The 458498-nt window shown below is 43.8% G+C and overlaps 5 protein-coding genes and 1 long non-coding RNA gene across 12 annotated transcripts; 3 read left to right on the top strand and 3 right to left on the bottom strand.

The window, feature by feature from the left end:
* Positions 1 to 114032: 114032 nt before the first annotated feature.
* On the bottom strand, positions 114033 to 212955 carry LOC142023311 (protein spinster homolog 3-like). The gene is made up of 13 exons (XM_075014125.1): positions 212893 to 212955; positions 212562 to 212724; positions 160773 to 160838; positions 159015 to 159151; positions 157922 to 158073; positions 156525 to 156591; positions 154985 to 155175; positions 147547 to 147699; positions 141730 to 141919; positions 136251 to 136316; positions 118965 to 119063; positions 115977 to 116148; positions 114033 to 114842 (listed from the first exon to the last, which is right to left on the bottom strand). Exons 1-13 carry the CDS (start codon positions 212953 to 212955, stop codon positions 114778 to 114780), a joined length of 1584 nt encoding a protein of 527 aa, XP_074870226.1. The 3' UTR covers positions 114033 to 114777.
* LOC142023305 (uncharacterized) lies at positions 192057 to 209082 on the bottom strand. The gene is made up of 3 exons (XR_012648204.1): positions 208965 to 209082; positions 195842 to 195917; positions 192057 to 192738 (listed from the first exon to the last, which is right to left on the bottom strand). It is a non-coding gene; the product is annotated as an uncharacterized LOC142023305 (long non-coding RNA).
* Positions 212956 to 213150: 195 nt separating the features above from the next.
* On the top strand, positions 213151 to 264725 carry UBE2G1 (ubiquitin conjugating enzyme E2 G1). 2 transcript variants are annotated; one of them, XM_075014118.1, is made up of 6 exons: positions 213151 to 213435; positions 242221 to 242323; positions 251143 to 251240; positions 254661 to 254839; positions 258792 to 258916; positions 263640 to 264725. In XM_075014118.1, the coding sequence occupies exons 1-5, from the start codon at positions 213390 to 213392 to the stop codon at positions 258876 to 258878; spliced, it is 513 nt and encodes a 170-aa protein (XP_074870219.1). In that variant the 5' UTR covers positions 213151 to 213389; the 3' UTR covers positions 258879 to 258916; positions 263640 to 264725. The 2 variants fall into 2 exon arrangements, with proteins under 2 accessions (XP_074870219.1, XP_074870220.1); XM_075014119.1 differs by lacking the exon at positions 213151 to 213435 and having other exon boundaries at positions 251148 to 251240.
* Positions 264726 to 271281: 6556 nt separating this feature from the next.
* Positions 271282 to 329946, top strand: ANKFY1 (ankyrin repeat and FYVE domain containing 1). 2 transcript variants are annotated; one of them, XM_075014032.1, is made up of 25 exons: positions 271282 to 271297; positions 284093 to 284285; positions 286411 to 286529; positions 290004 to 290139; positions 293891 to 294014; positions 295859 to 296008; positions 298774 to 298939; positions 304856 to 305060; positions 305954 to 306022; positions 308016 to 308215; positions 308819 to 308916; positions 309556 to 309778; positions 310626 to 310724; positions 312632 to 312785; positions 313875 to 314043; positions 314328 to 314446; positions 315379 to 315535; positions 316666 to 316866; positions 318660 to 318836; positions 319159 to 319306; positions 319556 to 319646; positions 320031 to 320155; positions 321053 to 321199; positions 321873 to 321963; positions 324260 to 329946. In XM_075014032.1, exons 1-25 carry the CDS (start codon positions 271288 to 271290, stop codon positions 324390 to 324392), a joined length of 3504 nt encoding a protein of 1167 aa, XP_074870133.1. In that variant the 5' UTR covers positions 271282 to 271287; the 3' UTR covers positions 324393 to 329946. The 2 variants fall into 2 exon arrangements, with proteins under 2 accessions (XP_074870133.1, XP_074870134.1); XM_075014033.1 differs by lacking the exon at positions 318660 to 318836.
* On the bottom strand, positions 271480 to 340377 carry CYB5D2 (cytochrome b5 domain containing 2). 4 transcript variants are annotated; one of them, XR_012648181.1, is made up of 5 exons: positions 340118 to 340377; positions 339598 to 339738; positions 337522 to 337699; positions 275666 to 275825; positions 271480 to 271691 (listed from the first exon to the last, which is right to left on the bottom strand). XR_012648181.1 is itself a non-coding variant. In XM_075014034.1 (4 exons), exons 1-4 carry the CDS (start codon positions 340371 to 340373, stop codon positions 335390 to 335392), a joined length of 789 nt encoding a protein of 262 aa, XP_074870135.1. In that variant the 5' UTR covers positions 340374 to 340377; the 3' UTR covers positions 333812 to 335389. The 4 variants fall into 4 exon arrangements, 3 of the variants coding, with proteins under 3 accessions (XP_074870135.1, XP_074870136.1, XP_074870137.1); XM_075014034.1 differs by lacking the exons at positions 271480 to 271691; positions 275666 to 275825 and adding an exon at positions 333812 to 335603; XM_075014035.1 differs by lacking the exons at positions 271480 to 271691; positions 275666 to 275825; positions 340118 to 340377 and adding exons at positions 333812 to 335603; positions 339856 to 340101 and having other exon boundaries at positions 339598 to 339757.
* A 379-nt stretch (positions 340378 to 340756) lies between these two features.
* On the top strand, positions 340757 to 440401 carry ZZEF1 (zinc finger ZZ-type and EF-hand domain containing 1). 2 transcript variants are annotated; one of them, XM_075013418.1, is made up of 55 exons: positions 340757 to 341220; positions 349690 to 349834; positions 351591 to 351785; positions 352721 to 352892; positions 356078 to 356277; positions 357385 to 357595; positions 361362 to 361478; positions 362774 to 362952; positions 365155 to 365253; positions 368012 to 368103; positions 369357 to 369505; positions 370026 to 370137; positions 371618 to 371830; positions 372712 to 372812; positions 373174 to 373343; positions 374403 to 374536; positions 375557 to 375627; positions 376059 to 376173; positions 376872 to 377031; positions 378100 to 378221; positions 378305 to 378427; positions 380724 to 380890; positions 382190 to 382271; positions 382938 to 383139; positions 384790 to 384938; positions 385202 to 385442; positions 386527 to 386606; positions 389638 to 389731; positions 390048 to 390561; positions 391253 to 391417; positions 392348 to 392467; positions 393803 to 393964; positions 394622 to 394751; positions 395034 to 395172; positions 396035 to 396200; positions 396734 to 396993; positions 398063 to 398235; positions 404682 to 404850; positions 407130 to 407263; positions 408828 to 409108; positions 411417 to 411591; positions 412142 to 412274; positions 413437 to 413633; positions 416767 to 416886; positions 418787 to 418972; positions 419146 to 419246; positions 419843 to 419978; positions 421518 to 421877; positions 423506 to 423649; positions 424690 to 424858; positions 426867 to 426965; positions 431327 to 431492; positions 433005 to 433158; positions 434829 to 434900; positions 436557 to 440401. In XM_075013418.1, exons 1-55 carry the CDS (start codon positions 340858 to 340860, stop codon positions 436629 to 436631), a joined length of 8958 nt encoding a protein of 2985 aa, XP_074869519.1. In that variant the 5' UTR covers positions 340757 to 340857; the 3' UTR covers positions 436632 to 440401. The 2 variants fall into 2 exon arrangements, with proteins under 2 accessions (XP_074869519.1, XP_074869520.1); XM_075013419.1 differs by lacking the exons at positions 421518 to 421877; positions 423506 to 423649; positions 424690 to 424858; ... (3 more) ...; positions 434829 to 434900; positions 436557 to 440401 and having other exon boundaries at positions 419827 to 419959.
* Positions 440402 to 458498: the final 18097 nt, after the last annotated feature.

Raw genomic sequence — 458498 nt, 5'->3', positions numbered from 1 at the left:
GAATAAAGCTCATCTCAAATTAAAGATAAAAGTAAGAAGAAAAAGGAATAAAGCTTCCAGAAGATAATTACCAAGTAGCAACAATGAGCAAACTTTATCCTGGTGTTAAATTGTTCAAGAACAAGAAACAGAAAGTGAATCAAGACACTTTTAAAAAAGCTATTCAATTAGTGTGCATTTTAACTATGCTAAAGGAGTGGGGTGGGGGGGTAGAGAATTCCAAGGAAAAGTTTGTGTAAAACTTTGAATGCCATCTACTGGATGGGCAGGAAACTTTCCAGAACATCTTGGCCTGTCCAATTAATGAATGACCATTTCTCCAAAAATTATTAAATATGCCCTTTCAAGGTATGCCAATCCCCAATCAATGGGGGATTACAAAGACCAAAACCTTTGTCCAGCCAAATCTACATTCAGAAGATCCAATGCCTGATGCAAAGGATCTGGTCCATTCCACAAAAGAACCATTTAACCTTCCCAAAGAGAGTGATTTTCTTTCACTAAGAGTCCTTAATAGACAAGAATCTTGGTTCTGGAACACTAGCTGCCAGAATACCCACTGTAAGCACTTTGGGGAAAATGAAGACTGAAGCCTATGCCCCATCATGGGGGTGGAGGAAACCTGCACATTGAACAGAAGGCAGGGCAAGAGTTCCACCGTCTTAACAGTACAGGACCATTTGGGAAATCAATCTTATTGCCACGATTGCACAGGGAAATTATGTTCTTCAAATAAAGTCAAAATTTGGCCTTGTAGTGTGTAATTGTTTGCCCAGAACACTGAACCCATTATAATTCAAACCTATTGTATAAAATGGAACTCTTGGGCTCACAGGAACTTTGAAATGGAAAATACTCATAAACTTAACAATCGCTATAGATACTATTAAAATATCTTAATTCCAAAGAAACAAAATTTAAAAAACTGTACTAGAACTAGTTAGGGTGACCACTTTGCCCTAAGGCAAATACGAGACACTGACCTCCAGGGATGAGGGACTGCTGTCCAACGTCAGGGTCCAATGTCAGCGATGAGGGAAGCTGACCTGGGAAAAACAGGATGGATGGTCACCCTGGAAATAGGCAAACAAACAGAGGCAAACCTTATTGTAATGCTAAATGTTTGGGGAACGTCTCTTAAAACTAAGTTATAAAATTTGAATCTAACAATATTTTCACTAAATCAGATTTGGTGTCCCTTTAAACTGCATGTCTTTACCCGTAACTTCTGGACTTATTAGCACATAAGAATGGTCATAGTGGGTCAGACCATAGCTCCAGCTAGCTCAGCATTTTGTCTTCCTACAAAGGCACAATGCCAGGTGCAACAGAGGGCACATACAGAACAGGTAATCATCAAATGACGCATCCTATCACCAGTTTCCAGTTTCTGACAAATGGCTCATACCTCGTGCGTAGTGCTGAGACTCCTTGACTTCATCATCATCATCAACAACAACAACAACAACCAGGGGCTCAGCACCTGTTGGTGTCCAATGCTTTCCTCACTATTTCCTTCTATCTTTCCGTGTCCAGTGCGGAGTGGCTTAGTTTCTGTAGACTAGCTCCGCACCACTCTACTATGTCATCTATCCATTTTCTATGGGGTCTGCCTCTCTTATTTGAACCGTCCATTATGTCATATACCAGGGTGTTGACTTTTCACTTGTTGATCGTTCTGCAGATACACCCAAATAGCTGTAACTTCCATTGTATAACCTTCCACAGTAGGTTCTCTTTCAGCTGTATCTTCCTATATAATTCCTCATTGGTGACCGTCTGCATCCATCCTGTTCTCAGGATCTTTCTATAACAACTCTTCTCAAACACCAATATCTTTCTCTTTGAATCTTTCGTTATCACCCATGTCTCACATCCATATAACATGCTGCTGCATACACATGTTTTCAAGGCACTCAGCTTCATTCCTCAGCTAATTGCTTTGCTCTTCCAGATCTTACCCACTGCCTTCAAACTCACTCTTGCTTTTGCTATTCTAGTCACTGTTTCCTTCCTTCAGTCTAGATCATATGTTATGATGCTCCCCAGATACATGAACTTCTCTATGTTCTCTAGTTTGATCCCATCTACACTGATCTTCCTTCCCATTTCCTTATCTCCAAATACCATTGTTTTTGTTCTATTGATGTTCATAATCAGTCCGTACTGCTTCCCTTCCTCATTTAGCACTTGCACTGTTCTAGCTAGCTTCTCTTCGTCTTCTTTAAAGATGACGAAGCTACATCATCCGTCAACCTCAAGTTGTTGATTTTCATCCTGTGCACAGAACCTTAACTTCTTTGATTTAATACAGATGAAACTAAATCTCAGATATACTTATTACATGTTTGTGGAAACTGATGATTCACTTTGTTTTGTTGTCTTGTTTCAACTCATTTACTAACTTTAAAAGTGCTACTAAGAACTAGCAGGTTTGTAAAATCACTGTTCTTTCCACTATATCTTTGCCCTGTGCTGCCTTTGCGTCTGAGGGTGTAAATTACTTGCAATGACAAGCAGCCTTTGGTCTCACTCCTTTATAACATTACTCAGTGCGTGGGAGAGTAAGCCAACTTCACAATATCATTGACATCATTATTTGTTTGTGCTAGGAATTTTAAATCTTTAACTGTATTGTTGTTTTAACTACAATGTTATCTAATGTATTAATACAGGTTGAACCTCTCTAGTCCTGCACCCTTGGGACCTCACCTGTGCCAAGTGAGAGAATTTGCTGGATCAAAGGAGGTCAATATTGTCTAGCAGCATTACCAACATTTCCAGTGCTTCCTGGGCTCTTAGAAGACATTTATGGGTAAATTAGTGTTAAATAACAGCACAGAACACTGAGAGCGAGGACTGGTGGCTGTAAAGAAACTTTATGGAATCACAGGACACTTGTCCACACTGATGATAAATGGTTATCTGGCAAACTAAAATCATGGAGGTTTATGGATGTTGTTGGATGAGGGAGTGATGTATTAGAGAGGTTCAACCTATATCTTACACTCCACACTTGCCACATTCCAATATGACTGAAGCAACTTAAGTATTTTATCTTTGTTTTAAATACCAAACTGCACCAGACTTTGTGTTTTTTCTTCCAACACTGAAATCTTAAAGTGTTTATGCCATGATGTATGCTGACAGTTAGTGAAACTAGTAGCTAAGCATTCGTAAATTAACTAAACTTAAAGGAACAGTACTATAACATAACCATGTAGTAAATTTTTCTAAAGTAACTAGATTACAACAATAATTGGTATTAAAATATTTAAATTACAGAATGAACAAGGATGGAACAATATAGAATCATAGAACTGAAAGGACCCGCAAGAGATCATCAAGTCCAGTCCCCTGTACTCACAGCAGGGCCAAGCACCATCTAGACAATCCTTGACAGGTGTTTGTCTACCCTGCTCTTAAAAAAATCACCAATGATGGAGATTTCACAATCTTCCTGGGCAATTTATTCCAATGTTTAACCATCTTGACAGGAAGCTTTTTCATAATATCCAACCCTAAACCTCCCTTGCTGCAATTTAAGCCAGTTGCTTCTTGTCCTATCATCAGAGTCCAAGGAGAATAATTTTTCTCCCTTCTCCTTGTAACTATCTTTTAGGTACTTGAAAACCACTGTCATGTTCTGTTCTTAGTCTTCTCTTTTCCAGACTAAACAACCCCAATTATTTCAATCTGCCCTCATAGCTCATGTTTTCTAGACCTTCAATAATTTTGATGCCCTCCTCTGAACCTGCTCCAAATCTTTCCTGCAACATGGTGCCCAGAACTGGAAACAATACTCCATCTGAGGCCATGTGAGTGTGTAGTAGAATGGAAGAATTACTTCTCTGATCTTGCTTGCAACACTCCTGCTAACACATCTGAAAAAGATGGCTTTTTGATTCTTTTTGCATCAGTGTCACACTGTTGACTCATATTTAGCACATGGTCCACTGTGATTCCTAGATCTTTTTCTGCAATAGTCTTTCCCAGCCTGTCATTTCCAATTTTGTATGTGTGCAACTGATTGTTCCTTCCTAAGTAGAATATTTTGCATTTGTCCTTGTTGAATTGCATCCTATTTAACCTCACATCATGTCTCTTGTTTGTTCAGATAATTTTGAATTATAATCTTATCCTGCAAAGCACTTATAACCCCTCCCAGCTTGGTATCATCTGCAAACTTTGTAAGTGTACTCTCTATGCCATTTTCTAAATTGCTGATGAAGATACTGGAAATAATTGGTCCCAGAACTGATCCCTGGGGCACCCCACTTGTTATGACCTTCCAGCATTACTGTGAAGCATTGATAACTATTCCATGGGCATGGTTATCCAACCAGTTATGCACCCACCTTATGGTTTTCTCATCTAGGTTGTATTTCCCTAATTTATTAATGAGAAGGTCATGTGAGATTGTATCAAATGCTTTACTAAACTCTAGGTAAGCCATACCTAGCACTTCCTTCTTATCCACAAGGCTTGTTATCAGAGTAAGCTAGAAGGTTGGTTTGGTTTGGTTTGACATTTGTTCTTTGGAAATGCATACTGACTGTTAGTTATCACCTTATCTTCTAGATCCAGATGTTTGCAAATGATTCCTTAATTATTTGCTCATTATTTCTACTGGTACAGATGTTGAGCTGACTGGTCTGTAGTTTCCTGGGTTGTCCTTATTTCCCTTTTAATAGATGACCACTATATTTGCCCTTTCCCCATCTTCTAGAATCTCTCTCCTCTTCCATGACTTTTCAAAGATAATTCTTAATGGTTCAGATATTTCTTCGCTGAGCTCTTTGAGTATTCTAGGATGCATTTCATCAGGCCCTAGTGACTTGCAGACGTCTAACTTGCCTAAGTGCAGTAAACTCTGTTTTATCTGGTGTTTGATCAACCAGAACGCTCAAAAAACTGGCATAACTCTGGCAGATCCCAGCCATGACACTGCTTCCCCTTCTGACCCTGATGGAGAGCAGAACTGAGTGCACAAGCAATGCCCCGCCCCTCAGGGTCCAGCCTGCTCATCACTGCCCTTCTTCCCTCTGTGCTCTGTGTGTGTGCCGCCAGCAGCTCCCTCTGCTCTCCCACCCAGTGCCCACTACCCAGAGCAGCTCCCTGTGCAGCACAGCCATATGCGAGCCCCGGAAGCAGCTCCCTGTGTGGTGCGGCCATGTGCAAGCCCCACAAGTGGCTCCCTGTGTGGCATGGCCAAGTGCGAGCCCCACAGCTCCCCATGCGGTATGGCCATGTATGAGCCCTACAAGGGGCTCCCCATGCAGCGCAGCCAAGTGTGAGCCCCACAAGCAGCTCCCCGTGCGGCATGGCCAAATGCAAGCCCCACACTGTCCCCACCAACAAGGTAAACAGGGCAGTGGCTGAGCAGGAACCAGTGTGAGGAGGTGGAAGGAGCTGAACTTGCTTATGGGGGGACACTGACCCCGTCTGTGCCTCCCCTCAGCTGCTTTCTATTAACCAGAATATTTGGACATCCAACAACTTCCCAGTCCCAGGATTTCCAGATATGAAAGAGTTTACTGTAATTTTTAACTTGTTCTTTTCCTATTTCAACATCTGAACCTACCTCATTTTCACCGGCATTTACTATGTGAGGCATCCAATCACCATTAAACTTCTTGGTGAAAACGAAAACAAAAAAGTCATTAAGCACCTCTGCCTTTTCACAGTTTATAGGCTGAATAGGACAATATAACTGAAAAGTGGGCATGTTGTGGCAATGGAAGGGATGGATATAATCCAAGCCATATCTCCCAGCTGCTTCCCGCAGCCAACCAATATCTCTTCTGTCTTTTTCTGACCAAATATTGGCCATGTCGCGATCAGCCAGACTCTGGGTAAGGCATTGCTGAGTGAGAGGAGATAGTTCTAAGTGCATTATGAGATCTCTGAAAGCATCACAGCCTATAATTTGTCACTAACTCTCATCTGTGGGTAGGAGGCCCCAAATACACAAACAGGCTGGGGGACAAAAGCAGGGGAAAGACCTCCTCAACACCCCTCTGAGAAAGTTCAGCAAACGAGGAAGAGAGCTGCTCCTCATCAGAACCATCCTCACCATCAACAGAACTGGGCTCTGCACCTTTACATTTTAACTTCTCCATTATTTCAGTGGCATCTTAAAAGCTTAGCAATATTTCTTTGTATTGTTTTATTCTGGTCTGCGGTCATTAATTTTTTTTCCTCCCCACTTTTCAGTTTTAAATGAAGGCAGTATTAACAAGCTGCGTTTTGGAAACACAACCAACCTTATTTGTGCACAACATAATCTAAACTGTCAGCACAGCCCCAGGAACAGAAACCGAGGGTCAACAATTGCCACTGCAGTACCAGCAGGGGAGCAGAGTTCTGAGTACTACAGAACAAGTCAGTGGTTTTAAAATATGCAGGGCACTGGGAACAGACGTTGATGACACTATTTACAAGTAACTTTAAAAACAGTTTATAAAGGATTAAAAGATTAGCTATTTTAAGCATTGTATAGACTTAAGAAACATATTCTAGACTACAGGTTGCACCTCCCTGGTCCAGCATCCTTGGGACCTCAGTGGCCCCAAATGAGGGATTTTGCTGGACAGGGGTGGTTAATGTCCCCTGTCCCTGGCCGCCCTCTCCTACCCTTTCTAGCAGTGGCTTGCCACTGCAGCTGACCCCCTGGCCTCAGCACTCTGGCCCCATGGGGCTGCTGGGGGTCACCGGCACTCTGGCCCCAGTCTCCACCACAGGGAGGCTGCCAGGAATGTGGGTGGGGGGAGCTGGCACTCTGGCCTGGGCCTGCTGGGGGGAAGCTGGCACTCTGGCCCCAGCCTCACTGCCCCTCCTGCAGGGCTGCCAGATGTTTGCCTTCCTGCCCCAGGTCTCTGGTCCAGGAATATTCCTGGTCCTGCTGGACAAGGAATGTTACCAGACCAGAGAGTGCCAGTGTTAGGAGGTGCAACCTGCATTACAAACACACCACTGGAAGGTGTTACAAACTGACAGTACAGTAGGTCAGTAGGCTGCTTATAATCTATAACTGATAGCCATTTAGCAAAGCTTTGTAAGTTTGCCCATGCACCTCAATATAGAGTCTGACTGATTATTTTAAAATTAGTTTGTTTAAAAGAAAACTTTCAACTTCCATCCAGCTCAGTTTATTTTGAATCCAGATACCCGCAGCTAACAGCAATTTTAATGAAGGTCACCTTCTGGACTTTAAAACCTCAGTCATGTCCTGTTAATACAGGCTTGTTTAAAGACAGTGGTCTCACTGCAGTAATGCTCAGCTGAAACACACACCATGGCTCCCACCACCAAAAGGGACAAAAGCTTGATTTCCCAGAAGAAAGAACTGCCTCACGTAAGCTAGTATGTTTAGATTTCTAAAGAAAATAATTATGGTCCAAGAGACTATGTCCCTTACCCACATTTTGCTTAAATCAGAGATTTTATGTAATCTGGTTTAAATTCAGGACAGACACACACAAAGAGAGAGACACATAACATTATGCAAAAATAAACCTACAGCATTCTAACCCTTGGGACGCCAAACCTAGGATTTCAGGGTACTGTAAGGAAAGCATTCACCTGACTGCACCTTACAATATATTACATTGCTGGGTAACTACAGTGCTGCAAGAACACAAACAAAAAGGGGATGATCAGACATAAAACGCTGTAGCTGTGAATATTCTGTACGACTGAACGGCCTGCAGCTCCTCAGGTGGAAGGATGGAGAGAACTATTACCACGCTACACCTTCCACCAAATGTCCCATACCTGCAGTTTTTCCTTAGGTTCTTTCATGCATTACAGTAGCACCAAAAAGTCTCATCCAGGTCTGAACCAAGTTGTGCTGTACAAAGGCCTCTTTAGTTACTGACAGTTGCTCCCCCAATGAAGTTAGATACTGAGGTGATAGTGGATTCATTTTATTGGCCTACATTTTATTCTGCACTGCAGTAGCACCTTTCTCCCAAGGATGTAAAACCACTTCGCCAAAACCAGTAACACCCTCATAATATTAATATCTCCTCCCTCTGCACAAATATGATAACACACTTCATCATAGTATTTGGACCAACCTGGGGAATTTGTGTTGGGTGGTTGAAATCTGGGCAAACACTCAATGCAGGCAAGGCACTGGATGCCTTCACGATAGGGTAAATTAGGGCATGAAGGCTGTATCTACACAGCAGTTCTATTTCTGGAATAAAATAGGAAGAAGGGTTCTTTTGAAGATGGGGTTTGTTTTCAAAAGAGCCCCATCTACCCTGCTTCTTTTCTTTTGAAAGACTCTCTTCTGAAAAGAGACTATGCAAATGAAGCATGAGATATGTAAATCAGTGCCTCATTTGCATTTTCAATTTCCCTCATTTGCATTTCGAAAGACATACGATATGATTTAACCATGAATTTCAATATCTACAGTCATTAAATAGGTGTCTGAGCTGTTCCATCCTACTGTCTGCCTTGCTCCATTATTTGCTACTCTTATGAAAATTTAAATAAATGAGAATAAAAGAAAGCTTACAACCCCTATTTTTGCACCACTATGAACATTTAAATAAATAAAAATGTAAAAAGCTCAAAAATAAATACATATTGTCCATTGAAATTACGAAAAAGACCCATATCCACATTCTACCAACCTAAAATACAAGTTGCCTGTCCACCCAGGTGAGTGACCATGTATTTGTTTGTGCATCTTGCAGTCAAATAACTTTTTGTTCAGTTCCAAAATGCATGGAATTCTGTGGCTGGTGCCAATCATCAGGCTGCCATTAATACTACAGTGACCAGAGGCAGTTGCTGCAGCTGACAAATAGCTCAGCCACCCTTTGCAACAGCTATGTGAATAGCCTTTGATGTTTGTGATGGCTTGTTGAATGCTGCAATCCATCGCCAGAAGCACTCCATTTCATTGCACTCAGAGGGTTATCAATGTTCCAGATAAAATGAGTTTTGTGGTCTCAACTCAGCTCCCAATGGAAACTATAATCTCACATACACTACATTTTTGGTAAACCCTACCCCACATTCAAATGAATGAGCACTGACCTGAAATACGGCCTCTTCCCACTAGAGGCCTCAGACTGTGTGAACAATGACATACACATTTGCTGTTAGAAAATATTGCTGCTCTCAGAGCTGCCAAATAGTTGAGGTCTGATTAACTAGCATTTAAAAATCCTGTGTGGAGCAGAGAGCTACAGAAATAGTCGTGCCACACCACCCCAGCATTACAGGATGGAACTGCCAACCACCCGTGAGAATGAAGGAATCACAAAACAGTATGGACAAACCCCGCAATTACCAACTTACAAATGGATTCTTGGCATCTCACTAAAGAACTGGAGACGGATGAGGAGATCCTTAAAAAAGTATCAACAAAAGGCTTTCACCAATTTTCTTAGAGCACAGAAGAGGAATGAGAACAATTGAGGGGGAAAAAGAAATGAGGTTACACAAAGCGAAACAAGCCACGGTCAGACTCCCAGCCACAATGAAAGGGGGTTGTGCATCCAACCTCCCCTGACTTTTCATTGGCATTGGGCATCCAACTCCCTGAGGCATGTTGGGAAATCCCAGCCTATTTGTATTACAGAAGCTCCTGAACAAACGTGATGCCCCGCTGTGCTAGGTGTTGTACCTTTATAAATTCTTGTTCCCTAGAATTTACAAAGCCAGGCCCCTACCCAGAAAGCTGCCCATGGGGGTTGACACTTACATTTGCATGTATGCCACAGAGGTGAGCCCACACAGGGCAGATTGCAGGGCTGGAACCCAAAGGGCTCAACCCTGCTGACTATCTGAGCACACAAATAGCTCCACTCACAAGAACAGACCTGGTGAGTAAAAGCTACTCATATGCTCAAGTGCTTGCGGGCTCAGATGCTAAAAAGGTAACACCCCAACATGGCCTGGGAGAAAAATGGTTATATGCAAAGTGAGGTAGGAAACAGCTGCATATCCTCTTAGCAGCAGTGACAAAAGCCATTGCGGGCCCCGCAGCAAGGTGGGAAGGGGCCCAGCTCCACGCCCTGGAAGGGGCAGGGCCAAGAGTGGAAGGGACAAGGCCAAGAGCAGTCCCCCATCCCACTTCCTCACGGCTGTGTGAAGCCACAGCAATGCTGGTGCAGGTGCCCAGAGCTCCAGCCCAGAGCTCCAGCCACAGCTGTCAAAGTAGCAGCAGCTGGAGCTTTGGGCCCCTTTGAAACACCGGGCCCCATGGCAACTGCCCCCTTTCCTCCCTTACCCCAGTCCCCATTGGCAGGCCCGCCTCTTAGTTCCACGGATTTGGCTTCCCTTTCATTTAAAAATAAGACCCCAGTGGATCTCGTAGTTCCTGACTGACCTGCACTCTTTGTCTATCTACTTCACAAGTTTTTGAGAACTCATTAGCTGTGTCTACACGTGCATGCTACTTCGAAGTAGCGGCACTAACTTCGAAATAGCGCCCGTCGTGGCTACATGCGTCGGGCGCTATTTCGAAGTTAACTTCGACGTTAGGCGGCGAGACGTCAAAGTCGCTAACCTCATGAGGGGATTGGAATAGCGCCCTACTTCGACGTTCAACGTCAAAGTAAGGACCGTGCAGACGATCCGCGTCCCGCAACGTCGAAATTGTGGGGTCCTCCATGGCGGCCATCAGCTGGGGGGTTGAGAGACGCTGTCTCTCCAGCCCGTGAGGGGCTCTATGGTCACCGTGTGCAGCAGCCCTTAGCCCAGGGCTTCTGGCTGCTGCTGCTGCAGCGGGGGATTCATGCTGCATGCACAGGGTCTGCAACTCGTTGTCGGCTCTGTGGATCTTGTGGTGTTTAGTGCAAGTGTGTCTGGGAGGGGCCCTTTAAGGGAGCAGCTGGCTGTTGAGTCCGCCCTGTGACCCTGTCTGCAGCTGTGCCTGGCACCCTTATTTCGATGTGTGCTACTGTGGCGTGTAGACGTTCCCTCGCTGCGCCTATTTCGATGTGGTGCTGCGCAACGTCGATGTTGAACATCGACGTTGCCAGCCCTGGAGGACGTGTAGACGTTATTCATCGAAATAGCCTATTTCGATGTCGCCACATCGAAATAGGCTACTTTGATGTAGGCTTCACGTGTAGACGTAGCCATTGTAATAGATGTGTGTGTTGTATGTGTAGTAGTTCCAGGTTAATGTCTAATATGAAAGGGTAGAATACATTGAAGGAAGTTTTTTACGGGGAACTAATTGGGTATTTGATCAAGATATTATATAGCAAAAATTGTTCCAGTTTTCTAATTTCATGGTTCAAATTCTAGGAAGTGCCTTGAGCTCTGAAGTGAACAATTACAAAAATCATCCTACCTGCAAGTACTGCAAAAGCAGGAAGGAAAAAGAGTGATGTAGGCTATGTGCGAGAGACTAAGTATCATGTCTGGAAACACAGTCACTCGATTATGATGCTCCATTTAAAATTCCATTTTGAGACCTACCAGTTGCCCAGTTTTTAATCCATGTCATGGGTGCCATGTTAATTCCATAACACTCTATTTTTTTTAAATAGAATGTCATGGTACAAAGTCAAATTCTTTAAAGAAGTCTGTCTCTTACATCAAAAGTATCACCTTTCTCAGCTAAACACATCATCTCACCAAAAAAGTTGATCGAGCTCTTTGAACACTCAGTTACTTCAAGTATCGGAGGGGTAGCCGTGTTAGTCTGGATCTGTAACAGCAACGAAGGGTCCTGTGGCACCTTATAGACTAACAGAAAAGTTTTGAGCATGAGCTTTCGTGAGCACAGACTCACTTCATCAGATGCTGGTCTTGGAAATCTGCAGGGCCAGGTATAAATAAGCCAGAGCAAGGGTGTTCACACCTCCAGATCAACTGCTGGTAGTAAGCCTCACCCTTGCTGACTGAGCTAACCTTGTTATCCCCACCCTTGCTCTGGCTTATTTATACCTGGCCCTGCAGATTTCCAAGACCAGCATCTGATGAAGTGAGTCTGTGCTCACGAAAGCTCATGCTCAAAACTTTTCTGTTAGTCTATAAGGTGCCACAGGACCCTCAGTTACTTCAGTTGCATTAAAACAGTGCACAGATATCAACTTTCTACTTGTTACATTTCTTTCTTCAATTTCAGCTTTCCCAGTCTCTTGCCACCCCATCCCAGCCCCTTTCCACCATAACCTTGGAGAGGGTCAGCCTGCTTTTTCATCCTCCTTAGGCCATATCTGAACTTCAACCCTTGAAATTGTCCCAAATGACTGATGAGTCTTTAAATAGTCTCTGTTGGTTTCTTATTAACAAACCTAAAGGAATGTAGGGTGCAGCCTCAGGGGATGATGGGATTTGGTTTTGTTTTGAATTGTTCGGAGACGGTTGGTTGTTTTCCTTTTTAAATAAAGACAAAGGGAAGAAAATCAGTTTCCAAATACTGCAGTGATTGGCGCTACATAAACAGCAAAGAGCCTATTATTTCTATCATTTGTTTATTTCAGAGCTTGATGCTGTAAACCATAATTAACCCAGACTGATTTCTGGCAAGACAGCAGCTTTTAAGGTTTCTTAAATAATCCACAGAACAAAAAAGCAGTCAAGTAGCACTTTAAAGACTACCAAAATAATTTATTAGGTGAGCTTTTGTGGGACAGACCCACTGCTTCAGACCATAGCCATACCAGAACAGACTCAATATAGTGTGTATGTGTATATATATATATATATATATATATATATATATATATATAGTATACAGAGTAGCATGGCAGAATGTGTAAAGCCAGAGAAAAGCTGGAGGGGAAGGCCAAAGCATTCAAACTTCAGGTTTGCAAGAGATCCCTTGGAAGTGCACCTTCAGGCCTAGCGCAGCCCTTCATTAATAAACTTCCAACACCCGACTTACCATCCTCCCTTCGATGTAGGGAGGTGGTGTAGACACAGCCTTAGAGACTAAGGCTATGTTTACACTGTGGTTTGTATATCGGGATAAATTTGTATCCCGAAATAGAAATCCCCTGTCTAAACACCGCACTTGAAATAGCTGGGCTATTTCAAGCAGGGTATTTCATTCCTGCTACCCATCATTGTGAGAGGGCTAGTGGAAAGTTCAAAATAAGTTACGCGAAATAATGTAAGCAATTTGCTTTGCACAAATTGCATAAGTCATTTTGGTTTACGGCCACAGTGTTGCCCTGGCTCAAGGGTCAGCAAGCAAAAAAGCAAGAAGAGACTTTTTTTTTGAATGTGGTAAAAAAATCAATAATTAAAGAGCCTCAATGCATATAATATGAGACAGTCCTTCATAAATAACGTCATATCACACTTTTTGTAACCCTTATATTGAGAACAGTGTGCACACATATCCCACAATGCAGTGCACATATTAAAGGGGGAGTTATCCAACATTTCAAGATCACATATTGTTTGCTATTTAGGTATGAGTTGTTCATTGTTTGGCTTTTAGACATGCATTGAAATATTGAAAATAATCAGGAGAGGTTTTTTTTTTAACTTTGCAATTATAGCCTTGGGAACCACGAAGGAGGTCTTGAAGAGCCGCATGCAGCTCCAGAGCTGCAGGCTGCAGACTCCTGCCCTACCTTCACTGATTTATTAGGACATAAGCTTTTGTGGGTAAAACCCACTTCATCAGATTAACTGGTGTGGAAAGACAATATGCAGTAAACCCTTGATAAGTGCAATTTTGATTTGTGCTCGACTCGCATTAACGCAAGTTAAGTGCAAATTGAAAAGAGCACAGTTTCCCACTCCAGTGGGCAGACAGCCATGATGTCATGGCTTCTCCTCTGCTTCCGCCAGCTCCCACAAGCCCAGGGGAGCCGGAGCTAGGCTGCCACCTAGTTCCCAGCTCCCCACCCCACGACGTGCACAGAATTCGAGTTATGCGAGGATGTGCAGGAGTGCAACCCTTGCATAACTCAGGGGTCCACTTTATACCTGCCTTTCTATTTCTACTGTAGCTCATTCTGATGAAGTGGGTTTTACCCACAAAAGCTTAGGCCCTAATAAATCCTTTAGCCTGGAAGGTGCCACATGACTCCTTGTTGTACATTGAGACCATCCTGATTGCACTTCAGAGAAGGGGTATGTTGCATTTGTGTGCAGACTTAAAAAATAACATTAAGACAAAAATAAGTGAAAGAGCACCATCCTTTAGGGAAATGAATTATTCTTCTACAAGCATTGGCAGGAATCCTCTCTTCAGCACTGCATAGTTTGCTAGGAGCACCAGAGGGGCCCACATCCCATAAAGCATTCAAGTATAGTTACTGTGCAGGAGTCTTGCTCTGACTCAGGTCAGCTTCTCATGCTCCCTAGTGCCCATCCCAGAACTGATGAGCCACAAAGGCCACAAAGACAGCTCAGGTTCAGTCATGGTTACAACCTCAGTAAACACAGCAGTGAGTTCCTTGGCAAATTTCTTCACGGCAACAAGGAGTGGGCAAAAACAAAAGTGACGGAGAAATCTGCTCCAGCAGGAAGAAATCTGCACAGTCTCTAAATAATTTCCTAAATGGAGGCAAATCTGCAAAATCTCAAAAGTTTTGCTTTATTTTCTGATTATTTTGGGCTCTGAATCCCAGATATTTTTCAGCCTCACTTTAAACAGTATTACAAATGAAATCCTTGCAAGTGAGGGACAGCTCTTGGCTGTGGAATATCGAATTGAATGCAACTGTAACTTACGTTTTCCTGTTATTCATAAGCTGAGCAAATGTCCATCAGCAGTTCCTTGGGCTGAATTATAATATGCCATGGAATCAGGAAACACATATTTGCTACTAGGAGGTGAAGAGATTGTAATGGAGAGTTTGGCACATCCCTCCTGACAATGCACAATTACTTTTAATGTTGTTTCATAATCAGAGAAAGAAAAGGTATTTGGAGAGCAGGAAATAAGGGAGAATTAATGGTCTGAACAAGCTACCAGAATATGATGAAAAAGTCAGAGTGGAAGAGTGCTCAGAACATATCAGGGCAGCATAGTCCAAGCTCACTGTAAATGTTGTTCCTTTACAAATATATTTCTGGTTAGCTGTAAAAAATAAGAATGTGCCAGGCTCCCTACAGAGCTTTACTCAGTACTACACTCTACTACCCTACTACTAGTACTACACTACTACTAGGCTACTAGTAGTACTATACCCACTACTACCGTATTTTTCGCATTATTCATTTCATAATGGTCCTCTCCCACTTCTATCTCAGCTACAGCTGGCTGATGCCCCCAACTTCATGCTGAAGGTCTCTGTCATCATTATTAAGCGCCTTTGTTTAGTTCTTGTTTGTATCACAATGAGATCTGGGACCCATCATGCTGGGGCTGTATGAAGTGGAGAGATTCCTGCCCCAGTTTGGCATTTAAATAGACGTGACAAAGGATGGAAGATAGGAAATGTCTGTTTCACAGAAGGTGGGAAAAAGTCAAGGGATATTGAAGCGTTTACTCAGGGTGGACAAGAAGCTGGTTGTACATGTAGGACCTGAATCCTGACTCCAGAATCCCTGTCTGCTGCCTCAACCACAAGACCCTCCCACTCTCTGCTCTGACTCTTCTTGGGGCTTGTCTACACTATGCAGAAGATCAGTCTAGTCAGGGTTGATCTTCTGGGGTTCAATTTTGCATGCCTGGTAGACATGCATGAAATCAAACTATCTGGGGTCAGCAGTCGACCCTGTACTCTTGATATTGCGAGGAGTAAAGAAGGTCAACAGGAGAGTTTCTCCCATCGACCTCCCTCTGTGAGGACGGCCAGGTAAGCTGATTGCAGATAAGTTGATTCTAGCTATGCAATTGCTGTAGCTAGAATCGCACATCTACAATGGACTTACCTGTCCAGTGTAGCCCATCTCTAAATTAGAGAAATCTTCTACCATTTCCCTTAGTGGCAGGCATCAGTGGTATCCTTCTTTGGGGAGGCTCTGAGGGAATGTCTATACCACAATTAAAAATCCATGGCTAGCCCATGCCATGTGACTTGGGATTGCAAGACTTGGGCTAAGAGGCTGTTTAATTGTGGTGCACATCCTGGGCAGTCTGGGGCACATATTTTAGGAACTGGAGCTTGCCTCTATTATCCTTGGAAAATATTTCCACTGCCTTATGGGTGTATAATGTGCAGTCAGCTGCCATCCACCCCAGCAGTGGCTGCTTTTCAGGACTCCTCTACACCAGAAAGGCTTTCCTGCCAGGGCAGGGAAACTTTTTTGGGTCAGGAGTCACTGACCCACAGAAAAGTCAGCTGAGGGCCCCTCAAAAAGAGCCCCCACTGACTGACCTGGCCCCCAAGTGAGAAGGAGACCAACCCCTTTACACTCACTCACATAGCCACATCCCCAATTGAAAAGCTGGAAAAAGAGACACCACCTCGCTCATGAAACCTGGGGTGCAAGGGTTTCCCTTGTGCTCCCACCCCATAGGGTGAGGCTCATGGCTTCCCTCAGGGCCAGATATACTCTTCTGGAGGCCTGGGGTTAGTAGATTTTGTGCCCCCTCAGGCTACAGGGTAGGGCCAAAAATGAGTGGGAGTGGGTTGGAGGTGGGAGGGCAGGGTCTGGGTGGGAAGTAGGGTGCAATGGCAGGCTGGAGATGAAGGGACATGGGCTGGGGAGAAAGTAAGCTGCAGGAGTGAGCTGGGTGTGGGTCTGAGGTCTGGGAGGTGGGTGGTGTGCAGGAGTGGACTGCAGGTGGAGTTCTGTGTGGGAGGTGGGGTGCAGAGTCTAGACAGGGAGGGCAGAAGGTGGGGCGATCTGAAAGTTCTGCTGGAGAGATGCAGGTGGCCTTGCACTCTGCGTGGCCTTACAGTTGCCGATCCCACCCCAGTGCCATTCCCACTGGCTGCAGTGCTTGACCAGTCGGAGTGATGGGGCTGAAGACTGCAAGGGAGTGCAGGGACAAGATTTCCTACATTGCTGTTCTCAGACCTGCTTCCTGGGCCCTGCCAGAAGGAGACCCCAGGCTGGATGCAGCCCACAGCTTGCCTGGATCTAGCCCACAAGGCTCAGGGCTCCCCCCCACACTGCAGCAGGGAAAGCTGGTACTCCACACAATGGGGCACCAAGCCACTGTGTTCTCCCCACTGCAGGGGAATAGCCCCAAGACTTGCTGGCCAGATCCAGGCAAGCCATGGGCCACATCCAGCCCACAGACCCTAGGTTCCCCATCCCCCTGCTAAACCAGGATATCTATAAAGATAAAACTATAAAAGCAATTGTAAAACCCTCTCACTACCAGCAAAAGTGTGTCTGTTCTCACTTTCACATGACATTGTAAATAAGAAACATGGTATACAATCTCCTGAAAATCGAAATCAAACTTATCTGTTTGAGCGATTGGTTAAACAAGAAGTAGGACTGAGAGGACATTTGGCTCAAGTTTTATATTGTTTTATTTTTAAATGCAGATGTTTTTTGTACTTAATTCTACATTTGTAAGTTCAACTTTTATGATAAAGAGATTGCATTACAGGACTTGTATAAGGTGAACTGCTAAATACTATTCTTTTGTTTTTTACAATGCAAATATTTGTAATAAAATTAATATGAAAGGAACACTACACTTTTTAGTCTGTATTATATTTCAAAATGTAGAAAACAACCGTAATTATCCATAATTATTTAAATAAATGGTAATTCAACTACCTTTTATATTCTGAAATTAATTACAATTTATTATTTTAAATCACTTGACAGCCCTAATCTACACTAAAGCTTTTACTGGCTTAACTGCAGGCTACAGGATGTGATCTTTTTTAACTCCACAGTGTGAACCAACTTATACTAATGCCCTCGGTATTCCTTCTTAACGCCTTGAAGTGTTTTATACTGCTCCAATGAGGTTGAATCTTTAAAAGAAAGTTCTAAGGTCAAACTCAGAGATAATTTAAAAGCATCCTTTACACATCAGGGTAAGTGGGTCTAACTTTCAGACAGAAAGGGTAGCAAGAAAACTGGAAGGAGGAGGCTATAAATTATACCCTCCGAAAATACACAGCTCATACCCGAGTGTAGTTGCCACTTACATTTTGCTTAAAAGAAAGAAAGTCACAACTCCCTGGTTCTTATTTTGATTGTATGACTAGATAAACTGATCTGCTCCTATCCCCCAGCTAATGCCTCTGTTGTACAAAGCCCTTGCTCAGATGAGAACAATACAGCTGTAAGTTCTAACTTTCAGTTATCGCTGGTTTTAAATCCTGTAAGTTTCTGTGAGCTTTGTAACAGCAGCTTTGTTTTGTACATGTGGCTCTGTTATACAGTTATATTTTGTTTCACAAGCTTTGTTTTTTGGAAGCTACTGGGTCTACATTAAGTATTATAAGTTAGTAAGAAATATTTTCTAGATACTATGTCTTGTAAGAAATCCTGGCTGTTACTTTTGTAAAATACATTTCTCTCTTTCTAAAGTGAGTTTTCCTTTGTGTGTGTGTGTGTGTGTGTGTGTGTGCGTGTAATGGAATCAGTCCCTGAAGCTAGCCTCCCTGCACACAACAAGCTTAATGGGAGCTGAGCCCTGCAAGAGAAAGAGAAGCTCAAAGGCCCCCCTGCTGTTATGGTCCAGGGGCAGTGGGACAGAACAGGACAGGACAACTGCTTATGGACTGAAGTCGTTGGGTTCAAAGCTATAGGAGCTCTCTTTTCCTACTTTTTCACCACGCTGCAGGAATGAGTCTTTGAGGGGGCTGGGAGTGGCAGGAGGAGGCCCAGGGCCCTGACCCCCTTCTTCTCTCCCCAGGATGGATGGTACTGAGTGCTCCTGAGTACTACAGCTACCAAGAGACCAAGCTGACAAGGGCATCATACAATCAGGTCACTGTCATGGATTCATGACTGCAGCCAGACACACTTGGCTTCCTCAGCTGTCCCTATGAAACTCTTCACTTGCCTGAGTTCATCTGTGTAAGGGTATGAGTACAGGAGGCTATGCATGTGTGTTTGAAAGCTAGTTCCTCCTTTTTCCTTTAATCCAATAGTGGCATTTAATAAAACCACATGAGTGTAACCCTGGGATGGTCTCTCTGCTGTAAATTTAAGGTAACAGCCTCCACAGAGAGAACTTTTCAGGGCACAGGAACAAAGCAAGGTATTTCACTAACCAAACCACGTGATGCCCAGTGCAGTGAGGATGGGGACGTGACTCAGGGTGCACTGAAGGGCAGAAAAAATGCCTTCTCGCTGTCGTCAGTTTGTTTTAACCCAGAAGACAGGAGCACCCGGCAAACTCAACTGCAACGAACACCACTGCTCCCTTTGGACGATAGGGCAAGAACATGATGCAAAGTGTGCTCTCAAACACAGATGACTCTGCAGGAACAAGACTACAGGCTCCAATATAAGATAGAAAAGAGGAGAACCAACAGGCCATCCTGAGCCTTTTCTTCCATCCATTAAAGATTTTGTGCACAGTTTTCCTCACAATCAATGCACACATGCACATGAGTGTTGGGGGGATGACCGAGGCAGAAACAAAGCAAGAAACATGGCCTATTGGCCTGAGCACATGACAGGGATCCAGGAATTTCAGTGCTCTTAATGTTGGCTCTTAGCACAGACATCTGTGAAAATACAAGGTTCTCACACACTTTGCCTCAATTTGCCCCAGGAAATGAGGATGGTGTTGTGTAATGCCTCCACTCAGTCCAGTCCAATGCAGAAGTAAGTTCTGAAACTTTGTGTCATCGCTGGTTTTAAATCCTGTAGCTTCCTGTAAGCTTTGCAACGGTAGCTTTGTTTATAGATTTTACCTTTGTTCTATACAGCTGTAATTTTGTTCCATAAGGTTTATTTTGTAGCTGCTACTATGTTTCTATTAAGTATTATAAGTTAGTAAGCAATTGTTTCTAGATACCATAAGTCTGTAAGAAATCTTGGATGTTAGAAAGCTAGGTGTGTTGATGATTTAATTTAGAGGTATGAATGTGGGTGTGTGTGCAATGGAATCAGTCCAGGAAGCCAGCCTGTCTGGAGAACCAAATGCCAACAGCACCTCGATGGCCAGAGAATAATAGAAGCTGAGCCCTGCAAAAGACCCACCCAATAAAAAGAGAACGAGGCCCCATCAAGAGAAGATCAAAGTCCCATCTGCTGTTAGCTCACAGAATCATGGGCACTTTCTCATGCTCCTCTACTAACATCATATATGCCATCATGTGCCAACAATGCCCAGATGCTTTGTATATTGGACAGACTTCTAACTCCCTTAGACAAAGGGTCAATGGGCACAAAACTGACATCAAAACACTCCAGATCCACAAACCAGTTAGTCAACATTTTAATGGAATGGGGCATTCTGTCAATGACCTAAAGGTATGTGTGTTGTACAGAAAAGGAATTATCATACCATTTTGGAAAGAGAAACATCTGAGCTGGCTTTTATATTCAAATTTGGCACATTAACACATGGTTTAAATCATGATGGGAACTTTCTGAGTCACTATAGGGGCTTGTCTGCATACTTGGCTCAATCTAATTCTTGACCTTCCCCCCCACCCCTCCACTCACTGATTTGCTCACCTTGATTATCTTTTTCTGATTTGTCCTCCTTGCTTACTGTTTTTGGTTCTCTGTGCCTTAAATATTGAGTCTGTTCTGGTCTGGCTATGGTCTGAAGAAGTGGGTCTGTCCCACGAAAGCTCACCTAATAAACCATTTTGCTAGTCTTTAAAGTGCTACTTGACTGCTTTTCGTTTTGATATACAAAGATGGGTGCAAAGCCACAGGCGTGCTTCTTGCCATCATCACTCTCCAGGAGTTATTCTTTGCTGTGTGGGGAGGCAGGAGGAGGCCCAGGGCCCAGACTCTAGGTCACTCTCCCCTTCTCCACAGAATGGATGGTACTGACTGCTCCTGATTACTACACTGACCAGAGAGCAAGCTGACAAGCGCATCATGTAATCAGCTTGCTGCCCAGATTCTCAACTGAAGCCAAACATATGGACACTGCTATACCTTGGCTGACCCTATGCAACTCTTCACCTGGGTGAGTTCGTCTCTGTAAGTGTCTGAGTGCAGAAGGGCCTGAACGTGGGTGGGTGTGTGCTTGAAAGCTCGTTTCCCTTTTCCTTTAATCCAATAGCAGCATTTAATAAAACACATATGAGTGTAACCTTGGGGTGGTCTCCAGTGACAATAAGGTAAGAGATGGTACTTCTTTATTTCACTGGGGCTTTGAGAGTTATCAGAACAGGTTCATCTTCACTGAAGAATATGAACATTAAATATGCTAGATTTTAACAGGAGATACAATTAAAAGAGAAAAGGGAGAAGTCCCCGTTGGAACGTTTTTCATAATGCCGACGGATTTTGGAGAAGAATGCGACACACAACTTCGGAGCAGTGTTACACTAAAAAGCAAGCTTAAAAAAATTCCCATAATAAAGTCAAAATTTCTTGGAGGAAAACAGCCAGGTCAGTAAAATACACCAGCTCAATCTGTGTGTCCTTTAACCAGGATGAGGGCCAAAACAGACTGAAATAATTGTGAGAGGGAGGCAAGACTCTTTATTACTAGTGTTGACCCTGCCAGGAAGCCAGTGCTTCAATTGTTCTACAGAAGAGATCAAAACAGCCCTGGCCTCCCTAAGTCTTTGGTTCCATGTGTGAACCGAGGCCTTGGAAATGCTGCTCCTAAGAGGCTCCAAACCTAGTGCTCTGAAAGAGAAACCACAAGTTGCAAGAGACTGTGCAGTTAAATGATACATAACCCACTGGACTCTCAGTACCACAAAGTAGCCTGCCCTTGAAGCCACATAAATGTGCTGTGGTTTTTCTACCCACTAGAAAGATTTTTGGCAGCTGGGTTTTCCTTGCCTTTTGGTGGACTGAACTCTCAAGGGAATGGGTGGTTCAGGGAAATGCACTGGGCTTCCCCACATCTGAGCACCATGGGAATGTCAGGCCCCAGCCCCGTTAGTACTGTGGAGAGCAGAGGCATGGTCCAAAGGCAGCTGAATTATATAACCATACTCTTGCAAATGCCAGCTCCCCTTCTCAGAGTATGACATGTTGTCCTCCCACACAAGTTTAAGGGAGTTGATTTACAACCTTCTGGGGCTGGATTGCCCTAGCCATTACTGGGAGGGTGGGGAAAAGTAGTCTGTGAAGTTTTACAAACTGTAGAGCTCTCTGCAGAAACCTCGGGTGACTTCATGCCACAACTATATCCTGCTCCAGCTAGCCAGCTTGCTAAAGAGGTGTGGTCCTAGCATAAGCCTGGGAACCAGGACTCCAGATTGCTAAACATCTCTCTGACAAACTTTACTTCTAACCCTGGGTAAGTCACTTCACCTCCCCGCCTCAATTTCCCATCTGTAAAGTTGGAAGTAAGACAAAGGCCTCACCTCTACATTGAAAAGGTGCTTAATTTAAATAGGTATTGAAACTGGTGCAAATTCTTATGTGTGCACACTTACTTTGGTTTATCTTAAACTTATTCTCAATAGACAAACTGAAAATAGGCCAATCCCAAAGCAAGTTAGGGATGCCTCAGTGGGGCTAGTACCAGTTTATCATCAGTTAAATTCACATATTATGTTAAACCAGCACAACCTTCTCATGTTGACAATGCCCCACTTTACCCACAATCATTGTAAGGACGTATTAACTTCAGCAAAGCACTCTGAAGTTCTATGCAATTGTTGAACATCGTTGGCTGTCCTGGTCACATTCCGTTTGAAGAGTTAAATGCTGCCCCCATCAAATTCCAGCTACTGGAATTTTTTGTCACTATTCTTTCACAGCACAGACATTTTGCTGGTGGGCATAAGTAGCTGCAAGTATAGGGGATGTCTATTTTTAAAGCCAAAACTGATATCGTCCTTCTAGTCAGGATGAGTTCAGGGGAGCTCAGAGTGGGAGATCAGCCCCTGCCTCCAACACAAAAGAATTCAGCCCAGCTGTAGCCCATTCAGCCATCTGCCAGGCTGCTTAATTGTAGCTTACCTGGCTGAGCAGGGGGTTCCTTGTTCAAACCACAGCAGAAGTGTGCAAGTCACATGCAAGGGGGAGTCCTGCAGGAGGGACTGGGAGTGTCTACTCCCTAGGTCTCAAACTGACAGACACTGTTGTCATTGGGGTGCAACTAGTGCTACAAACAGTCCTGTAAGCAAGGTGTGTGTGTGAGAGAGAGAGAGAGAAAAGAAAAGAGACTTGTAACCGAGAGAAAGATTAACTGGCAGCTGCGAGCCAGCCAGACACAAGATCTAACAGGAGGGTGTCAAACACAGCAGCAGGAATCAGTCACAGAGAGATCCAGGGCTACATTAGGCTCTAGACCAGGGATTCTCAACCTATGGGTCAGGACCCAAACATGGGTTGCCATCAGATTTCCTAAGCATCACCAGCTGGGCAGCTCTGAGCCACTTGTGGCTTTTTAATGAACCATTTGCAGCTCCTGCCACTACCGAGCTCACTCCTCAGGCTCCCAGTCCCTGCTCGGCCATGCTGAAATGGAACTCAGTTTAAATGGTTTAACAGGCGGCAGGAGGGATCCGGCCATTAAACCAATTAAATTGAGTCCCATTTCAGTGCTGTAGGACAGGGAACTGCCCATGCTGCAGGTTGGGAAAGGGAGTAAGAGGGCTTGAGGGGAGCTGCATGGAGGAGGTGGCGACGGCTCAGTGAAGGAGCAGCAGGAGGCAGCAGTGGCATTCATATGAGGTGGGGGTATATTTTAGGGCTGTGAGGGGTTTAAGCCGGTGGAAGGTGGGCTGTGGGGCGTGAATCAAGATTTATAAAAAAAATTCCACCCCCCCCACCCAAGAGTTTTGCATTGCCTTGGGTCACAAAGTCTTACTGAATTGTCAAAATGGGTCGCCGTCTCAAAAAGGTTGGGAGCCGCTGCTCTAGACAAATCACTGCCAGTCAGCGCCTCACCTGAGTGCTTTGGAGACTGGGGAAGTTCGTTACCCTCCAAACCTGCCATTCCTAAGGATTGGAGAAAAAAGCCCTGCCCAGCTCTGTTTCTGACTAAGCCTGCTTCCAGAAGCAACTTGTTGACTTGGCACCTGTGTGGAGCTGACAAGGAGGAGCAGATGCTCCTGCATTTGGGATTCAGTGGTGCAGGAGCACAGTATAGCTGCAGTATTGTGGGTCTCACTGCAAGAACTATGACTTGTTCCCATTCAAAGGTGGTCCTCACAAAACAGTAGTGTCTGCCTACACTTTCCCAGTTGCTTTAAGAAGAGAAAGGAAATTCCGGATCATTTCTCATGTGTAGCTTAGCAGCCTCTCTGTCTGCATCTGTGGAGGGAAAGTGCTCATGGGACCACAGGATGCTCCCATTATTTCTACAGATAAATTTCTACTCTTGTTTGGAAACTTATTAGCTTGAGCCACAGGAGAGACATTTCCATAATATCTCCGAAAAATGCACAAACACTTAAAACTCTTTCATATGTTGGTAACCGAGTGTCTGATTTAAAGCTTGGGCTCAAAAGTGTCTTTAAAATTAGGGAAGTTGCAGAAGTGTCTTATTTTACGAAGAAACACAACACAGTAATGAGCTTTCGTGGGTGAGACCCACTTTGAGAAGTGAGTCTTACCCATGAAAACTCATTACCTAATAAATAAAATTGTTAGTCTTTAAAGTGCTACAGGACTGCTTGATTTTTGTGACGCTACAAACTAACACAGATATTCCTCTGAGACTATAACACAGTAACATCACTTGAGATGAAAGACAGATCAGCCCAGAGGCTCATTTAGTGACAAATGCAAGCACCATATGGTCAAGAAGAAGACAGAAGAATCCTGCCAGTGGTCAGTTATGGAATTTCTTTCTAAATCCTGTAAAATAGTATCTGGCCGATGTGCTGAAGCACGAAAATTTACAACCTTACAGAGACATTTTTACCATACTGAACTACTTGTAATAACAGTAAGTACTGATTCCTTGAAATCTCCCACAACTACTGTTTTGAAATCTCTGCCTCAGACAAGTCTCTTTTAAGGTATCAAGCTCATTCATTTAAAGAAATTATTTTTCTTGTTTCTGTCTTATTTCTTGGTCTAGACAAGGTGTCTGCAACCTGCGGCTCCGGAGCCACATGTAGCTCTAAGGATTTCTTTGTGGCTCCCAATGCCATAACCGCAAAGGTAAAAAAAAAACAAACCCTCCTGATTATTTTTGATAAACAGTGAATGTCTAAAAGTACAGCAATGAACAACCCATATCTAAACAGCAAACTATATGTGATCTGGAAATGTTAGATAACTCCCCCTTTAATATGTGCAGTGCATTGTGGGATATGATACTGAAGCTGTGTTTTGATCATGTTGCTAATAAAGTCTTGATTTTTTAAAAGGAAAAGGGAACTTGCGGCATTCCTGCTGGGAAGGGCAATCTGCATTTTAAGAAAGAAAACAAAAATTAAATGTGAACAAAAATTGGCATAATTAAAGTAGGGTTGGAATGGCTTCGAAAAAGACTTTGTGAATGTCCTGCAGTAAACATATAGGGTGTGTCTACACTTGCATTCCTCTTTTGAAAGATGTATGCAAATGAGGCAAATTGAAAAGGCAAATGAGGCATAAATTTGCATACTAGGCACATCATTTGCATATTCTAATTTAGAAAGAGCTTTTTTCAAAAGAAGAAGGACGGTGTAGAAGCTGCTCTTTTGAAAGTAAACCCATCTTCAAAAGAGTCCTTCTTCCCATTAAATAGAGGGACGAAGGATTCTTTCAAAGATGGGTTTACTTTCGAAAGAGCAGCATCTACACTGGTTTCTTCTTTCAAAAGAAGCTCTTTTGAAATTACAATATGCAAATGATGTGCCAAATATGCAAATTTACATCTCGTTTGCATTTTCAATTTACCTCATTTGCACACCTCTTTCGAAAGAGGACTGCAAGTGTAGACACACCCATATTGTGTGTGCCTGGTTCTTAAAATAAGGGTTACAAAAAGTACGGTTTGATTTTATTTATTAAGGACTGTCTCGTATTCACACCCATTGTGGCTCGTGAATTATTGAGTTTTTTACCAATTTGAAAAAAATGGCTCTTCTTGCTGTTTTGGTTGCTGGTCCCTGGTCTCAACTGAGTTGCTGACCTGGCATTCATTGGATCTGGTTGTATTCCCATCTCTGTCACAAATGCACTGCTACTCCCCTCACCATTGTGTCTCAGTTCACTCAACTACAGAAGGGATAACAGTGGTTTTCCCACTTCCTGCTGATGTTGAGAGACTTAATTTGGCCGTGCCGGCAAAGCCCTTTGCAAGCCTCTGATGGCAAGTGCTGCAGAAGTATTATTTACTACTGTACTTTGCTGGCTGCCTTCCCACAAAGTCCTCAGAACAAAGGGAGTATGAACAGTGATAACACCAAAGTTGGGTTGCAATCATTCACACATGCCTAATACTCCATTCAGTAGCAGCTGCCTCACTTAAGAAGGAAAAATCTGCTGACTGTGATCAAGATGCTGCAAAAAAAAAAACATAGTAGACATAGTTTACAGAGAGGGAACCCTGTTGTTGCCAGTTCTAAAGCATTAGACTAAGACACTGCAGAAGAGGCAGTGATGCAGGAAATAAGTGAATGATTTTCCTTCCCAGGAAAGAGGTGGCAATCTTATCATCCCTGAAGCAGACAGAAAAGTTCTTGACTGCCTGGGTAGAAGTAAGTCTGCCAGCTGAGGCGGGGGAAAAGGGGAGAAAAGAGGCAGCTCCCCTGGGGTGGGGTCAGTGATTTAAAAGGGCCTGGAGTTCTGGTCCATCGCTGTTACTATGGTGGCAGTGGCAGCTGGAGGCCTGGGCCCTTAAATCACCACTGAAGACTGGAGAGTGGCACTGAAGGGCTGGCAGTGGGAGGCGAGCTCCAGCTCTGCCCCTTCCACCTCAGATGCCATCCCTTCCAGGGATGTGGAGCTGCCCCCACCCCATCTTTCCTAGGGTCCTGGCAGGTCTGTTGGCTGCTGTGGGTAGAAGATTTGTCACCCTTGTGAGAAAAAGCAAGCAGTTTCTAAACACACACCAAAGAGGAATCACAATCGAGCAAATGGAACCCAAAAGTAGCATCGGGCCATCTTATACGTTTCTACACAACCTGGGCCCATCAAAGCCCTCCTATAACACTTGTGCACTGTTAATCTCAAAGTGCTTCATGATGATGGTAAGAATGCTCAGTCTGCAGGTGAGGTTCAGACACGGAAGGCACAGAACAGGAGTGCAACTTGTGCGAGGTCACCTAGCAAGTCAATGACATATTCAGAGCTTTCTGCAGGAAAGCTGTACCAGCAATACCCATGTAGTAACCCCCTATATCTCTGCCAGTGTCATTGCCCAAGTGGATACTCATTCTGCTTTTGTTTTGTTTTGCTTTGCTTGTTTAAACTGCTTCCAAAGCAACCATAACAAATCCAAGCCAGAACACATCCTTTAGCTCTTACACAGAGGATCATGAAGTGGGACCACACCTTCGGCAGCCAAACCCACCCATTCCATTTATACACATGCATCAGCTGAGGATCTCACCACACCTCCTAAATGAAGAGGTGTATGCAACAAACCATTCTTTACCAGGGAGAGGTGAAAAAAGGCATTGTATCAGCCTTGCACAAACACAGTGCCATTGCACTAGGGGAGCAGTCCTGGCATGGTGTGACTTACTGACTGACCCACATAGCATCTTATCTTGTAAGGTGTATGGTGCCCTCTACTGGTGACTGGCTAAGTGTCAGCTACTGGAGGGCTTTTTTGTTGTCATATCAGAAGTTGCTCCAGAAGTCTCCTTTCACACTTAGGCTGTGGCCACACTTGCCCAAACCTTTGAAATAGCCAAGCTAATGGACAAATCAAAGAATACTAATGAGGCGCTGAACTGAATATTCAGCGCCTCATTAACATTCGGATGCTGCTGGCTGTGGCACTTCAAAAGCGCTGCTTACGAACGTGCACGGCTCAGCACGGCTACATGGGGGTCCTTTTCTAAAGGACCCCACACATTTCGAAATCCCCTTATTCCCCTCAGCTGTGAGAATAAGGGGATATCGAAATATGTGGGGTCCTTTCCAAAAGGATCCCCATGTAGCGGTGCCTAGTTGCACACGTTCGAAAGCAGCGCCTCATTAGCATTCTTTGATCTGGCCATTAGCATGGCCACTTTGAAGATTTTGCCAAGTGTAGCCACAGCTCTAGGGTATGTTTACACCATCCAGAAGATCGACCTGGTCAGGGTCAATCTTCCAGGGTTTGATTTTGCATGCCTAAGTGAAGTATGACCCCAGTACTACTAAGTATCATGAGGAGTAAGGAGGTCTATCGACCTTCCTCTGAGAGGACGACCAGGTAAGTTGACCATAGATCATTCTGGCTACACAATTGCTGTAGCTAGAATTGTGTATCTACAATCAACTTTAAGGTCCAATGTAGACCTGGCCTTAGGAAACCCAATACGAGCTAAAGTAGATTATACACAGACCATCTTATCTACTCTTTCTCTTTCAGTGTGCTATCCAGGAGGGTCAAGCCCCATGGAATGGGGTCCAGTGAATCCATATTTCCGGAGTTTGTAGAACTACTTCACATTCACTAACATTTGACCTGTAATTTAACCCTTTTAGTTGAAGTGAATTGTTTTTAAAGAATTTCTAGGTAAAAGGAAGCTTCTGGTGTGTACAGGAAGAAGGTAGCTGTTGGCATTTCAGTGTCTCTGTCTCAGAAAGGACCCATTGTAAGCTCGATGCAGACACATAAGGAGACATCCCTGCAATGGAATTCTCAATCTGAAAAGAAAATGTGCAGGAGAAAGAATCCTTCTCTCTGTTTTACAGATACGTATTCAACATATAGAGAGAGGCAAAGTGACTTGCTACAGGTCACATGTAGCAGAGTTAGGCACTGCACAGATATCTCAAGCACCAATCAAGTCAACTTATCTTAGATAAGTTGAAATGTGGGTGTTTAATGATTCTCTTCCTCCAAAATACAAAAATCTCCTCCTCACCTTGGTCCTTTACCCAGTCTCTGTATAGTCATGTTTAACTCTGGTCTCTTTATTAATTCCTTTTCGGGTCTCTAGGAAGAGTGGTCAGGTGTAAATCAGCATTTCATTCAGAGGGCTGTGAAGCACTGGAATGTTTTACCTAGAAAGGTGGTGGAATTTCCATCCCTGGAGGTTTTTAATTCCTGTCTTAACAGAGCCCTGGCTGGGATGATTTAGTTAGGGTTGATCCTGCTTTGGGCAGGGGCTGGACTTGATGCCCTCCTGAGGTCTTCTCCAGCCCTAGGATTCGCTGATTAGCTAATTCATGTTTGTTGAACCTGAGCTAAAGCGACCTCTTTCCTAGTTGCAGTAAAGCCTTAAGCCTAAAATTAACCTCAGTAATGTGTGAGTTGGAATTCTGAACCTTCAGTGTTAGAGCTCGTTTGAAGTAGGCTAGACTAGCTTGCTCATGCATTCAACAGACTCCGTGTTCAGAACAATTGTGAGCTCAGCCCATCTCTGCTCCTTCAGAGCTAAACATGACTCATTTCTTCTGCTGAGTTTCCCCCTCACATAAGTTCTAAACACACACACACTCCTGACTCACACCAGTCTGCAGCAGCCAAGCTAGGCAAGCTGTTCCTCCTACAGGCTAGGAACTAACAGGAAGAAAAGATACAAATACTTCCAAGTATCTGGGAGGCAGCTTGATACTTTGAACCTGGATACCTAGATAGATTAAATGGAGAAAAAGAGAGCTCAGGAAAGAATTTAATACCCCATATTCTCCTTTCAGTCAGTTTTGGGGCAATTTGTCCTAGGAGGAGGACACTGCTTCTGCTTTAGTGGCATTCCTTGTGCCCTGTCACCATCTAAGGGTTAGAAAGTCACTGGGGAAACACTCTCTTGCTGCAAGGTTTGTCCCATCTCTTCTTGTGGCCTAATGAAAAAATTCAACTCAAGAGGATGCTCATTTTTTTGGAAAAACTTACATAGTCTTTTTGTGGCTCTTAGTCTTTGACCTGCATATCTGCAATCTCATAATTAAATAATGAGATGAGGCAGACCCACTCATGGTTTTGAATAGCCAAACGTCCATTCAGTATTACAGCTCAATTACCCTCTTCTCAGGCAGGTTTGGATAGAGCGTTCTGGTTTGGATCGTGCACCAAAAGGAACTACAGAAACACACTTGCAACACAAATTATTGTAGGAGGAAACTAGTCTGCACTTTCAATATCCTTTGCCATCCAGAGATTGCAAACCACTGGTGAACAAGATCATTATATTTTTATGCACTTCACTGAATAGTTATTTTATAGAGACAAGTCCCTGATGGGTAGCCATAAAATCAGAATCATAGAATTCTAGGGCTTGAAGAGCCCTCAGGAGGTCATCAAGTCCAGCCCCCTGTATGAAGCAAGATCAACCCTAACTAAATCATCCCAACCAGGACTTTGTCAAGAGAGATTTAAAAACCTCTAAGGGTGGAGATTCCATCACCTCTCTAACGCATTCCAGTGCTTCAGTACCATCCTAGTGAAATAGTTTTTCCTAATATCCAACCTATACCTCCCACTCTGTAACTTGAGACCATTGCTCATTGTTCTGCCGTCTCTCACCATTGAGAACAGCCTTTTTCCATCCTCTTTAGAGGCCCCCTTCAGGAAGTTGAAGGCTGCTATCAAATCCCTCCTCTTCTCTTCTGCAAACTAAATAAGCCCAAATCCCTCAGCCTCTCCTTTCAGGTCATGTGCTCCGGCCCCTCATCATTTTTGTTGCCCTCTGCTGAACCCGCTCCAGTGCATCCACATCCTTTCTATACAGGGTGCGATAGGGTGCAGAACTGAACCCAGTACTCCAGATGTGGCCTCACAAGTGCCGAATAGAGGGAAATAACAACTTCTCTAGATCTGCTGAAAATGCTCCTGCTAATGCTCTCCAATATGCCATTAGCCTTCTTGGCTACAAGGGCACACTGTTGACTCATATGAACCCATGTTAGTCTGTAGCTGCAAGAACAACGAGGCGTCTTGGGGAGCCTTAAGGACTAACATTTATTTGGACATACACTTTTGTGGGCAAAACCCTACTTTGTCAGATGAAATGCTCTGATGAAAGTGGGTTTTTGCCCACAAAAGCTGATGCACAAATAAATCTGTTAATCTTTAAGGTGCCACAGGACTTCTCATTATTTCATTGAGAGATGCACATGGGTTATAAAACTCTGCTAGTCATATACAGTTTTAATTAATCTCATTCCTTGGTTCCTGAAGAATAGCAAATACTTGCCTTTATATCCTATTTCCCCCATCCTTCTTCTATACGTTTACTTCATTGGCCCTCTTGTTAGGCAGGGACTCTGTCAGATATCTGTAAATGGCTTAGCACTGCATGTTAAGTACTTAACACTGAACATTCTGTGCATTTGAGCTACATGTCACTCACCTTGGAAGGGTTAACCAATGAAGCACTGGGCCACTGCTAAGTACCTGACCGTTTGAACTGTAGGCAGCAGGGGACTGATAAAGATGAGCCTTTCTCACACTAAGAAACCGTAGAAATACTGCTATGTCTCTTTGGCAGACAGTGACGGTTAGGAAGCCATGTGGTGCACTGGACAGAACAAGGCTAGGGAGTCAAGGAACCGTTATTCTACCCCCGCGTCTGCCACTTCTTTCCCATGTGACTTTGGGCAGCTTGTACCAGCTCACAACGAATTCCCTGTGCAGCTTAGCTGTAGTGCATGGAACACAGACCATGTTTATCCTCAGAGTCCAAAAATGTCAAAGCACTGTGTTCCTTGCTAAGTACCAGGGTCTATGATTCTCCTTGGAGCACTTTCCATTTTCCCTACTGCAGCCACGTTGATGAACGTGAGCGGTTGATTTCATCTGAGCTGCCCAGTCTATCTGAATGTGAATTTGAGAGAGCACCATCATGCATGCTCCCTTTGAGCCTTACTCTCTTCTGAGAGGTGCTATCGTTCTCTCTGAGGATAATGCCAAGGCTCAGCATCCTGTACTGTATTTCATCAAGCCTGATGGAAAATAGCAGTAGTACTACAGTAGCACCCAACACTTCCAGCTGAGATCAAGCTCTCTTAGGCTGGAGGCTGTGCACACATGCCCATTGGGAGGGGAGCACTCTCCTGGAGATACTTGGGCACAGAGAGAGAAAGTAGCTTCCCCAAGGTCAGAGCCATGAACAGAACTCAGGTCTCCCAGTTCCCAGGCCTGTGTGCTATTCACAAGGTCACACTGCACTGGTACAGTAGAATTGTTATAGTCTCCTGAGAGCCATATGGATCACCACCACCTGGCTAAGCACATGTTCCCCAAGCAGAAACCTGCCAATTCATCCTGCCTCGTCATTACAGGATGAATATAGCATGGCAGGCATGAAACATCAACAGCTGCCCCCTAACAGGGTTAACAGCTGCATAAGCGACATTTTGGCTCCACTTACTTTGGGAAACACTCTGCCCATCAGACCGGGTAATTTATCCATTATCCTTGGGAGGGAAGCAATTTCCACTTCCACTGACAAGCCTTTATGAGTTAATTACAGAAGATAACTAATGCACTGTAAAAAATACTGGAGGTAAATAATGGAAGCGATTGCCTATGTGCATCAGGGATCTAAACCTCATCATAATTATTGTTCAGAGCTTAAGCAAGATGAATTGCTTTCCCTTCACACTCATCCCTTTACTTTCCCTTCTTTTCTGTGGCAGCTGTGATTGACAATCACCTTCTCAGTTCTCTTAAGTGGCCCATGCAAAGATCTGATTTGTGGGCCTGAAAACTCACTCCCTACTTCTACTAAATATACATAGGGTGACAAGCAAGAGGTTTCCTTCCCCTGGAGAGGAATGATGTTAGTCCTGCTGAGCTAGCAAGGTCCTGGAATGGAAGCTGAATGTTTTGCAAGGCAGGGAATGATACAGTCCATACACCAATCCAGACCAGTGGAAGTTCTCTAAACCATAAAAGTTCCCAAAGATTAGCTGAGCTTTGGTGGATCAGACTGGAAACTCTCATGGTTGTGTAGCTGCTGATTTCAGTTTCCACTGTTCAGCTATATTGCCAACACAATCAGTATCATCTGCCTGCCAGTTCCTGAGTTGGGTGATTAGGAATGTCAAGCTTCAGCTAACGTCATCTGCTGCTTCTAGTGCCCTATTTTGAATTAGCAGCAGATTGTGAGATGGAAAAAATAGGAGCAATGTTCCAACGCTGCCATCCTGGAGCTCTTTGAATGGCTGAGAGAGACCAAAGCCTGTGCAATAGTTAAATCAAGCAGATTCTGAATTAACAGACTCCTCACTCGGCTTTCAACAAGCCAACCAGTGCTACCTTAGTGTCCAAAACTGATCACCTGCTCCTTTACTGTCTAAAAAGGGCTCAGCCTGAAGTTTCCACCCTGCTAGGTCTCCTGTCTCCTGTTCCACGGGCTCTCCACCTGTCTTCTCAGTTACTTGAGCAGCCTGGCATTTTCACACAGGGTTCCAAACCCAAGACATCAGCAACAGAACCATCTGGTTGCCTTTATAAACCATTTTTAGCTCAACTAACAGTTGCTAGTTGGCATTAGGGCCAACAACAAAAAAATAAAAACAATAACAACAAAAATGAATAAGAATACCCTGACAAAAGCCCCTGCTCCCATCCCAAAGAGACTTAGAGGAACATGAACCACTAAATGTACACTCCTCCCAGTTCACATTAAAACAATCACAGCACCATGTCCAATATTAAGTTTCATACACCACCAAGGAGAGCTCTTTAATGCTTTGTTGTATTGCTTCTAGGCAGAATTATTTTGCATTCACTTTGAGGAAGATGTGTTGTCCCCCGTGGAGGTGCATTGGGTTCAGCGAATGCTATCCACTACAACCCTCACCTGCATTCATTTGAAGTCACAAGCGTTCATTTCTACCATGTTTGTCTCCTTTCGTCACTATTCTCAGCCATTTCCTTGAACAGGGTTTTGTCTGGATATGCCCTGGGGAAATGGCTATGCATCATACAAACCCTGGGATTAACGTACAGACAAAGGTATTTGTCGTCCACCAACAGAATATGCTATTTTAAAAGCATTTCAACCATGCCATTAAGGAGCAGGAACACTTCAATGTGACGTAGGTCAGCTTTCAACTTCTTTCATGCCAGAATTCAAACAACTTCAACATCCTATCTAGCCAGGACCTAAATGGGACGCCTTCCCACCACCTCCATTTACCTACACAGGCAGTATCGGATGCCTGTGACTCTCTGACCCTTGTTTGTTTTCCACCTTAGATGATAAATCACATGCTACGAAGAGCCAGAAGTAACCAGTCCAGACACTCCCTGCAATCAGATGTATCCACATACACTAGTCAGCATTTGCCAGTGAAGAGACAAGCGGCAGAAATGAGGATCAGGTCATGAAGAGTGAGGGTGTTACATCTGTCAGGTATCTGCAGCCAATAATTCAAATTCTCTAGTTGTGGCATCGCGGTGTGTTCCACGAGACAAGGTGAGTTTACCTTCCACTACAGAATACACTTTGTGATCCCAGAATAAAAGACGGAATGAAGATTCACTTGTGGGAGGTGGACAGCGAGTGCCATTCAGTTTGCTTTAAAGTGCACATCAGTCAACACCACAGAATGCCCAATGCAGAGTTTGGCGGGTTGGATTTTGCACGATGCACGCAAAATCACCCATCTACAGGTGGCTGGTTTGAGAGTCAGGAAAAATCAGCATCATTTCAGAGTCTCTTCTACTGGATTTCCATCAGTTTTATAGGGCCATTCTCCTTTGCAATCTGCCCAAATTTCAGTTGTTTCCCATACGAGATTACTGCTCTGCCCACTCATGACTTTATCTGAATAAATTCCATTGGCTCCAGCTGTATGGATGTGTCCCAGAAAGCTCTCCCCATTGCAAAGTTGCAAAGATCTCATCACACTCTGTGACTTTTAGCCCAGGACCACAGCTAAAAGCAGCAGAGGAAACCTGGCTAGATCCTTCCAGAGCCTTCCAAATGCCTGCTCATGCTGGAAATCGTCAGGTACTGAAATAAATGGGGCGGGAAGAGGCAGTTTACATCATTGTGTCACAGCAACCAGACAATTTAGAACACTGGCAAAGTACCTGCCACTGTATTGCTCTGGTTCTCCCATTGACACCTCAATCTTTATAATTATGTCTCTTGTGAGATATTCCCACACAATTTCTCTCGCACACATGTACCAGGGAAGTGCAGCTCACAAGCACTGATAAGCAAGGACTGATTCTTTTTAAGAGAAAAAATGCATTAGTATTTGTCCTTTTAAAAGACACGTGGGAAAAAGGTAGAGAGAGAAGGGAAGATACTGCTCCTACTCCATCAGCGGGGTCTCTCTGAAAGTCAATACACATTAGCCCAAGGATGGTCAACAATTTTTGATGGGAGGCACTCCAAGACATTGGTAAGTGGTTCAGAGCTCCATTTTTCTATGGAGGGAGTGTGCGGTCTAGGATGGAGGTTGGGTAGAGAAGGGAGCTCAGGGTAGGGGATTGGGGTGCAGGAGAGGATATGGGGTCATAGAGGGAGTTTGGGTGAAGAAGGGAGTTGTAATCTGGGATGGTGTATTGAGGTGCAGAGTCTGGGAGGCAGTCTGGGTGCAGGAGAGGATTCTGGCCTAGGGAGGGAGTGTAGGAGTGGGTGCAAGGTCTGGGAGGAAGTTGGGGTCCACTGCCAGAGGCAGGCTATAGTCAGGAGCTGCTTACCCAGCTCCCAGCTAGTAGCACTCTCAGGCAGGAGTCTCTGCTTGCCAGCAACATCAGCCTACTGGCTGTTCCATGTGTCTCTCTGTGCTGAGGGAGGGTGGGCTTGATGTGTTGCCACATCCCCAGCAAACTCTCTCAGCTCCTTTTGGCCAGAAACCAGCCAATGGGAGCTGAGAAACTGCTGCACTGCCCTGCCCCCAGCAAAATCTCTCAGTTCACATTGGCTGGTTTCACATGATGCCCCCTCCCACAGAAAAATCTCCTAGCTCCTATTGGCTAGAAACCAGCCAATGGGAGCTGATAAATTGTTCTGCACTGCATGCCCCCACCCCCAGCAAAATCTCTCAGATCCCATTAACCAGTTTCACATGCTGTCTCTGCCTCTAGGAAAATCTCATTGGTCAGTTTCTGGCCAATATGAACTGAGAGCTTTTGCCGGGGCTGAAGGCATCACCCAAGCCCTTCCTGCCCCAGCTGTTGGGAACGGTGGTGGACCAGATTAAGAGGCTTGGTGAGCTGGATCTGGCTCATTGGCCATATCTTGCCCACCCCTGAACTAGCTGAACACACATGGCTGTCCTACATGCTATTTGTGGTTACCTTTCCTGGGGACACATTGATTTCAGTTTTTCCCATGAGAGTCCTACATGATCTAACAGAAACAAAACCAACAGAGTTTTATTGGAACAAGTTTCTATAATTGCAGAAACCTAGGGCCCAATGGGGTCTGTGAAAAGATTCCTATTGACCCCTATGATGGAGTAGACTTTCCCCATGCTGAGACCACAGAGGAGTCCTCCAAGGAGGCTACCGTGACAGTCAGGAGAAGCGACCAGTCAAGAGCCAGGAAGGCCTACAAAAAGGAACTGCAACATCAAAGCCAGCTCAGTGTGGCTGGAGACTTCACTGAGGGAAGACCTACATTGGAGAGCTCTGTGTGGTGAGCTGGCTGGCATTGTGGACTGCAGCAGGTTCTGATGGACTATAGGTAGAGCCCTGAGAAGGGCAAGGACTCTACTGAAGGTCATAGAGCACTGAGGAAAGAGCAAGGACTCATCAGGCCCCCAGAGAAGTAGCAGCTGTAAAGTTGGACTTGGCATGTAGCTGCCATCTGTAAGGTCCCTGGGCTAGGGTCCAGAACAAAGGTCAGAACAGAGACCCCTCCAACACTTCCCACTCCATTAGTAACTGGAAGGTTGCCTTAATCTTGGCATCCCAAAAATAGGGGAGGGGGAGAATTGGAGGCTAGCAACCCAACCAGAAGGTTGGAATTAGAAGGGCTGGGCAATGACCTAAACACCTTCTCCAGGAGAGGAAGCTCTGGAGACACCACTTGGTTGTGAGTGGAGACTAGATGCTGGTGAACAGAGGTAAGGCCTTGAGGTAGGTGCCAGAAACAGTCTGCAGGAGGGGAAGACCTGGAGACACCATTCTCTCTCTCTGAGTGGAAAAAACACTGTAAGAGACTAACAGAGGGCACTGGGATGGGCAGGGAGCTGGACTGACACCTGGACTGAGATTTGGCCAGGGAGCTGGGTATCTGAAAGGCAAAAAGACTGGATGAGTGCAGGCACATGGACCTGATTGGCTGGGGCAATTGTGAGAGGTGAATGCCACCCCATTACAACCTCAACGAATTTTCAAATTGAGATCCTTAAAATATATAATGGGGGTTTTCAAAAGTGCCTAGTTCAGGAGGATAAATCCCACTAAAAGCTAATGAGATGATTTGGAAAACCCTACACTACAGAGTGCTATTGGTTCTCTCCCCTTCTGGTACTGACATGACCTCCATCACCACAGTTTTGGAGCACTTCACAATCTTTAGTTACCTTAACACTGTACCAACGAGGCAGGGAAGTGCAATTACCCTCATTGCACAGATGGGGAAACTGAGGTCCAATGAGATTAAGCTGTCACGGAGTGTGGGGGTCACCAGGCCCTGCACCATCTGCAGTCAGGAGTGACTGTCACTCAGCAAGTAGAATGGAAGGTTTATTAGTTGACGGAGACACAGAGTGGTACAGACTTATCAGTACAGCAACCAGAAACAGTCAGTACAATTCATTTTGGGAAGAGGAGTCCCTGAGGGGGGTCCCTGTCCTGGGGCCTTGCCCCTCCCTTTGTCTCTCTCCTGCAGTCCAGACTAACTGCCTTCCAGTTGCCCAGTCCCAATTCAAAGCGGCCAAGCCCCTTCGCCATCCTTTGTCCTGTTTCAAGGGGAATAAAGATGTCGCCTCATGTCTGGTGTTATCACTAAGCACTGATGCTCCTTAGTGGAACTTAGAGAAACTGCAGGGAACTACAGGGCATCAGGAAACACATGCGACCGAACCAGAGGAATAAAATCCGTACAGCCCCTCACTTCGTCACATAAGCCACTTGTCCAAGGTGAGAGAGAAGAGAATTGAGCCAGGGTCTTCAGAGCCTCAGGCTGGTGCCTTAACTATTCCTCTCAGGTGGATTTAGGAGTTCAATGGTGACTGCACCATTCTATTAAATCCAAGAGGATCTTTCCACAAGCATTTTTCTGGCTAGTTTGTGTTTCTACCTAACAGACATTCACTACTCGGCATCAGAGCACCCTGTGTCAAAAGCCACAAATGCAAAACGCCTGAATCAATAATTCTGCAGCAGCTGCTGCTTCCATTTCCATGCTCTTGTGAGATTACCACCAGCTACGTTTTTACTTGGTTGTTTTTGGACATAATGCTAATAAGGGTGAATTTAATTGCATTCTTGCTAATCTCTCAAAACTCACAGGGGACACGCGTAACTTGGTGAATAATCTTTTTCATGCAGTAGCTGGCTCTTTCCATATCAGAAAGTCATGAGGGAAGGAAGAGAGACACTGCTTGGTATTGGCAATGCGCTCTCCACAGAGAAGTTCACATTATGCCAACAGGCATTGTACTAGATGCAGTCCTTGATGGTATTAATTTAAATGCAAGCCTGCCAAGGACTAGATGTGGGAGGCCCTCCAGTGAACACAGAGATTCCCCTGATCGCTGTAAAGTGGTAGTTGCTGATTATTTCTCTTCCCATTTCTCGCTTCGAAGCAACTGGATTTTCTTAGGTTTGCTTCTAATTCCCATTCATATGCTGTTTCATCCTTTGCATCTTCCTGTGCCACGCACTTTAGATTTTTTTATAAAAATGTTTACTGTACCAATATGAGGCCTCCCCCGTAACTCTCAAGAGCACTGGTAAGAGCAAAAGTCTCTTCAAGAGCAGCATTCCTTTGCCTAGCTACTAAAAATGGCACTGATACTTTATAATATACTCTCAAATATCAGTCATTACTGAATCATACAACTGGAAGGAACCTCAACAGATCTTCCAGTCCAAGTATCCTTCATAGTGATACTTCCTCAAGCTTCCAGCTCACGAAGTACACGGACAATTTCTCCACCTTTTATATTTGTAGGGATGGCAGACATCCCACCTAATTGACACTTCCCAGAGGGTATTTTTTCTTCTCTCTCTGCTACTCTTTCCTCTCCTGCCCCTCCATCCTTTTTTAATTTTTATATTTGGCCAATTCCTCAGTTTCCTGTCAGTTCTGCTCCAGAATCTGAAGAAGTGGGTCTTTCCCACAAAAGTTCATTACCTAATAAATAATATTGTTAGTCATTAAGGTGCTACAGGACTGCTTGCTTTGTTTTGTGAAGATACAGACTAACACGGCTACCTCTCATAGGGTATGTCTATACGTACCACAGGTGCGACACACTGTGAGCCATCTTCCAGAGACTGATTTTGCCGCAACAGTGAAGATGTGGCAAAGTCAATTTCTCTGGGCTTGGCTGTTGACCCTTGTACTCCATGCTGCTGCGTGGAGTAGGGGACATCGGTGAGAGCCCGAAGAGCCCTGATCTGCACTAGGGAATAAAATCAATCCTGCTACATCGATTCTAGCTACACTAATGGCATGGCTAGAATTGCGTATCTGGGATCCACTTTGATCCCTAGTGTATCCAAGCCTCAGACTAGGCATATAACACTGATATTGACTGAGTTCTCAGTTTTAAAAACAGTCATCAGTCAGCTCCCTGCTAATAGAGACTAGCATTTACAAGTGGGGACAAGCAAATACTAGCATGATCATACATAGGAGACCCAAACCAATACATTTTACTTCTTCAGTGCGCTTGACTACAGCATCTACAAGCTAAGATCCCAGTTTCTCCATGAAATATTCTTTACCCATGTAATTTACATGTATGTGTGTGCACAAGTACAATGGTGCTGCACCTTATGGTTGCCAGGGTAGCTCCTTTGCTGGCGCAGATAAACTGACAGGGAAGAAACATGACTAGGGCTGCAGCTGCATGGGTGCAGAGGCCAGTAATTTTTGTATAGGGATCAGAAGGGTTCACGGTCCCAGCAGGGGGACAGAATGATAGCAACAGTGAGGCTGCACAGCAGAATATGTGGATTCCATTCCCTAGCCACTTCCACTTAGTTTCTTGCAATTCATTCTACCTACCTACTCAGGCTTTTAGCGTGGAGTGAACTGCACCCACCCCCACACACACTGTAACCAGCCAGCTCCTGGAAGGAATACAGCAGAGCTCAGGGTTTAAGTCCCAACTGGTCTCTCTCTTTTAATTAAAAGCTTTCCCACCTTTCTTGACCCCGTTGCCAAAAAAGCTAATCATGTGGAATTAACCCACTGGGCCGCAAGTCATCAGCGGGCAGGCTGAACACTGTGCTGCTCCCATATGGTCAGATAAAGAAGGGATGTGCTTAAGGAGTGTTTGAAATCTATCCCGCCCCTCCACAGGCGCTTGGCTGGAACTACAGCCAGATGGCATGGTCTGCCACAGTGTATTTATTTTACAAAGAAGATGTGAAACACACTGCAGCCAGTGCAGTCCTGTTTTGTTACAGAACCAGTGTGCAAGTGATGACTCTGGCTCCTGGATGCCGTGGTGATGCACACAATGAATAAGAAGCTAGGCCATGTAACTGGGCCTCTGCACAGGGCACCTTGATGGAGATTTCCCTTCACTGGACATAGAAGGGCAAGCCCTGATGCCACTAACAGGAAAAAAAAATTTGCAACAGAGTTTTGCATGGTCTGCAAAAGAGAGCCAGATAAGGTAGCAAATATCTTGCTAGACTGAATCACATCAATACACCTAATAAAGAGGTCAGTTACACCACTTCCTCAGCTGTACAAAATTTTCATTAAAAGAGTAAAAGATTGGCAAAAATTGAGATTTCTGCTCATTATGGATTATTATCATTACAGTTACAAACAGCCCCTAGCAAAGCACTGAAAAAACTAGAACATGGATCATTACACAAGTCTGTTATTCATGTTAATATTAAAAATGTATTATTAACCCAATTAGATTGAGGCCTCTTTTCTGAACACTAATCACAGGAGGAACTAAAATGCTGTTCCTGGTCTCAGAAGGGTTAACGAGGCTGTGAACTCTAGGTAGAATGACCTGGCATGCAGAATGACTCTTACTTTTCCTTGGGTGGGATAGAAGGATCTGCACTAGCAAGAAACATGTCATGTCCTTTCTGGCCTGAGCTTGTCACACAGCTACAATCCAGTGATGCAGTTAATAAGCAATGTCTATACCCAAAAACTGTCGAGGTTATAGAATCATAGAACACTAGCACTGCAAGGGACATCGAGAGGTCAATCGAGTCCAATCCTCTGCTCAGATGGCAGGACCAAGCACCATCTACCATCCCTGATAGGTATCTAGCTAACCTGTTCTTACGTATCTCCAGTGATGGAGATTCCACAACCTCCCTACGCAATTTATTCCAATGTTTAACCACCATGACAGTTAGGAAGTTTTTCCTAATGTCCAACCTAAACCTTCCTGACTGCAGTTTAAGCCCATTGCTTCTTGTCCTGTTCTCAGAGGCCAAGGAGAACAATTTCTCTCCCTCCTCCTTTTAACCCTTTCTTTGGTACTGGAAAACCTAGAGGGTTATCATGTCCCCTCTAGGTCTTCTCTTTTCTAAACTAAACAAGCCCAGTTCTTTCAGTCTTCCCTCACAGCTCATGTTCTCTAGACCTTTAATCATTCTTCTTGCTCTTCTCTGGATTGTTTCCAATTTCTCCACATCTTTCTAGAAATGTGGTGCCCAGAACTGGGCACAATACTCCAACTCAGGCCTAATCAGCACTGAGTAGAGCAGAAGAATGACTTCTCAAGTCTTGCCGATGACACTCCTGCTAATGCATCCCAAAATCATGTTTGCTTTTTTGCTACAATGTCACACTGTTGACTCATATGTAGTTTGTAGTCCACTCTCACCCCTGTATCCCTTTCTGTAGTATGCCTTCCTAGATAGTTGCTTTCTATTCTGTATGTATGAAACTGACTGTTCCTTCCTAAGTGGAGTACTTCGCATTTGTCCTTGTCAAACTTCATCCTATTTACCTCAGAGCATTTCTCCAGTGTGTCCACATCATTTGGATTTATCACCCTATCCTTCAAAGCAGTTGCAACCCCTCCCAGCTTGGTATCATCTGCAAAGTTAATAAGCATACTCTCTATGCCAATATTTAAATCATTGCTGAAGATATTGAATAGAACCAGTCCCAAAGCAGACCCCTGAGGAACCCGACTTGTTATGCCCTTCCAGGACCATTAATAACTACTCTCTGAGAATGTCTATGCAGACATTTTAGAGTATACAGCCACCTTAGAGTAGCCCCATCTAAGTTGTATTTCCCCAGTTTATTGATAAGAAGATCATGCAAGACTGTATCGAATGCCTTACTAAAGTCTATGTATACCATGTCCACTGCTTCTCTTTTATCCACAAGACTTGTTGACCAAGTTGTGCTTAAAAAGTGAATCCAAAGGCACTAACAAATCTAACTGCAAGCTGCCCCACAGGGGGTTGCGTGAAGGTCAAAAACACAGCTGTTTTTACAAGCCTTTCTAGGTTACGAAGAGGACATTGGGGTTAATTCTCCTAATTCCATGGATTAACAAACATGCCATAAGATATTACATAGCCACCCATGCTCAGGATCTCTGTTGAAGACTCATGGCATTTTGCAGCAGTACAGCCCTGCTTAGCAGCATGGTACAGCACCGGTGCGGTACTAAATCCAAGGAGAAAGCACTGCCTACATTGCTCTGACAGCATTTCAAGCATTCCTTGGTCTCCCATCTAACTACAGCATCCACCTGGCCGAAGCACACTGAGCTTGGGAGTGCTGACGAGGCTGCCAGAGGATAAGACGTGCTGTCCTCACCAGTTATGGTAGAGGAGGTGCAATTACAGACTACCAGAAATGAAGACTGAAAGGTGAAGAAACATGACGATGGTAAATGACTAATACAGGACTCTGCAAAGCCTGTGTGAAATTCTTCCTTTATTTGTTTGTCTTACTGAGCATGCCAGTGCTTGATTTCTTCTGTGGCTGACCAACCCAATCCTAACAAAAAGGGAAGATGACACAGCACCCTTCAAACCATCTCAGACATGGAGGAAAGGGTAAATGCAAGAGAAAACATGGGAGATGCAGAATCAGGGTCCTGTGACAAGTATAAAAGGGCTCTAAGCATGGTTCCATGGAAGCTGCAATAGATATCTGCATGGCCCTCAATTTGGATCATTTCTGTTTGGAAGGCGGCAGGTGAAATGAGTTTAATATTAGAGAAGGTAGCCCTGGAAGATCTAGTTTGACCTGAAGGGTAGGGCAGTAGTTTATCTTTCTGATGGACAAGTAGTGAGAAACCTCGCAAGTCCAGTGGCTCATAATAGCGATGCAAAGATTTACAGAATACATGTTCTGGACTCTCACCAGGGCCTTCCTAAAATATTTATGTATCCAAATAAAATATCAAGTAATAAAAATGCATCTTCTTTCATACACTCAATTGCTAAGCTGCCAGAATACCACATTGGTCTACACATCTTAGTACATCCTTTATTCACTACGTTTCTGAATTTTGGTCATCAGCACATTGGTTCCTGCACTGTCTCCACCCAAGAAAGCTTTGCAAACAGATATTAATCAGGGTAAGTATCTTTCCAAAGCATGCCCGTGTAAACAAACTCACAGGGTTGCCTCAGCTCCTTTGCAGGTCTTTGACCCACTTCTATGTTGCTGAAGAGTCCATTCTGCTGAGATCCTAGTTTAAAAATATCTCACAATCTGCGACTTCCAGAAGCATGCTGCACTAAGTATTTGCATTGCTTTAAGCTTTTCACAGCTGAAGATCTGTGCATTAAGTAGCAGCAGGTACAAATGCCAGAGCGCCCCTGCACTTTAATATGAGGGACTTCATCCCATTTCAGCTCCCACATGACAACAGTTAGTTTGATTCCCACTCCCACAGAACTCCAAGCTCAAAGCTTTGACAGACACCTGCATAAGTAGCTCCCATAGACAGAGATGTTTCATTTACTTCTCTTCAGCATACAGGCTGGATTATGGAACCCTCGATGGCCCTCCTCATGTGTCACTGCCAACTCATGCTAGAAGAGTGGGGAGATGGTTCATGTACATAAGGAATGAGGAACCTATAGCCTGCAAGCCGCATCAGGCCTTCAACTTAAGTCCCCCTAAGCTGCACAGCCATGTGGCCGTACAGTTTCCCGTTAAGCCGTGCACAGGGGCTCAGGGCTGCAGGGGAGAGATCTCTCTCCCCAAGCCCTGAAGCTGCCAGCTGGGGAAGGCCAGCATGGAGCTTCTGTGGCCAGGGGAAAGGTGCCCCTCCTTGCTGTACCCAGCAGGGTGCCACCCAGGTAAGCCCAAGTCCCAACCCCTAGTCCCACCTTGAGCCCCCAACCCCCAGCCCTGAGTACCCTTCTGCAGCCCAAACTCCTCATCCTCAGCCCCCATCCCAAAGCCTCCAGCCCCATCCCATATCCTGTACGCCCTCCTGCACCCCAGGCCCCAGCCCAGAGCACTGCCTCAAACCTGGTGTCCCCCTCCCACACTGAAATGCCTCATCCCCAGCCCAACCCCAGAGCCTGCCTCCCAACCAAATCTCTGGTACTTCAACACTGTGTCCCACACCTGAGTCCTTCAGCCCCAGCCCCACCTTAGAGTCTACATCTGTCAGCCAGAGCTCCTGCACCCCAACCCTCTGCACCAGCCCTGAGCCCCCTCCTGCACCCAGAACCCTTTGGCCTCAGCCCTGCCACATGAATATTGTTATGTGCACCAATATGGATGGGATGTGTCGCACGCCACCTCTGCTCAATCTGGAGCATGAATGCTGGCTTGTCTCACCACAGGGGAAGGTCCTGAGCCTTGGTAGCTCCTGCAGAGCAGAGGTGCGACATGAGCCCTAGCGTCCTGAGTTGTGTGAGTGTGGGCCAGGTCAGAATTAAGGGTTTTATTCATCCATTTGTTTGTTTGTTTTTTTTGTTCTTTATTTTTGTTTTGCTTCTCAATCAAGGACTAGGTCAGGGAGGGGGTTTTGCTTCCTACTTGCATGTGGCCCCTGACTGATCTGTCTCTGGGTCAGTGGCCCCTCAACCAAAAACTGGATCCCCTCCCTCATGCACATGTGCCACTGTAGGGGAACATTAAAGGAAGAGTCTCCCAGGAAGGGCTATTTTATGGATCTCTTTTCTTCTCTGCTGTCTGCAATTTGATTTTCCAGCTGCATTCCTTCCAGTAGCACCACTGTAATCCAAGTCCAATCAGAAGCCAAAATGGGTTGCATGTCCATAGCAATGCTTTGAGTGAGGATAGGTTTTTTCATCCCAAATTACAAAGTGTTAATTAAACCTCAATTTACCCCTTTGATAAAGGCAAGTATACTCCTGTCTTGCAGAATGAGGCTGCGCCTACACCATGAGATAAATTGGACATTTACTAAATATGAATTTTTAACCTCGTTCTTATGAATTTGAATTTAAGTGTCTACAAACCTTCTGGAAATTTGAGCCACTGTTTCTCCATGTTAAGTTTCTCCATCCCCATTGCCTTATCCAAGTTTGACTGCATGAGAAGTGCATTGTGGGTATCTATACCACAATGCCTTAGCCCCAGTTGCTTGTGGGTGTTTCATGTCAGGAATACCAGAATGCAAAGCACTGTCCCAGGATTGAGAGCACCCAGTAACTGCAAGAAAACAAACTGGAGATTGCGCCATTTTGTCCAGCATTTTCTCTGTCACAGCGCTACCACAAGCATGGATCCCCAATGGTTGCAAGTCACTGCATACACCGTTGTGGCAACTTCCCAGACTGTTGCACAATTTTGCTTCCTATTACAAAGTGCAGTGATGGTTCAGTATGATGATGATGATGATGATGATGGTTTTGAAGAGCAAATCTTTCAACTGCGGTCAAAGAACTCACAACTCTTGGCATCCCTGAACGCAGCCCGCATGGGGTGGGTGCAGGACAGAGCACCCTCCACCCACATAGTGGCTACGTCTACACTAGCCCCAAACTTTGAAATGGCCACGCAAATCGCCATTTTGAAGTTTACTAATGAAGCGCTGAAATGCATATGGGAATAAGGGGACTTTGAAGTAGGCGGGGTCCTTTCGAAAAGGAGCCCCGTCGGGACGAGCCGCGTCAATTTCGAAGTGCCGCAGCCGCCCACATGCTAATGAAGTGCTGAATATGCATTTCAGTGCTTCATTAGTATACTTCGAAATGGCCATTTGCGTGGTCATTTCAAAGTCTGGGGCTAGTGTAGACATGGCCAGTGTGGCAATGGTCTAGAGGGAAATGTAAAAGGGCAGAAAGCATGGGAAAAAAGTCTGATCCAAAGTCCTGTGCTTCTTTAGGTTGCCAAAGACGACATCACCTTCCCAAAACTAACAGATATCAACAAAGAACAGCTGCTCATCCTGTGTGACCACAAGCCTGGAAAATTTGCCAAATTGCAGTGTGGAGCCCTGACACCAGTTTTGCTATCTGGTTGCCTGGTGTGGCAAGGTGTGCTACCGTAGAAGCTGCAATAAGTCAGATCTGCCCCAAAACCTTCTGCTAAAAAATACAACGGTTCCTGGATGAGGTCTTTGAGGAGATCTATAAAAAGGAGAAGTGCTCCATCTCTGGACATATTAACACGTTGTTTGGAGGGGCATAGATCTATGGAAAACCTGTATCCCCACCCATACTTGTTCCTGTCCCACCTGCAACCTGCTTGTAGCATTCAGAAAAAAATATTCACCAGAACTTCTGAGTCCCAGGGTCCTGGGGTCTTGAGGACTGGCATGGGGGGACCGGCAAAGGGGGGACTGGTTCCAGATCTAGGGCAAGAGCTCCGGGCTGTCAGGAACAACTTCCTTGGGCCCCTGCTCATTTCCCCCTTCCTCTTGTCCATTGGCCTCTTCCTCCTGGGCACCCAGCACCTCTTGGATCACTCCTGACTCCAGATCAGGCCCTCCACAAGTGCCATAATTAAGACTGGGCTCTCTGGTGGGGTTGGTCTCAATAAGCACATGCAGCTGCTCAAAAAACGGCAGATCTGTGGAGATGACCCTGACCACTTGTTGGCTGCCTGGAGCTGTGATAGGTCTGCTGGAGTTCTTTCACCTTCACCCAACATTCAACAGAGTCATGGGAGTAAGCTTTGGCGGTCATCTTGTGTGACATGTGATCATAGAGGGCTGCATTTCTCTTGGCCACCCGAAGTCTCCTTGCCACTGATTCCTCTCCCCAAATTACAAAAAGACCTAGAATCTCTTGATGTGCCCATGCTGAAGCTCTCTTGCAAGCCTGAGAACTAATAGGCTGATCACTACCCTGAGCGCTCATGATTGCAGGAAATGGCTAATGATGCGATTGCTACCAATGCGGTGCAATGGCTACCGATGCAGTGCGATGCGATGGGTAAAATAATTTTTCCATTATGGGCACCCTTTATATTTGCACGCCTGGTTGCTGCTGAATTCAAATTCAAATTTAATCAAAACTTTGCAGGCTTCCTGTGACCTTCTTCCTATGCACCCAGATGGAGAGCAGCAGAGAAGGAAGTGGCCATACTTGGTGGGTAACCGTGTCGCTTTGTGGAATACTTATGGGACACTTCTGGAGGCTAATAAATTCAACTTAAAGACATGATGCATCCACACTGGCCTTTACTCAAGATTTTAAATTCAAACTTGAGGCTACACCCATGCAGTTCCGACAATATTATGATTTTGATATTATATCAATATTAGTGCTCCCTAAATCAAGCTAGAGGTATTTACAGTGAAGACAATCACTTGGTACAATTGAGCTAACTGCGTTAAATTTGAATTTATCTTATAGTGTAGATGCAGCCTGAGAAACGAAAGAGTCTTTCCCAAAGTCATGGAGCAAGTTAGGAAAGGAATTCAGGAGGTACTCTGTTAAACACAATCATTTGGAGCTGAATTGATATTCATTCATATGGACGGGAAGAATAACTCCCTCTTCTGCAGGAATGGCTGAGTGAAGCTCTACAGTGAGCCATAAAGGAACTGAGACTAGTTATGGTCCCTTCTCACTTCACAAGCTATGAAACTATCAGCCCCTGCTCTATCCAGACATTACTATCTACATGTTCATTAGGCAAAATATCAGTGACAGGGCTGAGCCTGCTTACTTCCTACAGGTAACATTAAAATGGAAAGCCTTCCTTTACTAAACATTCAGGACCAGCATACAACTCTCACTGCTCCACTCCATCACTTAGTTTGCAATGAAGACCAGGTGTACACTAGATCTTAAAGTCAATCCTAGATACGCAATTCCAGCTATGGTAGTCACATAGCTGGAATCGACATATCTTCGATTGACTCACCTGGAGGTCCTCACTGAGGGAGGTTGATGGGAGAAACTCTCCCATTGACTCCCTCTTACGCTTTGTCAGAATGAGGAGTACAGGGATTAACTGTCCATCCCTGGTAGTTCAATTTCCCTGTCCCCACAAGGCAAGTGAAATTGAACCCTGGAAGATTGACCCTAACTGGGTCGATTTCCCAGTAAGTGTAGATGTGCCCTAAGACGGGTGAACAAATTGTGGGAGCAGGGTCCTTGGGGGTTGTGAAATTACATAAGGGAGGTGCAGCACAATTGGCTACTGGGTCTGAGGCTCATCTAGCTCATTAGAAATGTTGAAATATGTTACTGGTTTTATGTCTGTGTATTCATAGTTATGCACCAATTAACGTTTTTACATTTTCTACGTACTTATATGTACTGAAAGTTTTTTTTTCTTTTTAATCTGAACACATCTGACATTTCTATTGGTTTGGATTACATTAGACAGGTTGGGGATCCCTGCTCATTGCAGGGATGAAAAGTGGGGCCCTTCGTAAAAAGGTTGCTCACCCCTGCCTTAAGAGAGAGTTGCTTTCTCCAAAGATCTTCACTTCCACTCTCCACAGTCCTTGCTGCGTATCACGCCACTCACCGTCTCTAACACACATTCAAACCTTCTCAATAGTAAAATCCACATCTGAAAACAATTTTTCTAGCATTGGCTAACTCCTCAGGGTGGGCTAACCTGGTTAATCACCATAGCCATTGTGGTTGCATATATAATCACTTTTGCCTATTAATGCTATTCAGGCTAGGCAATGCAGGCAGAGAGTGGTTTAGACCATTCCATTCCACATCTATACTGCTACCTGGAAAATTCTGCAAAAAAACCTGTAGTCCCGTTGGAGTTAAAGAGAAGCATTTTTATTTTTGAAGAAGCCGAGTAATCAACAGTACTAGACTGATAAAACACTGCTTTTACAAATTCCCTTTCATCCAAACAGCCAGAGCACTCTGAAACCCTTGAGAGGTGAGTTTCTAAATAGCCCCGACTATGTGTCTCACTGGGTACACATGTCTTACTGCCTCCTGCCTCCTGCTTCCAATGAGAGTTGTTGATCTGCTTTGCTAATGGCAATATTCCTTTAGATCCTAAGGTAGGAAGGAACATGTGCTTTTGAAGCCAGATGAATGGAATTCTAGCCTCACTGTCACCAAGTTCCAAGTGGTAAAGCTATGTAACATATAAGCTGCGTCTACACGTGCACGCTACTTCGAAGTAGCGGCACCAACTTCGAAATAGCGCCCGTCGCGTCTACACGCGTCGGGCGCTATTTCGAAGTTAACTTCGACATTAGGCGGCGAGACGTCGAAGTCGCTAACCTCATGAGGAGATAGGAATAGCGCCCTACTTTGACGTTCAACATCGAAGTAGGGACCGTGTAGACGATCCGCGTCCCGCAACGTCGAAATTGCCGGGTCCTCCATGGCGGCCATCAGCTGGGGGGGTTGAGAGATGCTCTCTCTCCAGCCCCTGCGGGGCTCTATGGTCACCATGGGCAGCAGCCCTTAGCCCAGGGCTTCTGGCTGCTTCTGCGGCAGCTGGGGATCTATGCTGCAGGCACAGGGTCTGCAACCAGTTGTCAGCTCTGTGTATCTTGTGTTGTTTAGTGCAACTGTGTCTGGGAGGGGCCCTTTAAGGGAGCGGCTGGCTGTTGAGTCCGCCCTGTGACCCTGTCTGCAGCTGTGCCTGGCATCCCTATTTCGATGTGTGCTACTTTGACGTGTAGACGTTCCCTCGCTGCGCCTATTTCGATGTTGGGCTGAGCAACGTCGAAGTTGAACATCGACGTTGCCGGCCCTGGAGGACGTGTAGACGTTATTCATCGAAATAGACTATTTCGATGTCGCAACATCGAAATAAGCTATTTCGATGTTGGCTGCACGTGTAGACGTAGCCATAGATACACATGACATTATGAGCCTGGCATATATTTTTTTTTTAATATTATCCCCATTTTACAGATGGGGAAACAGAAGCACAACAGAGTTAAGTGATTTGCCCAGGGTCACAGGGCAAGTCAATAGCTGAGCCAAATGCAAAATTCATGGGCCTTAATTCCTAGCCCCACTCTTGTTCTGACCACTAGATATGTGGGGCTAGATTCTCCTCATATTGATTTTATACTAGTGTGGCTCCACAGACTTCCATGGAGTCAGTCCCAGCGTACATTGGTTTTAGCTCAGAACCAAGTCCCTCTCTCTGCACTGATGTCCAATTTACTCGCATGAGACAGGAATCAAGAAGTCTGTCTTTTTGTACAGTCCCCAGCAGAAAGGCATCCTAATCTATGACTGGGGCTTCTAGGCACAGTGATAACAACAGTCAGAGGGAATAACATCAGCCACATGCTGTTTCCTGTGTTCATTAACCTTTTAACCAAGTTGCCAGTCTGGGTCCCCAGTTGTACTTGGGGTTAACATGGAATGAGGGGTGACTAGCTGGAGAGATGGCATTGTGCAAACTCTCTTGTCATTGTCAGTGCTAGTGCAATAGATGACCTATGTAGGCGGTGGAATCTCCATCACTAGAGGTGTTGTCCTAACTGGAATGATTTAGTGGGATTGGTCCTGCTTTGAGCAGGGGGTTGGACTTGATGACCTCCTGAGGTCTCTTCCAACCCTATGATTCTACTTCTGACAATCTCAGGAACATGGATGTGGTCTGAGCTTATGTTACATGCGACATGTACATAGTGTGAGCTGATGCTGCATGAAACATGTCTAGCTGGATACTCCCTAACTTGGAGCTACTCTGCGAAGCAAGCAAGGGGAATAAATCAGGATGACTCAACTCCCTCTGACAGCAGCTGGCCTGCTGAGTGAACTCACTCCCCAAGCAATGCTACTACCATGGGCCAGGGAGATTTTGCAATAAGAGCTAGAAAGATTGTCTGTTAAAGCAACCAGAAGGCATACTAGTATTGGGGTAGGAATCCTCAAAACAGTGAAATGCCTGCACAGTCAGTGGGACTCACAGCAATATATTTGAAACAGGGAAACCAACTCACTACATCCTTCACCACCAGCTGGTATTTTGTTTGTTGAAGATCTGAGTAAGTGCTATTCAGAAGGGAAAAAAGACTCTTCACTCTCGATTTGATTTGCCACTTGTACACAATCCCCTCTGCTCCTTCACACAAAAGGGAGCCTTGGTGACAGGGAAGATGAAAAATGACTCAGTGTCAGCCTAAGCTTGCAGTCTCATGTGGGTGAAATATGAAGGCTGGCATGCATTATTTAAAAGTCCAATGACATATAATACATCTCAAGTGCTTCCTATGCTAATACAAGAGGACGAGAGGAAGGTAAAACCTACTGGGTGAGAAATAAGCCAAGGTAGCACATTCTTCTCTCTGCCTCACCTGCTTGTCTCTTTCCCATGATTCTTCTATATGAGGAACAGGACCTGGATCCTGTTTTGGGACAGTTTGAAGATGAAGCCAAAATTAATCTGACCCTGAATTTGATCAAAGCAGTAGGTTTATTGTATGTATCTTTGATATTTTGTGATGTCCCTGGGAGCTACACTTACAAGGAGTTTAGCCCACTGCATTTAGAAGAAGCCTTTATTTTGCATTCCTCCAGGGTAACAGTTGGAATTTTTTCAAGTGGCTTTTTTAAACCTCAGATTTTTATTAGGGGAGCTGCAGCTTAACGTAAGTTGTGATCGTGTTTCCCAAGCCTTCCAATTTAGATCTGTATTCCAGAAGAGTTGCCCCAGCCCTGTCACATCCCTCCCCCTTGCCATCCTTTCTCCAACTCATCACACTGACTTCTGAGAGGCACTGGTAATATTTCTATGGAAGTCAGGAAGAAAGAAGATATAATAAATTCCCATTTTAACTACACTAAACCCTTGAGTTATGTGGGGGTTGCATTTCTGCAACCCCCGTGTAAGTTAAATTTTCACACAAGTTGAGGGGAGATGGGAAAAGGCTGTAGCTTGGTTCCTGGCTCTCCTGGGCTTGCAGGACCCAGGAAACTGACCAGCCATGAGCTGGTCAGTTTCCCAGGTCCCTGGAGTGGCAGGGAGCTGGGAACCAGGCAGCAGCCTGACTCATGGCTCCCATCCCTTTGCAGAGCCAGGAAACCGAGCAGAGCAGCAGCCTTGATCGGTTTCCTGGCTCAAGCCATTGGAGGGGAGCCGGGAACCAGGGGCAGCCTAGCTCCGGGCTCCCCTCCACTCCTTGGATCCACAAAACTAACCAGGGCTACTGCCTGGTTTCCAGCTCCCCACCACTCCAGGGATCAGGAAAACACTTCTGTCAGGGACAGCAAGAGTCAGGCTGCTGACCCTGACAGGAGCGGTTTCCCACTGCTGTCAGGCAGCAGTTGCATTAACCTGAGACATGTGCAACTTGGTTGTGTATATCTCAAGGGTTTACTGTAGAAAGAGCCCAACCCATAAGATTCAGATTGATATCAAGATTTTGTTCTCACCAATATTCAGAGCTGATTTCATCTCCTTGTGATGATGGATTAGATGCAAAATTCAGATTTAAATCTGAGTTCAAATTTCTCAGCAACTGCAAAGTTTGGGAGATGCTCATATAGACCTGTGCAACTCCACTGAATGACTGGAACAACATGCATTGTATTTTCCTGCCGGCATCGCTGTGTTGTCTGTACAGACTTAAGAGCAGCAAAAACTGACTTTAGTCACTGAAGTCAGACAACCAGACTCCCAGTGCACAAAAGTGGCAGATCTGCCAACCATGAAAGTAACAGTTTTCTAGAGTCTCTTTTCAGAGCAGAAACTCAATTTAAGGAAAAACAAATCCTGCAATGGTGAGAAATGTGGATTGATTGATCTAACAAAACATTTTTATCTCCTGAGGACTATTCTGTAGCTCTCCTACATGCCAGATTGCAGAGGTAGGGGTTTTATTTTGTTCTCAGCAGTTTAGAGAGCAGATTCATTTAGACTCACAACAAGCTATAAAAATATGTCAGAGCTCTTTGCATTTCTGAAATAAGTGTCTAATGCCCACAGATGCCAAGAACCATCTTCAACGGCATTGGATCAGGCCTAAGGACCTTATTTTGTTTGGGAAAGGAACTGTCAGTGAATTTCAGATGCTAGTATATGAAACAAGACAGCTTACTACATGGCTGCCTGTGAAATAGATGTACTGCTGTGGACACTTGGCGTAAGCATCTCCTCCCCACCTCTCACTTTCCCCCCACACCCAAGCTGATTTGTCAGTTTTCATTTAATTTTTGTTGTTGTTTTCTATCTTTCTGTTACATATGTGCCATGCCAATTCATTTTCAGCACTACTTCCAGATCTGAAGAAGTGGGTCTGTCCCACGAAAGCCCATCACCTAATAAATTATTTTGTTAATCTTTAAAGTGCTACATGACTGCTTTTTTGTTTTGCTGTGGAACCATGAGATTTTCCAGTGCAGCACAAAAAACCCTCTGGGGAATGACTGCAAACAGAGGCAAACTGGGTCCCAGCACAAAGGCTGACAGATCGAACTGAAGATAGATCCACTGAAAGGAGTGTTACCATGTGGTCAGTAGCTACTAAAAGGAATTGGGAGGCAGGATTCCTGGGTTCTGTTCTGTTCACAGCTCTACCAATGACCTTCTGAATTACCTTGGACAAAGGAAAATGCAGACAAGTAGCCTTGGAAGGCTTGTGTCAAGATTCAGGCAGTTCCTCCAAGAGGGAGCTATACAGACTACAGTACTGGCTTAAAGGGTGCATAGACAGGAAAAGCCATGATGGTGTAATGGGAAGGGAGATGGGTACCAGTGAATGAGCTTCCTTGCCTTAGTGTAGGTCACACTCGTAATGACCCAACAATTGGAGCATCAAGACTACGTAAAATGAGAGTCCCGGTGAAATGTGGTCATCCCAGATGGCTGTAAGATGCCTGTAGGTGACGAAGAATGTCACTGCACTGTATACTGAAATTATGAGCCTGCCTGTCCAGGAGTATGAGAAACACTCACTGTGTGTCCAGTTAGTCCATCTGGTTACAGCAACATACAGAGGGTGAACACACAGGCTCTCAAATATCTGAGGGGTAGCCTGCTGAGTTAATCTGTATCTTCAAAAACAACAAGAAGTCCTGTGGCACCTTATAGACTAACAGATATTTTGGAGCATAACCTTTTGTAGGCAAAGACCCACTTCATCAGATGCATGAGCAGGGGTTACAGAAGTCGGGCTCTCAAATGTGCGTTTTGCATGCACATCCAATACCCTTCCACAGCTGCAAATCCATGTGTGTGTACCATTACCACTGCAAAACAGGAAACGAATAAATAACCCCATGAAAAGACTGCAGCACCCAAGTCACTTGGAGCACACTCGCAGTTGTGCAGATTCCCTTGTTCTAGAATGTGTGAAGCACGTACGTGCCTAGTCACCTCCTTCTTCACCTCTTTGTACAGCAAGATAAACAGAAGGCTCGGGAAATGCTGGACAGTTCTCCCCAGAGCATAACATAAAGTAACACTTGCTTGTAGAAGAGCCATGCTCAGTTAATTTAGTAAACTCAGGCTGAATAAGTATTAGATAGACATATTTCATACCTATCTCCAACATACATCAGTGCTTTCCACATTACAGTTAGCACATGCACCACTGACAATGGCTTGAATAGTTCTCCAAAAGTGTGATCCTTGCCATCTTCATTTGATTTTCTTGTTAAGTAATTTGTCAAGGGATGAGCCTCTTGCTTTGATTCACTGGAGTGATTAAGCTGCTACTTCACTACTGTCTACTGCAAGCTCTGGAGAACTGGGAAGTATCTGACATTTTTTAATAATCACAGAGGCAACCTCTTCCTGACATGGGAGCTGTGCAATCCCATTAAGTCCCCCTGTCTTCAAGGGGATTACATAGGGAGGAAGGTAGCCAAGAATCTGACCCAACACATTCACTATCCATACCTGCAGTTCTTCATTTTCAGTGACCACACTACGGATGGGAAAAAGCCTCCAGAAGAACACTGAAGACTGAAGGATTTCATTGATCCACCAACCGGATAGCAGGAGTGCTACCAAAACACCAGGACCCAAGTCTGTATGAATGAGTGAGAAAATCAGTTCAAACTTCAACAAACTGTCAAGACCTTGGACTCCTTTTCATCCAATCAACTGGAGGGTTAGACCATCACTGTGCATTGTGAGTGAAGCTTTCAAAAGTTTTCATTGTTGACTTAAGTATGATCCCGGCAAAGCCTGCAGCAGTTTAACTGTTCACTGAAATGAAAGCGGTTAGGCTAATGCAGGCCATGCTTGAAAATACCACACATTATTGCTATTTAATTTAGGGAAGAATACAGGCTCACTTGATGGTGGTTTTTGATCTCTCCACATATGTCCTTTAGGAAGTACATTGAAATGAACAACTTGTGGCACACAGATCATGGAGCAAAACCCAATCAGATGCACTTTTGCTCACAACTGACTCATGTTGGCTTTCACCTGGGAAGACTTAGAGGAAAAACTCTGCATCATCTAGGATATCCAGCTCCCTAGAGCTTCTTCTCAACATGAACATAACCCACCCACTCCCTAACTCTACAGAGTTAGAAAGAGAGATTTATTCATCCTGTATTTACGGAAGAAGCAAGGAAATGCATCACTACAGTAAAGGAAACATCTTACATCCACAATGCAGCCAAACAATCAATGAGAAATAAAACAGCCCCAAGACTGGTCTAACCCTTTGAACTACTTGTAACATGCAAGATGCCCACAACACTGAGTTAAAACCAAATGGTAATGTTTCCAGCAAGGTGTTAATCTCCTTTCACGACAGATTTTAGACCTACACAATAAGAAATACTACTTCACTGCACCACAGGATTTTGTACAACCAAATTCCAAACCATAACTGTTCCCAAAAAATCTCTTAATGTGCACAACGTTCTGCATTGAATTCCCAGGTATCCGAGCAGAAATACCAAGGTACCCAGCATAGACCTACAAAACAATCCAAATGTGAATGCACCTACTGGTGTACAGGCATAGCCCTCCAAATACATGTATTACCTACAAGCCCACATCAAACCTATAGTCATATAGTCTCAGAAATACATATACATATTTCATGGTACTGGAAGGGACCTTGAAAGGTCATCATGTCTAGTTCTCTACCCTCTTGGCAGACCAAGCAGCATCCCTGACAGATTTTTTTTAAATCTATTTGCCCCAGACACCTAAATGGCCTCCTCAAGAATTGAGCTCACGACTGCAGGTTTACAAGGCAAATGCACTGAACTATTAATTGTGTACCCATGTTAGTCTGTATCTTCACAAAACAAAAAAGCAGTCCTGTAGCACCTTAAAGTTTAATATTATATATTTATTATTTACTACTCTTTGGATCAAAAAGTGGGTCTGTCCCACAAAAGCTCATCACCTAATAAATAATATTGTTAGTCTTCAAGGTGCTACAATACCAATCTTTTTGTTTTCTATAGTCATCTGTGTATTTACGTGTATCTGTCTCAATGAAATGCAGTCTGGTTAAAGAAAGAGACTCCTTAGGGATACATACAGGTTGTTTTTTCTAGATCACAGTACAGGTACTGCATTGTCATGACAACATATTGCTGAAAGCTCATGCTCAGTGGAATACTCAAGATAAAAGCTTTGGTTTACATAAGTGAACTGGGAAGGCTTGGAGGAAAAAAGCCATGGCTTAAAAATTGCCCCTGAATGGAGTCAAGGCCAATAGAAAATATGTACAGCACTGTAAATGAGACCACTGCATCCTCTAGGCAATAACAGGATGAACGATGCAGAGCCCTCAAATCCTTCTGCTGTGTGGACCACACCTTCACAACACAGGGAAGTGTGGCTAAGGCCAAGCAGCAATGGAAATAGTCTGCGCCAGCGAAACAGCTGATGCCTCTCAGTTCACCTGTGCGGAAAGGGACCAGACAGTGACTCAGAGTCACAACGTGGCTGCTGCTCTGTTTCTGGGGCATTACTCAGGCTGGGTGGCAAGGTGCACAGCCAGCTCAGAAAGGTTTGGACCACTTCCCTTCTTACCAAATGGATGCCTCCCGCTCTCATGACTTCTGTGTGGCAACAATAATTGCTGACACGGAAAACTGACAATGGGAAAGTGACTTATTTTTAGAGGCCTACAATGTCACCAATGCTTTGTCATGTTTGGAGAAAGCTCATCACACTCTGCTATTTCTTTCAGCCACCTTTTTCAGTTTCTCTTTGCTGGACAGGAGGAGGAGAGTCAGCAACATGAGAGGATTTCATGGAGGTTAGGTCCATCAATACTTATTAGCCAGAAGGGGCAGGAATGGTATCCTTAGCCTCTGTGTGTCAGAAGCTGGAAATGAGTGATGGGGAAGGATTATTCAATGATTAACTGTTCTTTTCACTCCCTCTGGGGTATCTAGCATTGTACACTGTTCTTATGATCTGCCAGCCCTCCATAGATCAGGTGCTCTGCAGCAGCACTGACAGATGCTGCAGACCCTGAGCAAGATGGTGGGGAGACTGGCTCCATGCCCAGAAAGGGCAGGGCCAAGAGAAAAAGGGGTGGGGCCAAGGGCATGGCACATACTACTGCACTGCCCCCTGCCCCCCCCCCACTCCCTGACAGCCATGGGTAGCTGGAGCAGTGCTGTGATGGCACTTCAACGGGGCCCAGAGCTCTCACCTCTGCTGCCGCCAAAGCAGCAGCAGCAGCAGTGGCCAGGGCTCCAGGCCCCATTGAAATGCTGGGCCTGGGGGCAATAGCCCCACTTCTCCTCCCCCTCCCTCTCGTCAAAGGCCCTGGTGCTCTAGGAACTATTCAATCAACAGAAAGGAGAGTTTGCATTTGGATGAGATGTCTATTTACAACAATCTTCTCTGGCTAATTATAAAATGGTTTTCAAGTCAAAAGCAGGCAGTCACTTTCAAGAACCCAAAGCTCATCAGCAGTACTTACTAGTATCATCCACACTGGGAGTCAGGGAACCTGGCTGCTCCCTCCCAGCTCTGAAACTGACGTCCTGTGGGAGCTTGGGTAAGTTCCCCTTCTCTCAGAGTTGTGGCTTCCCCCATCTGGAAGACAGGAATAGTAAAGCTTATGCATCTTTGTGGTTTCAAGGGGTGTCATAGCCGGGGGTGGTAGTGGGGATAAGCTCCCACTACCTATAAAATGCTCCCATGGCGTGCGTCTCCCAATAGCCTCTGACAACCGAAGTCCAGCTCCTGGCCTTCACGTGTGGCTTAGTTTCTAAGCCCGGCGAAACTGTTTGCACTGACAGGAGAAGGGGCGAAGGTGGGTGACCGGCACCTTAAAACCAGCTGCTTCGGGCAGATGGGGCTCGTCAGCCTGGGAAGGCCGCCCACCTAGGAGAAGGAAACTCTGATTTAAAACCTCTGCTGCCTTACGGCAATACCTAGTCATGGGAAAGGCTTCAGGAGTAAACCCCGAGGAAAAATCCGGAGATGGAGCCCCTAAGGCAGTTTGAGGTTGTGCTCAATCTCACTCTGGCAGCTCCTGTGACGACACTGGTGGCAAGCTGTACTGGCCTTCGCTTTTCTCTCAGATTACATCAGTGGCGTGGAGAGGGGGAACCTGCTGCTGGGCATCAGCTGGTTCTTCAAACTTACTTGCCCAGGCCTGCACCCTGGAGAGGACACTCCGGCATCGCTTTCTGAGCGGTGACACAACACGGGAAGCAGCAGTTACCAGTATTAAGCCACTGCACTCGATTGGCGTAGAGTGAGGCACCACAGGTTGCTTCCAACGGTGGGAGAGGTCTTCGGATCTCATTGGGCAGCTACCGCCCGCCTCAGGCTGGGCAGCCCCCAGCCAAGTAGGTGCTGCCTCGCCACGGTCCACTTGCTCCACTGGGTCTGTGGGGCTTAAGGAATCACCGACAGGTGGATCGTTAACCTTACACCAGGCAAAACCAACAAGCAACAAAATAACCCAGCCTTCAGGCTGGGCACGTGGAATGTAAGGACCATGACTCTGGGCCTTACAGAAGACCTACAGAGCATTAGTAACCCCCGGAAGACAGCAATCATTAACGAGCTGAGAAGACTGCCGATGGACATCGTGGCCCTCCAGGAAACAAGGCTATCGTCCTCTGGATGTCTCAGGGAGAAGGACTTTTCCTTTTTCTGGCATGGGAAGCCTCCAGTAAAGACCAGGGAACACGGTGTTGGCTTCACAATCAGAAACAGTCTAGTTGGCTCAGTCATACCACCAAATGTGGGAACTGAGAGAATGCTGAAAATCCAGCTTCGAACACCAGTGGGCATGGTCAACATCTTCAGCATCTATGTGCCTACTTTAACTTCTGCCCAGGAAGTTAAGGACAAGTTCTATGATGAACCTAGCATTGCCATCAGTGAGGTACCTTCCCATGAACCGCTATTCATCCTTGGCAACTTCAACTCCAGAGTTGGCAATGACCACCACAGCTGGCCATCCTGTCTGGGACAGTTTGGAACAGGGAAGATGAATGAAAATGAACAGTGCCTCCTTGAACTCTGCTCCCAACATGACCTCTGCGTAACCAATACCTTCTTCAACGTCAAACCCCAGCACAAAGTTTCGTAGCAACACCCAAGATCGAAACATTGGCACCAGCTTGACCTCGTCCTCACCAAACGCAGCCGTTTAGGTAATGTCAGGGTGACACATAGCTACCACAGAGCAGACTGTGACACTGACCACTTGCTCATGTGTAGTAAGGTGCACATCCAGCTGCGAAGATTCTTTTGCTCCAAAAAGGAAGGGAGGCTGCGCATTGACACTGGCAAGACTCGTGACCCTTCAAAAGTATGCGAGTTTGTCCAAGCACTTGAAGAGGCCTTGCCCCGCCCGGATGACACTGATATCAGCAAGAGATGGGAACAAGTACGGGACACTATCTATAACACTGCGATATCTACGTTTGGGAAGAAGACAGTCAAGTCTGCTGATTGGTTTGAAGCCCACACTGAAGTGCTGATGCCCCTGATTAAGAAGAAGAGACAGGCACTGGCTGCATACAGGTCCTCTCCCAGTGAAGTGAACCTGCAGGCACTCCGGTCTGCTCAGAGTCCAGTGCAGCAGGTTGCTCGGTGGTGTGCCAACGATTACTGGCTCCAACTCTGCTCCAAGATTCAGCAGGCCACGGACACTGGTAACATGCAAGGAATGTACAATGGGATCAAGCAGGCCACCGGTCCATCACAAAGAAAGACTGTCCCACTTAAGTCGGCCACAGGTGAGGTCTTGAAGGACAGACCCAAGCAGATGGAACGCTGGGTGGAACACTACTCACAGTTGTACGCCTGAGAGACTGTAGTTACAGAGAGAGCCCTGAATGCCATCGAGCCTCTGCCCACCATGACTGAACTTGATGCTGAGCCCACCTTGGAGGAACTAAGCGACGCGCTAAAAGCACTCTCTTCTGGAAAAGCCCCAGGGAAAGATGGTATTCCCTCAGAAATCCTCAAATGCGCCAATGGTATCCTAGTTTCAGAGCGGCATGGAATACTTTGCCAATGCTGGAGAGAAGGCAGCGTACCGCAAGATATGAGGGATGCTAACATCATTACTGTCTACAAGAACAAGGGTGACAAAAGCGATTGTAACAACTATCGCAGCATCTCCCTTCTCAGTACTGTGGGGAAGCTATTTGCACGTGTTGTTCTGAAGAGGCTCAATGTTCTTGTGCAGAGAGTCTATCCTGAGTCTCAGTGTGGGTTCAGAGCTGAACGGTCCACCATAGACATGGTTTTCTCTGTTAGGCAACTACAAGAAAAGTGCAGGGAGCAGAACAAACCTCCGTATATTGCTTTCATTGACCTGACCAAGGCATTTGACCTCATCAGCAGAAAAGGTCTGTTCGCAATTCTGGCTAAGATCGGCTGTCCCCCAACTCTGCTCAGCATTATTAGGGCCTTACATGAAGGCATGAAGGGGACCATTGTATATGACGGATCCACATTCGAACCCTTTGAGATTCTCAGCGGAGTGAAGCAGGGGTGTGTGCTGGCTCCAACACTGTTCGGCATCTTCTTTGCAGTTTTGCTCAAATATGCCTTCGGAACTGCTACAGAGGGCATCTCTCTCCACACAAGAATGGAAGACAACCTCTTCAAACTGTCGAGGCTTAGAGCAAAGACCAGGGTGCTTACGAAGCATCTAAGGGAGTTCCTTTTTGCTGATGATGCAGCTATTGCTGCTCACGCTCAGCAGGAACTGCAGTCACTCATAACTCGTTTTGCGGATGCATGCATGGAATTTGGCCTCACAATCAGCTTAAAGAAGATGCAGCCAAAACGTGGGTAACGAGCCATCTATCAGCATGCTAGACTATGAACTGGAAGTCGTTCATGAGTTCGTGTACCTAGGCTTGACGATCTCGGACAACTTGTCACTTGATAGCGAGATCAACAAGCGCATTGGAAAAGCCGCCACAACGTTCTCCAGGCTGACGAAGAGAGTATGGGCTAATAATAAGCTCACTGTACACACCGAGGTGCAGGTCTATCCAGCCTGTGTTTTGAGCACACTGCTGTATGCCAGTGAGACATGGACTTTGCGTTCAAAACAAGAGCAGTGGCTCAACACATTCCACATGCGCTGCCTTAGGCACATACTCGGTATCTCATGGTGGGACGAGGTCCCCAATAGCGCAGTGCTTAAGAGGGCAGGCACCGCCTCCATGTTCACTCTTCTCAAACAGAGGCGTATGCGCTGGCTGGGCCATGTCTCAAGCATGACGGATGGCCGAATACCGAAGGACCTCCTCTTCGGCGAATTGGTGTCTGGAAAGAGGCCGAAAGAGCGACCTAAATTGTGCTACAAGGACATGTGTAAGCGTGACCTCAGCGCTCTCTCTATCAGTGTGAACACCTGGCATTCGCTCGCCTCAGACAGGCATGCCTGGAAACAGGGAGTGAAGGAAGCTCTTGTTATGTATGAAGCTACCTTGGTGAAGGAAGTGGAAGACAGGAGAGCCCTCAGGAAGATCCGTGCCCGTGAAATCAGAGCGACATCTGCCTACTGCTGCTCACAGTGCGGAAAGGACTGTCACTCCTGGATTGGATTGCACAGCCACAGAAGACGCTGCTCGAATCAGTCCAACTGGGGCGCAAACTCATGATCCCTCGGGATCGAAGGATGCCTACTACTATGCATCTTCGTAAGGGCTAAATGTTCTCTCTTCTAATTGACCTGTATTTTCAGCCTCACATGGTAAAGTTATGCCTTAAATCAATGTTTAGGTACTGAAACACAGTAATAGGCTCCACTTTCAGAAGTGTTGACTATCTTCAGCTCTCTTTACCTCCCACGGGACCTGTGTGTGTTGTGCACTTCTGAAAGTCCAGCCACTTATTTAGGTACCTGACCTTAAGCACCCTGGTTTGAAAATGCTGACCTGGAGTTAAGCAACAACCTCATAAGAAGGCAGGTCTATGCTAGACATGAAAGTTGATCCTTGATACACAATTCCAGCTACAACAATTGCATAGCTGGAATTGACGTATCTATGATCAACTTACCAGGCTATCTTCACAGAGGGCGGTCGATGAGAGAAACTCTTCTGTCTACCTCCCTTATTCCTGTGAGAATGAGGACTACCAGGATCGATGGTCAAGCCCTGATGGTTCGATTTAGTATGTGCCCACTAGGTGCAGTAAATCGAAGCCCTGTTCTGGTAAGTATAGATGTCCCCAGAAAGTTCCGCATCTTGAAGATTAAGGACTTCCTCTAGGAAGAGCCTTTCACAAAGTGTTTTTAATACAGACACTGGACAGTATTTTGTTCTGATCTTAATTATGAAGGCCATCATTTAGTACCACAAAGTTCTGTCTGTGTTTTGCATTTACAGACAATAAAAGACCATGGCCTGTGCATGCAAGTTTATTCAGGGATACTGTTCCAACATCTGCTTAGCTAAAGAGTAAAAAAGAATTTGGTGTTATCTAGCCAGTCTTCCCATGATTCAGTTCAAGCCTCCTGCTGTGAACTCAGAAGCTTTATGGGCTTGTGGTTGTAAAGCTAAGAAACCTGGGTCATTGGGTGTACAACAGTTAAGAAATTAGTTACTAAATTTCAATAGTAAGAGCTCTTAGTCTATGATACTCATTTATGTGCAATTAATTCTTACAAATCTGCTACATATTTGAAACAGTTTGTCTGTAAATCTGTCTTGTTTGTTCAATATCTCCTTCTAAATGGTAAGCGCTAGGACCACTAAATTCGGTGTGCAGCAGTCTTCTTATCATAACCTAAAGCCAGGTAGGGTTTGCTTGTGTTAGGACAATGGGATGTGCCTGGAATGTGATTGTTTCCCATGAAAAAAAAAAGGCTAGCAGGAACATTTCTACTGTATAATGACCACAGGGGAGCAGCGAGGGGCCATAAATGGGCAACAGGACAGCTATAAACTCATTGGGCCAGCAGGGAGCAAGGGAGGAGAAAAGGACAGCTATCTACTGTTTATCTGTTTGGCTATGCCTACACTAGCCCTTTCCTTTCATAAGGGGCATGGTAACAAGCCACATTGGCAGATGCTAATGAGGCACTACTATGAATATGCAGTGCCTCATTAGCATAATGCTGGCTGCACACGGTTTGAAAGCGCCGCTCTCAAATTTTGCAGTGCCTGTGTAGATTGAGGTTTTTTGAAAGGACCCCCTGGATTTTGAAAGTCCCTTCTTCCTATTTGGTTTTAGGAAGAAGGGGCTTTTGAGCCAGGGGGCCGTTTCGAAAGACCCCCGGCTACATGGGCGGCATGCATTTCGAAACCAGCAGTTTCGAAGTGCCCGGGGCCACCATTAAGCTAATGAGGTGCTGTATATTCAAGGCAGCACCTCATTAGCATATTCCAAAGTGCCACATTACCATAGCCCTTCCCAAAGGGGGGCTAGTGTGGCCACAGCCTTTGTGTCTGTTTGTCACAAGGATGTCTAAACTTGTCCCCAACTTCAAAGGGGGCATGATAATCAGGGTGATGGGAGATTACTAATGAAGTGCTGCAGTGAATATGCAGCACTTCAGGCTAATTCTCCCCCATGGCAACTTTGAAGTGTCAAACTTCAAAATGCTGGCATGCTGTGTAACTGCAGGTACTTCAAAGTGCCTTTACTCCCCAAAATTTTGGCACTTTGAAGTAGCACAGACACTTTGAAGTGTCCATGGCTACATGCATGTCAGCACTTTGAAGTCTGACACTTCAAAGATGCCATGGGGGAGAATTAGACTAATGAAGTGCTGCATATTCACCAAAGCACTTCATTAGTAATCTCCCATCACTCTGATTATCATGCCCCCTTGAAAGCTGGGGGCAAGTGTAGGCCCAGCCACTGTGACCAAGAAAACTAGTGCTCAGTAAATGCTTTGAACTTTAAAGGAAACACAGTTTTTTAAAAAATAATCTCAGTTTACAATTGCTCCAATAACCCAGCAATTTATTGTATCTAACCTTCCAGGATAGTCCAAGAATGGAAGCTGAAATTAAACTGTGTCTTCTTACTGGAAATGTATTGCTGTTTTTAGTAGATAATTCTAGCACCAGAAATGTAGCTGACATGTTTCAACTGGAAAACATTTGGTGACCCGGGTTTGCTAGTCTAGCTACACTAAAACTGAAAGAGAACCTCTTGTGAGTGGCCTGAAGGGAAATACGCTTGCTAAGTATAATTCACTGGTGCAATGAATTCCTGCTGGGAATTTTTGAGACAGTTTAGCAGGCCCCAAGAAAATAATTAGATGTTTGGGCAAGAGTAACTTCCATGGGAGAAAGTCACCTTGACTAGCTGAGACAAGCTTATCACAACTCCTTTTTGGGATAAAATTCCCTTTGATGCAGATTTGAACTAGGCCTTTGCAACCCTTTCACCTGCTAGGATTTGCTAGGATTCTCAGTGGTAGGGTACATTTCTCCTTTGAAGGGGAGGAAGCTCATCAGGTCAGGCTGATGCTGGCAATCCAAAAGATCCTGCCTGAAGTCTTGGTTGATGAAGCATATGGGCAGTACCCCACTATACCTCAACACTGCTGCAACTCAGAGCGGTTAGGCCCAAGACATTAACCAACAAGGCTGAGTCCTGCGGCTCAGAATTGTGGTCAAGCCTCACTAGGCCCAGGCCCTGGTTCAGGGTGAAGTAACAAAAAAGTCACAAGGCGGAGGGCCAACAAACCCAGACATGTGCCTAGAACAGCAAGAGGGAGAGACTGCCATCCACAGTTTAAGCGTGGTGGGAAAAAAAGGGGAGCCGGCCCACCCACTCCACTGCACAGCCATCTGACACTGGGGCCAGCAGGTATCCACACTGCAATAGGCTCACTCAGCTATCCCTGGGCCACTTCCAGATTATCCTCCCAGGGCATAACTCATGGAGCAGCAGGTTATGTTCCTCCATGCCTGGATAGAGCAGGGTCTCTATCCTGGCTTGCATCTCCTGTTTGGTGAGAGCTAGTGGTCTGAGCCAGTTGTTGGCTTCCTCAGGGCTGCACTGGCCTCCCAACCTGGGAGTTCAAACTGAGAATCTGCCTCCTCCATTGGCTGGGCCCCAACTTGGCTTCTGGATGGGGATTTTATATAGATAGCCCCACCACCTGACTTCTGGTCAGATAAGGGGTGGGGCTAGGCTCTGCCCATCAGGGCTTAGAGTGGGATTCTTCCCCCTCCTGGTCAGTGAGCAGCCACCCCTATTCACTATAGGACTCAGTAGACAAATTGAGCTTGAGCAAGGGGAGAAAGTTAGACATGGGTGTGACTGAATGATCTCTAAATGCTGAGCAGGTCTGCATTTACCTTGGTCCTTTGCAGGTTGGGTCTGTTGCTTACAATTATACCAAGTTTTGTGTTTCACAAGCTGTTCTATGGTGGAAGGTCATTAGTACATGATTCAAATATGTAGGGGAGAATGCATCTTTCTGTTTAGAGTCAGGCACCTGTCCAGATAGATCCATTGCCCTCTCCAGTATTAACTCATGTTACTAGGGTTGCAGCTGTAGTTGTACACTGGAAAAGTGGCTTACAGAGCTGCTTCCAGCCCATTCCCAGAGTATGACCAAGTGAAACTGGAGGCTGGTCTACATTTCAATTACACATGCCTTGCACCTTGTCTATACACAGTTTTTGTTCTGCTATGACTATTTCAGATTTATTAGGATCTCTCTAAGTTGCCATATGACTCCTCATGGGTTTTGCACATATAGACACATGGCTGTACCTCTGAGACTTTTATCACTATTTCAGTTAGTGGTGTGACCACTATTGAACAGCCTTTCCTTGTACAACTTGCTTCATGTGGCTGCAGTTATACTGGTATGAAGGTTCTTATAGTGACCAAGGGTATATCTATATTTACCGAGAATGACTGGGTCAGGGTCAATCTTTGGGGGTTTGATTTCACACATCTAGTAGGGAATGCAAAATCAATCTATCAGGGGTTGACAGTCAACCCCTGTACTCCTTATTCCCACCAGGAGAAAGGGAGGTTGATAGGAGATTTTCTTTTGTCGACCTTCCACAGTGAGGACAGCCAGATAAGTTGATAGTAGATATGTCAATTTCAGCTGGTTGGAATTGTGTATCTACGATTGACTTTAGGGTCTAGTACAGACCTGGCCCTAACTTATTTCCTTTCCTGTACTGGAATAGCTGCACTGGCAAGAACACCTGTAATGCAGAACTGTTCCTGGTGGGGTTCCACTCAACTACAGTGTTAGAGCAAAAGCTCTAAGCTTTTGTGTAGACAAGTCTTTAGTCTAGGAGCAGACCTTCTCTTCTCTGACTCTACCTACTCCATCTGAAATGGAAAGTGCTAACAAATCTCATATGCTTTGATGGATGTATTGTTTGTGGTGGTCTTTTTTCCACAGTGTTAAACAAAATAATGAAAATTTCCAAGAAAAGCCAACACTGAAGAGTGACAAAATCTGGATGAGAGGACATACCAAACTGCTGCGTTAAACAGGCAGTGGATGGTGGTGGGGGCGGGGGGCTTAATCGATATTAAGACCTAGCTGGCAGGAGGACATAGACATCAGATCTAAGATGGGATGGAAATGCAACATCTGAGCCCACCCTGTTAAAGAATTTCTACTTACATAAAAGTATGGGACAAGATGCAACAACATGCTTTAGTTTCCCCAGGGAAGTTGTGGGAATGAGGTCAGTATGAAGCAGGTGGCTAATGAAAATGTCAGTCTTCAAATGTGGTTTAGACTATAAAAATGCTTGATCAATTAACTAAAAATTTTAAATGCAACTGATGACTCATCATATGTTACTTAGTCAGACAAAGTATATATTTAGAGGTGTGATTTTGTTAGCATGCTGCATGGAGTTAGAAATAAACAGACCTGGAATAGGAGGGAGTTAACTTCTGTGGTTTAACAGAATTGTTTATAAAAATCTCACTTCAAATTACAGCCAGAATAAGAATGTGCATTACTTCTCTAGGGGCAATACAGCTGCACATGGCTGATAAGCAGCAGCGGGATGGGAGAAGCCTGGGTACAAAGTGCCTTTGAAACCAGGCCCTTGGTGCAAAATAAGCAAACAGTCTTGCCAAGAGTTGAATGTTGCCAGCCTCTCTGTGCATGGTATTCTCACTGAGTTTCATAGGTGGAGTACATGGAATCTGAAAATCGAAATAGGAGGGGTAGCAGCTATCATCCTACATGCTGCTTCCTTCTCCTTCTCCCACCAACTCTTCTATCTTGTAACCTTCATCTTACCAACCTCCTTTTCCTCCTGAGAGTCTGTGACACCCAGGTGGTTATTGCATCTGCACCACCAGCATGTTTAGTATACCTCCAGAAGTATGTATATGTAGACTTTCAGCTACAGATGGTGAAATGCTTTACAAAGGTGGATAAGCATCATAAACCCCATTTTTCAGTTGAAGAGCCTGGACACAGACCTTGAGTTATGTGGTGTTGGAAAACACAACCAAGGAGATCCGCTGATAATTCCTGCTAGACTAGTATATTAAGCTCACATTTCTAATAATTTTCAAATAAACTTATTGTGCAAGCTCTGTGGGGCAAAGGCTATGTCATGTGTTTCTACGCAGCACAGAAAGTGGCTTGACCTTGATTAGTCCTTTGTAGGCAGTAGAGAGTTTTCTGTAAGACATAATAAATCCTAGCTAAACAAGATTTTCTATTTAATGGGTCACACTCCACCCTCATAGTTGCACCTTAGCAGCGCATGAAGCAGTAAATAAAGCAGTTCGAGATACTTACGAAAGAAAAGAACTACATCAAGGTCAGATTTTTTTTCCCTCAAAACCATTGTTCATCCATTTGGTTTTGTTCTCACTAATGCCCAATTTTGCAGATCTGTTCAGTCTAATGAGTTGGTGCTCAAGTGAGCTGTATATATTTGTACACTATCCAAATCCCACATGAAAATGGATTACTTGAAAGACGAGCATTCTGTTTGATGTAGTAGGCAAGCTCATAAACCAGTAAAACCATAAATACCCACTGACTTTCTACCTGTAGTAGTAGAGAGCAATTAAGGACAATTACTTTAAATAAAAGAGCAAGAGCTAAAGGGATGCTATAAACCAAACAGGTTAATATTTAAAAAACCTCTCTCCCTCTGAACATCCATGGTGCTGTAAATCACAAATTAAAAGTAGCTCCTGTTCATAGGGGGAAAATAACCTTTCATTCAAAGGAGGTGTTAAATCACTCACATTAGTGTTCCTTTTTTGAGAGGCACTTTCCTCACCTCTCATTCATAATTACTGTTGCTTTTTACAGTGACTAATATCAGAGGGGCGAGAAAGGAACAACAGAATGGTATGCACACCAGAACCATAAATTCTCAATGGACTAAGGTGAGCTAACAAAGCAATAGCCAAAATAACAGCTTACCCAATTCAGAGCTACTGTAAATCAAGACTTAAGGAATTAAAGTGAAGGCATGAGCAATTGAGGAGAGGAATGGAGTGCTGGCTCACCTGGGTTTTGTTCCCAGCTCTGCCATAGATTTCCAAGATGACTTATGGGCAAGACAGTCCCTGCCCTCCCCTGTCTGTAAAATGTATATAATGAGCTATGTGCTCTCAGTGGCATGCTTGACATTACATTTGTAACGTGCTTAGAAATCCTCATTTGAAAGGCAGTATGAAAACCAGAAGGAATTTCCCTGAATACTAGAAGTGGAGAGAGTGGGATCTGCCCACAGCACATGGAGTAGTGGAGACAAGGTGTGCACTAGCATGGAGTCTGACAGGGTCTATGCTGAGTAGCTGTGAGGCTTGCTCAGATTAGAGTGAAAGGTGCTTGTAAAACATGTTACCTAAGATATAGGGCGAGTTGTATTTTGATGTCAGCTTAGAGTGGGGAGCTCTGCATCTTCTCTTGGGGCAACTCTCTGCAAGATAACATTTCAGAACAGAGCATGACCTGCCTATCCTGGGTTAAAAGGCTAATGGAAGCCTATTAAATAATATAGTTTAAAAACACATCTGCTAGGTTGGTTTACATAATCATGGGACACTAGTCTTTGGCTCTGTCTTAACAGCAAACAGGGGTCCTTCACATTGGTATAAAATGATACTAGTGATCATTTGATCATAATGATAAGGCAGAGGTGGCTTTTTACCAGTCAGTGCAGACAGCTGATGTTAACCTTATTTCTATTTGAGTTAGAAGCTATCTGTGCCCCATCTGCACTTATCGTTAACCATTTCCTGTCAACCACCTCTCCGCTTTGCAGTGAAAACTCAGTTTTACATGACAGCCTGTTCAAGGCCACAGTTGGGAGCTTTTGTTGCCATGGTCTTTGCATATAAATAACGGACAAATTAGCTTTGTGTAGACTACACTTCGTGTGCCAGCACATCACCTAACCCATTCTAGCAGCCTCATGGAGATAAGGCAGAAAATACTTCTGCTCATGCTTAGTGCATGCTGTAATATATGCTACTTGGCTAACTAATTCCTGCATGAACACCATGCTTTTGAATTAAAGTCTAGACTGGGGTGAGCAAACTTTTTATGTAGGGGCTGCAGTTAGCTGTCCCTGACAACCTGTGGAAGGACCACAAGAAGAAATGCTTGTGGGGCAGCAGGTTTGCTCAGGAAAGGTGTGGGGTGCTCAGGAAGGGGAGGGCCATTCAGGAAGAGGGTTTTGGGGGCTCTGGCAGGTGCCCCAAAGGGGAAGGGGTGCTTGGGTGGAGGACCCCAGAAGGGTATCTGGGAGACTCCAGGGTGCCCCAAAGAGGAAATGGTTCTCAGGGGGATGTCTCAGAGGGAGGACCCCAGGGGTTCAGCTGCATCACCACCTCCACCTCATCGGTGTTGCTCTTGCTGTGCTCATAACCACAGAACTTGGCATGGCTGTAGAGCAGGGAGGTGGTGACCCCGAGCTGTGCCTTGTTGCCAGGTGGTGGTGCACCAGGCTGAATGTGGCCCTGCACTCCTACAGGCAGCAGCACTTGGTCCACACTGGCATCTTGCAGGTGGGTCCCAGGGGCCAGCATGACACGGGCTGCATGTACCAATGCAGCTGCTTTACCAAGCCAGGAACTTGACAGCTGTTCCCGCCACTTGGCTCAGAGCCTCTGAACATTCTAATTGGCCCAGCAACAGGGAGGGTGCTCCCTTGGCAACAGCAGCGGTGAAGGCTGCAGGGGAGGAAGCAGAGGGCTGGGGAGGAAGTGGAAGCCTCGTAGGAGGGGGGGAGACAATCCCATTATGGCTCACTTAGAAAATGTCACACACCTCTGGGGGGTTCACTCTCCACTTTGCACACCCCTGGTCTAGACAAAGCCATAAAGGACATAGAGATTCCAGAGTTGAAGCTTTGACTACTTTTTTCAAGCATTAAAATTCAAATACAGCAACCTGGTGAGTGAACCCCTGGGAAAGCAACACCCACACTGAATTAATTTAGCAGAGTTCATATAAGGATTAGTTCTGATTCTATGACAACATATTGTCTCTTCTTAGTGAATATGGGGATCATAAGAGTGACCCAAAATCAGTCCTTGCTATAGAGAGATGAGAAACGCAAAACACCTACCAAGAGATGCTTCAGTTCAGACACTGAAGAAGCCCCAGGACCGTAACATTCAGAAAGGCTACACTATTCCAAGATTATGCCATGCAACATGACAGAAGCAGCTTTGGGCTCTGAATTAATGTTTAGATACTCTGGGCAAGGAGCAGTCCATTCTATTTGCCCCTCTGCTGTCAGGGTGCTAAGAAATAATAAAACTGTGCAGAGTGACACTGGGGAAAGGTGCTATTGTGACAAGGTGCCAAAACTCAGAGTCTCACCCATGCAGTCCTGCATGCCTCAGCCTTGACAAAGGGACCACTTCAATAGGCCAGTTCAGTCTCAAAGGCTTGTAGAGCCATTGGTCCCTCAGGCTACGTCTACACTAGGAAATGTAAGTCAACTGCAGATACGTAATTCCAGCTATGACAATTGCATAGCTAGAATCAACCAATCTGCACTCAGCTTACTTGTTCAACCCTACTGAACAAGGTCAATGGGACAGTTTCTCCTGTCGACCTTCCTCACTCTTTGCAACTCGCAAGTAGCACAGGAGTTGACTGTGACCCCTGAGAGGTCGACTTTGTGTGCCCCTACCAGACACACAAAATCAAACCCCAGAGAGGGTCAATCTTCTGTGCTCGTGTAGATATAGCTCAATTGAGAAGACCATTATAGAGTATGGAGTTGGGTGGTGGTTTTTATGTCTGTGGCTGTCCATTGGAATCTGCATACTCATTTCACTTAAGACTTGAAGCTGTTGTCTGACAAGTATGGGTCACTGATGATTTACGAAGGATTAGAACCAACAACCTAGAGCCATCCAGACTCCAGGAATCCTCACTTCTAATCTGTGTTCAGTTTACATTTTCAAGTTTACAAAACAGGAAGGAAAATACTTTTCAAACACTGTGTAATTAGAAGGGATGAATAGAAATGGTTAAATCTCCATACACTTGCGTATGCCTAATATGAAGATGTCTATTACTCACATTGAAGGCTCATTCTGGATATAAATTAAACTGATCTAGCGAGAAAGGGCAGAGGGAAGGACACTGCAGCCATGCCTGATCACAACAATAGAGCTGAGCTGCAAAGGGTTCTATGGATGGCTCTGTGTTTAAAACATTGCTTTGGTACTGCTGCACAGGTGATGCTCTAAGCCAGCAGATTGACAGCCTGGCTGTCAGTGTAGTTAATCCACTTCCCTGAGAGGCCATAGGTAGGTTGACAGGAGGAACTGTCACATTAGCATAGTGCTCTCTTCCCAGGATGTTAGGTTAAGATAACTACTTCTCTCAAGTGTGGATTTTTCACATCCCTGAGTGACAAAGTTCTAGTAATATCGGTGTATCATATAGACATCACTTACTCTATACTGCAATGGGCAGTGTGGCTGCAGGACATGGAGATCAAACTGAGCAGTGTTTGATCTAGCTAGTTTGGGTACAATACAGCATGGAAGTGTGCAGTGCAGATCAGAGCTTTGTCTCTCTCCTGGTGCTCTCATTAATATAATGGACATTTGATGCACCCAGGGGAAAGCAGCCACCTGGTGTAATGCACAGAGGGGCGGGATTCCTGGTAACAGTTAGGTGGCAGGAGGTATTTAAACATGGTTTTCTCCTTTCTCTTCCAGAAACAGATTTAAATAATTGATCCCCTGAAAGAAACTAAAATTGGTCTTTCCCAGTTGTGGTTGGACAATGCTTAGCTTGCCCCAGCTATCAGTCAATGCGTATTTCTTAAGTGCTTTGGTACATCCGCAGCTTTTAAGTGACTTCATGCTGTGATTGTCTGCTTTCATTCATATTTCATTATGTTCCCTTCAGGAAAGCAGCCTTTTCTGTGCTGCAAAACTAGTTCACTTGCATTTAAAGTGAAAATATCATCAGAAGCTTTCAATATTGTAAACTGCTGACAGCACAAGAGAACACCAGTAAGGTGAATGAATACAAGGTAGTTATGGCTAGAGGGTTTGAAGTAGAGAAGGGCTTAGGCATGCAGGTCCAGAAGTTCAAATGCGTCAAGACTGTTTTCTCAACTGAACCGTTTAGGCTCCTAAACCTAGGGGTTTAGGAAAGACTGCACAAGGGCTACTCTCCTAACAGGTGTGGTAGGAGAGAAGACACCTGTGCAAAGCTCCCTCTAACTTTTTCCAACCATATGTGGAATAAATTTTGTTATGGGTGCCAAGACACATGAGGATGTTTATCACCAGTAGAAACATATGCTGCTGGGTGGACACTCTGCTAATCAGCTGGGCAGCACCTGAATCTCTCCTGGGTGGCTTTCCAAGTGCTCAGCTTACCGGGAACAACCTGTGAGACTAGAGGAGTTTGTATGCACCTATCTACAATGCAGGAGTAAGATCTTAAGTACAGAGGTGCAAGACAGTGGAGGAGTTAGTGAGCCTGCTGCTTCAGGACATAGAAGCAAGCCTCTAAGATAAGGGTCACATAGGCATACCATGTGCTGTACACTGGAAAGGTAAGGGCCCTTCCTCCCCAGAGATCATTACATCACATCTCTGACAAATACAATCCATGGAACAGCAGGACAAATGCCAGATGGCAATGATATGTCATCTGTGAGCTGGGAGGCTCCTGAAAGTAGTGCTCTGTAGGCACCACAGGAAGGCAACTGTTCAAACACTTGATGGGCATGAAAGAAAGCATGAGCCAGGGAATGAGAGCTGGAGAGGGCCCTGGGGCCAGGCTAGGGGATGAGGTGGAAATAGGGAACCTAGAACTCAAAACTAAGAAACTTGGACTGGAGGCAGCAATAAACAGGGAGCCATGAAGGAGTCTGGCTATATGGCCAAAGTACTCAAAGCTTATTTTCTCTGACGTAGTTTTGCCATTCCTAACTGATGGAGGTCTGGGGCTCCTGCTGGCTTATACTAATTACGTTTTCACAGATTCTAAGGCCTGAAGAAACCAGTATGTCTGTCACAGGCCATAGAATTTCACCCACCTACCGCTGTGTTGGACCCAATACCCTGAGCTTGACTAAAGCATATCCTCAAGGCATCCAGGATTTGTAAAGCCCCCGGGCACCTTTGAGAGGCAATGCTTCCTCACTCACAAGCACAAAGTGTGAGCTGACGTTCTTCAAGATGATTGTCCTGGTGGGTGCTCCACTTTAGGTGTGTTCGTCTATGTTGCCTCTCATCTGAGATTTGAGGTAGCAGTGCCTTCAGTAGGCTGCATGTGTGGGTGGCTGGCATGTGCAATTTGGAGCTGCTAACCCACATGCGCAGCCAACTTTCTCCTCAGTTCCTTCTCTGCCACAGAGCATCAAGGAGTACAACAAAGCAGAAGGGAAGAAGGTGGGTAGTGGAACAATCACAGGGACACCCATCTCAAAGAACTCCAGTTACTGCAACAGGTAAGTAATCTTCTCTTCTTCTTAGAGGAGTGTTCCTGTGGGTGACTATGAAGCAGTGTCTGTATGTGGAGAAGGAGACTTCAGCATTAGAGATGATGCTGCGGATAGGGCTCTATGTCTGAACTGTGCATTTGACGCTGAGTGAATGTCGAGTGCAGAATGTTTTGAAAAGGTCTGGAGAGATGCCTAGGTTACTGCTTTGCAGATGTTTATTAAAGAGACATCTTTGAGGAAGGCTGTTGATGCAGCCCTGGTGCTTGTGGGGCATGTGTGCATGCTTGCAGGAGGCTGGTGATTACTGTTGTAATAGCATAGTCAATATTCAATTGGAAACCCAATTTGATAATATCTGGAGAGGGTTTCCCCTTGTGACCACTCTGTGGTGGAAACGAAGAGCTTGCAGGACTTGTGGAATGTTCTAGTCCTATCTCTATAGAAGGCCAGCGCTTTGTGTACATCAAGTATATGTAGCGCCACCTCCCTGGTTCCCATGTTGGGTTTGGGGAAGAATACAAGAAGGTACGATAGGCTTGTTGCAGTGAAAGGAGGAGGAGACCTTCAGTAAGAATTTCAGATGAAGTCTCTGGAATACGTTGTGAAAAGTGATGTAGGAAGGGCCCATCATAAGAGCTCCCAATTCACCAACTCTCCTTGCTGGAGGTGATGGCTACCAGAAAGGCTGTCTTCACTGATAAATAGAGAAGGGAGCAAGTGGCCAAAGGTTCAAAGGGTTTCTCACAAGTTCTTGCCATGTTAGATTAAAGTTCCAGGTGCTTAGCAACTCAGGTTTTCTCAATACCTGTCATACCTGATGCCTCTTGGTCTGGTGCCTTCGGGACTACCGATACCAGGGTTGATCTCCTAGTATAAGAGCACTTCTTCAATGGGAAATAAACCTGGGAAGGATGGGAGTGTTTCCTGGGTGCTATGACCTAGGGAGGCTCCCTTGAGCTCAACCCTATGGGAACTGCTCTTTCTGAAACTGCTGCTGGAGACGATTGTCTTGGCAGAGTTGTGCTCTGGAACAGAGACTGCGGGAAGTGACTTCTCCATGAGAAGCAGCTAAAGCTGAAGCTATCTGGTCTTTCCGGTTCTGGTCATGAGCTTTTTACAATGAGGACACTTCTGCAGAACAGACACCCTGCATGTGTATACGCTGAAGACTGGTATTGACAGTCTGCACGTAAGGCATCTCTTAAAGTCTGGAGAGCCAGGCATGACCAGAGTCATAGATGAGTTTCAAGCAGCTGAGGAAAGAAATGGTTGAAGAAAGACCAATCTAACAAGAGCAATTAGAATGGGCCAATCTAACGATCTAAGTAGAAAACTGAGAGAGGTTGCAGCATTCTGACTTAAGCCAATGGCAGCTGAGAAGGAACTGAGGGGGCAGTTGGTTGCACATGCAGGTTAGTGGCTCTGAATGGTATGTGCAGTCATCCCACGCCTGCAGCCTACTGAAGGCACTGCTCCCTCAAATCTCCAACTAAAGGCACAGGGTTGTGTGCACACCTAAAGCGGAGCATCCGAAGGGACACTCCTTGAAGAAGAAAAGGTACTTTTAATAATAAAGGGAGGGAAGTAACTTGTTATTACTTTGTGAAAACTCCGCAAACAGAATTCATAAACAAAACCATGAGTAAAAGTCCCACCCCAGGTAGGTTGGGAAGTGTCTTTTTCCTCACAGGTTCTTAAATCCAGAAACCTAAATGTACCCTTCACACACTCATCCCTTCTCTGCAGCCCTCTCACAATTGCTGCCTTTGGTCATGGCAGATCCAGAATTCAGAGGTGCATCTGCAGGGGTCACATCCTACCCTGAGGAGGGGAGATGAAGAAGCATCTTACTCACTCTACTGGTCACTTGCCATGCACTTGCTCGTGGCTCTCTGTCACGGTCCTGCTGGCTGTTCCTGCTGCTCCTGTCAGGTGCTCTGCTGCTCCCACAAGCTGCCCTGCCAGCCGTTCTGCTGCTCCTGCTGACCGTGCTGCCGGCTGCCCTCTGCTGCTGCAGCTCCCACTGGCCAACTGCTTGCTGCTTCCAGTGGCTCATAGTGGATTTGGCTCTGGACAAAACCCAATGAGTACAGCTCTCAGGGATTTCATCTCTTTCCCTAAACACAGTCCAGCCACAAGAAATTTCAGCCTGCACTGGAATAAATTTAAAATAATAATAATGACTCCTCATGGAGCCTCTTTTAGCTCCATCATTAAAACGGTAGGGAGAACCGGCTGAACCAGTCTTACAGCTCACACCTGGATGGTACATTGACGGCTGACTCAGAGCCCTGCCCTTCCGCTTTATCCTCACAGAAGTCTAGCAAGGGAGAGGTTTGTAAACTGACAGTGTCATTTTCCTTTAGAAATGGGTTAAAAACAGTCTATCTTTTCTGTATTTCCATATTAAATGCAAGCATCGGGAATGATATTTCACAAATCCTCTGTTTAGTACGAACATAATTTATGACTCCAGACCAGCCAAGTTGATCACAATGAGCAAAACACCATTCCATCAACTGAACAGCTAACAATTTAGCAAAGCTGGAGCAAACTGTATTTACATAGACATACCCAGGGTTTCTCTCTCATCCCAGCTAGCTTAATGGAAGCATTCCTTATGATCCTGCCAACAAGCCCCTCATCTGCATGGGTCTGGAGAAAAGCTTGCAAATGTCAGAAGAATATCCTTGAGGTTCAAAAATCAGCAGGCACTAGAAAACCAATGCTTTACATCCAGCATTGACACCTAACTTGGGGTTTGTCAGTGCAGTTGACAATACCTTGTGAACATATTTATGTAAATCAACTGCATCTTTCTTTTAAAGAAATAAAACTAATGCCCTTCCAATTAGTTGGGGATGGTTTCGTGGGGTTTAATTTTCACATGAAAATGAACAGACCTAAATATGAAATCATAGTACAGACCGTTATGGGTCTCTATAATGTCTTGGAAAAGATCTAACTCCTATTCCACTTTATAGAGTGGAGCAGTAGTTTCAAGCTATTGTAACTAAGTGTGGTAACAATGTATTTTTAATGACAGTAGAACTTACAGACTCAAATGAGACTGAGGGCCTATTGCACTGGGTATTATACAAAACCCACAGTCCCTACTGTGAAGAGTTTAGTCTAATGCAACAGGACAAAGGAAGGGCCAATGACATTAAGCAGCAGATTCACATTCTACAGACAGAGAAGAGAGGCACAGATTATGTAATTTTCAGAAGACATTTAGGAAGCCTGTCGCACATCCAACAGTGGAATCTAGGACTCACTCCCATGTCTGCACCACACAGTCAGGCTCCCTCTGTCAGTATTGATTTAGATCTAATCATGCAAGTTCCATGAGGCAAGTATCTGCTGTAGGTGAATGTGGGTGGCAGGGCCTTTTTCAGGGTCATATTCTGGCAGCTTCAGAGCCCCTTCCCCTTTTCAAATGTCTGTTTGGATTTCCCTAATCTTTGGGGGACAGGAAGAGGTTGTCGGTTGTTTCCCTCTCAGCTCCTCCACAACAGGAGTCAGTTCCTTGTGAGGCAGGGTGGCTTTCTTCCAGGTGGAAGATTTCTTCCTCCCCACTCCACTTCTTTAGCTTGCCTCCTCCAACTGCAGGAGGCTCTGCAATGTGTCTGTTTGGTGGAGACTGAACCCAGAGGATTTCATTAGCCTTCTAATTTGAACAGCAGCATGCCCTGACATGGGGAATTGTATAGCTAGGGCTTCTTCTCATCCAAGCACCAGAGCACCTTTCTAAAAAACAAGTACCACAATGTTCCTGAGTGAAAAGTATGACCCTGTGCTGTGCAGATAAGAAAATTGAGGCCCTGAGAGACTCAGTGGCTTGTTCAAGATCACATATGGAAATCAGTGACACAGCTGGAAACACAAAGCAACAGCCCATTTCCCTGACTAGCTGATAGCACCTTTCTCCTTCCCGTTGTCTCATGGATGCCGCTTTAGCTGTATCAGTCTGGACCAGATGGCACCCAGGTGAGTTATGGGAGGAAAAAAAGCTCATTTCAGAGTTTTTCTCCCATACCAGCTCAGGGAAATATTGCAAAGTGCAGTTGTCTAATACTGTTCTTCAGACAAAAGGAACCCAGCTGGTGGTAATTAACTTGTACTGCAAGATAAACACTCACAGCTGAGGTTGGCCAGCTGACTCAGGCTTTTGCGCATCACACCCTGCATCTGTGAAAGTGATGTGTAGATATTAGTACACTGGCTGGAACCTGAGCTCTGGGACCCTGCAAAGGGGAAGGGCCCCAGAGTCCATGCTCCTCCCTAAGCCTGAATGTCAACATATCCATTTCTTTTGCCCTAGAAACCAAGCCAGAGCTGTGGCTATGCTTCAAGTCTTTTATTCCAGTGTAGACATAACTGTACAGAATCTATAATAGCTTCTAAATCTCATCTCACCAATAGTCTACTTTATATTTTAGAAACTTTGTGTGTGTGTGTGCATGCTTGTTCAAGAACTCCTCCTAAAAGGTAAAAGCTAGGAACACCAAATGCAGTACGCATCTTCCTCTTATCATAACTTAAAGCCAGGACAAGGTTTGGTTGGGCCAGGACAATGGGATGTGCCTGGAATCCAATTCAAAAAAGCAGTCCTGTAGCACCTTAAAGACTAACAATATTATTTATTAGAGGATGAGCTTTTGTGGGACAGACCCACTTCTTCACATCTGGAGAATATCTGATAACTGAGAGAAAAAGAATTTTAAAAAAAGAAAAATAAATGACAAAACAGCTAGATGGGGGAAAGAAAGGAGAGAGGGGGAAAAAGGGGAGAGAAGGAGGTAAAAAAAGCCTCTGCAAGTATCTGTTACATGGGATGCCTGGCAACTCAGTGAATGTCAAAAGTGGGGAAATTGTCCTTATAATGCATAAGATAATTGAGATCTTTGTTGAGTCCATGGTGATAGGTATTAAATTCCAATTCAGATGTCTGTCTTTGTAATCTGGTGTTAAAATCTCTTTGTTTTAAAATGCACACCTGTGTCCTGCCAAATTGAAATGCTCACTTACTGGTTTATGTGTATTGTGATAAGTCCCCTGACAGGCCCCCTTGGGGTTCTGCAGTTCTTGGCAGTTCCCTGTTTGCCTCAGAGACTCATGGTGGCCCTTTTGCTGCCTTGGGTCTTCCCAAAAGGCAATGCTCTCTGCTTACTGAGCCATTCTCATCACGGGCAAGTCCCAATTGCGGGGGCGGGGAGGAAAAGATTGTCCAGTTTGTCCAATGTATATGGCAGTGGGGCATTGCTGGCACAATATGGCATATATCACATTAGTGGAAGTGCAGGAATAAGAGCCCCTGATCGTGTGACTGATGCGGTTAGGTCCAGTGATGGTGCCTCCAGTATAAATATGTGGACGGAGTTGGCAAGGGGGTTTGTTGCAAGGAAAGGTTTCAGGATTAATATGATCCCGGGACATTTACACAGAGTATGTCACAGATCACCACTAGTACTTGAAGAAGTAAGTGACCTGCTTCTCCAACAACACATGCTACAGATTGCCAACCATCCACAGCCCCTCTCCCTCCACAGACATGGACTGCAAACTTTGACTAAGAGAGGACTGAGTGGTCTGCCCTCCAAACAGAAGCCTGGCTGGGGACTCTAACCATTTACACCCCACAGGCTGTGTCTCCCCACAGGTGCTGGACTGCGAGGGACTCCGGATGACAACTGAGACTTCAATGAGGGGCACAGTCAGGGATTGCTCCCAGGGCCCTCCCTGACAGATGATAGACTCTGCTCCAATCAACTTTGCCTGGTCGCCCATCGCAGATAGACTCAGCAGGGGCCACATCTTTCTTCGCTCCCCCCGCCCTCATTTTGCTTCCTTCCACATGTGCCGGAGCAGATGACCAGTGGGACAGTGACCAACTGCAACCATGACTGAACACAGATGAGCCAGATGATGAGGGACACATTCAGTGGTCACCACCGTCACCCTCCCTGACAGACTCTGCCTTTCTAAAGCATCACGTGGACTCTCACTGAGAAGGGTCATGGCCGGGGACTCAAACACTTTACAACCATTTTACACCTTCTCACCTCCGAGGCCTTGCTTCCCTCTCAGGTAACAGAGGAGACTTATCAGCAGGACAGTGACCAACTGTGACCGTGACAAAGACAGACAACCAACGAGGAAGACAGATGACTGATGAGGGATACGATCAGGGATTGCTCCCACTGCTTTCCCTGACGGACTGTTAGACTCTGCTTTTATGAAGCTTTTACTTGGACTCCCACTGAGGAAGGACACAGCCAGGGCTTCAATCACTTTCCCCCTGAGGTCTTGCTTCCCTCTCAGGTGACAGAGGAGACCATCACCAGGACTTCAGTGGATTACAGCCAGACAGAGGGAGGTGAAATGACTGCCAAGGGACATGACTGAGGATAATGAGGGACTATATCAGGGACTAATATCAATCAGACTGAGGGATGACAGACACCTGCTGAGGGACATGATGGGAGATGCTGAGGGACTGCGTCAGGGGAAACATTGGCTTCCATGGCCTGCTGGACTGAGTTAAACTGGACTGAGCTAATTTTTTGTTTGTTTGTTTGTTTGAAATCTTACCACTTATCTCCAAGAGGGGCAAATTCTTGCAATTGATATATTTAGGTATGTTGACAGACTAAGAATCTGCTACGTGTTATGGATGTTTGCCCAGGGGCTACTTATTGGTTTAAATGTAATCTTCCCACCACATGTATCTGAGGCAAAGTGGGTTCTTATGTATAAATGTTAACCATGTTCAGTACTTGTTACTGCTGTGGCCCACCTCTGCACTGCAGATGACTTATGCGTTTTATTCCTTATCCTATGCAATTTGGCTATTAATTGCTTGCAAACATTTGCTCAGTAAAACTCATTTTCTGTGGTGCGGTATGTGGTTGCCAGTGAGAATTTTCCTGAGGTTGAGTGGCTGTCTGTAGGAAAGGACAGGCCTGTTACTTACCTAGGGCTTGTGAGAGTGCAGCACCATGTTCCAGGACAGGTTATGGACTGCCAGTAAATCACTGGAGGGGTTTGAGTTGGGGGCTATAAATGATGACAAGCAGCGTTCTGTTATTAACCTTCTTGGACCTACCTAGAAGTATCTGGTTTCTGGGTGTTCGTCTGGCCTCGTCAATCTGTTTAGTGACTTCTCCCAGTGGGTAGTTAAGTTTTATGAATGCCGTGGACTGGGACTGGTCTGGCCCAACTGGAGCACCCCCGCCACGTGGCACACCTGCAGCTGAAGCAGACGGGCTGCTTCAGTTTTGCTAGAGTGCTCCTCTCTGCCACAGCAGTGCTGTGGGCAGGGATACTCCCGCTGGCCTGGAGCAGCCCCAGTCCCCAGGGCACTCTAAGTAGAGGCAACCCAGCCCAGCCAGAGCAGCTCCTGTTCACGGTAGGGGGGCCAGCCCAGATGGGCTGGAATGTCTTCCCCAGCTGCCACCCAACACACACACACACCTGTATAATCGATTAACTGGTTAACCAATTAAATGGGATTTAACATCCCTACTTTGTGGAGCAGCTGCCAGCTGGCCAGCTGATTCCAGCACTTCCCATGCTCTGTCCTGAGCCCTGACCTCCACCTGCCACCCCCTGCCCTGACTCCTGCATCTCCACCCCCTGCACTTTGACCTCACAAGGACTCGAGCAATGCCAGGTAAATCTTCTAGTTACTCATACTGTCTTCCACTTGCTCTGCCCTCTGTCTATTTACCTGCTTCTAGTAAGTAGAAAGCCAAAATACCAACTAACTCCTTCATTATAGTGCACAGGAGAAGGAGTGTGAGCAGAAAGAAAAGTGATTTTATTATATATTTCCCTGCATGGCTCCTCCAATGTCTTCTTCCCCTCTAACTGGAACAGAGACTTAGCATTTGAATGGATATGGCCCATTTTTTTCACTTGACTAACTCATCTAACCTTTTAGGAACTTTCTGTCACTCGGGAGTATAAAGCATTTTGACATGTGTGCTTCATAAGGGTAAATTATGATCAGAGCTCTTTGTGGTAGATCATATGGAAAAACCTTAGCAATATAGATATATGAAAGCAAAACCTAACCAGTCCTTCTCTTACTGGTTGAAAACTTTTTTAAGCTGAGCTACACCTTTCCTCTCCCACAGCTTAGGTAAAAGTATGGGTTCTTGATGCCCACTACTTTCAGTAGCAGAAGATAGAGTTGTATTTTTACAAGACAACCTATAGAGCCAATCCTACAGGTTCTAACAGAAAATGAACTTATTGAACAAATGAAGATTTCGGGTGAACATATAAAATCCTAACTCCTAATATTAATAGGCCAGTTGTCAATGATCTACAGATGATATAAAAATATCAGTGTTCCATCTGTTACAGACATAACACAGAGGACAAGGAATTTCATTGGATCCCCAAGCCAGGTCCGTAGTAGCATAGACCAACTTAACACACAGGTTGCAAACATGGGTTCAGTAACTGGAAGGACTGATTAGTGAGGAAAGACAAAAAGAGCTCAGCATGTATGGGTTGTTGTTTTTTCTTTTTAATACAAGAGTAAGTAGGGGACTACAGGTTATTTAACGGCACAAAGGCAGAAGAATTGAAGGGTATTAGGATAACTTTAAGAGAAGAGGAAGGTGAATATTAGAAGAATATATGCTCTTTGTGAAATCCAAGAGACTCTGGCATGGTGTAAGGTAACTGACAGAAACTCCCTGGGTAAATATTCAGCTAAAACTAAAGTGCACAGAGCATTCAAGTGAAAATATTATGGAACTGGTCAGAGAATGGATGGCACAAGAGATCTTTTCATCAGGAAATGCCTATGATCCAAAAACAAATGCTGCTAGCCACAGGATGCAGGAGAGGTGGTATATCTGTGGGAGAGGGGCAGGTATATTTCCCCTCACACTTTTCAGCTTAAGTTGGTTTTACATTTTTGGTTCTTTTAGGTCAGCCTTGACAAATGCTATTTCCAGTGAGGCTGAGATGCCTCCAAAGCATCATTGGGCTTCCTATTCACAAAGCCTGCCGCCCCAATTTAGGTTTATCTTATAACTACCTACTCAAATATCATGGTTGGGGGTATGTGGAAATATGTCTTGATTCAATCAGAATTGAAATACACGTAGTTTATGTGACGGTAATGCCTTGTTCCAGGGGCATTCCAACGGTATATGCAATCACAGAGTCTCTCATTACCATCCGACAACATCATTATGGATAATGATAGCATACCCAATTGTAGCACTACTGTCATTGAACAATAGAGGATAGATTACATCTAAAGCCACCCGGACTGTCCTCTGTCAAGACAGAAGCTAATGACAGCACGTATATTGACCTAATTGCTACAGGGGACTAGCTGCCTCATTTTGAGGCTGTAACTGAGGTTCAATTTCACAGCAGATGCAACTGATGTGCAGATTCTGTGGGAGTGGCACATGCCCCTGCACTGCCCATGGTCCACCACTCCCTGCCCCTGCTCTGCCTTCTACCTGCCCCTGCTCCGCCCCCTCCCCTGCTACACCCTCTATCCCCCTGCTCTGCCCTTTCCCCTACTCTGCCTTCTATGTGCCCCTGCTCTGCCCTCCAACCACTTCTTCCTACTGGATGATGCTGGCTGGTGGAAGCAAACCATGAGCCTGGCCAGCTGGCATTGTCCAAGAACAGTTTGAATGTAAAGAAGTATCTTCCTACATACTTTAGACTCTGTCTACCTGTTGGTGCTACATTTATTCAAGAACTTCTCTTAAACTGTAAGAGCTATGATGACAAAAATTGGTATGCAACTTTCTCTTACCCACTTAAACCAAGGTCAGGGTTTGGTTGTGCCTGGAAAGTGAGAAATGCCTGAAATCCCAGGATCTCCCAGAACATGGAAAGTGAGCGGGCAGAAGGAAGAGGGAGGGGCATGATACTGAGAGTGACCACTGGGGAAGCTGCAGCACCAAGACAGAGGCCCACAGGGCTGGAACTCTGCCACCTTGCCTGCCGCAAAAACTGGGTAAGTTGCTCCCCTAACTCAAACCCAGAGCATGCCCCGCATGGAGTATCTACAGAATGCAGAAGGAGCTGCTGGTGGGGGGGCAGCCCCCAGATGGGCTGCAGGCCAAGGGAGGGGATGGTGGGAGCAGCCCCCAGACAGCCTACAGGCCACAAGAGGCAGCTGGAGGAGCAGCAGCCCATCAAAACCTGTCCCCCAGACAGCCAGCAGACCCCAGGGAGATAATGGGAGGGGGGCAGCTGGAGAAGGGGCAGACCCCTGCAGCCTGGCCCTGCCCAGACAGTCTGCAGACCATGAGGGTGAAGCTGGAGAGGGGGTAGTTCCCTGGAGCCTGTTTCCCCTGTCCTCACCTCCAACAGCCTGCAGGACATGGGAGGGGGTACTGGAGGCTGGGGGTAGCCCTTCATAACTTGGCTTTACCTGGACAGCTGAGGGAGGCTGCTGGAGGTGGGGACAATTGAAGCCTGAAGCCTGGCCCCACCCAGCCTGCAAATCAGGGAGGGCAACTGAAGGTGGGGCAACCCCCTGGAGCCTGCACCCCCCCAACAGAGCCAGCACAGTGAGGGAGGCCACTTGAGGGGTGCAGCCCCACAGACCCTGGCTCCGCTCCCCAGACATCCTGCAGGCCACAGAAGGGCAGTTAAAGGCAGGGCAATCCCCCTGGAATCTGCCCCCCAATAGCTTTCAGGCTGCAGAGTAGGGGAGCCCACTGGAGGCTGCCAAGAGTCACCCCCTCACAGCCTGCAGGCTGAATGGAGGGTCACTGGAAGTTTGGGGTAGCGTCCAGAGTCTGCCCTCCTCCCTGGACAGCCTGTAGGCCACAGAGCCTCACCAAACAGGCTGCAGGATGGAGGGGGCTGCTAGAGGCTGGGGCAGCCCCCAAAGTAATGCTCCCCAGACAAGTGCAGGGCCAGGGTGAGCAGCTGAAAGCCAGGGTCATCCCAGAGTGCTGGCCCACCCCCAAAAGGATGCCAGTTAGGAAGTTGTCTCTGGTTTGTAATCCACTCCATGACCACAGAGAACTTCACAGCAAAAGCAGGAGTAACATGCCAGTCTTCCCACAGTGCAGAACCAAAGAATGCACTCTTAGTGGTCGCAAAGGGACTTTGCCACACAGATGAGCAATTCTGATTCTGGGCCAAGGACACAGTCCAACTTGCACAGTGGTGGCAATGTAATATTGCTCTGAAAAGGGGCTCTTTACTTTCTCTGTTCCATTCACTTGTTGCCAATTCTCTGCTCTCTCCAGTAGGATGCATTTTATTCTTTGCTTCATCTCAGTTAACAATTCCTCTCACTTCAGAGCAGATCAAGAGGCTTAACTTTTTAATGCAGCCATTTCTGTGAACACTCTCAGGTGGGTCTGGCAAGTGCCCCTGGATGTGAAGCTACTCAGATGGCTGCCAGCTCTTTATAAAAATTAATCCACTTTCACATCTCATAAACTGCCTTCCTGCTCCAGTTTGCTCTTTTATTTAACAAGGAAATCAACCACATTTTCCTCTCCCATTGCTCTTCATCACTATTTCATTCTCTTGCTGAAAAATGGGATTGAAGCACTGAAATTTTATCAGAACATTTCTTTGCAATGCTGAAGCTAAACTCAGTTTCAGGAGCAGTTCCAGGAAATAAAGTTGATCCTGATATATTGATTCTAGCTACACTAATGAAGTAGCTAGAATTGTGTATCTGGGATTGACATTGTTCCCTTGTGTAGACCAGCCCCGGTCAGGTTGGGCAGAGAAGACAATCTGATAAACCATCTTCTCCATCTCTAATTGACAGCTTTAATTTAGAATTTCCAGCAGTCTAAATTAGAGCAGAATCCTATTACCAGTGTAATTTTGGCATTGGCTTCACTGACAGGAGGACCACAGGTGGGGTTTGTCTATTCCAATGTCCAGTCTCCAGCACCAGATGCTTAAGAGGAAGGTGCAAGAAATGCTGTAGGCGGCAGTCATGGCATAGGAATAACATGCTCTCAGGGAGTGTTTATTCTAACTCCAATTCCTTACTATGGTTTGTAGTCTGAAGCATGAGGGTTTTAACTATTAAACTTAATCTTAACTCTTGATATTCTTGTTAGCCACACAAATATCCAGTCTCTTTTTTTCATCCTGTGTTGGACCTCCCTGATCCAGCACCCTGAAGACCTGACTGGTCCCGAACACGGGAGTTAGCTGGACCAGGCAGGTCAGGCCTCCAGACTTTCTTGGGGGACCTCCAGCCCTCTGGACAGACTCCCTTCCTGACTCCCAGCCCGCTCCCTGCCTCAAAGTTGCCATCAGGGCTCCTCTTCAGGCCTGCTGGCCACACTACCTGCTGCAGAGCTGCCAATGGGGCTTTGCTCCCAGCCCTGTTGGCTGGGCTCCCTGCCATCTGTCTGACCTTATGGGCTGTGCCAGACTGGCTCTGCTCTAGGCTGCTGGCAACTGTGATGATGGGGCTCTCTGGTCCAGCAATATCTGTGATCTGCTGTTGCTGGACCAGAGAGGTTCAATGTGCACTAAGTACTTTGCTCACTAGCTTCGTAGGATTAAGGAGTTCCACAAACAAGTTGTGCACTATGTGGAAGCTTTTCCCCTTATGTATGAAATCTTTTGCTTTGCTATTTCATTGAATTTATTCTTGTATGTATGTGTGCTGGACTATTCTCCTTGATCCACCCATTATTTGCACTGAAGTCGCACCTAATAGCCCTAGTCATAGATTATAACTTCATGGTCCCAGGCACTGTACAAACACACCCTTAGTGTCGCTTTTTATTTGTTACATCGCCAAATGGAATGGCTGCACTCACTTCAATCGCTTATGACATAGAAGTTTCCTGTGTCTCTTACTATTCTCAGAACCTATCCTTAGGACTACTCCATTTCTGGTATCTCATTTTGGTGTTAGGTGACCCAAAGAGATTACATGACTCCAGCAGTACTAATGATTTATGTAATCACATGATGTTTTCAGTTTTATTCTCCAGCTTTCTTAGGCACCCTAAGATTTGCTTTTTTGACCATTGCTGCACACTGAGCAGATGTCTTCTATGATCTTTCCATGGTGATGCCTTGGTCTTTCCCGGCAGCTGGTTTAAATCCCAGGAAGCCAATAGCAGGGCTTCAGGCTGTAAGGGTTTCAGCTGCATTTTCCATAGAGATGTTAGGAATCAGGTAACTGAGAAGTTGTATCTGTCCTGAAAATTACAGTGCACCTGCCTGTACCAAACACACTAATTACTTGCATCTACTAACCCAAAATACAATTTAAAGAGAGCACCACAAGAAAGCTTATTACTATGTAATGGTAGCCTTGGGGAACGTTGAGGCATGATGCAAAATGATGTTTTTACAACAGTTATGACATCCTTAATGACTTGCTGCATCTTTCAGCAAATTAGTTCAAGTCAGAATTTACAGACAGGCTTTGTTCCCTTAACTGAGGCCAACTTTTCAAGAGCTCTCAGCTCCCACTTCCAGCACTAAAGTAAGCAGGCAGCTTTTCAGAACAGGTCAGTGTTCTGAGCGCTGCTGGGCTTCAGAGCATCTGGCCATAATCTTTGTAAGGGGAGCGGCTGGTTGCTGAGCACTTTTGTCAGTGCGGCTTTGATTTAGGTGTGTAAATGGGAGCTGGGCTCTTTGGATTATCTGGCCCGAACTGTGGATGCTGTGCACCTGAAAATTTAGCCCTTAGAGTGCAGCCCTTCAGCTCTATGAACTTCTGTTTTCTCATTTTTATGAAAGGGATTGTACAGCTTAATCACAAGGGGGTCAAAATGATGATTTACTGATAATTGCAAAACATTCTGAGATCTTTGCACGGAGTCCACTTTAAGTATTGTATTACAAGTATGGTGGCCTTTTTCTGTACAAGACTCCCCCCTGGCCACCTCAGGCATTATGACAGGCTGCTAATACTCTCATCACATCACATCCGTTCTACCACTCAGCCTATTTTGACTGATTCTGTCTGCCAAGGGTGAACACAAACACCTCAGGTACATCTCTACTCAATCAGCGCTCCATGTGATGGGGCAGCTTTACCTTTCTGCCTTTTCTCTGCAGCTTCCTCACCTTATTCCTTTTCCAATTGGTTCTCACCTCATCTGCCAATGGCCTCTGCCACCAATCCAATCAAGCATGCAGCAAGCAGCAGTGTCTCACGATCCCAGGCAAACATGGATGGACAATAAGCATTACATTTATGCCTTTCTTCTGCCACCATTCCCGTTCCTCTCACCCAGCCCAATAACTCTACAGGTTTAAAAGATCTGTCCTCCTTAGGTGTGCCAACTAACCTCACCGTCTGCTTTTGACTTACAATGTACTTATCAGAAAGTGCATCAACAGAGCTTTTCTGCAATTGACACTCTGCAGGAGGCCACATCATGCTCTAATAAATACGACCTTGAGCTGAGAGTCGGGAGACCTAGGCTTTATTCCCAGGCATGCTTTGGGTTCTCTATCTATAACCTGGAGACAATAATGCTGACTTGCCTAAATGGCTTTGAGAGATACATAAGAAAGGCATGTTAGATTCCACCCTTTCTGCCTCTCAAAAAGTAAGGCCAGGTCTACACTAGAGGATAAAATCAAATTCAAGGGTCTTAGGTCAATTTTAAAAATCAACAGTCTTCACCACAGCACTCAATAAGTTGACCTTAAGAGGCTTTTAAGGTTGATTCTTGTACTGCTGAATTCACCAGGATCAACTCCTAAAAACTGATTTTTCATTGTTGACCTGTGCAAGTGCAGAGGGCAGCATTATTAAAATCAACTTTATTAGCCTCTGAAACTATCTCACAATGCCCCACAATACGTCCTCTCTCGTCATCACTTCACCTCCACTGCTCTCCAGAGCCGTGTCTACACGTGCACGCTACTTCAAAGTAGCGGCACTAACTTTGAAATAGCGCCCGTCACAGCTACACGTGTCGGGCACTATTTCGAAGTTAACATCGACGTTAGGCGGCGAGACATCGAAGCCGCTAACCCCATGAGGGGATGGGAATAGTGCCCTACTTCGACGTTCAACGTCAAAGTAGGGACCGTGTAGTCGTTGCGCGTCCCGCAACATTGAAATTGCGGGGTCCTCCATGGCGGCCATCAGCTGAGGGGTTGAGAGACGCTCTCTCCAGCCCCTCAGCTCAATGGTGGCCGCGTGGAGCGGCCCCTTAAAGGTCCTCTCCCCGTCCCTTCCTGTGTAGGAAGCTGAGGGAACATGCAAGCGGCAGCCCAGACACGCGGCCAGCCTGCACGTCCCTCAGCCACCCAGAACAGGGCCAGCACCTGCCATGGCTGCCTAGCAGCCCCCCCAGTGCCCCCAGAGGACCCCCCCCCCAAGGGGAGCCACAGCAGCCAGGCCAGCCAGGCGGGCAGCCAGGCTGGGAAGCGGCAGCAGGGCCCCTCCTGGACGGAGGCCGAGCTGCGGGACCTGCTGGGGCTCTGGAGCGAGGAGGAGGTGCTCCAGGTAATGGGGAGCAAGAGGCGGAATGCGGATGCGTTTGCTTGGCTGGCCGAGGGCCTGGCCGCCCGGGGTCACCCTGCCCGCACTCCTGACCACGTCAGGACTAAGGTTAAGGAGCTGCGGCAGGGTTATGCCCGGGCCCGGGATGCGGCCGGCCGATCTGGGGCCGCACCTGTCACTTGCCCCTTTTACAGGGACCTCAGGGACATCCTGGGCCCCCGGCACACCTCCTCCCCTCCGGCCACCCTTGATACCTCGGCCGACGAGCCCCAGCAGGCCCTGCAGCCGGAGTCCGCCCCGGAGGTAAGCCCCGCACCCCGGGGGCCCCCCCTGGAGCCCACCCCTGGGCCATCGCGGCAGGAGGAGGAGGAGGGGGTCTCCTCCTCTGCAGAGTCCGGGCTGCAGATCCTCCTCCTGCCCTCCTGGAGCAGCAGCCGGGCGTCCGCCCCCCGGGGATCTCCGGACTGTGAGAATGGACCGACAGGTATGTACCCCCCTCTGGTGTACACCCCCGGGGTTGAGGGGCGGGGGTAATAGATATGTGCCCAGGGCCCCCCACATGCCCACATGGCCATGGCCCCAAGGACAGCAGGGCCATGTCCCTCACAGGAGTGCATCAGCCCCTGCCCCCCCACCCAGCACGACAGTGCCATGCCCTATCCCCAGGGCAGGGGGGAGCGGAACCTCGAGGGTCCCCCGGGAGGAGGGGGTGGGACACCCCGCAGCAGCAGCAGCAGCAGCAGCAGCAGCAGCAGCATGCGATGGAGTGGGGGGAGTGCAAAAGGGAGACTCAGGCTAGATATGAGCAACAAGCTGAATAGCTCCCAGGAGCAAAGGATGATCCTGGGGCTACAGCTGGCAAGTGACACCTCTGCCCTGAACAAAGAGGAGGGAGGAGCCGAGCTGGCTTTGAATCGGGGCGGGGGCCGCAGGTAGAGGCTAGGGGAAGGGAGAGCTGGAAGGCAGCCAGCCTAAGGAGGGGGAAAGCTACACCCCAGAGGGCCACCCCTTGGGGTCTTCTCCCCAGGACGGGTTGGAAGGACTGTCTCTGACTGCTGTGCTGTCACTCCTGGGAGAAACTGGGCATCTGTGGCCTAAGAAACCCCTCCTGTCAGACCCTGCTGAGTGAAGTGAGAGTCACTCCCGCCAGGGGACGGGGTGCAGTGCAGGGGGACCCCTGAACCCCATCCATCATAGCAGCATCTCCCGGGGACGGGGATGGGGAACCTGCAGCACAGGGGTGGGGGGACAAGGGCCACGGCTCGGGGCCCACACTAACGCCTGTCTCCATTCTTCTCCCCCCTCTCCTCCTGTGTTCCGCAGCTGCACCATCGGAAGGACCGGAAGAGAGTGCCGGCGAGGCATCAGTGGTCCCGGAGACCCCTCCGGGGCCATCGCTCCAGGCAAGCCCCTCGGCGGAGGACCGACCAGCCCCATGGCGGGCTAGACGGAGGACCCCGCAACAACACCTGACGGCGACGGACCCCAGCTGCTGGACATCCATCGTCGGCAGCTGGAGGTCACGGAGCAGCGCCTGCGGGTGGAGCAACGCTGCCTGGACCTGCAGGAGCGGGCGCTGGCCTGGCGCCAAGAGGCATGAGGGGCCTACATGGATACATTCAACCGCCTAGTGGACTACTTGGCCCCCCATGCTGCGCCGGCCGCCGCAGCGCCCGCCCTGCCTGCTCCACCCGCTGCACCACCTGCTGCTCTGCACATCGCTGTCCCGTCCGCCGTCGCCCCGCCACCCACCACCGAGGGCCAGACCGCCGAGGGACACCTGGGGCCAGCTGAGACTCGCCGGACATATCTTCCGGTCCGCCCAGCCCCCAGCCAGCCCTGGATAGGGCTGAGGCCAAGGCGGGGCTCCCGGCCGCCCACCCCCAGTGCCGGACTTTAGGGGCGTGGGGCCTGGGACGTGCCCCCCCCCCTTGTATATAGTTAATTTCCACAAAAGGACTATGATGGACAGTTTCATTTATATTTGTGCCCCCCTTTGCCCCATCCCCCCCCATGTAAATAGTTCTCCCCTTCCTTATCATCCCTGGTTTTCTTTTTATTGAACAACAGACCCATATTATTATATGCAAACTTTTTTATTATTATTGTTTTATTTGTACAGATTACTTTTGTTAAAGACGTCTTGTATATAGTTTGTTCTTGTTTTAATTATAGTTACAAAAAACAGTTCTAAAAGAAAAACCAGTTTAATTTTAGCCACAAGTGTGTGCTGTCATTTGTACAGGACAAGTGCGGGGGGGGGGGTGCTGTTGGGAGCTCCGTGGTGTGGGCGTAGGGGCAGGGAGTGTTGTGGAGGAAGGGGGAGGTGCAGTGGGGGGCCTCGCAGAGTTCACCCCGCGGCCTCCTCGAAGTGGGCCCGCAGGGCCTCCCGGACCCGGGTCCCTTCAGGGTCCACTTGGCAACTGGGGGCAGCGGGTGGCTGCACGTCGCCCCTGCCGGCTTCCACAGCCCAGCCCTGAAAAAAGGCCTCCCCCTTGCTCTCCACCAAATTGTGCAGGGCGCAGCAGGCACCCACAATCAGGGGGATGTTGTTGGGGCCCGCATCCAGGCGGGTCAGGAGACATCTCCAGCGTCCTTTCAGGCGGCCAAATGAGCGCTCCACCACCTGGCGCGCGTGGTTCAGGTGCTGGTTGAAGCGCTCCTGGCTGGCAGAGAGATGCCCCGTGTACGGGTGCATGAGCCAGGGCCAGAGGGGGTAGGCCGCATCTGCGATGACGCAGAGGAGCATGGTGGTGTCCCCCACAGGGATCTCCCGCTGGGGGGTGTAGGTCCCCGCCTCCAGCCAGCAGCAAAGGCCCGAGTTCCGGAAAACCCGGGCGTTGTGGGTGCTGCCAGGCCAGCCCACATAAACGTCCTGGAAATGGCCCCGGCTGTCCACCAAGGCCTGGAGGACCACTGAGTGGTAGCCCTTGCGGTTGATGTATCGTCCTCCACTGTGTTGCGGGGTGCGGATGGGGATGTGAGTCCCATCCAGAGCCCCAAAGCAATTGGGGAAGCCCAGCGTGGCAAAGCCTGCGATGGTGGCATCTAGGTCCCCCAGCCTCACGAGCCTGTGGAGGAGCATGGCGTTGATGTCACGCACGACCTGCAGGGGAAGCACATGGGAGAGCACCAATGAGGGGTGAGCAGGGTGTGCGTGGCCCTGCCCTCCCCTGCCCTGCCCTGCCAGGGCCCCTCTGCCCCCCCGCCCCCGTGGGTCCTCTTACCTCAATAAGGACAGCCCCGACGGTGGCCTTGCCGACGCCAAACTGCTGTCCCACAGATCGGTAGCTGTCTGGAGTGGCCAGCTTCCAGACAGCGATGCCGAACCGTTTCTCCACAGGGAGGGCACGCCGCATGGCAGTGTCCTGGTGCCTGAGTGCGGGGGTGAGCCACTGGCACAGCTCCATAAATGTCTGCCGGCTCATCCTGAAGTTCCTGAGCCACTGGTCGTCGTCCCACTCCTCAAGCACCAGCCGCTCCCACCAGTCGGTGCTGGTGGGGTAGCTCCACAGGCGACGGCATGTGAGGCGGGGGGCGGGTCGGGGTGCTGCAGGGTTGGGGGTTGAGCCCTGCTCCCCTGGGGGCCGCTCCTCCTCCGGTGTGGCAAGGAGGTGCTCAGCTGCCTCCTGCATGGCATGGATCAGGGCGAGCCCTGCTCCTGCCGGGAGGGCTGGGTGGACCTCTGGCTGCTGCTGCTGCTGCTGCTGGGGGTCCATGCCTGCGTCGCCCGAGGTCTGTGTGCCTATGGCTCCTCAGACCATGTGCTGTGCAGGCTGAGTGTGTCTGGGAGGGGCCCTTTAAGGGAGCGGCTAGCTGTTGCCCCGGAAGCACTAGTCCGCCCTGTGACCCTGTCTGCAGCTGTGCCTGGCATCCCTATTTCGATGTGTGCTACTTTGGCATGTAGACGTTCCCTCTCTGCGCCTATTTCGATGTGGTGCTGCGCAACGTCGAAGTTGAACATCGACGTTGCCAGCCCTGGAGGACGTGTAGACGTTATTCATCGAAATAGGCTATTTCGATGTCGCTACATCGAAATAAGCTACTTCGAAGTAGGCTTCACGTGTAGATGTAGCCCAGGTGAGCAGGAAGCAGTGTTCATCAGCCCGTGGAATTATGAATCTATTTCCTTTCCTTTCTGGCCAGCATGGTGAGCAGATGTCAGGAACACACCTTTGCAGCACACTTAGTAGCTATGAGTTCCCCAGGTCACAAAAGAGCCCCATCATGGAGCAATCAGGAGATCCAGGACCTCATCACTGTGTATGGGGAAGAAATTATCTTCACACAGCCAAAGATAAAAACCAGCCCAAAAAAAGAACCCAATATTTATGCAAAGATATCCCAAGGCATGATTCAGAGAGGGTATACCATGGATGCTCGCAGTGCCACATTAAAATCAAAGAGCTCAGGAAGAATTATCAAAAGAGCAAAGAAGCTAATGGATGGTCTGGGGCATCTCCCCAGAAATGCCACTATTATGATGAACGACATGATGTTCTGGAGACATACTCAACCTCTTCCCACAGAAAATGCATGGATGCATCAGTAAACAGTGTTGCTTGGCAGGATGATGAAGTGGGGTCTGAGGTGGTGGGTGAGGCAAAGGTGGAAGACAGTGGGGTCCTGTCAAGTGCACAAGATGATCCTGCAAGCCAGGAGCTATTTCTCAACTTGGAGCCCATCACCTTATCCAAGGAGGTGGCTTCAGAGGCAAATGGGATGCTGGAGAGGGCACTTCTGGTGAGTATGCTTTTTTCTACTGATAATAGTATGTTGCAATTGTGGGGATGAGGGTTTATGCCCATTTCCCTTAAAACAGCTTGTTAATATTTCTGGTGATGGAGCGCTGATCCTGTCTGGACATCTCACTGAAGGTCTTTGACAGGAACATTTGGATTCTCCTCATGGGATTTTTGGGGAGACCTGACTTCTTCCTGCTTCCATGGTAAGACAGCTTACCACACCAGGCCACCAGTAAGCAATCTGGAATCATGGCACCACAGACCATTCTTGAAAATTTTCCAGCATTGTGCCTGGACAGAATGAGTAATCTTTCCTTATCCCCTTTTCTTATTCTGAGAAGGCTGATGTCTCCTTTGTCAACCTAGAATGCATGAGAAGTTTTGTGTAACCCATCCAGCACAGAGCAAAACTCATGCAGCCTGACAGGCTTTTAAAGCATGGTGCAGCAAGCCCTTCCTCCCCCCTTGGCCAGTGGATGATTGGACCCTGGCTTGTTTCACATGCATGCCTGCAGTGACTTTTAATGATTTTTTAAATAATTTTTAAAATCCTGGTGCAGCTTGTTTTAAAATCTAGGCAGTGCTTTAAGAAGCCCATGTGGCAGCTCCTCTCCTCCCACCGGGCCAGTGTCCAACTGGACACATGGCAAGGCTCCCGCTCCTCCCGGACTGTTTCATGTTCGTGCCCACAGTGACTTTTAATAAATTTTTAAATCTTGGTGCTGCCTGCTGTAAAACCTAGGTGCGGCTTTAAGATACCTACATGGCAGCCCCCTCGTCCCCTCTGGGCCAGTGTCTGATTGAACACACAGCAAGCTCCCCACAACCCACAGATGGAGGGTGATCAGACATGCAGCACAAACCCCCACAGCTCAGTGCCATAACCCATTCAAACAGCAGAAGGGGTGCTTTCACGTTATTTTTTCCCCCATGAACTGAAGATAGCTTACCACTGTGTTCAAGATAAATGTCAGATGCAGAAGAGCTTCATTCATTCTGTTTGGGTTCATGCATTCTTCAGCCTTAAGAGTCCAAAGAATGACCTAACTATGGCAATATGTTTTTCCATAGAGGCAGGCAGCCATTCATTCTGTCAGTATGCCCACTGCTCCAAATAAACATAAAAATGTTGCTCTTGACAATGCCCTTAATATTTCAACATTTTTAAAAAAGGAAGTGACTTTGGAAACAGGAGTCAAAAGACTCAGAGCCCCACTCCTCCTGAGGCGGTTCCCCCAAATGTGGAGGAGCAAGAAGAGTCATCAGGAACTAGTGGTGGATTATTTTGAAGCAGCAGGAAATGAAAAAGAGGAGCTGAGAGAATGAAGGAGAACCATAGTGGACAGTCAGACTAAATGTAGTCTTCAGTTCTCTCAATAGTGACCAGGCAGATGGAAATCACGGAAGCAATGCTTCGAAAAATCGAATTCTACAAACTGTACATCGCTGTGCAATGCATACCCCATTATATGCTACCCTTGCCATATTCATTCCCCTCCTCTGCTCAGGGCTCCACATCCCCCATCCAATCTATGCCCCCCTTGCATAGCTCCTCCCTCCACATATTCTGCCCCCTCCCCTCATTGGAGCCCCAGAATGAGTGGGGGAAAGTAATGGAAATCCCTGCACTCTACTCCCACAAGCAGAAGGCTAACATTCCAGTAACCATGAATTTATTATCCTTTTTCTTTTCCCTATACCTACCACTCTGCTATTAGGGCCCCCTAAATAAAAACACTGGATGCTGGAAAATGAAAGTTTTGTTTATTAGTTAACATACTTTGGGGTCCATGCTTTGGAGTTGGGTGAGGTGGTGAGGGTTGTCACACGGTTGGAGGTGGTTTCATGAAAGGCAAGGAAACAGCATGCGTGTGTGAGGGTATGCTAGTTAATCACAGGGGATTCAAGACCCTGCAAGTTTATTTATAAACTTGGTTTCCAATGCATCCCTGATTTTTGTTGCATCTTTCTGTGCTTTCCTGTTTGCCCTTGTGTCCAGTTACTGATAATTACTGGCCAGGAGGTCTGCCTCTGCCCCCCCCACTGGCATGAAATTCTCCCCCTTCACCTCACAAAAATTATGAAGAATACTTCAGGCCCCAACAACAAGGGTAATGTTGTCTTCACTGAGGTCTAAGTGGGTCAGAAGGCACCTGAACCTGGCTTTTAAATGGCCAAAGGCACATTCTACCACCATTCTCCACCTGCTCAGCTTGTAGTTGAAGAGCTCCTTACTGGGGTCCAGGGTGCCTGTGTATGGCTTCATGATCCAAGGGAACAAGGGGTAAGCAGGGTCACCAAGAATCACTATGGGCATTTCCACTTCTCCAATGTTGATTTTTTGTTCTGGGAAGAAAGTATCACTCTGGAGCCTTCTAAACCCACCAAAATTCCTAAATATTTGCATGTCATGCATTCTTCCTGACCACCCCATGTTGATGTCAGAGAAACAACCTTTGTGATCCACCTTCTCTTCCAACACAATAGAGAAGTAACCCTTGCAGTTAATGTACTATAAGGTATGGTGGGCCAGTACCAGGATGGACATGTGTATTTCCTCTATGGCTCTACCACAGTTAGTGAACCCCATGGCAGCATATCCATCCACTATGTCCTGCACATTTCCAATAGTCTCTGTCTTTTGCAGGAAAAGTTTAGTGATTGCCTTGTCTACCTGGATGACAACAAACCTCATTGTAGATTTGCCCACTCCAAATTGATTTTCCACTGACCAGTAGCTGTCTGGGGTTGCAAACGTCCACACAGCAATTGCCACACACTTCTCAACTGTCAAAGCAGGTCTCAGTCTGGTTCCACTGAGCTTCAGGGTGGGAGACAGCATTTCACAAAATTCCATAAAAGTGATCTTACGCATGCAGAAGTTTTGCAGCCACTGCTGATTGTCCCATGCCTGCAAAACAAGGCAGTTCCATCAGTCTGAGCTGATTTTACAGGTCCAAAACCTGTGCTCCCTGGTGTACAGTGAGTCCAGTGCTGCCAACAACTCTGCATTCCTACTCTCCAGATCTTGATGTCCATCAGTGCCCCCTGCATCAATCCACTCATTCTCCACAGGCATTAAGTTCAGAATATACTGCATCGCAGTGTGGGAAGTCATCACAAAACACTGCACCAAACATTGAATCAACTCTGGATCCATGTTATTCTTTGTAATGGTGAGTGGCAGTCAATGTAAAAGTCGTGCAAAAATTCCCTTGTCCATTTCTTTTCAGTGGGAGGAAGAAAGTGAGGGAAATACATTCTGGGATGATGACGTCAGAAACCCAGAACCTCTTGTGGTGATTTTTTTTCCACAAGACACTGAAACAGAATCCCAAAATGCAGCAAGGCTGCAGGAACTGTGGGATACGTGCCCCACAATGCACTGCCGACACAGTTGAACTTAGGCAAATTAGTGCAGGGGACACAGTTGACTTTGTGAGCAATTTTGGACATTCAACTTTATTCCCAAGTATAGACATATGCTGAGATGTTCAGACAGAAATCAGCAAATGGTCTGAGACTAGGGCACTGAACCCAGGAAGCTACAGTTAATCTGCATCTCAAAGGCATTAGAACTGTCTACCCTAGCACAAAAAAGCCAAGCATGAGAGACTGCAAACTTGCACTGAAGAACAGGCTGGGGTCATAAGCTGTGGATCTGGATACAAGGGTACATCTATACTACTCAGGAGATTGACCCAATCAGGGTTGATCTTCCAGGGTTCAATTCTATGCATCTAGTGGGGACGTAGAAAATCAAATTATTGGAGGTTGACAGTCTACCCCGTACTGCTTATTTTTGCAAGGAGCAAGGCAGGTCGATAGGAGAAACTCTTGCATCAACCTCCCTCAGTGAGGACAGCTAGATAAGTCGATCACAGATATGTCGATTTCAGCTAAGCTACGATCAACTTCAAGATCTGATATAGATCTGGCCTCTGTGTCTCCACATCCTGTTTACTTAAAGTATCCATGCTTCTGATGGCATGTCCACACTGGATAGCAAAGAGCAATATAAAGTAAACCAAACACCACAAGTAATTAGGGTGACGACTGGCACTGAAGAAACAAATCTGGTGGGGAAATGGAAGAGCTATGAATAATTAGCTACTGTTGACAAAGGAAAATATTGGCTTCATTTTGAACCAGAGAATCTAATCAAGGGAAGGACTGGGTGGGCAGGCTCTATATTCTGCTCTCCCTGCTCAGCAAAATTAATTTTCTTGTTGTCAGTGATCAATAAGACAAAATACCTCATTAGATCTGATGAGCAGCTTACATATGGGATATTTAAAGAAAAAAATCGCTAGGGTGTTTCTAAAATTACATCTATTAAAATGGAAGAACCCCTATGTACCTCTCTGCTTTTAAGGATTTAAAATAAATCCTTTGGAAAAACAAAGTAATTTGATGTTTCTTTGAAAAATCAACATCAATGTTGCTACTTGAGACACTGGAAGCCCATGAAATGGGTTTTCAATGGACACAGAAAGGCTTTTTTTTTTTTTTTCCGTTTTCTGGACTTCCTCCCTCCTCTATTCATCCTCTTCTCCTTCCCACACCATCACTTCTTTCCCACCTTCCTATCCCGATATGCTTCTTGTGCACTTGCTGGGCTTGTCTCCCATCTGCTCTGCTCTGTATTGGTTCTTGTCCAGCTTAATCTCCTGATGTGTAGCCTGTAACTCTCCTTTGCCATTTCCCATGTCAAGCAGTGAGGAACTAACAGCACTGTGAGGTAGTGGGTATGTCCAACAAGAAGACATGGCCTACTATTGTTCATTCTAGGCAGGAAATGCCAAATCTAGCCAGGAAATGCCAGGCACAGAATGGCAAATCACCATTATAGAACTGCAGGAACTAGCCATGTTAGAGACAGACACCCTTGTGATGGAGATGGTATAAGAACCTAAAAAGAACAACATTCTAAAACCCCAAATACATGCAGAACTCAGTGTTTGGGAGACTGGGGTCCCTGAAATTCCAGGCTGAACCCACAGAGTGGGCCCTTATAATGCTTAATTTGTAATGAAAGAGGTGGTAGGGGCTCAAGAAATTTTTCTACTGTTGCAAGCTCAGAGGTACCAGGGCTATGAACTGCCAAGCCTATGGGGCACCAAGTCCTGGCACAAATTTGGTACTGGGCTCTTAGCAAGCTGGAGACTGAAAGGAAGTTATCACAAATCCCTGCAAGCCCGAGTTGCCTACTTTCACTCAGCCACATTTCTGAGCCATGTAATCAGTTGATTTTTTTACATCAGGTTTAATACCCTTTAAAATAATCTTATGAGCTTGAGCGGACAAGTGGCCTAAGTATGAATTCTTGTCATTGCCGCTCGCCCATACAAACCCTACACAATCAGGTGATGCCTTGCCAAGGAACTGATATAGTTCGAGGTATCAAGCCATAGAGGCCTGGAGTTGTCCCTCTCAGGCCAAGCAAAAGAGATCTGAAGCTGCAGGTTCAGCCCTTGCCTCTTCTTGCTCTTCACGCCTATGCAGGTGGAGGCAGGAAGGCAGCAAAGCCCACCTGGATAGGAAATACAGCGCAGCAGGTGGCACTGCAAACCTGCTCTCTGATGGCCCCTAGTGCTAGCAGCAAGTAGTGCAGGGGCATTTGAAAAAGCTCTCTCTCATCCCAGACCAGGGTTTAGGCCCCCAAAGCTTAACAGAAATTTGGGCAGTGTTCCTAGCTCTCTCACCCACGACAGGCAAGACTTTAACTTTGCTCCCTAGCCCAACACAGCCAAACATGGATTTGATAAAGTGGAATGATTAGTAAGTTCCTCAACCTACATCTGTGCAACCTCACTGTATTTGCTCTGCAAAATCTTTCACCAGGAATGTCACATGGGCCAAAGAGAACCCAGCTTGATTGAACTCCATGGCAAGTTTGCAAAACTGGAAGTTAATGTATTTACTTGTTGAAGTAATTTCTGAGTAGACCCGTGCCTGTAGCATTGTTTCTTCTCTATGGAGCATGCCGCATCCCACTAAAGCCATGTCTCTGATCAAGTGAATTATTTCCCATCATAAAATAAGTTTGCCTTTCAGCAAGCAGCAGCAATTAAGACACTTCTATCCCATCTCCTTATCTTCCCTTGCACTTCTAAGACAAGCAGAAATACAGCCTGGTACATCCCCTTGCCCCACCTCTATTAGAGGGAGGTTTCATTCTCTCCAAGGCAGAGACCATACCCATCCTTCAAAGTCATTGATATCCACTGCAAACACTACAATCTCATTCTTCCTGACAGTCCCCTCAGGCGCCGCTTTGTCTCCCAAACTACGCAGGCTCATTAAAGTGTAGTAGAGAGTATTAGTCATTGCACTAAACCAGGAGGCACTGGCCAGCTACAATGTGACAGCGCTTAACAATATAAACTGAATTTACAGGAGAAAGCAGCTGGCATGAAAATAACTGTATCTGCCTCACTCCCTGACATTCTTCTATTTGCACAGGCTTGGCAGTTTGTTCAGAGAGGACGATGAATCATATTTAATCACACGCTATTAGAGAAGGAAAAGACCACACAGCATGTCTACGTTAATACATAGGAGACAGCATATCCGACGCCAGCTTAAAAATATTCTAAGGACAGAATTCAAATCACAGCATTCTCTTTAGGAAGTGTGCCTTCTCATTGGAAGGACTAGGCAAACAGCTCTGTCCTCCATGACTTCCAGAAGACAAAGTGCCAAAGCAAACTAATTCTCACACATGGGATTTAGCCCCGTGATGCCTACTAAATAACTTGGAATGAGGTGCATCAAGGTTGTGGAACAATTACAATTAAACAGGGGTGAGCAGCAGGTGCCTTACATGGAAAGGAGTCCTAATTTAAATCAGATGGCTGTTTCTAGGGTGAAGTTAGCCCATGTGAGTTGCTTTCCAAGATACATATGTGCAGTTCGCTACCTACATACTGACAGACACCTTATCAGTGGCATCTACTGCAAGTTTGATTTCTGTTGCTTGGGGCATTTAAGAGTGGACAAAGCACTGAAACATTTAGGCTGCGGACACACTAGCCCCTCCTTTTGGAGGGGGCATGGTAATGAGGTAGTGCAGCAGATGCTAATGAGACGCTGCCATAAATATGCAGTGCCTCATCAGCATAATGGCAGACACGTGCTTCGGAAGTGTCACTTTTGAAATGCATGCCGCCCATGTAGCTAGGGGTCTTTTGAAATGACCCCAATTTCAAAAGCCCCTTCTTCCTAAAACCAAATGGGAAGAAGGGGCTTTCAAAATCAGGGTGTCATTTCAAAAGGCTTCCGGCTACTCAGGCGGCATGTGTTTCGAAAGTGACACTTCCGAAGCACATGTGTCTGCCATTAAGCTGATGAGGCACTGCATATTTATGGCAGCACCTCATTAGCATCTGCTGAAGTGCCTCATTACCATGCCCCCTTCAAAAGGAGGGGCCAGTGTGGCCACAGCCTAAATGTTTTAGTGCTTTGTCTGCTCTTAAATGCCTCAAGCAACAGAAATCGAACTTGCAGTAGATGCCACCGATAAGGTGTCTGTTTGAAGCATGCATGGCTGCCATTATGCTGATAAGGCTGCCATTATGTTGATGAGGCATTGCATATTCCTGGCTGTACCTCATCAGCATCTGCCAAAGTGCTGCATTACCATGCTCTGTCCGAAAGAAGGGGCTAGTGTGGCCAAAGCCATAGTGTGGGTAGATGGATGAGATGGCCAATGTTGTATTCACCAAATCTCCCTTCTGTGGTAACTCCACACCATTCCTTCAGGTTATTTTCCTCAGGCACTGTCCATGAAATTCTGAGATAAATGAAGCTATGCATTTACAATATGGTCTCTACATCAGCGAGGCACCACACAGCTATGTAGAGTGATCTGAGCAGAAGGTTTTGGACCTGGACCTGCTGTGGAGCAAGATTTCAGCAGAGTCATTTGGGGGAAATGAGCTAGGATTTTTCAGGTCATTGTACGATTGGTGCCCTCTTGCCCCTGTCGGGTATCAACCCCCTTGCACTTTGGAAGTCCTGTAGATTGACGCTGTTTTAAGAAAATTTGTATGAACCCTAACTTGAAACTGCAGTGGTGAAGAGCCGTAAAGGGGTTAGGGTTGCCTGGCTCATCATAATGAATATTAATCCCAGGTTCAGGCTGAAACTCTCAAATCCAGCACTTTCGTGTCTGGCAATATCTGTCAACTAGCAGGACCATGGATCTTGCAGTACCAGAGAGTCCCAGGGCTGGGAGGAGAAGGGGCCAGCCAGACCAGAGGCAGGAGCCCAGTGCAGAGCAGCCACAGTTGGTCTGCCAGCAAGTGGGGAAGCCAACAGCAGTCAGGGAGCCTGGGCCTTGGAGCTGTGGCAAAAACCCCTCACCCTGGGCCAGGAGCATTGGCCACGGCTGACTGGGTGGGAAGCTGCAGCCCAGGGAAGCCATAACTGGGGTTGAACGGAAAGTTCCATGCCCACGCTGGTGAGCAGTGGCTTGTGGAGCTCATCCCCAGGGCTGGGTGAGAAGCTAAGTCTAGGGCTGGCAGCAAGCCACTTCCAGGGCTGGCAGCCAGTGAGCCCATGGTGGGCATGGGCGGGGAGTTGGGGAGCTGCCCACAGATGACAGTGGGAAGGAGATCCCAGGAGCAGGGGCTGGAGGCCAGCAGAAGGGCAGAACTGACCTCCCCTCGTCCAGCTATATCCCTGGTCCAGGACTGCTCGGGTCCCAAGGGTGCTGGACCAGGGAGGTTGAATCTGTAGTACTTGCAGTCCTGGCTTGGATATATTCTTAAACTGGCTAAGACTACAGTTAGACTGGGAGTTAGAACAAAATTTCTAATCATCAAGTAGTAAACATATTCCAGTAGGAGTAGTGAGAGCAAAGAACCTAACAAGATTTTAAGATGAAGCTCAATAACTGTATGAATGAGTCTGTGGAATTTGCTGACTGAGGACTGAAAGGCCTTTCCAGTTGTTTCTAAATGCTTTCACTCAAGATTTTTAATAAATAGGTGTCTATGATTGGGCTCCTAAACCCACAGTTAGCATCTTAAGTAGGTGGCCTGATTCTCTAAATGACAAGCAAGCAGCTGCTCCTGTCATCAGGAAGAGATGGGTGCTTAGCACTTAAGAAAGACAGGCCACTTATTCAGGCACTTCAATATGGATTTTAAATGCCCAGTTTAAAGCCAAGATTTTCAAAAATATTTGCTTCTCGCCTTCTTTGTTCAGGTTTCTGACCCACTACACTCCCCCCCCACACACATACACAAACATTGCAGAAAGGCTGATTATACACACAAAAAATTATATTTAACTTAACTCTTCTTTTTCAACTGTTTTTTTCTGTTTAGAAGCACTTTTCACAGCAACATGGAAAATATATAGACCTGGAAACAAAAACTTAACTGAACAAGAGCACCACAAAATGCAGTTTAGTACTGTCATGATAGCCAAATATAAAACATAGGATTAAATCCTATGATTTTTACTGTGAGAGTCTTATAGCACATAAACCAAGGTGCATGCATCATACATACCTGAGCCTATGAAGGTACTGAGTACCGGCAACTCCTGCTGAGTTTAAACCAATTCCACAAGCCTGTTGGAATTCAGTTATGATTCATTAGTCCTGTGAGAACAGCAAAACTTCGATGCATTTGAGAATAGTCACAGCTGTGCAATTTCCCAGCAGCTGATATAATTTCTCTGAAATTTTAACCATTTTACTATTATAAACAAGCTGCATAGCCTACTGTGATATTAGAATAAGCTTGCAGTGGTCATTAGTCACTAAGTGCAAACAATCCCACTATGTTCTGGAGGTAGTACTGGAGGCAAACCTTTCTTTATATTATCCTTAAGTCAACATTACTAGACTCCACTAGTTTACAATAAAGGAAAGAATTTTAAGGGAACACATGATTAGTAATTTGCACCTACCAGCTGTGTTAGTAATGAGATGCAGACAATTGCAGCTATTTGAGTGCCAGCCAAGCTTGTGGTGACCCAAAGGTATTATCATCTGAAGTCTTCTGTGGCCTCTCTGAAATGAACTAGTGCTCTGACTCCAGAGCCTAGAGGAAGGATGTCTTCTCACTCACTCAAAATCAGCAATTTATGGCATAATTGTTGGCCGACTCAGCAGAGGCCCTAGACTGGCTGGGGTCTGGAGAGTGAACTAAATTCACCTGTCTCAAAGGAGCAGATGTCACAGAATGTCGGGAGTTTGGACTGGTGGGATTGACTGGTCATGGAACAGTAGGATGACCAGCAGCGGCTGCAAAACTTCCACATGTGGAAGGCCACCTTCTTGGAGCTCTGTGCCTGGTTTGCCCCCACCATCCAGAAATGCGACTCCCAGCTGTAGCCTGCCATCCCCGTGGAGAACTGGGTCACAGTCGCCATCTGGAAGCTCGCCACCCCCCAACAGCTACAGGTCAGAAGCCAATCAGTTTGGCGTGGGGAAGTCCACTGTCAGGGTCCTCCTCGTGGAGGTAATGCACTCTGGGGAATCAGTCCCTGCACAAGGGGGTAAGTTCCATTAAAGGGAGATCCTTGGGAAGCAAAGTCGGGAGGGGTGAGGGCTGGAGTGGCAGTGGCAGGGAAGACCCATCTCCAGGGGATTGTGCTGCCCCCGCCCACAGCTCTGCTGCTGGGGGAACAGCCTCATGGTGTGGGGCTCTTGGAGTGTTCAAGGGAGAGGGGATGGGAGGGGACAGGCACCTCCCAAGGGCCTAGGCACTCTCGCCCTTATTCCCTGTCATATGTTCATCTGCCTCACTCTGCTGGTTGTGAGGGCCATCAACTCAACCCTGCTGTGGAGGCTTATCCATCTGGGAGACCTTGACCACATAATGGCCTATTTTACCACCCTAGAGTTCCTGAACAGTGCCAGAGCCATCAACGGGACCCACATCTCAATCTGCACACTGGAGCATCATGCAGCCAAATTCATCAACAGGAAGGGCTACTTCGCCATGGTGATGTCCATGTTTTCCACACTTCCAGCATGTGCCAGAAGCTGGAGCCAGGCACTTTCATCCCCCTCTGTGAGCTGTTGGTTGGGGACGTGCAGATGCCAGCATGCATCATGGGGGATGCTGCTTACCCCCCCATGCCATGGTTGATGAAGCCATATATTGGACGTCTGGACCCCAGCAGAGAGCAATTCAGTGAGCACCTGAACCGCACTAGGATGCAGGCTGAGTGTGCAGTTGGCCACCTTGAGGCAGGCTTCAGGGGCCTGCTGACCTGCCTCAACGTGGGGAAGCAGAACATCACAAAGGTTGTGGCAACTTGTGTTTTGCACAACATTGTGGAAGAGGGAGGCCTTCCTCTTGGGATGGGGGCAGATGCTGGCCCCAAAAGGGCAAGCCTATGAGCAGCCGAGCACAGCTGTCAACCACCAGGCCCATCAGGACAGGGTGCAGATCTGGGAGGCCCTCAGGGAGAAGTTCTCCCAAGGACCCCAGTAACCCTCTCCAGGGCCACCGCATTGGGAGCCTAAGGCTCGTAGCTCTATCCTGTCCTCACCATAAGCTCTCCCTTCACCCCTTCACTGATTCCCCAACCCCTGGATAATAAAGGCACCCATTTGTGTGTAAATAAAAAGTATTTTATCAATTATTTACAACATATGAGGGGGTGGCTGGGAATATGGAGTGGTGGGGGCCTCAGAACTTGGTGTTGGAGAGGGCTTGGGACATGGGGGAGGGAGACTGCAAACCCAGAGGGAAGCAGGACCCCTAATGGCACCGGTCTCAGGATGCTTGCCCACCATATGCTCAGGGACCTCATTAGGGCTGGCTGGGTGCTGGGAACATGGAGAGGTATACAGGAAAGGGGGCTGAAGTGGGCGCTAGGTTGGCAGGGGACAGGAGGGCAGGGGGAGGAGGCATGGCATTGCTTGGGGGGCAAGTGGGGGGTTGAAGGCACCTAGCAGGGGGACAAGAGAGTGGTGAGCAACAGGAGTGGCAGTAGGCGGGTAGACCAGCATGTCCCGCCAGACAGTCATGACCGAGTCACAGTCTGGACATTTGCTGGTCCCAGGACTGTGACTGCTGCTCTGCATCCTCCTAGATCTTCAAACCCAGCATCCACTGCATCTCTCGGAGGACAGCTACATGCTGGTGCATGAAGAAGAACCAGGCCCTCCTGGATGTATGGGAGAAGAGAAGATCCTTCAAGAACCATAGGCCAAAAGACTCAATGCTGAGATCTACAGTTACATGCCCAAGGACCTTGCAGACTGTGGGCATCCATGCTGCATCATGGAGCAGGTCTTCTCCAAGCTGAAGAAGCTACAGCAGGGCTATGTCTGGGTCTGGGACAGTGCAGCATGGTTGAGAGCAGAACTGCAGACCTGCCCCTGCTACAGGAGCTCCACCAGATCTGGTTGGGGGGAACATGTTAACCCACAGCTGGATGCTGGACTCTGGGCTCAACGTCCCCCACATTAGCTGAGCTGACAACATGGCAGAAGAGGAGGCTGAACATGGTGAGGGGCAGCTGCAGGAGACAGAGGAGGTGGGGACCGTCACCATTGTCCTTGAGCCAGTGTCATTGAACCAGGATGTATCCCAGGCCTCTTTGGATCCCAGGGAGGGTTTCTCAGGTGAGTGCTCATTTGTCACACACCCAGGTTGGGAGAGTTGGGCACAGAGGGGGTTGGTTGCAAGTGTCACTTGGCTGGCTCAGAGGACTTGAGCCCATTTCCATCAGCTGTGGGGTCATTTCACGGGTTACATTGGGGTGGCTTGGCCCTCAGTCATGGCTGGTTGGTTGTACAGAACATAAGGATGGAGAGACAGTCATTCATGCAGACACAGTCCTTGAGGCTGTGCCCTCCACTGTGAGCAGCAGCCAACACTCCTCGCGGCAGGAGAGGGGGTTGCCCTGGAGCAAGGCCATGGCCGCATCTACACGTGCACGCTACTTCTAAGTAGCAGCGCCAACTTCGAAATAGCACCCGTCACGGCTACACGTGTTGGGCGCTATTTCAAAGTTGAAATCGACGTTAGGCGGCGAGACATCGAAGTCGCTAACCCCATCAGGGGATGGGAATAGTGCCCTACTTCAAAGTTGAACGTCGAAGTAGGGCACGTGTAGCCGATCCGCATCCCGCAACATCGAAATAGTGGGGTCCTCCATGGCGGCCATCAGCTGAGGGGTTGAGAGACACTCTCTCTCCAGCCCCTGCGGGCCTCTATGGTCACCGTGTGCAGCAGCCCTTAGCCCAGGGCTTCTGGCTGCTGCTGCCGCAGCTGGGGATCCATGCTGCATGCACAGGGTCTGTAACCAGTTGTCGGCTCTGTGGATCCTGTGTTGTTTAGTGCAACTGTGTCTGGGAGGGACCCTTTAAGGGAGCGGCTTGCTGTTGAGTCCGCCCTGTGACCCTGTCTGCAGCTGTTCCTGGCACCCTTATTTCAATGTGTGCTACTTTGGCGTGTAGACGTTCCCTCGCAGCACCTATTTCGATGTGGTGCTGCCCAACGTCGAAGTTGAACACCGACGTTGCCAGCCCTGGAGGACGTGTAGACGTTATTCATCGAAATAGCTTATTTCGATGTCGCTACATCGAAATAAGCTATTTTGATGTAGCGACATCGAAATAAGCTATTTCGATGAATAACGTCTACACGTCCTCCAGGGCTGGCAACGTCGCTATTTCGATGTAGCGTGCACGTGTAGACGTAGCCCATGTGTGGCCTGCATAGTGGACCCCGCTGCACTGGGGCCCCAAGTTGCCTACAGGACTATGCTACCCACTTCTGACCCCAGGATGACAGGCAAGCAGGTCCCCTCAGGGGTGGCAAGGAAGGACGCCAGGCTCAGCCTGGCCTTCCATGGGGCCTGTCATGCATCCATGGCTTGCAGCACTGCCCGTGGGAGCAGGTGCTGTCATGTATGGGCCATGTGCTGAGTGCAGCACCCCTTGATGTGCCCGGAGTCTTGCCAGCATCCTCATGGCTAGCCTGCTTCCAGCTGTGGCAGGTGTTGGGAGGCCCCCATGCTCCCGGGCTTGACATTTGTCTGGCCTCCTGTGAGCCTGGCAGCAGAATGCCATCTGTGCTCAGGGGCTGCCTGCTGGGTCTGCGTGATGCACACTAATGCTAATGGTCTAGATGGTACTTGGTCCTGCCATGAAGGCAGGGGACTGGACTTGATGACCTTCCAAAGTCCCTTCCAGTTCTAGTGTTCTGTGATTCTATGCCTACTCACCAGTGGTGAGTGTGGGGCAGATAATGGAGGTGGGTGTGCAAGGGTAATGGCGGGGCAGAGTTCCAGAACACCGGGCCAAATGACTGCCCCTGCTGGTCCACCAGTGCAGCCCCCACTGTGTGCCAGCTCCCATCCAGCAGGGGCCCATCTATCTCCCTCCTATTTCCAGTGAGCCAGAACTGGTTGCACACTGTGAGCTGCAGTGACTGGTGACTATGGGTGATAGGGTTGTTGCCTCTGTTGCATGCCCATCTGCCTCTCTTGCATTTTCTCCCTGCTTTGCTTCTTCACTCTCTCCACCCAGTCCTGATGCTCATCCATATCCTACTCCCAGCTCTGTGCAGACAGTCAGCCCCTGACTGGAGCTCTCAGCTCATCAACAGCCTGGCCAGAAGGGTCCTTCCTTACCCTGCTGCCTCTGGCTGGGCTGGCACCCCAGGAAAGCCTAAGAGCCTCTGACCCAGGGCGCTGTCCAGGAGGTGCTGAGTCCTGCCTGTGCCAGAGCCCCACAGAGCACTGGTACCTGGAAGCCCCTCAGCCTTTCAGCTAAGCTTTGAAGTGGCAGGGGAGGAGGATGGACAATTTCTAGCCTGGTCATGCCCTACCCTGCATGTTCCATAGCTGCCCCCCAGGCACAGGCTTAGCACCTTCTTCACCCCCCCTTGCCCTGGGTCCTGCCCCTAGGGATACAGGGCTGTTCTGTCCCCTAGGCACCCTCCTCTTCTGAGCCATCTCTTAGGCAGGATCGCTCATACCCCAGCAGTTAGGTTCCCTGGGCCCTAGTGCACAATGTAGCCTTACAGATTAACCCCTTACTGTCTGCACCAGAGGACAGGAAGTAGCTGGGTTGTGTTGGTGGCCAGCCAACTTCTAGTCATGCTTGCCTCCCTGATCATCACAAAGATGACCTCACTTATGAGGGTCAGTTCATGTCTCAGTGAGAAAAGCTGGAGGTCATTAATGGCTTGGCAGCTTCAGTTATCGTAACCAAATCCTGCAAGCCAATCAGATTTTGCCACAGCAAGGCTCCCCTGGAATGGGATCATATAATGTGCACAAAATGGAAGCAGATATTCCTGATCAAGCTCTTCTGTCAGCACTCACATCGGTATGAGTTATGGGTTTGCAGTCTATAATAGGAACAGTTTTTGTCACAATTGTAGAGCAACCCATCTCTCCCCAGAAATACCCATAATGAGCACACCACCTCCTTTGGGATAAGCCTGAAACATGCAGTTTGTCACATTACTCACTTGACATGGCATCTGAACGCCCCTCTTATTCCTGAGAGGCAGTCCCTCCCACACATGCTAGACTGTGATAGCTGGTCAGGGGCAGCACGGGGTGGCAGGGGGATCTTGCAAACTCTGTTCTGCTAATACACATTGTCTCCAGGGCTGACAATCCAATACTTTTCATCAGCATACAAGTCACTCTGTTTAAAGGATCAGAACACAGAACGAACTGGAAAAAATCCAGGCACACGCTGGGCTGAGCAGCAGGCATTCGCTTCAATACTGTTTACACTTTGTGAGAAAACAGTGAGGGAGAAATTTAGTGCAACTGCTCTTGGGAACAGAATGCTGAAAAGGTTCAACCACCCCCATCACAGCTGATCATACCTTATAAAGCCCTCGATTTTAAACAGTTGACATGGCAATCCTAGCTCCATGACCATTAAAAACATTTGCTTTAAAGAATTACTAGGTCACCTGTTTGAATAGCACAGAACGGCAGCACCAATCACAGCCTGGTATTGAATCCTGCCTTCCAAACTGAAGGACATCCTTTGGTTTCTACAGCCATGCTCCACTTAACAGTGACTATAGTTCCAAGCACTGTCCTGACCCAGGTAATTCAGCTGTGTCAGTGGTTAAGGTGAAACAGGATAACAAAAGGGATATTTTAAAAGAGCAACAAAGGATACGTCTACTGGAAGCCCAGGTAAATACGTACATACAACCTCAACTCAGACTACCATAGTAAAAATATTAATGTGGCCAGGGCAGCACCAGTGATGGTTTGCGTTAGTGGTCCAAGTGCATACCCAAGGGGTCAGGGTGGGTTTCCACCTGGGTGGCCTGAGATGTTGTCCAGGGTACTATTAGCTACACTACTACATTTAGTGCAGTTGCACAAGCACAGCTAGCATGTCTGTCTACTTGTGCTACAAAGCCCACTACCATGTGCCATACAGATGCACCCTCAGTGAGAATGCATCGCTCTATAGCTTCTAAAGGCACACACTGACACTTCTACACCTTGAGACACTGCTACAACTGGTTGGTCTTTAATATCACACTCCATTTTCAGAAGCAGACCAATACAACAAATGGACTTTGAAAACAAGCCCTTCCATGAACAACAGCATGTAATTTCATCATTGCTTTTGATGAGAGGAATCATCTAGGAAGATGAGAGATGTGATATTACTAAACTTACCTTGGACTTGATGTTTTCTGGTTTGGACATTCCTTTCACAGCAAGCTCTAAAAACCTTAATTTACACAAAGAGTACTAAAACTCAACACCACTCATCAGCCCAGAGTTTGCTGGGAAGATCATGACCTTATGCGACAACACCACTGCATCTTTCGGAGCTGCTCCAAAATGCTTTTCTTTTTTATACTTTTATTTTAAGATGAGGGACCCTACGGTAGGAGTAGGAGATACAAACTATCAAAAAAAAAAAAGAAAATGCAACTCATCCTATTTTTGTTGATTTTCTAAATACCAGAGAAAAACTGAAGTCTTCCGGGTGATTGTGCATTGCTGCATCATGAGCATCTGCTTTGGTTTCCTTAACATATTAACCTTCTATTGAATCACACAAGGAAAATTCCAGGACCAAATAACAAACCAGCTCAATAACCATTTTCTGCACCAGATTTCTTCTAAGTGGGCATAAGCTAATGTAGAAGTTAGAAAATTCATTGCAACCAGGTAGTGTTTCTGTCTACTTGGAACACAGTAGGCACTCTGTATTGTAATTAACCTTGTGTGCCATGGACTCTATTGTATTCAAATGTATTCTAATTAGCTTATGTGCAAAGAGTTGCTACTTTACTATTGTAATAACAGGTCTGCTAAAGGTTTCTGGTGGCACTCTGGAAGTGTATTACCTTAAATGATTATATCCCTGCCAACATCTCTTGGTTGATTTCATATTCTATGACAAGCTTATTTGAGGAATCATGGTAGGAAAAACAAACTTGTTAGAGTTAAATAAGCAAAGGAAAAGAAAGCCAGATGACTGTAGATGAGAGCCATACAAGGAGGTACATGTTCTTATATCAGCGAATTCTTAAGAACACCAGGGCTGTGTCTACATGTGCCCCAAACTTCGAAATGGCCACGCAAATGGCCATTTCGAAGTTTACTAATGAAGCGCTGAAATGCATATTCAGCACTTCATTAGCATGCGGGCGGCAGCGGCGCTTCAAAATTGACGTGGATTGCCGCCGCGCGTCTCGTCCAGACGGGGCTCCTTTTCGAAAGGACCCCGCCTACTTTGAAGTCCCCTTATTCCCATCAGCTCATGGGAATAAGGGGACTTCGAAGTAGGCGGGGTCCTTTCGAAAAGGAGCCCCGTCTGGACGCGCCGCACGGCGGCAATCCGCATCAATTTCGAAGTGCCGCTGCCGCCCGCATGCTAATGAAGCGCTGAATATGCATTTCAGCGCTTCATTAGTAAACTTCGAAATGGCCATTTGCGTGGCCATTTCGAAGTTTGGGGCACGTGTAGACACGGCCCAGGTAACTTGATCATTAAATTTCCTCTTAATCATGAAAACAAACCTATATTTTTAATGAGAGTTAGCACCATGGCGTGATTATGCACTATGGATTCAGATTCTTTTGCATATATCTGAAAAGTAAGCATCCAAATTGTCCAAATACTGCGTAACAGCAGTTCTGATTACCCCCCAAACTTTGGGATGTTCTGATCTGAACAACACAAATGACCCTAATTCCACAATGAACACAGCCCAAACCTAAGCAATTACTGAAAGTCATCACATCAGCTTTTATTAACCACAACATTTTGGATATTTGGATCCAGATGTGAATTTTACAGCTAGGCCTGACACACGCTTTTACAGATTAGAGAAGTGTACAAAAATGGCTTTAAATACTTAGCTCTTTATGTGACATATCAATTTTTCCTGTTGCTAGAGAGGCAGAGACAGTAGGAAGGAAAATATTTTCAAGCTTGTATGGCTAGAGTAAAGGGGAAGGGGCAAGGAGAAAGATCTGCCCTTACTTTAGTCTGGGGCATCAACTTTCTTATAAATCTTCCCCATGTTCAGGTTTGTTGACTGTTGTTATAGCTTACTACTTTTAGGCTCGTATCACTGGTAATAAGTGATATAGCCTCTCTATCATGCACTTTCAGGACTACTAATACTAATATTGGTCTGTTCTGGTCTGGCTATGGTCTGAAGAAGTGGGTCTGTCCCACGAAAGCTCACCTAATAAACTATTTGCTAGTCTTTAAAGTGCTACTTGACTGCTTTTTTCAGGACTACAGATGCCATATTCCAGGTGTGGCCAACCAGTTAAAAACTAAGAGCCAAAATAGCTGTGGATAGAGTGTAAAGAGCCACATGTATATTATTTTATATATCTATGAAATATAGATCGATAGATAGATAGATAGATAATACATGGCTCAATACCTTCACCCCTCTCCCAGAGCCAGGCACCCTCAGATACCCATTTTAACCCAATTCCCCTCTCCTTCTCCAGAGCCAAGCAACCCCAACCCCTACTCTAACCCAATCCCCTTCTCTTCCCCCAGAGCACTCCCAGGCCCCCTGGCTCTAACTTCTTCCACTTCCCCCAGAGCCAGGAACTTCCAGCTCTCCCCACCCCTCCTGCTCTAATCCAATGCCTAGGACTCACTCACTGGAGCTGCTGCAGCCGTCATGCACTTCTCCCTCTAAGCAATAGGGCACGTGCACAGAGCAGGAGCGACATTTCATTAGGCAAAGATTTGTACATGGCTCAAGAGACGCAGGTTGGCTACCATGGACTAGGTTACTGTTGACTCTCCTTCAGTTTTCCTTTTTTCCCCCAATGATTGTTTAAAATTGTATTTTTTTAAACTTTCTTAAGAGCAAATTCTGACCCTAGTTATACTTGCTCAATGCCACAGCCAGTCTTTGCCTTCCACTATCATAAATAAGGACACGAGGATACAAAATCCCAAGCTATGTTTGTACCTGGCCTGATTTTCCAAATTTTTGAATGAATTTTTCTGCAGAGAATTTACAATAGCCCCATCCCCATCTCAACTGGACAATCTTATCTTAAATGGGATTGTCTTTTTTGGGACAATATCCATTTCTGTGACAGCTCCATATTGCTTGCTTCTGGAGCTATAAAACTCCTCAGAGCTCTTGTGCCAGTTTCACGGAAGGGGTGGAGTTTTGCCATATGCCAGTTTGGTAGCAGTTTTTGACTCTTAGTCAAAACCATCATAAAAACAGTATGCCGGTTTTTCCTTTCCATATGAGGGGTTGTTATTTGGCCTTTTCTTCCAACTGTAACTTCATCAGGGAAAAGGAAAGGAGACAGCGGCTCCTTCACACTTTTGGGAGCTCATCCTGCAGTTCATCTTCACTTGGAATGTAGCCTTTGTTCTCAATACCTGAAAAAGAGAGTCTGTGAATCAGAAGGGGACTACTGAATACATTGTTTCTAAGAGGGGAAAACTGTAGATCAGTTTTCACTAGAACAGTATTTCCCAAAGTGTGGTACGTGTACCACTGGTGGTACTTGAAAGTATTTCAAGGGGTATGCAGCAGAAAATAAATTACTAAAAATCAGGAGAGAAGCACTGGGACAATACTAGGAGAGGAGGCGCGCCGATAAGGCGGAAATCCCAAAAAGGGCACACAAGTGTTTTAAGTTTGGGAAACACTGCACTAGAACAATTACTCTTTAGAACCTAGATTTGTTCATGTAGTAAGTGAGAACTTATAGGAATTGTTGCATCTGATAAAGCGGGTCTTTGCCCACGATGCTTATGCTCCAAAATATCTGTTAGTTTATAACGTGCCGCAGGACTTCTTGTTGTTTTTGCATAAGACAAGAAACAGTTCTTCTGATCTTGCATTTTGCCTGAGAAAGATTGATATCATGCTCCAGAGAAAGACCTAACACACCCCTGGAGTGCTGAATTATGCAGCACTGCCAATAATACTATCATACTACTATCTTTTAATTCTAGAGTTGCAAGGTTACCGGAGGAATTGCGAAAAATGGCAGTTTGCTGACTTTCAGGCAGGTCTGCCAACGGGGGCAGGGAGGGACCAAAGGGCGCAATTTCCCCCGGGCCCAGTGTTTCAAAGGGGCCTGGAGTTCTGGCCACTGCTGCCAAAGTAGCAGCAGCAGTGCCTGGAGTTCCAAGTCCCTTTGAGTAGCAGTGGTAGCACTGCTGTGGGGCTGGGGCCATAGCACCGTGGTCCAGGTGGCACTGAGGGCAGAATGCCCTAGGCCACACCCCTTCTGGAATGTGGAGACAGGCTCCCCTCCCACTTTGTTCTGTGGCCCATGGCACCTTCTGGCACCACTGCTTTCAGAACACATTATAAAGTCTATTGTTCCAGGGCATGAGGAATTTGTTTAGTTTGTTACTGTGGTTGGTTGGTTACTGTGAGTCTGAGGTGAATGACTTACCCTTTGTTACATCACATACGTCAGAGTGCATTCTAGTTTGAGACTGAAACAGCTCTGGCAGTTGGACCGAATGATAAAGGAAATTACAAGTGGAAATATAAACCTCTGAAAAGTTGCTGTGCTGCTTCACGATCTTCCTCAACGTAAAGGGCTGTCAAGAGGAAAAAGCCTCCCCCAAGAACACCAACGAAAGCGCACAAAATCAAGCTGTACTGCAGGCTCCGGAATGCGCCCAGGTATGAGTCATTGTGCCTGGTCTGGAGAGCATTGGAGATCTAGGAAGCAGAACATAGTGTCATTTACTTTGGACTCAATGGCTTATTTTCTCCATGCTTTGAGGTGCTGCTCCCATGCCATCACTAACAATAACAAGACAGAGGACAGGAAAGGAGAACTCACATCCTGCACTTGCTAGATCTGGTAACAAAAAAATTGGCCTTCACTGCATCTCAGAACTCATTCAGCTTAGAAATCTCATGTAATCAGGTTGTTGCATATGTTCAGAGCTTCCAATTTCATCACAGAAATAGTTGCAACGATGGCAGGGTGGAGTGCTTGTACAGCCACCATTAATTCATATTACTGTGTTTCCTACTCAGTTTCCATCAAACAGGTTTGAACCTCATTTCAGGTTTGTGAAGAGTTTTGAGTCTTTTCTTGTTCAGTCAGAAGATCTTCGCCTATCCCTAATCAAGGCTTTTGCTTTCAGTTGATGTGGAGGGTGTTAAAGCTGACACTGTTGGAAGAAGTAGGAAGCAGCAGCAGTAAGAGATGAAGAGGGAAGAGTTTGAAGGGCCTTGGGGTGAGGAAAGGGAATTTAATTTTGAACAAGAAAGCATTCGAGATGAGGCAGGGTCACAGAGTAAAGTCTTTTCCTTTCCATTTTGTATCAACTTAATATTCTGTGGAAAGGAAGGGAAGGGAAGTGAACGGAAGGCTGTAGAAGTCATGGTGGGCCCAAATGAATGAGTTTTAGCTGTGAGAGCAGATGATGAATGCTCATCTCAAGGCATTCAATAAAAACCCTCCGTATTCAACCTCATTTACCATGGGCTTACAGTTTCCGCACAAAGCCAAGCTGAGGAATGGATATAAAAGCAAGCACAGTTGTTGGCAGCTGTTCAAGGTCTGTAAGGAAGGGTGAGAAGAGTGGATGGAGCATGAATCAGTGGATTCATGACACTCTGAAAGGGCTGGAAGGTAGAGAGAGGAGTTGGAAGTGTAGGCCTCCAGTGCCCTGGTGTGTGAGACATGTAAAGGAAAGGGCAGAGAGGGGATGTGTGGATTGCTGGCGGATCCCCAGTGGGACATGGGTCCTAGTTTGCCTGCCACTACCAATCATGTGTCCCACTCACTAGTTTTGGTTACCCATCGCTGCCCTACAGGATACTCAAATAGAAGACACCACGTGCTAAACATCATTTAGGTATCATCCACACCAAAAACTGAGCACTTAACTGTGCAGCTTAAACATTTAAGCCAAGGAACGGTATAGCTGAAGTTAAGTAGCCAACCTGAACTCTGCCTGGTGTCTTTCCATCAGGAATCATTAATGACATCATCAAGTGCTGCTCTTGCTCAAATGGCATCACAAGGCTGCCTACTGGGAAAGCTTAATTTCTGGTGTTTTAACCTAGAAATCTTTTTAAAAAAACTGAGAAATTTTCTAATTGGGAACTATTTGGTTAGATGCAACCCAAGCACCCCCAACCCATGCAGCTGGGGAAATACCCCAAATCCACAAAACTTTAGGAGTTACAGTTAGGGACAAAGCCTCTCCACTAGCCCGGCTGTGGAACATCCAACTCCAGAGCAAGAGCTTCTGGATATGCCACAGCACAGCAGTTCATAAAAGAGCACTGGAATCCAGGTGCTTCTGAATGTGCTGCTGCTATTCAGGCACACACGTGCGGTGAGGTCTTCCTTAGCTACCCAATTAGAGCTTAGTGTTACTTTGTAAAGGTTACTGAAGAGCAACTGAGACATAAAATCAAAATCAGCATTCATCAGACCTCTCACAGGTATTATTCTGTATTAAGCATATCCATGCCAAATTTTGCTTTGCTACGTCAGTTTGACACTGGAACCACCCAACCTTTCAGTTATTTATGGAAGTGAAAAAGATGATCCCCACCCCTTTACCTTTCCTTGCTCTTTCTACCACTTGTTTTTCAGTATGAATTTTTTGAAAGTTTGAGTCCAGAAGGGTAACACTTGCAAAAGTTAGGACCATTTGAGAGCAAGGGCTCCGAAAGAGACACATATAGCAAGCTCAACTACAGGTAGAGCCTCTCTAGTCTCGCACCCTCAGGACCTGTCTGGTACCAAATGAGGGAATTTGCTGACCCATGAGAAGTCAATATTGTCTAGCAGCATTACCAATACTTCCACTGCTTACTGAGTTCTTACAAGACATTTAAGGGTAAATTAGAGCTAAATAACAGCACAGAACGCTCAGAGCCAGGACTGGTGACTGTAAACAAACTTTATGGAACCATGGGAAACTTGGCCACATCCATGATAAGTGGTCATCTGGCTAACTCAAATCATGCCGGATTAGGCATGTTGCCAGATGAGAGAATACCGGACTAGAGAGTTCAACCTGAACAGCAGTCCTCAAGAGTTGCATAATTTGAGGTTTCCAGAATGTATTTTGCAGAATAAGATGTTCCCCACAGATTTCACTTACCTGTATTTTATACTTTGAGGTGCAAAATGCTATTTTATGAGTTCATATTAACTTGTCCATTAACCTGGCAGAAAAACTTTTCACTTGGATTTAAACATTCTGAAGTAGATTTAAACACACTCCCATAATCAGACTGTTCCAACTACTTCTGAACTAGTATAGCTAACATCAATGTGAGGTTTCAATCCTGCAGACACTTTTGTACATAGTGGAACTAATGATATGTTGGTTGGTTGAAGTTGCATCTGGATCCCAACTCCACACTGCAAGAAAGATTATTCAATGCATTTCTAATCTGGGACCAGCCATCACAGCCTATTCTTCAGAAATTTCAAAACATTCTGTATTAAGAAAAGGTATGGATAAGCTCCAGAGAAGCAGTCAAAAAATCCCAGAACTTACAATTCCAATGAGGTACGGGCTGCCTGCATCTCCCAGCAAATGGCTCACTGAAATCTGCAAGGCAACAGCTGTTGACTGGCGCTTTGGTACCACCACATACTGAAACAAAACAAAAGGATCATTAATATTTGATGACTCAGTAATTAAGTGAATGACCCGCACAGATGTTGGCTATGGGTAACAGCACACACCACAGACTTCCATGATTGATTCTGAAAAAATATTCAGTGAAAAATATTCAAAAGAATGAAGGTGAATTGGAGAGTATGTGTCACTCCATTAATTGCTTTACCTTCCTTTGCCCTTGCCTCACTCTCACCTCACCCCACCCCTGACAACTGGACAGCTTTTATGTGGCTATTTCACCTTGAATGCTCCATCACTTAGCAAACAGCTTCCCCATGTCTTCAGCTGTGTACATTTCCCAGACCTGGAGAAGAGCTTTGTGTCAGCTCAGAAGCTTGTCTCTCTCACTAACAGTAGCTGATCCAATAAAGGACCACTCATCTTGTCTCTCTATGCCATTCGTACTGATCCATTCTGCCATGTCACGTTAGATTGTATAGACAATGCTGAACGATAACTGTGGCAGTTTTATTGATTTGCCTGTAAGCAGATACTAGCTCTGCAGTTTTCTATGGAATTTCACTCACATGCCACTCTCAGTTTGCCTAGCCTAGAAGAACTGCCTCTTGGATTGAGGGTATATGTGAGTGCAGATTCAGTTTGGAATCTCTGCCAGTACTAGTAAGGATGCCAGCTGAAACAGAAGCTCATGCATTCCGAGTCACTAGGAATAGACCTCAAACCTCATAACCTCATACAGGTTATGAAAAAGGTGTCAGATGCTGGCAATTCTACCTCTGATGACAAATTATATTTATTTCATTTTATTAATCCCCAAAAGAATCCATTCTATCTAATAATATTGCTCAGAGATTGCTTTAATTGCATATATTTTATATAACCATTTGAAAGACATACATACCTGTGTGTCCATAACATTGGAAAGCACTGATGTAATTACCACTGATTTTGGATAATGGGGGAGATGAACTAGGCATAAAAGGCACAGTGGCATCCTACATAGTTTGTGCCTCTATTCTGTTCTGACACTATGTTTACACTATTACAGACAGCCAGAAAATGTATTTACAGAATACTAAAACAAAAATTTTGCTTTCAAATACCTGCCATCTGTTCACTTTTAAGACAAAAAGTATATAGTGTTCTCTGAACCTCCTAGTCCCACCCTTTATAGTCCAGTCTTTTTACCTGTATGATCTTTGAAGACAAATACACATTCATAAACACAGCCCAGAGATAGCACACACAGCCTCAGACCAACTACAGTCAAGCCCAAGCCAACCTGAGGCCCACAGATAAACACATAGTGGTATTAGAGTAGTGCCACAACTTTCCAAATGAGATTACGGTTCCATTGTAGGAGGTACTGGGCAACAGATGTAAGCCTATGCTGGGATTGTGCATGAACATGTCTTCAGCATGTTAGATGATATTTTATCCTTACTGGGGATAAGGATAAATAGTATTTTGGAAACATGTCAGTCAATAATGGATGATGCCAAGAGTAAAATTGTCTTCAGTGTTATGTTGAAGATCTGTCAACACGCTATGGCTGTATCTACACGAGAGCCCACCATCAAAAGAGCAAAATCGAAATTCAGAAATCGATATACCGTCTTTCGAAAGAACACGACCACACAGCAAAGGCAGATCGCAGTTCCGATCCACTCTTTTGAGGACCCCATCCCATTATTTCGAAAGAGAGTGTCCACACATATACGAGCGCTCTTTTGAAAGAAGGAAGGCGGAGATGCCGCGGACGGGGTTGCATGGCTACCAAGCCCTTCTGGGGCCCGCAGACAGCCGCTGCCTTAAAGGGCCCCCCTTTACCTCCCCAGCCCTGCACTAGCCAAGGCCTGCCGAGCTGCCAGGAGCAACGCAGGACCCCAGCGCAGCAGCACCATGGCCAACGACACCCTGCTCCTCGCACTGGATGCAGACATCGTGGGCATTGTTGCCCACGTTGTCTGCACAGTTGCCGCAGCCACTCCCCTCCTCCTTGGGAAACAGAACAGCCCCCCTGAAAACATGGAGCACACCCAGCCTGCACCCCACCCCCTTGCACCCTGGCACCCGTGGAGCCACCCCAGCAGCACAGACTGGTGGGAGCAACTGGTTCTGGGGCAATGGGATGATGTCACCTGGCTCCGGAACTTTCGCATGAGCCAGGACACCTTCCAGGAACTGTGTCACTGGCTGGCACCTGCATTGAGGCATCAGGACACCACCATGAGGCCTGCGCTCCCCCTTGAGAAGCGAGTCGCCATTGCAGTGTGGAAACTGGCCACCCCGGACTCCTACCGCTCAGTGGGTCACTAGTTCGGAGTGCGCAAGGCCACTGTCAGAGCAGTGCTCATGGAGGTAAGCCGGGCCCAGGGCACACTCCCACCACAGGAAGGGGGAAGGGGGCCCATGGACATAGGGACCCCTCAGGGGTCACCGGCCAGGGGCGCTAGAAGTGGGGGGTCGCTGGCTGGGTGGGGCAGGAGAGGGTCGCCAACTGGAAACACCCTGCCACACCCTCACGAGAGTGCACAGCCTCCCTCCCTGCAGGTTGTCTGTGCCCTGAACGCCATGCTTCTGCAGCGGGTCATCTGCGTCAGGGATCTGGACTCCATCGTTGAGGGTTTCTCTTCGTTGGGGTTCCTGAACTGCTTTGGTGCCCTGGATGGGATGCACATCCCCATCCGCACCCCACCACACAGCGCCGGCTGCTATATCAACCAGAAGGGCTACCACTCGGTGGTCCTCCAGACCCTGGTGGACCACAAAGGCCAGTTCATGGACATCTACGTGGGCTGGTCAGGGCGAACCCACGATGCCAGGGTCTTCTGCACTTCTGGCCTGTGCTGGCGTAGGGAGGCCGGCACCTTCATCCCCCAGCGGGAAATGGAATGCCACCATGCCGCTATGCATAGTTGCGGATGAGGCATACCCACTACTGCTGTGGCTGATGCGGCCCTATGCTGGCCACCTTGACCCCAGCAGGGAGGCCTTCAACACCCACCTCAACCAGGCCCAGCACGTGGTCAAGCGGGCCTTTGGGCGCCTCAAGGGGCGGTTGCAGTGCCTTCTTGCCCGCCTCGAGGTGGGGATGCGCAATGTCCCACAAGTGGTGGGTGCCTGCTGCGTCCTCCACAACATTGTGGAGGCCCAGGGGGATGTCTACATCCAGGGGTGGGCAGGTGAGGCCACCATGGGGTTTGAACAGCTGGCTGCTGTCGCCAGCCGCCAGGCGAACTGCAACAGTGTCCAGATCTGGGAGGCCCTTCGTGCAAGTCTCGCCCCGGGGCCGCACTGAGCACCTCAATACCCACACCTCCTCCTCCCCCCATACATTCACCCCCCACCACATGCACCGCCACCACCACCGTGCTTGTGCTTCCCCCCCATGGGACCATGGGACACGGGTAGTGGTGCACATTATAAACCTTTATCAATAATGAACTGTAAAAAACTACGGTGTAAAAGTTCAACAACTATGTACAACGTGTGTGGGGGGGGTATGGGGCAGGGGCTAGAACTGGGAGAGGGGGCAAGGGGCCTGAACTTGGAGGTGGGTGGGGAGGGGGCTAGAACTGGAAGGGTCACTCGGGCAAGGGGGTTGTGGGCCGAGAGCCACGCTGGCCCCGAGATCCCCTTCCCCCGGGGAGCGGGTGCCATAGCAGGGCCAGGACGGGACGGGGAGCACTGGAAGGTACAGGTGTGGTGGGACGGCAGGGAGGGCATCTGTGTGAGGTGGGGTGGAGGACTCTGTGGGGAGTGTGGCATGGGCAGGGAACCCTGGGTGGGACCTTTCTGGGGGGGCCCTGCGGGGGGCTCAGGAGATTGGGCAGCTGGGGGGGTGGTGCGGAGGACCAGGAAACGGGCCACATTGCCCACGTGCTCCTGTAAAGTCCCATGAATGGTGTTCAGATGGGACATGAGCCTGTCCCAGGCCTCCCTCTGCCACACCAGGTCGTACTCCTCCAGCCAGAACGGGTGCTCCATAAGCTCCGCCCGGCGGAGGTTGGCGGGGTCATCCACTGGGTGCCACTGTGACCTCCAGCTGCATAACATGGCTGCTGAGGGTGCCTGGCCCCTGTCCGATGCCTCTGGGGGGCTCTTGGGGACCACCGACGCCGATGGACTGTGTGGAACTTCACTTGCTGCACCTGCAAGGGGTGATGGATAGCATGTCAGTCTCTAAGCAGGACCTCATCCCCATTCCCCCCGGGACCCTGTCCCCCCAGGGCCCCACCTCCCCTGACCCTTCCAGGGCCTGGCCATGGTGGACATGGCACCCCTGTGGTGTCAAGTGCACAGGGGCTTCCCCCCTGGGTGGAACCATCCCTGGGTGTGGACTGGCCTGTGGGCGTCTCACTGGGCAAGTGGGTGCCTGGAACTGCCCATGCGTCCAGGTGCTGGGTGGTGCTGGCAGGTGCAGAGGGCACGTTCCGGGCTGTGGCCGGCTGGGGTGTGTGGCCCTGGGCCTCTGGGCCTGTGCCCAGGCCACTGTCAGGGGTGCCACCCCTGCCCTGCTCGCAGGTGTGCTGGCCCCGCTGTGCACTTACTGGGGGGGACCTTGAGGATCTCCAGGGATGCCCGGCTCCCTGTGGCCCAGCTGGACGACCATGAGGGGATGTAGATGACGACGTCGCCCTCCTCGCTGGACCAGTCCCGGGTGGTGTCTGCCCCCTGGCTCGGGCTGGCTGGTCCTGGCTCCTGCAGCTCCTCCGGCTCAGGCTGGTCTGCCGAGCTGTCCAAGACCGCTTTTGGTGGGGAGCTGTCCTGGGGCCCCAGGATGCTATGGAACGCCCTATAGTAGGGGCAGGTGGAGGGGCCTGCCCCTGAGCACCCGGCCTCATCCCGGACTGGGCATAGCCCTGCTGGAGCTCTTTAACTTTGCTCCGAACTTGCTCCGGGGTCCGGTCTGGATGGCCTTGGCTAGTCAGTCCCCGGGAAAGGCGGTCAAAGACAGCAGCGTTCTTCTGCTTTACCCCCATCTCCCAGAGGACCTCCTCTTCCGTCCAGAGGCCCGGGATGTCTCTCAGTTAACGGTCCATCCAGGAGGGGGCCCTTTTCTTTTTTTCGGGGACAGACCCCTGGGAGCCCTGTGGGGGCTCTGAGGGTGGACCCTGGGGCTCGGGGGACTGCCGGGCGCTGGCCATGTGCCTGTCTGTGTTGTCGGGTGCGGCTGAGAGGGCGTGCTGCCTGGAGCTTGTGCTTTCGCAGCTTCCTGGTTTCAGCTTCCTGCCATGGGGTTTCTGGGTCCATGCGGCTTTCAGAGTGGCCGGACGCGCGGGTCATAGAGTTCCACTTGGTGGGACAGGGCATCTCTGCGCTTGGAATGGACGCTGTCATGGAGCACTCCTCTTTCAAAAGAGCGGACCATGGCGCGTCTACATGTGCCGTCTTTTGATACTGTTTTTCGATGGGTGGCACTTTCCCCATGACCGATTGGGGTCCAGCTTTCGATGTCTGGGCTGTGTTCCTTTGATTTCACATCGAAAGAGTGCATGGTATGTGTAGACGCTCCCTTCACTCTTTCGAAAGAGGGCCGGTCTTTTCGAAATACTGTGCATGTGTAGACACACCCTATATATTTTCCTGATATAGAAATGCTCATGATATGACGATCTCTGTCACAAAGAGATTACAGTCTAAGTGGGCAAAACAAGGATGAGGTGAGGATATTACCTCCTTTTACATATAGCAAGCTGAGTCTTGAGTTCAGTGCCTAAACCACAAGACAATCCTTTTGTCTATTGATGTACTTTCCTTTTTCCTAACCAGGGAGGAAAAGATATTGGTGCCTGGCCCAGTGGAAAGAGAGGTTACTCACCTGTAGTAACGATGGTTCTTCGAGATGTGTCCCCGTGGGTGCTCCACAATAGGTGTCAGGCTCGCCCAGCGCCGCAGATCAGAATTCTTCTAGCAGTTTCTATTGGATCGTGCATGCGCCGACGCGCGCCGCTCCCTTGCGCACCCCCGGCCATGTGCGCAATCCGGTCCCCGCCAGTTCCTTGACCAACCACCTCGGATGCTCCTGAAAAACACCAGACAGAGATCCGAAGCGGGGAGGATGGGCGGGTGCTGGAGCACCCACGGGGACACATCTCGAAGAACCATCGTTACAACAGGTGAGTAACCTCTCTTTCTTCTTCGAGTGGTCCCCGTGGGTGCTCCACAATAGGTGACTACCCAGCAGTAACCCAAGTAAGGAGGTGGGTAATCGATTCATGTGCAGCTTGCCCCCAAGAGGACTGCTGTCGACAGACGGGTATCCTCCTCGAATACCCGATGTAGGGCATAATGCTTGGTGAAGGTGTCGTAGGATGACCAGGTTGCCACTCTACAGATGTCTTTTAACGCGATGCCTTTGAAGAAGGCTGTTGATGCAGCCACCGCCCTGGTGGAGTGAGCCCTAGGCAGGGCCAGCAAAGGGGTCTTTCGAAGCTCGTAACACATTTTTATACAGGACACAATATGATTTGAAATTCTCTGTGAAGAGAGGCCTTCCCCCTTTGACCTGGGAGCGAGAGACACTAGGAGCCTGTCCATTTTCCAGAAGGACTTAGTTCTGTCTATGTAGAAGGCCAACGCCCTTCTCACGTCTAGGAGATGTAGGCGCGCCTCCTTGCTGGAGCTGTGAGGTTTGGGTAAAACGAGGGTAAAACTATTGGTTCGTTAAGATGGAACTCCGAGGAAACTTTTGGAACAAAGGGTGGGTGTAACCATAAGGTTACTGCCTCCTTTGAGAATACTGTGCAGGGCGGTGTTGCCATCACTGCTGCGAGCTCGCTCACCCTGCGGGCTGACATAATTGCAAGGACCAAGGTTGTTTTCATCGTAAGGAGTTGGAGGGGTACCGTGGCTAATGGTTCGAAGGGTGGTCCTGATAGCGTGCTGAGCACCAAGTCCAAATTCCACGACGGCAGAAGCAGTTTTCGAGGGGGGTAAAGGTTTACCAGCCCCTTCAAGAACCTTGTGACGATAGGGTGGGCGAATACAGTGGGCCCTTCCTCTGTATGCCGAAAAGCTGATATAGCAGCGAGGTGGACCTTTAGAGAGGATAGAGAAAGCCCGTCTTGTTTGAGGTCCAATAGGTATTCTAGTATTACGGTTATAGGAACGTCAAGGGGAGCTAACTGCTTGGCAGAACACCAGGCTGTAAATCGAGTCCATTTCTGTTCATAAGTCCTCCTGGTGGAGGTCCTTCGGCTACACTCTAGGACTTGTTGTACTCCCTCCGTACACGTGCTCTCTAAGGCGCTGAGCCATGGATTAACCATGCTTGTAGGCGCAGACCCTGAGGGTGCAGGTGCACTATGGACCCCTGAGCCTCCATGAGTAAGTCTGGCGCCACCGGTAGGGGAAGTGGTGGACGATCCGACATGTGCAGAAGCAAGGGAAACCATTGTTGCCATTCCCAAGTTGGGACTATAAGTATCATGCGAGCTCTCTCCCTTCTGGCTTTCTGCAGAACCTTGTGGATAAGCATTGGGGGGGGAAACGCGTAGACTAGAGGGCCCTTCCATGAAATCATGAATGCGTCCCCCAGGGACCCCCGCCCTATTCCGGCTCTGGAGCAGTACTGGGGACACTTGTTGTACCGGGTGGCAAACAAATCGACTTGGGGAAACCCCCATGTACGAAATATGCGCCGTAGCAGGTTGGAGCGGATCTGCCATTCGTGCATGAGTGCAAAGCACCTGCTCAGCTGATCTGCCTTCACGTTGTGAGCGCCCGGCAAGTACGAGGCTTTCAACGTTATGTTGTTGGCAATACACCAGTTCCACAATCGGACTGCTTCCACACATAACGCACGGGATAGTGCCCCTCCTTGTCGATTGATATAGAACATAGTGGAGGTATTGTCAGTATTGATCCCGACTACTTTGCCATGCAGGTAATCTCGAAAATGTCTGCACGCGTTGAACACTGCTCTGAACTCCAGTATGTTTATGTGCAGTGTCTGTTCCGCAGGGGACCATAGCCCTTGCGTCACCTTGCTGCCAATGTGCGCTCCCCATCCTATGTGGGAGGCGTTGGTAGTAAGAAAAACAGAAATTTGTGGTTGGTGAAAAGGCACCCCCACTAGCAGATTCTTGAGATTTTCCCACCATGCTAGGGATCTGCACACCTCCGTCGTGGGCGACACTACCCTGTGGACAGTGTGGGATGCCGGTTTGTAAACACTCGCCAGCCAATGCTGCAGGCTTCGCATGTGTAACCCGGCATTCTGTACCACAAACGTCGCTGCCGCCATGTGCCCCAACAGCTGCAGGCACGTTAGGACCGGCACTGTGGGGCTGTACGTCATGACTTGCACCAGGGAGTTGATGGCGCAGAAGCGGGCATCGGGCAGGTATATTGTTGCTGTGAAAGAGTTTATGCGTGCCCCTGTGAACTCTATATCTTGTGTGGGTTCGGTCTTTGACTTTGCAAGGTTGATAACTAGGCCTAGCGAAGTAAACGTGTTCGCGGTGATGCGTATCATGCGTAAGACCTCTGCCTTTGAAGCCCCTTTCAGCAGACAGTCATCCAGATATGGGATAATAAATACCCCCCGTCTGTGCAGGTAGGCTGCTACCACTGCCAGGGTTTTGGTAAAGACTCTGGGTGCCGAGGATAGGCCGAATGGACGAACCCTGTACTGGAAATGTTCCCTGCCGACCGTGAAGCGGAGGAAGTGTCTGTGTGCCGGGTGGATTGTTATATGAAAGTAAGCATCTTGTAAGTCGAGGGCTACAAACCAGTCTCCATCGTCCAGTGCCGTAAGTATGGAGGCAACTGTGATCATCCGAAAGCGTTGCTTGCGCAAGTAACGGTTGAGGCCCCGTAGATCCAAGATCGGCCTCCAGCCTCCTGTTTTCTTTTCTGTTAGGAAGTAGCGTGAATAAAAACCTTTCCCTTGGAATTGTTCCGGCACTCTTTCTGCCGCCCCTATGAACATGAGGTGATCTACCTCCTGCTTGAGCCTCGCCTCGTGGGCAGCGTCCCTGAGATGAGGCCTGGCGGGAGGCTTTGTCGGTGGAAGTGACTGGAAAGGGATTGTGTAACCCGTGGCTATAATTTCTAGCACCCATTTGTCTGTGGTGATCTTTTGCCATTGGGAGTGGAACGGTTTGATGCGATGATGGAACATGAGATGAGAGTGGCATTGAGCGATGGTGTTGATAGTGCAGCCCCTGACATACCCATCAAACTTGCTGTCTCTGGGCCTGCCCCAAGGGTGTACGGCTTTGTTGAGAATGTCGCCTGGGAGTCCTGTATTGCTGCTGCTGTTGATGGCGCCCTTGGTCGTAGCCTCGTTGATATTGAGCACGCTGTGGTTGGTAAGCGTAGCGTCTTTGCTGAGGATAAAATTTCTTCTTCTTGTATGGGGGAGTATAAATACCCAAGGTCCTAAGTGTGGCCTTCGAGTCTTTGCTGGAGTGGAGGACCGAGTCGGTTGAGTCCACAAACAGCTTTTGCTTATCAAAGGGAAGATCCACGATCTTCGCCTGCAGCTCCCTGGGGATACCAGATGTCTGGATCCAGGATTCCCTACGCATTACCACTGCTGCAGCCGTTGAATGTGCCGCTGTGTTGTGGTTTGATAGATGTGCCGCGTAATTTGCCATTCTCAATAATAGGGTAGAGGAGGAATATACCTTCCTGCCAAACAGCTCTAGCTTCTTAGCATCTTTATCCGACCCCCCCCGACTTGTACTGAGACATCTTCGACCTCTGCTGGGACGATTCGACCACCAAAGAATTGGGCTGCAGGTGACTAAAGAGGAACTCCATGCCCTTGGCTGGGATGAAGTACTTCTTATCTGCTCTCTTGCTTGTAGGCGGAATAGAGGCTGGGGTCTGCCATATGTTAGTGGCTGACTCCATAATGGCTTCGTCCAGCAGGATAGTGATTTCAGATGAAGCCGGGGGTCTCAAATTTTTCAGGAGTTTATGATGCTTCTCCTGCACCTCTGCTATTTGAACGTCCTGCGTGAAAGTTACTCTTTTGAACAGCTCCTGGAATTGTTTAAGGTCATCCGGGGGGGAAACATCCCTGGGGGCCATGGCCTCATCTGGGGAGGATGAGGAGGAACCACTGGGGTACACCTCCCTCAAATCCTCTGGCTCCCGAGTTCTGTGATATACTTGCTCCCTGGAGGACTGTGAAGGAAAGTCTCGGGATTCTGGACCTAATTCCCCCTGAGACAACTGTGTTCCCATCCCAGGGCGAGAGTGTACATGGGAGTATTGACTAGTAGCAGGGGAGGACCTGCCCTTCGATCTAGACCTGCGGTGTCTGTGTTCAGCATGATGAGGACGACCATAGCAGGATGGGCAAGGGCCCAGTGATGGAAACCTGCACCACGATCGGGGAGTGTACCCATTATGTCTGGGAGAGCGGGACCTCCACAATGACATAGATAGTGGTGAAGCTGGTTTGTGATAGTACTCAAGGGATCCATGCCCAGAAATGGTGAAGGTGGCCCAAGCCACGGCGAAATTGGTTGGAGGAACGGAGAGGGAGGCCCTAAATAAGCCGGTGGAGTTACAGCCCGTCGGTGCGGCGTGTGTATCTCGGGGGGGGCTAAGAGATAAGGGCAGTGCGGCCCTGCCTGGAGATGGGCTGCGGTGCCGAGTTTTTGTTTTTGCCTTGCCCCTCCCCTGCGGCGTGGGCGCTGCCCCTTCCCGTGCCGGGGATCTCGGTCCCGTTGTCGGCGCCGCGCTCAGCACAGTCAGCGGCAGTGCCGCGCAGGTAGCTTCCTCCAGCGCCAATAGGTTCCGTGCCAGGTGCCCCTGCACTGTTGGCGCCGCGGGGGCCAGTGCCGCATGTGTCGGCGCCGCCGATTCCAGCGCTTGCCTCGCTGGCGCTCGTGGCGCCTTCCGTGCCGCCTGTTGTGTAATCGGAGGCTCAGCCTCTGCCACGTGAGCTGCTGCGCTGCTGCTTTCATGAGCTCGCGGCTGGGAGCTTTGCATTCTGCTCGTCCTGCCCACTGGGCCCACCGGCAAGGATCGAGCCGGGGAGAGTTTCCTCCTCTTCTGCACCGAGGGGGTCAAAGAGGCTGCCTTCCTTTTATGCAACCCAGAGGGCCCTTCTGCGTGAGGCTTCTCCGGCGGTTCAGACTGGAGAGCCTTATCAAACAAGCTCATTTTGAGCCTCATCTCTCTGTCTTTCCTTGCCCTGGCTGTAAGCTTAGCGCAGTGGGAACACTTCTGGGTAACGTGTGACTCTCCCAGGCAGCGAATGCATTCGCTATGCCCATCGGAGGCCGGCATAGCCTCGCAGCATGACTCACACTTCTTAAACACCGAGGAGGCCTTCACGGTGAGTCTTTACTGTTAATAGGGTACTTAGCCACTAATCAGTGATTTCTAACCCAAAATAACATTCACCGGCCTGCGGGGCAGCAGACGGCTTAACTAGCCTTCTTGTCCGCCCCTCTCTCCTTTGTTGCTCTTCTTTCTGCTGTCTAATATTCTCTTTCTTTCTCTCTTTTTTTTTTTTTGATAGTGACAAAAACAAACAAACTACATGTAAAAACAACTATCTTCTCTGTCTCTGGCTTTAGCCGGAGTGGATTCCGTCTGCAGCCGATGGCGGTTGAGAAGGAACTGGCGGGGACCGGATCATGCACATGGCCGGGGGTGCGCAAGGGAGTGGCGTGCATCGGCGCATGCACGATCCAATAGAAACTGCTAGAAGAATTCTGATCTGCGGTGCTGGGCGAGCCCAACACCTATTGTGGAGCACCCACGGGGACCACTCGAAGAAGTATAACTGCTGCATTAAACTCTTATCCCAGCAAGTCTGAAAGATGTTTGCTGAGGAGAAACAGACACATCAAACCCTACCTTCACCTAAGGCTCCTGTCCCAGATGGTGCCCTAGCATCAGCAGTATCTGTTCCAAACTTTCACAGTAGACCCTACACATACAATCTTGCTTGGTCTCAGGTTCAATCCCAAACCCACAAGGTAATGAGGGACCCTAACATGGAGTTTGGTGTGTTTTATAGGCTGCCTGGTAGACACTGCGATTGAGCCCCCAGTGGAGGGGGAAGTGGTTAGAAGTCAAGCCTCTTAAGTGGATTTGACTCCTATGGACCCCACACTTGGATAAGTGTCCCCAGTGAGACTATAACATACTAATTATTATGCAGTTTCTCCCTAGTGGCTGACCTGGTTACTGCTACCAGCTCAGTTACCCATTTAAAAAAACAAAGAAAAAAAAAGCTGAGTTTGACCACATTTTGCCTCAACTTCAGTGAAGTCAGAAACAGGTTACAGCCACAGGAGTCTGAACTGAACCAATTAGAAAGTTAGACTCAGACGCCTTGAAGAATCACAACCTACTAATTTCAGCAAAGCTAACATCAGCCCAGAATGGAGAAGTTCTGGCATTAGAGCATCAATAGGAGCTTTCACTAAAGAATAGAGACCTTCAGGGTGAATGAGGATCGACAATACAACAATACAACTGCATTACTAGTCAGTCCTTGAGCTCCTACATTTCAAATAGATCGTTCTGGTTTTGGAGTCCTCTCCAACCTTTGAAGTTTGAGATAGCCCATTGCTAGAAGAATCTGAAGCTTCAAAATCAAATGAACTGGTTGTCCAGTAGCCAACTCACTCTATTCACTTATAAGGCTTAGTTTCCAACATGTGAAATTTATTTTTTCAGTTTCTACTGGCTGCCTAACCCACTAAATGTCACTTAATTGGCATTCTCTTCCCTCTCAAAGACATGCTACTGGGATGAAGCATTGTTACGAAGAGAGGCAGACAAAATTCTCTTCCAAGACACCATTCAGTGCCTATGCATCATTACCCACTAACAGATGTTTAAGGGACTAATATGTTTACCCCTTTCCTCTTACACAAGGTTCTGAAAATCCACCCCTTGATTTGGGCAACCTTTACAACAAAAAGAGGCAACAAAGCTCCAGATCCAAACATCCCACAAGGTTAGGAACTGCTCAGAACTTCACAACTGAGGCTCATCTCCAGATGTGAATGGAGAGAGGCTATGTAACGTTATTTCTTTCTCCATGCTCTGTGGAAGGACAGTTTCTTCTGTTAAAGGCTCATGTGCATCATTGATTAAACAAAACCCAAGACACAGCGCTGCCTTGTTAATTATTAATATTCTTCTCATAAATATAGAAACTGTTCTTCTTAGGGCATCTTATGAAGTATTGAATGTGATGGTTACTGTTTTTCTTTCTAAACCTTAGGTGCCTGCATTAACCACTATGAGAAAAGAAGTATTTGTTTCTTGTCTGTGTAACAAGGAGTTCAGTAAGCAAGGCAACAAAATCTTAGAAAATGAGCTGCTTTCTTGTTTGACTTGCACAGCAAGTTTATTAACATGCTTTTTGTCTTTCCATACCTCCCCTTCCATATAAAGAGACCCCAGAGCCCCTGAAAAAGGGATCACTTCATCCATCAGTGAAATGCTGCCATACCAATCCTTGTTGTATTTGGGTTTTCTGTATAGATCCCCCATTTGGTATCTAGCTAGCAGGTAAGACTGACAGCTCCACAGCTGGAGGGGAGGGGCTTTTAGCTTGCCTAGCTGCCCCCAGATGCAGGCAACTAGGCAAGTTAAAAGCCTGTGCCCTGCCCCCCGCCACCCACTGTGGCATGGCTGTAAGGCTGACAGCTGCACCACTGGAAGAAGACAAGGAGAAGCAGCCAGGAAACTGAACAGCCCTGGCAAGCTGGTCAGTTTCCCAGTCCTGCAAGTTGAGGGGAGCTGGGAACCAAGCAGCAGCCTGGTTCCTGGCTGTGGTGTGCTGGCAGAACAGGGAAACTGAACAGCCATGAATTGGTCAGTTTCCTGGGTCCCACAAACAGCAGGGAGACAGGAACCAGGCTGCCCCCTGGTTCCCAGCTCCCCACCACTCTGAGAGACAGGAAACTGACCAGCCCTGGTAAGCTAGTCTGTTTCCCAACTCCTCCAAGCCCAGGGGAGCTGGGAACCAGGCTGCTGTCTGGTTCCCTCTCCCCCACGACTTACATCAAAATTCGAGTTACATGGGGTTTCAAGAACACAACCCCGTGTAACTTGAGGGTTTACTGTACAACTGTGCAATTCATTCTGTTAGATCCTGACTGGACATGATGTTGGCTAATGAAATGAGAACTGAGTGGAGCACTCTTACCCCGAGCAGCATATGATGCAATATGGCGTTTGTCAGGAACAGAATAAACCATGTCTTGCTTTTCAAAGGAAATGTTCTACACACCCACTCATTCTCACTAATTCCAATGACCTCCTGAAAGTCATCTGCTTGGAAAACCAGTCAGGATTCTTGTCAGACAGGCATGGTGCCCCTAAACAAATGTTTTAATTAACATGACCTGTCCTGCTCACCCTGATAATTTTACAGGAACAGCCTCTAGCTAATTGGCTACATGAAGGAGTTGCCAACTAGCCAAGCAGATGGCACTAACAGACTGGCCATGCATGTACACTGCAACAAGGGAATGGCAATTAAGTAGATGTACATGAGCTAGTTCACTAAATATACAAGTGGGCAAGCTGCAGCATGGGCTTTGGCACTGGCTGTACAAACAGTACATTGACAAGGGAGCTGTCATTCACACTCCCAACTGTGACACACACACATACCCAGACACCTTAAGAGCCATTCCCAAACCAGACAAGCTGACCCAGTCCTAGCCCAAAGCAACTTCTTCACCCTGAGCTACCAAAGCCCTTCTGTGCATACAATGATACCCCACAAGTAACTGTGATCTTCCCTGGCTTGCCTTCTTTGCTCAGAACCATTGTCTTGATTGTTCATTTTGGTAATGGGACTCATACACATGAAGACCCCACCTACACCTTCTTGTAGTGCTAAAAGAGAGTCACAAGGGAGCCTGGCACCTCTCCAGCCACATAAGTTATTATGGCTTTGGTTGTGCATTAGTTTTCTTCGTGTTTAGTGCTGGGGTTTGGGGGCACAGAGGCTGCTACATTCAATGCACCTTGATTCAATAGCCACAAAAGAACTGGAGTCTTATCATTCAGCCAGCATCTTCCTTTGTCTGCAGCTCCACAGGTTTCAGAATGAATAAAGCCTAGAGATATTTTCTGGATAGGAACATCATGTGGGGAGAAAAAAAAAAGCCACTGTCATGGCAAAATAAGAACAGCTGTTCCCAAATCCCACCCATGTTAAGAGCAATTGTCTGAACCACATAAATGACTACACATATATATAACCCCTTAAGATTAAATGCTTACTGTGTCACTCCGCAGCCAAAAAGATAGCATTGGTACACTTAACCCATTTGGCTTTTCAATGTAATGGAATACAATTCCAAAGTTATAGTGCCTTGGAGTGAGCAAAGACACAACATGCAAACTAAGTGCAGATTAGTGTAACCAAGAAAATGACAAATTACTGAAGTTTTAAAATTTAGAATTACAACACAAAGCATACTCAGAATATGCTTGCTGCCCTTGCCCCACTGGATCGTTAGTCACTAATCAAATGACGGCAGCACTCTGCACTGGCAAGTGGGAAAATTAAAAGGCTTGGAACTGACTGATATAGAGTCACCTTCTGCCATGGCAAAAAGTACAGCAAGTGTAACTTGCTTGGTCTTCTGAGCTTTTAAACTAGCTTTCTGGTTTGACCCACTGCATAATGGACTAGGCCAAGGGTAGCCAACCAGCTAAAGACTAAGAGCAAAAATAACTGTAGATAGAGTGCAAAGAGCCAAGTATTATATATTTATTTTATAGATAGATAGATAGACAGATAGATGGCTCCTCCAGAGCCAGGCACTCCCAGCCCCCTGCTCTAATCCGATTACCCTCCCTCCACAGCCAGGCACTCTCAGGTCTCCCCTTCTCCTGCTCTAACCCAGTGCCTGGGACTCACTCACCAGAGCTCCTGCTGCCACCATGCACTTCTCCCTCCAAGCATTGGGGCACATGTGCAGAGCAGCAGTGGGCAGCGCAGATGCGTGGCTCCAAGCAGGAGCCGCACTTCATTAGGCAAAGAGCTGCATGCGACTTGAGAGCCGTGGATTGGCCACCCCAGACTAGGCCATAGAATTTTAGCCTGTAGTAAGGTGCGACAGTGCACTGATTGTGAATGAGAACTCCTCTACAGAGTGGCAATGTTAGCAAACAGGCCTTGCTAAAGAAAAGACTTCAGTATTGAGGGGGAATTTCAGCAGTGACAAGTTGTTACTGAATAGGAAGAGAAAGTGAGGACTGACTGATTGAATTGATTGAAGAAGTCACCTGAAGGCAAGAGTTGATGGGACAGGTATCCATTGTGACACTGATAGCATGAGGGATAACGAAAGTGCATTATTAGTCCCACTTGACTAGAGAGCAATCTTTACTCTCACGACCACAGCTACTGTTCCAATATCATGTACACTCTAAATTCGCTACAAAAATGATGCTCCAATCCCAATGTTGTGCCTAACCTAGGATCTCCACACAGCAGCAGCATGGCAGCAAAGCCATGGTTGTAAAGGGCTTTCAAGTTCATGTTCCAAGTGAAGTTATTGTCACTCAGCATGCCCTTTCATTTACTGTCACCTTCAGTAGAGACCACAAACGACAGCATAATGTCCATCTGAAACACTGGTATTCACACTTGGATTACTTTTTCCCTTTCCAGGGAGCTTAGTAGCTTGAAAATGTTAAGTATCTGATGTTAAAATTACAAAACAACTTACTCGATCTCATTTCACCATGCTGTCAATTATCAGCAAACTCCTCTGGGCCCCAAAACACTGCACACAGCTTTCAGCATTTACAAATCAAATTAATAAACAGTGCCACATTGCCGATGTGTTAGGAAAGCAGTGAAGTTCACCAGACTATTGGGGGTTCCAGGAGTGACACTGCAAACTCAGGAGAGTAACAATGCATATTTCATCAGACTTTCCTAATAGGCAAGTTTCTTTGGAAACAGTGATTTAAAGATGTTGAGTTTGCCCCATTTAGATCTCTTATTCAAAGCCATTTCAGCACAAACATAAAACATTTGAACATGGACAGTGAAGTAGCATCTCTTCCTGGTGCAAGCCAACTTTTAGTGTTAATGGGGTACCAATAATGATATTCTTAGGAGAAATCAAAAGGCTTATTAGAAGAAGCAGGTGCTTTGAGTACACAGATTTGAGAACAGAATTAAAATAATCAACACAAACCATACAACTGCAGGAAGAATGAACTTCAACTTACCAGTAGTATGTCAGCCACAATGGCCCAGTTTAAGGATAATAGAAATTCCCCAAGGGCAATAAAAATCTGAAAAAAGCACAAAAAACAAAACATAGCAGCTTTGCATGTGACTGATGGATCTTCTGTGCCATAAAGTGGCTAGGTGATTTCACTGAAGTGTAATTACACTTTGCTACAGTAATAAGAGGTGCTGTAAAAGAAAATCTATTCACAAGCCTTAACTAAGCATCTTACCACCACCTGAGATACATACGAACAGTCTTCATTTTAAAGATGGAGAAATGAAGATACAGTAACTTGCCCAATATCACGCCTTGTCAGTGGCAAAGTCAGGGACAGGAGTCCCCACTCACACACCCCAAACAGAAAGGGCAGGAAATGGGAGAAAGCATTTCCAAGTATAGTAAAAAAGCCCAACAACAATAAAATAAAGCAAAGCAATAGTATGGTGGCAGATCCCCAGTTAGATGAGTTTTCAAATGAGCTCCACACGTGCAATAGTTCAAGTACCCAATTTCAAGGCTCTTCCCAAGAGGGAGGGTGGGACTGGTTCTTAGACACAGCCAGCCCAGACTCCTTGAATCATATCCCTCTTATGATGTCCTGTAGGAATTCCCAATTTCATCCCATATGGGCCATGCCACACTTCCTAACATGCCTGGGTCCTAATAAATCTTACATCTGCAGTCTTGGAAAGTTATAACCCTCTCCTTGCAGCGCCTAGATACAGGTTTAAATCAGGTTGTGTGGACCAAGTTGCTTCTAGCAGAAGCACCACACGATTAAAAATTAACCTGTAATAAAATATCAATTCTGAGCAATTTCAGAAGCAGCATCTGACCTCAGTGACAGTGAGCACAGTTATAAACTATGTACATTAAGCTAAACCAGTGGTGTTCAACCTTTCTAGACTTCTGTGCCCTTTGCAGGAGTCTGATTTGTTTCGCATACCTCAAGTTTCACCTTACTTAAAAACTATGTGCTTACAAAAATCAAGTGTCCCACCACACTATTACCGAAAAACTACTTACTTTCTATTTTTATTGTATAATTATAAAACAAATCAATTTGGATAAAAACGTTGTACTTATATTACAGTGTGCAGTATACAGAGCAGTGTAAACAAGTAATCGCATGAAATTTTAGTTCATACTGATTTTGCTAGTGCTTTTCATATTGCTTGTTAGAAAAGTAGGCATATATCTACATGAGCTATGTATTCCCAGAAGACCTCAGTGCACACCCAAGGATATGTGCAAGCATGATGTATGGGGGGGCATGTGGTGCCCCAATACTGTGGGTGGCAGGGGTCAAGGGCCAGCCAGCTGCTGATGGGATAACTAGCAGGGGGACTTGGAGACCACAGCAGGATTCTGGCCCCCCTGCAGTCAAGAGCAGCTGTGGGGAAAAGTGTAGCAACATGGTTCCTGCTCACTCTGCTCCTCTGGCCATGTCACTCGGAGTTGGGGGAGGGGCATGAACACCCCCGCACTCAACAGGGGAAATGGAGTGATACAGCTGGAGAAGCAGAGCAAGCTCTGCTTCCCCCCGATACCAGTGAGGGCTACGGCACTGGACCCCCGATGCTGGTGCCAGTCTTACAGCCCCATTGTTCCACTGGGGAAAGAGGCAAGAGAGGGCAGAGCAGAGATTGAGAGGAGTTGTCCTGGCCCTTCCCCAGGGTGTGGTCAGGTGGCCTCAGGTCACTTCTTATCAGTTGCCCCTGCATATGTGTACCTCTGGCTGAGAACCATTGACATAGGCCTTGGGGAATCCCTGGGGGAAAAAATAGTGGATGCTTAGCACCAGCGTTCCCTGTAAGCTGAAAGCTTGGGTGACTGCCAAGAGAGATTCAGGTGCCACAAGCTCATTAGCAGAGCACCCAGATTCACCCACAATGGGTATCATGTGTTTCTATTGGTGGTGCACAGCCATACAAGCCTTGGTGCACATTACAAAATGTATTATGCCCATGAATGGAAGAAGTTAGAGGGAACACTACTTAACACCCATAGGCAGCCAGCTCCTCTCCTCCCACTAGGGGCATCTATGATCAGCAGCTTCACTGTGTGCAGGAAGCACTCATGAGCACAGGGGAGGAGCAAGGATGGGGTGCACTAAGGGGAGGGGTGGAACCGGATGGGAAGGGGCTATGTGGGGTGAGGGTTTGGGATGGAGATGGGGATTGAGCTATGACCACTGAAGTACATTATCATTTCACTACAGAAATAGGTTATCACAACATAACAAAATGGCTCCTTGATGCTGATCAGGAACTTTTAACATAACCCATTTCACATTAATCCCCACGACATTACACTGGCAGCTAGGAGTTTGCTAAAAGGTAGCTTTGATATCCCATCACTGGGAGCCGGTACTAGTGAGGTATACCCAGCATTTGTTCTAGTGTGGGAACTCTTGAAACAAAGTGGCATTGAAATGGCAGGTACCAGAAGGATGTGTGACCTTGAACTGAAATATCAGAGCCTGTCTTCATATCATACCCAGTGAGCTCACGATTCCAGGTCCTGATGTTTTTCCATCATTAGCACCATATGATTTGTCGCTATCTACAGTAATAACTGAAAGGAAAATATGACTTTCCAAGACTTGTAGTTGAGCCTAGATTAGTTTCTACATGAAATTAAAGTCCAGTGGTTAAAGCAGGTGATTATGTGAGGAGTTAATTTTGTCTGTTGTCACTGGACTGATGGCTTATTTACAAATATGGGACTTTGGTTTTATTCTAATTTTTTAACAGTTATGGATCAACTTACACTTAACGCATGGGCTATACATGCAGGAAGATGCTGTGGCAAGCTTCCCTCCCCCCTTAGTTCATGGACCTCTGTACTGGCCTACTCCCTTGGAAGACCAGTTGTGATATGATTCTGGGGAATGACATCCATCAAAAGGTTCTTTTATAGAAGTTGTGAGGCACAATTATCACTCTAGAGGCTAGAAATGTGAGGCTTGGGATTTGCTTGCAGAACTTACAGTCTAGATCCTTGTTTCCGAACCTTTTCACTAGTCTGGAGCCCCCACCCTTTCGAAAGAACTTGCTAGCGTAGACACAGCCACAACAGTGACCAATGCTGATATCCCTGGCTCAGAATGTATCAACACCTGCACTTATGTCCATAGCCCAAATGACCCTGATGTCAACAGGAGACTTTCCTTTTACTTCAGTGGGAGGTTGACTGGGCCTCACTGGGGCAAAATGCTAACCGCAGCACTCTAGTCACTTAGGTAATGGGACTACAAAGAAGATTACAGGCTTAAATGGAAGCAGTTAACCTGTTATGGGAGATTTTTGACACTTGGAGGGCAATGATTGGACTAATGAGCTGAATAAGGCAGAAATAGGGATGAATGGGAGAGCTCAGAGACTGTGCTGAGTGGAAGACTCCTCCTGACACATGCCCATACTATGTTTGGTGATGTTAGGAATTTAAAGACTAAAGATAGTATGTTGCTTTACCACCACCACCACCACCACCTCACTCCTTCCGCCCTCCCGCCCCTGTGCTTGAGTATATTGTGATTAGACAAGAATACAAATGTGCCAGTTCACCTGTCGATAACCACAAATATCCTCACATCTTGTGAACCACTGGAGAATACTAACCCTACCCTGCCTCAATGCAAACTACCCTGCTCTCATTAATTTTCCCTAGACAGTTGTCTTACTGATCATGTGCTAGACAAGTCCCTTACTTCCCCTCTCATAAAGATGACAGTTTTAGCTCAGAGTGGAAAATTTACTTCAACCAGCTTTGCGGTTTCAAGATCTGTCTGTAGCAATACTTAAAGCTACAGATTCATATTATGTACTGCAGTTGTTATCTGCTCTTGAACTAGCACCAATTTTATTTTCCCATCAGTGGTATAAATGCAGCATGCTACATCCGAGGTATACTCACTGTCCAGCTGCACACAGGAGTATAGAGAGATTGTGTGTGCGTGTTTCTTCTTCCTGGTTCAGGCAAACAGATCCTGGGAGTACTTTATTCACACAAAGAAGCTGCACACAATGCATTATTTATGTGCACTCTGCTATTTCTGCCAGACCTCAGTGCAACCTCAGACCTCTCAAATCACCACTCTCAATTAATAAGGGGTACAACTCCATCACAGCTACAGACAATCTTGTTTATTTTGTGGCAAGTCAGTTTTCATCTGTTAATAAGTATAATTGTATACCCATGGGCTTGAAATGCTTCCCAATGCAACAGGGAAAGCGCACCTACTGCACTGTTCAGATCACAAAGTCAACTGAGACCTTAGATATAGTACTAGGAGACAGCAATTAGTTAAGTTGGAATGGTTAGACGATTCCACAGTAACAGGGTTATTATTTTGTTAGGATTATTACTGTGCATGAGGTATTTGTAGTGTTATATAGCACCTATGAAGTAAGCTAAATGCTTTACTGTGATATTTAAACATGAAATGACATTCAAGAATGCACTGCTATAAGTCAGTTGTGTACCTTGTAACATACACTACACAAATAATGTTCCACGATTTTCTTCAAATTAATAAATGCACTGCAACAAAAGCTATTTTTAGCAGAGAATGCACTGAGAAAAGATCCTTTTTGCAGTGAAGTGTTGACTACTGTAATTAACTTTACATGGATCCTATTATGTTAATTTTGGTAATGGCAGATCTAGAGCCATTGGAGAGGGCTTGGAGTCTATTCATAATTGTTAATGGATTATTGCTAAAATAAGGCTTGCATTCAGTTTATCCTTACAGGGAATTCCTGTAGCTACTGATATCTATTGGCTTGTTTCTGCATTCTTCTTTGCTGAGAGCAGGATTTAGGCTATTTACACTTCTGGTTACTTCTCTACAGGTCTAAGAAAAGCAGCCAGTGATTTGGGGCTCCCAACTTGCTGACTAAATTCTTCTGAACAGGAACTCTGTTTATTGTCCTGGCCTAGCACACCATAATCTTTAAGTGTTCTGTGAGAGAACAGAAATAGTACCGTACATGGCAGATGGAATTAAACAAAAACCAAGTTATCAACTTTGAGTTTGCACCTAAATATACCTATGGAACCAGGGGCAGTCAAATGATGCACCACTAAAGGTGCATTGTAGACTTTTAGCAAGTGGTCATGGTAGGTTGAATAAAGATACCATCCTCTCCAGCATAAAGATGCAGTGCATCGAGGTTACAAGTCCCAGATTGCAACATCCCCTTTTCTATAGGTGGTCTGAGTGTTCAGATTAAAGGGAACTCCACACAATGGTACATGTAGTCTCTAGTCTGCATCTCTGCAACCACAGATGAAGTTAAAGCACCCTGTGCAGAACTTGGCCTGTGGGCTACATTGTGGCGTAACACAAGTCATTGCAAGCTGTTAATTAAATTCCTTCAACTAGACCATTCTGAAGACTGCAGCTGGAAACCCATCCATGCTATATTACAAGATCATTTGCCCGCACTACACAACTTGTTGATACTTACGTAAGTAGCAAGGATGCTTTGCGTGGCCAGGATTATAGACAGATAGAGGCATGCAGAAGAAGAGATCATGCCCACAGCACAGATAAGAGGGTCGCCCTTAGTGTTTATCTTCTTATACATTCTTGCAACAACTCCCCCAGTGACAACACCAACCATTCCAGTCACAATGGTAATTCCTCCAAATATTTGGCTGGCAATAAAGCAAAGGGATGGGATGATTAAGACAATAAAGGCACATGAAGGAAGAAGAATCAGTTCAAGTGCCTAGCATTCATTTGTGACCTCAGCTTCTCTTGCACGTCTTTGAGAAAAGTTTCAAGCTTCTTTTGTCCCCATCCTTTCCAAGGTGTTTACTGCATAAAGAACAGAAGGATTTTAATGGAGAAATCAGATCTGGGCTCCATTTTAGTCAAGTCCTCCAGGAAGACATACATACCTCAGCATCTGCTTAATTGGACAGCTCACTTCTGCTATCAATGTCCTGTATATTAAAGCACTGATGTGCCCATGCACAGAGCAGATGTTATCATGTGTGCTAGAGAATGGGAGATTAACAAGCCCACTGAGTGCTCTGTTAATAGGATCTGCTTTAAATTCAGAGGAGTTTCCAGTCCTTTTTGCCTTACCTATGAACTGAACTACTTCCCCATCCCCACTACTGATATGGTAGTTTTTCATGACAAGCAGCTTCCATAGAAAAGATTCCATCACATGGGATCATACTGGTAGCACCCATCATAATCTTAAAATTAGGGAGCTCACATGGGGACACTTCTCCCACTGCTGAAAACATCCATTCTTTCCACGGCAGCTGAGAGCAGACTGAAGAGTTATCCAGTTGAAATTACACAACATATTTTCATGGTGAATAATTTCAAATGTCACTCAGTTTTGTTTCAGTGCCTGTGAATGCTGAAGTGCTCCTCAGGGGAACAACCAGTTTGCCTTGAAAGAATGTGTCCGAAATGCTCACAAGACTTGACTTGGATTCCAGTAGGACTTTTGTAAACCTTTTCCTCTGTCCCTGATGAGATTCTGATGACAAATATAAACTTCCCATGATAAATAAGATTGTGATGTCCTTGATTATTTAATTTATCATCACCATCTTAAGTGAAGTACAGACAGAAAGGTAATGTATAGGACACAAGAGACTCAAAATATTTAGCACGCTGGCAGCACACTATGGCCGTGTCTACACGTGCCCCAAACTTCGAAATGGCCATGCAAATTGCCATTTCGAAGTTTCCTAATGAAGCGCTGAAATGCATATTCAGCGCTTCATTAGCATGCGGGCGGCAGCGGCGCTTCGAAATTGACGCGCCTCCTTTTCGAAAGGACACCACCTTCTTCGAAGTCCCCTTATTCCCATGAGCTGATGGGAATAAGGGGACTTCGAAGTAGGCGGGGCCCTTTCGAAAAGGAGCCCCGTCTGGACGCGCCGCGCGGCAGCAAGGTGCGTCAATTTCGAAGCGCCGCTGCCGCCCGCATGCTAATGAAGCGCTGAATATGCATTTCAGCGCTTCATTAGTAAACTTCGAAATGGCCGTTTGCATGGCCATTTCGAAGTTTGGGGCACATGTAGACGTAGCCTATGTGGCTTTATGGCTATGTCTGTCCTACAGTTAGATACCCCTGGCTGGCTCATGCTAACTGACTCATGCTCATGGAGCTCTTTAATTGATTTAATACGATTTGGTTCTGGGCTCTAGGACCCTGAGAGGTGGGAGGGTCCCAGACCTTGGGCTTCAGCCCAGGCTCAACATCTGCACCACAATTAAACAGCCCAAGCCTGAATCAACTGGCACCAGCCAGCCACGGGTGTCTAATTGCAGAGTAGATGTATCTTTAAGCATCTATGCCCTTTCTTGAACCTCCCTGACTGTAAATCTGGAAGATCTGCATTTGTTTGTGTTGCCAAATGAGGAATATGTTCTTTTAAACTTCAGTGCACTAGATCTTACCATATCTCTCAGAGGATTAGGAGGAAATTAGTTATAGTAAACTCTTTCATATCCGGCAGCCCCAGGATTGGGAGGTTGCCAGATGTTCAAATATTCTGGATATTTGAGAGGGATACCTAGCAACACATAACACTAAAGAAAAGCAAGATTAGATATTAAGAAACAAACATATGTACACAAAATACTTTATTTACCAACAAGAGCAGTACTGTACACTCTAAGTTTATACTGTATTTGTGGTATTTATTTGAACTTACTTTCACTATACTGTACTTGTGGAAAATGTAACTAAAATTTACTAAATCATTAACTTAAACAATACTGTATACTGTATTTATTTTAACTTTCACTATACATGCAGTGTGCTTATATGAAACTTAACTAAGATTTACTTTAACTTAAATTAACTTTATTTCACCACTTAATCTTAACTACAATGCCAGTTATTTGAGAATTCTGGATGACAGAATGCTGGTTAAAACACAGTTTACTGTACTAATTCTACACAAAAAAGTTAAGTAATAAGCTGACAGTTTTAATGGGCAGAGTTTAAGTGTGTCACAAGTTTATTACTCTGCAGTACTCTAGGCAGCTATCACAGTTAAAGAGTTCTCATTAGAAACTATTTTACACTCATTTGCCTGGTACAAGGCACGTTTGAAGCCCTAAGATTATATTAGTTTTCTGAGGAGTCCTGCAATTTTGTTTTTGTTTTGCCTTTTTAGGCAAGTGCTGAAACAAAGCCACTAGTAAGACAGAAATGGACTAAGGGAGCAACTAAGGCTATGCCTACACAATGAGATAAATTCAAATTTATTAATATCAAATTTGTAACACTGGATTTTATAAATTCGAATTTGACTACAGTCACCCATGTGCTCCTCACAAAGTTAACTTATTGCTCCCACACTCGCTCAACAAACATCGACTGTTGCAGCAGTGCATTGTGGGAATCTATCCCATATTTCCCTAAGCCCCACAGCATTCTGGGTATTTTTGGTGGTATTTGACATCATCTTCCTACATTACATTGCCCTCCTTCTGCTCCCATGGTAAGCAAATGTCCATTTTTCCAGGCACAAGGAAGGAAAAGTAGGACATCAATAAAGATCACCAAATTAACAGAAATCTCTTTCTTCCATAACTGAATTTCTTTTTAAAACTGTGGCTATAAATGAATGATCAAGGATTGTATAAAAATCATCAGGTGTGTGTCTTTTCAACTGGCCATCTACTGACTGTCCCCACTCCCTTGATTGCATCTGATCCCTGAAAATAATACAGGGACAATGAAAAGCATGAAGAAAGAGTTGATAGTACAGGTTTTGAAAAAAAGAGAGTTGCTGAGGGGAGGGTATTTGGCTTCCCAGTCAGCTTCTGTGCACAGTCTGTATTCTCAACTGGCCCTCCACCCCTTCTTCCCTGCATGAAAGGAAACAAAGTTAGCATAACAGGGATAGAAAAGGCTAGGAAAAAATATTTTTGTCTTTCCTCTTCACTACACAGAAATTGCCAACACAGGGGATAAGGCTGAAATCTCTTGGTTTTTGCGAAAGCCAACGGGTTCTCAACTGGCCCTCCTCCCACTCTTCCCTGTGGGAAGGGGTCCAAAGTTAGAAGAAAGAAGATAGAAAAGGCTAGGAAAAAAGATTTTTGTCTTCCCTCTTCACTACAAAGAAACTGACAACACAGGGGATGGGGCTCTCCAAATTTCATTCTCATTGTGGGTCAGTTTGGTACTTAGCAGGTTGAATGGCCAGTTGACATGGTCCCCAAAAATCTTTTTTGGCTTTGGGGTGCAGGGTCCATAGTTCGAGGACCACTTGAATCATTACCCCCAGGCAGCTGCAAGCCCCCCAAAAACCTTAGCCACTGGGGCAGACTTCCATCCAGTGGCAGCTAGCCCCCTGAGTCTTTGTTGAGGTGCGAGAATGGGGGGTTGCAGTAAAGGGGCAGTTAAAGTAGTCTGATGCAAGCCCCCAAAAAGCTTAGCTGCTAGGGGAGACTTCTCTCAAGTGTCAAAAAGGCCCCAAAATATTTTTAGTGGAGGGCCAATTGAAGTAGTCCCCCCAGATGGCTGCAAGTCCCCAAAATTTGTAGCTGCCAGGACAGACTTCCTTCCAGTGACTGCAACACCCCAAAAAGGAAAACCACCAGGAGAGACTTCCCCGGGGCCTATGTAACTTGCCACCTCTATGGCTGGGGAGCTGGGCAGTGAATCAATCCAGGGTGTGATAGTGCTGATGATCAGAGGGCATTGTAGCAGGCAATATTGGTTCACTTCTCATAGGCCTAAGCAGGGCACAGAAAAGAACAAGGCAAGTGAACGGTAGCCTGGATAAACTCAGGTTGTGAGGAAGGGAGATTGGTGGCTTTGCAAGGGTGGCGGGGGTGGGAGATCACAGTGTACACAGTAACAAGTGCACTCGTGACAGTATAGCAGGAGTGCCTTAATTCAAGTACCCGGGGGCTGCTCTGGCATGGTACTGGTGTGGCTAGACCAGCTTCTCAAACTGAGAACCAGGGTGCCTGCATGGGCTTTACTGTGCCTCCAGGGGGTATGCACAACTCAGCACGCGCATGGGCTGTGGGCTGGTGGGGGCCCCTTTAGGAGCATGTGGACCGGTGCTCCAGGAAGGGCTTGCCCTCCATGCAGGTTGAACTTCCGGGGTAAGGGACCCACTCTGTTGACAGAGCTGACTGGCCATGTAGAGAATCTCTGTCGACAAAGTGGATTGCTATAGCTATCTGCTTTACGTGTAGCTGAGATTTGTTGACTGATATTTTGCTGGGGAATCTCTGCCAACAGTGACATCTGCTGACAGAGGCTGCCCCTGTAGATGTAGCCCTTTAAACTCTGAATTTCAACTTCATGCTTGAATCCCACTCCAGTCAACAATTTTTCATTATCTAGATGTTTAAATTATTTCTCCCCCCTACCCAAGTACTCTAATGCTATATAAATCTGATGCAATTGGAAAGCCCTTTAAGAGAATAAATTTAATTGGGATGCTCACCAAGAAGCCAAATGAAGGGCTGGTTTACATATGGAAATTGAAGATTTAATTAATTCAGTGTAGCAAAATCCATGTAAGTCCTTATGGAAACACCTGAATTGGTATATTTGTGTGAAAACCTGGCCCTTAGACTTCCACTTTCTGCAAAGGATGATGCTTGTCAAGGATTCAGTAACATCCAAGTATGGATGCTCTGCAGACCAAGGGCTGACACATCTTTGTAAAAACAGAGCTAAACCCAAAACTGACTTATTGCCTCTTTCAAGCACAGTTTAAAGAAGTCAGCATGTTGTCCTGGATTTCCCTTACTCCACTACACATCAGATCCATCTGGGAGAAATCATATTCAGAGCCTTTTGCCAGTGACCAATTTAAACCCTTCAGCGAGCTGACACATTCTACACAAAAGGAATTTCAGAGGCATTTCAGGAGCAAACCAGCCTATTTTCTTCATTAGGTGATCCATCCACTTGGGATGAGGAACAGTCAATAATTTAATCCACAAATTACACTGTTCATCATAATATGCACAGTTCATGTCTTTCCTCAAATGATTTAATTTACAGGTGAATTATGCCCCATCTTAAAGAGTGTATATTGGCATTAGCTCCTGGCTTCATTACATACTATCTTGATATCTGATTCAGTCTGTCATCTGTAAAATGGACCAAATCATCAACACTAATGCCTTCTCACTAGGCATTCACAGCCACATCCCACACTTTGTCTTTAGGAAGAGAAAGCACATAACAGCCATGAGCATTTAGCAGCCTGGTGTATTCAGCTATGCATTTTCCATATCCTGTCTGATCCTTCCAGAGTGAAGTGCACCTCACCTGTTGGAAGAGCTGCATGGCTCCTGAAGACATGGTGGTAAATGGTCATGGAGTAGCTGACTCCGGTAGAGGAACACTGGTACCCAGAACGCCAGGGCTCCAGTCACAAAGGCTATGGCTGTCACACCCAGTGATGACCAGACAAAACTTCGGCTGTCAAATCAAAAGAAAAAAGTATCAGTACTATGATCAATAGTGTGAAACAATGGGGCCTGAGAAGGAACGGGAATTCCAGCCTGGATATCTAGCCTTCTAAGTAATCAATAGGAATGGATTGCTTCAGAGAGCTGCTAAGGATGCGGGTAAAATGAAAAGATCAAATACACTCAGACAAGCAAGTGTTAGGCATTAACTAGTTAGGTGAACTATTGCTTTTACAGTGTTAAAATTCACCTTTAGTCTTCTACAGAGCCACATTGTAATCAGGATCTGAAGGAATGCTTCCCTTACAGCTAGCTGGAAGTGGAGAGAGACCCTGGGCGTGTCTGTGTAAATAATTTATTCCTGCTTTGCCTAGCTGTGTTAGATATTCAATAGATAGAGGAGTATTTTGCTCATTGTAATCATCTTAATTTGTGACTCCACACCAGCTATGTTTGTGTTAAATGCAGAGAGCTGAAATGTGGTTACCAATGTTTGTAATTTTCTAGGAATACAGAAATGTAGAATTGTGCTAAATTATTCCAAATGAAAGGGCTCACAGTTAGCAACGAGAATCTTGCTAAGCAGGAGCTCCACTTTCAGAGCTCTGTGAGAGTAAGGCCAGGTCTGCACTAGACATTAAAGTTGATTGTAACTATGCACTTCTAATTAGAGCAACTGCATATCCAGAATCAACTTATCTACAATCAACTTACCTGACTGACCTCAGAGAGGGAGATCAACTGTAGAGTTTTTCCCATTGATCTCTTTTACTCCTTGGCTGTGCATGCTGATGGCCAGATCGAAGAATACTAATGAGGCGCTGAAATGCATATTCAGCGCCTCCTTAGCATGCACCAGCTGTGGCACTTCAAAATTGCTATGTTTCACTCTGGTGTGACTCATCTACACGGGGGTCTTTTTCAAAAGGACACCACCAACATCGAAATCCCCTTATTTCTATGAGCTCATAGGAATAAGGGGATTTTGATTTCAGTGGGGTCCTTTTGAAAAGGACCCCATGTAGACGAGCCGCGCGAGAGAGGAACACAGCAATTTTGAAGTGCCGCAGCTGGTGGCATGATGAGGCACTGAATATGCATTTCAGCGCCTCATTAGTATTCTTTGATCTGGCCATTAGCATGACCATTCTGAAGTTTTTGGTAAGTGTAGACATAGCCCTTGTGATATTGAGGGGTACAGGGGTTGACTGCTGACCTCAGATAGTTCAATTTTGTGCCCTACTAGGCGTGTGACAACTGGGTAAAAACATACCCTAAAGCTACAGCTACACTACTGTCCCCTTCCAAAAGGGGAATGCAAATGAGGCAAATTGCAAGTGCAAATGAAGCACTGATTTACATAACTGCACTTCTGAAAGGGTCTTTCGAAAGAAAAACAGCACTGTAGATGGGATTCTTTCAAAATAAAATCCTGTTTTCGAAAGCACCTTTCTTCTCGAAAGAAATTAGAAGACTGCTTTTGAAAATGGTTTTATTTTGAAAGAACCCCATCTACACTGCCATTTTTCTTCTGAAAAACTCTCTTTGGAAAATGTGATTATGCAAATGAAGCACAGGATATGTAAATAGGCACTTCATTTACATTTCCAATTTGCCTCATTTGCATTCCCCTTTCAAAAGCGGACTGTTGTGTAGATGCAGCAAAAGAGTGGGTGAGGGAAGGTTATTCTGGTCAGAAGGCTACATACCCTTCCCTGCCTGGATTGGTTTGACTATCCTTCCCTCCCATACACTGTGCAAAGAACAGTGATGCTAAATAGGCATCATTAAGAGCCTCTTTTTATGTTAGTTGTGTTGGAGCTGTGCTCCTTCTACTCTGCTTCCTAAGAGTTGAAATCACTGGACACTGAAATCACTTGAGACTGATGGGTAGAAGTCACAGCCAAGAGGCGGATGGTAACAGATGGTGACTGACAGCCAGCAGGGTGACCACGGAGAGCTGTGATGAACAGACAACAGGGTGCAGTGGTGTGACAAAGGTGCAAGGAGCAGTCAGCAGGGAGGTGAAGGAGAGCAGTGAGCAGGTGCATGGCAAGTGACCAGCACAGTGAGTAAGATGCCTTTTTACTTCTCACATCCAGGATGGGAGGTGAACTCTGTGGATACACATCTGAACTCTGGATCTGCATTGACCAAGAACAGCAACTGTGTGTGGGGTACTGAGAAGGGTTGGGCATGTGAAGGAGACATTTATATTGCTGTATTTAAGAACCTCAGAGGAAAAGGACACTTCCCAACCTACTTGGGGTGGGACTTTTACTCATGGTTTATGTTTAAGAACCCTGTCTGTGGTGTTTTCCCAAATTAGTGCCAAGTTACTTCCTTCCCTTTTATTAAAAATGTTTTTCAACATGAAGATTCTGTGCTTGCAAGTGGGGAAGCATTGCCTCTCAGAGGTGACTGGGGTAGGGTGTGAATTTCTTAGGTTACTGGATGGAGAGCTCAAGCCAGTTATGTATTTGATCGATGGGAACGAATCCCTAGATATTGAAATCAGACCTGGCTGCTGCTGGTTTCATCTGACAGAAGGGTTACAATGCCACATTTGCTGCAGGCAGGCTGTGAAAGAAAAATGACAGTCTTGGAAGGTGGTTGAAAATGTAATGACTTGCCAATACAGTACATGGAGTCTTATGTATCTTGGAATGATTTGAAGTTTGTTCTGTTCCCAGGGTACACACACACAACAGTTTGGAGAGTTCAATAGTTAAGGAACGAGTTAAGAAGTTAAGTGTTACTGTATCTCAAAATATCATGAAAGTATAAATTATTTCTTAACCAGCCTACAGTTTTCAAGCAGAAGGGTAACAAGCTGCTCTACTGGAACCAATTAGAAGTAACTGTTTCAAAGGCCCTGTAGCTCTAACAGAAAGTCTACTAGATCTTAAGGAGTAAAGAGGATAAGGATGATATCTTAGTGTAAGACAGTGGTTCTCAACCTTTCCAGAACTCCTTTCAGGAGTCTTATTTGTCTTGTGTACCCCAATTTGCACCTCACTTACAAACTACTTGCTGACAAAATCAGACATAAAAATACACTATTATCATAGCACACTATTACTGAAAAATTGCTTACTTTCTCATTTTGCCTGTATGAAATTTTCGTTTGTACTGACTTTGCTAGTGCTTTTTACGTAGCCTGTTGTAAAACTAGGCAAATCTTTAGCTGAGTTGATGTATCCCCTGCAAGATCTCTCCAAACTCCAGTGGTATGCATATTCCCAGTTGAGAACCACTTGTGTAAGACACATGTGCTATAGATGACATGCCATAACCCTCCAATGAGCCAGGATCAGCTTAGTACAGGCATCAGCAACCCCTGGCATGGATGCCAAGAGTGGCATGCAAGCTGATTTTTATCTACACATGAGATGGGAGCTCCTCCCCTTGCAGCCACGAGCTTGCTCAAAGCCATGCTGTCTGTGGATTAACAAAAGACCAGCTAATGCAACCAACCATCACCTAAATGGCAAAGCTTTGCATCTTAATTTATTTATTAATGAAGCTGTTATAAGTAGGACTATTAGGCTACGTCTACATGGCGCTGTAAGCTCAAAATAAGCTATGCAATTTGTGCTACGCAAACTGCATAAATTATTTCAAGCAGATTTTGAAATAGGCTATTACAGTATGTGGCACCGTGTAAATGGCACCACACGTCAAAATAAAGCCCTGTCTCGCGGCATACCCATAACTCCTCATGCGATGAGATGTGCATGGATGCTGGAATAGCACACCCGCTATCTCAAAACTGTTTTGAGACAGTTGCATAAGACATAGGCAGCTATTTCAGGATACCACCATTCCCAAAATAGCACCCACCATTTAGACATAGTCTTAGTGACTTTAAAAAGTATCACTGGCACTCGGACTGTACATAGAGGTCAAAAGGTCATTTTTGGCACTTGGCCTTGGAAATGTTGCTGACTCCTGCCTTTGTATCTTAGCTCCTCAAGACACATGGCTCGAGCACTTGAGTTAAAGCATTACCCCTTGATTTGCAATAGCAGGTCCCCTGCTCTTTGTAGATATGTCACTAGAGGCAATAGGTCATATACATACAGACCTAGTACATGATGCTAGTGTTGGCCATGGATCTGTTACATCCCTAGTGTTTGAGGTGTGACCTCCTGCTGAGAAAAGCTTTCCACTGCATGCACTGGAACAGGACAAGTGTTTGCATTTTCCCATAAGGCTATCAAATGCAATGCAAGAACAGGATACCTTTTGGCTCACCTAGACAACTGGTGACTACAGACTACAAAATCCTGATTTGGGTCTTAATTGTGATTACTGCTCAGGGTGCACACAAAGAAATGCCAGACACCAAGTGGAGGATTCTAGTCTAGTCTCCAGCGTGCCAAGATATGATCAAGCCTGGTTCCTAAGACAGCAGAAGTAGCAGTTTGTTTTTAAAATAAAGGGATCCGATAGGAATACCTTTCAAGTTGGATTACAATATTAGTTTGGCCTGAGAGAAAGAAACTTCATGCAGGTCAACAATGCCACCTAGTGGTTAAAAATAGCTTTTCCAGCCTCCTCAAACTGAAGTGGTTGGGGGGGTCATACATCATAGGATGCAGTTACTTTGCAAACCTAAGTCTTGGCCAGGGTCCATGAATTTTAAATAAATAAATCTGATTTTTTTAATTTTTAAATCAGCAATAAAATCTAATTTTCTCATTTAAAAATAACAGTATCAGTTACATCTTATCACAAACATACTACACATACTTTTACAGTCTCATAAAAATGAATGGATTGCTCTAGTCTGTCCAGCCAAACTTCTAGTTCTTATTTCTTGAAAGTTCTGGGCTTTCGATTTCTGTTTCCCATCAGACTAAAAAGTAACATGTGCAAAGGTAGATACAAGTTGGATAGGCCTCTTTTTGTTCTGTGCTTAGATGATGGTGGACCTGGGCCAAGCACAACATAAGTTAGCCTAAGAGACTGTCTTACCTACGTCTACGCTGTTCCCCTAACTCAAAATAAGATAAGTAATTTACACTACACAAATTAAACATCTTATTTTAAGTTAGTTTTGATATAGGTTATTTTGAGATTTGGTGCTGTCTATACAGCAGCAAATTTCAAAATACAATGCTATTTCAAGGAATCCCTTACCCTTCTTGCAACAAGGGATGATGAAATAGTGCGTCTGATATTTCAAAAACTATTTTGAAATACCGGACACATTTCCTAGACATGGAGTTACTATTTTAGGATACCAAGCTCTGCAGTGTAAACATAGCCTTAAAGACAGAGTGACAATATACAGGAAAGGACAGAGGCAGCAAAGAAAGGAACAGTGGAGAGGACTGGAAAGAGAAAGAGAAAGCATTATTCAACACACACAGAGTTTCCTATATCCCCCCACACTTTTGCCACAGAAGAACTGTCATGGCTTCTGGGTGTAAGAGAGACCTTATCTGGGAATATTTTGAAGATATGCATTCCCTGGGAAACAAAGGAAAAGATGGCAAGTGTAAGCAGTGTAAGAGGAAGATGCAGGGCCTAGCTGAAAAAATGAAACATCATAAGGAAAATTGCTTATTGTCAGAAAATTATGGGGATAAAGATTTGGCTATGTCTGAGAGGCCCAAATGGTTAGTAACAAAAATAATTCACTTTGCAATGCATCATTCTTCAAGACTCTCTCTATGCCTTTTAATGTAAGTATGATTTGACAAGTAAATTCTCAAGCTATTTCCTGTATTGGATGTTTCTAGAAAAAAGATTTATCTTAGCTAATCCTTCTGGCTTATTTAATTAGTTAACTAGGTTTAGAATTTATCATTCAAGTATACAACACAGAGGCCGTGTCTACACTAGCCAAAAACTTCGAAACGGCCATGCAAATGGCCATTTCGAAGTTTACTAATGAAGCGCTGAAATACATATTCAGCGCCTCATTAGCATGCGGGCAGCCATGGCACTTTGAAATTGACGTGGCTAGATGCCGCGCAGCTCGTCCAGACGGGGCTCCTTTTTGAAAGGATCCTGGCAACTTCGAAGTCCCCTTATTCCCATCTGCTCATAGGAATAAGGGGACTTCAAAGTAGGTGGGGTCCTTTCGAAAAGGAGCCCTGTCTGAGCGAGCCGCGTGGCAGTGAGCTGCGTCAATTTCAAAGTGCTGCGGCCACCTGCATGTTAATGAGGCGCTGAATATGTATTTCAGCACTTCATTAGCAAACTTTGAAATGGACATTTGCCTGGCCATTTTGAAGTTTTTGGCTAGTGTAGACGTAGCGAGAAAGCTGTAGTAAGAGAAATCTAAAGTTGCCAGTTGCCATTGAGTGTCTTTTTCTTATTTTACATTACATAATACATACCGCTAATTTTAGAACATCATGTAACAGACCACAATGGTGACACCACAGGTCTATTTCCTGTTATATTTCTGCATAACTCAGTTTTTCCAAGGGAACTCCATTCTATACTTGTTTTCTCAAACTTGTTTTCTTGCCAGTGAGTTCAGTAGGGCTTACTGAAAAATTACGTGCACTCGAAGCACAGTCTTCACTTTTTTGGTAGCTTGATTTAAACCAGTGATTTTGGAGTGATTTAAATTATGATTAAAATGAATGATTTAAATTGCCTTGATTTAAATCAATCCACTCTGGTCCTGGCTTTGCAGGACAAAGCTCAATGGACTCATAAGGTACTGCAGCAGGCTATTCAATACTTGCAAGACTGCCTGAGAAATGATGATCCAACATTCTGTTGGAGAAACCCACAAATTAAGCACCATGGAAAGGAAGTTATCACATGAGGGTATTAACACAAACACATGGGCACAAAGTTCAACAGCACATTGGTCACAAGTAATGGCATTTCTTGTTCTTATTTTAACCCTGCTACCAGCCAGGTCTTCCTCTAGGCACTTCTCAGAGCTAGGCAACTGATACTCCATGGCACAGATCCTGAGCACATCATTCCCCTTAAGGGACCAAGGTTGGGAGAGACAAGCATTTACTACCAAGTGTAGCCCTGGCTCAAGTCACACATAGTAACAAAACATATGCCTGCAGTAAGCCCTTGCTGGGGCAGGTCCCTATTCTGGTAGCTCTTAGGGGAAGGGAGGGCCTTTTACTCTGATTGCAGAAGGCACTATAAGTTCATAGCACTCAACAGTTATCTCTGTGATCTTATTTGCCCTACGGAACTTAGATGCAAAGGACCTGCATGTTGAATATGTCACCTTTCTGAATTTCGGAATTGCTCTATTGGGTTAATCGCCTTTTTACTGGGGTGTAGCCTTTGCAGCCACCTACTTCTTGCTGAGTGATCTGACATCTTCACACCAGGTTGTGCTGGCAGTAATCTGGGCACCAGGCTCCTTATCTGCTCCCTGAGTTGGGCTAGTGATGCTCTGGACTCCATGTCCCTCAGCTGCATCTTGGGTTGGATCAGGAACTAGCAGAATCAGAAGAATCAGTGCTACTGCACCCATGCAAGGAGTTATCTGCAGAGACAAATCCGGAGTAAAGTCAGGGTCACCCTTCCTCCGATGCTGAAGGCCAGTTAATAGCAAAAGAGAGTCACAACATTACTCCTAAAGATTCACATTTAGGGAAGCTGCAGACAAGCCTAAAGCCAGCTGCATGTGTCACCTAGGAATGATTAGCTTTTCTCTCAGAGGAAATATCCTTTTGGTGATGCTAGTGAAAAGATGTGGTATATTCCCCACCCTCCCCTTATACATTCTCTTACGCAGAGGCACTGTCCCCTTCTCTGTATTTCCTGGAGAAAAAATTATGGGGGGGGGTGTCTCCTCAATGCAACATCAGGATCTTGAGCAACTGAATCACCAGGTATGGGAGCTGCAGCATCTCTTCTGCAGCTAGAAAAACATTCACCCCCACATGCACACACCTTATCATGCAAGTACCTCACTGTGGGCGGGGAGGGCCAGTATTCAGATCACTTTGAGGAGCATCATGTGGAAGAACTGAGTTTGGGACTACCACAGTTCTAGTCCTAGCTGTCACTCACTTTCTGTGCAGTTCTAAGTCCAAATCCATATCCTCTGCACCACTGAAACTAAACATACTTCCCAGGTGCACTAGGAAGACTTATCAAGTGCTTTGAAGATATGAAATGCCCTGTAAGGATAGAGCATTCATCATGGTAATATGACTAATACAAGGCTAGAATAGAGTTGTTTCCAGCAATATTGTCACAAAACAGGTTCATCTTGTAACAAATCCTCTGCAGAAAGACATGATTCTATGCCAAAGTGATGATCATGTTAGTTGTTAGGTGTCTGTCTGAAAAGGTCTCTAGGCTCACCCTACAGCTACCATCAGCTTCACTGTCAGCTGTCCTTATTCTGTGTAATTATACTAGAACATCCAAATCCAGTTCTTCCACATAGGTCTTTAATTAAGAAGTGCCTATGAAGCTACAGAGGATTCAATGTCCCACCTAAAAGTTGAGCGAGTGCAGCTCTGCAGTTCACCCATCCTTGCTCTGAGCACAATTACAGTCATGAAAACTTAACAAGCCACTCTCACTCCAGAAAGAGTTCCATGAAATAGTGAATACATATAAGAATGGGGAGCTTTAATGAAAATATGCTAGGACTGCAATTTTCTTCTCTATTGATAACTATGTGCGCCTCCATTCATTCTTGTATTTTGTGTTTTTTTAATTTTTTTAAGTTTCTTGTTGAACACAATCATCAGAGGAGTCCCTGCATACTGAACTGCAATCCTAGTGATACAGATCCCAATAGGCTATATGGCTTTCAGTCAAAGCTCAGATTTTACAAGTGGATCAGTATTGAGAAGTGAGAGAAAAGGAAAGACTCACCCTGAATGCCCAACGCCAGTGGCCAACAGCCTGGGTTACACTAGATGCCAGAACATAACCAAGACCACTGTACAAGACAAAATACGATGCCAAAATTTCATTGGTTTTCATTAGCGCAGTAAGACTCCAAGACCTTGCAGGGGTAGGATTTACTGAAAGGAGCACGGAGTAACATTTTTGCAGTCATTTCCTAGCAGTGAAGTCTATTCAATTCTAGTTTCCAGAAGAATGAGTAGGATTTAGGAATTCTAACCTGTTCAGAGCAGGTTTGAGATGATAACAATACCCAAGCCACACTGTCACTGGTATTTATGCAAATATGTTGATGCTGAAAAATTGGTACTGATTTTTCACAGTACAGACATACTCTGTATGTCCTTACTGCTGAACCCCAGGCAGTCAGGTTACCCTTCCCCCATGAAACAGATTTGGAAGGCAGTGGGAGATTGGCTGTTGTTCAGCAGCCCCACGCAAAATGTTAAACTTGGGGATCAGCTACCCAACCCTGTTGGACTATCCTAGAAAAGGACTTCCAGGAGCCCTGAAGGCACAGAAGCAAGATAATGATGCTTCTGGCTTGCCCACCCTCCCCACAATGAAGGTAGTGGACAATGGGAGGGTGAGGAGGTAGTGGCAAGGCTAGGAAGTAGCTACAAGAGAGGATAATCCAACATATCACATAGAAGGTGCTGTTTCCTGGGAGCATACCTTTATTCTGTGTAATTACACCCAAACATCAAGCTCGCAGAGAGGTTCACTGTAAGACCCTGTTTGTTTAAATTATATGAATTCAATTGTGCAAGGGTTCCTTCCTTTGGATTTAACTGGGAGCTCAAGTGCTAATCCTGACTCTCACAAGCACACTGTGGGACCATGGACAGCTTTTCTATACAATCAGTATTTTCCCACTCTCAGAGCACTTTTTTATATAAACAAAGTAAACCATCATTTCAGTGCTTTATTCTTTTTATGTGCAGAGCTGTTTGAAAAGTGTAAGTTTTTCACAGGAATTTTTTTTTAAAAAACATCCTCCCTAGCAATATTTTTAAGGAAAAATAAAAAAAGCTGACAAGTTTTGGGTATTTCAGAAAATTCTGCTTTTCAGTTCATTTTTGTTTTATTTAAAAATTCAATTTTACCACCAAAATGAGAGTTCTCCACAAGAACAAAAACTGGTCAAAAAGCCATATTTAGTTGAAAAGGTAAACATGAAAAAAATTCAGCCAGCTCTCTTTAAGCAATCCAAACAGAAAACAAACTCTGCCCTAAAAAGCTTAGTCTTAAGCACAAATCAACGTGGCTTCGTTAAGTTATGGTATATGCAAGCTCATAATATGCCGTGTTGTAGCTCTGCACAAGTGATCCAAGATGTGCCAGTTATTGGTGAGCAGACAAACCTTCCAACGGGGATGAAGATATAGAAGATAGACAATATACAGGTCCTTTGGTCCTTCTCAAACAGGTCTGCAATGATAGTAGGAGCTATGGTGGAGTAACTGGCGGTGCCGATGCCAACAAATCCTCGTGAAAGGAAGAATATCCAATGGTACTGGGGACAGAAGAGGCATTAAGATCCAAAATGCATACGTGAAATAGAAACTACCATTTAAGGAAACACATTTTTCATGGGATAGGAGTTTAAGGCCTGTTCTACGCTATAGAGGTAAGTCACTCTATGTAACAAGTCAACATAGCTTAGATTGACTTAGAGCAGTGTCTAAACTGTGCTACGAAAATGAGAGGCATTCTGTCATCAGTTTCTGCCTCTTGGGGAGGTGGAGTACTCGAGAGTACTCTCATATTGACTTGCCGTGTCTTCTTCAGACCCACTAAAATAGAAACCCCTTGCATCAATCACAGCAGCACCAATTTAGCCAATAATGAAGCCAACCCCTTAGTGTAGACAAGGTCTTAGCCAGAGTCATTACAATTACCAGTGTTTGCAACAGTGAGAACAATTTGAGTCCCTTATGCTGATCTAAGAAGAGCATCTAAAGTGACTGGGCCCAATCCTGCAGTGCTTGGCATTTATTCATTCATGACTCCCATTGGGCTTCAGGCTGCTGTCTCCTCCCACACCTGCACACCCTTATACCCCAACATTTCCTTCTGCTGCAGCATACGGTGAATTCTTGGGATGTCCCTGAGGGGTATTCAATGCATGATCAGTTTCTCTACAGATTCATCAGCCAGTCCCCTAGACCTTAATGTACATACTCAGCAAGAGGGCAAGGACACAGCTAGGAGTACTGCAGCAGCAGCAGAGGTGAATAGCTTCACTGGTGCACTATGGCCTGGAAGTGACAGAATATCATTCTTCATAGAGATTTCCTGCACTAAGACCACTTATTCATGTTTCAAGGAATAAAATTCAGGCTACCTGAAAGCTTTTACAAAATATAACGTGATCAGAACAAATGTTCCATGAGTCAGGGCAAGACTCAGACAGTTGATACTAGAAGTACCATTCCAAATAAGCAAGTGACATACCGATTCAGTTATGAATGAGCTGCCTAACGTCACACCTGACCAGAGGGAGATACCAACACTGAGGATGATTTTCCTGTTGTAACGGTCGCCAAGGTATCCAAACAGGGGTGCAGACAGCAAAAAAAATAAGACGAAGACTGCAATCCAAAGCAAGAGTAGTGACAATGCTGACCAAATTACTTTTATACCACCCATCCATCCCCAGAAAGGCATACCATGTGCCACTTACTAGGCTATATGTCCAATATTGAAGTTGCAACCCCCCAGATTCAAACAATTTATATTTTTATATTCCTGGCTTCTCATCAGTTACAAGATGGTTGGATTTATTAATTCTGTCTTAGGTAGTGATTTTTCTAGCTATGAAATTTGCAGACAAAGATGACAGAGTCCATAAACAGAAAAATGTAAATTTACATCAATAAACTGGATAAAAATTGTTACTAAGTTACTTTTTTTAATATACATAAGTGAAAGACATTTCTCCCAATAGGCCATGGGGGGACACGAAAAATTCAGCCCAAGGTTGCACTTTAGTGACAGCTCCCTGGCTTTTATTGGAAGCCCTCGCAGATGATACAGCTGCAGTTTGACACTGTCAGCCCAGTTTATTAGTTCATGTAACCATGCGGAATGGATAGGATATTCTCAAAGTGTGATACATGAAGGGGAACTGCCCTTAAATACTATTGAATTCAGTTGAAGAGTTCTAATTCTGGAACTGATCGTTTTACAGAGCCTGAAAGATATCCAACAGTTAAAAGTAAATGGAGATTACACACAATGAGCACTTTATGAAGAACTTTCATTTGTGCCAATTCCTTAATGGAAAAAAATGCTATTTAATTTGTTAGTCTCCTCTATTTCTATCCTGGAGCCAATGGAATTGACCCGGTTAGAATTTTACCTACTGTGTTCAGTGCAGCAAGCAAACATCTTCGCCAGTAGCAACCTCAAGGTAAGATTTTATGTGCAGAATTTTATTGCCCAAGTTTTAAATTAGATGAGAAACCAAGTTTGGACCTCCTCAATTCTTATGGTTTAAGTGCTGTAGGAACTTTAGTGACCACAAAGTTAAGGACTTTCTTTACTCCAAGAAGACTGAAGTCTTGATGGCTACATCTACATGAGAGGGTTCTTCCAGCAAAACTGGGCTTTTGTCAGAAAAATCAGCAGAAAGTCTACTTGCAAAATGTGCTTTGTCAACAGACTGTTGACACAACCTGGCACATCCACCAGCAGTGTTATACCTGTACTCACTCAGGTATAATGTCTTTCTTGACTGTTTCCTGTAGACAAAACAGCCATGTTCATGCTCTGGGGCCCTTTTGTTGACAGACAGAGCTTCCGGTTCCCTGGGCAGCCCTGTTTGATGAGTCTTCTGGTTGGCCCTTCTGTCAAGAAAGTGGCCGGGCAGTCTGGCTGCTCTCTTCGACAGAGTGTATCGCTTTTTTGATCTACTTCTATGTGTAGACACAATCTGTCAACAGAAGTTTGGCTGGGACATTCCTTCCTACAGTCACTTCTGTCAACAGATACTTCTTGTGTAGATGGAGCCAACTAGACTTAATTTAGCCAGTGACTTTCAGTCTTGTATTTCGAAGAAAACTGACTACATATTTTAAACGTCAAATTGAAATCAACAGGATAGTGGGAAACTGGTAAAAATAAGGAACAGGGAAAACTAGACTGCATTTTAGAGACAGAAATCAAGGATGTGGGGCAGGCTAAGCTGCTCCCAGTAGTATATCTCTTTACCTGTCTGCAGCAAGCCTGCACTGCCATCACTGAGGTCAAAGTACTTCTCTATATCTACCAGCACCCCTGAAACAAAGAGAAAAATCATGATTTTGCAGCTATAGCAGAGTGTATCATTCCTCAGTAGTTGCCATTTTACTTATTTGCTAACCCCTTCAAATCAAGGGGTTTCATGGAGATGGTGAGTTTGGCCTATCCATTTTCACAGGGGCTATAATCTTTAAACTGAGATGTAAGCTTTAAATCTTCAATTGTATCAGCTGGGTCAACATATAAGCACCCCTTCAAAGGGGCGAAAATTGACAGGCGGAGTTCGAAATAGCGGCTGTCGAAAAGGAGTGACTGCACGCTAACAGCGGATCGATGGGTTGATCCACTTTTTCGAAAGGCCGCCGCAGTCTTTCGAACGGGAGCATTCACATGGCTCTAAGCTCTCCTTTGAGAGAAGGGAGGCAAGAAACGTGGTGGGCAGGGTTCCGTGGCCAACAAGCCCTTCTGGGACCGCAGCCAGCTGCTCCCTTAAAGGGCTGTCCCTCCACCCTCTACCCTGCATGAGCTGAGTGCTGCTCAGCTGTCCCCAGCCCAGCAGAGCCCACTCTTGCTCCAGGATGGAGGAACAGCAGCAGCTCCTGCAGGAGGATACTGTCATTCTGGAGATCCTGCTGTCAGTGCTCTGCACTGATGCTGCAGCCGCACCTGATCTACTCGAGTGACTGAGCAGTCTCCCCAGGGCCGTGGCGCCCCTCCGCCCAAGACACCACCGGGTTACCCCACAGGTGCTCCAGTGCCTCTGGAGCCACCACAGCAGCACCAACTGGTGGGAGCACCTGGTGCTAGGGGAGTGGAATAGGAGAGGTGGCTGTGGAACTTCTGCATGTCGAGGAAGACCTTCAAGGAGATCTGCCACTGGTTCGTCCCTGCACTCCAGCACCAGGACGCTTGGAGAAACAGGTCACGATTGCCATCTGGAACCTGGCCACCCCGGACTCCTACCGCTCTATGAGACAACAGTTCGGGGTGGGCAAGGCCACCGTCGGGGCCATACTTATGGAGGTAAGGCAGTCCCAGGTCACGTGCCCCACATGGGCAGGTGGGGGGAGGCTGGGGCGAGGAAAATCTCCAGCTGCAGGGGCCAGGTGGGCGGGGGAAAGGCCAGGAGGAGGCAGGGGGCAGGCTGGAGCCAGGGGCAGTAGGGGAAGGCCCGCCACACCCTCATGGGAGCACACATCCCCCTCTTCCCCATGCAGGTTGTCAGAGCCATCAATGCAATGCTGCTGCACAGGGTCATCTGCCTGGGGGATCCAGATGCCACTGCCATCGTGGGCTTCGAGGACCTGGGATTCCCAAACTGCTTCAGTGCATTGGAGGGCATGCACATCCCCATTAGCGCCCTGGCACACAGCACCAGCCAGTATGTCAACAGAAAGGGCTACCGTTTGGTGGTCCTTCAGGCCCTGGTGGATGTTAGGGGCCAGGTCATGGACATCTACATGGGTTGGGCCTGTCGCACCCACAACCCCTGGGTCTTCCAGAACTCCAGGCTCTGCTGGTGCATGGGGGACGCACATTTGTGCCACAGCGGGAGATCCCAGTGGGGGGATGTTACCATGACATTCTGCATGGCACCAGACATGGCCTATCCCCTCCAGCCATGGCTCCTGCTGCAGTACGTGGGACATCTAGACCCCAGTCAGGAGGCATTTAACCAGCGCCTCAACCACGCCTGCAACATTGTGGAGCGGGCCTTTGTGCACGTTAAGAGACAGTGGAGGTGCCTCCACATGTGGTTGGAGGTCAGGGTCCTCAACATGCCCCAGATGGTGGGTGCCCATTGCATCCTCCACAATGTTTTGGAGGGCAAGGGGGATGCCTATGCCTGGGGGGCACAGTGTGGCTGGTGACGGCTACAAGCAGCCGGGTGCAACCCCTATCTGCCAAGCCCACAAGGACAGCCTCCGTATTAGGGAGTCCCTCAGGCAGGCCTTTGCAAATGGCTGCCTGTGACCCTCATCAATGCCCACTCCTCATGCTCTTCCACTGCCTGCCATCCCCGCCACTGCCACCCCCACTCCCGCCATGGCCTCCACCAGCACTGCACCCACACATCCACCACCCAACAGCCCTCCCTGAAGAGCACAGCATGAGGGGGTGTATGGTAAACAAACCTTTATCAACAACCGGACAGTATGTGCAACTATGTACGGGGGGGGGGGCGACATGGTGTGGAGGGGAATAGGGGGCTCTGAACCTTGAGGGAGGTTGGGGGGGGCTCATTCCAGGTCCAGGGTGGTGGGCCATGAATCCTGTCGGCCCTGGGATCCCCTGCCTCCCCAGGTGCGGGGTTCCCCAGCAGGGTGGGGAGGGGGTGGGGAGCACCAGCAGGTAAGGCTGGAGGGGTCTCGGTGGGGGCAGCAGGAGCAGGCTCGGCAGGGGGGTTACTCGGGGGCCCAAGAGGTGGGCTACATTGGCCACATGCTCCTGGAGCGTTGTGCTAATGCCCTCCAGGGTGTTCAGCCATCTCTCCTACACTGCCCTCCGCCTCCACAAGCCGCAGATGCTGCTCAGCCACCTCAGCCTGGCAGTGGTTGGCTGGGTCCTCCTTGGCCCAGTAGGGGGCCCTCTGGCTGTGGCCCCAGTGGCACATGGCATGGGGTGGGGCCTGGCCACCCTCAACATCTGGCAGGGGGCTTTTGGGGATGAGGGACAGTGCTGGGTTCTCCCAGACCACGGATGGTGCAGCTGTATGGAGAGGGGGATGGACAGCGTGTCAGTAACATACAATGGCCTCAGGGGGCCTGTGCCCCTCCCGGGGCACCCATCCCCGCAACAGGCTGGACATCTCATCCGACAGTGCCGTGGCTGTGGGACTTCTCAGATGGGTGGGCCTTCCCAGCCTGTGGTGCGTGGTCCCAGGGTGTTGTCCAGCACCGACCAGCCACTGCCCCATATGCAGCTCATGGTGCTGTCCACTGGGGGTGGGTGCTGGCCATCGCCAGTGGGCTGCCAAGGATGTTGTGTACCATGGCAGGCCAGCATGTGTGTGGCCCGGGACCACTGGTCTGGTGTGCAACCAGCTGGTGGTCATGTCGGTCTCCTGAGTCCCTGGTCGGGGCTGCTCCTCTGCCTCCAGCTGCAGCTTGTCTGCTGACGTATCCATGACCACTGAGGTGGGGAGTTGTCCCAGGGCCCCAGGATGCCCTGGAGCTCCCAGAAGTAGGGTCAGGTAGCTGGGGCTGCCCTGGAGCAGCTGGCCTGTTTCCAGGCATAGCCCTGCTGCAGTTCTTTAACTTTGGAATGTACCTGTTCCGCGGTATGCTCAGGGTAGCCCACTGTGAGGAGGCCCTGGGCCAGGCGGGAGATTGCTGTGGCATTTTGCTGCTTGATGCCCATCTCATGGAGGACCTCCTCCTCTTTCCAGAGACCCATAAGGTCCCACAGCTCCTGCTCCGTCCAGGAGGGGACCCTTTTTATTTTTCTTCTCCCCAGAACCCTCGTAGCCCTTCGAGGGCTCGGATGGGGGGCCTAGGGGCTCACATGGGGGCTGTGTGCTGGCCATTGTTGCGTCACAGAGCATGTAGCTGGAGCTTGTGCTGGGGCTGCTCCTAGCACACTCTCATCTTCCTGCCACGGGGTTCCTGTGTTCGTGCTGCTTTAAGGCAGCTGGACAGAGGAATCATAGAGCCCTACTGCTTCTGGCTGGTGAAGTCCTGACCTCCAGCTGAATGGCACCATGGCAGATCCCTTGTTCACAAAAGCGGGATGTGGAGCATCTACACATGTACCCTTTCTATTAGTTTTTCGAAAGGGGATGATGTTCCTGATATGGGATAGGGGTTCAGATTTCAACATCTGCACCCCATTATTTCGATTTTCTTTTGAAAGAAGGTGTTGCATGTGTAGACGCTCCTCCCACGCTTTCAAAATAGGGCCATATATTTCGACATTTCGTGCACATGTAGACATTAATAAACTAGTTATTGTGAATTTTCTATCACTTTGCTCAGACAATTCATTCTTATCCTACTATGGAGATTTTGCAAGTCTCAACTCAGCCAAAGTTTCCACTACAACCTCTACAGAGACGTGTGCACAGTGATGTATAAATAGTTTACAATTGAAGGTTTGGACAGACACAAGAGGAAACAGAACAGATGGTAGTTTATTTAGTGGGATTTAACTGCATGGAGCTAGAAATCATTAAATGTTCAGGATAAGCAAAAGTTATTTCTAAAATTCTTTTGAGGGTGAGTTCTAACATTTCCAGCGTATAGAGGTGCTCTAATTTCTGTCTCTCTCCAAAGAGAGTATCAGTGGTCACAACAGTCCTTATTACAGGTGGAAGCTAAAGAAAATAAACTAATGATTTGTACAGTAGACCCCTAAAAACGTTTTTTACCATTTAGAAAGATTGTTATCCTGATAAAGCCTTGATGTTTTGATTCCACTTTGTTGGGATAAGCTGAAGCACATGGATATGTGATATTCTGACACAATGAATTCTTGTAATTGCTGTGACATGGAGAAATACCACAAATTTGATGTGATAAAGAATTTTTTGTTTCTTTTATATCTGGCTTCTGTAATGGTGTGAAGAGCTGGTTGCTCTTCTTCACTTCCTCTTAAATAATTAAGACCTAGTGGCAAAATTTGAACAAGTCCAGCGTACTAAAAGTTATTGAAAGAAATTTTAGTTTCTTTCAAAACTGTTTGACTATACATCAGCAATAAAATAGGGGGGAAATACTAAGATTTGGCATCATATGGATGCATTAATGCAGTTGTGATAAAATACTGCAGTTACACAATATTGTTAGCACCACCATACTGAGGCTGCACTTGTAGTTAGCACACACTTTTCTTGTAAAGAGGCACCAGCCCTTTCCTGTGACAAAATTTAAATATATAGAAGAGGCTTAAATAAACTGTAAAGGAAATAGAGATGTATTCACATTCCTTTACTCTGATAATAATAGATCATATTATATCAATTTCTCACATCTTGTATTACTATGCTTAGTTTATTTTCAATTTTTTTAAAAAGGACTTTAAAGAACTTTAATGAGGAGCTATCATGCCACACTCCAATCTCCAATAGTGTGGTAGAAAAGGAACTGTTACATGTGGCCTGCTTTGATGATGATTCAAGTGACTTTGAAATTAGACTATCAGCAATGTTGAGATTCCATGTTTGATTCTTAATTGCTTCTGATTACATTCTTCACGTGCAAACAATAGATTTTCTGTAGTCTATTACTCCCACAAGCTCACTCAAAGACTGAATACTCTATTTTCCTTCACCAGTCAGTTTCTACCATTGTGTGTACCTGTCATGTACAATCCCTGTGCCTTCAATACAACATTGGTGTAACTGAAGACAGAACTTTTAATGATTGTGTAGACCTTCAGACTTTGACTGTCATATCCCAGATAAATGTGCAGTTTGGAATGAATAAAAAACAAACAGTGATGTGAAACATGGAACTCCAGTGACATTTTTAGTCCCTTTTGGAGCAGAATCACACCTAAATCCTTAAGCTGTTTAAATGATTGAAAGTGACTCCTATTGGTAAAGATTTTACCACAGTAGAAATGAATCAAACTCAATCCTTTTATCCATGCCTCTGCATTTGAACTGGTACATTTATCAATGCATAGGATCACCGGAAATGCAGAATGCAAAGTATCAAAGTGAAACTGCAACTGGAGCTGCAAGTAGAATTTTCCACACCTTAGAACTGAGCATTCCAACCTAGTCTAATTTCTTTTCAATTTGAAGGCAACCTCAAATTATCAAATAATTCTCTAGCTTTCACATACCTAGCCACAGATGTCTACAGGAGCCAAAAATTATCAGCATCTCTGAAAGTCGGGCCAGTTATTTAGGTTTTTATCTTTTAGTGGGAACCAAGTAGAAAGCATTGACCTTAACCTCCAGAGGGGGTTTACAAACAAGAGAAGCAAAGTTCAAATGAATGTAATCAGCAACACCTGAAGAAACATATGATGGGTTCTATTATCTCTTTTCTATTCATATAATTAGATGCACACAGACAAAAGATCTCTTATGGTCCCAGGTGTGAGCAAAGCAGATTTTATCATGAAAAGACGTGTTAAGAACATAAAACCACAATTTCTCCATAGCCTTCTGTACCCTTTCAAGTTGATCCACACACCTCACTTAGTTTCCTGTTCAAACTTATTAAAACCCAGACACTTGGAGTATGACTAACACAGACCATGGTAGCAAGCCTCCCAGCCTGGACTAACAGACTTGGGCTAGCAAGACTCACGCTAGAGCTCTAAAAAGTAACTGTATAAACAACACTTTGAAGTTTTGGCTTGGACTGGGACCTGGGCTCTGAAGTCTGAGAAAGGAGGAAGGGCTTTGGAGCCTGATATGCAGCCTAAGCCACAACTTCCCAGGCTGCTGACATAGTTTTTTTAAAGCATTAGTGCAAACCCCAGTAACCAAAGTCTGTTAAACCTCACTGGAAGGTACGCTGGCATGGACTATGTAAATGTATTTTTTACTTAAAGGTTCTGACATCCACAGAGGCAGAAGAGTTAAAAAGGAAGGTAGTTGATGCAAGAATTCTGCAATATAGCTTGACTTCAAGCTGATGTACAGGATATTGCTATAATGCATAAAGAGTAATTTTAACTGGTAAACAAAGGAGATATATAACACTTACAATTGAAACATATTTCAGTTCACTCCTGTCTTATGGTTCGGATACAGGATTGATATGTGAAGGCTAACCCCATCTCTGCTATAAAGTTCCTGTGTTATCTCGGATGTGTTAAACTGTGCCTCAGTCTCATTTACTACACTGAAGTGCCACCACTGACATCATGGAGTCTGTAAAACTTTCACTAATTATGTGTAAAGAACTTACAGATCATAGAAAGGAAGGAGCTAAAGGAATACAATTCTAGTAAGGAACTGAATGACAAGGATCATGGCTTTGCATACCTAGCCTCTGCCAAATTCATTTTATTAACATCCAACATTTTCTCTGTGTGCCCTTCTTTATCTCACCACTGGCTTCTAGCTGAGGGACAGTTATTTGATGCCTACAGAAAAGAAAACAAGAGACTCAAAATTCCCATGAAGGTCTTGTGGGCATAGCTGCCTTGATATTTCATTCAGTTCATATCCTTATTTGTTTCCAATTCATGGATGAAAAGGAGTTATGTTCATTTCTCCAGTTACTCAGGGGAAACAGGTTTGACCCCACATACAACATCCGCTTCTAGTACCCCACCAAAGTTAAAACTGCTTGCTGTAGGAAGAAAGTCTGTGGATCAAATAGTTTCATCTCAGTGCACAAAATAACTCCTTTTCCTGTTATGGGCAATCAGGCATTTATTTAAGTTTAGACTGACTGATCAAGCCCTCCAAGACCTTTACAAACTAGAAATTCAGGACTGCCACATTAAATTTGCTATTTTATTATTAAAAGGCATGTCTGCTAGATAGCAATACTGAGGAAATTCCAGTCTTTGTGCCCAATCAGCAACTAAAAAACACTGTCAGGCAGCCTGGGAAACCCATTACAAGTATTCATTCTTGCCTCCAAGTTGAGGTCAACAAGCTTCTACATCAGTAGTAGTAGTAGGCATCCTTCAGTCTGCATAGACTATGGATCACACCCTTTAAAGTTTCAATTGAGGACTTCATTTACAGCGTCTATTGTGACTATGAAGACCCACACAAGAGTGACAGTCCTTGCTGCATCTCTTGCACATGTAGTGGGTGTCTGGCAAGTCCTTAGTGTGCTTTCTGTGCGCTCGCTTCTCCTCTGCTAGCTGTCTGATCTTCATCTCGCCCTTCTGAAGGCCCTTGTGTAACCCCTGCCTCCATCTGCTGCGGTCATCTGCTAGCTCTTCCCGGTTGTCCAGCTCGATGTCTACCTCTCTGAGGTCTCTCTTGCAGACATCTTTGTAGCGCAACTGGGGGCATCCGGGAAGTCTTTTGCCAGAGGCTAGCTCACCATACAGGATGTCTTTTGGAATCCTTCCATCATTCATCCTGTGGATGTGACCAAAGCAGCGGAGTCGACGCTGCCTGAGGAGGGTGTGCATGGTTGGGATTCCAGCTTGCTCGAGGACGGCGGTGTTGGTCACTCTGTCCTTCCATGATATTCCAAGGATGCGCCTGAGGCAGTGCAAGTGGAAGACGTTCAGCCTCTTTTCCTGGCAGGCATACAGGGTCCAAGTCTCGCTGCCATAAAGGAGGGTGCTGAGGATGCAGGCTCTGTAGACTTGCATTTTGGTGTGAGTGTACAGCTTGTTGTTATTCCACACTCTCTTGCTGAGTCTGGACAGAGTTATGGCCGCTTTTCCGATCCTCCTGTTTAGCTCAGTGTCCAACGACAGGGTGTCAGTGATGGTGGACCTGAGGTAAACGAACTCGTGGACGACCTCTAACGTATAGTTGTCAATGCTGATTGATGGGGATTCAGCAACATCCTGACCGAGTACGTTTGTCTTCTTTAGGCTGATGGTAAGCCCAAAGTCCTTGCACGCTTTGGAGAACTGATCCAGTAGTTTTTGAAGCTGGTCTTCTGTGTGAGACACTACAGCAGCATTGTCTGCGAACAGCATGTCTCTGATGAGGACTTCCCGCACCTTAGACTTAGCTTTCAGCCTTGCAAGATTAAACAGTTTCCCATCAGATCTTCTGTGCAGCAAGATGCCCTCTGTTGAAGATCCAAAGGCATGCTTCAGGAGGAGTGCGAAGAAGATCCCGAACAATGTCGGAGCAAGCAGGCATCCTTGTTTGATGCCGCTCCTGATTCTGAAAGCATCCGATAATGCATGGTCATATTGGATGGTTCCTCTCATGTCTTCGTGAAACGACTAGATCATCTTGAGTAACCATGGAGGACAGCCTATCTTGTGGAGCAGTTTGAACAGACCATCCCTGCTGACCAAGTCAAAGGCCTTGGTCAGGTCGATGAAGGCTATGTAGAGTGGCTTTCTCTGCTCCCTGAACTTCTGCAGCTGCCTTAGAGAGATGACCATGTCAACGGTAGACCTCTGTGCGCGGAATCCACACTGTGATTCGGGGTACACCCTCTCAGCAATCTTCTGGAGTCTGCCAAGGATGACGCGAGCGAACAGTTTACCAGTGACGCTTAGGAGGGAGATTCCACGGTAGTTATTGCAGTCGCTTCTGTCTCCTTTGCTCTTATACAATGTTACAATGTTAGCATCGCGCATATCCTGTGGAACCTCACCCTCTTTCCAGCACAGGCACAGTAGCTCATGTAGGGGTTCCAGGAGCGTGTCCGCAGCACAATTGATTACCTCTGGTGGTATACCATCCTGACCAGGGGCCTTTCCTGCTGCAATGCTGTCAATGGCTCTCTTCAGTTCATCCACAGTCGGTTCTTGATCCAGTTCGTCCATTACTGGTAGGAGCTCGACGGCATCGAGGGCTGCGTCAACCACAACATTCTCGCATGAGTACAGCTCGGAGTAGTGCTCAACCCAGCGCTCCATCTGTTTGGCTTTGTCAGCAATGACTTCACCAGATTTGGATTTCAGAGGTGCCATCTTGTTCTGGGTGGGTCCTAATGCCTTCCTCATACCCTCGTACATTCCTCTGAGATTATCAAAGTCGGCACAGGTCTGGATGCTGCTGCATAGCTGGAGCACAAAGTGCAGGGTGCACCCCAGCAGGGGAGCATGAAATTTCATAAGAGGGGCACAGCACAATTGGCTGCTGGGTCTCAGGCTCATCCCTCTCATTAAAAATGTTAGAACATAAGAACATAAGAATGGCCATACTGGCTCAGACCAAAGGTCCATCCAGCCCAGTAGCCTGTCTGCTGACAGTGGCCACTGCCAGGTGCCCCAGAGGGGGTGGACTGAAGACAATGACCAAGCAATTTTTCTCCTGCCATCCGTCTCCAACCTCTGACAATCAGAGGCCAGGGACCCCATTCCTGTCCTTGGCTAATAGCCTTTTATGGGCCTAGCCTCCATGAATTTATCTAGCTCTTTCGTAAATTCTGTTATAGTCCTAGTCTGTTATAGTCCTTCACAGTCTCCTCTGGCAAAGAGTTCCACAGGTTAACTATGCACTGAGTGAAGAAGAACTTTCTTTTATTAGTGTTAAATCTGCTACCCATTAACTTAATTTGGTGTCCTCTAGTTCATGTATTATGGGCACAAGTAAATAACTTCTCCTTATTCACCCTCTCCACACCTGTCATAATTTTATATACCTCTATCATGTCCTCCCTCAGCCTCCTCTTTTCTAAACTGAAAAGTCCCAATTTTTTTAGCCTCTCCTCATACAGGACCTGTTCCAAGCCCCTAATCATTTTAGTTGCCCTTTTCTGAACCTTTCCAGTGCCAGGATATCTTTCTTTAGGTGAGGAGACCACATCTGTACACAGTATTCAAGATGTAGGCATACCATAGGTTTATATAGGGGCAGTAAGATACTCCTTGTCTTATTTTGTATCCCTTTTTTAATAATACCTAACATCCTATTTGCCTTTTTGACAGCCTCTGCACACTGACTGGATGTTTTCAAGACACTGTGTGGATGTTGAAATACATTACTGGTTTTAAGTATCTCTACTCACATTTATATACTGATTAATAAAGTTTTTACATTCTACATACTTATGGTCTTACATATGCTGAAAAGGGTATTTTTTATGCAAACATAACTGAAATTTCTGTCAGTTTGGATTACATTAGACAAGTTGTGGGAGGGGCTGCCAATTGCAGGGATGAAAAGTGGGGCCCAATGTAAAAAGTCTGCTAACTTTTGAGCTAGAGGTTTGCAGGCAAGGGAGGGAGAGGAGTAGGAATACGGTTTTGACATCTAGACAGGATAAAATCCACAAACTACAGTTCATCTGAAGAACCATGATTTATTCGTTATCCTTCTAGATATCTAAATTGCAGTGAAGCTCTATTAGAAGCAGTGCTTTTAATCATGATTCCCACTCATGCCTTGATAAAAACATATTCCTAAGTCCACAAGATCTTATTCAGAGAACTGGTTTTGATTCTGAAGAGCAATGCAATAGAGAGTGGGTCTCCTCTAGCCTCAGGTCTTCACAGAGTTACATGAAACTCCTAATTGCAGAGACCACACAGTTTCTACTGGGTCAGAAGATCAAACCACCATATGCTGGTGAAAGGAACGGGGCTTTTGCTCCTTGAATCCCCTTAAGTATCAGGGATGATCTTATCATTAGTCCTAATTCAAGCAAGGCTGACTTGCTCCAAAGGGAGCTTTGTCTAAAGCAAGTAAAGAGGGCAATAATTCCTCCTCACTTCCCCAGGGCAGTGGGGAGACAAGCCTATTAGAAGGAGATGTTGCAAGCTGCCTGTCTATAGCTCCACAAAAGCATGTTTGTCAAAGCTCTGCAAAGTCATTACAGAGCCACCAGACTATTTACTCTGTATACTGGGATTCCATTGATAAATTGGGATAATAGTTAATAAATGACTAATATGTGTTATTTGCATGTTACACACTTGACTAGGTGGAGGTTGCTTAAAAGTCTGTGAAGCTTTAACAACTATCAAAATCTATAAATAGTGCTTGGACAAAAAAGGTGACCAATGAACCAAAGCAAAGAAGTAAAAAGTGTTAAACAGTCTGTGCTTCTGAAAGATTTACTGTTTTTTACAGATAAAGTCAACTTCAAGCCAGACATTTCCCAATTAATTGTGGAGCGATCACAGTTACCAGGAACTATGGTTTGTTCTTTCTAAGAGAGAGGAAGAAGAGGCTTACCTGGTACAATACACCAGTCCATGTAGTTGAGTAAATTAATATAGCACAGCACACCAACTGCTAGATAAGATCTCTTTGCTGAAAGATTTTTTGGTGTCTGTAAGAACGGAGAAGTTGTTGCTCTTGGTTCAGTAGCTCCATAATTCTGTGAGCCAGGGAGCTGCTGTGATTGCAGGCCTGTGATCTCATTCATTCCACTAGACTCCTCTGGTACAGTGTTCTGCACGATCCACCATGCATAAAGGCACCACAGGTTTCAAAGTCTCTCCTAAGTGCATTAAGTGAATTCTCAGTTTTGCAAAATAGTTATGAGGAACTTTATTCAGTGTAGTCATTTCCTGAAATGAAGATCCTCCCACAAGGCTAGCCACTAGCACTGAAAATTAAAATTCCCACAGCCAACGGCAGCGGCCACCAGTGTAGCCCTGCAGCTGTGTGGCTCCACCACTGGGCTTTGCTCCTCGCTCCCACCTGTGGGGTCCTCTTTTTCACCAGGCCTCGCTCCATCAGTTCCAGTCTCTTTGCTGCTGACATTTACCTCAACAGGTCTTGCAAATTCCCTGGTTTGGAACTAGTCAGACCCTGAGGGTGCCAGACTAGACGGGTTCAACCTGTACAGACTTCCTGCATGAGCTTTGTCAGGTGACCCAATCTCTGCATCAGTTCCCATCTGGAACAAGGCGATAATAGCACTGCCTTCCTTAGAAGGGGTGTTGCAAAGATAAATACATTAAAAGATCTTGATGCTCCCACACTGTGGCAGTATGGGTCACATACCTAAAATATTTCTGCCAGACTCCACATAACTCAGGATTAAAGAAAAGTGGAGAATTATTTGATCTACTAATGGAATCCCAGCATGTTTTACTACAGGGATTCTTGCTGAGAGAAAACGAACAGTTTCACATATTGGGAGGGGGACAATAGATAGGGAACTTCATCCTCTCCTTGAATATTGCCAAAGATCATTAATAAATTTCATTTCAAGATTGAGTAATGAAAGGGGTTCCAAGAGGGCTATACAGGCATTAGCATCACCATCATTTTCATTCTCCAATCAAGCAGTGAACTGTGGTCTTTCCAATCTTATTTTTAAGCTTAGTTTCAGCCTCACAAATTCAAAATGAAATAAATACAACATTTAAAAAAAAGATTTGGAAATCACAATACAGCAACAGCTGTGATACTGCAACTTCCTATGTATCTTCTGGTCACAGATACTTAGTACTGCAGGACTCAAGAGTTAGAGGCCTGTTTACTACTAAACTATAGTCATGAACTGTTAGGCTGTGGGTATATGACGTTCCTCTTTTGGAGGAAGAATGAAAGGGAGATTGAAAATGCAAATGAAGTGCTGATTTACAAATCTTATGCCTCATTTTCATAATCTCACGTGATCTTGCTTCAGGAAGAGACGTTTCCAAAAGCAAAAACAACTGTGTAAACAGGGTTCTTTCAGGGAAAAAAACTGCTTTGAAAGAATCCTCCTTCCTATTTTGTTTCAGGAAGAAGCGTTCTTTCAAAAATGTGATTTGCATTTTTGATTTCCCTCATTTGCATTCCTCCTCTGAAAAAGGACTGTAGGGATGTAGTCAAGTGAAGTTCTAGGATAAACAGGGGAGGGGAGGGTGAGGACCTCAAGGACACTCATTTTCCTTGTACTGCTATGACATACAAAGACCTTATCATACAGTGGCCAACTATACTTGATGTTTCAGGAGTACTGGAATTACCCCTTGAGTATTCTAATGTAATGTCAATTCCTATCCACAACTCCCTTAACGGCTTTTTTAAAAAAATTAGAGTTTTCCTTGTGAAGTTATTTTAGAAAATCTATATTAACAATTGCAGGAAAAAATCCTGTGAACAGACTAGTCAAACACCTTCTTCTGGCTCATTCCTTTGGCTAATATAAGAAATCTTTAAGGCCTTCATCAAGATGATCATCAGAAGCCTGTTTATGACTTACTAAGGCAGCTATGGTGTCCCAGAGGAGAACATATAAATGCCCACCATGAAGCTCACAAAGTCATAATCAAGGCATACTTGAAAGCAGTGGTCTTCTGAATGACCAGCAAAAGGAGTCAAGATGGCTCCGATGTTTCAACGAAGGTGGAAAGCCCGTACTTTTTGCAACACATCAGTCTAGCTATCTATTAGAGTCTGAGAGTCTATCTGTCTGTGCTACATTTCTTCAAGAACTCTTCTTAAACTGTAAGAACTATGACAACCAAGTTTGCTATACAGCTTCTTCTTAACCTAACTTAAACCAAAGTCAGGGTTTGGTTGTGCCAGGAAAGTGGGAAATGCTTGAAATCCCTGGATTTCTCAGAACATGGAAAGGAAGGGGAAAAAAGGAGGAAGTAGGTGAAAGGGAGGGACACAGACAGGAGGAGCATGATACTTGAGAGTGGCCACTGGGACAGCTGCAGTACCAAGAGAGGCCTGCACGGCTGGGGCTTGACCATCTTGCCTGCCACAAAGACCAGGAAAGTAGCTCTACTCCTCCAAACCCAGTGTCTGCTCCCCCTGTAGAGAGCCTACAAACCTCAGAGGTGGCTTCTGTAGTGGGTGGATGTAGCCAGACATGAACCCCCCACTTGGCCTTTTCTTCCTCTCCCCCCCACTGAGAGAGACAGAGAGAGATATAAGCAGGGGAGACAGGTAGCCTTTGATGTCCTGGGAACGCAGGTGTGCTGTCTCGCCCTGCCTCTCTACTATACACAAAAACCAGAAAGTGAATGGGCTAGCTAATGGCGGCCCTTCTGGTTGATCTCGGTAATTGACACGCCTTGATCACTTCCCCAGGAAGAATGGGGAACCGCCACCCATCACCTCCAAAGGTGCCCAATTGTCCACAATTCACAGGTGCGAATTGAGCCTTGCACCTTCCCTGGGAAACCTGGGGTTCAAAACACATTCCTCCCAATTGGCCACTTAAGACCAGGAAGAAGCGTACGTGACAAAAGCAGTATAAAGGGGCTTGGCAGCCCACCCCCCCCTTTTGGTTTCAATCACCTACACCTGCTGGTCAGGTCTGGAATTAACTCCCGAGACTGGGGACGCCTGGTTCGTATCTACTTCTTCCCGAGGGATTGAGAGAAAGATTCTGGGTCACACTGGATCTAGGAGGCAGGGTTAAGAATTACACCTGTATTACACTTCTTTCCTATAGCAATTGAGGGAAAGACTCTGGTTCCACCAGGTCTAAGAGGCAGGGGTGAAAATCACACCTGCAACTTGCCTTTCTTGTGTACACATTAATTGTATTAGTTTAAGCTAGCTAGTTTGTCTAAAACTTTTCTTAAGTTAAATTGTGTTGTTTCCCCTTTAAAAACTGCAAGCACTAACTTGTACTTTAATCATTTGTCTTAGTTGAATTGTTTCTATCTTTGTATAAATAAAAAGTAACTGTTAAAGCCTCTCTAAGTGTAATTTTCCTCTTGCTGCTGTATCCGAACTAAACACAAACCAAAGAACCCAGCCTGCCCTGGCTGCTTAGCGTGGCTGCTGGTGTGGCATCACCCCCTTTGCCCCACCGGACCTTTAGCTGGCACCTGGGCATCGGCTCACAGTGGGCCAACCCCAGACAGCTTGCAGGCCACAGGAAATGATGGTGGAGGCTGGGCGCAGCCCCATGTACTTCATCTCACCCAGACAGCCTGCAGGGTACAGAGGGGCTGCTGGAAGAGTACACAGCTGGAGAGAGGGGCAGCCCCAGACCCTGGCTCCCTCAAACAACTTGCAGGCCATGAGGGGCAGCTGGAGTGGGAAAGCCCCCTGCAGTATGGCCCTCCTGACAGCCAACAGATTGTGAGGGAGTAGTTGGAGGAGGGGCAGCTGGAGAAGGGGATTGCTCCAGAGAGCCTGGCTCCCCTTGCCCCAAGAGCCTGCAGACTGCAGAAGGCCAGCTGTGGGGTTGGTCAGCTCCAGACAGCCTGAATACCACAGGAGGGGATGCTGGAGGAGGGCAGCCCCCTGGATCCTGACCTTCCCCTCTGCCCCGACAATCTGCAGACTGTCGGAGGTCTCTGGAGGGCTACAGCCCCACAGAGCCTGACTCTGCCACAGAGGCAACCTGCAGGCCATGGGGGACAGGTGGATGGGGGGCAGCCCCTGTAGCCTGGCTCCTCCCCAGACTGCCTGCAGGCTGTGGTGGTGGGGCAACTGGAGGGGGCAGCCCCTGGAGCATAGCCCCTCCCCAGAGAGCCTCCAGGCCACGGAAGGACTGTTGGAGGGCTGGGCTGCCCCCTGAGCTTGGCTCCCCAACCAGACAGCCTGCAGGCCAAAAGGGAGCAATTGGTGAGGGGGAGCAGCCCCCTGGAGCCTGCCCTACTCTAGACAGCCTACAAGCTGCGTGGGAAGGGGAGCCTGTTAGAGGCCGGAGGCAGCTCCAAGAGCCCCACCCCAGCTTGCAGGCTGAACTGGGGGCAGCCCCCAGAGCCTCAACCCTACTTCTTCAGCTACACGTCATGTGGGGGGCAGCCCCCAGAACCTGCTCCCCCATGACAGCCTGTGAGCCACAGGGTGCACTGGAGGTGGGGGTCATCCGCTGGAGCCTGGTCAGTCCCTGGAGCATCCCATCAAACAGGCTACAGGATGGATGGGGCCTCTGGAGGCTAAGTGTAGTCCCCAAAGTGCTACCCCCCAGAGTAGTGAAGGGGGCAACTGGGGCAGGGGTTAGCCTGCAGAGTGCTGCCCCATCCACAACAGGCTACAGTATGGGCAGCCACTACACCAGGCAAAGACCATTCTGGAGAAGCTGCAGGCCTGGGGGGCAAGCAGCAGGCTGGGGGCTGCCCTCCAGAGTGCCGTCCCCGCTGCCACAGGCTGCAGGACAGCTCACAGAGCCCAGCCCCACCCTAGATCCCTCCCTCCCACAAAGAGTTGCTGGATGGGGAGCGCAGCCCCTGCCCCCTCAAGAGGAGCCACTGGCCAAGGAACAATGCCTTAGCCCCCTGGGAGGAGCTGCCACCATAGCAGCATCATTCGCGCTGCCATGGGTGGCCCCAGTAACACCCACACACTTCCCAGACCCCTATCCTGAGACATCTGCCCTAACTTCTGCACCTCCCACCTGCCTTGGCTTCTGCACCCCCATCTGCTGCTTTGGGCTCTCCCACCTTGAGCCCCCACCAACCCTCTGACCTAAACCACCTTCCCTCTGCCCCTCCTCACCCTTGAACACTCACTCCAGTCTTCATTTTTCTTACTTTTTCAAAAATACTGTCATTGAAAAAAAGCATGTACATTTTTCATTTATATTCAAAAAATTACTTGAGTTAAAGAGCCAAGCAACACCTGGTACATCTACTCGTGCTTAATAGTAAATGAAAACAAGTAAGATGAAAGCTACGTCAAAGTACAAAGGAGGAATATGACAAACAACACAGGAATGTAGGGGCAAAATTAGAAAGGCAAAAGCACAAAATGAGTTCAATCTAATCTGACATACAAAGGAAAACAAGAAGACATTCAACAAGTATATTAGAAGACCAAGGACAGGGTTGGCCCATTGCACGATGAAGAGGGAGAAACAAAAACAGAAAACGTGGAAATGACAGACGTACTTAATGATTTCTTTGTTTCAATTTTCACAAAATGGAGACTGGATGCTGACCATAGTGTATGCTAATGGTAATGGTGTAGGTCAAGAAGTTAAAATAGGGAAAGAAAATGTTTAAAATTACTTAGAAAAGTTAGATGTCTTCAAGTCACCAGGGCCTGCTGAAATGCATCTTACAATACTCAAGGAGCTGATAGAGGAGGTATTCAAATCCAAGCCACTAGCTATGATCTTTGAAAAGTCATTGAAATCAGGAGAGATTCCAGAAGACTAGAAAGGGGCAAATGAAGTGCCCATCTATAAAAAGGGAAACAAGGACAACCCAGGAAAGTACAGACCAGTCAGCTTAACTTCAGTGCCAGGAAAGAGAATGGAGAAAAAAAGTAAGGACTCCATCTGCACACATCTGGAAGATAATAAGGTGATAGGTAACAGTCAGCAAGGATTTGTCTGGAACAAATTGTGTCAGACCAACCTGATAGCTTTTTTGATAGGCTAACAAGCCTTGTGGATAATGGGGAAGTGGTGGATGTGGTATATATAGGTTTAGGAAAGCATTTGATACAGAATCACACAACCTTCTCATCAGTAGACTACAGAACTGCAACCTAGAAGGGGCTACTATCAGATGAGTGAATAACTGGTTGGATAACCATTCAGTTCATAGTCAGGCTGGAAGGGAATAACAAGTGGGGTTTCACAAGGGTCAGTTTTGGGGTCAGTTCTGTTCAATATCTTCATACATGATTCAGACAACGGCTTAGAGACTACACTTATCAAGTTTGCAGATGATGCCAAGTCGAGAGGTGCTCCAAGTGCTTTGGAGGATGCATTTAAAATTCAAAAAGATCTGAACAAACTGGAGAAATGGTCTGAGGAAAATAGGCTGAAATTCAATAGGAACAAATAGAAAGCACTGCACTTATAGAAGAACAATCAATTTCACAAATGCAAAATGGGAAGGGATTCCCTAGGAAGCAGTACTGCAGAAAGGGATCTAGGGGTCATAGTGGATCACAAGCTAAATATGAGTCAACAGTGTGGCAACGATGCAAAAAAAGCAAACGATTCTAGGAACAGGAGTGTTGTCAGCAAGACACAAGAAGTAATTCTTCTGCTCTATTCTGCAATGATTAGCCCTCAACTAGAGTACTGTGTCCAGTTCTTGGCCCCTCATTTTAGGAAAGATGTGGAGAAATTGGAAAGGATCCAGAGAAGAGCTACTAAAATGATTAAAGGTCTAGAAAATATAACCTATGAGAGAAGATTAAAAAATTTGGGTTGTTTTGTTTGGAAAAGAGAAGGTTGAGAGGGGACATGATAGCAGCTTTCAAATACCTAAAGAAGTGTTACAAGAAAGAAGGAGAAAAATTATCTTCTGTAGCCTCTGAAAACAGGACAAGAAGCAATGGGGTTAAATTGCAGCAAGAAAGGTTTAAATGGACATCAGGAAAAATGTCCTGCCAGGGTGGCTATCTACTTGAATAAATTGCCGGGGGTGGTTGTAGAATCTCCATCACTGGAGATATTTAAGATAAACATCTTACAGGCATGATATAGCTAGTGCTTGGTCCTGCCATGAGGGCAAGGAACTGGACTTGATGACCTCTTGAGTTCCCTTCCAGTTCTAGTGTTTTATGATTCTATAATTCTAATTGCAACAGCAAAAGCAAAAATAAACTTCTAAGCCTGGAAGAGGCAAGAAAGTCTTCAATGGCCTTGGAAAGTCTGCAATGGCCTCATTGTATACAGCAAACACAGAAGTGACTCAAGATAGTTCTGAGCCTGACATTAGACTTGGTATTTACTGGGCCTTAACCCTGTATTAAAGTTTATTTTCCAGAACAGTTAATATTTGCATAAAAGCATAGTGCCTGGAAGACACATGGTCATTAAGAAGAGGCAGAGGAAAGGTGAGGAACTTAAGAGTAAGGATTAACTGCTATTGGATTTAATTATCTTTTCCCATGACAAAAAACACACAAGTGGAAATGTAGGCAGACATTTCACTGGAGCGGGGGTTGCTACCACATAATAAAGACTAGATGTCATGGATCTCCCAGGATGTATATTGAAAATGTGTATGTCCTCTCTGCAAAACATACAAAAACTCTCTCTTTTCTCCTGTCATCCCCGCTGGACCTGCAGGAAGCCAGAGCATTCATATATACCAGGGTCAGCAACCCCCCTGCATTGTGTGCCAAGAGTGGCATGTGAGCCGATTTTCACTGGCACATGAGGGGGAGCTCAGCCCCCCTCCCCTGCCCTATGCAGCCAGGAGCTTGCTCAAAGCCATGCTGCCTGTGGATTAACAAAAGACCAGCTAATGCTATCACCCGTTTGGCAGAGCCAGGGTGAAGGGCCCCTCAGAGGGAGCCCAAACAAGCAGAAGGGCCTGCAGGGCAATCACAGGCAGCTGGGTGGGAGATGGCTCAGCCTAATTAAAGCCAGCTGGCCCCAATGACTGGACCAATAAGAGGCCTTTAAAAGCCTTCACATTGGGAAGGGTGGTGGAGAGAGTGAGTAGAGATGTAAGAGGACAGGAGTGGTGAGAGAAAACAGGTTGGAGAGGAGAGGAGAGGAGAGGAGAGGAGAGGAGAGGAGAGGAGAGGAGAGGAGAGGAGAGGAGAGGAGAGGAGAGGAGAGGAGAGGAGAGGAGAGGAGAGGAGAGGAGAGGAGCGGAGCAGAGCAGAGCAGGAAGACCAGAGATCACAGAGGCTGTGTCTACACTAGCCGAAAACTTCGAAATGGCCACGCAAATGGCCATTTTGAAATTTACTAATGAAGCGCTGAAATGCATATTCAGTGCTTCATTAGCATGTGGGCAGCTGCGGCACTTTGAAATTGACGCGCCTCGCCGCTGTGTGGCTCGTCCCGACGGGGCTCCTTTTCGAAAGGACCCCACCTACTTTGAAGTCCCCTTATTCCCATGAGCAGATGGGAATAAGGGGACTTCGAAGTAGGCGGGGTCCTTTCGAAAAGGAGCCCTGTCGGGACAAGCCGCGCAACGGCGACACGCGTCAATTTTGAAGTGCCGCAGCCGCCCGCATGCTAATGAAGCGCTGAATATGCATTTCAGCGCTTCATTAGTAAACTTCGAAATGGCCATTTGTGTGGCCATTTTGAAGTTTGGGGCTAGTGTAGACGTAGCCAGAGAGAGAGTGGGAGCTTCTACAGATCAAGACTGAGGACCTGCGACTGCTATGGCCTAGAGAAGGTACCGGAAGAACTGTTTGGGGAAGTGGCCCAGGGAGGAGAGCTGCTGTGCCAAGGGTAAGGGAGTCAGTTCCTCGCACTGGCAGCTGCACAGAGTCCCTGGGCTGGAACCTGGAATGAGTGGGTTGGGGGCTGGGTCCCCTTGACCACCTCTTGCCCCAGTGAAGGCAACAGGGCCCTTAAGTGGTACTAATGGACTGAACAGAGGCCCAAGTATAGGACTGACTTTTGTCGCACCACCACCTAAACTGTAAAGCTCTACATCTTAATTTCATTATTAATGAAGCTGCTTTAAGCTTTAAAAAAGCATCCCTGGCACTCAGAGTGTACATCGCGGTTAAAAAGTCAAATTTTGGCACTCTGCCTCAGAAAGCTTGCTGACTCCTGATATAGATGCTCCTGTAATCCACAGCTGTGTTAGCACCAAGGCACCCTTGGTAGCATAGCAAAGAAGGATGTAATGCCAGAGACCCACATTTGGCAGCAGCTACTCCAAAGACCACTAGAGGGGTCACCCTCTCTCTGCCTAATCACTCCTTCCCCTAGCTTGCTTTGTTTTGGCCTTGCCAGCCTGAGGGACAGAATGTCTTCCCAGAATATTCAGGCTCAAATGCAGATCAGTAACCTAAGCTGAAGACCAATAACACAAACCAGATGGTTTCTGGCATTTTGTAGAAAAAGCAGATAGCTACAGTAAGTGCAGAAAAGATATATAAATCCACCAAATGGAAGGTGAAGACACCATACAAGAGTCCTTGTTGACCTGTGATTAATAACATAACATTGAGGGAACTACCAAACTATTTTTGGACTTCTGGTCCATGTAATAAATAGAATGTGGTGAGACACCCAGGTAGTAACGCCCCCTTTATTCCCTGATTTCCTGCCCACTTTAAAGATTTCCCAAGATAATCTGATCTAACAGCCCATCCAAATGATCTAACACCAGTATTCTTACTAAGAACTTTGCAGCCCTGCAAATCTGAGTGGTAGGAGAAAAAATGGTGTCTTGTTGCACATCTGGTGAGTCACTCTTGTACACTGCCATCTCCAGGTGTTGGCTTCTTTAAACTCCCTTAATAAATTGCAGACTGACTAATGTGTAAATTAACAGTGTAGTGTCTGTCCCTATGTGCAACAGACAGACAGGAACTTACTTAAATTATATTCCAAGAGGAATAGCAAATGACATCCTTCGTGAGTTGGACATACAGACAGAGCAGTAGGATCACATTTTTAAGTGTTTAGCATCTCACACTTGGAACCTGATTTCTTTTGACAATTATTACCTAGCATGCTGAATTCCTTTAACAATCTGGTCCCACTTGCAAATAGAGAAAATGCAACATTACTATCTTGATTTTTTTTAAAGATCTGACTTGCTGTGAGCCAAAGGGTTTGGTTCTACTCCTTGTGAAATATAAGCAAGCTTTTCATGTTGGAAAAAGGAAAGGCTACAGGTTGAACCTCTCTCGTCCGGCACCCTCAGGACCTGACCAGTGCCAGATTAAAGGATTTGCTGGACCATGGGAGGCCAGTATTTTCTAGCACGTTACTAACACTCCCACTGCTTACAGGTCTCTTAGAAAACATTCGGGGCTAAATTACAGCTAAATAACATAGAACACCGCGAGTCAGGAATGGTGGCTATAAAACCCTATGGGACTGTGGGAAACTTAGCCACACCCATAAGTGGTTGGCTAACTAAAATCATGCCAGATGATGGAAGTTTTCCAATGAGAGTTCTGGATTAGAAAAGTTAAATCTGTAATAGCTGTTAAAATCATACAGCTTTTCAATAGGCATCTAAATACTAATTTGATCATAGTTCTTGCACAACCTAAATAACTCCATTTTTTTCCAGTACTCTTTCTGTTCCAACTGTACATGACCAGTAGATTAGCTCAGTTTTGCCACAATTCACATTTCACACATCTGGGTTTAGAAGATATCTAGTCCAGTAACTAAAATACTAACTATATTTTAGTGCATGCTAGAAAGGAGCACATTCGCTTTGGCTATATATAACTGGGCAAAATAAAGGGTGAGAGAACCTTATTGTAATTACAGTGAGCTGCCATTATTGGTAATAGAGATAAATATGCAAGCTCTGCTTAAGAATTATTAAATATTTCTAAATTAGTCTTGGAGGGGTAGCTGTGGTAGTCTTTAGTTTCACAAATAACAAGCAGTCCTTTAGCACCTTAGAAGCTAACAAATGCATTAGGTCATGAGCTTTCATACATAAAACCCACTTCACCTGAAAAGAACAAGGATTAAGGAGAAGTGGGTTTTACCAGGAGAAACTCATGACCTAATCAATCTGTTAGTTTCTAAGGTGCCACATGACTAGTCGCTTGTTATTTCTAAACTAGACAGACTACTGTTTTGATTTCAGTAATTTTTCAACAGAGCAAGTTTTTTATAGAAATTGATGGGAGGGCTCTGGATTTCAATACTGAGGAAGTGTGAATGAACATGCAATAGTGTACTTTTTGTTTGTTTTTGTTTCTCCCCTAGGAAAGAACTATTTGTCAAAATGAGTGTAGCTTACATAAATAGGGCAATGAGCCACCAGATGTCACTGAAGTACCAAAAAAAGTATCTGTCCCTTGCACTATAGAACATGTTCAAGGTTCCTGTTATGTTTCATATCACCTTCATGCTGTAGTCACACAATTGGCTGCTGTGGCCCAGATTCACAATCAAACACTTTTTAAGAGTCATTAACAGACAATGACGTTAATTTGCCCTGGCATTAGTCAACTAAATCAGACACTGAACATTATAGCCAGTGTGAAACAGTGTCTCTGAGGCTGTTAGAAGTTTGGAAGTAGTCATGGTTGTGTTTTCAGTAGCTAAGTTTGGCCTTTGAAGCAACACATGAGTAATTTAGGCTTCACTAACTTTTGTTTTGGGCCTAATATTACATCATCCAGCACAGTCCATCAAACTCTAACGGAACCCACAAGGAAAATGCAAAAGAGGAAGACCTTGGACAACATGGAGAAGATTTACTGAGATTGAAGACAACAACTGAGTTACTCCTGGAATCAGCTGAAAGTTTTGTCCCAAGACAGAGTGAAGTGGAAGAGACTTGTACATGAGCTATGTTCCACTTGGAGTACAAGGGGCAAGTAAGTTAAGTTTAAGGTTTTTTCAAAAGTGGTTGTAAAAATTATTGTCCTGGGGTGTTTGAAAGTTAAAGAGTACCATTGGCTCAGTGCTTAATCAGGTAGTGAGGCTGACTGTAAACAGGAAGTAAAACTGGCCAGTTTCACTGGTTAAGCTTAGCAAAACAAATGGGCCGTGTCTGCACTAGCCCAAAACTTGGAAATGGCCATGCAAATGACCATTTTGAAGTTTACTAATGAAGCACTGAAATACATATTCAGTGCCTCATTAGAATGCCAGCAGCTGCAGCACTTCGAAATTGATGCAGCTCGTCAAGACAGGGCTCCTTTTCGAAAGGACCCCAGCAACTTTGAAATTCCCTTATTCCTATCTGCTGTTAGGAATAAGGGGATTTTGAAATTGCCAGGGTCCTTTCGAAAAGGAGCCCCCATCTGGACAAGCTGGGTGGCAGCGAGCCACGTCAGTTTTGAAGGGCTGCGGCTGCTGGCATTCCAATGAGGTGCTGAATATGCATTTCAGTGGTTCTTTAGTAAACTTCAAAATGGCCATTTGTATGGCCATTTCCAAGTTTTGGGCTAGTGTATACATAGCCATAATGTATGCAGTCAAACAAAATCTAAATGTCTTCATAGCTTTACAAATAACAAGCAGTCCTGTAGGACCTAAAGACTACCAACTTATTAGGTAATCAGCTTTTGTGGGTAAGACCCACTTCAGATTATTGAAGTAGACAATTAGACTGCAGAGCTTATAGCAGAGAGGGAGGGAGAAGAAAAAAGGGAAAACAGGGGATTACCTGTCACTTACAGGACCAGTAGATGTAGCAAATTAAGTTAAGGATGTGTGCCATTCCTGCAACTAGCAGAAGTGGGGAAATTGCTCTTGACGAGAGAGATCTCTGTTAAGGCCTAATTTAAATGTATAGAATTTGCAAATCTTGTAGTAAAATCCTTTTGTAGAAGAATGGCCTCCCTGGACATTCAATAATGGATTTAAAAGTAGCCAAAGTGTTCCCCTATAGGATTAAGTGTATTCCAAATCTTGTTGGATTTATGTCCACTCACCTTTGGCAGAGACTGTCCAGTCTGGCTAACGTATAAGGCAGAGGGGCATTGCTGGCACATGATGGTATATATCACATTAGTGGATATGTACAAGTTCCTGATGGCATGGCTGATGTGGTGAGGTCCCATGATGTTATTAGTATAAATATTGCAAATGGCAACAGGGTTTGTGCAGGGAGAGGTTCCTGGGTCAGTGTTTCTGTAGCATGATATGACTGCTGATGAGCATTTTCTTGAGATTGGGAGGCTGTCTGTAAGAGGACTAGTCTATCATCCAAAGCCTGGAAGAATGGGGGATCATGTTCTGATATAGGCTGTAGGTTGCCAGTGAGGGGTTTAAGATGAGGGCTACAGGTTATTTTCCTTATTGGGCCTATAATGAAGTAGGTGACTTCCAGGTGTCCATCTGGCTCTGTCAATCTGTTTATTTCACCAGGTGTCAGCAATCATTCATAAAACTAGATTTTGTAGGTTTTGTCTTTGTCAGTAGGATTGGAGCAGATACAGTTGTATCTTAGGGCATGGCTGTAGACAATGTATCGTAGGCTGTGTCTACACGTGCCCCAAACTTCGAAATGGCCATGCAAATGGCCATTTCGAAGTTTACTAATGAAGCGCTGAAATGCATATTCAGTGCTTCATTAGCATGCGGGCGGCAGCGGCGCTTCGAAATTGACGAGCCTTGCCGCCGCGCGGCGCGTCCAGACGGGGCTCCTTTTCGAAAGGGCCCCGCCTACTTCGAAGTCCCCTTATTCCCATGAGCTCATGGGAATAAGGGGACTTCGAAGAAGGTGGCGTCCTTTTGAAAAGGAGCCCCGTCTGGACGCGCCGCGCGGCAGCAACACTCGTCAATTTCGAAGCGCCGCTGCTGCCCGCATGCTAATGAAGCACTGAATATGCATTTCAGCGCTTCATTAGTAAACTTCGAAATGGCCATTTGCATGGCCATTTCGAAGTTTGGGGCACGTGTAGACACAGCCGTAATGTGTCTTGGATGGAAGTTGGAGGCATGTAGGTAAGAACAGCGGTCAGTGGGCTTCTGGTATAGAGTGGTATTAATGTGACCATGGTTGATTTGTACTGTAGTGTCCAGGAAATGGATCTCTTCTGTAGAATTGTCAAGACTGAGATTGATGGTGGGATGGAAATTGTTGAAATCTTGTGAAATTCAAGGGTCTCCTTAACACAGGTCTATATGATGTCATAGATGTAGCAGACGTAAAGGAGGGGTGCTAGGGTCCAGGAGCTGAGGAAATGCTGTTAAGTCAGCCATAAACATTGGTATATTGTGGGGCCATACAGGTGCCTGTAGCAGTGCTGCTGACTCAAAGGCATGAATTTTCCCCAAATTGTAAATAATTGTGGATGATGAAGTCTCATAGCTCAGCCACCAGATGTGCTGTGGCATCATTGGGGATGGTGTTCCTGATAGACACTAGTACACATTAATGTAGAATATATGTGTAAAAAGCATCTGCATCCATGGTGGTGAGACGGTGCTTTCAGGAAGATTATGGATGTTCTGTAGCTTCCTCAGGAAGTCAGTGGCACCTTAGATAGCTAGGAGTACAGAAAGAGAATCCCCACGATAGGACAGACTCTTCTACTGGGCTAAGACTACATCTCCACTGAACTAAAAGTCAATTGCAGATATGCAACTCTGGCTATACCAATTACATAGCCAAGCACAGATATGTTGATTTTTAGCTAACTTGTCTGACTATACAGGGGAAGGTCAATGGGAGAGTTTCTCTCATTGACCTCCCTTAATCCTCACGTCTCATGAGGCATACAGGGGTCAACTGATTTTTTGTGGCCATACTAGAGGCACAAAACTGAACCCCAGAAGATCAGCCCTGAGCAGGTCAATCTTTCAGTGTAGTGTAGACACAGCCAAAGTCTGTAGCTGGAAATACTGTTTCCTGTTGAGTTGAAGGCATGAAGAAATGTAATGGCTTATTGTCCTTTCTTCTATAGGGAAGTAATGTGAGCATTGTAAGCAGTTTGTCATGTGTTTGTAAAGTCCCACCATATGGCCATTTGTGTGGAAGCTTGGTTATTTGAGAGTCTAGTTTGGAGAGGTCATACTTGGTTTTCCACTGTTTGCGTAGGATACTGAATAGGTAGTTTCTCACTTTTCTTAGTGTGGCACAATCTCACAATTTTTGTAATTAGTGTAGTATGCTGATTATAACAGATTTGTCACTTTCAGGCCACTCAGTATCCATTTATACCTGAAGAGGAAGATGTCCAAGTGTATCTGTGCAAGTTTCTTCATGTAGCTGATGAATTTCCTCTCTGAATGAATGGCTAAATGTGGTACCCTCAGACTTCATAATTTTAGATACCCATTGTTTTTATTTTAAGAGTCTCTTCAAAACAAAGTCAAGATGCATATGTTACTCTAACTCAGGAGCAGGCACTGAAGGGAGGACTAGGACCCACATCCAGTTCTGATGGTCTAAATCCCCTTTGGCTGGGAACCCCTCCCACATCACTTCTGGTTCTATTGGCTCCAGGACATGTCCTGCATTTCCACATGATTCTGAATATCATCTATTGAGCTTGTTGCCACGTACCTAGTCTAAAAGATACATAGAACAGATATGCCTTTAATTACCATAACTGACTCCTTCTGGCCTTCAAGAAATTAGAAAACAGTCCACCTTTGTCACAGACTACTGTCCAGAGAGTCTGAGCCAGAGCTCTGTCATAGCAGCTCTGCACAAAAATGGTAATAGGAGCTGGCTGAGCAAGCCCAGGTCTGATGGCTGGCAGCTGTGAGCTCCCTGAACAGAGGGTTATATGAGACTGCTAATACTGAGAGAAGGTGGGAACTGTGTGAATGGTAGAGAGAAGAAAGATGAGCCAGAGAGTAGAAGGCTCAGCTCCTCTGTAGCTGGAGGGTTTGACTGTAGAGGCTAGCAGCTTCAGACTGTGAAAGGGGAAGAAGCCAGACTGGATAACCAGAGGGGTTACTGTGACCAACACAGAAGGTGATAGGACTTAGTACACTTAATAAAAGCACATGTGCCTGCAACAGGAGTGGTCTCCACCTAGTTTGTGGCCAGCACAGGTGCCTGGGACCCAGGAGCCTGAGAGGCCCTGTTACAAACCCTATTCTAAAATAGGAACCATCTAGGAAGCAAATAAAAACAAGTCACACCATGTGTGACACAATCTAGGAGTCCATAAATCAGCCACAGTCATAAATTCCTCTCCCCAATATTGTTGCCAACTAATGAAAACTAAAATGGCTAAGAGTACTGTTAATCACTTCGGCAAGAAGCACTCATGATTTGCATATTAATAAAACCTCTTTCCCCACCACCACCTAGCTAGAAACTGTTACCAAGCAAAGGTAACATCCTGCTCTCCTATGCAAAGAAGTACACTGAGTCTGTAATCTAGAGGTCATCCTCAACACTGCCCTCTCATTAGGCGCTCACATCCAGGTCATTAATTCTTATTACTTATTCCTGTTAAAGCTCTTTGGAGCTGGACTTTCTTTGATAAAAATTTTGAGGCAGAAAGGGACTTTGAAGGAGCGCGGGCACTTGGAAGTACCCACAGCTGACCTGTGGCTACATGTAAGCCAGCACTTCTAAGTTGCCACAGGGGAGACTTAGCCTAATGAAGTGCTGCATATGCACCACAGAACTTCATTAGTAATCTCCCAACACCCCAATTACCATGCCCCCTTTGAAGTTGGGGGCTAGTTTAGACACAGCCTTGGTGCTGTTGCTGGTTGCAAACAGGTCTCTGCTGGGGTATCCCTTCATTTCAGAAATACTGGGTTGATTTCCCACTTGTAATTCTGAGTGAAATCTGCAATACCTTCTAGGCAAAAACAATATATGTTGCTATCAGTAATTTTGTGAGGGATGCACCACTCCCAAAAGTGCATCACCTCTATACACAGTGGGTATGAAGGAGCTCCACCCTCCCTGCTTATGTAGGCCATGGCTGCTAGATTGTCCATCGGTATTTGCAGTGACTTGTTATATGGTGCAGAAACTGTACACATGCCTTGTGGACTATACTATGTTCCAGTAGGTTTATGTAACCTGGATTGCTTTTGAGAGCACACTCCTTGAGCAGTGTGATTATCGAGCAGCTCTGCATCCTATTAAGGGTGCATCTGTTGTATTTGTTACTGTCTACAGTGTCATCTGGAATGGTACTCCTCTGCACAGGTTGTCATGTACAGTCTACCAGCAGAGGGAGTTCCTTACTTTGAGAGGTACAGAGAATCTTATGTAGTGGAAGGCTGCTTCTACATGCTCACTCTCCCCTTGGAGGTGGCATGGTAATGAGGCAATTCAGAGCAGGCTAATGAGGTGTTAACATGCATATTCAGTGCCTCATTCACATAATAGTGGCCATGCAAATTTCAAAGTGCAGACTACGAGTTGCAGATGACAATGTAGATGTGGGCAACTTCAAAATGAGCGCCCCTCTTCAACATTCCCTTAATCCCCCAACTAGACTGGAGTAAGAATGTTGAAGTAGGGAGCTTATTTCAAAGCTGCCCCCATCTACACTGTCATCTGCACTTTGAAATTTGTGTGGCTGCCATTATGTTAAGGTGCCTCATTACAATGTCCCCTCCAATGGGGGAATAAGTGTAGAAGCAGCTGAAATGAGGTTTACATATAGTGCATAGCCACACTTGAAGGCAGTCTCATGTGAAGACATGCATGTGGTATAACAAATGTGGCAGCAGCCATATGACTGAAGCTGAAAGCAGGCTTTCACTGTGGCCTGGTAATGGTTTTGTAAGGGATCTACTAGATTCATAATGGCCCATAGCCTCCAATGAGAGAGGCTGTGGTCACTGTACAGTTCAGATAGGCCCCTATGAATTCCAATGTTGCAATGGAGTATATGCTGTGGAAGGGTCAACTGTAGACCGAGTTCATAGAACAGGGGTCTGGTGGTGGGAATGGCATGCTAAGACTATGTAAGAGGATCCTTCTAGAAATCAGTCTTCAAGATATGAGAAGATTATTCCCATCTTTTGTAAGGGTGCTGCCATCACAGCCAGAACCCTAGAAAACCATTCTGGGGGCAGTAGATAATCCAAAGGAGAATACTGTGTATTGGAAATGATGGTTGTGAAATGCAAATTGCAGGAAGCATCCATGTGCAGAATGTACTGCAACACAACTTTGTGTCTTGTAGATTGAGTAGCCAGCCAGTCTCACTTCTACACTGCAGGTATTATAGTAGTGAGTCATCATTTTGAACTGTGTATGAATGTACCAGTTGAGAATAGTATCCATCCTCTTTACTCCCTTTATTTTCTTACAGCCAAAAGAGAAAACACCCTTCCCCCAGTGTTCCTGTGGAATGTATCTTATAGCTCCCAGTTGTAGTATGTACTTTAGCTCCTGAGTGAGGGCATCCTCATGAGATGGGTTTCTGAAGAGGGATGGGTAAGGGAGTGTAGTTGTAAAAGGGATACAATAAGGCCTATGCACTATTTCTAGCACTCATCTGTACAGGGTGATGTTCCACACCTGACAGTAGAAATGCCAGTCTGTTGCAAAATGGTGTGGCTAAATTTGGATGCTTGCTTTGGAGAGTTTGGGGACATTCCCCTTTGACCAATCCCTCAAAACATTTGGTGGAATGTAGAGGGGTGTGGTGGTGCGGGGTGATCAGTTGCCTGTTCTCCTCTGCTTTGTCATTTGCATCTGTTAAAATGTCTCTGGCTGCATAGATGGAATCGGCTTGTAGCTTTGATTTAAAAAAAATCCATTTTCTTTGTCACAGGGAAGTGTATACCCAAGGTATTCGAGGTGGATTAGGAATCCTCAGTGTAGAGAGCAATGTTGGTGTAATCAGTGAAAAGATTAGAGCCTTCAAAGGGAAGGTCCTCTACTGTGGCCTGTACTTCCTTGGGGAAGCCAGATAGTCAATGCCATTAAGCTCATTGCATTAAAAGCACTGTGGATATGGACCAAGTGGCTGTGTCTGAGTCAAGAGAGCTGATATAAGTGCTCCCTCACTTAAGTTGGCTTTGAACTTCTTCCTTTTTGTAGCTGGTCAATCAATTCTGTCATCCGTGCAAAGATGTTTGTATTTTGCCAATACAGCAATATAATTTGCAATCTTGAGTTTGCTGACAAGTATAACCTTCTCCTGAAGAGGTTGAGCTTTTTCCAGTCTGTCATATGAAGTGGTATGGGCAGCAGGTTGTCTTCCTGTGTGGTTAACAGCATCAACCAGCAGCAAGTTTAGGGTGGGGTGTGAAAATAGTCTGCCCTTTGAGGTGCCACATAATATTTCTTGTCCTACATTTTACATGTCTGGTGTCTGCCAGATACATTTAGCAGGATCCATTCCAGCTGGGTTAATTGGAATTGCTAGTTTAGAGATGGGAGAGGCGTGAGGGATGTTGGTCTGTGTATCAGGCATACTAAGTAAAGAAACTTCTAAGGATTCTGCCACCCTCTTATACAGCTCCTGAAAGGACTGAAAATCATCCCCTGCTGTGGATGGTGGGGACACTCATGTCATATGGGCTATAGCTATACTAGCATTCCTCTTTCAAGAGGCATGCAAATAAAGGAAATTAATAATGCAAATGATGCACATTTGCATATCTGACACTCCATTTGCATATTTTTCAAAAGAAGAAATGCAGTGTAGATGCAGCTCTTTCAAAAGTAATCCCCATCTTTGAAAGAATCCTTCTTCCTAAAAGAACTCATTTGACAGAAGAATAGGAAAATGAGGTGCCAGATATGTAAATCCATGCCTCATGTGCAATTTTGCTTTCCTTCATTTGCATGCCTTCATTTGAATAACCTGATCTTAATCTGATTTCTGACCTGCTTAGAATTCCAGCTGTTTTTCCATGAGGAAAAAAGCTGTTCTTGCTTTCCCAATCCTTGCTCTCTCATCAGTATACATGCCCCGCTCTTTATCACTGATGCTGACTAGGTATGTGAAGACATCAACTTCTTCCAGAGCCCTTCTGCCAAGTATGACTGGCTTTGTGCAACTGACGTTGGTTTTTCAAACACTTAGTTTTCACATTGTGGATGCTCAAGCCAACTGTAGCTGAGATGTTGGCAAGGTTTGACATCTTCTCTTGCATCTGTCGGTGGCTGGGACAGAAGTGCCAGATCATCAGCAAGTCCAAGTCATCCAGCTGGGTCCACAGTGTCCACTGTATCTGATTTCTTTATTCCACAAACATAAGAGCTGTTACAGAGGGGAAGAATGATTCAAAAGTTAAAGTCCAAGCCTGAGATTCAACTCCCTGCTTTGCCACAGACTCCTTGTCTTACCATGGGCAAATCAGTTAGTCTCTGTGCCTCAGATCCCTATCTGTAAAATGAGGATAATAGCACTAGCCCTCAGAGGAGTGAGGAAAAAATCTCCACTTCTGCCTTCATCTAAGACTCCAAGGTACAGCATGATTTTAGAATTCCTCCTGTATCTTAGTGCTTTGTTTTGTATATTGTTCCTTTTGTATGAAATATTGTGTTGATATTGAAGATAATAGTCTACAGTATAAACTAGACACATCTAGATCTTCAGCATTGCTACCACTTGCAAGCAAACAAACAATTAGCCTGACTAGTCCCTTGACATCATTCCAGATATAAACATGCATGTGGTATACATTTGACCCCTGAGTGCTTAAAGCAAGTTTTCCCTCAGCTGCTCCTCCAATGAGGCTGAGAACAGTCTCTGAGGATGTACTATTCTGACTAGAAACAAATCAACAGGTTGGATGTAATCCACATGCCCAGAAACTTAACTCGCTCTTCTACCTATAATATATTTTTGTGTACCCATTTTCCCTTAGTTCAGGCCTGTATAGTCTAGGGTATCAGCCTTGAACAATAAAGTACATTTGGTCTTCTCATATCTTATTGTTTGTCTGCATTTAGTCAGCTCATACAATCTCAGTATTTCTATGGCTGTAAAATTGTAAATACAACTGAGAAACAAGCATAGTTACTATGAATTTGCTAATGTGACATGCCTCTACACACTTTTACCAGATTTCTTCTTTGCCTTTCCATAGGGTTTGTTGTTTTCATAAGCAATTCGTGAGATAATGAGTATCATTACAGCTGCAAGACTGGGAAAGAGGGAGGGGGAAGTCACATATCATGACTTTTCTGCTTAACCAGCATGAGTGACTTTTTACACACAACACCTGGCACTCAGATGGTTCCCTGCCTCTGATTGCCAGCCAATCCCATGTGTCCCACCATTCAGTGGTGGTTTCTGCAGCTCCTACTATGCCAGCTGTGCACTGGGGCCAGGAATGCAGGGTCGCAGTATCACTCAGGTTTGGTCTGGCTGTACCTCCATCAAGAGCTGGCCCTGCCTGTGCCCAAGGTGAATGCAGTGCAGGCTCACTCTCAAATCCAGGGCCTAGCCCTGTGAGACATAGTAGCCACCACTACCTGAGAAGTATGTGGCAGGCTCACTCTACAGCTGTACCCCACACCCCTATGTCACCTTGCTGTGTGTAGGCCAGGGTTAGCATTGCTGTGCCAGGGTAGAGAATGTTGCCGGAGGTAATTGTACCTCTGTTATTTGTCAGTGTATTTTTAAATCCAAAGTTATGGGGCAGTTACTAAACTTGTGAATTTCAGTAAATTTATCATAACCACTCCATGACAAATCTGCAGCCCTACTCCTGAAAAGACAACAGCAATGATCCCATGCTGCTTTAAGTCTGAAGACCCAGATTTCTACATGTTGTACCTCCCTGTTCCAGCACCCTCAGGACCTTAGTGGCCTCAAAGGAGGGATTTTTGCCATATGGGGGGAGGTTAATGCCACTGTCTCTAGACACCCACTGTGGGTCCTTCGCCTTGGCTTAGTAGTCTCTGCTGGGGTTATAGTTTAGCAGCTAAGGTTCCCTGTCCTCCAAGCATGGCAGAGCTAATAACAATCAGAGCCTCTGCTTTCACAGAACCAGTGCAGTAGCATTCAGGGTTTCCAGGCCTCTAACCAGGACAGGGCAACTAGCGATCAAGGACTCAGCTCTTACAGGCAGAGCCAGTTCAGTAGCAATCAGGGTTTCCTGGCCTTGAAGCAGGACAGGGATGAAGCCCACCACACTTTGATCCTTACAGGCTCATGTAAGGGGTCCTGCAGTGTGGCACAGGCCTTTTGGCTTAAAGAGAGGGAATACTGCCATCTCAGGATTGGGTTTGCAGCAGGGGCTGTGGGCCTGCCCAACTCAGGGCCCTAACACAGGCAGGGTAGTCCACGGCATCAGCCAGGCTGCTTGCAACACACTGACCAGGACTCAGATGCATCAGCCACTAGACTACCATCTGGTTCCCCTGGGTTACTTCTGACTCTCCTCTGAAATACCCAAACTGACAGGTAACCTTCCAGCTCCTCGAGGTACATGGCAAAGAGTGTCAGCACTCTCCAGAGGTTCTGTTTGATCCCTGGGGTAACAGTGACTGTCCCCCATCAACAAAGCAGCAACATGAGCCTCTTATGCTTCCTCTTCCTGTCCTGGCCCTCCTGCTGCCAGGCACTAGGAAGGTTGAGATGCCTCCTGGCATCCATAGATGGGGGGCACACCCCCTCTCTATAGACACATGGAGCTGGGAACTGTTGTCTCTTCCAAGCATACAGAAGGAGCCCACACACATCAGTTGGAGACACTGACATAATAGCGTGGCTTACTTGTATCTTAAATGGAGTATGAACAAGTATTTGTTCACATTTCTTGTGACCAGCAGCATACTGAAGTTTGAATGCCAACTGGTATATTTTTCTTTGATGAAAGATGGTGTCTGCTACTGTTCTGACTGATTTAGAGATAGACAGGTATGCTTCCCCCCTTTATTCTGCATCAGTAAGGAAGGTCAAAAAATAGGTCTTACGTATAACGTACTCAGTTACTATCTCCAACACACCACATTCATCTAAATCCTTAGTTTTCACAAATGCTAACTTGTAAAGCAACTTTGTTGATTCATAAGCTAAATATGTTTTAGACAGCAAGTGATCCATAGGCTTGATCCTGGAGATTTTACAGATAAGAACAATACTGACTAAAATGGTACCACCTGTCGGAATAAAGACTAAAGATTTACTGTAGTAAACTATATAAGTGGAACTGAGTAAAACTTTCAAAACAAACAAGAAGTCAAGTAGCACTTTAAAGACTAACAAAATAATATATGAGGTGATAAGCTTTCATGGGACAGGACAGTCACAGTAGATGAGAATTCCAATTTATTAATACTCTTTGGTCCTGGGCAAGTCACTTAGCCTCCATGATTCAACTTTCCTGTCTGTAATAGAATGATTTTCCTACCTCAGAGGTGGTTCTTTTGCAAAATAATTCACTTGCATTGGTGAGATACTTTCAAGTTCACAGTGTGAAGATATTCCTGGAAAAAAACAGAAGGACCCAACTGTAAAGGGGGGGGGTGTGATTCAACTGGTTGAACAGACAAATATAGCTCAAGCCACCTGTGGTTCTCTTCATTCCCCAAATAGAGCATAATAGCGGTGAAAACAAAAACAAACTAGTTTTTAAATCACATGATGCCAGGCCCAAAAGAACCCACTACCTGAGTGTGACCTGAGTACCAAGTTGTGATGGAGTGGGGGGAGTGCATGTGTGAGTCAGGCTGGATGTCTGAGGCAAGCAGCAGCTCCCAGTGGCTAAGGATGACCCTGGGGCTACAACTGGCAGGTAACACCTCTGCCTGAACAAAGAGGAGGGAGGAGCTGAGCTGGGTTTTGAATCGGGGGCGGCAGTTAGAGGCTAGGAAAAGGGAGAGCTGGAAGGCAGCCAGCCTGAGGAGGGGGAAAGCTACACCCCAGAGGGGCACCCCTCGGGGTCTTCTCCCCAGGACAGGTTGGAAGGACTGTCTCTGGCTGCTATGCTGTCGCTTCTGTGAGAAACTGGGCATCTGTTGCCTAATAAACCTTCTGTTGTACCTGCTGAGTGAGAGTCACTCCTGCCAGCGGACGGGGTGCAGTGCAGGGGGACCCCTGAACCCCATCACACAAGTGGCCAATTGCCTTTGGGAGGTTTGCTTTCTCCCTTTGGTTCCCTCCACTCATCTTCCCTGGGAGCTGATTTTACAGTTTTTTTCTTCCCTCAGGTATGTGTGAAAACTGGGTCGAGTTCTCAGGTCTGGTCTACACTAGAAAAATATATACTAAGATAATCTATGGTTAAGGGTGAATTTTTTTGCCTATTATAGTATTATGCCAACATAAGTGCAAGTATAAACCAAACCAGTTACAGAGCAGGAGGTGTAGGTTGGAGCTTAGGAAAAACTACTGCACTAGGAGAATGGTGAAGCACTGGAACACATTATCTAGATAGGTGGTGGAATCTCCATCCATGAAGGCTTTTAAGTCCCAGGTTGACAAAGTCCTGTCTGGGATGATTTAGTTAGGGTTCATCCTGCTTCAGACAGTGGGCTGGGCTCAAAGTTCCTTCTAGCCCTAGGACTCTGATTCTATGATAGCTTATTTTGCTTCCCAGAGGGAATAAAAATTTTCAGGCCCATATGCAAGAGGGGTGCAAGGGGTACATTTGGACACACACAGCCCCAATGGGACACCCTGTCCCTTTCCTGCTCTGCCCCATGCTGACCCCTGGCATCCTCCTCAACCAGCCTGGGCAGGGATTACCTGGCATAGGGAGTGGGCAGGCAGTGGCAGGGGATCACCTCCCCAGCGCTCACTATGCAAGCTCCATTAGGCCTTCCCAGCCTGCTGAGCCCTGCTTCTCCATGTGCAGAGCACCTCATGGTGAATGCTGGGGTGGCCACAGGGAGGCAATTCTTTGTGGCTGCTTCCAAGTGCCTGACACCTGCCCTAGGTAATCCTCCACCTCCCATACAGAGATCTGCTGGGGCAGCTCCACCCATAATATGGAAAGGATGGCTCTGTCTGCGTCAGCAGCCCCTTCCCTATGCTGGCTGCTGGGCCATGTGTGAGTATGCACCACCCAATGCTGCCGCTCCTGCCCAGCACAGCTGCTGCCCCACCACCGGCCCACAGGTTTCCCCACACTGTGTGTGGCCTAGGCAAGGAAGCCTCAGACTGCATAGCATGGTCACTGCTTCTGTTGGTGGACCGCAGCTCAGGCACAGAGAGGCTGCCCTGCTCAGAGTGGAACTCTGGTAGGATATTCACTTCAGGTCATATGCTAAGTGGTTGCCTCCTCGCTGCTGTTACTTTTTTTTTTTTATCTGCTGCCTTTGTTACTACTGCTGCTTCAGGCTTTTTTTTTTTTTTGGCTTTTGACTGCTTTTGCTACTTGTGATTCTGCTGCTTTCAGTTCTGGTTGCATTTCTCCTTCTGTTGCTTCTGATTCTTCATCTTCTGCTGCTGAGTATCGGGGGGTTCAGAGCGGGGACTTTGGGTGTGGGGGTCGGGGGGGGGATGAAGACTGGAATATTCTTTCTGACTTGTGATATTACAGCAAGATCCCAGAAGGTAATTTCTATAAAACATTTATTTCTGAATTATGCCTGGGAGAGCAGGGTTGGCTGGAGAGCTCGGGGGCAGGGACTGCTGTTTGGGGGTGGTAGTCCACATTTACCAAAAAAAAAAAAAAGTACCCCTTAAATGTCTACATATGAGCCTGACTTGTATAGCAGTACTAGCAAATTGACCCAGCACTGCTCAGGTAAGTAAGTGAAGGAAGGTTTGTTTTTTGTTTTTTCTGTTTGGAAAATAAAAGGAAAATATACATATGGCTTATAAAAATTATTGTAATTTTCAAAAATGCAGGGAAGAAGTTTGTATTAATAAAAGTCTGAGAGTGATTTAAAGATTACATCGAGCTTGTTGGTAGACTGCAAATGTTATCTGTCTTTTGCTAGAACAAATAGAAGGTATGTGAGTGTCCGGATGTGGGAGGGCTGATGGTGGGGTGGGTGGCCTAAGAGTGAGAACAGAACTCTGGGAGAACTGAATGGATCAGAGCAGGAGGTGGAGGGCTCTACAGTGAGGGCTCAAGGTCAGAGGAAAGGCAGAGGGCTTGTTTGGTGGAGCTGAGATCAGTGTGGACAAGAGAGGACAGGTTTGTGAGTGGGGTGCTAGAGTGAGGGCAGGATGGTGCAAATGTACAGCATTTGGTTTGAGGGGGGCCTGGGGAGGGGATGATGGTATAGATGTCACAGCAGGGGTTTTGGTGTGGGTAGCTTAAGGCAGGGGTGGAGTGTGGTAGAATGAGGGCAGGGGCCAGGGGACTGCCAGCTGAGGCGGGGGGTGCGCTTACAATAGGTGTTGGGGTGTGAGGGCTGGCTGTGGCCAGGGGTTGGGGGTTAAGGAGTGCAGTGGCTGGGAGAGTGGAGTGGCCTAGTGGAAGAGGAGAGGTTGGTGAGGTGACGGTAGCAAGTGGGGGCGAGGGCAGAGGGGTAGGAGTTTGTGTGAGGGTCAGGGCAGAGGGTGGGGCTGCAGACATCACCGTAGGGGTTATGGTAGGGGGTTCAGGGCAGGGGGTGGAAGGTAAGGGAGTGAGGGCACTAGGCAAGGAGGCTGTGGGCAGAGGGTTCGGTGTATGTGAGAGGGGTCAGGGTAGAGGTGAGGAGTCACAGAGCAGGGGGTTTAGGGTGGGAGGTTGGTGAGATCTTACCAAGGGCAGCCACAGCAGCAAAAGTGGAGCTGGTCCGTAAGAGGGCAGGACTGCTCTTTCAGGAGGAGGGCTGGGCTAGGCCAGCTTCTGCTGCTCAGATGTTGCTCGTGGGCAGGGGACACTGGGGGTTGGGCTTCTTCCTGCGGGAGCCCTTCCCCTACCCCAGCATGAACTGTGTGGAGGAATGGAGCCATGGTGGGTCGGGGGGGCACTGTGCCTATGGCTCTTTCCTTTAGCCCCAGCATAGTGGCAGCAGGGCAGGGGGTGTGGAAGCAGCAGATCCAGAGCCTGGACCATGGCTGCAGCTTTTTTTGCAGTCCCAGCACAGCAGCCAGGGAGGCGTGGAGCAGGGCTGGAGCTGGGGCTGAGGCTGCAGCAGTGAGGGTGGAGTCAGGACTTCAGATATGACTTTTGACCCTGGACCCAGCAGCAGCTGGGGGGTCAGGGCTGTTTTCCTGAATCCAGCATGAGCTTGTGGGTAGGAGCAGGAGTGTAGTGTCTTGAGGGAGCTGGCTGCAAGGAGGCACTGTGGCTCCCCTGGCATGATGTGGCAGCCAGGTGATGGGGAGGTTGGGGTAGAGGGGCAATTGCTCCTCCTGGCAGGGTGGAGAGCCCTGTTTCCACATGGTCACTGTTTTCCTGCTGCTGCTGCCCCCAGTGGTCACTCTGCAGTATCCATGTTCTCTCTGTTTGCTGCCCCCAGTGGTAACTTTGAAGTATGTCATCTCTCCTGTTCTGGGAAATCCTGGGATTTCAGGCATTTCCCACTTTCCAGGACCCTTTCCACTTTCCCTGACTTTGGTTTAAGTCAGTGTAAGAGGAAGCTGTATACCAAATTTTCATGCTCAGAGCCCTTATACTTTGAGGTGTTCCTGAACAAATGTAGCATCAACAGACGGAAACATACTCTAAAATATATAGATGACTGCGTCCACAGTAAAAGGATTTACTGTTTTACTTTATCACTACTGTTAAAGTTCAAAATCCTTCCTACCATAGACAAGGCCTCACTTCTTGCTGATGACCTTTTAGGGCTCCTCTACACAGAGTCACAACCAGAGCCATTGCTCCCATTTGTCTCTGCAGGAATATTTTGATTATAAAGTGATATTGACAAATACCAGGAAAAAAAGCTACTTGCCATGTACTGAGGTTGCCTTTTGTTTTGCTTTATGCACCACTTTTTGAGATCACCTGTTGACAGTAATGGGTCTACACTATTTAATGATTTTGTTTCTCCATGGCTGTGTGCTACTGCAATAGAAGATGCCATATTGCAGTTTTTTAGTATTATGCAGTTAAATATTCAGACAGAAAATTCTCTATCACTGCAGTTAATTTTGGCTGTCATTTGAAAAGCTCCATAATATGTCTGTTATGTACAAGGAAGACGAGCAGTAGGGCTGTAAGTATAGATGTCTAGAATGCATTTTTAAGACAGTGGGACCGTGTCTACACTAGCACCCCCCTTTTGAAAGGGGGATGCTAATGAGTTGCTGCAATGAATATGCAGCACCTCATTAGCATAATGGCAGATGCAGCACTTCGAAAGTGCCACTTTCTATTGTGTGTGGCTCATCAACACGGGGTCCTTTTCGAAAGGATCCCACAGATGTGGAAATCCCCTTATTCCTATTTGGTTAAGCCCCATTTTGCCAAACAGAATTTCAGGCTGAAAAGTTCTTTGTAAGTGCTTTCATTGTCAGAAATGATCTTGTATACTGGGAAAGGAAGTGCCAGAGTGCACTAGGTTTTACACTTTTCTCCATATAGGGGCATGAACAAGTTTTTTTTCAAGTCAGTATCTTGAAACAAAAACCCATTCACAAGGCCAAGTCCTCCTGCAGACAACAGAACCCATGGTGTAACTGCGATGAGAATCCGGTCCATAGCTACTAACTTCTCCCAGATCTATTGGGTATGTTAATGTAATATATCTGCCAATTTTTGCCATAATATATCACCCACATTCAGCTGTTTGGCACCAATCATGATTAAATGTTTCCCAGAATCTAATTTTTATAGAGACTTGCAAATCTCCAGATATCCACAGAAATCTGCAGATATCCACAGACCATATTTGGGAACTGTGAATGAGATTAGGACACAAATCTTGTATCTGCACAAAGCCCCAGAAGTAGGTTCAAAGTTCCACTTCAAAGGGGGCACTACAAGCATCTATGCAATGCTTCACTTCTAGCATCAGATAGGGACCTTGATATAAGTGGCTGAGTAATTCTGCTTTAGCAGAAAACTAGACACAAGACTGGAAGCCAGATAGATACTGATAGTCCCTTTGTGGGTTGTGGCACAACTAATGCTTTAATTATGACCTAATCCTCCATTCCTTTCTCACTGATTTGCAATGGGAATTTTATGACAGGACTAAGATTGCTGTATTGCCCCCTCCCTCATCACTTTCTCTCTCTTCCTCTCACTCAAGTCACTCTACTGTACTTTACTACATCCCTCCCAAAAATGTTACTTTGTCCCACTCAAGAACCATGGGATAGTATGGGACACTGGTGTCGTCATTAAGACTTAAGAGACTGGTGCCCATTGCATTAGGTACTCGCCAGAAGCAAATATTTCATGATGGCATCTATACAGCAAAAAAAAACCAAAAAAAACTGTGAGTCAACTATCTCAAGCTCCTAGGGCTTGTTGGCTGCAGGGATAAAAGGAGCAGTGTAGGCACTCAGCCTCATGCTGGAGCTAGCATCTGCAACTTGGCAGCAGAGAGTGTCTTGGAGCCCGGACTGCAGCCCGAGCCCAAGCAGCTACACATCTATTTTTAACCCCCCCACGTGAGCTTGAGTTACCTGAATCAGGCTCTGAGACCTGTTGTTGTGTGTGCTGTTTTGTACTGCGTAGACCTATGCTAAGTATGTTGAGGCACAGGTGTAAGAGAAGAGCCAGTAGGGCACTGGATTGGGAGTCGGACCCAGCTGCTATTCCTGGTTCCAACACACACTTGCTGTGGAATCTAGGGCAAGTCCCTGCAGCACTATAACTGTTTCTCTTCCAAGAATGAAGTAACTTAAATTTCTTAAAGGTACTGTCCTGGTACAGCCCTATTGCAACTCGAGTCTCCACCAGCTCTTTACATAGCTCTCTCCTGGCTTTTGCTGCATCTCAGCCAGCTCTTGCCAATAAAGGGGCATACCCCCTTACCTTCACCTTTGTTCTCTTCCCACCCTTGCCTATGTCACCTATTAGGATTCTCAGCTCTATATAGAGAGGGAACGTCTTAGTACACGTTTATGCTGTATTAGCTCAACAGGGCTCTGGTCTTCTTAGCTGGAGCATCTAAGTATAAGCACTATGGTAAAACAAATAAACAACAGATACTATAAAGAGATGTACTGCAATTGGTGCAACTCTTTCCCCTTAACAGTTTCTCTACACTTGTTTGCCACTCTGCCTGCTCTCTGCTTTACTGGATACCTCTCCTGATCTTTTCAGTGGAACATGAACCCATCAACATTTGAGCAGGAGTTGAACTTTTGAACTTCGACAAAATAGTACTGACCATACTTTATGCTTGTTCAAGGGTCCAGCTTCTCTCTTTATTTATAGATCAAGGTTAATCAGAAAAATAACACAGCTTTTAGACTAAGGGTCAGCAACCCTCTGTGCCAAGAGTGGCACACAAGCCAATTTTCATCCACACGTGAGGCAGGAGTGCAGCCCTGAGCTTGCTCAAAGCCATGCTGCCTGTGGATTAACAAAAGACCAGCTAAATGCTTCTAACCACCACCTAAACAGTAAAGGTCTGCATCTTAATTTATTTAATATTGAGGTTGTTGTAAGTAGGACTCTTAGTGACTTTAAAAAGTATCACCAACACTTGGAGCTTACATAGAGGTCAAAAGGTCAAATTTAGGCACTCTGCCTTGGAAAGGTTGCTGACACCTGTTTTAGACTCTTATGTGCTGTTACTCAAATTGTATAAATCCCTAAAACAGGGTGCTGTATATGGAAGAATCCACTGCATTGCTCTGCTCTTTTCCTCTGAGGCCTCACTGACAAAAGAGTCTGCAGAACACCTGCTTTTGTCACCAGTCTGAGTATGCCTGTGAGGTGAAGGCCAATGCTGCCCTCATACTATTGCTTGAGGATATCTGGCCCTCATCACACACAAGTTCATTCAGGTTTAGCCGCTCAGATACCAGCACTGAAAAATCCATTATAAAAATGCAAAGGCTTAAAGTGGACTGGCTTACAACAGTTCAGCAAAATTGTCTTAAATACCAAATACAAACCTTGTAACCATAAGGATTAAAGGGTAAGTTGTTTGTTCAACATTTATGCAACAAAAACGTCAAACTGAGATGAATGTAAACTGATGCAGTGGTGACTGCTTAAATCTCCAAACAGACTGAAGGAATAAAAGCTATCACGTTCTCATTTGTCTCAGTGAGTCAGAGTCTTAACCCTAATGGTAAGTATTAGAGGGGTAGCTGTGTTAGTCTGTATCCACAAAAATGACAAGAAGTCCTGTGGCACCTTATAGACTAACAGATATATTAGAACATAAGCTTTCATGGGCAAAGATCCACTGCATCAGGTACATTTTCATTGTTATCAATGCTGCAATTTAAATTTCATTGCCCTAATCTCAGCATGCATGAAATACAATTGCATTACATTACAGAAGTCTATGTTGTCTCCTTAGAGTAATGTGTCATGAGAATATACACCCTAGCTGTGGTAAATGAACCACTTTCCCCTAATCTGCTCCCTACACATAGTTATCCCGGTGCAAGGGGAACAATCACTACCACCAGCTTCTGAAAGACCAAACCTTGTTGCTTTCCTTAGGGTATGTGTATACTTACACAGGCGTGGGAGGTGTGGGGTGTTTGGAGTGCCATGATCAATCTTCTGGAGATCGATTTTGCTGTGTGTGAAGATGCAGCAAAATCGATTTCTCTGAGTTCAGCCACTGACCCTGGTACTCCACATGATCGGGATGTCGGCACAAGCCTGAAGAGCCCTGATCTACAGTAGGAAACAAAGTCGACCCTGATACGTCAATTCTAGCTGCACTAATGGTGTACCTAGAACTGCATATCTGGGATCAAATTTGTTCCCTAGTGGAGACCAGGCCTGAGTGTATGTCTGCACTTGGGAATAAAGTCAAATTTTTTGAAGGTTGAATTTTTAACAGATTTTATAAAGTCAAAGTTGAGTGTCATGACCAGCTCAGAAAGTTGATTTAGTTGCCTGAATCTGACTGTGGCATTCTTGGCACCTATCCCACAGTTCTTGCAGCCCTGTTGCATTTTGGGATTTTTGTGCCAGTGTCTTATGGGGAAAAAAGTCACTACAAGTGATTCTGGCTTTCTGACATCATCATCCCAGAAAGCATTTTCCTCACTTCCCTTTTCCAGCTGTAAAAAATCCAGCTTTTTTGCATAGTTTTCATGTTGCCGGCCGGCCGCCATTACAGACACTAACGGAGATCCTGATGTACTTCAAAGTTTGATGCAGTGTTTTGAGCTCCATTCCCACCCTGCAATGCAGTATCTTTGAAACATAATGCCCATTATTTCTGGACACGAGAGAAGAACTGCAGAGTTTCTGGAAGCACTGGAGTCACTGTACAGCATGGAGTACAGGTTGTGGAGCCACAAAACCAGCAGAGACTGGTTGGAGTGCATCATTGTGTAGTCACGGGGTGACCAGCAGCGTCTGAGAAATTTCCACATGCATAAGGCCACTTTCAAGAAACTTTGTGAACTGCTGTCTCTCACCTTGAAGCACAGTGATCCAGAGTGAGACCTGCTTTCACAGTCAAGAAGGGTGTGGCAATTGCTCTTTGGAAGTTTGCAATGCCTAATAGCTACCAGTCAGTGGGCAATCAGTTTGGAGTGGGCAAATCTGCGGTGGGTGCTGTTGTCATGCAGGTAGCCAAGGTGATCAATGTACTTCTGAGGAAGACAGTGACTCTGGGGAATGTGACAGATTTGCTGCCATGGGGTTCCATAACTGCACTGGGGCCATAGAAGGATCACACATCCCCATCCTGGCACCAGACCACCAGGACTTAGTGGCCATTAATTGCAAGGGGTACTTGTCTATAGTGTTGCAGACATCGGTGGATCACAAAGGTCATTTCACTGACATCAGTGTGAGGAGGCTGGGAAGGGTGCATGATGCATGAATCTTTAGGAATTCTGGTCTCTTTAGAAGATTCCAGAGTTGCACTTTCTTCCCAGAACAGAAAATTAACACTGAGCGCATGAAAATGCCCATAGTGGTTTTGGGTGAACCTGCTTACTCCTTCTTCCCTTAGCTCTTGAAGTCCTACACAGGCACCCTGAACTCCAGGAAGGAGCTCTTTAACTAGAGGCTGAGCCGGTGCAGCATGGTGGTAGAATGTTCCCTTGGCCATTTAAAAGCCAGGTTAGGTTCCTTCTGACCTCTTCAGACCTCAGTGAAGAAAACGCTACCCTTGTCATTAGGGCCTACTGTATTCTTCATAATAAAGTTTCATGCCTGCATGGGGGACTGAGGCATGGGATCCTGGCAAGAAATCATCAGTAACCGACCACAAGGGAAAACACGAAAGCCCAGAAAGACACCCTGAAAATCAGCAATGCCTTGAAAACCAAGTTTGTGAATGAGTGTGAATGGTGTTAACTGGCATCCCTCACCCCAGCCATGCTATTTCCTTGCCCTTCATGAGACCGCTCCCACAACAACTGCAAGACAACCATCACCACGCACCCAACCCCAAAGCATGTTAACCAATAAACAAAACTCTTTTCCCAATAAATAATATTTTTATTCAGGGCATACTAACAGAAGAGTGCGGTGTACAAGGAAAAAAGGATAAGAAGATCATAGTTAGTCAAAAGTTAGCCTTCTGGTGGGTGTTGATTTTGTGGAGCTATGAACCAGGGCTCTAAGTGGCCTTCCCCCCTCTTTCTGGGTCCCAACTGAGAGGAGGGTGCTGAATGTGTGGAGGAATGAGGTAGGAAAGGAGGGGGCATCGATTAGATAGGGGATGCAGAGCCAGGAGCAAGAGAGTGGACTGACTAGGTTGAGGGAGGTCCCAAATGACAGCACCTGGAATGGGTGGGGGATGCAGTGTCCTGTCCAGGGGAGAAGAATGAATGAGGTAGGGGTGGCATTTCAGTGGTGTATAGAGTGGCCTGGAGGTGCTGTGCCTCTAAAAGAGAAAGGTAATGTGAACAGATGGGGGGCATGTAATGGGACATTTGCAGGGGGAGTACATGGTTCGCTGGCTTTTTATCTAATACAGCTTTAATTAATGCAGAGGTCACTGATTGTGATTTCTCTATCAGTGAATTAATTCTGTCTGCTTGCCCATAAAGGACATGAATGAGTCATGTGTTTATTCTTGAGAGTCCATCATTCTTTTTCTCCAGTCACAGAACTCTGTTCCTTTGTGACTACATAAAAATACTTTTCAACAATTCATTCCATGTCTTCTTCCTTCACATCGGATGCAGTCTCTTATCTGCTGGACTGGGCCCTCTTTATCTTTTGCCATGGTCATCTGTTGATCAAACAAATTTAAAACTATTAACGTCATTAGCAATAGCAAAATTTTTATCTTTACTCTGAACAACGACCACAGTGACAGAAAGAATGGCTTTCTGTCTCTATGGAAGAACACGTTGCAACAGCAAGGTCACGCAGGTAACTCCTAAGACTGAAGAATGCATGATTCCAAGCAGAACCATTTCAGATCTTCTAGGGCCGAGGTTTATCCTCAATAATATGGTGAGCTATCCTTGGTTTATGGGAAAAAAAATTCTTAAAACAACGCCGGGGTAGGGGTAGCAGGGGTGTATCTTGTCCAAGGGAAGCTGGCCCATGGGGGGGAGTGGGTGACTGCATCGTGGCATTCCTAAAGTATGCCATCCTGGGAGGCAATAAAGGTTGCCTGAAGTGTATGCTGCTTAAAGCAGCACCTCGATTTCAATGTGGCTATTCCAGGAGTTAAAAAATCATTAAAAGTCAGTGGGGCCACACATGTGAACCTGCTGGCCCTGCAGAAGCTGGGGTGCTGCCATGTCTGCAGTTACCTACTGGTCTGGGAGGAGGGGGGCATGCCTAGAGCACCTGCAGCTTAAAGCATAGATTTTAAAGCGGCTCCAACAAGGAGACACATGAGGTTTGATCTACTGGGTAGGTCCCAGGCAAAAAACATTACTGACTTATGAAACTTCCCATGTGTTCTATGTGGCCAAATGAGACATCAACCTTATCACACTAACAGAAAAGGATAATGAAAGATTGCTCGTTTTGTTTGGGTGCCACACTGGAAAATTTGCAAGAATGCTCTGTATGGCTATGCTTCCAGATCACTTACTGCTGGCTCAGCATGGTAAGGTGCCTTATCATTGAAGCCAGAATAAGTCAGGTCTCACCAAAAATCTTGTGAGGAAAATCCACAAGTACCTGTCTGAGATCTTCAGCTTTTTGTCCAAACAGGATCTGCAGTCCAGCCCCAGGCATATTAAGCTCTTCTAAGGGAAAGGGGAATAGATCCTTCACCCCACAATTGCAACATACTATTATCGTAGGAAAAAAAAGCATACTCACCAGAAGTGCCCTCTCCAGGATCCGGTTAGCCTCTGAAGCTGTCTCCAGAGTTAAGGGGATAGAATCCTCTAGCTCCAGCTCGATAAACAGCTCCTGGCTTTCAGGATCTTATTCTATGCTGGAATGGATCCCGCTGTTGTCCACCCCTTCCACATCAGGATGTACTTCAGCATCCTACCCATGAACCCAGAAGTCGATGCTACTTTTTGGGAAAGAGGTTGTGTCTGTCCCCAAAATAGCATGAAGCTCCTCGTAGTATCAACATTTCTGGGGAGATGCCCCAGATTGACTGTTGTCTGTCTTGCATTTCTGGTAGCTCTACCTCAGCTCCTTGATCCTCACGCAGCACTGCTGACTGTCCCTGCTGTACATTTTCTTCATTATGCCTCCTGCAATTTTAGCAAACATATCAGCATTCCTTTTGCTGGATTTGAGCTGAATGAAAATAGCTTCTTCACCCCCACTTGAAATGAGGTCCAAGATCTCCTGATGGCTCCATGCTGGGGCCCTTTTGGAATCCTGGGTAGTCATGGCTACTAGCTGTGCTAGGAGTGCTGCAGAGATGTGATCCACAAGTCTGCTCACCACTCTGGCCAGAGAAGAAAGGAAATCAAATCAAAATTCCCAGGTTGATGACCAGTGCTTCCTGTCACCTACGTCTGGCTCACCTAGAAAGCAGTGGAGGTAAAGCAATGACTGGAAGGGACACCTCAAGGGCACTGTGGGACAGTTTAAAAGCTAATAAAATCAATTTTAGTAATGCTGCCATCTCCACTTGTATAGTTTGATTTTGCAAATTCAACTTCTCGAGTTACTTTGGGGGGAAGTCAGCATTGCAAAAGTTGACCTGACAGTGCCTTAAAATCAACCTGTTGAGACCTGGGTGTAGATGGATAGTTTATAAAATCGAACTTAGACCCTTAAATTAAATTTAACCTCCTTGTGTAGAGTAGGCCTAACTATCTGCACTACAGTGCTGCTTGTGACAATGTAAATCCCCCACTATACTGGCCTAATAATTCCACTTCCAAGAGAAGCACAGTGTTTAGGTCAATGTAATTAGAGTAATGTAGTGTCTGTAGACATGGTCTCATTCTCAGTATCATTCAAGCCAGCACTAAATTAATTCAAGTTTCTGTTCCATATGTCAGTCAAGACATGAGTACATATTTCTGACAAGTCTATTACTATGTTGCAGTTCTGCAAACAGTTCTGTAGCCTATTATAATACAAACAAATCATACTGTACCTAGCCATGAGCTCACTTGTTGGCAAAGTGTTCTTTCTTAATGGGGGAGCCTCATGGGGCTGATTTGTGGTATATTTCTGTTTCTTCAAAAGAAAGAATACCATATAGTAGGGCCTGGATGCACCACCACCTATTGGGTAAAAGTATCATCTATTACCACTTACCTGAGTAATTCAGATCCCCACCATCCCAATACATTTAACATCAAGCAAAATATTTCCCATACACACTGGTTTGGGTCATACCACTGGTATTTGTGTATGATACAATTCTTTCTTTTGTCTTTGTGTTCTTCCTGGAATCTTAAAATTCTATTTAAATAGCTTCATTACAAGGATAATATAAACAACATTTAGAACAGTTCCCACTTTTATGGACATATTTCTGATATACTCTATCAAAAATCATTCTTACTGTTAGAGTTTGCGATTTTTTTCATTAAAGATTTAATACATACCTTACCAGTGACCCATATTTGTAAACATTACCTGGCCAAACTAAGAAATATTCAGTACCTTAGTCTGAATTAGCTAGTCTGGAGTAACCATACAACAATGGTCCTCCTTAATAGTAAATGTGCTAAATGAAGACTCTTCCACATTGAATTATAGTCCAACCACTTTACCAATTATAATTCAGAATCAGCAGTACAGAGGGTTCACAAAAAGTATTCCCTGCTAACTATTCCAGTATCACTGCATTCTGAATCCCTATCTCAATTCCCAGAATAGCTCCTCAGAAACATCTAATTGAATATTGGTTTTAAGAACTGAATGAAACTAACAAAACACTGCAGGCTGGGAGCTATGTAAAATGAGCTTTGGGATTAGAATCTACATGTCAATAAAAGGTTGACCATGTCTACCCCTCACAATAGGTCTTGGCTATCTATCCCCAGATGTAGAATAGTAACAGAGAGTAAGCCGTGCTAGTCTATACACTATCAAAACAAAAAGCAGTCAAGTAGCACTTTAAAGACTAGCAAAATAGTTTATTAGGTGAGCTTTCGTGGGACAGACCCTCTTCTTCAGACCATATCCAGACCAGAACAGACTCAATATTTAAGACACAGAGAACCAAAAACAGTAAGCAAGGAGGACAAATCAGAAAAAGATAATCAAGGTGAGCAAATCAGAGAGTGGAGGGGTGGGGGGGAAGGTCAAGAATTAGATTGAGTCAAGTATGCAGACGAGCCCCTATAGTGACTCAGAAAGTTCCCATCACGATTTAAACCACGTGTTAATGTTCCGAATTTGAATATAAATGTCAGTTCGTCCACTTCTCTTTCTAAAACGGAGCGATAATTTCTCTTCAGTAACACACATACCTTGAGGTCATTGACAGAATGCCCCATTCCATTAAAATGTTGACTAACTGGTTTGTGGATCTGGAGTGTTTTGATGTCTGTTTTGTGCCCGTTGACCCTTTGTCTAAGGGAGTTAGAAGTCTGTCCAATATACAAAGCATCTGGGCATTGTTGGCACATGATGGCATATATGATGTTAGTAGAGGAGCATGACTTTCTCCTCTACTTTCTACATGACTATTCTACATGACTTTCTCATGCTCCTCTACTAACATCATATATGCCATCATGTGCCAACAATGCCCAGATGCTTTGTATATTGGACAGACTTCTAACTCCCTTAGACAAAGGGTCAACGGGCACAAAACAGACATCAAAACACTCCAGATCCACAAACCAGTTAGTCAACATTTTAATGGAATGGGGCATTCTGTCAATGACCTCAAGGTATGTGTGTTACTGAAGAGAAATTATCGCTCCGTTTTAGAAAGAGAAGTGGACGAACTGACATTTATATTCAAATTCGGAACATTAACACGTGGTTTAAATCGTGATGGGAACTTTCTGAGTCACTATAGGGGCTCGTCTGCATACTTGACTCAATCTAATTCTTGACCTTCCCCCCCACCCCTCCACTCTCTGATTTGCTCACCTTGATTATCTTTTTCTGATTTGTCCTCCTTGCTTACTGTTTTTGGTTCTCTGTGTCTTAAATATTGAGTCTGTTCTGGTCTGGATATGGTCTGAAGAAGAGGGTCTGTCCCACGAAAGCTCACCTAATAAACTATTTTGCTAGTCTTTAAAGTGCTACTTGACTGCTTTTTGTTTTTATCCCCAGATGTGATTCCCTCTAATGACAACAATATTTGTGAAGGGAAGAAAAAGAACATATTTAATCTGTGCTGAAAATTCTTGCATGATCTCCACTGATTTACTTTAGACAACTAAGTGTTGATCAGAAAGATCAAACAGAGAGAAAGTAGGAGTAAGTGGGGTAGTGCTAGGAGAACCAGTGCACGAGTGAAAATGACTACCTTCCAAACAAGAGGGGCTTGGTTCACTGCAACATTAGCTTGAGGAAGAAGTCCAGGCACGCATCTATCCAGACTACTATCCACATGCACAAACACTTCTAGCTCAGCGTATGTGGAGCTAACTGGCATAGCTGAGGGTATAGGTTTTAAGTCTGAATGCTTCTGAATCTTGCTCTAGTAAAACAGCCAGGATTCAGCTAGCCTTTGCAGCGAATATAAGCACTCTGTGTGTAAAGTCTCATTAGCGTTCCTTCTTACCTTGTCATTCCCCCACTGCAGTTCTAAGGCTCATGTACACTGTAATGTTAGCTCAAGTCATCTATATTCAAGGTAACTTCTCTTGATGTAGTCTAGTGAGACCAGTAATAAAACCTATTGCATGCCTCTCCATTTGCAGAATTTAATGCAAGATTTCCCCCTGTGATGAGGTGTTCCCGTAGTAAATTACTGATTCACGCCCTGTGGTGAACCCCAATTCTATCGCTCTTCTACCACTAGGAAAAGTATTTCTTATGGTAATAGGAGACACAGGGAAAGAACCCATTTATTTATTTATTTTAAAGAACCAATACAAAATAAAGCCCTTCACAATTGTAGCTTGCCTAATCTTTGTAGAAGGCAGCTACTTCTCAGCGTCTCTCTCCTTAATTGTGGATTTCATTCCTTTAACAAAACACTCTACTTCTCACAGGATAAAATATAAATATAAATAATAAGAATCCAATAAACCACCCACACCCCTTCACTATTCATCACAGAGACCTGTACCTCTCTCTAAGGAGTCAAACAAACTTCAGATACAAACACACAAGCAGCTCTTACTCTTCCCAGAGCAGTGTCTGGATTTCTAGCTTGAACCCCTTCCCTAGACACTATTTCCATGCTCTCAAGGCCCTTTAATTGTTATTTTAAACCTCTTCCTGGATATTTCAATTAAAAACCCTACAACTATTCCCTTTAGTGATAAGGCAACTCAAATTTTATGCTGTCCGCAAGCATGACTAGGAAGCAGAAAAGGCTAACCATTTTATAATCCCCCAGCCCCACCACATCTGCTTTAGGGGACTGCCCCGCCCCGCCCAGCTTTCAGAGCCCCCAGTCCCAGAGTACCCTCATTCTGGGCTGACAGCCAGAGGCGGTTATTGAGCTCCTCTTAAAGGGGCAGCTTGTCCTGTGATGCTACTATAAATGCATTCACTGCCTCCAGCTCATTCAGACAGAGCTCCCAGCACAGAACAAATAAGCAGAGGTACATACAGTCTGCAGGTCCTACACAGAGTAGAGCGAGAGGACAGGATCTAGCAACAGGATCTCCTTTCCCAGGAGCGCGCCATCGTCTGGTCCCAGGCTGAAAACCCCGACGAGCTGCTGGGGCTGGGGAGGAGGTGGTATTGGTTAGGTGGAGGGCTGCAGGGGATTGCTAGATAATAATTCGGGGCAGCCCATTTTTGCTGCACCCCTGGAATAAATTATTCGATAAGCACAGGGTGACCCGCTTGCCCTCTTACAGCGAGTTCCTCAGGCAACACGTCTGGGCCGCGCTACCAGGCGTGGTGCTGGGCTCCACCAGGGAGTGTAAGTGTTTTGCCTCCCAGACATGCTGAGGGAAAGAAGGCGGAGTTAACAGCCTGTTCCACGAGGGGGGCGACATTGGCCACTGCCAAGTTCAACAGCAGCACTAGGCCTGCGCTCCCGTCGCCTCTGGGTTACAGCGCGGACCTTGGACTGACCTTCTCAAAATGGCGACGGGCGGCGCATCCATTTGGCCCTCTCCAAGATGGCGGCGCAGGGCGGCCGGCCGCCGGGGCCTGGTTGTGGGGAGTGCGCTTGCGCGCCTGGGCCCTGAGTGCAGTGAAATTCCGGGAGGGTGGGGGGAGGTGGTGGTGAGTGAACGGCAGGCACGGAGCGACGGGCTTAAGCCCTAGTTCAAGGACTCTGTGGGCTACGGCGGCGTCCAACGCAGAGCCAGACCCCGGAGGGGCCACGAGCGGGCGGCGTGAGGGGGACTCGCCGCCGGCCAGCTCGTTCGTCGCACCGCCGCCGCCGCCGCCGCTCGGACTCCCTCGCTGGGCAGAGAGGGGGAGAATGACGGAGCTCCAGTCCGCCCTGCTACTGCGGAGGCAATTAGCAGGTACCCGGGCTGGGGCCGGAAGGCGACGCTCCGGGGGGCAAGCTGCGTCGGGGCTGGAAGAGCAGACGGGGCACCCCCACCCTCAGCCAGGAGCTGAGGGAAGTAGGCCGCCGGGGGGCGGGGGAGCGTAGGTGGGGAACCAGGGGAGGGGAGCTGCGTGGTGGAAGCGGGGGAGGGACTCAGGCGGGGTGCTTGGAGGACCATAATAGGGCTTAGGGTATTTCCTCCCCCTCCAACCGCGATGGAGGCTGCTGTTGGGTTGTTGGCCTCCCATCTCCTCTCCCTGGCGGCAGACAGACTGGGGGCTCCTTGTGCTCTCCCGCGGGCGGGGGCTAGGGAGGGTTTGAGGGCCTCCCTTGTGTGTGTCGCCCCCCCACACTCGTAAGGGCTGAAGAGCCCTTCTCCGCCCCTCCTAGGTTGGGGGGCTGCTCAGCGACAAAGCCTCAGGCGCGAGGGCTTGTTCTCCCTTCGGGGCTGAACCTCCCCTTCTTGCGGGGGACTGTGAGGTGCAGCTGTCACAGTCCCTTTCCCCGGAGCGGCCGGCGCCGCACTCCCAGCGGCTGCGGGGAACGCAGGGCATGTTCCTTCTCCCTCCTTTTGTTTTAGGCTCGCAAGTAGGAGGGTCGGAGGCGGATCTGACAAACGTGGGGTCTGGGCTGGGGGCGTGCGGGTGCCAAGTGGGGGTAGGGGTGCGAGAGGGAAGAAAGTGGCGAGCTCCGGCTCTGCCCAAGTGTCCGGGGGGCGGGGATACGATCTGAAGGGTCCGGATCGCTGCTTGATTCACTTTCTGACTCGCTTGTCGGGCTCCCCTCCCCCTTCCTTTGTCCCTGGCCTGAGTGTGCCTCAGCTACTGCGGCTGATACAAGGGGACCTGGCTCGGCTTGGCCTGTCCCGGCGGCAGCGCCGAGCATGCGCGGGGCCGCCTGGGTGGCTGGTCTCACAATGCGACTCCATGTGCTGCTCGCTGCCAGATTTAAAGAGAAATGATCCAGTAGTTGGGGTTGGTTGTGTCGGGTGCAGCAAGCCTCCCTGTCACTTCTTTTTCCCCCGCCGTCCTGGGTGGAGGAGCCTACAGATCAAGTTGACTTCCTGATGACTTCACTCTGGTAGCACCCTTAAAAATAGATTTACCCCAGTTTTGACTCAGGTATTAGTCAAATAACCTTTCTTTTGTGCAGAACAAAAAATTGCTTCACATCTTAAAGTTGGACACCCAGTATAACTAAACTCTGACAAATGAAGCTTTAGCTTCAATGAGTAGAGGAGCCCTACAGGGGAAGTTGTCATTCAGAGGCAATGGAAACCAAAGTGTAGTACTAGAGTCAGAGGAATTGCTGAAACCAGATTTGGGGCAGGGGGGTGGGGAGCCCTAGAACAGTGGTCGGCAACCCCTGGCATGTGTGCTGCAGTTGGCACACAAGCCTACTTTAAGTGGAGCACCATAGGAGCTCAGCCATGCCTTCCCTCTCCCTTCATGCCACACAAGAGGGGCCTGGAGGATGGGGCCAAGCCAAAGGCCCCTCTGCAGCACAGGGCTCGGGCCAGAGCCCTACCAGGTGGCCCCTATCACCCAACCTCCTGATGCAGGGCTGTAATCCTAATCCCTGCTGGCAAGGCCCCACTACAGGGCCATAGCCTGTGGTGTGTGGCTAGGGTCAAAGCCCATGGGGCCAGAGCCCCCATTGCAGCATGGCGCCAGGGCTGGATGTGCCCACCCCAGGAGCCCATGGCATGGGCTGTGGCCAGAGCCTCTGCTGTGGAGCCCTGAAGAATGAAGCTGGTTTTTCTGCTTCTTCCCAGTGAACTGGGAGTGGCTGTTTGGGGTCTGGATGGGAGGGGGTGCAGGAGTGAGTTGCAGGGGGGTCTGGATTGGGAGGTAAGGTGCAGCAGTGGGTGGGAGGTTCAGGAGTGGGTTGGAGATGAGAGGTCGGGTGAGAGAAAGGATGCAAGATGTGGGTGGGGGTCTGGGCAGGAGGGGATATAGGAGCAGAGTGAGATGATCTGGGAAGGGGAGGAGCAGGCTGGGTGAAAAGGGGAGCTTATCTCCCTGCAGCATTGTCACTGCCCCCTCCCCCAGCAGGAGGAAAATCAGGGGGTGGGAAAGAGCCCTGGAGAGCCTTTTCACCCACTCTCTATGTGCTGCCCCCTCTACTTCTGTGGCAGGAATTCCAGACAGTGGCAGGGGAAGCCTCTAACCAGGCAGCATTACTCTGTCCTTCCTCCCACCCTGCCCTGCCCTGCTTCCTCCCCTCCATCAATGCTAAAACTTATGGGCCAAATCTGGTTCTGGTTTGCCTGGATGTGGCCCACAAGGTTTGGGGCTCCATACCCCACAACCTGCCATGGGCTGAATGCTGGGAAGGTGAGCTTCTGGGTCTGGATCCAGGTAAGCTGTGGGCTTGGGGGTTCCCCACCTGTGCTGTCATGAAACTTGAAATAAGGGGAGTCCAGAATGGTAGTGGTCTGCATCTTTCTTTATTAATGAAGCTGTTGTAAGTAGGACTATGAGTGGCTTTACAAAGTATCACTGGCACTTGGACCATACATAGAGTCCAAAAGGTCAAGTTTCTGCACCTGCACTAGAAAATTCAGTATGGGGGAGCCAAAGGGCAATTTCTTAGCAGATGATGAATAGCTTTCTTCCAGTATTCATTTCTAACTTCAAAAATGATTTTTTTTGAAAGTTGATCTAAAACAACATAATTTAAAAATTCAGCTTCTGCTCTGTTGTCTTTTTAATTGGGTATGTCTACATAGCAACTGGAAAATATCAAAGCTTTTTTGTGTTGGGAAGGATATTTGTATATAAGAGAGACAGTCCGCTAATACTGAACCCCAGGCTCTGCTAAGGTTTGAACTCCATTTGCTAACCCAGGTTAAAAATCAAGTTGCTGTGCTCTCACTGTTTTACCATTATCTAAACTGAACAGAAATCCTGTGTGGTAAACAACAAGTGTAAAGCATAATGTAGTGTATAATCTTTTTAAAGATGGTGTAAGAAAGATGTCTGTTGCCAAATGTGGCTAAAATTAATGTTTTTAACCAAGTTAATGGTGAATGTGTTCACTATTTCAGCATTGAAACCTTATGGCAAGGGTCAGCAACATCCTTGCATGTGTGTGAAGAGTGGTGGCACAATGAGCTACTTTTTGGCAGCATGTGATGGGAGTTCAGCTCCACCCCTCCTGTGCAGTGCAGAAGGAAGAACTGGGACAGGTGAACCATGCCTGTGAGCCAGCCATCGGAGGGGCATGCACCTGGGGTGTGCATCTGTGCTGCCCTCCCCAACCCCCTGTCCCCTCCCTGTGGAGCCATCTGGCCCTGCTGAGCCCTGTCAGGCAAACTGCAGCCCAGTAAGTGGGGGTGGTGGGGAAGGGAGGCACAGCTGGGCAAAGAGGGACCTTGGTGGAGGCTGGCCTGGCAGCCACACCTGAGCTCTGGGCCTGCACCACCCCCTTCACTCCTGCTCTGCCACCTCCCCAGGGATCTGCCTGGCTCTGCATAGTACCTGCCTGTGCCCCACCCGTCTGGGGGAGGCAACCTGCAGCTGGGTAAGTTTTCATGTGGGGGAAGCTGGGCACAGAGGGACACTGGCACATGCAGAATCACCTGCACACTGACCACACATAAAGGTCAAATTTCACTACTCACCTTGGAAGGATTGCTGACACACCCGCCTTATAGTCTGTACACTGAATGTCTGACTGCTGATGTACCTTTAATCCTGATAGGTATGGACTTCTGTGTGGAAATCCTGGCTAGAGCCTGCTTCTGAGAGTGTACCCCAACTCTCTCCAGACCCTTCACTACCTCTTACATCCCTCTCTTGCACCTTTACCCTCTCTTGGACCCTGCACCCAATACCCTACACCGGTCACCACCCACCTCTGAACACTCTCCCCTGTTCCACGTCGCAACTCCCCCTCAAACCCTAAACTCACTCCTTCATCCTTCCTCTGCGTCAGAATCCTCTCCTGCAGTCATACCCCCTCCCAAATCCTGCTCTCTACCCTGAGGTCACATGCTCCTCCTTCACCCAGTCTTCCTCTTCTGTGCCCCAGTATCCTATCCCCAGCTCCCTTCTGCACCCAACCTCCATCACAGACCCTGAACCCCCTCCATAGAAAAATTGACCCTTGACCACTTACCAAAATCTTAGAGTGGCTCCCCATCAAAAATTGTCAACTTTGGGGAGAGTTAGAGACATTGGAGTCTTCAGAGCACTGCTTTGGGTGGTGAACATTTTGACAAGTAGGATGCTTCTCCATATTTTGCTCGCATGAGTTGGATTTCTAAAAAAGAAAACTGAACATAAACTTAAGATATTCAGACACTGCTCATTTTGATAGCAAGCCACTTGAAATCTTCATGCAGAGAAGTTGAACATGACATCTATCTTCACCCACTTCTGGCTTCAGGTCTCAGCTGATTTCCAATGCCACCCTCCCCCAACAATCTTTGCTATACCTCCAAACCAAATGTAACTATTGCTGTTCGTTCCTAGTAGGATTAACACTCAGTGTTGTGCATAGTAAGGCTGGTGAGTCACAGGATGAGATTCAGGATGGGGGATGACTGAAAAGAGCAAAAAGATTCTTTGTGACTAAAGCTTAATAAAATAGCTCTAGATTGTACCCATATTTATCTTGGTGGTAGTACCTGAGTACAGGAGGTCTGAATCAGAGCTGTTAGACTTGGAGTGTGGTGTGGATGAGGAGCATGGGAGCTGAACTTTGAGAAACAGTGGGCCTGAGAGCCCTCAGTGAGGCAAGACGTGGAATAGAGACTGACAGCATTGGGCAAATGCTTTGGGAGAGAAGAAAGCAGGGTCATAGCTAGGTATAATAATCCCAGTATTTGATATATGAAATTGCCACAGATTAGGGGCCGGGGGAGGGAAATAAAAGTGCAGTACTATAGATCTCAACAAAAATTGGCTTGTGCTGTATGTATCCAAGGGCAGCTTTTGACCAGGATATCATTACCTTTAAAGCCAGAAATGTAACTTTTTCTAAAAAAATAAACTTGACAATTTTTAATTAAAAGTTTACAGTGGAGGTGTAATGACATGTGCCCCCAGTATACTATCCTGGTTATATTCTGCATTGTGGGATGTCTGGCTATTAAAAAGCTGGTTCCTAATAGTGGTGTAACTTTAATCCTGAATTGCTGCTGCCAATGCTCCTGTCAGCTGACAGGGTGATCCTCTTGCCTGTATGACAAGTAATAGTCATAACAAAGTGCTAAACCTTTTCTTGTCGTGGATGCTTGTAACTTCTAAAGCTGGAGCTGTGTTGAGCCTAAATTTCTCAACCCACCTTAATGCCTAACTTTTCATGTCTAACTTTCTTCCTCTTTCCACCTTGCTCTAAAATGCTTAAATCTTGTTTCTCTGTAATAGAGTAGACCTGTTTCTTATAAAGGTTGTATTGACAGAAGCAATGAACTGATCTTTCACATTTCACATATTAAATTACAGGCACTATCAGTGTTAAAATGCATGTTCTTTCAGTATCCCAGGTAGATCCTGGACCAAAATAAGAAGCTGTCATATCTTGACTGAAGGAGTCCTACTGCATAACAGAATATTATAGTAGTTGTACTTAACATGGCAAGCTGTGCTTTAGATGTGAATGTTATATCTATATGTCTCTCATTCAACTGGTAGCTAGTATTGCCCAACTCTCTTTGGTTTTTAAAGGTGAATCATTAATTACTATAGTCACCAGAGTAGCAGTATTTCTGGGAAAGAGAACCAGAGAGAGTAGCAACAAAATAGGAGCTAAACGCAGATGTTCTGGTAGGAAAAGGCACTGGAGTCAAAAAGCACAAGTCCTTGGTTGACCCATAGTTGAATTAACACTAGTAATTCCACTTGATGGACAGTAAACAGAAATTGTGTCCAGATACCAACACAGAAAATTCAATCATGTTCTGCTTGGCTTTTTAACTTCCATTGGTGAAAGTAACCAAGGTGACCATGAAACTAAACTTTTTTCATCTTCACTCTCTCAACTGGTAGCCAAGCATAATTATCTTTTACTCTCAGTTGTGATATTTGAAGTATGAGTAACTGGATTTCTGGTAGTAGTGATTTCTTTGCCAGTTTCTAAAGAACAGAGGTTGGAAAAGTAGACAGATCCTTTCATGTCTGAGCCTTGGAAAAACAAGGTACATCTCACTGAAGTACTGACAAGGGATGCTATAGAATGAGGGGGGAAAATTATGGTGTCTTCTGGGAGTATGCACTCTGAAGAAACTTGCTTTTGATATGATCAGGCTGATTTGGTGGGGGCGTTTTTTGGGGGGTGGGGAGTAAGTTACATACACTCAAATCTCTTGATGGCCTGACTTCCAGGTATGGTATCTGTTTCGTCTTTAGTGTTGCTTAAACAGCTGTATTTTTTTTTTTTTTTTTTTCAGAAATGTGCTCCTCAGAAAATGGGTTTACTTGTATAATTTCTTCTCTAACTTGATACATGTTTACTTCATTGTTAATTGCCTTCTGCTTGTGCTGTCTTAATTGTTTCTAGCAGAAAACATAACTACATCTTCAGTTCAGAAAGGATTAAATAAATGTCTTAAACTCTTCCCCCCCCCCCAGCCCTTTGGAACAATACTATGGCTTTAAACATCCTAGCTGAGAATAGCTATTTCTTATTTGTTAGCAGTACCTATGTTCTGGATACCCTCCCTCCTCCCCCGCCCCTGCTTCTTGTAGAATTTCTATTATCTGTTGAGCTAGGCACTCTTGCTGGGGCATTTTCAGGTCTGGTCTTAGCCTTGAATTCATGATTGTCAAGCATGTCTTGTACTACTGTGGGAAGAACACTAACTTTTTATACACTCAAGCAAATCCTCTTGCGGCAATTTGTCACTATTGCCTATACGGAGGTCCCAGTTCTATGGAAATGGAAGAAGTGCTTCTTTTTTTTGCCACACTGAAAGGCCTTTTTGGTGAAATGTAGGGTTAGTGGGATAGTGCTAGTATGAAGCAGAATAAACATGAAAATAAGCTGAAAATGGTGGGAAGAAGTGTGCACCTCATCAATTCTGAGAGCAAGCATAGGTAAACTTTATTTAAGCAATTTGTGTAGCCATTGATATTTCAGTCCTACCAGTCTATCTCCACTGCTTCTTTCATACCTTTAACTTTTGCTTCCATGTGTCCTTCCCCCCCCCCTCACCCCATCCCCTTCACTAATAATAGAAATACTTCATCTCTATGAAATCTGTGCTGCTTTGGGTGGGGTCTGAACTAGTGGTGAAGGTGCTGTGTATCAATGAGAGAGCATCTCTTGCTAACTTAGTACCCGTGTAGACAGCAATTAAATCACTGAGCTTTGGCAAGGTCTTGTTTAAGATCTTCAATGGCAGTTTCATCTGGCTTTTTTTAAGTGGTCAAGCAACCCTACAGTTAAGCTATAAGCTTCCCTATTGCTCTTTGAATCCAAAGTGGACCAACGGGAGCCCTAATGACCTGCTTAGACCCTGTAATAACACTACACCCTCAGCAGCATTTATGCTGTGGAGATTGATCTTCTGGGTCAATTTAGCACACCTAGTAAGGATGTGCTAAACCGAATGCTGAGGGTGTCCTTGTCAACCCATGTACACACTGCAGTCCTGAGGAGTAATGGAAATAGACATCGACAGAACTTTAACCTGCTTCTGTGGGGATGGCAGAGAAAGTTGACTAAAATGCATTGAATCCAGCTATGCTATTCTTGTAGCTGCAATGGCATATCTTAGGGCAGGTCTACATTTTAAGTATGTTTGTTTGTTTAAATCTAATAGAATAGAAATATCTGGATTGCCTAATAACAAATGAGTTGGTGATACTAATGCTTGGGCTGGTCTTGGTAGAATAGGTAAAGGCAGTTCACATAACTTTTGTTTTTTTGGGGCGGGGAGGGGGGGCAGAAGGATTTCCTTCCTGCAGGAAATCAACTCATACTTGAGAGCTAAAACTGGCTAGTCAAGCTAGCTGCAGTGAGTCAAACCTTGTATTTGTAAACTGTATTCTGAAGTGTTTAGAGAGAACCAACTTGTCTTACAACAGTTCTGAATAAGAATGCAGCCTGTAACTATGAATAATAGGCTTTAGTCTGCTGCTGTTAGCAAAGGAAAACAAGCTCAAAATGGACATTTGAATAACTGTTTCTCTTGTGCATGCTATGGGAAATGTACCACACCACAAGCAACCATGGTTTTTGGTGTTCTTGGTTATTTGAGGCAGAATGCTAGGATGTTAGCCTCTCGATGTGGCATATTCCTGTGCCCCACTTCTGATTGGTGGATTCACTGGACTGTGCGCTGTTCTTCAATGTAGAAACTTGAGCCAGCATTTATGTATACAGTTCTTACTCCAGAAAACAGTGAGTTTGACCACTTTAACAAGTATGTTATGAGTTCGCTCCAAAGGCACTCTGATACGACATAGTAAGCAAGAACATTACTTATGCAACTTAAGGATTTGCATTTGTTACTGCATTACTCTCTTTCTAAATGTACCTGTTCACAATATGCTGTAACTTGTGACTACTTCTTCCTTGTAGGCAAATCAACTAAAATGTAAGTTGAGCTATCAGGTTTGTACTTACTGGTAGTAAATGTAGTGGAAATGTGAGCAAGTGAATTGTCAGCTTTCCCAGAAAGCAAGATACAGGTAACTAAAATGGCTATTTTAAACTTAGAATATGGTGAAGGCTTGGAGAGGTTCATGCGTATCCTAACTTTCTAATTCTCCAGTTTGCTTTTTTGACTGGGGGCAGTATATCTAAATCATCTATCTTCCCCCTTTCATCTTTGAGGGAATCTGTTAAGTCTCCCCTTTTTAATTTTGGATTCCATTTTCTCTGAAAGTAAGATGGAGAGAACGAAACTAAAATAATTGTCCTATACATGTCTTAATAATTGAAGAATTTTCCCTAATGAATATGATAGTATTTATTGGGGGTAGACCATAAATAGCACTTCAAGGTAGCATTTACAACAGCCTGGTCATCTAGCTGCTTCTGACTTTGACTAAGCTACAGAAAATTGCTGTCGTAACAGGAAATTTTAGTATTAGTTGAAAGTTTTCCTGGCCATGCTTCACCATTGAGAAGCTAATATTATACAGAAACCCAAACTAAATGCAGTGAGAACTAAGGTTAGTTTACATTTTGTATATTTCTGTTCCAGAAGCTACATTACAAGACAAAGCAGTGGAATCCAATACCAGAATAAGGGAAAGAAGAAGAGGCGGTGTCACAAAAAACTAGTGTAATCTGGCTCTATCTTGTCTGCCAGTAAAATCAAAGAATTGTGATAATTGAAGCGGGTCTCTGCCCACAAAAACTTATACTCCAGAATGTTGGTTTACAAGCTGCCACAGGACTTCTTGTTGTTCTTGTGGTGATTGACTCTTGGCCTTTAAGCTTTGTGTTGCTTACTTGCTCAAGGAATCTTCAAACTGTCCCCCTCAAACTTTAGACTTATTTGCATATTCTTGCATGAGTGTTGTGGTGAGACACCTAACCTACTGGCTAACTGCTTGCCTTTTAGCTTTAGGTTAAAGCTCCTCCCAATTAGTGAAATAAAGTGTTGGGCATTCCAATGTGGTAGCCTAGTTTGTAGTGTTAAAATGCCCTGCATCTTTCCTAGATTTAAGAAACCTTGTACTCAGTAGGATACTGGTGTCCCTCTTTAGGACAAGAACTTGGGACTTTACCTCACTAAAGGCTGTCCAGATGGATCTTGTGGACTTGCCTTCCACCTCCCACCTTAAAATGGCATAGTCCATTTTCTATTTTAAAATGAGAAGCGGTCGTCCTCACCTCATGCAACCGTCTGAGGATAGCTGTTATTGAAGGGCAACTTGCTTCTTTGAAGGAAACTTTTTTTCCTCCCCAAGATAAATTTGACCCCAAGGAATATGTCTTCTGAGCACTAACTGAAACTGCAGATTTGACTCTCTCCCCGCCCCCCCACCCAACCTAGCAGCAGCACAGAGTGGTGGGGATGGAGAAAAATTGCACTTGCCAAGCAAAGTCCCTTTGGGAGGCTTCAGCAATAGTCATACTTATATTCTGCTCCCATAGTTACTTTGAGAGCTTGTGTTAAGAGTCAATGGCGTCTTCATTGATCAAGCAGCATGTATTCTTGCTGAACATAAATAAATGAGTGTCAGAGCAAGAGAACAAAGTCAGTCTCTTACCTCACTATGCCCCTCCAAAAAGTGCAACGGTTCTGGTATGATGCACTGTATGGAGTGTGCATCTACTAGCCTGCCACAAGAGGCCTCTAACAGAAGAATATTAGAATTACTGACTTAAGAAAAATCTTCAGCATTAATATGCTGCTTGTCTAAAGGTTAATTCTAGGGCTGCAATGCATTGTGACTGGAAACTGGGCCAAAGAATGTTTCCTAGGATATCTTGAAACTTAACCAGGTTATGCTATTAACAACAACAACAACAACAAAAAATTAAGGCTGTGACCACACTTGGCCAAAACTTTGAAATGGCCATGCAAATGACCATTTTGAAACTTACTAATGAGGCACGGAACTGAATATTCAGCGCCTCATTAACATTAGGATGCTCCTGGCCACAGCACTTCAGAAGCGGACAGCTGCACTGGGATCCTTTTCAAAAGGACTCCGCTCCTATTGAAATCCCCTTATTCCTCTCAGCGGAGGGGAATAATGGGATTTTGAAAGGAGCGGGGTCCTTTCGAAAAGGACTCCCGTGTAGCCACACTGAGCCGTGCACTTTCGAAAGCGGTGCTTTCGAAGTGCCGTGGCCGGAAGTGTCCTAATGCTAATGAGGCGCTGAATATTCACTTCAGCACCTCATTAGTAATCTTTGAAATGGTCGTTTGCATGGCCATTTCGAAGTTTTGGCCAAGTGTGGCCACAGCCTAACAGTTGTAGCAAAGACTTGCTTTCCTGCCGGGGTGGGGGGGTTGGGGAGAGGATCATAAGAGCAGAAAATGGTATGATTTGTCCCACGAGTAAATGGAAAGGCTGGGGATGGATGAGGGAAAGAGAGTCAGTAAAGCTCATATGAACTTTCACACATTGTAACAGGATTCTAGTAGTACACGCCAGTACACCACATGTGGGCAAAACACTTGATTAATCCAGTTCAAAACTAAATGTTCCTTATGATTCACCAGTTTGGACAAGTAGGTGCTCAACCCCACTGCCTTCACCACACTTCTTTAAGTCCTTAAAACTAGTCTTAGTGACATTCTGTGTGCTATAGGATAGATATCCCTTTTCTTTCTGTACCCCAGGTCTGAGGATTCCAGAGGAAGAATGGGTCACAAATGCATGTGTGGTCACTTTGCCAGGCTGTTCATGAAGCTGACTTGCTTGCTGTGACCATTAGATCTGTGAAGCTGGGGAAGCTTCAGGAATCCTTTTTCTCCTTGAAAACTACTTCTTTCCCCCTCTTCTGCCTCTCCTCAGTGGGGTCAGACTCAATGAGTGGGGAAGGGAGCTTTAGATAAGTGCTGCTCCTGGAAAGATGAGGTAGCTGTGACTCATGCTGAATCTCAGAATGGGTGTAGCCATGTAGACCTAGTGAGTTCCCCATGTGGAGTAAATGGGAAGGGAGAAGGGGAAAAACAACCACTTCAGCATGAACCTTGTGAGTTAATGTTTATAATGTAACAATGGGGGAAAAACAGGTTTCTTCCATCTTAATTTTACTTTTAAGAACTACATATCTTGTCCTGTGCAAGGAGAAATTCCATCTTCAAAGAAGCTATAGTGTGAAATAACACCCACTGTACTGCCTAAGTCAGTGTTCCTTCCTCTGTCACCATATCCTCCCAAAGTAAATCTTTTATTTTAAAATCTCTAGACACTATCATGTGTACAGTTTCTACTCTAATGGAGGGCTGCCTGAGGAGAAAAGACATCTGACTGATGGATTATTACTGGTTATTTTCCAGGCTACTATGGGTCCTAACACTGAAGTCTGAAATTCAACTTTGGTTCTTCCTATCTCTATGCATTTAATGAATAGAATCCAGTTTCACATTCATGTTCCAAAGTGTGGTCGTCTCTTCATAGGAAGTTCCTAAATGTCCTTGCTACTCTAAGCAGTGTCAAGATTTTCAGTCACATGTAGTGAACTTTAAAGACTAGACTTAATTTAAAAGAAATTTGTGGGGGCCCTTGACTCTTCAGAGGCAGGCCAGCTACTGTTTTCAGATACTCAGCAAGTGGGTGGAAAAGTGTGTGTGCACTTTGTGGTCTTCCCCCTTCCTACCTTTCTATCCAACTGCACCCCCAGCCCTCTCCAATGTGTAGTTCAGGGCTTGACCTGGGGAGGTAGCTCAGGCTTGGGACTTTCAGCCTATGGTGTGGACTTGCTGTGGGCTGGATAAAGTTTAAGCAGTGGGTTGAAATTACCTCAAGTAGGAGGTTCCTCATCCCTTGTATTAACATGGATGCTGCATGGCAAAATTCTTGAGCAAATAAGCTCTGCATGGAGTAGTGGTCCAACACATTGTAAATTCCACCCATTACAAGGGAAAAGCCTCTCATCTGGACTCTCATGTAAGAGGATGTTATAATGAGTTCCCCATTTATGTAAAGTGCTATGCAAACACTTGTGTTAAGTATTATTCCTATGTCTGCTGATTAGAGTGGGTGGAGAAGGAAATGGAATGGCACAGGTTAAGTGGTGTGCCCATGGAGACTGATTCTCTGACACTATTAAGGAGCCTGTTTGTAAAGTCAACTTGCAGGTTCTAGGGTCACGCTTTATAAGTTGTCACTCTCTTGGCCAAAGTGTATCTATTCTTTTGATGTGCAGTTAGCACACTAAAAATGTACTACTGAATATACTCTGCAAATTGAGCTTGCTATGCTGTGGTCGGTGTGGTATGCTTCATAGTGTACAGAGGTTCTTGATGGTTTTCTGGTCTTCGACCTTGCGTGGCTTCTAATTTATCTGTAGAAACTGCAGGTTGAATTTCTGTAATCTGGCATGATTTCAGTTTATCAGTGTGGCCAAGTTTCCCATGGTCCCATAAAGTTTTCTTACAGCTACCAATCCTGACTCTGTTCTGTGCTGCTATTTAGGTCTAATTTAGTCCTAGATGTCTGAGCCCGATAAGCAGTGGAAGTGTTGGTAGTACTGCTAAACAATATTAACCTCCTGTGGTCTGGCAAATTCTCTTGTTTAGCACCAATCAGATGCTGAATGAGAGAGGGTGAACCTGTACAGTAGACCCCTGATTTACACGGAGGTTGCATTCTCGCATATTCTTAGCACAAATTAAATTATGAACAACTTGGGGACCCAGGAAAGTGACCATTGCAGCAGCACTGGTCAGTTTACCATGCCTGTCAGTGGTGGCAGCCCAGCAGCAAGCACGAGTTCCCCACTACTCAGTTGCATTAACACAATATGTGCACTCAGGTTGTGCATATCTCAGGGCTCTACTGTACTTTTTAGTGACTAGAAAGTGTCAAGACAAACTATTTCTTTTCTTGTCAAGATGAATTTTTTTCTTCAGTCAAGTTGTAACACTGCAGCACTCTGACCCCAAGCACATGGTTCTTAATACACTAGTTTATTCTTTTTTGTTTGTTCATGCCTAGAAAGAAGCTGTAAAACAGGGTTGGGGATCCTACAGCCCATGGATGGATACAACCTGTGGCATGCTTGGTTCTGGTCCAAGTCTGTGGGATCCCCCTGCCCGACCAGCAGGGGCAAGAGCTGGCACTCCAGCCGTGTTGGATACACCATGGCTGGAGTGCAAGTGCCAGCCAGCTCACACCATTATGTGATGTGGTTCCAGGCAAGCTGCAGGCTGGATCTGGCTTCAGGCTCTACTTAGAAGGGGGAAGGACAGCTCCTGCCCTCCAGATCAGCAGTTTTGGAAGCAAAAAGTGGTGATGCCTGCACAGTGGCTTTGAGTGCACTAATGGGAGCAATGCTGGCAGTGCCAGAAGGGAGCAAGTATGTCCCTGCACCATGCAGAGCTGTATGTAGGTGTGGTCCCCTGGAGTCCTGCCAGGTAGATGGCTGTGCCCCCTGTCTGTACCCCCAAACCTCTCCAGCATTCTCCCTCCTGCCAGGTTCCCTGTGCCTGTTCCTACACTTTCTTCCAGACCTCTACTTTAGCCTGCTTCTCCCACCCAAAACCCCCATCCCACACCCTCCTGTGCGTTGAACCCATAATTTATGGCCACATCCCAGAGTCTAGTGGAGGCCCTACAGTCTTCCCTAGGCTCTAGGGTGCAGGAGGGGTAGTGAGATCAAGGTCTTATTACTGTCTTGTGGGGGGAGATGCAGTCCACATCTGTGTGAGGGCTTTAATTTTGCTTCTCACTTGCATGCGACCCAAGACTTTTTTGTTTTCTTGTCAATGGCCCCTGACCCATGTCACATTTCCATTCATGGGTGGAACTTTGTTTTGTGCGCCAAGGCATGCAAATGGGTGGTGGGGCGTAGGACTTGCTGGGTGTGGGTGCCTCTCTGGTGAGCTTGGTGGCCTGAGCAGCCATCCAAGCACTCCACTTACAGGGAATATTGCCTCTGACTGGAAAAGGTTCCCTACCCATGTTGTACAATGCTTGAGAGATTCCTTTATAATGCTGACTAAATCTCTATTAGTAAAGTGCCATTATGGCTTGCTCCTATATTAAATAGCTAGAGTTCAAGGGCTCAGGTGGTAGTTCTCAGCCTTATGCCTGCAAAGATTTGCAGCATATCCGAATTACTGAACTGCCTTGCTTTGCATCATGGTATATACCTTATGAGGTAAAATAGGTATCCTTTTTTGAAATAATATATGGAATGTAAATATCAAATGCATCAGAGGCTGGAACAGGAGTGGTAACTGCTTTCGGAATGCAGGTAAGTTTCAAGCTTTCTGACTTTGAAAGAAAATAAACTAAACCATGACGAGTCAGAGCAGCATTCTAACCCACCTATGGACAAGGTCTACATTGGTGGTGTCCAAAAGAAATTTCGTAATCTACACAAACCCCTCCCTGCACGTGTGAGCCAGACAGCTGCTGCTGCTGCCACATGCAGCAGGCTACAGGAACCTATAGCTCAGAGCTGCCTCCACTGCTGCCACCAAGTGGTGGGGTACTTGTGTGGAGCAGGCAGTGGGAGCTCCATTTTGCCACACCCCAGTTTCTCTTTCAATCCATCTGGTGCACAGGAAGTACATTGGAAACAGCGGGTCTATATGCTTGAAGAGCCAAATGGAACCCTAACGTTCTAGCATGAGGAGTGGGCTCTAATTTTTGCAGAGGGGCCACTTCACATTTTGGGTGGGCTCTAGACCCTCGAAGGGGTGGGGCCTCAGGCAGAAGGGGTATGGATGGGGCTAGAGAGGGAGTGTGGGTATGAGAAACACTAAGACCTAGTGACTGTGTGGGGCACAGAGTGGGTATGTGTGACAGTGACACTTGCACTGTACTGGTTGCTGCTGGTTATCTTTCTGCCACCCTGTCCCTTTCCTGCCACACTATCTCCTTAAGGAAAATCTTCTCTTGTTCTATTTCCACTTTCCCCCGCTCCACACTTCTGAGCAGGTCACTGTCATCCAGGCTTCGGCCTGGAGCAGCTTTGCTGCGTCTCTCCCTCTCACTGATCCCTGCTCTGCAGAGATGGAGTACAGGCGCAGGGGAAAACTGACTTTGGCACTGTCCTCTCCCAACCCCCTTGACCTCCCCCCACATCCTAGGAGGATGGATGGAAGGGTAGGTGGAAACCTGCTGCTGGCTTTAAGTGTGCATGCTCTGCTGACCAGCAGAGTCTGCCTGATTCAGCATCAGGGCTGGTGGGGGAGGTGTTTTTGTGCCTTTTATTTTTTTTCTTAACGTACGTCTGCTCTAGCATACAGTTTTGAAATGAAATAAACTCCACTAAGTGTCTTAATGTTAAAATCCCATACCACTTATTTTGCTTATATTTAGTCTGCACTCCTGGCCGCCTACCTTCGTGCACAAAACGTAGGTGTAGAACATTATTGGGAATTATCAGAATTATTAGTGAATTTTGTAATAACTTGCCAGTTGAACAGTGAGCCTGAAATAGCTCAGGACTTGCAAGCTCAAGTCTCTCTGGAGACAAAAATCTCACTAAACCTAACAGATTATACCACGGTTAGTATGTTATCGGTACCTATTTCTAAACATGGATAGGGACTTGCTTGAGGAAGTAAAAGCTCAGTTAAATGATGATCTGTTGAGCAAATTGGTATTAGAAATGCATGAGGATTCACAGGTAACTTCAAAGCAGCATAAACACTTCTTTACTCATGGTCATTTGCACCACCATTGACTTGAATTTGCAATTTCTGGTCAAAAGTCATATTGCAAATAGCAGCATGAAGAATTCAGGAATTAAAAATACCAATCAACTGTGCACTTGTCTCTAGATCAGGAGTCCACAACCTTTCTGAGGTGGAGTATGGAAATTTTGGCCTTTCGACTTGTGTGGTCCAAGTGCTGCTGATAGTTTTAATTCAACAATAGTCCTACTTACAACAGCTTTATAAATAAAGATACAGAGCTTTACCGTTTGGGTGGTGTTTGGCAGCATTAGCTGGTCTTCTGTCAATCCACAGCTCCTGGCTGCGTGCAGGAGAAAGGGTGAGGCTGAGCTCCCACTTTGTAAGCCAATGAAAATCTGCTCATGTGCTGCTCTTGGCACTTGTGCTAGGGATTGCTGTGCCCTGGTCTAGAGCACCTCATCAACAGAACTTAAAATGCTTTACAGCAGCAGATAAGCATTACTCGAGTTCCTGAATGGGGGAGTGAGGTGTGGAAAGTGACTTGCAAGTAGCTAACCTCCTCAAACTGAGGACCAGGTTAGAAATGGTTCTCTGGATAGCGGCTAGCACTCATTGCAAAATTGTGTTTTGTGTTTTTTGTTTTTTGTTTTTTTTTCCCACAATGGTATAATGTTGTTGACTGGACCAGATCTGTTCTGGCTTGATCTACAAGGTGCGAAGCATGGATATGGACAGTATGACATGTTCTGGGAATGCTTTGATGGCCCTAGGAAGGTGCTTAAATGTGACAGTTGAGTCTAAAGCTGTCCAGAATGAGAACCTGTGGCTTTGTCATGGGGTGTGCAGGCAGACAAGGATGTACCTGAAACAGAACTCCTGATTATCCTGCCTTAATCAAGATCAGCTATGATTGTAATAGTCACAATTTGATATGGCAAAGACAAGCAGCTAGCAAATGACTCTCTTCAGTGGCTGGAGACTGGTATCCCTAGCTCTGGGTATAATCTACTGAACCTGCTAACGAGAAATTGCTCAGACAGCTTTATTGAACAGCTGTCTTTCAAATTACACCCTTAAATCTGATATTAAGCAGAGTAATGACTCTGCACAATAATGTAGTGCAGAGTGCTCTGACTTAAGTGTTCGTGTGCAGTGGTGGGCTGTCTGAGTAGATGTTAAACTTGAAATGCCATACATAACTGCTGTATTTAGCCCTGGGGCTCTTCCTGCTTAGTCACTTGATTTATTATAAAAAAGGGGGGGGTGCTATGTGCCTGTATAAAGGCAGTGTTGGTGGATAGGGAAATGGTGGTAGTGTGTGCATTTCATTAACATTGGAACTATAGCCATATCCATGTGGTAATATTAAAGGCTGCTTTCTAGCTGATTCCATAGGTGCAGCACAAACACTTTTAATATCATGTAATTGAAGCCTACAGTATACGTAAACCAACTTAATTTATGCACAAATGTTATGGATATAACAGAATTTTTCAGACTTTAATTTAAAATTAAATAAGTACAGAAAACTCTGCCCAAAGCAAGAGGGACAGAAGATCAATGTGGGCTGCTTAAAAATCAATTTGACTACTGAAGCAGTACAGAATGCTTCAAGCTGTGGTGCAGAGGTGGGTAATTTTGTGTTGCGGGGCTGCTGACCCATAGAAAAATCAGTCAGGGTGCACATAAAAGTGAGAAACAAAAAAACCCACCAACAAATCCACCTGCCCCACCAAACCCTCACTGGTGTGGTCCCTGACTGAGACACCTCACTCCCCTCACACTCCAGCATGATGGGCCGGGTGGAGAAGTGGATGACTGAAGTTCAGGATTTCTCCCAGGCCAGATTAACTCTACTGGTGGTGAACAAATGTGGAGGTGTGGGATCTGGATGGGAGGGAGTATACAGGAGTGGGCTGGATATCTGTGTCTGCAGTTTGGGTGCAGTGAGGTGTAAGCCACAGTCTGTCTCTCAGGCCAGGGAGTACCCCAGCCTGGCTCCAGAGCTTGCTTTTTCTTGTTCATGGCATTACTTGGCCCTGTTTCCTGGGAGTTCCCCTAAGTCTCATGCATGTGTGCTTAACTGCTTACCCCAGCTATAAGCAGTAACAACCTGGAGTTGACTGATTTTGTTTTCTGGTGGGTTTTGTGTGTCTTCATATGGTGTCTTCATATTTTAAATGCAGAGTCCTTCCATCAGTAAAGTTTCCAATCAGTATAAGATACAGATGCCCTTATGTGTAGCATTGGAGCTCACTTTGAATGCTGTGTGCACGCTCCCTTCTCCTTCTTCTCTGTTCTGTGGGTCACTTAATTTGGAGCTGGGTTGAGAGCTGCTGATATTCAAAGCCCTTCATGGGACTCTGTCTAGCTATTTGGGGACTGCCTGGTCCTCATGACTCTGAAGTATTGGAGATGGCTCCTATTACTGGGTCTATACTAGACAGACCATGATGATGATCAACACCACTATCAGAACAAAACAAATTTCTCTCTTATTTCTCCCTCAGTCTCAGTATGCAGAACATAAGCACTGGTACATAAAATCAAACTATTACTTCCATACCATGTAGGACTAAAGTTAATGCCTATTTTGTGTTCTGCCCTGGGAACATGTAAAAAATTGCCATGTGGCCTCTGATTGAAAAAAGGCTGGCCACTGCTGCACTAGATCAAGGACTTCTCTGTATGCAGAATTAGCTCAGGCTAACTTGAATGAGAATGATCACACTGCAGAACACCACTTGATCAGTATTGTAGCGGGTTTAGCAGAACAAAGTAGGTCTATCACCACTGCATTGCTGGCGTGAGCAATACCAGTACTCGGGTTTTACTTGAAAGGCTAGGAGCCTGAATCTGATACTTGTAGGGAGAGGGAGTATAGTTGTGGCACAGTAGATCGATTTTAGAGGGGCTTGAGGAGCTCATTAGGCTACACAAGACTGGTGATATGAAGCTTTTCATCAGTGCGGTGCAGAGATACAAGCTAATGCTTTGTTGTGAAGGACTGAATTAAGCTTAAGCTTGTACATTTAAGAGCCTGATACTTCAGAAATGCTCAGACAGTTCAGAGCAGTACTAAATCTGACTTGAAAAAATAAATCAGACAAGTTGGCAGGAAACTTTGGTGTAAATCAATTTTAACTTTAGAGGAAGGGGGAGGGAAGAGTGATTCTCATTGCCTTTTTACCTATTAAGATAGTCTTTACACTGAAGTTGTACTTGATTTTGCTAATCAAGAGGGAATGCTACAGTAAATGCTTTGATATCTGGCATCTATGGACTGGAAGGTTGCTGGATAATCAAATATTCTGGATAAGAGAAAGGAATACCTAGCAATGACTGACACTAAAGGAGAAAAGATTAGCTATTCAACAAAAATGTATGCAGAATACTGTTGCCCATCTTTTTCCACAAACATCAATGTATATTTAGAAGACTGTTATCCCCTGCCAGCAGGACATGACCTCAGCTGAGTAGATCTGGGCAGTACGAGTGGCTCTCTCTAGGTGGGAAAACAGAGGAACCTGCTGGCTGCACTCAGACACAGCACAGAGGGACTCTCTTGCTCTGTGCACAAACCCCAGCCTTGACGCAACTTCTGTGTGCCCCTAGCCCAGTGTCTGAGCAGAGGAAAGGTGGTGTCAGGTCTGGGGTTTGTGCACAGAGCAAGAGAGTGATGACCCCTGCCCCGCCCTGCCCTGCATCTGAGTGCAGTCAGCAGGCTCCTCTGCTTTCTGTGTTCCTGCCTGATGTCAGCTGACCAGTTGCTCAGCTGTATGTTACGCTGGTTATTTGAGTGTTCCAATTGATCAAGCTTGGGCTGAACAAGAGGGTTGTGGGGGCGGGGGGGTGAGTGTGAGAGAAGCTCTTCCCGAGGCTGCCAGATAATCAAATATTTTCCAGATAATGCGGAGGATCCCTTCGCTATCTCGGGTCTGCACTATGCCAGCACTCTTCTCCCTGAAGCCCTGGGCATCCCAGCCTCTGGAGCACTGCCTTCACCAGTGCAGGGCGCTTTGTGCTTCCAGGGGCAGGGGGAGGCGTTGGTGCCTGGTTCACCATGCTCTGGCTACCTGTTCTGCACTCCCCACTGGCCACCAGGGTTAAGATGCCCCCAGCCTGTGCGGCCACGTGGGGGGTGGGCGGGGAGAGGGAACTGGTGTCCTGTGCTCCGGCCACGTGGCGGGGCGGCGGGGAGAGGGAACTGGTGTCCTGTGCTCCAGCCACCTGTCCCCTCTGGGGTTAAGCTGCTGGGTCCCCTGGCCTTTGCTGCCACACTGCAGTGTAGGAGGGAAGGGGAGAACTAGAGGGGTGTTCTGTGCTGCCATGTAGGGCAGGGGAGGCGGGAAGAGGTGGAGCAGGTGGGTGCTCTGGCCACCTGTCTCTGCTGTGGTTAAACAGCTCCCAGTGGCACAGCTCCCCTGGAAGAAGAAACCAAGGTGCCGGGAATAGCTCCTGGTATCAGTGCTGTTTATTGGAGAGTACCAGTTAAATGAGTACTGGTTAAAGCTTACTGCAATACTTGTTGAAGCAATTGTGTAGCTTAATTTGCATTTCAGCTGCTCTGCCTCTTTTGTTGGGAGAGATGACTTAACTACTTGATTTGTGTTGAGTCCTATTTGTATAGAGATCTAAATCCAATTAAATATACAAACACTTTATAAAAAAAAACAAAAAAAAAAAAACTAACATTACTGTGAACATGCTGGATACATCAGTCTGCTAAAAACCATTCTGCATTTGAAACTAACAGCTGTAATACCTATAGTGAACTGCACTTGTTTCAGGTCACAACATTCCATGTTTTTGAACTAATCTGTCTTGCATCTAGTTTTCATAAGTAATTGGGAAACCAAAACCAGCTTTGCTGTCTCTTCCACTCCCATTTAGTTAACTTTAACTACTCAATGAACCAAACCAATGGAATAGAATGAAGTTAAGAAAACATTCTTAAAGTTTTGGGAGTAAAGGTGCTTCAAAGTGCTCACGGCTATGTGGCTTGCCAGCATTTCGAAGTTCCTGTGGCACGAATTAGTTTAATGAGGTGCTGCATATGCCCTGCAGCACCTCATTGCTATTCTCAACTTGCGCTGATTACACTAGCCCCAATCTTTGAAGGGGTCATGGTAGACAAGCCCCGGGTATACAGAAAGATGCTAGGGTTAAAGTAGCATCTAATCCAGAGGTCAGCAACCAAATTAGCAAGAAGAGCCATTTTTTTTTAATTCAGTTTAAAAAAAACAAACAAACAAAAAAAACCTCAATTCAAGAGCCACAGTACATGTGAATGAGATGGTCCTTATTAAATAATATCATGCTTACTTTTTGTAACCCCTATTTTAAGAACCATGCACACAATGATTTGTAATGTGATACATGTTTACTGCAGGATGTTCGCAAACTTTTTACATATTCTATTTCCTCACACTTCACATGTGCTTGTACCACTATCTTCCTGACTTCCATTCCTGAACTCACTTTAATTATGCCAATTTTATTTTACATTTAATTTTTCTTAAAATTCTTGTTGCCCGTCACAGCAGGAATTATGCAAGCTTCCTTTTCCTTTTCAAGATCAAGACTTTGTTAGCAAGATGATCAAACCACAGACAGTATCATATCCCATAATGCACTGCATGTATCAAAGGGAGCGTTATCCAATGTTTTGAGATCGCGTATAATTAGCTATTTAGATATGAGTTGTTCATTGTTGGTCTTTTAGATGTTCACAGCTAATTGAAAATAATTAGGAGGGGTTTTTAGTTGGAAACTATAGACTCAGGAGCCACAAAAGCCCTTAAAGAGCTGCATGCAGCTCCAGAACTGCAGGTTGCAGACCTGACCTAATCGGTTTGATGGTATGTGGCCACAATACCAGCCTGTCATCCTCCCGTATAAAATTTCATAGCTTTGTGTTCCAATATGGTCCGTGCTTCTGAACTGCTTTTTGTGCTTTCAGAATTGTTTTGCCCATCAAGTAAGATGGCATTGTGAGTGATAACTGTTTCATCTTACGGGATGAGTGGTGGTGACCATTCCTCTGTGTGTTGTCAGGACAACTTTGAAACAGTGTTTAGGCAAGGTCTTAGACTTACACCCTGAGTCAATATCTGTGCCCCATTCAAGGGGCAAAATTCTCTACTTTAGATGGTTAGGGAGCTCTGTAAATCGTGATCTCTTAAACGTTGGAGAAATACTTTGGGGAATTATGCCATAATGAGAGACTTCAATTGAATTGTTAGATGGGAGAATAAATGCTACCATCACCGGTAGAGCCCATTTACCTGTGCATAAGATGATTGTCTTAAGCTTTTCACTGAGGTCATAAGTGTTACACTTTGTTTTAGTAAATAGGAAAAACATCTTAGAACCAGTTTTTGGGAAATAACCTTGGACCAAGAGTCAGTTTAGTTAAAATTAAATAGAATGATCAAAACCATGTCAGCTATGATTCTTTTTTTTTCACTTCAAAAAACTACACTTGTGGAAGTCGAGAACTAGAGAAGTTAGCTGGGATAAGGAGCTTAACCTAAACATGGAAGTATAGAAGGCTCAGGTCTCATAGCTGATTTGGAGAAACTCCACCTGAAATGTTCATCCCAAGCAAAGTTTGCAGGGGTGGGAGGCCTGGAGAGAACTTGTAGGGAGAGGCTCCAGTCCCTGCTGGATCAGTGACTGTCTCCAAGGTTATTAGGAATAAGTAGAGTGCCTATAGGGCAGGGCTGAGGGAACCTCTATTCAGTTGGAGGTCTGACCCCTATAAAAGAAATTATCTAGGGACAAAAAACCTGCACCTGCCATATGAGAGGCAAAATAAACAAAACCCTCTGTGCTCTCCTGTTCCTAGTGCAGGAAACAATAAAACCTCTGTCACTTAACTCAGCAGTGGGCTCATAGAGCCTCAAGGCTCAGGGCTTCTGTCTTGCAGTGGGGCAACCTGGCATTTGGGCTCCAGTCCATGTTGTAAAAACATGCAGTGGGACCGATGAAATTTTAGTTGCAAACTGTAAGGTTCTAACCCCTGCTATAGGGAATGGAAAAGAGTTGATCTGCAAAGAAAACTGTATTGTGGAAGCTACAGGTATGGGGGGGAAAAAAATTGAGATGCTAAAAGCATGGCTGGACTAGTGCTTATCTGGGAAATAGTGGGGTGTTCCTCTTCAGTTGTATGAAACGAGATTGGGGAGTTATGCCATGTGGATGAGGAGAATAACAATGAGGTATAGTCCAAAAAGAAGAAAATACTCTGCCTTAATTTTCAGTAATATGGAGCACGAAGGCAATAAAACTAATGGCAAGGGGGGGGGATTTCCATCCAGAGATTGAAACCAAACTTTTTTCCTTTTGTGTTAAACAAGGATCTGTATCCAGCATAGTGAAAACTAGCATTTTACACAAATAATCAGTAGAGGTGTTCAAGAACTGATCTTCGATGAAAATACTTACAACCTTGGCACAAGGAGTGCCAGTGAAACTTGCTGTTACAAAGTTGGGAGGCATTGTCCACACAGAGGAGGATGGGAATATTGTACCCGAAGAACAGATTGACCCCATAACTTCATCCCATTTCTTTCACCCCGGTGCTCAATAGTACAGTGTGTGATGTAATGAAGGCACAGCCTAAATGACAAGAAATTCAAATTTAAGGCAGTTAGCTCAATATTAACACAAGTGCCTTCACCGTAAATACCATGTTTCACTGACCTCCACTGTGTTGGCATTGTTCTCCCCCCACCCCATCCCTGAAACTTTACAATACAGTCCAGGCCCCTGTATTTTCAGGGATCATATGCAGTGATGGGAGGTGGGACAGTAGTGGATGGCAAGTTGAGAATACATTCGTTGCACAGAAACCTTATGGTGTACCAGAAAGCCAGAGACTTCTCTTCTCCATCAGCAGCCCCCTTTTCTGAAAAACTTTACTATCTTCTCTTCATGCTTTTCAGGGTCCCTGTATTAGTTTAGATAAAGTCTAAGAAAAAAGATCTGACTCTTCTGTTCTCTTTCTTCTAATTTTGGTCCCCGTATTTCCAGGGATCGAGAGGGGAATGAGGAAAATGTCAAAGACCAGCAAGCATGCCCAGAATGCTACAGGCATGAGAACCATGGGATAGGTTCCCACAATGCACTACTGCAACAGTCAATATTTAGCCAATTTGAGTGTGGAAGCAATGAGTCCACTTTGAGGAGCATGTGGGAAGTGAGGATCGTCAAATTTGAACCTACAAATTCTAGAATTACAAAACCAATATTAATTAAAATTTCTCAGTGTAGATGCAGCCTTACTTGAGCTCTGATTTCTGCAACAAGCTTGGGGCTCATTTGGAGGAAACACGCCTTGGAATGTAGGTTAGTCACAAGGTAACCATGAGCTACCAATGTGGTGTGGCTGTGAAAAGGCAAGTGCAATCTTAGGCTCACGTTACATTAGATGCTTGCAGTAGAGAAATATTAATGCCATTATACAAGACACTGGCAAGACCTCATTTAGAAAATTTGTATTTTGGTTGTCCATGTTTAACAAAAATGAGCAGGTACAGAAAGCTAGTAGGATTATATGATAAAATAGGGCCACCATTCAAGAGAGGAGACTAGAAGAATTTGTCTTGTTTAGGCTAACAAATAATGCTAAGAGGATATGATAGCATGCTATGTCCAAATGTATCTCAGTGTTTCTTAAACCATGTTCTGAGCAACATTGGTGTTGTGTGAACAATTGGCAGGTGTACTGTGAGCATGTCATTCTTGATATCCTGAAAAAACAGATAGTGTTACTACTTAATTGCTACGATGCCTGGTTAAATTACTTAATTCTGTTTTTGCTGTATATGTTGCTGTTTGTAGGTTTTTTGGTCGGACAATTTCTCTGTAAAACTTTCATAGATGTTCCGTATTTTAAAAAAAATTGTTCTATGGTCTCAGTTTTTAAGAAATATTCATCCCTTGTTAAAGGAGTACTTATGAGTACTTGCTGAAACAAGGGTCACACTTACCTTCTGTTCATGAGACAAGTGAACTCCCCCTGCTAATATGAGCCTGACACCCCCTCCACTGGCCCCTCACACCCAAGCGGCTGCAGCCTTAACACCCCCTCCACCCACACCAAAACCCAAGTTTCACTTATCGTTCAAAAGCACCGCCAAGTGCTGCCACTCCTTTGAGTTAGGAGCACTAGGAACCAATCATAGACGTTTACATGTATTTTAATGGTAATTTAGTGTCCCTCTCAAGTTTTCACCTACAAGCAGAAAGCTGGGAACCAGTTGTGCTTGTATAGCAAGGGATGAGTGTAGTGATTTAAATGGGTAAATACCAGAGAGGCTACAGAGCCATTTAAGCTCAAGGACAGTATGGGGGAAATCAAAAATGAGTATAAACTGTCCACAAATATCTTAGCGCAGGAATTGAGAAGGGTTTTGAACCATCAGAGATGAAGTTCTGGAATTAGCTTTCTTAAGAGTTGGGGGAGCAGACTTAAATTTTAAAGGATACTTGAATGACAGTTGTTTGCAATGGTAGGGGACAGGATGCCCACCTGGCTGTGAGGTTTTTCCCTAAAACTCATGCTTCTGAGTTTTAGGCACTTGTGAGGGTGAAGAAGGAATTCTCTCTCCTCAGCCCCCATGTTTTCTGGGAAGCTGATCTCCTTACCTTAATACATTGGCCATGGTTGGAGATGGGGAAATTAAGTGAGGTAGCTGAGAGTTCTGAGGTGGCGCTGAGCATTCTCTCATGCTCGATTGCTGTACTCATGCTCAGTGTTCTAACTGATCTCACCATGTGGGTTAGGAGGGGACTTATTTTTCCCCCAAAGTTGGATTGGCGGTGACTTCGTGGACTTTTCACCTTCTCTGCAGTATGTGGTACAGGTCACTTGCAGAGTTATCTGAGCTGACTTAATTTTATTTCCCTGGAAACAAGGAGGCTTCCAGCACTGGTGCCCCTCCCTCTCTTCTATTGTCTGCCTATGACACCTAGTAGTGAAGTCTCTTCTGGGTTATAAGCATTTAGTCTTGTTGGGTTTAGTGTGGTTGTTGGTGATGGTGGTGGGCTGTAATATGCAGAAGGTCAGGTTAGATCTAGTGGGTTTTTTCTGATCTTTGATGTGCTGCCTACATAGAACAAACCGCTTTGTAAACAACTTTTTTCTCAGTGCGTTATTTTTACCAGTCAACACTCCTCAATATTGGCTTCCAGATATTGTATGCCAGTTTAGGAGGCACTCCTGTGTTCACTTAGTAGGAGGCTGATTAGTATTCAAAGATTCTGCTGTTGGATTGCCAACATCCCCACGTAGGAGGAGTGGGTTCAGTAAGGTAGCTGACTGCAATGTTCAAGATGTTCTATAAAAGCATATTCCATACCCTGCCCTCCTTTTTCTCATTGTTACATATGAATCCGTATTAATTGGGGTTCTAGCAAAGAACTGAATGGTGGTTAGTGCTGCTCTAACCTTTGTGCTGTGGGGGAGAAATGCCCAGCCATATGTTGTTGCAGCTGGTTAGATTCCAGTCTTGAGTACATGCACATCAAGAGTAGGGGGGAATCGTGGAAAATAGAATACTCAAGAACCACGCTTACCATAAAGGAAGTAGGTGATTGCTTGTCTTGGCTTAGTTTCTCTTTAAGAGCCAATTTTAAATCTGAATTTAGTACTTGAAATAGTAATGAAATTATCAATCTCCACATATAAATTTAGCTACTGTGCCTCTGACCTGACCCTGTCCTCTACAGTTGTTTGTGTAGTCTATAGGAAAAAAGCTATTGAGGCAAATACATCATGTCTGTAAAGCAGGGTTTTTGTTCTTAAATTTACCACTCAATAAAAGTTCTCCACTTTTCTCTGGAGAAATTGTATTAACAGCAACTATATTGTTGCCAAGAAGCTAGATGATATATGAAGTCCAAGGAAGAGGTACACAGCAATGCCATATCACTAAAGAGTATAAATGTAACTTCACAGTTGAAGACTAGTTTAAAAATATCCAGTTTATGTAAAGATGCTGTTAAGGGATATTTGATTTCAGATGGGTGTCTTCCCCCCGCCCCCCAAAACACAAACTTCTGTAAAGATACAAATATCTTTGTTTTTTGAGGGTTAATTGTCTTGGGTGTAGAACCTGTTATTGAACCAGAGAAGTTCACTGTTACTGGCATTAGATGTCTAGCTCTTAACTTGTGCATATCTTATTTGTTTTAGTCAGTTAATAGCTTGGCTTCTACACTCATGCTGTTACTGGTGTTCAGTGGTGCTAGCAATCTGTTCCTTTCAAATAACTGCATATAAAATTCTTCAGACATTTAAGACACTGTTCTTCCTTTCCCAAATACAAAGCAAGACTTCAGATACAAAGATTTTGTAAATCTTTAGCTATTTCTTCCAATTTTGGAATGATAATGCAACCTTATAGTAAAAATTGCTGTTCCTAAAGTGATTAAGTGCTTAAAAGCTTTCTCTTGTTGAACAAGTTGGTAGCTTTTTCTAAAACATGGTACATCAGATAGCAGTGTTCTTCAGTTTCTCCGATCTTGGAAAATCCTTTTGAGTAAAGGTTCCGTGAGGCTTGTAGACTTGCTCTTCTTCTGACAGGTTTCCCATCCAGCTGTGACCATAATGAGTGTTGCCCGTTTGCAAGCACAACAAGCAACATAAACATAGCCCCCACAGTGGATAATGGAGACAAAATATATAATCTCTGGTGCTAGTCTCGACTAGCCTTTCTCAACTCTAATTGCACTAGACTATCTCTGGCTGTACTGAACTTGCTGAACACTACATTGTGACTAATTTGTAGGGACATTACCTGATTCTGATATTCTTCTGGATCCTGAAACTCTTGAGTCCCTTCCGAACAAAATTAAACTGGTTTAAAAATACTAACTCTTCAAAGTCAGAAAGGATAATCTCTGCAATCTTACCTTTGTGCTGTGGTATATAAGGCTAAAATGTGCCTGCCAATGTTCAAGGAATATATCTCATAACTACCATAGCTATTAGGTCAAAATTCAAGTAACAAAAGGCTAGCTGTGTTAGTCTGTATCCACAAAAACAACTAGTCCTGTGACACTTTATAGACTAACAGATATTTTGGAGCATAAGCTTTTTGTGGACAAAGACCTGCTTCATCAGATGCAATGTCAAAACTGAGGTCTGCAAGTCCACTGCATTTCCTGAGCTTTGAACTTGTTCCAGCACCTGCCGTCTCACGATTCCCTCCTAGATCTTTGGCCTTTCTTCTGAAACAGAAAGATTAGGGATTGTAATCACTAGACACAGGTCTGAACCTGGAGATCTGCTACATGTGAGGTGTGTGTTTTTTTTTTTGTTTTTTTGTTTTTTTTAAAAAACAAATCAAAAAAAGTTAAAGGACATTAGAGGAAATAGTGATTTAAGTGACTACTTCTTATAACCACTCCTCCTCCCAGCCTTTTTATGCTAGTTGTTAAATATACAGTTTATATTAAAGTGCACAAAGGCTGACAAGTTTTTTTTATTTCTTTTTTGTTTTTTTTTTTAAACAGAGCTCAACAAAAATCCAGTGGAAGGTTTTTCAGCAGGTTTAATAGACGACAATGATCTTTACCGATGGGAAGTCCTCATTATTGGTCCTCCAGATACACTGTAGTAAGTACTAGCAATCATAGTGAAACTGAGTGTACCCTGTCTTGTTGAAACTTCTTGCTGAGATTCTAACTACACTATGTTAGTATGCATGGTGAACCCAGTTTCAGAGTAAGGTTTAATGGCTTAGTGTTCTTGTTACAGCAGACCTAGTAGTTACATTACTGGATGTTTGACTCTTGCTCGGAAAGTACCTCTAAAAGCAAAGCTATATTTGCAAGTTCTAAATTAGCTGTTTTTAAAAACCTGCTACCTATTACATCTGGTAATTCCTTAGTTCTTGTGCTATGAGAAGGAGTAAGTAAATAACACTACTTTATGGACTTTCTCTATACCAGTCATAGATTTTTTTTTTTTTTTTTTTTTTAATAGGCCTCTGTGATAGTTATCCCTCCCACCCACCCCCACCAGTTGTCTTTTTCCAAGTTGAGAAGTCCCAGTCTTGGTAACCTTTATTCATACAGAAGCCTTTCCATGCCTCAGTCATTTTTGCCTCTCCTCACCACCTTGAAACTTCTCCAGTTCCAGTATCTTGAGATAGTGTGACCACATCTCTCTACACAGTGCTGCAGATGTGAGCGTACAATGGAGATAATATTGCTTCCATATATCTTACTCTCGAGCTCTTTAATTACCAACATATTTTTTTTTTCTGATGCCGCTATACATTAAGTGGATCTTCTTGTTTTTGTTCTCACCCCCCATGCAAATGATCCAAAATTATTGCAAGGTCTTAAGTGGTAATAGCTAGTTTTTAGAGGCGATCATTTTATATGTATACTTGGGACTGTTTTTCCTATGTGCATTTTGCATTTATTAATACTGAATTTCCCTTGACATTTTGTCATCCAGTAACCCATAGGCATGTGTAGCCTTTTTACAGCAGATCTCCTCTGCTGTCTGTTACCTCCTTCCAATGCCCAATAGGCTTCCATGTAACTCACTCATGGAGTTGGGAGTGGTGCTAGAGAATAGTTGAATTGTGTGATGTAAGATGCTTGCCACCAGTGATTCATGGCATCCAAATTTAAAGTGCTTTTTCTTTCCAGTGCTAGAAGTCACTCACTCTTAAAAAAAAAAAAATTTTATAAAGCACATTCATACTGTTTCTAAAAGGTTCCTGATATAAATGGATGGGTATCGGTTGTCAAGGTAGTCAAGCATTTACTTCCAAAGGCTGTCTATACTAGACACAGCAGTCAACCACTGAGAGACAACTTTAGCTATGCCAATTGCATAGCTAAAATAGAGTTAGCAGGTGACTGCTAGGGCTGTCCTCACAGAAGAAGGTTGACAGGAGCAATTATCTTGTTTTATCTTCCTTAATCCTCACCACTCAAAGTTCTGGGTCAACGTTGACCCTGGAAAGGACCACTTCTTGCATGCACAAAAAAGCACAGAAGATCGACCTCAAGTGGGTTAATCTTCCGTGGTCATGTGGAAACAGGCTGAGATGATATAGCAAGTCCTATATCTTTATTTAGGTAGATGCTATATCAAAAAGAGTTAAACCATTTTCTTTCTATAACTCATGCTCCAAAGTGCTATTGGAGCCTGTGCTTTTAATTGATGGCATTTTCATTTAATGAAGTGAGATACTGATCAGATAGTCAATAGCTGGCTGAAGGCTTTGAGAGCTACACAAAGTTGGCTTCAACTGTAATAAATGTATCCATCATAGAAAGTCAAAGATCACTGGCCCAAATAGTTGAGACAACTGGGAACTTGATTATCTGCAACAGATAATCTGTCTTTTTTTTGTGCCTTGTTTAGCCTTATGTATTCCATGGTATGTTTGCACAGTGCCTTTCCAAAATCTGCCAAAGAATTGGTATGATTGGAATAGGCATTTTCCCCTCATGGCAGCAATTTACCTTGTTTGGCCTGCCAGTCAAAGAAGTGTCATGGGGGTATGGCTGCTGCTGCCTGTTGGCAGCTACATGATGTGTAGAAGAGGTAATATCTCAGTCAGAATAGTAACACTTTTTTTGTTTCATGTTCTTTATTTTCACTTTGCACCCAGCTCTCAAACAAGAATGGTCATATGGGGTAACTAGTTCTGACAACAGCTACTGCCAGATGCATCAAGAGAATGAATAGAGCACTTACATTGAATGATCCATCCTCTGAGGCATACTTGCAGTATGGGGTAATATGCTTGATCATCGTGGCTAATAGTCATTGAGGGACCTGTCCTCCACATATTCAATTCTTTCTGGCCTTCACAACATCTCTCAGCAAGGAGTTCTATAGGTTGGCTGCGTGTTATAAGTGCATACAATGGCTATTAGCCAAGATGGTCAGAGATGCAGTTCCCAAGCTTTAGATGTCCCTAAACCCCTGATCTCCAGAATCTGAGACTAGAAGACAGTAAATGTTCTGTTCGTTCCCTCTGAAGCATCTGGTGCTAACCACTTGCAGAAGGCATGATAATAGGTTTGAACCAGTGTGGTAATAATTATATTGAGAGCTGGCTGTAAATGAGTACCATTTGAAAATAATTTAGTGCAACTATCCTAATCGTCCACCCCCACCCTTTTTCTTCTCCTTCTACACCTGTATATGAAAGAGAATTCTGATAGGCTTCTCAAACCATTCCTCCCTAGCTAGTGGGGTGAAACTAGCTGTATGCTGACATCAGCCCTCTTGGGTCTCCATGACTTAAATCTTTGTACATCTAGTGGCGCATAGGTCATCTACAAGTCTCCTCCACTTCACTCCGTCTCGGGACGAAACTTCCAGCTGACTCCAGGAGTAACAGTTTTTGTCCTTCAGTCTGAGGTCATCTCCACATTGCTGAGGTTGTCTGTGGTGTGTGTTTGTTTTTTTTTTTTTTTTGTTTCCCTTGCAGTTTCTGTGTGAGGTCTTGACAGACTATGCTCAATGGTGGCTTTCTGAGAGTGTGGCTTAGCCATTTCCCCTTTGTTCTCTTAATTTGAATGTCAAGTGGTTCTTGTCCTGCTCTGTTCCAGAGCTCCTCATTTTGTGTCACTCACCATTTGATGTAAAGGATGTACCTCAGGCATCTGCTTATGAATGTCTGTAGCTTGTGGTTTGAAGACGTTTTAGTATGCCAGCGCTCGCATCCATACAGGAGCACTGTCTTTACACTTGTGCTGAAGATGAAACTGCGCATCTTCGGATATTTGAAATTCATTTGGGATGAAGAGTCTTGTTGCTGTTGCTTTGCCTATCCTGGCATTGGTATCCTTGTCTGTTCCTCCATGTCTACCCATAATACTCCCCCAAGTAGGGGAACTGCTCTGCACCTGCCAGGTCATCCCCCTCCCAGTATGGTGTTGGACTGATTGATCCTCATTGTGTTGGTCTTTCCCTTGTTAATGTTCAGTCCAGTCACTGAGGCAGTTTTGTCTAGTGTTGACCTTTTCCTCCATGCTTTCATGGCAGCGTGAAGAGTGGCAACCAACAACCTTCAAGTCTCCTTAGTGTAAAGGAATGATGAAGTTGTTAAGTCTCCAAAAATTTGAAGTCCTTAAGGAACTAGTATGAGTCCTTTTTTCCAAGGATCATTATGCTCTACTTAATCATAGTGTAAGTTATCTGCAGGCTATCCTGGATGGGTTCTCAACCCAATTTTTAAATTGCCTTCACCATCAACCTGAAACACAATGAAATCCTCTTCCAAAGAGGCTCATCAACAACTGCTACTGCACTAATATCACCCTCAATGGCCTAAAAAACTTTCAGCACTTCATACTGTGTGTGTACACAGAGTGAGTTCTTTGCATCAAGAAATATCAAATGAAAGTGAGAGGCAATCCCAGGCTTTGAATCATTCACCACAGGATACTCAATCGACATACCTTCACACTGTCATCAAAACAGATATACAGTGTAGCCTCCCTTTTATGTAGGTGTGGAAAAATGCTGTCTTTTTGCTTTCTTTTGAAGGTCTTCTGTGAAGACCAAGTACCAAACTTTTCGTCCTGGGAGAGAGGGCTGGGCGTGTGTGTGCGTGCACATGCCAAAAACCATACTGAGACAGTGATTATCAGAAGCTCAGCTTTGAGGGATCAGTCACATCAAAAGGTGGGGTGCTGAACTTTTTAGGGGTATATAAGGCAAGCTGAAAGAGTACAAGAAGGGGTGTTTGAGGCATTCAAGCAGCATTTCAACTGATGTGGCATAAATACTTCCTTCAACAGAGCCACGAATAAGCTACTCTTCACTCAGATCTATCAAAGGTTTTTAATCAATCTGAGTGACTGACTTTCATGACAAATGTAATGGGGGTGAAGAGGTGGGAAGGGCCAAGCATTGTGCCATATTTCCAGTGGGAGCATGCCAATAGGTGATCTGTTTGCAACCTTGCTTCTTGCCAACTGAATTACACAGACATGGGAGCATGTAAGATGTGATTTCATCTTCATAAAAGCAGACAGACATATGTAAATTGTAATTCAGGGTGGCACTTTGTAGCTAGTGGTTTGCTTCTGACTTCAGTTGGGGCAAAGAATCTGGGAGCTGTAACTTGTTAGCTTCTCACCTTTTTTGTTTTTCTTTTCCTGGGTGGCTATGTGAATTGTGGACTACTATAGTGGAAAGGACTTAAAGGGATCATCAATTCCTGTTCCTTGCCCTCAAGGCAGGAACAACCTCCAGCTATATCTTTCCTGTGAGATTTGTCTAATCTGTTCTTAGAATCTCCCATCATAGGAGATACTTACAACCATCCTAGGCAATTTATTCTGGTGATTTGCCACCATGACAGGAAATTTTTCCTAATGCCCAGTTTAAATCTTCCTTGCTGCAATTAAGCCCATTGCTTCTTGTTTTAGCCTCAGGCTAAGAATTTTTTTCCTCCCTCCTCCTGGTAACACCCTTTTGACTACTTGAAAGCTGAGGGGGACATAATGGCAGTCTTCTTACTAATTAAACAAACCCAGTTGTTTTAATCTTGTCTCATAAGTAAGATTTTTCTAGATCTTTAACCTTTTTAGTTGCTCTTCTCTGGACCCTCCTCCGGTTTCTCATCTTTCCTAAAATGAGGAGCTCAGAACTGGACACAGTACTCCAGTTTCAGAGAGGTAGCTGAGTTTGTCTGTATCTTCAAAAACAAGAAGTCCTGTGGCACCTTATAGACTACCAGATATTTTTGGAGCGTAAGCTTTCGTGGGCAGAGACCCCTCCTTCATCAGATGCATGAGTGAATGCCACTCATGCATCTGACGAAGTGGGTCTTTGCCCATGAAAGCAAGTACTTCATTTGAGGCTGCATCAGTGCAGAGTGGAGTGGAAACATGACTTCTTGTGCTTGCTCACAATTCCCTTGTTAATGCATCCCAGAATGTTTGCTATTTTGCAGCACCATCACATGGGCTCATACTCCAGCTTATCCATTATGACCCCCAGGATCCCTTTCTGCAGCACAAAATCAGAAGGGACTCCCTAAGATAGTGTGTGAAAGTGCAGTACTTTGCATTTGTCCTTATTGAACTTCAGCCTATTTGTCTCAGAGCTTTTTGAATTATAATCCTATCCTCCAAAGCACTTGCAACCCTTCCCAACTTGATATCTGCAAATTTTGTAAGGGCACTCTATGCCATTATTTAAATCACTTATGAAGATATTGAACAGAACTGGCCCCAAAACTGACCCTTGTGGAAACCCCACTTGTTCCCTTTTAGCCTGACTGAGTTGTTAATGCTGGGTGCCCCAGAGAGAATGAACAGAACAGGTAATAATCCATGTATTCAGCTAGTTTTGTTCATTCTTTTTTTCTTGAACCCTGTTTAAAGTCCTGTGTTCATAATATCTTTTTTTAGAAACCTGCTACCTATTGTCCTTTAGTGACCGCTAGCTCTTATGAGAAGACACAAATGACTTTCTCCACACCAGTAATGATTTTTGAAGACCTCTATCCTATCCCCCACCTTTAGAGAAGAGAAGACTAAGCTATAAAGCCCCAGTCTTTAATCTCTACTCATATGGGAGTTGTTCCATATCACTAAACTTTGTTGCCCTTTTCTGAACTTTTTCCAATGCCAAAATATAGATAAAATTTTTTTTGGAGATAGGCAACCATCTCAGCATGCAGTATTCAGTATGGATCTTTATATAGAGTTGATAAGTATCTTTTTTTTTTTTTTTCTTTAAATGATTCTTAATACTGTGTCTTTGTTTTGTTTTTTGTTTTTTGACGACTGCTGCACAGAATGATGCTGCTTATAGAGCTGGGCACATGGCCAGCAGCTGCTGTTTTGACAGGCCAGCTCTAAAGGAAGCACAAGTAAGAGTTGGAGTAACACAAGCCCCCTACCCCAAAATAACCTCTCAAGCCCCTTTTTAGATTAGGATCCCTAGTTTGAGAAGTGCTGTTCTAGCCTCAGGCAGTCAAACAAGACATGTCCTGCTTTCTCTGAGAAGCTTCTTACTCCCCTCATGGCCTGGTGGTGGAGTCTTGAGGCCTAATCTTATGCTGATAATACTGATTTGTCTACTGCAGGGGACTGATGAGCATCTGTAGCAGGGAAAGGACTAAAGCAGTTGCTTTAGTGAGAGGTCTTGCCCCTAAATGACTCATTCTGATGGTCACTAAATTGTCATTCTCGGAATGCTTTGAGCTTAAAATAAACGCTCACTCTGCAACTTAGTACCCAGGTTGAACTCCACTAGTTTAACTTCACTGCTGAACTGGCCCATTTCCTGGGAACAGGAAACTGAATATTCTGATCGTCACCCACCTTCCTGACTTAAAATGGGAACTGAACTGCTTGTTCAAGGTCTGAGTCTGGATCCAACTAAATGAACCCTGGGTGCTTGAATCATTCTTTTGCTATAACCATTAAACTATGCAACTTCATTACTTTGGCTGCTTACAGAAACAAACTAAGTTTGAGCAGTGTATCCTGTCTTGTGAACAGAAGGACTGACTCTACCCAGTGTGCAATAGGAAACACCTGTTATTGAGTCATTACACTTAGCAGTTTATATTTGTTGTCCTATTAAGTTATAAAGGAACATCAGCCTGCATATGGCAATAAACTTGCTAGCTGATGGGGTTAGAGGTTTATTGTTGGCTTAATGCAGGACTCAATACTGCATTCTCCTTCAGGTACACTTTCATGTAATTTTTTTTTGTTACAATGACTATCAACCTGAGATGATGCAGTGTTGCAAAAAATTCTCCAGAGGTGGGATAGAGATGGTATTAAACTTCAAAAGGCTCTGCAATATACAGTATCTAGGACCTTAATTCTATTCCTCCCTCCCTCCCTCTGTAGGGCTTGGAGATTTCTTGATGACCTTTGTGCATTCATTTTATATTAGGGTGCTAAGTGCTTAGCCATCTCTTCCTGAACAGCAGTCTGCTATGCCAATCTGTCCTCTGATAGGCAAGTTAGTGCCTCAGTGAGTGTCCAACATCCTACCAGTGCCTGAGCATCAGATCGTAGTGTCTTAATCTTCCATTCGAAATTCAGACCTTTTTAAAGCTGTAGCCATTTGAGCTGACAAAGGTGGGAATGGCAGAGGAACTGGTTATAGTAGTCTGATAGCACAAGGCTCAACACTAGGGCAACAATATCTCCCTGTCCCAAATATGGAACAGGGAGATACAGGGGGAGAGGTGGCTCCTCCCAGCTCGAGGGAGCCAGGAAAGAGGTGGCAGCTGACAGAGCTCCCTAGGATCCCCCTGCTTCCTTGAGGCTTGGGAAAGTAACCTGTGTGCTCTCTGGCCAGCAGCTCTGTCTGTGCAGCTGTGGGAGGGCCAAAATACGGGATATTTAGTCACTTTTAAAAAAAGTAGGGATGCCTCTTTTTTGGTGTCCCAAATATGTGGTGGGTGGCTGCCCTACTCAACACATTCCTCTCCCAACTACCAGTGCTAGGCTTCTCCATAAAGTAGGCATTGTGTCAGTGGAAATAATGGCAGTGTGTGATAAAAGGAGACAAGCCTTAACATGACATCTTTGCTTACTTATTCCTTAAAGTTGCTATCTGTAGAGGAATTGACTTTTTTACCAAAAGTTTCTTGGCTTCGAATGTCATACTTAATCCACCAGCTCAGTTAAGTGTTTTTTTGAGTCTGGGTACATTTGTACCCAATCTATGCTAACATGGGACCTCTCTTCTGTTCATCTCAAACTTAAGCATTAATAGAGATAATATAAATGGCTGGCTGTGCTGCTAAGGAGCCCCAGCATATCAGAGTACAGAAATACGGTGTTGAAAGCATCAGTCAGGAATGATGGTGCTAAGGGCCCTGAGAATCATGTTTTGGCTATTTATTTAGCAAACTTTCCTGAGATGCCTTGAGTGAGTTGGTATTCCTTAATCTGTGTGCTGCACCAGTAAACATAGCTATAGAGCAGGCCTGTCAACTGATGAGGTGACCCACATGTGGTATGTGACTGGGTTGTATGCTTACTCATCTCCTGGGAATAGAATTGGGTGTATGATATCCCCAGTGAATACAAGAGTAAGTTGTAACTGGTGACTCTTAATGTTGATTGCCTCAATGACCTAGCTGAGAGCTCAGTGGAATTGAGTTAATAGAACTTGGTGCTTGGGGGGGTGGGGGTTGTGAAATTCTTAAACACTGTAGTCTGAGTGTTTGGAGGGGATGGTGAATAGTTCGTAAAAGGTTCTTATCCATCTGTTGTGTATGCTAAGCTATAACCGTATTGACCCAATCTGATGATGGTTTTTAACTTGGCCTTTTTGGTTTTGAAAGGGTAACAAGCTATAACCAACATTACAAAAGGTTTAAAACTAATACAGGTTCAAAAGTAGGTCTGACTCAATCTTCTAATTTTTGGACTTGCAAAGAACTACTTACTGAGAATTCTTTAATTCCCCAGTGAAGGTGGCGTATTCAAGGCTCATCTCACTTTTCCAAAAGACTATCCTCTCAGGCCGCCCAAAATGAAGTTCATCACAGAAATCTGGCATCCAAATGGTAAGAATTGCTACAGTTCTAGCTTTCTGTACTTGTAAACAAAACAGAAAATGCAACTAAAAACAAGACTATCCAGAGTTGACTTGGGTCCTGCTTTTGTAAAACTTGGAACAACTCCACCTTTTTAACTAATTGCTTCGTATTGTAAACACTACTCCACTCCATACTTGACACTCCAGAGGTCTCAAATCACTGCGCTCCAAGCATCCACATCAGCTTTTCAAGTATTTAGGTAGTATGTATTAATGGACAACGTCCAACACAAATTGTTGGGCCCATCTCCTTAATGCAAGTTATTAAACTGGATGAAAACTAGGTTCTTAACTTGATGTCAGCAGCTTGGCAGAACCTGGAAGGTCAGAAGACCAGTCTAGCTTCTGTACCCAGAAAGATAGTAAATGAGCTAATTTAAAAATGTTTAGATGACAAGGTGATAAGTATCAGCATGAATTTGTCAAGAACAGATCATATTGACCCGATCTGATGATGATTTTTTAACTTGGCCTTTTTGTTTTTGAAAGGGTAACAAGCCTTGGGGATTGGATGCGGGACGCGGGCAGATGTGGTATATCTTTACTTTAGTAAAGCTTTTTGATGATCTTGCAAGACCTTCTCTCAAAAAAACAAATGAAACCTACATTGTTTGTTTCATGGTTAAATTAGCTGGAAAACTGCTCTTGTAGAGCAGTTCTTAATGGCTTGCAGTCATACTGGAAGGGTATAACGAGAGGGGTCTTTATCTGGTTATGTTCAATGCCATAATCCATTATTTAGGTAATAGCATATGTACTGTTAAGTTTGCTGACCAAGGTGGGAGAGATTGCAAGTGTTTGAGGATAGGGTTGTGCTTCAAAATGGTCTGGACAACCGAAAGAAATGGTCTGGGGCAAATAGGCTGTAATTCAAAAAGGGCAAAGTGGTCCTTCCTAAATGGAGTAATCTGATACCGACATACAAAATGGGAAATGACTGTCTCTAGGAAGGAATAGTACAGAAGGGGGATCCAAAGGTCGTAGTGGACCACAAGCGAAATAAGTCCACAGTACGATGTTGCAAAAAAGCAAATTTCATTTTGGGATGCATTAGCAGAAGTTTTGTAAGCAAGACAAACAATTCTTCTGCAGCACAATGCTGATTAGGCCTCAGCTGAGGCATTGTGTCCACTTCTGGGCGCCATATTTCAGGAAACGTGGGGAAAAATTGCAGATAGTCCAGAGAAGAGCAACAAAAGTGATTTAAAACAGGACCTATGAGGGAAGATTGAAAAATGGGATTGTTTAGTCTGTGGGGAAAAAGATGGAACGGTTTTTACTTTTTCCCCCTAAAAAGTTGTGTTGAGGAGAAAGACAAATGATTCTTTTTTTTCCTCTGACAGGACAAAAACCAATGGGCCTAAATTTCAGTAAGGGAAGCTTTTTTAGATTGGACATTGGGAGAAACATCCTGATGGTGACATGATTAAGCACTGGAATGAATTGTCTAGGGAAGCTGTGGCATCTCACTGGAGATGGTTTTTAAGAGCAGATTAGACAAAGTTCAGCGATACTCTAAATACTGTCTCAGAACTGGAAGCAACTTCAAGATGTCCTCCAGTTCAGCTCCTGCACTTGTACAGGACCAAACACCACCTAGACTGGGGTCAGCAACCTGTGGCTCCAGTGCAACATGCTGCTCTTTAAGGAGCCATTTGCAGCTTGTGGTGGTGGTGCTGCTGCTGCCTTCACATACAGCTCCCTGCGCTGCTCCAGCTGCAATAAATGGAACTAAATTGAATTGGTTTAAAGGTCACCCTTAAGCCAATACAATTTAGTTCCATTATTTCAGAGGGGGCAGTGCAGGTAGCTGCATGTGGGGGATGTGAGCAGGGGGAGGGGTGGCCAAGTCTTCTCCTGCCAGACTTGCTTGGCTGTGCTAAGGAGGGAGAGGTGGGGGCAGGGGAAAAGGCCTCCTGTGAGCACAGCTTGCCTCTTCCCAAGCAGCACAGCATCCACCAGTTCCTCCTAGCTCTGCAGCAGCTGCTGGAGCATCCAGTGCCACTGGGTGGAGAGTGGCTGGGAAATTTGCAGGTGCTTTCAGGCCTGAAAAGTTTGGTAGGGAATTCAAAGTGTGTGTGTGTGTGTGTGTGTGTGTTGGGGGGGCAGGGCAGAGCAGAGGATGGTCAAGTAAGATCTGGGTTCAGTGAGCAAGTTGGGGCAGGATGGCTGAGGCAGGTTAAATCCAGGCATGCGGGGAGGGGGGCAATTTGGCACTCATATGGGGTTAAGTCTGGGGATAGGGGGTATATTTGGGGTCTGAGGGGAGGATAAAGCTTAGAGATGGGGTAACTTTCTAACTGGTGGAAATCATTATGTGGCTGTTAAAATAGGGGTGACAAAGTACAGCTTAACATTATTTATTAAGGACTGTCTCATCTTGTATTCATGTGCATTGCTGCTCTTGAAGTATTGATTTTTCGTAACTGAATTTGAAGCAATGGCTCTTCTTGCTGTGTTGGTGCAGATCCCTGATCTAGACCGTCCCCGATGGGTATTTGAAAGGAACTTAAACAAAAATCTTCAACAAGGGAGATCCACAACCTCCCTAGGCCATTTTATTCCAGTGCCTAACTTCTAATACTTAGTCCTGCCATGACTGCAGGGCTTGAAATTAGCAGGTGACCTCTCAAGATCCTTTACGGTCCTTGTGGTTCTAAGAAACTATCTCCATCCTTTGTGTCTTCTGAAGCAAGGTGCCTATAGTAACACATATATAGTGTTGAAGAACTTTATGGATTTTCACAAAGGTGTCCTACAGCATAGGAACAAACCCGTCTGAAGTAACTCATAATGGAGGAGAGGGAAAGCAGATGGGAAGGCTTCATGGTGACATCAAGTAAAATTCCACCTCTCACATGCACTGACTGATCTCCCCTGGGAAGGCAGAGTTTTATGGCCACTCAAGGTACTGTGCACCTGACTGGAAGAGGGAAGGGATGTGCTGTATTTGCTGGCTGTAAAGCTAAGATTCTCTGAACTCTCCTTTCAGAGGAGGGGAGAAGCCACTAAATTGAAAATGGAGGCTTCAAAAAGGTGCAAAGGTCACTTCTGATCATGAAAAGACACACATGGAGAGCTACAAGTGGTGTGAGTTGTTTGCAGCTATACTGTAATCTTTTTGGGTATGAAAAAGGTGACTCTGCTTTGTAAAAATCTGAAAGGGTTAGAACTGAACACGTTTCATTCTTGTGTAGTTGCTTTCTACAAAACTCTCAAACAGTGATATATAAACTTGATGTCTTGGAAGAAAATGTCTTCCCTGAAACTTTCTACAGGTAGCTGTTTTGAATGTGCTTGGATGGAGGGTGACATGCCCATAGAATATTTTGAAGCCATCAATTTGATTACTACTAAAAATATACTTATCGATTGCTTGACTTTTTAGTTGACAAGAACGGTGATGTCTGCATTTCCATTCTTCATGAGCCTGGAGAAGACAAATATGGCTACGAAAAACCTGAGGAACGCTGGCTTCCCATCCACACAGTGGAAACTATAATGATTAGTGTTATATCTATGCTGGCAGATCCCAATGGTGACTCTCCTGCTAATGTTGATGCAGCGGTAAGACTCCTGGTTTTGTAATTATGATGGTTCTATGTGTAGCATGGAACTTACTTCATTCTAAGTACAAAAACCTGAAGGGCATATTTTATGACTTAGTAAAACATGGTATTAGATGTCTGGTAAGCGAAGACTGTACTCTTGCACAGTAGAAATGTACATGTAATGAAGCTTAATAGCTAGTCTTAAAGGTTAGTGTGTCTGAAATTCAGTCTCGGACTCTTTTTCTTGGTAAACAGCAACCAACACTTAACTACAGGCTGAGTGAGGCCGATGTTAAAGCAGAGTTGTCGGGTAGCAACTTACAAAGGATATAGCAACAAGCAGGGGAGAGACTTGCTGCATTAAATTAGTTCTGAGGCAAATGTAATGGGCAGACTTCAACTGAAGTGTGGAAAGTGCTTGAAAGTTTGTCAAACCTCGGGTGAATTTACAAGTGACCTCACTTTGGCTTCAGTCTGCAGCATTAGGTGAAGAAAGTGTCCCAAGATGTTGCCCTCCCTATGCCTCTTCTATCTGACACACAAGGCTAGATTAAATCTACAGTGACAACATCCGTCATGTTAAGGGATATACTTGAATATGATGCTGGAGTAACAATAAATTTCACTTCAGAGGGCAGTTATCCCAACTGGGGGATGTATGACACACCAGTACAATGAAAGACAATATGGAGAACAACAGAAATAAGGTGTATGCATGGTGAGGTGGGAGAGTAATCCTCAAAGTTGAGTAACTTGAGAGAGCCTGAGATGCACATTTTGAAATAGGAATATCCCCTCTCATTTCAGTGTGTACTAAGTGGGATATCAGTAGCACTTGAAATGTAACATTTGAGCAACAACACTCTTTAACAAGCATGGAAGAAAAGAGGGAAGATCATGAAAATATCAAGAATCCTCTTAAAGTAGGAGAAGGTAGAGGAAAAGAGAGAGGACAGAAAGCTAACCAGGGATTTTTGCAGAAGGAATCCAAGATGTGAAGGTCTTTATTAAAGTAGGCAGCTGTAGGCATGTGCATCTAATCTTGCTTTCTTGAAACGGGGGCTTTTATTTCCCAAGTCTGGGATAGACTGTATGGGTGGGGGGGGTGTCAGTCTTGATTTTGTAGACTTGTCCTCAAATCAAGGGTGAAAATGGTCATTTTCCTTATATAAAATAACCAAGAGCTGCTTTGATAGCTATCTTTGTGTACAAATCCACTGCCCATGCTGTATATCTTTAATAGTGTACTTAAATACTAAGGCAACACAATCTTTAATGCATTAAATCTGAATGCTGCGGAGGCGCAAACTCGGGTTAACTGCCCAATAGGACATAGTAGAGTTCTCGAATAACGAGAAACATAACTCTCTGTAGCTGACTTCTGTGGGTTCTACATAGTTCAGTGCGTACAATGCTTTTTCCAGAAAATTTCCAGTAGCTTACTTTAAAAAGTGTGCTATTGCTTTAAATATCCAAACTTGTGAAAGTTTCCCCATGATAGGGAGAAAACTACTAGTGAGAAGCTGAAAGACTTCATTCAGAGGTATGCTTTGTATTAACTTCACACAGCTAATCTGGATTTTTCAGGTCTTGATGCTTTTTAAGACAGAATTTTAAACATATTGTGCGTTTCTGGATTCTAGTGCTTTAAATATAAACACTTTTTGCATGGTGCATTGTGACTTGACCAAATGCTACTTCTATGAAAGTCTTAACTCCCATTCCCACAGAAACATGCAGGACTATATAATTCATAGTCAGAAATAATTGCTGTGAAACTCCTCCTTCCCTCTTGCCCCCTTAACCCCTGAGAGTGGGGGTTTATTAGGCTATCAAGGAAACCCAATATTTCTCACAGGATCTTGTCTTTTATCTCATAGCCATTGTGCCCCAGGGAAGGGAACTTACAGATAACTTCAGCAGCTCACTTCCTTAGGGCACTGGTGTCGTCTTCTATTTAGCTTATGCTTTTGGTTTGCCTAGCTTGCTGGCTCTGAGCAAGGCCCTATTTGGCTCCCTGCTTTCCTGATAAATTAGTGGATTTTCCTTTGGAGAATCTAAAGAATGAGCGAGCTGTAGGCTACAGGCAAGGGATGGCTGGTTGGATGGGAATGAAAAAGCAGTGGCTGAAATAAATTTGGTTGCATTTGCTGTTCAGTTAGCTGTCTGGGGAAGGTGAGGAGTCCAAAGGCTGAGTCTGAGGCAGGTGAGGCCATTCAGAGTGTTTGTTTTGAAGTACTCTTTGGGAAAGCGTTCCTGCTTCAGGTGATGCCCTATGCATATGAGGTGAATTTTTTTTTTTCTAAGCTAAGACTTTAGAGCACAGTTCCTTAAAAGGTGGAATTCTGCTGTTGAAGAATATGCAGGAAGCCTCATAGGCAATGCTTGCCTCCTTTGGGAGGAGTGGGTGTTTATTGTGTAGATTCTTGCTTCTCAATTTCTCTTCTCCAGGTTTCTTTCCCCAAAAGAGGGGGAAACAAGAAGCCCCTAACAGAGCTGCTAATTGACTTGAGTGCTGTAGCAGTAATGAGATTTGTAAACACTTTGCACAGAAATATTCTTTCCAAGAATAGCTGTTTGAAGTAGAGGCCTCCTGCACAGACTGCTTGTCTGGTGTCATAACACGTGTTGGTAGCTGCTGTGTACTAAGTGGGCCCTTACCAAATTCATGGTCTATCATGGCCAATTTCATGGCCATAAGTTTTGAAAAGTGGTGAATTTCATATTTTCAGCTGTTTTAACCCTGAAATTACATGAGTCCAGACCCCAAGATTACAACATCAAGGCGGTGGTGGGGGTTGTGTGTTACAAACCTGTTCTAACGAGGTCATGGGATTGCCATCCTCATTTCTGTGATGCCTTCAGAGGTGGACCCCAAAGGCAGCAATCACACTTTCCTGCAACTGGCAGGAGGTTCCAAGAGTGATACATGGATCTGATCTCCCCGTGCTTCCAGGAGCTAGGGGCTCCTCCCTTCTATCCCCGACCAACTTGGGAAGGACAATACTTGGGCAGTCTCTACAGAAAGCTCTGCATCCCTTCCCCATGTACAGATGTAGAAACCTCAGTGCTGCACACACTCAAGACAGCATCCTGCTTCAGGGGGCAGGCATAAAGAGCTGGATCTGATCAGGTCTCTCTCTCCCCCAACACCAGAGCAAGTTCGCAGGGGAGGGACAGGTCCTATCCTTTCCCTTCCCAATTGGAGGTAGGAAGCTCCCTTCTGATGGGGTGTTCCTAGGAAGGAGCTCTTATTTCAGTCTAACTTTTTTTTTTCCCTCCACAGCCATTGAAATAAATTGGTAGGACCCTAGATACAAGCCAGGAGTGGAAATCCTAAACTAATCTCTCTACAGAGGGAATGGGCCATTTAGTATCTATCACTCCACATTTTAGGAAACCTAGCTTTAACCAACAACCCATACTGTCTTGCTCCTTTGTCTCTGTATCTCTTAAGACGTGTGGCTTTTTTCCAAAAACAAGTACCTCCTGAAGTTAGGTACAAGATCAAGAACCATAACAATGTATTTGTATAACATATGGTACCACTGCAAATATAGTCACAAGTACCAGCCTCAGATTTCTTGCTTGTTTTATTAATCTGTTGTTGCTTTGCAGATATCCCAGAACTTTGCTCCAGTTAGGAAGGAACCAGATGGAGAGAGGTGATCTTATTTGGAAAAAGGCAACCCACAAAGGGCTTAAAAACATCTCTTAATGAAAGCTTAGACTGTAGAAATGGCCCAAGTCTCTGCAGTTTTAGGGACAAGCTTCCCAGGAGCCTAGGTTGAGCTCTTTTTTTCCATGGCATTTGAGGCTTGACTGCTTCAAGAACAGGTTCATTTTGTTTTTGGACACTAAAAGTTTCTTGTACTCTGAAGAACTAGTGAGCAAGAAATTTCACATTTAAGTTTTCACTAAAATTATATTGCAGCGCTAACATCAGTTGTCCAACTTCTTCTTTACAGAAAGAATGGCGAGAAGACCGAAATGGAGAATTCAAAAGGAAAGTTGCCCGCTGTGTAAGAAAAAGCCAAGAGACTGCTTTTGAGTGACACTTATTCAGCAGCTAGTAGCTTCACTTTTTTTCAGGGTAAGAAGTAATGTCATCTGTCAGTCACCTTTTCTTCCACTAGTAGGAAACTTGCAGGGCACAGTAACAGTACAATATGTTCTCAAGGCATAAATGTTTCCCCCCTTATCTTTCAAAAAGGCTTGCACTTCTTTCTCTCCCAGCTTTTGCACCGCCAAAGACTGCAAAGCTTTGGGGACACAATGTAACCTTTTTTCCCCTTCATGCATTACTGTCCACTAAATTATTTGCCTAGATAGGGAAACTTTCATTATAATTGTATTAGCATTGTGATAACCAGTGTCCTACAGCAGCCAGCTGAGGTCAGTCAATCAGGGGGTACTGCAAAAAAGGGACAGCCAACCACCAAAACTGGTGGCAGGTCCAATATTAATATTTACAAAGCCAACACACAACAGTTTATTACCTTATTTAATCCAAAGTCCAAACAACACAATTGCCTTAAAGTACTCAGCACCAAGCATCTACCTAGACACCCAAGTCAAGGTTGTACTGGCCCCAAGAAAGGGACACTTTATTTACGTGTCAGTAAATATTTCAGATCTTATCCCAAGTATGCACAGCCAATTCTTATTAACTAGACTGAAATTTCTTAAGGGAATTGGTTTAAAAGGCCACTATACATGCAGGCATGAGCTCAGTTTTTGAGGCTCAGATATGTAAGAGATGGTGATCTTGTATTTCCAGATGGATCTTTTCCAATCAGTCTAGACTGGGGGAAAGTAAAATTGAGAGCGGGCCCCCTGGGGCGAGTTGGGGCATGAAATTCCGTAGGGGGAGCGCAGGTGGATCTCGGGCTCGTCCATCTCATTAAAAATGTTTGAAATGTTTTGTTATAAATGTGAAAAAAACACATAAGACTGGAAGTTTTTACGTTGTACCTACTTATTTTCTTAAACATGCCAAAAGGCTTTTGTATGAACATAATCTAAATAGATGGATATTTTTGTTACACTAGACAGGTGGGGGTAGGGGCTGCTAATTGCAAGGATGAAGTGGGCCTGGACATAAAAGGTTTGCTTACTCCTGGTCTAGACTTACAATGGACATTGACTTGCTAAAGTTACCAGAATCTCCTGGGGTATAATTCTTTATGGCTTGCAGCTCTCGCCATGAGCATCCAAGCAGATGAGAGACTAAAGGGACATTATACCTTTGCAGCAGTCTCTGTCCTGGGAGCACTAAATAGGCTTCTGGTATATCCTTCTGTCTCCCAACATTGTGGAAATTGGCACAACACTTATCCATTAAACAGTTCATATAAGCTCCACAGTGGTGTCCCAATATATTCCCCATTTGCCATATGTGGCAAATACAGGGGTGGCCAACCCACGGATGTTCAGCCATATGCTGGAGCCTTTAAATATGGCTCTTTCTGAGAACCACAAGTATTTGGGGAGTGCTGCCTGCATGCTCCACACATGTGCCACACCACTTGGTGGGAGAAGTGCATGGTGGCGGCAGTGGCCCCAGCAGGTCTGGTGAGTTGCCAGCATTGAACTAGAATGGTGGGGGCTGGAGGAGCCTGGCTGGTGGTGGGGAGGAGGCATTATTTAGAGCTGGGAGGGAGGCTGTGAGTGCCTGGCTCTAAAGTTTTTTTTTTTACATAGTAGAATGTGGCAAATATGAAATGACAACCGCAAGTGTGGCGATCTTTGAATTCCTGTTGGACACCATTGAATAAGGTTTGCCATAACCTTCAAGAAGACCTATAAACAAGACTACAAGCCTAATCATAATATTAATATTCCCTTCTGAGCTTGAGTAAAAGCAAAATGTGAGGATTATTCACATCAAAAGACTTGAGCAAACATCTATCGTGGCACTTCAAAACTGTGCTCTAACCTAATGCAACAACCCAACTATCATTTTATACATCTTCCCAACAACTCTTAAAGGTCAAGCCTGGGAGTGGCAGCCTTTGAGCTGATAAACCCTTTCTGGCCACGTGCCACATTTTGACAAGATGACTAATACCTCAGTTGGATAACAATACAGGCCCATCTTCCATAAACTGCCCAAAGCTTGACTTCACCAATCTCAACAGTGGCTATAAATTTGCTGTTTAGCATCATGTCCTTTTCTTATAAATTCCTAATCAAACAGTCATCCCAAGAAGTATTCAGATGTGTGCAGAATGTGGTTGATCTACATGTGGTGTCAGTCTGTGTACAGATGCTGACAAGGCCACTTGCAGGCTCCGTGTTTTTAGTATCTTCAGATTAGTCAAGGGGTTAGGAAGACCTTTCCAGGCTTCTTGTAAACAGTTTTTCCTTGGGTTGAAAAATCTTGTAGCATTTTAAGAGTGACTGGAAATTTTAAAATCATCTCAATATATGGTGCCAAGAAGGCAACTTGCACTGTCTCATAGTTAGGGACCTATCAAATTCACAGCTCACTTTGCTCAAATACATTGGCACGGGGTCTTATAACTGGTCAATTTCACAGCTTCAGACTTTTACATCTGAAATTTGTGTTGTAACCACAAAGGGTCCTGATCTGAAAGGGAATGGTAGGGTGTGCTGGAGCTGTGGGGGAGGGGTGGAGCCATGTAGGATTGCTGTGCTCACTTCTGTGCTGCCTACAGAAACCAGCCCAGACATCCTGAGCCCCAGCAGGGGGCCCCAGAACAGCAATTAAATGCCCAAAGCCTGGGCAGGAACTGCAAGAAAGGGGCAGGGCAGTGACAGCCATTCCAGAATTGGAGTCCCAAGCTGGGAGGGAAGCCCTGAGCTAGACAGAAGCTGCCAGGGCTGGAGCCACATGAGGGAAGCAGCAATCCAGAGCCGCAGAAGAAGGTGTGGATGGCAGTCCTTGGTGCTCGCAGCCTGTGCAGAAGCCTGAAGTCCAGATTTTGGGCTGCTGCAGCTGTGCTGCCTGTAGAGTTGGGTTTGTTCCCCCTCCAGTAACCACATGTGGGAAGGAGAATATCTGTCCCTCTCCAGCCCAGCTGATTGCTGAGAGATCAGATTTCATGGGCAGGGCTAATTTCACAGGCAACCATAAAGACACTACCCAGCATACTGCTAAAGAGGTTTTAACTTCAGAATCCTTACGCTTTTAGAAATGTCTCTGACTTTTTTACTCACGTAACTTCCAGCAGGAATGAAGCTGGTCTACTAAGCACCAAGCTGTTTTTCTTTCTAACTCTTAGGGCCTGAGATCAGAAGTCTCAGGATGGAGAGGTGTTTAGACCATTGCCCTTATGCAAACTACTGAAGTGAGGGAGATTGTAAACTTGGATTTAAAATGTAAAGGCTAGCATGACACCAGTCCTACTGTTGGACAAATTTTATTTGAATGATACTAATCCTCCTGTTAGTTCTCATGAACAACTATCAAAATACTATCCTCGTTCTAACTAGCTGCAAGATCAGGAAGCTGACAAACTTTTCTGATTAAATTTTAGTCTTTTTACTGCGATTGAATTATACCTGCACCTGAAAAGGGATTAATCCTTTTTTTTAAATTGAACTGCAGAATGCCAAGGAGTAACTTCTGTGTGCAGTTAGGTCACATGTCAGTTGTTTAGAAGTCTAAGAATAATAAATGGCTGGCTTGGCACTAATATTCCAGCCAGACTTTAAGCCACATCTTATCCACCACAGTAAACTTGTATTCCTTGCACTGTGTACTCTGAACATAAATGTAGTGGAAAAATTGGGCTGCTGAATTACATCCCTGTGGGAAGGGAATGACTTAACACATTTACCCTTCAAGGAAGCTTTAACAACTTTCAACTGTGGTTAGTTGCACCATTTTTGTGTCTTGATCCCACCACTTTTAACATGAGCAAATCTCCAGAGATCTCCTGTACTGTAGCTGCATAATTACTCAAGTCAGTCCCTCTAGATACTGGTTCTGACCATAGCAAACTGTTGAGCAGGAGTGATATTAAACTGGAAGTGTGCTTAGAGAAAAGACTTAAGTTATATTAAGGAGTTTCCCGTGCATCTCTCTTCTGCTTAAAGAGATAAGGTAAACCAAGCTAGAACATGGGAGTTCTGTCTCTGCTGTAACTGAAGAGGAATACTGAATAAGGCAGTGTTTTGCTTCCAAGACACTATAGTAACCCCAATGCTCTTTAAAAGCCATGTTGCCATACTGAAAGAATGCAGTGGTGCAACTTAGTATTTGGCATGAATGATCTCCAGGAGTAGATCATGCTGAGTATGTAGTAAATGGGCCATCTTGCTTATGGAAGGCAAGTCATTTAACAGCTGGAGTTATGAAAGTGTGGTGGCAGGAATGAGGTCTGGCTCCACTACCAGACTTAAAATAAGCATGCTCACTCATGTTTATTCTGTAAAATACTAGTATACTAGACGTCAGTCATTCATTGCTTAAAGTGGTATGCATGTTTGCTTGCTATACAAAATATTCAGCTACAGTCCTGGATGCATATGAGGAGCGCTACATATATAATACACTCAAATGCTTAAACTTTTTTCACAAAAATCTAACTGACAGGTTTTGGGCTCAGACTTACCCCCAGTGTTGTAATATTATGCTGGTTAGATTCCTCCTTCAGCGATGACTGCATAGTTTAATTCTAAACATAAGACACAAATCCAAGTAAACTTTTTAAGCACAAAGTAATTTATGGTTGTCTGTCTTCTGTTGGTTGTCTTCTGTCTATCCTGTTTCCCATCCTAGAGCAGCTATAAAAAAAAAAAAAATCCAGCATTTTATCAATGTGGTAATGACTTTTTCTTCATTGTAGGTCTCCAGTTGAGAAACATGGCACTGTTTTTTTTTTTTTCCTGCACTCTACCCACCTATTGCTGGACTTCTGTTGTAACATGTTGGCAAACACTGGCTGGAACTGGGCTGCAATAAAACATGCCAGTTATCAATGCTGACAAGAGCCTAACAAGTGCCAACATAAGATTACGCATTTTGAAATCTAATGAACTGCTTTAACCTTCAGGAAGAATTGTAAAGATGTGTACATAGCACAACATGATCCGGATAATATATATACTGTTCATGTACATCCACAAATACACATTGTACCAAATAATGCTGTCTTGTAGTTAGCATAAGAATCGTGTACATTCTAAAAGATTTTAGCAAATTTTCTTTCCCTGTTCATTGTTTTCTTATTAGTTTTTTTTAAAAAAAAAAAAACCCTCTTGAAGCATGTCGAACTAAAACCAATTAGGATTAAAAATTTTTCCATTTTTATTTTTCTTCCAACAAATGAGGCTTAACTTTTTCCACTTTAACTTTAGTAACTGGGGAAAAACACTCCCTTCCCACCCAGTATGTCCTCAGAGGTTCAGATGTTCCTAATCAAACATTGAAAGGATCCATGATACTAATAACCTTTGCAAAAGCAAAGGTTTTCCCCCATACACACCTTTTGACTCATGGCACACAGTTTTTACATTGGGTGTAGCAATAAAACTTCTAGCTGTGGAGCACCCTTGAGCCTGCTGTTCTTTTCAAAGGGCTGAGAGCTTTGGTTTGAAAGTGCTCAGCTAAGTTAGCCCAAGATAGGATAAGCTGCTTTTCTGGTTTTTGCCTCTTGCCTTTTGGTTTTTAAGTTTTGGATTTAAAAGGTATGCACATCTGTAAGCTTTCAAATTTAGTAAATTCTGGGTTTAGTATTGAAAGACCTTTTCCCTTCTTATCCCTATTCTCTCTTCTGTGGCCCTTTCATATTTTTGCCTTCTATTCTTCTACTGCAGATTTTTCTCACCTAATGTACAAAGAGAATTGCGATGTATATTTTCATGTAATATGATTTTTGGAATTCTGTCACCTTCTGTAGTGAGTTCTTCCAAAATATAATTTTTTCCAATAATTCTGTGTCAAGCTGGATTTTTTTTAGTGTCTGAGAAGCGTAGTTAAAGGAACCTTAAATGGGTCATAGCCTGTGAGTATGTGCTTTTACTTCCATATTAATCAGACTTTTTTCCCCAAGTCTATCCATTTGGTGTTTTCTTAGATTAAATTGAGCTGTAGTAAAGTCCAAAAGCCTTCATGAGAAGGCCTAGTGGATCTGGAATCTACACTGAAGAATTAACACTAGCACTGAGACTCTCAAAGCAGTGGGAAAATGGGTTCTGCCTCAAGATTCAGAGCACTTGTTGGAGGATGTAGTAAGGAGAGAACTTGGTTCTAATAAATTATAAAACCAACTGTACAGATTCAGTAAAAGGGGACATGTAACAAGGTGCTGTTTACATTGAAGCCAGTTCATAATACTCTTAAGGAGAGTAACACTAGTTCTACAACTTAATGGAAGATGGGTGATGGAAGAGGTACACAGGAGGCTGTATACTGTGGTGTGTGCACAGCAGGAAGGAAACTCTTTGCCCCACGTTCAGTTGGCTGAGGAGTGCCAAGCTGCTTTCAGTTGGAAGTTGTTCCTTTTGTGGTCTAGCAAAGCCCAATTCTAACCTATAGAATCCTGTGTCCCTCTTCAGAAGTGATTGGTCTTACAATATGCTCTAACAGTGGCCTCAGATGTAACAAAGCATGCTTTGTAAACTAAAGTGCAAAATAGTTTCTTATACAGACACTTGTAGGCCTCCAATGAGCAGTAATACATAGTTGGATCTCTTTACTGAGAAGTCTTTAGTATTTTAAGATTAGACTCTTGAGTATGAGAACCTGTTCTTGAAAGATGCCTAGTGGCAAAACATGTTAATTGATAGATGTCATCCTGTAATAAATCCTTGAATAACTATAAGGCTGAGCAGTTGGCTAGATTTGACTGTAGGTTGCTGCCTCACAAAAATGAGGTGCCAAAAAGGTACATGGTGTGGGGGGAGGGAAGTCAGTGCACTCATTAGTAGTGCTACAGCAGCCATGCAGCAAAAAGCTGATTAGCAAACATTAATAGAAATATAAAATTAAAGATTCTTATCTAGCTTTAGATAAATGTAGAAATACTTACTGTACAGTCTCTATTTGGTAACCAATTAAATATTTCAGCAAACTATGAATTAAGTGGCCTCTTCTGGTAGGGAGACAGATCCATCTGGGTGGAACTGTTAGTGCCGAGACAGGTTTGTGGGTTTTTTTTTTGGGCACATGCAAATGAGAACCAGAATTACTTGGCTCCTGCTGATGGGAAGGAGGCTTCATGCCAGCTAGCTGGGTTGCATTGTCTCCCTTTGCTTATAAAAGGTTGAGGACTGCATGCTGCTGGGATGCAGTAGTGCCATCTTGTCCCTAATTAAAACATTAAGGGAAAAAACCCATCATTTCTAGGACAACTATTGTGACTTAAAAGAGGTGTCTCCAGAAAGCCAGCTGCACCCAGAATTAGCCAGACAGCTTTGGCTATAGCAGGTTGATCTGTGTTCTTACATGGCTGATGCCCATTTACAAGCAAAGGGGTACATATGCTCAGATTATATATGCACAAATGACGGAGTCAGTTTGAGAGGTTCTAATTTTTGCTTTATTCTTCACAGGGCAGAACTGCTTACTTTAAAGGAGGAGAGCTAAGACAGCTGTGCCTTGGGCGTCTGCCCTGTTGAACTAGTGTAATGTCCAACAACACCCGCAAGAGACACAAGACCATGAGTTGTGGATTAAAGTGCATATATTCCATAAACATGAGCAGGGGCAAAGTACAATATTTGTGCACATCTATTATCTGTGCAGAGAAGCCACTATCTTTAAATGACTTAAAGAAGCCTGCTGTCACCCTTCTTGGAGCTGAGAATGTCACCCACATGTGGAGTTAGGGGCTGTAGTTTAGTGTCAGCGCTGATATAGATGCCAGTGGTTGACCTTTTGACACTGCCCTACTGGAAGCAGTTCCAATAGTTGGAAATATTGTCCTTTTCACAGACTAAGCCCATGCTATCTGTGAGTGCAAGGTGAATTACTAATCTATGGCTCATACTTGTTGCCACTTGTGAGATCTGAGGAATCAGTATAAATTTACCTGGGATCACCACTGTTGGGCATTTATTTAGTTACAGCTTCCTTTGTGTTTTGGGGTGGGTAGTACTTGTTTCCTTTCCAATGCGATGTAGAGACATGACTGGAGCATGCAGAAAACATCAGCACTGGGAATATTTTATGTATTAATGGTTTCAATTTCCAGAAAATACATAAACACACATAACAACCTGCCCCTTAGGTATCAGAGGAGCTTGCTGTGATAATCTGTGAGGCTACTGCACTGTTCTGCAACTCTATCCTTTGTTGCAATGCCTAGAAAATGCTCATCAATGGCTAGGAATTTGTAAATAGTGGTTGGATGATAATAATAGGGAGGTAGTTAGGATAAGCATCCTATTGTATTCATCTCTAGCCTACACAGGGAACTTGCAGCAGCGTACCTATGACATGGGGTCTGAAAGATGTAACTCTGCTAACTTAACCTCTGGTAGAGGACAATAGTTTGACAGAAAAATTCCCTTAACCTAGCTACCCCCTCTTGGGGAGGTCAGTTACATATGCTGACAGGAGAACACCTGCTGGTGGCATAAGCAGTGTGTGCACTCAAGAGCGACACTGGTGTAGCTGTTGTCTACCACTCTGCCTTTGTAATCATTTAAGTGTAGCTGTGGCCTTAGAATGCAAATTGCCAAGAGCAGGGGCAGGATTTCCTGGCTCTCACCTCCAGTCATAGGTATGCTGCTGCAAATTTCCTGGGTAGACTGGAGATGAATACAATATAGTATCCTTATCCTAACTACCTCCCTATTAATATTATCCAATTTTTCTATATATAAAATGCTTGTTACAAGTGGGTTGAGGCATATAGGTGCTGTTCCAATACAAATAAGTGTCCTAAGTCATGTGCTATTTATCTCCATAGAGTGTTGCCCTGATGTCATTCCAAAAAGGGAAAGATTTCAGGTTTTCAAGAATGAAGAAATGTGAAATAAAAATACTGCTTTGGGCTCCCTTTAGTGTGCCCTGTGAAAGAGAAAACAGGCTTGCTGACTGCACTCCTTTCTCCAGTCACAGATAATCATGCATAACCAAGTGACCCACTTGTGATTATTAATCAGCTAATCAGACCAAAAGTTCCCACATTGTAGGGACAATTTTTACAGCTGTATCAGCAAAGCAATAATAAGCACAAAGCAGGGTGATGTGTGTGTTGTAAATGGGCAAGCTATTTAACATACAACACTCACATTCACTTGGGTTGTAAAACAAGTTAATTTACAGCCCAGAGAATCAAAAGAACTGCAAGAATGGAAGCAACTAATGGATGGATGTAAGACGATGAACATGTGGCAGGTTAACTGGAAATTAACATATGCGTAGCACCTTTCTGGATATTTGTATGTCCTTTGTCGCTGCAGTACTTCAGCACCTCACACTTATGAATGGATTTTATCATATCGTTGTGTGTGATGTACAGAAGTATTAGTCCTATTTTTATATATGGGGAAAACTGAAACATAGGGTACACTAAGTGACTTGCCCAAGGTTATACAAAGGAAGTCTGTGACTGAGCAGGGAACTGAACCCAACTGTTTAGAGTTCAATTCAAATGTTCTATATACTAGTTTAGACCTCCTTCCTTAAATAGAGTCAGGAAATAAAGACAGAGAAGTGAAGTGACTTGTCAGAGGTCAGTCAACAAATCAGTGGCTGAGCAAGAGAGAATCTCTGATACCTAACATCCAGGACGGGACTATCCTCTAACTCAGGCTGCTCTGTCCTGATGGAATGGTGACAGTGAAGATCAGGAAACGTGCTGTTGTTACCATGCCCTCGGGATGTGGAGGTTACAGCCCACGTCTTGAGTGAAGGGCCTTCAAGAATTAGCTTCCTTTGGTCTAACCCCCTTTTGTCTTAAGCGGTGGACTTCTGACACTTTAACAGTTATGTTAGTTGAAGTGTGCATTCACACAATCTTAATGTGGTTCTAACAAGTACATTTCAAAGTTTCTCACAGCTTATAACAATAACCTAAGTGCTCTGCCATAAAGTGTGTGAAAATTTTACATCTGTTCCCATGACATCTAAATTTGCTACAATTTGTTGGTTTGTTTACTGTGGATTTTGACAGTATTTTGTAGACATCCAGGATTCCCCATGAGAGGGGTGTACTGTTGGGGCTGCTTTTTCCCCTTCAGATGGCTAGATTGCAACTTGACAGCATCACTGTAAATTTTCTACTTTTTGAAGTTTTCCACAAATTTGACCATCACTGCATCTCCCCAGCAGGTGTCTCTCTACCTGCTAAGTTCCAAAAATGGAATGCAGTGGTTGACATAGGTCTAAAATGAGCCACACAAAACTATCAACATAGGAAATGGAAAATGCTGCGTGTTGTGTAAATCTGTACCAGTGTCATGATTTTTTATTTCTAATGCATAGCTCAAATATAAAAGATGCCAAATGTGGGGAACATTGGTAGCTCTTGATTAAAAATAAAAACAAAAAGCAGTCAAGTAGCACTTTAAAGACTAGCAAAATAGTTTATTGAGTGAGCTTTTGTGGGACAGACCCACTTCTTCAGACCATAGCCAGACCAGAACAGACTCAATATTTAAGGCACAGAGAACCAAAAACAGTAAGCAAGGAGGACAAATCAGAAAAAGATAATCAAGGTGAGCAGATCAGAGAGTGAAGAGGCTGGGGGGGGGGGAGGTCAAGAATTAGATTAAGCCAACTACTACTTGACTGCTTTTTGTTTTGATAGTGTATAGACTAGCATGGCTTCCTCTTGATTAAAAATGTTCCTCAAAATGAGGGACAGTTGAGACACATGCTCTAACATGTAAACTTCAGGATCAAGGATCTGTCATGGTGGATGACTGGCTGCCTGCAGCCCTACCAACCGCTAAGCCAGGATATGGATTATGGGTAGGGTGTGTGTCAGTTCTAAATGACATCTGTATAAAGGTAATGGTGATGATCAGTGTTCTAATTTTTTCTAACCATGTGTGGAATTAATTTTATTATGTGCATCAACACCCATGCAGGTGCGAGCTACCAGATGAAACATGCTGCCCCATGTGTGCTCTGTTGCTCACCTGGGTGGCACCTGAATGTCTCCAAGGTGGCCACCCAAGTGCCCAGTTTAAAGGGAATACTGGCGATAACGTGTGGATTATGGGACAGGGGAGTGATGGGTTTATCCCTCCATGGATCTCCAGGGTGTGTACGATGGGACTTGTCCTCTCTGGGGGCATGGGCATCATCCTCTCCTGTTACCCTATGAACAAAGATGAGGCTTATCCCTAGGGGTTCTGTGGTAGGGGGTGATGGAGATTTTCTCTAGATGGGAACTGTGCCTTGGGGAAGTGATGGGGTTAGTGTCCTGGGGATTCCCTGAAAGGGGAAGGTGAGGGTAGCCTGGGGCATGGGTGAGCAAACTTTTATGTTGGACACCTTGTTTTGTCCCTCCAATTGGCAGGGTTCCCCTACCAACCTGTTTAATATAATCCAAACTGACAGAAAAAATCCCTTTTGACATGTGTAAGAAAATAAGTATTTAGAATAGAAAAATGTTATTAATCACTATATAAATGTGAATACACATACTTTAAAAAGTGACATATTTCAACATTTTTAATGAGATGAATGAGACTGAGACCCAGCAACCAATCATGCTATGCCCCCCTTGAAAAATTTCAAGCCCTCTCCCTGTGGGGTCCCCACCCTCCTTTTCTTACCCCTGTTCTGGGGGATGGAGAGTGGGTGCTGGGGGTCTCTGTAAGGAAGATGGGGATAGTGCCCCCGAGGTTCCTTGCAGAGGGGATGCGGGTAGCACAAGGTTCCATGTAGGAGGGGTGTTCCTTGCACAGGTGGCGACAACGCCCAGGCTTTCCTGTGAGAGGGTGAGGGGTGTCCCTGTGGAGGTGGGGAGAGCACCCCAGGGTTCCCTGTAGGAGGGTGTGGGGAGAGCACCCCAGGGTCCCCTGAGGGTGTGGGAATAGCGCTCTGGGATTCCCTGTGGGGGTGGGAAGAGCACGCCAGGGTTCCCTATAGGAGGGTGTGGGGTGTCCCCTGAGGGGGTGGGAATAGCGCCCCGGGATTCCCTGTGGGGGTGGGAAGAGCGCCCCGGGGTTCCCTGTGGGAGGGTGAGGGGTGTCGCTGCGGGGGTGGGAAGAGCGCCCCGCGGTTCCCTGTGGGAGGGTGAGGGGTGTTGCTGCGGGGGTGGGAAGAGCGCCCCGCGGTTCCCTTTAGAGGGTTCCCCTGGAGAGCGGGGGAACTCCTCGGGATACTCGGTGCACCAGTGCTCCTCCCGCGCGACGCTGCCGCGGCAGGCCCGCCTATATAAAGCAGCGACCAGGTCACTGCCCATCACTCGCGGGCTCCCGCCTGCGTAGCGAAGAGTGAGGTGGGGACTTGCTAGCTCGCTCTCGCGCGACTGCTCGGCCAAGGACCCTGCGTACCGGCTCTCGCGAGAGGCTCCAGCGGCCGGACCCAACATGGCGGAAGGTGAGGGGGGGCGGGAGCCCTGGGTGAGGGGCTGGGCGGGGGCGGCTGCGGCTGCGGCTGCTCCTGCTCGCCCTGCGTCTGGCCTGTGCCTCGCTCGGTCCCGGCCACTGAAGGGTGGCGGGGGGGGTAACGTCTCCCGAGGTGGAGGCAGCGTCTCCTGGGTGGGAGGGGGGTCCTGCAGCTTGTGGGGTGGTGTTGTCCGTGGTCCCCAGGGGCCCGTAGAGGTGCGTTTCCCCCGCAGTCGCCTGCCGGGGCGAGTAGCTCTGTTCTCTTCCGGCTCCCCTGGACGGGAAGCGGGGACTCTCCCTGGGCGCGGGCGGGGGCGCGCGTCTGGCTGCTGCTTTTCCAGCCCCAGTTCCTCATCTTCTGGGGTGGGCTGGGCTTTTTCCCGCACCTGGTAGGGAAGAAGAGCGTGAGCAGGAGTTGGTGAGCAGCCTGGCTGCTGTGGCTCTGTCTCCCTTTGACATCGAGGCGTGGCTAGGGTCATGCTGCCTTCTCTTTCTTAGACCCCCTTGGCGGGTGTGTGTCAGGCCACTGGCCTGTATCCCCCAGTCAGTTCCTCTGAAACTTGGATGGTAACGGGGGTCATTACCTGCCTTGTCCCCTTCCCTTCCTCAGGGAGGGGCTGAGAGTGTCAGCTGCCTAGTGTTCTTTTCCTCTGCCTTCTCGAGGAAGGGGCGATTATCGGAATAAGTATTTATCTTGCCTTCCCTGAGTCAGGCTATGTGACTGCAGCAGTGTTGATACTGGTTGGGAAGCCTTCCCCAGAAGTAAGATTCAGATAACTTAAAGTGGTGGCTTCTGGCATGATGTGACTGAGAAGGGACTTTTTGAAAGGCACACGTTTCAAACAGACTGCCAAAAAGTGTACCATTGTGCAGTTACTGAGTTTTTTATTAGAGGTAAATGTAATCTTTAAGAGACAGCATAGCCTCAGATTTAGCCTTTAGGCTTTGCAATTTGTAAGAACTCATGGATGTTAATTTGTTTCAAGCTTAGCTTAGGATCTAAAGACATACCCTGACACTTCAGCAAATTTAATGAGTTTTATCTTTAAAATGCAGTTTAAGCACCTATAAACAAACTCTCTTTATTCAGCTATAATTACAATTATTTCTAAGGTGGCTTTTTATGAATATTCTATTTGTGGTAAGGGCACTACTAATGATTTTAGCAGGGGAGAACATTATGTATTCCTCAAAAGAAACTGACTTAATAAAAAGGGTTGTCAAAAACACGAAATAAAAAGGAAGTGAAGATGCTTCTGGCAACTTTAAGTTTGATACCCTTTGGTTTATGTTTAGAAAAGTAAGCACAGTTTTTGATAAGTATGAGTTTTTTAAAATTGTCTGTTAGCCCTGATCCCCTATCTATGGGTAACTAAGGCTTCCGGTTTGCTTTGTGAATTAAACGGTATGTAATTGTAAAACACCAACTGAAGGTAAATGTGTCCAGTTTATCAACCCTCAAAGGCTGTTAGACCTGTTCCTAAATCCCTAGTAGGGTTGCCTTTTATCGATGTAGATGTCAAAGATACTTTTCCTTAATATGGCAGTCAGCTGGCAAACTATGTCCTCAATATGCTCTGAAATGCCCTTTCTCAGGTTTTCTAATCAGTGAGTGAGTTGTGCATTTTTGTCTAAGACTGCAATCATTTGCTTCCTGTAGTAAGGAAAGGGAATTGTGCTCTTCAAAGAATCTCTGAATGAGTTAATTCCCTTTAGCTCTGAGACAAAAGTAAAAAGCCAGTCATTTCCAAGTGGATTGCAATCAGGTAAAGCAGGGGCCATGGTGCAAGCTAATGGTAGAGGATAGATTGTCTGTCTGTAGTACCTCTACTAGGCCAGGTGAAGGGTCCCATGTGGTCTCGCAAGGGTGATGCTCTGTTGGAGCAGCACATTACCACTTGACATGTTGTCAGGGAATTTCAAGCATTCCAAGACTTAGCTGGCAAAGTAAGGAGACTTGTTGATTGTGCCATCTGACAGTCCCCTCAATCTGAGCAGAAGCTGATCAACACATTTCCCTAGGAGTTATGAGTAGCTTCAGTTGATTGAATCCACATGTCTTTTGAAATGCTGAAATCCTTGTCTCTGATATAGACGAGACCTATGCTTGCTTCTGGGACTGCATTAAGGAATATGCTGTCCTCTTTGATAGGACTCAGTACCACCAGCAGGAGCTAGACTGACGACAAATATATAAACAGCTGTTAGTGGACTAGCACCTGATTATGGAGGAAATCCTGGATAAAGAGGGGATAGAGATAAGCAAAAGGAGTATTGGGCAAAGGATGGTGAAGTAGGAATGTAGGTAGCCCTGCAAATGGGAACAGGCAGGGGTCTCTAAGGGGCATTGTGTTGAATTTTGAGGGATACATTCAGTTCAATTTCTGGGCAAGACTAACAGATTGAAAATCTCAGTTGTACACAGATTCTTCAGTATCACCATCAGAAGGGATACTAATAAGTCTAGCTTTCTGTGAATATTGAGATGGTACTCTTAAGAAACCTGCTTTGGTAAGGCCTTCCACTCCATGAGAGGCAAGGCACACCTCTCCTTTTAACATAAGAGCAGAGCAACCCTGTAAGTATAAAGAATTGGTTCTCACACAACTAGCTTTATCAGAACATTGCTTGTAGTTCCAGTTTAAACATCTTCATGTTTTGTGAAAACTAAAGATATTTAGCTTACCAGGAATTTTGGAAACTGTTTCTTGTCACTTGGTGCTGCATGATTTGTGCTTCCTTGATCTCATGGTTTTTTTGTTTTTTAAATCACCCTTTGGTGATTCAGGACTGGGACATATGTCAGGGAGAACTTGGTTAAAAAGCTTTCTCCTGGAAAAGTTCAGGCTTGTTAACAGCAGTTACTTCTGATAGTAAGGCATGCACTTTAATTTTCCAGACAAGTCACAAATAATCTATAATTTGATGTAATGGCTTACTTTGATTTCAGGAGGAAGATGGTTTGTTAAGAGAACTTATGTAGTCAACTTCAGTACATTCCAGGTGAAAGCTCTTTTAAAAAGCTGGCTATAGACATGACAAGGAAAGAACGTTCCGAAAGTGAAAGTAAAGTTCATTCAAACTTTCAGTATCCAAGATGTGAATACCAGAGTTGGAGAAATCAGAAAATTATGGTAGTTTTTGTTACATTTAAAAAAAAAAAAAAGGGGTGGAGGGCTGGGACAACACACAGTATCAACATTAACTAAGGTTAAGTGAACACTTTCATAGTAGTGTGTTTCAGAGGTCTTTAAATGTGTACTCAGTAATATTCTTCTTGCTTTCTTAGTGTGACTGTCTTCTTTCCGCAAAAGGGTATGAGCCATAAATTATAAGTGGTCCACAATTACACTGGAAATCACATTAAAAGGAATATTCATGTATGTCTGTAAGGAGTTTTAGTGCAGAATTAACTGTTGAACTTTGAATGCTACTGTTTGTGCTTTCAGAAAAATCACCAGTGACAGAACTATGATAGAAATTGGCAAACAGTCTCATCATGGATATATGTGGTATTTCTGAGACAAACATTTATTACTGTTTCTGGTCTGCCATTAATATTCAGCCAATAGTAGTAATAAGGGCTTTATTTTCATATTAAAAATGTAGCAGTACACTGCTCTAGACAACTCAAAGTTAATGTGTCTATGCCTGTGAACCAGACTGCTGGCACTTACCAGTAAAAAGGTTGTAGAGCAGTTTTTAAACTAAGATGGGGGGATGGGAAGTGGATTGGACAGAGACCTTTCTTAGAGGTGATTCTACTGGTAGAGATTTTCTAGGTTTTAGTCAGGAGGGGATGGAAGAGGATAAAGTATAGCCCGGATCGGAAAAGAAGCAATCGCATGGAAAAAAATCTAATGCATCAGGAAAGGGCAGATGACTAAATAGTGATGAGTTTTTAAAATGCTTGTACACAAATGTCAGAAGTCAAAATAAGGTGGGTGAACTAGAGTTCCTTGTATAGAAGAAGATAGTGATATGTATAGGCATCACAGAAACCTGGTAGAATGAGAACAATCAATGGGACACAGGCCTACCAGGGCACAAAATATATTGGAAGGACAGAACAAGTTGTGCGAGTGGGGGAGTAGCACTGTACATGGGGGTGGCAGTAGAATCAAATTAAGGAAAAATATTAAACAAATCAAAATGTTCCATAGAATCTCTATGGATAGAATTTCCATGCTCAAATAAGTCCACTAACCTGAAAGCGTACAAGGCTGTAGTCCTGACTAGTCTCCTGTATGGCTATGAAACCTGGACCTTGTACAGAAAACATATAAAACTGCTGGAGCAGTTCCACACACGCAGCCTGAGGTCAATACTGCACATTTGATGGCAGGACAGAGTTACGAACCTGGAAGTCCTGGACAGAGCAGGAACCATGAGCATCGAAGCCATCATTCTGAAGGCCTAGCTTTGCTGGACAGGGCACATCATATGAATGGAGAAGTCAAGAATCCATAAGCAACTCCTCTACGGTGAACTCTCCCAGGGCAAAAGGAATCAAGGTGGGCCTAGAGAGAGGTATAAAGACTGTGCTGGTTTAAAACTAGAGCAGCATGCAAAAGACCAAACAGGCTGGTGTGCTCTCGTACGACATGCATATGACGACTTTGAAGAGCATTGATGCATATGCCTGATTGATGCTTAGGAGAGAAAGAAAGCGACAGCAGCAGCCGCACCAACAGAGCTAGGACAATTCCCTTGCCCGTCACTGAATACACATGCTTTTCAAAACTTGGACTCCTCAGCCACATGTGAGTCCACAGCCGATGAGCCTGTGCAAACTCAAGACGTCATCATCAGACACAACGGACTACCTACAGTAAGGATGTATTATTGACCACCTGACCAGGATGGTCATAGTGGTAAGGGAAATTGGAGAGGCTATCAACAAACTCAATAATAGGGGATTTCAGTTACTGACTGGGTGTATGTCATGTCGGGACAAAATGCAGACATAAAATTTCTCGATGCCTTAAATGACTACTGCTTGAAGCATCTGGCACAGGAATCCACAAGGGGAGGGGCATTTCTTGATTCAATCCTGAGTGGAGTGCAGGATCTTGGCAAAGAGGTCACTGTGCCAGGATCACTTGGAAATAATGACCATAATGTTTCCCACTTTAGCGGGAAAAAGATCTCAACAGTACAACACTGTGGCATTTAATTTCAGAAAGGGAAATTTATACAAAAGTGAGGTTAAAGAGAAATTAAAAGGTACAGTGACAAAAGTAAAAATCTCCCTGCAAGCTGCGTGGAAACTTTTCAAACGCACCATAATAGGGACCCAATTTAAATGCATACCCCAAATTAAAAACCACAGACCCAAAAAAAAAGCCACCCTGGCTTAACCATGTAAAAAGGCATGTTTTAAAAGGTAGAGGTCAAGTCCTATTGAGGAAAATAGAAAGGACTTAAACATTGCCAAATAAAGCATAAAAATATAATTAACTCCAAAAAGGAGTGTGAACAGCTAATCTGGAGGTATAGTGGAACTGCTATGGACACCCGCATGGCCCCACAATATGCTAATGTATTTACAGTTGACCTGCAACTGTGCTCTTTTTCCCCTATTACTTCTCCTCTACTTAAGATACATTGATGACATCTTTATGATTTGGACCCATGGTATAGAGACTCTAGAAGGATTCCACAGAGACATTAACAATCTGCATCCCACCATTACCTTATGTCTTGATTACTCCATGTAAGAGACACTTCCTGGACACTACAGTACAAATCAGGGATGGCCTGATCGCTACCACACTGTAGCAGAAACCCACTGATCACTATGCTTATATACACCCTTCTAGCTTCCATCCTGCACACATAACTAGATCCATTGTTTACAGTCAAGCCCTTAGGTACAATCACATTTGCTCTGATCCAACTGACAGAGACCAAAAGCTACAAGATCTTTACTAAATATTCATAAACTTGAATTACCCACCAAGAGAAGTGGGGGAGGGGCAAAGAAAAACAAATTGGCAGGGTCAGATGAATACCCAGAGACCAGCTACACCAAGATTGGCCCAAAAAAGCGAAGAACAGAACACCACTGGTCATCACCTACAGCCCCCAACTCAGACCACTGCAAGGAATTATTAAAGACCTACAACCTATCTTTAATCGGGATGCCACACTCCAGAAGGCCCTAAGTGACATGCCTGTTCTCTCCTACAGACAACCTCCCAACCTCATGAGGATCCTCGCCAAAAGCCACAGTCTGTACCCCAGGAATACCAGTCCTGGAACCTTTCCTTGCAACAAAGCCCACTGCCAACTTTGTCCACATATCTTTTCTGGAAATACCATCACTGGACCTAACCAGGTTATTCACAGAATCACGGGCACATTCTCATGTTCCTCAACTAACATCATGTGCCAACAATGCCCAGATGCTTTGTACATTGGACAGACTTCAAACTCCCTGAGACAAAGAGTTAATGGGCACAAAACAGACATAAAAACACTCCAGATCCACAGACTGGTTAGTCAACATTTTAATGGAGTGGCCATTCTGTTAATGACTTAAGAGTTTGCATGTTAACGAAAAATTTTCGTGCCACTCTTGAAAGTGACAGCCAAGCTATCTCTTATATTCAAATTCAGAACATTAACACACGGTTTGAACCGGGATGGGAATTTTCTGAGTTACTATAGGAGCTCATTTGGCTTAATCTAATTCTTTACCTTCTTTTCCACCCTCACCCCCCCCCTTTTTTTTTTTTTTTACCCTCTACTCTCTGATTTGCTCACATTGATCTTTCTTCTGATTTGTTCTCTGTGCCTTTTAAATATTGAGTCTGTTCTGGTATGGCTATGGTCTGAAGAAGTGGGTCTGTCCCACAAAACCTCACCTAATTATTTTGTTAGTCTTTAAAATGCTACTTGACTGCTTTTTTTGTTTTTGTTTTGATGGTGTATATAGACTAGCACAGCTCCCTCTGTTACTATACTTTTCAATGCGTTTGAATTTACAAGTGATAAATTCAAGGTAAATGGAACAAGTGACTTTTGCCAAGCCAGAGTAGTTTGTCGTACAGGACGTTCCTGTCTTTAACGGATAAACTTTGGGCTATGCTTGAAAAATAGAAGGGCTGTTTAAGAGGGGGGGAAAATAAAAAAAACTATCAAAACAAAGCAGTTAAGTAGCACTTTAAAGACAAACAAAATTTTTTAGGTGAGCTTTCGTGGGACAGACCCACTTCTTCTGACCATAGCCAGACCAGAACAGACTCAATATTTAAGGCACAGAGAACCAAAAACAGTAATCAAGGAGGATAAATCAGAAGAAAAGATCAAGGTGAGCAAATCAGAGAGTGGGGGGGTGGTGGTGTCAAGAATTAGATCAAGCCAAGTATGCAAATGAGCCCCATAGTGACTCAGAAAATTCCCGTCCGGGTTCCAACCATGTGTTAATGTGCTGAACTTGAATATAAGACAGCTCAGCTGTTTCCCTTCGAATAGTGGTGCAAACTTTTTTTCAGTAACATGCATACTCTTGAGTCATTAACAGAATGGTCCACTCCATTAAAATGTTGACTAGCTGATTTGTGGATCTGGAGTGTTTTGATGTTTGTGGTGGTTTCTTTTTGTGCCCATTACCCCTTTTGTCTAAGGGAGTTAAGTCTGTCCAATATACAAAGCATCTGGGCATGGTTGGTGCATGATGGCATGTATGATGATAGTTGAAGAGCATGAGAAGGTGTCTCTGATTCTGTGAATAACCTGGATCGGTCCAGTGATGGTATTTCCAGAGAAGATATGTGGATAAAGCTGGCAGCAGGCTTTGTTGCAAGGAGAGATTCGGTAAAAAAGCTGTGAAACTTACCTTATGGTGAGAGGCTTATAAATGTGCTAAGAGGCACCAAATGTTTTGAAGAACACATACAACTCTGAAAGAGTTGCAACATCAGACTCAAGAAGAGACTGAACATAATCTAGACCATGCAATAGACAGTGGGTCATGTTAGGAAGCAACCTGAGCAGATTACCCTAATCAAACTGCAGCGTTACCTGAGGTTAGGTCCGTATGTTAGGCAGGATCTTGCTAACCCTCTGGCAGACCACTCATCACAGTTAACTCCCCACAGACTGGGATGCAGTGGAGGGAGTGGGCCTGCATCCCCTCTGCCTGGGTGGCAGTCTTCCTCTTTTAGCCCAAGAATCCAGTCAGCCATCTGCCAGAGCTAGGGTGCCCAAGCACCTTGCTACTTGGCCCTGAATGCAGGTCCCAGCCACAAACAACTATGCCTTGCTAAATCACTGTAGTAGATGACCCACATGTGATGAGATGGAGTGCCCTCCCACAGACCGGCAGAGAGAGAGGAACCCCTGTAGCTGAATCACTACATAAGACTGCACCTTTTATCAGCTGAACTTCTATTTTAAAAAAAACTTAATCCTGTTTACCCTTTTTAATGTCAGTTACTGCAGGTTTATTCCAGTTATGGAAAATAAACATTAACTGTGTGAGCTTTTTCAAAATGGTTGGACACAGTTATCTGGACCGACTGACTTTAATGTCTTTTAGTAGCTGCAGCTCAGCAGCCTCCTGAGATTAATGGAATTGAAAGTTTGTTTTTTCCAAAACAGAACAAATAGGCTGTGTCTGCACATGATGCTTCTTCCAGAAGCACCATGGTAATGGGCCATCCGGAAGATGCCGATGAGGGGCAGATCTAAATTTCCCATGTCCCATTATCATATGGGCATGTGATTTGGAGTGCGGAAGAAGCTCTTATGCACTCCAAAATACACATGCAAACACGCGACCCACGGGGATCTTCCGGAAGCCTCTTCTTCAAAATTTTGGGGAAGAAGGGGCTGCCAGAAGGAGGGTTTCCTTCTGGAAGATCCCTGTGGGTTGCATGTTTGCATGTGTATTTTGGAGTCCGGAAGAGCTGCTGCTGGACTCAGACTCATGTGCCCATATATGAATGAGGTATAGGAAATTTATGTCCACCACATGCGCTTCCTCCATGGTAACGAGCCATCAAGCAGCATGACAGTCTAAACATGAGCATCTTCTTAACACTTCTGCCTTTTTCTTCCCCCCTGTTAATGGATGGAAATGGTAGAATTATCAGTAACAAACCAATACATTCATATTTCTCAAACATAAACTGCTTGCTTACTAATTACTTACCAAGATGTGGGATAGAGGGGCAGGGAAAAGCTGTTCTTAATGGTACATTCTTGAGGAAGTAAGTATAAGCTGCAGCCTTCTGAAAAGCCTTGATATATGCCAGTTCAATTTACTTCCAGAAAACAAGAGCTACTGTAGGTAACTCTCAAATTCCAACAGCTGACATACCTGTGTCGGGAAATGGGCTTCCCTTGTTAAAAAATAAAGCAATATATAGTCCTCTTCAAAAAGTGGTCATCGCAGATGCTGTTTGTTATGCAGCACACACAAGCTGTAGTTTGTAACGTGAGTGGTAGAGGCTAAGGTTTTCAGTTACAGCTGCAAATCTCTCATCTCTTCCTAGTCTGAATGACAGTTAAACTTGGAAGTGCACCCCCAAAGTATCAGCTCTGTAGTGTGAAGAGTAGCAATAAAATGCATGAGAAAGTATTGATGTAAACGTTTGCCTTATTGGATGAAAGGTTATGTCCTATTTAAAGAACTGTTAAAGCAGCATTAGTCCGAACAGTCCATGGAGCAGACTGAATGTTGCCATGTCTAATGCCTTTTAATCTGTAGTCAGCCTAGATAGGGGGATGACTTACTGTAAGAGCCCTGCTTTGCAGGAGTCTGAAGACCTGTTGAGTTTCCATCTGTCTACATGTAAATACTAAATTAAAACTTTATTTTTGATCACTGTAAGCAGTGATACTCGCATTGATGAAACAGTATTTTCAAAACGCAGTTCCTCTTGATGCTCACCCCTTGTTCTGATCAATGGACCCTTGGCTGCAAAGGACAGAGTAAGAGTGAATTCTTGTTACCTTACCGGGGGGCGGGGGGCGGAAATTGCTGCCTTTTTTGAGTATGACTCATCTTGCAAATATTTAAAATTTGTAGAAGTACTACTTAAATATATTCATAACACTTTCTTTGGTATTTATTAAGTGAAAATATCCACTTTTTTTGAAAGCTGGAGTGTTTGGGAAGTTCTTATCCAGTTGGTCAGGTTTGTAGTAGAATGATAGACACTTGTCATAGCACTTCAAATACAGATTCTTAGTTTAAAATGAGAGCGGCAAAATTTTTCATGTAATGCATGAATGGTGTAATCTTACCTGTTCAATGGCATGTGGACTTCAGATTGGATAGAGTGGAGTGACCAGCAGTTTGTTCAGCCTCGAATGCTGTGATTGATGTGAATTTGTATAAGATATCGTGGATACTGGGATTATCTTCTGGTGTATGTACAGCCTCTAGCTCAAAGGGGGGTCCTAGTCCAATGATGAAGGCTCTTATGTGCTACAGTATCAGATGTATGATCGTTAGAATCTTTGGTCTGCTAGATAAATGTCTATTCTTTTAAGAAGTGGTGTGTTTCTCTGTGGGTAGTGGCTTGTGTATTGGCATTGCACAATCAACTCTTAGCAAGGATGTTCACTTTTAAGGCTAATGTCATGGGGGTACACTTGTTGGGCATGGCTGATGGGCACTCCTGATTTTAAGTGACAGCAATGGAAATTGAAGACTTTTTAAACAGTGGCTCCTGATGTGCTTTCTAGAACAAAGCTGTCACTCAATATTTGCCCATCATGTTAAAATCTAAGTAGTGAAAACCAACTTCTGTTGTCATCTGTAGTAGTGTTTCTTAAACTTTGAGACCACAGACCACAAAATGATATTTTTATGTGGCACAACTATGAATTGTCAAAACTCACACCAAAAACCCAAATAACCAATATATATCAAAAACAGAATGAAGTAGTGTAATCAGGATATCATAGCAAAGAAGAAACCATTGAATACATCTGTTAATAAAATCATATACACTGATTGTATCTGGAAGTGTCAGAGGCTCCCAGCACACTTGAGTTCAAGGAACATCAGTGTTTCATGGTATAGTTTAAGAGACACCCTGACCTTGATACTATGGGGCAGTATCTCTCATTCTTACCATGCATTCTGTTTTGAGTCTTCTGCTCCTCATGTAAGTTTGCCATTTTCTCCTCTAATACGCAGCTTTCTGGAATGTGGGTGTAAAGAATTTGGAAACAGAACCCAATTTCATGCCTACCACCTCCAGTATTGCTGTGTGACTTTGGGCAAGTCATTTAGCTCTTTATCCAACTGTACAGAGCTTAAAATTTTGGATTCCTTCTAGGTTTACATTGCTTGATCCTGTCATGGTAGATGCTCTTCTCTTCCCCCCCCCAAATCTAAAGAGCCTCACTTGTATGTCTTTAGACAGTCTGGTTTTAGAGTTGCTTGCCTTGTGTAAGTAATGGTGAGCCTGTGGCTGACAAGGTGAAGGTAAGGCTTAAAGGATAAGAGCATATAGCATCCAGGATGTACGAATGTGGGTGGGTGGGTGAGGTTTGTTAAACTTCAGTGATTGGTCTCCTTTCCCATCCCAAGATACAATTTACTGTGTAAGAAGGAAACTTCTTGCAGTTGGTCTAGGCTATTTAAGAAGTATATGGCTGACTAACTCTCTTCTGCTTCATTCATAAAAATGAATATTATCTTAAGCACAAGAATTCTGTGGCCCATTCAAGCCATGGTGCTCTTGTTAAAAGCTATCTAGAATATTTGTGTGAAAATGACAAACATGCAGATACTGACCATGCAAGCTAGTCAGAGTGAAGTGCCATTACCCCATGTTTAAAAACCAATTGGAGAAGATACGGCTTCAGTCTCATCCCCTGCTAGAACGGGATTTTTTTTTTTTTTTTTGGTTCTCTCTCATTGGCGGGGATTTTTTTGTTCACTTGTATGGCAGAGTAGTTGGCTAGTTAATTCTGGAAATATGTAGCATCTTTTTTTTTTTAAAAAAAAAAAAAAAAAAAAAAGTACTTATATAGAAACTTTTTGAATGGAAGTTCTATCTTAGTCTGACTCAACATTTTGCACTGACTGGGAGATGGATGTCTGTGAAGCTAAACAGAGTAGCTACCAGGCATGGATTAAAACTTTGGTCCCCTGTTTCTAGGTCATTAGGTGATAACACTGGAGATTTGGGGGTGGCGGGGGAGGGAGACCAGCAAACCACAAAGTGGGATGGATGCATATTTTTTTTTTTTTTTTTTTTTTTTTTACAATAATCTGAATGTGATTAAGATGGGAGCCTGAAGAGAGAAGTACTGTTGAACACTTGTCTGATATCTTGGTGACTTCACGAGAAACTCCTAAATCTTTCTCTTTTGAGAGAGGTTTGAGTCCCCTTCCCCAGTAGGCGAGATGTGATTAAATGGCTTGTACTAACCCCAATATTCCATGGAACATGGAATTTTTGAAAATTCCTGGTGTCTGCTTTTGCTTTGTCTGTAAAAAAAAATGCGGGCCTTAAAGTTTTGAGGCTTAAGGATTTGTCTAATTAACCAGTTTAGCTATCTGTTTGGAAAGTGTTCCCATTAACTTGGTAGAACACTATATAGGCACTCATTCTAAGGGGGAAAGCATTCTAGTGAACTTCTGTTTTGATTAGCCAGATAAATACAAGGGGGTTAAGTGATATTTAGAAGTAGATAATGCTTGTGAGCAAATTAAGAGGAACAGAACTGGAAGGGAGTAATAGCCACAGAATTGCCAAGAAAAGTATATTTGAGGCTTGATCTACCTTTAAACTGAACTGCGTATTTTGTTTTGCAGAGGAGGTGGCCAAGTTAGAGAAGCACCTACTTCTTCTCCGCCAGGAGTATGTAAAGCTGCAGAAGAAACTAGCTGATACAGAGAAGAAATGCACTCTCTTGGCTGCCCAGTCAAAAAAAGAGAATGACAGTAACTCCTTCATCAGTCGACTTCTCACCATTGTATCTGAGCTGTATGAGCAGGATCAGTATAGGTAAGAAATGCATCTTGGGAATAGAAACAATATTGATGAAACCCTAAATCACTTCATCAGTTATTTCAAATTCTGAGTGCTATGGGGGGAGGGACTTTTCTTTGGTTAAAATCATAGTCCGCCTGTCTGATCTTTTCTGCCAAAATTTGGTGACAAAGATAAATCTAATCAACCGATCATTTTCAAACTTGGTATCCTGAAGCATATCCAAATGAGAAAGTTACTGATGTCTTTTATTTTGTTCAGTAACAGCTGCTTTATTTTTGTGTGTTCTTTAGGCTTTACTAGGCGGTGCAGCAAAGTACACTAGAGGAGCATGATTTATAAGGCATTCTAACATAGTGTGCTCTAATTGCTTCCCATTCTGTTAGGCCTTCTGGTGTCCGCTAAGCCCCTCTCTAAATGGTACCTAATTTGACTAGATTAACATTAACAAGTATCTTTGTAGAGGGGCCCAGTGGGGTTTGCATGGAGCAGTTAGTTGGCATTTACAAATAACATCCCTCTAGTACACTTGGCTTGTACTATGTAGACAGGCTCTTATCTGAGATTTGGGTGACTCAGAAAGGGCACTCCTTGTGCACTGTTGCTACTACAAAATAGTGAAGAGCTAGAATTTTATAGTATTTCTAAAGTTTATTGAAAACATTTCATAGCTTGGAGGATAAAACGTGATCTTCTTAGGCTTTTTGTTTTGGAACCTCTCCCATATTTTGTGTGGAAATTGACTTGGAGCAAAGGTTTATTCCACAGGTAAAACTAACAAGGCAAAAGGAATGTCTGCACTACTTACTTATGATGCAGTGTAAAAACTCAAGTCTCCTGAATAGGAGTAATCAGGGTGTGGGTTATATGCTAATACCTTTTTAAATGTATCCTCTATTAATCTGAGTAGAAGTCTGTAGTTTTCTGTTTTTCCTAACAGGATAGGACAAGAAAAGGCTCTTTCATCTTGTGGCATGCAGGAAATCAGATTCTAAGCCTAATGTTCTAGTCATCCAGCTAATGAAACTTGGGAGAGTGGTGTGTGCCACTTCTAGGAAAATATTGTGTCTAATCTTGTATGGAAAATTAGATCATGGTCTCGTGAAGTATGGCTTCAGGATAGCTCAATGGTCTAACATGTTGCATTGAAATCTTTGGATTTATCAAATAGTCAGTTGACAGACTCTCCCTGGTGTGGTTTTTGTGTATGGGCTTAAGTCTGTTGGAAAGAACTAATATAATAAATACCACTTTGCAAATTAGATTTTAATATTAATGTTTCTCACTATATTGTACAAATTTTCTCAGCTGTGATAGCCAAGGTCTTAATGAAATTATATTCAAAGAATCAAATCTAGGTATGTTCTACTGTGGATGCTAAGGATTTCATAGCTGCCCCATTTAAGAGGAATAGAGTGGTCCAAATGTTAGTCACAAAAGACCTTTCTTAAGTCACAGTTTTAAGTTCAAGTAAGGCTTGGTTAGGTTTAAGGTGGGTTGGAAAGGACTAAGATTAACTATATAGCTTTTGTTAGCAAGGACAAATGGATGAAAAGCAATACAGTGTTCAAAAACATAGCATCTTAACTATGTAATGTTGGATGAGAGTGATCAGTCTGAGCAATTTCTGAATAAAAAGGTGGTTCCAATTATAAATAACCAGCCAGCAGCTCTATTGGAAATGGGGTATTTTGGGATTTCGCTCTCATGCAGGTTGACGGCTCTGTCAAATGTCCTTTTGTCTATAGTCTTGTCTGAGAACCTGCATAGCTGTTGGCAACATAGCTTTTTCTGGGCTAACTCCTTGGTCTCCACCCTCCCCATCTCATCAGTTATTCATTTTTGGCCTTTTTAAATGCATGTTAATCACCACACAGCTTGTATTTTCCTTGTTCTGGCAACAGTTGGATCACTCTTCAAAATACCTTATCTAACCAGTTGAAAGAACAAACCTACCGTTTTGCACTTAATTATGTTAATGCAAGGGGCTTCTACCTAAACTTAAGCTGAACTATTTACTGCTGAAAAGACATCTAAGTTGTAAATATTTGACACATGAGAAGTCCCTTGAGTGCTTAAGCACTGTGGAGTATGGTTCTATGTATGTTTATGGCTGTGTGTGTGCTCTTTATTCCATCAGTGATCTGAAGATAAAGGTTGGGGACAAGCACATCAGTGCTCACAAATTTGTGTTGGCGGCCCGCAGTGAGACTTGGAGTCTAGCCAACTTAGTGTCAACTGAGGAGCTGGATCTGTCAGGTTAGTTGCTGTTTCAGTGTGTGCATGTGGGTGGTGGTGGTGGTGATTTTGAATGCTTTTGGAACAAAAGGGCCCATTGGCAAAAATCTTACATCTCATCATCCATACTATTATTCCTGCTTCAGAGTGTGATCCATTATGAAGCATAGACTGTTGCTGTAATATGACAGTAGAATTGTAAATGTAATGTTAAATCAATAACCCGTCTCCACATTATTAATGTGGAAGAGGAGTGAACCACCACAGTTGTTTTCTAGGTAGAAATGTTAAACATAGTGGAAAAGCAAAGCTGTCCGAGAACCAAATAACTCCTTTGCTTTAAGGCCTGTTCTACAAAGCTAGCCTGTCTTATCTCTTGAGGAAATGTGCCCTGGCACATCGTCGTCGGAGACCTATGGTCAAATAGTTACCCATGCTGCTAAAGCTGCACTTAATGATGAACTCAAATCACTTGTGAATTTTTTTTTGCCCCCCTCTAGTACTGGTGGAAAAAGGGGTAATCCATTTTTTTCTTTTGCCGGCCAGGGTTCCTATGGCTGGGGCTGCTGGCAAGGCTCTACACCCCAGCTGTCTTACTGCCTTGGCTGCCAAGGACCACTGACTCCCAGCTGGGTCCCTGGGGCTGGAGCTGCCAGTGTGGCTCTGCACCCTAGCCGATTGCCAGCTTTGTGGCTGGCAGGGTCCCCCCACCATCCAGCTGGCTATCCCAACTGGGGCTACCAAGGTGCTGGTACAGCATAACACAAACTGCTATTCATAATAACATTTCTGAGCATAAAGCTGCATATAGCAGGCTTTTCACTTCATGTGCTTGTACATTGTCAGTTATGTCCTTGAAGACTTCCTTCCTCCTGTTTGCTCTCAATATCTGATGTACTAATATTGATCAAATAGCTCTTTATCTGTTTGACTGTTTTCATGGTGCTTATGGTGACTGTTGCATGAAATCACTTTTCAGCAACATTGGCACAACTAGTGTGAGTCTTAAAATTGACAATTTGATTAAGCCTTCTTTCATAGCGCTTTTGTGATGAAAAGTTCTTCCTATTCAATGCTGAGTTGAGTAAACCATTGTCTTAACTCTTCACTTACGAACTGTGTAGAAATAGTTGATCCATTCTCTGGAGAAGTGAAAGTTATGGGAAGGCTGGTCAGTGTCTAGTCATATCAGGTCATATCTAGTTTGAAATAAAATGCCACATGTATTGAACTAGTCTACAAGAGTGAGATTATCTTGGTTTAGGGGCTGTACATGGCTCCTTTGTTCTTTTTACATGGTGGTCATAAGTGGCTGGTTTTGGTGGTTTGTGTACCTCTTAACAGGATGACTTAGCTCCAATCTGATCTAGTAGAAGAAAAGATACTTTGCTCCTTTTGAGTGAGAAGAGCAAAATTTTAAAGTATAGCTTGTGAGCTTGAAAGTCTAAAGTTCAGTCATTATTGCCAAAGCCTTTAATCGTGACTTTAGAAACAAGTCACAGCTTAGGAAGAAAGAAGCCCCAACAAATCAGCTGTGTTAAATGTCAGAAGAGTTCACACCTTCCTGCCATCCAGACAGCCACAATGTAACTTATGTCCACTGTGCTTAAACTGCTCTTCATGCCTATTACTGTACCTTTTTGTTGTGAACCTTAATGCTAGCAGTACAAAACTCCTGGTAGAAAGTTACTTTGGGGAGACTTGCATTAACACTTCATAGGGAAATAAAAAACTTTGTCCCAGAGGTGAAGGAATAGTGGCTGTATTTAAAGACTTGTAACATACAAATACTGACTATCCAGTTAACATTTAAGCTGGAACTTTAGTAAAAGGCAGTTATCTTCCTCTGGACAGTAATGTCTTTTTAAAAACTGGTCAATTGTGTATGATCATGGTGTTCATTAGGACTCTTTCCTTTCAAGCTGAGTCCCCTAGTGTATCTTTCCAGAGAAATATAAACATCCATCTGTTGGACTGTGCATATGAAATTATTCTCAATTCTGTTTGAGCCTGTTGGCTCAACTTTAAGTTTTTTCTATGCCACTAAATAGTACAATTTTGTAAATTCCATAGTAAATGGTACAATAGTGAATTTCATAGTCCATCTGGTAAATATCTGTAAAACTCTGTTTCATGGGGAGACTAAAACATAGCTTAGGCTTCTCTTTAGAAAAGAAGATGCTAAAGGAGTATCCAAACTAAAGAGCTGTATTAAAACTTGTTCTCTAGTCACTTGCTGTGTTGGTCCCAGGATGTTGAAGACAAGGAGGGTGAAGTAATACCTTGTTTCTCTCACCAAACAAAAGGAGATCCTTGAGAGGTTGTTAACTCCTCCACTTCAGTTACTTAATTCACAAGTTTCTTGGCCTGTGCTGCTTAGTGTTTACCTTACTATGATTCCACAACATGTGCTTTGCTGAGGGGGTCCTGTACCAGGTAACTTCTGGAAGACTATCGGAGGGGTAGCCGTGTTAGTCTGGATCCATAACAGCAATGAAGGGTCCTATGGCACCTTAAAAACTAACAGTTTTGAGCATGAGATTTCGTGAGTGAGTCTGTGCTCACGAAAGCTCATGCTCAAAACTTTTCTGTTAGTCTATAAGGTGCCACAGGACCCTTCGTTGCTGTTCTGGAAGAGTGTTTAATGCATGGCATGTAAATAGTGTTCAGGGTACCTATGACTTAAAATACATAGCTTCTTTACATAGGGGATCTGGGATTACCCTTATGGAATGAAATTCAGCATGGACAAATGCAAAATACTGCACTTAGGGTGGAGTAATCAATTTTACATACAAAATGGGAAGGAGTACTGCAGAAAGGGATCTAGGGGCCATAGTGGGCTACAAACTGAGTTAACAGTGTGGTGCTGTTGCAAGAAAAGCAAACATGATTCTGGGATGCACTAACAAATGTTGTGAGCCAGATAGGAGAAGTAATTCTTCTATTCTACTCTGTGTTCATGGTACTCCACTTGAGGCCTTGTGTCCAGTTCTGAAACCCATGTTTTAGGGAAGTGGAGAATATGGAAAGGGTAAAGAGAAGAGCAACAAGAATGATTAAAGAGTAGAAAATGTGACCTATGAGTGAAGATTAAAATAACTGTTTCTTTAGTTTGGAAAAGAGGTTGAGCAGGGCCATGATAGCAGTTTTCAGGTATTTCTGCTGGAATTGAATGTTAGTCAAATAATCCTTTTTAGAGACAAGATGTTGGTTCTTAGTGCTGTAAGATCAGCTTTGTTTGTATGGTAACTTCCAGCAATAGCATCACAATGTTCAAATATGAATCAGTACTGACAAGGAACAGTGTGCCACATAATAGCATGGGTATTCAACTGCTGGAATGTGCGGACCATGCTGACCGGCTTGACTGAAGGTAACTAATCTGTCCTTTTCTCTGCTTTAGTTGCAGGGCTGTGAATAGATTTCAGAAAAAACTTTGATAAAATTCCAGCTCTTTAAAAATAAAAATAACTTTTTGTCACTTTTCACCAGATGCTGACCCTGAGGTAACCATGGCAATGCTGCGCTGGATCTATACAGATGAACTAGAACTGAGAGAAGATGATGTATTTCTGACAGAATTGATGAAATTAGCTAATCGGTTTCAGCTACAGCTCCTCAGGGAAAGGTAAGTTGAGGTGAATATATTCAACTGCTGGAATGTGCGGACCATGCTGACCGGCTTGACTGAAGATCTTCAGGCCATCAGTGACACCCGAAAGACCGCTGTCATCAACAAGGAACTGAAGAGGCTCTGAGTTGATATCGCTGCTCTGCAAGAGAGGCGACTCGCAGATTCAGGATCTCTAAAGGAAAAGGACTACACCTTTTTTGGCAGGGTAAAGCCCAAGAAGAACCCAGAGAGCATGGTGTTGGCTTTGCTGTCAGAAACACCCTTCTGTAAATGGTGGAATTAGTCATGGGCGGATCAGAAAGACTTCTTCAGATCACGCTTCAAACTTGTGCCGGTCCTGTCCACCTGATCAGTACTTATGCCCCAAACCTGTGCGCCACACCAGAAGTAAAAGACAAGTTCTGTGACGTGCTTAGTGCCGCTGTAGCGCACATACCTGCTCGTGAACAACTATACTACTTGGGTGACTTCAATGCAAGAGTTGGAGTGGATTGGGCCTCATGGCCTTCCTGCTTAGGACACTTCGGTGTGGTACAAATGAATGACAATGGACAGCGTCTCCTTGAACTGTGCACGTACCACAATCTGTGCATCACAAACACATTTTTCCAAACGAAGCCCCAGCACAGTGTGTCATGGAGACACCCACGCTCAAAGCACTGGCATCAACTAGATGTGGTCATCGCTAGGCGTAATAACCTCAAACGTCCTTCTGACACGCAGCTATCATAATGCTGACTGTGATACAGATCACTCACTAGTTTGCTCCAAGCTCAAGCTGAGACCCAAGAAGCTGTACCGCTCTAAACCCGCTGGAAGGCCCCACATTGACGCCAGAAAGACGGCAAACTCGGAGAAAGCTGAAAAGTTCAGAGACACCCTCCAGGAAAATCTGCGCAGCGGCCCTGGGGGTGCCGATGTGACATCCAAATGGCAACATCTGCGGGATACAGTTTACAACACAGCCTTGTTGGTGTTGGAAGAAGAGCTAGAAACACGAACAACTGGTTCAAAGCTAACTCCGATGAGATGATTCCAGTCATTGAAAAGAAGTGTGCTGCAATCCTGGAGTACAAACACTCACCGAGCCAGAGTACCCAGTAAGCACTTAGAGCAGCCAGAAGAACAGTACAGCAGACAGCCAGGTGCTGTGCCAACCACCACTGGCTCCAGCTATGCAGCAGCATCCAGACCTGTGCTGACTTTGGTAATCTCAGAGGAATGTATGAGGAAGGCATTAAGACCCACCCAGAACAAGATGGCACCTCCTGAAATCCAGATCTGGTGAAGTCATCGCTGACAAAGCCAAACAGATGGAGCACTGGGTTGAGCACTACTCCGAGCTGTACTCACGCGAGAACGTTGTGGTCGATGCAGCCCTCGATGCTGTTGAGCTCCTACCAGTAATGGACGAACTGGATCAGGAACCGACTGTGGATGAACTGAAGAGAGCCATCGACAGCATTGCAGCAGGAAAGGCCCCTGGTCAGGATGGTATACCACTAGAAGTAATCAAGTGTGCTGCGGACACTCTCCTGGAACCCCTACATGAGCTACTGTGCCTGTGCTGGAAAGAGGGTGAGGTTCCACAGGATATGCGTGATGCTAACATTGTAATGTTGTATAAGAACAAAGGAGACAGAAGCGACTGCAACAACTACCGTGCAACCTCCCTCTTAAGCGTCACTGGTAAACTGTTCGCTTGCGTCATCCTTGGCAGACTCCAGAAGATTGCTGAGAGGGTGTACCCTGAATTGCAGTGCAGATTCCACGCAGAGAGGTCTACCGTTGACATGGTCGTCTCCCTGAAGCAGCTGCAGGAGAAGTGCAGGGAGCAGAGGAAGCCGCTCTACATAGCCTTCATCAACCTGACCAAGGCCTTTGACTTGGTCAGCAGGGATGGTCTGTTCAAACTGCTCCACAAGATAGGCTGTCCTCCACGGTTACTCAAGATGATCCAGTCGTTCCACGAAGACATGAGAGGAACCATCCAATATGACGGCGCGTTATCCGATGCTTTCAGAATCGGGAGCGGCGTCAAACTAGGATGCGTGCTTGCTCCGACGTTGTTCAGGATCTTCTTCGCACTCCTCCTGAAGCATGCCTTGGGATCTTCAACAGAGGGCATCTTGCTGCACACAAGATCTGATGGGAAACTGTTTAACCTTGCAAGGCTGAAAGCTAAGTCTAAGGTGCGGGAAGTCCTCATCAGAGACATGCTGTTTGCAGACAATGCTGCTGTAGTGTCTCTCACAGAAGACCAGCTTCAAAAACTGCTGGATCGGTTCTCCAAAGCGTGCAAGGACTTTGGGCTTACCATCAGCCTAAAGATGACAAACGTACTCGGTCAGGATGTTGCTGAATCCCCATCAATCAGCATTGACAACTATACGTTAAAGGTCGTCCACGAGTTCGTTTACCTCAGGTCCACCATCTCTGACACCCTGTTGTTGGACACTGAGCTAAATAGGAGGATCGGAAAAGCGGCCACAACTCTGTCCAGACTCGGCAAGAGTGTGTGGAATAACAAGCTGTACACTCACACCAAAATGCAAGTCTACAGAGCCTGCATCCTCAGCACCCTCCTTTATGGCAGCGAGACTTGGACCCTGTATGCCCGCCAGGAAAAGAGGCTGAACGTCTTCCACTTGTGCTGCCTCAGGTGCATCCTTGGAATATCATGGAAGGACAGAGTGACCAACACCGCCATCCTCAAGCAAGCTGGAATCCCAACCATGCACACCCTCCTCAGGCAGCGTCAGCTCCGCTGGCTTGGTCACATCCACAGGATGAACGATGACAGGATTCCAAGACATCCTGTATGGTGAGCTAGCCTCTGGCAAAAGACTTCCCAGACGCTCCCAGTTGCGCTACAAAGATGTCTGCAAGAGAGACCTCGGAGGTAGACATCGAGCTGGACAACCGGGAAGAACTAGCAGACGACTGCAGCAGATGGAGGCAGGGGTTACACAAGGGCCTTCTGAAGGGCGAGATGAGGATCAGACAGCTAGCAGAGGAGAGGCGAGTGCACAGAGAGCACACGAAGGACTTGCCAGACACCCACCACATCTGCAAGAGATGCAGCAAGGACTGTCACTCTCATGTGGGTCTTCATAGTCACAGACACTGTAAATGAAGTCCTCAATTGAAACTATAAAAGTCACGATCCATAGTCTATGCAGACTGAAGGATGCCTACTATTCAACTGGCTAGAATGTTATGGCTGGACTCTAATCAGCAGATTTCGAAGACCCTGGCTGCTATTTGTGTGCTAATGTAAATAAGTATTACATCCTATTGTTAACAGGTCTGAGTTGAGAAGTTATGTTTAATACTTGATTTTTAATTTATAAAACAAGAATTTCAGCTGGTCATAAGGAGAACTCCCTTCCCCCACCCCTCGCTTGAACTGTTCGCTCTTTAATCTGCATATCCCCCTAATTCACTATTTACACATAACCCACAACCCTAATGTGACATGATTGGAAAACCTGAGTGAGTGGTACCTGTTTAAGGGCTTCTTTCAGGAAAGGAAACTAGTTTCCCATATCAAAGCAAATATATTATTGTATTGACAATAAATGGCTTTTGAGACATTAAAAAAAAAACCCTGAAGCTTTTAATTCTAGCTTTGTTGACGGTTCAGTGACTCACATGAAAATGTAACATTTGCGATTTGTCTTGAACGTAACAGTTAAGAGAAATCTTTCCTGATAACTGATCCTCCATTTCTTCATTCTGGCAGGTGTGAAAAAGGAGTCATGTCACTAGTAAACGTCAGGAACTGCATTCGTTTCTATCAGACTGCAGAAGAATTAAATGCTAGCACTTTATTGAATTACTGTGCTGAAATAGTAGCTAGTCATTGGGTAAGTACCATTAAAAATGGGGAAGGGTAGCCTTCAGACTGAAAAGGTGTGGCGTGTTTGTAATTTAAAAAAAAAAGTAAACTTTAGGTTGTTTTGGTTTCAATTGTATTGATATGTAGCACTTTTAAATGTCAGTCGCATTAAATGCTAGTATTGTGTTAATGGCCCTACCATACGTGCAGCTTTTAAGATGTGCTTATCTGACACCCCCCACCCCCCGGACACTTTTTCATCACATCAGTGCCTTCCTGGAAAAAAGCATACCTTGTTGTGAGGAGGAGTGGACCCTCTGTTTTCTGCTCATCCCCTTCCCTGAAAGTCTGCCCATTTTTGTAGACAGCAACCCAAATTATTCTTTCTGTGTGGTGTCTTATTTCTTGGCCCTCCCCTGACACCCCTCTCTCCCCCAGTTTCCAATCTTCCTCTCTCTTTCAAAGTTCCTTCCAGAACCAAAAGTTTGAAGACCTTGAAACTGACTTCAGCAGAAATGAAAATGTTGGGAGAAGTTAACTGTTGAATCTTCAGTTTCCCCAAAGTTTTAAAAGGTCCCACCAGTTCATACTGGTATAGTGTACTTAATTCTGGACCGCTAGAGGTTTGTCCATCACTGGACTGGAAACCTGTGTAAAAGCAAGCATTCCAAATGTAGATTTCTCCTCTTAAAATAGCTATCAGTAATAGCTAAGCCATAAAAAGCTATATACTTTGCTTCCAATTTACTTTCCAACACAGGAGATGCTTGCTGTCTGTATATGCAAACTTTCTCTAAGAGCAGGTTGTACAAGCTTATTGACTAATCAAATGAAAAAGGGTTTGTTCACAACTTCTAGTCTTTCCAGGTGCCTATATATGGATTTATAAGATTTAGAATGATCATAAGTGTAACTTTTAGAAATTGGATTTATATAGATTTTTATCTTCGGTCCAAAAATACTGTTAATGGCTATTGCATTTTTGGCAGAGGATCACAATTTTGCTATTTTAATTGCTGAAGGTTTTGTATTGGCCACATTTATGGACTAGAAATAGTAAAAGGAACTCGCTGTACACATTATCTGAGCTTCAGGGTGGTATTTCATTCCTCAGAGAACATGCTGGCAAGTTCACCATTCCTTCCAAATATGAACTCTGCCTCTGTTTTCAAGGAAAAAGAGATGAGCATAAATCCTAAGGATATGATCCAAACTTCTATGAAAACATCATTCTTCATCTAGAAATTGGGACTAATCTAAAGACCCTTCTCATTCCAGCATTTAGATTTTTGAGTTTCTCTCTGAATAACAAACACAGAAAAGGAGTGATATTTACGTGGCTTTCTCTACCCTCATGGGTTGATGTGGAGTGTCAATTATCAGCCTTCTACACCTATGTAATATAGCAGAGTTTCTTAAGCACAATTTTGGAGAAACAAACTGTGGAATGCTTCCTAGTTCAACTAGTCTTTTTTTATGAAGTGCTCTTTATCACCCTTCAGAAGTCAAATGCAGTGAGGTGCCTTCCTGTAAATATGGAAATGAAGTAATTTTCATTAGAAATATCCTTAAATTTTCAACAAAGTAAATGTAAAATAAGAATATTCACATCTGTTTTTCTTCCCAGACTTACAGAAACACATGTTGAATTACCCCTGGATGACAGGAGTCTACTGGGACAGTTCTGTAGATCCTTTGTATATGTTGCTCATCTCTTCAAAACAGAACCAAATGGAGCCCTGCAATCGGATCTGTTCAGCCTTTCTGTACTGCAACATTACTGTGCTGAAGGACAAACAGCACAGCTTGCAGACAGTAGGCGTATTGGTATGGAAACAAGCCAATTTAACTTGTATTTCTTGTTAATCATAGGATGACTTGCGGAAAGAAGACTTCAGCAGTATGAGCGCTCAGTTGTTGTACAAAATGTTCAAATCAAAGACTGAATATCCTTTACATAAAGCAATTAAAGTGGAGAGAGAAGATGTTGTTTTCCTGTATCTTATTGAAATGGATTCACAGGTATGGTGGGCTTACTGTGTTGCTTTGAATTAGAGTCAATGTGATTCCTGGGGGAATTCAGCACCAAAAATCAAATTCTGTGCACAGTGTTTTAAAAATGTGCATATTTGTTATGCTGGCTTTTGTTTCTTGGTAACTCCTTTATTTCAATGGCAGCACAGTGAGTGAATGGGATTGGGGAGTATTAAAGGAAATTCCCAAACCCGCTTTCATAGGCTGTATCTACACTAGCCAAAAACTTCAAAATGGCCATTTTGAAGTTAACTAATGAAGCTCTGAAATACATATTTAGCACCTCATTAACGTGTGGGTGGCCGCGGCACTTCGAAATTGACGTGGCTTGCTGCCGTGAAGCTCGTCCAGACGGGGCTCCTTTTCGAAAGGACCCTGGCTACTTCGAAGTTCCCCATTCCTATAAGCAGATGGGAATAAGGGGACTGCGAAGCAGCTGGGGTCCTTTCAAAAAGGAGCCCCGTCTGGACAAGCCACGTGGCAGCCAGCTATGTCAATTGCGAAGTGCTGCGGCCGCCCACATGCTAATGAGGTGCTGAATATGTATTTCAGCACTTCATTATAAACTTCAGAACAAAATTGCCATGCAAATACCAACGTTTTTGGCTAGTGTAGACATGGCCATAGCAATGTAGCTATTAAGAACCCTCTGCTTCTAGTTGTTCAACAAATGTATGCAGCCATATGCCCAGTGTTCCTTCATAGGCAATTGAAGCCCAAGCTCACAATTACATTGACTGCTGGCCATCTCCAGAAAGCTCAGTAGTAAGGATCACATTTTGAGTGAGAACTTTTCCAGTCAAAAATAGACCAGTTCCAGTCACAAGTGCCAAATGCATTTAAGGCCATACTCTCCTTTATAAGTATCCTTTTACACCATGCTGGCCGTGTAAAGGAGCTTAAAATTCTATCTTTTTATTCCTGGGAAATTCAATAATAAAAATAGAAACCTGGCAGTAAGCCAGACAAGTTCCATTTAGCATTATCTGAGGGGTAGAGCCTGCCTCCTGAGAAACACCCCCAAAGTCTACGACAAGTCCCGTGGCACCTTACATCCTAACATACATTGAATCACAAGCTTTCATGGGCAAAGACCCACTTCATCAGATGGAAGTAGGTGTTTGCCCATGAAAGCTTATGCTCCAATAAATCTGTTAGTCTGCAAGGTGCTATAGGACTTCGTTGTTTTTTGTGGATATGGACTAGCATGGCTACCCCTCTGATACTTACCCCCCAAAGTCCTGCCCTGCTGAATCAAGCATGTTACAAGCAGAGTGCATGCATGCGCACTTACCCATGTGTTCTGCCTCTTTCATGCTAGGTCTACACTAGCCTCAGAAGATTGAACACTTAAGTTTGCTCTTGTGTGAAATGGTGCGTTCCGGGATCAATGTCAAACCCAGAACTCCTTGCGAGCCATAAGGATTAAGGAATGTTAGCAGGAGGAGCACTTCTGTTGACATTCTGCAGTGAGGACAGGGACCAATGTCAACAGCTGCAAAAATCAATTTTAGATATCCAATTGGCATAGCTAAAATTGTATAGCAGCTATCGACATTCCCGGTAAGCATAGACATAGCCATGACAGCCCTGCCCCAGCAGCAGTACCTTCTCTATCTCTACTGGCTGCTCTGAACACCAAAACCTACCTGCCTGCCCTTCTGGGAAGGGACTTGTGAATGCTTTTGTGGCTTCCCTTTGCTTCCCCATCAGTCCACTTTTCTGTGGTGCCATGATTTCTGCGTGCACACAGTGATGCAGAAATCCCTCAATAACAAAAATACCATGTATTAATAGGAATGAAGGAGTATGTATCCTTATACACAGGTAAGCCAAGCATTTCAGCTGCAGTTGTTGACATCCATAGAACCAGTATAAATCCAGTGTTCTTAATCTGCTTTACACTGTATAAGCTTTTTGTTTTTCTTGACATCAGGACTCTAATGTCATTTCCAAGTTAATTTGATTTAAATGCTTGTTCAGTTCCTTTCTGTCTACCACTTTCTTCAGCTGTACCTGTGGCTATGAAAAAATAACCTACAGGTTGAACTTCTCTAGTCCAGCACCATTGGGACCTGACCAGTGCCAAATGAGAGAATTTCCTGGACCACAGGAGGTCTATATTGTCTAGCAGCATTAGCACTGCTTACTGGGCTCTTAAACAATTGGAGGTAAACTCAAAGTTAAACAGTACAGAACAGTGGGAGCCAGGACTGGTGGCTGGAAACAAACTTAGCCACTCCCATAAGTGGCCATCTGGCTAACTAAAACCATGCTGGATTAGGGATGTTGCCAGCCGAGAGTGACTTAGAGGTTCAATCTGCACTGCTTGATTTTTTTTTTTTTTTTTGAAGTCACAAACATTATAATTCCCTTTTGATTCAGATTTGATACAAATATGTGAGGAGAGCTGTTTAAAATGTTTCAGTACCTTGACTGTCTTCTGAACAGTAGAGAAATTCTGTATTCTCCTAAATCAGCTGAAAATTGCTTCAAAACCAATTTCAAGTTACCTCTAATTGTAAAGTGATGCTGTATTTGGAAGTACCTTAAACTTATCCTTAAGGCGCAGTTTTTGTTGAATCTCTGTATTTAAATCTGAGTGGTCTTAATATATTACCAGCATTTGTTGCAATGAAAATGTGTCCTTTTTAACAATAGACGATAGTTAATCAACGTACATCTTTAAAGTTGCATATGCTGAGTGCTCCCTTGCATATATAGTCAATATTGGTCCACTAAATTTTTTGTAGCTGCCTAGGAAGCTTAATGAACTGGATCAGAATGGTGACCTTGCTTTAGATTTAGCCCTCTCTCGAAGATTGGAAAGTATTGCAACCACATTGGTCAATTACAAAGCTGATGTGGATATGGTGGACAAGAGAGGCTGGAGTCTGTTACACAAAGCTATCCAAAGAGGTAAGGGTATTGAATAGTTACCATTCTAACGTAACTTTGCTTTTGCAATTCTTTTCAGTAGAATGCATATCCTAATTGAAACCTTTTTGTGTCATTTTGTTAAATGGATCCCTTACTATCTTCTGCCAAAGATTCAGCTTCAGTTTTGAAAGGTCCTTGGCAAAAGGAGACAGTTAAAGCCTAAGGCTTTGGTTTTTAGAAATCTACAGTAAATATAAATAATGCATTTAAACTTCATGAAAAGGGTTCTTGGGTATAAGCACAACTTTCTGGCTTGGCAACTGAAGTCAAATTGCTCATTTCTCTGGCAGGTGCTGATATGCTAACTACTTCAGTGTTTTTGTCTTAGTACCAGGTGAATAAAGGGGCAGGGAAAGGAAATGAGAATTCAAACATTAATTCCACTTCATCAAAGTGTGATACTTGGTGACTGGGAGAGGTGGAAGGTACCCAAAAAGTTACTTTGAGTAAAAGTGCAACTGCTTTCACCTCTGGATACTTGAGTACAATCAAGGTCTGTGTGGATGCACCTGTGCATGCACACCTTCGTGCATGCACTAAACTTCTCTTTCCACCAGCCAGCTGGTAGGGAGGACCCTAGTCATTTGATGGTGAATAACAGGTATGTCTATGTAGGTGGCTTACTTTCAAAGTTCTAGTTTGCAGTAAAGCATCATTGGTACTTAAATCAGTGACTGCACTCACTCTTGAGCTTGTGTCAACAGGAAAAGAAGGAAAGCAAATACATGTTGAGGAGTCACAGAGCCAAATAGGAAATGGTTGCCATGGCCGTAATGCTCAGGAGGCTGAAAGGGCAGAGAAACAGTCTTTGCTTACCTCTTTCCCTGGCCAGATAAGGTTGCATGAGTATCGGGAATAAACCCTGGTGGCTTAAATTGCACATTACTTAATGCGTGCAATAACAAAGCTGTTTCCTTGCTCTGGATGTTGCTGCATGCATGGATGCATCAGGTGAACTATAAATTTAATGCTTTTTCACTGGGATGCTTCTCAATAGTATTTTATTTACATCTAAAGTAGTTTAGGAGCTCTGTGCCAAGCAAAATATTTTCATTAGCCTTAAGCTAAATTGGAGTTAGTCACACTAAGGCTGTATCTTGAAATCCAACCTAACATTTTTCTGTGCTTAGTTTCTGCATCACCTTGCCCTATGCAAGCTCAACAGCGTGAGCAGAGCATTATGAGTACCTATCCCACAGTGCCCAAGCTCCAGTTGCTTGCGTGTTTCATGTCTGAATCTGAAAATGCAAAGCACCATCCCAGAGTTCAGAGCACCCAGGAACTGAGGAAACTAACTGGAGATTGCGCTATTTCCTACAGTGTTTTTTCTCTGCCAGCACAAGCATGGATCCCCAAATGCTTCAACTTGTAGCACGCATCATTTTGTCAACCACACTGGGTGTCACACAATTTTGCTTTCAATTACAAAGCTCAGTGATGATGATGATGATGATGGGAAGTAGAAGGCTATTAAATCTACCCTCAGTCTTCTCTTACCCATACTTCTTGCATTTGTGTATAGGCATCTGAGTGATTGATTTGATTTGATTTGCTTTTTGCTTCCCAGTTCTGCTTAGTCCCTCTTCTCTTCCCCCCCCCCCCCCCCCCCCCCCCCCCCCCCCCCCCCGGTTATAGCCCATGATCCCTCCCATTTCTAACCAAACTCCCAAGTTTCCAGTTTTTGTACTTAACTGTGGGCTTTGGTCACATGCCCCTGTTGAACCTAGTTAAAAGCTCTCCTCACTAGGTTACTAGTCTCAATCCAAATACGTTCTTACCATTCCTTGGAAGGTGAATTCCATCCCTGCTTAGCAGTTGATCATGGGATGCTGTTCCATGAAGGAGGAAGCCAAACTGCTCCTGGCAATGGCATCCTCGCAGCCAGGCATTCACCTCCCCCTACCTTTTTGACAGGAAGGATTGAGGAGAACACCACTTGCGGTCTCAATGCCTTCACCCAAGCCTTGTAGTATCAAGTGTGAATACAAGGTGTAACCTTGAGCAAATCACTTGTGCCAACATAGGTGAGTAGCATGGGGTAGTAGTAAGCAGGATAATCCTTGACAACACCTCAGTAACGTCTGGTGGTTGAATGCACCTTTTGCCTGTTTAATTGTCTGAATCTCACTTTCATTGACACTTGTGGCTCTTTCTGAAACTAATGTCCTCACCATGATTACAGCTTGCGTCATTTTGCAGAACATTGGTGAATCCCTGCAGGAGACTTTTCCATCCATCTGGAATTACAAAGCTAAGGCCATAGGCTGGGCTCACTCACAGCCACCTAAGCAACCATTCACCAATAGCTATGCTAAGGTATCAGCAATAAGGGGTGCTTTAAAACATGGCCTCATCAATGGTCTGTAACACAATGCTACCAATGTGTTTCTCTGTCTTAATGCCAATAAATCATATCATGTCTTAATGAATGAATGCTTTTATTTGGTGGAAAGGGGGTAAGCTGCAGATTGTAGAATGCATGGGGCAGGCAGCTGTGCCTTCAGCCCTCCCTGCAACCCTTCCAGGTTCCCTGTGCTGTGTGTCCTCTGCAGACCTGGCCATAGTGGCAGGTAGCTTGTGCCTTCAGCCCCCCCGCAACTTGCCCAGTTCCCTACTCACTCCTGCACTCCAGAAAAATCATACCAGTCTCAAAGGAGTGATTTTATTTTGTGGGGAGGAGAGGTTTAAGTGGCAGGGAAAAGCATTGTCAAGGGTGTTTGAATAGCCTTTTGCAGTGGCCCATGAGGCTGGAGTAGCAGGCTATCCTTGCCTTCCCTCCCCATGTTCAGGGACTTTGACAATGTGGAGTGGGCAACCTCTCTTCAGGAGACTCTGGCTGCAAGAAGCTCTACCCAGGTTGCAAGCTGCTTTGGGGGTGGTGGGGCACAGAGCACGCACCAGCTGTTCCAGGGAAATGTAAAAGGGCAGGCAACATGGCTTCTTTTTTTAAAAAAAAAAAAATCTGATGCAAATTGCAGTGCTTCTGTAGGCTGCCAAAGACATCACCCTCTTAAAATGGATATGGACAAACACCTGCTCGTGCTGTGTGACCACAAACCTGGAAAATTTGCTAAAATGCTGTGTGGCACCGTGACGCCGTGTTGCTATCTGGTTGCCTGGCATGGCAAGGTGTGCTACCATGGAAGCCTCAAGTCAGGCCTGCCCAAGAACCTTGTGGGCAGGGGGAAGAAAAAGTGCCTGGATGAGGCCTTTGAGAGATCCAAAAAGGAGAAGCACTCCATACCAAGACACATTGATATGCGCTCTTGAGGGGCACAGATCCATAGCAAACCTGTACCTATGCCACACTTACCCACAACCCACTTTCAGCATGCAGAATAATCACCTGAACAGCTTGATCCAGGGGGCTCAGGGACTGGCATGGAGGGGACCGGTTCCAGGTCTATGGTGAAGAGCTCTGGACTGTCTTGAACTTCCTCTGTCCCCTGCTCTTTGCCCTCTTCCTCTGGGGCACCCAGCTCCTCTCAGCTCACTCTGAACTCCAGACCAGGGCCTTGACAAGTCTTGTAAATAAGACGGAGCTCTGTGGTGGGGTTGCTCCCCATAAGCATGTGCAGCTGCTCATAATAGCTGCAGGTATGTGGAGCTGCCCCTGACCACTGGTTGGCTTCCCAGACTTCTTGATAGGCCTGCCAGCGTTCTTTCACTTTCACCCACATTGCGTAGAGTCCCAGGAGTAATCCGTGGCAGTCATCTAGCATAACATCTGCTCATACATTGCCACGTTTCTCTTGGCCATTCAAAGTCTCTCTTCCACTGGTCTCGTCAAATTGCAAGAAGATCCAGAATCTCCTGATGGGGGGCCCATCTGGGGGGGACACTCTTGCGAGCCTGAGAAGTACTAGGCAGATCACTACCCTGAAAGCTTATGATTGCAGTAGATGGCTACTGATGTGGAGCGGTGGGCAGAGGAATTTTTTCATTATGGGCGTCCTTTTATATTTGCAAGCCTGGGTGCTACTGAATTCAAATTCTAATTCAATCAAAAATTTGCAGGCTTCCTGTGCACCTGGATGGAGAGCAGCAGAGAAGGAAGCAGACATACGGGGAGGGCCACCACTTTAGTTTGTGGGATATATATGGGACACTTCTGGAGGTTAATGAATTTGAATTAAAGGCATGGCGCTTCTACACTAGCTTTTATTTGAAAGTCAAAATTGACACTAGACCCGTCCAGTAATATCAACATTTTGGTTATTGGTATTAAGGCTCACTAAATCGAGCTAATGGTATTTATAGTGATGTTTTAATATCAAGCTAACTCCTTTACATTTTAATTTTTCTCATAGTGTAGGTGCAGCTAAACTCTAATAGCATATTTGTGGGAGCATGAGCCAATGAAATGCTAAGCATGACTTTCAAGGTAGCTCATTACCCTCAACTACTGACAGGGCAAATCTTTCTAGGAAGTGGGTTTGTGTATGAAGACTGCAGTTCAGTAAAACCATTGAAATGTTGCGTAAGGGTGACACTCAAGACTTCTTCCAGACTTAATTTTAGCATTTAAATATGAATATTGATGTTGCGTTTTCTTGTCAGTTTTTGGAACAGATCTTGTAATTACATTCTTGTATTTAAAGATGCAGTGAAATAAATACAATTCTACATGTTAGAGTGCTACAGAATAGGGTAGTAAATCCAGGTTATGTTCTGGGGGCGCAGACTATAGGGTCATGCCAATCATCTGAGTTTACCTCCAGGATCAGCTTAATTTCTCTTGACTGAGGGAGGAGATCCTCCAACATTCCTCAAACACGAAAAAGGTACAAGGTTTTTATCTTGAGCATTCAAAACTGCATATTGACGCTGTACAATAATTCACTGCCATATCAAAACTGTTCCTTGTGAACTGGGAGACTCCTTGCCCTTTGCAGTCTTGAGAATAAAGACAAGTAACTTATGGAAATTCTTGTATCTAACTGCACATCATGAGAGGAGGAACGATAGATTTTTAAAGCGCTGGAAAGTGTTTTGTGGGCTAATTCCTAGGTCACCCACAAGTGGTTTTTCACAGACTGACTAATCTCCCCATAAAATGGAGTTAGTCTGGCTTGGCTGTGTAGCTTTAAGTTCTTTGGGAGCGGAGAATAGCTCTTAGAATGTTTTACAGTACCAAGCAGGCTAGGGCCCTGATTTCTGTGTCACTAATTTATAATGTAAATGTCATCTAAAAAAATAACTAGCGCAATGGTCAACCTGTTCCAAATACCCAGGCCCCCTCTGAGCACCTGTTGGTGTCACCCAAGCCAACAGCTTCTGAACTAGAGGGAAGTGTGAGCCAAAATGACCTATAAGCATAGCTTCTTGTCCTGCAGATGTAAACCCTGTAAAAGCTTAAGAATAGCTAGAACGAGACTTTGTTTGTTTGTGTGTCTTTTTTTTTTATTTTATATAACCAAGTAATTTGGGTAAGCAAGCTCCTGTCTGTTGCGGTTATCCTATGGCAATAGTTTCTGGAGTCATAGCAGAAAAAATGACAATGTGGAGAAAAACTTTCCTCAATTGAAACGCCACAATTTTGGCTTAGAAACGAAAACTCGCTCCAGTTTGCTTGAAAGTATTTCAGCTAAGTACTTAAACAAACCCTTATTGAGCTAGAATGTAAATAGAAAACCAGTGTTTTACTGAGTAATCCCTTACTAAGGGGCTTTTGGAGAGACCAGCCTGACATAAGCTTTGTATAGTGCATTGCAGCTGTTGGCTTCTGGCAGGAGGAACTTAATTTCAAGCAACAGATGTATCTGAACAAACTTCAGGATACCTGTGGAACTAACGCAGCTAGTTAGCTGCTGAAAATAGTTTTATGTAGCATGTGTACTGAATCTTAAGATCAGATGTGTAATCTCTTCCTTTTGCATTTGCACATCCCACAAGGAGATAAGTTTGCTGCCAATTTTCTCATTAAAAATGGTGCCCGTGTGAATGCTGCTACACTGGGAGACCAGGAGACTCCTCTGCATCTTGTTGCATCATACAGCCCCAAGAAACACTTGCCGGATGTGATGTCAGAGATGGCACAGATTGCAGAGTCCCTCTTACAGGCTGGAGCCAATCCAAACATGCAAGACTGCAACGGAAGGTGAATATATTGGTTGATTTATTTTTGCTTTTAATAACAACTTCTATGTAATCAGTGTCCTGCAGCTCATTCAGAAATCTGTATACCTTCAAGAAATTATCTCTGTATATTAAAAACCAAGTTAGAGCCCTTCAACAGGAGAGTTGCAAATACAGGGGGCCCCCATCCCCCAGCCATCTCACCTGCAGGAAGTAGTATTTTACTAATTCACATTCTTCCTGAAAGCATTACTGAAATGGAGTCAATGCTTTGGAAAAATGAGGTGGAGGATAAAACTAGCTGGTGGAATACACTAGGAATAAATATGCACTTTGCTGATCAGCAATACATAGTTAAAGAATAGAAATGATTGTTATGGTGTTGTACCTCTTAACTGTTGGGGGAGGGGGGAAGGGCCTGGTGTCAGCTTAGCTTGCCAGCAAAGATAGTCTTTGCTAGCTCCTCTAAGCACAGCCACACTTGAGTCCATATACAAAAGCATTTGCCAATTTGTGGATAATTTTTTGTTTGGTAGTGGTGGCAAATGTCCTACTGAGTGGTGTCTACAGGGAGAACAGTAGTAGGCTGTGGAAAATGTAAGACTGCTAGATTTGGGCACTGGGAAATGGACTGAAGTCTGAAGGATTCAAATTTATCATCAGGGGAAGTTTAAATGTTCAGAGTGCTGCCTAAGATGGATGAGTTAAATTGGTTGGATGCTCAAACAGGCTCCTGGTGGCCTTGTCAAGACAGATAAGAAATAGGGTAAGTGCAACAGTCAGCGAGCAGTTTTGTGGAGGAGCAAAGTCTGGTCTAATTTGACAAATCTGTATGGTATGTGAAATGAAATCCTAATGTCAGTCTTTTACCTGCTTGCAACTACTTCATTAATCTAATTGACTTGCTTTCTACAGGACACCATTACATGCATCAATTGTTGTTAGGAATGATCCTGTGTTCAGTCAGCTTCTCCAGTGCAAACAGTAAGTGTGGGGTTTTTTGTTTTACAGGTTTTTAATCTGAATAGGGTACTCCAAACCACATCATACAGTGGGTGGGAATGTATAGCTGTAAGCTGTTTTAAACACTCCTAGCCAGTCAGCATTCTTTAGATGCTAGTAGATTCTGTGGATGCAAAATTATAAAAGTTAGTATGAGGTAGAGTGGTCTACGACATCTTGGTTCCTTTCCTAGCTTTTGCTGATAAGTGGCTTTGGGCAAGCCTCTTTATCTTTTTCCTATGCCTCCATTTTTCCCCATCTGTCAAAATGGGATGATATTGACCTCTTTTTGGGAACTACTGATGAGAAGAGTTATATATTACATAGAGCACTTCCATTTGATTCTTATGTTGGTGAGGAGGTTCTGGCTTGGTATAGAGGAGGTATTCCTCCTTGGTGTAGAGAAGTTTTTTCTCCTCCTAATGCTACCTAAAAGTACATCTGTAATCACCCAGGAGATTGACTCGGTCAGGGTTGACCCCCGTACTTGTTCTTGTGAGGAGTAAGGGAGGTCAATGAGGGAGTATTTCCTGCATCTTCCTCAGTGAGGATGGCTGGGCAAGTCAATCCTAGATACACACCAATTGCCATAGCTGGGATCAGTGTATCTACAGTCGACATTAAGGTCTGGTATAGACCTGCCCTCAGTCTGCAGAGATGCTAAGGGCACAGCAATGCCTTTGGGATAAGTAAGCAGTATTACTCTGAACTAAATTGCAGAACAGATGAGCAATTATCAGGTTCTCAAAATTGGTACTCTGGGTTTTTAAATGGAAGTTGAGCTGGAGGATTTCATTCAGGGCCAGTCCTATGCATACACAAAATAAACAGCTGCCCCAGCTGTGTGCCTTGCCTGCCTCCATTCCAGAGGCAAGGCTGGGCTGCCACCTTCTCCCACTCATCTCCACCAGGCTGGAGTGCAGAGGAGCCTTACTGAACCCCTCTAGCTGCTCTGACCTTACTTCCGGTCGCACTCCTAGTCCCAGTTGCCTCATACAACTTAGTGGTGTGAGGGTGAGGAGGAGCACATGGATACACTCCACAGCAGGCCCAGAGGTGGGGCCAGGGCCAGTCCATCTGACACACACTGTGGACAGCTGGGTGTGGGTGTGTGTCTGGATTCCTTCATGTCCCTCCCTCCTGCCCCCCCCAACCTTCTCTGGAGTAGTGCTAGTGGAGGGTGCTGCATGCTGTTTCCTCTGTGCTGTGCATCTGCCCCAGCCAGGTGTAGGGGGGAAAAAAAACAGCTGACAGCAGGTAGAAGGTGGCAGGTGGAGGAGCTGAGCTGGGCCATGAGTAAAGACATGTGACCATTACTCAGAGCAGGACAAGTTCGCTCTGCTCACCTAGCCTCCTGCTCTCTCTCAGCACAGGCTGTGAGGGACTTACTCTGGCCAGCAACTGAGGGGCTTTGCTATGGGGCAGGCCATTGGGCAGAGCGGCATGGAGCAATCCAGCCCTTGTACAGGTTTTATCCAGGGACTGTGCCCACTCAGTACACACTGGGGTCAATGAGGCACCATTTTATAATCTTGCTTAGGGCCCCTTAAAGTTAGGGATGGTCCTACTCCTATCAACTTCCTTGGGAAGTGGGTAGGACACTTGAGGTGCTTTTTAGGGAGAGCAGGCATGCTCTAGGCGCATCTAAGTCTTTAGTGCTCTCACAATCTTCAGTACTCACTAAGAGGCAGATTTCTATTTTAGAGTAGTCTATGCAAGACATGCTTCACTACAGCCTCAAAATTCTCTTCCCTTGTGCAGCTTAAACAGAAGTTTAAGGAATAGTGGCTTTAGTAAAATCTTAGCAGTTGTGTGTATACAACTTACAAAGGTGGATTTATTGCTTTTGCTTGGAGGCTTATTTTTCAGATTCTTGGAAGGTGTTACTTTGTGCTATGTCTTAAGTTTTTTTTTTTTGTTTTGTTTTTTTTAAAAAAAAACAACAACTTAATCTAAAATTCTTTCCATTTGTTAGACTAGACTTGGAATTGAAGGATCACAAGGGAAGCACAGCTCTGTGGCTTGCAGTTCAGTATATTACTGTGTCTTCTGACCTTTCTGTAAATCCTTTTGATGATGTCCCTGTTGTAAATGGAACATCCTTTGATGAGAATAGCTTTGCAGCAAGACTGATCGAGCGTGGCAGCAATACAGATGCACCTGACACAGTAACAGGTAAAACAGAGGTTTGTATTCAAGTTTAGGCAAAAGATTTAGATGACAGTCAAAAAGCAGAGATGAGCATCAACACTCACTTAATTTAAATAAGGCATCTGGCTTTTGTTCTACTAAGGTCGTCTTAAACCTCATTTGGTTAGAATTGTTCCCAAATGCTTGGATTTAGGAGTAGGGTTCAGAATCCATGTACTTTCTATATATTGTCTAGCACTCCAACTCATAGCTGTACATGCAAATTATAATTAATCATAAATGGCTGAATAAAACTTTAAAAGGTGTTCAGATGTACCCTTCATGATTACAGATGTGGTCATGGAGCAAGGTGGATGCTTATAAAATGAGTGGAAAATACTCAGACATTCTGAAATCAAGAGTACTCCCTCTTTCCAAATTTTATAGCTTTATTCTGTAGGGCAGCTTGGAAAACAGCAATGTCATGTTGAAGGGGCTGATGGGAAATTCCTATTTAATAAGTAGCATCTGTGCTGCTGGACTACAAAATTTTAAATCTCTCAATTATACTAGCCATGTTGCAAATTGTTACTTAAAATTTGGTGTGTAGTACTTCAACTCTGCATGCACTTTACTGTTATCTTTTAGGAAACTGCTTATTGCAAAGAGCAGCTGGGGCAGGAAATGAGGCAGCTGCTCTCTTCCTGGCTACGCATGGGGCAAAAGTGAACCACAGAAACAAATTGGTAAGGGAAAATGTTCTGATTATTTTGCAATAAACAAACATACTGTAGGGGTAACTAGCACAAACAGGCTTCCCATGTCACTCTTCCCCCTTATTCTCAGACCCTTTATAGTAGCTAACCAAACTATGAAATTAAGCAACTAATGAAAAATCAGTTTTAGTTATACTAGCATTGGTTCAGTTTGGGACAAGTATTGAGTAGGTCTAAAGACTTCTTTGAAAAAGCCTATGGAGTTTTTCGGGGGAGGAGAATTAGTTTTTCACTTACTGATGGGGAAAATCTTGTCTCATCACTTGAACATTCCATATTATGTACAGATACCTGTAGGCTGTTCACATGGCGCACAGACTGAAAGGTGCAGTACATACTGCAGTGATGTGTTTAATACTCTCTCCCAGTTATGCTGGTCATCGGTAAAACTTGAATAGTTTCACCTGTGATTAGAAATGCTGATGCTGGAAATCTAGACTAATTTTAACTGACGATGGTGTTGACTAGTACACAATAATAAATAAAAAAAAAAAAAAAAAAAAAAAAAAAAAAAATTTGGAAGTTGCAGTATAAAGTTCTGACCGGCGGGGGAGCTTCCTCTCTTTAGATGTTTGGTTTCAAAATTCCTTAATTTATTTCTGTTTAAAGGGAGAAACTCCACTGCATACTTCTTGTCGGCATGGCCTAGCAAATCTTACTGCAGAGCTTCTACAACAAGGAGCTAATCCTAATATTCAGACCGAAGAAGCAGTGCCTAGTCGGAAGGATGCATCATCAGCTGCATCAGAGAATGTGTACTTGCAAACTCCCCTTCATATGGCTATTGCATACAACCACCCAGATGTGGTATCGGTTATACTGGAGCAAAAAGGTAAGCTTTTGTTGAAGCTCTACTACTACTACTACTACTACTACTACTACTACTGGATAGCACAACTGGAGCAACTTGCATACAGTGGCAAGCCATAAATCTTCTCAGTTAGTCACATCTGTATCCCTGTAGGCTGTTCTTAGATTTGTTTTTCAAGAGTAATTTCTGAAGTTACTTTTTTAGAAAAACTGACTCTAGTTTGTCTGACATTTCCTGGTTTTACACAGTGAATCATACTGAATTATAAAACCTATGTAAAGAAAGTAATAGTAGAGAGATCCAATCCCAGAGGCAGGACTTGTAATGGGAGAGATGAGACACACCCACCCGAATATTAACTCTTTGCATTTTTTGTTACCCTGCATTTCAGACTGACTATAGCAAATTGTAAACTCAAGTCACCAAGGAAAAAAATTAGTTAAGGAGGATGCAAAACTCAAGCCTACTGTAGTTTTTATAACTAATCCCCATGTATTTGCTGCAATTAACATCGAGACACAAGAACAGTGGTTATTTCTGTTCCTCCATTGGAGCTGGAACGTGATTAAAAAAACCTGGAGAGTGAGAGTGTGTGTGGGAGGGGGGAAATTGCGGCTGAAGGATGTCCAATGTTTAGCAGTGCCAACAAATTTCCTTTAACCTTAAGAACTGCTTAGTTGGGAAGCATTTCAAAGTGTTTCCCCAAGGTAAGTGGCATAATCATTTGGATCAGTTAAAATTCGGATACAAAAGTGGATTTGGAAGTATCCATTTCAAGCTAATATTGATGCCTAGAATCATAGGAATGCTCATTTAGTGTCTTTTTAAAATTCTGTACTGTTCAAGAGTATAGTATTTTGTCTTTCAGCTAATGCCCTTCATGCTACCAACAACTTGCAAATCATTCCTGACTTCAGTCTCAAGGACTCCAGAGACCAGACAGTATTGGGACTAGCATTATGGACAGGTAATGGTATATACATTCTCTTTTTTTGCAGGAAGCAAAGTTGTAGAAAAATGTATTGTGAATCCTATACACAGATCTGAGGAGGAACTGTATGGATCGTAATCATCAGTTTACGAAACTACTGTATAGTTGACATGCTTTTTAAGTGAGGTAGAGGGAGCTGAAGTTTCCTTGGGATTGGGTTTCACCCCAAAATGGATAACAGTGCAGAAATTTGAGTTTTCTAGGTTGGCACAAAGATGAAACCATAGGGAAGTAAGCATTGAAAGTAAAAGCTATTTCTCCTTTAGTTCTTGGACCACTTATCTATACACATGTACTGTTATCTTCCTTTACTTTGCCTTACTTGCAGCCTTGCATCACTTAGCTTTATTCCTGTTTACTTAATTTGTTGCATGTTCTTAGCATAATAAGTATTGTCTTAATTTGAGTGGTCCCAAAGTATAGGTTAAAGTAATAAAACACATAGCTTTTGTAAAACCCAGGAATTGAGTAAAAACAAAGGGTCTTACAGTACAGGAGTTGTCCAATCCCAGGCTTGAGAGACTTCAATTTTTTTTTTTTTTTTTTTTTTTGGAAACCTTGTTTTTACATTGCCTTTCTACTAGTTTTATCCAGGGACTAATAGAACTGACTGACTGTACTGTGGAACGAGAGTGAATTTCCATCATTCAAAGTACAATGCAAGGGTTAAATCTTTGGCTTTTTGCTTTTTTGGAACTGGAAAGACTTTGCCCCTTCTCCACGTCCCTCCCTCCCCCACCTCCCTGATTAACAACTACACTGCTTTTCAGGTACAGGTATGTGCAGAATTGTGCCTTCCAAGGAAAACATCACCCTCCCCTCAACATAGGGGCTGGAGATATGGTCCCTTCCCTCTTTTTTCAAAGATTACTTTCCACTTAAGTGAATCAGATGAATCTATAACTCCTTGTCATGACACTTGTCTGCACACATCACATCCTTTGTGTGGCCTCAATTTACTTGTGGATAGTGCTTTGGGTCTTTGTCATTGAGATCTGAATCTCACAAAAGACAAGCCAGTGTTCTTTCCTTGCTGCCAGACATTTTTGGATATTAAAGCAGTATGTTGAGTGGCCTTTCATTTTGGAAAAGCAAGCAGTTCTGTAGCACCTTAAAGGCTCTAAGGAGTATTATTTTGGATGAGGTGAGTAATCTTAAGTGGGAGGGTGATAGCAATAATATATGTATTTGCATTTTGTCTTTATTTTTAAGAGCAGTTCTAGAATTTTATGACAATACAATAAGTTAGGCACTTAAATACTATAGTGATGGACACTTAGGGTTCTACAAGTATCAAAGATGAAATGAGACAGAGAGAGCTGGTGTACTAATCTATTTTTAGCCAAACTCAAATCCTGTCCTGTGTTAGATGGAAAAGTTAAATTCTAGTTAAGTTTATGCACAACATAAATCCCATCATAGTTCAGCAGTTGTCACTCTCACCAGGAAACATTTATTTGTATCATGGTGATGGAGATCAAGCTAGAGAAATATCATCAGAACTATGCTGAAAGTCACTGGGTTTGTACTTGGCTGAAGTGTTTATAATCTTCATGAATACTAAATCCACTTTAAAACAAGTCCTTACAGGGGCATTAGGAGTATGGCTGGTGGTAAAATTAATAACTAGATGTGCAGTTATGAAGACAATTTTGCATATACTAGTACAATTAGGTAGTCCATGGTTTACAAGTAGACAGTTTTACCTATATGCTGAAATACATCTAAAGATCTTCACTTGGAAACAACTTGACTTCCATATTTATTCATTATGTTAAAATTGAAGTGTCTCAATACTAGTATCCTCTGCAAAGATTTTGCCAAGATAATTACTGTATCTCAGTCTATGTAGGGATAAATATTAACAAGCTGTGATTTTACAGGCATGCACACAATAGCAGCTCAGTTGCTTGGATCTGGGGCATCCATCAATGACACAATGTCAGATGGACAGACTCTGTTACATATGGCAATACAGAGACAGGATAGCAAGAGTGCCCTCTTCTTGCTGGAACATCAAGCAGATATAAATGTCAGGTAAGCTTTTTGGTTTTTATACCTGCTGGTGTAGTTCTGAAATTGGTTGAATTAAACAGCTTCTGTGAACAGCTTGAGTAAAAAGTGCCTAATTATCAAATGTTGAGAGATTTTTTTTTTTGGGAAACTTAATTATTGATGGCCTGTCAGTCATAGATACTACCCTCCAGTGTCAGATTTCCCAGTGATCAAAGATCAAGAGTTGGAACATGGCCCTAGCATTATCTGAATTTTGTAGTTACTATTGGTGGCCTATTTCAAATCACTTAGCATAGTGGAATTCTATCAGTGCTATATCTGTCCTCTTTTGAAACTCCCTTGTGTGTGCAGGAGTCCAGGTCTAGTAACTTTGTAAAATCAGATTCATCCTTACATTACAGAATCCAGTCTTCCACAATAGACTTCAAGATTTTCATCTAGTAAGATGAATGGAAACCCTTCACATCTATAGAGCTGTTAATGCCTGCAGACTCCAGAAAACAGTTTAGCACTGGCTTACGCTTGATTCATTCTTGGAAGGCATTCTTCTAAATCACTTTATAGCACCAAACACAAGAACCAAATGTAAGATTCTGTCATTGGGCCAGAAAAAAACTTCATTGGCTGAGTGACGACATTGGACTAATGCCAAATATCCCTGTCCTAGTCCAGTACTTCAGATTTGCCTTTGCTTTGAAGTAGTGGTTCATTATAGATGGCTGCATGCTCTTCCATGGCACTAGCTGCTCTAAATAGCAATTTTTGGTTTGAAACAGATGCGTAACTGTACTGGGAATAGACCTGCTGAAAAACATCTTGCTGCTGTCCACTAACGCAACAGCTTGGAGAGTTTTTTTCTTTTTTTTAAAAAAAAAAAAAAAAAGGGCGGTGGGGGGAAGACAGTAGGTTTATGGCTATTGACTAAATACAATGACATCCTACCCTTCTTACAGGTTTTAAATTAGACACTTTTCCAATCAAGGAGTTTAAAATCCAAGAATGACTCTAGAGCAGATACCGAATGGTCTGCCAATAAACTAACATGCAAGGTTTGTATTTTTAATGAGGTGATGGCAATAAACCTTTATACAGCAATTATACATATTGCAGAACTCAGGATGGAGAGACAGCCCTTCAGTTAGCTATAAAAAACCAGCTTCCCCTTGTGGTTGATGCTATTTGTACCAGAGGGGCAGACATGTCTGTGCCAGATGAGAAAGGGAATCCTCCACTATGGCTTGCCTTGGAAAATAATTTGGAAGATATTGCTTCAACTCTGGTAAGATGAGCACTTTTTAACCATACCCTTAATTTTTACAAAAATATTTCATGAGGAGACAGTAGTACCTAAGCTACCTTTTTTCAAAGGGAATGTATTACAAACCCCCAAAACTGATGGAATATAGAGAGATTAAACTGTGGGTTACCTTCATGATGATGATTGTAGCCGGGGAGGTAGGCATTTAGTTGCTACTCTTGAGGAGGGAGGGGGCACGGGGAAATACCTAAGTAACTATATGTAACTGAGATGCAGGCATGCATTGTGCTTGATTGTTAATTCAGGTAAGACATGGCTGTGATGCAACTTGCTGGGGTCCAGGACCAGGTGCATGCTTACAGACGCTTCTGCACAGAGCTATTGATGAAAACAATGAACAGATAGCATGCTTCCTTATTCGCAGGTGAGATGTGAATCTGTTTCACAACCTGGTAGTGTACATGTCTTGCTCCCAGCATATTAGACCAGGTAGGGGAGGATATATCTTTTATTGGACCAGCTTCTGTTAGTAAAAGACAAGCTTTTCAGCTTATATAGAGCTCTTCACGTTGGTGTAGCTCAAAAGCTTTATTTCCTGAATAGAAGTTGGTCCAACAAGAAACTTTCACCCACCTTGTTACACTACAAAGGAAATTCTTTCATGTTTGTTTGTGCCACACATCATATTTGTTAGTGCTATTTGAAGGTTCTATCCTTCCTACTAGAGTAGTGCTTTCCTAGTGGATGTGGTCTCTGGCATTACTTAACCCATCCAGTTTGATAACTCTTAATATATTGTGACCATTTTGATATGTGCAACCAAAGCGTAAGTGCACCAGTACAGGTTAAATGTACATTTTAATTCTTGCCAAGATAAGCATGGGCATACATACTTCAATAATCTTAATCGTTTGATCTCATTGTCCTACAAGGCTTTGTTCTGTTTTTTAGATTTTACTCTTTTGCATGGAATTGCTTCATCAAATGAAGCCTATGACAGAAGCTACCAGGCACAGTAGCATGTACATGGTAGCATACTCAATTGCTGTTTTGAAACATCAGCTTAAATTGTTTAAGGGAAATTGCAGTTCCTTAAGCTTTTTGTTCATGTTTACACAAGTGTTAAGCAGTAAAAGTGCTTTTTCCCCTAGATAGATGTTAATGTGCAAATTATGACTATTAAGATGCTTACTGTGACCATAGGTAAGGGTGAAATTCTTGAGGTTTAATACATGCACATGCAAGCAATAGCTTCATTAGCTGCTCTTGTAAGGGAAAGCTTTCTACATTGGTTTGGGGCTGCTAGTGTCTGTTTATCTGATGAAATATTTGACTGGCATGTTGCTGTCTTTCCAGTGGTTGTGATGTAAATAGTCCTAGACAGCCAGGTGCTAATGGAGAAGGAGAAGAAGAAGCTCGAGATGGACAGACACCTCTGCATTTGGCAGCTTGCTGGGGGCTGGAAGAGGTAGTACAATGCCTCCTAGAGTTTGCTGCCAATGTAAATGCACAGGTATGTAAATACATGTATGGTGTGTTAAGTAGAGATTCTTGCTAATTTTTTAAGCTAGCTTGAGACTCTTGATTTTAATATGTTAATCTTTTATTTGGCACAGTTAGTGTGGTGCAGCTTTAAAACAAAAAACAGACTATCCAGTGCTCTCTTCCTATCTATGCACCTGGAATACGTACATGTTAACATTCATAATGCTTAGCTTTTTTTAATACATCTTACTCCCCATTGGGTTAGAGACACAACTGTAAAATAGTAAAAACCAAGAGTTAAAAACTCTAAAATCCCCTGAATGTAGTGTGCACTCATGCCCCTGAAGCTCCTGCCTATCTAAACTTACCCTGTTTAATTGACTAATTGGATTTGTGGCATTGGTGGGTTTAGAACTGCTGGTCGTTATACAGCTTCATGCATGTAGTTTATAATCCATATTTGCTTCAAAACATGCACCAGTTTGAAAACAAACTATGGAATAATGTGACTGCAAGAATCCCAAAAGTTTCTATGGTCCATCAACTTACACTTCAATGTTTGTGTGATGGATGGAATTTTCTGATGTTTCCTGCTTATTTCTCCTCTGAAATCTAAGTCCTAAATGCCTCAATAGTTAGCCCAAATTCAGTAGATGGAAAATATCAGGTAATTTAACACCCTAAAGTAACTGCCAGTGTATCTTTTTTGCATGATGCAGAGAGTGTAAAGAAACAACTCTTTAACCTTGAACATTCCCTTCCCCACCCTCCCACTTCAAGGAGTCAACACCTGAAATAGTAAGACTTACTGATCTGTGCTTCAGTGGTTACATGTAATTCTGGCCACAGCTGTTAAATGCTCATGACTCCAGAAATATGGGGCTCTTAAGGGAGAGTTTATGAATCTGGGCTACTGTTCAAACAAGCAGGTTATTAAGGTCTAGGTCCCAAGAACCAAGTCAGATAACAAATAGTCTGTATTCCTATTAAAATGGGAGGCTTTAACAGTTTTCTTAAATCCAGGTAGTCTCCTGATGGGGGATTTAAAAGGTGCTATCTCCCACTCTTGCCGTACTTCTGCCTTCCTCTTGGAAGCAAGAGGAACTATGTATTCATATACCTGATGTGCAATGTCAACTTCATAGTTTCTATTTGTAGGATGCAGAGGGAAGAACACCAATCCATGTAGCCATTAGCAACCAACATAGTGTCATCATTCAGCTGATGATCTCTCATCCGGAAATCACACTTAATATACGTGACCGGCAAGGCATGACTCCCTTTGCATGTGCTATGACCTACAAGAATAACAAAGCAGCAGAAGCCATTCTAAAGCGGGAGCCAGGAGCTGCTGAGCAGGTAAAGTGGGGCTATCATAGAGATACCAGGTTCTTTAACCATGCCAGATGCACAGGTGTCTACAGGCCTGTGCTCTGCAGAGATCATGCTTTATTTTTGCTCTTAACTGGCTTATTTGAGATACTAATAAGTGTGGCGTGGAAGCAATGTCTGCTAGTAAACCAAAGGCTACCTGTATAGAAGTGGTGTGCTGAGTCTCGGCATCGTCATTTTTCTTTATGGTGTCTTGTCAGTTCCAATAGTCACTTACCACCTCTTGCCCAGCATAAATTGAAGGGTGAGCCCAGGCAGATGGAGCAGGTGAGGGGCAAAGCAAGGCATTAATACCTTTGTGGTAAAATAAATGAAATCCTGTGTTTGTTTGTTTTTTGTTTTTTTTGTTTGTTTGTCTTAATCTGACTTCAGCCAAAGTAAACATGCTAGAACAGGGCTGTAAATGATTCTTAAAATTGAACTCCTTTGGGCAAGTACTGGCACTGGGACAGTTTATTCTGAAGAAACGAAACACAGCATCAAACAACATTCTTAGTTGTGACTTAGAAATGCAATGTAAAATTGTGGAACCTTCACCTGTATTGTCAGGCTTCTTGGTGGAAATTTTGGACAGCTGTTCGAGAGTCTTCTCCTTCTACCTTCTGTAAGTTAACCACCTGCTGAGTTTTTGGGTGCACAGTTCAGATAACAGATTTAACTCAACAACTTGTGTAACACAATTCTAAAATCCATGGTGCACCACTTAATGCTGCCTTTATGATGCGTGAATAGTGTTGTGCACTTAGTGTTCTCTCTTCTCCCCTCCCCCCCCCAGTATAATCCTAAGAACACATTTTGCATTACTGTTTTGGGGTTGCATGTAAAACTAATGTAAATCAGAACTCCATAAAATAACAATTAACCTGTTTTGCCTATTTGGTAAAGTATTATCCAACCTTCAGTTGCACCTAGAAATCAAAAAGATGTAAAAACACAATGTGACACAATACAAATTTGCAAACTACTGGTTTTGAAAATGGAGGTCCTTAAAGTGCTAGGAAATCCATTCTATGTATTTCTTGGCAACTAAGGATCCATTTGCTAGTGAAGAAATGGGCTCTTTGCAGATATTGGCTGAGATGATGGCACAAAGTATGTTTCATTTGACCATATTGTGCACAAACAGAACAAAGACTGTCCCTTGTCTCAAAGGAATTTGCAGGCTAAGTATTCAAGAGAAAGTAGATACATGCAGACAACTCAGACAACATCCCATTGTTTCCTTGTCAGCATAATGGGCAATATCAGTGCACTAGGAACCTATAAGATGGGCTTATGGTTTTTTGTGTTTGTTTTTTTTTTTGACTACTGGCTCTGCCTTGATGTGGGGGGTGTGAAGGATAGCTTTTTGTGAGGGGACTATTTACAGGGATCTCCAACTTGGAAAAGAACAGTTCTTTTTTGGAACCTCAACAGATGAACACTGGATCATCACTGGGAAGAGGCTAAGTGGAGGCATGATAGGTTGTGAAGGGTCTCATAAGTAAAAACAAGTAGCTCATCTCTGGAGTGAGAGGAGACCCACAAGAAGGATTCCTAGAGAAGGCTGATGTGGGCCAACTGACAGGGTAGGAAAATGGTTGTTGCAGTCACATTCTGGAAGGACGTGAGGAGAAGCCAGGTTGCATTTGTTAAAGACGGACGTATGTCTAGTTTAAAGAGAGAGCTCCCAGGATCATCCAACAATAGATCCGATGTGTCCTAACTCTTCCAGAGTGGCCTTTTGTAAGACTGCTTTCTGCTTTCTCTCAATATCTCAGGTGGATAACAAAGGTCGGAACTTCCTCCACATAGCTGTTCAGAACTCTGATATTGAGAGCGTGCTCTTCCTCATCAGTGTCCAGGCCAATGTAAATTCTCGAGTACAGGATGCATCGAAGCTAACACCTTTGCATCTTGCTGTACAAGCAGGCTCAGAAATTATTGTGCGAAATCTGGTATGTTCTGGGAAAAAGTCTAGTGATTTAATGTCCTTGGTTTTTTCTGCTAATGTTCCAATATAGATTGTAAATCCTTTTAAAATATATGTTATCAGCACTTAACTGGGAGTTGAGATACATGCACATAGGCCTAAGCTTAGTCTGAACTTGATAGAGCACTTTATCTGTGCTTCATTCTTCTGTAATAGAAATATTTGCCTCAAACCTGCAGGTGGTACAAGATCTAATTGGAAAATATCATCTATTTGGAGTGGAAATGATCTAGTGTACTGGCTGTTAATAGTCTCAAAGGAGACATTTTAAGGATGTCTTTTTATAGCTTCTTGCAGGTGCAAAGGTGAACGAGCTGACTAAGCACCGACAGACTGCTCTCCACCTAGCTGCTCAGCAGGACCTGCCCACAATTTGCTCTGTCCTTCTAGAGAATGGAGTAGACTTTGCAGCTGTGGATGAAAATGGAAATAATGGTAAATGATGAAAGTTTAGAAATGGGTACAGTCTTTGTAATTTGCATTCTAGCCCTTGGTAGCCTCTGGTTGGAGAACTGGTTGCTGAGAGGACTCCTCCAGTTTGTTCAAGGATATATAGAAGGAATGGGCTGAGTCCTAGAAATGTGACTTTAAAATGTGCAGGTACATGATTTTGTCAATTCCTAACACCTCCGAGTTCTTTGGAATGCAACTTGAACCTTGTATTTGTCTCTTTCCCTTCCGCAGCTCTTCATCTGGCTGTGATGCATGGTCGTCTAAACAATATCCGTATCCTCCTGACGGAATGTAATGTGGATGCTGAAGCCATTAATCTTCGGTAAGTACTACACTTAAGTACTACTTTGCATGAACACAGACTTAAATTGTGTGTGTAAAGAGTGCACCGACCTCTTGCACTCTGAAGATCTAGCTTTAAAGTAAATTGATGGACTCTTAAGGTGTGCAAAGCAATAAATGTTAAATTGGCTTCCTTCAAATCCATCTGAACAAATCTTACACTCATCTCTGCATGAATTAACCACTAAATCAGATGCATTGAACTCAACTACTAATTCAAGATGTGCACTTTAATTGCACATGATGTGGTTTAAAACTAGCTGCCACACTGCTTTGTGGACAAGTCAGTCTGAAGGTGGCTGAAGAAAATCAGTATTATATTGGTCTGTGTAACATGTAATATTTGAGTATTTTGTCTTGTCAGCGGTCAATCACCGATGCACATTTTGGGACAATATGGGAAAGACAATGCAGCAGCCATCTGTGAGCTCTTCTTAGAATGTATGCCTGAATATCCTTTAGACAAACCGGATGCTGAAGGAAATACAGGTAACTGGAATACGAATGATGCTGATTTTTACAAAATACTACATAATTGGTGAACTGAAGAAATTAGGCCTGATTGCCATTACACTTGTAAAATGGAGATGCAAGTATTCAGTTGTGTTAATAAGTTATTCTCTACATTGTAAGACCAAATTAATAGTTGCCACAGTTCCAAGGTAACTGCCACTCTGATACCTTCATGGCCTCCTCTAGGGTAACTCCCTTACATTTCAGACCTCTAGCCCTTAGCACCATCTCTCTGTCCAGACCACAGATTTCAATAGTAGATTAAAGTAATTCAGTGATCACCTCAGCAGGTCTGATCTTCTAGGGTCTCCGGGACATTGACAGGTTAACGAGCAACTGCCCAGCTTTCATAAAGTGAAATTCTGTTTGCTTGTAAGATGCATCTTGTTGGGAATGCTCTTCCTGACTGAACACCACGTGTAGCTTATCAGTCAGTTGTCGGTTTTCCAGCTAGGCATTCTGATAGGATTTATATAGTTCAGGATCTCTGTGTCAGTTCCATATCGGTTCTTAAATCCTGTTTGTGTGTGGAAGCCATCACCCTGATAGAGGTCACATACATTTGTTGGTTCTTGCTGGGCCTTTTGAGCCAGGTAAAACTAGTCTATCCAACTTTCCCTGAGGAAGGAGTCCCTTTTTACCTCCAGAGTTGCTGTGTGCCTAGGGATCTACATTAGTTTATTCCCTAGTGATTTCAGTTCCTGCAGAAAACATATCTCCCCTGTCAAGTTAGGAATCTGATCATTAGCTAGTATAATGCTTCTAAAGTTGATGCGTAGTCTTTCAATATTCTATACTAGCTGTTACACGTGGGGAGAGGAGAGAGTTTACAGCCTGCCCAAGATGGGGAATGTCTGCCTTTTGGTTTTTCAGTGCTTCTGTTGGCCTATATGAAGGGAAATGCTAACTTGTGCCGTGCTATAGTGAGAGCTGGGGCTCGTCTTGGGGTTAACAATAATCAAGGAGTAAATATCTTCAACTACCAAGTTGCTACAAAACAGCTTCTCTTTAGACTCTTGGGTAAGTACACAATTTTCAAGTTGTGGTGTTTTTATAAAAAAGTGGGGGGCAGGCTTGAAGTTGGCACTCTGCATGAGTGGTCTGACTTGAGTGGAGCTTGGCTCCCATGGATTCCACAGCCTTAATTGAGACTGAAGTGGTCAGTGGATCTGTGCTTAACTGCAGACACTTGGGCCTGACCTTTGGACAGACCTCCTTTTTTAATTAAAAACAAAAAAAAAAATTTAAGGTAATATTCCACAAGCGTCATTAGTTGTCAAAGTGAAAACTTTTTGTTGTCTGTCGAGCACTTTCTGTGTATGTCTTGGACAGTGAGAACAAGTGTTGTCTTGGCTGGCATTTTAACGTTGCATGCCGTTGCAGGAGGGTCTAGCTTCCATTGATTTAATGCTTCCAGGAAAAAAAAAATTCTGCTTTACATTCTGAACTTTGGTACACCTGTGAAGACCTAATATATAAAGTTTCATTAAGTGTGTGGACGGGGGTGAGGGGAGGGAACAATTTGTTCAGCAGTTTGAGCCTATGATAGTACTTGTCTAAACTCTGGCAGCAGGGGCAAAATGATCATTCTAAATCTCCTCCTCTTACAAATGTACGAGCTATGAAGTGGAGGAGACGTGTTGCAAGGGATATGCAGGTACTCCAGTCCAATAGTATTTCTCCTTTGCCACAGATATGCTGTCCAAAGAACCTCCCTGGTGTGATGGCTCCAACTGCTATGAATGCACTGCCAGGTTTGGAGTCACAACAAGGAAACATCATTGGTAACTTGATCTATATTAACCCATGACTACATCCTTGCCCCCTGCTAAAAAAACAAACCTGATCTTCGGAATGTAACTGGCTTGGCTGCTTCTTGGAAGAAACAGCCATCTGTAGAGCATATAAAATGCATATTTGGTAAAGGAATGCTTGCTCCCCCGAACTAAAGCCCCAAAACAGGATGTGACTGAGTTGCTCGGCTGAACAGGGTTTTTTCTTCCAAATCCTGACAGAAACAGGCCTTTTGGGTATAAGCTACCCTCTGAATGACAGGCTGTTGGCGAGTTAGGTGCATGCAGTTGCATGTAAGGAAAACTGCCTATCAAGGGAGCTTCTTTTTCCTGCGGGGGGGGGAGCCATTGCTGGAGTGTTTGGATGATGATACCTGTGTAGTTGTAGCCATGGTGGTCACAGGATATGAGACAAGGTAGGCGGGAATATCTTTTATAGGACCAACATCTTGTGTATCAACAGAAGGTGGGGACAATAAATATCTCAGAGGAACCTTCTGTTTATTACAGAAGGGTTTGCAAGCCGTAGCAAGGAAGGAAAACCCTTCTATAGGCAGAAGTCTGACAGTCTATTGGATTGTGGTCTTGTTAACACCAAGTATACAGGCAGTGGCAGCAACTGATAGAAAGGGGACAAGGAGAAGCAAGTACAACTCTGTTACATGTAAATTATTAAGCAAGAAGGCCAAGTGGCATAGTCAGGTTCTTAAAGCTGTATTAAGTCAATATTCAGTTGTGAGCTCTTTTCCTAAAAGCAACTTTTTTTTTTTTTTTTTTAGTATTATGAGCAGCCTCTGTTCTGGAGGTATACAGTAGAACATCTGTTACAAACAAGTTGGATGTCCCTAGCTCAGGACTCTTGAGACCTGGGCTGTCCCAAACCAGAGTTCCCTAGACTAGGGGAGGTCAGCGCTTCCGTTGACCACCAGTCCCAGTCTCTGGGCTTTCTTCCTGTTGCAGAAGGCCACCAGTCTCCCAGCCTGCTGACCTGTTAACTGCTGAGGCTTCCAACTGCACTTCCCTGCTGCCAGCCGGGCTGGGGCTTCTAGCTGCAACTTCCCAACCCCTAGGTGGAGCTCTCTTGCCACCAAGGCACTCTGATGCAGCAGTATCAATAGTCCTGACAAACAAGAGAATCCCAGATTTTAGAGGTTCAATCTGGATATGAAAAGTGCTAAATGCAGGTCTTCCTAGCTGTAGTTTACCATAGTTTTTGACTTAAGTGGCCACAGATTGGTTCAGAAAAAACACATCTGCAAAGCTGAGATAGACTGCTCTAGGAGAGGTATGTGTCAGTATGGCTATAGTGCATCTTGGCTAATATTTCTCATTGGGTTCAAAGTGAGAGTTTCTATGCCCATGCTCATCAGGGAAACTGATCATTGGGCTTGAAAATAGTTGCTGGCCTTAGTCCTTAATGAAAGAACTAATGCCAAGTGATGCAGCCAAGGTGCCAGTAAGGGACAAATATCACCCATATGGGAGATGAGTTGCTGTTTAACTGCTGTAGCTCCCTCTGAAGGCTGGCAGAACTGTTTCCAGTGCTTAAAGGTCAAGATTCTAATCTCTGGAATTAGTTCCCTCAGTTATGGAGACTTACTCCCTTAGTGTGAACTCTGATTAGGCTGGAGTGGTTCTCTAAGCTAGAACAGATTCTGGTTAGTGTTTGATACAGAAGGAAATTGAATTCTGCAGTAGTATTGATGTGGGCAGAGCTGGCACTATTAATTCTGGTCATAGAGTAAGCATTGGCTTAACAGGAAGACCAATTCCCAGTCCACCAATGATTTGTAAATAACACTTGGCCGTATCTACACTAGCTTCCAACTTCAAAGGGAGCATGGTAGGTAGAGAGTCAGGAGGTTATTAATGAAATACTGCGGTGTGCATGCAGCACTTCACTAAGCTAATTTGCCCCTGTGGCAACTTTGAAGTGCCAGCTTGCATGTAGCCTCAAAGTGAAGGAACTTTTAAGTAGCCCGGAATACTTCAAAGTCCCATTCCTTTGAGGCTACATGTAAGTTGGCACTTCAAATTTGCTGGGGGCAGGGGAGTTGGGAGCTAGTGTAGAAGCAGTTCTTTCTGCCACTAGGCAGTTTTTTTTTTGGGGGGGGGGGGGGTTGGGGGGAGGATAGCTCTGTCACGTACAAAAGAGAACATGCTTTTTTGCAGCCTTTCAAACACTGAAACATAGATGCCTCATTCTGTCCAAGGTGCCTATAAAGCATGTTTATAATGTCAACATTAAACAACAAACTCATGCGTGTTTTTTTATTCTCCTCCACAGCCGACACTGTGGACGTCTGCTCTGCCATAGATGCTCAACAAAGGAGATTCCCATTATAAAATTTGACTTAAATAAGCCTGTTCGCGTTTGCAACATCTGCTTTGATGTCTTGACTCTGGGAGGAGTCTCCTAGTGGCTAATGGAAGCAGGGGGAATTCAGTCAGTGCTCTTCGGACAGCAGTTCTGCTAGCAAGCTTTGTACGCAGGAAAGGGATACATGTCTGTCTTTGGCAATAGACTGATGTAATTAAGGACCATGTTATGATATTCCTATATAAATGATTCTGTATATGGTAGACTTCGCTGATAAATGAATTGAAGAGGCTCATCCAAAACTAAGTGATAAACCTGAATTGAGTTAAAATGTCATAGTTGGAGTATGTGAAATTTAAAATTGCATTAGCCTGGTGTCCTGTGCTGATCAAAACAACAAACAGGCCTATGCTTGCCTTGGTGCAGTGCACTGAGCTGTTCTGAAGTCTTGACATCGTCAGCCGTTTTCAGACTATTTAATAAGAGCTGGCACTAAGTTTCAAGGGTAAATAATAATTTGCATTGTCTTTGCAGATAAGCGATCCCTTTCCCACTAGAAGGCTTTTTTATAACACTGGACTGTGCTGTGACCAGCCATGACCCGTTTTTGCATTAAATCTTCAAACAGGGTTAAAAGGGCATAGCTGAAGAATCGTGGCCTTAAAAGAGAGCTTTACAATATCTCTGATACAAAGGAGCCAGGATCACCATTCCACATTGATACCTCCTTAGTAAATGTCTTACTAGCTCCAGCATGTTCAAGAGGAAATTGTCAGACTTTCCTTGTGGCTGCTAGAACTAGTGAAGTCAGCATTTGTATCTGTTGCATTAATAATCTTTCTGGTGTAAAATCAAATTTTGTGTAACTTAAGTGCTCCAAAACTACACACAAGGTTACACTAATTGAAGAAACACTAAAACAGATGGGGTAGTTGTGCTTGCTGCACAGAAATATAGTGCTGGAGCTGCAGTTGTGAATCCAACAATGGATGCTAGTTACTGGTATTTCTTCTATTTAATTAGTACAGGATGAATCTGTCACTCCACTGACTCCAAGCATTCTGCTACTTCACTTCCAGAGACCATAAGTCTCCAATTCCAGTAGACTGGCCCATTATTGGCTGTATTTGGAGGTGTGCTATCAAATTTTAAGCTCTTGGGGTTCCAGGAAGGTGGTGTGATTTCATTGTGAAGCAGCCTAATGTCAAACCTTTGCACATTATAACTACAATGTTTTTTCCCTTGTCTGGCTGTAGTCCCTCTTAAATATGCTGAACCTATGAAGCAGTGACACAGGTCTGGTTCTCCCTCATGCCCCTCCGCTCCCCCAGAGTGTAGCCCATGAATCACTAGTAAGCACTGATGCTAGTGAGCTGGCCGTTGTATGATAGCAAAAGGTGTCACTTAGTTTAATGTTTAACTAAAATTTCTTGCATTGTTTAACTTTTTTTTAGCCCTGGGAGCTACAGCTGTAGATCAGACTAAATGCAACATTCCTCTCCTCTGTTCCATGAACAAATCAGCTGTATATGTTTGTATGCATTAACCACTACTTATGTGATACTGTGCACATGATGGGGGTGCAGATAGTCATAACTTCAATTTCCATGTCTCTGGGATAGTGAAATGTCCAGTACTTACTGCCTTTGTATGTAAAACAGCTGATAAACCAGAGTGCTACTCTTTATATTTCTGTGATTTATAGGATGTATTGCTCTGGGTGTCTTACTCTACAAGCCCCAAATTTTTGCCCATCTGGTGCATTTTAGATGGCATCTCAGTGCACTGATAAGTCTTCCAACATATGTTGGTGCAAAAACTGGAACTCTGAACTTAGGAACACTAATGTGAAATAATGGACCAATCTTTCATTTGCTATCAGTACAAATCATGTTGGTTGTAAATGTCAGTAACCCTGTCCTTTCAATAAAGGATAAATGCTGCCACTTACAAGGTGGTATTTTTCTCTGATGTAAACAGTCTCCTCAACATAACTATTTAATTGCAGCAGGCTTGTTTGGAGACACTTAGAAGGATGGCATGAGTGAGTCTCAAACTCATAATTACAAAATATGACAATTCAAGTGATCAAAAATCATGGACAGTATAAATGTGTCACTTCTGATCATGTTTTAAAATGTCAGTAGCACATCATGGGGTTGAGGAAGCTTAATTCCCATTTACAGTGTTTAAAATTGCAACTGGATGAAGTATCAGTTCAAAGAAGGATTAGTCAACCATTTTAAACTGACAAGACAAACATATGCAGTGATAGTGTAACACGCTTCCTTGCTGTCTTTCCCACTTAAAACCTGTCAAGAAGAGGAAAGATGCAACACTAGATGACAGAAGTAGTTATTCCAAAGTAATTTGCATAGTGATTCATAAATGGACTTTGTTAGAAAGTTGGTAAGACTAGTTCTGCCTAATGCTTTACAGGAATCTCTCAGAAGATTGATTTTTGTAGATTTGAGTTCTTTGGCCCACTACCATTATCAATAAGCACTCTTCTTCCAAAGTTTGGTAAGACCAATCTGATTTCTAGTTTTACTTGAGGTTTGGGAAGTCCTCTGAGAAGCACTTAAGTTTTTTACCACAGATCCACAGTCATTTTCAGTTTCTTGTGATAGCTTACTCGTATATGTTGCAAACTCACTTTTGAGGAATGGAGTAGAAAGTTGTGATACTTTAGAAAGGCAGTGACCCTAAATCTGGTGTAGCACTTCCTAAAACTCATACCAACACTAATTCCAGAACTGGCATCCATCCCTCACTGGAATGCAAAGGCAGGCATGAGTATTAATAGCCCTTTGATGTACAACCTGAAATTGAATTTAAAGTAACAAGATTCTCAACAGAAACTTGATAAATTTTAAAGTGCCTTTATTGTGTGTGTTTAGCAATTAAGGAAATTATTAAACAAATTTGAATACTGTTATCTACCAAATTTAAACACCCCTCCCCACCAAAAAAGTTCACCTACATGAAAACCCAAATTACCTAATGTTGCCCTATCTCTTACTCTAAAAACATAACATTTGAAACACTTTTTTTTTTTTTCTCCAAGAGTTTGAAGTTCTCCATACCTCAGATTCAAATATTTTTGAACACTATAGGGTGTGCATGGTTTTTTTCCTTGCCTTTCTCAAGCATTAGGCTTGGTAGTTAGACCCTGCTGCAGGTTACTAAATCAAGTTAAATTTCTTAGCGCTCTACCTAAGGTCAGTACATCTCTAAGTTGGCAAACAACCCACTTCCTGTATTTGGCACGTTTACAAGTATGACCCAAAAATCCTGGCACTCTTGCTCTCCTTTTATACTTGCAACTTACATCAGTCTGCTCCAGACATTATGGGTTAGAAGAACACGAAGCTGAATTACGTTTTTGGCCTACTTAGTGCAGTTTTGTCAGGTTAGGAGAGTGGTTTTTTTTTTTTATGCCTGTTATGTGGGATGAAAGGTATTCCAGCTCCAGCACAGTCAATCCAGCACCTCATCGAAGTGCACCCCTTTCTAACTGAAAGATAGATAATGAAATAAGTTGAGGGTAATAACCTTTATTTCACTCCACTAAATATAGTGAGAATGTTTTGGAATTACTGGTGTTCAAGGTATTAAAGCATTACCAGTTAACTTGCTAAAAGCTTAGATGCCTTAAGACTTGCTGTAGAGAGACCAGGGGCTTGTTACACAGATCTTACATATGCTGTGTAACAAAGTTGTAAAAATAAATGGAGAGGTTTGTAGACTGTGTGTAGCTTTTATATTTTGACTTCCCTTCACAGCACATTTGTTTCAATCTCTAAGTCTGCAACAAATTCTTGCCCTTGCACATTTAACTGACATGTAAGAGAAATTGAAGATCTTCCTGGTAGTCAAAATAAAATATGAACTTTGTCATCCTTACTGTCCATGAAACAGAACAATGGCATTTTCTGAGTTGAATATTCAAGGAAAAAATATCTTTGCAATCCTACTACTGTGTAACAAATCCTTGTAATAAACTGAGGCTAACTACATAAAATACATTATGGGCTGTTGACATCTATTGCAACGTTAATGGCAAAGTACAGCAAGAAAAGTCTCCCTCCTTAATTCCTAGAAAGAAGGAAACTTTACTTCTAGGGTTTACCTTCTGTTTTGTAATCCATTCTTAATCAAATAGTCATTTTATTCCAGACATATTGTAAAATACTTGTATAATTGCTTAATTAGCTTTATTTTGTAAGATTGACTGTTTAATCATAGTTGATTAAATTGTACTCACCAAATGCCTTTCAGTAGGCTTGGCTGCAGACATTCCTATATAGTCCTGGTTGCCTATACTGCACCGTGTTTGGGGTTTTTTTTTTCAGGTTTTTCCCAAACCCATTTTTAGCTTCAGATGCATTAAATGTAATACTAAGTTGGAAGTTGATTTGAAAGGGGGAAAAAAGGAAAACCATGAGTGCAAGTTCATTGTTACACATGGCAGATGCCTCATGTCCTCTAATCAATGCAACTTTATTTCAAAAAGGGAAGCATCAGAGTAACTAAAACCAGCCAAAAGCATTTTGCTAGGATTGTGATGCATATGGTTTAACAATAAACATTTGCTAAAATCAGTATCTGACACGTTTTGAACTTGTTCATTGTTCCACCTGATTAGGGAAGTGATCTTCTGAACTGTGCTACCCTCCAAGATCAAGCAAGGAGCACCCTGTTGTTCTGGAAAACTCCCATTCTTTCTAGGAATGTTAACAGTCTTCACTAGAATATTACAGCTTCCCCAACTAATTTTGTTCCTCTGCTATAGTCCAAAGATCAGCCTGTATAATTCAGATATGTCTCTGCAAATACTAAACCTGTAGTCTTGTAAAGGGTGTTCACATACTTAAAGTGAAAGTGCTATTCTTAATAGCGCACTCTTCAGCCCTTCCCTCAGAAAGAGGCTGTTCAATCTGTACCTCTGTCTAATGCAGTGATTTCTAACCTTTTCCAGACAGGGACCCATTTTGACAATTCAGGAAGACTTGGGCTGCTTCTATACTCCTCCCCCTCCTGTGTGGAGGGGGCATGGTAATGAGGCAATTCAGCACAGCCTAATGAGGTGTTAACTAGCATTCAGTGCCTTGTTAGCACAATGGCAGCCATGCAAATTTCAAATTACAGCTTGACCATGTAGAGAGGGGCAACTTTGAAATAAGCACCCCACTTCAACATTCCCTTACTCCCAAAGAACTAGATTGGAGTAAGGGAATGTCAAAGTGGGGTGCTTATTTCAAAGTTGCCCTCAGCTATGTCAAGCTGCAATTCAAAGTAAGGCCCTTATTTCAATGTCTGTACTTTGAAATTCAGGTGGCTGCCATTATGAGGAGGCCCTGAATATGCATATTAGTACCTTATTATCCTGCTTCAAATTGCCTCATTGCCATGCCACCTGTGGGGGAGAGGAGGCAAGAGTGTAGAAGTCACCTTGGTGACCCAAGGCAATTCAAAACCAGGGAGCAGTGCTATAACTTGCTAATTTTGTGCTTGAGGCAAGAATATAAAATTGCACCCCTCATTTATATATTAATAGCTTTTTTCATATAAAAAGGGAAAGATACAGTAACACTACTGTTTGTTATACATCATGATCTGAGGGAAAAACCCTCATCCCCATACTACTCCTCCCCCACCCCACCCCCCAAGCTTAACCCCACCCTCAGAGGTTGGAGGGGCTGGGTGAGTCAGTCAAGGGCTGAGGGAAATACAAACAAAAACATAAGAACTAACAAATCAGCTGCATCGAAGGGAAGGGGGGAAGCAACAACTACTGCAAGAGTAAGGAGCTTGCCTAGGACAGTTACAAATATGAAAGGTGGAGAAGCTGTCTTTGTAATGTGTAATTGCTTCTCTATTGCTAGACAGCTGCTGAATGCTGCAGCTTTAAGGAGCTGCAAATGGCTTCTTTAAGAGCCACATGCAGCTCTGAGTTGCTTGTGACCCTTAAATCTAATCCTGAGCCATGTTTGGGAATCCCTGGTCTAGTGAATTCTTGCTCAGCAACATTCAGCTGAGCAATGATGCCAGAGTATTGTGTATCTCTTTTCACATCCATATGAACATTGAAAAGGGGGTGACTTTTGTGGATATTACTAACAGCACACAACAGGTGCAAAGCAAGAGTAGGAATTACATGCATCTATCAGTAGTTAAATTGCAGAGTGGAAAATCAACTCACCTTAAACTGCACTTTTTTGCCCTGCACAACTTTTGCTTAAGCACCTGAAGTGTTAGTTTTATTTCAGAGCAGGTAAGCTCTAGAGCATGGGATCTTGCAAAGTTCTAGTAAATTTTCACAATGGAGGAGGGTAACTAGTGGTGTTCCCCAGGGGTCAGTCCTGGGACCGATCCTGTTCAACTTGTTCATCAATGATCTAGAAAATGAGGTAAGCAGTGAGGTGGCAAAGTTTGCAGATGACACCAAGTTGTTCAGGACAGTCAAAAGCAAAAGGGATTGTGAAGAACTACAAAAAGATCTCAGCAAACTGAGTGATTGGGCAGCAAAATGGCAAATGAAATTTAATGTGGGTAAGTGTAAGGTAATGCATGTTGGAAAAAATAACCCAAATTACACGTACTACATGATGGGGTCAAATTTAGCTACGACAGATCAGGAAAGGGATCTTGGAGTTATAGTGGATAGTTCTCTGAAGACATCCACGCAGTGTGCAGCGGCAGTTAGTAAGGCAAACAGGATGTTAGGAATTATTAAAAAAGGGATCGATAATAAGACAAAAGATATCATACTTCCCCTATATAAAACTATGGTACGCCCACATCTCGAGTACTGCGTGCAGATGTGGTCTCCTCACCTCAAAAAAGATATATTGGCATTAGAAAAGGTTCAGAAAAGGGCGACTAAGATGATTAGGGGCTTGGAACGGGTCCCATATGGGGAGAGGCTAGAGAGACTGGGACTTTTCAGTTTGGAAAAAAGGCGATTGAGGGGCGATATGATAGAGGTATATAAAATCATGAATGGTGTGGAGAAAGTGAATATAGAAAAATTATTTACCTTTTCCCATAATACAAGAACTAGGGGACACCAAATGAAATTGATGGGTAGTAGGTTCAAAACTAATAAAAGGAAATTTTTCTTCACACAGCGCACAGTCAACCTGTGGAACTCCTTGCCCGAGGAGGCTGTGAAGGCCAGGACTCTATTAGGGTTTAAAAAAGAGCTTGATAAATTTTTGCAGGTTAGGTCCATAAATGGCTATTAGCCAGGGATAAAGTATGGTGCCCTAGCCTTCAGAACAAGGGCAGGAGATGGATGGCAGGAGATAAATCACTGATCGTTGTCTTCTGTTCTCCTTCTCTGGGGCACCTGGCATTGGCCACCGTCGGCAGATGGGATGCTGGGCTCGATGGACCTTTGGTCTGACCCAGTATGGCCATTCTTATGTTCTAGTGGCCTTAGAGTACAACCACTAGCTCCTAGGGCTGGGGCCAGACACCTTTTTCTTTAAATTTTATTTTTCCTAATATATAGCTTTTTCCAAACTCAACTGGCAGGACACTTAGTTGTTATGTCATAGGCTACAATATTCACATACTAGTATAACTTTTTACAAGTTCTAAGCAAGCTGGCAAGTCTGCTGTGAAAAGTGGTATGTTTAATACCATTTTTCTCAACTAGTCCCAGGACAAAGTCCCCCAACCTTGACATGGCTTAATTGGCCAGGGGTAGGAGGTGGTGATGGGGAGCTGGAGCAGTGGAATTAAATAGGGAGCCTTGCAACTGTGTGGCCACTAGCTGTCACTACCTGGCCAGAGCTGCTTTCTGCTTTGTGATTGGGACTACCAACTTTTGCAGCACAGTCAGTGTGGCAGAAAGGGCAAGTGGCCCCAGCACCTGCTGGGGATGGCCAGCAGCAGAGCCTAGGCCTACTGCTATCCCCCCAACCCAGGCTAGGTCAAGGAGTTGGGCTGGGCCTCACTTTGAGGACCTAGTGCCTACTACCCTTGGGCCAGGGATCATGACTCAAAGTCAGCACCCAATGCCACACAGTTAGGAATCAGCAGTCAGAGCAAGCAACCTTGGTGGAGCTGGTGCTATGCCCCCAGAGGTAGAGATCAGAGTCTGCTGCTGTGCAACCAGGGGTTACAGCCTGACCTCCCATGCCCAAAAGTGGGGCCAGAGTTGCACAATCAGCACCCAGAACATTTTAGCTGGAGCCAAAGGCAGATGTTGGTGCCTGAAGTCCCATGGCTGGATCCCTGGATCATGCAGCCACACATCATAGGTCCAACCCACTAGCCCCCACTTCCAGCCAAGCACTCAACTTGCCCCTTTCAACATCATACTTCACCTGTCTCCAGAGATGGAGCAAGGCAGCAGCCAGAAGGGAGTAAGTAGTACTCTGCTCACTGCTCTACCCCCACCCCAAAGGCACCAGCCAAGAAAGCTGTGGTCACATTTGAGAAACTGTCCAGTACAAGCTTAGCATGCAGGAAACAAGTACCATGAGACCTGAACAACTACAACTTAATAGTGTAAACCATCACTGTTGCTGTACAACACTTTAAAAAAGCCATGCTACAGCCCATTTCCTCTAATATTTCCCATTCAGGTATGGAAGGCATTTTCTACGTGCACCACCTCTAGAAACAAAGAAGCTAGCACCGGCAACTCTTAAGCAGCTGGGTGGCACTTGAATCTTCTGAGCAGCCACTTGCTGCTAGCTGTGAGCATTGGGTTTGTACCTTGCCATTTATGAATCTTCCTTTGCTGTCTTATACTGAACTCATGTAGCAACTTGCCCTAGCTAAGAATTTTGGAGGGGCTAGAGATTGAGAACTGAGCAAGGCAAGCATTCAGGAAGTTTTCCTCTCTTGTAACACAGTCTAGCATACCTTTTAGACCCTAGTTTAACTAAATGCTGACTGTATTGATTTCTTTTACTTCTACCCCTGCTGGACTCTCTGCACTTTGTAAACCCAGGGTTGGGAACCCCCAGCCTGCGGTCCAAATCTACACTGCAGCTTCTCTGGATCTAGGCGCTGAAGTTCAGGGCTCACCTGCATGGAATCTGGCTCACAGCAGGGTGGAGGGTGTGGAGCCCCGAGTCTCGCACATCTGATCATGCAAGCTCCAGCCCAGATGCAGAGCACAATCTGGTCTGGGGCAGCAGGAAGTGTCTCTGGGCTCCACTGCCAGTTGCTGCTGTTCCCCCCAGCCAGAAGCAGCAGCGCCAGTCTGCTCAGAGGCTTCCTACCACTGCTCTGATTGGCCAGGATTCTGGCCGATCAAAGCAGTGGAAGGGGGTGCCTAGGAGCAGGAGGTTGGGGACGCAGAGCCATGTGCATCTGGGAATGCTGCAAAGCTAAGTTCACCATCGTTGCTCAGAACCCCACTCCCACTGTCCCCTCCGTTCCAGACCCTGTAGCCCATACCCTCCACCCCGCTACCCAGACTCCACAGCCCCCTCCCACGCAGGCACCCCACCAGCAGCCTGCTCCTGCCCCTTCCCTTCCATGCCCCTCCTGCACCCTTCCTCTCATCTAGACCCACAGCCTGCTCCTGAACCCCACTCCAGCCCTGATCACTCACTCCCAGCTCACTCCTGCACCTTCCTTTCCAGCCCCCCAATTCCCAGTGTGCTCCTGTGTTTCCCTTCCACACAGACCCCATAACCCTGGCCCTCATTCAGTTGGGCACCACATCAGAAGTATTTTGCACTCTTTTTTTCCTTCTCATTCTGGTGGCCCCCACCTGATTTGTCTATGGGTCAGAAAAAGGTTCCCCCACCACTGTTGTAAACTAATATCATGCACTTTAAACTGGTTCTCTTGAAAACCACGCCCACTGTTGCCGAGCACCCTGAGGCGGATAGAAGGAAACATTTTGCTATTAGAATTCTATCTAGCAGTCGTTTTGTCAACGAAACTAAGAGCATGCCTTCTAAAGGATGAGCCCTGGCTTTGGCACACGTAAGGAGTACACCAATAGCTTACACAGAGTAATGCCGCACAGAAAAAAATTACTTGTGTTCATTAGCATTTAGGCAATCTGCAATCAAGTGACCATACTGGGTCAGAGCGAAGGTCCATCCTGTCTTTCAGTAGTGGCCAAGTCCATGTGCCCTCTAGGAAATGAAGAAAAGAGTAACACATACGCTGGGACATTTTAGACCTGATTCTGGTGCTAAAGCTGTTATAATTTAATTAGAAACAATTCAACAAATAGGGTAGTACACAGGAGTAAGGGAGGATAGTAAAAGATGGATTATAGCAGTAAAATCAGTTACCTGTCTGTGGATCACTTCCACTTTTCTGCTCAGAACAGCTGATTGACTCATGGTTTAAGTACTATAAAAGTGGCAAGTCATAGGAAGTATTTGGAGGGAACGAATAGGAAACAAGATCTGGGTACACTGTGGGGCTCCCTGTACTCAAAGAATAGTACACCCACTCTTTGAAGAAATGCTGACATTCCATCACCTAGTGTCCTGTGTTCATTTGGCAAGTGTAGCTTTTGGCTAGTCAAACCACACAAGATACTAGATATTCAATAATATAACTGTAGAAGTTACTGAAGTCTCTCTACACTGCTAAGTCACTTCCCAGCAAGTGGGTGGCATGTGCAGACAAGAGCATGAGAATTAGCATAACTCTGCTCTAGGAAGAACAATGTTGTGATGGTAGTGAAGAGAGGTGGGTGATTTTTATGCTTCATTAAGTGACAATGATTCTACCGTGTAATGCTGTGCTAGCTCAGAGCTCCCTTTGCATGAAACACTACACCCACCAGCACCTTTTTACACATGCATCTATTTCTTGATTGCAGAAGAACAATCCTTTTTTCCTGCCAGGATTAAGTGCCAGTACACCAATAAGTTGCAAAAACAGCTACTGGCAAAGCTTTAACTTCTTTTTCTTACCATGCTCCCTGCATTTCTCACACATCCATTGCTTTTACTGGCACTTTAGCGTGGTGTTTAAATGTACTGAGGCATAATTATACAAACTGATTCCTGTTTCTGACTCAATCTCCTGCAGTCTTAGAGATCAGAGAATCCACAGAAAAGCTCAGAAAATACTTATTTCATGTCCAATATCGCTACTGACTCAATCTTTTAATACACACGAGTCAGATAGTGGATGGCATCCCTTGTATTCTTGCACGTTGGGATTGTCCAAGTCACCTCTGTCACTGTGCTCAGTAGAATCCAGTTGTCCAGAAGGAGGACCTGTAGTTCTCACACACACACAATAACTATCAAGGGAACCAGGCTTGTACAGTTTCCTGGGTACTCCAGTCCAGCCTCTTGCCACTCCCCCACTATGGATGAAAGAATACAATCAAATACAAACTAACAGCTTAAATCAAACCATGCTCTTTTTTCTCCCTCAATAGGTATTATTTTACACCCACAGATGAGTGCAAGACTCTCTTAGAGGAAGATCGGGGCAACCACAAGTACATCGCAACCTGAGATAAAGACCATTTCCAGAACCCAGCAACCATGAGCCAATACTAACAAGCTTTCGGGTGTACATTTTTTGGACCAACTAAACAACACACAGCCCCCTCAGTTCTCTCTTCTCCAGGCTAAACTAGCCTATTTTGTCAATACATTCTCACATGTCACATTTTCTGAAGTAGACATAGTATTCCAGTTGTAGCCTTATCAGTGCAGAGTAGAGTAGAAAAATTATTTCTCATGTCTTGCTAAGGACACTCCAGCTAATACACCCCTCCCTCAATGTCTGTTTTTCAGGGGTTTTTTTTGCAAGCGTGTTACATTGTTAATTCGTACTTAGTTTGTGACATACTCTAACATCCAGATCCCTTTCTGCAATACCCCTTCTTAGGCAGTCATTTCCTGACTTTTATTTGTGCAGCTGATTATTCCTTCTTAAGCATAGTACTGTATATTTGTCCTTACAGAATGTCAGCCTATTTAATTCAGGCATTTCTCCTCCAGTTTAGAAAAGATTGTTTTGAATTCTAATTCTGTCTTCCCAAGTGCTTTTAGTTCCTCCCAGCTTCACTTTGAAACGTACAAGCTATTCCACTGAAGTCACACACTCTGTACATGCTTAAAGTTAAACAAGTACTTAATTGTGGTGTTGGATCAGGGTCATAGCAGAGCACTTGTACTAGCTAAGTAGTTTTCGGGGGGGTTAGTTAATTTAAAAATCTAGTTATTAGGGATGCATGTACATTTCTGTACACTGAGAAAAATAAGTTTTGCCTTTTAGCCCTGGTTTCTGTGGCAGTTTGTATTTCTCCATTGAGTTTTATTAGAATGCCGTTTATGCTGGTTGTATGTCTGCCAAACTTCAAAGGTATTTCAACAGATAAATATTGTCTCCAATATTCACTATGTGAACAGCACTGTTGGGAAACTGCAGTCTTCATTATGAACTAATGCTTCCATCCGATCCTTGGAAGTGGTTTCATTTGTCCGAATTGCTGCTCACATGCAGGTATCAACTCACTTACTCAGATTGCTATCTTTAGTTAAAAACCTCAACAGAATAGTAGTTTGCATAAACAACATTTTACACACTAGGCAGTAGGAGCTTAAGGATAGCATCTGTGCTTTCTGAGTTCATGGTCTCTAAAGATACCACTTCCCAGGTTGTGTTAATGCTAATACAGAATTCCTACCCATTCTACTAAGCTAAGGCTTGCTAGAGTGAGGAAGTGCTACTAAGGCTCTGACTTTCACTGTGCTGTAGAAGGGCTTGACTTCGTAATTACTGCCATGCTCCTGAATGTTAGATGTAATTATCCAACAAAAAGCTCTGCTACCATTGGATAGCCTTAACTCTGTTATAGTAGCACATCCAGAATGAGAGCTCAGCAAAACTCAAAACTTACTAGAACTATGAATGCAAGACTTTAGGTATTTCAAACTTCAGACTCAGCCAACCTCTTTCTGAGGCAAAGAGACAGTCTTGTCTTGATTCACGTGGGGAGCACAGGGAAAGGGGCACAGATCTCACTCTTAATAAGCAGGGATGCTTCAGATACCACAGGAGGGTAAAATGTAGGGAGGATCCAAGGAAGTCCTTGAAGATTTTAGAGCACTTAGCATCAACCCAAAAAGAGAAAGGAGTTCTCCATTTCTGCTAGATCTGTGCCAAAGCTGTCAGTGGTACCTAGACCAGCACAGATAGGCACAGAAGAGAGATGTCAAGGTGCTTGGCTCTGCACCACCTGACCATACCAGCAGAAAGGCAATGTTTACCTTTGTTTGGAACACCAGAATCTGCTGCCAGTGCTTGAGCTCCATTCAGAGTTACAGGCTGGGAACTGCTTATTATTTTGTTCCTTGGACTTCAGCCCTTCTTCAATGACAGCCTGGGCCTGTTCCAGCACTTCCGTGGGTGCCCCATTTTCATCATAAAATCTTCCTACCAATTTGCCTTGTGACAGAACAAAAAGAGCCAATAAGACCACAACATTTTCAATGCCTCAAAAAACTTCCAAAAAACCCTGTTAAAAGCATCATATTTTATGATATAAGTGCTGTTTTGGGGCATTCCAGGTATATGCTATAATTTCTAAAATAATAAAGTGTCCACGACTTCATCCTTTCTGACCAGGAATCTCACAACATTTTACAAATATTAACATATAGACATAATAGGCTTAATTCATTATCTCCATTTTAGAGAAGGACAAATAGGCACAGACATTCAATCATGCACTGAAGAGCAACAAAAGAACCTAAGAAACTTAACTAGTCTAGTTACCTAACCACCAGGACAACACTGTATCCCACATTATACAGTCTTTTCTCACAATACTGCTCCTATAATGCCAAATAGATTTCTATCAGATGACTCAATGTTGCAATACTGTGATTTATATTTGTTTAGCAATAGAAAATGAAATTTACACTCCCCATTTGGTTCCCCTTTTGTTGCAATGCTCCCCAAAACCTCTTGGCTAATGTACAGAATAAGATGGATGTACACGTAATGGACGCTGGTTTCAACGGGATATGCTTCCAGAACACCAGAGGTTCTAGATACTTTAAGAACATTCGTCACTATTGTCTAGCGTGAAAGATGAGCTGATCAGAAACAAAAACCAGCTTTGCAAACCTTACATGTGAAATCAGGGTTATAGCAGTTAATCTATATCTTCCAATTTTTAGCCAATGGCTCAGGGCAGCTCTAGCTTATATTCATAGAAAATTCAATCAACTTGCCTAATTCCTTAGCGGTCACAGATACAAGTCATGGATAAGGTCAACCATGTATTCTTGACTCAGGGTTAAGTAGGTTCCACCGAAGTCAACAGGATTATTTGGGTGTGTGTTTGTAAGACTGGGTCTTAAATATACCCATTTTCCTTCAACTGTCACTAACTAGACTATTACAAGCTTGCAAGGAACAATCCTCAAATTTGCTGTAGTTGGACATCCCTGGTTGAGTACCTTCAGGACCTCACCAGTCCCAAACGAGGGAGTTTGCTGGACCAGGTAAGGTCAATGCCCATCCTGGTCCCTGCTTCCAGGCTCCCTTCCCAACTGCTGAGCACACTGGACCCTAGCCACCAGGCTCTGTTCCTGGCCCTGGCCGAGCTGCCCAACCTCTGGCTGGTGCCCCTTTCCTTCACAGCACCAGGGCTCTCTAGTCCAGCAATATCTATTGTCCGGCAACCACACCAGAGAGGTGCAAGTGTATATTCTAAACTACAATAGACTTTTGGTACTCATGATCTTCTACTTTCTATACCATATTACATTTCAGGAATTAAAATTGTAGTGCAGTTCTTACCCCTCTATCTTCATTACTAATGTGCCCATATTACTGTCCTGCCTATTTCCATTTTTTGCTGCTTTGCATGTGGCAGACCCAAATTTAACTTTGCAACAATTAAATAATGGTTTCCCTGGAATAACAATTTAGAGAAAAGAGACGATCAATTATTCTAGGATGATGGTAGATGCTAGAATCTATTGTAATCATAACCACTCCCAAGAGCATCCTTGCTCACCTGCTACAGTATTAAGTGTTGATAATATAAGCCAAACCAGACTTCTGAGGAACCTGAAAGACTAACAATGAGTTTAACAATGAGACAATGAGCTTTTGTGGGTAAAACTTAATGTTCAGATTTCTGCAGTAGAAGTGGGCCTTACCCAGGAAAACTCATTAACCAATAAATAGTTAGCCTTTAAGGTGATATAGGACTGCTTGTTTTTGTGTGAAGCTACAGACTAAGAGGGACCACTCTGAGACCAGACTTTTGAGCATTAATCCATGTATGCCGCTATATTCTTCTTCTTCTGTGATACACACAATGAACGTACCAACAAAAATGTAGTTCTTGCTGTAGAAAGAGAGCCAGTCTTGTATAGTCAACATTTCTGAAGGAGATAATCCAGAAACATCATCCACAAGGCCGGTGCTGGTGAAGTCTCCCGTCACAAAAGCCCTTGAGGCATCTTTCCCTGTTGGGAAGACATCCATCTGGGACATTTGGCCCAGTGAGCACAAGGATCTGCCTTATAGTCCATAGCACACCCACTCCCCTCCTGCCCGTTCATTCAAAGAGACCAACAACCTACCTGCCCCCAGCTACAGGATCCACACGTTTTATAAGGGTTGGGAGATGACTTGTTTGGCAAGCCAGTCTACAACCCTGGCATCAGTTGGGTTCTGCCCCACGCGAGGCACTGCACACTGCTAAGGAGGAACCGACAAAACCCCAGTGGGATGGGGGGGAGTCACTCGGGGGGAAAGGTGGCTGTCCCCGGTGTGCCCGCGTGTAGAGTTCAGCTCTCGCCTGGACGGTATGTGGGGGGGGGTGGCTCCAAGGCGAGGGGATACCTGCGAAGACACTGTAGGCCCCCCCCGGCCCGTAGTGCTGCTGCCCGCGGCGCACATCGAACACCTGCCCCAGCACCGCCAGGTAGAGGCCGGGGCTTCCCTGCGCTCCCGTGTAACGCGCGAGCTCGGCGCGGCTCAGCAGCCGGTCCCGCCCGGAGAAGACAGGCAGCAGCCAAAGCGGAGGCTCGAACACGAGGCCCAGCAGGCAAGCAGCGGCCAAGCCCAGCGCGGAAACCAGGAGCCCCCTCAGCCCCATCGAAGCCGGCGCCCAAAGGGTGTAACCAAAATGGCGGGACTGGTACTTGCACCACGTGGTACAACAATCCCCGTTTCCGCAAGGCGCACCCAACCGCCATTTCGCTCGCCGTTAGTAACTCTGGCTTTGGATTTTACGACTAGTGTCGCTTTACGGTAGCGCGGCAAGAAGACAGGCGGAGCCCGGGCTCTAGGTGTTTCACGATAGCTGTCTGGACGCGTCAAATTACGGCAGCGTGGCAAGGGCGCCGCGTTCACTTCGTCGATGGTTCTCACTTTACGGTACTTAGCTGAAAACGCCGACGGGGCGGGGCGTTGGTTTTACGACGCCGGCAGGCGCTTGGCGGCAGAGTGACTCCCCTCCCTCAGGCGTTGACAGGTGTCGAGAGGCCGGGGGAGGTTGCTGACTAAGCCGGGTGGGTCGGTCTGAGGCGGCGGCTGCACGAGGCCTGAGGCCGCCGCCGGTAGCAACGAGCGTCGGCTCCATGGGGAACGGGGCGAGCCACAGCAGCGAGGAGGAGGAAGAGGAGGGGGCCGGCGAGGAGATGGAAGGAACGGCGGCATCGTCGCAGTCTGGGACTGCCTCCCCGTCTGGGCCGGGTCCCCTCCTTCCGCTGCCCCCGGCCACGGTTCTGCTGGAACAGGCCCGGCTGCGGGAGGCCGCCGCCCGGTTGCGGGAGGTCGCCCAACCCGAGTCACTGGTGTCCCGACACCACAGCACTCTGGTGCGCTGGCTGGAGGAGCGGCTGGGCCGCGGCGAGGAGGCCGTCAGCCTGGAGCAGTTCTGCGAGGTGCTGGAGAGCCGCGCCTCGGGGCCGGCAGCCGGGGCCCGCAGCGAGAGCGAGGAGGTGAGGTGGGGTTGTCCGGGAGGTGGTAAGGGGCGACGGACGGCGCTGAAGGGGGCAAAGGGGGGGAATGTCTGGGGCGCCTCCCGCTCTCCTGTGGGGCTCTTCGAGGGATCAGAGAACGGGTTGAGAACGCTGTGCGGGGGAGGGACGAGCGGGAGCGAGATGTAAGCAGCGGGAGGCGGGGGCAGGAGAGGATGAGAAGGGTAGGAACGGAGGAGGACTGAGGGACCTCAACGGGCTGAGGTAACACAGTGGCGCTGGGGCATTAGGGGGCTGCAGGAGATGAGTGCTCTGGAATAGAGCCGGGAGTTGTACAAGGACGTGTAGAGAGTAATGTGAGGGGTTACTGAGGGAAACAAGGAAGTTGTGACATCATGAAGGTCATGCGGGATTTCAGCTGAGTGGGTGTTTGGTGGCTGGGGGTGGGGGTAGGTGAGATTTGGAGGAGAGGAGTCAAAGGAGACCAAGAGGAATAGTAGTGGAAGGGTTTAGAGGCAGTGGAAGAGTTTGAACCAAGGGACATCATAGGAACATTAGGGTGACTATGGGGGGGGCAAAAAATTAGAGGGAATTCAAGTGGCTAAGGATCATTGGAGGCATATGCAGGTTATGAGTTGGCTAGAGGAGTGGTGATAGGAGGGGGAAGAGGGGCATTGAGGGCATGGGGAAGATGAAGAAGAACATGAGGAGTATATCAGGAATTATGAAGTGGAGGGAGTGGGAGGATCCGAAGAGACTGGAGACGAAGGAAAGGTGGTAGAAGAAAAGCTGCATGAGTGTTTGTAGCACTAACTTTATGCAACTTGCTACCAGTGTAGTGGATGAGATTGATGAGCACTTACTGTGGCCTTTTTTCCTGATGATTAAAATGTTAACATCTAACTGGCAAGCCTCACCCTAAAAGAATGAGGCTTAGCAATTACAATTAACCAGTGGGGACTAGGGCAGCCACCTACCTGCCATGGACAGGGCGTTTCTCAAGCTCTGTGTGGGCTACCACAGCCAGGGGATAGTCTAGTTGGGCTGGAGCAGCCCCAGTCTGCAGTGGACCTGGCCTGGGAGCACTGCAGATGGAGGCACTCCAGCCTGGCCAGAGCAGCTCCCTCTTCATGGTGAAGGGCTGCTTCAGCCCAGTTGGCCCCCTTGGCCACCCACCCTACCCCTGTTTAATTGGTTTTAACTGGTTAAACTTTACATTTAACTAACTAAATGGGATTTTACATTCCTATTCCTCATATTGTCATGCTTTCTTGCTACACAAAATGGTAGATGCCATACTATCCCTGCTTCTTCCCTTGATCCCTTGTACCCTTAAATTGATTGTGGAATTTCCCACTAGTGCCAAAAGATCAGAGAGAGAAAATGCATGTATGAGCACAGCGTTTAGGTAATGATAAACTCCAGCTTATAGTTGAACTTGGGGTCAAGTTCAGTGTGGGGAGTCTTTCAGCAAAGGAAATATATTAGCGTAAAATAATATAGTTTTACAAGGGTGGCACCTTTTGCGCTTTGGGGGAAATTCTAAATAAAATGACACGTTGCACTTTCAAACAAGCACCTTAAATGTCTGAAAGTATTAACTGGGCATTGCAACTCCCTTGTACCCCTTTCACCAATGAGGTAAGGTAACATTAAAAGACATTCCTTAAAAACATCTTGAAATAAACAGGGGATTTGTGGAGGATTTGCAGGTTTGAAAAAAGAGGTAGCCAATTTTTGCTTCTGAAAACAGTTAGTCTCCAGTGTAAAAAGGCAAATAATGATGTGTTTTTAGAAATGTTTTCTCTTAGGCTGTATAAACAGGCTGATCTTTCTAGTTTATATAGCCGAAGGTGCATCTCTAGAATTGTCACTGGAAAGTAACATCACATGTTCTATATGTAAATGAACTGACAGAGGGCTTGAGAAATAGAATTGCTAGCCAATTGTAAGTTTTATCTAGTTAGTACCAGGCTTCTTTGGCAGTTTGCTCCATTCTTCAGCCTGTTTAACATGCAGTTTTCTTTTTTCATGCAGATACAAAAATCTAGTATTGTTATCAGTGATGGTGGCACTCATGTAGACCAGCTATGTGGTATTTTTCCAATTTTTTTAGACCTGTATACATCAAAGTTAGATGAATGATATTTAAATCACTTATGACAGCTGAGACTATTACCTGTGCTAGTACTTAAGCTGCTGCTGTTTCTAGTGGAAAAGAGTTGGTAGTAAGAAATAAATGAAATTATCAAAAGAATGCCCAGTGTACTCCTGAGGGAATTATGCACCAGTGCCTGGGCAATGAATTCATGTCCCTCCCCCAAAACGCCTTTTTTGTTTGTTTGTTTTTTGTTTTTGTTTTGTTTTATGTCCCTGTGGAGTAATAGATTATGATGGGGAAGCAAAAAAAAGCCACTAAAAAGGTCATATGCTCCTCTCTGGCTCCCATTCAAGTGGGCATTTCAGTTCTGGTGTTGGGAACAGATGGGAGAGATGTGTGTGTAAGATGCTGTCCGTCTCACTTGCTGTCACAGTGGACCTGACATGAAGGGACAGGGATCTGGGGTGGAATTGTGCCAGGCAGGTTGGGTGCAGCCTCACTGGCAATCTGTGTCCTTGGAGTGGGCTGCTGGGGGATTTCTGTACTTCCATGCAGCTAACTGCCTGCACTTCCCATTGGGAGGCAGCTCCAATGCACACCCCTTGTCTCCATCGCTGTGCTCACCTGCAGAGGCATGGAGCTGGCACAAGCAGCTGTGGGGGAGCCTTGCCTATGGCCTTTAGGGGAGGACACCTCTCCCCACACTTTTGTACCAGAAGTCTGCTCATGGTGCATGCCTCTGTCCTAGGTCGAGCTTTGTTTGTAATGCCTTGCAAGCAGGCTTCTCCCCCCAACCTCTCGAGGAATTAGGTGCTCCAACTGCATCTCTTGTGGTTATTTTCCTCTGCTGTGCTAGGGCCTCTGGGGTTGAGGCAGGCAAGGGAAGGATTCAGTTTGGGTGCAAGGGGGCAACATATAGGGTACCTTGTAGTGGGTGGGGGGAAGCATAGGGTACCCTGTGGTGGGTGTGTGTTACGAGGAAAGACAGGTGTCTCAATGGTTGGGGGATGGGTGAGGGAGAGAAGCAGAGAATCACCAGTGATGCCGTGAGAGGGAAAAACAGAGGGTCCCCAGTGGTGGGAAGAATTGAAGCCTGAGGATGACCAGCATGGTGCTGAGGGAGAGTTGGTTCCTTGAGAAAGGGAGAGATTAGGGCATAGGGCTGTAGTCTGAGGGAGTGAGCAGTGAGTGCAGGAGGAACAGGTGAGGGGAAATGATCCATGGAGCAAGGGTCCTGAGGGCAGGTGAGCTGAAGTAGGGCAGGGCTACGAGCAGCTAAGTGGTCCTTGGGAGCAGAGCTCACAAAGTTAATGCAGTCTCTCAAGTGACTAATCTGCTCTCTGCCTTCTTCCTGATCTCTTATGTTTCAGGATACTTGCACCTTGATTCTGCAGTGAGGATGTGTGTGGCTGCAGGGGGTTTCTTTAACTCTACTCCTCAGGGAATCATTTTTGTTACCTGTTTAGAAATAAATCACCAGAATAATTGAAACGGTCATGATTGTACTGGATTATTTTGACAAAATATGCAATTTTGCAGAATGTTTAATTTGTGGCAGAATTTTGTTGTTTTGGTGAAGAAATTCCCCAGGAGTGCTGGGCAGACATCTCCTAAGAGCAGCTGTAGAATTAATTTTACTGCACTTAGTTTCTTGGCTGCTGTTCAGAGCCAGTAGTTATAGTATCAAGAATCCTGTCAGTCAGAATCCTGTCAGTTTCACATTGCTTTTGTAGAGAAAGAAGCAGTTATAGCAGGGGTTGGGACAACCCCCAAAACCTGAGATTTGAAGAAAAGAATTCTCTCGGGAGAGATCCTGAGGTGAGGTTGAGGAGAAAGAGTGCTTTTTTATCTTAGCTGTCAGAAAGGGCATAGAGAACTTCAAGTTTATGAATATCTGATAACTATACACTGATGCAAAAGATGAATATCCAGGGCAAAATCAAGGGGCAACACTCTGTTAAGGACTGCCTTTGTCAGCTAGCAGAGTGGTTGGTTCTGTTTCTTGTGGACTTCAAGTACAATAAAGAAACAATAATTAACTTTCATCTTTATCAGAACCAACAAAGTAGTTTTTTCATAGCTGTCAATGCACCAATAAAATAAAATATTGCTTATGTGTCTTTGTATTGTTTTTAGTGATCCAAACTATTGAGGTCTATGGATTGCCGTGAGATACAACAAATACATCTGTGTTGGAGAACAAGGTTCTAACCCAATTGTCCGTTGACTTGAGTTTGGTTTCCTCCTTATCTTTTAGCAACAATCGTTCAAAGTATCTAGTATAATTCAGGTACTGGTTAGATCTGCCGAGTGCTGCGGAACTGAACTCTGTTTTTACAACAGTGGCATTATATGAAGATGTAGTTGTAGCTATATTGTAGATACATTGCTCGTGATTAAAGTTTAGATTTCCAAGGTAGGTTACGTTGCTCAGAGTTAATTCATTGACAGGATGTGAGCTGATTTCACTTTACATTAATCAATAGAATCCTGACCAAGATAAATTAGTTTGACCCATTTCTGTGTACAGTAAATGCTTTCATATCTGGCATTCTATTATCCAGAACTCTCGAACAACCAGCATTTTAACAATAAGTAAATTTTAGTTACATTTTCCGTAAGTACAGCATTGTGTGAGTAAATACAAATACAGCACATACAGCATAAGTTTACAGTATACAATACTGCTGTTGGTGGTACTCTGCACACACATCTTGTTTTTCTTTAGTGTTATGCATTGCTAAGTATACCTCTCTTTCTTATCCAGAATATTTGAATGTCCAGCAACTTCCTGGTCCTGTGCCTAGTGGATATGAAAGAGTTTAGTGTACTAATCTCTTTTACCTTAGAGGGATAGGCTATTTTTTGATATAGGCAGATGCAAACTAGTGGGTTGTCTCAAAGTGCAAAGGTAAACTAAATCTGTACAGTAGAGAGCAGAATTTATATTGTGCTTGAGCAGCTATTATGTTGTACTGGTGGAACCTCTCTTGTCTGGCAACATCCATAATCTAACATGATTTTACTTATCTAGAATACCACTTATTATGGGTGTGGCCAAGTTTCCCGAGGTACCATAAAGTTTTTTTTGCAGCCACTAGTCCTGACTCTGTGTTCTATGCTGCTGTTTAGCGTAATTTACCCCTTAATGTTTTGTAGGAGTGCAGTAAGCAGTGGAAGTCCTGGTAATGCCACTAGGCAATATTGATCTCCTGTGATCCAGCATATTCTCTCATTTAGCATGGGACAAGTCCAAAGGATTCTGGACTGGAGAGATTCAACCTGTATATGCAGATATTGCTTATTCTTGAAAATTTGCACAATACTGAAAGCTTTGGAGGAGTGAAGTTTAGGAGAATTGACATAAGAATGGAGCCTTAAATAGGTTGGCAAACTAACCAAGTCTTTTTCTTTCTGTGAGATGGGGGCGGGGGGAAGTAGCTCACCTACATCTTACTTTCCTCAGTGAAGAAACTCAATTTAGTCCATCTGAAAAGAACTTTTCAAAACCATTTCCCCCTGATTTTTACTACAAAATGCTAGAAGTATTTAGAAGTATTAAGAAGTATTTAATCTTAAAATTTCAATTAAGAAATCAACTTTTTTAAAAGTTCAGATGAGAACTTGAGTCACGAGGTGGACCATGGTCACATTCTGCTCAAAATCCCAACTACAAGTACCTTTGGGGGCTCAAAATAGGCCCCATGCTGCAGTTGTGCTGCAGTGATGAGCATGCAGTAACAACTTACATGAAGTGGAGTAGCATGGCTGCTTCCCTCATTGAAACATTTTTGTTGTAGTTCTCTATGGGTCACAGAAACATTACTCAGACAAGCTGTCCTGTGTGTTGTTCTATCACATGAATACGGGTTTTAAACTGTTTATTTTAAATTCTGTGGCCAGGGCTACATATACACTGCGCTAACTTTCATTGATTATAAGGAAAGTAACTCTAAAATAATCAGCCAATATAGGTGGGTGGGGGGAGGGATAGCTCAGTGGTTTGAGCATTGTCCTGCTAAACCCAGGGTTGTGAGCTCAATCCTTGAGGAGGCCATTTAGAGATTGGGGCAAACAGATGTCGAGGATGGTGCTTGGTCCTGCCAAGAAGGCAGGGGACTGGACTAGATGACCTCCCAAGGTCCTCTCCAGTTCTAGGAGATGCATATCTCCACTTATATTTGACAGCTTCATTTATATATTATTACCCTAAGCAGTTAGTTCAGAATAGGAGATCAAGCCTGTTCCTCTCAAGGCTGTTAGTGTCCACTTAAATGATAGTGAGCTAAAAATTCTTAGTTGGGATTCCAGAAGTTACAAATATAATTCCAGAGCTACTGTTGGAAGTGTCCATTAAGTGCTTTCAGTGTGTGCATTTGATTCTTCATATTCAGGTATTGCCTGGTAACAGTATAAAAGCTGCTTGGTTCCAACTTTAATAAGGATATCTTTTTGACTTCAGAGGTCAGGAGAAGTCTTATTAAGACAACAGTGGGTTGACTGTGAACTGCACTTTGTCAAACATTACTCAGGTTGTCAAAACACAGAGTTCACAGTTAATTTCCACTGTATTGTTCCACTCAAACAGAAAGATCTGCGTTGCTTGCTTTGGTGTTATACTTCATGTCATAACTTTACTACCTCTGAAGCTGTTCTAGCAACAGTGTTTGAACGTTGTTGGTAACATCTTCTCAGCTGTGGGGGAAAAACAGGAATCACTAACACACTCTTTAACGGAAACCGAGCTATGAGTCTTTGACATGCTATCAAGACTTCTTGGCTCCTTATTTTAGGCATTATCAAAGGTCGTAGCATCTGGAGCTTTCACACAACCAGTTGGTTTAATGGTTACTATGTGGGTAACGGCTATTTGGCTATCTATCTTGCACTATTTACTTCAAATGACTTCTCTCTGTTATTTTTAAAGGCATATTTGACATTCAAACAACAGAATAAGGGTTTCATCAAGAAACCCTGTGCCTCCTATAAATTTGATTTCTTCTATTTACTACACTGTAAAAATGAGACATACACTTGGAGATCAGTGTATCTCAAAGTCCAGTCTTTGACTGGTTTTGAAATACGTAGTTCTCAGTTCTTTGTCATTAAGGTAGAGGTAATCCCCATCTTTTTTAAGGAGAAACAGATGTTCCTGACGTTTTGCATGCTGCATTTGCTGTTACAGTACTTTATTATTTTCTGTGCAGTTTGATAAAAGTTAGAGTTCTGAAGGTCCAACGTGATGAAAATGCAGCTATAGTTTGGGTTTTTGCAAAGGGGGGGCGTTTAGTGGTTTGTCATTTATCTAAAACAGATTAGTTTAGACATTATTCATTTGTTTTATGTATGCCTTGTTGAACACAACTGCTTGTTGGTGCTTTAGGAGAGAATAAAAGCTGGAGTTAAGAGTTAAAAATGTTGTAACAATTTGTTTTAAGTGTATGAAGAACAGTATTTATAATATAAGAATTATAAGTTGAATACATGAAAGTCAACATTCCTTGGAGGCTGGAAATAGATAACTTGAATAAGAAGAAGAATATTAACTCCTGCCAACTTGCTGTTTTGAGTATTTGGATATTTTTGCATACTTTATTCATATCTAATGCTTAGTTTAGGAGTACAGTGGTCACTGTCAAAATTTTCTTTTGGTTCTAATAGTATTTCTCCTCTTAAATATCTCAAGTTCCTTTGAAGAGTATCCACTGTAAATGAGATGTAGTGATGAGTGATGGATTTTTGTGCCACTGAGGAACTGGCTTAATCTCCTAATTGTAACAGACGGACATTTTTTTTTTTCCTGTGAACTCATTCTATTAGGAGGAGATGTCAGAGGGGAGGGGATACCAGATGGGAGAAGGATGAGTGGAGGAATAAAAAGGGGGGGCCAGGGGTTGCTCAGTGGTGAGAGAATTGGCCCTGTAAATCTAGGGTTGACTTCAAACTTTGAAGGGGCTGTTCTGGAGCAGATTATATATATATCTCTTAAAAAAAATCTGTCAGGTGATAGGTCCTGCTGTGAGTGCTACAGATGGGACTCAGTAACCTTGCTAAGTCCCTTCTAGTTCTGAGTTATGTATCTACATGCTGGTGCTGTTAGCAGAGACTGAATGGTCCTGCTGAGACTCTGTTGCAGAGGGCTTGTTCTTGCTCTATGATAAAACTCATGAATTTATTTATATATGTTTTTGGAAAGCCATGCAAATGCTGCAGAGTTAATCAACTTCTGTAATTGGTTAATTCACATTTCCTTATGTAATGAATTCAGTTTCAGGAAATGCTGATTTTTATTTGCTTTGAAAATATTCTCTTGTTCAGAATAGCACATAAAGCCATTCTTTTTCTGTTTGATATAAATACCAAGCTTGCTTCATTCTTCTGTTTTGCAGGCCTTTGCACAGTTTGATGCTGAGGGAGATGGCACGGTGGATGTGGAGAACATGCTGGAAGCCCTCAAGAATTCCAGTGGAGCAAATCTTCAAGGGGAACTTAGTCATGTAATCAGGCAGCTGCAGGCTTGCTCACTTGTTCCAGGTAAGAGAAGAGGATAGGGAAACAATTGTCGTCCCAAACTTCACGGGGAGACTCTGAATAAACAATGTAATTTAGTGGTCCTAGTCCAATCCTTTTCCCCAACCTGTTTTCAATCCAACCAGATAACATTTTCTCAAACAAGAAATGAATGTGAAGTTTTTGAAGACTCATGATTTCCCAGAATTACCAGGAAGCTAGCTTGTATTAATATATATATTTTTAAACTCCTGTTGAACTTCTTAGATTTATATATATTTTAAATAACAGAAAGAAAACAAGTTCGTCATTGAACTTTGCCTTTACAGAGTGATTTTTCTGACTAATATTATTTAGTTGGTAATGCTGTCATCACACTTGGCAATCAAGATCATCCTCCATCACTCCATTTGATTAGGTCTGCAGTCATGTCATCTATTCTTTCACCACACAACCCTCCTTGTATGATAGGCAGTGAAAGCATACATTAATTACTGTCGTTGACTCTGATTTTTTTTGTGAGTCATGTTTGGTGTACATCATTTTGCATATAGTAGAGCCTGAGACTTATCAACATCCTGTGAATGGAGCTTGCTTGTAATTTGAATAAAACATTATGGGGGTTCTTTCAAATGCTTTAGAACTGAATACAGTATTGACTTAATACAGCTTGGAAACTTTAGTATACAGAAGTAAAATGCTGCTTTACCTATAGTGTTTTTTTTGGTTGGTTGGTTTTTGTTTACTTTTAATACACTACTACATTTGCTTTTGCCTTTTGCTTTTTTTTCCTCCCTGCATACTGTTTGCATACTTCCAGTTCCAGTTCGTAATGGTGGTGTACATAACTGTGAGGTTTTACTGTATGTTTTATTTTCTTAGGTTAATTGAAAGATAATCATGACTCATGTCATGGATAAGTTTAGCTTTCCTACTGTGTAGAGTCACTCAGTTTATATACACCTACAGTAAATACGATAAAGTATTAGAGAGACAGAACTCAAACTGCCAAATCATGAGAGAATTTAAGTGGTGGGGAAATGCAGCTATTTGTTATAAACTTTTTAATATGGAAGAGTTTGAGCCCTGATAGTATCCTAGTGTGTAATCTGCTGGAGGAAGTAAAAAGGTTTTGTATATCAGTTTCTTCTGTATATCTTCCAACTTTCAGATCTTTGACACATCTGTCACTTTCCAGATTTCAGCCACTTAGAGCGTCAATGGAATGTGTATCAGTCGCCTTACTTCCTTCAAACTTTTAATTATCCTTCCCAGAAAGCACTTGATGTAGATGTAACTAAAAGGACTAGAAAAGAAGCTTTTTATGCTGAATAACAGGGAGAATATCTGATTTTTGTCCACCAGTGTAACACGCTGTTCAAGTCAAGTTAGCGTTATCAAGTTAACATTAGAATTAATAGATCAGTATTAAAATAATTCCACTGGAGCACTGTTAAAATCATAATGCTGTTCACTGACTTTTTAACTGTTCTTTTTAATCTCTGACATCAAAACAGAGAATATAGGATCACATTTTTCACCCTTTCAAATCATTCCAATGCCTGGAAACATATTTGTGGTGTTCTTTTCCTAGTCAGGTTTTAAATGCATTAAGCTTACACCATTTCTTCTGGAAAACTCTTCCACAAGCTGATAAGTTGATTTACATGCAGCTGATCAGTGGTAAGATATTACGTGGAGAAGAGAGGATGATGTTTTGTTGGCTCAGGATGAGGTGGGTGATACAGGAAACAGAAGTAACTTTTTTTTGTCTCTTTAGGTTTTATTGACATATTTTCTGAAACAAAAGAGCACCTTGGTTTCCATGCTTCAATGATATTGAGATTTTTGCACCGGAACCGCATTTCCAGTACTGTCATCCCATACCCAGTGTTGGAGTATTTCAATAATATTTGTACTATGAGATCTTCAGTACTGAAGGATTCTTTAGATAAGCTTCTATTAAAAGAAAAAGGTACGTGAAATTGCTAAAATTTCTCTAAGTATATGGTTGGCATAACCAGGGCTTGAAATAGGAATTAAAAAGGCAACAAACAAACAAACAATCTTATCCTCTCTTTCTACATTTATTTTGGAAGGGATTTCTGAGGCTAACACACATGCCTTTACTTTTCCTTTGGCAAAAGTCTTAAAATGGCTTCCCTCATCCTTTATATAGTCTGTTTACTGAGTAAATGGCTTGGATATTTCTTTCCTATATTCTACCACTTTTCACAATGATTATTTATTTGTGATACAGTGTGTTGGGTCAGACCCCTTTACTTATCATGGTTGGCTCTCTGGACACACAGTTTATATGTGAATTAATCCTAAAACAAATTACCTAGTAGAAAACTGTATTTTCTGTGGTTACACAAGTGGCATCTTATGTTAAAATTTGACTAAAGCTAACACTAAGGTAGAAAAAAAATTACTTCCCTTTCTAAATTTTTAGTTTGACTTTACAAATTTGTCAGTCTTTCATACTTGATGATTTTCTCCAGGTTGAAAGAAGTTGAGTAGAATTTGTGCAGAGAAGCAATTAGCTAGAACAGTTGGCTACTTCTCACTTGTTTGCTTTCTTTTCATCATTTGCTATTTTATAATACATCTCACCATTTTTCCCCAGATCATGCAAAAGGTGAAGTCTGCAAAACTTCAGGCAAAATATAGAAATATTTCAAATTGAAAAGTATACCATAAGATGAAGCCTTGGTTGCACAAAGTGTGCTGCAGAAGTGTAATGAAACCTTGCTATCTTTTGTTTAAATATGGAATACATATGTAGACAATATTTTACAGGAGATATGATTTAACATTTCATGTTTTGGGATACCTGGTCACTTTTAGTGCTTAGTATTTGTTTTATAAAAGTCCTTATCAATGACTTTTTTTTCCCTATCTTTACAGAATGCCCTAATGATCTGAATGGTAACCAAAACATGGACAAACTCAAAACTGTCACAAAGTGCTATACTCACATAGAAACCTCATCCAACTCTGCTGACATCGACAAGATGACTAATGGAGAGACCTTATCCTTCTGGCAGTCAGATGGCAGTGCTCGCTCACATTGGATACGGTGAGTAGCACAGTAATAAGCACCTGGGTTTTAGGGTTGTTTGCCCATAGAATTTAGAATGGGAGATAATTATTTTAATGACAGTGGTCTGTTACTATGAGTAGTCTAATGCAAACATGATTTTTGGAGATAGGATGCATTATCTTAATCTTTACACTGAGGCGATGTCTACACTAGAGAGTTTTGTTGACAAAAATGGCATTCGGTTGATGAAACCCATGCAGCGTCAACAATACCAAGGTGTCCTATTGACAGTAAATTGACAGAATGCAGCACTTTTGTCAAACGTTCTACAGTTCCCCTATGAAGCCAGACTGGATGTTCCAGGGGGCCTCTTCTCAACAGAAAAGACCTCTAGGGTGCAATGTAGCTGCCCTGGGGGGTGCCTTGTCCACAGCAATCAGGCAGCAATCCTTGCCTGCAAATTCCCCACTCCTCTGCCAAGCCAGACCCTGCCACAGTCCCCTGCCCCTATACCTTCCCGTGCTTCTGGCCCCGACGGGGATCCTGAACCCACAGTGGGAGGGGAACCCGTAGTCAATGCTGCTCGGGGTCCAACTCCCCCATAGCATTGCAGCCTCCCCTCACACTGTATATAGTTAACTGTTTTTGCATTGTATATACATTTTTATTACACCATTTATTTTCAGAACATTTATGTCTGAAGTAAAAAAGGTTATTTGACCACTACCCCTTCTTCTCTCTTTGTTAGGGAAGACTGAAGAGAGGGGTTGTATTGGGGGCAGGGTAGGACTGCGGGCCTGACACCCCTCCTGTGGATGCCCTGGGGAGGGTCACTGCGGGCTGCAGGAGAATCTCTCCCTTATAGCCTCAAGGCTCCACAGCCCATGCCTGTGGGCTTGGCAGATTGGAGCTGTGCCCAGCTGCTTGTAGCCATGGGTGGTGTTTGCCCCCAACCCTGTGAAGAAGGCCTCCCCCTTTTCCTCCACAATGTTGTGAAGAGCACAACATGCTGCCATTACTTGGGGAATGTTGTGCTTCCCACATCCAAGTGGGTAAGGAGGCATCTAAATCGTGCCTTCAGGTGGCCAAAGGCACACTCAGCCTGCATCGTGGCCCAGCTGAGTGAGGCATTTGAGGAGTTCTTGGCTCAGGTGCAGCTGCCCAGTGTAGGGCTTCATAAGCCAGCGCATGAGGGGGTAGGCGGCGTCCCCCACAATGTACAGTGGCATGTGCAGATGCCCAACCACCACCTCCTGATGAAGGATGTAAGTTCCCCCTTCCATCCTCCAGCACAGGTTGGAGTTGCGGAACACCTGTGCATCATATGCCTGGCTCAACCACCCAACATAAACGTCAAGGAACTGTCCATAGTGGTCGACCAATGGCTGGGGGTGTGGGACCCATAGATAGTCCCAAAGTAGTCGGGGAATCCCAGGGCAATGAATCCGGCCACAACCACATCCACCTTTGCCAGACAGATGACGCTTTACAGTAGTAGCGTATTGATGGCCTTCGCAACTGGCAAAGGGAGGGGACTGAGGGAGGGAGACCTTGAGCCCCTGCACCCTCCCATCCCTTGAGCTCTCCAGTTGCCACCTCCCCCATGTGAGGCTACCTCCCCAGCAGCAGGTCTGTGTGATGGTGGGACAGCAAGGTGTGAGACAGTGTGACATAGCCCCAACAGTGGACTTCTCCAGGCCAAACTGGCTCTCGGAGTGGTAGCTGTGGGGGGTGGCGAGCTTCCCCAGGGCAATTGCAATCCACTTTTACACGGAGGTGGTGGGCTGCATCCAGGTGTCCTGTCTCAGGAGGCCAGGAGTGAGTGAGGCACAGTGCTTTAGAATGTGTTCTTCAGCATGTGGAGGTTGTGGAGCCACTGCTTGTCATCCCACTGTCCCATGATGAGCCGGTCCCACCATTGGGAACTGGTGCTTTGCCTCCAGACCTTCCTGAGCATCTGGGGGGAGGGTTGAGTGCAGGTGGGCCCTTGCTCCTTGAAGATGGTGCCAGGGTTGTCCTCCCTCCAGGGGAGGAGAAGGAGGAGGACAGTCATGAGGATGTGCAGCAGATGCTGAAGCACATCTGGGTGGTGCCAGTGCAGGTCGGGGGCTGCTCTGGCACCATGGCTATCAGGAAAGCGCTGTGTCTTTCTCAGAAAGCATGGGAGCCCTGCTGTAGCAGTTGTGCTGTCCCTCTTGGAGGTAGGCAAGCCTCAGCATGCCCAGGGAACAGGTTTTGTGGGGGGGGCCCTTTAAGAGCATGCCTTGACAGATCACCCGGGGGGGGATTGCTGGCCATGCAGCTCTGTCTGACAGAGTTCCGAGGACCATTCTGTCAAGAGAGTGCATGGGCAGTCTGAGTGCTCTCTGCAAACAGAGCAGTTTGAAAGAGCAATCCACTTTGGTGTCTAGCTGCAATCTGGCAACAGAAGCTTTGTCAGAAGATATCTTTTGACAGAAACTTCTCTTGACAGATTGCTCTAGACTAGATGTAACCGGGGATGAAAGTGTCCGCTTTGGTTACAACTGGCTATAAAAACCTAAGGTTTAATTTCATATTTTTATATGTATTCCCCATTTTTGTTTTGGGTATGCAAGATGGGGCTGTGGGGCAGGGAGTTATTGCTTTTTTTTTTTTTTTAAGAATATCTGGGGTTTTAAGTCTTTTGAGCTGTAATTTGTATGTTAATATACTTGTCTTGGATAGTACTTAAAGGAAGACCCCTATCATAGTCTTGAAGTAAAATATATCACTGCTTCTGTAAACATGGACATGACATTTAATATAGAGTGGAAGGTAAGCTTATAACAAGATATGTCTCCTTTACATCATTAAACGTGGACACGACTGGAGTTTCTCTTTGGTGCTAATGTACTATGGAAACTAAACCTGACAGTCCTCTTGCAGTACTATTCTGCTTTTATGCTCCTATAATAACTGTAAGATTTGTGCTGATGAATGATTTAAAGTTTCAGGACCTGATTTTCAGACATGGCTTCTGTGTTTATGGGCACAAATTAATACTTAATACCTGATTGTGCCTGTACTTCAAGCATTCACATGATATGGTGATGTGGTATAAATAGCTAGATGGAAAAAATACCACTGCAGTTGCATAGGATTGCAGAAATGCAGGTTAGCAAATACTGGGATGAAATTCAGGCCCTTATTTTTTTTTCCTTCTCTTTAGGAGATTTTTTTTTTCTTTCTCCACTTTACAGTTTAAAGATGAAACCAGATGTTATTCTGAGACATCTGTCCATTGCAGTGGCAGCTAATGACCAGAGTTATATGCCACAGCAGGTTACGGTGGCGGTTGGAAGGAATGCCAGCAATCTCCAGGAGGTCCGAGATGTTCACATTCCCAGCAATATCACTGGCTATGTAACATTGTTGGAAAATGCTAACATTAGTCAGACGTGTGAGTCAGTCATAATTGGTGTTTCCTGTTTTGCTCTTCTGAAAGTGAAAGGCTGGATCGATTATGTGAATAACTTGCTGAGACCGTGATTTTAGGAAGTTTTGTACGTGGGGTTCCTGGCCCACTTTACAAAACCTTTTTGCATGGCATCTGTGTTTTAGTTTTAAATGCAGTTCCGACATTTCAGTTTGAGGCTGGATATATGCTAAAATATAAACACATTATGTAAATATACTGTATAACGACTTTTATACAGTGTCACAATATGCTAGATGGTAATGTGTAGACATACAAAAAAAGCACACTTTCAGTTAGAGAACAATTTTTTTGGTTGTAATGTAATTCAAGGGTTTTATCTCACATCTGTCAGTACAGGAGTGAGATGACTTTTGTGAAGTGTTTACCATAAAAATGTTAGGCTTTTAGTTTAACTATATTTAGTGTTTTCCTCTTAAATATGGCAGGTCTATGGCTGTCTTCTTGGAGCAGAACTGAGTGACAATTTTTGAAGCTTTTAAATCTTATCCAAACAATGGCTTTGTTTAAATGGGTGTTTTCTGTTAAAATTTTTTTCATAGCTTCCTGAGTTGAGCTCAGAGGGATCTCTTTTCTCAAAACTAACTCTGCAAGTGTATTATCTGTGTAATATAACTCAGATAATATGTTTAAGTATTTGCATTCTAATTTTGAAATAATTTGCATTTCACTGTCATATGTTGGAGGTGCCAAAACCTTACCAAATAAATTTTGGGTTTGAAACATAGCAAATAAAGTATTTGGCAAAATACATTGCTTATTTGCACTCTGCAGAGTATTGTTTACTTTTTTCAGTTTTATAACATGTGACCCCATGCTTTTGTATAACAGGGGCTAATGTTTCAGGTCATGTGAGTCCCCTAAAGCTTAAATTTTCCAAATGGGTCTGTGCATGTGTACGCTCCTTTGTGCAATAATTATATGCAAGCATGGACCCTGGGTTCTTTAGATATTCATTTTTTGTAATGCATATAGTTGTTTAGGAATTTCTTCTTCTGAATTTAACTAGGTCTCTTCTGTTTATCCTTATTAGAAGAAATTACCTCTTTTTTTGTTTGATCTTACCAACAGATGTGCAGATAAACATCAAGCGTTGTCTTAGTGATGGTTGTGATACTAGAATCCATGGGCTCAGGGCTGTTGGCTATCAAAGAGTTAAGAAAGTTGGTGTCTCAGTATGTGATGCTTCGGCTATCTGGTACTGGTCTTTGCTGACTTCATTGGTAACAGCTTCTATGGAGACCAATCCAGCATTTGTTCACACTATCCTACAAAATACTCAGTAAGTACCAAACTTCATTGCTTTTGGATATAAAAAGTGTGTTAAATCTTGGTTTAACTTGTTTCCATTCCCTCCATGAGGGTATTTGAACAGCCTCTTGGCTACCAGTTTGTTAAATGTACAAATAATTATTCCTTTGCACTGCTGCGTATGGCCAGTACTCAGACATAATGTAATCTCCTTAGTCTGCTGGCTGAGATGCTTGTTATACCAATAAATGGCTGAAAGAATACTGGCAAGATGCTTCTATACTTGACTTTTATTTTCCTGGGCTTGTAGTATTCTTTTAGAAGCTCAGAATGAATTTATTTCCTGTTTCCAATGTTTTCTGTTTACAAAGGTTTACTATATTCCATTTTCTTTTTGAAGGGAGCTTAATTTAGCTTTTGTTTTCAATATCCCTCACTCGTGTAGAGCCTTATCCTAGCAAAATTCTGTTTATGCACCAGCAAGTAATGTAATCATAGCTTTGGAAATTGCATTTGCAAATAAAAGTCTGCTTTCAAGACAGCAGAGTTGTAATTTCTCAGAAATAAAGTAGTTTTTAAAGCAAGACAATTAAGATCCCAGGTCTTTTCTATATTAGACTGTAACTTATAGTTTAGAATAAATGGAAGATTTGGACTGTTTTTCCTGATCATGTACTTTTTCAGTACAGTAACCCCCCAATATGCACTATTTTGACTTGCACTTAACTTGCATTAACATTAACAAGATAAGCAGAAGTCAAAATCATGGAGTTCCCAGGGGCTGGGAGGTGGGGAGCACAGGTGCTCCACCAGCTCCCCTCTCCAGTCCCCAGCTTCCCCCCAGCTGGGAGAAGCTGCGCCACTGTGGCTGTCTGCTCAGCTCCCCCACCTGGGGAAAGCCAGAAAGAAACCATGCCTGCCTCCCAGAGTGACGGGGAGCTTGGAACCAGGTGGCAGGCTGGCTCCAGGCCCCCCCTGGGCTTGTGGGGTCCGGGAGACCGGCCAGTGCACCAGGACTGATTAGTTTCCTGGTTCCCGTAAGCTGCTGCCTGGTTCCCAGCTCCCTGCCATTCTGCGAACCAGGAAACTGACCATCACTGGTGCACTGGTCAGTTTCCTGACTCCTGCAAGTCCAGGGGAACTGCCTGGTTCCTGGCTCCCCCGCCTACTTGCACAAAATTTAAGTTACACAAGGGTGTGCAGGAGCGCAACCCTTGCTTAACTCAGGGGACTACTTTATTAATTATACTCAAGATAGCCAATCACTATATAAGATTTTGAGCTTTGTTAAAGCCTCTCCTTTGATGGGATGAAAGGCTTCCAAATTTTTTTTGCCTTTACTATCCTACCAGTACTTTAAAAACTTGAATGTTCTGTAAGATACTCAGATATTTCAGGCATCAAAAAGGCACAATGTCCTATGTGGTGTATGGAATGAGCAGTCTGCAGTTGAGCCATTTTCATGGATAAAAAGGTATCTGCCCTGATACGACTCTTTGTTTGTTTAGAAATTTCACTTTTCTTCTGGAGGCACACATGGGAGCAAGGCATCTGTGTAGATGGCTTGAATCCCATGAGTGAAAATACATGGAGAAACCCCCTGAAACACTGTAGTTAGTGATAGTCTGTCCCCTCCATACCTGCTCTCATATTAAGGACACAGCATGGCATAGTAAAGTATTAATCTTCTCCCATTTTGATGAACAGGTTTTTATACACCGGGAGATGGCACTAAACACACTTTGCCAGGCATGTGATGGGCAAAATTTTCTTGTAGTTGACTTGTTTCTTGTCAGAATGATGGCCCTCCCTGCCTTGTTTTTCAGAAAAGGTTTTACTCCTCAAAATGCCTTTCTTCCAAAAAAAAAAAAAAAAAAATTTCTTTTCATTTACCTTGTGCAGAGCAATGCTTTTTTTTGTTTAATTTTGCTGTAGTGTGTTTTTTTTCTTTTTCTTTGAAAGAGGAGCTGGTACGGAGCCAGTTCCCTGCTCTGGGGCACCCAGATTCCTGCAGCTGGGGCTGCTAGCTGGACTCTGCACCCTAGCCAGTTCATAGCCATGAGGCTGGTGAGGTCCCCCTGCCACCCAGCCAGGGATCCCACAGCTAGGGCTGCTGAAGCGCCAGTAAAGAAGGCACTGGTGCAGACTATTTCTGGTCTATTGTAGGGTATTTACAGTATCTCTGTGCAGGCATTCTTACTGTGGCATCTGGTTATTTTGCTGTGTAAAGTTTCCTTAAATAACCATGAAACTGTCATCTGCTCAGTAACTTCAAGTTTTAAAATCTTTCTAAAATCCTAAGACAACCACAATAGATTTGTGGCATTCACTTACCATGGGGTGCATGTGGATTTTTAAAAACACCATTCTTTTACATGACAAAATACTTGCTAACTTATTCTCTGCACAGACTTTGAAATCTCAGATCTATACCGGAGTGTATCTTCACGTATGTCAGCAGTGCCAGTTCAGAAGTTCCTCAGGCACAAAATATTTTTAGGATCAGAGCCTTATTTTACTCCTTTTAGATACTAAAAAGGACACACAATGCAAAGTGTTTAGTACAAAACTGCTTTTTTCTAGGTAGCATAACCTCTGAGCTAGACACTACAAACAGAAGACAATTCTATATAAAAAGTAAAATAATCATGAAACTAAGGCCTATTCCACACCTGAAAGTTAACCTAGCAACTCACTCAGCGATGTGGAAGAACCTCTTCCCTGACCCAAGCAGCTATGCCAACCTAAACCTCAGTTTAAATATAGCTGTGTTTTTATTAGTGTTCAGCCTTTGAGGCAGGTGGTGTTCCATCAGCACTGGGGGAGGTGCGGGGGGGAACCTTCCATCAGTGCAGGCTGAATCTACACTACAGTGTTACACCTTAGTATTTAGGAAAATATAGGTATGCCAGTATAATTTTGGTAGTGGTTCTCTAACTTTTTAGCCTGTGGCCCACCTCAGTCAATGCAATTTTTCTACAACCCACCACCCCGATGACAGAATACATTTGCGGATTTCTAAATACTTAAATACTAAATTATTCATTTTAGTCATACTGCAACATAAAAATGTAGCTATATAGCTGTAACAGGGCTGGAAGGTCAGGTTGGGGGGCTCACTGCTGAGGGGTGGGGGTGGGGAGTCTTGAGCCTGTGGTCCATCTGCAAGATGGTGGATGACACTTTGGCTGCGTTTACACTAGCTCCCAACTTCGAAGGGAACGTGGCAAGTAGGGTGTTGGGAGATTACTAATGAAGTGCTGTGGTGGGTATGCAGCACTTCACTAAGCTAATTCTCTCCCACGGCAAATTCGAAGCAGCAAACTTCCAAGTGCCAGCTTACGTGTAGCTGCGGCTGACCTGCTGGTACTACGAAGTCCCTTTACTCCTCAAAATTTTGAAATTGTTTCAACCAAGGTGTTACTTAGTGTTGTTTTTTTAATGTAGAAGTACATAAAGTATTTTACTAAATGGTTTTGTTGTGTTGTCTTCCTAAGCAAGAGTCTGCCTGCATGCATACAATTGCAGGGTTGAAGTTTTGTGTGATATTTGCACAGCTCCTTTTTCATTTAAAAATCCATGCACTATTTTCTCCAGCTAGAAGCCAAGTGATTGTGTTCTTAATTCAGGAAGAGCATCAATAATGCACCTCTCAAAGTAGAGAACATTGATCATAAACACAGATCCACCCACATAAGCATAAAGTGTGGCTCTGTGTTTCTGAAGCTTTTGTATCTTAAACTTATGTCAGACAGAACTGATTTTTTTTCTAAGGTCCTGCTCATTTCCTTTTGTAGGAAGGCATTGCAGCACATGCCACCACTATCCCTGACATCAGGTTCTACAGACTTCTCAAGCTTCTTATCACCTAATGTTTTGGAGGAAATAGACAGCTTTCTAATAAGGATAACCAGGTAAATCTTATTAGTGTACTTATATGGCAAGAAAATGACACATTAAATGGGCACTGCAAAAATAGCTTCTATTTCTTGTATTCCTCATTTGTTCTTGTTTGTTCATACCTTGAAAAACTCATAAAATGAAGAATCTGTTCCTCAGTTTGAGAATGTAACAGACCTAGGAACCAAAAGCTCATTCCTTCATCTCTGGCTTTTAAGTATAGTGTTGAAGTATATTTAATGTTAAGTTAGTGTGATGTTAGTGCTTCAGTGACATGTATTTACATGGACCTCTGGAGGAGTTAACATTTTTCTCCTTTTTTCCATTGAAAATCAATTCATTTAATCCAAAATGTGAATGCTAGGAATAGGAACAATCTGGTTCCAAAAGCAGTCATGAGGTACCATCTTTCAACCTATTTTATTTTATATCTTGACTGCTGTTGTAATAAGGAAGTATATTGCTATCAGTAATAGTTTTTAAGGAAATACCTTAGTATAGACAGTAACACGATTGGCTCTATCATCCTCCCACTGAAATCAGTTGCGAGTTTGCCACTGGCATCCTTTTTGTTTAATCTACTTCTTTTTATGAATTATACTTTATTAGAAATGTTTACATGGGGTCAGGTATTGGTCAACCTGGTCCTAAGGTATAAAGAAAAACACCAAATAAATTAGTGTGTTTTACAAAGTATTTTACATCAAAAGAAATCTTAAGTGTTGGGGATAAGCCCTTTTTCCATACAGTTGTATTTAGAGAAATAGTATTAGAAAACTTCATGTTATCATGTCTGGCTACAGCAAGTTTTTGGGATATGAACTTTTTTCACTTTCTATCTATATGTGGATATATAGAAAGTAGTGAGAACTTTCAGAAGAAATAGAGAGAATGTATAAGGGAATGAAACAATACTATCAGATGGCAGCTCTAAACTGGTAATATTTGAACTAGGGTGTACTACTGGGAGTAAACTCTATTAAAAGAACAGTGTAACACAAACTCAGATACTGAATTCCTGTGGTAAACCTAAATAGCCTTTATCTTCTGGATTTTTAACTAGATAAAGTATTTTTAATGATTCTGTGTAAAATTGTTGATTTTTAAGCAACTAGATCAGGACAATTAGCTATCAACTTTTTATGAACAGATGTCTTAAATGGCCATATAAGTAGGCCACATCATAAGTCATTGATATTAATTGAAATGACCGATACACCATTTCATTTACTTAATCATGAAACTGCAGGTTTCCTTTCTTGTGTGTGTGTATTTATATATTTTTGTACATGGTCTTTTTATCTCCTAGTCGTTGTGCCACTCCAGAGGTTGAACTTACACTGTTGGCTTTTGCGCTAGCCAGAGGGAGTGTTGCTAAAGTGATGAGTTCACTTTGTGCTATCAGTGATCATCTGGAAACACTATACAAGGCTTCTTCACTCATCTCTTCCATGGCAACTGTTAGACAAAACCTGCTTTATAAATATGGTAAATATTGCGGGGATATTTTTAAGTGCTATTTACTGAACCCTTCAGAGAGAGAGAATGAGTGTGTGTGCATGCATGGGTGAGAGAGAGAGATCTTAGCTTTCCAAATTCTTTGTTTGTAAACTGCTTGTTTGGCCTTTTAATCAAGGCATAAAAGGTTTAATAAATATTATCAAGCTGAGAATAAGAGTCTCGTCCCAGAAGTGGTACTTGCATCAGCTCAATACTACCACTAGAATTTGAGATCCTTGTAATCCTTCCAAGAAACAAAGGTGATATCACCTTGAAGAAGGAAAGCTCTAATCCAGTGTTTTCCAAACTGTGTTCTGGAGCACACTGATGTTTCATGTGATATGAATTGGTGTTACATGAAAACACTTCCTTCTAAAAATATTAAATAAGAAATTAAGTGTGTGTCAAAAATATATAGATTGTAAGTATATTAATATACATAACAGCCATAATAATATAGTTATTATGCAACTAGTGCCGAAACAGAAATGCAAAAACTCTCCATCTAAAATGTCAATTGTACTGATTTTTATTTTCCAGTAGTTTTCTGTAAAAATAACAAATTTATAAAAACACATTTAAAAATATTTTCCATACCTAATTCATTTTGTATTAATTTTTCATAAGATGTTTTTTAAGCTTTAAGGCAGGACAGTCCTTTTTTGAACAATTACGTGTGGCAGTTTTTCAGTATCCACCCCCCACTCCCACGCTGACCCTCCAACCCTCATGTATGTGTTCAATCAGTATATTTTGGGAAATGCTGCTCAAGGTGATAAAGGTGTTTGCCTCTCTAGATTCATTTAGTGGTATCTCTTTCTTCCTAAAACAGGCTTCCTAAATTTTTTTTTCTGCCCAGTCTTACTGGGGGGAGGATGGCGTTGACTTAATTTTGCTTACATTTTCATCATAAATGTATTGTGTAGACAAGCCTAGGTACAAATCTCTTTGTTTTCACTTTTGGGATATTAATTTGGGTGTTTATCTCAGGTTTAAATTTGAACCTGGTGTAGCATAAGGCAGTACAGATTAAACCTCTCTAGTCTGGCAACATCCATAGTCTGGCATGATTTTTGTTAGGGGACCATGATTTACGGGTGTGGCCAAGTTTTCCATGGTCCCAAAAAGTTTGTTTACGGCCACCAGTCCTGGCTCTTGGTTTTCCGTGATGTTATTCAGCTCTGATTCACCCCTTAATGTCTTCTAAGAACCCAGTAAGCAGTTCAAGTGTTGGCAATGCTGATAGACAGTACTGACTTCCTGTGTTCTAGTAAATTGGTTCATCTGGCACCAGTCAGGTCCCAAGGCTGCCAGATCAGAAAAGTTCAACCTGTAAAATTGTTTTGCTGTGGGTATCAACTTAAACTTTACTTCTGTCAGACGTGTTGTAGCACCTCTTGTTATAAATAGTTACTTTTGTTTTCAGTTTGTTTACTTTACTCATTTAACAGCACTTTGTCATAAACATTATTTCCTTCTGTGTAGTTGGTTTCCCTTTTGTTTGGGTTTTCACTCAGCAGCATAGAAAGAAAAACATTTTTAAATAGGAAAATGTGATTGCAAAATCACAATTAGCATGCAGACTTAGGAACAGGTATATTACCTGAAATTTATGTTTAATCATTTTTTTAAGATTGACTTCATCTCAGGTTGGTAGCATCACTTGAAACACTTGTCTTTGAGTCCTCAGTTACCGGATATTCTTACCAAGCATGCAGATGTGAACCTAAGGTAGAGAAATACTTAGACAACTGCTGCTTCTGGTATGTGACAAATGTAAATATGAAATATTGCTGCTACAACATTATGTTCAAAATTCTGGACAGTCACTTATGTTTCTCATAGCAACTAGATCTCTGGTTCCTAATATAAGTGGTATTTAATATTTCATGTACTGTGAACTCTTTAGTTCAAAATGTGTATGTTTTGATATTTGAGTCTTCCAGCGATAGCAATTCTTAATTTCTTGTCTTTGTACACTTACATTTCAACTGTAATATTTCAATAACATGGGTTTTACATTTATTTCCTTTGTGCAAGGTAAAAAAAATCTTAGTGATGTGGTTCTTTAATTATTTATTTTCTTTTTTTAACCTTCTCTCCATGTAAAGAATTTAGCATGCCATCAACAAATAGGCTCTATATTGTTTATTTTATAGCTCTGACAAATCTGTTGATTTGCTTGTTCAGGAAAACCACTGCAGCTAACTCTTCAGGCATGTGATGTTAAAGGAAAGGAAGATAAATCAGGGCCTGAAAACCTCCTTGTAGAGCCATGGACGGGAGATGGTAAGTGCGTAGGCTTCTGCTTTTGCCCTCTTGTAGAGGGTCAAAACTGTACTTTTTTCGACGCTGCTTAATAGATTTAAAAAAAAACAAACAACTATATGGATACGCACTTCTAAATTGTAATTGTCACTCAAGAGGAATTTCTCTTAATCTCCTTCCTGTTTGGTGAATTAGCTAAAGGTGAGTAGCAGGCTGTTTGAAAAAGTTCATAGAGTAACGTTTTGTTGGAGAAAATCATGAACTTTCTAAATGCTGATGGAGGGATGGAAGATGCAATAATGTAGAGCAGGAGTCAGCAAGGTTTCTGAGGTGGAGTGGTGAAATTTGACATTTTCATCTCTATATAAATTCCAAGTGCTGGTTGATTATTTTTAAAGTCACTAATAGTCCTAGTTACAACTAATAAATAAATTTAAGATGCAGAGCTTTACTGTTTTAGGTGGTGGTTGGTAGCATTTTTCTGTTAATTCACAGGCAGCATGGTTCTAAGCAAGCTCCCGGCTGCATGGGGGAGGAGGGACAGGGCTGAGCTCTCAACTCATGCACCAGTGAAAATCGGCTTGCGTGCCACTCTTGGCACCTGTGATGGGGGATTGCTGACCCCTGATGTAGAGCATGCTTAGGTTACTATTTAGGTTTCCAGAATCGGCAACACTTTAATTGTTAATGTCTATCAATAAACATAGTCTTAAAAATCAGAAAAAACTGTAAATGAGGCAGTAAATCATGGCTCTGCAAGTCAAAGCAATGTGCACTTCTCTAAAACACCTTTTTGAGGTGCTTAGAGCACAACATACTTGGAGGTATGTAAGTTGCATGCTACAAGGTGGAGTGGCATACACATTGGAAATCAGCTGGTCTTTCTAGGGGTTGTTTATGGTCAAAGTTAGTGAGTGTTTGCTTTGCAAAGTTTTGTTTCTTGGCATACATTGTTGTCTTCTACTTACTCACCTTGAGCTGAAGTGAACCAGTAACATTGCCCTGGCATTTGGTTCTTGATGCCATTGATTAAACTTGAGAATATTTTAACAATAGGAGGGATTTCTAGTTAATGTTCTTGTGAGGTTGTGCCTGGGTTTAAGAAGAAATGGAAGTGAGTGGTCTTATCCATGTTGTCTAAATAACAGATCTTCTGTAAGCAAAGATGAGTTAACACCATCTTTCAGCTATCCTAATAATATGCATTGGGAGTGACTTTTCACTAAAACTTAGTAAAAAGTCACAAAGGCCTAGCCATGTTAGTCTGTATCTTCAAAAACAATGAGAAGTCCTGTGACATATAAAGACTAACTGATTTCATGAAGTGGTTTTTCACCCTGACAGAGCTTATGTCCAAATAAATCTGTTTAGTCTTTAAGGTTCCACAGGACTCCTCATTGTTAAAACTTAGCAGTTGCAAGAATTATTTCCTGTTACTGATAGTACAGTCCCAGGTCTGTTTTTGGCTCTGGAGACAGGGTTTGGAGCAGGGATCTGCAACCTGTGGCTCGTTCAGGACTTTTGTGGCTCCTGATGCTGTAATTGCCTATTTATTTATTTATTTATTTATTTATTTATTTTTTAAAAAATCCCTCCTGATTATTTTTGACAAATGAATTGTGTGTGCACTGTTCTTAAAAGAGGGTTTAAAAAAGTATGGTTTGACTTTAGAATCATAGAACATTAGAACTGGAAGGGGACCCCGAGAGGTCTGCGAGTCCAGTTCCCTTCCCCCTTGGCAGGGCCGAGCACTGTCTAGACCATCCTCGATAGGTGTCTGTCTAACCTGCTCTAAAATATCTTCAGTAATGGTGATTCCACAACCTTTCTAGGTAATTTATTCCAGTGTTTAATCACCCTGACAGGAAGTTTTTCCTAATGTCTAATCTAAACCTCCCTTGCTGCAGTTTAAAGCCCATTGCTCCTTGTCCTATCCTCAGAGGCCAAGGAGAAGAATTTTTCTTCCTCCTCCTTGTATCCCTATTTGAGGTACCTGAAAACCACTATCACATCTTCTTTTCTAAACTAAATAAGCCCAGTTCTTTCAATCTTCCCTCATAGCTTATGTTCTCTAGACCTTTAATCATTCGTGTTGCTCTTCTCTGAACCTTCTCCAATTTCTCCCCATCTTTCTTGAAATGTCATGGCCAAAACTGGGCACAGTACTCCAATTGAGGTCTAATGACCACTGAGTAGAGCGGAAGAGTGATTTCTCGTGTCTTGCTCACAACACTCTTCTTAGTGAATCCCAGAATAACGTTTGCTTTTTTTTTTTAGTTTTGCAACATTGACTCATATTTAGTGTGTGTCTACTATGACCCCTAAATCCCTTTCCGCAGTACTCCTTCCTAGACGATCACTTCCCATTTTATATGTATGAAGCTGATTGTTCACACTGATACAATTGCAGAACTGAAAGGGCAGGCATTATTAAGGATGGTCTCGTGTTCCACATGGATTGCAGCTCTTGAGTTTTTTACCAAATTGGAAAAAATGTCTCTTCTTGCTATTTTGGTTGCCGAGCCCCTGGTCTGGAGGCAGGCTATATTAATACGACATGTATGTATATCTTTTGATACAGCATCATCATAAGCAGAACTACAAATGTCAACATTATAATTTATTACTTCACCTGGATTTTCATTCTCATTTACTGATTGAATCTTCGCTGTAGAATAGCGTGCTGGGTTTTGTTTTACTCCTGTTGTCATAAATCTGCATTCACTCACTTCAAAGTGACAGTCTTTGAAACCTTATTCTGTTTTTATTGTTCATCTAGGTTTTCTCACTGAGACTGGAAAGACCAGAGCAAGTATCATTCTTTCCACAGGAACTGAATCTACATTCCAGGTGACAGAAATTAGAATAAAGGTAAGGGTTTGAATTATTCAAGTATCCTCTTGGATTAGTGTTTTTCTCTCGGTGGTGGAATTTAGACAGTTATTCACCTTCGAATGTACAGCTTTGTGATTAATTTGTAAGAAATTTGAGGTTCTTCATGGAGTGACAGCAGTTTGAATTTAGTTTTGCCTTTGCATGAGTTGCAGGAAACTTGCACAAAAAGAAAAACCGAAATCTTACCTGGTACAAAATGCAACTACAAATGTACTCTAGTTCCAGAGGGGTACCATGTTAGTCTGTAGCATCACAAAAAAACAAGGAGTCCTGTAGCACCTTAAAGACTAACAAATGTGTTTATTAGGTAATGAACTTTCTTGGGTAAGACCCACTTCTTCAGATTTTCTGATTGGAGTAGATAATAAGAATCCAGGGTTTCCATCATGGGGATGGGAGGGAAGAAAGCGGAGGCGGTCAGCTTTGATAGGACCAGTGGAAGAAGTAAATTAAATGGGATGGGTGCCATTTCTGCAAATATCAAAGGTGGAGAAGTTGCCCTTGTAAAGTGTAAGGGCTTGTCTACACTGCTGTTTTTCTTCTGAGGAAACTCCTTTTTTCTGGAAGAAAACACTTTACGTTCACACAGCTGAGCCTGTTACTCAGGAAGAACAAGCTATTTACCTCTGGAACAGTAACTCCACCAAAACGAACAACTTTCACTGACTCCCTCCCTTTCAGTTCTGCAATTGAATCAGTGTGAACAAAGCAGACCTAATTATGGGATAATTGGTCTCTTGGGGGTCATCCCATCAAGCTCAGGTAAGTATCCACTCTAGGCAGCTCTGGGAACTGATACCTTTTTCCCAAGGTGTCCCAAGACTCCCCTCCATGCTGCAAGCCCTGAGAAATTTAAACTCCATTGCTGAGCACTCTTTCCTTCTGAAGTAGAAATAAGTTACTCCTGAAAAACTCTGCAGTGTAGACACACCCTAAGATAATTGAGATTTCTCTTGAGCCCAAGGTTAAATGTGTCAATATTGCAAATGAATTCCAGTTCAGATGTCTCCCACTGTAATCTTGTTAGCTGGGAGTTTGACTCTTTATCTTTCAAAGATGTTTAATCATGTCGTGCTCTTTATCATTAAAACAAAGGAAAAATTATTTCAAAGAATCACAAATCAATTTAGTCATTCTATGGTTTGAGTAACTCTTCATTATAAGAAGAAATATAATATTACCACTATGCTAGTTTTCTGTGTTGCTCTGGAATTATATTCTCCTTTCAGGTTCGGAAAGGTGCTATTGGGGCCCAATGTGGGTTGGTGTTTGCTTATAACAGCTCTTCAGAAAAATTTCATGCAGAGGAGCATTTTAAAAAATTTGAAAGCTATGACAAGTGGAAGCTACAAGAATTCAGGCAGTTTTTGAAAAACAGGTAAAGATGGGTAGGGGGGTAATGAACAATTTTTTAAAAATTAATGTTTCAGCAAACTTTCTCCACCCTGTTGTGAAAGACAGTGTGGAAGAGGTAGAAGTAGTTTTCAACATTTCTTTGTACCCATTGCTGTAGCTGTAAATAGTCACTTGCCACTGAACAGCAAAAGGTCTATATATATGCTTAATTGTGACCAGCCCGGTTTGAATGACTATCTCAATTGAGTATTTTTGAGGAGCTGTATCTGTACAGAATGCTGGTTTCTAATAGCTGTTTTGCTGTCTTTTGTTGCAAGTCTGCTGTAAAATTGACTGTAAAAACAAACAAAATCTGTGTCAAACATGCTTTTGCTTGAGTCTCTGCAAGTGAAATGTTTCTGCTGCATTTCCTGGATCTTTAATTTCCCAACAGATAAACATAGTTGGGTAACATAGCAGCACCGGTGGGGCAATCCCGAAAGTTTGTTTTTGTTTTTTTTCCTTATAACAACAACTTTGGTTAATCTGGTTTTAATCTGCAGAAGGGATTGTGCATGTGATGAGCTGGGAGAGGATGATCCTGTTGGCTGGTTTGAAGTGGAAGAGGAATGGGATGAAGTGGATGTCAAAATGCAGCAGTGCAGGATTTCCCAAGTAAGAAATAATTAAAATAGTATGACTCAAATGTGAATGAGGAAATTATTGTTTTACTTCTTCCTTGAAGACCAATTTAATAATCATCAGTTTTTTGTTATCCTAAAACTGACTCCGCTTAGAATGCACTTAATTTTGGAGTAAGCCCCATTGACCTCCCTGGCACTTCTTTCTTTTTTGTTTTTGTTTTTTTTTTTTTTTGAGAAGACAAGTACAGTAGACCCACCAAGTTGTGGGTGTCTTGGGTGAACGCAACTGCTGCCCCTGACAGAAGCAGGAAACAGCTCCTATCAGGGGCAGCTGCCTGACTCTTGCCACCCCTGACAAGGAGCAGTTTCCCAGTCCCCAGAATGGCAGAGAGCTGGGAATCAGGCAGCAGCTTGGTTCCCATCTCCTCTCCACTTGCAGAGCTGGGAAACTGAGCAGGGCAGCTGGTCAGTTTCCCAGGTCCTACAAGTGGTAAGCAGCAGGGAGATGGGAACCAGGCTGCCCCCAGTTCCTGACTCCCTGCCATTCTGAGAGCCAGGTAACTGATCAACCCTGGTGGGCTGGACAGTTTTCTGGCTCCTGCAAGCCCGGGGGACCCTGGTTTCCATTTCCCCTCAACTTGCACGAAAAAATGATTTATGCGGGGGTTGCAGAAATGCACAATTACACTCTGGGGCAATTGGCAACTCTAGGTTTCTCTTATTGCAGCTTTCTGTGCTGTATACTTGGGTGATAGATTCTAAACTTAGTTAGCTGATCCTTATGATTTCCTAGTTAAGCTAAACTTTTTTTTCCTAGCAACATCCAAAATAGCAAACAGCTTGAGAAGTTACTTGTTAAACTACACTTACACTAAAAGACAGAATTACTGACCAGATGATCAACACTGTTCTTCAGAAATATGTACATCTTCATCCATGTCATTTTCTCCCAATAAGCAGTTTTCCTTTTGATGTTTCATTCTTGCAGCTAGGCTTTGCATCATCTTCTGACACTGCTTACCCTGGATGCATTTCCCTTTTTTATCTAGGGAATGAATTGCTTCAAAATATTGCCACGTAGGGTGTGTCTTATGCTCAGATGCCATGATAGCTTTCCTGTGGCAGAAGTGTCAGGGAAGATTGGAAGCTGTGTGTGTGGAATAACCTCTTCCCTTTTTCTTTCCAGTCCCCTCCACTGTTCCTTTCTATGCTTTCTATATCCTTTCTTATATATTGCCTTTCTGAGGTTGGATTGTAGACCAGGACACTATAGCTTTACCTTAATAATATCATTGGATTTTAAATATTTGCATGACTACACAGAAGCATTTTTACATTGTCATTCCCTGTGCTGGTCTAATTTATATATTTTTGCTATTGTTGGCCTGTAATAATGAAATGGCACTATGTAGGCAAGCAAAGTATGTAGGAAAATATACATAACACATGCAAGGTGAGAGGATCTTGAAATGAGGATTTATAAACAGCTTTTGTGCTTTGTCTCTCTCCAGTATTTAATGGTGAAGTTCTTATGCACAAGGCAAGACACAGCAGAGCGCCTCGGAGTTCAGGGGCTGACTGTTCTGGGGTATCTTCGACCTATGGTAGGTGAGCCCAACAGAAACATGAACTGCCTGAAATGCAGAGCAATAGATGATGGCATTTGTGGAGTAACCCTTCTCCTGAAGACACTTCATTTCATCCAACAACTTGCACAGGACCTGGTATGATGATCTCCACATTTCTTCACTTCTTTGCAGCATGTGGTCATTACATTAATTTACCAGAATAAATGGTGGTACATCAATATAAACATAAAAGAGAAATTATAAAATATTGGGCAGATGAGCAAGTTGAAACTATATTCAATAGTAATATTATGCAAATCATAAAATTTGGTGCCTGGAAAATGGCTTTTTTATACTAAGATGCCTTAGAACAGGGCACTTTAAGTTAGCAGTATGTCCTCTTTAAGAGAACCAGAACTGAAAGCCTTGCGTCCCTTCCCCATCTCAGTGTGCTCAGAGCAGCACATGGCTACAGCAGCTGGCCTCTCTGAGTGGGCAGACAGGAAGGGGCTGGCTGGGAGCTGCTTAGGTAGCCCTCTGCCATCCCAGTCCCTGCATCCCTGCCTTTCTGTTCGATGTCACATACCTCCTCTAGGTCAGAATCCTCTCCTGCACACCTATCCTGTGCCCCAGGTCACCACACCCTCCTTCACCCAAACTCCCTCCCAGATCACACACCCTCTCCTGCACCCCAATCTTCTATCCTGAGATCTTTTCTGCACAACCTCCCTTCCAGACCCCACACTTTCTCAATTAATGTCATGGACAAGTGCAGCTCTTGGCCACTTACCAATTCTTGGAGTGCCCCCCCCCATAAAAAATTATAACCCATCATTAGTCTAATGCAACAGAACAAAAAGATACAGCTGCTTCATGCTCATGGAAATCTCGCCATGCTTTCTCCTGTGGCTGCAATAGCATTTCAGAAGTAGCTTGATATTTCTTTCAGACTCCATATGTTACAGTATTCACTGTGTCTTTGTATACATGTATTGTGTAGAGTGAATTCAATGCTAAATTTTCTTTGCCTCTTTTAGGTTCAGCAAAAAGAAAGAGGATTAAAGTACAGATCATTCTTGGACTTCACTGGCCTTGACTTGGAGCTTTTCTGGAATTTTTATAATAAACTACAGCAAAAGTAGGGCCCTCCTCCATCACATTGTAGCCATAAATATATTTACATAAAATATATTTAATTCAGTTGATGGTTTCCTTACATTAAACTGGTTTATTTGATACTTTTCCTTCTGTTTTGTGATGGTTTTTTTAGCTAAAACATTACATAGATACTTGTAATGTTTAAGTTTCAGTATGTGTTTGATTCCTGTTTGCATGTCATGAATTATTCTTTCAGTTCTTGGTTGTGTTTTCTGTATTCAGAAGATCTTTTATGCTTTAGATTAGAGATAATGAAACTTGCTTTAGCATACTGTCCTGAAAATGAGCTCTTCCAGTGAAAATTTTACACTTGTTTGAGGGTTTTTTTGCTTTCCTTTTAGCCCGAGGGAAGAATGTCTCTTTGCTCAGACTGTGCTTCTGCAGCTTCTTCAAAGTTGCTTCTCTGTGCTTACTGGAGATAATAAAATTATTAAATCTCAGGAAACTTCTCAGAGCAAAACTTCAGGCCAATTAGAAGCTGCACAAGAGCTCTACAGGCATTTGTGTGAAGGTTCGTTAATGTTATGCTGTCCTGTACCAACTTATTTAGTATTGTTGTGTTTTAAAGAAACCTTCCACTAGTGTGAACTTGTAAAACCTATTTTCCAAAACCCAAGCCAGCTGCTGTTTCAGATTGTTGTACTTTATTGCCATTTTAGGACAGGGGATTTAGGTGACAGCTCACCTCTGTATTGTCTTTGAGCCTCTGGAATGTCTTGCATCTGGGCTGATAGATAGTTCAGCCAGAAAGTGGTTTCAGTGACAAACTATTTCATTGGAGCTGTATCTACTTGCCCTAGTAGACAGTTTGATCCTTTCACTTGAGTACTGGAATACGTAAAAAGTATTAGTCCTGTTTATATTGAGTATCTCTACTCATTCACCAGTGTGCTAAAATGAACCCACATGGTTTTGAAAGTACAAGTGATATACTAGCCCAGTTAAGCCAATGAGACATTGTCATTGACTTTGTTTGGAGCCAGGATTTTCCTTTATTTATGTAGGTGCAATGTTTCAATAACTTGTATACATCGTATGAAATTATGAAAAACAAAGCAGAGATGAGTGACTTTGTGCTGAGTGTGGTACAGTTTAACATTCCCTGCCACCCTCAGTTTCTGCAGTTGGTTGTCTAAATAACTGTGAAACTGAAGGTCCAGAAGTCATTTGAACCACATATTCACCTCACAAGATCTTTCTTGATAAAATTCAGAAGGCTTTCTGGCATGTTTGTGTAGGTAACATTACTTAGGTAACATTACTGCACATTTGATCCTAACCCTGTATCAAAGTGGAGTAGGTCAGCTTGAACTAAAGAATTGTTAGTGCACGTCAACAGGGTCCATATGTGCAGTTAATATGCAGCAGATTACCTTAACAGAGAGTTACATCCCAGCTTGTTGCAGGCTAAACATTTTTGAAGGTCGGTCCTTAATGTGTATATAATGGGTATTTTATTTGCTTTGCAAAGACTAACGTCATGGAAGAGAAGTAAAATTTTATTGCATATGAATGATATATGCCAGTTTAGTCATTTGAAATTGTACCAGTTTCCTTTTTGTATGAACAGTGGTGGACATAAGTGATAGCAACTTCACACCCATGACAGTGCTAAAACAGGAAGTTAAGAACACGTTGGTCAATGGAGCAGCTATCTTTTTCCCAGATAGACAGACCAGACGAGAACAGCTCTTCACCATGATGGTAATCCATGCAATAAGAGATGACTTTTGTTTTGTTGCAATTAACTTCTAAGGTATCTGCTTCCTTTTCTGCATTATCATCTATATATCTCCTCCCTTTTCTTCACAATCACTTCATTCCACATAAGGAGAGAGTGTCTTTACCTTTCCATAAAATAGATCTGAAGAACTGGGTCTGTTTCAGGAAAGCCCATCACCTAACAAATTATTTTTTTAGTCTTTAAAGTGCTATATGACTGCTTTTTTGTTTCATAAAATAGTTTAAGATAGACTTTCTGAAGTCAAAATTTTAACCTTCAAAGGAAGGCTCTTTCATACGCTCAAAAATGACTGTTTAAAGAAGGGAAACATGGCATTCTGAAGGTCCGTATTAGTAATCTTTTTGAGGGACAGGGTCTGCTCAGCTTAAAAATAAAGCTTGAACATATAGGTTTATGTATGAGGAAATCTGAGTTACAGGAGGCAATTTTAGTGTCCATGTCTGCATGAGATCTTCAGAGAATACTGTTAAAAATACAGCAAGTGATTATTTTTACTTTTAGTATTCCAGTAGGTTCTAAATCCTGAGGGAAAACAGGATCGGATGTTAAATACAATTCTTGCATGTGCATATGGGTCTTTAGGGTTTTCCATTTGTGACGGGATAGAGACGACATTTATAGTATTGAAAATAAAATTTTGGGCAAGTTCAGTAGCATTTAGAAAAGACTCAATTAGGGGATGCAAGGAAAAGTGATTTAAATGTCATTTAAAATAAGGATGTGCTCAGTGGCAGAGAATGTAAAGACAAAATTTCAATGGGGACTGAATTTTTTAACAATTTTTTACAAACCAAGGGTAAAGCTCAGAAAATGGGTATTTTTATAATGAAAATGCAGGCTAACATTTATTGGAATTGTGAAAATACTAATCCTTCTGTAAACAGTAAAAGGTATTTCCGCATCCTGTCATTGTTTGTAATTCTTTGCTATTACAACCCCCCCTCCCTTTTTTTTAAATGTAAACCTTTTCCATTTCCTAGAAAAACATCACTGAACAGGAACATAAACTATCTGTACATCTTACCTTCAGATCCCTGTGTATGTACTTCAGGTGAGGCTCTTTAATAGCAAAAGATAACTTACAAATCATCATTCTGCTGAAAAGATATGCAAGTCAGCAAAATTGTTTAATGGACTTCCTCTTAATAGAATAAAAAACAATACACATCTTACTAATATTTATTGCTTCAAAAAACCAGTAACAAATATTGACCAAGGTTAAAAATAATTCCTCAAGCTGTAGTATATTGCCCAGAGTCTGAGCAACATTGTGTTTTATACTTGATCAGTTTTTTCCAACTACTGTTGTCCTTAGAAGTTGTTTGTATTTGTTTTTATCAAAATAAAGGTGTTAAGATATTTTCATCAAACATTTGATTTTTTTTCCAATGGTGTGGAAATTATCTCTGAAAGTTATCAACACAGGGCTCTGTCTCAGACTTGTGTCATTAGCTGGAACTCTGTAAGGTGTGTCTTTTGCAGTGATAAGGATCCAGGTGGACTTCTGTTGTTACCAGATAAGGAAGTTTCTGAGGACTTTGACATCAGCCAAGTGTTGTCAGTCATGGATACACTTTTGTTGGTGGCAGCAAGAGAGGTAACAATGCTTTCAGATTATTTATTCTCACTTTTGCGTTTGACTGCTTTTCTACAGCAGATGTTATGCTTCCAAAGGCATGCTTCATATGAAGAGCCTTAAGTCAGTAGTTAACAGGACTATTCATATGAGTAAAATTAATCATGACTGTAGGATTGGGCCTCCGCTTATTTAAATAGTAACATTGAATAGTTAGAAACAAGGAAACGTAATGAATAGGTTGCCTTAGGGAGTTTTCCATAAAATTCCATAGTAACCGCCTTCAAGCTGTAAGTTGAGCTAATTTAAACCAGTTTGAAATATGGGAACCCTCATAGTATCATAGGCTGAAAGACCTGTGCTTTGGAATATAAGGAGTTTTCACATGTGAAAATCAATAGCCTATGTTACAGAAAGTTCTGGAAGCCTCAATTGATTGCACCAAATGTAGCTGTAACTACTTAAATACCTGTTTGCTGTTCATCTCACTGCATTAATAAAACAACTTTCAAATCTTTTTTTTAAATGAGATTTTTCAGCCTTAGCAGTTAACGACTTGTCTCTTGCTTTCCATGTTTTTTGTGAGTGGTGCTGTTCAGTGGGGAGGAAGGTGGTGTATCTTACGTGGCATGTTACATCATCTGTCACACTGCAGAGTATGGAATAGTGTTGTATTATTACTATGCCTGGGATATTGTTGTTCTGTTATTGCGTTTCAGTGTGAAATGATGATGCTGGATATTGCCCAGCAGGAGAGTGGCACAGTACTGTCGTCCTTATTCTGGTCTGTACAAGGCAGCCTCCTTTCATGGTGCTATCTACAACTTAAGGGCAACAATAATACAGCCAAGAGTCTTGCCATAGACATTCTTAAAAAATGTAAGTTCCAGAGCTGAGACAGTACCTACTCTATGCAACAATGCAGAACTTTGAAATACCATCTCAAGAAGCATTTCATCTCTAGACACTCGTATCTGAAGCATCCTTATTACAGTGCTCCTAACAAATTTCAAAATTGTCCTAGAGCTATACAGACCAATTTGGACTTATCAGTATAGCTAAAGTTTTATTGTGGCACTATGTCTGAAGAGTCCATAGAATCATGAGAAACTAATTTGTGCCAAAATAACTCACTGGGTATTGAGCCTATGGAGAAAATAATTTAGATTCCTTTAGATTTTATTCTTCAGTTGCCCATTTTTATGGGATCTGCCCTCATCTTCCTCAAAATTGATGCTGCCTCATGCTGGGTGAGGCAGCATGTAATTTTTATTAGATCTAGGAAATATCAAAGAAGTCTAGAAGTCATTTTGTCTGTAGTAAGACCTATTGATCTAGGTGATCTAAAGGTGCATATCACGATAGGATGGTTGTCTCGATACATCATCCCAAAGTTACTTGAATAACTAAATTGGGTCCTGAATAGTTAATGGTATAAAATTTGTACTTGTTAACACTGGGCCATTTCTAAATTCAAACCTAGATTGTATTTTTTAATTTGATTTGATTTTTTTTAACTATTTATGTATTCATTCATTTTATCCATATCTAAAATACTCAGCTAAAAGATGCTGGACTTGTTCATAGTTCATGCTTCATTCCTTAGTGAAACAAAGGTCCAGAAAAATCAGATGATTACAGTAGGGTTATTGAAATAGTTGTGTTCAGCTCAAGGAGATGTAGTTTGATCACAGTATTAATTTCTGCTTTTTGATATTGTCAGTGACAGTGTAGTATTGTCATCAGTGGTTAAGTGCATAACATTTCTTGTCCCCACTGCCTTGCCTCTTCTGAATAGAAGTTTCTTGGGGGTAACACCTTTCTCTATTTTGTACGACATCGAGCCTACTAGAGATGCACAGCAAAAAAAACAGACCTGCAGCAGTGATTCCTCAATTTGGCTATCTTGCTACCGAATGTTTTCTTTTCTTTTTTTTTTTTTTTTAGATGTGAGCCAGTTCCTGTCAAACATCAGAACAATTTTAGAATCACTTTTGTCCCAATACAGTGGCAAACATATAGTAGAAAAATTAAGTAACTCTGTTTTTGCCATGGCAACCCGTCAGCTGGTAGGTGAATGTTTGAGATGTCCTAACTTTTTCCTTTAGGCTATATTTATGAAGACTTTGTAACTTTTGGGTGTTTTCCTCAGGTGATCATCTTGTTGGATTTCTGCAGTTTAGACATTCCTCACTGTTCCCTTCTTCAGGGTTTCAGTACCTTGATACAGCTGCTGAAGAACCTTTGTAGTGAACCTGGAGACAGTCTTAATAAGGTATCCTAAGATGCTTTGTATATTTGACAGACTTCAAACTCTCTCAGACAAAGAGTTAATGGGCATGTAACAGACATCAAAACATTCCTGATCCACAAAACAGTTAGTCTACATTTTAATGGAGCAGGCCATTCTATTAATGACTTAAAAGTCTGTTTTATTGAAGAAGAATTTCCAGTCTGCTTTACAAACAGAAGCTGCTGAAGTCTTTCATATTTAAATTCAGTACATTAATGGTAACAGAGAGGAAGCCGTGCTAGTCTATACACTATCATTACATTAACATGTGGTTTGAACCAGGATGCAAACTTTCTGGGACATTATAAGGGCTCTTTGGCATACTTGACTTAATCTAATCCTTGACTTCCCTTGCCCCTCTGCTCTCTGATTTGCTTACGTTGATATATTTTTTTTTTTGTTCTGATTTGTCAACTTTGATTACTGTTTTGGTTCTCTGTGCCTTAAATATTGAGTCTGTTCTGGTATGGCTATGGTCTGAAGAAGTGGGTCTGTCCCATGAAAGCTCGCCTAATAAATTATTTTGTTAGTCTTTAAAGTGCTATTTGACTGCTTTTTTGTTTTGGTACTATATAGATTAACACGGCTCCTTCTCTGTTAGTATCCTAAGATACATATAGCTAGTTTACATCTCTGATTCTCTGTAGCCTTTTGAATTCTGCCTTGCCTTTGCCTTTATCTGATGAGTTCTTCTCTCTTCAGGATCTTGATAAAGTCATTTTGATCATTGTTTAGCAGAGAAGTACAGTGAACAACCAGATTTCATGAGAAAACTGTTAAGAACATACAACCCAAAAGGGACTCAGTGCACTCATCATCCCCTTTTTTCAAAAGATCACATTCTCTTACATTTGATCCACGCCGTATTTTACGTAACTACTACAGTCACTTAGTTTCATGGTTCTCAATCTTTCCAGACTATTGTATCCCTTTGTCATCTGATTAGTCTTGTGTACCATAAGTTTCACATAGATTAAAAACTACTTGTTTACAAAAAATATAAAAATAAAACTAAAAAGACAGAAGTGTCAGAACAGCATACTAATACTGGAGAATTGCGTACTTTCTTCTTTTTGACAGACAATTCTAAACAACTTATTTTGTAATATAAACATTGTATTTACATTTCAAAATATAGCATATAGAACAAGTCACTATCTGTTTGAAATTTTAGTTTGTGCTGACTTCATTAATGTTTTTGTAGCTTGCTGTAAAACTAGGCAAATATTGAGATGATTAGATATATCCCCTGGACGTTGTGTCTGTGCCTCTAGGAGTTTGCATCCTGTGGTTGAGAACCATTGACTTAAAGCATGTCAGATACCATATGATAAAAATAGAATGGCTTTCTAGATTAAGAAGTTCATGTGAACTGATGATGTTGATTGCATCATAAATATACAACAAAAGCTAGTGCTTGTGTCCTGGGAGCTTGTATTTTAACACGTTTTGGGAAAGGTTAATGGGATACATAGGTTTAAAGGAGAGAGTGAAAATTTTTAAAGGGTACCTAAAGGTTTCAAATAATGTTGGGAACCTATTCTCAAGTATATGGGGCTAAATTATTGAATGCAGAGCCAAGAGTGGTTAGGTTGAGGATGGCAGAAGTAGGAGGAAATAAAAAAATATTTAAGGGTGAATTTATACTTTCATTGTAAAGGTGGTATTGAAGAGCTTGTATTTTGGGTTTTATTAAAAACAAGCTGGTGAGAAGTTTTGAGGAATGGTGATGCATTTGATATGGCAGCAGTGAAAGGTTTGTTTCAGTGTCAGCATTTTGGAAATACCGATTTTGGAAGAAATGATTGAATGACAGTCCAGAGAGGAGAAGTTTACAGTTAACTAAAACATACAAGAATGTTTGAATAGATAGGAAGGGATGGGTTTTGGAAGTGGGGCGTGGCAGGGAGGAAGGAATGAAAAGAGTTTCATGAGATCCTGAATGTGGGAGGAGAAGAGAGAAGTGGGTGATGAAGTTGAAATTGTAAGCTTATAAATACATAGGACAGTGGAAAAGGATTAAGAACACAAAAGATAAGAGGAAAATGAAAAAAAAATTAATAAAATACTAATACATGCTTGATAGTCTTACTTGGGTTCATTCCTTACAGTGATGTCAGTAGAGGGATAAGTTCTGACAGAACGTGTATGTGTACCTGATGTATATGACTACTTGAAACTGTAGACTCCGATGTGAAATAATCTAGTGCTGTAATCCTCCTACTGAATGTTTTGCATTCGTATTCTGTGAAGTAAAAGATGTATTTTAATTATGCAGGTGGACATGGAAAACTGGCAGCAAGAACAACCTGTAGTGCTGCGAACATGGACAATGGAATCTCCTCACAACTATGAAAATAACTGCCATGATGTCTCAGTCTTCCTTTGTCCTGGGGCAACTTACTTTGAGGTGGAGTTTGATGAAAAATGTGAAACTGAAAGGAGGTAACTTAACTATGTGCCACTTCAGACCCCAAAAGCTATTTCAAAGAGGCACATCCTTCCGTGGGTGCAGAGACTCATTCCCTGCTCCACCAATTTCTCCCTCAGCATGCATGATTCACCCCATACTCATGTTTGCATCACTTCTTCATGATTCTTGACATAGCTGAGTTCCCACTTGCCAGGCCCTGAGTGTCATAGCTCTGTTCCCTCAGGCAGTGTGTTTTCCATTGTTTGCTCTTGCACTGGCACTTGAAAAAACCTGTGATCATCATTGTATGTTCTCAGCATGCACATCACTTGAGAACAACTATGCCAAAATGTAGTCTATTCTGTAACTTATCTGTTTTGTTCTGGGTTGCCACTGACATACTCTTAATATTTGAACTTGATATTAAGGATCGGGGGCTCTGTTGTAGAAATGTCCACATATGAGCCAGGGATGTTGGATTTAAGTATTGTTTATACAGGTTAAACCTTTCTAGTACGCAACCTTGGGATTCTACCAGAGAATTTACCTAACTGTGGGAGGTCAATATTGTCTAGTAATATTGCCCAACACTTCCAGACTTTTAGAAGACATTTAGGGGTAAATCAGAGCTAAATAACAGCAGAGAACATGGAGGCTACGTCCACCCAGCAAAGTTAGTCTGAAATAACATCGATTATTTTGAAATAACTTTGAGCATCTACACTATGGACACGTTATTTCAAAATGGTGGGTGTGTTATTTAGAATTTCATAAATCTTATTGCTGGAGAAATAATACGCTGTTAAGAAATGAAATATAGCTATTTCGAAATAAGCCATAATGGTGTCCAATAGCACTATTTTGAAATAGGTACTGTGTTTTCAGATGTACTATTGTAGATAGCTGGGTGCTACTTTGAAAGGCATTCTTGTGTGTAACTGTGTTTTGAAATAAACTGTTTCGGAATAGCTATTCCAGGATGGATTATTTTGCAGTAACATTGCTGTGTAGACATAGCCTGAGAGCCAGGACTGGTGGCTGTAAACAAACTTCATGGGACTGCAGGAAACTTGGCCACACCCATGCTAAGTGGACATTGGCTAATCAAAATCATGCTGGACCAAGAATGTTGCTGGTCCAGAGAGTACTTGATTAGAGAGACTCAAACTTCATAAAGATTTAAAGAAACATTCTGAAGGGAGTGTGTGTACCTTGCTGAGTCTCCAGAATGGGATTGTTAAGGAAATATGAGAAATTCCACAGTGAACAATGCCCAAAAGTTTTTTTTAAGAAAACAAAAATGTGTAAGTAATGAGTTGCACTCTCTACAGATATGATTACCTGGAATTCACTGATGCCAGAGGAGCAAAAACTCGTTATGATACAAAGGTTGGCACTGAGAAATGGCCCAAGGTGAGTGATGATAGAATATTGTGCAAAATATTTATATGTTTAGTATTAGGGAACCTTTGAACTCTAGTGTTTTTTAGCATCAGAAGTAAAAGGTTTTGCGCAGGTCTGGTAATCTGACAATTTATCCTTTGGTGTGTGTGCATGCACCCATCTCTAATGCCTAGAATTGGGGTCAGAGAGTCTGTGTAGTGCCAGTAGTGCAAATGAATCTAATGAATGACCCGAACATCCTTTCCAGTGCTAACATTTCATTAACTCACCAGCAGCTAGCCTGTTGAAAATCAAGCTTTATTTCACTTAAACATAAAGTTGAAAATGTTCTCTAATACCCTTGTACCTCATTACTTTTAAATCTTGAGATGTCAAGTTCATTTATTACTTTCTTTCGGCCACTCAGATTCTGCCTTGTAGCTACCCCAATGTAAACTTTTCCTTGTCATTTTATTTTTTAACATCAAAAGCTGTATTGTGAGTTGATGTTTTCAATTATTTTTAATATAAAATTGAATTTTTAATTGCTATGGGTTTTTAGTCATAGTGGGGCTAGCATGTTACAGAGAAAATACAAGAATATTGGAAAAACTCAATGTCTGAAGGAAATTCATGATCCCAAAATGTCTTCCTGTCATGTACATTTGGCAAAATGACTGTTTTGTTGCTCTGTAGAAAGTGACCTTTAAGGCTGGCCCACGGCTGCAGTTTCTCTTTCACTCTGACAGCAGTAATAATGAGTGGGGCTACAAGTTCTCCGTAACTGCTTACGGCCTACCAGATGTTGCGGTTTCTTGGGGCTTGGATTTGCAGCTTCTGGTATCCAGGTTGATGGGGCGCTTGGCTTCTCGGAGTATGGCTCTGAAATCCCAGTTGGGTAAGTTAAAGTAGTTTCTCTAGCAGTGGTGCTTCCATGATGGACATGAGGTGCAAGAATGTATTTTTTTGTATTCTTAAAATGTATACAGACTGTTTTAGCCCACTCATATTTGAAAACAAAGTTCACTAAGTTGACAGACTAAATTGGTAATGACCAAAATTTTTAACCATTTGGTAACGCTTTTGTCGACTGTGTGCAGCCAGTTTGGTTGTTGCCCAATGCTAAACCTTTAGTCTTCTCTTTAGGATCATTACAAAACACCATCACCACTATTGGCACCCTTCGTAGTCTTATGAGACTAGGAGTGAAGTGGGCTTGGAGACCTAACATGACCACCTGCACAGTAGAGTAGTTCAGCGTTGAAGCATATTGTGTGTGAAGAAGCTTTCATTACCGTTACGTGTGCTGTACCATTTCTGTCGTTTTTTATGAGGATGTTGTTCTCTGTAGTCTGGCAGCATTAAATTTGCACCAGAAATTTGAAAAATAAGAGCATTCATAGCACATAAATTGCGCTGATTTTTAAAATATTCAATTTGATCATGTGGGATTTGTTAAATATAAAGCTATCTGGGGGACCACTTATTTCATTTTCTGTATTGGAGCACCATATGTCCTCTTTATTTATTTATTAGATCTTTGAACCATAATGCAGAATTGATTCTGATATTAACTTTTGTGTGCTGAAGGGTAGGTGTGAAACTTCAAGTTCTTTGCAATGTATAACCTATCCATATGATTTGACCAGTTTTTTTTTTGTTGTCCCTTCCTAAATTCCCCCTGAAGTTTTCAATCACAGTTCTATGTTTGTTTACTTGTGTTGTGGTGTTAAGCACTGCATACGTGCATTGTGAGATTGTCCCACGCACAGAGAGCTTGCTATTAAAGGGCCTGGTGCTGCAATATCTTACACGCATATTTAACTTGAATCATATGAGTAATGAATTCGGCTACATAGATAAGAAAAGTTGAGAGAGTGTGTGTTTGCCATATGTAAGCCTTTGGAAAGAGTCATCATGGAAAGAGTTGGCCACAGCAATTACAATTGTATATGTATATTTTTATATGAATTAGGATTTTTAAAATAAACACCAAAGTTGGGAAACTTAAGTCTATATTTAGACACATACCTTATTTTTCAGAAGTGGTGGGCACCCTGTATTTTTCTGTGAGGTCAACTGGAGATTTTAGGTTGTCAGGACTCCAGAAAGTTAGGAGTTTAGCTGCGGATTTAGGAACTAAAATTCAGTGCTTCTATTTTTGAAAATTTTATCTCAGTGTATACATGTAAATGCATTTTGTTGCATGATATATGTGATATAACATATCCATGGTGGATGAAATAATAGCACATCTATTGTAAAGTGCTTTGAGAACCTTTTTCAAGAATACTCAATCCTATGATCTTGAGTACATTATGGATGTTTAAGTATAGAACCTTTTTATAATTTGTTGTTGTATGGTTGAAAGATTGCACAGGACTGGTGCAGTGTCATGAGTTTAAGAATTATTTTGTTCAGCATGCCATCTCCCTTTTTCCCCTTTCATGGCAGGTATTTCAAGTTATGCATTTTTGCAATCCTGTAAAGCTGAACAAATTTATTCAGTGCTGAAAATAAATCAATGTGTGTCTTGCTGTTTTTGCAGGGCTAGGTAGTGAAGCAGAGTTGCCCCCTTCAAAAGTGACATCAGTTCTAAATTCTCCTCTGTGGAAACCAGTCTTCAGGCATCAGATGTGTCCTGAGGCAACTTTGGAAGCAAACGAACCCAGTGAAATGCACCAAGATAAAAAAGGGGTATGTGAGCCACTATTTATGCTACAGGAATGAAAACATTATGCATGAGACTGTTCTCATTGAGGCTTAATAAGCTGATACATTTTTCAGTGTTCATTGCTGTGCTGAGATCACCATCTCATGGGCTGTTGAATAATTGAAGAGAAATATTCATTCTGTGGTTTGAGTTTTTGACTGTAATGTCTGAGGGATAGTTGTTCAATTTTATAAATGAGATGCAAACATTGTTTCAACTGATATTCATGTTTTAATGCTCTTTCCAGGCTAAGAACACTCATGCGGATGACTGCCATAACTTTCTTCTCAACTTTGCAAAATCAGATCCTTGCCAGGATTTCTGTGGGCAAAATTCTGAGCTTTTCAAAGGACTTACACAGGCATGTAAAAAACAGGCCCCAAAGACAGATATAGTTGCTGGTTCTGCTGTTGATCAAGCTGTGAACGCCACATTTGCTGCTTTGGTCTATCTCACTCCAGATTTATATGGGAAGCTACAAAAATATGGTAACTCTTATATTAGTGAATATATCCATAATGAAGGCTGGTACTTTGTAAGAAATCATAATTTGGTTGAAAAATTTAAAAAAGATTATTTAATTTCAAAAATATTCACGTTGAAGGTTTCATCTTATGTAAAGTAAACACTATAGTGCTGCCCTCACCAACTAGGCGCCACAATGGACCATGTATGATTATAATGCTTTATTAGTTTTTTTTCATCACAGCTCTTTGAAGAAATGAGCCAATCGTCACAAATCCTTTAAGTATGATAGGCAAATAGAACTCTTCTTGTCCTAAAAATGAGTAAACTTAACCCAAAATTGATTGGGATATTGGTTTTTGGTTAAAAGGGAAATTGGTTTTTGATCTGGGATTGTAACTCAGAAGTATCTGTCTCCCACCAGATGTGCTGCTAGAACACACATCTCTTTCTAATTCAGCAATTGCCAGCTTTCATTAAATATTTCCTATAGAGCAAAGAACAATATTTACATTTTAATGGTACAATTTGGGGAGGAAATGCAAATTCCTTAAATACTGTCATGCCATGGAAAGTGAGCTTGCAACCCATTGTGTGTGTTTTTTAAGTTAATATTCTGCTCCTAGCTCGTGCAGTTGGCTCTCCGTATTGCAACTTGTACCTTTTCAGGGAATGTGGTTACCATCATCACATGCTACCTGGAGTTTTTCATCTGTTGAGTAAAGAAATGCTATTTGAAACTCAGGGCCTGATTTTGAGGGATACTGAGTACCTGCAGCTCCCACTTAAGTTCTGGGACTAGCCTCTATTTGTTCTGCCTGTAAATTTTCAGGATAAGACTGTAACAATTTACCCCAATTGTAAATATTCATCACTGTTTAAGTTTGCAAATAGGTTTGCAGTTCAGAGTCCAGTAGATGGTTTTAATGCACACCAACCTTTATAATCTCTATCCCTAAGAACAACAGGGAACAAAACCAGGTGCCAGGCATTGACTTAAGAGTTTGACAGGGTCCATCACAGTACTTTACAGTTATTTTAAATCCATGAGATGATATATAACTGAGGCAGTGAATAAAAAATGGATTTTACTCTTTGTTTTCACAGTCAACAGTGGAGGCAAGATTCCTCTCAATGAAGAATTTGCACAAGTATATTCCCTGGCTGATGGGATTAGAATATGGATGGTAAGGTTGCTCAGGATGATTGTTTCTATTTTGGTTTTCTTCTTTCATGTATATTTTTGCTCCTGAGCTCTGTGCAGAATCTTTTCTACTATACTTTGAAAAGTGGCTTTGTAATGATTGTTCTGCAGGGGGAGGGGAGATAATTTTTATTTTTCTCTCAGTTATTGCAGATCAAATTTGTTCGGTTCAGAAATATAAGATTTTTTTCTTGACTGCTAGTCCTACAAAATCAGTTTTGGCCTTCATGGTCCAGTGTAGAGCTTTTTGTTTCATGCGTCATTACCAGTATTTAAAGATTGTGTGGGTCAAGTTCTTCACAACAACTTTCAAGGAGGGTGTAAAGGTAGACTTTTCCCCTGCAACTGTAATTCTTTTTATTATAGAAGGGACCTCAAGAAGTCAAGTTCAACCTATTGTGCTGAGACAGGGTTTCCATAATGACAGCCCTACATTTCTTAGATACTGACAGGTATTTGTCTTACCTGTTCTAAAATTTACTCTGATAGGGATTTGACAGTATTCTCCACAGAGCCTATTCCAGAGCTTAATTACCTTTATGTATCAGCCATAGAGAAAACTCTCCCTCACAGCTCTCTCTTTTGGTTCTGTTGTGCTAATAGAAGAAAGAGTAGTAAAATAATTGTTTCATCATTCAAATAGCCAGCTGTAGTTGTAGTTATGTACAAGGATTAGATCTCTTCATTAAAAAAAATGCTACTTTGCACGTAGTTACTTTTACCAGCTTTAATGGTCGTTGTGCAAAACGTGTTTTATAAAGAACTGATATCATCAGCTCAGCTTTCTTTTGGCTCCAAAAAGTCAGGCTTTGCAGTGGATTTCACTGGATTGTGGTTATAGGCTGGCCATCAAGAGGTACTAAGCCATAAAGAACTAGGCCTATACTAAAGAGGTGTTATATCTTAGGTTGCATCTACACTGTGAGATAAAATCGACTTTATTAATATCGATTTTGTAACTCTGGAATTTATAAATTCGATTTTGACTGTGCTCCGCAAAGTCGACTTATTGCTGACACACTCAAATGGCAGACATCGACTGTTGCAGTAGTGCATTGTGAGAGTCTATCCCACAGTTCCCCCCTACCCATAGTGTTCTGGGTATGCTCACTGGTCTTTGACATCCTCACACACTGCATTTGCCTCATTCTCCTCCCGTGTTCAGCAAATGTCCATTTTTCCCTTTGGAAGGAAGGAAGAGTAGAGCATCCACAGAGATGGCAAAAAAGGTAATTGAAATCTATTTCTTCTGTAACTGAATTCTCAACTGGCCATCCATTGACTTACTCCCCTTCCTGTGATTGCATCCGATCCCTGACAATAACACAGTGACCCAGAAAAGCTTGAAGAAAGAGATGATAGTAAAGTTTTTCGGAAAAGAGTTGCTGAAGGGAGGAGGATGTTGGGCTTCCCTGTTCACTGAGGCTTCTGTGCACAGGCTGTGTTCTCAACTGGCCATCCACTGGCTGTTCCCCACCTCCCACTCCTGTGATTGCATCCGATCCCTGAAAATAACAGGCACAGACTGTATTCTCAACTGGGCCTTCACTCACTCTTCCCTGTTTGAAGAGGTGCAAAGTTAGAAGAGGGGGGATAGAAAAGTCTAGGAAAAAAAGATTGTTGTCTTTCCTCTTCACTACACTGACATTTGCCAACACGGGGGGATGACAGTGAAATCTCATAAGCTGAACTTATAACGGAAACAGGAATCTCAACTGGCCCTCCACCCTGGTTTCTTTTTTGGGCGGCAGGGGGTCAAAGCATGAAGACAGATAGGAAATGTTAGAAGAAAGATTTTTACAAGAGAAATATCAAAGCAGCAGGTGTCTACAATGGACAACAAGTCCCCGAAAATGTTTTTGGCAGGGAGGTCTGTGGTCTGTGGCTGCAGAGCCAGTTGAAATGTTAAAGTAGTCTCCCCAATTATCTTAGCCATTGAGGGAGACTTCCTGCTGGTGGCAGCAACCCCCAAATATCTTAGCTGCCAGGGAGGCTTCCCCGTGGCGACAGCAAGCCCCACAGTTCCCTTGCTAGGGGTATGCGGGGATTTCAGTGGGAGGCCAGTTGAATTATTCTCTCCCCCCCCGAGTATCTTAGCTGCCAGGCAAGACTTCCCCCCCAGCAGCAGCAAGCCCCCAAAATCTTTCTTGCCGTTGCGCACAGTTAAGGCTCCACACCAGGACATGGTGCTGTCTGGCAGCCTGGTCAGCACTGAACAGCAGGCATGTCCTTTTATTGGGCTGGGGCCTACCCACATGAGGTGGTTGAGTGCAGGGAAGACACTGACTGCGTGGCACCCATGGGGGGGTGGAGAGGGGTTCACAAATGTAAACCACTGAGAAGTTTCTTGGCCTCTTATGCAAGCACGACCCCCACAACAGCCTTGTTGCCACATGGAGCGGCAGGGCAGTGGCTGGCGCCACACAGTGCAGAAGAAATCCCCATGTGCTGAAACAGAATCACAGACTCTGTGCTGGGGCTATTTGTGTTGGTTAGATGCACTCATGGTGCTAATAGCAAAGGAGGACATTCCTCAGGCTCTCATACAAACATGAGCCCACAGGCTTTCTGGTCTCAATTTGAAGATCCTGGTCTTCCTGTTATCTAATTCCTGCACGTCTGGAGTGGAGCACTGAGGGGCATTGTGGGTTACAATATGGGATGCCTCTGGAGGCTAATAAATTCGATTTTAAGACTTGGCACTTCCACACTGGCCTTTAATTGAACTTCTGCACTTGAGCTTGATGTTATACTCATCACGTATGGGCAATATTGTAATGTTGATACCAGTGCTCCCTAAATCGAGCTAATAGTGTTTTCAGTGAAGACAGTCACATGATAATTTTGAGCTAACTGCCTTAAATTCGAATTTATCTCGTAGTGTAGGCACAGCCTTAATCTTGGGAGCAAACTAATGAGTTTCTACAATTGTGGTGCAGTCTGCATTCTGCCTTGCCATGTTGATAGGCAGGATTTTATATTTTTAATTCTTTTAATTAACATCTTATCTACAGTTAGAAATGAAGCAGAAGTTCCTGATGGGTAAAGGAAATGATACAGTAGAGAAACAGAATATAGAAACAAGTGAAGTGAATCCAGAAATCCTTGGTAAGTGTCTTTCTTAATAGTTTAGCTTTACTTTATCTCATAGCTCCTCTCATTTCTGTGCTCAAGGAAATTAACTAGTAGTTGCAGCTGTCTTATGTTTAAAACTTTGGACAGGGATAAATTATCTGATGTGCACTGTCTCCAGAGATCCAGACTCACTATCGGGGCAGGTAACCATACTTCCAGGACTTTAAAGACAGAAGATAGAAAATTAAGAGCCAATTTCTACTTAAATTACATAGACGTCTTAAACAATATTTGGTTTGATGCTTCTTCTTTCTTTTTCCTTCCCTCCCCCTGCAACTTTATAATGCAGCAAAGCACTGTATTCAGAAGAGCCTGTTGTTGTTAGAATTTTTGCCTGAGAGGGCAAAGGCAAAAGATCCTGTTTCTGATAACTGGGATGCTTCAGAACTAGATGACACCCAGCAGTACCATGATAAGCGTCAAAGGACTAGTTCTATTGTAGAAACAGATTTTAAAGCGGCAGACTCATTGTCTTCAAATGGAGTAACTCACGCTGCTTCTGCAGAAAGGGGTCGAGTGGTAGACTGTGACGTGAAAATTAAACAAATGCCAGATTCATCCCAGACAGAAGTAACCTCTGAATCTCAAAGTAAGTCCCTTGGAAATACTGTTTCACAGCAAGAGGACCCAGCATCTCCTCCCTCCACTCCAACTCGCAAACCTCAATTCAGCCGTGGAAGACTAAGGCTGCTATCGCTTAGATCAATGGAAGAGTCTAAATCAGTGCCCACTGTGAAGGAGAAATATCCCATACTGAAAAATATACTAGATTTTATTAAGGATCAATCACTTTCCCATGAAAGGTGAGCAAATGTAAAAATTTGACAGTCCTGTGTGTTTAAGGTTGAATGACTTTAGAGCTTTCAGATGGTGCAATGAAGCATATTTCTATCTTACTTGAGTAATATCCCTATAATTTCATATACTTGAAAATCAGTCCATTATATTTTGATATGAAGGCATTGAACTTGTGATTCACATATGAGTTCCCACAAAAAAGTTTAATCTGTTTTATTTAATGCACAACAAACTTCAACCTGCTGCATGATTACATTCTTTTACTGCCCTGCTTCATCAAATCTCATTGCAAGCTGTTCTTGCTCCTGTCTGTGATTGAATGGGGAAAGTACTGCCTCTGGAATCACAACGGCCTACCTGAATTAGTGTGTCTTGGATAACAGATGTAGAGTAGTTTAATGAAGGGACCTTCAAAGGGCCAATCTGCAAATTTTAACTAGAGGAGATTCTCCCAGAACCAGCCCATGGTTTAGAGATTGGAACAGCAAGTAAGAACCTTGGATTCCTGTTCCTGGCTCTACCACTCACCCTGAGACTTTAGGTAAACTATTTAGTAATAACAATGATGGTTTATTTATAAGGTGTTCAAGGCAGTGCACAGTACAGTTAATGATTTAGGTGTCAGTTCATCAGACTTTGAGGTACTAAAAAACAAATGTTTTGAAGTTATCATTTGAACTTTGTGTTTTTCTCTAGTATTTTAAAGGTCCTTGCTTTGAGAAAAGCCCAAGCCCAAAGTCTCCTAGAAGTGCTGAAGGCAATTCACCAGTGTTTAGAATCTCTTGGACAGCCTCACTGTTTCCAGCCACCCTTTGTACTCTTTCTCTTAGAACTTCTGGCCTGCCAGAAAGATTTCTCAAAGTAAGTACCTTAACAGATTGCAGCTGACACTATTCTGTGTGCCCTGACTTGGTTCTGATTACCGAGGGTGACAGCAATGAAGTGACAGCCTTTTGACTGCAGATATAAGAGCAAGTGCAAATATTATGCTGAACCCAATATTTAAGTGTATGTGCATGATTTCTGTGGTGCATCTTGATTAGGAATGTTAAAGTGTACCAGTTAACCAGTATGGGCTGGAGCAGCCTCTTGCCCACCACAGGCAGAGGGTTGTCCCAGCCCTGCAGGGCCACTACAGGCTGGGATACTCTGGCTGGGCTGTAATAGCCCTGTCCACAGCAGCCCCTGAGAAGCAGGATCAGCTAGGTAGGGAAGAGGGGGCAGCTGGGGAGACTGCTTCAACCCAGCCAGGCTGGAGCAGCCCCCTGCTGAGAATGGGAACACAAACAAGTGTTAGAACCCAGTTTCCCTTAATGAGAATTTGGAACACTAATTTTATTTTAAATGTGACCAGTAGGTGTTCAACCTAATTCTTAAAAACTGGTGATTGTAATATTAGGTGTCATAGTTTCTAAAGCTGACTGCCAGTGACTTGCTGCCTAGACTGAGTTCACATTTTATAGTGCTATGTAAGATCTGTTCATTGCTTTCATGTTGTGTGTTTAAAAAAAGTGGAATTTTTTTTTATAAGTTGGGCTTTACAGCGCCTTCAGGTCAAATGTTAAATTGTCTTGATGCTTTTATCAATTCCATAAGAACAGTCTATATTTGCACCTTGGTTATAATTGTTTTTTGGAATACTGCATTATCTGTTTTGGTAGGGAGGGGGTTTAAAACTAGCTAAAGTCCTCTTTATTCATGAGAGTTTTGTTAAATTTTTATTTGTATTTGAAAGAAGCATGCTATGTTCAAATGGTGGATTCTATATCTGCTAAACTTTTTCTATTTTAGTTATTTTGGACACTTGGAAGGCTGTGGTGCTGAGCTACACAAAGAAATTCGAAAATCCTATTATCAGCTTGTTCTCTTCTTGGTCAGTGCCATGAAGGGATTTAACAGCATTAATGACAGGTATGGGACATAGCCTACCACTGTAATATAGAATGTTGGTTTTGTTAACTTTGTCCTCCCTCACACCTCCCCTCCATTATTACTCTTCTTGGCTGTGTCTACACTTGCCCCCAACTTCCAAGGGGGCATGATGATCAGGGCCATGGAGATTACTAATGAAGTGCTGCAGTGAATACACAGCACTTCATGAGGCTAACTTTCCCCACGCAGCAATTTCAAAGCGTCAGACTTCAAAGTGCCAGCATGTGTGCAGCTGCGGGCACTTCAAAGTGCCTGCACTGCTTCGAAGTCCCTCAAGGCTACAAGCATGCCGGCACTTGGAAGTTGCAGCCAGGGAAAATTAGCCAAATGAAGTGCTGCGTATTCACTGCAGCACTTCATTAGTAATCTCCCATGGCCCTGATTACCATGCTCCCTTTGAAGTTGCGTGCAAGTGTAGACACAGCCCTTGTCTTGTATCAAATAAGTATAAACTCTAGGCGTGGTTTCACCATTCTTTCATCCGCTTGTGTGCTATCTGACATGATGGTCTATAATTATTATTAGTGTAGCCTTTTGGTGCTACTGTAATTCAAAAAATCACTTTATTTAATTTTGCTATTTAGTATGAAGGATAAAATTCAACAATACTGGATCACTTTGTTCATTTATTTTGACAAATCTAATTGACTCTGATGTCCTTCAACGTGTGTGTGTGTGTGTGTCTATAGTAAAATACTATAATAGTAAATGTAGTGTAGTATACTTGGCAAGAATAACAAAGTACAAGTTGAACATCTCTTGTCTGACACCCTCAGGACCTGTCCAGTGCCGAACGATGGAATTTGCTGGACTACCAGATGTCAATATTGTCTAGCACATTTACCACCCCTTCCACTGCTTACCAGGCTCTTAAAAGACATTTAGGGATAAATTACAGCTAGCTAACAGCACAGAACACTGAGAGCCAGGATTGATGTCTGTAAACAAAATTTATGTGACCACCTCACACCCATAATAAATAGTCCTCCAGCTAACTATAAAATCATTACCCGATTATGGATGTTGCTGGATGAGAGAGTTCTGATTAGTAAGGCTTAGCCTATGTCAGTGACAGAAGGCAGCACCACAGCATACTCTTCTGTTAAAACTGCACAGTGAAACAAGCAACTTTTTGGTTAGAACTATTGGAATTTTGGAAACTTGTGGGTTAGCAAATTAAAGTCTTACTGTTCACTTAATTTAACACACAAACTTATTTAAGTCTTTAGTCATAAATACTTTTTTCTTTTCCTTCCATAATAATACTGCTTCAACTTTTGATTAAAGCTGTCATGGTCTTTCCAATTTGTTTAGATCATTACTCCCTGCCTTATCGTGTGTACAGACATCCCTCCTTCATCTCTTGGACATGAGCTGGGAACCAAGTGATCTTTCCTTCTTTGTTGATATACAGTTACCACTTCTCCTGATGACTATGTCACAAGAAAACATCAGTATTCATGACAGCGTGATCTGGTAAGTCAGCAAGACTGTAATTTTCATATAGAACTAAGTTTTTGCACAGTTTTTGGAAAGAGTGAACTCTGAACTTTTGAAATAATTAGTGAAGACAGGTGAGGAAAGTCTTAAAAGCATCTATGTACCGTATTCAGAGTCTACTATGTCATTCAGGCTTCCATGTCCCATTGTCTGAAATACTTTCAAAAAGTATACAGAGATGTAAAGAATATAAATTCTGCACTAGCAGAAGTTTTGTTTTAAACTACTGCCAAGCATCATCACATTACTGGAAAGTCAGCAGCAGGATAGTTGTTGTCATCTTACACCTCTGACAGGGCCATCAAAACTGTGTTTCACAGTGTGTGTTCATTTAAACTTTACTTTTTTGCCCTTGGCAGATAGTAGAAAAATAACTATCCTTCTAGAATAGTGTGTCATAGTTACCCCCCAGCAGTTCTGTGAGCTTGGACTTCCCAGATGATTTGTGGTGTTCTCAGTATGTGAGGGTTTTTTAAAAAGCCTCTTCTGTGCAGGGGAACGTATCTGGAAAATTGTGGCAGAGTTTTTAGTTTTCAGGTGCAATACATGATCTTGTCTTATTACTTATCCCAGTGTGCTTTATGAGGAAGCTTGTTTGTGTTCAAACTTAATTTTAAGCTTTTTTTTTTTAAGTCAGTGGAGTGAAGAAGATGAAATTGCAGACTACAAGCAAAACTCCGAGTGGATGGATGAATGTCAGGATGTAATGTTTGAGACCTGGTATGAAAAAATAGCCCAAGCTGACCCAGAGAAGCAGAGAAAGGTGACCTGATGTTGGTTGGTTGGTTGGTTTCTTTTTTTTTTTTTTAAAACCTTGACACTTGCTTGTTTGAGGAAGGGAGATTTTTCAAAGGCACAGAGAGAGGTACTCTGACTTGCATAATGAACAGCACTTTCCACCCTTGAAAATCAATGTGGAAGCGCAAACTTAGATATCACCTCAGGCTTTCTTTCAGAAGGAAACATCCTTGTTAGTGTTTCAGAAAGGGCTTTCTCAAGACCAAAAAAGATTCAACATGTAAATCATATTCATTTATTCTTCCAGATGCATATGTTTGTTGCTCGTTACTGTGACCTGTTGAATGTGGACATATCATGTGATGGTTGTGATGAAATTGCACCATGGCATCGCTACCGCTGTTTGCAGTGCAATGATATGGATTTATGTAAAACTTGCTTCCTGGGTAAGGATTTTATCAGAAAATACTGCAAAGGCTAAAAGTGTCTCTTCTGATTGTACATTAAAAAGTTTCTTTGAAAAGAGCAAAGTGAAAGACTTTTCTTTTGGAAACTTTCTAAGATCTTAACACTTGTAATTTGGCCTGTTGTTTCTAATCCAAGTATCACCTGTCTAAATTTCCAACATATATTTGAATCATGTCTTTTTTTTTTTTTTAAATGGACACACTAATGTAAGTACAACTAGAGGAGTGATTTTGAATTCTACAAGCATTTGTGAATTCCACCTTATCAGTGTCATCTGAACTTGAATTTGGCATGGACTTCTGACCAAAAAATCTTTCCTTTTTATCTTCGATTTTTGTTGCCTTAACAAAAACGTAACAATATTTGGTTAGTGTGGATTTCTTTTGGTATTTAACTTAGTCAGATGTATTGGAATGAATCATATATCAATATTCTATAGAAAGATCATGTTGAGTTGGAGAAGGGAGACTATTGGTAATGTTAATGACATTGATCATGCAGTCAATAAAGCATGACATACTTTGGGAAGGCTAATGTATACTTTCACAGTTCCTTCATACTATTGTTTTCCCTCAACTGCTAGCAAAACTTCATTGACCAAAGCATATAAATTAAGTGTTGACTCTTACTGGTTTATCTAATGCTGTTGGTAGAGCAAGTTCCCTGCTTAGAGGACAAAAAGAATTCTCTAGTCAATATGTGTACTCATTGATTCAAAAACAGTAGAAGAATATAAAATTAATAAGCATATATTGGCATTACTTTATAAAAAGTGTATGAAAGTACAGATAGTGTACCTAAAGGTCAATGCAGATGCAAACTTGTTTTTATTTTACATAGGTGGAGTTAAACCTAAAGGTCATGAGGATGATCATGAAATGGTTAACATGGAATATGCCTGTGATCATTGCCAAGGGGTCATTATAGGTCGCCGGATGAACTGCAATGTGTGTGACGACTTTGATCTTTGCTACGGGTGTTATTCGGCAAAGAAGTACTCTGACAGGTATTGGTATGCATTTCTATACTCACCAGCTCTTGGGCAAGAACAGCAATAATTAACATCACATACAAACAGCCTAATGTCACATCCTGGGAGCCAGTGTCTGACTCCATAACAGCTAATTGCTGTCCTTGGGGGATAAGTAGCAAATGTTTTCAGCTCCAAATCCTAGCACAAACTTCCAAGTAACTAGGATACAAGTTTTTCATAGCTTGTAATAAGTGAGCACCACCCAGAAGTGTTAAAAGATCTATAAGATACTTGGTGAACATGAAATATACCTATGCATATGGATGTCTACTTTACTACACCCACCAATTGAGGACTGCTACCAAAGTTGTTCACGTAAGCTTGATTTTCAAGTGTAAATTGTCAGTGCTCTTTTCAGCCCAAAGGAATGCTAACAGTTTATGCCTCATAAGAATCTGGAATTTCAAACCATGCTTTCTATTCTTCCTTCCTTTTCAGAAAGAAACTTACATTTAAACTAGATTGTACTAAATTGTACATACTAAATTGTAAATACTTTCTTTCAGTCACCTTCCCACTCACAGCATCACGATATATCCAATGGTGACCATTCGAATCAGTGACCGACAGAGACTCATCCAGCCTTATATCCACAACTATTCTTGGCTGCTGTTTGCTGCCTTGACTCTGTACTGTGCAGACTTGGCAAGTGAGGATGAAGTAGGAGAGAAACTGGATTCCCAGATTCTCAGTCATGCCAGAGTTCTGCAACATCAGTGTATACAGCTCATAGGAGACTGCTTGATGAAAGCACAACATGGAAAAGGTGACCCAGATTCTTTCTTTATTGAAACAATAGTTGTTAGCAAGTGCCTGGTATAAAGCCTCCAATTAATCACTTTGCAGTTTTCCAAGAAAAGAAAAGCCTAGTGTAAGGGATGCTACTTGGCATGCACTAATACCACAGAGAATGTTTGTTTTATACCTGATACTTTAGAAATGAGGTATTTAACAGAGTAACAATACTCTCAGTGATAATGGAGCATTCAAAATAAAATCAAAAGGCTTATGAAAATTAGACCAATATTCTGGAATAACTTCTCCTAAATTTTCATTTTAAAATGACACACTATCCCTATAAGAGAACTAAGACAACAGCACTTCTGGTTCTGATATGAATCCAGTTATCTTGTTTACAGGGACCCTGAAGAAGTGGGGAAAAATGGGGAAATGTCATTCTTGGCCTTCACTGATTTGGCCAATTATTTTTATTCTTACTCAGGATTTGAAATAAGGTGCTGCAGAAACCATCCCATTCACTTCACTGAGACCTTCTGGCACTGCAAATTATCCTGTGTGTTGTAGGGAAGTTTGTAACAATGATTGCAGTTGGTTCTGGTCACTTCGGAGTGACAATCCTGGAATTTGTTTTATACTGATTACCATATCTGGTTCTCTTGTTTGCAGCCACTATATTGCTGAAACTGTTACCAGCAAAACAATTATCATAATGTTTCACCATTTTCCACCCTGCATTTGGCTATTGGTTAACACACACAGTTCTCCAGTTAACCTGGAGCCAAGACACTTGTTTTTTGTTTTTGTTTTTGTTTTTGTTAAATGTTGTTTTATCCTGATGGTGTCCCTCGAATATAGAAAATGTTGCCTCCACTATCTAATGATGCAAGAAATGCACTCCATTTTCCTAATGAAACAGGATAAGAAACATGGCGAATCTTTCTGGACAAGTATAGTTCGGTATTGAGATTTGAAAGTAAAATATTGATGAGAGATTTGCAATTCCTTGTTTAGGGACTACTATTCAGCTCTTTGGTTTTGAAATGCTACATGTCTTATCTGATCCTTAAATAGATATTATAACCTTTTCCATTTAGGTTTGAAAGCTTTAGCTCTCCTCTGCATGTTACCAGAAGCAGAATCTTTCTCAGAAGCTGAGATCTCTTCTGTCAACCCTCCAACAGGAGGTGCTGTAGAGGGCCATGTCAGGGATAAAGCAGTCAAAGGAACTGATAAAAAGCCGAGGACTGGTTCTTTTGTCCATTGCAATGTAAGTATTGATTCTGTACAAAATTCCAAAGTACAGTTCAGTTGATGCACTTTTTTATATAATCCTCAACTGTGATAAATAGTACCATGCTGCTTCCAGTAATATGGCATGAAATGAGCATGTTACACTTATATCACTGGGTCACTTCACGTTCTTCAAGTGCTGTCCCCGTGAGCATTTCACAATAGGTGTTGGACTTGCCTAGCACCACAGCATGGAGACTTTTCCAAGCAGCGGTGAGTGGGCCTGTGCATACGCTAACCCAGCATGCACTGTTCACACAACTAGGGATAGTGCACACAGCCCCATACGCTTCTCACTTCGTAGCTGCCCTCGGCTGCAGACAGAGCACAGCTCTCTCCTCTCCCCTCAGATCTGTAGATTGAGATTAAATAGTTTAGGGTTATTAATTCATGGTTCTCTATTTAGGCAGTTGTTGTCCATGTATTTACTTTAAAGAAAAAAAAAACAAGAAAAAAAAGGAGAGAAATTCCCTCTTCTCGTCAGTTTCACTTTCCTATGCATAGTTTACTGACACAACTTGGTTAAACAGATAAAAATAAAACTTAAACAGTGCAAGAGAGAACATAAAATGCCTCTCACACTTGAGTTTTTAAGAATGTCTGAAGTGCCACAGATGGGCACTCTGTGTTTGCTGCCTCAGAGGGGCACACATTCCTCAGAAATACTCTCTCTATGGGAGCTTGATTGCCAGAGCAAGAGAAGACAAGTAGCTTAGATTGGAAATGATCCTTCTGATAAACCTTTCAGGCTGCTGCCAGACTGTCACTCTTCATTGAGTAAGTCCCTTCTGTCAGGTTCACTGCCCCATCTTTGTTGGGGACTCAGGAGAATGCTAAGCCTTCCCCTTGTGCTCCCTGTCCAGAGTGAGCACAGGAGGTAGACTGGGCTTAGGGCACACAAAAGTCCAAGCCTGTGTCTACTTTTAAACCTAAAAGCTGCACTTCAGTGAAGATGGCTCCTGAGCCTGCGGCACCAGTCATGCCAGAAGCAGTGGCACGACTATTACTAGCACTGGCAGACTTGGGGGAAGGCTTCCATGCCAAGCTTGCAGCGGGCACTGGGTTAAAATACAATAATTACCAGTGCTGGAGGAACCTGTGCCAGAGGAAGCTGCAGTGCCATGGTCTCTCCCAGCACTGGGAGAGCAACTTCAAAACCTGCAGCTTCTGCAGCAGATGGAGTTGCATGTATATTGAAAGAAAGAAAGAAGAATGAGACAGGAGGGAGCTTCTCTCTTCTCACCAGTATCACTTTTCTTCTATATAACTCACTAATGCAACAGTTTTAAAAAATAAAAAAAGGGCAGGGAAGAAAAAAGGACAGAAGAATAACTAACAAAACAAAACTAAAGTACTAGAGGAAGAACATAAAGATGTCTCTGACTCTCAGTTTTAAAAAAAAGAAAATGTTAAATGCTGGATCTTATGCCTGCCTCAGACGGGCCCTGGAAATGTATTCCTTGTCTTGGAGAGGCACATATTCCCCCAAAATGCTCTCACTGTGAGAGCTTAACTGTCAGCCAGAAAAGAAAGGAAGCTAAGATTAAAAATGCTCCTTTCCGTTAGAACTATCCAACCACTGCCAGAACTGCTCTCAACACCGGGCAGCATCCCTTCTGTAAGGGACACTTCCATCCAGACTTTTCTTCATTGGGAACTCAGGCAAGACCAAGCCTTCCCCTATATGCTCCCTGTCCAGGGTGAGCACAGGAGACAACCTGGGCGCTTTAGGCACACAAAGCCCAAGCCCATTTCTGTCTTGGTTTAAAAGCCACATGTCAACAAAAGTGGCTACACCAGCACCAGCAATGCCCAAAGCAGCAGCATAGCAATCACCGGAACCAGCAGAACAGAACTGCCAAGTCAAGTGCACAGCCAGCAACGGCTGAAATTCAGCTGTTACCGGTGCTAGAAAACCATGCAATGCCCTGCTCTCCCCTGGCACTAGGGAGAACAAAGCCAAACCCTGCCATAGCAACAGCTCTCATCTGCGGCACTGCAGAATGCCAGGGCTAAAACAGATAGAGTTCCCTCGGGACCGTAGCCTACTTTATTAACCAGGTCACCACAGGGCATTTGTCACATCCCCTGGTCCACCTTAGCACCACAGGGGACAGTGTGAGTAGCTGCCACCATTATCAAAAGTCACTGAGGTACTATGATTCACTTCACTCCTATTACTCTGTAGATTATAGACACTTCTCACCCAGTAGGAATAGTTAATTTCTGGAAGCCCTTATCTTCATGCTTTAACGATAATAGATATTTTACTGTACAAGCACCTTCTTGTCACAACATTTCTCTCCCAGGGCAACTCATGCTATGGATTATCACCATTGCCATACACATGAGCCTTATTACTCCAGACCCTGATCACATCAATCACTCTGCCACTGCAATAGTCCCATTAGGAGTCACTTGAACACCCTCTGCTGTGCCACAGCACCAGCCATCCCCCTATCTTGTTGGTTTCTTCACGCAATGGAAAAAGAATAGAATAGCATGATATCCACTTGCTAGATGATATTGGGTCATGGTTTCCTCCAGACTCACCACCAGCTGAATCTGCCATCTCCCAAGGAGAAGTTGTCTCCCAATTTACCAGTCTTCTTCTGATGACCTGAAACAATTTCAGGACCTGTGTAAGAGAGCGGTAATCAGCCAGGAGATCACTTTAACAAAAGTACCTGAGAAGCAACACAAGCGTCTGAAAAAATTTACAACCTCCTACAACAGCCAGAGTAGCTCTACCACTTTGCAAGGCTATGCAGGAGGCAGCAGATGTGGTCTGATAAAACCCTGACACAGCCACACCCACGGACAAATGGGCTGAGAGAAAGTGTTTTGTCCCAGTAAAGAGCATGGATGACTTATCTTTGAACCCACAGCCAAATGCTGCCAAGCACAGAGTAAAATCATCAATGTACAAATAAATTGACGACCAAGGAGCATAAGCTCCTGGAGTTGTTTTATCTTCTACGCTCCAACTACACTCAGCTGATTATTTGCCACTCCTTGCCAATCATGACTGGCAATTTGTTGTAAGTTTTCACAATTAATCTGTCATCTGCCCAAGGGAAAAGACCTGCTCTGAAATCTACAATTCAGGAAGGCAACACTGCAGCAAAAACAGCACTGTAGATGGCACTACACTTGGCTGATACAGCAGCCAGAGCCACAGTCATTATTACATGAATATCCTCATGGCTACAGGCAACAAGTGCTCCAAAAGAACTCCAGACAAAGGAGCAGGACTTACCATTCGTCAAAGTCAAACTGTTTGCAGCAAACACATGAAATTTTACACTCCAGCACAGATGCAAGAACTACTTTGCACACTTTGGGGGTGTACAGTCGCCCATTCTGTAAAAGAAGATACGCCCCATACCAGAGATAAAAGAACCAGTCATTTGCAAGACAGTCCTACAAACCTTTCCAACAGAAGACCAATAGACAAGAAATCAGAGATGCAAGGCCCTGAATAATCAGCACCTCCACCAGCCTCAAAACAGCAGGTTTGACATTTTGGTCGAGGACTTGTTGAACCTCCCCCACTCTCCAGCGCACAACTATGCCCAAGGATACACCATCTCTTTACTCTTCATCCCTTCAACCTCATCCCTCTTCAGTGACCCCTCCCATGAGAACTTACTACGAGTTGAAGTACTGTACCTCTTATAAATTGGAGCCATAGAAAAAAGTTCCAAAATGTTACCAGGGGAAAGGGCTTTTACTCACCCGACTTTTAACAGCTAAGAAAATAGGGGGTTGGAGATCTATCTTAGATCTGTGGCAGTTGAATAAATACACTTGCAAATAGTATGGTCATCCTGAAGTGCTATCTTATATAATTCCTGCACTGGGTGAGGGGGACTGGTTTGCAGCCTTTGAGTTCCAAGACACTTACTTATTTCCATTTCACTTTTCACACTGCTCACAGACATTTCTTGTGCTTTACCCTGAGAGCACTGCACTTTCGATGCAGAACCCTGTCTTTATGGGCTTTCAGCTGTACCCAGGGCATACACCAAAGTCCTTGCTCTAGTGGCTACGCACCTCAGATGGGAAGGCATCACCATATTCTCATATCTTACAATTGCCTTATTTGGGGACCATCTCAAGACATTACAAGAACCATGGTCCAATCCATGACACAGCTCTTACAACCCATTGGGTTTCTTATAAACATTGCCAAATCAACCCTGGAACCTACCACATGCATCAGCTTCATAGAAGCTCAGCTCGACTCCACAACCGCTTGAGCTTGTCTCCCTACCCGACATCACAAGGCTATGAAGGGCCTGATATCACAACTTAACATCAGCCCTAAGGCTCCCATGCTTACATGCGTTCACCTCTTTGGCCATATGGCAGCCACTACCTACATTGTCACCAATGCTTCACTACATTTTGCTTCCTTCGGCATTGGCTGGCGTCAGTGTATACTCCCAGCAGGTGCCAAATACGCAGACCAGTGTCATTACCTCAAAGTAACAGAGTCCTTTTGCTGGTGGACCCAAGAACAAACATTTCTAGTAGGGATCCTGCTTCATCATGCCTAATCAGCCTATCAAATTACAATGGTCGCTTTGCTTCTTGGCTGAGCAGCACATCCAAAGTTGATGGCCTAGAGATGAGAAGAGGTTACATATCAATGTTCTCAAACTATGAGCTGTCTTCAAAGTTTGCAAGTACATTCTGCTGCACATTCAAAACAAGGCCGTCCAGACTCTCACAGACAATACTACAGCATTTATCTCAATACTCTTGAGTGGCCTGGCCACAATCGCTTTGTGCAGGGGCCATAAAACTTTGCAACTGGTGTTCTGCGCACAGCATCATTCTACAGCATCATACATGCCAGGCATAAGCAACACACTCACAGACTCTTTCGCCATTTCTCCCTGGACCATGAATGGCAGCTCCACCAACAGGTGACTTGACACCCTTTCCGGATGTGGGGCCATCCAACTATAGATCTCTTTGAAATACTGGAAAATGGAATACTTACCACCCGTATGCCTTTCCATCCGTTCCTTCAATCGCCAGAGTTTGGAGAAAAATCCAGTCAGTTGGAGCACAGATGATCCTCATTGCTCCAGTATGGGCCAAACAGATCTGTTTTCCTTTATTCTCTCACCTCTAATAGATAGCTGTGTTAGTCTATCTGTCTGTGACCAATCTTGTTTGTAGAGGGGAGGGATAGCTCAGTGGTTTCAGCATTGGTCTGCCAAACCCAGGGTTGTGGGCTCAATCCTTGAGGAGGCCATTTAGGGGTATGGGACAAATAGATTTTAAAAAAAAATGTCACAGAGGGTGCTTGGTCCTGCCAAGAAGGCAGGGGACTGGACTTGATGACCTCCTGTGGTCCCTTCCGCTTCTATGAGATGTGTAATGTGTATCTTTTCGTCCTTCTACCTGCTTTCCAGACATCTCAACCTACTCTCTGAGTGCGGGTGCCATGCTTCATCCCAGACTGCATAACCTACATTTGACAGCCTTGTATGTCAGTATTTTTTAGGTCATATGTTGTGTAGCTACATGGTCTTCTAACCACATGCTCATGACGCACTATGAATTACAGTCTCAAACAGACAAATATGTAGCATTAGCTATGACAGTACTGTCCACAGTAGATGCACTGAATCAAAATTCCCCATCCAACTGGAGGGGTACTCCTCTACAATCCCCTACCATGGAGCACCCATGTGGACAGCACTCGAAGAAAGAGAAGTTACTCACCTCATGCAGTAACGATGGTTCTTCAAGATGTGTGTCCCTATGGGTGCTCCACATCCTGTCCATCTCCCCTCAACTCAGTGCAGTAGTCATGGTTATGGCATCATTGAAGTAACTGAGGTGAGAACGGGGCTGTGCACACTATCCCTAGTGGCATAAATAGCATGTGCTGTATTAGCACATGTGCAGCCCCACTTATTGCTGCTTGGAAAAGTCCCTGTACTGGGGTGCTGGGTGAGCCCAACACCTACCGTGGAGTGCCCCCAGGGACACACATCTTGAAGAATCATAGTTACTGCACAAGGTGAATAACTAACTTCTCTTTTTTCTAAAGATGACTTTTATTCCTCAAAGTTAGCTGTGTGTGAAAAAGACAAAGCAACAATTCTCCTGTAAATGGGCCGTGGTGCCTAAATTAGTTTTCAGCGATGTAGGGGAATAATATCCCTCCCCAGCCTTCCAGTTCTGTTGCAATTTGATTTTATAGACCAAAAAGTTTTTGACGGAAGATAAACTTTAGAGCATAACATTGTGTAATTTTCACTTTGTATATTGAAACTTAAGGCTAGAATATGGCATAAAATAAATCTGTTGAAGGGTTTTCATAATTTAAAGTATTTTACCAAGTAAAAATCATTCACTCATTACTTTAATCTCAAAATGTTTGTTTTGTTGTATGTTTAGGGGAAAGGCGATGTCTGTGATGAAACTCAGTATTCTATAAATAAACAAAGACAAGGAAGCCAAAGCAATCCTTCTAATGCTAATTTGTCAAAGAAAGATGTTTCAAGACAGGATTCAGAGATATTGGCTCTTAATTCTGCAGATGACAGCATATCTCCATGTCTTCCAGGTAGGAGATTGCTAATTTCATCCAACATACATATATCCACACGTATACAGCTGTGTTTTTGTGTCCATTTTTATCTTGTGCATTTGTAAATAGATTCAGTTTAAATAAACCATCTGCATCAAGACCTAATATTCTTATTGCTTTGGAATACCCATACACAAAGTATTTTATTTGCATTTCAATTTGTACAAATTGCCACATAGCAGTAGGTTTGAAAGAATAGCCTGAAATGAGTATGTTATGTGATATTTTTTTTTTTGGTAAATTATAGCGCTTTGGGAATTAGTACATCACAAATGTTTAAGATCACTTCCTTACAAAGTAAATTTCTCCCATGCATTTCAAAGCCTTTCTCTAGGTGAGTCAAGTGAATGTATTGAAAGTATGTATTATTTTCTTGCATTGTATTATGTTAGAGATTATTTAAACCTTTCTCTTCCTTTCCCTCTCTGCAGTCTGCATTTTCATTTTTGTATTTCACATGCCATTCCTTCTTGTATTCTGTTGAAAATGCATATCAGATTTGTTCTATGCCTATGATCTTGTCTCTGTTTTTAGTACAAAATTAGAGGTGTTCTAGATGGGTCTTTATTGATTTGAGGTATGTAATCTCGAAAGTACTGCTTACATTTTTAAGCTAAACTTGTGGTCAGTATAAGATAAAAAACAGCAAGAAGTCCAGTGGTACCTTTATAGACTAACAGATATTTTGGAGCATAAGCTTTCGTGGGCAAAACCCACTTTGTCAGATGCATAATATGATATGAAATGATGGTTTAATAGCACCTCCACAAAATATGATTCATTTAGAAATAACTTTGTCTTTATTTAAACAGAATTTAAGATCCTGTGCAAAGCGTTATCTCTCATGTAAGCCTATGTCTACACTACAGCATAAAGTCAGTTTTAAGGCACTTAGCTTGATTTTACATCACCCAAAATTTTGAAGAGTAAAGGCACTTTTAAGTAGCATGGGCACTTCGAAGTGCCCGCAGCTACACGGCATGCTGTCACTTTGAAGTTTGACACTTCGAAATTGCCACGGGGAAGAATTAGCCTAATAAAGTGCTGCATATTCACTGCAGCACTTAATTAGTAATATTCTCCCATCAACCTGATCACCATGCCCCCTTCAAAGTTGGGGGACAAGAGTAGACAAGCCTGTGGTGTAATTTAAGTTACCTCTGCAAATCCATTTCTCACTCCTTTTGGACTGCTGTTGAGATGTTTGCATTAGTGAAAAGGAAATGCACAGCTGTGGAATCAAATGACTTCATACTGTGATCTCTCCCCAGTAAGTCTTTCAAAGGGAGACTACTGTAGAGAATTGTTTAGGAATGAATCTCTGCTGGAATTTGCAGTGACTTCCAATGATTTTCAAAATGGTAGAATTTTAGTCTAACTGAAACACTGCACTGGAAGTCTTGGAATATTATAGAGAAATAGAACAAAGCAAGTCCATTCTGATCAACAATGAGCAGATTGCTAGCCATGTTGTAGTGAACTCCATGTCGGCCTTTGCCTCTGTTAGATTTGAGTCAGTCCCAGGAGAGAGCAGCCAGCATCCTCCAGAAACTATTGCCTGCTGATCACCTTAGTCCTTTGTTCTCTAGGCAGTGCCATGAGGCATTCACAAACTCTGCTGAGAGGCAAAGGAAAGCTCCTTCCTCTGGGTTATTCATTGCTAGTTGTCAAATGTTGTGATGGTTGTGGCTCTCCATCATCTTTAGGGTTTCCACTGATATGGGTTGGCCTTGATAAATCCTTCTAGTCACCTGTGTCTCTCTACTGTGTCTCTTGGTTTTCCCTGAAAGTAATTTTAATCCCCGGTATAGGGAGGAACTCAAGCACATGGAGGATGTGTAAAAATACTTGAAAATCTTGTTTCATCTCCCCCATAATTTAAAATGTGAGCCTTTTTTTTAATTTAATGGGTTTTTTTCTGGATATACTGAGCCACTTATTTCAAATTTACTTTAGTTTTAGTAGTCAGTATTCTTGACAACATTTAAGTTGGAAAATAAATGTTTTCTGCAGTATTTAAAAGCTGTATTATTTGGAAGACTTTAACACACACTAGGAAATTAGTGCCCACCAACAAGGGCCATTTAGTGTCTGACATTTTTGTGTGATCAAGTGTTTACACCCTGCTGGTGCACACTCACACTGTGTAGATAAGCCCATTGTTTGTGCCTATTTATACTTTAATACTTCAGATTTTAAATTTGCACATATGTTCTATAGTTTTAATGTTTTTTTTATATTTGTTTAAAACACAGGTACCGAAAACTCAGATTCATCCCAAAAGCAGGCAGAGAAAGTTCTTACGCCTAACCAGGAGCAAGTATTTGCTGAATGCTCTCAGAAGAGAATTCTGGGCTTGCTAGCAGCTATGTTGCCACCTTTAAAATCTGTAAGAATGAAGTACACCCCTCTCAATCTCCCAGGAAACTGTTTGCTTTGTGACACACTGAGAGCAGGGAAAATTTCAGCTCAGGCAGCTGTAGTTCCACCTCTTTGGTAAATTTGTATCAAAATGCTAATGTTAAAATGTTTTATTACATTCAGTTATGTTATTAATCAATCACCCACCATCAGGTGTACTTCATTTTTTTTATTGTTCGTGTAACTTTAAATCAGCCCAACTAAATTAGGGCTGGGTGTATGCTTACCTTGAGTATCGACAGCTGCTACACAATTTTAGGTACACCAATCGTGTACCAAAAATCGATTTAGCAGCTGTCTGTTTGTCCCTGTCCTCACTTCAGAATGCTGACGGGAGCGCTCCTTCCATTGGCATTCCTTAATTCTTACTTGCTGCCAAGGAGTTCCAGGAGAGACACATTCGATCTTCCTCAGCAAGTGTAGACCCAGCCTCGATGTTAGTTTTTTTGCTCTGGGTTTATGCACCAGGTTTTACCACAGAGTATAATCCTTTCCTTGTTTCCCCTTATCCTATTTATGGAGAAAATATTTCCAACATAAAACAGAAACAACTGAAAGCAGCTTGAAAAGATCACATGCTCTTTCCCTGTCCCCTAAAGCCAGGGCTTCAGGAACCTTTCCCCCAGTTGTGGTGGAACTTTACACCTACAGACTTTACACCGGGGGTAGGCATATCAATGTGCAGTTAATTTGTGTCTATACAGTAATCCCTCGAAATGCACTTAATCTCACGCCTGGCTCCGGCTCACCTCCCGTTCCCACCGTGCCTGGTTCCAGCTCACCACCCCCTTCCTGCGTTCATGGCTCTGGCTCATCCCAACACAGGGCCCCATGGCCACGGCTCAACTTCATCCTCCAGCCCCCCTTGCAGCCCTAACTCACCGCAAGCTCAACCACCCTGTCCCCCTCCGAAGGCCTCAAACCCACTGTCAGGCTTAATCCTCCCCAGCTGCCCTTCCCCCCACCCCCGGCAACCCCAGGACATTCATTCCACTGGGGAAACAGGGCACCCTTCCCCCTCCCCTGCAACTTATGAATTTATGCGAGATTTGAGTTATGCGAAGGTGCATGGGAATGGAACCCTTGCATAATTCAGGAGACTACTGTATTCTTTTTCTGGATGTCTATTAGGTAAGATTAGCTAGAACAAAACTACAATCTGTAGTCCAGTATGACTTTTATAGGTACTAAACTCTAAAGTCAAAAGCAATCTTTCTTCTAGCAATGGAAGTATCTTCTCAGCAGTGCTATTTCCACATTAGACTTCACTTCTATACGCCAGGAATTAAGATTTTTTTTTTTAAATTGTTTTCTTTACTCTTTCTTGAATGGTTGAATAGTCTTTCCCTCATATTTCCCCCCTTTATGTTGATACAAGGCTGGAAAACTTCAGCCTCAAAGATCAAGGTTTCTGAATATTGTGAGTAACTGAAAATGAGAGTTCAGCAAGAGACTTTTTGTACTGTATATACTATGACTAAAGGCCTTGCTATGTTTACTGTTCTAATGAGATTTTTCTTTCGTGTTCACAGGGTGGCTGCACAATGTCTTTGATTAACTTGGAACAGATCCTTCCACTAATGTTTCAGGTTGTAATCTGTAATGCTGGCCATTTAAATGAAACATATCATTTAACTCTGGGTCTTCTGGGCCAGTTAATTCTGAGACTGACGCCCACAGAAGTCGATGCTGCAGTGACAAAGGTCCTTTCAGCCAAACACAGCCTGCTTGCAGCAGGAGATGGGTCTACGGTGCCAGAAGGCTGGAAGACAACTCATCTTTTGTTCAGTCTGGGAGCGGTGTGCTTAGACAGGTGGTTTTTAGTGCTCACTCCTAAAGATAATTCTTGATTTAAATGCATGACAGGGAGTAGTGTAACCTGATTTGGGATAATTGTGGAGCCATGTCCTGAGAAATATTAGCCAGGGCTCTCATTGAAGTCAACATTTCTCAGAGTAATGTGCTATGTTGCTATCAGCTGAGAGCTGGGTATATGCAGAGGACTAATGTGGGACACTTGTGGAAGAGGTAGGATTTTGGGGTTTAGAGAGAAAAAAGGGCTAGTCCTCCTCCCTGAACTCCTGTGTGACTTTCTTCCTCTCCTCTTAACATCAACATGCTCGTCAGTCCAGGAGAAAATTGTTTATATTACAAGGTCAAGCTGGAAGGAACCAAATGAGGAGGGAATGGGCTACAGTGGAGGACAGAGAGAGCTGTCCTTCTAGAGGTGTCTAGAAAGGTAGAAGGAAGTCTTTCAAGGGGGACCCAGTGGATATAAAGAACTTAGATTTCCAGAAATCCTTTGACAAGAGCCCTCACCAAAGGCTTTAAAGTTAGTTGTGATGTGATAGGAGGGAAGGTCCTCTCATGGATTAATAACTGGTTAAAAAACAGGAACCAAAGGATAAGGATAAATGGTCAGTTTTTAGAATAGAGTGAGGTTACTAGTCATGTGCCCCAAAAGGTCCAAACTGGGGCCCAATCCTATTCAATTTATTTATAAATAATCTGGAGTAAAGGGATAAAAAGTGAGGTGGCAAAATTTGCTGATGATACTAAACTGCTCCAAATAAGTAAGAACAAAGCAGATTGTGAAGAGTTTCTAAGGGATTGCATAAAACTAGGTGATTGGGCAACGAAATGGCAAATGAATTTTTAATGTTGATAAATGCAAAGTAATGCACACTGGAAAATATAATCCCAACTATACATTCAAAACAATGGGGACTATTTTAGCCAAAACCACTTGAGAGAGATCTTGCAGTCATTCTAGAAAACATCCACTCAGTGTTCTTCAGCAGTCAAAAAGCAAACAATGTGAGGAATCATTTAAAAGGATAGAGCATAAAACTGAAAATATCTTACTGCCTCTGTATAAATCCATGATATGCCCACATCTTGAATACTGCTCATAGATGTGGTCACCTCAGCTCAAAAAAGATATCTTGGCATTGTAAAAGGGTCAGAAAAGGGTCACAGAAATGATGGGTTTGGAATGGGTGCCATTTGAAGAGAGATTAAGAAGGCTGGGACTTTTCATCTTAGAAAAAGAGGAAACAGGGTCGGGGTATATAACAGAGGTCTATAAAATCATAACTGATATGGAGAAAGTGAATAAGAAAAAGTTATTGTTTCTTAAACATAAGAACCCCAGGGGTCACCAAATGAAATTAATGGATAGCAGGCTTTTAAAACAAAAGGAAGTATTTCTTCACAGTGCAGTCGAGCTGTGGAACTCCTTGCCAGCAGATGTTGTGATGACAAGGACTTTTTAATAGGGTTCAAAAAGAACTAGATAAATTCATGGACTCTAGGTTCAACCATATGTTAGCTAGGATGGGATAGGAATGGTATCCCTAGTTTGTTTGTCAGAGACTGGAAATGGGTGATGGGGGAGGGATCACTCAGTGCTTATCTATTATGTTTACTTTCTCTGGGGCATCTGGCATTTGACACTGTTGGAAGACTTGATACTGGGTTAGATTGATCTTTGGTCTGACCCAATAGGGCCTTTCTTATTCAGGGAAAGATAGTAATGTTGCATTGAAAGTATATTCTTCAGTGCCTTGAAGTGGAATACATTTAAGGAGCGTAAGGGTAAATAGTATGCTTTGTTAAATACTGAGTTATTCATTGTTCCTAACTGTAGTTTTTTTATTGGGGAAGGAGGCTTAAGGCAATTAGAAATTGGTTAATAAATCAATTAGAAAAACATGCACAATATAAAGACAATACACAGAGGATCTACTGGTCTTAGATTGAGGTTCATCAATCAAAAATATGCAGTTCTGTGCTTTATGTGAAAATGCTGTGCTAGCCATTAAATCAAAATGTAGATTTAATTTGCTTTTATTTAATAAGACCGATATCTTAAGCTTGTCTTAGTCATGTGAAAGAAGAAGCCAAAGGAAGGAAAGAAAATTCCTAGTCCTAAACTAAAGATCTCAGAACCATGTATTGCTTTTAATTTCTGTTAACATTTTTTATGCCTTAGATGCTATTTAAGATGGCAGGCCATTGTGATTTTATTTGAGTGGACTAGTGATTTTGTTTTAGGGAGAATAATTGCATAACAGAGTCTTGACTCAAACCATCTAATACAGTCTTACCTTGTTTTCCAGCCGTGTAGGTCTAGACTGGGCATGCTCCATGGCAGATATTCTTCGAGCTTTGAACTCCTCTGCACAGTGGCATAGTGTGATTGCAGCTTTCACTGACCATTGTATTAAACAGCTGCCCTTCCAGCTAAAACATACCAATATTTTCACCTTATTGGTACTTGTTGGATTTCCAGAGGTAATTAAAATACTGATTAAAATTATTTGAGCTATAATTACAAATTCAAATATTAAACATTCAAGGCTACATTTTAATCCTATAAATTGGCAAAAGCCGCAAAACTCATGTGTCTGAGGCTCCATCCTTTGTGTCTTCCACAGTTGGTCATAGTCTTCTGTTGAATGGAAAATGTAATTACATAGCTCTGGTTTTTGCTTGCATGCATTTCATTGTGAGTAACTTGAAATCCAGAATAGCATAACCATAAATATGAAAGAAGTACTTTTATAATATAAAACAAGACATTGTTCTTAATATTAGTATCACCGATCTGTAACCAAAATATCATTGTTAATATGCACCTAAGATATCTTGTTACAAAAATATGCAGTGTATCTCTGAATACCCAAAAATATTTGGACTCAACAGTTGTTTAAATAATAAGTGTGATATGAAATATAAACAGTGCAAGCAAGTATGTAAGATAATTTAAAAATAAAATTGTAATACTGTACAAAGTTAGACTGATAACTGAAGTTCTTGGTCTCTCTTTATTCTTTTAATGCAGGTGCTGTGTATGGGAACTCGCTCAGTGTACATGGATAATGCTAATGAACCTCATAATGTAATCATCCTAAAGCACTTCACTGAGAAAAACAGGGCAGTTGTTGTAGACATCAAAACCCGGAAAAGAAAAACAGGTTCCCTGATGTTCTTATGTCTAAGAATTGTGTGATATTCCTTACAGTATCTCTTATGAGTATCCAAAGTCTCAAGTTTTACTAAATGGATTAGGCTTACTGTTTACAGTTAACTGGTAGGGGCTGGAGCTGGCCACCCTGGGCAGGAGGTTGTTCCAGCCCCATGGGAGTCTGCCACTTGCGGGAGGGAGGGGGTGTTCCAGCCCAGGCAGAGCAGCCCCATCTGTGACAGTCCCCACACCCCCTCTGGTTTAATCAGTTAACCAGTTAAACTTGACGTTTAACTAGTTAACTAATTGAACAGGATTTTACATCCCGAGTTCAGACATACAGATGTGTACTGTTGTTTTCTTATTGGTTAGTCAAAAATGGATTAGGAATTAGCAGGAGAAGGATCAAAAGGAGGACAATAATTTAATTCGCCGGATCAATCCTGAGTCATCAATTTTCCCCATTTTGTCTGTTCCATGAGAATATTTATTTTTGCGCCTTCTGAGTCTGCTTAGTGATAAAGAGAAGTTTGGGCTGTTTTTAACTACTCTTGCTGTTACTTTTCTTACAAAGGAAGGGGTGAGAAGGCAGCTCTCCCCATAGCTCACTATTCAAGCGTTTTTATTTTGTACTGAAATAAGAGAACATTTTATAAATACACTCCAACAAAAATGAGGAAAATGTGTAGCTGTTGCAATTTATGCCCTCATGAAGGAATTCATGACACAAGCAAGTAGTTTATCCCAGTTTTAAATGTAATTCTGCTTTCTTAACATGCAATTACCACATTAATCATTGACTTAAATATAGTTGTCTATAGAATGGTTGATGCTATGAGAGGACTTTCCAGCATCTGTTTTTCTTCAATGTGTACAAAAAAATTAACAATTAGGTTGCTAATGTCCTTAGATTAGACTATCTTACTGATCTGTGTTATCTCTGTTGTACTCCCTTGTTGGTCTGTCTAGCCACATGTTGCATTTGGTCTTATGCTGTCGATTATAAATTCTTTGGAGGCAGATACTGTCTTTTTGTGCTGTGTTTGTACAACTTGGTACAATAGGACCCTGGTCCATGAGTGGGGCTTCTAGATGCCATGTTAATGTAAAGAATAAAATATATTGAGCCTAGAGAAAATTCCAACAAGACTGTTCTGTTTGTTTTTTCCTAGTAAAAGACTACCAGTTGGTTCAGAAATGTGAAAAAGAAAGCACTGAATCCCAGACCCAACTGAGACAGTATCTCCAGCATTTTGCTTTTATAACCAGCCACCTTTTGCAGACCAGCATGGACAGTAGCTATTCAGAGGCAGTAGAAGCCACCTGGGTCTTGTCTCTGGCTCTTAAAGGATTGTATAGAACACTTAAGGTGATGACGCGTGTGTGTGCATGTACACGCATCTGACCAGCTCCATTTAAACATTTTGTGTGAGGCCTGAACCGTCTTGGGTCAGGGCTGTCATGTGTGAAATGCTCATATATTGGGGACCAGTTCATTGAGGTATTCCAGACACTATCATAATCATAGAATGGTAGAACACAAGAAGTGGAAGGAACCTTGAGAGGTCATCGAGTACAGTCCCCTGCTTTCATGGCGGGACCAACCACCATCTGGACCATCCCCGATAGATTTCTATCCAACCTGCTCTTAAATATCTCCAGCGATGGAGATTCCACAAACTCCCTAGGAAACTTACTCCAGTGTTTAACCACTCTGACAATTAGGAAGTTTTCCCTAATGTCCAACCTAAATCTCCCTTGCTGCAGTTTAAGCCCATTCCTCCTTGTCTTATTCTCACAGGCCAAGAAGAACAATTTTTCTCTCTTTCTTGCAATTCTCTTTTAGATACTTGAAAACAGCTATCATGTCGCCTATAAGTCTTCTCTTCCTAAACTAAACAAGCCCAGTTCTTTCAGTCTTCCCTCATATCTCATGTTCTCTACACCTTTAATAATTCTTGTTGCTCTTCTCTGGACCTTCTCCAATTTCTCCACATCTTTCTTGGGATGTGGTGCCCAGAATTGAATGCTCTACTTCAATTGAGGCTTAATGAGTGCTGAGTAGAGTGAAAGAATGACTTTTCATGTCTTGCTCACAACATTCCTGTTAATGCATCCCAGAATCATGTTTGCTATTTTTGCAATAGCATCACACTGACTCATATTTAGTGTGTGGTCCACTATGACCCCCTAAATCATTTTCCAGAGTACTCCTTCCTAGACAATCACTTCCCATTTTGTATGTATGAAGCTGATTGTTTCTTTCTTAGTGAAGTACTTTGCACTTGTCCTGTTTAGTTCAGGCCATTTCTCCAGTTTGTCCAGGTCATTTTTAAATTCTGACCCTATCCTCCAATGCAGTTGCAACCCCTCCCAGCTTGGTGGTATCTGCAAACTTAAGTGTGTTCTCTATCCCAATGTCTAAATAGTTGATTAAGATATTGAATAGACCTGATCCCAAACCAGATCCCTGAGGAACCCCACTTGTTATGCCCTTCCATCATGACTGCAAATAATTAATAACTAGTCTCTGAGAATGGTTCTCAAGCCAGTTATGCATGCACCTTTGTAGTAGCCCCATCTGAGTTTTATTTGCATACTATATTAGTAAGAAGATCAAATGAGACTGTATAAATGCCTTACTAAAGTCTAGGTATACCACATCCATCACTTCCGTCTTATCCACAAGACTTGTTATCCTGTGAAAGAAGGCTATCAGATAGATCTGGCATGATTTGTTCTTCACAAATCCGTGCTGGCTGATACCTATCATCTTATTTTCTTCCAGAAATTTGCAGGTGAATTCTGTAATTACTTGCTTCATTATCTTTCCCGGCACAGAAGTTAAACTGACTGGTCTGTAGTTTCCTGGGTTGTTGTTTTTTCCCTTTTTATATAGATGGGCACTGACTTCCAGGACTTTTCAAAGATGATAGCTAAAGGTTCTGATACCTCCTCTATCAGTTCCTTGTGTATTCTAGGATGCATTTCATCAGATCCTGGTGACCTTGAAGACATCTAATTTTTCTAAGTAATATTTTACTTTTTTTTTTATTTTAGCCTCTAAACCTACCCCTTCCCACTAGCATTCACCATGTTAGGCATTTCTGCATCAGACTTCTTGGTGAAGACAGAAACAAAGCAGTCATTAAGCACCTCTATTTCCAAGTTTTGTGATATTGTTTCTCCCTCCTCACTGAGTAGTGGACCTACCCTATCCTTGGTGTTCCTCTTGCTTCTAACGTATTTATAGATGTCTTCTTGGTACCCTTAAGGCTCTAGCTAGTTTTAGCTCATTTTGTGCCTTTGCCTTTCTAATCCTTGCCCCTTCATACCTATATTGTTTGTTTATATTCATCATTTGTAATTTCTCCTAATTTCCACTTTTTATGAGACTCCCTTTTGATTTTGAGATCATGCAAGATCTCCTGGCTAAGCGAAGGGGGTCTTTTACCATACTTTCTATCTTTCCTATGCAGCAGTATAGCTTGTTTTTGGGCCCTTAATAATGTCCATTTGAAAAACTGCCAACTCTCTTCAGTTGCTTTTTCCCCTCTTAATCTTGCTTCCCAGGGGACCTGACCTACCAGCTCTCTGAGTTTATCAAAATCTGCCTTCCTGAAATCCATTGTCTTATTTTGCTGTTCTCCCTTGCACCATTTTTTAGAATCATGAACTCTATGATTTCATGGTCACTTTCTCCCAAGCCTTCCACTTTCAAATTCTCAGTCCTCCGTATTTGTTAAAATCAAATCTAGAACTGCTTCTCCCCAGTCACTTTTTCAGTCTTCTAAAATAAAAAATTGTCATCAGTGCAGTCCAAGAACTTTCTGGATGGTCTGTGCCTTCCTGTGTTAGTTTCCCAACATATGTTGGGATAGTTGAACTCTCCGCCATCACTATCAAATCCCTGTGCTTCAGATGATTTTGTTAGTTGCTTTGCAAAAGCCTCATCACCTCTACCTGGCTAGGTGGTCTGTAGTAGACCCCTAGCATGACATCACCCTTGTTTTCTACCCCTTTAACCTAGCCCAGAGACTCTCAACATATCTGTCTTCTGCATCCATCTCCAAATCAGAAATAATAGCCATAGTCACCTGTCAGTCTTGGCTCCTTGCATCCTCTGAACATAGATGCAAAGCATATCTCAGAATAAATTAAGGAATGTTGTTGACTAGGTGCTTGATCCATTTCTCTCTGTGGTAAGTCTGAAGATGCTGAACCATAATGGTAGAGGAAGAGGGTGAATTCTCAGAACTGAGGGGAAAAATACATATTTGAGTTCATCTCGCCTTTATCACAGTAAAATTAGCGTGTACTAACAACTGTGAATTGGTAGTGCAGTTACACATCTCATCGTGAGTACAGCTAAATAATTCAGTAGTGAGAATCTCTGTAGTTTAGTTGTGATTTAAAAAAAAAATCCCTTTACTTTTCTCATTGGTGGGGATTGTGTATTCTCAGGCAGAGCTCACATTGACTCTTTTCTCTGTCTTTGACAGACTCATGGTTTTGAGGAGACGCAAGCAGCCTTTCTTCAGTCAGGCTTACTTAAGTTGCTGGTGAAAAAGTGTAGCAAAGGAACTGGGTTCAGTAAGACATGGCTTCTCAGAGACTTGGAGGTAAGAGAATAAGTAATGTTTAGTAAAAGACCAGAGTAGCCACTGGCACAAAAACGCAGTTTTGCATTTTGTCTGCATGTTAAACTTCTTTCAAGCATTATTTATATATTAAATACATGCATCATTTTGTTCTCAGCACGTGATGGAAAATGTTTTTGAGTAATGCTAATGTTGAATTCATGGGTGTTGAGTCTATGTGTATGGGCACCGGAAATATTCTTGGCCTGGTGCCCAGCTCCACCAAGGTTTGGGGCCAGGTCTCTTTCCCCCACAGCTTCACCTGCTGCCCCTGGGTGATTTAAAATGCCTTGGGGGCAGCGTTTCCTATGTTTTTTCCCCTTATCCATAGGCACAATAAATTTAATGTGCACCAAGGCATGTGCACCACCACAGAATCACATGCTAACAACTGGACGCTTTGGTAATCACCTGGGTGGCACCTGAATCTTTTCTGGGTGGCCGCCCAAGCACTTGGCTTACAGGGGACACTTTGGGGCCTGGGCTACCACACCAGCAGTGCAGCAGGGCTAGAACAGCTTTCATTCCCTCACTCGATGTGGCTGCCTGCATGTCTGGGGTCTCCGCACACTGCCCCCATCCAGAGTGCCCCTGTGGCCAATGGGAAATTGTGGGTGTTGCCTGCAAGTAACAGCACAAAGCGATATCACCCTCCCATCCCAACCACAACCTAGAAGCTGCTGCCAGAGGAGTGACCCTGGTAAGCACTGCACCGTGCCCCTTTCCAGAGCCTGAACCCTCCTCCCCGAAACTCCCACCTGGTCCCCTCACCCCTTCTTGCACCCCCTACCCCAGGTCAGAGCCTGATCCCAAACTTCACCCCAGAGTCTACACTCTGGATGCCCTCTCACACCCATCTTCCTGCCCAGAGCCTGACTGTTTAACCCCTCCTGCACCCAAGCTCCCTCTCAGAGCCTACACCATCTTCTGCAACCAGTCCCCTGCCCCAGCGCAGAGCCTGCACCCAGCACCCAAACTCACTCCCCAAGTCTTAGGCAGGTGATAGGGGAAGGAGTTTGATTGGAGAGGGGTTCAGGCTCTGAGCATTGTAGGCATCACCAAAATTTCTGCAAACCTGCCACACCTGGTTGAATTGATTTGTTTTTGTTTTGTTAAAATCTGCGGTTAAAGGGGATAGGAGGCAAAGTCGTCATGCTTTTTTTTTTTTTTTCCCATTTCCCTTTAGCTCTTCAAAAATCATATCAAGAGACCTATTAGATGCTTGTGCTATATGCAGCACTTAAGCAGATACACTGTTGCAATGATTCATGTGTAACTGGTGGGAGATCCAACATATACTTGGACACATTGTTCTTTTGAACATCTGTTATCACAGGCAGAATTGGCACTCTGCTTTTCTGTGTTATGATAACAGACAAGGGGACTGCTCTGTGAAGTTTTTATCTGTGTCTGTACTAGCCTTGGTGCTCACAGTTGATGTATTGGCCAAGACCAAAGCAGAGTGTTACCTTGCTGCTCTTCTTATTAATGAGTAGTTAATGTTATTGTGTATATTGGAACCAAATAAGTAACTTGTTTTTCAGGAAAGGAACTGTGGCTAAAAACCACTGTTTTACATATGAATGATAATTGCAGCTATATATTGTGTTCCCATCTTTGATTGCTTGAATATTAATAAACTAAAACTTGTTGAATTAATTTGTTCTTTGTTTCTTAACAGTATGGCTAATTATTTAAGATGTCTTCATAGAAGCCTGTAAAGTTTAAAGCATTTAAGGAATGGGACATGCAATTTAAATGCTGCTTGTCTTCAGAAAAGCATGTGTCCATGTGTTTATAGTCTTGTAAGTGCCAGTTTCACATACACTAATAATATCTACAGGTGTTGTGTTATACTCAAATGTTGCTTTTTTCCTTACAGATTTTGTCAATAATGCTGTACTCCTCAAAGAAGGAGATCAGCTCCCTGGCTGAACGTGAGGCTACAGAATTAGAGGAAAGGGACAGAGATCAGGATGTAGACAAAACCATCAGTCCCATTGACCTGGATCAAAGCAAACTTGATCCTCTAGAAGGCTTGGATGAAGCAACCAAAATATGTTTCTTGGTACTGTTTTCCACCCCCACTTTTTAAAGATATTCTCATATTTGTATTACATAAATTGTTCTCATATGCTTGTCTAATGCATGTTTGTATTGCTTAGATTAAGAAAAATGTGTTTGATAACCCCAATTGTAATTTACCTTTCCTCACCTAACCTTATGTATGTTTTATTTCAGATGACGCATGATGCACTTAATGCACCATTGCATATTCTTCGTGCCATGTATGAGCTGCAAATGAAAAGAACAGATTCTTTCTTCTTGGAAGTACAAAAGAGGTAAGGAAATTACTGAATCCAACGGAAAAACTAAGCCATTGAATGTGGAACGTAACTTTTTTACTCAGTTAGCAGGGGGAGCTAAACAAACTTTTATGTGAAAAAGACTATATAACTGCTTTGTAGTGCTTCTTAAAATGTAATTGGAAAACTGATTCCTGTTAAATTTGGAACTGTAGCTGTGAGGACAGAAGCTAGCATTTTTGAAATGTTGTATATTCCTTTGGCTAGCTTTACTCACATGTACAGTGTATCTGTAGAAAAAATTGCTTTTATGGATGAAAAGTCAGAGATAGCAGTATTTCTCAAATGTCATCCTAACGGAGAGAGAGTGATGAGCATAGGCTTACTGGCACTCAGAGCAGCTTCTGGTACCATCTGCTGCTTACAAAATCAAGTTGCAAGAAATGAACATGTTTGATCTTATTAACTGGAAAATGAGAATGTTTGTTAGTTGATCTGACCTCCATAACAGAGTAAGGCAGTACATGGACAAGAGCTTTCTAAATGCAAGTCATGGAAGCTTTAAATGCAAATATCTTTTTTTTTTTTTTTTTTTTTAAATGTTCATTGACTGCAGTATTTGTCACTTTAAGGTTTGATGGAGATGTAATTACAACAGACGAAAGGATCCGAACATTAGCTCAGAAATGGCAGCCCAGCAAACGTTTGAGATTGGAAGAGCAGAGTTCAAAAGCAGTCGACACAGACATGATCATCCTACCGTGTTTGGTGTGTGCTGTTTCCAAGAAAATAAAGAAATTCGTATCACAAGAGTTAGCAATTGAAGTAACTTATAAAGTTTAAATTTGATTGTTTTCACAGCACCTCTGATAACGCAGTTTTATTGTATTGAAAGAAAAAGGCAAGATATCAGGAAGAACTTAACTTCCTTCTCTGCAGCTTCTTTCTTGAAGAGCTAGATCTTTAGATCAGGAGAACAAGTTATGGTTTTACTGCAATACTATGAGTTTCCTATTTCACACAAGAGATTTTTACCTAATATGCAACCATGAACACACTGATCACCTCTCTGCAATGTGTTGCCACAGGAATAGCTTCAATAATACCAAGGAAAGATATATCCATTTTGCCAAAACTGACAGTATGATTTTAGTAGCAAAAGGCGAGTTACGTGACTCTATAACTAGGTAGCAAGTGTCAGTCACACATTGGGATGCCTCTAAAATGCTGGAAATCCTGAGTATGGGCCCAGGATAGTCCCACTGGAGAAGCTGAGATATATGGGCATTGCTAATTTTCACTTACAGGAAATCCATTTTAAACATTTTTAAAAATCGGCTTACTTAATACCTACCTCTTTGTATAAATTCATAAATCTGTGAAGCTCTATGAAATATTGTTGCGTAATTTTATGAATGATTTCATTTAATGACAATCCACCAAAACTAAGCATGGATTCATAGTTACTTTTTAAAACCAGAGGATATCATTAGCTAGTATGATCTTTCACATCATAGGAGTCAGAAAAGTTCATCCAGTGATTCCTGTATATAGCCCAGTAGTTTGTGCTTGAATTGCAGCATAGCTTTTTAGAAAAATTTCCAGTTTTGTTTTAAAGGCTCCAAGTGATGGAGAGTTAACCACATATATTACTAACCTGTTCCAATGGTAAAATAACCTTCAGTGCTTTTTGAAAAAAGGCCCCTTTGTAGTCTTTGCATACTTGATACATTTATATCTTACTTAAAAATGACACTGAAAAAAAAATTTCAGCTAAACAGTTGATCATTGTTTTGATACTGAGCATTTGAGTCCCTAAATAGGTTGGAATGGATTGTTGAACACAGTGGTACTTAGTAGAAATTCCATCTAGATCTTCACCAAAGGGTCAGAAAGGAAATATAGTCGCCAATTTCTTAGTTGCTCTTCAGTGGCTGTGATTACTGAAATAATCCATAGTTACAATATATCCAACAGGGGAACCAGAAAAAAAGTGTGTGGAGCATCATCGCTGTTGCTTCACCAGTGCAATTCAGTTTGAATTTATTCTCTCAGCATTAGAATCAGTTGGTTTTGCCTGTTTTTTAAAATCAGTGTTTATATAGTTTGTAACTAATCTATTGGCACCAAAGGGCAAACTTAAGATAAATTGCTTAGTTGTGTTCTCTGAAAGATTGGAGCTTGTAATTCTTCATGAGTATAGTTATCAGCCATAAACAATGAATTAAAATTTTGGTTGTAGATTCCCAGACACAAGGAAGTAAATAGTTCTGAAACTCCTTTCAAACCTGTGCTTTTCTCTTGCAGTCAAAACCTGTACTCTGTGATAAAGCCACTGAAGAATCCAATCCCATTACCCAGAAACTGATAACAAACACTGAGAGTGATCTGCAGCTCAGCTATGCCAAACAGCGTCGCACCAAGAGTTCCATACTCTTGCACAAAGAGCTGGATTCCAGGAGCAAAAAAGCTGTGCGGGATTACCTGTATCGGGTGAATGAGGCTACTGCTGTTCTTTATGCCAGGCATGTACTTGCCTCATTGTTGGCTGAATGGCCTGATGGCATAGCAGTAAATGAAGAAATCCTGGAGCTCAGTGGCCCAGCACACATGACTTACATTTTAGATATGCTCATGCAGCTGGAGGAGAAGCAGCTGTGGGAGAGGGTAAGTGGGCTACATTTGTACTCTGAATTAATCTGAATGTACATAAACTTCCAGATGACTAGCAAGCTCCTGGAGGTACCTGTGACTGACAGCCATCCAGCAAGCTTCAAATTGTATTTCTTCTGCAGGAAAAACTGTCTTCAGCCATAAACAAGAAGTTTTGACAGTATTTTTACAAATTGATTTTGGTGACCAACAGAAAACTGAAAAACATACTTCTTGGAGCCAGCTGTTTCAAATTAAGGAGGATCTAGGATAGGGAAAATTCTGTTCTGCATACAAGTGTATGGGATAAGGAGCCCCTTTTAAGTGCTGTTTTTAGCTAGAGTTCAGTGTATATTTTTAAAAAATCTACTTGAAAAATTTGTTCTTACAGGCAAACAAGTTCTGAGAGCTGTAACTGAAGACCAGTAGTAACTACTGACACATCCATGTAACACCGAATGTTGTGGGTCTCCAGGTTAGAACTTTTGGACACTAGTGCAGCATAACTAATAAAGTGTGTCTGCCTGTCCAGGAAACAATTGTCCAATATCTTTCCTTGCATTATTTATTTGGCTGATCCATCATGCGTCATCTCAGCCCTATCCTCTGTTATTCGCATGCCTAAAGGTTAGAAGAACTTCTTACCCCAAAAACCCCCCTTGAGCTATTCTAACTTCCTCAATAACTTACATACAGAAGTTTGAGTCCATTTTGTCCTTTACGTTTTCTTTATTTTTGCCTTCCTGAGTTAAATCAGAATCATCTAGTGCCATAGGAATACCCAGGCTTAACAGGTTCTGAAAAAGATAGCAATTTAAATCTTGTGATTCTTTTTTTAAGAAGCATATGTAAAAATATTGCTGAGGAACTCTCGGTATTTTTCTAAAACTATAGGTTGTGATTCTTAGTAGACATCCTTGTTATATTAATCAAGCTTTAAATATCAACTTTGATTGTCCTAAGCTTAAAAGTCCAAATAAACACCATTTAGCTTCATGTTTGAATTTCCGACTCTTCATCTGTTGCCACCACTTTGTTTATGGATAGGACTTATATTAATTGTGATACTCGAGTACAAAACTAATTTTAAAATAAAACGCTAGTAATTTATAAAAGTGATGGGAGGATATTTTCTAAAACTTTTTTTTGTAGGCCGATTTCTGCAATTTGAAGTGTGAAGTCTTTGATGGTTTCTTAAAATTAAAACTACCTGTAGATACAGACAGTAAAATATCCATCCGGTATGTTCGCAAAATTCTCTATCGAAGTTACATTCGTTGTTCAGTTTAAGCTTTATTTACCTATCTCGGTCTGTTGTGACATTGTCAGATTAGCCTTTGTGCCGACATCTATGCAGAGAGCTAAAAAAGGTTGGACAATTTCTCAAGGCAGGAAAGTAAATCACAGGATTTCAAATGCAGTCAGAGGACTAATCTTTCCCCCCTTCCAAGAGACAGTACTCTTACCTAATGAGCCCAGTTGATAATTTAATTTCTCAGTTTCTCATTTACTTCCTACCTGTGACTTTGTTTCTCTTCTGTGGGGACATGTTGCTAAAACATCTTATGTCAATCCCAGTCAAATTAGCCTGCAAATGATGTTCTGGTAGCAAACTGACCTTGCACAACCTGTTGTCTCCTCAGATCCTACGGAAAGTGTTGCATGGATGCAATGAGAACATGCTGGGAACAATGGCACTGACTGCCTGTCAATTTATGGAGGAACCTGGAATGGCAGTCCAAGTGCGGGAGTCCAAGCATCCTTATAATAACAATACTAACTTTGAGGTAATTTGTGCATGTTACAGTGCAATGGATTTGCATGAATTGAAGATAGTGGGAGGGATTCTCAAAAGCATCCTAGGTGGCCTAAGGAGAACAAGTCCTGTTACCTTTCTCTGGGTTCCAGCAATGGGAGTTATTTCTAAACTGTCAGTACGCTCTTGGGAAATCCCGCTCGCAATCTTTCAGTTAATGGAGCATTCCCAGTAATTGAGGTTTCACTTTGTACAAGAATATGAAAAGTAAACTTCCCATTCAGTAAGGTACTTAAGTGTGAATCCTCATTTAAGCATGCAAGTAATCCAATTTAACTTCAGTGGGATTACTCGTGTTGAAAGCTAAATGTGTGCTGAATTATTTGGCTGAATGTTATGGCTTTAATAGGCAATAAATTCAACAGGCATCTCATGTTCTTGAGGCATCAGTGGAAAATTAAGTATGAAACTTCTTTAGTCTTGGATTACCTTCTCTCTGCACATATTCTTAATGATTCTCTTTTCCTGGTGTTATACACACCAGACTAGTTAGAGGGTATGAAGTAGTCATCTCTCACAAGAGAGCATTCTGAAGAACCAGGAATAACATCTTCTCCCCAGTGTCCTTTGTTGGGTAAAGAGGAAGCAAAGAACAGGGCTATGTGATAAATAAAGAGGAATGTCTTTTGGGTCCAGAAATTCTCATGGCAGGCCTGGGAGTTTTCGCTTAGCTTTTGTATGCAGTAGCAGTTCTGAGGTGAGGATCATTTAGTGCATGTAATGCTATTCCTCAAGATGGGCCCTTGATCGTTATATTGGAAACTGGCCTTCTGGATAAGCGCATCAGTTTACAGGCATGCAATGTAGCTGGTTATTTACAAACAAGCTCTAGATTCTTATATATAGTTGTCACTGTTGATAGCACTGAGCGCTCTGAATTAGCCCATGACAAAACTAGTGAAGATTCTTTAATAGAGATACTATAATTTGGTTGTACCTTATTTGAAGGCTGCCTTTTGAGTATTTGCATAGAGATACAGTACAATGATATTGGTGTCATCTTTTCCTCAGGATAAAGTTCACATCCCTGGTGCTATTTATCTCTCAATCAAATTTGACTCTCAGTGTAATACAGAAGAAGGCTGTGATGAATTAATCATGTCCAGCAGCAGTGATTTTCAACAAGATCGCCACAGTTTCAGTGGGTCTCTGCAGAAGTGGACTGATTTTGAGCTTCCAGGTAAATGGACAGTATAGTTATACAATGTATATAGGTACAAACAAGTGTAGAGAGCTACTCATAGCCTTTGGTGTGAGAGACCGATGACTTAATGTTGGTTATATTCCCTGATTTTTATGATCCCATCTCCTCTTTGATCAAATAAATGTTGTTTTTGCTTCATGTTGTAGAACTACCGTAAAAGCAACACAATGAAAGTCAATAAAGACAAGTGCAGAGCACTACACCCAGGAAGATAAAATGAAATGCACAAACAGGAGTTATGCAATACCTGCCTAGGCAGAGTACTCTGAGTGGATCACAAATTCAGGACATGCCAACAGTGTGCTACGGTTGTGCAAAAGGCTAATGTCGCTCTGGAGCGTATTAGCAGAAGTATCATATAAAATGCAGAAGTTAATTGTTCCACTCTGCTGGGCATTGGAGGGATTTTAGTTGGAGTATTCTGCCCAAATCTGGGCTCCCACAAACTGGGGGAGGTCCAGAGGAGAGTAACAAAAATAAAAATATAAGCTCTGAGGAAAGGTTTAAAAAAAAAACTGAGCATGTTTAGTGTTAAGAAAAGAAGACTGAGAGAGAGTACCTGATTAGTCTTCAAATATGCTAAGGGCTGTTATAAGGAGGACATTAATAACATGTGTCTGTTGAAGATAGGGCAAGAAGTAACCGGCTTAATCTGCAGCAAGAGAGATTTGCGTTAGGTATAAGGGAAAACTTTCCACTAGAAGGATGTTTAAGCACTAGAACTGCTTGCCAAAGGATGTTACAGCATTTTCATCATTGGAAGTTGTAAGAACCAATTAGACCAACACCTGTCAGGGAGGTATAGTTATATTTGCCCCAGCCTCAGAACACAGGGCTGAATTAAGTGATCTCTCAAGGTATGTTCCAGCACTGCATTTCTATGATTCTGTGATTGGACTCAATTTGCTATTTATGCATTTACTTGACTACTGCTTTAGAGTCTCAGGGCTTTCTGCCTTGGAGTGGGGGTAGCAGCTATAAGTAACAAAGTGGGTAGAACAATTTTGTATTTAGGATTGTAACTTGATATCTACCTTGCACTTTTATAATCTTGCCACTTGGATACAGAAATAGCAGGGACTTCTTGGATTGCACCGCAGTCTGATCATAACACTGTTTAAACTTTTTGAAAACTCTTCATGAATTGAAAGGTTTATTTGTCACCAACTCTGAGTGGCCAACTGTGACACTTTAATTCCCATAATGAAAGTCTGCAATTCTGCATTACTTTTCTGACAAGTTTATTTCTGAGAATCAGCCCAGAAGTTAGGTAAATATCTAAGTGTCATGTGTCAGGTCATGGACATGGCACAGAAGCAAGGACTACTGACACTTACATGAATATCCCTAGCCAGGTTGCTTTATGGACTGCCTTCTGTAGGACCTGTCAGACTAGCTCCCTGAATACAGGCACAAGATTCTTCAAGATCCACAGTTCTCTCTCATAGCAATGTTTTTCCATCCCTGAAAAAAAAGAGTGCTTCTTTGGGAGCAGCCTCTTGAAAAACATTTTATTGTACAGAAGAAGTTTCAGGAGGGTTAAGGACTCCCATCTGGTAATTAAAATCAGTAATTCTCATATTAGTAACTTTTTCTTGTTAATACACTGTAAATTCTGCTGGACGTACAAGGGTGTTGGCTAGCTCATAAATATTATTTGGTTCTTGGTACAGTCAGAAGAGGGGATTACTGCTCTGCACTACAGTTTCCTTTATAACCCCCCAGCCTTCTACTTCTCTGAAGCAACTGTCTGACAAATAATATACAATGGATTAATATTTATACATTGGTGGCAGCAGTTTTGCCTTCTGGATCAGTTTCCTATTTCTCTTATGGTTCTGTTCACTTTGGGATTATCAGAAGAGTAAAAGATTTAATCTAGAAGCAAATTATTTTAGTAAATTTTTCAGCTATTTTCTATTCTTAGTAATAGTACCTTTATTGAGTTACTGTTTTTGTCTAATGTGTATGATATTTTCCACAGGAGATACACTCTATTACCGGTTTACCTCTGACATGAGTAATACTGAATGGGGCTACAAGTTTACAGTAACAGCAGGTCACCTTGGAAGGTTCCAGACAGGTAAGCTCTGTTCAGAATGTGATTAAATGTATTTAGTACATTATTTTGATCCATGCTTTCACTAGTTTGTATACATGTTTCTTGGCATATAATTTGGGTTAGGTTGCTTCGCATATGCTTTTTTTTTCCCTCACGTGTTCTGAAACAACAATATAGTGTTATGACTTGGGTTTTTATGAGTGGCTTCTGCTCACTGGCTCAACAATGACAGTAGCGTCAAAATTCTGAGAGAAATCAGTAACACAAAGACTACAGGATAATTGCCAAAACTTGACTTGGGTTTAACCTGCCATTTCAGAGGTGCCAATAATAATAACTCTAAAGCAAGGTAATAAAGTTAACGAATAATTAAGCTTGTTATGATGGACTGCTTCTGGTTTTCATTTGAAGATGTAGTGTGAAAGGCTTTATTGGAGTATGTCTACACTAGGAGATTAGGTTGAGTTTGTTACGGTCAGATTTTTAACACCTGATTTTTGTAAAATCAAGGGTGTATGTCTGGCACATGTAGTCAATGGAGTGCATCCCCATTGGGGTAGGCAGCTTTGACTTTGTCAGCAATGCACTACGGGTACCTATCCCACAGTTCTTGTTGCCCCGTTGCATTGTGAGTTAAGCTCCCAGTGTCCGATGGGAGGAAAAAAGTGCTGTGCTTGATTCTGGGCATGGGTCATCGGCCTCCCAGAGCGCACTTGTCTCCTCCCTCTCCTGTTGGAAAGCAACAGGAAAAAGTGTTTTTGCGCCCTTTTTTCGCTGGCTACCAGTGCAGGTACCATTGCAAGGCTAGCAAGGAACTTGTCCAGCTTCAAACTGTTGCGGCAAGTATTACGAGCACCTCTAGCATTGTGCTGTGGTTTGTGCAGAGCCTAAGCAGCCATCAGAGGATGAAGTCTCTGAGGCACACACAGACAAACATGAATGTGAAATAACTGGAGTGGAAGAACAGGAAAATGCTGGTTGCACTTGATGCTTTGTATGCAGTGGAGCGCCAGTTCTGGTGCCGTGAAACACGCTCAGACTGGTGGGACCACATTGTTCTGCAGGCCTGGGGTGATCAGCAGTGGCTATAAAACTTCCACATGCATAAAGACACTTTCATGGAACTTTATGAATCATTCCTCTACCTTGAGGCACTGCAATATCAGCATGAGATGTGCTCTGACAGTTCAGAAGTGAGTGGTATTAGCTCTGTGGAAGCTTGCAATGCCAGACAGGTACTGATCAGTGGGCAATCATTTTGGAGTGGGCAGATCTACAGTGGGGACTGCTGTTATCCAGGTAGCCAAGGCAATTAATGCCTTTCTGCTGCGAAAGACAGTGACTCTGGGATATTTGCAGGATGTAGTGGATGGCTTTGCCGCGATAGGGTTCCCGAACTGCAGTGGGGTAATAGATGGAGGCACATCCCTATCTTGGCACCTGGACGCTTTGCCACAGAGTAAATAAACCACAAGGGGTACTTCTCTATGGTGTTGCAGGTGTTGGTGGATAACAGTGGTTGCTTTTAGTTCATATCATGGGAGGTCAGGAAAGATGCGTGACACGTGCATCTTTAGGAACTTTGGTTTGTTCAGAAAGTTGTGAAAAGGAACTTTCTTCCCAGACCAGAAAATCCCTATTGGATACGTGGAGAGGCCAATAGTGATCCTGGAGAGCTAGCTTACCCCTTGCTCCCTTGGTTCGTGATGCCATATGCAGACAGCCTGGACTGCAGTAAGGTGCAATTCAGCTATAGGCTGAACAAGTTTAGAATGGTGGTAGAATGTGCATTTGGCCATCTAAAAGCCAGGTTCAGGAGCCTCCTGACTTAGGTAGACCTCAGCAAAGGCAACGTTCCTGTCATGGTGGCTGGTTGGCGGACTCAAGCAAAGAACATGGCCACTAATTATGAGCAGCCAGACTCCAGAGTAATCAGGAGGGCACAGCAAGGGACACTGCTAATCAGGGGGGCTTTGAAAAACAGCTTTATGAATAACTAGACAGCGGCATGACAGTCATGTCTGTTGCTCTTAAGGAGGTGCTCCATTTCCAATGTTTGTTGGCCTGTAAATCCCAGCACCACGTCTGTGCAACACAAGCACTAAAGATACTGTTTTAGAGAGCTTAATCATTTTTATTTAGGGAACAAAATGTAGCACACAGTAAAGGAGTTCATAGCAGGGGCTTCTAAGGTAGTTAAGCAAGGGAAAGAGGCATTTTACCATCATAGGTAGAGGAATGTCAGTCTTCTGCTCTGAAAAGTGTCCCTGAGAGTGGAATGCAAGGTTGCCCTTGATTTCCATCTTCCCCCACATTCTGGGGTGCCAGTGAGGGGAGGGTATGGAATGTGGTGAGGAGGACATGTGGTTCATCAAGGGCTGTACTGAGGCTCTGTGCTCCTGTACCAGACATCTCGGGAGCTGTTTTTGCTGCATCTTCAGCGTCAACATCTCTTCCTGGGTCTGGACTTCACGCTCTGAGTGCTCTCCTGTCCTCTGGATCCACCTGCCTCCTCCAGAGTGGTTCTCCTCCATGCATTTAACCGTGCCCTGTCTGTGTGGGTGGCTTGCATATGTTCTAAGAACATATCTTCCCACATTAGTTTTCTGCTTCAGATCTGTGCCAGTTTAACAGCTGGAGGGAAGTGGGTAATGGTGGTCAAAGAGCCTGCTATTGAGCACACTGCAGCAAAACATAAGTGAAGGCCAGACATTAGGGAGATGCATTTCCTGTAGATGAGAAGTTTTACAACACACAAAGGTATTCCATGGAAAGAGCCTCTGTGGCAAACAATAGGGATATATTCTGTGCAAGGACAAATTTTGGCTGTTAAGCATCCTCTGTACAGCAGGTACTACACAGGGACCTTCTTGACTCTTGCAAAGGATTAAAGAGTACATGTCTGAGAGCTTTATGGAGATGTGCAGTGAGGATCAGCACTCCATCCCCAGACACGTTAATAAGTTGTTCCACCGAGCCAGGTTGTGAGATACAGTGCCCACCACAGATCACACCCAACTGTTTTAACCCATTTGTAGCATGATTAAAAATGAGAACACACAAGAAGTGCCCTGCACTGCATCAGGGTCTGGCTGTGAAACATGCTGGGATGAGGGGATGAAATACAAAGTTAAAAGCTCCTGGCTGTTGGTGAGATCAGCTGCTCTGTTTGCTTGTTCACCATTGTTGCTCTCCTCCTCTTTCTCATCCACCATGTCTTCCCTGCTGATGCCAGAGGCTGCCCAAGGAATCTCTTGGGAGGTATCTACAGACTGTTTGGGGACAGTAGTTGGGTACCCCTCTAGAATCCAATGCAGCCACTCATAAAAACAGCATGTTTGCAGCGATGACCCAGAACATCAGTTTGCTTCCTTTCTCTTCTGCTACGCCTGCTCAAGCACATTTATTTTCATGCATCACTTCTGTGTCCCCCTGGTACATCCTTTTTCCATTATGCCCTGTAAGATCTTGGCATAGATGTCTGCATTTCTTTTGCTGCTTTGTAGTTCTGCCAGCCCAGATGAATTCCCACTCCACCCCCAGCAATAAGATCCTGGATCTCTTGCACACTCCATGCTGGAGCTCATCTTTCACCCTGAGAATTCATGGCCAGATGTGTTACTGAGGTGTGCTGCCTGCTCTACTCACCAAACAGGAAATGAAATTCAAACTTCCCAAGCCATTTCCTGCACAGCTGAAGAGCAGCAGTGCTGAAAGTGCTGGCCAGAGTGATCACACTGGGGCACTGGGGGACACCTACAGGAGGCCAAGAACATCGAATTTCACAATGCTCCATCTGTACTACCCTAGAGTCAACCATACAAGGTCTATTTTGGTGTTACACCTCGTGAAAAGCAGGAATACCAAAGTCAACATTCAGAGCCCTTAAAGTTGGTGGAACAGACCTTTGTAGTGTGGATTGCTTGCTTAGAAAATTGATTTAAGTCAGCTAAGTTGGACCTAATGTCCTATTGTAGACCAGGCCTTGGTTTATTTAACAGATTAATGATATTTTAAAATAGTTTTCTGAAATAGGCATCTGGATTTCTAATGCTTTTCAGTTACTTAGGCCTACTCTACCTCAGATATTAACTAGCTCTCAGATTCTGTTGTCCTTCCCAAGCCAAAATTCTCACTTCTTCAAATGTTAGGGTTGAGGCTTTCAAAAAAGGTGTAAGGAATTTCACCACAAAACTCCCATTACATTTTGCTCAAGGAAGCACTAAGGGGTGGCAGGAAGTGGCCGAATGTTTTGTTCTTTCTCCAGCTCAAGTTTTGTGTATTAAATTTTTTTTTGTTTGTCATTACTTTTCCCCAAATGTCTAGAATTGTTAATTTTGCAGGTCTTCCTACAGAAATAAAAAATTTATATTTAATTTTAGGGTTTGAGATTCTGAAACAAATGCTGTTGGAGGAAAGAGTAATTCCACATCTCCCACTAGACAAAATCTGGGAATGGCAGGTTGGAATAGCATGTCGCCAGATTGGGCACCAGCGTTTAAAGGCCATCCACTTACTCCTGAAGATAGTGCAATGCAGCAGCCAGAGGTAAATCTATCGCTCAACGTTGTACATTAAACATACCTTCTGAGGAAAGGTTTTGCTCAAGTCAAGTCATTACAGAACCAGTGGATTATAATTTAAAGTAGGCGCTATAGTTTGTTTTGCTGATGGTTGTTAACAATGGTTTGCTTTCTAAAAATTGTTGAAGTAATAGTGTTTCAGAAATCACTTTTTCCTTTTCTGTGGAACAAATCCTTTCATCAGAAAGTCAGAATCACAGTTAATGACTTTTAGATGTTGATTCTTGTAAATAAGTTTAGAGATCCATGGGTGAATCTCCTCTTAGCTAACATGAGGAAACCAAGAACAAGGTGGATCAAAATCATTTCTAGATTCAGTTTATACAGTGCAAGGTGTATACATGGAACTGTAGCTGCAACAGAGTTTATTGATTCTGGGTAGCAGAAGTCACTGCACTGGGCAGCAGTAGACAGTTGGTGAGTATGTAGTTTCCCACTTCTGTGACAATGTTGAGAGTAAGTAAAATCCTGAAGGTGCCAGCAGTGTCCTGCATTGTCTAGCTCAAGGAACCCAAAAGTGGTTTGTGTCAATGTGTCTACCTAAAAATATTTTTGTAACAACGTCTGATAATGCCAAACAAAATCTGTATGAATCATGACTTCTGCCCACATTCATGTCTGCACATTTGCAACTTTGCTAAAAAGTATTTAGCCATTGTTGTCAGTTTTTATTACTGAATCATTATCTAATTTCTTTTTAGGTTTTGTGCTAAAAACAAAAAAGCTGTACTTTTGTCTGTGGGTAACAATTTAACAGGATAAAATTTTTATTGTGGATATAATACTTTAATAAAACATCAAATTTTCTTCTGTATTGTCCTGATCAAGACCTGTGAAATGGAGTTCTTTCAATGTTTATTTTGCATAATAGAGCCTGTATAATACAGTGATGTTTGAGTAATGTGAGGAAAGGCAGAGTTGGAAACCTGTTATTTGCAAAGTGTTTCCAATTACCAATACCCATGTTAAATAATAGGAACACCCTTTCTGTTTGTAGCTTAGTCTTGCAAAGCTTTAACCAGTGGAGTGTAGGCATTTAATGTAGTGCTCGCTTCAGTTATTTCAAAGACCCCCAGCTGGGCAGTTCATCCTTAGTCAGCAAAGTGCTTTAGAATTACTTAGTCCACAAAAGTGTCTAATCTTAAGCACAGGCAGTAAACATGGGGAGAAATTAGGCATGTGCTTAAATGCTTTGCTGACCTTGGACCAAAAAGTTCACAGTCTGGAACCCATTCGGGTGGAGTTTCAGTTTTAGTGGCTACATTTCTGTAACCATTTTCAAAACCCAATTCTATTTTTACAATCAGCTTCTTTTTATATGCTTCATAGCATTAATCATCATGAAATTACCATTGGCTTTCAGCTCCCCTGAAAATATTGTTCTTTATATCAGAAATTGAATTGGTGTCATTAATGTGAGTTACCCTGCATTTGGCGTAAATAACGGGCCCTGGGTTTGGTTTGGTTTGTTTTTTAGGGATTGTGACCTCACCTTATTAAAGCCACTCTGGCAGCTGTTCACCCAAATGGAAAATAACCTGTGCCATGATGTGTCCAAGTCTGGTATTCTTCTTCTTCCCCTCCATCGTGCACTCACAGAACTCTTCTTCGTTACAGAGAGCAGAGTGAATGTAAGCAATCCATTTTAACCACATCTTCCCCTCTCTCCAGCACTGACAATAGCATGTAAAATGCACTGCTAGGTAGCTTTCTTACTCAGCACAAGTAAGTTGGGAATTCGTAGGCACCAGACAGGTTGTGAGCATTTTCCCTTGTGGAGCTCAGTGTCAACTTCTAACACAGGGACAAGTACTACTCCTCATCAGTCATATAGCCTTAAATAATTATGACGATTTTGCCTGATGTACTAAAGAAGAAATACTCCAAGCTTCTGTATATGCTCGGGGAGAACTGGATTTGTAACCTATTTGAAATTATGGTTTAAATGTAATACACTGAGCTAGGTTTGAATGCCATATGCTGTCAGTATAGATGAGGCAAATTATACATTGAAGCCTGAAGTCAAAATTGTGCAATCTTGAGCATAACTATAGACCAATTGAGGGAGCTATAAATTTGTCAGCTTAACTTACATACCTGGAAAGATACTGGAACAAACTATTGAACGTGACATTCTCTTAAGCCAACTATCAAAATGTGGTATGGATGAAATTTCTATAAGGGTGGGTACAAAACTGATAGAAAGGCCACACTCGGAGTAGTTTCAGTGGTTTGCTGCCCAGACTGGGGAGATAAGTCTTGTTGGGTCCAGCACAAGTTTGTGCTTGGTCAAGTACTATTCAGTGTCTTCTTAATGACTTGGATAATGAAGTGGAGGCTCTGCTTATAAAATATGCAGATAACACCAAGCTGGACTAGCTCATTGGAGGACAGAATTGGAATTCACAATGGACTTGACAAATTGGAGAACTGGTCTGAAAACACAATGCAATTCAACAAAGAGAAGTACAAAGGATTTGAGAAGGAAAAAAAAAAATCAAGTGCACAACTACAAATTGGAGAATAATTGGCTAGATAGTACTACTGCCGGAGAGGATCTAGGGGATATAGTGAATCAAAAATTTTAATGTTAATCAGTAACATGATGCAATTGCAAAAAACTGTTGTCACTCTGAGTGGATTGGTAGATTAGTCATATGTCAAACAGGAAGTAATTATCCAACTCTGGCACTGTGAGGCCTCAGCTGGAGTATTAGGTCCAGTTCTGGGCATCAGACTTTTTAAAAATAACAAGTGATAAATTGAAGAGACTCCAGAGAAGAGGAACAAATATTATAAAAAGTTGAGAAAAACCTGACAAACATTAAAGAAAACTGGGCATGTTTAATCTTGAGAAAAGAAGACTGAGGGAGACTCTGAGAGACTTCAAATGTGTTAAGTTTTTGTAATGGTACTTATCTCTATATCCATTGAAGATAGGCCAAAAAACTTTTTTAAAAAAGCAAGAGCTATTTAATTTGATAATATGAAAGTTTCTCGTTATAAGTATAGTTGAGCTCTGGGATAGTTTTCCAAGCAAGTTTGTGGAATTCCTGTCATTGAAGGCTGTAAGAACAGGTTAACAAACCCTTGTCAGGAATGATATGTGTGTGTGAAGAAGGCTGGACTAGATAACTTTTCAAGGTACCTTTTTAGCTCCATATTTCTGTGGTTCTGTGAAAACTTTTGATGAATTGAATCTGAAGATCCTATAGAGTGTGAAATGCTTATGCTGATCTATAGGGTAACATTATTAAAAATCTTATTAAAGCAGTCTGACTGAGCAAGTTTCTGTCTTCAGGAGTTTGGATCGCTGCAGGACTACTTGCTTGCCTTAAATACTGAAGAGCATCTTCATCGCTGCACAGCACAGGTAAAAAAAAATCAACCAAAAAATCCCTGGCAGGATTATCTCCTCTGACTAGTCCTGGAAGAGAGAGCCATTGGTTCCTCACTGAAGAAATAGGCTTTTCTTATTGATAGCTGTATTGTCACAGTTGATCAGCATAACGTCCCAAAATTCAGTTTCACTGTTTTGAATGATTCCTTAGATGTGAAAGGCTAATACCCTGATCCATTCATCTCCTGTTTCCGTTTTATACCCACTCCAATCAGGTGTTAATATTTCAGTGCACAGTAGATCCCCAACTTACGTGGAGGTTGTGCAAGTCAAATTTCGTGTAACTTGGAAGAGCCAGGAAACCGACCAGAGCAGCAGTGCTGGTCAGTTTCCCTGCTTCTGTCAGTGGCGGCAGCCAAGAGTCAGGCTGCTGCCACTGACAGGAGTGGTTTCCCCACTCCTGTCAGCAGCAGTAGCTGCTCTAGTCACTGGCGGCATCTGAGAGTTAGGCTTTTGGCTGCCACCACTAACAAGGAGTGGGGAGACATCTCCTGTCGGGGCAGCAGCCCACTCAGCTGCTGTCCCTGACAGGAGCTGGGAAACTGACCCAGCCAGCAGCACTGGTCAGCTTCTCCACTCTTCTGAGTGGTGGTGAGCTGGTGCCTGGTTCCGGGCTACCTGCCATGCACATGAGCCGGGACATTAACCAGCGCTGATGTGGAGAGCAAGTTAAATTTCAAGGAGATTTGTGGACACTTAAATTCAAATTCATAAGAATGAGGTTAAAAATTGAATTTATTAAAAGTTGAATTTATCTCGTAGCATAGACTCAGTCTTAATGTTGTCTGTCTAGTGGTCTACCACATGAATTTACTCAGCAAGAAAACTGCCTTGTAAGATTCTGTTTCAAAGTTGCAAAACTGAAGAAAATTTACAAACCCATATGTAAAATATAGTAACCTGCTTACTTGTGTGGTGTTTGGCAGTCAAAAGATACATTTATTCATGTTTATACTTTATTTTTTTTAACCTTCTTCAGCTGATTTTGAGTAGTCCTGCAGAGCTAGTGTAGATATGGTACTATCTGGATCTTCCTTTTTGACACCTTTTGTTTTAGATCTCTTTGAGCTCCAGCTGAATGAAACTACTCCCAAAAGTTAACCTTCCTGTATAGATAGCCACCCAAGGATATTCTTACAGAATGTCCCAACTGAGTGGATGTGAGTTATCAAAAACCAAAACTCATGTCCCAAATCAGGTTTTCTGCATTCCTTTTGCCATTGTGTAAGTCATACAGAGCCCCGACAGTTATTCTTTTTCCAGATACTTCTGAATTCAGAGTTTTTCTCTCCCAACATCTCTTGCATTTCCAGCTTCCTTCTTAGTGCTACTCATTTCCACTTTAAGTGACTTGTTCTCTACATAAGCAAAGATTTAGCAGATGGAGTCATCTGGGCAATTGGAAATACAGTTGCTTTTTTGTTAAGTATTCAGAGCTTGTTGGATATGTGACAGTTTACTTGATTGCCAGAAGATAATCAGATGGATAGAGAACAGGCTATTCCTGTGTCTGTTAAACTTACAACAGAGGGTGGCTTTTTAGAACTTAAAGTAATAATTACTCAATGGTGATAATCTTCATGATGCTTCACTTTTTTTTTTTTTTTTTTTTCATTCCCCCCTCTCCAGGCCCTGAAAAACATTGCTGCTATCAGCCTTGCCATTAACTATCCAAATAAATCAACAAGTCTCTGGAATGCTTAATACTGGCTCATGGCCAGAGTGCATGGGATAGAATAGTTTGTCCATTGGAACCTTGGAACAAACATCTACACTCCGTTCAGGAAAAGTTCTTTCAGCTTCAGCGTCTGAGTACTCTGCAGCCTTCCTTCCACTTCGATTGTAGAATTTGTGAAAGTAAAAGCGCACTTCACAGAAAAAGCACATTTTGGAGTAACTCACGCCTCACCTACAGTTACATACGCATATATAGTAGCATGTTAGAGTAAACAGAAAAGTATTTTTTTTATTCAGAGAGGGAGTGAGAAGATTTCTGAAGTATGAGAATGGGGAAGGGTCTGTGCTTGTATGATCTGTTCCCAAGAAAACTGAATGATTATCACCACAAGTAACAGTTTAAAAAGTTGTAATGAGCTTAAGCTCATGCCATGAGCAGCATCCATTTTTCACTGGAAGTAAAATTGGTGATGAAGAATCTTGGTGGAGTGTGTAAAAGCTGCCCACACATGAAACCTGTCATGTTTCACTTTGCTTTGAAAGCCATTACCCATGGAGTAAAACCTGCGCAGCTAACTCATTATTGAACTTGGTTTTAAAACTCTAGAGAGGTTCCAAGAGTAGTTAAGAGTCCAGTGGCAGACCACCTTTGACAGGTGACAGGCTCAACTGTTTTTTGGTTTGAGCAACTGATCTTACTCTAATTTGTCTTATATGTACAATGTACATTATTCTGATTTAGTACAGAAGTCACAATGGCTGCACTTGGAGTTTGAAGAGGTGGTATGAGAAGCTGAGCGGCACTGGCTGTGATGCATAACTTGTATGTTTCTCAAAGATGGCATCTTTTGAGGAAATTGTTCATGGCATACTTTTTCTTAATTCTTTGCTACTGGTGACCAAGGAGATCCTTTTGGTGAACATTGGGAAACCCTGAGTCCCAGCATCAAGGGATGCTGGGGGTTAGTGATTAACCCAATTTATCTCATATAGCAATAACTGCATTACTCCTGCTGAATGTGGAATAAATAGCAGACCTCTGTGTTGAAATAAATTGGCTTCAATCTTGCCCAAATTTGCTGGTTATTCCCTTGCCAAAGAAGACTGCAAGGAGCTTAAGAGATTGTGGGGCTATGTTTTATGCAAGCTAATTGTCTGGTTGGTTTTTTGAATGTAAAATCTGCAAAACTTCTATTGTGTAAGGTTTTTTTTCAGGATGAAATTATGAAGAAAGCACAGCCAGATGCATCAGTTGCAGAAACTGGAAAGCTAATCATGATGGCATAAGGACAATGACTGTGTTGGAACTGAGTGTTTGTGTTCCTTGGCCTTATTGTCCAAACAGGCCACTGTACAGCACTGTCATGTGTATAGGAAGCCCTGCCTTTAGGAATAGTCTATGGAATGGTGCTCTTCCAGTCACCTGGGACTGGGAGTATCTTAAAGGCGGTGCTATATCCCTCTGGGAGGGAAATGTGCAATGTGCTTTAATGCCCCCTCCCCCTTTCATTGGGGCTGCAGTCTTGGGAATAGCTGGTTTGGTTGCTGGTCCATTGGGAGAATGGAAGGTCAGTGCTGTGGTGGCAGAGAAGTTTATACCTGGAAAAAGTACTCCTGAGTGAAGGGGTTAAAAATTGAAGACCTTCCTTAGCATCATATGATGCAGTCACTGTGTTCAGGGGATAGGATAACTCTAAGTAAAAGCAAAGCTTAAAGTGTAGAAATAACTTGTTCTCTGCCCAAGTTTGAGAAGAGGCAGAGAAGTATATACTCTTCTGAATACACCCCTGCAACATGACATCATAAAAGTTAGTTCCTTCTTCCTTTCCAGGGTGACACACTAAACATGAGATATACTTGTGGCATACTGTAACTCATAGGTAAAGGAATTTGTAGTCTTGTTGCTTTGGTTCCCTCTTCTCGATGCCTTTAAGCTTGGAATCTGACTGCAGGAGAAGCTGGGAGCTTCCCTGATAAATCAAATGCATGTTATCTGAAAGAGTGAATTCCTACAACTAGAGGGTCTGTGGTGGGGATGGAGTTATTACACCAAAACTGGTCATTTTTTGAAGTGCACTTGAATGAACAGTGTGTGCACTGTATCAAAGGCTTAGATGACAATTTTAAAACTGCTGCTCTGGGATAGTGTGGATTTCTTACCTGCTGTCTCAGAACGAGTTTTTGGCTAAATGGTAAAGATATGCAATAGGTTGATTGTGCAGTATGTAAAGCATGTGATGTGCTGTTGAGATCTGCCTATGTTTATCTGCAGAAGATTTTTTCCTCTTTTTTATGTCAGACTGTACATAGATTGTTCACTGAGCATATCATGTAATTTGCTCATTCTTATTCTTCTTTTGGACTGTTTTTACTTTCTTCATAACTGGGCATAAAGACTGTGAGTGATGCAGGAGTGGCCAAAGTTACTAACTAAGCATACCATTACCCTTACCATCAGGTCTGCCAGTCAGCCAACTTGCTCTCAAAGGGCTGCAAGTGGCATTAGCTGCTAAATAGTCTTTCCACCCCCTAGATGGAAGTGAAGGACTGTCACCTGGATTGACAGTCATTCACTGCCTTACAACTTTCTTGCTGGTTGTGTGTTTTTAGGGGGCAAGAAATATTAATTTGATTTTTTTTCCTGTCATGTAAAAAGAGGAGGAGGAGCAAAATGAATTTATATTTATGACCAATAGCTCTTTGAAATCCTGCAGCAGTTCCAAGTGGCTGCAGATGATACTATGATATAGTACAAAGCTGACTGGAAAACAGGTATGCTGAAATAAAAAATGTGCCTAATATAGAAAATGATTGTGTTCTGAATCACATCTGATGTATTTAAAACAAATCGCATTGTTCCTAATGATACATGTGACTTGCTTTTCATTAAGTACTTTAAAAGGTTTTTAATTTCTTTTCTTACGGGTTTGCTAATTTCCAATTTTTATCATTTGGTTGTTTGAAATAGATCAGACCTTTAAGATATATTCCACTTCAGCTCAACATGTAACAAGAAAGTTATAGATGTGGGTAAAATATGCAAATGAAGAGAAATATATTGTAAAAATTCTATAAAAAGTAGCACTGTGTCTGTAGTCTTCTCTTGCCCTTGCTAAAGATTGAATTTGCAGCAAGAGCTGTGGGTTTACTATGCACTCTAATCATTAGGGATGGATGAGTGTAAGGAACCTGTTTGTCCTCCTTGGTATTAGATATCTGATATCACAAATGGCCACGTAAACATCACATGAGATTTGGCTTAGCCTCACATCCTGTATTTCGTTCCATGTGGATTGACCCGTGTGCTTATATAGAGTCCTATGGCCCCCTAAGGAGTTGGCAAGCAAATGTCTGTGTGGATCAAGTTGGAAGCTGAGCCAAAACTTGTTTAAGCTGGTATTTCACACCTGTAGAGTTCTGTGTTCATGTGAGTCCTGCCTGCATGGAGAGGCTCTCCTGTGCCATAGCAGCTCCTGTACTGTAAATGGGAGGAGATTGCTGGCAAGGGTGATGCTTCCACTGGTCCACTAGAGCTGCAGTTTGTTGGCCTTCTAAGTGTGCTGCATGGTCTGTTTGTTTACACAGGCTTTTCCTGAGAGGCTGGTTGGTGGGAGCCAGGAGTTTTCCCTGGGGTGACGAATTAGTCGTCTCCTGGCATTTGGCCAAACTGTAAGTGTTTTACCTATTTGTACACAGCCAAAGAGATTTGTCGAGTGTGTTTTCTGAATATACATTAGTAACCTGAACTGAAGAGTGTGCTCAAGTGATCCTCTAAGGACTAGGTAAATCGTGGGCAGGGATGTTGCTCTCATGTTTTGAGCAGGATCAGACTGTAAACTAGCTAGTTTCATTCATTTACGGTGGGGTGCGCTACTTTTTCCACCAGTGCCATTAACTCTGCCTGCCTGCCCTCCAGGCACCTGTGGCTACATGCCTTTACATCTGTGTTACCATGCTCCCTTACAGCTGATTGCACTCAAGTTCCTTCTGTCTAACCCTTTAAGAAACTAGATCCTTTTAATGCATTATACTGCATTTAGAAACCAGTCAGAATCTATTGTGTGCATGTGATTATTTTGGTTTCAGTGATTTTAGTTTGTCTATATCTAATCAATCTAAGTTAAACCAAAGTGAGTGTACTGGTTTAACCAGTTTAAAATCACACTCTGCCAACAGAGAATCACTAGCAAAATGGAGGAAGGCATTTCCCCTGTTCATGCGCACATATCCCAGCCAGTTTTGCTTATCTTCAATTTGCAAACATGAATTTTCTGGTTTCTAATGGAGCAGAAGTCTTACATTTACTTCTGTACGTGCATTAAACATCATTGCAGAAGCTGATAGAACAGTGCATGTGTCTGGAAACTTTAAATTTCTTCCTGCGAAAGTGAATTGCTTGGAGGGCATTTGGTGGAGGATAGTTGTAGTTTATGCGTTAGTTTAAAAAATTGGCAATGCATTTAAAAATATGTTTACTGTATATATACAAAGTTTGGCTAAAATAGAGGACTGAGAATTAGTTCAGGGTTTGTAATCTAGACTCTGCTGCTTCCTGGGGCCAATTGCTCTTGTGCTAAGTCTACACTGTCATGTTAAGAGCGGAAGTGTGGCCATGGCACCAGCACTGGGAGAGAGCTCTACGTAAGCCGCCTAAATAAGAAGCATAGATCCCAGCACTGGGAGCCCATTTACACTGGTGCTTTACAGTACTGTATCTTCCTGCACCTGGGGGGATGGGGTGGAAAGGGATGTCATAACCCTGAGCCAGAAAGTTGCAGAGCAGTAAAAGTGGAAGTGTAGATGTAGTCTTTGTTGGCCTAATTTCTCCAGTAGTGAAATGGGGCAATATTCATCTAACTCGAATGAATTGAGGTTTGTTTAGTATTTGTGAAGTGCTTTGAGCAGGGTGGCGTGCTATATGAGGCAATGTCTTTTCTTTGGTGGTAAATAACAGCCTCTGTAGTCTGGGTCAGATATAATGATCCTCTGACGTGTTTTGAGCAACTTTCATGAAATTCTCTTGTAGAGCTGAAGCCTAAATTTGCTCTCTGTTATAACAATATAAATCAGGAGTGACCCCATTTTAAATGATTGGAACTGTCCTGATGTAAAACCTGGGCACGTGAACAACAGGAACAAGCACAATGTTCTGATCTTATACTTTCTTCTCCCTTGTTTGTTATGAACATCATATTTCATATATACAGGATTATGCTACTTTTATGTGACAACTGAATTCTCATAGCCTCTTGCTTAAAGGTTACTCTCACAACTGGCAGGTGGTGTCTTCAGGTGACAACTGGCAAGTAAGACAGCCCCATGAAACCCTGAACACCACAAGCTTGGTTTTAGGCAAAAGTCCTAAACAAACAATGAACTGTTCCTGAAGAGGATGTCTACCAGATGATCTGTTAACACCAGCCCGTCATTAGAGAGTCAGTTCTGTTGGGAGGCTGTTAACTCTATCACTGTGACAGTGTAAGCCCTACCATAGGAGAAGCTTTATACTGTACTCAGGAGTGGGAGCTGAGGTCTGCCTCCCCAGGTGGAGCACTTCTCTTGAAGCCAAATAGTTACTCTTCCTTATAAATGAGAGAGGTGGCTCCATTGTGTAGGGAGGGCATGAACTAGGGGGTTAAGGAAATAAGAGTAGTGAGATAAGAAAGGAATGAGTGGTTAATGTATGAGTTTAATCAGCTTTCCTTGTTCTGCCATTGTTCTGTTCCATTTGTACTTTCTTTTCTCCAACTCCAAAACCAGGCTGCAATAATACAGAACTTTTCCACATGATTACATAGTGCTGCAGACAGCACATCACACAAAAATTGGTCCCTTTTTACCTTAAAATCTGAATCATAATGTGTCTCATTAGTTATTGATCCGATACACTATTAATATTGAACCCTCAAATGGCTTTATAGCATTTCTTAACTTAAGACTTTACCCTGCTCCTTGAAAATAGGACAGAGAAGGCAAGTTTTGGTTGGTGAATAGCATGGAGGTATGTAACAGAATGGCTAATGTAAATGGTGATTGGAAAACAGCACATCTTTGTTTAATTTGCTTTTTTTATGATTCTAGTATGGTGCCAGTGTACAGAGTTAGTGCTCTTCTGGGTGTGTCTACACTAAATTGCTGTTGATTGATAGCGTCTGACGTAGATGTGATAAATTGATCTCTTAAGTTTGCCTGGTGCTCCGTCCAAAGAAGAATAGCCAGCATCGCTGGGAGAGCAGCCCCCACCAACCTTACACATGCAAGACATGGGGGCAAGTATGTCGACTTCAGCTACACTCTTGGCACCCCATAGTGTAGACCAGGTCTGTGAAAACTTGGCTTGGCTTGGCTTCAGTTATGATCCACGTGAATAGAGATGCCTCCTCCCCCATCAAATCTGTGGGGTGCTCTCTTGGTGCAGCTTTTCTTCCCTGCTCTTCTCTCATGTCTCACTTCCCTGCTCCCTCCCACAATTTCTTGTTCCATTTTCAGGTCGTATAGTCCGTCTTTTCATAAATGCTTCAGCATTTCTTTGAAGTCTTCAGTGCAAGTAAGAGCAAGAATGGTGAAATTAAAGCTAATTGAAATATTTGTCATTGGTTCCTCCTTTCTTGTGGATTAGATCCCAGAAGGTTGTTTAGCATTTTGTAGAAGTGTCTAATGCTCGTCCAGTGGAATCCTTTTAAAGAGATGTCATTTATCAGCAAACTAGCTTTTTCTAATCAGAGTTTCATTAGTACAGCTTCATTTTACACATTGCAGTGTAGTGGAATAGATGGTGAGTTGATTCTACATCCCTTTGAATGCAATTCACTTTTAATTTTGATAAATGCCTAACTTTATGTTCACAAACGTGTGTGGTGTAATGGCCTCAAAATAAAACAAAAGGCTGACTTTAGCTGCAAGAGACAAAATACAAAGGACCAGCTTGAGAGAGAGATTTTTCTATGTTATCTGTCTGGTACCTAATATATCTTGGCTGGGAGTTAAACACTAGCTTGTATTGAATTTCAGTGGGAGCTGAGCATCCAGTTCCCTGAGGCCGTTTGAAAAGCCCAGCTAAAAATGCTACTGCAATATAAATAAAAGCCTTCAGCGACTAGCTCATGGCAATAAGTGGTCTATTACAGCCAAAGAAGCAGGTATAGGGGAGCTGCTGTCTACCTAAATAGCTAGCATTATTTTGCAGATGACTAATGATGGTTGTCGAATGTAGAAATGAAAACAACTGCACAACATGTACGTTAAATCAGGCATTCTGGACAAATTCCAAATTCTGGCCAAATTTTCTATCTAGCTACAGTCCCTACGTTTATAAGTGGATACAGTATACCTTTTTGAATTATTGCAGACTATTGCTATGTGCTGTTAAGCAGCTGTATGCTGCCCCAGCAGTGGCTGAATCTTAGGGCAGTGTGGTTTATATAGTTTTTCATCCTGAAATTTAAACCCAAAATATTACAAAAGGTTTCCATTAAGAAGGTTCCTCCTTCAATGAAAACTTGGTGCTCTGTACTCCTGGAATAGCCACTGTGTGTAACTTCCTAGGCCTCTGGTTCAATAGTCCCCCTGTTCATCAAAGCATTTAAGTGCATATTTAACTTTTACATACAGACTTAAACCATGGCCTTGCGCAAATACCTAAAGTTAATTAAATATTCAAGTAGCTTGTCTAATGCTATGTCTGCACTTACCGGGAATGTCGATGGCTGCTATGCAATTTTAGGTACACCGATTACATACCTAAAATTAATTTTGCAGCTGTCAGCATTGGTCATTGTCTTCCCTGCAGAATGTCAATAGAAGTGCTCCTCCTACCGATATTCCTTAATCCTTGCAGCTTGACAATGATCCTGGAACATACACAAAATGGCTCCCTGGAAGATCGAACCTAAGCATTCGATCTTCAATGGTTACTATAGACTTAGCCTTAGAAAGGTACCTAACCATGTGCTTAAATCTTTTGTTTATTCTCATCACCAGCATATTAATTTTATATTTCTATATGAAAGCACAGAGGATCACTGAATTCTTGAAACAAGTCAAGACATCTGATCTTACAAAATCTTTACTAGGTCATCTCTCTCATTCTTGCTATTTTTCATTGCATAAACCAGCTACAGTAAAACTCATATTAACAAAAATGTCAACAGAGCTAATTCTGTTCTATCAGCTGTTTTCTCTCTTTGAAACACAAGGTGGATGAGGTAATATCTTTTATTGGACCATTTTCAGTAAGAGAGAAGCTTTTGATCTTCACAGAGCGCTTCCTCAGGTCTAGAAAAGGAAACAAGCATCCAAGCTAAATACAAGGTGGGATGGGACAGATTGTTAAGCATTAGGTGTTCACACATTGTAGGAGACAATTAAGTGGGCAATTAACACCTTTACAGTCTTAGGGCAATGGAGAATTAGTAGATGCTAGGGTGTGTTACAGTGATGCATAAAACCCATCTGTCTGTGAAGTCTGTATGTTTTAGGCTATGGGGCAGTACAGACCATAGAGTGACACAGCTGTGTTCTTGGTGATTGTTAATTATTCCACCCTCAATGCTCGGTGGTAGCTATGTTGATGGGAGAGTATCGGAGGGGTAGCCGTGTTAGTCTGGATTTGTAACAGCAACGAAGGGTCCTGTGGCACCTTATAGACTAACAGAAAAGTTTTGAGCATGAGCTTTCGTGAGCACAGACTCACTTCATCAGGTGCATCTGATGCACCTGATGAAGTGAGTCTGTGCTCACGAAAGCTCATGCTCAAAACTTTTCTGTTAGTCAATAAGGTGCCACAGGACCCTTCGTTGCTGTTGATGGGAGAATGTCTCCTTACAGCATAGCACTGCTCATGTGGTTGCTTTTGTCTGGGAAACTATCAGTCAGGGTGGTGTCTTTTTCACACCCCTGACCACCAATAATTTTGCTAATCTCAACTATTAGTGGAGACAGGTGCCCCATAGCATTACAGATTTCACTTCCCGAGCTTGTCTTTTTAAGGCATTTCTCTTCTTAAGCAGAACTTGGTTTTCTGCTTTGCAGACTGGCACACTAGACATTGTCCATTGTCATCTTTTAAATCATCTTTTGTGTGCCTCCCTCATTCCTAGCATACTGTTCCTGTTTGTGTTAAAGGGGACGGAGTGCTTAATTGTAAGGACTGATGTGGGTTTATGAGGAGTTCTGAGAGAACTAGTAGGGCAATGGTACCATTTAGCACAGTGGCCACCGGCCAGTAGATTGGGATCAAGTGGTAGATCCTGGAGCCAATGACAGGTGAGCCTGACTGGTTTGGCACATTGTGCCTGAACCTCCTGTTTGCTGTGCAGCATTGGGGAGGGAGATGAGGCGGATGCTGATGTCAAGGTGTTCTCTCCCCCATCTCTGTATCCAATCTTTACCCAGGGGACGGTGGGGGGGAAACATGACAGGACTCAGGATGGAGAGCTTGCTAGTAACTGCTCCTGTGTCTGAATGTGCTAAGCATATTTAAAGGGTGAGTGTAAATCTGTCCCTCACACAAGCATTCTTCCACACTCACCTCCTGACCTTATACATTGTGGTGGTGGTGGTGTTACTACTTTTACTACTTTCAAAGTGTTGTGTTAAGTTTTTGACTGGTCTGTGCACTTCCTAATGTATATTTCTCTTATGCTTAAATTTAATGCTTTGAGTAGTGAGTTCTAAAATGCCTAACCTGTCATGACTGGACTAACTATCCCTATGGTAGTTTTAAATACAGTAGTCCCTGAAGTTGTTATGTGTGGAGTGTGTTCCCACGCACCCTCACATAACTCAAATTTCTCATAAATTGTGGGGCGGCTTTTTGCCCTGACAGAACACACGTTCTGCTCCAGGGAAGTAGCAGGAACACCTGGAGCTCCTGTTGAAAAGTAAGTCCTGGGGTTTGGGGGGGGGGGGGGCAGGGCAATCGGGGAGGGTTAAGTCTGGTGGTGGGTTGGGGCCATGAGAGGAGGGGTGGGGGAGTTAAGCTGGATTAGGGCTGCCAGATTGGGCAGGGGGTAGAGTTGAGCTGATGCCACATGTGAGGATTTGAACTGAGGCAGGGTGGTGAGTGGGAGCCATATGCAGGTGGTGAGCTATGCTGGTGGGGGGGGGGGCATTGAACCAGGGCCAGGCATGGGTTTTGAACTGGGGTGGGGGGTTGAACCGGGTCTGCGTAGGGCTGCAGGGGGTTCAGCCAGGGCAGGGGGGAGTGGGATTTTGAGTTTTGCTTAACTTGTGTTAATGTGAGTTAAGCGCAACTTGAAATCATGCATTTCAGTGTTTTCCTGTATATACATTATGTCTAGGTTCTTAAGGATGGTGCAGGTCTGCACATTATCTCAATATTGGTGCATGTATAGGATGACCATATTTCCCTATGTGAAGTGCAGGACACCCTAAAATTGCTTGGAGTTAAGCGAGTTCAATGGCAATCCATTAGGACTATGCAGTACAAACATTCAAAGTAACATTGTTGACTGAGCACCCATTTAAATCATATACTGCATTATTGTAACAAAAATAGGTAAACATTAAAATATATGTATACCTACAATTAAGTGGTTATTGCTCTAGAGAAGTACCTGCCTTGTCCTCATCCTGCTGTCCTCCAGAGTGTGGATGGGTGTTGTGAGAGATACAGAGGTGCAGGTGCAGGGTGCTGAAAGAAAGTTGGGGAGGGTTGGGGTCAGTGAATGAACTGCTGGAAATCAGATCTGGGTGCATGTGCAAGAGGGCAAGAGTCAGGGATAGGGGGCAGGAGTCTGGACAGGAGCCTGGGACAAGTGAGGAGCCCTGGGGCTGGGTTCTGGAACAATGTAAACCATTTGATACTTTTGCAGCAGTATAAAAAGAGAATGAAACCTACTAGGCCAATTTAAACCCCCTCACCCACCCATTTAAATTTCACTGGAGTGCATTTACAACTGATAAACTATGGTGCCTGTTTCCTAGTTCCTGCCTTTGGGCCACCCTTTCCTCCCCCGCTCTGCAGTCCTGGCCTACCTAGCTCCCCCATTCCTCAAGGCAGGGCCAGATTGAGATAAGGGCTGCAGCCTAATGGTTCAAATACCCCTTCTCAAACAAATTCTAAAACTTGATAAAAATCACTTACCTGGAAATCCAGCTTTAACTGAAAAGTCAAATAAACAAACAGGATCTATGGTAGATCAGTGCAGCCTAGTGTGTAGGTCACTGTGGGCAAGGATTCCGGACACCTGGGTGATTTTCCTGGTTCTGCAATTGACCTACTGTGCGACCTTGCTTTGGGTTTCAATTCTCTCTGATACAGTGGTTTTCTTTTTCCACCTTTTGTTCTATGTTTTCTGCTCAGTGGAGGCATTGTCTCTTAGGAAATGTATGTAAAGTGCCCAGTACCCATTCTCCTCTGAGGTTGCTCGAAAAACAAGGGGCTCTGCTCTCAAGGAAATAGAAACCAAATTGTAGAGCCCCTGGCAAATTCCTAAGCTCAGGCTCAACTTGCACAATTGAAAGGCATGAACTAGTCTTCAGAAGCACATGCTTCTTTGGCTTTGTCTACACTTGGAAGTTTTAAGTGCTGCCCTGGTAATACTTAACACAGCTCTGTGGCCACAGCAAGTGCTCTCTCCGAGGGCTTTAAGTAAACCACTTCCAAAAGTGGAGTAGCTAATGCCACTGGCAGCCTGGTCTCCAGTCCTGTAGCCCAGTTGGCCCCTAGAACATTATTTCACGCCCATGAGCCAAAAAGTTGCAGCACAATAGAGTGGCTGTGTAGATTTAGCCTTGTCTGATATTTCATTCTAGGAAGTAAAGAGCTGGAGATGGTCCCCATTTGGCCTCATAGCTCTCGTCTGGCTCCAGATACTCCTAGAGAATCCTTATCCATTTTCTTTTGGGTGTGGGGGTGTGCGCCTGATGTCATCTCTGGAAGTCCACAGCACTGTTCTCTCAAAATAATGAACACTAACCATGGGGCAGGTATTGTTATCTACTACCATGGTAACTGTCCTGGTCATTAGTAGATAATTTCACATAACTTCCAAGTGGATCTCTCCCTAGCTTGAGACTTTATGCTCATCTTCATTAGAAACTGCCTGAATCTCGAAGCCTGGACAAGAGTAAGTACATTATCTCAAGTGTGTCCATTTTTCTACCAGACAGCGGAATACCATGACATGTTGGTGAAGAACATTGTGTCCTGATGCAGAGACTGGGAACGCCTCTTCTCGGAACTTCAATAAATGTGACATGCAGCCTCAGTGCAGTGAAGAGGGTTTCCACCCACAGAGCTGCTGTCTGTGAGCTGGGGAGAGAAGGTTGCAGCTATATTGTCATTGTCTCTGCCCTTCACTGTGGGAGTTACTCTCCACATACAGTGCATTGGGAGACCAGGAGAGGCTTATCTTTGCATTGCTCAGGAGTTTGGTGAACAGGGTCAGCTCAAGAAGAGACTTTGTGCTCATTGACTGGAGGTGTGGCTGACTCTTGGGGAACTGGACAGTTTCCGCAGTGTCTGCACAGGAAATGAGGCTAGGTAGCAATTGTGACTGTAACCTTACTGCCCCCAAAACTGCCCAGTGCAAAATGGATTAATAGTACTTACTGCAGGACAGGAGAAATAGGCCACCCCAGGCTGAATTCTCTTGTTCTTGGTCTTGCCTGAATATTTACTGTGCGTGTCTGGGGATCCTGGGAAGTGACCTGGATGTGTGTCCCAGTTGGGAGGAAGAACTTTATGCACTCCCCTTTATTCAACAGCCTGCTAGGAAACAGACTGTGAGCGCAGGGATGATCTCTTCAAAGCACACTGAGCTGCTGCTCCAGCTGTCTTCTCCAAATGTCTCTGCTTTTCCCTGCCCAGTGTGACCTGATGCCTTCCTGAGATAGACAGGGAGTGTTGCTTCTGGCAGAAGGTTAAGCCTCACTTCATCCCCATGCTAAATCATCACACACTGGCCTATTTATTTGGGGGGCTGTTGCTCTTGACTTTCCTGTAGTAGGCCCTACATCAGGAACTCCAGCACATGATCCCCTTCCACATGAACTATTACTATCAGGTTGACTGCTGGCCAGCTCCACTAAATTCCCCTCTTTGGTCTCTAGCACCCTGGTGCTGGTCTTGCTGCTTTGCCATATGCTGAAATAACACAAGCCCTGTGATAGTAAACATGTTTGACAGGGAAGCGTTCAATCCTCTTACCCAAGGCTGCTTTAAGCTGCAAGTGTGGTAATGAGATTACGTGGGCAGAGTACCACAATGGTCAGCCCTGACCTGTGACTTTCATTACCAGTAAGTCTAAGGTCAATGTTCATAACTGCCAACACGAGCCCAGCTAGTGAGCAGTGTGATTCATTATTTATTATTTCAACTCTAGCAAAACTGAAATGAAATGCTTTCCTTCCTTAGATTTCTATTGCTATATTCCTATTTATGTTGGGAGGAAGAACTTTTATGTTAGGGTCCATCTAATCAGCAAGAACAACTGTGGCAGTGTGTCACTGACTCCAGGTTCGCACTGTGGGGCTAAAAGTAGCAGAGTAGACCACTTTGTTCAGGCTGGAGCCTGGGCTCTGAAACCTGGCCAAGGAAGAGAGTCTCAGAGCCTGTGACCCAGCCCAAGCCCCAGCATGTATACCGCTATTCTGAGACCTGCTCTTTGAGCCTGAGCCAGTTGATCCAGGCTCAGAGACTGGCTGCAGCAGGGTGGTCTTTTTGCTCTGTAGAGGAGTGCTCAGTGCCATGGCTACCCTGATGAAGGGCATATTCATCGGGTCAGATTTTGCTCTCCGCTGTGCTGCTGAGTATCTGTGGGAATACCATTGACTTTGGTATCCTTACCCCCAGGGCCATGACTAGGTATTTTTGCATCTGGGGCAAAATATGTATGCATGTCTTCTCAAAATTAAAAAATGTCTCTAGTTTACTTAGTATTTTTATTTACCTTCAAGAAAAATCCCCCCAAATTGACTGCAATATAGTCATATAACAAATACATTTTCAATATTAGGAACATATTTTACATAGATTATTAAAAATAGCAATCAAATAAAATGTGATTCTTAACTTACAAGAATATAAGTAAAGGAACATATAATAAACAAAATAACTCTAATACTTTTTATAAAGTTACTTTATGTGCCTTTATCAAAACAAAAAGCAGTCAAGTAGCACTTTAAAGACTAGCAAAATAGTTTATTAGGTGAGCTTTTGTGGGACAGACCACTTCTTCAGACCATATCCAGACCAGACCAGACTCAATATTTAAGACACAGAGAACCAAAAACAGTAAGCAAGGAGGACAAATCAGAAAAAGATAATCAAGGGGAGCAAATCAGTGAGTGGGAGGGGTGGAGGGGAAGATCAAGAATTAGATTGAGTTAAGTATGCAGACGAGCCCGTATAGTGACTCAGAAAGTTCACATCCCGATTTAAACCATGTGTTAATGTTCCGAATTTGAATATAAATGTCAATTCGTCCGCTTCTCTTTCTACAAAGGAGCAATAATTTCTTTTCAGTAACACACATACCTCGAGGTCAATGACCTCAATGACCTCGAGGTATGTGTGTTACTGAAAAGAAATTATTGCTCCTTTGTAGAAAGAGAACCGGACGAATTGACATTTATATTCAAATTCGGCACATTAACTCATGGTTTAAATCGGGATGTGAACTTTCTGAGTCACTATAGGGGCTCGTCTGCATACTTAACTCAATCTAATTCTTGATCTTCCCCCCCACCCCTCCACTCTCTGATTTGCTCCCCTTGATTATCTTTTTCTGATCTGTCCTCCTTGCTTACTGTTTTTGGTTCTCTGTGTCTTAAATATTGAGTCTGTTCTGGTCTGGATATGATCTGAAGAAGTGGGTCTGTCCCACGAAAGCTCACCTAATAAACTATTTTGCTAGTCTTTAAAGTGCTACTTGACTGCTTTTTGTTTTGATAGTGTATAGACTAGCACGGCTTACTCTCTGTTACTATGTGCCTTTAGCATGGCAAAATCACCCTAAAATAATGAGCTTTAAAAAAGTATATCCAGAGATGATATTTCCTCTGTAAGAGCAAACACCAAACTACCAAAGGGCTGGGGCTGGCCTGAATGTGGAGATGGCAGCAGTGTGGGACCAAGAAGCCAAGCCTCTGGATGGGTGGAGTAGCCTAGCCCCTGCCCCCACCCAGAGCAAGGGACAGAGTCCTGTGGCATGGGAGAGGGGGTTAACCCCTTCACTCCTGGAAGCTACCCGGCCCTGTCAGGGTAGGGACCAGCACACACAATCTGGAGACAGACGCGGAGAGGCCTTGCAACTTGCCAGAGCTGCACCCCTGATTATGCTGAACCTGGGGCAAGCGCCCCCTTGCCCTGCCCTCATTACAGTGCTGCTTACTCCTGCTGTGACTGAGAGTAGGTCCTGAGCCCTCAAGGGATGTCAAACAGGGTTGTCAAATGCCTGATCCTGGCTTCTCAAGCCTGGCTGCATCACTTGGTGTGTGTGGTTTTTTGGGTTTTTTTTTTTTCTTTCTTTCCGGTGACTTGAAACTGTGCAGCATGGACCTAACAATGTGGACTTTGGGAATACTGAAGAAATGGGATCAAGTCTGGAAAAATGGTAGTTTAATACTCCTGAAGGGAAATAGCCTGGAACACAGAGCTTGGAAATGAGAGGAACCCAGGGAAAACGGTAATGTCCAAAACGAATGAATGAATAAATAAAATACAAGCCTTAAGTTAACACTGGGCTATAAACAAAATGGGATGCAGCAAGTTTCAATGGAAAGAGACTGGGGCTTAGGATGTGTCTGGGTTCTAGTCCCACCTTTGCCACTGACCTACTGGGTGAACTTGGCCAACTCACTCACCCTTTCTGTGCCTCAGTTCCCCTTACCACCTATAGTCTTTTTTCTATTTGGATTACAAACTCTTTGGGACTGTCTTTTATAATATGTCTATTCTAGTGCCTGGCCCAACATGGCCTCGATGTCAGACTCCACATGCAGGAATATAAAAAATGGGCTAGTGCAGTGTGATTGTTGGAAAGGTGGAGCTTCAACCTTTAAGATGCATTAAAATAAGACTCTTCAAAGAACTAGAATTGATGCTGTAATGAAGAGGAGATGAGGGAGTGTGACAGGTAGATCCAGCCTTTTTCCTATAACTTTTATGGTCTTGTAGCTTGTTCTGGTGCAGGGAGCAGAGCCTCCATACATGCCTTGGAATAAAAATTATTACCTGGCACTTAGCAATGCTCTAGCACAAGGGTCAGTAACCCCTGGCATGGGTGCCAAGAGTGGTACATGAGCTGATTTTCGTAGTCATGCGAGGCGGGAGCTCAGCCCCACCTCCCCTCCCCTATGCAGCCGGGAGCTTGCTCAAAGCCATGCTGCCTGTGGATTCACAAAAGGCCAAGTAATGCCACCAGCCATTGTCTCAACGGTAACGCTCTGCCTCTTTATTTATTGATGAAGTGTTGTAAGTAGGACTGTTAGGGACTTTAAGAAGTATCACCGGCACTCAGACTGTATATGGAGGTCAAAAGGTCCATTTTTGGCACCCCGCCTGGGCAAGGTTGCTAATCCCTGCTCTAGTGCGCCTGCTTGGCTAAACCATCAGTGCTGTTAATGTGCCTTGAGATGCTGTCCTGGCTCCTGAGCTAATAGCTTAGGGAAGTTGCAAGTGTTTCACTTCTATCTCTAACCCTTTTTCCTCTCTCCACATCTCTCCCCACCACAGAATGTGGCGAACTTGCTTATTCCAATGACTCTTTGATGTTGGGTGCTTCGTCAGTGTCCTGGGGGAGCCTGAGGTGGAGCGGATCCAATGGTGTGGACAGCAGGACTTACTGGATCTGCTTCAGCTCCCTGGCATGTAATGGGAGTGAAAAGTAAGCAGCATATGCCGTTCCCTGTCCTTGTGAAACAACATGTCCCCTAGCAAAACAATCTGCCTCAGATTCTCCCTGAGACAACAGAGAGTCCTGAAACATTGATTTGACCTGAACATTGTTAATTATTTTGCTTGGTTCACTGCCAGGCTCCACAGGAAACACTTGAGCAGGCAGGAGCTCTGAATACAGACAGCCTGGTTGGAAATGCCATGCCATTTTCCATGTCTTGTGGGATGATGACGCTTACTCTTTGTACTGCAATGGTGAGGGTGGGAGAAAGGCAGGATGGTCCAGTGCTTAGAGCCCTCATCTAGGCATTGGGAAACCTGGCATCAGTCCCCTGGTCCACCACAGTCTTCCTGTGCAACCTTTGGTACGTCACTTAGTCCCTCTGGGCCTTGGTTTCCCCACCCAGATAATTTGGTAATGAAGGGGGGATATGCAAATAAATATGCAAGACAAGCAAATGACCCCTAGAATCCTGGGTTAGGGTCAGAGCTCTATACAAACAGAACAAGGAGTGTACAGTAGAGTGGAAGGGGAAACAGAAGCACAGGTGGGAGGAGTGAGTGAGTTGCCCAATGTTATGTGGCAGATCACTGGCCAAGTTGGGCTTAGAACTGGGGCTGATGGGGCCCTGCCAGACGTGGAACTGTTGAGCATGGCAGTGTCAGACGCAGGGACGGGGCTGCCTTTGATTTTAAATGTCTGTGGAATAGAGCTACTAAGCTAGGGCCATATCCACTCAAATAGCATCTCCCACTTGTGTTAATGGGAGCATTACACAAGGCCTTGCGGAGGGAACCCATATAGCCCTGGAAATTCCATGCCAGTTTCTTGGGAGGTTTTCACTGACATGAGAAGGTGAATGATGGACCCCAGCCCCCATGGTTCACAGGGGCATTCCATAGGGTTGTGTTCTAGTGCTCCCGGGTGAGGGCTAGGGTTGTTTTAGCTCTCACCTGCCTGTACATTTGGAGTGTGCACATGTGATGGCACCAGACTAGGCTAATTGCTCCCCTTCTCAAGCCCAGGCAAAGCCAGTGTAACAGCACTTTTACTACCAATGCAGCTGGCTCCCAGGGGTCTTTGCTGCCCAGTAAGTAAATTGGGGAGGGACTGGAGCAGCACTTCACCCTTCTCCTTTGCTGTCTACACCTATGGCCTGCAGCCTTTGTAGCTGCCCTGAAAGGGGGAGAGACAGAATGACTGATCCTGACCTGAAAAGTTGCTTCTCCAAGTCTCGCTGACCCTGCCTGCCAGCTCCCACATTGCCCTCGCTCGTAAAGTACTTGCTAACATTCAGGTCCCACCTCTTCTTCTGCAAGTGCTGACAGAGCCCTTGGCCTGTCTATTTAACAAGCATTAACAAGCATCAGCCTCTGCTGGTGGATGTGTGCATGCAGGAAATGTCACCCGTTAATAGACCACACCGCATTGTAAATAAGGTCACGCAGGCAGCCTTTTTGTCAATATCAACTGCCCCATTGCTATAGCTACCATGTCCTCTGCACTTGGACACACCTGTTTGTTTTTCCAGTTCCTTTGTGCCATTGTCAGATCTCTGCTAGCCTTTTAAAAAAAAATTTGCTCATACACATTCATAATTGTTCCCATTTAAAGAAGTCTCCCTGCTCCTGCTATTTCTGATTGCTTTGTTCACGGGGCAGCATGTTATCAGGGTACCTGTCTCTCATGCAGCCATGGGATTTCAATAAGCCCTAGTCCCACCCCCAATGCCTTTGTTTCTAGCTTTAACATTTGATATGATGACTCCATTCCTGTGGAAGAAATAGCAAAAGTGGCTCCACTAATGTCCCCATTGTGTTCACCTACCTGGAAGTGAAATAACTTATTTGATACATGATGGTAAATAAGTAGACAGAGGCTTTGTTGCTTTTATGCCTGTTACTGTCCCATGAAGTATATTTCTATGATTATTATTTGTGTAGGGATGGCACTCTGAGATTTGGGACCCCATGCACAAGTGGTGTGTGTAAACATAGGTAGTGAGAAACAATCCTTACCCCAAAGAGTTTACAATCTAAATAGGCAAAGGAAGGATTGTTATCCTCATTTTACAGGAAGGGAACTGAGGCACAGAGCCAGAGAAAGTGACCTGTCTGAGGTTCCACAAGGGCTTTGCATCCCAGCTGGCAACTGATTCTGGCTCTCTGGAGTCGCAGGCCAGAGCACCATCCCTCCTCATTCATTTAAAGAGCTTTCTCTCTACTTATGCCCACTCAAACTTTCAGCTCAAGTCAGGGGAGACTATCTCATGAGTTCTTTTGGCATGGTCTCCTGAAGGAGGGCCTTCGTGTTTGCACTTAGCCCTTTCCCATCCACAGGTCACAAATATGTCAGTTTTACACATAGGGAAACTGAGCTGCAGATGATGCTACTCACCCAAGAGGTCACAAGCAAGACAGTGGCAGGAACAGAAATCAGCTTGTGCTGGTTCTAATAGTCTGTAAAAGCAATAACATCTGAAGAGGCTGGTATAGCAGCTCAGTCACACAGAGGAGCCACTCTTCACACTTGGAGCTGCCATGTTTTTCTGCAGCCAGAGCCCATGAAGGATGGTTTAAAATGCTCTCCTCTTCTCTACCCACCCTTTTATTCAAAACCAAGTGCCCCGGAACTCTTAGTAACAATCAGGATGGTTTGTGCAAGCAACTATCTTTGCTTGGAAAGAAGCTTCTGGTATGTTTTGCTGTTCCTGTCATTTACAGCTGAGTATAGAAGCAAGGCCCTGAAGCTGTATCCCATGGGGCAAGGGAGAGGGTTAGCCTTCTCAAAGGCCTCAGTGGAAATTTCTAAACCTATTTCTGAGTTGCTGAATGTTCAGGCTCAGAATATTATCCCCCAGTCTAGAAAGGATGTGGATGCTTTGGAGAGGGTTCGGAAGAAGGCAACAAAAATGATTATGGGGCTGAAGCACAACCTATGAGGAGAGGCTGAGGGGTTTGAGCTTATTGAGTTTGCAGAAGAGAAGAGTGAGCGGTGAATTGATAGCAGCCTTCAGCTTCCTGAAGGTGGGTTCTAAAGAGGATGGTGAGAGGCTGGTCTCCGTAGTGATGGATGGCAGGACAAAGAGCAATGGTCTGAAGTTGCAGAGAGGGAGGTGTGGGCTGGGTATAAGGAAAAGCTATTTCACAAGGAGGGTGGTGAAGCACTCGAATGTGGTACCTAGAGAGGTGGTGGCATCTCCATCCCTAGAGGTGAAGTACTGAGTTGACAAAGTCCTGGCTGGGATGATTTAGTTAGGGTTGATCCTGCTTTAGGCAAGGGGCTGGACTTGATGACCTCCTGAGGTCCTTTCCAGCCCTAGGATTTTATGATTCTACGACAGCTGCCTCTGCAGCATGTGCTGAAATGCAGGGCATTGCCCAGAGAATGGCTTGGCTGGAGTTCTTCTGGGAAAGAATTGCATTTGCAGTTCAACTCCGTGAACTATTCACATGGCTTTTGAGTCCAGTAGCCAGGAAGCCCTGAATCACTGTGTGACTTCAGGCCAGTGATGTAATCTGTCTCTGGAACAGAGATGATAATATTTCATGAGCTATCTGCAGTGTCACATGGGCCAATTTAATATGTGTAAAGGATTTGTGAAGTCCAACAAGTGTTAGTAACTACATCACTTCCTAGGGTATAGAAAGCCACCTAATGGAGAGAAACAGGCCTCCTTTCTAAACATGTTTGAGGCTCACAGCTGCATAAGTCCTCATTGACCAGAGCAGATCCCGCCTGACAGCAGAGGGAGAACTGGTAAATATTTACAGTGAACCAACACATGGGTGCATGCTCAGCTATAACCAGAGTGAAGAAGTTAGATTAATCCTCATGGACTATGTATTGTCTCGTGTTTCCTGTTCATATGGATTATACCCCCCGAGCCAACAATGTATAGTGTGGGAACAGGGACTTGGGTATAGTGTGGCTAGATACTGGGCATCCACAGGCAGTTGGACCTCAGAGTAGGTGTCTCTGTCAAATGAGCAGGACAATTTGTGCTAGAGAACGGGCACTGTGAAGATCAGCTCTTCTGCGGGAATGGTATGTAATGCTAATTATACTGTATTGGTACAGGTGCTACTAGCTCTTGCTGGAGTTGGTGTTTGCCTTAAGGGATAGTGTAGTCCACGGATGCACCATCTCCGCAGGCAGCAAGACTGTCATCACTGAGATGAACAAGAAGTCTTGTGGCACCTTATAGACTAACAGATATTTTGGAGCATAAGCTTTCGTGGGCAAAGACCCACTTCATCTCATGCATCTGCTGAAGCGGGTGTTTGCCCACAAAAGCTTATGCTCCAAAATATCTGTTAGTCTATAAGGTGCCACAGGACTTCTTGTTGTTCTTGAAGATACAGACTAACACGGCTAACTCTCTTATACTTATAACCGAGATGGTCTCTAAGGATAGGATAATTTTTGCTTGCTGTGCTTATCTTCCTACAATGCGCAGGGTGTGCCAAGAGAACCATTACAGTGCTGTGATTGGATTCAGAGGGAGCACGCAGTTCTCACGCTCAGCATTGTGTGCAATCAGCACGCACCTAACCTCACCTCCCCTTGCTTTGTCACTTGCTTCCTGTGTCCCTTCAGTAATGCCAGTAGGAAAAGAACAATGCAGGTGGAAACCAGCAGAATCTGTCAACCCTAAACATGGTCATCTGTCAACAAAATGTCTCACAGGGCACATGTAAAATCCCAAGTGGGCTCAGGCTTCCCACTACTGGTGTCGTTTGATGCTAAACCTGCTGATTTATGTCACTGCTTTGTATAGGAATCTGTTCAGTGTACAGATATATTTGCTTGCAGCATGTCCTTGTCTGCATCAATAGCTACCAGCTCATGTTGTGCTGATCTGCTGTAGAATATATTCAGGTTGAATAACCTTATCGGTGCTGGATGAGAGAATTTGCCTGATGATGGGAGGCCAATATTGTTTAGCACATTACCAACTTGCACTGCTTCCTAGGCTCTTAGAAGGCATTTAGTGGTAAATTACAATTAAATAACACAGAACACTGAG

The sequence above is a fragment of the Carettochelys insculpta genome, chromosome 19, assembly GCF_033958435.1.
Source record: "Carettochelys insculpta isolate YL-2023 chromosome 19, ASM3395843v1, whole genome shotgun sequence".
NCBI lineage: Eukaryota > Metazoa > Chordata > Testudines > Carettochelyidae > Carettochelys > Carettochelys insculpta.
Note: the sequence above shows the minus strand (reverse complement) of the source record. Positions and strands in the feature narration are given on the sequence as shown.

Bases quoted from the DNA above. Each gene is read 5' to 3' on its own strand.
- LOC142023311 (XM_075014125.1), bottom strand. From the start codon at position 212,955: ATGTCGCCCCCCTCGTGGAACAGGCTGTTAACTCCGCCTTCTTTCCCT. The intron at 212,725-212,892 runs GCAAAACACTTA...ATTATTATCTAG, and splicing joins TCCCTCAGCATGTCTGGGAG to CAATCCCCTGCAGCCCTCCA. The intron at 141,920-147,546 runs GTGAGGTGCACT...CTTTATTGCCAG, and splicing joins CCATGCAGCTCTTCCAACAG to CCAAATATTTGGAGGAATTA.
- UBE2G1 (XM_075014118.1), top strand. From the start codon at position 213,390: ATGACGGAGCTCCAGTCCGCCCTGCTACTGCGGAGGCAATTAGCAG. The intron at 251,241-254,660 runs GTAAGAATTGCT...TTGACTTTTTAG, and splicing joins AGAAATCTGGCATCCAAATG to TTGACAAGAACGGTGATGTC. The intron at 254,840-258,791 runs GTAAGACTCCTG...TCTTCTTTACAG, and splicing joins CTGCTAATGTTGATGCAGCG to AAAGAATGGCGAGAAGACCG.
- ANKFY1 (XM_075014032.1), top strand. The intron at 298,940-304,855 runs GTAAGGGTATTG...ACATCCCACAAG, and splicing joins ACACAAAGCTATCCAAAGAG to GAGATAAGTTTGCTGCCAAT. The intron at 314,044-314,327 runs GTAAGATGAGCA...TTGTTAATTCAG, and splicing joins AAGATATTGCTTCAACTCTG to GTAAGACATGGCTGTGATGC.
- CYB5D2 (XM_075014034.1), bottom strand. From the start codon at position 340,373: ATGGGGCTGAGGGGGCTCCTGGTTTCCGCGCTGGGCTTGGCCGCTGCT. The intron at 339,739-340,117 runs GTATCCCCTCGC...TCTTCCCAACAG, and splicing joins GGCCTACAGTGTCTTCGCAG to GGAAAGATGCCTCAAGGGCT. The intron at 335,604-337,521 runs GTAAACATTGCC...TTTCATCCATAG, and splicing joins TTCTGGTGTTCCAAACAAAG to TGGGGGAGTGGCAAGAGGCT.
- ZZEF1 (XM_075013418.1), top strand. From the start codon at position 340,858: ATGGGGAACGGGGCGAGCCACAGCAGCGAGGAGGAGGAAGAGGAGGGG. The intron at 371,831-372,711 runs GTATGATGATCT...TGCCTCTTTTAG, and splicing joins AACAACTTGCACAGGACCTG to GTTCAGCAAAAAGAAAGAGG. The intron at 374,537-375,556 runs GTAATCCATGCA...TCCATTTCCTAG, and splicing joins AACAGCTCTTCACCATGATG to AAAAACATCACTGAACAGGA.